The 576,716-nt window shown below is 36.7% G+C and overlaps 1 protein-coding gene across 4 annotated transcripts; it reads right to left on the reverse strand.

Moving 5' to 3' along the window:
- Positions 1-10,500: 10,500 nt before the first annotated feature.
- BRINP3 (BMP/retinoic acid inducible neural specific 3) lies at positions 10,501-337,866 on the reverse strand. 4 transcript variants are annotated; one of them, XM_066253513.1, is made up of 10 exons: positions 337,652-337,866; positions 322,001-322,067; positions 253,861-254,017; positions 204,112-204,397; positions 120,847-121,037; positions 111,386-111,576; positions 90,782-90,887; positions 81,089-81,325; positions 49,684-49,906; positions 10,501-11,879 (listed from the first exon to the last, which is right to left on the reverse strand). In XM_066253513.1, the coding sequence occupies exons 4-10, from the start codon at positions 204,345-204,347 to the stop codon at positions 10,763-10,765; spliced, it is 2,301 nt and encodes a 766-aa protein (XP_066109610.1). In that variant the 5' UTR covers positions 204,348-204,397; positions 253,861-254,017; positions 322,001-322,067; positions 337,652-337,866; the 3' UTR covers positions 10,501-10,762. The 4 variants fall into 4 exon arrangements, with proteins under 4 accessions (XP_066109610.1, XP_066109611.1, XP_066109612.1 ...); XM_066253514.1 differs by lacking the exon at positions 253,861-254,017; XM_066253515.1 differs by lacking the exons at positions 253,861-254,017; positions 322,001-322,067; positions 337,652-337,866 and adding an exon at positions 244,098-244,154.
- Positions 337,867-576,716: the final 238,850 nt, after the last annotated feature.

Genomic DNA, 576,716 nt, shown 5'->3' on the forward strand with positions numbered 1-576,716 from the left:
GCACAGAGGGGCAGAGTCAGGGGCCTTTGTGTGGGCAAAAGCGGAATCTCGGGCCGCCCCAGCGCCTTGCAAAAGCCGCGCACAGGGACGGAGCGAGAGCGAATTCCAGCGCTGCAAATTTCCATGCGGTTGGGGGTTTCACTCAGAGCGTGAGACTACTGGCCGGATATCCTGGTCTGCGCGCGCAGATAGTGAATGAGAGTTTCCTCCAAGCACCCCGGAAGTGGGTGCCCGCCTGTGTTACCGGACAGAGTGGCAGAGCCAGAGGTCTTTGAGTGGGCGGAAAGCCCGCCTGATTATGCTAGCAGCTCTGACTGACTGAGCCTTACCCAGAGCCCTGTGCTGAGTGGAAATAGAGTGGGGAGTTGCCAGCTCTTTGAACCTCTTACTATCCAGGCAGAGGCAGCAACAACCCCATAGCTGGATTATCAGGCTACTAATTGAGGAAGGAAAGACTAGGAGAAAGGCTCCAGGAACACGGACTCTCTCACTGTCGGAGCCTATGAAAGCTAATGAGCCTTGAATCCCAACGAGACTAAAGCACAATACATGACATTGCCATAGAGACTTATCAACTGCAAACCTCTACCTGAGCGTGCCAAAGGGGCAGAACCTGGGGTACAGAGTCACCGACCAGGAAGAGGGAGAGAAAAGAAAAAACAAGAAGATAACCTCTCAAAATCAAGAATAATCTGCAGACTTTATAACCTATCCCATTTTATTATATTTGTTCGTTTGTTTCTCTTATCTTCATTCTTGATACTTTTTTTCCTCCTCCAATTTGGCTGATTAACTCTCTGCCAGTCTTACTCTCTCCTCTCCTTGAACTACACTACCCATAAGTGTTACATCTCCCATTATCTTTTTTCTCCTCTTCCTTTCTCTCTATGAGGGTTGCACTCCAAAACGCTTAACTCTCTCTCTCTCCTTTCTTTTTTCTTCTTTTACTGGTTCCCTCTTTTTTTCTCTCTCTCTCTTTCTTTTCTCCCTCTATATTAGTTTCTTCCTTTCTCCTTTACATCTCCTCTCATTCAAACATCAATAACAAACAAATTATCTTATCTGGGACTCAAACTTATGTTTGTGGCATTTTGGGGGTTTTTTACTTCACCTTTTTAACTCACTAGCAGTGCTCCCATCCCTGGCTCTCCATTTTATCTAGTTCTTGTTCCACTAAATACAATAGTATTTTTTTAATTTGTCCCCCCATTTTTCTGTTCTCTTATTCCTCTCATCATAACTCTTAGACAACACCAACACCTAAAAGCAAATCATTTTATTCTTGACTCAAATTTTTTCCTTATTTGCTTTTTGTGGGTCCATACCGCCCCTCCTTTTTTTTTTTTTCCTTTTTTTTTTCTTTTTTTTTTTTTTTTTTTGCCCCTTTATTACTTTTCCCCAATTCAGGACCTCCATCACAGGCATTGTTTGTTATAATTCACAGTTCACCACAAGATTTTCTCAAGAAAAAGGGGAGAGGAGAGGAAAAAAGGAGGGGGGGAATAATTTCCTTTTTTTAAAAATTATTATTTTATTTTTCTTTATTTCATTATTAATTTTTTTTAAAAAAAAAACAACTCTTTTTGATTTTTTATTTTTTTAACTTTTTATTCTTTATTAAATCTCATTAATACTATCAACAAAACCACCCTCAGATGCCATTAAGGAAGAGAAAATCGAATATCATGGATACAAAAGAAAGAGAGGTAACACAGCTAGATGAGGAAAAATCTATGGAGAAAAAATTTAATATATTGGAAACCTTGGAGCTAAATGACAGAGAATTCAAGATAGAAATCCTAAAAATCCTCCGAGATATGCAAGAAAACACAGAAAGGCAATTTAGGGAGCTCAGAAAACAACTCAATGAACACAAAGAATATATGTCCAAAGAAATTGAAACTATAAAAACAAATCAAACAGAGATGAAAAACTCAATTCACGAGCTGAAAAACGAAGTAACAAGCTTAGCTAATAGAACAGGTCAGATAGAAGAGAGGATTAGTGAAATAGAAGACAAGCAACTTGAGGCACAACAGAGAGAAGAAGAAAGAGACCCAAAAATTAAAAAAAAATGAGATAGCCCTACAAGAATTATCTGACTCCATCAAAAAGAATAACATAAGAATAATAGGTATATCAGAGGGAGAAGACAGAGAAAATGGAATGGAGAATATACTCAAACAAATAATAGATGAGAACTTCCCAAGCCTGTGGAAAGAACTAAAGCCTCAAATTCAAGAAGCAAACAGAACACCGAGTTTTCTTAACCCCAACAAACCTACTCCAAGGCATATCATAATGAAATTGACACAAACCAACAGCAAAGAAAAAATTCTCAAGGCAGCCAGGGAAAAGAAGAATACAACATATAAAGGAAGGCCCATTAGATTATCATCAGATTTCTCAGCAGAAACTCTACAAGCTAGAAGAGAGTGGACCCCAATATTTAAAGTCTTGAAAGAGAGAAACATTCAGCCACGAATACTATACTCATCAAAGCTATCCTTCAAATATGAAGGAGAAATAAAAACATTCACAGATACAGAAAAGATGAGGGAATTTATCATCAGAAAACCCCCACTCCAGGAATTACTAAAGGGGGTTCTCCAATCAGATACAAAGAACAAAAAAAAAAAACAGAGCCACAAGTAAAAGCTCCAAGAAGAACACAATAAAACCAAATTTAAACTGTGACAACAACAAAAAGAAAGAGGGGGAGAAGATGGAGATTAAGAGTAGCAAAGGACGATGGAGTGCAAAAGTACTCACAAAATAGTTTGCTACAATGAACAGGGTAGGGACCCTTTTCATTACTCAAAGGTAACCACCATTGAAAAAACCACCACAGAAGCACATGAGATAAAAAAGATAGCAACAGAGGAAAGATGTATGGAATACAACCAAATAAAAACAAAAGATAGAAAAACGAAAGAGAAGGATCAAACAAGACACAAAACTAACAGAAAGCAAGATATAAAATGGCAATAGGGAACTCACAAGTATCAATAATTACACTAAATGTAAACGGATTAAACTCACCAATAAAAAGGCACAGAGTAGCAGAATGGATTAAAAAAGAAAATCCAACTATATGCTGCCTACAGGAAACTCATCTAAGTAGCAAGGATAAAAACAAATTCAAAGTGAAAGGCTGGAAAACAATACTCCAAGCAAATAACATCCAAAAAAAAGCAGGTGTAGCAATACTCATATGGGATAATGCTGACTACAAGACAGGAAAAGTACTCAGAGATAAAAATGGCCATTTCATAATGGCTAAGGGGACACTGAATCAAGAAGACATAACAATTCTTAATATATATGCACCAAACCAAGGAGCACCAAAATATATAAGACAGCTACTTATTGACCTTAAAACAAAAACTGACAAAAATACAATCATACTTGGAGACCTCAATACACCGCTGACGGCTCTAGATCAGTCATCCAAACAGAGAATCAACAAAGACATAGTGGCCTTAAACAAAACACTAGAGCACCTGGATATGATAGACATCTACAGGACATTTCATCCCAAAGTGACTGAGTATACATTTTTCTCCAGTGTACATGGATCATTCTCAAGAATTGACCATATGTTGGGCCACAAAAACAACATCAGCAAATTCAGAAAAACTGAAGTTGTACCAAGCATATTTTCTGATCATAAAGCCTTGAAACTAGAATTCAACTGCAAAAAAGAGGAAAAAAATCCCACAAAAATGTGGAAACTAAACAACATACTTTTAAAAAATGAATGGGTCAAAGAAGAAATAAGTGCAGAGATCAAAAGATTTATATAGACTAATGAAAATGACAATACGACATATCAGAATCTATGGGATGCAGCAAAAGCAGTGATAAGAGGGAAGTTCATATCACTTCAGGCATATATGAACAAACAACAGAGAGCCCAAGTGAACCACTTAACTTCCCACCTTAAGGAACTAGAAAAAGAAGAACAAAGACAACCCAAAACCAGCCGAAGAAAGGAGATAATAAAAATCAGAGCAGAAATAAATGAATTAGAGAACAGAAAAACTATAGAAAAAATTAATAGAACAAGGATCTGGTTCTTTGAAAAGATCAATAAAATTGACAAACCCTTGGCAAGACTTACCAAGGAAAAAAGAGAAAGAACTCATATAAACAAAATCCAAAATGAAAGTGAAGAAATCACCACGGACATCATAGATATACAAAGAATTATTGTAGAATACTATGAAAAACTTTATGCCACTAAATTCAACAACCTAGAAGAAATGGATAAATTCCTAGAACAATACAACCTTCCTAGACTGAGTCAAGAAGAAGCAGAAAGCCTAAACAGACCTATCAGTAGAGAAAAAATAGAAAAAACAATTAAAAACCTCCCCAAAAATAACAGTCCAGGCCCTGACGGCTATACCAGCGAATTTTATCAAACATTCAAAGAAGACTTGATTCCTATTCTACTCAAAGTCTTCCAAAAAATTGAAGAAGAAGCAATACTTCCAAACGCATTTTATGAGGCCAACATAACCCTCATACCAAAACCAGGCAAGGATGGCACAAAAAAAGAAAACTACAGACCAATATCTCTAATGAATACAGATGCTAAAATACTAAACAAAATACTAGCAAATCGAATACAACAACATATTAAAAAAATAATACATCATGATCAAGTGGGATTCATCCCAGAATCTCAAGGATGGTTCAACATACGTAAAACGGTTAACGTAATACACCATATCAACAAAACAAAGAACAAAAACCACATGATCTTATCAATAGATGCAGAAAAGGCTTTCGATAAAATACAACACAATTTTATGTTTAAGACTCTCAACAAAATGGGTATAGAAGGAAAATATCTCAACATGATAAAGGCCATATATGATAAACCATCAGCTAACATCATATTAAATGGCACTAAACTGAAGGCTTTCCCCCTTAAATCAGGAACAAGACAGGGTTGTCCACTCTCTCCACTCTTATTTAATGTGGTACTAGAGGTTCTCGCCACAGCAATCAGACAAGACAAAGAAATAAAAGGCATCCATATCGGAAAAGAAGAAGTAAAGGTATCACTTTTTGCAGATGATATGATCCTATACATCGAAAAGCCCAAAGAATCCACAAAAAGACTACTAGAAACAATAAGCCAATACAGTAAGGTCGCAGGATACAAAATTAACATACAGAAGTCAATAGCCTTTCTATATGCCAACAATGAAACAACTGAGAAGGAACTCAAAAGAATAATCCCCTTCACGATTGCAACAAAAAAAATAAAATACTTAGGAATAAACATAACAAAGAATGTAAAGGACTTATATAATGAAAACTATAAACCATTGTTAAGGGAAATCGAAAAAGATATAATGAGATGGAAGAATATACCTTGTTCTTGGCTAGGAAGAATAAATATAATCAAGATGGCTATATTACCCAAAGCAATATACAAATTTAATGCAATTCCCATCAAAATTCCAATGACGTTTTTTAAAGAAATAGAGCAAAAAATCATCAGATTTATATGGACTATAAAAAACCCCGAATAGCCAAAGCAATCCTAAAGAAAAAGAATGAAGCTGGGGGCATAACAATACCTGACTTCAAACTCTATTATAGGGCCACGACAATCAAAACAGCATGGTATTGGCAGAAAAATAGACACTCAGACCAATGGAACAGAATAGAAAGTCCAGAAATAAAACCACATATATATAGTCAAATAATTTTTGATAAAGGGGCCAACAACACACAATGGAGAAAAGAAAGCCTCTTCAATAAATGGTGCTGGGAAAACTGGAAAGCCACATGCAAAAGAATGAAACTGGACTACAGTCTCTCTCCCTGTACAAAAATTAACTCAAAATGGATCAAAGATCTAAACATAAGACCTGAAACAATTAAGTACATAGAAGAAGACATAGGTACTCAACTCATGGACCTGGGTTTTAAAGAGCATTTTATGAATTTGACTCCAATGGCAAGAGAAGTGAAGGCAAAAATTAATGAATGGGACTACATCAGACTAAGAAGTTTTTGCTCAGCAAGAGAAACTGATAACAAAATAAACAGAAAGCCAACTAAATGGGAAATGATATTTTCAAACAACAGCTCAGTTAAGGGCCTAATATCCAAAATATACAAAGAACTCATAAAACTCAACAACAAACAAACAAACAATCCCATAAAAAAATGGGAAGAGGATATGAACAGACACTTCTCCCAGGAAGAAATACAAATGGCCAACAGATATATGAAAAGATGCTCATCTTCTTTAGCTATTAGAGAAATGCAAATCAAAACGGCAATGAGATATCACCTCACACCTGTTCGATTAGCTATTATTAGCAAGACAGGTAATAGCAAATGTTGGAGAGGCTGTGGAGAAAAAGGAACCCTCATACACTGTTGGTGGGAATGTAAAGTAGTACAACCATTATGGAAGAAAGTATGGTGGTTCCTCAAAAAACTGAAAATAGAACTACCTTATGACCCAGCAATCCCTCTACTGGGTATATACCCCAAAAACTCAGAAACATTGATATGTAAAGACACATGCAGCCCCATGTTCATTGCAGCATTGTTCACAGTGGCCAGGACATGGAAACAACCAAAAAGCCCGTCAATAGATGACTGGATAAAGAAGATGTGGCACATATACACTATGGAATACTACTCAGCCATAAGAAATGATGACATCGGAACATTTACAGCAAAATGGTGGGATCTAGATAACATGATACGAAGCGAAATAAGTAAATCAGAAAAAACCAGGAACTGCATTATTCCATACGTAGGTGGGACATAAAAGTGAAACTAAGAGACATTGATAAGAGTGTGGTGGTTACGGGGGGGAGGGGGGAATGGGAGAGGGAAAGGGGGAGGGGGAGGGGCACAAAGAAAACAAGATAGAAGGTGACAGAGGACAATCTGACTTTGGGTGACGGGTATGCATCATAATTGAATGACAAGATACCCTGGTCTTGTTATCTTTGAATATATGTACCCTGATTTATTGATGTCACCCCATTAAAAAAAAATAAAATTATTTAAAAAAAAAAAAAAAAAAAAAAAGAAATAGTACTTGGGTCATTAAATGGTTAGTCCGATTGCCAGAGAATGAAATAATTTCAAGTGTGGGATTTTTGCTCCAGATTGAATTCCATTTATATATCCTAATTTACCATATGTCCTCAGTACCAAATCATTTGACATGGATATTCTAATTCAGAAGCCATTCATCGTTCATTAAATAGGTGGCATTGCCTTCAGGTAAAAGAAATGGAGATGTAAAAATTTCCAGCTGCCATGTGTTTACCATATATGGAACTATTAAGGGGTAATAGATTTATAATTTATATTTCTATCTCTAGGAAAGACTGAAGACAAGAAATGTAAGTCTGATCATATAGGTGAAGAAAAACAGAGGGCCAACAGACATATGAAAAGACATTCAACATCTCTAATCATTAGAGAAATTCAAATGAAAACCACAATGAGATATCACCTCACACCTGTCAGAATGGTTACCATCAGCAAATCGCTGAACAACAAATGCTGGTGAGGGTATGGAGAAAAGGGGACCCTTTTGCTTTGTTGGTGGGAATGCAGCCACTGAGGAAAACATTAGGGAGTTACCTCAAAATATGATAAATGAAACTGCCTTATGACCCAGTGATACCACTTTTGGGTATTTATTCCAAGAAACCCAAACATTAATTCAAAAAAATATACATGTTTGAATATTCATTGTACACCCATGTTCATTGCAGCGTTATTTATGATTGCCAAAATAAAAACCAACCCACGTCCCCATCAATAGACAGTGGATAAAAAAGTATTGGTACATACACAGAATAGAATACTACTTAGCAATAAAAAAAAAATCTTTCATTTGCAACAGCCTAGATGGACTGAAAGGGTATTATGTTAAGTGAAATAAGTCAGAGAAAGACAAATACCATGTGATCTCACTTATATGTGAAATCTAAAAAGCAAAATAATGAACAATAACAGTAACAACAAAGCAGAAACAGACTGATAGATACAGAGAACAGACTGATGGTTTCCAGACGGGAGGGGGTTGAGGAGCCAGGTGAAAGAGGTGAAGGGAGTGAGAAGTACTAACTGGCAGTTACACAACAGTCACAAGGATGCTAAGTACAACATAGAGAACATTATCAATAATATTACAATAACTACAAATAGTGCTACATGGCTGTTGAAAATGTCAGGGGGAATCACTGTTTAAAGTATCTGACTGTAAAACCAGTCCTGAACAGTGTTGCATGTAAACTGTGATTAACAAATACAATGTAAAAAGTAAGACTATCAGCTCTTTCAACATTTTCTCTTGAGTGGACAGTGATCATTTGAGTGCTGATTTTAACTTGCTTAAAATGAACTTGAGCTTGCTGTGATAGGAAAGAAAGTCAGAGTGTGATATTCACCCAAACAGCTCCAGCAGTAAGGGGAGGTTCTTGGAGAAGATGTATTTCCAATATAGTTTTGATTTTCACAATTACAAGTTTCATCGCATTCATTAAATTCAATTAATTCCTAAATTAGAAATATCAAAAAAAATCCAATGCTTTGTTTTTTAAAATATGATTTTACTTATCTCTCAAGCTTTGGCTCATTGGACACTCTTTAATATCTGGTAATATATAAGAATATAAAAATATATGTTGATCATTTATCCTTTAAATCTGTATAGCACTTTAGAATTTGCTTGGTATGCTTACTTATACAGTATTCATGGTATCTTAGACAAAACATGCAGGGAAAAGCATTCACATCACCTCTCTACTATCGGAAGCACTAATAATGTAACCAAGGCAGTTGGAACTGAGATCATTTAATCCTGTCCAATGGGATTTTTGAGCCCACACATGCCAGGCAGAAGACCAGGATAAAACCCAGGTGCAGTGTTCCCTTACCAGTGGCTGCAGGGTCTTCGTTCTCACAGGTCAGTCGGGGCTGGGTGTGCTGAGCATCGCTGACAATTTTCTCATTCCAGGGAATGATGGCCACTCAGGGTCCACTGGGGACCATGCATGTTGGTTGGGTGATTTCTGAGTCTCAGAGGTTCTGGACATCGGGAAAATCCTAGTGGTAATTCTGAATTTTCCAGGAAAACCTGTGTTGGAATCTTGTTTTTTTACCTTCTCAGTTTGTGATCTCTGGGAATTGGACAAAGCACTCTGAGCCTGCTTGTTTTTCACCAAAAAAGTGGGAAGAATAACCCATAACCTTTTTTGTTGTTGTTGTTGGAATTAAATGGGTAATATTTGATATAACCCAAGAAAAGATGGTGTTTGATAATTGTATATTTTTCTATTGAGCTACCCCAAAGCAATGTGAGAACAATTCTTTGCTTATGGTAGATTGAATGGGTATATATTTTCAGAAACGTCTACTTGTTGTTAAAATGCCTTGGCAATAAAAACAAATGTCTCAAGAATCCAGAATGTAGGTGTAATGTTTTTCTCATCAGTCATATTCCTTTCATTCATGTGATGAGTTCCTTTCTCTGTGACCTGAAAAATGACTGATGACCTCAGCAGAAAGTTGGGCTGAACAGTGCATTGCTTATAAGAAATGTTTATGAAATATTCAGACAAGAGTGGAGTGATAAATATAACCATACTTGACAGATACATTCATATACCTAACAAAAATGCATTTCATATTCACAGGAAAGAAAGTACTATTGATAATTATATCTCTGATAACTATACCATGAGTAAGATGGGAACTCAATTTAAATTTCAAACCAAAAATTTAGACTATAATTAATTTAATAACGAGTTCTCTCTTTGTGTTTTAGTAATAGTAGTGCCTCTGAGAGGGAAAAAAATGTGTATCGACATCAATTATGTGATACTTTTTTAAGAACGCATCACTATTTGTGAATTCTAGATATGTTATATAATTGACTTTGGTAAGATGCAAGAATAACTAGGTTTTCAGTACATGAAATGAAAATGATTGTGCAGAGTATACTCATTATTGATTGTTAGAATATAGCAAGAGAATACTAATGCAAGATACTAAAACATTATGGGCTGACTTTTTCTATGATGCGCTTGTTATCACATTTTGCTGTTATGTTTGCCAAAATGTTCTTCTATTGAGTTGGGAACCAGCTTATCTGCTTACTTTAATGATGGTGTCTCTCAGAATGGTTTGTAAGTACAGGAAATAATGTATCACTTCCATTAAAAAAATGCAACTGCCCACTAAGCAGTCTACCTAGTTGGGTTTTTCCCTAATGGCTATTGAAAGGGAGCTTCAATGGTTTCCATTTTTAAAAATCTTGGTGAATGGTCCCCAGGTTCTAACAAGCTATATCAAAATAGAATTCACCTCATGGAAAAAAAAGGAATCCCACAGTACTTCTTTTTAATAACTGTTCAGCTACAAAATTTTATTGGTATCATTTTATGTTCCCTCTAGAGGATGTGAATGCACAAAAGCAGGGCCACAGAACATATAAAATTACAAATGAAATTTATTGTAAAAAGTAGAATGTCTTCTAGACTGGTGTCAGTATTTATTTCATTCATAAACCAAGACTGCAGTATAATATATTCATTGTCAGCAAGTTCATTGTGTGGAAATTCGCCATCCAATGTTATCGACGGATATAAGACAGATATTGAAAAGACAATTGAAATGTACTCTTCCAAACATAAACGGTTCCACAAAAAAGCACTGTAAAAACTCCTTCAAGGTTTTGGGTTGTGCTTGACATGAATGGTTAACTACATAATTTGGTCGTGTCATAATCCACTGTGTTTGGCAATTTGGCATTGAACGCCTGCAGGGCTGATTGGATCCTGACCACCTCACTCGTGGACAGCTTGAGTCTATGACGGAGCAAGCAGGAGAAGAGATCTAGACGGCGCTGGCCAGGCGGGGACAGTTTATTTACACGGTCTCTTATCTCTAGAAGCTGCAGAAGGGCCGAGTCCTGGGATCCCTGAGTGTAGGGGTAGTCCAGCTGCAGGATCAGGTCCCGAATTGCTTCGGGGTCAAAGTGCATGCTGTAGCCAAACACTTGAATGTTGTTGATTTTCATGTAGCCCAGGTTCCGGGAAGGGTCGATGAACTCCAGAGGTTCGTAGTAAATGCTCTCGTTGCCGCTGGGGCCGTTGGACTTGATGCGGCTCCTCAGGTAGATGTGGACCGTCTCAAAGAAGGTCTTCCATTTGTTGCCCAGGGTCAGGGACCAGTTGTAGCACTGCAGGGGCAGGTCCAGCCTAGTCCGCTCCCAGTCCGGGAAGCTGTTCTCGCTGACGGGCATGAACCAGCTCTCGGAGTGGCTGCCCCCGAATGGGTTGATGTAGACGGCCAGCACTGGCTCCAGCGTGCTGTTCTTGGTCAGGCAGATCTGCAGAGAGAGCCCCAGGATCATGTGCACCAGGCTGGACTTGTACTTGTTGCTCTTCAGGGTGAGCAGCATGCGCTTCCGCCAGGAGGGGTCGAACCAGCTGTTGAGGCGCATGTCGTTGCTGATGAAGATGGCGTGGACCTCGATCCGCCGGTCCGTCTTCTGCAGCAGGTAGCGCATCTCGAGGTCCTGCAGGTCTGTCTCGAAGCCGATGTAGTGGTCGGTGGACTCGGCCACCTCGGGCTTGCAGAGGCCCTGGCTCAGCATGTAGCCCGTGTTGCAGGCGCCGCAGCGGGTGCGGTTGTCGGGCGCACAGCTGAGGCAGGCGGCCGCGTCGCCCACCGCGCAGGGCAGGGCGGCCGTGCACGCCACCTGGTCGTTCGGGCAGGAGCAGGAGTGGGTCTCCTCCGAGAAGCTGCCCAGCAGCCCGTTCTCGTGGCAGTAGAGGAAGGACTGGATGCGGCTGAGCCAGTAGGTGGAAGTTCTGCAACACAAAACAGAACGGATGTAGGTAAATAAGGACCCGCGGCGGGGCGCGACTACCAAGTGGGCTCCCAAAGCTCCACTACCGTGCGTTTAACAGTTGTTACTTAACTGAGATAAAAAGCCATCTAGTTCATTATTAAACAAGTAAAATATGTATTTGTATAACATACATCAATTATATATTTATATAATAAACATGTCAATGTTACACACACACACACACACACACACACACACACATTTTTCTTTTTTACTTTGAGGAGGGGAGGGAGAGACAGACTCTTGCATGTGCTCCAACCGGGATCCACCGGGTAAACCCTCTAGAGGGCGATGCTCTGCCCATCTGGGGCGTTGCTTTGTTGCTTAGCAACCAGGCGATTTTTTTTTTTTTCTTCTTTTTTTAAGTGCCTGAGGTGGAAGGCAGGGAGCTATATACTCAGCACCCTGAGGTCTACTCGCTGGAACCAATTCCACCATGGCTGCGGGAGGAGGAGGGGGAAAGAGAGATAGAGAACATGGTTGCTTCTCCTGTGTGCCCTGACCGAGAACTTCCACATACCTGGCTGATACTTTACCACTGAGTCAACAAGCCAGGGCCCAAAAATGTTTATATTTTTATGGTGTACCTATATTTTATGTAGATACATACAATATATATTTTTTTCTTCATTGCTGCACAAGATTAGCTACAGAGGATTCCTTCTGAAGAACTGCATGGCCTCTAAGTAGGATATTTGGGGGCTGATTGTGAATATGGTTGGGTCAGTTATTGTTTTGAAAAGATGGAATCCAACAACAGGAAATATAAGGGGTTTATCATGAAAAATCTAGAGGAGAATTAGCACTTATAAATGACTGTTCATTCAATCACCCTTAGCTTCACACAGAACACTCGTATTGCAGAAAACCTTAAATAGAAAAAGTAAAAGAAAAATAAACAACTCCAAATAGTCAATCAATGGACTTGAATTCAAGGTTTTTATCCACATTGAAATAACAAGTACCTACTGAGAGGAAAAATATTAAAACATGTTTGATTTTATACTTACCGGCTGCTCAAAGAAATTGTAGAGAATATCTCGTTAAAACCAACTACAAGTTCTTTTAATAAGGGTTAAGTGTGTTAGTTTAATGTGTTCGATTTTGAGTCATTAACACTTTTTTCTTATTCCTTCCTGGAAAGCAGCCTAATCATGATGCAAATTTAAGATCTTATTTTCCTGTTTCCCCACATTACTCAGATTCTCTTAGTGTGCTTAAATCTCAGTAAAATAATGAAAGAAAAGTGTGTGGCATTGGGATTCTGATTTTTTTTTTGAGTATATGTTTATCGTGATGTTTTCTCATGCTACTTGTGCGATCATGGAAAGGTGGAACAGGTTCTGTATTCCGCTTTCTCTCATGTGAAAAATGGGAATAGTGTTATCTCTGATATTGTGTTCCTGTGAGATATAGTTAGGCTCAGACTGTATGCATGTGCTCAGAATATTGCCAAGGATATGCCTTAAGGAAACACTGAGATTGTATCTACTTCTGGGATTTTTATACTTTTCCTGTGTTCATTATGTTGCACACATAAGATTTCCTGCAAAATGGACTCCATATTTTACTCAGTCCCAAAGATGTTACACTGTTACCATTTTAAAGAAATTGTATGTGCTGAACACTGCAGAATACAGGTCTTAATCTGTGTAAATAGTAAAAACAATATATTAAGGTATTCAGAACAATATTTCACCTATTTATATTTTCATCTTTATTTTCGATTCCAGCTCATCTGCCCCTTGCAACATAACACTTTTTTTCCCTAAATTAAGCTCTTCCATGTTTCCCCAAATTAAGTAAATTGAACATCTTGATTCCCACCCAACACATTTACTTGTTTTTTCCCCATAGAGTGCTTTTCCGCTTAAAATTGTGTATTATGTGCTTCCCTGTTTATACTCCATTTATGCCATTAAACACAACGTCCAGCTTGTCAGAACCCAGAGTATTTGTTCATAGTTATAGATCCAGTGCTAGAAGGGTGCCCAGAGACCACAGCACTTTAATATTTCCTGAATATTGAATCCAATGGATAGATGAATTAAAGGAACATTTAGTCAATAAGTGTATTTTCAAGTGAGATTTAAAGCCCTAAGATGCACATTTAATATAGTTGTGAAGTAGCTTCCAAATTCCTTCCTTTACTTCCTTCCTATATTCCTTTCTCCCTTCCACCCCCACCCCGTTTCTTTCTTTCTGTGTTCTGTTTATTTCCACCTATTATAAAGTGTATATCCTATCAGGATGGGAAATATTTTCTTCCCTGAAACCAAAGCCTCCATTCCCCAAGCCCTCCCTCTCCTCTGTACGCTCTAATCACCCTTCCACACCATAAGGGCAAACTAACAATGAAATATATCGACCCAAGCCTAAAGGCAAAGCTCACAAAACTAGGGCGCTACAGGGAGAAGCATTTGGACACTTTGGTGGGAAAGCAATGGCTTTTCCCAGTCCTTTCTGCGTCTACGCAGATGCATTCCTGGAGGAATGTGTCTCGGCTTCATGCATTTTAGCTTGTCACATATGAATATTGATGATGGCACTGTCCTGGTTCCTGACCACAGGGATGGAGGAGCTAGCCTATGGACTTTCTTCCTTGCTGCTTTCTGTCCTTTCAACCATTTTACTGTATTTCACAATGAGGGAAGAGTGTTTTCAGGGCAAAAGAAATACAAGAGAAAGTCTTTTTTTTTACTCCTTGTAAGAATTTGGTGAAAGCAGTAGTCAGAAATAGAAGATGGAGCCAATTTCAGGATTGTACATAGATTTTTCACTTACCCAGAAGATCACGGAGTTGTTTTTTTTCCTTTTATTCTTTTCCAACAAAATAAAATTGAGCTTTAAAAAAAATTATTTTAAACTTTAAAATATGTTCAGAGAAGTAGCTTCAAAATTAGGTTGTTTCAAGTATGTTGTTAAAAGTTTCCTCTTAGACCTAAATATTAAAACAAACTACTACACTTCTCACATATAACTTTTTGACACATACTAAAGGTATAATGTCTAGGATCCTGAGTGACACTAAGGGGCACTGATGTTTTTGGAAGCCAAGCTACCCATTTGAATCCTGCCTCTCTGACCTCATTATATAAAACAGAAATAAAATACAGGTTGTTGTAAACATTAAAGCACAACTGAAAGAAAGACATTTAAAAGAGTGGCCATGCACAGAATAAATGCAAATACTATTCTCATTATCACCACTGTTATCTTTTAAATGAATATCATTGCCTGCAGTTTCTTTATTGCAAATGCTATATTTTTCCTCCACAAAATGGAAAGTTTCCCTCTGTCTTCAACAATTCATAGATTCTATTTAAAAGTGCATGCATGGCCTCTTTATGATATCTTTGGAATTCTCAAAAATTTACAGAAACAAAATGGCTCATGTTCAGGACATTACCTTCTCACGTGGAATGGTGCGTGCTACAGTATTAGAGAGCATATGCTGATTTAGTAACCATGCTCTCTTCTAGTTAAATCCTCTCCAAGCACTAATAATCTTATTTCAAAGGTCCTCCCTTGTTCCAACCTTCTGATCTTTCATTGCTCTCCAAACCTGTACAACGTGGATCTGAACTGTCAAACCTAAGCAATATCATTTTGGTATCTTTTCAAAGTTAAATACCATCCTTTTGGGTTGGGCATTTCATGTCAGCCTTTGTAGAGTTATTCTTGAAACATAATACGTTAAACTAAATATGAATTTGGGATTAAGCACCCATAGTCATTTTTTAAAAATCAAAAGCTGATTATTAGCTCAGTCAGGAACAGACACTTTCTTGTCCCTCTCTCCTAACTCTGCCGCTCTGGCCAGCTCAGCCTTGGCTGTGTGGCCTGGGCTTGTGTTGACTGTCCTGACTCACAATAGTATCACTACTGCAAATAACATCATACCTTGAGAAAAAGAATGTCATTGTCAAAGGTCCCTTTGCTATGAGTTGCCCAAGGAAGTGTGTGTGTGTGTGTGTGTGTGTATTATATATATTCATATAGATACACATCTATAGACCTATAGACACATGCACACACATTTCAACTTGTGATCCTGAATTCAATGTCTACTAATTTAGCAGGCAGAAGGACAAAAGTCAATGCTAAAGTGAGTGAAGCATTGAAGATGTGGGTTATATTTTAAGGTAATATGAGCTGGTGGGAACACTCCTTGAGGTTTTATCCATGTGCAGTACTTTTATAAGCATTCTATCCTTAGTCTTCACAATCCAAACAACTCCCTGAATAAAGATGCCTGTTACTCCAATTTGTAGATAAGGCCATGAGTTATAAAAAGCTTAAATAACCACAACTCTTTTGAGGGCCAAACAGCTAGTGAATGAGAGAACTGAAGGTTCATCTCTGGTCTTTCTTCCTATCTATAAAATTTTTGGCTATGACACCAGAGCAGAGGGAACAAAAGCAAAAATTAATAAGTGGGACCCCTGCAAACTGAAAGCTTCCATTCAACCAATCTGTAATCCATTTGGTTGAGTGGTGGACACAGAAAAGTCTGCTTACATCTGAAACATTTTATCTACCTGTATGCTGCATTTGTATCATGGTTCCAAAAAAGAAAAGAAGCTAGTATATCTAAGTATATCTATGTATCGTTCTTCTACTTACTACATAGACTATGAATAGAATCTGGTCACCATTCAGGGTGTGAAACAGGAAGACCACAAAGATGACTGCAGTTACTTTTCTGGGCACAAAGAGAAAATGTTTCAAAAAGAATGTTGAGAAATAAACCTTGTTTGAGCCCCCCTAGTCTACGGTACTGTTCTCATAGCGGACTGGATTGAGAGACAGCATTCCTAATTTTTCTACCAATTTCAATGTTGCATTGAAGTCTGTGGACAATAAAAGAAGGTTTCCAATGATTGTGTAGAAGTCAGAAGCAGCCCAGTCTGTTTCTCCCGCCTCGCCATTTTCCTGACGGAGCTACAGGCAAGGATGAATGAACTTCAGTGCCCATTCCACATCAACTTAGCAAACAAACAAGGGAGCCGGCGCTTGAGTCCTTGGGACTGCAGGCAGACTCGCATAACATAGAGCATCTCTCTTTTTCTCAGTGTACAAGACATTCCATTAACCAAAATATAATCTGAGCGGGGGACAAATGAGTCATCCTAGATGTCATCGGTGACACAAATCCAATGAGTATTCAAAACCGGTTCTTCTAAGAGAACCTGTGGTGCAAACCGCAACACTACCAAAGACAGCCTCTTATCAGCCAGCCCTTCAGGAACCCAGACTGTGCTCTTGACAGCAGGAAACTCCCTATTACTTAGTATTGTGAGTTTAGACCAGGGGTAGTCAACCTTTTCATACCTACTGCCCACTTTTGTATCTCTGTCAGTAGTAAAATTTTCTAACCGCCCACCGGTTCAACAGTAATGGTGATTTATAAAGTAGGGAAGTAACTTTACTTTATAAAATTTATAAAGCAGAGTTACAGCAAGTTAAAGCATATAATAATAATTACTTACCAAGTACTTTATGTCGGATTTTTGCTAAATTTGGCAGAATAAATCTTTATAAAACAACTTACTATAGTTAAATCTATCTTTTTATTTATACTTTGGTTGCTCTGCTACTGTCCACCATAAAAGCTGGAATGTCCACTAGTGGGCAGTAGAGACCAGGTTGACTACCACTGGTTTAGACCAACTTTAATTGTTGAACAGTGAATTCCTTTTTCAAACCAGTTCAGAATTGTGTATTACTATCTTTTTTGCTTACAAATTTATTTTGTTATATCTGCTTTTTTATTTATGCTTTTTGATGACAGAATGACTCCTTATAGGATAAAAGGGAAAAAACCACATAGGTAAAAATATATGGATACCATGATATGAAAATATTAGATGATTAATTTCTACCAGGTGTTTACAAAATACATGGAGTAAGTACCCTAATAAAAAGAAGTTTTGACCTTATGAAATCACATATGATTTGCAAACTGAGAGTTAACATTTGCCATTTGGGAGACAATCATCGGGTCCACAGAATGTCTTTACTAGAGGTTAAAACCACAGACTCCCAGTCCTCAGAGCCAGCAGGTAATCACACACTCCTCACATGCACCATTAAGTAATGATCGCAAATATATAACGAACAGTTACAATGTGCCAGGGAATATTGAAATGTTTTAGATATATTAACAGCTACTTAGTCCTTGCAACAACTCTGTGAGGTGAGTGCCATCATTATCCAGGTTTACAGGTGCACAGGGTGCCCCTGACCTAACGGCACAGACTCTCTAGAAAAATGAGCCACAGCCTCCATTCTTTACCATGACCACTGTATTAGCTATAATGTTACTGGCCAAGAAAAACAGTATAAAGTATAACAAAATGTAGAGAAAAGGCATTTTTCCTAGTAATTATAATTCCAGGCTACCGTCTAAGGTGACCGTTATCTGAAATGTACTGGCAGCTCAGATAAGCTTCAGGGAAGAAATGTGAGCCACTCTACTGTCTCCGGATTAATAAACACAATGCGGGATCCGGATAGAACTCACACCGGCATCTGAATAGCATCACAGAGTTGAATGATCTCTACAGTGTTAGCTAGGGACCCTGTGCTAAATGCCATGTTTCATAGGTTATGTTAGGAAGCAATGAGAATTGTGGTGTCAATGGGTTTCCGAGGTGACCTGGATCAGGGTGTGCCTAGGACATTTGATCTTTTGAAGTGAAGTGTCTGGAACCATAATGAATAGATTTTTGGGTCACTTCCATAAAATTGTGAAAATTAATAAACAGAAACCTCACTTCAAATGGAGTAGGGAAGCTAGAAAAGGGAGTATTCACACATCTGTCACTCATTGCACACTATTGCCTCCATCAGGAAGAGACATACCTTACATCTCCAACAGGAAGTGGTCCCACATGACTATCTCAGTGAGAGGAAAAGAAGATTTCTGCCCAGTGACAGCTCAGCCAATGAAGCATCACTGTACCTCAAATTTTACAATGCCAGTTTAATAAAGAACCTGGAGGCATGTTAATATCATACAAAAGCCTGTTCAAAAATAAGTGTATGTGTTTTTAACCTTGGTTAACTCTGTCCTAATAATGCAATGAAACTGTCAAATTAATGCTGAGAATATATGCTATGTTCTTGGGTCATGAGGATTTCTCTGAATTTCAAATAATAATAGATTATTAACTGAAGTGATATTGAAATCATTGAGTATTAGCATACTGTGAATTCCTTGACCATGTCACCAAGTAAGCCAAATGGAACTGCCTATATACTTCACAAAGCTTTTTGTTTTTACACTGAAAAGTTTAGAGAATCCATTTGCAAAAATCCAGTGAATCAAAGTCAGTACACTAATAAATACATATTCAATTAGTTAATGTGATGTCTACTTTTCTTCTTCCAGTGAATCAAAAGTCTCTTTTTTAGTGGTGTCCTAACAGTATCTGGACTTTCATAAGACATGTCTTATTTCTCACCTCGTTCTATTCCCTCATGACCACAATCCTGTAAATGTTCTGAAGTCCAGCCTCTTCGCATTCCTCTAAATTGAAAACATGCCAATGCTTTAAGTTCGGCGAAATCATGCTGACTGAGCCCTTACATTCCTGAGGACAGAATCAAGAATAAAGGCGAGCCCACAACTTTCATTGCAGAAGTCAAAGCATAGTTTTCCAGTGAAAAGAAAAGAACCTACAAAGTTTTCTTCAAAAATACATTAAAAATAATTGTGTCTAATCCTTCCATTTCTCCCAGTATACTCATCATTTCATCCCCTAGTCTTCTTTTTCTTTAAACCATCTTTGAACATTCAGGCAAAGTGCCTGCTTTTACCTGGAGATCTGAGGTTGAGGGGCACAGACAGTGAGTATGAACATAAATTTCCCAAACAACAGACTATTTTCATTGCCATACAGGTAGTCCATTGAAAATATATGTTGGAAAGAAAGAAAATAGGCTAAATCTCTCATGAAGTTGCCCATTAATTAAATCAACCAAGTATATAATATATAAATATATATATGTATGTATACATATTTACTTTAAAAAAATACACATTTAGTAAATTCTGATACAGAAATGCATTATCAGACATCTGGAATACCAGGAAAAAATTATAGAAACTAGAATCCTAGGTTCTGTAATTCAACTATCAAAACTCCAATCAGTTTTCTTTTAGCAAGCTCTGGGATATCTGGAATAAAAATTCCACTTGGGATATGGTTTAGAATAAAGCAAAACTGAAGAGCAAAGAGAAAGGTCAGTCCTTGGATCTATTTCTCACCTATCACTTGACAAATATTTCTAGATCCCTGCTTCTTTTAACATGCTCTGGATAGCACCTGCAGCCTTTCCCCAAAAAAGTACAGGAATGTCCCTCCTAGCCAATGTTGAAAAATCTCTTGTTCTGTCATCCGTATCTAGTTCATTATTTTCCAGTTTCTTGTTGACTAGAAGAGCAGGCAGAAGCAACTTCTGTGCTTTTGCATGATGTCAGCGATAGAAATCGAGGTTAAACCTTTAATGCAATAACAACTTAGTAGCCCCTGTGTGCTATGCTCAGTGCTTTCTGGACAGTGTCGTGGAGAAGATCTGAGACTTAGAGGGAAGTCCTCAATGGTCAGTCCCCAACAGCTGTAGAAAAGCTAAGGTGAAAATGTCTTGAAGGGAAAGATCCTGCACAAATATAAATGGTAGTTAACTTCAGAGCAGGGGTTACTTGGAGACAAGAGATCTTGGAGTATATTAGCCATAACAGGAGACTGGCCTGGTTACTTGAATTCAAGTACGCAGGATTCTTGGAGGAATGCCTCCAAGAACCAGATGTCCTTTATGATTGATAAGCTCGGAGACTCTGATTCTTTTAGTGTCCTGTTCATAAAGGAAACAGTAGAGGTGCAGGATTGGGGATGATACAGATGGGAAAACAGGCTTTTGTAGCTTTCTAGCTTTATCTGCTGAGCTGTGGCTTTTGGAACTCAATAAATGTGCAGTGGCGCAGTTTGTCAGGGCTGATTCCACCTAAGAGTTTCAGCCCTCTGCTACACTACTTTCATCTGATGTGTCTTATTCCTTGCAAGTCCCATAACAATGTCTTATGATAGCTCTACTATTTTATTTAGGAATATTTTTTGGGGAAAGTGTTTCATGTCTTTGACTGCATATCCAGTAGGGTGGATGAGATTGGTTTTCTGAACATGTTCCACAGAGCTATCTCCATGGCTTCCTTACATGTTAACAGGGAGATGAGATTTGACATACAAGTGTCTGTTTCCCTGAGAACTCCTTTGAGAATGAAAATGTTGTGTTACTTCAGAGAGCTGCCAGATATGGAGGGAGTCATGGGATGCATTTCAGCTTGGCCACTGCATTCACTCTATTCCTATTCATTCATTCCACACCCCTGAGGATGATCAACATTCATCACCTCCTGTATATGGTAAACTCAGTAGAAAAATGAAGTTATTTCCTAAAGCTGTGTACATCACTGCTTATATGTGTTAATTTTTATCTACATGTGACAATAGATTCTGGCAGCCTTCAGTTTCTTTTCCAAGAAAATGTCATGTGGCTCCTGAAAAAAAAACAACTAATTGAAAGTATCTGCCATTCACCAATGTAGTTAAAAGCTACCATTAATAGCTGAACATTGATTGAAGTAGGCAACATCTGCTTTTAGGACCAAAGGCTCCAACAAATAATGCATTCTTCTCACAAGTGGGAATACACATGGTTCAGATATGCTATGGCATGTCACACATGAGAAAATTAGCTCTCTGAGTGGTATGTCAACATTAATTTTTATAGCTTTGTGATACTTCTAATCACAACCAGTGGGGTTAGACAAAAACACCTGCCGCCTTTTCTGTAATTTGTGTGACAAATTAGATTCGAGGTAGCATGACTACCCTATCACTGGCTCTCCACCCTGGGGTAAATCTTGTCAGGTATTCTTGCAACGTCAGCCATTGGTGTAGGCGTAACTTTCTAAAGGGACTGGCCACAATTTCAAATCAACACATTTCCATTACCTTCCTTAATAGATTTTCTGATTTAAAAATTGAGCGAGTGAGATAAATATGAGTTTTTATTTATGGAGTAGCTACCTGAAGAGAAATTGAAGGGATAAATCGAAGCTACTAAAATGCGTGACCATTTCCATGTGAAATGTTTGGAATAATATTGTGTTCAATGACTTTGCCTGCCTTGTGTTTCTTGAAATTTCTGTACACAAAAACAGATACCTGTTTTTCTACATGACTATAAAACACAGTGTTTTGGGTATGGGGATGTCATAACCCTCACAGTTATTCTCAAACTTAAAAAGATTATTATGTCTTTAAATCAAGTTATATTTGGTGAAAAGAGAGCTACTACCACTACTTTGAGTATTTAAACTCCTATTCTGTGCACAATGTACTTGACCATCTCAACATAATACCTCCAAAGAACTAAAAAGTGTAAACATTTTTGTAACTCCGTTGTTAGAACTAACTGTTCTATTGTTATTGAGGGTAAATTAATGTAAGAAGAAACATCTTGTTGGAGACTTTATAGTTGTAGTATCACTCTTTAAGTATTATTTTTTACAAATTACTACTAAAACCTTGTATAGTATAAACTAATATGTGCACAGAATACACATTTAATAAGTACAGTGTGTCTGTAAAGTCATGGTGCACTTTTGACCGGTCATAGGAAAGCAACAAAAGACAATAGAAATGTAAAATCTGCACCAAATAAAAGGAAAACTCTCCCAGTTTCATACCTATTCAGTGCAGTTCGATGTGGGCTCATGCACAGGTTTTTAGAGCTCCTTAGGTAGCTAGCCCATATAGCCTCTACAGACTCCTCACTGACTGGTGGCCTACCAGAATGGGTTTCTCCACCAAACTGCCGGTTTCCTTCAACTGCTTATCCCACTGAGTAATGTTATTCCTATGTGGTGGCGCTTCATTATAAACGTGCTGATATTCACATTGCACTTTGGTCACAGATTCGAATTTCGTGAGCCACAGAACACACTGAACTTTCCTCTGTACCGTCCACATCTCGACTGGCATGGCCGTGGGCTGCTCTGCTGTATACACGGCGTTATGTCATCATCTGCGCATGTGCACATGCTGCCACATCATCCTACAGAAACTGGGAGGGTTTTCCTTTTATTTGGTGATGATTTCACATTTCTATCATCTTTTGTTGCTTTCCTGTGACCGGTCAAAAGTGCACCATGACTTTACGGACACACTGTATTTATTAAGTTCCTACTCTAGAACTAATTGTTTAAATCCCCCCCAAAAAACATAATAGCTAATATTAAAGAGCTTACATTCATTTTAAAATTAATTTCTAATGCACACAAACAGTAGAGATTCCACCTAAAGTTCCAGGTATTTCTTAATCAGCCTCAACTCAAATAGTTTGTGTGCAATTCTATATGCATCCCCAAAATTAAAATGTCAGGAGGACATTAACTTAATCACAATTGCCATTAACACAGTTAACTGGAACTTATTGACAGTGACTAATACCCAGAACACTTTCTAGTTTCCCAGATAATCAAAAAATAAGTCTTTTTAATCCTTAAAAGTCAGGATCCAAATAAAGTCTACTCATTTTATCAGATTTTTATGTTCCTTGAGTCATTTTCGGGCTTTCCTCCTGTGTTCACCCCAACTGTTGACTTTGTTGAGAAAATGAGACCACTTTTATAAAATACTGTACTCTCTGGATTTGACTTATGGATTCCTTCCGGTGCCATTTTAATCTCTCTGCTATCCCTAATTAATTGCCAGAGACTAGAAGTTGACATCAAAGGTATGATTCAATCCAGGTATGTTGTGTTTTGGAAATGACAGTATGGAGAAATCTCTTAAGTAATTCCAAATAATTACTACTTTTAAATTAATATTCTGCCCTCAACTCATACACTCATACACACATGCACACACACGTACAGTAAGACAGTGACTCTGATTTCAAACCAAACTCTGTGATTGCCTTCAAAATATTCATTAAAAAATAGCAAGTTCCAGAAAAAAATATAGCCTGCAATTCAAATGAGAAATATATATATATAAAATAGGTAACCTAGGAGTACATATAAATACTTTCTCATGTCTAAATGTTTATGGTAATACATTAGATTAAGGATTTTTTTTTTTTTACTTCCCTCCATCATTTGTAAAACCATTTATTATCCACAAAGTTTGCTTACACTGAATGTAGATGTCTGTATTTTAGACAACTTTCTTATGTTTTGTTAAGACATGTTCCTGGGCAAGATTATGTGTGGGACAGGAAAGTGACAGGGATAAGATTTAACTGTAGTTTATTTTGATTGATTAATGCCTTACATCTATCTTTTCATGTTACAAAATCTAGATGGATGGATGCCCCAGAATCAGGAATTTGTAGCATTCAAGATGGGCCACACAATGGGGGACCCCTGCATGCCAGTACTGGGTATTGCAGTCATCAGGAGTAAATTTGTGACTCCATCAAATCTAGGGAGCTCATTGTTGAAAATCATTTTTTCTTCTTTCAAACTGCTAGATTGGAGTTATTGTTTTAATTTTCCTTGGAAGGAGCCCCTGCTTTCTCTGACCAGTATGAAGGGCCTATTTAAAAACAAAAACCCAAAGGCTAGCGATAAGACGCTAGTGACTCTGAATTCTGACAAACGGCAATCTGAAAAGGTGCCTTCTCTCACGTCCGTCCCCGGCCTGACCCTCTCACTGCTGCAACATGTCTCCATTGCAGTCCACGCATGATGACATATTTGGTAATAACATTTCACCCTTCCGTGAAAAGGGACTAGAAAACAATTTGTTGTAGTGTTTATGTGTATTAGAAAACACAATATGTAGAAAACACTTAGCAGGTTCTATGACTAGGACATCTAAATTTAGTTATTATAATTATCATTTCCCAAACATACCATTTCCCAAACCTTGTGCAGAGCTTGCCTTAAACGGGTTATATTTAAAATATAACAGCTTTAAAAAATATCATTTGAATCAAGGACACACAGTACTCACAATAATGCATCCCTAGGTGTGCTGACACTGCCCTCCCTCCCCAAAATGTGTTAATTTAAACTGATGTGTCACATAGAACTGAAGTTCACCTAGGGAAAATGCAAACAAGAGACCATGTAACATAGCACGCCATGTAGTTCACTGAGGTGAAAATGCCTTGAAGTGAAATTCAATATGGAATGATGAATAGATCAGATGAATTTGCAAAGCTAAAAAAGGTGTAAGAGACACCTTCCTAGTGAACCGGACACACACTGTGCTGGGTTGGAACTGGCGTTGACTTCGTTACTGTGGACGGCTACTGGTCTAACCTCCCCAAAAACATAACAAAACGGCTCTCATTATTTGGGGATCTGAAGATAATGCAAGTGTGTATTATTATTACAGATAAAACAAATGGTAAAAATTCAAAGCTGGATGAATATCAGCCACTGTTTGAAAGCAATTTGCACACACACACCAAAAGCGCTATTGAAATATGTCTTCTCATACACTGATTTCTAACAGAAAAGGGAATTCTAAAAAATAATGCTAACCATCTTATTACCTTGTCCCCCTATTTTGAACTATGTTGAAATTCAGAGAAAAATCTGAATTAGTCTACTTCTGGAAAACTGGTATCAGCAAGAATATGGAACTTTAGTAAGTACTTATTAGGTTCTAATTATGTATCTCATCTCATGTTAGATAATGTTATGTGAGGAGAGTAGAAAAGTGAGGATTAAAAAACAAAGAGAAGGTTTTATTTGTGGATTCCAAGTGCGTGATATACTAGGAATGCATAAACATAGGTCATAAACGTGTAATCTAAATAAAAAGGAGATGATAGGGTGTGCTGATGGACAGCAGTGTGGGAGCAATGTTAAGCTACCAGTGTAGGAGGAGGTATAAGAATACAGGTCCCGGGGGTGGAATTAAGAGAGAGAGAGAGAGTGACGGGGCCTGAACAGAGGCTGTCATGGGGTAGGTGGAAGGTGGGTATAAACTGGGTGGGACCACGTGGAGAAGAATCGGTTACACGGATTAGTGCACAGTGGAGTGACAACAGCCCTGCTCTCTCCCACTGCCTGTGGGCCCCCTCTACCCTCTGTCCCATGATCAAGGTAAGTCAGCATGTCGAATGTGAATCTTCCTGTGTTTTAATATTTAATAATTATTTTTTTTCTGCCTCTGAGTCTACTGTTCATCCAGTTACATGGCCTTGAATCCATTCTCTGTTCCTTTGCTTAGCTGTGGATCGATCAGACTAGAGACTGATGTGTTAGACTGGGCTCGGCAGCACCCCCTACCAGATTCCACCTGGAACTTCGGGATATGACCTTATTTGGAAAACAGGTCCTTGCGATGCTGGATGAGAGTGATCACTAAGTCCAAATTCTGGTGTCCTTATAAAAAAAGGTGACGACACAGAGACACAGATCCGATGAGAGAAGAAGACCCTGTGAAAATGGGGACAGGGACTGGTGTGATGCAGCTTCAAGCCAAGGGACACCAGAAATGTTGGCCACCAGCGAGAGCAAGAAAGGAGTCTTCCCCAGGCCCTTCAGAGGGCGTGCGCTCCTGTCTACACCTTGACTTTGGGCCTGTATCCTCCGCGGTGTTGGCAGAATAAATGTCTGGGGGTTTTGGTTCATTTTTTAAGCCGCCCCATTGTGGTAATGTGTTACTGCTCCCTAAGGGAACTCAGAGAGACAAAGACAGGTCGCGCACCGTCCAGGCCAGCCACTGAGGTTCTAAAGCTGCTAGAGTCTGAGGCCTTGCACTTCGGAGGCTGAGAGTCTAGTTATGGGAAGTCCAGAAATAAGCTTGGAATTCTCCTTCTGGGGAACGGAGCCACCATGGGCCTTGAACTTGCTGGCACACTCTTGCTGAGTGAGCCCAACGCCTGACACTCGGCAGTTCCTGTAGCTACATAGTCACGTAGGCACTAAAGTCAGTCTCCAGCCTGGCGGTGGCTGCAGTGTACCTGTTAGCCCCAGGGGGAGCGGCTTCCTTACTGATACTTACGGATGTCTGCTTTTTTAATTCCATAGGTGCTGGGCTTCTCCCCTGCCATGGAAACCTACCGCCTGTGGAGCCTCTAGCTGGCCTTGACCTCATCCCAGTGGGTGGGGGGCAGGGGCCAGGGCTGATGCTAATTTCCCCTGCCGTGCTGTCCGTGAGCAATAAAGTCCTCTGTCTCTGACTCAGGAGTCTGGTGACTTCTGTCAAATGTCTACGAAAGGGAACAGGTTTTAAATACTGTATTAAGGTCAAGTCTCGGGACTGGCACAGTTCCTGACTTTTCTGCCCTGTGCAGATACTTCCCACATCTTATTGTTTCACCATTTTAACTGCCTCTTAGCCCCAATCATCAGGTCACCAAGTCTATTGTTTGGTGTATTAATCATTATTTAAAAGCTCTTTTCTAAATGACCAGCTACACTGTTCAGCAGGAGGAGAAAGACAATGGCTGAAGTGGCAGCTCAGGCCCCCAGTCTGATACCCGGGAGTGCCTGAAATGTGTATGTTACTGTCCCTCTCTCAGCATCTCCCTCCAGAAGGTTAGCTAAATGCTCTCTCGTCCACTTCTTGTTTAAATAATTACCCTGGTTTAGATAGTGGCATCCACCTTTGCTTAAGTCTTCCCCTTGTAATTATAGACAAAGGCAGTAGAGATTGCCCAAACCACCTTCAGCTCTCCTACCCGCTCGGGATTGAAGTCATTTAAAGTCTCTCTCTGCTCTACACCATATACGCCCTTACTAACTCTACCTGAGCCTAAGCTTTCCAGGGCTGACCGCCATATCTTACGTTTTTATTCTTGGAGTTCTGCAAAATGTACAACATGTAGAACCTGCTCAGGGAATATTCATTTACCACGCAAATAACATGATGCATGGAAATTATGCATGATGCTATTTAAAGAAATGGTTTCAGGCCCTGGCCGGTTGGCTCAGTGGTAGAGCGTCGGCCTGGCGTGCGGGGGACACGGGTTCGATTCCCAGCCAGGGCACATAGGAGAGGCGCCCATTTGCTTCTCCACTCCCCCTTCCTCTCTGTCTCTCTCTTCCCCTCCCGCAGCCAGGGCTCCATTGGAGCAAAAGATGGCCCGGGCGCTGGGGATGGCTCCTTGGCCTCTGCCCCAGGTGCTAGAGTGGCTCTGGTCGCGGCGGAGCGACGCCCCGGAGGGGCGAGCATCGCCCCCTGGTGGGCGTGCCAGGTGGATCCCGGTCCCGGTCGGGCGCGTGCGGGAGTCTGTCTGACTGTCTCTCCCCATTTCCAGCTTCAGAAAAATACAAAAAACAAAACAAACAAACAAACAAAAAGAAATGGTTTCAATTTAAAGATTTTAAGAAATTATTTTAGAAAGTTCATGTGTTTATACTTAAGAAAGTTTGTTTTGTTTTGTTTTTGTGACAGAGACAGAGTCAGAGAGAGGGACAGATAGACAGTAAGGGAGAGAGATGAGAAGCATCAATTCTTCATTGAGGCACCTTAGTTGCTCATTGATTGTTTTCTCATACGTGCCTTGACTATGGGGCTACAGCAGACCGAGTGACCCCTTGCTTGAGCCAGCGACCTTGGGCTTAAGCTGGTGAGCTTTGCTCAAACCAGATGAGCCCATGCTCAAGCTAGCAACCTCGGGGTCTCAAACCTGGGTCCTCCGCTCCATCCATTGCACCACCGCCTGGTCAGGCTCTAAGAAACTGTTCTGAACACTGCATGTAACAATGTTGGTAGTCTGATTAACTTGACATCCTTTCACAGCTTATCAGGAGGCCGAGATGTTCGAAGCTGATGTAAGACACCAGTCAGAAACTCAACTCTGCACTTTTCTGAAAAGTCAAAATTATAGTGTATACCTGACTGAAGTCTTTACAGATATACGAGTCCCCTTCTTGAACACCATGAGAAAATATATTCCATTGAGTCTTGTGAAGGTGAAGGAGAAAATTAATTAGATCAGTATTCATCATGTACCCAGGATCAGAAAATCCTGGAAATTAGAGCAGGGTGGGACCTTGGAGATCACCTTGCCTAACACCTTTGTTTGGCAGATGAGGAAATTGAAACTTGATTGGTAAGAATTATTCTCCAAGGTCACACGGGTAATTAGTAGCAGAACAAGGTCTCAGACATGAGTTCTCAAACTCCTAACGAGGGGTTCTTTCAGCTGAATAAAGGTCATGCTGTTCCAAAGAATTAAAAAATGAAACAGAATAAGGAGCTTCTCTATCAAACATGTTCTAAGGAAATAAAAGTGAATATGTGCATATGTATAATATAAATATATATAAATGGAATGCAGATATGTGCATATATCATGGTATAGAAAGGTATGTAGTTATGCACACAGATCTTTGCCCCCTTTAAAAAATTCCTCTAAGTCTATCTTTGTTCATTGTAAATAATCTGTTGTACATTTCACCTGAGCAATTCCTAACATGAAGCCATTGTTGATAATGATAAAGGCATAAGCAGCAAGAATGAGATAGCTACTCAGAACATGTAATTGATTTTCTGTGCTAGCCATGTGATTATATCTTACAGAGTGTGCTGCATTTCCAAAAATGAATCTAACACTTGGAAATTAAAATCACAATGGGATGGGATAGCAGAGATACCCACCTGTTCCCTAACAGTCATTCTTGCTTTGTTTTGCCTGGTATTACACTGATCAGTAGAGTCATGGCCACTCAGTCAAAGGCTACACTTCCTAATCTTTCTTGCAGCTAGAATGACTTAAGAAGCAGCTCTGGTTGGTGGGTTGTAATGGGGATGACATCAGCTTCCGGGCTGTGGTTTCAAAGAAAGGATGTGTGCCCTTTGTTTCATTGCTCCCTCATACATATGGGAATGGAGTCACCATAGTGACCACTCAGATATAGTAACATCTTGGACCCTAAGATGGAAGCTGTGTGGAAGATGGCCAAGCGACAGCTGGAAGGGACCTGGCTCCCTAACACTGTGAAGCCATCACACTAGCCCTCCAAGTCCCACACAGACATTCACACAGAAAGATATTCCAGACGATGTGAACTATCATCTGAGTCTCTCTCTTTACGACAGCTGCTCCACTGTCCTAATTAATACAGAGGGGATGGGTCGGACAGGGGTATGGAAAAGTGTACATTAATACACAGCTGTATGTGTGGGGCAGTAGACAAAACTGGACTCAGAAAAAGGACCTTTCCCTGACTTCACGCTGACAGCAGGAAGCAACCCAATCATTTAAAAATATAATCATACATTTAATGATTCATGGTCCAGAAACATTGATTTTTAAAAAAAGGAATTATTTCCTTAAGTTGTATTTCTACCCTTTTCATGTGTTGGCCTTGAATTTAGAAGACTGGCGCCTCTATCAGAGAGACAACCCCACGTACGTGCCACCGTCCTGTTGACACAGCGCTACTGTAGGCTTATCCCCTGTGAATATCATCAGTCACTTACTTACCTTTACTTCTTCTAATTCCCGCCTTACAGATGAGGTGGTGTCCTTGCTCTTGCAATATCTTTCTCCCAGACCTACATGGCTAAACACTTACTCATCCTTCATATTTTTGCCCAAACCACACACTTTCGGAGAGACCGTGCTGTGTAAAATGGCACTCGCCTCCCCGCCATTTTCACACCCACCTGTTTGTTTCCCTCCAAGGCTTTCATTGTATCTGAAATGATCTCATGAATTTATTTGTTGATCGTTTATTACCTGCCTTCTGCACACTCCATAAGGGAAGGAACTTGGCAAGCTCAAATGTGGGCACGTTTTCTACAGTCACTGGATGTTCAGGACAAAGAAGAAGCTAATGTTTGAAAAATCATTACTGAAGTAATCATTAAGAGGGCCAGGTGGGCCTTATAAAAACAAAATACTGAATATAATCAGAATCAGCACTCATTCATCTCTGAAAAGGATAAATCACAACCTCACTGAGTCTCAGCATTGTACATAATATGGAATAAAACTGCAAATGTTCATAAATCAGTAACTCCCAATACTATAATAGTGTTTACTTTTCTAATAAACTGTCATCTATTTGATACATTTTATATTTTTTGTATAAATTGATTTTTGTTTTCCAACTAATAGATTTGAATAGCTATACCAAATGGACAAGTGAAGTTGGTTAATATCATTGTCTACTGAGTTCACAGAACTTCTCTAGCTCCTTCGTCCAGAATTAAACTGTTTGGAAGAGAAGTCTGCCTGGTACCCACTGAGACAGAGAGAATGGGATACTCTGCCACAGTCCACATGTTTATTGTTGATAAGATAGGCTCCTTGTATTGATTCCCATTTGATATTCGCCTAGCTTTACCAGTTCAACAAGTGAACACTGGAATGCCTTTACCAGTACCTGAAGGAGCAGAACAAAATGGGAAAAGCTAGACCAGTCACACCATTTTTTTCTGACAAGGTGGGGCTTGGGGTATGTTGGTTAAAACATATGCATGTAGCTAGCATTTGGCAAACCTTGCTGTATCCATTTATTTATCAAGGCTTGACTTATGGTGGATCAAAGACTGCCTTTATGTTAAGACAAATTCAGCAGTAGAAAGTACGAAATGCAAAATAATCTTAAAAATTTTTAAATGTGTCTGGTTCTGCTTAATATCACATAAAAATAAACATGTGAGAGCTCTGATTCATTGGGTAAGCCTACTATGTGTATATGGACTAGAATTTTCACTAGCCTTTCAATTATATGTAACTCTATTTCTATCAAAATATAGATGAACCAGATTCAATCTTATATGATGACCTCACTTCTGCACAACCATTGAATGCATTATCCAGCTGTAGGTAAGGACTGAGATGAGAAATGAGTGTGAGGAGGTGAATAACAAACAAACTCTACCCTTTCAATCTTACTAATAGTTTGTTTTCTCTATATCAACCAATCCTAAAATGTTCCCAGCTCAGCCAATATTTTAAAAATAGAAATACCTTTCTGAAATGAAGAGGAAGTGATTTTATTGTCTATTGTCATGAAGAGTGTCTAGAGAGGTATATTTTCGGTCATTTACGCGCAAGTAAGCATTCAACTATAATTTTCATTTGTAGTGCTATATTATTTACCAGTACTGGGGAATATTTCTAATTCATGCTGTAGATAACTATAGCACTAAGTTCTTTAAGCACCATGAAAAGGAACAGGTGCAGTTCCTGAACACCAAGGACGATGTACCAATCAGGGCAAGAGCGTATTGCCTAGCGTGAAGGAGGAGGGTAGTGCAGACAGGATGGAGACTTTGAACCTGTAGATAATGTGAACACACAAACGGTGGCTTTTACCTGCCTGCTTGAGCATCTTTCTTATTCCTCCAGCACTTTCTTCCAAAAGTCACAGAGGATTTGGAGAGAAAGTAAATCAATTCCACAAACAGTAACAGGTAACACAGAGGAAGCCACTTGTGTGTTAAACTTCCAAAAACAAGATAGACTAAGAGGTAAATAATGACGAGGAGCCTGTGACCCAAGACAGCCAGTCCAAATTGTAGGGCAACCTGAGCACAAAATCCCGTTCCTCAGGGGAAGAAAATTATTTAAGAATTCCATCTATGTTTTGGAGGCATGGTTTTATCATCTGGATCTCTGAGTACACGTCTCAGCAGGGCTGAGGAGAGGGGCTTAGGAACTGCCAGGAGAGGGGCCACGGGGCCACAGCAGAGTCTGTCTTCGGGAACGAGCTCTGAAAGCCTGTCCTGACAGCAATTCCATTTTTGCAGTAACAATTTATGTCTGGTTTTAGACATGTCACTACTTGACTTCTCTAGTGGGCTGGTTTCTCTGAGCCAGTAAGAGTTGACTCAGCACTACTGAGTTATAAAAAATAAATAAAATAAAATAAAGCAACAACCACCACAACAAAGAGTTGACTCAGATTGTTTCTGGTGAACACACAAAATAATACGCCCTTTGTCAAACAGCCCCGTCCTGGTCACCCTGTGCCCTCGGGCTCCACTTCGAGCACGCAGGGGCTAAGCTGGCCAGACTCTTTGCTCTGTTTTCAGTTTGTTGGTTTGTTTTCCTCAACTGAAGTCTTTTATCAAAACATTTTTTAACTCTCTTTTGGTAAGTATATATCTAATAAACTAGATTTAGTGGCCTCAAACTCTTTTAGCTTCTACTTACCCTAAGCATTATTTTAATCATCTAGAGAGAAGAGGAAATGGGGAAATGGACTAATTGTGAAAGTCTTGAGCAAAATAGCAGAAGGAGTGTGGCTACCCATAGTTCTTCCCTTCAACCCAATCTTTTTGGAGACCTCCCTGTATCCAAAGCCTGTTCTAAGGCACCCCAGGTGTTATCCTGCTTAGTTTTCCCTGCGGCTCTGAGTTGGCATGGCATTCTGGAGGTGTCACCGGGAAGTGTCTCCATTTCCCAGGCCACTTCCAGTCCAGATCTGGCCATGTGACAAGTTCTCGACATGAGTTAGGAATGCAACAGGACACTACTCATCTAGCCCCTTAACACACAGGTGGTGCTGGGCCACATACTCTTGTCCCTTTCACTTGGCTGGTTGTGGATATCCTGGGTACCCTTGGAAGCCACTCATTGAAAATGCAAAGCCTCCAGCACTGAGGACCTGTGAATGACTCCATGGGGCATGGTCACAAGTTCCTACACCATAAAACTCTGCTTTGCATTCTCCACCAAACTAGAACCATCGTGGTAACGAGGGTGGGGGGAGGCCCTCCTGGCAATGAACGGAGACCTCCGTCCAATGTGTACATCAGTGGCTGGCCTCAGATTACTAAAAACTACACATAAATTTCATGAGAGACTCTGATAAAAAAAGAAAATACCCAACTAAAGATTCCCCAAATCCCGACGAACAGTAATTACAATATAATAAATAAGTATTGTTTTAAATTGTGACATTTTAGAATAAATATCCTGTTATGCAGCTATTAACAATATTGTTTTACAACTTACAGTAAGACTTTAACCTTACTCTCCAAGAATTTGTGATGTTTTGTGTATGTGGGTTTTATACGTATGATAACAAAAATATAATGTAAGATAATTTAGTACATAGTGCTAAAATAATCAATTCTACAAATATTTACTGAACAACTACTATGTCTTATTGAGAAGTATGCCTATGTATTATGGCTCAGCAGATCCTGTCCTGAGTATATATCACAGAGGAATTCACACAGATCAGAGGCCCAACACAAACCTGTATGTTCACCATAGAACAGTGTGTATTAGAGGCTTGGGGGATGGGGCGGGGAATAGACAGAGGGTGCAAATTAAACTGTGCTATGCAATAATTAGAACCCACAAAATATAGGTGCAGAAAAATGCATAGATCTTACAAACAAGTGAAAAAAATACACAGTAGAAGTAATGCAAATTAAATATGTGTATTTTTTTAAAAATCATCACTATATTCCCTTGCCCAAAGAGAGATGTCTGAAAAAAATAGGTATTGTTATAATAAATGTCCGAGATTTTACGGCCTATGTTTTCTTCCAGGACTTTTATAGAATTAAAATTCTAAAATGAACACCAGAGGTGTTTTCAAACTTGGTGAGGTGAGGAGGCCTGTATTTCAGAGGGACACTGAGATGTTGCACTGGTCACGCCGTCCAGGGAAACGTCATTAGCATTCTATGAAGTCATTCATCAGAAAGGACTGGTAGCCTCTTTCCCCACATACTGTACAGCCATTCAGACAGGCAGCTTAAGACCCGCAAGGGTGCCAAGTTTAGCAGGTGCCTCCCGCAGAGAACGATGCTACAGACTACCACCCCCCCCTTAAAAAAGGGGGGAAATCTCTATTCACCAGAGAAAGAAACTTACAGAGAGGCCATTTTTCAAAATCTTTGAAGCTGGTTCAATTTGGAGCAGAATGATACACTGGGTCCCTTAGAAACATTCTTGAAAGGACCCCTTCCCTTGGGCAATTTAATGCCCTGTCTCTTTAAATGAGGCCTGCTTTTCATAGGTTTGCTCATTGAAATGCACCAACTCTTCCATGCTCCACCCAATTTATTTCACTATTGAAAAAATATAAGATGCCTATTGGTTTGGGTTTCATGCAAATTTTGACATTAATACATATTCATAGATTTTATCTTTTAATGTATAGAATATGTACCTATATTTATAGATTTGCTATTTCTTATATTAAAAACATCTCATTTCTTTCTCTATAATAATTTTAATATCTGATGATGTTTTTGGCTATCACCCTCCTCTTTTAAAATATCACTTCCGGACCTGGTCGGTTGGCTCAGCGGTAGAGCATCAGCCTGGCGTGCGGGGAACCCGGGTTCGATTCCCGGCCAGGGCACATAGGAGAAGCATCCATTTGCTTCTCCACCCCCCCTCCTTCCTCTCTGTCTCTCTCTTCCCCTCCCGCAGCCAAGGCTCCATTGGAGCGGAGATGGCCCGGGCACTGGGGGTGGCTCCTTGGCCTCTGCCCCAGGCGCTGGAGTGGCTCTGGTCATGGCAGAGCGATGCCCCAGAGGGGCAGAGCATCGCCCCCTGGTGGGCAGAGCGTCGCCCCTGGTGGGCGTGCCGGGTGGATCCCGGTCGGGCGCATGTGGGAGTCTGTCTGTCTCTCCCCGTTTCCAGCTTCAAAAAAAAGAAAAAAAAAATCACTTCCTGCTTTAGCTTGTTTGCTTTTTCTGGGATAAATTTTGTTTAATGTAGCATTAAATTAATATTAATTTAAGGGAAAATAATATATTTATAAGGTATTTTCTATTCAGAATCAAGACTAAGGTCTCTATGTATTCAAAATTTCTTTTAATTTTCTAAGTAATTTTGTTTTGGCTTATTTCCTCAGTTATATATTTTGATATTCTTATGAATTTCATCATCTTTACTATTTTATGTCCTTACTGTTTCCTACTCATTTGTTAGTAGGCTATAGATTTTTTTTATTTAGTTACATTAAAACAAGCAACTTCACTCATTTGTTTAAGTACCATATTTTTTGCTCCACAGATGCACTTTTTCCCCCAAAAGTGGAGGGGGAAATGCCCATGCATCTTATGGAGTGAAAAATACAGTATTTTATTAAATATTTTAACACACCATTTGGTTCAGAATATTTTTTTTCTTATTTTCCTCCTTAAAACCCTAGGCGTGTCTTATGGTCAGGTGCATCTTAGGGAGCAAAAAATATGGTATTTTTTTTTTCTTTTTAGGATTGGTTCTCTTTTCTACTCCAGCCGATTCTCTGGGGGCGTTTTGGATAAATAAGCATGACGTGTATAACCAATAATCTCACCTCCTTTAAATAGATTGATTTTTGCTAATTTCATCACTCAGTTTTCTTTTACTAACAGAAGTTCCTTAGCACGCGCTCCCTCCTTGTGGAAACTCTATTAAACATTCTCTCTTCCTTTCAAGTACATTTCCCACCCTCATTCTTTATTAACAATACTTGTTTACTTTTTAAGATTTTATTCTAATAAACCAGTTTTCTCTAATAGTCCCCTGCCTTTATTTTCATTTTAAATGTAGTAATCCTATTTTTATCTTTCAGACCCTTTCCTGTTTTCTGCTTGGAGCACCTCATGACCTCACGCTTTCTCAAGGGCTCCACTTCCTGTGAAACTCCTCGGCACTGAGGGCTTCACAGGAGTCTCAGCAAGTCTTGTCCATCATCTAAACTTCAGTTTCCCATTTACAATTTTATAAATGATACTAAGTGCCTTGTGACATTATATGTAAAGAAAAAGAAACAGGCTATGCATTCAGGAGAATTGGATACATAGTTTGTTCTTAATACAGGTTAGCTAGTCACTAGCCAACTCCAGACAGTTCTCATTAATTAGCAAGTGGACCCCACCCCACCCAGGACGATCACCCTCTCTTGCTCTGTCTGCAGCTTCATGGGAAAGCTTATCAGTGGGTAGAGCATCACCTCTGTTGGCCATCTAGGTGGCCATTTCATGTGGAGGTGTTGAATGGTGAGGGGGTGCGCGAGGTCCTCATTTCTGTTTGTTTCCTGTTCTATCTCCTTCCAGAAATCTCTCCATATTTCTGCATAGGGATCATTGAATGGTTCATAACATCCGATAGTGATCTGACTGATTTCAAGAGTAATTTAGATGAGGTTAGGAAGCAAAAAACACACATTTTTTTTTATCCTAACCATGTCTTGTCCTCCTTATGTTTCTAATTCATGGTTGAGGGTGTGTGTGTGTGCATGTGTGTGTGCATGCTTACGATAACACCAAGGACAATATTTTAAAAATATACTGCTCACAAAATTAGGGGACATTTTATCGCTTCATATTCATTTTGAAATATCCCCTAATTTTTGTGAGCAATATATAAATCTACCTTAAAACTGTTAGGCTTTCCTTATATCCTTACTACTTCGTTTTAGAGTGTTTATAGGGAGCTTTCCTGCCTGTGTGAATTAATTTTATTTCAGCTCAATAAAAGGTACTGCCTCAGACTTGATCTTTATTTTTTCCCTTTGAGAGACCTACATGAAGTTCTCCTGCTGGGTTTAATAGAACAAACACAACATTCTGACCTTCATTTTCTCCTGTGTTCTTTTGTCACATTGATGTTCTTTGTGCTGCTCTATTTGTTGCTGTCTGAGGTGCATCTGGATTGTGAGATAGGAGATTTTGATTTCAATTGCCATTGATTTTTGAAATGTATTCACTGACTTTATAACTTGTAGTGGCTGTATCAAATGAAAGCCTTCAACGTTTTTGTTTTGTCTTTTTTACTTTTTCAGTGTTATAGGGATTTGCACTGGCACCCTATCTTGGATAGTATTTCCCTTCTTGATTTATAAAGCCACTTGATTTTAGAAAACATTATCTTTGTTTAATGCTCATAAAATAAAGAACTGCAGATTTCAGCCACGTACCATTTTAATGACTTGCTACATGTGTGCATGCTTCTCTGTTTACAGATACGCAATTCATTCATATAAATGTAAGCAATACCTGAAATAATAATGATGAAAGGAGGTGGGGAAGGTTATATTTTTGTCCTTAGCATGAATGATACTAAACATACTATGAAGAGTAAAGATTGCACACTGCCTTTGCACAGTGTTATCCAATTAAGCATAAGATTAAATTTATCATGAAAACAGCTCAAAGGAGATTTCCCTCCGCTGAACTGAGCTTGATTGATTTTATAATTGCAGTGTTTGTGAGATTTCCCTGATATGTAGTCTTTAGTTTCAATATCAAATTATATTTTATTAGTGCCATCATTTAGAATGAAAAAGAGTTCAGGACAAATACTGTTAAATCAATAATATTTACTAATGACAGTTTTGACATAACCAATTTTATCTACATATATCAAAACCTCCAGTGTCATTTGTATGAAAACTGATAGAAGGATAGACTTCCATATAATATGAGAAAACACCTTTGTGTTCCTCTTTTATGGATGTACAGAATTATATTTCTTACAGAATAAAGTTATAGTCTAGTCTCAGTTAGCTGGGCCACCCCATACATCATGCTATTCACCTCTGCTGCAACATTGTGTTGGGATGTATTTCAGGGGAAGGGTTCATGAATAACAGAATACTTCTGTTTTATAAGATGGGCTTCCGGTTTGACATAATAAAGCCAGCACACCATCCCACTAGTGGATGGTGTATTTATTCAAGCAAGTAAGCGTGCGTCCATTGCTTCCATAATAAAGTAACACTGTTTAGAAATAATTCCCATAGAAATTAGACTGGCTCTCAGCCCTGATTTAAATCAGTTTAAAAACTGAAAGTGCATTCTATCTCAGAATGTTCTTGTCAATAACATTATAAGGCTTGAGAAACATTAGTGCCTTGGGATTTATATTGATTTTTTACTTTATGGTCGACATACAAGCCCACTGATGGTTATTTAATGTCAACAACGGATCGTTTATTCCCTTGCACCCCATAACATTTTTCTCTCTGAGATGTAATTTCATGTACCAATTAACCATCATAGGAATGGATGTAGCCTTCCATCTCAGGCAAATTATTGAGATGAAAATCTCAAGAGTTCAGGTATTAAAACAGAAATGAGACAAAATGTGTATTAGGAAATAAATGAGCATTTAATGTTTAGGACCATATCAAGCTATACCTTTATAGAAGTGAGGTGGTATAATCCCCAAGTTTTTCTAATATGGTGATTAAAAGAATTATTTGACAAGGATTGATACCTAGAACTCAGAAAACGTTTGGAATTAAGAATGCAAACATGTGAAATCATTGCAGGTCCAGGTAATCATAAAATATTGTATGGTGATTGGGGCAGGACAATTCTAGAAGCTGTAAAGTCAGATTAAAAATGGCAGTACAGGCCCTGGCCGGTTGTCTCAGCGGTAGAGCATCAGCCTGGTGTGTGGAAGTCCCGGGTTCAATTCCCAGCCAGGGCATACAAGAGAAGCACCCATCTGCTTCTCCACCCCTTCCCTATCTTTTCTATCTCTTTCTTCCCCTCCCACAGCACGGTTCCATTGGAGCAAAGTTGGCCCTGGGCACTGAGAACAGCTCCATGGCCTCAGCCTCAAGCTCTAGAATGGCTCTGGTTGCAACAGAGCAATGCCCCAGAGGGGCCAAGCATCACTGGTGGTGGGCATGCTGGGTGGATCGTGGTCAGGTGCATGAGGCAGTCTGTCTGTCTGCTGCCCGTCCTGCCCCCCCACCCCTGCTTCTCACTTTGGAAAAATTGAAAAAAAATGGCAGTACAGTGTTATTTGAGTATGTACTTTGCCAACTTAAAAGGCATTTTAGGAATGAAAAATTTTTATTCTGGACAATCTTTGTATAAACAAATCTATTTTCTAATTGTGAGCCACTATAGAGTATTTGGTATGATTATATACATTGTAGATTTCTAAGAAGTGCTTATAAAAATTAAAGCCTTCCATTTTGCTTAACTACGGCTCTTTTTTAAAAAACTGTATATATTTATGTATTTTTAAAGAAAACAGATATTAATCTCTTGTAATGTTCTAGTTATTTAGTGAAACACAATGAGGGGTTATCTACTCTGAAGTGAGGAGGAAACAAAGCCACGTGGAGAGCCTTCTGCCTATCCTCTATTGCGTAAAACCGTGGTCTGTGAAAAACAAGACACTTCTTTTGATTGTTTAAGCAAAGTGATACTTCAAGTAGTGCTAAGAAATGGGGTTCTTCATTGTGGATATTGTACACTTCATGACTTTATTTACAAGATTTTTCGAATAGGTTTCTTATTGTCCCCCCAAGCAACTAAGCCCAAGTGTTAAAAGAGTTTTCTGGAGCTATCTATATTGTTACTGTTCTCAAATCTAATTACTTTAGCCAGCAACTCCACTGAGTTACCAGGAGCTAAAAAGTGCTTGTTAATGACACTCAATATTTCTTAGAAGATTGTTTAAATGTCAAGAAGATGTAGGAGGCGGTATTTAAAAGACATTTTGCATAGCGAATGACAGAAAAACAAAATCTCTCTTATTGGAAATATGCGTTATATTCAAGACTACTAACCTTGGCCCTTACCTTCCTTTTCCTATGGTGGGAGAATCAACAGATTTAAAAGAAGAATAAGACAACCTGCTATAAGATTTTGACTTAAAACATAGCTAAATAACAAGCTGTTCATCTGTTATTTTGCATGATTCTCACACACATACAAATACACTCATACATGTAAGTCCATAGAATTTCCAAAAGGAGCAACAACCCGTGGTCTGATAATGTTATTAAAAGTAGCTGTCTCAGGAGAGTGTCCCTAGGGTTTGAATGTTGACCTGCTTGTAGGATTGTTGGTTGTGGACAGAGCTCCTCAACAAAATGACAAAGAAACAAGCTCTCTGATGGCCCCCCACAATCTTTTATCCATGAGGCGGAAACAAGAACATTTACAACAGTTTAACTGCACAAATTTATCATTGTTGTTGATTTCATTAATTTTTTTTTTTCAGTATGCCTAAAATGCCTAGAATTGGTGACTGCTTTGGCTAGTGAGTGATTTAAAAAGCATGAAACTTTTTATATCTAAGTGTGAATTAGTTTTATAATAATTGTTTTGGCTAACATCTATCAAGATCTAATAGAATGAAAGGTCATGAAACAATTTCTGAGCTGAAGGTCAACATAGGATTGTTACAAAGAAAAGATAAGAATAGCTTAGAGCCAGGAGAGCTGAGCTCTAGGCTGCACGGAGAATTAACTGAAAGAAAGTAGAATGAGGAAAAGGACAAATTTTCCTTCTTCAAAATTTGTTTAGAAGTGGCCCTGTACTGAGGAGGCTGGAGCATACCTACATTTTTTTTTCTTTTTCTGCTTGAAAATGTATCTCCCTGACTCCCTTGAATCAGAATCCAAGCTACTGTGTGCTATTCTATACAAATAATACTTTCTCCTATAGCACTGATGTTATTATCATTACGACAAATTATATTTTCACTCTGAAATACATGAAAACGCATTTTTGTTTCAGAAATTTCATTAGTAGACTAAAAACAACCTCCACATAAGAAATAGTGTTTTCTGTTTTGGAAATCTTAATAATGATTTAAGCACCTTCCATTTGCTGGATACTTTATATTCACTATATATTTTGCATCTCTCAATAACACATCGAAAACACTTAAATATTAAAATATTACTTAGCTTGTGTTTGTGAGCTACCACAAAGTGGTTAAAACAACAACCACAACAAAATTCTTTTGTAACATAGACATGTAAGAAAATTTAATATCCTGATTTTTCCCTACAGTTTCTTATGAAATTGTTCTCAGCAAAGGTTCCTTGTATTAATCATATAATTCCATTATTAATTAAATCACAGATTCTGTAATTGTAAAGGATTTGAAGGTCAGTCAGTGAAGTCCTTTTATGAGTTAGAATGCAGTTGGCTGCAGTAACACAAGCCAAGTTATATTATTTAGAAAAAAAATGCAATTTTATTCCTCTATCAAATAATGGTGTGATTATAAATAGTGAATGACTGATATGATAACTTCCTAGAGATTGGGCTTGACCATTGCTAGGAAGTTTCTTCTGAGACTTTTAGTGTCAGCCTTCACATTTGTGTTTTTGGCAATGGGAGGAAGAGAAGGTGGGCTGTATGTATTCCTCTTCCATTTTGGTCATGGTATGCACCTGTGATCTATAATTATTCTTGCTCAAAGAGCAAGTAGTCTAAAAACTGCTTCTATGCCTTTTTAAAACATGTTTAATCTAGGCTTTTTAGGATTAAATACTGTAATATCATATGTAAATTATTTTATCTTACCAAAGATAGTCTCTAGTCATTATTATTATTATTATTATTATTTTTTTTTTTACAGAGACAGAGAGAGAGTCAGAGAGAGGGATAGATAGGGACAGACAGACAGGAACGGAGAGAGATGAGAAGCATCAATCATCAGTTTTTCTTTGCGACACCTTAGTTGTTCATTGATTGCTTTCTAATATGTGCCTTGACCATGGGGCTACAGCAGACCGAGTAATCCCTTGCTCAAGCCAGTGACCTTGGGTCCAAGCTGGTTAGCTTTGCTCAAACCAGATGAGCCCACGCTCAAGCCGGTGACCTCGGGGTCTCGAACCTGGGTCCTCCACATCCCAGTCCTACACTCTATCCACTGTGCCACCACCTGGTCAGGCTCTAGTCATTACTAAAGAAATAAGATCGACCCTGGCCGGTTGGCTCAGTGGTAGAGCGTCGGCCTGGCATGCAGAAGTCCCAGGTTCGATTCCCGGCCAGGGCACACAGGAGAAGCGCCCATCTGCTTCTCCACTCCTCCCCCTCTCCTTCCTCTCTGTCTCTCTCTTCCCCTCCCGCAGCCGAGGCTCCATTGGAGTAAAGATGGCCCAGGCGCTGGGGATGGCTCCTTGGCCTCTGCCCCAGGTGCTAGAGTGGCTCTGGTCGCAACAGAGCGACGCCCCGGAGGGGCAGAGCGTCGCCCCCTGGTGGGCAGAGCGTCGCCCCCTGGTGGGCGTGCCGGGTGGATCCCAGTCAGGCGCATGCGGGAGTCTGTCTGACTGTCTCTCCCGGTTTCTAGCTTCAGAAAAATACCAAAAAAAAAGAAAGAAAGAAAGAAAGAAATAAGATCCTTGTCAAAATTACATAATTTGTTAATACAGAATAAGAATTATAATCCCTGATTGCTTTTACTGCATCCATGAAAACTGCTTATAAAAATGCTCTGATAGTAAATTAAAGTTCTTTCCATTTGTATATGTGTATCATTTATAATACAAACTATAATTTATCTTCACAGATTTCCATTCTGTTCATATGCCAAGTAAAATGTGACTTTTCCTCCCAATGTCTAATAGCTATATTTACCTATATTGTTGCATTTAATGTTATGCATTTACATTTCTTTATTGGTTCATAGAATTCACCATGAAGACCTGGCAGCAACGTATGCTTTCTCACTGTCCCCGTCCCAAAGCCAATCTCCTTCCAAACTGCCTTTCTCAATGTTGTGCTCCAATAGTGCAATGTCTGTTTACTTCTATGCTCTAAGTATACACAGACTTTGACAAAATTAACTATCACACAATTAATGATTGAAACAAACAAACAAAAAAGGAAACCTATTTACTTTAGTAGCGCATCCTCCTGTATCTCAGAAAAAGCTTTATGCCAGGTTAAGGAGTTTATCTCCACAGACTAACCACATATTTATATTGTATTTTTACTGCTTCCAGGACATATTAAAAATGGATCCAGATTTTTATTAGATTTTATATGTACTAGAAAGTGGCCTTACTGTTTGTTATAAGTAAAAAGAAACAAAAACAAAAAAAACCCAATTTGAGTTAGCTGATGCTAAAAAAAATTATTAGAAGGATAATTAGATAATTTCATGTATTTAGATGTGCAAAAAAATTACTGATAGTGATTAAAATTCTGTAATTTGTGCATTAAAAAAATCAAATTGATTCGAGGTGGGGAGGCAGTATTTTGTCGAAGACTATCGAAAGAATTGTAAAGTGGGATTCCAAAAACACCAAATCCCGCTGCATTAAAAACAATTATAGAAAGATTTTAATGAAGAAAAGAGATATTAAAGAGAATAAAGGTCAATAAAGAGAGAAGGTTAACATAGAAAATGTCTGGGCATTCAGCAAAGAAAAAAGGGGAGAAAAATCTAGGCTGAAAGGGGAAGAAAAGAAGCGAAGGAGAAAAAAACATGCATGATAAAAAGGATTTATTCATTATCCCTGTAGGTCAGATAGGGTAAACATCATATCAAAGATTGCTCCCCATGAAAACATTAAACTGTGTTCTTATGTGTGGTATCAAGTTGTAAGTACTTGGTGACATGTATGGGACAACATCTGAGTTAGAGAAGAAGTTGGGCAACAGCCTGAGAGAGACAGGTACACGAGATTGAGGATGTAAATGATATATGAGTACTCTGACTCATATTGTGTCTACATGCCAGCCTCCTTTTCACCTACTGTGGACTGAACCTCTGCACAGAAGAGAGGGATAGCTATTCATCTCCCCCTCTGGCAAAGCCTGAGCGATGTGGAGGGACCAATCCCATCTGCTGTGGTCTGAACGTCCATGTCCTGTCAGAATTTACATGTTGGAATCCTAACCCCCAACAACGATGGTATTAGAAGACGGAGCCTTTGGGAAGCGCCTAGGTCATGAGGATGGAGTCTCCAGGGGTGGGAATAGTATGCTTATAAAAGAGATCTCACAACACCCCTTTCCCCTTCCACCACGTGAGCACATAGCGAGAAGTCAGCACTCTACAACCCCAAGGAGAACTGCATCAGACCGCGCTATGCTGGCCCTTCATCTTAAACTCCCCACCTGCAAAAGTATGAAACTCTCGCTTCTATGCCTCCCAGCTTGCGGCATTTTTTTACAGCAGCCCTAACGAACTACGTCAATGACTCGGGCCCCTTTGGAGAGGGCATTTGTCTGCTTAATAGAGAAACAAAACAAAACCAAATAGCATCCTATGCATACTGTAGCAGGTGATCCAATTTATACAGAGTGGGACACATGCTACATCAAGTATTAAATTGGTGTTGTATGCAACTTTAAAGTGAACTAAAGTATTAAGAAAAAATATCAAAGAGTGTCCATCAAAGATTTATTGAGTACTTGCTGTCTGAGTTTAAGTGCTGTCGCCCGGAGCACTAGCAGATAACTAATCATTCATCCCTCTTACAAACTCTGCCTGTGTCTTGTCTTTCCTGGGGTTCACAGTGCACACAGCAACCCTACCCATGCACATGAATGGCTACAGTCGACTTCAGCACAGAATGATTTCATCCTCCCTCATGCCCAGACGCAGCTAAACCTTTCCATTTCATTTTCCTCACATGTTCTTTTTCTTTGTCTTTTCTTCCTCTTAACCCATGGTCACAATATCATTTGAATCGTACTAGGATTGGGAGAGATTAGAGAGAAAAGGAGGAGGGAGGTGGAAAGGCTGCTGAATTCCCAAAATGACTCAATTCTGTATTCAAATACCAATTTAAAACATTTGAATTAAAATCATTTTGATATGTAGAATTTTAGACTATATCTACAGCTGCTGTGTTAGGTTTGTGTGTGTGTATATATATGTGTAAGTGTATCTATATTTACATATGATATACATATATATAATATATATCTATCTGTATCTGTACATCTACCTATACAAATATATGTATAATTGTTAGTAAAATATTCAGTATTGTACCATGAGTACCAAGAATTCAAGATTTAATCTGGTTGTATAAGTTCTCCTTTTGCTGGAGACTGAAGTTATGATATCTGTCTTTAACATGACATGCATTTATAATGTAAAATATTTCTTTTGCTTTTGCTTCTATTTCAAGATTTTGGAATATCAGATATTGAAATCCAGTTCTTATGGTGATAAGTTAAAAAACAAGAAGCTAAGAGGAATATCATAAAGGAATGTCAAACAAAACAAACACAGAATTTTCAGTGGGAATGATTCACTGTTATTGCTTAGTCACATCTCTCAAAATTTCTAAAAACATACCCCACAAATATCCGAACTTTTTCCCTGTTGTATATTGCTAATAGACTATACTACATATTTTTTTTTGTTTTCCTACTGTTATTTTACATGATTCTATTAAAATGAGAAAACAAGAGCAAAACAGAAACAAAATCTCATATTCCTAGTAAAAGAAAAATAGTCATGGGAAAAAATCCAAATTCAATAAAATATTGCATTTAGCAAGAAGTCTGCATGGTGTGTGTGATGAGTAATAGCGAATGTAGGCATTATATAAATTGAATAAAGAGAGTCAAGAAAAGCCTTTGTAGAGCATCCGCCTGGCGTGCAGGAGTCCTGGGTTCGATTCCCGGCCAGGACACACAGGAGAAGCGCCCATCTGCTTTTCCACCCCTCCCCCTCTCCTTCCTCTCTGTCTCTCTCTTCCCCTCCTGCAGCCAAGGCTCCATTGGAGCAAAGTTTGCCTGGGCGCTGAGGATGGCTCTGTGGCCTCTGCCTCAGGCACTAGAATGGTTCTGATTGTGGCAGAGCTACGCACCAAGATGGGCAGAGCATCAGCCCCTGGTGGGCATGCCGGGTGGATCCCGGTTGGGTGCATGCAGGAGTCTGTCTGACTGCCTCCGTTTCCAACTTTAGGAAAAAAAAAAAAAAGCCTTTGGCGATCTTTGTTTTCTAAAACTTCTAAACTAAATAAATCAAATATCAATTCCTATACTTTAATTAAACATGTTTCAAATAAATATATCTTTATTTTCTGCCTATTTACTTATTCTATACACATCCAACTTGAATGGTTTTGTATTTTTATATATTCCATACAAATCTTCCACTTTTCATGAAATATTTGTAAGTTTAAATTTGTTTTTACCAGAAAGGAATGTGGTTCTGAGACAGGGTAGGGCAAAAGTAGGTGTACAGTTGTGAGTATGCAACAATTTGTCCTTGCATTATTATTTATCAATTATTGTGTTATTTTCCATACAAACAACTGTAAATCTACTTTTGCCCTATTCTGTATTCTATCCTGCTATCTGCTCATTTGAAGTTTCCATTTTTCCGCTGACCCTTTAAATATAGCCTCAAATCCTATTTACTCACTTTTTGCGACATACTCGATCTCACTGTTTCATGAGCACGGATGACTGCCACCTCACTCGCTCGAATCTCCCCTGAGCTTCCAGTGCACATATCGGCTTTATCTGTGGTTGGTAAGCAGAACTCTCAACGTGTTTATAACCAAACTCATCAGTATGCCTCCAGACCTAACTCATCCTCTTACATTTCCTACTGTGTTTGATGGGTAGAACCATTGGTTTTAATGGTTTACAAACTCTATTTAACCTAAACACGAAGCATAAAATTCATCACATTTAACTAACAGTGTCTTCTATCAACCATGATTCTTTATTTAGGAGTGTTTTCTGGAAGTAAGCAGAAATATATATATATATATATATATATATATATATATATATAATTTTATATTTTATATATAATTTTATATTTTATATATATAATTTTATATTTTATATATATAATTGTATGTGGAGAAGAAATAAGAAATCTTAAGGGATGCATAAAAGAACAAAACTTATAGCAGTGCTTAGAGAAACATTTATAGCTATAAATGCATATATTAAAAGTTTTTTTTAAAAAAATCACAACCTACATTTCTGTCTATGAAACTAAAAAAAAAGATCACGGAAAACACAAGCAAAGAGAAGGTGGGAAATAATGATTAAGTGGGAAAATCAGTTAAAGAAGAAAAAATAAGAATATGAATAACAAAAGTTAGTTTTTTGAAAAGATCAACAAAATTAACACACTTATAACTAAACTGACAGAGAGAGAGAAAACTGACCAAGAAAATGAAAAATCCATCTCAAAGAACGGAAGGAGATATTTATATGTTATATAACTGATAAGGGACTGGCACCCAACATACTCTTACAAGTCAATAATAAAAATAAAAACAAGTTAAAACAGGTGAAAATTGTGAATAGACATTTCTCCAACAAAAGATACCCAATGAACATTCAGAGCATGAAGAGATGCTCAGCATCAATAGGCATTTTGAAATGTAAGTTAGAACCACAAGGAGATCCACTTCACATCCACCAGGATGACTATAATCAAAGGATAGACAGTACCAACTTCGGTAAAGGTGTGAGTGTTTAGAGTTGTCACTCGTGGCTGGTGGAAACATAAAATGCTACAGCCACTTTGGATAACATTTGATAGCTCCTCAAAGTGTTGAATATAGTTACTTTAACTTATCAATTTTACTCTCAAGAATATCCCCAAGGACACTGAGAACACACACCCACATTAAAGACATCAATACATAGCTCTGGCCAGGTGGTTCAGTTGGTTAGAGCACTGTCCTGACACCCCAGGGTTGCAAGTTTGATCCCCAGGCAGGGCACATACAGCACATCAAGGAATCAATTCAGGAATGCATAAATAAATAAATAAATAAGTGGGATAATACATCAATGTCTCTATCCCCTCTCTTCCTCTCTCTTTAAAAAAAATAAATAAGAATTAAAAAAATAAAAAACATATATGCATGTTCACAGCAGTGTTATTTATACTAGCCAAAAAGTGGGAACAACCTAAATGTCTATCAAATGATTAATGGATACACAAAACGTGATAGACTCCTACTACTGATACACACCTACATCAGTGAGCCTGAATATGTACTATGGGAAGTGAAAGAAGCCTGTCACAAAAGACACATTTTATGATTTCACTGATAAAAAATGTTCAAATCAGGCGAAGCTGTAGGGACCCACAGTTGTTTTGACAAGTTTCTAGAGATAAACAGCCTAGGGCTGGCTGTGAGGTATGGGGAGGGGGTCTACTAATTGATACTGGATTTGTTTTGGGGACAATAAAAATGTTCTCAACTTAGATTGTGGGGAAGGGTTACATACATTTTGAATATCCTAAAATCCAATGAATTGAAAGAAAATGCCAATGATTTATTTTGAAATTGAATTTTTAAAAACATATAGATTCAGGATTTTTTTCAGTGGAAAAAAATCTATAATTATAGATTACTCCTCTTAATGATTTAAGCATCAAGTCTAAATTTAAGCATTTTATCACAGAGATAGTGCAAATGCATACTTTTTTTTATATCATTCTATTTTTTCCCTGAGCTCATTTTGATGTCTCTTTAATCTGACTTCAAATAAATAAATACAATTTTATTGCACCAATTGGTCAATACATCTTAAAGTAGCAAATCTAAAAATGGTGCTTCTCGAAATTAGTTCAGACACAGTATTTTAATAGTCTGTCATCAGTCACATAAATTGCTACTATCTTCCCCAGCAGTATTTAGAGGTTCATGTTAAGGCTTATGATAATTTGAACACTCGTCAAAGAAAATAATTCTTTTAATTGAAAATGACATATTGTGAAATTCCACTTCGTGGTCCTGCTTTTTTCCTATGCTTATAATATAACCATAAGGCTTTGTGTTTTTGTATTCACTATGATACAATTATTAGTTGACTACCACACATAACAAGTTAGAATGACTTCTCAATTTTAATAATAAAAGCAAAGAAAATATCAGGTAGTGCTCATTTATGTGTTCCTCATTGCCCAATGACTTTGGAAAAGAACTACAATTTATTATTACTGTGGGACCTGAGGCAACCCGTGGTTTTCAAATGATTTCTTATAACGTGAGAACCACCGTGCTTTGGGTATTTGCCACACCTGCATTCAGAAGTAAGTAGAGGTCTTCGGGAAAACAACGTCCTCGGTTGTCTCTATAGCCACAAATGTCTTACCTTCGTCTTGGCAGGCTGATGAGGGGTTGTTTATGGCACCTCTTGCTAAGGCTGAAGAGCTTGTGCACAATTTTCTGTGCCTTTAGGAAAAGTTGCTTCATGCTGTTCTCCAGTTGTTCATGGCGGCGCTGGAAGTTAGAATCCATGGTCCACAGGTGCAGTATGGTAGATGTGTTGAGAAAATAATTTGTAGGCAGCCTTTTCATAAAGAATTTGAATTCATCTGGAAAAAAATTGTTAAATCCAATACTTTAATCATGAACAATTCCCAAGCACATTTTACATGTTGATATTAAAAAATAAAAACAATCTATTATTTTTGAGCAGCAAATTAACAGAAAGAATATTTTTACACTTTAATAATATTTTCTCTTTTGTTCCCCTTCAAGTAGAACTTTCAGGGAAGACAATATTTAAAATAATTTGGGCGTAAGCAAAGAGTTTGGGCAGAAAATTTAAGCTGAGTTTATTTTTTTTCATTGTCTCCTTTTGATGGGCTTTGAATATACTTTCTCCTTAGGTAGAGGTCATTAATTTATTCTTCATTTGCGCTAATAGTATTAGTAATTCTTTCCAAGTATTTTATGTCAAAGAAATATTCTAAAAAAATATTTTTTAAATTAATTTTAATGGGGTGACATTGATTAATTAGGGTACCTAGATTCAGAGAAAACATCTCCAGGTTATTTTGACATTTAATTATGTTGTATACCCATCACCCAATTTTTGTTAACTTACTGTAGAATATATATAGTATAATGAAGCACATATGTTAATGTTTAAAGAAAGCAAAATTTTGAAGTGCAGAAAATTACAAGATTCAATGGTACTCTCATTATTCCCTTTAACTAACCATTTATAATTTGTCATGAGATAATAGATACAAACATAAATATATACTAAGAGAAAAAAAAGAATTTAAAGTTCCAATATGGATTCTTGTTTTTAATGTACTAATTATTCCTGAAATGGCCTCATTTTCAAATATCTGATTAACCAACAGCAGATGCAAAAATTAATGCTACATGAAAATAGATAATAAATTAAAAGGCCTATTCTTTATCCAAAAACAAAAGATAGTTGAGATAATAGCCAAAATACAGAAACAACACAAGAGTCCATAAAAATAAATGAAGTTCTATACATAAACCTTGAAAATACTATGCTAGCTAAAATGAGCCACCACAAAAAAAAAAAAAAAGACATGGTATGATTCCACTTATAGGAAATATTTAGCATAGTAAGTTCACTTAGAAAGTAAATCAAAAATTACCAAGGGATGATGAAAGGGGAAATAGGAAATTATAACAGAAAAGGTACAAAATCTCTGTTTTGGGAGATGACAACTGTTTGGGGGAAAAAGGCAGCAGCAGTGGTTGCAAACATTGGGAATGTAGTTCATGTCATGGAATTGTACAATCGAAATGATTACAATGGCAAGTTTTATCTTATATACACTTTACCAAAATAAAAAAAAATTTAAATAGTTGAGCCTTTCCTTCATCTCTTTTTTATCTGAAATAAATATTATAAACGGACTCAAAACATGAAGTTTTTATTGCCTTTTTTTATTGATTTTAATTTATTGTGTTTACATAGATTCTAGTGTTGCTCCGAATACAGCCCCCCTCCCCCGTATTCCCCTCAACATCTCCCTTGCCTCCCTCCTCACAGCACCCTCCCCCCTTCCCTTCAGCTTTATTCCATCCTATCATCCCCTTTCCCTCTGTTCTCTTTTCCTCTGGTCCCTTTGATACCTCCTCTGTCTCTATTCCATTCCTCAGTTCTCATTGTTCCTTGAATTCCTCAAATGACTGAGGTCATATGATATTTTTCTTTCTCTGCCTGGCTTATTTCACTTAACATAATAGTTTTCAGGTCCATCCATGTTTTCGCAAAAGGTAAGCTTTCCTTCTTTTTTATAGCCCCATAGTATTCCATAGTATATATGTACCAAAGTTTTTTAATCCACTCATCCACTGACTGACAGTTGGGCTATTTCCAGATCTTCGCTATTGTGAACAATGCTGCCATAAACATGGGGGGTGCATTTCTCCTTTGAAACAGTGCTATATGTTTTGGGAGTATATTCCTAAAAGTGGAATGGCTGGGTCAAAAGGCAGTTTGATTTTTAATTTTTTGAGGAATCCCCATACTGTTTTCCACAGTGACTGCACCAGTCTGCATTCCCACCAGCAGTACAGGAGAATTCCCTTATCTCTACATCCTCGCCAGCACTTATTCTGTGTTGTTTTGTTAATGAGCGCCATTCTGACTGGTGTGAGGTGATATCTCATTGTGGTTTTAATTTGCATTTCTCTAATGATTAGTGATGTTGAGCATTTTTTCATATGCCTATTGGCCATCTGTATGTCCTCTTTGGAGAAATGTCTATTCATTTCTTTCACCCACTTTTTGATTAAATTGTTTTTCTTCCTGGTGTTTGTTGAGTTTTACAAGTTCTTTATAAATTTTGATTATTAATCCCTTATCAGACATATTGCCGAATATGTTCTCCCATTGTGTAGTTTGTCTTTTTATTCTGTTCTTATTATCTTTAGCTGTGCAAAAGTATTTTAGTTTGATATAGTCCCATTTGTTTATTGTCTTTTATTTCACATGCCCGTGGAGATAAATCAGCAAATACATTGCTGCTAGAGATGTCAGAGAGCTTACTGCCTATGTTTTATTCTAAGATGCTTATGGTTTCACAGCTTACATTTAAGTCTTTTATCCATTTTGAGTTTATTTTTGTGAATGGTGTAAATTGGTGGTTTAGTTTCATTTTTTTGCAGGTAGCTGTCCAATTTTTCCAACACCATTTGTTGAAGAGGCTGTCTTTACTCCATTGTATGCTTACCTCCTTTGTGAAATATCAGTTGTCCATAAAGATGTTGGTTTACTTCTGGGTCCTCTGTTCTATTTAATTGATCTATATGCCTGTTCTTATGCCAGTACCAGGCTGTTTTGAGTACAATGGCCTTGTAGTATAACTTGATATCAGGAAGTGTAATACCTTCCACTTTAATCTCCCTTTTCAAGATTAATGAGGTTATTTGTGTTCTTTTTTGGTTTGATATAAATTTTTGAAATATGTGTTCTATATCTTTGAAGTATGTCATTGGTATTTTAATTGGTATTGCATTGAATTTTTAAATTGCTTTGGGTAATATAGACATTTTAATGATGTTTATTATTCCTAACCATGAGCATGGTATATGCTTCCACTTGTTTGTATCTTCCTTGATTTCTTTTATCAATGTTTTATAATTTTCTGAGTACAAGTCTTTAATCTCCTTGGTTAAGTTTACTCCTAGGTACTTTATTTTTTTGGTTGTAATTGTGAAGGGGATTGTTTCCTTCATTTCTCTTTCTGACAGTTCATTGTTAGTGTATAAATATGCCTCTGATTTCTGAGTATTAATTTTATATCCTGCCACCTTGCTGAATTCATTTATCAGGTCCAGTAGTTTTTTGACTGAGACTTTATGGTTTTCTAAGTACAGTATCATATCATCTGCAAATAATCATAGTTTTACTTCTTTTTTTCCAATTTGGATGCCTTTTATTTCTTCTTCTTGTCTGATTGCTGTGGCTAGAACTTCCAGAACTATGTTGAATAAGAGTGGTGAAAGGGGGCACCCCTGCCTTGTTCCTGATCTTAAGGGTATTGCTTTTAATTTTTGCTTATTGAGTATGATGTTGGCTGTGGGTTTGTCATCAATGGCCTTTATTATGTTGAGGTATGTTCCCTGTATTCCCACTTTGCTGAGAGTTTTGATCATAAATGGGTGCTGGATTTTATCAAATGCTTTTTCTGCATCTATTGAAATTATCATGTGATTTTTCTCCTTCCTTTTGTTTATGTGATGAGTCACATTGATTGATTTACAAATATTGTACCAGACTTGCCTCCTCAGAGGTTTTCATTGTTTTTAATTCTTGTTAAAACTATTTACTTTGTTAAGAATATTGTGTCACACCCATTTTTGTCTAGGAAATGGTTGGGTTAATGCCACAAACACACATCAACACACTGCAAGATTTGGAAAATGTTTTGAACAACTGAACAAGTATTACTTGGCAAATGAGACAAACTATATTTTAGTCAGTCTTCTACCCATCAAATTGTTATACAGTATGCATTAAACCTCAGCCTCCCTGGGTCTTGATTTCTTCCTTTGTAAATGACTCAGACAGTTGTAGAGGATCATCTCATGTAATTATAAAAGTCTATGATGTTATGAACAGTTGTTTTAAATCCCCATTTACCATATTTTTCCCTCCATTAGATGCACTCTTTTCTTCCATAAGTGGTGGGGAAAATGCCCATGCATCTTATGGAAGGAATATTCATTTTTTTTAGCTGCTGCGGGTTCCCAGACAACTAGAAGAGTATTTGGACATTAAAGTTTCTTCTCATTTGTTAGTAACAGTGCTAATGATTGTTAATACTGCTGTTGAGTTTACATTGTTGAAATATTATTGTGGTATATTTTATTAAATATTTTAACACACCATTTGGTTCAGAATTTTTTTTCTTATTTTCATCCTTAAAACCCTTGGTGTGTCTTATGGTCAGGTCTGTCTTATGGAGCAAAAAATACGCTAATTAGTTTTAAATATCCAATTCAAAAATAGTTGTTTTCATATGCCAACTGAATTAGGGCAAGGTGTATTAACACTCGTTCCTTGTATGTAGGCACCATCACTATTTCAGTTTTTTAAAATTACAATGTTAACATTAACACTTCTAAAAATATGTCATTTCTCATCTGATAAATAAGCCACATTAATTCAGACATACATTTAGAAAACTCCATTTACATTTATCTCATGTGTTAGGGCTATTTTGGTATTCAGATCCAAACTATTTCATCAATGCTAGAATATGCAACTTTTTAACAATGTAACGGGAAAAGATATTAATAAATACAAGGGCTGTTATTTCTTCCGCAACAAATAAATACAAAAACCTGCCATCATTTTGGACATAGAAGGTGTAGACTTTACCAGGAGAAGGAAAAATAAAACAAACAAAAAAATAATATTTTTCTAGCAAATAATGACAAGGAAAGATGTTTGAGGATATATTCATTTGATATGCTTTGAATCTATTTTTTTTTAAGTAAGCAGGGTATAAATAAGAAATGCATTTTAAAATTCCAATTTCACAGTACCCTACGTTTTCTTTGGTCCCATATGTCTCTTTCAGTTTCTGTCTTTTAAATAAAGGAGCTGATGTGTGGAAACTGGAAGACATCCTGGGATTTATTCACAGAGCAGATGCCACTTCTTTGAAAACTAATCATTCATTTCATTGTCATCTTTTACTTGAAGACTTTTGATAAGCCTTTATTGTTTCATGGGCATGCATATTTTAATTCTTTTCATTGTTTGTTATAATAGTATTCTGAAAGTCTGCAAATCAGTAAATTATAATTGAGGTAGAGTTTAAAATAGAATTTAATGTCATCGAAGGGGACATAATGGTGTCCGCTGAAAACCGTCACTAAGTCATTTCTAAGAAACAGAGTTTTACCATAACACTCAAATAATGACTTCATATTGAAGTCATTAGAGTATCATTGACAGTCACCCAAAACATTTATTGGACACCTGTTATACACAGAATATAGAGATGTCCCAGTCTATGAAAGTGAATATGGATAAACCTTTCATCATTTTTTTATGAGACAAATGACATGAAATACTTTTAAGTGATAAAATACCATCTTTAGTGTCTGAAATTCACTTTAATTAGAAGTCAACAGCATCCCCAGACTGACTGCCATGGAGATTTTCCCCTTGCATTGATGGCCAATGGTAAAATCCATATTTGTAGGATATAAAAATGAAATAGAAATGATACATTTGATTACATAAGTTTAGTGATTTACAAAACTAGAAAGAGAAAATACAATGATTAGGGGACACCAGATAACATCTTATCTTATAATAGTTTCCAAAGTCATGCAGAAGATAAAGTACTATTGCTGTTCTTTTTTCTTTTTTTTTAAATTAATTTTTAGAAAGAAAGGGGAGAGAGAGAGAAAAAACAACAACATTGATTTGTTGTTCCACTTATTCATGCCATCACTGGTTGATTCCTGTATGTGCCCTGACCAGAGATTGAACCTGCAGCCTTGGCATGTTGAGTTGATGCTCTAACCAACTGAGATGCCCAGCCAGATCCTTTTTTTTTTTCTTTTTGCTGAAGCTACTATTGCGTTTCAATTGGCAAATAAACAGTGACTAGCCATACTTTGAGGGGAGAATACAGCTATAAAATTATCTCATGTAATCTGAAATATCTGTGTAAGTATGTATCACTTGAATACTTTTCCCTGTAGAGCTTTGAGGACTATAGAGACAATAACTCCAACAACAACAATAATAATAATGACATCCTCTGTGCTGGCAGGAGTTTATTGTCACTCATTCTTCTTAACAAAACTATTTCACATGAAGCAAAGAATAATGAATGCTAAGAGAAATGCATGGTATTAATGAAGTCTGTGGAGACAATTTTCCAATAAATTACAGAAGATGAGCTGTGTACCATATTGACTCACCAGACTGCTACTATCGCCATTAAAAATAAAGCATTTTAAAAATAGTATAACAAGGTTTGTTGCCTTCCCCTCCTTCCCCTGATAGAAACTCTAGTTAACACTTGATATCTAATTAGCTAATTTAAAATTAATGATCTGTCTCTCTCAATTAATGTGAGTTCTTACTTTGGGCAGGAATGCTTTTAAGTGCTTTAAATATTAATTCAATTCCCCCAATAACCCTTCATGTAAATTTTATTGGAGTAGTTTTGTATGTAGAATGCAAAATATTTCTAGTTTCACAACTCTAACATCAGCAAAAATTATTAAGACTAATGCATTTACATATAGATCCCATGTAATTATATATTTTTATGCTCTTTATTCTCATGCTTCACAGTTGAATTAAATAGATAAGAGTGGGGAACTGAACATCTTCAGGCTGGAAAGGAACTAGTTGTAAGTATATAGAGCCGGACTTTTTTTCTGCCTACAGTGATGAGTATGGAAAACATTGACCAAAACAGTTGATTATGTATTTTTAAATATTCAGAATCGCTCTTCAGAAATGTTTTAGAATATAGTTCAAGGATGTTATAAAGCATTCTGAAGCTTTGAAAGCATATGATTTACTTTCTCAAAATCAGAGAACAGCAATCAGGTATTTTTTTTTGTTAGTATTATTACTTTAAAGTGATTTCTTAACTTATAAGTCCACCAAAATAATTCAGAAGAAAGGCTGCTATCTTGCTATCTTTAGAACATAGTACTATGGATAGGGAGAAGAGAACTGAGGTGGAGACTGGTGCTTTTATGGGTTTTATGAATTCATATGAATATATTTTATTAAAATTAAAAAAAATGTGAATCCCTATAAAAACATACCTTAAAATATCTTAAATTGTCAATACACAATATACATATCTCATGTTTCAAAAATACTAAATTAAGCAAATTGACATTGAAATAAGATAATATCACAGATGTGCCTTGACTAACTGTGGGGTTACGTACCAATAGACCCATCTTAAATTGAAGATATTATAATTTGAAAATGCATTTCATATACTGAACCTATTGATAATCACAATTTAGCCTAACCTGCCTCAAACAAGCTCAGAACACTTACATCCACCTGCAGTTGGGCAAATATTTTGAGCATTATCTCAAAAATAAATGCCTTCCTCTTCTCCCCAGAAGCAGCAGACACAGGTGGGAACTTTGCTGATAAATGTCTGATACCCAAAGAAGTACAACTAATAGACAGTTGTGACCCATTCCATAATCCTGACTAGAATTGGCTGATTTCTACTTTTACAAAGTTATTTTTTCCCTCCCACCAAACATTTCTAAGGGATCATTTAAATGATTTGTCTCAGTTGAGAATTTTCCCAACTTCTCCATTAAATCACTGCTACGACTTTAAGTGGCCACATATTGATGCAAGTCTGTTCAAACCATTCTACAAGCCACGGCGTAGCGTTTATACTGATATTGACAAAATACTATAATCTAGCATAAAGTAAATGACAATTCTGTTCAGTCGCATGTGAGCTGATTTCAGGGCTAGAGAGTGATGGGCACCCACGGGCATAAATCAGAGACTGAGCCTAATTTCTTAGTAGCTGTCTAGAAACAACTTGTGCTTTCCCTGACTGTTTTTCTCTTTCTCTGAAAGAGGCACCGCAGTTTTATGTTAAACTACTTAATACAGGTAAGCCAATTAATGAGCCCTTCCCTGATGCCTTGTTGATGAACCTCCCTTCAAGTGTTTGAGAAATTACCCAAACAGTGCTTTATCTTTAAATATAAAATCTGTAAGCGCCCTGGCCAGTTAGCTCAGTGGCAGAGCGTCGGCCTGGCGTGAAGGAGTCCCGGGTTCGATTCCCGGCCAGGGCACACAGGAGAAGTACCCATCTGTTTCTCCACCCCTCCCCCTCTCCTTCCTCTCTGTCTCTCCCTTCCCCTCCCACAGCCAAGGCTCCATTGGAGCAAAAGTTTGCCCGGGCGCTGGGGATGGCTCTGTGGCCTCTGCCTCAGGCGCTAGAATGGCTCTGATTGAGACAGAGCGACGCCCGGATGGGCAGAGCATCGCCCCCTGGTGGGCGTGCCAGGTGGATCCAGGTCGGGCGCATGCGGGAGTCTGTCTGCCTCCCCATTTCCAACTTCAGAAAAATGCAAAGAAAAGAAAAAAAAATCTGCAAGACTCAGGCCTTCACTTTCCTGGGGCCCTATCAGAATCGATGCATCATCATCTCAGCTATCTACCCAGAGCTAGAATCTTAAGCTGTTTTTGCTAGAAACAGCGCCATTTCTTCAGAGGGGGTGACCACATCAGCAAGTAATGGCTGGTGTGTAGTAGCAGTGATGATGTCACAAAGTAAATCTAATGCAAGATTTTTGTGTCCTGATGATGTAACTAATGCAAGAGTATGCTTCTCTAGATTTCCTGGGGATTCTGTGTGTAATCCATTACCCTAAATCAGGGGTCCCCAAACTACGGCCCGCGGGCCACATGCAGCCCCCTGAGGCCATTTATCCGCCCCCGCCGCACTTCTGGAAGGGTACCTCTTTCATTGGTGGTCAGTGAGAGGAGCATAGTTCCCATTGAAATATTGGTCAGTTTGTTGATTTAAATTTACTTGTTCTTTATTTTAAATATTGTATTTGTTCCCGTTTTGTTTTTTTACTTTAAAATAAGATATGTGCAGTGTGCATAGGAATTTGTTCATAGTTATTTTTATAGTCCGGCCCTCCAACGGTCTGAGGGACAGTGAACTGGCCCCCTGTGTAAAAAGTTTGGGGACCCCTGCCCTAAATGATGTTCTTATCAGAGGTGGCAGACAGCCTGTTTTCCAAACTTGTAGCCAAGAAGCTGGGCTGATGGAGGTACTGACAGCAAACAGAATAGGCACTTGGTTTCTGGACTAGTTGGGGGTGGGGTGTGGGGTGAAAAAGGCGTTTTAAAATCCATACAGTAAGAGGGGTGGAACGCTGACAACAGAAATACCACCTGCACTCATTGAGAATAAAGAGCTTGTCGTAGAAATGGCATGGCATTTGGGACAGTAGTAGAATGAATGAATAAAGAACATGAAAAATTCAAAGACTGAAGGTGAGTTGTTTACAAATAAAGATGGCTTAAGAGCTGAGATTCCTCTACTTTCTTCTCACAGCACAGAATGAGTGCCAGAAACTTTCACAGCCTGTTCCCAAGAAAGCACCTCTCTCTCACAGCTGTAAGGCTTCAAAACAAACCTTGATCCCAAGGTTGAATTTAAATTCCTGCCAGATGTTGCAGTTATTAAAAAACATGGATTGGGAAGCCATGGGAACCTGGGAATAGGAAGATGGATAAATGTGGCTGGCATTAACATGGAGTAATCCAGAGCATTAATGATGCGTGCTTCCCCTGCCCTCAAGAACTAGAACCTTCTGCTTTGTCTGACGGACGAACCCTGTCTTGTTTTCAGTCATTGTAATGTTTTAAATTAAAAGAATGACTTTGATTGAGAAGCCAGTATTCCTCATATATCCTACTTCTACCACCCATCATGCAAGCCCAAAGGGGACTTATTGAAAATATTCTAAGGTAAGACTGATTTGTCAATAAACTTTGAAGATTCACTACTTTTTATTGGAAAAGAACACTGAATGCTTTGGTACAAACACGAGCTACCAGCATCACTGATTAACACTGTTTCAGCTGTTTTCTGCAAACTGGGAGCACGAGTTAGTAAGAAACCAGGTGAGCTCTCTGATCTCCATGAGGACACACTTACCCCTTTATGACTGAGGCTACTAGTAGCTATTAACCATTAGAGGCACAGTGGACATAGGTATCGTAATAGACAACAGACCTAGGGCCACTTAGAATGTCTACAGTGAAGAAATCAGGGATGATCCCTAGGGACCTACATATAAGACATATACTTGAAGTTCTATTTAATTTGTATAACTGGATAAAAAGTAAAGTCTAGCAACAAATGCCTGACTGAGTCATCACAAGAGAGAGTGATGTTGCCTATCAAATTTTGCATCATTTCGAAGACTCAGAACCTCATAGCACAGCGTAAGCAGGGTAAATCTTTCTTTGCACCATAAAGTCATTCCTAGAGCTCCTGAATGCCATGATATTTCATTCATCACAGTGTGATGGTATGGAAATAAGAGCAAATTGGGGGTTTTCTCTGACTCTCCTTCAAATTAGGTCCACTGAGACCCTTACCCATGTCATATTTCTTTCCCAGTTCTTGTCTAAAGAACCGGAAGGTCACTGGCCCTCTAACCTATTATGAAGTACTGTTTATTAAGGTTAGAAGGATAAAATGAACTGTCCCCTTCCTATCCAAAGTAAGACTGCTTGCTTTTTATGCATGACACAATCGCAGGCATTAGAGATCCACTCAGCACTGAAAATTGTGGGGATAGTATTCATATTCCATCTCCAATTAACCTGCTATGCTATCTCCAGCTCAATCAGAGTCACTCCGATTACACGACTTGTCCAGATATAGCTCCCAGCACGAGGAATGGGGCTTCTCTCCTGGTCTACAAGTGGTTTTTTCTACCATGGTCAGCAGTGGATACCGGAAGTCGTTTTCCTTTCCTGTGTCAGGTAGGAGACCTGAACTCTCTAATCTTACTCTCGGGTTACATCATTTCTCGGTCCCTGTGCTATAACTTATTTCACAGGTTTGCAGGTTGTTTTACTGTGCCACAAACTTATATTGATCATGACATACTGAAAAGACACAAAACAAACAAACAAGAAAAAAATAACGAGCGGCTGGTGTCCTGGCTGCCGGTCCACACCTGAGCACATACATCTTCTAACAAACAAGTCAAGCACCTGATGCTTGAGTGAGATGTCTGGGAGTCCGGTGGTCCTGAACACATTTGAATACTCTCCCCAAAGTAAATCACAGGCAAGCGCTCGTTCAGCCCTCCATCATCACAAAGGCATGCAAACCTTGGAAGATGCATCAAGTAAAGCATCTGAGAGCATTCCTGAAAAGGATGACTTCAGTGATCTGCGTGGAGGGCCTGCTGCAGATTCATTGGCTTCTGGGTGTTTTCAGGAAAGGGGCTCTGGCTGTGTGATTTAAGGACTGTTCCTGCCTTCACCTCTGAGTAGACTTGCCAGTCCTCCTGCTGAAGCTGTGACCTACCCCATCCACCGTCTCTAGATAAATTCCCTTTCTATTGCAGTCAGATTCTGTTCTTGCAAAAATGCAGACTGATGTAGAGCTAATTGAGCCCTTGAAGGGACTTATACTCTGGAGTTCGCAAGAATACAGCAAATATTTATTGAATGTCTACTGTGGGCCAATCACTGTGCTAGTTAAGTGTTAAAACTACAATAATCATCATTATTATAGCTTTCTTCCTAGTACTGTTATTATAGTACTTACTTCCTAGGTCTTCTGTGTTGATTAGATAATCACCATGAACACATAATAAAATGTCTTATGTAATTAGTAATAAATAAATGCTAGCTCTTATTTTTCTTTCCACAATTTATTCAGTGTTTCTAAGTGGGTGTGCTATGCTCTCTACCTGGGTTATCTAACTTTGTGCTTAACAACAGTTGCAGAGAGAGGTACTATTATTCTCTGCATTTTACTAATGATAAAATGTGCCTTAAAAAGGATCAGCAAATTGTTCAAAGTGACACACTTATTAATTAGAATCCAGAACAAAACAAGTCTGAATAAGAGCTAGCTTCCTATCTTAATGAGCATAAACACTTCTGAGAGTTGACAGGAAAATAAAATTATTATCTCTTACATCTAAAGGGTGCTTTCCTTTGCTAGGATTTTCACAAACATTATCACAACCAATATCATAATAGCCATGCAGTAGAACAGGCTGGTTTTATTAAAATGTGATGTGAAACTAATTCAAATTATGGGATCATTGCACAAAGCCAACTATAAGAGAGAAAAAAAATGAGAAAAATAGTAGACTCAAAGAAATATAAAAAGAGAGATCATTTGATATTTTCTGAGGATCAAGACAAAGTTTTATTTTTCTTTGAATTTTCCCTTTACGAAGGCCTAAGGCAGCTCATTACACATACTATGAATAAAGTCTATATTTCTCAAATGGTTTAACCAACTGTCAGGATCCAGAAAGAAACAGTTGAAGGTAAATATGAATATGTACCAAATATTTAACTGGCAAAAGTAGAATTGAGTTTAATCATATAAAATATGGAGCTCACACAAGTGCCTCATGTGGGGAAAATAAAAAGTTGAGCATCCCATCTAGAGGAAAATTGCTGAACATATAAGCAATAGCTGTCCCTGAGGTATGTTAGTTTAAACTTAAGGTTGCTACAAGTTCTCACTAACCTTCCCCCTTTTTATCATAGATTCTGTTGGAATGTCATGCGACACAGAAACAAAATTGAGACAGTTATCATTTGATTTTTTCCCCCTAAAATGTGCCACCAAGTTTCAGAATTGGAGCATCATGTTTGTTTGATTTGCTACAGTGGTTTGCTGCTATGACCGTATCTCTGAAAATCACCATTACTATTCTTGGAGGAGAACTCTGAGAGCCAGTCATAAAAGATACAAATGACAACATACGGTCTGAGAGGCGGGTGCTCTCGCAGAGTCCTGGCATTGTGTACAAGAAAAGTGGCCTAATAATAAAATCATGGCGATATTACTTCTTTCTCACAACAATATTTTCAATATTAATCTAAGCAATAAAAGTAATAACAGGTCTAACACCACTGGAGATACGAAATTGAAATAGCAAATTGCAAAGCTAGTAAAATTGTTATCAGAGGGATTGATCTACAATGGAGCCAATATTTCAAGCTCCCAAATAAATGTTCAATAAAGTGATGCCTCACTATTGCACAAACATCATGATAGTTATTTACCAAAGATCTATTATTTAAACATATCTGGCTGCCTTTCATATGCTAGAGTTGAACATAAAGAACTAAAATGAAAATACACTTATTTTACATTCCAGTGGACTTCTGATGTTCACAATATAGTACTTAACTCATCCTAAAACAAACCAACAACAACAACAAAATGAACAATGAAATAAACTGGACTTAATTTTAAGGAATGTGTATTTTATTGGATACCATGGGAACATTAGACCTTAGCCAGAAATGTAGCTTGTCTGTAGAATTGTAGTCAATGTGGTTATGAAAGGTTTAGGAACAATTCTTCATATATTTCAGACAAACTACAGTTTTCTTAGATGCTATTATATAATAGGAAACAAAAAGATTTCTTTTATAAGACACTGAATACATAAACAAATCTATCTGTGCATTTATTTACTATCAATATCATCTATCTACCTATCTATCATCTCTCTCTTTTACTGCCTTATAATTGTCCAGAAAGGCTATATTTTGCTACTATAACAAACCATCCACCAAATCCTAGTTTAAAACAATAATCTGTTTTTCACCCACAGTTCTGCTCCATAGATCAGTGGTGGGTTTTGCTGGGTCCCAGGCACATGAAGGCTCTAACGTCTAACTGCATGACCAAGAATAAAAACAGGATCTTCCTTCACAGTCTTCAAAGTAGGGGGAGAAAAAGGAACTTGTGTTTTTGTTTTTATTTAGTTACTTTACTGCCTTAGCATATAAGTGACACACTTTACTTGTACTTCCTTGTCAGAACTGGTCACATCTCACTATCTAAGCACAGGAATACTAGGAAAAAGAGAGGGAATGGAATATTTAGTGAGCGCTAACCATGTCTGCAGTATGCCCTGCTGGTCCTCACATACTCCTTCCCTTCCTTCTCTTCACATAAAGAACCTCCTTTACCCCGTCCCAGGGAAGATGACCCAGATGTCATCTCTCTATCAAGTGCGGACGGCATGTTTTCTGAGAGAGGTGACTGGTTTGGAAAGCAAATTCAGATAAGGCTTTTATATTTACAGGTCAAAACTAAAGAGATGAATTTTCTGCCTTCCATACCACATAACTGGCATAGGAGGAACAAAATAAATACAACAAACACTGCCATTGCTAAAGAGTGTGAGTAGGAGACACAAGTCCCTACTTCTAGCCATCCTGAAATGCTCCATGGCTGACTCAGCTTGGGGCGGGGGGAGGAGTTCCCTGATTAGGTTCTGGTTTTACTCTCTGAGGGCGGTTCTTGCTTTTATAGTTTCCCTTCACGAGTAACTGCACCCACAGGTCTCTTCCAGAGAAAGTCCTAAGATGTGTACATTTCTGAACATTGACGTTTTTCTACCTCTCTTGGATTAAAAGGTGACTGACTACCTCAGAGCAGTCAATAATACTTTAGCACATTATGCCTCATCTTTATCATATTTAGATCTGTAATTTTCCCACATGCAGTATGTGTTTATTTGGTTTCTGAATCCTAGTGGTGGTGGTTGTTGCAATTGTTAGTGTTAAAACCATCTGGATTCTAAAGATAGTTTTTTGGTGGAATTGCCTTGCTTCTAAGCTACTCATAATATCACACTTTGCAAGTATACATTTTTGCCAATCACACATCCAGTGATTGATTATTATTTATGTTATCTAAGAAAGAGTGAAGAATGTATCTAAGGAATTAGGTTAGAATGTTGACGCCAAAAATCTGAACATGGATTCTGGTTTATTTTGCTTGCTCATGAAGATCAGTCCTGGCTCAGAACACCCATGACTATGTAGCCAGCACAGTGAGGGAGAATAGATTTCATTTTTTTTTACAGCTCTTACCCATTACTTACATAGTACCTATAAATGCATAGGGAACCACTATGAAGCTAATGAAAAACAGACTTTCTAAAAAAAGAAATATTAAATCGGATAGGTTAAATGACAAAACAGTATCTGAATAATAAAAAAAGTCAAGAGAATTTCAAGAAGTATAAGGGAGGAAATGCATTTAAATTCAGTAGATTCTACTTGGTACCAAATTATGTGAAATAGTTCCATGAATGAAATTTGGTTATCAACTCTGCAGGAATAATGATTTATCCCGACCTGAGCAGACATCAGGAGAATTAGATCACGCCTACCTTTCTCCTTCCCTTTATTCCAATGTCAGCATAATCCCAAAAATGTCTCGGCAAACTTTTCCCTTCATAACTTTAATAAGTAGATTTGCCAGGTGCGACAGTAGCGGGAGGTGCATAATGTATTTAAGTTAGAAAATGAGGCAATTATCTTTCAAAGTTCTGATTGGTTGCATTTTAGTTGCATTTTAGTTCCAGAGCAGGAGAGGAACTGATTTAGCTGGTGGCTTTCGAAGTAACCTCGTGAATTTGCACCTGCTCATTTTATTAAAACAGCGACACCTTGCCAGGGTGAGAAGAGGAGCTTGGTCACAGACACCATGACAGCTTGGTCCCTCTGCTCTTCCCTATTGATTACATTTCTTGACAGTCACATGGGAAGTTAATTACTAGTAGGCAATTAACACCCTTGCAAAATAATAAGGAAAACATAATTATACTGAGAACTCCCGGTGACTGTTTGTAATCTTAAATGTGATATTCCCAGGTTTCCGAACAGCGATGACAACCCACACCTTGACATTCCTGTCTGCCTCCACGCAGCCCAGTCCCTGTCCCTGACAAAAAGCAGCACTTATTAATAATTGATTTCCTTATTTTAAATTATTCAAAAGAATCCTGAGTCTTCATCAATCTAATTAGACATCCCCCATGGAATTGCTCAATAAAAACAAGATAATATCTGCCTTGCATATGAAGTGAATCATCTTTCTAGAAAAAAAGATCTGGGCTGAGAAAGACTCAGGATGCCTTATCTTAGTTTGTGATCTCATTACATTCTACTTCTGCTGTCACCAGACCCACTGGACCTAAGGGAGAGTGTTTACTAAATCTGGGACACAGTTTTCTATTCTGTACGGTGGAATAATGGGTTTACAATTTTCATATTTATTCATTTTAAACTGAATCAGCACACCTAACCATTAGTGACAGACAAGGCAATAAAAAGAAAAGAAAAACAAGAAACATATAGGACTCATGGCTGAGCTGTTGCTCATGTTCTATGGTCCCCCAGCCTGTCAGCCATCCTCTTTGTGTCCCGTAGAGTCCTACGTTTGTTTTATACATTATACCCAGAGTTATGAGCTGAACTCTTGAGTTTTAGCAAGTGGAACAGAGAAAAATGCTGCTAAACCCTTTCATATTTTTTTTCATTATCACCAACTCATCCTGAGAGAAAAAAGAAACCAGATCTCTGAGCTATGGCCCGAGGTGTCCATTCGGCATGGTATAAAGCTGACAGAGCGGGTGTCACAATCTTTCCCCGATTCTGTGATGTTATAATTATGGGAGATGACAAAGACACAAAATGAACAGAAATAATGTACACATAACCGTCTCCTATGTTTTTCTTAACTGTCTTAAATTTATATTATGCCATCTGTCAGATGATAATACTCAAATTTAAATATCTGGACCTAACAAAGTAGTTGTACAAAACATATGTGAATAATGGAATTGATCAGAAATGTCTGGTTGAGTATAACATAAACATCTGGTCTACAAAGGAAAGAAATACCATGTAAAACATATTTGAAAGTAAAAAATTTAAAATATATTTGTTGAATATCTCCACTTTCCCCAGACCCAAGCCAAAAAAAAGTGTGTGTGTGTGTATATATATATATATGTATATATACAAATATATACATAAAAATATATATGTATACATATACATATATACATAAAATATATGTGTGTGTGTGTATATTGTGTGTGTGTGTGTGTGTGTGTGTATATATATATATATATATATATATATATATATATAAAATACAGTGTGTCCGTAAAGTCATGGTGCACTTTTGACCAGTCACAGGAAAGCAACAAAAGAAGATAGAAATGTGAAATCAGCACCAAATAAAAGAAAAACCCTCCCAGTTTCTGTAGGATGATGTGGCAGCATGTGCGCATGTGCAGTGGAGCAGCCCACGGCCATGCCAGTCGAGATGTGGATGGTACAAAGGAAGTTCAGTGTGTTTTGTGGCTCGCTAAATTTGAATCCATTACCAAAGTGCAACGTAATATCAGTGCATTTATAATGAAGCACCACCACATAGGAATAACATTACTTGATGGGATAAGCAGTTGAAGGAAACTGGCAGTTTGGTGGAGAAACCCTGTTTTGGTAGGCCATCAGTCAGTGACGAGTCTGTAGAGGCTATACGGGATAGCTACCTAAGGAGCCCTAAAAAATCTGTGTGTGAGCCCATATCAAACTGCACTGAATAGGTATGAAACTGGGAAAGTTTTCCTTTAATTTGGTGCAGATTTTACATTTCTATCATCTTTTGTTGCTTTCCTGTGACTGGTCCAAAGTGCACCATGACTTTACAGACACATTGTAATTAATATATGTATATATACACACATATACATAAAAATATATATGTGTGTGTGTATATATATATATATATATATATGTGTGTGTGTGTGTTTATATACATGTGTGTGTGTGTATATATATGGTCTACCGGAAAGTTCTGTTCATTTTTGGAATAAGACAAAATATAAATTTTTCTTACCGTCAATAAACTTTATTAAATAATATAATTGCCATTATTATTAATGATTTCTTGCCAGTGTGAGGGCAATTTGTATATCCCATTTTTAAAAAATGTTTTATCTTTTGATGAAAAAATTGAACCAGTGCTTGTTTGATATCTTCTTCATTTTTGAATTTTTTGCCCTTTAAAAAATTTTGTAAGGACAAAAACAAGTGATAGTCAGAGGGTGCTAAGTCCGGGGAATATGGTGGATGCGATAGTCATGCTTCTGTAGCATTTCTTCCTTGTTGAAATTCATAAAAATTACAGTGGCGTAAATGAACTTTATCAGTAGTCATGGGTACACTATCGCTTCACACATAAGACTAACGTGAATCAACTTTGTTTTAGTTAATTTGCTACGTCAGTATGTATAAAAATAGAGAGGCACACATGCGCCAAATAAACGTGCTTATGTGTCGAAACTTGTTGTGATAGAAACGGACAGAACTTTCCAGTAGACCATGTATGTATATATGTGTGTGTGTGTGTGTGTGTGTATGTGTGTGTGTGTGTATATATATATATACACATGTTGCTACTTTAAAGTACTCATTTCCATATATTTCCATGAAGGTGGATAATGAACTCATGGAGACTTCAGGCCAGAAGTTCAAGGACCATGAATGGTTCTTATTGGTACTTTCAGAGAATCGTTCATTGTGTCTCCTTTACAAGCACTGTCCTAGGGGTCTTTCAGAATAACAGCCACATGCGATTCCCTGGCACCTCTACATGTTATCTTAATTGAAAACCCATCTTTGAAAATATGATTGAGTTAAAAGGCTTGACATTGACCAAGATGGCATTCATATTTCTTTTGGCTAGACGAGATTTTAGACATGGTTTTTTGTTTGTTTTGTTTTGTTTTTTGAAATATAGGTTCCTGATAGTGAAAAAATGTATTGCCCCCAAATTCATATGCCAGAATCCTAACCCCTAAGCTGACAGGACCAGGGGACAGAACTGCTTTTACTATCTAAGAGAGAGGAAGTGGTCCTTCACCAGACACCAGATCTGCTGGTGCCTGAACAGGGACTCCTCACCTTTCACAACTATGAGAAATGACCTTGAGTTGTTTCTAAGCCCCTCTACTGATGATATTTCTGCTAGATCAATCCACGTGGACTAAGAGAGCCCTGATCTCTCTTTACTTAGAGCATGTACTTTAGAAAACTTGCAATTGTAAATTCTCTTTCTGCCCTGTTGAGACATAAATCTTATCCCAGATTCTGGACAGGTTTACAGCCCAGGAATGTCTTTCTCAAGGACCCGGGAGCCATCCCCTTGAAATATCATCATCCAGAAAGATAGAGCTCCTATCTCTCATCCTCTGTGGGATGGTAAGAGCCTTACTAATCACCAATTAGCAAAAGCAGGTGAACTGACAACACTGGCTGACCTTCCCCCTCACGTCCTCTGCTACCTTTCCACCAGCCCACCCCGGTGCTTGTAAGTTCCCCCACCTTCTGTGAAAGCAGGGTTGAGGGCTACCTCTCTCTTCTGTTTTAATAGTCTCAAATACAATCTTCCTTGCCTTTTTTTTTTCAGGGACAGAGAGAGAGTTAGAGAGAGGGATAGATAGGGACAGACAGACAGGAACAGAGAGAGAGAGATGAGAAGCATCAATCATCAGTTTTTCGTTGCGACACCTTAGTTGTTCATTGATTGCTTTCTCATATGTGCCTTGACTGCAGGCCTTCAGCAGACTGAGTAACCCCTTGCTTGAGCCAGTGACCTTGGGTCCAAGCTGGTAAGCTTTCTTTCTCAAGCCAGATGAGCCCGCTCTCAAGCTGGCAACCTGGAACCTGGGTCCTCCACATCCCAGTCCGATGCTCTATCCATTGCGCCACCACCTGGTCAGGCTCTTCCTTGCCTTTTTAATGTATCTGCAACAGAATTTTCTTGGACCACATGGGGTGATTAATCTGGGTTATTGAAATAGGTTCCGAAGGTTGTCACCAGTAATCTTATAATACAGGGCAGAAGATGACCCATTGAAGGGGCAAGGAGAGGTGACCACAAGGGCAGAGATTGGAATGATGCGGACAGAAGTCGAGAAAGTCTGGCAGCAACCACAGGTTGGAAAAAGCAAGGAAGTTTCCTCTCCTAGAGGACCCAGCAGGAATGCCGTCTTGCCGACACCTTGATGTTCTAACTTTCTATTGTTCTAAGCCGCCAAGTTTAAGATAATGTGTTCCCACAGTCCTATTATAGTAATAGAGCGATCAGAAAACATTTTTATCAAGATGTGTCGTTTAAAATGATGATAATCAAACTGTTGTAAAAATGTCAACTCCACTAAAGAACATTTCACAGTGAGACCACTCTTTCATCAAGACAATGCTATAGGAATGCCCCATGTAGTCATAAAGAAAAGAAATCATAGAACTGGTTTTAGCAGAAAATGTAGTGTGTTTTTTTTAAAGTACTATTGTTAAAATGATAGAATTGGGATAAGCCACTTAAGAACCTGTTTTTTAAGGAGAATGCTGTTTAAATAGATTAATTCAGCGAGAGCCCTGGAGATAATAATAAAATTCACCCATTTAGGATAAACAGTTTCAGTATGGATTTTTGATAAGAAACCAGCTGCTCATCTAGAAGAAGAGGTAGCTGAATTTGGAAGGCCATGAGATTTGTCTGTTCTGGAAGATACGATGTGCGATGAACAGATGATTAGCATAAATAATTCAAGATAGCTCTCCAGTCGCTTCTTTGGGTAAAAACAATGTATTGAACTATGTTTACAAGGTTACTTGGAACTTTCGGCATAAAAATGATCCCTAGTTACTTTTCACACTGCCTTTCAATATGCAATTTAAAAACAAAACAAAAATTTTTATTTATATGTTATTCTCTAAAATCAATGCAGGCTACAATATCACATACATCATAGAACAACCATATATGAGCAATATCATTCTACCTAGGTCTTCTGTGTAAAATTTCTGAGGTTAAAATGATGTTCACTTATCTCACACATAGGTTCAATTATATCCAGAAATATCCATAACTATAGCAATCAAAAATAAGTAAATAAAACTAACTTTTGAAGAACACTTTACAGTTTACAACTATTTTTCTTCAGACTTTATCTCACTTGGCTTTGTTATACATGTAAAATACCTGAATTCACATTATCAGATTTAAAAAATATAATAATACTCAGTAGTTTTGCAATCCTACCAAATAGTTAAATTTTATGAAATTTTTATAGTTATTATATCCCTTGTTAATTATTTGACTTCTCTCCTTGAAAAAAGAGATTGAAAATTGACAAAATTTTTTCTTTTACTTTAAATTAGCCAATGCATCAGATATCTGAAGAATGTCTTTATCCTGTGTCACAGAAAGATACATACATATACCAACTAGGCCTATGCACATGTCTAAACACAACTATAAGACTCCAATCCATTACTTTTTCTGTAACATTTGGTGAAAAATAGCGTTTCTTTATTAGGCAAGGCTGACAGAATTCTGATGCTACTGGTAACGACCTCTGTCACAACATAGGGTGAAATAGGTCAAAATAAAAGTCAAAATCAAGACAAGAAGAAATGATCACTCGAAGGAAAGATTACTGCTGCTTCCAAACTACTCTTCTGATCAAAGCATATTTTGTCTTAAATTAAAATCTGGCTAGATCACTCCTGTTTCTTGTTTTGTTTTTATTTCTACTTTGTTAACTATAAAAATGTAAATGCAATATTTTTAACATTAAAAAAATACTTTCAACATGTGATGAAGGATTAAATAGCCAGTTTCCTTTCTTTTTCTTGTTTTTTTTTTGTTGTTTGTTTTTTTACCATTTTTCTTCCTATTCTATGATGCCACCATCCCTCCTTATCTGGACAGGAGCTGGCTGGCCTGCCTAATGCTTATTTACCCGTCTGCATGCAGCCAAAGCGTTCCCTTCCCCACAAGCTTTGTCACCAGTTCTCATCATCACCCAACCTTTACTCTTCTTCCTCGTACCAATGCTACCCAGCGCCCCTTGTGCCCCATTCATATTGGCACCAGCTGAAAACACCCGCCTTTCCAAACAGATGTTGAGTTTCTTCGGGTGTTGTCTCCATATGGTATCACCTCTGCCTACCCCGTTCCTATCTTTCAACAAATAGTGACCATTTGTGAATCTTGCCAAAGTCTCTTGGCACCTTCTGCCTGATTACAAAAACGATTCCGCTTGTCTGGAGATAATGTTGGACTGGGGATGAATTTGGAATGTAACGGAATTGAAACGAATGGTGCAGAACATGAACTCAGGCATCACAGGGTTCATATTTTAGTCTTAACCCAGAAAGAGCACGTGCACGGAAGCAGGACCTGGGTTGAATCATGTCGCTAGGCATGCAGACTTTCAGGGAACACTGACTGTTATATATGGGACTTAGCAAATTAGATACGGCTTCTGAGACACTGACATGGTCCCCAAAGCTGACATACCCACAGATTTTGATCAATTAGGCATCTGATATCAGGAATAAACAAATAATAACTATGGGGGCCAGTTGCCCAGCAAATAGTACGACTTAGATGTGCAGACAGATCCACGGTGCTTAGGTATTGTCATGATAAGGCTCAGAAGCTGTAATTTTTACAAATAATCTTCCTGTGGGTTTCATAATTCGTGAACAATGTGTGACTATATCAAGATGCATTCATTCTTCTTCGATTCTGTGTCAAGATGGTTTCTGCCTAGACTTTATTGTTGATGTGACACAAAGGTACAACTACTCTGTCATATAAGGATGCAATACATTTCAGTGCTGTGAAGTTCATTAAAAAAATATATATCGTATTTTTCACTCCATAAGACACACCTGACCATAAGACACACCTAGGGTTTTAAGGAGGAAAAATAAAAAAAAGTTCTGAACCAAATGATGTGTTAAAATATTTAATAAAATACCATATTTTTCTCTCCATAAGATGCATGAGTATTTTCCCTTCCAGTTTTGGGGGGGGGGAAAGTGCATCTTATAGAGTGAAAAAAATGGTATATATATATTCATTCAGAAATGAATGAATGGTGTAAATCTGTCTTTGTTTCTTTAAAGGAACATGGAGTGGAGTTAGGTTAAAAAGAGAATAAAGAATGTTTCTAAAAGACACGCATTACCAATGTATTGCTCTCTTTAAAAAAAAATATTGGTTTCTTACAAGTTCAACTAACGAGATTCCTCTGCAGCTCTCCACCCTTTGGGAAAGATCTTCACGTCCTAGAATGTTATCATCAAAGCTGGCTTGGAATTTTAAAATGCTGCGAGTTCAAGCATTGTTTCAAAGATTGTGTAACAGATGTGGTTTCTCCTGGGAGACCTTCTTTTTGTGTGTGTGTGTGTGTGTGTGTGTGTGTGTGTGTGTGTGTGTGTGTATTTTTCTGAAGCTAGAAACGGGAGAGACAGTCAGACAGACTCCCACATGCACCCGACCGGGATCCACCCGGCACGCCCACCAGGGGCTGACGCTCTGCCCACCAGGGGGGATGCTCTGCCCCCTCCCCCGGGCGTCGCTCTGCCCTGACCAGAGCCATTCTAGTGCCTGGGGCAGAGGCCGAGGAGCCATCCCCAGCGCCCGGGCCATCTTTGCTCCAATGGAGCATTGGCTGCGGGAGGGGAAGAGAGAGACAGAGAGGAAGGAGGGAGGGGGTGGAGAAGCAAATGGGCGCTTCTCCTATGTGCCCTGGCCAGGAATCGAACCCTGGTCCCCCCGCACGCCAGGCCGACGCTCTACCGCTGAGCTAACCGGCCAGGGACGGGAGACCTTCTTGATGGTAAATACCTTGTATTCTGTCTGAGAACTTCAAAATACAAATATGCATATGAACAGAAAGTAAGGTATCAGAAAAGTAAAAAAAAAAAAAAAAAGATGATCAAGGCTAGAAATAGAGGACATGTGGGCATTTTATCTGCGGCCACTCCTGCTGCACAATTGGGAATAGCTTCCCAACTGAAACCGCAGTGGACGCATCTCACAAAAACAAGAGTATCCGATCAGAAGCAGCAGTAACACATTGTAAATTAGCATTTATACGATATACTGCACCTAAGCATATTTAACTAGAGTTGCTAATTACATTATGTGATACTAATCTCTTTTTTTTAATAAAATGTTATAATGCTTGGGCATACAGATACCATTTTAGTTTGGTATCCATTAGAAAATACAATGTGAATTAATTTTTAAAAATTGGCATTAGTTCAAAGCTAGCTGAACTGAGTCTTGATGAAAGAGACTTTGTTGGGAATTAAACAGTCAGGAAAAACTTTCCAGGTAAGATCCGAGCTGATTTTTGTCATTCTGTGCAATGTAGTTTATACCAGGTGTCTGTGAAACATACTTTAAGAGGAAAATTGGAACTTGGCACTGAGCAGGTGAATGACGAAGTCTGAAAACATATATTGAGAAGAAAGGGACAATAGCAAGGACTATACAGCCTGTAAAGAGATGACTCTGGCAGTAATAAATTATTTCACTTCAAATGCTTTAAAATGAAATAGAAGAGTACAGGACACATTATGTATGGCTCCAGAGGTCAGAACTGATGTGAGCTGGGTAGCAAGCCAGGACATATATATTTCTGAGGTTTAAGGGGGGGAAATGCACACTCTCTAAAGACTGAAGTGTCCGCCATCAGTGAGCGTGAGTCATCTGGCCCCCCGGAGAAGTCACCCGTGATTGCTCAGTGTTAAGAGGAATGCAAATACCGAACGGGCAGGACATACTGTTGATCTCTACTAGATTTGTCTACCATTGAAGGATTGTGGCACTCTCAGGAGATTTCAGAGTCTGTCTGCCAAATATCCCAAAACACCACCCATCTCACCACCTGAGTTTTTTCCTGGCTTTAATTTAGATCATCTCAAATCTCCATATTTTGTGGTCACTGGGAATAACAAAAAACTTCTCTTAAAATGACAAAAATGCTGATAGCATTTAAAAGCTCTCAACTTATTAGATATTTGCATGCATTAGTTCAAGCTGGTTGTTGTCCTCCTTAAACTCAGGCACCCGCTGAGTTTGGTGAATCAAAATCCACAGGAATCATGACCTATTTTATGTGTGTTCACCCATAGTTCCCTTTTTCTGTCATGTTCTTCCCTATGGATAAATGATACATTCTCACCCTGTTACCTTCAAGATTGGCCTTATACTTTCCTTTGACCAAAAATGCAACAAAACATGACCCTCAATGACGTCTGCCACTACTTAGTGGAAGCTTTAGAAGCCCTAGTCCTTTCATCTGCCATGACTGTGGGGGACGCTCCCATGTTGAAGCGTGAGACTGTTTCGCCAATGCGGGTCTCTGAGGATTAAGAAACAGAGGACGGCTGACTCTCAGCACACTTGTTGCACAAAAGATAAGTAATATTATGCTGTTGTAGAGCTCTAAGCTCCTGAGGTCATTTGTTACCAAGCCTGTTCTGACTCATATAAAAACTGAAGCTGGGTCAAAGATTATTCTGGACATTAGGCATTTTCAGAAACACATTATATCCCTGAGGGGATGCAAGGCATGACGGGGTCTAAAGGGGTACTGATTACATATGAACTTTAAGTAAAGTTATTTTTAAAAAGCCGGGTCTACATGACCGAACTTCCAAATATGTTTTGGGTCAGGCCTGCAGCTAGGAAAAGGATACATCCATTCCCTCCAACTTCCATACATTTTGCTTCATGAACTTTCATTCCAAACCCAGGACACAGGTGAGCCCTAAAATGACAGCATGTGCCTCTACTATCTCTAGTGCAGAGCAAGAGGGGAGGAAAAAGCATCAAGCTAGAAAGATATTATATTTGTAGTTAGGTGGATGAGATAAGCCATTGCCCAGAGCAAGACTACCCATGGCCTAAAATGATCTTGCAATTGAGCAATTTCCAAATTAGGACTAAATCAGGGCTCCCTGCTCTACTTGATGGGTTTATATGCAGAAACACAGAAATCATGGTATGTAAATTTTACATATACCTAGAACGAGTGCGGAAATGGACAGTGCAAGTTGTTAAAATCTGTATGGAACTTTTCTCTCAAATTCTAAGGACACCTGAGAGTAGTATATGTCAGGGTTCTGCTCTTTGCCTCCTTCTGCTAAAATAAACAAATAAACAACAAACAAGCCATGATTAATAAAAAAACAAAAAAGACAATTCTAGTTCGTGATATAATCAGATTTTGAAAGAGTTCTAAGAGTGCAACCAAGGCCGAAAGAGGAAAACAAAGTGAAGATCAGCACTTACTTGAGAAAAAGAATGTGTTGTGTGTATGAGTGTGTGTGTGTGTGTGTGTGTGTGTGTGTAAAAATAAAAAGAGTGGGGACCTGATTACCAGCAGATTATGTGAAAATCTTTAAAAAGATATATATATTTTTTATCACAACTCAATATATTGTAACAACTTGCCATAGTAGCAAAAAGTTAATGGCTCCTAGTCTGCATTATATCTAGAATAAAGATAGTTATTTTATTTTTTTAACACAAGAATCCACATTTATAGCCCTGTGTCCTGTTGAGTTCTGAATTCCACTGACAAGCCAACATTAGTCCAGGAGGTTACAAGATAGGTTAACAGTTTAGAAATAAGGGTCATCTCAGAGAGGGAAAATACAAACTTGGCTGAACAGATACAGAGGCAGGTGTGAGAGTTTGGGCAGACTCCTGAAGGCCACCCCAGTGGGGGAGGAATGGGCATTCTCATCAGTATTAAGAACAAGACTGAGACTATTGGACAAAAGTTAGGGCCACAAACATTTTAGCACTCAGCAACATCATGTTATTTTTTCAGGAAAGTGAGGAATAAAAGTCAATTTCAAAATAAACAAGACTCATCTTATAATCACAGCCATCAAACTCATACTCTTGAGATTTGTGGTTCGCTGAGCTCCCCGTCACTGGAAACAGGCCCTAAATAACCCACACTTAACTGTATAAAGCAGAGAATTCTTCACCAGATGGAAGGTCTGACAAACTGGCCACTAGAGCACCAGTTAGTTTTAAAAGTCGAGGCATGTCTTCAGGCTTCAGTGGTGCTGGGGGTCATTTATCTTGTTATCTTCTGTGTGTTCTATCACAGAGCCAAGTGACAAATTTGGTTGACCTTCCGAGGATGACACCTGTTCGGAGTTCGCACAACACAGCGACCTGACAATCTGATCTAACACCACACATTTGTTTGGCTGCCAATTAACTTCAAGATCTCTCCACTAATACTTTGTCAACTCCTTAAATGAAGCACTGGCTTCTGCCAACAGACGGGTTATTTCTTCTTCTCGGCTAGCTGTTAAGTCATACTATCAATAACAAGATAACAAAAATAAAATGAGACCCTCTGTGACAGGCTAGTTAGCCTCATGGCAGATGCTATGAGCATGCTATAGGTGGCACTATACCAGAATGGATGAGGTTGAAGAGACACTGGGAAAACCAAAGAGAAGATATCTTTTGCAAACAGAGAAAATAATTGTTAGGAGACATCTGACTATGTTCCATGGATTTGCAATCAATGTACATAAAATCTCAAATTATTGTAATAGTAAGGAAAAATTAGATTTTTAAAGAAAAAAATCAGACATATAGAAATATCATGATTATAATTAGTGTTGCAGTCTAGATTCCCATCTTTAAAAGAAATTAAAGTCTTGCTTAACTGTAGGCAGATAATATTAACAGTGACTGAGGCACCCAGGATGGAGCTCAACTCACTCTAAATAAAAATAGTACCCCCTTTTTTTATAGCCCTGGAACTTTCCATTACTCCATAATAAAATAAGCAAATGATAACATATATAATTCATTGTCAGCATTTAAGACAATTTAAACATCGAGAATTAGTTAATACCATATGGATATTTAATGCAAGCACACAATGACAATGTCATTTTATGCACCTTTGTGCGATGCCTACATGTGTTCAAATTTGATCACTAGGGGCTTATTGCAACCTTTAGATTATAGCAAGCCACCCTCTACATTAATATATAGAGAGATAATATAAGCTATAACATACAGGTAAGGATTCCCTTACGTAATAATAGACTTTGCTCATGAAAGGGCTTTATTTAGGGGAAGAACCAGGCACTTTAGTCTGTACTTGAGTTTTTGCTTTATCTCCTATTACATTGTTGAACAAGTGCCTCAACATATGTTAGCCCTGGTTTCTTTATCTGTAAAATGAAAACAGAATACAATCATAATATTAGTATGTTGCAGGATTATTTAAAAGAGTAAGGACCATAAGATCTAAAATGTGTCTAAATAGCCCACATACTTTCTATTAAACCCATTAAATAATAAGTTTGAAAAACATATCACTCACAAAAATTAGGGGATATTTCAAAATAAATATGAAGCAATAAAAAAGCATTTTTTAAATTAAACAAGAACATCAGAAAAGCAAACAACAAGTCAAAGAAATTATGATTATGCAAACAAGATGCAAAACCAACTATTATTTCATTGGTGAACATGCACTGTACAAAAGGCTGAAAGTACTGGAGTATCTGCATGTGGCTTGATCCCCTAATTTTTGTGAGCAGTGTATATCAAATATTTACCATGCTTTTTTAGAGAAAGTAATCAAACTGAAAGTCTTATAATGCTATTTCTCAAATTAGACAAATCATCACACCAGTCTGTTATGTTCGCTTACAGGGAAATAGCATCGTCTTCTTATGTTTAAGTCACAGAGGCTTTTTCCAGCGTAACAAACAGCACCAAAGTTTTGCCAGGCTTCCACAACAAAGATTTACTTCTTGCTCACATCTCATATCCACCTCATTGTCCTGTTTCAACAATACAAGCTCTCAGAATCTTCACCATTGGGACCATCATTGATGGCTGACATGACAAACCTAACCGATTGTGCCCGATTTCTAAAGGCTTCCTCTAGAGAAAGCAAGCATGGCTTTCTTTATCAAAACAAGTCACATGGCCCCACCAAATGCTCACAGTGCTTTAGAGTCAATTTTCCTGCGTGTCCTTAAGGAAGAGAGTCAGTAATATTTACTGTTGAGTATAGATGACAGCATCATGTTACATATACATTTCATTTGGCCATCTGGAAATTTTTCTATGCACTGACATAGCTAATTTTAAAGGTTTGAGAGCCTAATAAAATTTTCATAGGATATACCTTGATTTTATGTTAATTTCTAGTGCTCTACTATTAGAGTATATACCTGTTCCCCAAAGTCTAGGCTCAAATTCCATATATTGCTATCTCCATTGATCAGTGAGGTGGCTGACCAAGCAGTTCATGTGAAAGACATAAAAATGAACTGTGACCCATTTGAAGAGTTCACTTGTTTGTATTTTATTAAATTTAATAATAAAGGACATTTTCTGAAAGTGAACCAATACAACTACTTGTTAGTTTGTCATACTAAGGGAATGCTGTCTAAAAATTCAATGTAGACAGCAATAAAATATTTGAACACAAGTACTGACTATGCAGCAGTAGAGGACTTTAACAGCATCTATGTGACCATTACAAGATAAATGTAGCAGGTATGAATGCACTGAGTATTTCTCATGGCTTCCTAGAGCTCATGGTTGGAACAAATAACAATTTTTATCAAAATGAATTGAACGACAAGATAACCTGGACTTGTTATCTTTGAATATATGTATCCTGATTTATTGATGTCACCCCATTAAAAAAATAAAATTAAAAAAAAAATGATCCAAGTGGTACCATGAAGTGCACACAGCCTAGAAAAGCCATCACATATATTCTTACCAAACCAACCATACAGTAGCAAGAAAAATTCTCTGAATGTACAGTACCATTTAGTAATCTTCCTTTACCATAGTCTATGTCTACATAAAAAACATCTAACATTAAAACACTTAATAAAGTCCTCATTTATGTTATTTTTATGATACCAAATCAAAATATTGAATGATTTGTTTCAGACTAACCTGGATAGGTGACCAAATGATGAGATCTAACAAACATAGACTATGATAGCTTTAGAACACACACACACACACACACACACACACACACACACACACATTTATATAGGCAGACAATTGGTCTTAACAAATTCAAACTGATGAAAAAAGGACTATGTCTGTGTTTTGGTGCATCTAGATAATCTATCATCTTATGTTTATGCCATTATTAAGAACAGAGTAATAGAAAAAAAGGAAATAAAAAGACAAAGAAAAATCCCTCATAATCCCTAGGTTAAAACAAAATCAAATAATATAACATAGAGGTAAATTGTTTCTGGTTCTTAGAATTGTTTCTTAGAGTGTGTCTATTGAAAAGATCAATTACAGTTACTGTGACATTCCAAGAGGTGATGAATGAGGCAGATTCAGTCAAAGCCTGGGCGATGCCCAACCACACATACATTTCATCTCATTCATCAAGCAATCAAGATATATTGTAGTATACAATTTGCCTGCTAAATAAAGCACAGTTTACTAGTTTTTAGGTAATGATAAAAGGAAATACCCTGTTCTCAGCCCTCCAGAAAGATCAAGCCTTTTTCAGATAGTTGGAACAACAACGACCCTGATGTAGGGACAGAAATACAGCCGGCAAACAGGAGCAGAGAGAGGGCGTTCAGCAGGGTGCCTTTGGGAGTGAAATCAGGCATCCTTACATAAAAACACATCTCCCTGACAGTCCCCAGCCATCTTCTTTCAGATGATGTTAGGAAATTAATTTAAGTACAGGATAAAATTTGGTAACAGCAAAGGTGATCTTCATAAGAGATTAAATACGACACAGCCAGGCATTGATGAATCAGAGTGGACACAGTGGCCAGCTGGAGTAGGCGGCAGTGAAAACCAGATTGGATCTGACACATCCGTCCATATGGAAGCCGGACACTGTCTCACACCGCAGATATCCATAAATTATAGTTGAGGCAATGAGCAGATTATAACAGTAAATCAAAAGATACACAGCTATTGGAAGAGTTTTGGAGAACTGATAGAATGAAAAGGATATTTTCTTCCCCCTTATGCCTATTTTCTAATGACCAGTCCCTAAAAAACAGTTACCAAATGTTATAAATATAAAGCGATGTTCTAGTGCCAACAGTAATTAACAATACCCAAAGCACCATATATGCTTATAGTGAAATACTAAATGGCCACTAATAAAAGCAATCTGCAGGTCCATTTAAAAGACTAATAATACAAAATGAAATAAAAATCCCTTCTAAGAGTGTTAACACTCCTTACACATGGACAAAATGGTCTTTTCCGTATGGTGAGGCATTTGGTGAACCGTGTGTGTCATGTTAACATATGTCTTACCTGACTCCTCGAAGTCACTGTTGTAGGTTTTCCAGGTCTCAGTTATTCGGAGCAGATTCTCTTCCATGGCTTGGATGTCCATGGAGGGGCAGTTGCATTCTGGAAATCTGGGGCCACACTGACACCAGCAGTCATTTTCTTTGCAGATAAATTCTCCCTCTGAATTGCAAGCGATGTAGCTCAAAGCTGCTTGCACGAAACGCTCCTGCAGATAGTCCGGGAGGAGAACCTGCAGCCCTGAAAGAAGAGACACAGCAGACAAGTTTACTTTGATAAAGGGGGACAAAGTATCAGACACACTTATAATAGTCCAAATGGTAAAATAAAACTCAGTATATCAAGGTATGGATTGATGCATATTGAAAGCTATCACTGGAAAATTACCTAATAGAAAATTATCTAAGTCCACAAAATTGCAAATACGGATAATTCTTATCACCATATGTCCGCTCCATGCACTGTTCAAGAATCTCAGAAACTATAGATTTGTTTAGCCCCTCAAACTATCTGATTTTTTTAAACTTATTTGATTGGTTCTGTGACTTATTTGTTCAGAATATTTTGTTATTTTTCCATTTATGCAGGTAGAGCCTGTCTCTCATTGAAAAGAGAGGCGTTTATTTTGTACTGCTGGATATTAAAGTTTTCATGTTTTCCTTATACTTTTAAACTTTCATCCCACAGCTAATAAATATTATAATACAGTGGGTTGTTGCGTTGATAACACAGTTACGGAAGGCTTATCTCACCACTCTGACAACACGTGATTTCTCGTACTGTTGCACAGAGGTGAGCACTAACGCCAACTACAGGGAAGTAGATGGGCTAATTCAGCTGCTTCCTAGTTCATTTCTTTGCCAGGTAATAAGACAGCCTAGTGATATGGTTCATTACTCTTCTAATGCAAGTTTAGTACAGTCGCTCTCTCTGAAGAAAAATATCGAAAATGAAAATAAGACTATGAGATGAATATTTGGGGATTTCTATTGGTTTTACTTTTATAATGATATTCCAAACAAAAAAAATGTAATTACAATTTCAGCCCAATCCTGCTACACAGGGAAATTTAATAAAAAGGCTAAACATTCAAACTAATTAGTAGATAAAAACAAACAATGGTAACGAACATCTGACCAATACATAATTGCTATGTACTACAAAACAGGACTTTACAACATTTACGTTTCCTAACAACAACAAAAATCAGTGTTTGACCCTTAATCATGTTCACTTAGGGGGAAAAAAAATCTACTTTGCACATAGTTTGATAATTATACCTTTCAGATTAATTCTCCCATACATTAGGTAGTAAAGTATTCTTAGGACTTACATAGTCACATTATTATTTATTTTTATTTCACCTGAAACAAATAACATTAAATGTATGTCTCCTTTTGGAAGAGAATTGCTAGGTATACTGGAAATATCAAGATAACTGAAAGCCCTGGCCTGTTGGCTCAGTGGTAGAGCATCAGCCTGGCAGGCAGGAGTCCTGGGTTCAATTCCCAGCCAGGGCACACAGGAGAAGTGCCCATCTGCTTCTCCACCCCTCCCCCTCTCCTTCCTCTCTGTCTCTCTCTTCCCCTCCCGCAGCCAAAGCTCCATTGGAGCAAAGTTGGCCCGGGCACTGAGGATGGCTCTGTGGCCTCTACCTCAGGTACTAGAGTGGCTCTGGTTGCAGCGGAGCAACGCCCCAGATGGGCGGAGCATTGCCCCCTGTTGGGCATGCTGGGTGGATCTTGGTTGGGCGCATGCGGGAGTCTGTCTGACTGCCTCCACATTTCCAACTTCAGAAAAATACAAATATATATATATAATATATATATTCAATATATATATATTCAATATATATATATATATAAAACTGAGACATTCCCTTTTTCTAAAGGTACATGCAACATATTTGGGGAAAAATAAAAGAAATATATAACACTATTACACAATAATATTTAAGTAACTACTAGAATTGGAACACATATAATTAGGTATAATTAACTGGCTAAGCATTATACTAGGTATATAAGATTAATAAAACTATCATAACAGAGAAAGACTAGAACATTATTTTACACACAGATAATTTTTCCATGAAGAGATAGGTCTTTTGTGGTACAAGAGTATACATTAATCACAGCACACACACATAAATCATTAAATATGTATTTTTGAAAAACCAAGTAGTAGTATTTTTTTACTATCGATTATAAGAATGTAGTGAATAAGTTGGTTAGAAAAATACATTTAGAGTTATGTTATTGGGGTTCCTATATCATATTAAATTGTAAGGAATTAATTAACTTGTATTTAAATGACAGTTAACCCTACAGGATACTCTGAGTGGTAAATACTTGGAAGTAGATGTTAAAAGGAAGAAAAGATTAGTTTTAGACCAAAGACTGAAATCATCAAAATTAGGGAAATGGTGATGGAAAGGCAATTTAGATGATAGAAGAGGAATGAGTATCTTACAGGGGTCCCCAAACTTTTTACACAGGAGGCCAGTTCACTGTCTCTCAGACCGTTGGAGGGCCGCCACATACGGTGCTCCTCTCACTGACCACCAGTGAAAGAGGTGCCCCTTCCAGAAGTGCAGTGGGGCCGGATAAATGGCCTCAGGGGGCTGCATGTGGCCCTCAGGCCATAGTTTGGGGACGCCTGAGATGGTACATTATTTGATGTAAGGCAGATGAAATGTGTCAGATGACTTTGAAGAGTAAAATAACAAAGCAAAAAAATATTTCTAAACGTCTAGTGCGGTGAATAACCAAATAACTGTACTTCAGAAATATCTAGTGAATTCATTGGAAAACATCCTATTCAGTCTTAAAAACAAATCAGAGTCTCCGCTAGTGAGAGACTTCGAAATCTGGATATAGTTATTAAAACATTTTAGGGAGCCTGACCAGGTGGTGGCACAGTGGACAGCGCATTGGACTGGGATGCAGAGGACCCAGGTTCAAGACCCCGAGGTCACTAGCTTAAGTGCAGGCTCATCTTGTTTGAGCAAAGCTCGCCAGCATGAACCCAAGGGCACTGGCTCCAGCAAGGGGTTACATGGTCTACTGTAGCCCCACGGTCAAGGCACATATGAGAAAGCAATCAATGAACAACTAAGGTGTCGCAACGAAAACCTAATGATTGATGCTTCTTATCTCTCTTCGTTCCTGTCTGTCTGTCCCTATCTATCCCTCTCTCTGACTCTGTAAATAAATAAATAAATAAATAAATAAATAAATAAATAAAATAATAAAACATTTTAGGGAGCTGTGTGTGTGGCACAGATATACAGAAGCCGCTGGTCTCTCAATGGGGAATGGGGTGGGAGATGGGGAAGGGGCGAGGAAGGAGAAAGAGAGGGTGGGGAGAGGGGAGGGGCACAAAGATAACCGGATAGGTGACGGAAGACAATTTGACTTTGGGTGAGGGGTATGCAACATAATCAAATGTCAAAATAATCTGGAGATGTTTTCTCTGAACATATGTACCCTGATTTATCAATGTCACTGCATTAAAATTCATAAAAATAAGATAAATAAATAAATAAATAAATAAAAAGAACAAAAACAAAAAATCCCCAGAAATTTCATGTTACATTAAAAATACCGTAAACCAAGTAATTGCATAACTTTTCATTTGTAAAGATGGCAGTGTTTTTGCAGAAATAGATGAGGCTCCGGACGTAATTTGGGAAGGAATGACCGGTGGCAAGAAATGATGTATTCAGTTTGAGACATGCAAGCACATCAGTAATAATCTTTCCCTATCGGCTTATCAACCATCTATCACTAAAGGAAGGAAACTAACATTCTGTAAAAACAAACAAAAAGAAAACCACGCTAAAAATAAATGATTTTTTGAGAAAAGAAGTCAGAGACAGACCACTCAAAACTTTGCAATGTATTAACTAGAACACAAACATAAACAATAAGTAATACCAAAAGAGAGAATGTGGACTGCCTCAGTAGACAACTCAGAGGGACTTGGGAGCTATCCTAAGGATTATTTTTTATTGTACAGAAACCAACAGATTAAAAATATGGATAAGAATGTAGTTAGAGACAGTCTACAGCAGGGGTAGTCAACCTTTTTATACTGACCACCTACTTTTGTTTCTCTGTTAGTAAAATTTTCTAACTGCCCACCGGTTCCACAGTAATGTTGATTTATAAAGTAGGGAAGTAACTTTACTTTATAAAATTTATAAAGCAGAGTTATAGCCAGTTAAAGCATATAATAATAATTTCTTACAAAGTACTTTCTGTTGGATTTTCGCTAAGTTTGGCAGAATTAATCTTTATAAGACAACTTACAATAGTTAAATCTATCTTTTTATTTATACTTTGGTTGCTCTGCTACTACCGACCATGAAAGCTGGAATGCCCACTAGTGAGCGGTAGGGACCAGGTTGACTACCACTGGTCTACATGGTGCCCAGACGATGCTGCATGAGGCTGTGTTGTGAGCCCACTAGCCTGTGAGGCAGAGCAGGAGCTGCATTATGAGAATCACAGAGTGAAATACGGGCATGTCCAGATTGGAGGACTATATCATTTTTGTTTTTTTTGAGCCAACCATCTCACTAGAAAAAAATGAGAAAACAGGGAGAAAAATATAAAAAATAATTTGTTTTCAAGGATCCGAATGCCAATCAAAATTAGGATTTCTCAGGCTAACTAGGAAAGAAAAGAATCCCTGGGCAGTGGTCCAAACACTTTGTCTTGCTCAGTTAGAAAATCAAAAGTCGCAGTTTGAACCACCCATGATATAGATAGGGATCCTTTTTAATCCAAAAGGGCTGCATACTTCAGAAGTAATTAAAAACAGCAAAAGAACTACCAGACTACAACAGGTCTAAGGCATACTTTCAAATGGCTCAGTTAAAAATGGATTAAATACTGTTGGAAACAAATCTCTGTACTTAAAACAAATCATCAAGAATTTAAAGTAATTTGTACAAATTTTTATGCACATCAGAATTCAATAAAAATATAACAATATAAAAAAAACAAGAAAAGATGTAGTCCACCAGACATGAACTATAATTAATATCAAAAAGCTGACCAAAAATTTAATGGCAAAACAGACAATTTTGACAAAGAACTGGATATTATAAATGATAATTAAATAAAATTTCAGCAAATAAAAATATATAAATTAAAATTAAGAAGTATTTAATAGATTTAACAGCAGTATAGATGCAGCTGAAGAGACAATTAGCAAACTGGAATATGTCAGAAAAAATACTGAACACAGAAATATGAGGCAAAAGCTATAAAATACTGAAGACAGTATTAAAAGATATAAGGTCTACCGGAAAGCTCTGTTCGTTTTTGGAATAAAACAAAATACAAATTTTTCTTACCATCAATAAAATTTATTAAATAAAATAATTGCCATTATTATTAATGATTTCTTACCAGCGTGAGGGCAATTTGTATATCCCATTTTTGAAAAATGTTTTATCTTTTGATGCGAAAAATTGAATCAGTGCTTGTTTGATATCTTCTTCATTTTTGAATTTTTTGCCCTTCAAAAAATTTTGTAAGGACAAAAACAAGTGATAGTCGGAGGGTGCTAAGTTCAGGGAATGTGGTGGATGTGACAGACATGCTTCTGTAGCATTTCTTTTTTGTTGAAATTCGTAAAAATTACAGTGGCGTAAATAAACTTTATCAGTAGCCATGGGTACACTATCGCTTCACACATAAGACTAACGTGAATCAACTTTGTTTTAGTTAATCTGCTACATCAGTATGTATACATTAAGTGATAAAAATAGAGAGGCACACATGTGCCAAATATTTTTTTTTTTATTTATTCATTTTAGAGAGGAGAGAGGGCGGGGAGAGAGAGAGAGAGAGAGAGAGAGAGAGAGAGAGAAGAGAGAGACAGGGGGGAGGAGCTGGAAGCATCAACTCCCATATGTGCCTTGACCAGGCAAGCCCAGGGTTTCGAACCGGCGACCTCAGCATTTCCAGGTCGACGCTTTATCCACTGCGCCACCACAGGTCAGGCACATGTGCCAAATAAACATGTGCTTGCGTGTAGAAACTTGTGATAGAAACGGACAGAACTTTCCAGTAGACCTTATATATAGGTCATGACTAAAAGTCCTAAAAATATATTTAATTAGAACCCCAGAATGACAAAAAAAGTAAAAATGAAGCAATATGTGGTGAACCAATACATAAGAAATTTACACAATTGATGAATGACATTAAAAAAATTGTAATCTGTATCACACAAGTATATGTGCTAGCAAGACAACAATGAAAATGGGCAGCTGACTAGTATTCTTCAATATTTCTTTGATCATGTTGTTAATTAGCTTATGTATATTTTTGCTAGAAATATAAATCAATAAAAATTTTAATAAATATTATTTCTTTACTTTTCATTTATATATACTATATATATAAGCTCTGAGTTAATTTTCTCCAATATATTAATATACAAAGTAGAACACAAAATTTTTATAATCAATATCATATTATTTTTATGATAAGCAAAAATATTGCATAATTACTCATCATTAAAATTTACATTAAATTTTCTATGTAATAATAACCTATTCCTGTGTCATTTTGCTGAACTAAAATATTAGGAACCAACTGACCTGGAAGAGTGTTTGTTACTCAGTCACATGGGTCATTCACTTTCTCTATTTCTGGCAATTTTACCAAAAATGTTACCATTAAGATTTAATAAATTACTTAATTACTCCTGCTATTCTTTGACTCAAAGGTATTTTGTTTGGTATATTAAATTTATAGGGTTGAAAAAATTAGAATATCATTAATTTGATATATATATTTGTTGATACTTTCTTATGAATTACTGTTTGTCATATATATATAATACATTTTATATCAGAATTTGGATAGAGATGGGTAGATTGGCTCTTATGATCTTTGAAAGTTATTTGTTCTATAGCCTAATTGTGCAAAGCCAGATCTCAAGGTCAAACCTGCAAGTAAATCCAGGTTTCTCACTGCCAGAAAATACTCGATTTCATTTGTTTTCAGTCAAAATTAATGTTGCATGCAGCTCTTCGGCATCTTGTTTCTGAATGCCAGTTCTCATATAGATAACAAAGTCATGTCATTTTATTCTGAATTTGTTGCCTAATACTGTTACCTTTAATAATTCATATTAAAGCTTTCTTTGCCCTGATAAAATACTACTTCAGGAGCAATTCATTTTCTTCTATAAGAGTAGAGGCGTGAAAGAATATGGTCGATACTGAAAAGCTATCATAATTCCAGACCCCTCACAATTCAGAAGATCTCCAAAGGACCAAACACTGATTCTAATACTTCACCTTCTGCTTAAAATCAGAATATAACACAACACAAACACACACACACACAAACAAAAATATCTATCTATCTGTATCTATCCATCAAGTCCCTCCATCTACCATCCATCCATCCAACCAAATAACTAAATTACTAACAAACTATGAAAGACACAAAGACCTACAGTGTACGTTTTTAAAAATTCTTTGGAAACACCCATTTTCCCAAATGCCAATAGAGTAACCCATAATTTTCATTTTTATATATTATACAAATAACCCATAATTTGTATAATTTTTATACATTCGAAAGAAATGTATTTATGCTAGCATTGCTCCAGAATGAATGAATTCTTAGCATTATTTTTAAAGTGAAGAAGCAAAATTCGGTGGATATGTGAATCAACATGATAACTGGACCACAAGAACATGCAGATGATATTTAAGAAAGAGTACATGGGAAACTGAGTGTTGATATTGATTCTCTAAGGTTATATTTGGAAAGGTCTTTGTTTCACCAAAGTATACAAATAAATTTGCAATAAACAATGAAACATATAATAAGCCTGGCAAATAGAAAATGTGAAAGACAGAGATGGAGACATTACAGAAATTGAAAAGAGCAGAAATATAGTTATGACAAAGGGAAGTGTGGTTTCGTGTAGTCCTTATGTTAATTCTCTTTAAGACAGACAGGTGGTTGAAGTTTAGTGTTTACAATACAATATTCTGCAAACTGAACACAGTGATTCCTAGCAAAGTTAATAAACTATGCTAATAAATTTCAATGATAAATTTATTAAAATGAACATTTATTTGATATCAACATTTTTGTCCTTTTGAATAAAAGTTCAGATTCTGATGGAAAGTTAATCCATACATGTACAAACATGTAAGCAGTAGAGAATTACAACTATGATGGGTTGACTGCATTTCTTTTTTGAAAAAAAATATTTCAATAACTTTAAATCTAAAAGTGATCGTTATAAATTGGATAGCGTTTAAAGTTTAAAATGTTTAAATATTTTCTTTAAAATTGTTATACAGATCAAAATAAATGGCATTCCTTTATTGTTTAGGGTAAATTTAAATAAACCAAAGCTGTTATATTTTTCAAGACAGAAACACTGAGAACAAAAATGGCAGACTTCCTGAAACTTTTATGCATTTTTATGTAAATCTGAATATTGTAAATAGTATAGTTCTAACTTACTCAATTAAAAAAGAACAACTTTAAATTACTCCCTTGATCAGTCAACATAATTTAGACAATGTGCCATCACAAAGACTGTTTTGAACTTATTAGAACTAGTACATGTTTATTCATAACCTTTCCTTGGCTGTATGAATGATTAATCTGCATACACATAAACATTTTGGAAATTGTATAAAAATGTCAAAAGTTATTACTTTAAAAATAACCTTTTAGCCCTGGCCGGTTGGCTCAGCGGTAGAGCGTCGGCCTAGCGTGTGGAGGACCGGGGTTCGATTCCCGGCCAGGGCACACAGGAGAAGCGCCCATTTGCTTCTCCACCCCTCCGCCGCGCTTTCCTCTCTGTCTCTCTCTTCCCCTCCAGCAGCCAAGTCTCCATTGGAGCAAAGATGGCCCGGGCGCTGGGGATGGCTCTGTGGCCTTTGCCTCAGGCGCTAGAGTGGCTCTGGTCGCAATATGACGACGCCCAGGATGGGCAGAGCATCGCCCCCTGGTGGGCAGAGCGTCGCCCCTGGTGGGCGTGCCGGGTGGATCCCGGTCGGGCGCATGCGGGAGTCTGTCTGACTGTCTCTCCCTGTTTCCAGCTTCAGAAAAATGGAAAAAAAAAAAATAAATAAAAAAATAACCTTTTAAATTATCTCAAAATATAGTAGTAGAAAAAGATGTTAAATTGGTATTATCACATAATTTATTTTTATAGTAGAAAAAATAAAAATATCAAAATTTTGTTACTATAGTCTCAAATACATTTGTTTGTCAGAGGACAAATGCAGCCTTAAAACCATTTATGTTTATGTTTATAATGTCAACAGTTCATGTTACACTATGCATAAATATGGTTACAACTTTTACCAGCATCTGAAAGGAAAAATTCAAAGCTCAGGCAGACCTACGAAAAAACTGCTACTTACTGAGACAGTGATTACTGTAGGGTAGTAAAATACTATCATGATAAATTTTCAATCATTATAGATTACTTAATTTAAGAAGCAAAGTGAAACCTGACATTTCCTTTGGTGGTCTCGAATGTTCACATAAGTTAAAAATTTTAGGAAATTGGTCTTTTATAAATTTGAACAGTCTAGTACCACACATGACTTATAAAAAAAATAGAAGGAAGAAATCACAACTACATAGCTGCCATTTGGGCCCACAGAGAATTAATGAAAATTTACTTACATACCTTGCAACTGAATCTTATTCTCCGGACTCTGAACCAGAACAGAACTGACAGAATCTAGGTTGTCATAGTTACTGCAGCCAAGAGGACCCGTCCGTGTTTCAGTTACCTGACCAAAAAAAAAAAAAAAAAAAAGGCAGCAACTTTATTTTATAAATCAGACTTTACCATGTTCTTTGGGTTCAATGTAGTTGTCATGCAGTGATATATGTTTAACAATAAATATCACCGAATGGTCTAGGATCTGAAACTCAGCAACAGTACACACACACCTATACACAGAGGAGACAAATAACTCTCTTTGTGTCTAATTCCATTTTCTGCCCTTGTGCCAGGCATAAATCTTCTGGGGAAATAATGGAAGCCCTCTTTGGTCAAAAGGATGACTCTTGTCAGGTCACTGATTTTATCCAAGATCTGACAAGGGCATGCTGTTTTAGGTAAAGGGCAAATTTGAGTCAGAGGAATTGTTTTTGTTGGTTCATTTGTCCTCAGTAAATCAGAACCATCTACCAGGCCACTGTCTAAAAATGGATTTTTATGATTTTATTTGTCTACTGGAAAGCTTGCAAATAGCCCCTTTTATAGTGACATCAAAGTCTAAACTCTTCTGTGTGGCTGCCATTTGCCCAACTTCTCCCCAATGAGCCTCTTATCTTGTTGATCAGGTGGACATTCTTTAATCTGATTCTTTGCTTATGCAACGTCTTCCACCCACACTCCACTGTTCGCCCTTTGACAGATTGATTTCACCTATCCTCAAGATTAAGCTCATATTCAAACACCCACACGGCATATTTCTCAATGATTTCCACTTGTATTATTTTCACATTTGTATGAAGTTATTTATGGTGTGCAACACACTCAATTATGGAATCCCACACTGATTTTCCCACGGGAGCCTTAGGATGGGTACCATGAAGATATGAGGAGGAGTGTAATCAAGTATGTGAGACTGGAAATGTAGCCTGAGGATATATTATAGTTTTTTTAACCAAGCATATTTTAAAGCAGAAAAATTTTGAATAATTTTGTATTGTTGGGGTTTTATTTTTTAAAACATTCTTTTCTCAGCAACCATCATTCAGATCATGGTGTTCACAAGCCCACAGTGGCTTCCCATCACACTCGGTCTTACACCATATTACTCAGCTCCCTGTTTCCTCTCTGAACTCACCTCCCCTTCTCTTTCCCTATTAATCTGCCCAACCACACTGACTTCTTTATGTTCATCGAACACACTACCTACCTTCCTGTTTCAGAATTTTAGACTTGCTGCTCCTGCATTTAGAGAGCTCTTTGCTCAGCGATTTCTAAACTCACTCCTGCCCTTCCTTCAAGGGCTAATGTATTTTAAATGAACACACCTTCTCAGGCTTTTCTCTCTCCCCAACTTCATTATTTCCTTTTCTTCTTATGTTGTTCTACTTTTCCATAATAATCATCTTCCAACATGCTGCATAATTTACTCATTTTGCATGATTACTGATGAGCTCTCTCATTAGAATGCAAACTCCACAGGTGCAGGGAATATTGCCTATTCCAGTGATTTTCAACTGATGTGATACAAGAATTTTTAGAACATGCAATAACTGACTATTTAGTCAGGGGCACTGACCTCTTTTCCCTTAGTGTCAAATAAAAAAAAATGACAACAGCTAACACAACAGTAGCTGTCCTGGTCAGATCAGCATAAAATATACAATTGTTTGTCTGTTTGTTCACTGAAGTATCATTACACAGAACACATTAGGTTCTTGTGTAGGCCCATGGGTGTGAGGAGAAAAAGAAGGGGACAGTGTGAGTGGAAAACCAAACCAAGGGAGACACCAAGGCCATGTTGAGATGACAAAGGGCTGAACCAAGCATTGGCAATAATTTTGATCTGAAGAAAATGGGTTATAAGAAACAATCAGGGCCCTGGCCGGTTGGCTCAGCGGTAGAGCGTCGGCCTAGCGTGCGGAGGACCCGGGTTCGATTCCGGCCAGGGCACACAGGAGAAGCGCCCATTTGCTTCTCCACCCCTCCGCCGCGCTTTCCTCTCTGTCTCTCTCCTCCCCTCCCGCAGCCGAGGCTCCATTGGAGCAAAGATGGCCCAGGCGCTGGGGATGGCTCTGTGGCCTCTGCCTCAGGCGCTAGAGTGGCTCTGGTCGCAACATGGCGACGCCCAGGATGGGCAGAGCATCGCCCCCTGGTGGGCAGAGCGTCGCCCCTGGTGGGCGTGCCGGGTGGATCCCGGTCGGGCGCATGCGGGAGTCTGTCTGACTGTCTCTCCCTGTTTCCAGCTTCAGAAAAAAAAAAAAAAAAAAAAAAAAAAAAAAAAAAAAAAAAAAAAGAAACAATCAGAACTGGCAAGATTACAAAACACAGGAAGTGCAGACAAGGAAGCGAGGGAAAGGAACTGAGTTTTCTAGAGTAAGGAAAAACGAGGACCCACCAAAAGTCATTCCACAGTCAGTGTGGAGCATGCGTACATAAAGCTTCACACCTTACCTCTCTATCAAGGTTGAATGACTGTCATTTTTTTTGTGTGTGATATCAATACTGAATGTTGTCACTATTTTTTTTGTAAATAGAGAAAGAACGCCTATATTTTAAATCATCCTAAAACAAACCTGCCCTTGAACCAGACTATGCATCAATTTTGTACAAGGTCATATCACTATTCATATTGAACACAATGTAGTAAAAATAATGTACAGGACTAAACAAAACATCCTGTTACAGGCAAAAATAGACAATTCAATTGCATAGAATAGAAAAGAACAACAATAGTAACGACAACAAAAACAGAAAGTTTTCTGACATCCGATATAGAAGACAATCAAGGAGTTTATCAAAAAGTGTGATTATATGAGATTATATGTTGAGTGCAAATGCAAGATAAAATGCATATATGTACTATGGAAAAGTATGCACATGAATATATTACGTATAGCTCTATAAAACTGCTATTTCTCTATAGGCAAAAATTATACTGGCTTTTCAATCTCCATATTTCCATTTTTGAAACTTTGCTTGTCTTGATCAATCTAATTCATTCCGATTCAATCTGTCTCTGTCTCTCTCTCACAATAAAGTTACAATAAAACACAATTTAATTGGTCTAGATTGATGTATAAGTCAATTAGAATGGTGTAGTATCTTGGGTCATTGTCATGAACAATAAATACTGCTATAAATGTGCTTGTTAATATACTTTGATTGAAGGCCAAATGAACTGGCTTTTATTCTAAGTATTAATTTATTAGCACTTTGAAATAGAAATCCCTGCACATTCTTATATGACTACGTTATTCTCCTAAAAATTAAAATATAAGCGTTGACCAGTTTCTATTATGTCCAAACACAGCATAATTCTTTCTATTTCTACAAATATAGGATCCTTTACACTCACATATGCTTAAAGCTGTCAAACTAATGGAAAACTTTAAAAAATGTTTATACTAAAATATAGGTATAATTCATACACAACTGTATAAATTATACATATAATATATATGTTAAAGTTAACTATATATGATCATTATATGATATACTAAAAATTTTTATATATGTAACTATATAAATTTTAGTTATTATGTTATAATTAAGTATATTTGATAACTATATCATCTTATAATTTTATATTATATATCATTGTGTATATTGCTAATTAATAGTAAATGAGATTTAACAAGTAGAAGTTATATAAATATATAATGTTTCTGTCAAATGGGAATATTGAGTTTAAAGATATTCTTACCATTTATTTCTTTTTCTTAGTAAATATTAATATTTACTAAGCTCTTAATGTCAAACTATAATTTTAATATTGTCCTAGTTCTATATACTATAATATTTTGGGGGCTTAATATTTAATTAAGAAATCAATTTGCTAACATTGTTACTATAAGAAACACATAAAAATAAAATGGTAACAAATTATAGAAATCTATTTCAGAAAAAAATACTTCCTTAATTTTTAAAATTGTTACTTATAGTAAGTTTTATGACAAAAAGTACAAAGTCATCAATAAAATGCTATTGTCCTCAAGTGAAAAATATAAGATTATGTCAATGCTAAGTTTTCTGGCATATTCACACAATAATAAGCATTTGTACTTGGTGCATTATACACAATTAATATCATGATTTAAAATATAGTTGACATTGTCAGTGTTTCTTGAACTTGCTCCAATCACTAATGCAAGTTTAAAATAGCTCATGATATATAATCAATGCCAAGATGACTTATATTTTCATATAAAAAATACAAAAACAAATCAAATACAAATTCATTGTAAAGTGGCATTGTTGAATTATCTATGCAAATGACTTTATGCTGAAAACTATCTTCCCTAGTTCCTCTTCCCATAATGTAACTAGTAGAACCATTTATTCTAAGATTGCATTTTTATTTTATTTTTAATTGAATTTATTGGGGGGGACACTGGTTAATAAAACCATGTAGGTTTCAGGTAGACAGTTCTCTAATACATCGTCTGTACATTGCACCATACCATTGCATTTGTAAAGCTATCTAGAGGTTCTCCTGCGGAGGAACAGGGACCCTTGAAACCTAGGGGATAAAAGATTATGATCATAAACAATATTAAATTCGATGTGTCCATGAAACTTGTACAAAATAAACACTATAACTATTAGTGGCAAACGCTAAGAAATGAGAAACATTGTTGAAAAAACAGAGCCTGCAAAATAAGCTAGTAAGGATTGAAAAGAGTGACAGGAAAGACAAAGCTCACATTTTATTTAGAAACAAAACAGAACAGTGTTGTTGGAGAGCACTGCTTTGGTGCAATTTGCACTTGTTCTTGCCACCATGAGTCCAGGCCTGGTTACAATGACTCACCTATTTTCCTCATACCCCATAAATTATCCTCCATCAGAAGAATACACGTGTATGCCACCCACAAACTGCCCCAGGAAGTCTCACTGAGACAGAGTACGCATGCTCTTTGAATGCACATTAAAATATAAAATTACATATGACTTTACAAAAGAGAAGTTCTCTCAGATTCTTAAACTATCTATTCAGGGGGACATGAAATAAGGTAAACCAGACACATTTTGTCACAACAAGGTTGCTACAAAAAAACATCAGGACTCCTTTGTGCATAAGAGATGGTTACCATGGAATTTAAATGCCTGGCTCTTGATTGGTCTTGGAGAGGCCAAATCTATAAGCTCACTCCTACAGATGCTATTTTGATTTCTGTTTTAAATAACACAGCGCTTCAAATCACAGCAGTTGAGGGAAAAAGAAAAAACAACCTTGTGGCCAAAGAAAAAAAATAAAAGCCTTCTTTAGGTTCATTACTACAGGTATATATACATTTTCAAAACAGACATTTTTATAAAAGCTTTGTTTGTGATGCCTGTAACTGATGATGTTATGTATATCAGTGGTCCCAAACCCCGGGCCACAGAACAGTACTGGTCTGTGGGCCATTTGGTACCGGTCCGCAGAGAATAAATAACTTACATTATTTTCATTTTATTTATATTTAAATCTGAACGATGTTTTATTTTTAAAAAATGACCAGATTCCCTCTGTTACATCCATCTTGTCCCGGTCACATGATACATTTATCTGCCCCACTCTAAAGGCCGGTTTATGAAAATATTTTCTGACATTAAACCAGTCTGTGGCCCAAAACAGGTTGAGGACCACTGATGTAAATGATAAACATGTACTTCATTAAACAAAAATCTATAGGACCTTGTTATTGTTGTAGAGTTGGCCAAGAGTTTTCTGATGCATTTAATACTAATAATGAAAATAGAGCCTGACCAGGCGGTGGCACGGTAGATAGAGCATCAGACTGGGATGCGGAGAATCCAGGTTTGAGACCCTGAGGTCGCCAGCTTGAGCATGGGCTCATCTGGTTTGAGAAAGGCTCACCAGCTTGGACCCAAGGTCGCTGGCTCAAGCAAGGGGTTACTTGGTCTGCTGTAGCCCCCCACCCCCCGTCAAGGCACATATGAGAAATCAATCAATGAACAACTAAGGTGCCGCAACAAAAAATTGATGCTTCTCATCTCTCTCTCTTCCTGTTTGTCTATCCCTATCTATCCCTCTCTCTGACTCCCTCTGTCAAAAAAAAAAAAAGAAAGAAAGAAAGAAAATAGAAAAACTTCACTGTCGCAGGGCAGTGCAGACGGCAGCTGGTCCGGGGCTGTGGCATACTCCGTGCTGGGGGAGGGGGTGATTAGCAGCTTCTGCACTTGGTACCGCCACTGTGGGCCTAAATGCCACTTCCCCGGGACCCGAGAAATGACTTTTTCGGGAACTCTAGAGCCAGAGGTTCTTTTCTGCTGCTTCACATAAAAAATGCTGCAATCCCAGGCAGCGTTTACTCTATGTATTTTAGAAATGAAAGTGAACTGAAGGATAAAATATTTAGAGTCCTTTTTTTTTCTTTGTTGTTTAATCTATGAATTGAAATCTCATTGCCTTGTAGTCATTGAATATACTTAAAATGACCACAGGCTTTCAAATGCAATGGCCAAATATATTTCTGGATGCAAGTCCAGAATGCAAGTACTGTTTTGTTTTGTTTTGTTTTGTTTTATTGGAGCTTATGTAAATCATCATTGAAAATTAATAGTGTTTTATAATCATTTTCAACAATAATGTTGTCAGCTATCCCATTTAAATGAAAATGCAAAAGTAGGAGTTATATGAGAGGCGCCATTTAATAGAACAAAGTCATGGAAGAAATGGGATCAGGAGAGCGTTCTAAGCCCATGTTGCCTCTCCCTTGGAGACAGTGATTGCTAATTGCAAAAGAACAGGCATGTACTGTTCCCTGTGGCTTTCATACTTTTTTCCTCCAAACCTTTTCTGTACCTCTATAACCAACCACTTCAAACTACACTCAGGCTTGATGTGTCCTCTCTTCTTTGATGGAATAGGCAAAGAAACAGTGGACAGAACATTCTAAAGAAAAGAGACACTTTGACCCACAGTTGAACTAATGGGACTGATTTCACAAACCAGATCTGTTGCCAGGCTGAGTGAGCAGAGGCTTCCCTTAGAGCTGCTCACGTCCTGCATGGCTGTTGCATCATTGATTTTATCTGTGTATTTCCAGATCGATCCACCCTGTCCAGTTGGTACTCACTCGGGGTCTTGGTCAAGCTGATGCTCCTACCAACTGAGTGATCTATTTCTCTTCCTTTTGACAAAGGGACTAAATATGTGCAGATGCAAATGTGAGGACCTGGGGTCAAAGCACCTACAACCAAGTCAGAGGACAAAAGCAGAAGAACCGAGACTTCTGCCAATCGAACACAGCTAGTGGAGCACAGAGGCACAGGCCAGGACGATCTGTCCCTGATATAAAGCCAGCCACGTATGCCCACCACACTAGGATACTGCAGACAGGCACCTGGTTAGCCATAGACCCTTCTGTGTTGAAATTTTAATAAAATGATTTCATTATTAATAGTTCAACACTTCTCCTTTAATTTAGGAGTCAGTAGTATACTATGATACTCCCCACAGTGCCTATTCTATTTCCCCAAAAGTTACTTTTACCAAAATTGTGTTACTCCTCTGAAAATATGAGTTGTTGGAACTGTTTATTAAAAAGGTTTCTTAGTGCTTCTGATTAAAAATGTAAAACTTTTTACAATAGCCTTTTGAAGTCTCCTGAGTGTTGAATATTTCTGAATTCCGAAGCATATCAAAAGCTTCCAATTTCAGTTATCTTTGTATAATATGACAACTAATGTTGGTGCACAGACTAGCTAAATTTTCATACTGACACTGCCAAATTCTTTCAATTGTCACCCAATAAAGCCAGTGTCTGGGAGGGCTGATAAACTCACCGCACTAAAACTCAACAGACGCAGGCATAATTAGAAAGACAGAGTGCATTTCTCGTTTCTATTGGCAAAAAAAAAAAAAAGAAAGAAAGGAAGGAAGGAAGGAAGGAAGGAAGGAAGGAAGGAAGGAAGGAAGGAAGGAAGGAAGGAAGGAAGGACGAAAGAAAGAAAGAAAGAAAAAGAAAAGAAAAAGGCTTTACTCACACACACAAGAAAATGTTACGGTAATTCCAAATTCTTTAGCAACTGATAATCATTAAAAGTCAACACTAAGATGACTTCAAAGAACATACATACATACAAAAAAGAGAAGGAATCTTATCGTCTAAATGAATTACATACATACTAATAAAATCCTAAGAGCCAAGAAAAAGGCAATAAATTGGGCAAATCACTCAGCAGCACTATAATCACATTATGCATTGCTGCCCTTCACCCTTTTATAAGCTGAAATAAAACGAGGATTATAACAAAGTCAATACCTTAAAATAAGTAATCAATGGAGGCATAACAAAATGGGAAAAACAAGAAGTTCATTAATTTTTAACGCATGCATGTATCTATTTCCTGAAATATTTCATTTAGAATTCTAAAATTTAGATGCAAAAGAATAAAAATCCAATGTGGACTCACATTGCATTTCTTGTCTTCCTTGTCAACCACCTTTCCCCCAAATCCTCCTCTCCTTTGTATAATTTCTTCGTATTTTTTCCACTGGAAACTAGGGTGCCGCAGAGATTTCTGTGTCTCCACGGTACCTCTGGGACTTCCAGGAGCTTTATTGTCAACAAGCGTTCAGTCAAAAACCCATATTTTGGAGCCCCCAAGCTTATAAATACTCAGGTTTGATCACTTTGAATCTCCAGAGCTGCCCCTTGACTATTCAACCAGGTGACCCTTGGCTACACTAAACACTAACACCCATCAAGTTATCAAAAAAAAAATCTTAGAGAAAATGTTTCCTTTGTGGGTATATTATTTTGATGGACGCTTTCCCTTTTCCTTTGAAATATTACAAAGAAAATCCAAACTCATTCATATCTCATTTATGTGACATGGTCAAGGAGAAACTTTTTAAAGAAGTGATTTATTCTAAACAACTCAATCTGGACTCTTTGGTGTAAGATTGTTGTTTTTTTTGGGGGGGGTTGAAAGATTTTTCAAAAGAAGAAAGTTAATCTGCCTTCACAAATTAAGTTATTCTTTACATCTTTTCTTGGCTCAGTTGACATACAGGTAATCTTTACTGATAACACATTGAGTATATAGCTATTGGATCATGTATTTAGGAACCTAAACAAAATGTATGGGCTGTTATTTCAGCTGTATTATATAGAGGTGTTATATCAGCTATTTTAGGTCAGCTGTCCCCTTCCTCAGCAGTGGTATAAACTTAATTTCCTTTATCGATATAACAATTGTACCTCCCATAAGCATGTAGTCTTTCTGTGGGAGTCTATACTAACTAAGAAGTTGGATAAGCATACCGTATAAACTTGTTACTGAATAATTTCACTGCAATATAACATCTGAGCTTAAATTGTTTTCCTTCTGTAGATTACAAATTTTATGCCACTGCTTTTTTTATAATGTATACTTTTTTCTTTTTATAAAATTTCTATATATCCAGGAGCTAGATCTACTGGATATAGCATCTCTATTCAAAACTAAATTCAGCCTGACCAGGCAGTGGCGCAATAGATAAAGCATCTGACCGGGACGTGGAGGACCCAGGTCGAAACCACGAGATTGCCAGCTTGAATGCGGGCTCATCTGGTTTGAGCAAGGCTCACCAGCTTGAGCCCAACGTCGCTGGCTCAAGCAAGGGGTCACTGGCTCTGCTGTAGCCCCTCCCCCTCTTCGCCAGTCAAGGCACATATGAGAAATCAATCAATGAACAACTAAGGAGCTGTAATGAAGAATCTCATCTCTCTCCCTTACTGTCTGTCTGTGTCCCTGTCTGTCCCTCTCTCTGACTCTTATCTCTGCCACAAAAAAAGAAAAATAATAATAAATAAATAAATAAATAAATAAAACTAAATTCAATTTTTACAGTTGTTCTTTCTTTCCATCCTTGTAGTTTATAAAAGAGACATTTTGTTATTAATTTTCTATTTGTAACAATTCTTCATTCACTGTTCAACTTTTTCTCAACAGCAGCATAGTCTGAACTTTCTTTTCCAAGGTGTTAAGAATTCTCTCTGTCGCCTGTATTTATTTAGAGGATTCCAATGAGTGTCCTCTGCTCTCCTTGCTCCTGTTTCGGCTCCGCTGAGATGGGATGGTAGAGTTTCATGGTTACACCCTGGGGCTCCCACTCCGCTGCTAGGACACTTCATCAGCAGCAATCCTGAAAGCAGGGAAGACCGTGCCCTACAATCACGAGCTTACAGAGAATTTATCAGGTCTCTGTTAATCTATTAAGGTTGTGCTTCTGCACCCTGAGGTGCTTTCCTGTGCAGACAGGCAGACTTGGCCCATTTATCCAGTTATGTGCTCTTCGGCTCGGGAGAGGCAGGGAAGCAAAGCTCAACTTCTGTGCGTCCAGCCAACTAGCCTGCTCCGTTCTCCCCGGGATGTCTCGCTTTCTGGTCCTCAGAATGAAGACTTTCCCAGGTTGTGGGGTCAGACGTGGCAGCCATCTGAGCTCAGATGTTTCTGAGTCTTCTTAACCAGTTTGCTCAGACAGGAATCAGTGAGTGTCCCTGCGGCAGAGTCACCAAATAGTCTTTTTCTCTAGTTCCTGGCCTCAGCAGATAAAATACTTCAAGGCTAAAAAGTGTGGCATGTTCATTGATCAAGGCCTAACACCTACCAGTGCTGGGTACATAACTGATAGGAAATAAATGCTTCCCAAGTAAGCATAATAATTGGGCAATTTGTAAACTTTGGGGATGATTTTGCACTGACATAGGACACTGAACATTTCATTATACTAGCCATTGCAAGATCACATATGATGTATACATTTTGCTTCCCCACCACCACATCATCTGCGTGTTCATCACCCCAAGTCAAGTCTCCTACCTTCCCCTCCCCCTCCCCCTGCCGTCACACCACTGTTGTCTATGTTCATGAGCTTTTTTCTCATTTTTTCTATCTTCACTCCCTCCACCCCCCCAGTATCTGTCAGCCTGCTGTCTATTTGACTCTCATCTCTATTTTGCTTGTTAGTTCATTTAGTTTATTAGATTGTCAGTTTTATTAATTCAACTAAGATTAAATGGCTTTACTCATCTTATTAAAATAAAAATCCAATGTAAATATTAGATGCTTCACATTGAAAAACTCAGTGACTGTAAAAAACTAGTAACTCATTTCTATCAAAAGCAGCATCAAGGGAAATTAAATGTTTTAAGTGAAGAAAAACATCGTATGTATGCAGTGCAGGGGTGGGGGGAAACAATTTTAAAATCTGAATCACCTTTTCAGGTCATAATTTTCTCTGGGCACAATTCCATTTTGGATGCGATTTTACTAACTTTAACTTTGACCCAAGGTGAACTTGTTGGAGAATTTGAACTAAATTGTCTTAGTCATTTTTGAGTTATGTGAGGCCAAGAGTACATTTCTCACGCATGTACCTAAAACAGGCTCCAACCTTTCCTCCTTATATAAGTCACACATGACTAATGCTATATGTTTTAAACCTGACAGGATTATTATAGTTCTCAGAGAAACCTCTAAATTTAAAAGAAACTATGTAATCACATTTAAAATGACAAAATTTTCCATTTATAAATTTGAAAATTGCCAAAGAGGACAGTAGTTTAAAAGCAAAGAGAACACAGTGAAGGGAACTCAAGATTTCTTCCTAGGTTAGATAGGAAAAAAATTTTTGAAAAAAGATCTAGGACAAATATCAAATTAGTGTAGCATTTCAGTGCAGAAATGTTAGGGAGTTAATGTACTTTAAAGTGCACTTTAAAATGTATGAGAAACTTAACCTCTCCCTTTTACAATCCAGCCAGAGAGAAAGGCAGCAATCTGAAAGAGAAACTCTATGCCCTGGAGTGAGTTCTGATCGCTTATGCTTTGAGCTCTTCTTAACAGTGTGATGGGGGACACCTCCATTGACAAGTGGCACAAAATACACTTCAGTGTTATAGATCACATCACAAATTGCTTTTTAAAACTGGCTCAGTCTTCTTTAATTCCCTGGACAAAACATGTTCAAGGTTGAAGATGTAGGGATAATATATTAAAGGTTTAGAACGTTAAAGAAGAAAAATTGCAGTGTCTTCTTTTAACTGTGCATTCACAGTAACAACATGTCGTATCTTTACACTGATTTATACCCTGGCTCACTGAGATGGTTGTGTATCTCTATTTACTTTCTTTCTAGTCTCCATCCATTTGATAAGCTTGTCCCTTATGTCATTACTAGAGTGAGTGCTGAGATGGCTGAATAGGAAGTGATTGGAGGCATTACATCATTCGATACCAGAGGCTGTTATCTGTGGAACATTAGATATAACAGAAAATAAGAAAACTTCCAAGTGTCGAGAAACTTGGCAATATGGTTCAAGAAAGTATTGCAGAGGATTTTTTTCTTTGGGACAGTATGTAGGCTGCATTTGAAAGGCAATAAAAGAAAGTCAAGGAGAACAGCTAGATGGCTCTACGATGAGAAGTATTTGAACTAGGTTTCCCTCAGGAACAGAAAGGAAGGAGGTAGGAACGAGCGAAGTCTACAGAACTCATGGACTGATTAGGAATAGAGAAGAAACATAAAAAAAGGCATACAGTTGACTTCTAACCACATAGAATTTGGTAAAAAATGTCATCAACAGTACTTAACTCTATCCTTGGGAAACTGAGAAAAACATGTAACATCTAATAATGGCTGGTTATCATCTGTTGACAGTAGATGAACCAATTTTAGGACAATATGGGGGAGTTACAATATAAATTTAATTATTTCACTGAATTTAATAGAATATTAACAGCATTCATTCAAAAATACGGAGATAGTAAAATGATCAGTGGTTGTCAATGGTTGTAGGGAGAGGAGGAGAAAGAATGGTTAAGGCAGGGCACCAAGTTTTAGGGCACTCACAATACTCTGAATGACACCACAGTAAAGAATCTATGTCGATATTCTTTAGTCCAAACCCATAGAAAGTACAACACCAAGAGTGAATCATAATGTAAACTATGGATTTTGGTCATTACGATGTGCCAATGTAGGTGCATGAATTATAACAAAGGTCCCATTCTGACAAGAGATGATGATGGGGGAGGGGGGAGGGCTAGGCATGCATAGGAGGAGAAAGTTTCCTGCCAATTTTTTTGTAAACGTAAAACTGTTCCAATAAATTAAATTCTTAATTCAAAACAAAATAACACAGAACAAAATCCCGACAGTTCACAAACCATGTACGTCTTCCAATCCCAAGAGATTCTTCCTTCCTTTCCAGAGCTGTTATAAAATGTGAGAAAACCAATCCAGTTTTCCTTTGAACTCAGACACTGATGATTAATAAAAAAGGTAATCTTGATGAAAAAAAATTTCCTATTCACTCAATAAATGGAGAACACACTTTCTCCACAGAAGGCTTGTCATATACACCGTAAAATGAATTCAACAGATAGTCCGTCTATTCATAGTTTAGGAGGAAATGTTTCCCTTCTAAGCACCTTTATGACTGGCAGCTAGCATTTCCCAAATTCACCAAAATTTATTCAACAAGTATGAGCTGAGTGTCACTGTGCAAGATCCTGCAGGCTCAGTGCTGCGGGCACTTCAAAGACAAGATTCTGACAAAGAGCTTTACACGTTAGTTACATCAATGAGATTTTCGAGTTCTACTGTGTTGGAACCTTGATGCCTCAGAGAACAGTAAGTGTAATATACAGAATAATTATAGAAGAGCAACTGTGCATTATTATTAAAAACAAGCTATTTCCAGAGGAGGGTTGTGTGTTTTCTTCTTGCTTATTAGAGGAGCTGTTATTCTGCTACTCAGAGGCAGAGGGATAAGAAGATGTCAGTGAAAGATAAACAAGCCTATTGGGGATGTCTGCAAAATTTTTCAAAGCTGTTTCAGTATCCATGCCACACTTACCTAATTTTAGGAATCGGAAACTCCGGGTTGGAATGCGGTTTCTGATTGCTACATCATCATCAATTCTGCTCACGCTGACTTAGGTTGATTTAATTTCAATTAGCATTTATTGAGTTCCTATCTTGTACTGAGCTCTGTCTGGATGGAGAGATTGGGAGACAAAGAGGCTACTTTTTGGAATATAATAAGCACTTGGTATCCATATGTCAAGTCCACATGGCTAACCCTCCATAGCACTTTTTTCATGCTAAGCATTGCTCTAAGAGCTTAGCAAGTATTAACTCAGTTGGTCCTGATAAAAAATCGATATGATACTCATTCTACAGATAATGAACCTAAGTCAAAGGAAAATTGAGTGGTTTAGTTTGCCCAGATATGGTGACTAATGACCCTGGGATTTACTTTGCTGTTCTGACTCCAGAATTCAGTGTTATTCAACTAGAGGAGTGGGTGAGAGGCTAATAAATAACAAATAAGAAAAGTGAAATTGGCTCTGTAACCGTAAGAATTCACTAAGAAACATCCTGGTGGGTCATGAAAAAAAAAAAAAGTAGGCCCTGGCCGGTTGGCTCAGCGATAGAGCGTCAGCCTGGCGTGCGGGGGACCCGGGTTCGATTCCTGGCCAGGGCACATAGGAGAAGCGCCCATTTGCTTCTCTACCCCCACCCCCTCCTTCCTCTCTGTCTCTCTCTTCCCCTCCCGCAGCCGAGGCTCCATTGGAGCAAAGATGGCCCGGGCACTGGGGGTGGCTCCTTGGCCTTTGCCCCAGGCGCTAGAGTGGCTCTGGTCGCGGCAGAGCGACGCCCTGGAGGGGCAGAGCATCTCCCCCCTGGTGGGCAGAGCGTCGCCCCTGGTGGGCGTGCCGGGTGGATCCCGCTCAGGCGCATGCGGGAGTCTGTCTGTCTCTCCCCGTTTCCAGCTTCAGAAAAATACAAAAAAAAAAAAAAAAAATCAATTAACATATAATATAAATTGCCATTAGTTGTTCCTAACTGCCTAATAATGGCATTTTTAATATTTAAAATGGGTATATTTTGTAAAAGTATCAATATACTTTTTTTTTTGCTTTCTTCATTTTTTTTCTTTCATAAAGGCTGCTTTACTGATGTTGCTTGAAAAGTTCTAGATTATGCCCACCAGGGGTCTCAAACTCGCGGCCCGCCAAACAATTTTGTGCGGCCCGCAGACTAATCCATGGGCTTACTTAATTTTATCCAAAATATTTTGAACTTCGTGGATTAGTCTGCGGGCCGCACAAAATTGTTCGGTGGGCCGCGAGTTTGAGACCCCTGCTCTAGACCTATAAATGTATCTTGTTTTTACTTAGTGTCATTTGAAATTTGTTCCTTTTAGATTCCTTTGTAAACTGAAAGTCTAATTTATATGTGGAAAGAAACAAGAGTTCAAGATTTTACTGATTTAAAGTATTACTGGTGAGAGCGTTTGTTCCAAATCACTGTTTCTAACAAAGTAACCCAAAGTTTCTCGGTAAAGACGTGACTCCTGGGGCAATACGACTGAGCTTTGCCTCCAATAGCTAAATAAAAGATACTTTATTTCCCCGTGCATAAGATGCACCCTTTTTTGAAAAATTTGGGGTCTAAAAACTGGGTGCATCTTATACAGTGGTTGTAAGTTTTTTTACTGTACTTGCATTTCCTGCATTTTCCACGCTTGTATGTGTTTTATAATGAATAAAACTTGAGTTCAATAACTATGTCATACATTTTTTTTTCCAAATTTTGGACCCCAAAATTAAGGTGCATCTTATACATGGAAGCATATTATACATGGGGGAAAATGATAAAGGTTTGCATCGATTTGGTGATCTAATAGTGATAGCTAGATTAAAATAAGACAAAACAGAACCAGAACAGCCTTGCTTCTCAGGGTGAAGGCAGTGTTACTGTGATGAACATTTTGCCATGTTTTTGAAAATGTCATCTCAATTCTTTTCATGGAGGAGATAATGCAAATTTGTTGGAAAATATTTCTACATATTATAATCTTAAAAAATTATCTGATATTTTTTCTATATTAGAAAAATGCCAATTGGTGTTTTAGAAAAAAACAGTAATTGAATCCTTTAAAATTTTTGACAGTTTGATAAAAAAAAAATTTATTCCCTGCATTTAATGTAATTTTTAAAATTTAAAGTATGAGGAAAATTTTAGAAATGGACATGCCACATAAGGTGGTTGATGAAAATTTCCCCAAATCGTATGTTTTTTTCTTATTTTTTTCAATCATATAATATTAAAATTTACTAGACTAATTCAAAATAACCTTAAGTATATGTTAGTTCAATCTTTTAGGTAATATAAAGCAATGAAACTGAATCTTTGAAAGCATTGGCCAATTTAGGTGTTATTCTTGACATATTGCACTAAAAATAATATCAAAAATTAATATTTGATATAAATATTATTTATTCAAATAATGTAGCAGGTAATTAAGCTACACAGGCATTTGAGATATTTTTCACGTATTTACAGATGGATTAGTGAACTGCAGTCTATATTTACATTCATAAGTATAAGATATAAAAACAGCAAATGGTTCTAATTCCATTTTCTAGAAACTGGTTTATAGTTAATACTACTTGTCCAATTCTTCTGAGTTTTTATAAAAGATAAAAGCATGCATGATTTTGCAGGTTTCACTATATTTTGCTGTTATCTGATAATGGTCTTATTTGGCTTTACTTTTCAACAAACCTCGCCCAGTTCTGTGACTGTGTTCAAGAAACTAAATGTTTACTTGGTGGCACTTAAAGCACAGTCTGTTCCCTAATCAAAGAATATGTGGATCTTTCTACCCTTAGTTTGAATCTTTAAAGTATAAGAATAAGTCATGGAACCTTTAGAGATTTAGAAAAGGAGTTAAGCTCTTGAATTTAAATATGTTATAAAGGCACTTTACATTGATTTATTTATTTGAATATAAATGATTTCAGTAACTGAATAATACCTTGGATTCAGAGAACAAATCTCCCACTTCACCTCTGCAGTCCCTCTTACCATATTAACTTAAGTCTAAGCAATTATACTCTTATAATTGAGGAGAGACAACTTTTATCCATGTAGGGACACATCTGATACCTAACGAAAGTAAAGGATGCTCTCCTGAGAAAATTGCACAGGCACAGAGAAGTATGCATACAACCAGGGACCGGCCATCCTCCTGTGCGTACGACACCACACACGCCAGCACAGAACACGTCTCTGGAGCCTTCACTGCAATCCAGGCTGCTGCTGACCCTGGACCAGTGCATCACTAGTCATTGAAAATTACAACTAAGAGGAGAACCCCATTCCGTCCTAAGGTACATCATCAAAGGCCTGGTTGCCTCCCCTTTGTCCCATTCCCCACCACCTCTTTCTTGCACCCCCAGGCACTTTTGTGACTATATCCTTAGCCATGTTGCTGTTAGCGGCAATACTGCTTCTTAGCGACTACACAAGATTTGTGTACACCCGTGCCCCACTTGACAATGGGGACACGGTCTGAGAAATGCACTGTCAGGTGATTTTGTCCTGAGATCAAAGAGGGTGCTCACACAAACCCAGATGACATCGCTTCTGTAATTGCACGGGCGACGCCTCTGTCTGACGGGCAGCTCAGTAGGCTTGTTTACACCAGCGTCACCGCAAACACAAGAGGGATGCGTTGAGCTAAGACTGTACAATGGCCACCACATCCCTAGGCAACAAGAAATTTGGCTCCGCCTGACCAGGTGGTGGCGCAGTGGATAGAGCGTCGGACTGGGATGCGGAGGACCCTGGTTCAAGATTCCGAGGTTGCCAGCTTGAGTGCAGGCTCATCTGATTTGAGCAAGGCTCACCAGCTTGAACCCAAGGTCGCTGGCTTGAGCAAGAGGTTACTTGGTCTGCTGTAGCCCCCCAGTCAAGGCACATGTGAGAAAGCAATCAATGACCAACTAAGGTGTCGCAACTAAAAACAAATGATTGATGCTTCTTATCTCTATCTGTCCCTATCTATCCCTCTCTCTGTCTCTGTAAAAAACATAAAATAAAATAAAAATAAAAAATTGGCTCCATTGTACTGTCGTGGGACCACTCCCATCAACACAGTTTCCGGCTGGAGCACGGTGACACATGACCAACGGTATTTGTCTTTACACCCCATCTGGGTGTCAGTCACATACTCTTCTCCGATTCCTCTCCCTGATATAAAACCCCACTTTGCTCTTCCCCCACCACGTGACACCTACTTTGAAATGTTTCCAATGCGTGCTCTGGACCACTTCCCATGGTAGACAAGGAGCACAGTCTGCAGCCCTCCCCAGGTGAGCTGCGGACTCTCCCACATTCCAGGTTACTCCTTGCTCTTCCCCAGACCTGCTTTTAGATGCTTTTAGATGCCAAAGGCACTTGCCTTTGGGTCTCATTTCTAACATACGGTGAGATTATCTACTTCACGAAGCTGGAGCATCCCTTGTAGGACCACCAGGGCCTAAGAACGATGCCCATCTACAGTAAAACATGTGCTTGTTGTGATCTAAGTTCTCTAGTGGGAGAAGAGAATATGGATGTACCGATATCCATTGAGTCTTCACATGAGCTGTGAATGCATGTTTCTTTCTCAGAATATGTACAAAAACTCCATGGTAAAATTGTGTTTGCACCGAACAAAAGAAAAAATCAATAGCCATGTAATAAACATACTTACAACAGTGATGTCTTCTATTAGGAAATACACTTTAAGTTCTTGTTTATATCATTGAAATTGATTTCTGGAAAAAAATCTATTTCTCCTCAGCAATCTCAAGCTACACATCTCTAACAATATCCTCCCTTACAATACTTTTAAATTAACTAAAACATCTTCTTTCACTTCAGCTACATTTTTATCTATACAGCATGATTATTCTTTATAGACTTGATTACTTAGTATAAGTTATAACAGTCAGAGGTAAACTAAGTGTAACTACATAATTGATATATACACAACTCTTTTTCCCAGCCTCATCTACCAGCAACTTTAAGATGGGTAGTAGTATTTGCGTAACCCTTAAGCTAAAGTTATTTCTATGTCACCTTTATTCTCTCCTATAACATCCTCACAAAACATATTTCTTAGACTAATTTTACCTAGCATTCCCAGATATTGAAGCCCTAACTTTCCAAATAACTGATAAAAAAAAAAAACCCAAACCCACATATACTAATTTTAATCTTATAAAGGAATAAAATATATTTAATGACCAAATTTTATAATAATTTTAAAAGAAGATTCTGATGAGAGCATTGCCTCCCAGGGCTCCGTTCTTTAGAGAAGGAATGTGGCGAGGGCGCCCAGAGCCCTGTTACAGCAATGGAGAAACTGAAGCATGAAGAGGTAGTGTGAGGTCACCGGGGAAGCAGGTGACGGACCAGCTGCTGGTCTCTCGCTGCACACCCTGCTCTGCTTTGTGTCCCTCATAAACTGCCCTCCAGACCTTTGTCTCCTGCCACACACAGCCTACTGGGACCCACCCAGAGTGTGCAAAGCCATTGTGTGCAGTTGGAATGCTCACCATCCTGGGGGCACAACACAGGGTCCTGGAGAGAAATAGAGGAGAAGGAACGATTGTGACTCTGGAGGGCGGAAATGCTGTGCAAGGCCAGTCTCACAGTGACATGCCAGGGACAGGAAGGAGTAAGGGGCAAGCTCATCAGCATTGATCAACCCACCACTCACAGAACAAGACCCTATGAGCTGAATGGTAGGGCTTCTAAACATGTACCTTATTTACTAACTGATCGTTGACACCCTGCTTATATTTACAGATTTTCCTGCCTTAACTCCCGAACTGTGCAGAGAAACAGACCGATGACAAAATAATTAAAAATTAAAGCAAAAGAAACATTCTTTGTATTTTACTTTACTTTTATTAATTTAGTCCTGAGTCACACTATCACACTCTGCCAACTCTTTGGTATGTTAGGTTTGCATTCACTGTCGACCAAAACAATATGTGTTGACCTAATCTGCCAGAGAAATATATCAAAAAGTCTATTGTTTGGTAAAGCACAATCTCTCTCTCTCTCTCTCTCTCTCTCAGAAAAATAAATAAATAAATAAAAACAAAGAACCTTATTTTTTCTTTCAGCTTTGGTGCAGTCAACCTTAATATAGTCACAAGCAAAGGACTTTGGTGAATATATAGAGTTTACCCACTAATTCTAGATTATGGTATATCTTGACTTCTAGAAACTTATAACCAAATACTTGCATTTAAGTTTAAAGCATTGGGGGGAAATACTGCTTAAACAGGGCTTCTTAATGACTCTATCACTGACCACTTTGAGTCTAATAAAACCCTTCTTAGAATAATATCTTAAAATGTACAAAATAAAATATGAAGATATATTTTTTTAAATTATGATATTAAATAAATTTTATCCATGTACACTTTGTGAGGGAGTCTCTATATTCCCGAATAAACTTACATAATCCAAGAATGCTTCAATTAATATTAGGCTATGAAGACCCTGGACCCAATTATTCAGTTAAAATAGTTCCATCAAGAGACACACAATTTTATCTTAAAGATATTGCACAGCTCACTACGGGAGGAGACGTTAAAATAATTTCAGAACACAATTCTTTAAGTTGATGGGATGTGCTGATCCTTCAAAGTGGATAGGAGAGATAGGAAAAATAGCGTCACGGCAGATACCCGGAGTGAGTGCACCCGTACCTTTATGGCGGTGGACGCGATCTGGATGTGGTGCAGTCTCCGCAGGGTGCTGTCCCTGTCGATGAAGTAGGAGGCGGCGAGCTGGTGCAGCATCTCCAGGGTGACCGAAGAGCTGTTGGCGCTGGGATCACTTCCTTCAGATCCTTTGCTCAGCTTCCGCTTGTCCACGAAAATGGTGAGTGACTCCTCTCCTGCATTGAATATGGTTCACATGATTCCATTTGCCACTTAAAATCCATCCCCCCCACCCCGGTTATCTGCTGGCGAGGAAATTACAGACATAATAAAATAAAAAAGAGGGACAGCCAACCAAAGTCCAAGGACATTTACTTGTCTGTTGTTTGGGAGTATTTCCCTTATGCCCAGAGAAGAACTTGGGATGTTGACGGCTGAAAATATTTATTTAGTCATGGTTGAATAGCTAGATTTTTTTGTAACAATGTCCCTAAAATTTTATTGACAGTCTGATATAGTTTAGGTTATCTAAAACTCCTATGGTCCAAAAGCAAATTAAGAAAATATGTAAAATGAACTTAGGCGGGGGTGCATAATCTAAAATTACTATTATGCAGAAAACTTTGCTGCAGATCTGCATGGCAAATGTAAACATGGCCAAGTTTATCGATACACATCCGTTTTCAATTCTACCTTTAAAATGCAGAGAAACATATATATGCCTCTACAGTTACATAAATAGATATGTTAAATTCAGAGGTTGCCCACATAGATTAAGGTACTATGTGTTAAGTTCTACGGCAATCACTACCCCTCCATGGACACCTTAGGTATTGACAATGAACTCTCTCGAGGGTGGACTTCAGGGTATATTATATCTAAATTTCAGTTTTTGGGGTTCAAAGGTTGTCCTCCCCTCACAAACCAATGTCACTATAGTTTAACATTAAGCATTAGACCTCCCTCTTCTTAGATATTTAGTCTAGCACCTAATTGATGCTTGCTTTCTTCTTTTAAAAAATCCGTTTTGATGGCATTGCCCCCATTCAGTTCAAATGATCGTAATTGTTCTTTTATGTGTCATGAACACTTTGTTTTGAACTAATAGTACTACAGGCCAGAAAACTGTACCTAGTAAACTGGCTAGCTCATGCTAAATTTCAAGTTTTGTAAATCATGCGTTGTAAAATATCTAAGACACTTAGACAAAACCACTCAATCTGTTTTCTAAGAAAGCTGGCTTTTATTTTTTTAAATTATACACAGCTATCATGCATTTGTGATGCTAATGGTCTTCACATTTTTTGAAACTTTTATGTTCAGTCTTTAAGAAGGAAGCATGCATCCTCCACTTGAATGCAAATCTCTCTTGGGTATTCTATTACAGCAGTACATTAAAATTCTATGTAAGTATTAAAATATTCAGATTTGAAAACTGAGATATTATTCTATCAACTAAGAAAGGTTTTGTTCAAATGTCAGTTTTATTCATATTTTTAAGCCAGCTGTAGTTCAGAGTCATAACATGAAGTTCCAGAGGACATCCACATGTTTTGGAAAAACTCAATGGGATTTTGAAAACTATTCAACATTCTGTGTCTGTTAGAAAGTGAAGAGGATTAATGACTGTGGATATAAAAAAGATGAGATTATTTCACCCACAAATCATGCAGCTGTGTCTTTTACAACTAAAATACTGTGGTACTTTATGGACATTAAATGCATATAATGAAGGATGCTTTCATAGAAAGTGAGAAACAGGACAAAAAAATCATGATTTTAATGTTATACTATGATCAGTTCATACATAAGGGAATAGGTATAGGTGATATACTGTGGACCTCACAATCATGTATTTTTCTGTTCTGCATTTCAAATTATCTATATTGTATCCATGAAAACACAGAAACTAAAGAACTTTTATACCATTACCTTTTCTCTTGGATTTTCTCAATTTGCATTGTCACGTATACTGTTACACTGGATAACAGAATGAGTGAAATAATTCCAGGGATAAATCGATAACAACGGTGTGGCAGGTCAGATTATTTTTTTGCAATTATTTTCTGCACCATCACAGATGCATACATGCTCACATGGGTTAAAAGGTACATTGTAGGGAAGAACTATGAATTGTTGATGAATGAGTCTCTTTAGCCAGGTCCTGGAAAGGAAGATGTTTAGGTCAGTGGAATCCACGCAAACCAGATAGGCCATGGGCTAGGACACATCTTGAGAGTCATGGCAAAGTTATAGCCAGCATTTTGCTTTCTCAACTCTGCCAGGAGGGCAGCATGTTCCAGGGACAGCCTCTTCAGCTGCATCTCAGAATGAGGACATGCTCAGAGCAGACTATGGGGGATCCACAGGAAAAATATATAACACTAGGAAGATAAGCCGTTACTGTTCCAGTTACAATCCACTGAGATGATTATTTTTTTTATTGCTGTGAGCCTAACTCTTATAGGTTGCCTGTGTTTTATTTGATTTGATTTGATCATTGCTACTGACTTCGGGTTAAGTCAGACCTAGAATTTTGCCATTTCACCCAGAAAAAAAGAAATGTGCTTTTATGGGAGATGTCTTCCTGGCCATTCAACTTCCTTCCGCTTGAAGATCTCACTGTGAATATCTGTTTTGCTTTTGTGTGTTTCACTTATAAAGAATTGCTCTTTGAACAGAAATCCTTCTTATAGAAATAACCATTGCAAACACAGCTTTATTGAATTGTTTCTAGGTTTTACCTTTGATGTGCCCTTTTAGTTCTAAAATGTTATTCTATTTTTGGCAAAGACAGATCAGATGATCCCTTGAACTAAAGTCGTACATTATTTTGGGTACTGCTGTCCTTGGGAAATTGTATTTCAGTTCTCACAGTGTTTACTTTGCTTGGACTACTGAGGACCATGCTTCCTTAGCTCCACTTGTTAAAAGGTACGTACTAATCCTAATAATATCCATCTTTCCACAAATACAGTGCAATAAAAATAAGACGGTGTTGTAGAAACAAATAGACAAAATAGGGGAAAGAATAGTCTCAGAAAACTAGGCTCTGATTAGAAGCAGAGCCAAATATATAAAAACAGTAAAAAAAGCAGACATGTTGGCTTAACACCAATTGGCATCCGCGGGATATTAGGGAGAGGAAATAGTTAGCTTTACCCAACTTTGGAAGAGAGACATAATGTGTTTTGCAAAACACTCTAAAGGAAAAACCGACCTTATGACTATTAACAGTAACCCGCCAAAAATGTATGAAAAATTTCTAAAGAAAATTGTCCAGCTACCATATCACTCTATGGAACAATAACATAAACAAAACAAACAAACAAATAAAACTCCCTCAAAACACAGAGGAATTGGAAATAAAAAGTTCTGAGGTTAGATGAAAAGAATCTACCCTGAGTGAAATATAATTAAGTGACTTCTATTTTAGAGTTTACAAACAATGCTATCGTGAACACTTTAGTTATGTCTAGTTTATAGACTCCTATTTATTTATTTATTTATTTATTTATTTACTTGTAAGATTAATTCTCAGGAGGGAGATATCTGCAACTTAAGAGAAACTCTAAACAGTGCTGTTCCAACTTAATGTGCATATAAATCTCCTGTAGATCTTGTTAGCAGTTTCTTTCTGATTCATTCATCTGAGATGTAATCTGAGATTCTGCATCTCTTACAAGCTCCAAGGTGATGCTGATACCGTCAGCCCCGGGACCACACTTGGGTAATGAGGTTCTAAATCATGGTAAAATTTATTACCAGTGTAAATGTTTGTCTTTATCAGTGACCTGTGTGTTTCTTTAAAGAATGTCTTGGGTGGATGAACTATTATAAATAACTCAGCACATGCTGTCAAACAAGCAGAAGTGATATGAAGAATAAAAAAAACATATAATCAAATTCATACAATTCTAAAACTGAACTTATTTCTTTTTGACTCATTTGCTAGGTATCTTATGACTCAGGTCAAGTGACACAGCAATTTTAATCTTCCTGTCTTCTTTGTTATATTGCTATTTATGTAAATGGCTTCAATGTATTTTAATCAATAACTGCTTTAAAACAAAGTTAATTAACAGTATTGCTTTAATTTAAATTTTTTTCATTTTTTTCACCAGAGAAACTTGAGAGATCAAGGTGCGAGACAGAGACAACCGTTGAGGAACTGATACAATCAATCTTAAGTAGTAGGAGTAAATATCATACTTAGGTCTAAACACCAGCCTGGTGGCTTTTTTCTCCCTTCAGCACCAATATTTTAAGGATGCCCTGAGATAGGAAACTTCAGAATATATATACATTTTCACCTTTCAGTTCTTTTTCTTAGAACAGAATATACATCCTGATAGAAGAACCAGTTCCATGCACTTTCAGTAAGTGTCCATATGTGCTTAAAAAATAAATTTCATATTATTTTTTGACAGATTTGCTTAATTATGTTACACTTAAACTAAAAGATACTTGGTCTTCCTAAGAAGAGACCAAGTGAAAATGAGAAAGATAGCCACTAATTGATTTTGAAAGAAGGTGGTGTGTGACGTAAAAGTTAAAACTATGTGAATCTTTTATACAGAATGTAACTTACATAGAGAAAAGTAAGAATTGAGTATTTCTGAAATTAGACTATATAGATTTTTTTATGCAAGAAAATAAAAAAAATGGAATTGATAGTCAATCCACATGGCAATCTTACTATCTAACTTCTGAACTCTTCTCACTTTGAAAGAAATACACATATAAATAATATATGGAAATACTTTCAGACTAAATAAACTATTGTGCAGGGATAGTTACACACTGTATTGTCATTGAGATTATAATCATTACTTTTAATAATTATTTTAGTAAGTCAATACTACTCTGGCCATAAATGCATTTTTTCATTAGGTCAGTGAAGAAGTTATGACTCGTATTTAAACAAAATGGATATCTGATGAAATGTTTAAGGTGAGCAATATGGTAACCACAAGATACATTCTTGTAAGAAGCACTTAAAATTTTTTTTTTCCCATCCAAGTACTAACCAGGCCCGACCCTGCTTAGCTTCCGAGATCAGACGAGATCGGGCGCATTCAGGGTGGTATGGCTGTAGACTAAAATTTTTTTTTTCAAAACACACACCGATAAAGAAAATTATGTTTTTCCTAAAAATTTAGTTATGGCTTTTAAAACTCTGTACATTCAAAACCAGTGGTCCAACAGGACTTGCCTTTAGGTTGCTCAAAATGCAAAATATTTTCTTAAAGTTGTAAGTGAACAAATCAATATATTATTTATCGACTCCTAGAAGACAGTTTGGTCCAATTTTTACAACTATTTCTATCAGGAAAAGAATACTTTTTCCTGTATTCCCCTTCCATGAAAGGTATTACACCGCAACTCCTGTCATTGTCCCTGCCATCTGACTGTGCTCAGGAAGGCAGGGAGTTAACAGTCAGGCTGGCGGATGGAAGGGCCTGGCTTGAGTAGCCTGCCTCTTCCTCCTCTTCCTCCTCCCTACCATGTGCTGTTAGGAGAGACCACACACTTGAAATTCTCACTGCCTTTGGCTTCAGAGAACCAAGCTTCACATGAGGGTGACACACGGGACCTGGTGATGGTGTGCGGCTCAGGACTATGACACTGAGCTGCTGGACAAGTCTGCATATTCTATAGAGGAGAATCAGGTCATGTTTAACATCTTCAGAAATATTTATTATAACATGTTTATTAAACTTTAGGTGATTATTTTGGGTCTCCATCTTCCTTAATTAATCCTTTGTCCTTTTCAGTTGATCCAAAATCCACAATAGTGCTTGTTAGTGGACACCCTATCTCTCCTGAGTAAGTCCCCTAATTTTAACTTCTTTTTTTCATATTAACTTTTTTCTTTTTAGTATGTTTTTGTTCAGTACATGGATACACTTTTATTTCAGTATCTGTTATATATTTATTATAATGAAATTCTTTATAAAAACGGTCATGAAATATATTTTTTCAGTAGCAATCAATACGTCCCAAGAGTGCAGCCTTTTTCAAGATTGGTTCTGAAAATTGAGTAGCTTATTTTAGGTATTTAAGCCGTGATGGGGTTCAGATGTCATTATCCAAAGAGAAGTAAGTTGAATTTTTATATTGATAAATAGTTGGGAAGCTATACGATGAAATGAATGGAAAATATAATATACACTGAAGAAGGTTTTTTATAATTTATTTGTCCCTAGGGGAAGATAATTCAATCACTGGCTTTATCTATCATAAAATATTCCATTTCAAGCTTCGAATCTGCTATCCAAAGTTTTATGTCTAAGTCAATAATATGATGCACAAAATAACTCTTGTGGGGGCAAAATACTGCACATTTTTAAATTTATTTCCTTTTTATCACTCTGATACTGGTAGTAACTATTTTACATTCAACTTGTTTTTTAAAAAAATGTTTAACTTTAGCCAAAAAAAACAAAAAACAAAACTCTAGTTATTTAGGAAGCACCTAGTCATAAAATAACTGGCTTTTGATTTAAAATGTTTTCTATATCTGTGGCACCCACAGTCTGCTGGTATTAGAATTGTTTCTTAGCCTTTGTTAATTAAGTGGAGTGAAAGTGAATTAGCTCAAGTTAAATAGCACCAATCTGAATATTTTTTAAAAAATGAAGTAATATAATTTCATGTTCATTCAGGTAAAACAGATGAGGCTAAAATATACTTACAGCAACAGAAAAGCTTTAGAGTAATTACAACAGCAATAATTTTGAAATTGCCCAAAGTCAACCTGGTACACATTTTAATTGCAAATAGTTTATATCCTTAAGCTACTTAAATAATTTCATGCATTTTAGCTAAATTATTAACATTACCCAACAGGTTCCTGAAGAGAAATATAAGTAACATGTAAAGAAGGAAAAGAATTCCAATAGAAAATACCAGCAACACTAAATCAATGGACTACTCAGAGATTAGAAGGTGAGTGAGGGAGGCAATCCTATTCACCCTCTTTTAAAAAGGCTTGAACAAGGCTTTTAAATAATTGAAGGAAAGCAATTTTGAGACAGCATATTTCAATTACTGGAAGAGTTAGCATGAAGAAGTGATTTAATCCCACACAAAACCTACCAAAGAAAAACTAATCTTAAACCTAAAATGTGGCACCCATAAAGCCAAAACAATGAAACCAATCCAAAAGTCACCATAATTTTGTGACTAAAGAATAAATAATGTCCATGAAAGCCCTCTCTACCTTTTTGATCTCTGTCTTTCCTCTGTCCCTACCTTTTTTTATTTGGAGACTATGTTTTATGCCTTGAATTTTTTTTTGAGTAACCCCTCCATTGTTGTTAGCAGCAATGAAGATTTGTGTTTTAAAACCACTGGACATTTTTAAACAAGATGTCATAAAAATAATTTTTCACAGTTCCTTCAGCTTTTATTACATTAAAAGTAATTGATATTACTAACCCAAATAGACACAGCTTTCACAGAATCTGTTTTCATAATTATTAGGATATACTGGAATTTTTTGGCTAGCTGTACTACTTATAATAACAAAAACAGAAATGCATCACATGTTTAAACAGTGCCACCCACTGTGAGGAGGAAACTGTACATCCACAATAATCCTCCTGTGGCCTTATCATCTAGCTGTTAACGTCCCCCTTTCTACTAAAAATAAATTTAAAAAATTAAAAAGCAGAGAAGTTACCTAACATTTTTTAAAGTCTCACAGTTGATTAAAAAAAAGAAAAAGAGGAGAGAGTCAGGATTCAACACCAGGCCTGCCTGAGCTCTCCATTTTATTATTTGAGTACTATTCATTTATGGAGGAAGGTAATGGAGGGATAGCATGTATTCATGGCTAACCTCTTCTATCTGAACCACCTACATCTTTCACCTCTCACTCCTCAAGGTTCCAAACAGACTTACACTTCTCCATGTGCCCAAGGAGCTGCCCTTTTCCAGCCTGTCCATACCGAGCTCACCTGCTCTGGCTTATGTGATTCTCACCAATCCTGAATCTTTATTTGATTAACTGACCTTGAGCTTGCTTCTTTCATTCTGTCTCCTTCCTACATAAAATCTCAGTTACCCTTTGCATAGTCACACTTCTGACACTGACTTCGTGCGGTGGACAACCTCTGCCTCCCAGCAATGCGGAGCTTCACTTATTTGTTCATCTCACAGATACTTAATGAGAACCTACTGTAAGCAAAGCACCATTCCAACTATGGGGGTCAAGTGGGAACAAACAGGCAAGATTCCTGTTTTCAAGAAAATCTGCAGAAATGACAGATAATAAACCAGAAAATCAAGTAAATAAAACATTGTCACGTACGCATATGAAAAATACAAAGATCATGATAATGTCAGTGATCGGCTGGGCTCTGTTGCTGGTAGGATGTTCCGCAACATGTTACTTCTTCAAGTAACTTTTTAGAGAAAAGTCACTGTGGCTGAAAAATCAAGCAGGATGAGAAAAAGAGAAAAGATGACATCTAAGATGTAGACCACCGCCCGATCATTCAGACAGAACCTCATCAACCACAGAGAGATGTCTAGGTTTTATTTGAAGTGCATAGTTCCTGGTTTTAATTAAAGCAGGAACTGATTAGACCCAATTCGAGTTTTGGAAAGATCTGTGTGGCAGGTGGACCTTAGAGAGTATTCTGGGAGAAGCATGATGGGGACTCGAGGCAGGCATGTCAGGGTAGCAGTCACAGAAGGGCTTGCTATGGGGTATTTTCTGGAGGGATGGCTTTCTATCCATTTCTGTTCCGTGTCCTTCATTCTAGGAAACAATAATGCCCACTTCTAAATGGGATGATTGGGCATTATTTAAAGTCATACACAGAATAAAATATATGGGATTTCGGGATATTCTTAAGGTTTAGGCAAATGCCATGTTTTTCCCTATTAGACATTACCTCCCAAAATATCATTTAAACATATTGAAAATGCTGAATTCTACATTTCCCTAATAAAATACATATTCAATGAGTCTGAATTTTTATAATGTGTAATTTGAGGAAAAAGTTACATTATTTTCTATTTAACTTCATAATTGATATTTATCATTCTAACCAGATCATATATCACCCATAATCAAAAATACAAAAATGGCACTTAAAATGTAATTTTAGATCTTCAACATTTACTCTAGAAAACCTTTTCTGTTTTCTGTAACCTGAGGTGATGACTCATTTTTTAAAAATTTTTTTAAACACTACTTGCCATATTAGCTTGTATTATAGCATGTAATAACTGTGCCTACATTTCATATATGCTATTAAACTATAAAGTGCTTCCAGGAAGAAACTAAGTGATCCTCATCTCCCTTACACTAGTACCATTGTGAACACCACATGAGGCATTTAGTAATAGCTCAGTCAATGTGTGGAATAAGTCAATGAGTGAATTCTAGAATTATTCAAACTGCACTATCTGGAACCATAGACACTTTTCCCTGATTGATACGATCTTAGACACAACCACACACAGGCATAAGTATTTTCAAAGAGTCATACCTCCCAGTGTAGCAGATAGCAAGAAATGTGTCCCATATTTCTTGATAAGATTTTCTGTGATTTGCTGAAGGGTAGGTCGACGTCCCAAAAGTCTTATGTTGCGGAAGAATTCAGGGGCAAGAGGCAGGGGGGAGCCAAGGAAATTTCTTCTCTCAACTGCCAGGTTATTTACTTTCCAGCGGCCAAACTCCCTGAAAAGCAAATTTATTTTTATTCATAAATACATAACCTGTCTGAACATTTCCATCTGAAAAGTTCACTTGGTAGTTAGTTGGGGTCACTCCATTACAGTACTCCTTGCTTGTAATACGACATCATGGGCTATGAGTAGGAGAAGCGATATAATTATAATTTATTTAATTGGAGTGAATATTCTAAAACCAAGTCATGTAGAGGGGAAAAAAATAAGCCACATTAAAGTAAACAGTTTTCACTGATGTTTTCCCCCAAGATAAGATGTACTCATAAAAAATGATTTCATTATGCATAGAATCTGAATGTAGAGTTATTAAAAATGGAAAAACTAAGGTAATACTTTTTTTTAATTTTCTAAGGGAAATGAATTTATTTTCATCACTCCAATGATTCCTTTGTCTATTCATTTCAGAGCGGAAACTTGTTAAACCTCAAGAATGCTTATGGAGCTGTAGAAGACTTTAAAATACGTGTTCGAAAGAGAAACAATTTTTTTTTTAATTTCTTTTTATTTATTCATTTTTAGAGAGGAGAGAGAGAAGGAGAGAGAGAGAGACAGAGAGAGAGAAGGGGGGAGGAGCTGGAAGCATCAACTCCCATATGTGCCTTGATCAGGCAAGCCCAGGGTTTCGAACCGGCGACCTCAACATTTCCAGGTCGACGCTTTATCCACTGCGCCACCACAGGTCAGGCGAGAAACAAAATTTTAAAGTTAGTCTGTCCTCATGGCTTACGTTGACCAGAAATGTCAAGCATGTTTTGTTAGCCTGGTCCATCATCTGGAATCTTGGTCCCCAACCCCCATCCCAACCCCTGTAGCTAACTGAGATGAACGCATGCATGAATTCAAGAGGTTTCATCATGTAAAGCTACCAAGATTATGGGGTTATTACTTGGTTTTATTTGCTTGCTTTCTAGCAATATCATTGAGTGCAACATGACTGATGTAGGGCATTTTGACAATGGGTTAACTTGAGAAAACAGTAAGGAACCAATGAGCATGCAGACATTGCAAATTTACGGGTGCAGCTGCTTGTTTCCTGAAGATGAGGCTTACCTCAGTTGTAACTAGATTAGGCATTTGTTTAATTTATAAAAATAAATAAAAAGGAAGCAATGGAGTGCTGAATTGAGTACATGCTGTTGGGTACAGGGATAGTAATGAAAGCATCTTACCTAAAGGCATCTAAGGTATCCATCGAACCAGACGCATCAGGCTCATATTAAATAAGAACACTGTTGTATCTGAATAATGCTGAAGCCCTCACAGAATGGAAGTGCCTTCCCATCATAACTTGGGTCATTTCAAATGAAATAGGCACAATCATTAGAATTTAATGTAACTTAGCTCTTTTAGAAGCACCACTATTTTGTAGAACACACAAATGGGCTATAACCAGCTCAGCCAGAACATTACTTTGAAAATGTTTTTCTTGGCACTAAACAGCCTCTATTAGTTGATTAGAGTTGTATGTTTGCCTGCTCAGAATTCTGACTTGCAAGCATCTATTATTCTGTGTGTCCACGTAATGTTTCCTTTTCTACAACAATATTTATTATAATTTATCTCTATCCATCTCATAAAAAAAGATTGGAAAACCAGAATGATATCAACACATTCTATTTCAATAATACTTACAACATTGCCACATTGCTGCTGACCTTTTTTTTTTATAAATATAACTATTTAAATTCTACGTGAATACATAAATATACCCAGTGTATTTAAAATATGTTAACTACCATGATTTCTTTAAAATTACATAGGACTATTTGGTCAAATATAGAAGCTACCATAGTTGTATAAGATATTTCAAACTCAATATCAAATAAAAGCATAATAAAAATAGTAACAAAATGAGATGATGCAGTTGTTGAAATGATTTATCTTCATGTGCTAAATTTCCACCAAATAAAGTTGCTTGTCTAAGCCCTAATGGCTATTATATTACCTTTCACAATACCACACTGGCTGGCTTATCATATTAATCTTATCAATATTCATTGAAATTTGCAGGCACAACAGAATATTAAAACAAAATGTAATACCAGGCACTAATCCCCAGAGAACAAATCCAGGGTGAGAATCATAAATTGAAATTGCCCATCTTTCAGTAGCAATCACCTTCTAATTACATATGGAAAAATCATACTGATCTTAAGACATGCCACTAATCATCAATACTAGTTTCCCCTAATGTTATCGCGTGTAACCGTTAGATGTAAAATGGGCCCTTTTAACGTTCTTGTTGTATAGCTCCCGCATCTCACAAACTATGCCATTGGCCATTTGGCCCCTGGAAGAGGAATGTTCCTAATGGTTTGGATGACAGTAGCTGAGAAGAAACTGTTTTCAGAGCTGCTGAATGCAAAGCAGTTGGCAAGGAAGAACATTCACTTTCTTCCCCCTCCTGACACTTGATTCACCAATACCACTTTTTTTTTTAAATTAACAGTATTGGGGGGATTTAAAGCTCAGAAGTTATTTTTGGTTTAGGGGAGGGATACAACAGAATAAATCTATGCACATAAAAGCACAATGACAAATATGAGTTATGTTAAGTGTTTACATGCAGGATTTCTGAGAAGCACCATTAAAGACAGAAGCATTTGGAATGAGCTGCCAAACCCAGAGTAGATTAGAGCACACAAATGAGCATGACGGTGCAAAATAGTGCTCCTCCCTGTAAAGCAACAAGAAATCACAGTAGCTGTGGCCTCTTGACTATGGCATTAAATCAAATAAACTGAACGTGGTTTTACAGAGAATTTTTTTGCAAAAATGGTCTGGTGTGGCTAGGGATACATACTTCTAGTTCTTGAGATATGTAAAGATTTTAGGGCTATAAAAGGACTGAAAGTAATTTTATCCACTTTTAAATCTTTCTCTAGAATAATAGAAAGGTATTATTTAAATTTCAATGAAAATAATACAGCATTCAATTGTAATAGACACTGCCATTATTCCCAAAGCTAATTAATTTAATAAAAATAAGGAACCACATGAGGGTACCATCACAGATATAAATATTAATAATATAGCAATTTATATCATCCATGTCTAAATGAAAGCACTAGTTTGAACAGATGTTAGCAATAGTTTTGATGTGAAAAATAGACATCTACGCTATCAATGAATGACTTTCTGAGTTGAAGAGAGGAAATTATGTAACAAGCAAACTCATTTCTTCCTAAATTTCATAAGTACAGTTTGACATCTGTTACCACTTATTACAATTATTCATCAATCACACCCATATAATTATACAGATCTGGTAATTATTGATCAATGTAGAAAAGCCAAGGACAGATCCATTGTGCTAAAATAAAATACCCACTCTGGCTCTCTCTACAAAAAGAAATAAACAAATATTGGGTTCTACTTTGTACAGTTCTATTTTAAAAAAATAATTCTTTATCCTGGCTAATAAGTGGAAATCATTTGCATTTCACACATGAATTTAAATATTTTGAAGAGGTAATCCTAGTTTTTTTTCAAAAGAGAACAGATTTAAGAGTCGGATCTCTGAAGTTTCATATCTCATCCTCCCGGATGCAGAGCTCTGTGAATGTTAGCAGGTTATCAATCTCCCTGATGAGCAATCATTTTATTTATGAGCAGATATTGAATAATACTGACTCTGTAGAGTTTTTGAAGAAGTAAAATATGGAACAGTTAACCAAGATTAATTCAGGGAACACTGTTTACCTCTTAGTAAATGTCAGTGTATAGACCGACACCAATTTGTATCTCAGGACGCCAATCTTTAAATGCACAGATATTGATCCAATAAACCTAACAAGACCTTGGATCCAGAGGGCTTGCATAAGTCTAGTCTCTGTATTTAGTAATCTTTTTCTATTTTGTCTGTTAGTTTATTCTATTCATTAGATTTCACATATGACTGAAATCATATGATACTTGTAGAAATGTTAATATATGGATGTACACATTAATATTAAGTGAAATGGTATAATCACTCTTCTGATGAAAACTGAACTACAATGTTTCACAAAACAGAAATATTTCAGGTGGGATTAGGGTGGCTGTGTAATTGAAGGCGACCATGCTTTTTATCAAACTGATACATGCTGCTTAGAAGGATGCAACTAGGTTCGACAGAAAACTAGTCAATAGATAATGAAATGGAAGGAATAAGAAAATGTAAGTTAAGTGGGAATGAAATCAGGCTAAATTTTTATGTAATTATTAAGTTACATAATTATTAGAAAGAAATGAGCTTTTTAATATCAAACGCCAGTCATTTGTTCTATTTATTTATTTAGACTAAAATTGCAATTAAATATTCTAAAAAAGTGGCCTCACTCATTCTGATTTGAGCGTGAATAACTATTTTATAAATTAGGTATTGGGTTTCTTTTGAAAGACCAAGATCAATTAAAAGTTAGTTAAGCCAGAAGCCCAGATGGTGCTAAATTCACCCAACTAAAATGCACTACCCTGGACTTGGCTCATTCTCATTATTGTTATTCATGTGATATATGTAAAAATCTGGCACATTGGAAATTGCCGGTAATTTGCCCCATCAATGGAAGATGACTCAGGTCTCCTAATTAAAGACCTAGAAATAGTAAGTACTTTCTCTTTCCCCCTAGATATTTTTAAAAGCAACTACCTATGATAGAAAAAATAACAATCAAAAGAAAATCATCAATAATTTAATTTTCCCCCATGATTTAGTAATTCAAATTATCGTTCACATAAAAGCTAGGAAGTACTTAGTCATTTAATAGAAAAGTAATGGTATATATAAAATAAACTGATAAAAATAAAGTTTAAAAATGCAAACCTATACAGAGGAAGAAGTCTATTTATATTCACCCCTTTTGCACTAAATAACCTTGAATAAGTCACTTTGTCACTTAGATTCTTCATTTTCTATGCTATAAAATCAAGAATATGGACTTAAAAATTCAAATGTTTTATTTATTTTTTCTTTGATTGCCTATTTTAAATTTATATAATTCAGCAGAAAAAAAATACACACACATAAACTTGTTAAGATTAAACTATCTCTTGCTGTCCAGTATGTGAATTGATAGTATTTGACAAGGACTGACATACTGAAAATTCACCTATGCTATCATACCATACATATATTCTTTAACAATAAAATGTTATTGTTTGCTCTGCAATATTCAATTGATATTCTGCAAAAACAAGGATCACAAACATCAATCGTAACTTTGTCTATTTCATCACCGAAAACATTAACACTATAAAACCTTTGTAATTATTATCACTGCATTAGGGATGAAACAATAAGGCATAGGTAAGATACTGGCCCTATCTGAAACAGTTTACAAAGCAACACTGCACCACAGAAATATTGGGCCATGAATGCTATCGGGGGTGGGAATGGACATCACCCTGAGGGAGATGAAGAGAAGGTTGTTGGGCGGCACTGAGGCTGGGAAGTAGGATCTGAATTTAAATGAGCCATTTTGGGGGCCACTGAAGCATTCCGGCTGTGAGTCAAGTGTGGCTGGCCAAGGATCATAATGACAAGAATAAAAAGTTGAGTTTGAAAGAAAAACAAAAATACATATATACATATGTTTTACTTGCAATAGGACCATGTGAAAAACATGCGTTGCATCTTCAAGATAATAAATTCCTTTGGGATGACAGCTGAAGTGGGGGTAAAGGAGGTGGTACTATTTCATGGAAAATGACCAGGACCTAGATCTGGAGGATCAGGTCTGCAAGTAGCAAACATCTCTGTGGTCCATCTGGTTTGGTCAATTGCATTTTGTTTGTTGTTGTTGTTTTTCGTTTGTTTTTTTTTATGCCAGAGCTCACTAGTCTTTGTACAGGTAATCAAGATTCACCACTTAACAAGTCACAGTGACAGAATGAAGCAAAAGAACCAGATCAAGATAAATTATGTGCATAAATGTTGTATCTCAAAGTAGATGGGGTAATTCCTATGCATAAAATTCATAAAATATTTTTAGGACATTTAAGTAAAAAGTACTATTATAACATAATATATTACCCCAATCTTTATCATTGCTCAATTTTTATAGCCTTGCTTAACAGTGAAAATTACAAAAAACAGTACTAATTTCTTGAATAATAAATCATTTCATGAAAATTGTCTGGTTCGGAGGAGGACAGGTTCAGGTAGCTTTGTGTCTCTACCGAGTGCCAAATACATGGTGCCATGTGTAGTGCATTCTGTGACTTTACAGATTTGAAAACCAAGCCCTAGTTAGACTTAAGTCACATTAAAACTCGAAGACCAATAGCTAAGAATATAAACTAAAAGTTAAAACATATAATTTATATTAAAACACTAGTGTTCTTAATGGAATACATTGTCATGAACTGAATGTCTTACTAATGACATCTTTAAATAGTCCTTAAACATGAGAGTAGTATTACTTGTCAAATCTAGGAGGAAATGTCTGGACAGCCCCAAAATATTATGCTATGTTCCCATCTCCCTCTGTCCACACAGTCTTATACACAGAGGCACTTAATTATGTACTTAGAAATAGTTTCTTTCTTTTTCTTTTCTTACATCTATGCTTTGAAATATTAACAAAAAAGATAATTAAAAAATGAACAAAATTTCCATTTACAGAAAAATGGTGGAATGTCTCTACCACGGAAACAATTTAATACACTTGGACTAAAATACATCTTTTAAAATATATTGAACTGGGAAGAAAATTAAAATTCTTCAGAAGAAAACATGTGAAAAAGCTAGAACACAGAAATGTGAAATAATACAAGAAAATGCTTAAAATAAAACAATACTGTGTATCAGCAACCCTTAGATACAACTAAAGTAATCTTAAGTATGAAATTTATAATCTCAGATTCTTATATTAGAAATAAAAAAATACTGCAAAGTAGTTAGATATACATTGTAATGGAAGAAAAGAATAACAAAACAAAAGCAAAAGAGAAAATAATCTGAAATTAATCTACAGCAGAGGTCGAGAACCTATGGCTCATGAGCCAGATGTGGCTCTTTTGATGGCTGCATCTGGCTCACAAACAAATCTTTAATAAAAAAAATAATGTTAAAAATATAAAACATTCTCATGTATTACAATCCATTCATTTCCTACCACTCATGTTAATGATTGCAGGTGGCTGGAGCCAATCACAGCTGTCCTCCGGGACAACACTAAATTTTTATTGGATAATGCGTAACATACACAGGTTGTATGGCTGTCACAGAATTACATTTTAAAATATGTGGTGTTCATGGCTCTCTCAGGCAAAAAGGTTCCCGACTCCTTATCTACACAGCATTCTATTTCCGTATCAGTAAGCACCAAGTTCTGCATTAGTGTTTTGAGAAGATAGGACATTTATTCTAATTGTCAGGGAAAGCTTCATGGAAGACAGCTTTTATACTCTGCCTTGATGACTGACAAGGATTTATATCCGTGATAAATAGGAAAAAAACATCCAAGGCTAAAGGAAGACCTGAGCACAGATATGGATAAATGAAAGTACACTGAGTGTTGATGGGATTCAATTGGGTTCCATCCGGGCTGTGGAGCAGGTGCATGAACTGAAAGAGAAGGGCACTAAGACGCTGAATTCCTGTAACATCCAGGATGTCTTCCAGTGCTACCCTGAAGCAATTAATATATGTCCACAGAACCATGTGGGCTACAGCCACCACTCAGTGGCTTACGCCAAGAAAGGAGGCTCCTAGGAAGACTCTGAGTATGGCTGCAAAACTGTTGACTTAAACCCTCACTGGCACTAGGCTATTCCCAAAAAAGGTATAATTTTGATTCATTCACACTGGATGGCTATTGTTGTATTGGCTCTTGTCATTTCTTATGTTGACAATCTAAGGGAAAAGAGGTCAGTGTCCCTGATTAAATAGTCAGGTTCTAGGGGTCTTAAAAATTCTCGCAGCACACCAGTTGAAAATCATTGTCCCAGAGCCATGGTGATTCTATTTTCATTCTATTTTCTTTCTATTTTCTTTCTATTTTCATTCTATTTTCATTCTATTTTCTTTCTATTTTCTTTCCTTCCTTCCTTCCTTCCTTCCTTCCTTCCTTCCTTCCTTCCTTCCTTCCTTCCTTCCCTTCTCCCTTTCTTTCTTTCTTGTTTTCTGAATATAAACTCAAAGCATATGGTCTTTTAATGGGACAGAATATTTAAAATCAAAACTGCCCAGAAAAATCCAAGATATATAATAACTATCTATCAGGTCACCTTATGGATGGAAACACTTAATAATAAAAGCATTTTTATATTTAAGTAACTAACCATATTTTTATTTATTTATTTATTTATTTATTTATTTATTTATTTATTTATTTTTGTATTTTTCTGAAACTGGAAACAGGGAGAGACAGTCAGGCAGACTCCTGCATGTGCCCGACCGGGATCCACCCAGCACGCCCACCAGGGGGCGATGCTCTGCCCCTCCGGGGCGTCGCTCTGTCGCGACCAGAGCCACTCTAGCGCCTGGGGCAGAGGCCGAGGAGCCATCCCCAGCGCCCCGGCCATCTTTGTTCCAATGGAGCCTCGCTGCGGGAGGGGAAGAGAGAGACAGAGAGAAAGGAGAGGGGGAGGGGTGGAGAAGCAGATAGGCGCTTCTCCTGTGTGCCCTGGCCAGGAATTGAACCCGGGACTTCTGCATGCCAGGCCAACGCTCTACCACTGAGCCAACCGGCCAGGGCACTAACCACATTTTAAATGGTGCCAAGAATTAATAGAAAATGATGCTCTTTTATAAATTGTTATTGCAAAGTTCAATATAATAATTAGTCCAAAGAATTCCTACATAGTTGAAAATGGGCTATAAAGTAAAGATTTTGTAAAAGGGAACATGTATGTATTTCAAAGAGCTAAAAGTAGATATTGGAATTACATCAAAATGAAGAAAAGTCAAAATATAGAATTTGTAGCAATGCATTTATATGTTACCAAAAGGTATTTGAAAAACAAATTAGTTTATCTTTCTCAGTGATCTCTTAAATACATCTACTCTGCCACAGAGGGCTGAAATGAATAGACCAGCATCTCCTCGGTGTTCAATGCCTTTGGTGTGGGTCCGGTTATATCACAGGTTGCCCTTACGTCTCCAAAGAGGAAATGAGATAGACCCTAAGACGTGTATTCAATATTCTCAGGTTTTCTTCTGAAAAGATTTTTCCCAAAGCTACAGAGAGCTTTCAAATGTGAGAGGCACAAAGGTGTTGAAAAGTAGAACAAGATAAAATTCCTTAAATTAAAGCTCCGAAATATTGACCCAAATCTTGAATTAAATCTCATTTTGTATCATCAGATAATAAGAGGTAGCTAAGAACATGGGTGATATTTGGGGGGAAATGTCACATCATATACGAAGTATTATTTTTTTCATAGTCTCTAACATTTAATTGGAAATCTTTGCTAACTTGTGGATACAATACCCTGTTCTGGAAATCTCTGGTTTATTGCTTGATAAAGTTTGCCATTCTATTCAATTTGAGTTTAAAACATCCATTTCAAAAAATAAAGAAAACTCTTATTTCAAATTCACCAATGTACCCTTACTACAATTGCTGTTTTTATCAGCCACTAACTGAACTTTGCATTTGGATGTTTACTTTACAAATTACCTTTAATGTATATACGGTGTTGGGGGCTACAGAGTCCAAGTAATTTACCACAATTTGAAAATAAAAAGAAGGAAAAGTTTAGTTGGTTGGATCTACCTGAGTGTAGTGTAACTAAATATGATGGATAAAGTGGGCTGTCTAGTTAATTAAGTAGGGAGAATTGGGATCTCACAGGGTTGTCCGCCTTCCTCAAGGGAAGGAGGAGAGATGCATTAATAAATCAGAACAAGATCTGGCCGTGTCTTCTTTTGATGCTAATAGGTACAATAAAAGTAAAAGAAAGCAGTACAAGGTGGCCTGAACCAGGACCAGGAAAGAATATCAGAAGGCAAGGTGCAGGTGGTGAGGAGGCTGATGTGAATGGTAACCATGGTAAAGAAACAACAGTGTGAATGCACTGGTTTTTATGAAACAGGGAAGGCTCTCTGAGTGAAAAGAGCTACAAAGGAAGACTGCACTCTAGGGGCTATATATTTGAATAGTAATCACCTATAACAGGGGTAGTCAACCTTTTTATACCTACCGCCCACTTTTGTATCTTTGTTAGTAGTAAAATTTTCTAACCGCCCCCCAGTTCCACAGTAATGGTGATTTATAAAGTAGGGAAGTAACTTTACTTTATAAAATTTATAAAGCAGAATTACAGCAAGTTAAAGCATATAATAATAATTATTTACCAAGTACTTTATGTTGGATTTTTGCTAAGTTTGGCAGAATAAATCTTTATAAAACAACTTACTATAGTTAAATCTATCTTTTTATTTATACTTTGGTTGCTCCGCTACTGCCCAGCATGAAAGCTGGAAGGCCCACTAGTGGGTGGTAGGGACCAGGTTGACTACCACTGACCTATAATGTAAAGCATACCTATTCTGTTTTACCTGTGCAACTTACTCTGATAATAACATCATCAGCAATAAAGTTAGTGAGATCTAAGTAGCCCCCAGGCGCTCTGATACCTTCTTTCAATGTGTTAGCTTACTTGACCCTCATAAGAACCCTGGAGGCAGTTTCTGGGACTCTCCCTACATCATGAATCAGGAAACTGAGATTTAAGGGAGTAAATTACAGACACACGTTAAGGAAAGGCAGGGGTCTAGTCAAGATTCACGCGACCTGAACGGCTGCTCATTGCTTGAGCTTCGTATGCTATGTGGCTACTTGGTTCACTAAATATATAAAACACTTTTCAAGTCATATTACGAAATTCGGGAAAACTACAGCTAAGTACTTTAATGTCTTGGCTGACCTTTCTCTGTCAAATGCAATTTTATAAAATAAAATATAAATGAAAGAGATGTTAAGAGTTACCTAGTCTACTGTAATGCTGGTGGCTGAGACCAGGCAGGTACACACTGGATGTGGGCAGACAGTTGAGAAACTGCGGACCCAGAAAGCATTGGGCCATTCCCGTTTAATAGAGTCTCCCACAGGGGACGAGCACACAGGCAGGGAAACCGCTTCTCAAGGCAGCAAGGGGACAAATGGCAAAACGACCCCTCACAGTGGTGAGCAGGCAGTCCGCCACCAGCAATCCACCCTGAGCACAAGCCCCCGTAGCCTTAAATAGACCATACTCACCTGCCTCTGCCACACACACTCGCAGCAATCAGGCAAAGTGCTTGCAGCCGGTAAATCAGTGAGCAAACCTAACACAGCTGTTGTCCCCACAGCCCCTTACAGACCTTTTTTACCTAAATTATCCAATTTATTTTCAAGCTCTATAACTTGTTACTTGCATGTACACAGTGTTGTGATAGACATTTTGAAATTTATAAAGGTTATTTTAAAACCTTGATCTCTATCAGGAACAACACTGCATCCAAAAAGTATACTTTATAATGGAAAATAAACTATCTAGAAATATATACTCTGAGAATGGGCTGTGGACATGCAGAGAAAGGTATAGTTAATGGTAACCAAGGAAACAAAAGCTAGGAAAGCAGGTTATATTGGAAAATGCTAAAAATGTTAAAATTTCAGTAAACAAAGATTGACCCAATAAAATTCTGTGGAGGCAGGAACAGCACAAACATGGGGAACCTCGCCACAGCACGGTTCTCATTTGTGCAATGGGAATATACACAGGAGATGATAATAAAGATCAAGAAAGACAACGGGAATAATGCTCATGGAATATTTCAAATATTGTAAGCATTTCACTGCCAGGAATATAGTTTTAACAGTTAGAGAATACAGCGGGCAGTTGCTATGAGTATCCTAGCATACTTGAAAAATATATTTTGCAGTGAAGTTTAACAGAGGAATTAAGAGATGAGGACATGATGTGTGAGGTCCAAACGGATGCCTAAAATAGCCCTCAATATCAGAGCAAGTGTTGTCTGATGAGGACTGTAGAGTCTAGTGACACATACAGTCCCCAGCAAATTTCGAGAAATGACCTACAGGTGTGAAGGTGATAGTGGGGAGGATGAGGCAGAGGATAGATGCTCTGATAGTGTAACCTTCAAACTGGCAGGTGATTCTGTTCAAGGACAGAGGAGGTGTTGAGGAGGAGTAATAATATGGTAGTGTCTAAGGAGAATGAATCTAAGGTAAGGAGGATGTGTCAAAAGAAGCTTCCTCTGTATTTGGCTGCAGGGAACAGGGCCAGTGGAGTGCTGGGCGTCCATTCTAACACTAGGAGGTACGGATAATTGACAGGAGAGGCTTGCTGTGAGGGATGTCTAGTTACTATAAAATTAAATATTCCAGGAAGCCTGGAGGAAATGCCAGGTCGGGAAGAAAAAGCACCCTAATGTCTGAGAGAAGAACAAAGAACAAATAATGAGGCTTTTCTATTTTTCCTGTTAAATTGCTCAGCTCTGGAGTTGACAGAGGTCAAACATGATGAAGAAAAGTCTTGACAGGTGTCGGAATCTGAGAAAAGAATTGGCCCTCTGTCTCTAAATAGGGTCCAGGGAGAAGGACAAGGCTCAGGAATTCCTTTGCCCCTACATCTGCCTGGGAACAAAATACTTGTTTGTTAAGCAGAGAAAGCTAAGAGTGCTCCACAAGGATGAGGCTATTTCTAACTCACGGCAGAACAATTTGGACATGGGTGAGCAAGGAGACACCTGAAGAAAGGGGAACGGCTATCTCTCATGGCTTATAAAGGGGAGTTTCGTGGAGTGGATGTCATCAACAAAGAACAGGGTGGTGGGAGAGACATTTCAGTTGGTGTTGGCATAAAGCAGTGGTTCTCAAACTTTTTGAAGTCGGGTGCATTTAAAATCCTACAAATAATTGTAGGTGCACTATATGCAATTTTCTGAGAAATATGTTTTAATAATTAAGTCAACAATTAAAGAAAAAATAAAAAGTCTAAGTGTGCTTTTATGGCAATTAAATGAATATGACAAAATTAAATTTATTCTGACATTAAAAAATATTTTTGTTTTATTTTTTGAGTTATGCTTTTCAGAATTCATAAAAAAAGAGGGGTTAAAAAATAAAAACAAAACCAACAAAACAGTTATCTTTTCATATATATAGATAAATTCTGCAGGTCCTGGCACAAATGTGTTAAGTTTTTTCATTCTTGTGTTTATGAGAAACATGAACTTGATATGTCCTAGTGATTTCTTCAATGTTTGGGCATATATTTAAAAGGCAAACTCTCATTTCCTCATCAATACATTGAAGAATCTCTCTCTGTTTACTTTTAATTGTGTTGAGTGCAGAAAACTCCCACCAACATATCATCTTAACTTGACTCCAAACAAAGGATAGAGGAAACTTGCCTCCAGTCTTTCCAGAGAACATGGGGGGTAGTGTAACCAGTGGTCCCCAACCTTTTTTGGGCCATGGACCGGTTTAATGTCAGAAAATATTTTCATGGACTGGCCTTTAGGGTGGGACAGACAAATGTATCACGTGACAGAGACAAGCGTCAAGAGTGAGTCTTAGACAGATGTAACAGAGCGAATTTGGTCATTTTTTTAAAAATAAAACATCATTCAGTCAAATATAAATAAAGTGGAAATAATGTAAGTTATTTATTCTTTCTCTGCAGATGGGTACCAAATGGCTCAGGGACCGGGACCGGTCCACAGCCCAGGGGTTGGGGACCACTGGTGTAAACAATCCAGCACCACAGCTTAACAGCCTTTTGAGGTGGGGAGTTGGGCAGACTATCAGTTTACAGCCAATTTCCCACACCTCTGTCCTCCAAAAATCTAAACTCTAAAAACCCTGTTGGTTTTTTGGTCTCCAACAGGCACATATTTCTCTGGAATACCATATGGCACACCTGGAAATCTTCTAGGGTGCACCAGTGCACCCTGGCGCACACTTTGAGAACCACTGGCATAAAGAGTGATTATCCAAATGACCAGAGGTCCTCCCCACCCATCTGCCATCAGGTGCCATGTTAATCTTGCCAATTCACTTTAAAGAGAGAGAGGAATCCCACATTGATTGAGTTTAAATTTCTGCCATCCAGCTAAGTGGAAGCTCATATTAAAATGTAAATCTTCTGATGAAAATAAAGTTGCATTCCTCTAACTTCATCACCATAGCTCATTGTCTCTTCTTTAAATTTTTTTATTGCATTCATTGAGGCGACATCAATTAATAAAATTATATAAGTTTCAGGTGTACAATTCTATAACATTCATCCATACACTGTATTGTGTGTTCAATACCGCAAGTCAAATCTCCTTCCATCACCATCTATCCCCCCATTACCCTCTTCTACCTCCCCTCACCCCCTTTTCTTCTTGTAATCACTATATGTTGTCTGTGTCTATGAGTTGTTGTTTTTTGCTTAATCCCTTCCTTTTTTTCATGCAGGCCCCCTATCTGAGGCCCTCTGATAGCTGTCAGTCTGTGTCAAGCAATAAGTAATTACTTCATATTAATCACCTGATTTAATCTGACCAACTCCTTTCAAGAGTAGATAATGTCACTCACATCTTAATATACACATGGAGATCAGATGTATTAAGTTACTTTGCCAAATCATACTTTGAGGATCCAAGATCCTAAATAGGATGGTGTCAATTCAAAGTATTAATAGTTTCTTCATTGAAATACTCTTATATTTCTAGGGTCTTAATCAGCTACCAATTGTAAAACATAGATACACAGATAGGCTGCCATATGATAATGACATCTCTTTTATGTCTGTCCTAATTAGTGAATATTTAATAATGAACAATGATAATTTAATAAAGGCAAGGAGAAAAGCCATTTTTAGTTACATTTTTAAATGATTTTTTCTAGTTAGCATAACAATTCGATAGACAAAGAAAGAATATTATGTCCATTTTATTTTGTCACAGTCTCCAAGAATGTTAAATAACAACATGATGACTTGATTTTAATATGTAGTTGACATAGTGCTCAAATGCAAGCGAAGTAGATGCTCATTAAGAACCATACTCTTTGCAAAAGAAGGAAAAACAACCTCTAACTAGTGCATATCTTCTCCTGAGGAATGAAGTGTGCTGTAGTAGTTTATTTTTTTTTATCTAATGGCATTTACTCAACTGAGGGAATAAAGTAATAATGAACGAATTAATATTTAACAGATAAAATTGTATTTATTTGAAAGCAATGCTTAAAGGACTATGGCAAGTTTACACAAGAATGTTTTTCTCATCCGCATTAAGACTGGTTATTTAACTGTTCTGTGTGGCTGAATATTATAACTCGTGTCACTGAGATTAGACAAGAAAGAAGACAAACATGACAAGCAGGACAGAATCGTGAGACAGCTGCATAATTACTGCGAATGAAAAGCCTTCAGTTACACGTAAGAAATTGTAAGGGAGAATGCCTTCGCATCTTTGCTGCCTGAATGTGTAAAAGGGCTGAATGACAAATTCTTAGCCTTTTGAAAGAAATAGCCACAGTTTTATAAACTGAATTCTAAATAAATAAACAGAAGTGTTTCTACAGGAAGGCAAACCTTTTAGAAAAAACATGGTTCTGGCATTAAAGAGAGCAACTCCAGACAAACAATAAATAAAGGCCAAAAGCCAACCAAGGCTGGGTCACTCAGTTGGTTAGAGAGCTGCTCAGCTGGTTAGAGAGCCGTCCTGATACGCCAAGGTTGGAGGTTGGATCCCTGGTCAGGGCACGGACAAGAATCAACCAATGAATGCATGAATAAGTAGAGCAACAAATCAGTGTTTCTCTCTCTCAAAAAGTCTATTGATCAATGTAAATGACTGTTTCATAACCATTCATAATTTAAAAGCAATTAAAATTGTTTTCTATCTCCAATACATACTAAAGCTATATTTCAGAAACAACGTTATCTCAAGCCACTGAACACAAACATGTTTTTTCCCTAAAAAATTCTTGAATATTATCAGTAATAAGCAAGGAGTTATTTGGGGGGGCAAAACTTAGCTTTGATAGGTCTCCATTTCCACAGTATTGCTCTTGAAACATTTGCCAAAGTTTTGAGTGCTCCTCTTGATTTAAAACTTGTTTAAATTGTCTCATCAATAATGTTTACTTTACTAATTATCAAATATTTCTAAAATAACATTTGTAATATTTTAAATAATAGATATCAACATTCATGATTAGCTATATAAAAATACTTTGTAAGCACAAAGTGGTAATTATCTAGATAATATTTTTGTTTTAAGTTTAGTGAAATAATCACCTCTAAATAATTGAGGTTAGAAAAGAATCAAGGAAGCAGAAAAAAGTACCAAAATTAATGGCTTTTAAAAAAAATTGCAGTATTTTGTAATGAGAAGGTTTCTGAGGGGGAATAAAATTCAAAAACATGTGGAACTCAGAAAGAAACACAAGTCTAATAATAAACTATTTTTAAATTAAAATAAAAGTTCAAAACATAAACAAATTTATTTTGTCCTCAATTTAATTAATAAAATGATTAAATGTTAACTAAAAGGAACCACAGTAGGACAAATACAAGAAAGTCACACACATCTAGTATTGATGTGTGAAAGACTGATACCCAGAAAGAGCATATGTAAAATGTTAAAGGAAACAAAAATAAATTTTAGAAGGGATAAAGCAAAGCAAAAAAGATAAAAATATACTCACAGACATGGACAACAGTACGGAGATTACCAGAGGGAAAGGGGTGGGTGAGGTGGAAGAGGGTAAGGGGTTACATGGTGATGGAAGGAGACTTGACTTGAGGTGGTGCACACACTATACAGTGTACAGATGATGGATTATAGAATTATATGCCTGAAACCTACATAATTTTATGAACCAATGTCACCCCAATAAATTCAATTTAAGAATTATAAGTTGTTTCCAGTAATAAAGCAAAATCCTTTGGAGTAATAAAGATGGCAAAAATCTTGATTTTCTCACAACTTCCTTAAAAAATAATGTATAAACAAATGATTTGCAAGTTTAATGCTATTTCTTCTTTTATCTCTTTGTTCTTTTACTACTGGAAAATGGAAGTATGTATTGGTCCATGAGTACAAAAGAACAAATTGTCCCAACGATAGAAAAGCCCATCATTAAGAAAATGTGTGGGCCACTGCCAACGATCTCAGACTTGGCTGAACTTGGCTGAATGTTTGTTAGCCAAATACAAACTGTTCTTATTTCACATTGACCACTGCCTCTGCCCATTCTGACCACAATGCCCAGTATGCTCTAAGTGTGGATTTAAATCTACCTACTATCCTTGGCCAGTGTGTCTTCATCAGTGGGAAGAGGGGTCAACCTTGAACTTGTGGCTCTCAGCACTGAGGAATGATTTCTGGGAGAATACCAACAAGAAGACATTCCTTCTGGGCACAACAGATCCTTTCTATTCATTTTGCCCTATTTACATTTTTCATGTTTTTTGTTTTTTTTTGACAATCACCAACAGGAAAAGTCACATATCAATACATAGCAAAGACAAGGGATGCTTTCTCTGTAATTTAGTCTATGACGGTTCCTCCAAAGGCGGGTCAGAAAAATAAAGCGGATAATCCCTTTTCAAAATACTTTCTCTGAATACAAATATAAGAGAAACACAATAGAAAAGACGCTCCTTGATTTAGCAAGACATTTAATGAAGGCTGCCACCAACCTGTGTGTTTCATTGTGAGGGCTGTCGCAGTGATTTGTTCCACGTTTTTATTCATCTATCTCTATACCCATTCACCCAATTTTTTAAAAAGAAAATTTACTTCATACCTTTTGCACAAAAATGTGTGTAAAAGTTTTGGATGCAAAGGTTAAAAAATTGTTTTTTTATATAAACAGCTTGTAAAGATTTTTATTCATAATTATAATATCAATGTTTACAAAATAATAGCTATTACCAAAATGTTATTATCAATATTTTTGGATGCTACTTATAAGCCTGATCCCATATTAACTGACTTGCACCATCTCACTTAATTCTTAGCAACAGATAAGTTAGTTCCCCCCAGTAATTTAGAGGAGAGAAAATCAAAATACACAAAAATTTAGAAATCGTTCCTCGGTACACAGCTAAGAAGTGGTGAAACAATGCTTCAAGGATACATGGTTTTCTGATATCTTTCTTCTATAGAAAATACATGGACAGTGTGAGTGTGCTGATCACATTTGGTAATGACCTTATGCCTGGTGCAGCAACTGGGCAGTGGGTGGCCATTGCTTCAGTTTTTAAGATAGTTCAAGAATGAATGAACATAAATAAAATTAAAGAGATAAATGCAGCATAGACACATTTTAAGAAAGTTGAACCACATATGCATTTCTTTTTTTTTTTTTTTTTTTTTTTTTTTTCTGAAGCTGGAAACAGGGAGAGACAGTCAGACAGACTCCCGCATGCGCCCGACCGGGATTTACCCGGCACGCCCACCAGGGGCGAGGCTCTGCCCACCAGGGGGCGATGCTCTGCCCATCCTGGGCGTCGCCATGTTGCGACCAGAGCCACTCTAGCGCCTGGGGCAGAGGCCACAGAGCCATCCCCAGCGCCCGGGCCATCTTTGCTCCAATGGAGCCTTGGCTGCGGGAGGGGAAGAGAGAGACAGAGAGGAAGGCGCGGCGGAGGGGTGGAGAAGCAAATGTGCGCTTCTCCTGTGTGCCCTGGCCGGGAATCGAACCCGGGTCCTCCGCACGCTAGGCCGACGCTCAACCGCTGAGCCAACCGGCCAGGGCTTCACATATGCATTTCTAATGATCAAATTATGACATTACATTGTAAGGGTTTTTTGTTTCTTTGTTTGTTTGTTTTCAGTATTTTTTTTTTTTTTTTTTTGTATTTTTCTGAAACTAGAAACTGGGAGAGACAGTCAGACAGACTCCGCATGCGCCCGACCAGAATCCACCCGGCACGCCCACCAGGGGGCGACCCTCTGCCCACCAGGGGGGAGATGCTCTGCCCCTCCGGGGCATCACTCTGTCACGACCAGAGCCACTCTAGCGCCTGGGGCAGAGGCCAAGGAGCCATCTCCAGTGCCCGGGCCATCTTTGCTCCAATGGAGCCTCGGCTTCGGGAGGGGAAGAGAGAGACAGAGAGGAAGGAGAGGGGGAGGGGTGGAGAAGCAGATGGGCGCTTCTCCTGTGTGCCCTGGCCGGGAATCTAACCCGGACTTCTGCACGCCAGGATGATGCTCTACCACTGAGCCAACCGGCCAGGGCCTGTTTTTAGTATTTTACTACCCAGTTTATGAAATGATTGTTGGGCTGAAAATGGAGTTGAAGTTATATGTTCAAAATTATGTTCTAATGTTGCAATTGCCTAAAGAGCATCCACAGCAATTGCTCATCAATGTCTATTTAAACATTTCCTGGGAAAAGGAAATCAATTCTTCATAACAGAGCCCAATATACCTTGTGTGATCTTTCTGAAATCTATCCCCCACTTCTTTCTAACTTCAACTCATTGATCCTGGTTCTGTCCTCTGGGGAACACGTAATTAATTTACTTACTGATTCTACCTGGAAGCCTTCAAATATTTATAGGTCTCCACAGTGACCCCAGTGACTGTTTCATTTCCAGGTTGCTCCCTGGTTTCGATGCATGCATCCTAAATAGCACGGTATTAAAAGGAGACATTATTCTCTCCCTCTGCCTCTCATGCACGCACACATGAGGATACCTCAGTTTTTAACTGAATAAATGATAAAAATAAAAATTTAAACAAAAATAAAAAATTTGCAAATACTAGAAACTTGAGGTCAGTTTCTAAGGTCATTCTGCAAATAAAATAGAGTGATTAAGAAGTTACTTGATTTTGTCTTTAGATTTCACTTTCTCTTTGATGTTTCTTGTTTTCAAAGGCCCCTGACCAAGCTGTATTCAACAGTGAACTCTTCTGCATTTAAACCTATGGTCAAAAGTATTTTAAAGAAAGAAAGAGAAAGGCAATTTCTTAAGGTCAGTAATATGTGAAAGAAAAGGAAATATTAATCTTTAGAAAGAGGGAAACTAAAAAAAAGAGAGAGAGAGAGAAAGAAAGAAAAATGACCTTGAGGAAGAGGGTATGGTCAATGAGTTTGATAAATCTTGAGATTTTACATTCAGTTTAAAAATATCTCCCTCTTTAAAGTCTAATTCCTTTCTATTACTTTTTTTTTTTCTTGGGTTCTGTAAGACTCCAAGAAAACTTAGTTACCCATAATGAACATTTAGTTCTAGGAAAAAGGGAGAAATAGGTGAAAGTGTTTGACAATATGCAGTAGAAGAATATGTATCAAGACTGAAAGGTCGTGGTAAGAACACTAGCAGAGGAACCAGAATCAGGAATTAATAGAACAAACTTGGCACCTACAAGGCTAACATATCCCAGGCATATTGGGGTATTTCATTAGTCACATGAAAGATAGATGGTAAAGTCATACTCTCTTACTATTCCCCCGAAAAGACAAGCAATTTTAGAAGAAGAGGCCTTTCAGTTACAAACAATAGATCTTGAAGTTACAAATAATAGGATATTATCTTTATTCTATGAAAAATCTATCATAGGGAATAAATCAATAAATAATATGATGGTTTTTGCAATTATATAGATGTTTAAAGGAAATGCTTATCTATAATAATAAAGACCTGAACCTCAGATTTTAAAAGAAGACATTTAGGTTAAGTGACTCTTTAGTAGGAAACGATATGAGTACCATCTGTATATTGCATCGTGTTCTAAAGCTTGGATGAAATTTTATTTCCATACAAATATCTGGACAGTTCAAATAACATGCAACTCATTTACACTTTCTTATAAATCTGAACTGCAATCACCAAATATTTTCAAAATAAACTCAAGGTATTCTCTGGGAAAAAATTTCAACAGATGAAAAATATGGGAAACCTTCATTATAAACAAGGTTTACAAATCCTTCAGGAACCAGTGTCCCTAGACTTGTCCAGTCTGACTGCATCGTGTCTGTTGACCATTAAGCATTTTCCCCATTGATATTTCAGTGGACAATCTCTAGGAACAGTGAGAGTGAAAACTTCTCTTCCTCTCAGATGCGATACCCTGTAAGCAACAGAACTATCTGCTGACCCCCAAGAGTGCAAAGACTACATGCAAAGGTAGAAAAGATGTAATAGTGGGAAGGCTGGCATTTTAGAATCCAGCTGTGTAGTACATATTAAGACAAGTGGCTTAACTTTTCTGTTTCCCAACATCACAATGAAATAATAACCACTAAGAGTCCTTCAGGCGACAGTACTCACTAATTTCATAATTACTTTCCTTTGTTCTCTGAATTGAATTTTCTGCAATTCCAAGGGTCCACAAGTGTGAAACTTCTATTGAACGCTATACTTGCAGTTGTAGCCACGAGATACTTGTAAGTCCACCTGTGTTATAGTGAGATTTTTTTGATGCTATGGACAGGCTCCAAGCAAGGATTCCACATTCACCTCTTCTGAGCAATAAAGTTAGAATAGACACCTAAATTATTTACTTCTTTTTTTTATTTACTTGTTTTTAATAAATATGTTAGGGGATGAATATTGTATGAATTCTGAAAGAAAGCCACATATAGATATACATTAACATCCGAGGAAATGTGTATCACAGGAAAAACCCAAAGATCATGCTGCTGTAGTTGAAATAACTGTTCACCACCACTCAATACAATGTAATTCTTATCAAAGTCCATGCATATTTAATGACATTGTTAGCCCAAGACAAATAAGACAAATATTAGTGTGTGTGTTGTTTACAAAGGCAGTTTGCATTTCAAGAAAATGGGTTCCTGAAAATATGAGTGTTAATTAAAGCTGGTGAGGACCAAACCACATGTACCAAGCTTGAATAAAATGGGCTTTCTCTACATGTGCACAAAGTAAATAGTAAATAATATTCCACTTAATTGAAAAATAATTCAAATAGTCCTCTTCTTTTTTTCCTTCCTTCCTTCCTTCCTTCCTTCCTTCCTTCCTTCCTTCCATTTTCCTTCCTTCCTTCCTTCCTTCCTTCCTTCCTTCCTTCCTTCCTTCCTTCCTTCCATTTTCCTCCCTCCCTCCCTCCCTCCCTCCCTCCCTCCCTCCCTCCCTCCCTCTCTCCCTTCCTTCTTTCCTTCTCCTCCTTTCATTTTCTGTTAATGTCTTTACCTAGAAAAATGAGCACAATAGCACAATGATTATTTGATGAAATAACTTTAGATTTTCATAAATGTCAGCAAAAAGTAAGAGTTCCATTTAATAGTAAATTCCATTCATAAAAGCATCAAGCATCTTGAAAGGGGAGGATTATCTAAGTGAGAAATCATCTCTCTGGACCACAGGCTTAATGCTGAAGATGGTATACCTATGTCGTAGATGTGTAGATAACCAGAGGAACTAGGATCACCCCTATCTCAACCTGAACCCCACTCCTATCCAAGAGACAGGGCTTTAACTGAATTGGGTAGTTCCCTCCAATTTCCCATGCCTGTCAACTTAGCTTTTTTTGACTTTGGATTTGGACACAGACTTGGACACTATCAAAAGTCATGCTTTTTTTATTATGTGTTTTTAATATGGTAGCATCTACTTCTGGTCACACTTCCACTGAAATATGGTCTGCCAACTGAAAAATGTGTTTGCCTTTTTCTGAAATTATTTCTGCAATTCTATATTGAAAGCTCCAAGTAGAGCCAGCCCACTGTCCGTATCATAAACCCTTTCAAAAATAAGTAACTCTGCTTGACCTGTGGTGACGCAGTAGATAAAGTGTCAACCTGGAATGCTGAGGTCACCTGTTCAAAACCCTGCACTTGTCTGGTCAAGGCACATATGGGGGTTGAGCTTACCGCTTCTCCCCACATTCTCTCTCTCTCCTCCCTAAAATGAATTAAAATTTTTTTTTAATTTAAAAATCAAACATAAGTAACTCTAAGAAGCGTGATCTGATGTTTTTGAAAACTACTATAAATTTAAGTTTGACAAGTTAGTAATTGAAGCAACCAAGCCTGCATCCAAGGAGCTGATACAAACTGCTGAACTCAGTAGGAGCCACTCCCTTTCTTTGTGGTGGTATCTGAGGTGAGGAGGCAACAAAAAAATGGTAGACGATCTCAGGCTAGCTCTGCAAGTAATGTGCCATTTTCATTAGTTTTAGAAAGCATTAAAGATGAATACAAGAAGTTAAGGCTTTTATATCTGGATATAGAGAGAAAAGTATATTTATGTACATACAGTTGATGGAATTGTTGAGGCAGTAAACTTTAAGTATATGGAAAGCCTACTTTTCCTTTCAAAGTCCAGGAGAGAGAAGAATGTATTTATGCCAGCACTATGACTCACTGTGATATTATGCACACATATCTTATTAACACGCATTTTCAGAACCAGAATAAGTGAAAGGTTCATATCAAAACATAAGACATATTTAATTGGAAGAAACTGAACAACTTTTAAATACTTGCTTATTTTTATCTGTTTACAGCCCATTTGCAGGAATTTCTTTTCTTCCTCTTGGGCTGTGTCTTGCTTATTTGTCTTATGTTATAGATATTCTCCAAGAACTCTGTGGAAATAATGACAGTTCATCAATTTTAAATGCAAGGTAATGTAATTTTAGACTTAGAAACAGTCGGTAGGGAGCTTTAACTAAGGGGCAAAAACACATCATATAGACACTTCACAAAGGGCTGACACATAGTTAGCAACATATTTTTGCCTAGAAAAGGGATAGTTCTTGCTCAGAGTTTTAGGTGTGACAGCTGATTAAAGCAAACACGTGTGTGTGTGTGTGTGTGTGTGTGTAAGCAAGTACACATTAGGAGGTGTGATGTATTTTCTCCATCTATGTTCATTTAATGTGGCAGAGTATAGCTGATCCTGAATGAAAAAAAAAATAAAGGAAATGTTTTCTTCAGCTCTCAGTGTGGAAAGGCGGCAGCAGGTCCACAATCTAGAAGGAATCCTCAGCCAGCAGCCAATCTGCCTTACCCTCTTTGGAATGGCGGCTCCTTCCAAAGCATCACAAAAATGGTTAGTCTGCTTTGCCCATGTGCCTCTTAAAGGTTCATGAGGAATTTTTGCTACACTATAGAAAGCCCTCCAGTGTCATTTAAAATTGAGATCTTTGCTGGAAAAGGACTGTCATCCTAGGAACCCTGATAGCTCTGAGGATGCTCACACATCTTTCAATAATATTCACACCCAAATCCCATGTCAACTCGCTGTGCCAGTGACCAGTGAGAAAATAAGAAGGTAGCTCAGGGATCAACTCTGAAATCTGGGAGAAAAAAAAAAAAGATCAGGCAAACATGGATGATGCTAAAAAGTAAAGGAAAACCTGTGAAAAATAGCTCCTCTTTTCCACCCAAATAGCAACGATGATGGAAATGTTCCTTGTGTAATGATGGAACATTATTATATTAAAAATTCCTGCAAATGGGCTGTAAACAGATAAAAATAAGCATGTGTTTAAAAGTTGTTCTTCCAATTAAATATGTGTTATGTTTTGATACGCACCTTTCACTGATTCTGGTTCTGAAAAGAACATCCGAGCATGTTCCCCCATGTTAGATGTTAAAACTGATTCTGTCTTATTCTTGTCTGCCAACCTTCCCATGCGTTCAAAAAGGGGTTGTGGGCTTTATTCAGTAGGGATAGGAGAGCCGTTGTATGTCTTTGATCAGAACTGTGCTCTTTTAACTGTATTTTAGAGGAAAAGGCTATCATCAATCAAAGGATGACTTGTTAGGATGAACAGACAGATGTGTTAATAACCATTGACTGATTAAAGAGAGGAAACTGGTGGGTATGAATATAAATAACAAAGATTTGATTGCCTACTATTGCTATGGTCTGAACACCTGTGTGTCCCCCCCCCCACTTTAAAATCCTTTGTTGAAACCTAATGCTCAATGTGATGGTGTTGGGAGGCGGGGCCTTTCGGAAGTGCTCAGGCCATAAAGGATGGGCCCTCGTCAATAGGATCAATGTCTTTATAAAAAAATGACTCAGGGATATCCCTCACCCCTTCTGCAATGTGGCATACAATGAAAACTTATAAAGCAGAAGAGGGCCCTTATCCAACCTTCCTGGCTCCCTGATCTCAGACTCCCAGTCCCTAGGACTGTTAGAATTGGTTTCTGTTGTTAATAATCCACTGAGTTGGTAATATTTTGTTACAACAGCAGCCCAAACAGACTAAGACCACTACTATCTTCAGTTCATGTTTTCTTTTTACTCAGTGGCTCTTTGACTCATTAATAAGAAATAAAATTCAGCTATCACACTGCTTGCCAGTTACTCAAAGGAGCTGGAAAATGTCTGTCCACACATTTACTGCATACAGATGTTTACAGCAGCTTTAATTGTAACTGTGAAAACTTGGAAGCAACCATGATATCATTCAGCAGGCAAATGGACAAATAAAGTATGACTCTCACACAATGAAATATTATTTAGTGCTAAAAAGAAAGGAGCTATCAAGCAATGAAAAGACATAGAGGACATTTAACTGCATATAACTAAATGAAAGAAACCAGTCTGAAAAGGCTGCACAATGTACAATTCCAACTATAGGACATTCTGGAAAAGGCAAAACTATGGAGACAATGAAAAACTCAGTTGTTGCCAGGAATGGGGGTGGGAAAAGATAGATAGGCAGATCACAAAGAACTCAAGGGCAGGAAAAATGCTCCATATGTCGTTATAATGATATATCTATGTCGTTATATATTTGTCCAAATCTACAGAATGAACAACACTGAAAGTGACCTTATGATAAACTATGGACTTTCAGTGATTATGATATGGCAATGCAGGTTCATCCTTACCAGTTAAACAAAAAAGGAAAAAATGTACCATGCTGGTGAGTGATGTTAACAAGGGGAAATATTCTACATATGTGAGATAGAAGGTATATGTGAAATCTCTGTACCTTCCTCTTAATTTTATTGAGAAAATGACTGTAAAAAATAAAGTCCTTAAAAATGAATGTAAATCATCATAGAATTTTTAGAGAACACTGAAAACACATTTTTAAAATCCTGATTTCCTCTCTCATTCATCTTGAAAACTTCAATGAGGATCAGACCACAAATGAAAGAATATATTCAATATAAAAATGTTCACTGATGATCAATCACATATGAACCTTTTAGCTATGAAGTGGTTGAAAAGTTTAACATAATAAATAGTCTAGCTCAATAATGATAGTAATTAGCATAGTATTAAATTATTACTAGTCATAGGAAAGAGTTCAAATATTTGAACGATTTAACATTATTTTAATCTGTATGTCATTAATGACCTTAAGGGAGTAGAAATTCAAAAGAGACTATTATGACAGGGGGCTAAAGAATTCTAATTTAGAATAGAAGCAGTAGGTACTGTAAGAGTTATATAATTTGTTTTAATATAATTGTATTAAATATACACAGCATATATGGTTGCAGAAATTATCACAAAAGATTAATGATTTTCTAAACTGTGGTACAGATTTTAGATCCTTTTACTAAGTCCATTAACCCACCCAGTATTTCAGTCATAATCTTTGGTCATTCACACGCACCTTCAATGTCAGACTCACTTTGAAAGTCATCAGCATTTGGGCTCACAGGTCTGAAAGGCCTTCAGTCAGAGTACTTGCCTTTCTACTGCTCACCCAAAGCTGTGTGCTTTCATCCTTCCAGAAAAAGACACTGCAATCTTCCCTGGAGAAGGCATTAAAGAATTCTAAATCTAGACTGTCTTAAATTTTAAAAAATTCTATAAATGCCAGTTCACCCATGAAAATGAAGCAATGGTTCACAGCTCAGAATGGGAATAAAACCAAGAATCACAGTTAAGAAGATGGATGTAGTTTGAAATATTGAGTTATTTCTTCTTCTGTCCTCCCTTCCTTGGTCTTACTCTTTTAATCCATTTTTGCTTGGAAATAAAATATTACTGTGTGCCATATATATATTAGTTATATATATATAACTAATATATATATATAACTTTTTAACTTATATAGTAACATGGGTTAAAATAGAAAGTGTTAATTTATAACCAGAAAATATTAAAAATATACAAAATTTGAAAGTCAAAGAGTTTAGAAATTATTGATGAAACAAGGTAGCCTAATTCGGAAGAATCAGTCATGAATTTACTCTCAAAAAAGCATTGACCTGCAGAAAAACAATAATCTTTATACTATGTGGAACTCCTTATCATTTGTCTCTTTAAAACAGTAAACAGTGAAAGGATACTCTCTTCAGTTAAATAAACTATTTTTTTAAACATTCTTTGGAAATCATTTGCAAGTGCCTTGCAGTTCTAAAATTGATTCTAACTATAGAAATAAGTATCTTTGGCCCTGGCCGGTTGGCTCAGCAGAGCGTCGGCCTGGCGTGCAGAAGTCCCGGGTTCGAGTCCCGGCCAGGGCACATAGGAGAAGCGCCCATTTGCTTCTCCACCCCCACCCCCTCCTTCCTCTCTGTCTCTCTCTTCCCCTCCCGCAGCCAAGGCTCCATTGGAGCAGAGATGGCCTGGGCACTGGGGATGGCTCCTTGGCCTCTGCCCCAGGCGCTGGAGTGGCTCTGGTCATGGCAAGACGACGCCCTGGAGGGGCAGAGCATCGCCCTCTGGTGGGCAGAGCGTAGCCCCTGGTGGGCGTGCCGGGTGGATCCCGGTCGGGTGCATGCGGGAGTCTGTCTGACTGTCTCTCCCCTTTCCAGCTTCAGAAAAGTACAAAAAAAACAAAAAAAACAAAACAAACAAAAAAAGAAATAAGTATCTTTGCTAGAATTGACAACACCACCAGAAATAGCCATGTGCAAGTGTGCAAGAATGCCCACACTTCAACCGTCACGACCATAACCTAAGCAAAAGATTGGGTAAAATAGAAATGTTAGGCCAAGATGACATAAAATGAAAATCATATTTCAGGGTATCAGACATTAGATGAACATGTAAAGTAGTTTCTACGACGTGGCACTGTTAGCAGCTCTATCATCTTAATATGCCTTCAAGAACAAAGATAGGTATTCACTGACTGGTGAGAACGACCACCAACTTGTACTGCAAGGATTAGATATAAAATAATTTTTGCATGGGCCACCTAAAGGAACATCCTAGAAAAATAAATTATGAAGTCGGTATTTCAATTGAGGTAGGGAGATATTGCCCAAATATATCATAAGAAAACTATGTATATTTATATGCATAAAACAACTATATAAGAAAAATGAGGAACAGGGAAAGAAACAGCCTATCACTAGACATATCTCACCCAAAGTTGACCTTTTCCTATAGTGTATGTATGATCATCATGGAAGCCATAATTTTGTCTTATGTGTGGTCAACAGAACTGTTTCATCACTGCAGATATTGTTCAGCCATGGCTTAGAGCAAGAAAAAGTAAGGTCAGTTTGTCTTTAGGGGAAAAACAAAAGAAAAACAAGGAAAAACCAGAAGCCAGAATTAGTTTTAGAATTTGACTTGGAAACCATGATGTTTCCAGATAAAATAGGAAAGAGAGAAATAAAAGGACCATATCCTTCATCAGAAGCATTGGGTTCATTAAACATTAGAACTCTCAAGGTCATTGGAATATGACACTAAAGCATAAGAGGTAGAATGATATTATTAATTTTATTCAACACTCTGCAAAACTCCTGATACATATTCTGGTGGCAACATGTCCAACAAAAACAGCAATTTCTTAGCTAGGGGTCACTGGTGGACTCCAAGAAAGGCTCATAAAAGGAGAAAGTGCCCTTTTCGTGACCTTTCTTCTTTCCTCCTAACCCCAAGACGAATGTCACAACAGCCAGAACTCTAGTAGCACAAGGGACACAAAGAGGACTTTGAATAGTGACACCAGGTCCTGGGAGGGCAGAGTCAAAAGACGACAGGAACTAAGTCACGTGTGGACCATGTCCCTCCACCAAGGATCACCTGGTATTCCTGAGAGAGAGAAAAATGAACTTCCCGTGGTTTCAAACCATAGTGAAATGGGGTGTTCTTCTCATTGTAGCTCTGCCTCATGTAAATGAGCTATGGGCCTCTCATGACAGTTTAGAAGATATGGCAGCATTTGGATCCACATTAGCAAATGACACAGTGGGACAGGCGCCACGAGGTTCCCCACGACCAGTGAAAGGACCGCTCTTGCCAACATCAATCACGTTAAAGGTCGGTTTCTCCATATTGGAGTCTGTCCTGTAGCTCTCAAGAACTCCACTTAGGGAATAAAAATGTTTTGAGAGACAGAGAGAGAGGGTTTTACATTTCCATTAAACATCAGATTTCAGCTATTCAGTACGAACAACTGGACGCACCAGGCAGAGCAATTGCCACCAGAGATGCTGCCAACATGCCAATCCACTCTGACAGTTATGCTGCTTAAAGCTCGAACAGGCTCATAATTTCCGCAGTCGTGTATCTATTGATATCTCACCAATGGAAACTGTCAATAGTTTATGAATACCCATAAATTCCTAAGAATGAAATTCTGACAAAACAGTAACTGGAAGAGAAGTAGCTTATAATACAAACATATTCTGGGCCATTTATAAAATACACATATATTGAACACTACCAAAATACACTATCTGGCTGTAAAATAAAAATGCCAACTGTGAAGGAAAATAACATTTTTACCTTATTGAAAACAGCACTGTCGTTCCAGGCTCTTCAACCTGCTAAGCATGTATTTCAAGAAAAAAAAAATCACAGAAATAAGTTCTTTATTAATTTCTGGCTTCCTGTGTCCCAGCATGCATTCATGCAGCTGGATTGGAGAATTTTAAAAAGAACCAGTCATTTCGTAGGATATAGATATGAACTTAACAAAAATACTCATTAAGGTGTACACTCTTTTTTACTGATCTAATTTTCACCTGTTCTCAGATAAATATGTCAGTATAAGCAAATTATATGGGAAAAATGAAACTAAATTATCTTTAATAGGTTGAGATGGTTAAAAGTTTTCTAGAAAGAGTAATCTGAATATACATAGAATAAGCTACATATAAAGGTTTCTGAACTTTTTAAATTTTTCATAAGAAAACTCTTCTTTTTACATGTTAAATATAATTTTTTACTTTTCTGCAAAACCAACAGACTATGCTCAAAAATAAGAATCACTGCACACTACTCCAAATTTCAGGGATAATTTTCTCAGACTGGTAATTGAAAAAATAACACCAGAAAAACTTATGTAGAACTTTGTTTTCCTCTGTGGAAAAATATGTTTGAATGATCAGAACATTTCTATAATATGGTTCATGTATTATTTTGGCTGAAGAGAATTTAATGTAGACATATAAAGTCCATCTTCAGGATTCAGTATGCTTTCATCTGTTTGGGAGAACCTATTCCACCTGGGAAAACTTACATATTTATGAGCACTGTTTTTTTTTTTTGAGCATCAAATGTGAAAGAGTGAATAATAGAGGTCTGTTAATACTAAATATTTGGAACAATAGGGTTATTATGAAACAAAGAGATGACTTCTCATAAAATAGCCACAATGTCCCTGCTGAAAGAAGTATGATCTAGGTGTGACATATAATGAGAATTGTCAAAATTGATGATTAATATATAAATGTGTACATATATATTTATTTGTATATTATAGTTTTTACTCAAAGGAAATCCACTACAAAAGCCCTCCTTCTAGTGAAAATAAAGGTGGCACACAACTGTGTCGGAATAAGTTTTCATGCAAGGTCTCGAAGCTTTTTCTCCTAAGTTGTACTCCGCATCCAATTTAGCACACCATTCCTTATTCCTGTTGTATTTTGAAATTTTTCTGCACCATTCTAACTATGTCACAATACCTGTAAACCTTTATGTTTTTATTACACTCATGCTACAATATCATGTTTTTCTCTCAAGGCTAATTATACAGTAACAGATATTCTCTCTCTCCCTGTCTCTCTCAAACTGGGAAATTTAGAATTCTGTATACAAGACATTTCTGTGACATCCAGGCCACAGAGCAGACACATAAATGGCTGTTACTCAAAAAAGATGCATTATCATTGCTGTCCATAAACAACCAAACTAAAATGACAACAACAACAGAAACCCACTTTGTTTGCTCAACGATTTAACCAAAATGGGAGATGCAGCCTCTCACTAGAGACTGTATTTTGTTTTGAATCTATCCCACACTTCACATACTGCTGGGCTTTTATAATAACGTGCACTGCTTCTCAGGCTATGTCAATATCATAACTACCTGCAATTAGTCATACAGAATTCTCAAAATGAAGAGGCAAAAGGTGGCCACCTTTTGGTATTCCTCAGCATGATGTAAAACGTGGCCATAATAATATTGAGCCACCTGATTTGACTCCTAATGCGACCTGATTTGTGGCTAAGTAAAAGTGCGATTTTTGCAACTGAGATGATATGGGAAGTCTGTCGGCAACATCACTTCACATTAACAGACACAATTTGGTTTGATTAAAACTTTACTGTTACTGGTAGAGCGAGTCATCATGATGACTTACACAAAATTAAACTCATTGATGTTAAGCAGCTATAACCAAAACATGATTACTGTAAGAATAATTCAAATGAAACTATCACCATTTCTATTCTTGTTTGATACTTAGGGTTGTGTGTGTGTGTGTGTGTGTGTGTTTCTGCACATAATTATATTTCTTTCTCTTTAAAAAGAGAGTGGATTATATACCACCAACCAATCACCTGATTCAGAAACTTCAATTTTTTCTCAGTCCCTCTTCCATATATATTTTATCACCACCCCCTAGTGACTGTCTCCCAAATGTGTCCCTGTTCTCCATCCCCACTGACACTAACTTAATTTAATGGGGTCAAATCTCTCTACTTAAACATCTTCTTACAACATCTGCCTTTGGTGTTTTTATGACTGGACCATCTTGTTCTTAGTTGTGCTTTCTTGGCACAAATCTGACCGCATCATGCCCTTTCAATGTCCCCTCACTGCCATTACAACAAAATCCAAAACTTGTAACATGCAAGTCTCTTAAAGACCCGGTCCTGACCAGTGAGTCCAGCTTCATTTCTCTGTCCCCACGTGTCCTCCTCCCGCCAGGAGTCTAGGTCCTCTAAAGGTCCTATAAAGGTGTGGCTCTTAAATGAGGGGTGATTTTGTCTCCATAGGACATGTAACAAACTCTTTTCAAAGGAAATTTACATCCTAACAATACAAAACAATCAGTGATACAGTCAACTCTTGTAAAGTGTAGTCCTTCAAACTTCTCTGTGACACTCTACTCAAACCACCAATGTTTCCCTGTACAATTATTTTCCAAACCAGAATATTTTTGATATTGAAAGGGAAAACTATTAATGAGGAAGTCCAGTAAAGCAGGTTCTATAGCAGAATTCATCCCAACAAAGAGGGACATAGAGAAACGCTATCTAGACAGCAAGAAACCAAAACAAGATCAGGGAGCATCACAGGAAGTTTCATCAAGCATATCTAACATTGAACTTTAAATTTTAAAAGTGAGCTACCTATAGTCTTTTATTGCCTTTCATTGCATTTGGCTTATGCATACTGACTTTTAAAAACGTGAGTTTATCACAGAATCTTATTTTTTGCAGACTAACAAGAACAGAGTTCCCACAGGACAATCTAAAGCAGGGACAGGAGAGAGGCAATGGCACTGATTTCTTTTCCCAGGTGCCATCGGTGCCTCGGTTGGAAGCCTGTGACCAGCATGTGACCTATCCCCAGCTGTGTTTTTCCCTGTTTTTAGAAACAGCCAGGGGGTGCATGGAGCACGGCGTTGATAGGGAAGTCTGATCTGCGGTTTACTCGGGGAACGTGCAATCTGGAGAGAGAGTCAGGGAAGTAAACAAATCATTATACTTTAATGTGGTGAACACTCTATGGTTACATGACATCCGAGCTGCGAAGGGAAAAGCAGGGCTACCTCTGGGAGCACTGTTGGGGGACGCGCTGCCGAAGACGCAAAACGCATCTGTTCCATTGGTGGGAAGAGAAGAAGAATGTTATAAGGAAGGAGGAAACCTGTGAAAATTTTTAAAAATGTGGAGGGAAAATCTTGTTCAGAGAATAGCAGCAGCTCCATGTGGCTAAAGCCTAGATCTCATGGCAAAGGGAGAGAGACAGGAAGGACAGGGAGGAAGGGAGGACTACTGAAAGAGACCGAGGTCGGGAGGTCAAGGCTTGAAGGAGCCATCACAGACTTGGCAGTCTGAAGATGACATTAACCTAGTAATTAATCAATGAAATGACTCTGACATAGTTGCAAAAGAAGTGAGATGTGGTGGGCCAGGCACACCACATGGGCAAATCAGAATGGACACATAAGAACAGATTTAAGAAACGCTCACAGATACAATCAAGAGATGTCAGCTTGTGCGTCATAGACGGAGGTCCTGCATCCAAAGGTTGCCATGCACAAGGAAGATAATGCAGAATTTTTCAGTGTCTTATGTTTTTACACATGGCAGTAAGATAGTCTGTTTTAAAGCAGTAACAAATCTGGGATAATATTCTAGAAAATGAAAAAAAAAGAATCCTGAGGAATAGGTAGCATTTTTTTTTTTTAATTCTCACATTAGGTGCCACTTGGGCCCAACCAGTAACAGGAAGAGGTTGATTCTGGCTTGGGGGCTGATAAACCCCAAGTAGAGCATCAAGAGGGAGGTGAATAAGATCAGTCAGATTTGAGTGTGTACAGTCTGATAAATCTTGAGCTGCAGATAATGATGCCGGATGGAAGGAAGTAAAAGACTGGGACTTCGAAAGAAGTATGCCAAGACTACTTTAAGTAGCATCTCAGTCAAGCGAGAGGGTAAATAAATACAAACTTACACAAACACATGTAACCACACACATATGTAACCTTGGGGAAAAAAGTAAGGGAATTCACGTGCAATCACTTACTATTTCTGTTCTTGTTGCAGGTCTTGTGGAGAAGATTTAAGTAAGAAATTACTCTTTGTGTCAAAAGTGTGTGGCGTAAATAAATCCATGGGGCCCACAGCTAGAAAATAAGCAGCCTCTTTAGCTGGGAAGAAGAAAAACAGGCAGGTGATGCAATCCACAAGTGACCAATAAACCATCTCAGTACAGCAACCGTTCATTCACACTAACTGAGCTGTCTCTCCAGCGACTTCTGACCGTTAGAGCTGCGGGTTTTTAAAGGCTTGCTCACCTGCAGGTGTGCATAGAGGTCTCTCAGACACAGTTAGGTTCTCTAAAATCTACATCAATCATGAGCAAGGAAAATGGTCAAAGGATTTTTAAAAGCAATACATTTGGCCCATTTAATAAAATTGCAATAATATTATCACTAGGAAGGAAGATAAATATTTTAAAATAAGAAAAGTATTATCTATATAAGAAGCACAGAAAGTAATTGAATTTCTTCCATTTCCAAAAGTGGATTTCTTTTTATAATTCCACTGGTGTATATGTGTGTGTACATGTGTATATACGCTTACATGCATATGCATACATATATATTTCTTGGCGAGTACAGTACTTTGTACAAATAAATCTGAAGACCTAAAAAACAGATGCTTTTCTAGAAATATCTATAACAAAACTGACTCTAGAAGGCAATATCCTTCTAAACAAGCCATAACAATAGCAGAACAATTTGGAGAGGAAGAACTATCCCGACAGAACACACAGCAGTGAATTCAGAAGGGATCACTATCATATACAGATCTGTCTACACTGGCCTTTTATTAAAGACCTCACAAAACAAAACTGTATAAAAGTAATGAGGCTTACAGGGGAAATAGGGCCAAAGAGGCTTGGGGGCCATGAGAGCTGCCCGGCAGAAGGGCAGGGCCCTGACTGGTGAGACCACTGTCACTGGCACAGAGTGGACAAGCCACTGACCTTTCCATTAGAGCAGCAGTTGAGCCGAGGTGGTGTGGGCATTGGGGCCCAGCCCCTGAAGGCTTCCAGAGGCCACTTGAGTGTTGCTACCTTGGAGCAATGTCTGTGTGCACCTGATACCCCATGTCAGGCTTCTGCAGTAATATATTATACTAAGCGTTAGTGCCATCTGCCCCCCAAGACCCACCGATCGGAGCCTGGGCTCCTTCCCCAGTCACTGCTAGGTCTTCACTACCATGACCAGCGATACTTAAGAGTCCCCTGTGACATCAGAAGCCACCTGTACAAGGCACGGAGGAGAATGGTGTATGCCCACAGTCCTGGGTGGCTACAGGAGACTCGCCTGAGAGCCCAGACCCAGAAGGTGCTCAGAAATCAGTGCAGCCTGACCAGGCAGTGGTGCAGTAGATAGAGTGTCAGACTGGGATGCAGAGACCCAGGTTCAAGACCCCAAGGACGCTGGCTCGAGCAAGGGGTCATTCGATCTGCTGTAGTCCCCCGGTCAAGGCACATATGAAAAAGCAATCAATGAACAACTAAGGTGCTACAAGGAAGAATTGATGCTTCTCATCTCTCTCCTTTCCTGTCTGTTCGTCTGTTCCTCTCTCTGTCTCTGTCACAAAAAAAGAATTTTTTTTTTTTCATTTTTCTGAAGCTGGAAACAGGGAGAGACAGTCAGACAGACTCCCGCATGCGCCCAACCGGGATCCACCCGGCACGCCCACCAGGGGCAAAGCTCTGCCCACCAGGGGGCGATGCTCTGCCCATCCTGGGCGTCGCCATGTTGCGACCAGAGCCATTCTAGCGCCTGGGGCAGAGGCCACAGAGCCATCCCCAGCGCCCGGGCCATCTTTGCTCCAATGGAGCCTTGGCTGCGGGAGGCGAAGAGAGAGACAGAGAGGGAAAGCGCGGCGGAGGGGTGGAGAAGCAAATGGGCGCTTCTCCTGTGTGCCCTGGTCGGGAATCGAACCCGGGTCCTCCGCACGCTAGGCCGACGCTCTACCGCTGAGCCAACCAGCCAGGGCCCAAGAATTTTTTTTTAATCACTGCATGTGAGGGACTGAAGGGCCAGGGATGCCACTCAAGCCGGCGTTCTGCCGTTTGCCCACAATGCTTCTGCCGTCTCTCTGCCCAAGCTCTGGCTGGCTGGAGACAGAAAGGGCAGCTGTGGGACACTGAATCCATCGCCCCACATGGCTTGGGAGGAGTCCGGCTGCCACAGGATCAGAACCCCTACCAGCTGGGGGGCTCACGAGAATGTGCCTCCGCCTCCGGAACGGGAGGAGTCTGCAGGCATTTGAGTGGACGCACGTTCCCCTGGCTGTTGTTTTGTGCTTTGTACCCGAGTGGCACAGAAAAAGACTGCAACTAGCACATTACGTACAGTCATCATCTCCTCACTAATTGCTGAAGAGGTAATTTTGGTCTCTGGATCATGAATTTACACTAGAAAACAGACTGTTGTGGAAAGCAGACAATTTGACATGTCTTTGAAACTCCTCCAGAGAATAGAAAGCCATCCAAATTTGTTTTCATGAAGCAAGTGTCAATCAATAAAAACAAAACAAATATTGCCTACATGTTTTACATACTGAACTCTGTTGTAATATCAATTAAAAATCTAAATAAAATATTAGAAAATAAACTCCCAGACTCCATTGAAAAGAATAAAACATTATGGGTAAGAGAGGTAAGCTAAGAAGCCAGGGAGGTCCTAGACTATTAGGAAGTTCATTAATATGACCCACAATATTACTACATCTGAGAAGAATATTCAGGTGATCTCTTTGGTCACTGGAGAGGATTTTGTCGAAATTCAACACCAATTACTACTGTATTGGATGAACAAAACACTGAATAAAATAGAAATAGGTGGGCGTTTCCTTAGCATGATTTATAAATCTATATGCCAATGATGCTCTTTATTTGCCCATTCTGTATGTGCGATTTCAGCTACTAGCTAAAATCTGTCATCCTATAATCAATGCTGAGAGTCTCTGCACAGTCACTCTGGGACAGGGCAGAGTTGTGAGACCTCAGTTGTATACACACACACACACACATTCTGTTCTGAGGTCCAGCAGGGCTTGGCTCTGCTGTGCTTCGGCTGTCCTCCAGAGGTGACCACAGGATGGCGACAGCCAGGGATGGCAGTCTAAGAGAATCTGGCTCTGTGTTCAGTTGTATTGGGCGTGAATGGCAATGCTGGCACTAATGTTAGGAGGACAGGGTCAGGAAAGTCAATTGCATACTTCTGGACCTTGTTCTCTCTTTTGCAAAGTGAAGCAAATATAAACTACCAGGATAAATTGTTTTCATATTTAAGGTTATAATCTATGTGAGATATATCTATACTCATACAGAATTCTCTGTTAGTAGTAACTTTATATGACAAAACTGGATGAACAATTAGAATTGAGTATGTGTCTGTATTATATACATATATATAATATAATATTATACATAATGCATATGTATATGTATATATTTGCATATGTGTATTTTTTCCATAAATATATATAGGTATATAAGAAAAGTAAGGATCGTATGTATAGGCTAATACTGAAAGCTTATTGCAAAGTCAGGAACACGGAAATAACTGACTTTACCACCTAACACAACACTAGATATACTCACCAACATAATTAGTCCAAAGGGAGAAATGAGAAGTGTAAACACTAAAAAAGGAGCACCAAAAATAATATTTGCAGTCGGTATGATTTAAACCTGGCAATTCCTCCAGACTCCATCAGAAACTTTCACAAACGATAAAATAACTCAGCCAGGGAGTGGGGTGTGAAATTAAAATACGGAAGTTGACAGCCTTCATGTATACACACAATGACCAATTAATGATACAAGGGGATAGAAGGGCTTATTGATATCACCAACAAAAATGAAATAAAAAGCACAGGGAGAAGAGAGAAAAATGGGAAAAGTCTACTTGAGAAAAACTATAAAACATTCTTAACCCTTTGAGTAGTATGAATGTTCATGTATGCCCTGGTGCCTCCTGACCATCCAGAGTATCATCCTACATGTGTAAGACAACATTAAAAAAGGGCAAATGCATGTTCTTTTGTTTCCATAAATTGGCTATCTAACAAACATGATTTTAAGTTAATAAAACTGTAACTGGAACTAATTTTATTTTTTGAAAAAAAACTCACTCCCGGGGGTCAGTAAGCATGAAAAAAAACTCACTACTCAAAGGGTTAACAATCACAAGAGTAGAAGGAAACAAATGCAATTATAAACCATGGAAGAGTCAGTCTCACAAGGCATCCCTCCCAGTCAGAATTAGTCGAAGCTCCTCCCATTTCCCCGGTGATTTCACAGACAGGTAGTACCACTTTTATAGATGCCTCTCTCCTCCATAATTTCGTCTCGTTTTAGACATTTTGTTGGTATCTTACATATTTGCGTACTCTCACTCACCTCGTCATGAAGCCCACATTTACTGAGGACCTATTACGTGCTGGCCACTGTTCTTGGCCATGGGAGGATGGCTGCACAAGAGTCAGAAAGAGGCATTTCCTTTGTAAAACATACATTCTAGTGAGAGAGCCAAGGGGAAAACACTAAGTAAAAGGAGAAATACAATAACAAAATCGGAACAGCTAGAAATTAGTGCTATGAAGGAAAAAACAAACAAACACCAAAATAATTTAAATAACAAAAAGAAACCGGGAATCCAATTTGGATACAGCCACCGAGAAATTCTTTCTTGACAAGGTGGCATCTGAGCGCTGACTTGAAGGCTAAGAAGGAGGCAGCAGGGGAAAAGCCAGGGGAGCGTACTCTGGACGAAACAGACAGACAAGAAACCTGGGGAAAGTTCACGGAGACCACGGTAGCATGATGGCAAGGGATGAGGAATGGAAGGAGACAAGCACAGACAGATGGACGAAGCCGGTTGATGAAGAAACGTGTGGGTTATGGGCAGAGATTTCCAATGTGGTCCAAGTGAAAAGTTCCTAAATATCTTTATTCAAAAAACTGATGTGATCTCATTGGCATTCCTGAGAAGTCACTCGGGCTATGCTGAACAAAATCACTAAGTCTTGTTGGCTTCTTATAACAGTTCAGGTCAAATATTGTGGAGGTAGGCTGGGGTATGGGACAGATCAAACCGAATGAAGTAGAGAGCTGAAAGTGTTAATGGGCTGAATATGGCTAATGAGGGAAAGGGGATACTGGGACTCATCCACAGGTTTTCAAGTTGAACAAGCAGCTGAGTGATGGCAAGGAATGTGGAAAGGCAGAATTTTGGAAGGCTAACAAGAGCTCCATTTTCCACATTTTAATTTGCAGATAGCTATTTAATATCTGAAACATATCATAATCATAGATGGGTATTAGAATTGGAATGGTCTTCTGGAGAGAGAACAGGCCTGGAAAAATAAAGTTTATATATCCACATCAGTCTATACTTGTATTTAACACTTTGGATGAGGCTGATTATGATTCCTTAGAAAGACACCACAGATTCAGAGAGAAAGATGAACCAGCATGGAGATGTGAGTCAAGGAAGCATTTAAATCAAGAGTATGAGAAAATTATAATCAATAAAAATACCTCCATCTCAAACTAAATTAAAAAGAAAACATTAATTAACATACAAGTAAATTTAGAGGGAGGGTTGGTTTCACAGTTTGTGGGTTCACCACTTCCATGATCTTGACAACTTCTAAAGGTAGTTGTTATGGTTTACCTACTTGACCCTTAACATGACTTGTCATCATAAACAAGAACCAACTTAGTCAAGGTTACAAAAATTTAGTAAATAGAAGAGTTAGGCTAGGCTTATTACTATCATATCATACTATCTCTCATTTAAAAAATACTGTAATGTCTCTCATTACGATATTTCAAACCTGTGAATCTATGATGGTAAGTCCAGTAATTTCCATTTTTTTAACCATCAAAAATGCGAGTCTCGCCCTGGCCGGTTGGCTCAGTGGTAGAGCGTCGGCCTGGCATGCAGGGGTCCCAGGTTCAATTCCCGGCCAGGGCACACAGGAAAAGTGCCCATCTGCTTCTCCACCCCTCCCCCTCTCCTTCCTCTCTGTCTCTCTCTTCCCCTCCCGCAGCAACGCTCCATTGGAGCAAATATGGCCCGGGCACTGGGGTTGGCTCCTTGGCCTCTGCTCTAGGCACTAGAGTGGCTCTGGTTGCCACAGAGCGATGCCCTGGAGGGGCAGAGCCTCGCCCCCTGGTGGGCAGAGCGTCGACCCCTGGTGGGCGTGCCGGGTGGATCGCGGTGGGGCGCATGCGGGAGTCTGTCTGACTGTCTCTCCCCGTTTCCAGCTTCGGAAAAATACAAAAAAAAAAAAATGCAAGTCTCAAGAATATTTGATGATTTGTGCATGGATCACATGGATATGTGGTAGAACCATGGCTGAAGCTCAAGTCTCACAGCCCACACAAACCCTCCTTTCCACCTCTCCCTAACCCATGATAATAGATTGTGTAGCCATTATAAAAGAACCTTTACATTTTATCATTTATCGGTTTTCTTCAATTAATTATTTAAAACCCTTTACATATGTTGGTCCTTATGGCACATGTCACCAATACTTTGGTTCCTTGACCATTTCCTCTGCCCAAAAAGCATTGACAAGATGCACAAAGTTCTCAGTATCTATGGTAGTGCAGGCTCTCAGTGAACACCAACCACTGGGACAGTTATATACTATTATGCTCTGAGCCAGCCTTGAGGTTCAGCAATGCTGCCCATACTGCATTTATTATAAGATAGGATTCTCATTTACTATTTTAAAAGCAAATCAAGGTGAAAAAGATATAAGCATGCAATTATGTCTTCTTTCTACTTTTAGACATTGCTATGTCTAACTTTCATGGTTCTTTAAAATTTCAATTGGTCACATGTAAATATACACATGACCTTGAGTTTTCCCTTTAGCTCTCTTATTTTTAGCCTAAAATCATATAAAAATATTCATAAATGTCTGCCAGAGATTCATTAAATATCAAATAATAATAATGCAAATGATGGCTGTGAATAGCACATTTTTCATTAAATCCATCAACTAATTCTCATTTGTGTCCCAACCCAATTTCATTCAATGCACATTGAAATCTCGCAGATGCTAGGTTTAGGTGTGTGTATCAGTACTTATTTCCAAGACTATTTCAATGTTCTTTCCCTTTTCATACAGATAATTTGTTGAAATTAACTTCTTCAGATTTTATATGGCAATTTTCATTTTGGAAAGTTTTATATTAAGTTGAAATCCTCTGGGTAAAGCTTAGGATGCATAAATTTTAAAGCACAAAGGCACAAAAAAATCCATAGTGGCAGAAGATTATATGCACACACAGAACACAGGCACACGTATCACAGAAGACCATTCCTTCTGGCAGAAAACGTATGACAATTCACTTTCTCTTTCAATGTTAACTCTTTTCTTTAAAAAAATAATTTTTTTTTCTACTTCGGGAAGTTTCAAAATTTGCATTACAATGAACCTTTCAGTTACCTCTGCCCTTTTCACTGAGGTAGAAAATCAGAAAAACAAGATGCACGGACATGCTTGTGAAGAATCTTGAGTTGTTTTTAATCCTTTCCACTTTCCTCCTCGTTACTTCATGCTTAGAAATCCTGTCACATCTTTCCTTGTCTACACAACCAGGATTTACATTCTCCCTCCTAAAACGCCATCACAAATGAAAACATTGTGTTTGGTTCAAAGTGCACATCTACTGGCTGCTGGAAAACTTGGACATGTGCACTCACTCAATATTCCAAACGCATACTTCAACTTAGTAATAAGTTAAAAAAAAAACAAAACACCACCACCAAACTCAACATTTCTGCAAAAGACACATTGAGCCAAAATTTAATATTTTTAAAGAAGAGGGGGTATGGGAAACTCAGTTCTTAAAATTCAAGAACAAAGGACATTGTACCTTTGGCAAACATTGAAGCCAAGGATATAATTCATTGAAGAGGTTTCTCTTTCTAAAATGTGGCACTCAAAGTTGTTCTTCATCTGACAATGCACATGCCCTTCTAAAAATTTTCACCTGCTTTCAAATATTAAATATTTCCAATCATTATCTATATTCCTTTCACAAAATTAGCAGCCACTGGATTGGCCAAAGCACAGCTCCAGTAGGTCTGCCCAGATGAGGACCACATGAACATGCCTGGCCATGGACAATGAGGTTAAAGCTGTGTCACATTCACCCCATACAGCGCCAGTGGACCCTGCAGTCATTTCAACTTCCTGCAGTCACGGGGACCGAGACTCATTCTCAATTTTCTCGAGTGCTTTCACCACTTTGGTTTGGCAAATTGACAACCCAGAATAGATACGGTATTGATCTGTGCCTGCTCTGTGGTGCAGGTGGAGACACATATGAAAGGGGACCCTTGAAATGAGTATGTTGGCATGTATCCACTCATGGATATATTTTGCTCTCTCTATTCATCTCATTTTGACCAGGGAAATATCTAACTGGGTGCTTTGTATGAGATCATTCACAGAGTAATCCCTTTCTTTTTTCTTTTTAAATCTTAGTGGGTCATTAGATTCAGTAGAACCAAAATCTCCTGTTCTAATATCATAACAAAAATAAAACTTGACTTCTGATTGCTTAGAAACATCACTGACCTCCTTTAGATTACACAAACAGAAGCAAGAAAACATTTGATTAAGTGCCAACATTACACTGTCCTCAGAAACGCCTAATAACCAGTGCAATCAACTTCTACAAATATTGCCCAAGTTCTAGATATTTCAATAAACTACTTGTCAATTACATAAGGTGCATATCTGTTAGTACTTTTAACATGTAATTTATAGTATTAGAGAATCAAATCATCCTTTTGTTATTGAGTGTGAATAATGAAATAAATTAAAATCATAAGCCCTGAAGAGTCCAATATCCGCCATTTTACAATCTATTTAACCTGAAAAAGTTACTCAACATTTCCAAACTCTATTTTTCTTGACTTATATAGTTAGAATAATAGCAGTGATTTCAAAGGATTATGTGACATATGAATATTTGTGAACTGTATTTACCAAAGTATTAAACAGATATTACCTATCGAGCAAGAGTTTTCATGTTTTCCCAAAGTAAAAAGATTCATAAATTAACAAATGCTATAGATTATGATGTGACCATTAGGTGCTAGTTAGTATAAGCACTTTTCATATATAGCTCACTCAACTATTACAATAACCTCATGAGGTAGTAATTATAATTATCCTAATTTTACAGCTGAGGAATTGAGGCACAGAAAAATGAAGGAATATCACATATCTAATAAATAAGAAGGCCAAGATTTAAAGCTCAGATGATCTATGCCCTGGGTGTTTGTTAATTTAATCGTTGCTTTTCCATGCCTTTTCATTATATAATAACTCTCAAAAAAAACCTTAACATTTCCTAAATTGAAAATGGTCTTTGCATTACTTCTCTTCTATATTTTGCATGGAAAACAACAAAAATACTAAACCTAAGATGGAGCCCTTTGTTACTTAGTTACTCTAAGGCTCCAGGAGGTATTGCAATTAAAATTAGATTTTCATCATACAATCCTTGTTATTATGAAGAACAAGAAATTTACTTTTTAAATGCACTTGTAATGTAGAAAGTAAAACGTGAACACTTTACAAAGCAAATAATAAATATGTCTGTGGACTGATATTAAACAGCATTCAGGAGGAAGTTTGTGATAAAAGAAGGAAACACAGCATATACCTTCCACATCATTTCTCTCCACGTGTTGTCAAACAAACTGGTGATTTTAACTAGACCTAGGTTTATAAGAACATTCACTTCCTTTAGGTTAATAATGGAGTGTTAGTTTGTGGGTGACATCACACCTGCCCTTCCTATTAAACTGATAGATTGTGCATCAGTAATGGTTTGCTGCCTTCTATCTAGTAAATTAAACTATTGGTTCTCCTATAATCAATCATAGACCTTTGGAAGGGCCCATAAGTACTGGTATGCCTAGCCAGTTTATGGGGACAGAGGGCTCAGGGACTTTTTTTAAATGTATTTTTCAATTCCAGTGACATACAATATCATAATAGTTTCAGGTGAAAAACATAGTGATTAAACATTTATGTACCTTACAAAGTGAGCACCCTGATAAACCTACAAATCTTAGATAGTTATTACAATACAGGGTAGGGCAAAAGTAGGTTTATAGTTGTATGTCAATCAGTTTATTCTTGTATTATTATTTATTAATTATTGTATTACTTTTCATAAAAACAACTAATTTTTTAAAGATTTTTATTTACTCATGTTAGAGAGGGGAGAGTTAAAGGGAGAGAGAGATTGAGAGAGAAGGGTGGGGGAGGAGCAGGAAGCATCAACTTCCATATGTGCCTTGATCAGGCAATCCCAGGGATTTGAATGAGAGACCTCAGCATTCCAGGTTGATGCTTTATCCACTGTGCCACCACAGGTAAGGCCATGAACAATTAATTTTAATTTTAAAAATGCTTTGCAAAAACCAGCACCATTAACAAGAAATATCATCTCTTAGCAATGGCATGAAAAATCAATACTATTCTGTGCATAGGCTTCTAATAAGTAGCCACAAATCTCATCTTTTCTGATCATCATCTTCATTGAATTGGAGAAGGAAATTAATGCATGCTTATCAGGTTTCAATGACACCTAGTTAAAACCACAACTATTGTATTTGCTTGCTGACTCAGAATACATCTGAAAGGCAAAATCAGCTGAAACCAAACAATGACATTTCATAAGGATAAATGCAAATTTCTAGATATAATTTCCAAAATCAATACTAAATGTTAAAGATTGGAGGAAGCTTGGCTTGAAAACAGTTCATGTGCCAAAGAGCTGGGGATTTTCAGTTAATCAAAGCAAATAATATGACAAGCTAGCACAAGCTAATTTAATCCTAGGCAGCATTAATAGAGTTAGTGTGCTTATCATAAGAATTGATAAGCCCACTATACTCTGCACTGTCAGAATGAATTTGGAACACTGTTTAATGTTGGATACTAAAATATAGAAAGGGCAATGAACATGAGAAACCATCCAGGAAGGTTAACGATGAGGACAGGTCTGTCATCTGAACTATAGGAACATTCTTGAAGGGACTGTGTAGGTTCAGATTTGCAGTACACGGTATTCTTGTTATCTGGCTGCTTTTACATCGTCTCCTGGTCACTGTTCTCATCTCACAGTTTCTAAGCTCTGGAGTGCTGCAAGGCTTAGTCTTGATCTCTGTTTCCCTCTGTGGACACTGACTTCTTTTATGACCTCATCCACCTTCAGGGTTTTAAATGCCATCTTTACCATGATGACTCACAAGTCTGCATCTTCATCTGGCATTTCTTACCTAAAAGGCTTAACTATCTTCTGGTGTCTCTACTTGGATGTCCATTAAGTCTTTCGAGATCAGGCGTGTTCAGGGTGGTATGGCCATAGATGCCACTAAGTCTTAAACTTAATCCAAAATCAAATTCACTGGCTTTCTCCACCAACCCACAGTTATTCCAAATTCCTCCTCTTCTAAATGACCTCATTGTTGCTGTTGTTTAAACAAAGTAGCTAGTGCAATTCAATCTGTCTCACTTTTTATCAATATCTTCAAGCATGGGCATGAACTGCCCACTTCTCACCATCTCCAAGCCTGTTAAGACCTTGGTCCAATTCACCACCCTCTCTCACCTGGATAGATGCAACAAAATGGACTGCTTGGTTTGACTCTTGTCCCACTGCAATTAGTTCTCGACACAATGGTCAGGGTGCAACAGTGAAGTGCTTCCTCTCTCTGTTGGCCTTCAGAATAAGAGTTCCTGCTACATATCTGATCATTAATTAGAGCAACGCTGCTTGATGCTCAAGTATTTGCAAGAGCAGTCCCTTTACCAGGAGGCGCTTTTCCTCAAAAGGTGGGAAATGTGCACACAAAATAAAGACTGTTTTGCAAAAATCTATAGGAGTCTCCAGGACCATACTCAGATCTGCTGGGGTCAAGAAACCATCCAAGAACTTGTAATAATTTTTGCTCTTTTCTTTGGATCCCTCTTCAGAGACTAGTGTGATTAGCATCTAAATTTGAATTAGAAAGAGCCTTTACATCCACAGTACTATGACAGCAACTTGTCATCATGATAGATAGCAGGTCTCAGATTAACTATTCAACACAAACAAAAATTATATTCCCCATAGAACAAGAGATTTTTAAGTAGCGCTTTTGAAGTAGAATCTTGAAAAGATCAAACTGACATTTTTAAAACCTTATTGGTTTCTCAGGGAGTGTAAGGTACAGGAATGTGCTTTTCAGTCACCTTTTCCTCCAGGAACTGAGACTTCCTGTGGAGATCTACAGTCGGGGGATGATTGAGCTGTAACTACACTGCAAGTTAAATTGAATCCACTGATGTTACAGAACACAGTCTGCCAGATTATTAGGGGCGACAATACCGACCAAGATGCCTGTCTTCATCACTACTCTAAGCGTTGAAGACAGCAGACTTTCTACACTCAATACCTGCCATAGGACAGGTGCTACTAATCAGTTTTCAAAAGCCTTCCTCTGCAGCTCTACACAGTGTTTTACTGGGAATAGTAATGTGTGCATAACCCTAATTTTCAATGCATCACCATTTCACATGGTTGGCGCAGCGGATGGCAGCACATTAAAAATGGAACAAGGGATTACCTTGATCAAATACCCTAAACTTTGTAATTAAAAAGACTCTTCAGGAGATTAACTTCAAAACTGCTTTGGTGCCAAATAATTAAGACTCTTCTTAACACGGGCTTTAAAATTATATTGTGAACTGCGTACTCCATTTCGTAATATAAACAAGAGATTAAAGTAATAAAATGGACTGCTGCAGCTCTACTAATGGCAATAATATCGGTTAATAACAATAATAATATCTAAAATGTTCAGTTCCCTGACTCTGGGCCAGGAAGTAAGGGATATATATATAGCACTTATGCCGTTTAATTCCCACAACAGATCTGTGCGGTGGATACTATTATTATTGCCAATTTGCAGATGGAAAGGAAGAGAGACTGACGCAAGGGAGGTAATGAGTAAGGTTATCCAGATCCAATGTGGTGACTGGCACACTCCAGCCACCTGCCTCTCATACAAGATATGTCATCTTGCCGTGCCAATAGCAGTGATGCGTGCTGGAAAGGATTTTATGTGAAAAGGTCACTTTTGACCTTCCCAAAAATGCCCCCCAGCTTGTAATCATTCACATTTCTTTCCCATTTTGGCATTTTCTGTATTTTGTCCATCAGGGTAAAATGAAAAAATTTAAAACCTCCATCCCCAATAGAGCCATACCTGGTTCCATTAGCACTGTAGAAATACCAGGGTACACTGTAAGGAAAGGACTCTGATTCTCAATGCCAAATAAATAAAACTTAATTAATTAATTAATTAATTAATTCAGGAATCAGTCAAAAGTAATTAAGACTTTTTTTAACCTTAATTTTTTTAATTTGTAAATTGTAAAATCTTAGAATGGCTAATAATGCAATGATAAGTTTGTGTTTGAGTTAATTTGGGTTTCTTGCAATATTCTTACTTACTAAACTTTCTTTGTAATTGTGACCAGACAAGAGTCACAAGACTAGGAAAGGGGCATGCCTGAATTAAAACCTACTCATGTGAAGGGTGTGTTTTTTGTCAAGGATCTCAATAGACTTTTTAAAACATTAAAGGAATATTATTTATAGTGCATGATTTCAATATTTTTTGTTATAACATTTACTTGAATAATAATGGAAGGACTCCAGCACACATTATATATGTGTTGTGTTAAATGTATTTATATGTATGCATATGTATGTATATATTTAAATGCATATTCACAAAGGCAGAACATGCGTTTTCACATATATAATATATGTCAATGGGCCTAAAATGATTACAAAATTCTCTTAAGATCAGGCTAGCAACAGATGTTTCTTATGCCATCTCAACTTATTGATAATGACCTTCTGACAATTCTAGAAGGGATACTAAGGTGAGACCAGGTGTGATAGGGAAGAAATCCCTCCATGCAGGGAGCAGAGAACATATTATAAGCATGACATTAGTGTCTTTTAGACTTCAGCACCAAACCTTGCTGATAGAGCATATACTTTCATAAAATACATGAAAAAATTTATGATATAAAGTATATATATATATATATATGGAATCCACTTCTGCAACTCCTATAAGGAGACTAATCGGAAATGCAGCAGGTTCTTAACATATGCATATATATTTTTAATAAAGCAATAGACATTAGAAAACTTTCGACATTAAAAAAATCACTTCTTTCTGTACTCGCTTCTAATTACCTCATAAAATCACGTACTTAGAGGAGGAATTCAAAATATACTTTAGATTAATTTTTTTATATATAGCTCACATCTCAGAACTATTAAATCTAAAAGCATGCTGAAAAACCTGAGTGCATGTATTACCCCGAAAATGGTTGCTAAAATTTGCATCTGATTATGCTAAATCGGATGGCAGGGCTAGCTTTGTGCACTCACTGCAGAATTTCAGTGTTAGGAAGTGTTTTACTGTATCTACATGGCCTAGAGGAGAGCCAAGGGAATAGGGATTCAATGGAGGAAACACAGTTTAAACATTTTATTTTAAACATTCCCTTTGAATTAAAACTACTATTTTGCTGGAGAAATTACTAAATAGCAGGTATTTCATTCTTTTAAACCCAACATTAATCCATACAAAAGATTTTATGTCAGTTCTTCTGTATTGTACATTTCTTATCAGTTAGGTAACTGACGTGATTGTAGGTAAATTGCTCATCATAATTAGTTTGGAGCTGGATTCAAAGAAACAAATTAAACCAGGGAACATGTACATGATTGGGAAAGTGTCAAGCCTTTCACTTCTGTGGCATTTTATAATATTTTAAAATATTTCCCTCTCTCTTTACTCGCCATTATTTAGTCTTATTATTATGGAGTAGTTAATGAATCCTCAGAACAAATATAATTTCCTTTTTTAATAAAAATGGAATTATTAAACAGAGTCGCACAATTAAAATGTCATTATTTCCAATAACACTGATTTCAGCTGGCAACGTGTTCCTTGTACTCTTTCTCAAATTACTACTTCTCTTTTCTACAGAAAACCTGCGTGTGTGTGTGTGTGTGTGTGTGTGCCAAAAGAAGCGAGACCTCCCAATTTAAATTATTGCAAACGATGCTGGTTGCTTTAAACAGCGTATTTTGAGTAGTAACCTCAGGGGTCCTATTCTGCTCGTAAATTGGGTAGCTAAAACATCATAGCTCTCTTACTATGAGAAATACTATAAAACAGAGCAAAAAGGATTAGGATATAATTTAATTAAAGGTAAGGAGAAATGGTGTTTTTCTTTCCATATTTCATTTTTTCAAATGCTATACTTTGTGTCCACTAATGTTTATAACATCCATATAAATTTTACTATTTCTTATGTGCTGAGATCCATAGACTTAGAAAATAGATGGTAGGCATATGCACCTAAATTATAGGATTGAAAGGCAGGGTACTACACAGCTTGGCCCTGAAAACAATCCAACCTGGAAGGAGAAAGAGTCCTAAGTGCATGCAAAATGGCACGATTTCAAGGAGATGTCTTTGTAGTATGTTTAAAATGTGTTATATTTAAAGCGGAGATTTAGTGAAATCACTAAGGAAATCTTGTACATGACACTTTTAAAGGACAAACTCTTAAGAAAATAAATCAAAACATGTTGATCAAAGCATATTATGATGTTTGTAGTAAACTAATATCAATGCAGTTGATGTCTATATTGATATTTAGTTGGTCATGTTTTTTTAAGTGCTCCCATCTGCTAAGCTAGATGTGGGTAGAGGTGTGAGAGGGTAGGAAAAAAAAACTAAATTGATATAAAGTCAGGTAAATAAATAAAATTGTTTTCAGCATATAAACATTCCCCTTGACTGTAAAGTAGTACAACCATTATGGAGGAAAGTATGGTGGTTCCTCAAAAAACTGCAAATAGAACTACCTTATGACCCAGCAATCCCTCTACTGGGTATATACCCCAAAACCTCAGAAACATTGATACGTGAAGACACATGTAGCCCCATGTTCATGGCAGCACTGTTCACAGTGGCCAAGACATGGAAACAACCAAAAAGCCCTTCAATAGAAGACTGGATAAAGAAGATGTGGCACATATACACTATGGAATACTACTCAGCCATAAGAAATGATGACATCAGATCATTTACAGCAAAATGGTGGGATCTTGATAACATTATAAGGAGTGAAATAAGCAAATCAGAATAAAACAAGAACTACATGATTCCATACATTGGTGGAACATAAAAATGAGACTAGGAGACATGGACAAGAGTGTGGTGGTTACCGGGGGTGGGGGGGGAGGGAGGATATGGGAGGGAGGGAGGGAGAGAGTTAGGGGGAGGGGGAGGGGCACAGGGAAGTAGATGGAGGGTGACGGAGGACAATCTGGCTTTGGGCGAGGGGTTTGCAACGTAGTTTGATGACAAAATGACCTAGACATGTTTTCTTTGAATATATGTACCCTGATTTATTAATGTCATCCCATTACCATTAATAAAAATTTATTAAAAAACAAAAAAAAAACAAAAAAAAACATTCCCCTTTAGGTGGATCTCCTAACTCTGTAGACATAAAGCTCCCAGGTTTCTCTATTTCGTTAACTTCTCACAACAAAAGAGATGTGTGACTTCAATAACTAGGTAGAAATGGAGGGTCCAGTCCCTCTACTGGGTATATACCCCCCAAACTTGAAAACATGGGTACATAAAGACACATGCACCCCCATGTTCATCGCAGCATTGTTCACAGTGGCCAAGACAGGGAACAGCCAAAAAGCCCTTCAGTTAAAGAAGATGTGGCACATATACACTATGGAATACTATTCAGCCGTAAGAAATGATGACGTTGGATCATTTACAACAACATGGATGGATCTTGATAACATTATACTGAGTGAAATAAGTAAATCAGAAAAAGCTAAGAACTGTATGATTACATAAATAGGTGGGACACAAAATTGAGACTCATGGATATAGATAAGAGTGCAGTGGTTACTGAGGGGAAGGGAAGGGTGGAGAGGGAGAAGAGTGGGGGGAAGGGGAGAGGCTTAAAGAGAAACAAAATATAAGGTGACAGATGATTTGATTTTGGGTGTTGGGTATACAGCATAATCGACTGTCCAAATGACATGGAGATGTTTTCTCTAAATCTATGTACTCTAATTGATCAATGTCACCCTGTTAAATTTATTGTTTAAGTTAATTAATTAATTAATTTTTTAAAAAGAATAAAAATGAAATGGAAGGCCCAATGTGCAGCAGCTGCTGTGTTTTCCACTAGGGATTGAAGTGCAACTGGTCCTCCCACTTCATGGAGAACATGGTCCTTACCTTCTACCTTCAGACTCAAGACCTAGATCCATTTGGGCTTTGTGTTTTGATTCTCAGATGCTAATCTACTTCTCACTCCTCTGCAGCCCTTTAACTGGCGAGTGAGTACTTGTGGTCTGTTACATACCTCCTGCAAACCATGGGAAATCTAGGAGATGACCAGGTCCACCTCTCTAAGTACATTCTCCTATCACCAGGTCTCCCTGTCATGTTGGAGCTCTTCATGGATGGTGTTCTCAGATAGCCTTGCAGTCTCTCTCCCTGACCTGTGAACTACATCACCACATTTGCCTTTCTCTAACTTCCATAACTATCTTGGTATTACCATCCCTCCATCCCCTCACCTCCCACACATTCTGACTCAGGCATTGGAATCACTTTACCTACTTGGCCCTTAATTATCCCTATATCCTAGGCTGGAAACAAAGTTTTGAACTTTTCACTTCTCTCATGCAGTATTCTAATTCTTTCTGCACTGAAAATACAGCAAAACTCTCTGATCTAATTAGAGTCTAAAGTTTGTATTCCCTGAGTCAGCAGGTTTTGGATACAACTAAGTATCTTTTCAAAGTATGAACACAAAGATAGAATTAAGTCTATAATTAATTAGCTATGTCAGTAATTTAATTTAGTGACTTTAATTACTAAAATTTCCATAATTTTCTAAGGAAATTGTCTCAAGAAAGTGAAGAGCAAATATTTGAATATTTGAATAATTATGATAACACATCAAAGATATTTTCTGAATCTTTGTTTGTTTGTATGAGGTGATTTCTACAATTTTTTTTCAAGAAAAGAAAGTGAAAATTATAACCTGTCAAATTTTGCTGAAATGATACTATATACTACAGCGTTATTATCCTATTCACTGCAGACTTGATTTTTGTCAAGTAAACTTACCTGTAACATATAGTAAAGAAAGTAGTTTTTAAGCCACAAATACACACACACACATCAGATTTTGACTTAATTTTGAAATATTTCTATCAATCTTTGATTTAAAAAAGATCACATAACTTAAAACAACCCAAAAGTCATGTATTTTTGCTTTGTGATATGCAGTACAGTTTTAGAGAACAGACACAGTGTCCCACAGTGAATGCTCCATTAACTTAACACTTACACTAGTTCATGTCCTTGAGCACATGGAAGCTATACAATTTCCTTCAGGGATAAAGGGTGTGAAGAATCATGGGTATGTATATAATGAGGATAAAACCTTCACTAATATGCCACATCTAATTCACAGTTTAAGCACGTGAATTAATAGGAATAATAACAAAAGTTATGAATAGCAGAAAAGATAACCTAATTTTACAGTGTTCACTTGCAACTGACGACTATGGCTTGTGTACTAAATGTGATGCTAATAAACAATGGATGTACATTCTGTAAGTCTAGATCAAGCAAATCCAGAGAATCTAGTTTTCAGTCTGTTTTCGTACAAAATGTCATCCATGAAACACTTTATCCCAGACATGCAATGTTCCACTTTCTAGATCTGCAGTACTTTGTGCTAAAATGAGACAATCCATTCAGAGTAAGTAGTTCTGTAAGTATTATCCAGTGAGCATATGCACCAGAAGAAGCCCTTGAATCTGGGCTACAATAAACCCAAGCAATTTTTGTGCGAACTGGAGTTTGAGAATTTCTTTCTCATGTGAGACAATTAGTTAGTAGTTGGCTCATCCATTCCTTGGGTTTAGGAATTAACTCTTTTCTGTTTATAACCTCATCTTTTTGGTAAATCTATATATCTATCTATTATCTATCTATCTATCTATCTATCTATCTAGAGATCCAATTTGTTTCAACAAAGAAACTAACTGAGAAGCAAGGTTTAATTTCAAAGAAGTTTCTTCCATTAATTTCCTGAACTACAGTAAGTAGAAACAGAAAATTAGTTCACATCTATCAAGCACTTGCTATATGCTAAGCACAGTGTTTTATGTTTATATTTAATTTCATAAACTTTTAAAAGGTAGGTATTATTAATTTTGTAATAGTGGTTGAGCAAATTAAGATGGTCACATAGAATGTTTCTTGTTTCCTGCTTTGTCCTCTGTTCCAAATCCTCCACCATTATTACTTAGCTAAGACATTACCTCCTTCAAAACTAAACTCTTCCAACAAGCTTCATGATCCCAAACTGTCCAGTGCCTCCGGGTCCTTGTCTTTAGCTTCCATATTCTCAGGTACCCCTGTATGCACGTGAAGAATATGTTTGCTTATTTTCTCTGGTTAATCTGTCTCACGTCAATTTGATTATTAGACCAGTCAGAAGAACTTAGAGGGGTAAAAAAAGAAAACCAAACTTTTTCCCTCTAATAAAAAGTGGTAATATCAGTTTTTCTGACCATTCATCCAAAGATTATGAATTATTAGTCTCATTTATTCTTGTTGATGCCTTTTGAGCCTAACAGAAGAAACACTTCATTGAGAAGCTAAATTCAGAAACACTCTTAAGACCTACTAGATATATGTGAATCAAGATGATCCACTTAACATTGTTAATTAAAAACACATGTGAAAGATAAATATCCATATGTCCAAATAAATGAAAACCACCCGTGGTGCCCTACAATAGGAAAGATAGAAAATGTTGCTCAAAAACCCTCATAGGATTTTTTTTTTAATGAGTTACTAAGACCCCTGACTAAAAATAAAAAAATCTTCCCAGGGAAGCAATTTGTGATCTTATGTGTCTCTCCATCAAATTACAATGGCTTCAAGCTAAGAATAAAAGTAGTGGTGCTTGGGCTTGTACTTGTAGTATGTCTTCATAAAGTACAATAAATAGTTCTCATTTAGAATTCCCCAGGGGTTTTAAAGATAGAAACATTTTAATAAGTATGAAGTACTCTTCTGTTCATTGCCAGTCTCTTTGTATTCTCAGGTACAAGTTGAACAGGAAAAGAAGTACGCATCATGTGGTATTTCCCTACGTTGAGTATCATGTACTGACATCAGCTTAAAGACTATCTTTTACCTAGGCACAAGATAGTTAGACTCACTGACTATAATCCACCCTCCTTCTCCCCTGCCTGGTCTGTCTACCTAATCTGAAAATCACTCTGTTAGATTCTCTGGGACTAAGAACAAAAGCCTCAATTAGGGCCACTCACTTTTAGAACTATAAAGCATATCGGAGGTGATATATATTTACCTGCTCCCTATATTATATGTGATTAGACTGAGTCTCCAATCTATTTAGATAGACAGCATAAATACATGCATCTTAATAATGACAGTCATCTGATCACTTTCAATCCACTTATATCCACCCTTCTCTCTCCCCTTCTTCATTATCTCCATTGACTGGGATAACAAGCACTTATTGACTTCCCAGCACTGTTGACATCTCAGTTCTCAAAGGTGGAGATATAAGATTAACTGAGTGAAAAACTCCAAATCCATGTGAGAATCTGACTAAAAACGTCTAGTGTGACAAAGAAAAAGAAAGTGGAAAAGAATATTTTGTCTCTCTGAGTTGATAATGGGCCGCCAATTTATAAAAGCATTTCAGACTCCTAAAACTTCAAATCTTAAAATGATCTTAAAAATGATCAGAGAGACTACATAATTATAATTTGTGCAGGTTAAGTTAGAAATATATGTCACCTCATTTCATTTTGAAAGAACACAGGACAATCTCAAAATAGGTTTTCACAAATGGTTGGTAGTTACGCAAAATCGATTCAACTGATTAATTAATGTTGTAAAGGGGAAAAAAATAACCTGTTCCTGGGTACTGTGTGTTAAACAACAGCTGTGAAAATGAAAGTTTAATCCAATGCAAATTTCTAGATATTTTCAAATCTACCCAATGCATTTAGTCTGAGAGGTCATTTCACCAGTTACTTCCATGTGATTGGTTGCAACTGTTTTCTTCCGTTTCCTGTGGACAGATTAGTATGTCAACACATCTTGGTAAAAATGCAGAAGTGGGAGTAGGGTGGGCTGGTGGCTGCCAACAGAGTCACAGCACCTCCTTCCACCAACATAACAGAACACTGATTTTGTCCAAGTGTCTGTCCCATTCAGTGCAGCCCATATGGCTCAGAAAGCCGATCTTACCCACCGCTCCATGAATAAACTTGGATTAGTCTAACCCAAAAAAGAAACTGAAATAACATCTTTTTATATTTAAAAAAACTTACACTGTTGATTATAGTTTTATCTGTGAAACTGTAGGCCATTTTAAAAATTATAAAAATGTATGCAATTAATATATTCATCAACAGGAAGACTTTTGAGACAGATGAACACTGAAATGTTAATGGTCTGTAACAGCTCCTGCTTATTGGAAATTAAAATTAGTTACATCATCTGTACACTTAATAGCAACTATTAATTTTAGCAATCCAATTTACTTTTAAAAAGTCTTTTCAGACTCGATGTTAAAATCTCTTTGAAGGTGTCTCCAGAGGAAGCTGTTTTGGCCTCAAAACTACCCAGTAGATTCACGGAACAGGTGAATGGGTCAGGTTCATATACTGATGCTGAACTCAGGAGAACATCAGAGCCACTTTTGCAATAAATAGATCATATATAAAGTTGAAGGCCAAGTTTGGCCACTTTATAAATCAGGCAAAATGTTAAAGTTGAAGTCTCTGCAAATTAAAAATAATAATAATGAAATAAAAGGAAAAGGCACTATATTCACTAAGTTATAACATGAACTTTCCTAACTTGACTTCTTTAAAAGTGTGCTTACAGTTAATAATTTAAAAGATTAGATTTTTTTCTCCATTATTAATAAAATATTTTATCCTGTCCTAAAAACATTATCTACTAACCCAAAAACTTATGCAGTTAAATTATTTGAAATTAGTTTAATATTGAATTGGCCTAAGAAAAGCTGCAGATAAAGAAATGAGCAGCATATAGTTTAACTTGATGGGAGTGAGATTATGATATCCTGGATACATAGGAAAGGTTTTTAGATCTATATTTAGTCAACCCATTAGGTTCTTCTGGGTGAATCACTGGAATTCTAAAGGCAAAGCCACAGGAGTTTCAGAGCCCCAGGTCCAACCGGGAGGAAACAGAAAGAGTACAGTCACAATGCCGGACAAAACCTTCCTGGAGGTAGAGGAAGCCAACATCATGTTAGGTTCATTAAAACAAATAAGAATGCAGGAACCAAGTGATCCTAGGCTAGCATTCTCTGCCTAGCACAGAACAAAGGATGCTGAGACTTCCACTGATATATGGATGACTTAATGCTCGCAAGAGGAATTAACATATAAATGGATCAGAGTAGGAATATACTTTTGTAGAAATATAGTACTATCTAAAGGAAACTGAGAAGTAAAGGATTATTCTGTAGAAAAACTGAAAAGGACTAAGCTTCTCCCACATTTTGGAGCTCACTTTCTTTAAATGTTTTGGGTATTTGTTACTGATTCCCTTTAACACAACCCTTCTCATCACTACGTACACGGATTTTGAATTGATGTTTCTGCCTAGTAGGTAGATCAGTAAATACAGAGAACAGAAATTGCTGGCCCTGAGAGCACTTGTGTATTTTAAGTAAAGCTTCTTAAGAAATCCAGGAAATATATCTGAATGCATTTGGAATCTACAATGTGCCAGATAATATACCTACCATGACTCATTTAATTCCCCCCAAAGCCCTAGGAGATAGTGACACTTACTCCATATGATTTTACAAAGGACCAAATCTGAGCAGAAGGAAAAGTAAAAAATTAAAATTGAGTCCTTGACTGTCAACCCAGTAATCCATGCTCTTTAAATCAGATCACTGGTTATTTTGCAGCCTGTGTACGGTTTTGTTATTTGCAAAGCATTATTCTAATGGAAAACATTTCAGTACCTAACAAGTGCAAATTAAAAGCAGTATTGTGCTGCAGCACAATCTGATACATTTGAAAAGTTATTACTGGAGGATGAAAAATAAATCAACTGAGTTAAATCCTATGGCCCAGGGCTGAAATTCAATAAAAAGATATATTATATTTCTAGGGTAATTTTGTTTGATGGACCAACAGAACCATGCTAAAAAGAAGTGGGTTTTTTTTCTTAGTAACATTACAGATGCTTACAACTTCATAAGACACATTACTTATTAACATATTTACTTCCTTTGCTTGGAGAAGAATGGCCTTTAGTCACAATGCCTTCACACTTGCATAGTAACAAAAACAATATAGTTAACCAAGGAGGAAGACATAATCTTTAGCAAACAATGGCTAATAACATTATCACCTTAAATTCATAGAGCACTTTATGGTTTCCAAAGCTCTTTCATACATATTATGTCATTTAGCCCTTCAAAAACCCCGTGAGATTGCCAAGGAAGATAAATTATTAACCCAATTTTATGGGTGAGCAAATTAAGACTCAGAAAGATTGAGTGTCTTACCTAATAATACATATAGTTTTTATGGTGGCATTTATATATTATTAAAGCCCACTTTCTTTCTGAATTTTCTGATGTCTTTCTCTCAACAGCAATGCTTTTTGCTAATTGGGATAGAAGTTTTACAATTTTTTCCTTAGTTTTCAAAATAGCTTTAATTTAAAAATTACAGCTGAATGGTTGTCATCAAATCACAACCATGAAGCTCCATAAAAGCTTTTAAAAAATTCCTTCAGAGAAATTACTTAGTATATTTCTAAAATAGAGAACCGAGAATGTAAACAAATGAACCAAAAAATAAATAAATAAATAAATAAGCAATGGTTCTTCAATCCATCAAAGTGGATAAAAAGACAGCCATGGCCTGCATCCCCAATTCCTGAAGTCGAGGATTAATAAAACTACATTTTCTTAGTGCGTAGGGATAAGAAAAATTTTCTGAGAACCTCAGACAGGCCACATCATTTTTTAGCATGAATAATGATGAGCCGTTTGAGCTCTAATGATGCTGCAGGATCCCAGGGAAGGCGGCGTGGAGGCTTACCATATAAATTAGTGCAGTGCACCATGAGCCTGCAAGACGCAATCCGGGAAATGAATGCGAACTCAAGCAAAGGAATTGTCAGGGGTGAGACGCCGAAAGAAAGTGAAAACGTGTGCTGATACTGTTCTATTCTGCAGCTTAAAGCTGTCTGAATGTCCAAGGTGGATTTGGGGATTTAATGTGCTATCATCCTGCAGTAACTGTGTAAGAAAAGCAAACAAGGAACAGGATAAATTCAAATGTAATCAGGTTATAAGATGCAAGACTAGTTAGCCAGACCAATGGGTCATTTCATCATGATACTTATGGGGTCAAAGGTGCCTAGTTACATTCAACTAATACCGGATGATTTCTGATGTTTGACGCAGCCTGATTTTGCCCATTTCTTTGTCTATTTTAAATCTGACTTTCAAGTTTCTATCTATCTCAAGAGGGCCAACAATTTCTCTTCAGACTAACCATATTAGATTTCACCAGGGTCTTGTCAAGTATAAGAAACTCTCAAGTGCTGTACAGTTGTTTATTGTTCATACCATGTTCAGTTTCAGAAGTAATAAATGTAGAAATGGTTATGGAGTATTTGCATTAAACTCGCTCCCACAGCTAACTCTCAGTGCTACCAGCTCTCAGACACAACTGCTCCACTGGCAACTGTCATGTTACTCAGAAACCAGAAAGAAAAATCGAGGAGGCTTCGCAATACCGGCATCTCCATCCTTTAATATGCTACGGACCATGTTTTATACGCTTAACACAAGTCACGCCGTGGTACTATTTCTGCCACGACTGTATTTTCATAGCACCGCAAGAGTCAGAACTATCCAGCGAGTCTCCTGACAGATCGGACTTCAATCTAAAAGTCATATAAAATAAAATGCATTTTAGTGTGACTTCGCCTCACTTATTTTTCAAGAACTAGATGCAGCTCCGAGATGAACCGGCATCCACGCAGCCCTGCTGTGCTATATATCCAAGTTAATTTAAAATCAGCAAGCATCCTGTATGCTAAAAACATGCCTTATGATCATGAACCAGCATCATCATCAAAAAAAATGGCTTTGATTCTCTTGTCTAATTTCTGTTACGAAGAAAAAAGTGAAAAATCAACCAAACAAAAATAGTTGACTCCAGCATGTTTTCTAAATTTTAAATGAAAATGACAGAACAGTTTCTTCTAGTAATTAATTTAGTTACCTCTTCTAGCTAATCTACTTTAAAATAAAACATATTGAAAGAGAAGAGAAACCAGTACAAAATCAAAGGTCTCATAGGAACATGACTAAGGGTCTTCTTCGGTTAAACTAGATGCCTGATTACAACTGCTCTTAAAATATTCCAGTCCGATATATTAGCCTTGTCTCTTGGTCAGAATCTTTATGATCATTACAGAACAGGATTTTTAGTGACAGCAGAGTCATCTATTGAGGAAAAATGTATACACTACTTGAAAATGTCTGCAAGTCTGAAGGCCACACCCACAGACAATGGGGATCCTTCCAAGTGAAAGTCATTGCAGCTCTGGCTTCCCATATCAAACCCAACTCAATAGTTGAAATCTAAGATCCTGGGATACTCCTATGGCCAATAAATAATATTGGCATGTCAAGCTCTCGCTGAAAAGTTTAAATTTGAAGGCACAGCTTATTACCCAGTTCTTTGGTAAATCCAGAAAAAAAAGTGATATTGAAGGGAAGAGAGTTTTTGGGCCATCAATTCATTCCTTGAAATTATTTAAACTCTAATTTATATAGAGTTTAATACCTGGCAATAGGAACATATTAATACCATTAATGTAACTTTTTAACAAAACAAGCAATTTGGAAATGGTATGCCTTAGTTTTTTATTCAGAGCAAATGTTATGCATAATGAAACAAAATATTTGATACATGATTCCTTTCTTTTTTTCTTTCTTCTTTCCTTCTTTCCTCCCTCCCCTCCTTCCTTCTTTTCTTCCTTCTTTCCTCCACCCTCTCCTCCCTCCCTTCCTCCCTCCCTCTCTCCATCCTTCTCTCTCTCCCTCTCTCCCTCCTTTCCTTCCTTCCTTCCTTCTTCCTTCCTTCCTTCCTTCCTTCCTTCCTTCCTTCCTTCCTTCCTTCTTTCCTTCCTTCCTTCCTTCTTTCCTTCCTTCCTTCTTACATTTTTCCTTTCAGATTTCTCTGGCTATTACCAAGAGAATAGGTTGAAGAAGTGAGAAATAGTGGTAACCTACAATGGTTAGTAATGTTAGAAATGGAAACTGAAACATACCTGGATGTGGAGTATAATATAAATGTTAAAATCATAATACTCACTGGTGGATCAGACATGAGGGACAGGGCAGAGTGTGCCTCCAAGATGCCCAGTTTGAACAACTGGATGAACAGCGCTGGTTTTACTAAGATATGGAGACAAAGGCAAGTTTTGTCTTAGCTATTTATTTTTGTTTTCTTGCTTGCTTGCTTTGATGGAGAAAAATTCACAACTCAGCTATTAGTTTCTTTGAAATGATACCCTTGACATACTCTTACATTCAAGCCAAAGCAATGCATGGCTCCTTATTGAAAATGGACCTCTGAAAGATCACTTTTTGCAGAGAAAATTAAATCATGTAAATTATTTTGTGACATGAATCACATTATAAAATATTCATGCATCTGATTTAAAATTTTTTATGCAAAACAGAATGATTTTAGATTTTCCAGTATACCCACTTATAAGCTCAGGACTGCTTTGCTTGTCTAAGAGAGAAAGCAAATCTTGAATTCAATATTCATCTCTTAAACTTAAAATACTAGAAAACTTTAATTACATAAGTCCTTTGTAATCGCAGGGAAAATTAAAAAAGAAAAAAAAACATTGGCAGCATTACACTTTAAAAAGTTAAAATTAATTGCAGAATTTTAAAAGCAATTTTCAAAAATCAAAGTTCAGTTATTGCATTCTCACTAACTTTCTTAATGAATTAGTAGAATTGAAAAAACTAAATAAAGTATGTTTCTTTGGATTATTTTTGTTCCACTGGGAGACAATACAAAATTTTTATCAATATTAAGTCTAAATCATTGGTTATATTTATAAAAAAAATCTGTTCTGTAATACTTATAATTGAGTTTGAAAAGGAATAATACAAGTATTCACCCCATGAGTGTTCCATCTAAACTTTGTTTTAAAAATATTGTATTATATTGTATGGATATTTGAGATAACACTATATGCAGAAGTACTCTATACCAAGTATTGGTAGTTGCGGTTAAGTAAGCAAACAAGGCAAACCCTACCCACCTCCACAGTTTTCCATCTATTTTCTCTGTACAGTTCTTAGTCTTAAAGGCTATGTGTGCACATACATTTACACACACACACACACACACACATTTTCGTTTAGGCCTTAAGAAACTAAAAAAATAACAATGGTTACACACACCAAAAAAAAACAAATTAACTGAAAATGAATGCAAAATTTTGGTGTGCAGGCCAATACTAACCACAAGTAAAAAAAATTCCTACTCAGGAAAAATATTTCCAGGTCAATATGCAAATATAATTTCAAAGAATTCTTTCTTTTAAAGTAAGTTGTTTCTCTTTAAAGGCTTTACAAATATCAGCTGTGTTGGTATAATACATTTGCAAGCAAACCAAATTTGGGGGCCAAAGTAGATTTTTATAGTGAATCTCTGTATGAATCTTAAATAAGATTCAAAAGAACACAGATGGTTTTGCAGGTGGTAATGACTTAACAACTGAAGCTATTCAAGAGGAAGCATGTGTTAGTGTCTTAAAGTAACAATGGACACGCAGCTGTTCTTAGAATGCTCCAGTCCCTTGAGTTGACATCGTCTGCCCATCATTTGACCACTATTCTGTTTCCAATAGTCTCAACAGGTCACACTCACTCAACAGTCTTTGTGTTAGCATCTCTGAATGTGTGTCCTGAACAGGTATTTTAAGACAAGTATAGAAAAGGTTGGAGGCTGTCAGAACTTGGAAGAATGCACTAACTGACTACCCAAGGGTAAAAGGCAAGTGTTGGTAGTAAATGTAATTAGATCAGACTCATCACCCTTATCACAAGGAAAGACTAAAATCCAATGTTTAACAATCATTCCATTTGTAGCCTTGCTTGTTAAGCAAATAAACCAACACTTTTATTTCTAAGAAAATTCACATTTTCTATATATGAGCACAGTCTCAACAGTAGATATTTCTAATTAACATATAAAAGTATCCATATACCTTCAGCAAAGTGTTAAGTTTTGACAAATTTTTATTTAAAAAAATAGCAAACCTTAGTCCTCCAATTATAGAATATGTCATCAAACCATCATCCTGGGCCCCCCCCCCAAAAAAAATCATAATATTCTTTAAGAGTGAAAATGACAAATCCTATCACTTACTTATTCAGGTAACATCAGATATTCCCTTCAAAGTTCCAGCAAAAATAGCTGAATTTTAATAGATTGCTGAGCCTGATTGGGACAGGAGGAAATGATGGTGCTTCCAGTGGGATTTCAGCCCTTCCACCATCTAAAGATTTCTGTTTTATAGTTACCAAAAAGGGGTCAGAACAAGCTTGTTCAATGAAACCTCTTGAGTGCAGAGGTGTGAGTTTCCTGCCCTTACAACTTTAGTAAGTATAATACTATAGTTACCTGATTCTCACTTAGTATAAAAGAATGACACAAATGTCTTCTTGGTACTAGCTGTTCTACTGATGACTGCACAAACCTTTCTCTGAACAATAATTTTAATTAGAAATAAAATTACTCAAGCTGGCATCCAATAAATTTCTAGTAACTATTTTTCATAGGTATTCTCAACAATTGCCCTGTTTTTAAGTCACAAATGTCTTATTTTGTATACTAGATGCAATTTAAATACTACAGTAATGAATAGCCTTTTCATGAAAAATGGGGGAAGATATTCACCAGGCCAGGGCACATAAAAGAATCAACCAGTGATGGCATGAGTAAGTGGAACAACAAATCAATATTTCCTCTCTCTCTCTGTCTCTCTCCCGCTCTCTCTAAAAACCAATAAATTTTAAAAATTCAATACCTGACTATTTAATCAGGAGCACTGACTTCTTTTTCCTTAGATTGTCAGATAAAATGACAATACCCAACACAACAATAGTCATTCAGTGTGAATGAATCTAAATTATACCTTTTGCTTTTGTCAGATCAGCAAGAATGTTTCTGGTGTGCCGCAAAATTTTAGTAATTAGTATATTCATGCCAATAGATTAAAAAAAGTTGAAATCACTGCTCTATGTTATAAATCTTCGCTCCATTTCTTGAAATTATATATATGATTGTTTAAGTAACCATCCATGTGTTCTGTTTAGACTTCATATAACAAAGAGGGCATGTCTGAATTATCAATATTTCATGAAACCTGGAATCAGTGTGCCCATATTCTGTAATCTCTGTAAACGGTTTTAACTCTAAAAGTTCTAATATTCTCAGCTGGTCTTCCATAAAACTTCCCAATGAGAATTATGATTCATGCAGGCTGTTCTATTCCACTGGCTCTATCTGCACTTTGTGACAATCACAATTCCAGGTAATGGTTCCATCATTTTTAAGATATGATTAATTCCTTAAATTGTATTTTCAAAATAATGGGCCACAAATGTTGGAAAGCAACCCATAATGATGTCATTGGGAATTTGGGCAGAGCCTTGCCATTCAGAAGGAGCCTGAGACATCTGAGAGTCGAGTCTGGATGGACCCAAAGGGTGAGCTACATGAGGAACACACTAGAATAAGAAACACTGGCAGAATTATATAGATATTTGGGGTAAGGCTATATATATTTTTTCTTTTGATAGACTGTTATGTGTTGCTAGATTAACACAATAAATTTTCAGAAAGTTCAGATTCCCTATGAACTTCAGGGAAAAAATAACATTAGCAAATTAGATCCTATATTATTATTTAAGTGTTCAGAAATCATAAATATAACTGTCAGTGAAAAGCAACACCTGTGGTAGGGGACATCCCAGGAAAAATGACATTCAGGACACAGCCTGCAGATTTATTATAAATATTCCCTGATGTAATAGGAAACTAGAACCTCACTGTAACAGAGCAGTTGTAAGATGTTTAGAATTTATAACTGATTTATGCCCCCCACACACAAGTATAATCTTCTAAGCCTAGCCTCCAGAAATAATAACTGAGTGCAATTGTTGGGTAGTGACATGGGGGAGAGGGGGAGTGAATTTAAAATCTTGAATGTCATTCCAAAATTAAGCAGGGTGTTGAATATTTTTAGCGTTAGGCATTTATTTTAGGTTTAGCAATTTTGGGGTGAATTAAAATAGCTTTTCTATATTTAAAATAATCTTCCTTTGACATATATTGTTTGTAAACACTAGTTAACTGTTTTGAGAGAACTTAAAATGCTAGGGTATTATTACCCTCTTCCAGCTTCTTATTCTTTCATATTAAAAACAATCTTTGAAATACTAGTTTGTTTGTTTTTAATCTGAGTTTTGAAGGTTGTCTATCATTTGTGGCCCAGGAAGACAGGTAGCTTCCATTGGTTTTTACCATTTGAAGGGAAAGAGAGAACTTTGCTAGACCCCAGATGTTCACACAGTGTTTTTTGGTCTGTTCCAGGTCCTTGTGGGCAGGGTGTGGGGCACTGGGGCTCTTTCTGGGGTGTCATCAGGGTACTCAAGCTAGTCAGGACGTGCTAACCATGGTTCCACATTCTTTTAAGAGGTAACCTCTTTATTTCTGAAAGCTGAAGATTTCCTCTTCTGTCTATGTTTCAATTCACCAACAATCACCAGGTATTATTCCATGTTTCTGGGAATAGGACAGAGCCTTTCAAAGGCAGCTCAGTTCACTATGCTGATTTGAATTCTCAGTTTATTTACTTAGCAGCAAGTCAGAGAGAGGGGATTGAGCAGACATTATCAATATTTAAAGTAGATTTATATAATATAGTATCATATATTTTTCCCTCTGTCAATACTGTGAAAGGCAGCAGATAGTTCAATTACTCTCGCCACATAAAGAATTATCAGACCTTTTAACTATTTGCTAATTTGACAAAAAAAAAGTTGATTATTTTAATTTAAGTTGTCCTTATACTTTATACTGTCTTAATTTATCCAATGTGGCACAATTAAACTCTTTTCAAGATTAAATCAGTACAAAAGAATGAAATGCTGTCTTTTGATATCTCTGATTCACAAATGAATTTGTCAAACTTTTGACTTTCACAGATTTCTCCCAAGTTTTCCGCCCCCAGAAAAACACGCATATGTGCATGCATACCTTCTGTCATTGGTGCTAGACATGAGTTTATTTTTTATTATTCTTATGGCAGCTTTTTTTTTGTCTTGAAAAATTTTATAATTTTATATCACTGGAACCCAGTTTTAAACAATGTGAAGGTAGTTTATGTTTACCTAGCTTCAAAGTCGCTCACAACCTGTTCTTGTACACATGCTGCACCCTGAACTTTAAATTATACTTAATTTCTTGGTTGATAATAGTTCCATACAAAGGATTTCTTTTTTTAAAGTATATGTGTGGTTTATTTTTGGATTTGCTCCAACATACTAGATTTAAAAATATATATCACCTGTCTCTTTCCATGAAAGATAAGTTGTATATGTATAAAATTCCTGAGTCTTAACCTTTATCCTCAATTCTGTGGTGTGACTACTCTGTCCTCTCAAATGTGTTGTTACACAGCCAAAGTATGGAGGCCAGAGTAAAGTATATTATTGGTCTAGTCTCAAAGGCTTGAGTACTTCTTCATCTCAGCCTTTTCATGTCCATACAGACATCGAGTCTCAGAAAACAACCTGATGTTGACAGAGGGCATTTTAAAATGAGAGGCAGAGTCCCTGTACAAAGAGCTGTATCATAAGGCAGAATAAAGGATGAGTATTTTTAGGAATTCATACATACTTTAAATCTTGACTGTCAAGTAACCATGCAATGGTCTAATGTAACACCTGGCTCCACAGCGCTAAGAAATGCCTGATAGAAACTTAGGGCTAGATATTCTGCCCAACACAAGACCCTGCCATTTGCTGTACTAGAAGGGAATGATCAGTAATAGCAAGCACAGGAGAATCAGCCGTATGCATAGTTCTAAGAGCTAAAAGAAGAGGTCATGTGAAACCAACCATAGAGGAGTTCTAAAAAACATCACCGATCAAGGAAAACAAAACCTAGACATCTCAGGGATGTTAGTTCTATAAAGCCGTCTTCAGGAAGGGTATCGCTTTCAAACGTCAGAAGGAAATTTTGGAACTGTGCTGACAGTATCCAAAGCAGTATGTGAGATGACAGGGCTTTCTAAGAGAACACACCCAGGAGGTGAAGAAGTCAGAGAGAGAAAACAGATGCCATCAAAGGGACGATGGATGACATAAGGGAGGACCTCAAGGAACCAGAATTGCGATAACAAAATATGAATCAAAACAGAATTGACACTTTCAATACCATAGTAAGACATGGAGGCCAAGACTGAGAAAGACCTCGTAGAAGGAAAAAGAAAAAAGTTTAAAATAATGAAAGTAAAGTGCTAGTCTGGAAGACAGAAAAAGATTAGGAACCATATGAATTATAGGTGCTAGAGAAGCATTTACATACATAAAAAATAATTTTAAAAGTCCAGATGAAAAAAGTCTTAGATGGTAGAAAAGAAATCTACGCTTGTTGGACTAAAACAATTTGACAATTTCCAGGTGGTACCAAGGACTTAAGACTTAACAGACCAATGCTGGCAAATATGTCTTAACACAAGCATTTAACATAGTCCTAAAAATAAATGAACGATGCTTTTATATCTTCAATCTCCAGCGACCAATTGACTTCAACAATGAAGAAAGCTGACAGAGTGCCAACGCTAAGAAAAGAGTGCCAAATTACTTGGTTAAAAGAAATTTACATTTTTAACTTGCCACGGCAATTCTTCCTATTACGAGCCAGCAGCTACATACTTAACAAGGGGATAGCGCACATTATGAAAGAAAGGCTAATGCTCCACTCCCCTCCTCATGGAAATGTGAACTGGAAGTCAGATAAAATAAAATGGATCCGACACAAAGAGGCTGAGGTAACATGTAACGTTGTACAACAGCTAAGTTGGCAAAACCTTGGCTTGACCTCAAAGAGCTATACTTGCTAGAATTATTTCCAAAACAATAACCATTAGACCCAAACAATGTTGATTTGTGCCTTTCTGAAAGGTAGATGGCTCGGACAAAACCATCGCAGTAAAATCTTCCCCTCTCGCCGCATCCATTTCAACAGGAAGCCGATAAATCTGACTTTCATGAAAAGCCAATAAATAATGAAAAGTCTGACATTTTTATTATTAATCAGCAAAAATTTAAATACAGCGTCAGATATGCAAAAAAAAAGTCCTGTACTTATTCATTGATATGTATATATAAGGTGCAGTTTGAGAAATGAAGAAGCATGTATTTCTTAAATATTACAATATAATCTGAGGATTCTAAAAATTTATATGTGGTCTTTGGTTTGCAGATACATAAGGAAAGTGTATATCTGAGTGTAGAGAATAACACTCACAATTATTTCTCAGAAAAAATAAATTCCCAATCTCATCTCTGCACTCCCATCCCCCACAAGTATTTTTCAAATAGAGGTGTTGCTATGGCACCATTAAATATATATAATATGTGTGTAATTTTTAAGTTATACAGTATACTTTCTATTATTCTATCTTCTTATATCTCATGGGACAGCAAGGTGACCTAATTAAATTGAATGCCTTTGTTATATATAATGGCCATGAAGATTGTAATACTAAGAAGTATTCATAGTATAAAATTTAGAAAAAAGCAAAATTTAAAAAAATATGTAATCTCAATTTTGTAAAGCATGTACATAAAAATTATTAGAAGAAAATATACCAACAGTTAAATTTGTTTGTCTCTGGGTTGTAGGCATATAGAATTATTATGATTTAAATGTTTATTCCAAGCATTGTTCCAGATAATGCAATCATTTTTTTTTCTTCATAGCTCTCATTAGTTTACAATCATTCATATACTACCCATTAATTCATTAAATTTTAAAAATGGAAGATTGTTCAATGGGAAATATTATGTGTGAATCAAAACAGAGCACTATATTGCATGCAAACCACTTAACTTTCTCTTATATGGGAGGGCTTCTTAATCCAGGTTATTTCAGAGATTAGTACAACAATTAATAGAGACACTGAATATGAAACATCCAATATATAGTCTGGTAACTGGGAGAATTCTCTATAAATGTTGCATTTCCTGTCATTTAGTTCTCTTATCTTTAAGAGTTGATTCATGCATTTGTTTACACCCCTTTCTATTTCTGGAATGTCAGAATCTTGACATCAAAGACTGCTTATTATATAAAATAAAAATTTCAGATGAGCTCTGAAAAAATGTCTATACCTCTCAGCTACTGCTTTCTAGAGAGAAAACCTAGCCTGTAACAAATTCATACATAATCTAATTGCCGTAATTCAAACTTGAGTTTCTCAATTCTAAAGCTCTAAATGAAATACATTTATTTGCACAGTATAGTTCTGGGTTTTAATTTAGGAATAGTTCACAGGAAGGTTTCAAAACTATTTTACTGGTAAGGAAGAACTGTTGCATATTTTAGTCATAGGGAGGCAAGATCAGAAATGTAAGAAACCTTTATCTCCTATCTTATATGACAGCCTCTGAAAACAGTTAACATTCATTAAAAATAAGACAGAAGAGGGATAAGGAAAGAAGTTATATGAGACATCAGAGAATCCCAACTACAGACTAAAGGAGAAGTGTGTTTGGACCTTAAGGTGTGATCAAGACCAGAACATGATATATTGATAAGATGCTCATGATAATCGTAATTACATGATTAGTGACATGGGTGATTTAGTCAAATCATCACATAAAACTTGCACGGTGAATACTACCATTATCACCATTTTACTGATGATGATACAGATGATTAGTGAGCTTAAGTGACTTGTACAGGTTATAAATTATTAAAGTGGCAAGACCGTAATTTAACCCTTGGTCATGCTTTTCGTTTATGCTATGTAACCACATGCATACTATAACAGATTTGAGGTAAGGTCATTGGATTTGCTTATTAGAGATTACTTTTAAATTAAAGACAGCAGATTGTGTCAAGAGTGACAGGATAAAATACCAAATATATTTTCCTCTCTAGACATTTTCATTAAAATTACTTCTTTTCACAATTTTTATAATGTATCTAATTTTTTGAAACATTATCTTCAGTTTCATAACATCATCTTCACTTATTGAAACATGAAAGTTACCCAAAGATAAAATAACAACAGTCATAAACAGACAGTTTTCAGGAAGATAATTATATAGCATTATATAATTATATAATAAATAATTGATGTATTATGAATATATTATAATATTCATAAGCTCACTCTTAACAAGACAAATTTAAGTAAGGTCATTAGAAACAGCATCAACACTTTAAATGCATATAACTTTTCATGTGACAATGCCACTTATAAGTTTTTATTCTATAGATATGTTTATGTATATGGAAAGACATATGCAAAGATATATTTCATTTTAATATGGACTGCAAAGAATTTGAATATCAATCAGTATAGAGGAAAAACACAGTAGGTTTATATATACTGAATGAAGCTATTGCCTCTAATAAAAAATTAAAAACCAGTACATTAAGTTTAAAAAAATAAAGACATACTTTTCTGCAAATATCCTCTTGCAATGTTTGAATTTGTACTAAATATGTTCATTTAATCTTGTATGTATTTTTTTTGTGACAGAGACGGAGAGGGGGACAGGGACAGACAGACAGGAAGGGAGAGAGATGAGAAGCATCAATTCTTCATTGTGGCACCTTAGTTGTTTATTGATTGCTTTCTCATATGTGCCTTGACCAGGGGGCTACAGCAGACTGAGTGACCCCTTGCTCAAGCCAGTGACCTTGGGCTCAAGCTGGTGAACCTTGCTCAAACCAGATAAGCCCGTGCTCAAGCCAGCGACTTTGGGGTTTCGAACCTGGGTCTTCCGTGTCCCAGTCTGACACTTTATCCACTGGGCCACCGCCTGGTCAGGCTTGTATGTATTTATTAATTGTAACAATTTGCCTAAAGATTTTTAAATTAATTTTAATAACATCTACCTCTTTTTAAAAGGGATATGTTATTAGCATATAATTTCATCATTTTAAAGAAATACTTAAGAACAATAACAACTACAACATAACTCTCAATACATAAGATTCTAGAATAGTTTTATATCTGTATATCATTCCTATAGTTTGAAAAACTTAGAAACATTTCTAGTAAAACCTGACTTCACTGTAATCTGATTCTTTTCTGTGTTTCCTTATAATGATGTCAGTGTTGACCATGAAACATAGAGGCTTACTTCAAATCTGATTTTTATCAGAAGTAAGGTGAATCACAGAAAGAAAAGATGCTCAAACATCTCAACTCAGTCACTTTGGCTCTTTGTTGGCCTCTTTCCCAGCAGTAGTATTTAAGAATGATAGAGAGACAGAAAAACATTAATGCTGTTACTCAAACCGAAGACCCTGGGAGACAGCTAAGCATCAGCCCTGCTGTGCAGGTATCCCTTACCCTTAGAAACAAGGTAGAATACCAGTTATCAGAACTCAATACACGTAGTTCAGGTTGAACTAGCACAATACGGGGGAAAGGCTCAGTAAGTCCTACAATGTAGAGCCACAGCCAACTACATTTCTTTTGAAGGAGCTAAGATTTATGCAAGGGTATAAACAATAGCCTGAGTGTGCCTATTCAAGATAATGAAGGTCAAAGGGTAGCAATTTTCGGGAAAGGAAGAATGCAGACGTAGAGAGCAGGTCAGCACTTCATATCTACATTCTATAATTGAAATATATTTTAGTGTTATATGTGAGTTTCTCTTATCAAGACTTTGCTGCTTCAGCTGTTATAAGGGATAATTTCCAATTCTCAATGACATTTATAGATAATCAGACACAAAAGCAGTGATGGTATGCCACATTTTCTTCTTGGTAGGGAATATTGAAGTATTGACAAAAAGCCATCATTAAGCTTTATGAAGCAAAGAATTTATTTGTTTGGTTCTTGCTGTTGAAACCACTCTATGAAATGAAAGAGTTCAACCCCACTGTCTAATTTATAAGAAATTAAATTAATGGTGCTGTAAACTATTTAAATATGTTTATCCTGTTCAGATAACAACCTTATAAGACTTTTTTTTTCTCATAAAATGTATTTCTGAGCAATATGTCTGATAGAACTAGAGGATAATGTGGTAATTACTAAAATGTCTCAGGAAATAGATAATATATAACATATTAAATACATATCATTTTTCAGGTTAGAGTGTTAGTTCGAACAGCCATTTCTAAAAGGACAGTACATACATATATTCTCACAAAATTATTAACTCTAAAAATATTTCTGGAATTTCAATGAAGTTCTTGTTTAAATAATATACTTAATCTGGTTATTAATTAATTTTAAATACATTTGATATGTATATGCATATTTAGAGGCAAGTTTAAGAGATCATTCACATGGAACTTTTATTACTTCCTGCTTAAAAATAATTCTTTTAATAAATTGTTAAACTGAAAAAGATGAGTATTTCATTTTCAATGGAAAATCTTACAAATTAATTCAGTTGTATGCATAAACTTTCAAGTAAACCATTTGCTTTCAACCGTTTTCTACTGCGTAACTGTATTTTTCTGTCAAATAATGCTAATTAGATGAATATTAATCTACAATATTATGCATTTTTTTCTAAAATGTCACTCAGCAGCTTATCTGCATGCTGAAAGAATTGAAAAATAATATTGCACATAAACCCACAATCCCTACTAGGCATTCATTTCTAGTATAAAATAAGAAACAAATAATGTTATTAAGAGGAAGGTAGTGAAGGTTGGAAGGGAATGTAGGAACAAAGGGTATTCATTCATATACAAATACACACCCATGGGAATAGTGATGGATTGGAAATCATCAAAACTTAATTCACAAATATGTAAATCCCAACAGATTTCTATAAAATGGGACCTTTCTACACACATCTCATTACTGCTCTCATTCATGTACAAGTCCAACAATGCTTCACTAAACATAGCTTTCATACTTAAAATCTAGAAATTACATCTTAAATGCAATATAGAAGTCATGGAATTTTACTAAAATTGGAAACAATGGAACATCCAATCACAATTCAGAGAGATATTTCTCCAATTTTCAAAGTTAAGTTACTTGAAGAACTATACCATTGAGGTGACAATATGTGGATTCAAAACAGCCTATCTCACCCTTCTGGGTCATTCAAAAACAATGGGTGATATTCAGACTCTAAATCAGCCACAAAAAGTGAACACTCTGATTATAATTTGTTAAACATTGGCCAAGTGTCCATTGCAAACACTCGCCTTTTTGTGTCTGCAATTTGACAATGAAGAAGTTGAGGTTTCATGGCTGCCTCCTTTCAAATGAAATGAGATCTGCCTTGGCTTGCAATTCTACTGCTTGTTGTTGTATGAGGTGGGACTGCAGTGGTTATCAAAGCTTCAGTCTCTGCAGGACTAATTAGAAGCTTTAACTGTTTTTGTGCTTCTCAAAGTCTAACAATTCCTGCATTTGCCATAAGAATAAGGAAAAGAATGGAATTTCCACAGTTGAGCATAAGCCTTCCAGAAGCTGAAAGTTACCAATAATTCACAGTAATGATCACATATGTGGTATATGGGGCTGGCTTGCTGTGTCAATCAATTTGTGAACATAACTGATAATGTCTGCTTTGGTATGGCTCATGCTCACTTTTCAGACCTCAGTTCAAGTGTCACATGTTACCGAATCCTCTCATTACTACTCTCTTGACAGATTTGTCAAATGGGCCAAAATATTTTCATATTACATTAAAATGAGATATGACACACACACAGTGATCTCGGCTGTAAGACAGTAAACCTTGCCACATAAAGAGTGTGGGGTAGAACCAAAGTACTATTTCTACAAAACAGAAGAGGAATGGGAGGCCTGAGAGCTATGATGTGAAAGTACAAGAGACAGGTCATTGGGGACAACTGCTAGAAGATGCACACTAACAGATGCACAAAGAAGTCATTCCTAAGAGTCATGTTTGCATTCACATGGATTCAGTTATCTTGGGATGGGCTGAGTTTTCAAGCACTTGAGGTGATTGCTGGGGTTGAGAGATTGAGGGGGCGAGGGGAGTGGGAGGTGGAGGAAAGTATGCAGGGCATAAATGGTGATAGATGAAGACTTGTCTTGCGAAGCAGGGGACAGGGGTTGAACGCACAATACCACGGCAGAGACATTGTGGAATTGGGCACTTGAAACATGTAAAATTATGTTAACTAACATCACCCCTATAAATTCAATTTTTAAAAAATGGTGTTTAGATAGCATGACTTATCTATAGTTTGGGTAGTGGACTCTTAAGAGCACTTTTAATCCTCAGAATCTTTGATTTTATGTAAAAAAAAAAAGCCCACTTCTAAAAAAAAATAATTGCAAAGAAAATTATCATCCCTTTGTTTTTTTTATAACAAACATGGAAAGTATTCTTATGTGGGATGAATTTTATGATGACTGTAAAAGGTTACTCTTCATATAATGGTTAATCTTTGAGAGATTACATTTTGTGAATAAATACCTTATAAATTTTCACTGGGAGTGTTCATTTAAATCTAATTTTCTATTAAGTTTTGGGATAATGGTTATGTGTTTCTCTAAGATAAGACAGTCAAGCTCACCAAGGCCACAGCACAACAGAGCCTGTGCTAATTTGAGGCTAACGAGAGAGAAAGTTTAATTAGTTAGCTGCTATCTGTTTAAGTTAGCAGCCTGGAAAACCTCTTCTGGAGGAAAGCCATGCTTCTGTGTGGTGAAGCCATTCTCCTTGCCTAAGTTCAAGGGGGAACACGGAGTTTGGACATGAGTGAAAAGGGAGAAAAATCATTAAAAGAAAGACAAAAAATCTTCATATGACAACAGAACATACGGGGTGTTGGTACCTTAACAATAAACGTATAAATAAGAGAATTACTTTCAATGCTGTGAAACCTTCTGTTTCTTGACTATCACTACAATATTTAGAGAATCTTCAATAATTCTCTAACAGTAACCAAAGAACTTAAAATTGCCTTTTGCCTATAATCAAGGTAACTAGCTTTTACATGTAAGCTGAAGCAGTTTATGGATATGTTCCTAAATTTGTGGATTTAATAAATAGTATACTTTTTACTGCCTTTGTTTAATATATGTAAAGAAATAGAAGAAAGAAAAATTAAGACTATATGAACAAAGACTATAAGACTATATGAAAAAGTTACTTTACGTAACTTTTTCAACCATTTGTTGAACATCTGCGTGTCATCACACATCACTTCTGTCTAAGAGGCAGATTCCATGGATAAATATTATTAATTAATTTATGTAATACTTTTCTCGAGGCCAAATGAATTTTACTGGAGAATACTTTCATCCTCAAGCAGATTATGAAGTTATGATTCCAATTAATAATAATGCAAAAAAAAAATCAGTACTTTATAGAAAGAGTAACCTAATTTTTTTTAATTTGCTACTTTTATAAAAATGGTTTAATATATATTAAATAAATATAATCTATAACAAAATATAAATACTAAGTATAAATTTCAGCTTTAATTTTGGAAAGTCTCATTTTAAGATGAGGGCCTAATCTTTTACTATATATATTCACATTACAGGCTTATTAAATAAAAGAGGCTCTGGCTGGATAGCTCAGTTGGTTCCATCAATCGGATATGCTAAGATTGTGGGTTCTATTTCCAGTCTGAGCACATGCAAGAATTAACCAAAGAATGCATAAATGAGTGGAACAACAAATTGATGTTTCTGTCTCTCTCTCTCTCTCCCTCTCTCTAAAATCAATAAATAAAATTTAAAAAAATAAAAGAGATAATATCTTAATTGCAATTTTTAAAGTCATATTTTAAAAGCAGGAATTTTAAGTATTATAATTAGATATCAATTATTCTGTATTAAGACACAAAAAACATAAATGTTCTTTTTTAGGACCTTTTCTTACAATAAGAGATATAATGCAAATAACTATTTTTTTAATAAAAGTCTATTTAAATATACACAATACACACCAAAAAAAAAAAAAAAAGCCAAAAAAAACAAACCCTACAGAGGTATTATTATTTAGGTTTTTTTATATTTTTCTTCTGCTTCTGAAGTTTGTATTTTTGGAAGTGTCCAACTAAAAAAACACATATTAGCAACTCAGAAGGTCTAAAACATTGATAACAAAAGAAAACAATACTGATAATTTTGGTAATTTGTATTTGGAAGAAGACCATAGAGATAATGGCAGAGAAGAATTAGAATGTTTGGTAAGATAGAACCACAGAATGAAAAATAATCAAATAAATTATATGCCAAAAATCATAATTGCTATTTTCTCTTCTGTAAATAATCGTGTAGCCAGGAAAGCCTGTTCATTTTCTCATTTTAATAGTAACAAACATGAGGGCCCTGGCTGGTTGGCTCAGTGGTAGAGCGTCGGCCTGGCGTGCAGGAGTCCCGGGTTCGATTCCCGGCCAGGGCACACAGGAGAAGTGCCCATCTGCTTCTCCACCCCTCCCCCTCTCCTTCCTCTCTGTCTCTCTCGTCCCCTTCTGCAGCCAAGGCTCCATTGGCGCAAAGGTGGCCCAGGTGCTGAGGATGGCTCTGTGAGCTCTGCCTCAGGCGCTAGAGTGGCTCTGGTCACAACAGAGCGACGCCCCAGATGGGCAAAGCATCACCTCTTGGTGGGCATGCTGGGTGGATCCCAGTTGGGCACATGCGAGATTCTGACTGCCTCCCCGTTTCTGGCTTTGGAAAAATACACACAAAAAAATAGTAACAAACATGAATGTACTGTTAGACTAAAAATTATTACTTACAAATTCTATTAATTGTTACAAAGTATGTCTTTTATATATTGATATTATCATAAGATTATATACAATCCTTGTTAAGAATGGCTTTTCTGCAAGTTGATTATAATTCATAAGCCTTTGACTATTACTTTTTATTTGTGACTAAAATTTTTTCAATGTCAACAAAAAGATATTTAAAATATGAATCCATATGTTTCTTTGTGAATTAAAATTAAATAAAAATTTAAATGTATTAAATGTTTTAATTCTAAAATTAGAGATATAACTAAATAGAGTTATTAAATACAATTTAGGTTATTTATATATAAAATCACTAACTAGAACACTCTTCTTAATTTATCTCTACACTGTAAAGTGTGCTAGCAAACTAATACAATGATTTATAAAGGATCAACCAAGTAGGAAAAATTGCTTCCTTCTCACTATAGACACTTCACTGTAACATGTAAGAAATAAGAAAGAATTAAAATGGCAGAAGAAGAAAAGTTATAAAATTTATGTTCAATAATTCATGAACAGAAAAATATGAGAGATTCTTAGATATTATTTTTAAAGTATTTATGTGACTTTCACAGAAGACAAAAGAATGAAGATAAATGAATTAACCACCATTGTTCTTTTTTTCCATTCCTACTTTCAGAATTTAAATGAATATAAATCTTGACTCTTTACTTAATTTTTTAAAGATTTTACTCAATCTTTCACCTGGTCCTTCTTTAAGGTATTTATTCATATCATTTTAGTTTATAAACCTGGGTGACATAAACTCAACTGCTATTCTTCATGTTAAGTATTGTCTCTTCTAAGAATTATATTAACATTTCCATGCCATTTTATAACCATATTTGTAATTTTTACATTTAATTCTGTATTTAATTATTTTTAATGTGGATTTTTTTCTTGTTGCTACATTTTAGTCGATTTGCAGAATTATTACCTTACCTTGCCCAACTCTTTTTTCTTTCCAAAATAGTCTTTCTTCATTACCCTTCCTGTGTTATAGATATCAGGGTTTCTTACAACCTATTGAGAAGACCACAGGTGTCTGTGTGTACACACTTGTGTACGTGAGTGTGTTAGGGGTGTGGGATCATAAACAGATGATCCCTTCCACTCAATCTTTATGATACTTCTCTAATTCTTCTTTGTCTACTATTTTTTATCTGTCCCTTCCTTCCTTCAGGAAGCATGGTCTCTCCATGATGCGGCCAGCACACTGTTATACACTGTGAGCCCAAAGATATCATCACTTCTATTTTATCTATGACGTGTGAAATAAAGAGAGCCTGATCAACACCTAGGTGCTGCTAGGAGGAGGAGTGTGTGAGTCACTTTTTCCCATTCACTGTCTGGTTTGCTGGAGATGCACTGATGTTCAGAGGTCTGAGTGGACCCATGAGTATGTGGCTATCAACACTGGAGGTATCATTTACCCTGACGTCAATTTCTCCAACAGTCAGAACAAGAGAGTCCCCAAGAAGCTGCATTCCCTGCACTCAGCGTTCCTAATTTTCCTCTGATCATCCTTGGTCTTGATTACCTGATCAGCAACATCAGCAATCACTTATTTCCTTCTAGCCTAAACAGATTTCTCAAATAGAATGCATGGCAACCAGTTAGATTAGAATTTAAATAAAAAACACATTATTTTGTTTAGTTTAAATAGGTCTCAAGAATTGCATAGGACATACTTATCTGACAACTTTCTACTTATTCTATTGTTGTTGCGAAGTATCATCTCCAAACATGAGGGGAAAGAGACAAATTGATTATTTATATACTCTGGTACATCACAAGGCAGGGTCCTTTAGTAGAGAGAGAGAGAGAGAGAGAGAGAGGGCTGTATACTCTCTATTAGGCCCCGCTCCAGGCTTCTGCGCTGATGGTAATGACATAGTTCTTAACTGTATTTAAGGAAATTGCCATCTTTGTCAATATTATGAGTCTTTTTCTATCTTAAGTATTAAAATATGTTTGCTGTTCACTTATTCTTACAGCTATTGAAAGCCTCTCATTTTCTGGAAGAAAGTTGGGGATCTCAACTATAGTTATTGTACTGTTAGAACTTCCTCCTGGGTTGCTATTCCCTTCATGAACCCACAGAATTTTAGCAGTCACTTTGAAGTGATTGGGTCAGAAATTGCTATTTAGTAAATACTGTAAACCAAGTCCCTATAGTTTTTTATTTTTAAAAGGTATACATTCTTAAAGAAATCCTTCACAAATGATGTCATGTTTACCATTTTATATTATGGTATTACTAAATACTTGATAGATTTATATTCCTGATGAAAAACACTTATATCAATTATATGGGGTACATATAAAATTTTCCCAAAACTTAGAGGCTTTAAATAAGATTTTGTAGTTATTGTTGTTGTTAATGATTCTATGAAAGAATGAGCAGTATCAGTCAGGCTCAGCTGGCTGGTTCTTCTGGTATACCTAGGGTCACTCATATGGTTTCAGTTTTCTACCAGTTCAGCTGGGGCTGCATATTCTAAGATGGTCTCACTGACTTGTCTGATGATTGTTACTGTCTGGTGACCATTGTTTATGTCATTTTGTAGATACAATTTTTTTTTCAGGGAAGATGGCTACAAAGCCAATAAGGCTCGACATTTATTTCAATTGCCTCCTATTCTCACTCAAACTTCACTTAGAAAAATTGCTGATGAAACAATGTAAGTTGCAGGAATATGACATATCTTTATAGTATTTTGAAAGAGTATAAGAAAAGCATTATAATTATCCTCATGATTCACTTGCTTAAAAGGTAGTTAAACAATAATGTTAGCAGTCAAAGCAAAGACAAATAATAGTATTATTGTATATTATTTGTAATACAAGGAGTCCTCAGGTTATGGCAGTCTCTATGTATAATATTTCGAGTTTACAGTGCTCACTCCCATCAAAACTTGAAGACATTAAGATGTGAGTGTTTCTGTTTATGCTGTTAGTGTCGTCTTTTTTTTTTTTTTTTTTTTTACAGAGACTGAGTCAGAGAGAGGGACAGATAGGGACAGACAGACAGACAGGAAGGGAGAGAGATAAGAAACATCAGTTCTTTGTTGCAGCTTCTTAGTTGTTCAGTGATTGTTTTCTCATATGTGCCTTGACTAAGGGACTACAGCAGACCAAGTGACCCCTTGCTCAAGCCAGTGACTTTGGGGTTTCAAACCTGGGTCCTTTGTGTCTGATGCTCTATCCACTGTGCCATCGCCTGGTCAGGCTAGTGTCGTACGTTTTTTTACACTCAATTTTTGTTATTTTTTTTTGTTACTACAATATAGTATACAGTACAGTATATTTATGTCCTTTTCCTTTTACTGTTTTGTGTTTTTCTGTTCTAGATTATGACTTTACAGCTGTGTTAAGATAGGTAAGTGACTTAGGATTGGGTGTGTATCAACTTACACCAAAATTTGGTTACATCACTGTTGTAGGAACAGAACTGTGTAGTGACCCAAGGGCCCTCTATATTTGCATATGTGAAATGTCTCTTTTATGAGAATAAAATCACTACCTTATAATTTTAGAATTCATAACCATGGTTTGAGATAAGGGTGTGTAAGTTTGAGTCACTAAAAGTGAGTCCCTTGTTCATTCACAGCTCATGTAAGTTATGAAAAAGATGAGGATTTCCATGGTCTGGAAGGAATTATACATTTGCTGGCGAGCATACTGCCTAAGGGCATCTCTGAAAATAATAACCACAATCAAAAGACTCCAACTTATTAAGGGGCCAAGATGCTCCCATTCTACGTTTAAGAGCAGACAAAATTTCTCCAGGCATTGTCTGTTTTCTAAAAGTGAGAACACTTACTTTAAATGCCTGTGCTTAGGTTTCTATTTTCAATCTTTAGCTAAGAGAGGAAGATGGCTGAAAACCCAACTCGTACTATTTAACTAAATAACCAGTTAAGTGTTAACAAGCTCATTCTAGATTCTTCAATGACTTACTCATAAAATAATCACCTCTTGAGTCATAATGTAGTTTCAGACCCAAATCTAAAAAAACATATTTCATAATATACATTAATTTAAAAATATAAGTGCTATTAGTTGACAAAAATGCACCTTGTTAAAAAAATGAGATATTTTTTCTTTAAACCCTGACTATGATCTTAGTTCTTATGCTCTTGCTGTTCTATATCTGAGGTGAAAAGCACCATATGATTCTGGAGAAGGAGACAGATAAAGAAAGACAACTGAAAAAGATATGACCTAATTATTTTAACAGGATTAATATGTTTTACACTCATAATTAATGCCTTTCAGAAACTATGTCAACACAATACCCTGCATGAAGTAGCTTATGAAAGTGATAACAGGCACTATTAGAATTCTGCTGATCACTTTGGAAACTATATGGTTTTTTGAAATTATAAATCTAGTACTTAAAATGGTACACTATCAATTTCTCATCTATGTGTCCTAATCGCAAATTCTGTAGTTGAGGTCAAACATTTGTGAAAGATAAAAGTCTCTAATAATTATTTCTGAAGACAAATAGGAAAGAATAACAAAATATAAAAACCAAAAAGTGATCCTAATCCTTGGATTTGAGATCGTCTGATATATCAAAAACAAAGTTAACTTCTCCAAGAAAAACTCAGATCTATTAAATTGGATGAAAAGGTGAAGAAACTTCTCTGAAGTTTAGGGAAATACTAGTTAGACAAGTGAAACAGCTCATTGCGGCAATAAGAAAGGAATCTTCATGAATATTTGATACTGTTAATTTCATCCATCAAAGATCATATAGCATCATTAGGCAATGTTTCAAAGGTCACATAGGAAGTTATAGTCTGATCCAAGCAGAAGACAAGGATATTCCATCATTTACCAACAGACAATTTCCACACATGTTTATTCAAGCCACAAAGATAAAGACATCGTAAAGTTGAAGTATAGAACTAATGAAGGTCATTAAGAATGGAGTCCAGGCCCTGGCCGGTTGGCTCAGCGGTAGAGCGTCGGCCTGGCGTACGGGGGACCCGAGTTCGATTCCCGGCCAGGGCACATAAGAGAGGCGCCCATTTGCTTCTCCACCCCCCCCCTTCCTCTCTGTCTCTCTCTTCCCCTCCCGCAGCCAAGGCTCCATTGGAGCAAGGATGGCCCGGACGCTGGGGATGGCTCCTTGGCCTTTGCCCCAGGCGCTAGAGTGGCTCTGGTCGCAGCAGAGCGACGCCCTGGGGGGCAGAGCATCGCCCCTGGTGGGCAGAGCCTTGCCCCTGGTAGGCGTGGCGGATGGATCCGGTCGGGGGCATGTGGGAGTCTGTCTGACTGTCTCTCCCCGTTTCCAGCTTCAGAGAAATGCAAAAAAAAAAAAAAAAAAAAAAAAAAAAAAAGAATGGAGTCCAGTGAATTCTAAAGGGAACATCTGAGCCTTGCAAACAAACCACAAGGTGGTGTTCTTCATCCCGTTCCATATGACAATTCAAATAATTTTAATGCCTCTCATTCATTCAGCCTAGAATCTTTAAAAAAAAAAAAAGCCAAGCCATTTTGTAACTCACAACCCGTCAACCGAAATGCCAAACTCCAACAATCACACACAAGGCAACACCTCAGACCTCCCAATAGAGATCCCACTAGATCATGGGCACGTGCTCTGCACAGGTCTGTCTGACAGGCTGTTATAAATCTTCCTGCAGAATGCTGAAATACAAAAGACAGTCTTACAGCCTTAGATTGCAGTAGCTTCAACAAACCAGGGAGGAAAGCAAGCAAACCAACACACACATGTAAAAAGAGATACAGCTGGAATTATACTATTTTCTGCAGCATTTCAGAAAGAAAATCTTTAATATCTGTCATTTCATTTGCTTAAAAAACTGGAGTGACTCTTTCTATAAACTTGTGACAGTGCTCTGGCTGCTGGCACTAAGGAATTTCTTATTCACACACAAGCATACACCACACACACGCATGCATAGTTCTGTGATGGTTCACAGGACTAGTTCAATACCCTCAAGTCTCTTCTGTAAATACACGCTGCTGATGGATTTATACATTTCTCACAGTGCCGTATAGAAGACTACATACAGACCGGAAGCACAGTGCCCTCTGGTGCACATACACAACACAAAATAAAGCACTTATATCACAGTATCTACATAGACACAGACACACAAATGCAAAACAAAGTTTGGTGTCTCCATGAATGCTAACCCAGTCATTGGGAAATTGGAAGCTTCTATTGCAAAAAAAACAAGCCAAATAAAATTTTTATAAAACATTGTCCATTGCATCAATCAATACAACATAGTCCATTCAGGCAACCACTTGTACAGTCCTCTATTTCATGGATCCATGGGGTTTAGGGTGCAGGCAGTCTGTTGGATTTAATATCCGACCCCTCTGTGTAACTCATTCAGAATTAAACACAAAAGAACAGTGAAAGACAAAGGCCGTGTATCTCAATCCCCTTGTAGATTGGCCTTGGCTGCCATGTCCTATTTATTTCTTTTTATCTCTTCATTTCTGACTGCGCCTGAATGTAAATTACCTATTTGGTAAAAGACATTATACATCGACTCATCTTCTCACTGACTAGTAGAAAACAGCAATCAACTTAAGCTAAAAAAAAAAAGAACTCAGCAAGGTAAAAATAAAAAAGAAACACCAAGAAAATTTTTTGCTGTTTACAGTGATGGACTCAGCTTCAAAGTTAATTAGAATTTACTTGATAGCAGAGGAGTCTTCTAGAATTTGAAAGGGAAGTACAAGTGGTCACCATTATCTCATCCTTCTAGACTGTTAACCTTTAGGAGAAATATGTTTACATAACATGAAAACATTACTAAGGTGAATAGTAAATAATAACCTTTCTGATAAGAACCCTTTCCCCTCTGAAGCATCGCCTTAGAGGAAGTTATTTATACACAACGTTCAAGGGAGATATCTCTGCATTGACTTTCCCTTTGCTTCATACCTGTAGATCTTGTATCTTGTGCTAAATCCCTGCCGGCTTCTGTCCACAAAATCTGTGTATTCCTGTGAGCGATGGAAGGGTCCCTTATCAGACAGGAGCCAGTCGAAGGGGCTTGTGGCATGCTGATCCGAGACAGCGGCAACCGCTAAAACCCAGCAATGAAGACTCAGGGCTATCCACTCCCATAGAGCCATCAGAGAGAGAAATTCAGCACCAGGTCTGCACCGCCATATCATGCTTCCTCTGGGGACTTAGAGCCTTCATTCTCTTAGCTTTCCCTCAACACCTAGACAAAATACACAGGCGATTAGTTAGCCCCGGTAAGGTTCTTTTCTAACCATTAAGGTGTTGAGATGGCTAATCCTTTTTTATTTTTTTTAATCTATTATCATCATTTTAAATCTGACAATAGCAAAAGTAACTAAGTAAACCAAAATCCTTTCTTTTTGTGAAAGCTAGACCCCTTTCCTATGGGTATCTTTCTAAACTGATTGGAAAATAAGTCATGAGTCATAATGGGTTTATTATGACAGTGTAATGGTAGATTGTGAAAACCTAGAAATCGACAATCTGAAGTTTTGACTAATAATTCCTTTCTCTGCTTCAATGTTTTAGAACATCAAACACTATCTAAATAAATAATGGATGTTTACCTGTGTTATAAATCATGTTATAAATTTTTATACTAAGTGTAGTTTATTGTTCAGATGTGTTAGAAACATGCCTTAAAATGAGTGAAAGATATTTAGGTAGTCATTTGCATAGCATATATAAAGTTGAATGGAATAAAACTATAGGTTTAAGAATACAGGAATAAAAATAAATAAATAATGGTTTATATGTGAGTATGTGTGTCTATCTCTCGATATAGATAAATGGATGTGTGGTGGGGGAAGAAGTAGAGGTGTATGTTTGTTCAAGTATTTTTTTCTATTACCCTATTAGAAACAAATTTTCCAGATTATTCAAACAGAATCCTACTTAAATTATTACTATAATCTCTAAAAGCTTGAAATGTGCCTCTTTGTAGTATTCATGAGCTAAATAGGTATACCTACAAAATTCATATTCACACAGAAGCCAAGACAATGCAGATTATACAAAAATTATAAAAGCACATATATTAATTATATGAGCAATCAAATATAAAGTGACAAGAGGTGTAACCCCAGTGTGCCATGGCAAAGGGACTTTACACAAAGCAGCTGATGCAATATCTGTATGATGCAGAAAAAAGAATCCTAAAAATACATGAATTCAACTCTACTTTCCCTCTTCCCAATTTTTCCAATATTATTATTTATAGCACATAGAATGATGCAGTATATAAATTCTACTAATGAGAAAGTTTTGGTTGTGAAAGTTTTTAGTCAGCAACATCTCTTTAGAAAGCAATCAAAATGCACAGTATTAGGTAAAATCTTTTAATTATACTGTCATATTTCTCTGGTGTTTGGATAAAGCAATCGATAGCTTTAATTTGCTTTCTAGTCATAACCCTATAATTCATAATTCAATCTTAAGCTATTTATATATGAGACATACAGCAATAATTTTGCAACTAAAAAGTGTGTCAAAACACGGATACAATATGACTGGACCAGATCATCAAAGTCAGAGTTTTAGCTACCACACAATAAAAAGGACTAATAACCATGAACTATATGAGTTGCCCAATCATATGACTTACTTCACTGGGTGATTAAAAAATACCATCTTTGCATACCACACAGGAAGTCTTTCAAGTGAATACATTTAAAAAATGATTTATCAGAAGACAAGATCACATTACCTAACAGAAACATTTTAAAACGGGGATTGGGAGATGCTGGATTTCCATCAGTTATTTGTATAAATGGAGAATCGTCAAATGATTCAACTCATTATTTCCAATTCTGATGGGGAAAACAGTTATTTTTTTGTTTACATATTATCTTTCTTACATAGAAACTATCATTTTTCTTACTATTAGTATCTTTCACTTACATTCGTAAAATAAGAATTATTATTATGCATAATGGTGTAGTATAATGCCCCTGTGACTAACAAGTATTTTATCTTTTTTATTCTGCAGATCAAACATAGTCAAATATACAACATTTAATCGCTGTTACAAAATGGTATATTTTCTTCTGTAAAGCAGCAGGAATAGTGCCTAGCATGTGGTAAGGATATTAGGAATGTTTCAAAGCATATTTGCTCCTGGCATGAAATCATGTAGTTGCACACCTAAAGTCTTATATTAAATCATAAAATTAAACCAAACTCTGTTCAAGTGCATGATCTATAAGACACAGAATATTACAGAAAAAGTAGGAAGTAACTGACCCAGGTGGCATTCAAGGCTCTAGTTCTCAAATTTTGTGATTTATCAATATATAATTACATAGACCACTATATTTATTCATTTCATTATCAAATGTGTTAAAGAGGTTTCATGGTCTTTATTCTCTAATATTAGTATATAGGAGGATAGAAAGATTTTCTTCAATTATATGTATGTATTGGAATGATCTAAACATGGGTATTTATTTATTCATTTGGTTCTATTTATTTATTTACTTTAATTGAAGTTATTGAGGTGACATTGGTTAATAAAATTATACAGGGTTAAGGTGTACAATTCTATAATCCATCATCTGTATACTGTATTGTGCGTCCACCATCCCAAGTCAAATTTCCTTTTATCACCATTTATCCCCCTTTTACCCTCTCCTACCTCCCCCACTCACCTTCTCTCTGGTAATCACCATACTGTTATCTGTGTCTATAAGGATTTTTTTTTCTTAATCCCTTCACCTTTTTCAGCCAGACTCACAACTCCCATTCCTTCTGACAGTTGTCGGTCTGTTCTCCTATCTATGAGTCTGTTTTTATTATATCTGTTAGTTTATTTTGTACATTAAATTCCACATATAAGTGAAATCATATGGCATTTGGCTATTGCAAAACTTTAAGATTTCCTTCCTTTTTTTGCCAAGTAGTATTCCATTGCGTAAACATAGCACAGCACTTTTATCCACTCATCTACAGATGGGCACATGGGCTGCTTCCAAACCTTGGCCATTGTAAACAATGCTACAGTGTACATAGGGATGCATACAATTCCTTTGAATTAGCATTCAGATTTCTTTGGATATAGTCCTATAAGTGGGATCACTGGGTCATAAGGTAGTTCTGTTTTTTAGTTTTTTGAGGTAACTCCATACTGCTTTCCACAGTGGCTGAATCAGTCTGCATTCCCACCAAAAGTGCAACAGAGTTTTACTCTACATCCTTGACAGTACTTATTGTCTATGGATTTATTGATGCTGGCCAGTCCGACAGATGTGAGGTGATAACTCATTGTGGTTTTAACTTGCATTTCTCTGATGATTAGTAATGTTAGTAAATTAATATTTTCTTATGTCTATTGGCCATTCTGTATTTTCTCTTTGGAGAATTGTCTATTCAGTTCCTTTGCCCATTTTTTGGTATTGATCTGTATAACTTCTTTAGAAGCTTTTAATATTAATTCTTATCAGCTGTATCATTGGTGAATATGTTCTCCTATTCAATGGGTTGTCTTTGCATTTGTTGATGGTTTCTGTCTGATGTCGCTTATACTAGAATCACAGGAATTATTAAATAAGTAAAATAAATATTGTCCTGTGAATTATATTGTATCAAAACCAGGGATAGAAGATAAATTTAGGAATGCACTGACAATATTTATAACCCCACCTGTTGAAAGTTTGAACATTTTCATTTCCTGAGAATGAATAAAAAGAATCTGAAAATTCTTATTTTGAAATTAAAAATAAAACTTTCCTGAATGATTAGGACCTTTTAAAAAATAGAAGACTGGATAAAGAAGATGTGGCACATATACACTAGGGTATGCTACTCAGCCATAAGAAATGCTGACATCGGATCATTTACAACAAAATGGTGGGATCTTGATAACATTATAGGGAATGAAATAATTAAATCAGAAAAAAACAAGAACTGCATGATTCCATACATTGGTGGGACATAAAAACGAGACTAAGAGACATGGACAAGAGTGTGGTTTTACAGGGTGGGGGGGAGTGGAAGGGGGAAGGGTACACAAAAAAACTAGATAGAAGGTGACGGAGGACAATCTGACTTTGGGTGATGGGTATGCAACATAATTGAATGTTAAGATAACCTGGACATGTTTTCTTTGAATATATGTACCCTGATTTATTGATGTTACCCCATTAAAATTAATAAAAATTTATTTATAAAAAAATAAGGTTTTAAATAATTTTAGCAAACTTTCTTCAAACGTTTCTTAAAAATAATATTGCTTTCTGCATGACTGCAGAAGATACACTTTTCTTTAAGTTTCTCCATATAATAACATCAGATTAAATAGTTCATTTCACCCTCGACTCCAAGGTAAGTTTTGGTCTCATTGTAGATCAATAGGTTTGTTATCTATATGATTACCAATTTCCAAGATTTCTCAACTTCATCCCACTGTTACGTCTTGTTCTTAGAATCTATCAGGAAGTCTTTATTTACAGCATTATAAATGCCTTTGCTGGAAAAGTTAGCATTGTACTTACAGTTTTTCAACTAGGATAATTATTGAAAATTTTTTTGAAAAACTAATTTCCAAAGGTTTGCAAAATGGTAACGAAAGGCGCTGTCTGAAAAGGCAGAGGTAAAAGGCTTATTATCTTTGTACCTGCACAGAGTTCCACAGAGTATGTTTTTTAATTAACTGTTTTCTCAAATTCCTTTTAAATTTGCACTGAAGTGACAAAATTGTTTTACTGGAAATAGATGTTGAATTCTCCTCATAACTAGAGTAACTTTTCACTATCAAACTATTCTGAAGAAACAGCAGAATCATATTTCCATTCATAATCACCATATTAAATCCAGATGTCTGGCCCTTGTTGGGTAGATAGCTCAGTTGGTTACAGCACCATCCCGATATGGCAAGGTTGCAGGTTCAATCCCCAGACTGGACACATACAAGAATCAACCAATGTGTGCATAAATGAGTGGAACAACAGATCAATGTTTCTTTCTCCCCCTTCTTATCTCTCTAAAATCAATTAATTTTTTTTTTAAATCCAGATGTCTATCAACATTATTTCCATTCCATTCCTGTATTATTTCCATCTTTATTTTAAATTGTCTTTGGTTTCACTGTTAAGAGTGTGCAGTTATACATTTTTTGAAGCATTCCTCAGATTTTACTTTAAAATTAGACTTTGTAATTTAAATATATTATTTAAAACATAAAACATCCTACATCTGAACTTTACTTTTTTGTCTCTGACCACTTTTCTTATGAATTGGAAATAAGTATAATTTGAACCTTAACCAAGATTTTTGTTATATGATCCCCTATGCTAAAACCCTGAGATAATTTATATTTAAAATACAAAGAGAACCCAGGTGACTCTGAACTTGGAGATTCTGAGAACAAGTTCCCTGCAGACTGAGGAATGGATTTCCCCTTCTCTTCATTTTTTCCTAATCAGTCCCACCATTAGGCAATAGCATTTAACTTTCTCTTTATTGGTAGGACAAGACTGTATTGACAGGATCAAGCAAAAGATCAGTTCGTTCTGCAATATAGTGTCCTCAGAGGAATAAGAAGCCCTCATTAAGATGGGGAACGCTTAAAGCGGTAATTCAGTGGCATGATATTGCCTGATCAGCTAAAATAAATAATGAGAAAGACCATCTGGAGTACAGGTGTAGCAGTTAAATGACTAGAAAGAGTCACTTCTAAGGCCAATCTTAACCTATGGAATGCAACTGAACACGTAGAAGCCTAGTTCTTTAAAAATATATATAAGAAGAAGGAAAGCAAGAAGGTACAATAGTGATATATTAACTAACAGATTAATGTAATGACAATCTCTTGCTAGTGTGAGAAGATGACATGAAATAGCTCATCAAAGTTTTTAAAAAGGACTTCAATTCATATATGTCCCATAACTTTACTGTGTATAGGACAGGGTGTTAACCATTAACAGGCCACAGGGGTTCCTACAACGTAATTCCCACTAACAAGTTCTTTATAATTTGGTCAAATGATCACAAGTGTTCAAGAAGGTAACAGTAGTATTAATTGTGAAACTTTAGAAGATTCATGAATGGAAATCATACAGTCTATATTTATTTTAATAACTTACATACTACCGCATTCAAAAGGATTTAAGGTAGTTATTAACCCATCAGGATATTTGTCTTTAAAATTCAAAAGGAATTGCCAATTCTAACAAGGGTGCCCTCCACACTTTCTGTGGTATCCTGTCTTTGGATAACCTCAGGTTTTTTTGAAGCCTGGAGTTAAATGATATTTTCTTTGTTTTAGGGTTTATTACTTACTAGTTTTTAGCTTCTTATAAATTTGTTTTATTTTTTGAGGGAAATGGCAAGAAAATGTATAAAAAAATAAAAACTTAATTGTTGGTATAATTTTCAGATGAACTCAGTGATAAGTTGAATAACTAAAAGTCAGAATGGCTTTCTTCTCATTTCTATGTATTACTGTGTATTTCATCAAATGTGCACAGATCAAGCAAGCATTACTCTGTACACCTGTTGAAGTACAGAAAACAGTTGCAAATCCCTATTTCTATGGAAAATAGCACAAATTATGTCATGTATACAAAATTTGATATCTCGTAGAACTTCTTGACACCTTTATAAAATAAAATGCAAAATTCTACTAAATTAGGCTATTTAAAGATTCATTCCCTTTAAGTAAACAATCTATAAATTAAAGAAGAACAATTTGGTGTCATTTGAAGTCTAAAATTGCAGATCATAATCAGTATTTAACTGAATTCATAAATAAATGCATTATACTAAAGTAATGATGTAAATCATTAAATAATGGAATTTTCATTGTTTTATTAATTTGATTATATGCTATAGATGAGTCATAAGCAGTCAAACATGAAAATTTGTATATATATGCTCACAGGAAGAGGCTGTATTGCATAATTTCTATACCCTGGGATATTTTCATCAAACTTTATACTTGAATTTTACAGCTATTCTAGAATAGCAATGCCTTTAAAACTACTATTCTTACATCCAATGATGTTTCCTGCCCAATAGTACCCTTAACATGTATATATACTTTTAGCCACTGTCCTGAGTTTTCATTCTGTGCCTCCTTAAAATAAAGCTTGTTAGAAATGATCCTTATAGTCTTCTATTATCTGGCATGTTTGAGAACATAGAAAAACTGACCTTAATTGAAAATTGATGATTGATTTTCAGCAAAATATTAGTCACCTCATTCCACTGAAATTTTATTATATCTTCCATTGTGAGATACCAACTGTTCCATGTGGGTTGGTTAGTTGGGTTTTTTTTTTTGTTTAGTAATATTATAATTTATAATAAGATGAGTAATTGAGCCTGTTAGATTAATCTTACAATTTGACTGAAGAGCAGATAAGTAAATTAAGTCAGTCTCACTATGATTATACTCTTTAACCCAATAAATCATACTTATAATCTCAAAGAATTAGTTTTGTGATTTTTTTAGTTCATAGTACATGTCTTAAAATATATTAAACTGAATCACATTTAGTTGATTAAACCATAACCTTAGTTGAAAACTTTAGAAGATTCATAAATGGGAAATTTTTTAGTCTACAGTTATTTTAATAATTTGCATACTACCATATTTGAAAAGATTTACAGTAGTTATTAACCCACAAGAACTAAAAATACCAGAGGTGCTCGACAACAAGCCAACCAATCCAACATCAAGTAGGTAAGTCTTCATCTGTCATTCTCCAATGCCTTCTACACCACCACCTAATAAAGCTGTCAGACCTTCACGTGTTTCTAATTAGAGAATGACTCTTTAAAAATGAACCCTAGAACATCTCACTCAGTAGCCAGAAATGTGGGAAAGTATGGACTTTCACATGGTGTTGGGCCTTGCACTGGCTGGCATTGGTAATATATTAGAGGTTATATAAATTTTCTTCTAACAATAAGCCCCTGACTTCCTTATTATTTACCAACATACAATATTGACAATACTTGATATTTTTAAGTATCACTGTTGTCAATATATTACTTTTAACTTCTAAAAAAAACTATGTCTTCAAACTTAAAAAATTATAAAGAATTACATTTCAGAAGCAAAGTAAACTTACATAAAAGATAATCTATATTCTTGAAGAGGGTTTTTTTTATTGATTTGGAGAGAAAAAAAGAGATAGAGAGAGAGAGAGTAATATTGATTTTTTGTTCCAATCATTCATGTAGTCATTTATTTGTTGATCCTTATATGTGGCCTGACCAAGGATCGAACCCACAAACTGAGCATATAAGGATGAAACTCTAACCAACTGAGTTAGCTGGCCAAGGCATTAAAGAGGTTTTTTTAACATAAAAGTAAAGAGCCAGATTTTGAAGAATATTATAAAAAGTATAAATAGGACATTACCATGTCTGATATATAGAGACTACTTAATATTTATTATATCCAGGATATCATCTATCTACTATAAGTAATTTTAAAAATTATGTTGTCTAAACATATTAGAAATTATCTTCTAAATAATAATAATAGGAGTCAGTATTACAGAACCTATGGGAGACCAAAACTTAATTATAGATAAATTTTCAATGAACATCATTTTTGTGTCGAAAAAATCATGTGGAGATAGATTAACCTTTTGTTTACCTTAATGACTCAATATTATTGATGAGAAAAAATATTTTTGATAATTAATCACAGCAGTTTTTATTGCAGTTGCTGATTCTTACTCTAAATCAGAGATAATTTTCTTAAATAGCAGCTGTCTAGGAAGGGTTTTAAAAGCGATAATCACATGAATTACCTTTCCTATTTATTTTGGCCCACCTCCCTATTTCCATGTGATAGTAATTGGTTGCTTTGTCCTTCAAACTGGTTAAATAAGAGATGCATTCAAACATCTGCATTGTACAATGGCCAGAAGGTACAAATGAAACCTGTGAGAGGTCACTCTAAAAGGACACTTATGTTTCCCCACAGTTTTGTCACTACTCAAATATAATTAGTGTTAGCCCAAATACAGAGATACCTTGAAAACATCAATAATCTGTCCTTATCTAATAGTTCTGAAATAGGAGTGACGTGTTGTAAAAATGTGTGTGCACTGGAGGGAAGGGTTATAAATACATAACCTATGTCTTCACTCAAAGGTGAGAGAGATGCTTATAACAAGTATTTTGGTCTAAAAAAAAAAGTTTTAAGATAAATTTTTAAAATCATGTAGAGTGCCCCTTAAGAAAGTGTGTAGGATTTTCTCTTTTGTAGTTATTAACTTTAAGTTTCAGTTCCCAGAGACAATTGAATTCTCTTCTCTTTGTTCCCATTTGAAAAACAAAAAGTGCTGTTTTGGGACAATTGTGAATGACAGGTTGAAACTTTCGTTATGTAGAAAGAGTGTATCTTACAAATCCAGAAAACTCAGGTTCCATCCTAATTGCTTTATTCAAGGTAATTTTTTGAATTAAAATTCACAAGCTTTTTTTTTAACAACTCCATCTGAAGTGAAATTAGTCATATGGAACAAAAAATACTTTTCACTTCTTGCTATGGTTCATTGACAACTAGAAAGTACTTTTTTATTCTATTTCGGAAACCTTAGTCTTCTTCCACATCATTCCATAGTACAATCTTAAAAATAATACTTATGACATTTATAAAATATACTGTAACTTTGTCATTGTACATTAGTGACAGGTCTGAATGAATAATCAGAAAGATTATTACTGTAAACATAGGTAGACCATTCAACTTAAATGTTTTGAGCAAGAAACTCTTGGTCGGTGTATTAATATGTTTGGTGTTATAAAAGAAAAGGTTGAGAAAAGAATATGTTAATTATCTTAAGGGAACATTCTTTACCACTTCACAGTATGACTTATTCAACCTTTAATGATTTTCTTCTAAAAATGTAGGTTGTGTTTATTATTACTTGAGGTGTTGTTTCACTGCTGAAAAAGACTGTTCCACCATTTCTATTTATTTATAGATCTACAGGGCTGATTTTCAAATCATCTGCAATGTTAGCACACTAAAGACACGAAAACCACTTAAATATGTTGTCTACCCCAGGAACATCCTGACTAAATTAACTTTTTTTCTATATTTACTTTAGCTATGACAGAAGGAACTTCTGCAAACACTACTAAATTGCATTCCTAAAAGCAGTAACAAAAACTTGAATGATAAAAATATATGCAGATCAAAGATATTACAAATTGTAAAGCAAAAATTTATTATAAGCAACGTACAAATGGAATTTTGTAATATAATATCTGAGTGAACCCATGCTTCAAGTTTTAAGTTTATTCCTTAATTGGATGTAATCACTTTTCCCCCAATGGCTTATATTTGTAGTCATTAATTGATGTGTTTTCTATTTTATTGAATTTATTGGGGTGACATTAGTTAACAAGATTATACGGGTTTCAGGCATACAATTCTATAACACATCATCTGTATATTGTATTGTGTTAATTTCACTCATATATAAAATCTAATGAACAAAATAAACTAAAAAAGAAAATTGAAAGAGACGCATAGACAGAAAACAGACTGACACCTGTCAATGGGGGTGGGGGCTATGGGTCTGAATGAAAAAGGTGAAGGAATTAAGCAAAATAAAGAAAGTTCACTTGACATATTTTATAGAAAATCTTTTTGGTCATGAGAGTGGATATTTAATGAATCTACAAAGTAGCAGCAATGTGTTTATATATATTGGCCCCTATTTGACATTGAAAATCTAAAATGCATGTTTGCTCAACTCTGGTCTTCCCAGGGCTAGATTGTTTTATAATAGTGTAATAGTCTGCAGATAGCTTTTAAAATTACCAAAATGCAAGACTCCAGAAAAGTTAATAAAAAACAGCTCAATCCTGATGAGGTTGGCTAATAGTAACAAAAATCAGGAAGAATAAGTCTATCTGTTAAGTATTCTTTCACAATAAATCTATAATGGAATTTAAATGAAACACACCATTATGAGACCGTAAGTCTTATACAGCAGAGAGCTACAATACATTTGAAGGTAATGTTAACATATTTATTAACTTAATCAATAACTGTGTATTTTATAGATTTAATTTTCTGGAACTATAATGTGGTAGTTTCTTTATTAGCTATTAAAGAAAATGTGTATGCTTTGGGTGCTTTTAAAGGCACAATATCTCAGTAAATTTGGGTTTAGGCATTAAAACAAATACTCTTAAAAATTCATTAGAAGTTAAAATAGGTCACATTGAGGATAAGTTGTATATCATTAAGTCTAAACATAATAAAAATTAAATTTTTAAAGAAATTACAAATTGGGATTAAAAATAGCAATGAATATAGAATGAGAATCTATAAGATTTCTTAATTTATTAGATTGCATGTCATTTTCCACATTTAATTTATATTTGGTTTGTTAAAATACACATTTTAAAAATTAACAAAACTATTTCAGGATAAAATACCTTGTAATACACTTAGTTCATTAAATATATATATATTAGTTATATCTTTCAGTCTTGGGGGAAGTTGGTTATTAGATCATAACTGGCTTTATTTCAATTATTAGAGTATCAAATAGTTATTCATGATTTACTACTCTGAATACATCATTGAGAAGTGTCTCAGAACTGTTTAAACGAACACTTTATTACAAACATTAACCGAAGAAATCGGATTCTCAGCTTATGAAATAATTATTTTTGGAGACATTGTAACTGGACAGGTCTCAAATGAATAATTGGATATAAATAGTCTTAATAACTCATCAAATATGCCTTGAATGAGGGTGATAAAAATCTTATAATGTTATTGATGAGGATATTTGATGACCAGTATAAAATGGTTAGAGTGGTTATTTGATATCACTAAGAAAAAAAAGAAGAAAAAAAGGCTAAGCCAGGACTTCAGATACATTTTCAGTGGAAAGGCCATTAGTGTTCATGATGAAATTTCATCTTCAGAAATCATTTCTAGATATTAGAACAGAATAAACAGTATTAAACTATCCCTTTCTTTTAAGAATCAAGATCATCCACCAGCAATCAATAATACTCAAACACAAATTATTTTTTTTGTTTTCTTCTCCTTTGGAACTTTTGGAATATAATCATTAAAATCATAAAAGCATATAGGAATGCATGGAGAAACTGGTCAAAATTGCACTCTTAAATTTGTCTCAGTGAAATTACCCAAGTAGTTACTAAATTAAAACACCAAAGATGGCAGATGTCAGCTAAGTAACTCTAATACACTGAATATATGTTATAAAAGATGTTAAAAATTGATGGTCTTTTTCTGAGTTTATCCATTTTGAAAGTTGTTACATAAGAATATTTTGATCTTATTTTCAATTAAACTAATAAAGATTGTCAGGTTAGTAATATAAATCTGCTAAGGAATCAGACTTTCCTTTTGCTGAATGACTCTGAGAAGTCTAGCAAGAGCAACTATTTCTGTAAGACTGTTCTCTGAGAATTGCATGAAAGCTAAGTTAATATAATGTAATCAAGAACTAATGTGCCTTGAGGAGTGTACTTTTTAATGTTTATTATCAGCTCCACAACATCAAGATAAAAATATTATTCAAACTCATTAGACACCGTGACACCACAAAGAATAGTTGATACTAATATTTAATTTTTAAAAAAAGTTGAGTCAATATTACTTCTTGCATAGACAGAGAACTTTATCCAAAAAGACAAAAATAAAACAAATGTAAATGGTATCTTTTCTAGAATCTATTTTGTTTTCATGATGTTCGCCTTTTTAAGGCATCCATATATCGTGTCATTTTATCTACAAGAATATTATAAAGTAGGTGGGAGATAAATGAAAAGTGATCAAGAACTCCTAATGGGATCCCATTAATGAGGTAGAACTAGACACAAAGCCAGGGCAAGGATCCCAGACCCATCTCACTCTGCTTTGGATAATAACCTACTAGGAAGTAAAGAGAAAAACATTAACAGTCTTAAAAGACTACTGCATTAATCATAAGTCACAATAAAATCCAAATATCTTTGTGATATTTTTAAATAAAAGATAAATTTGAGCTAAACGTGCACAGTCTGGTGTTACATTTCTGTTTGTGTGAACTGTTAGTACTAATATCCAATTTTCTAAATTTAGACACTTATTCTACTCAGTAACTGAGCATTCTGGAGGTAATATTAAAAAATCAAAACAGCCTGACCTGTGGTGGTGCAGTGGATAAAGCATCGACCTGAAACACTGAGGTCACCGCTTCAAAACCCTGCACTTGTCTGGTCAAGGCACATATGGGAGTTGATGCTTCCTGTTCTTCCTCCCCCTTTCTCTCTCTCTCTCTCTCTCTCTCTCTTCTCTAAAATGAATAAATAAATAATATATTTTAAAAAAAATCAAAACAACCAGAAATATAGGAAACTGAAGCATAGGTTCAAGGCATCAAAGTTTTGAAGTCTTATCCCTTGAGTGCTTTGCACATGTAGAGAGAAACACACAATGGCAATATTCTGAAAAGAAATTCAATTTCTATTTAAAGAACACCTAAATCTATGGGTAAAACTAATTTTACATATGCATATGTGTAGATAACACATACACGTGTGTGTGTACCCTCACTCTTACAGAGTTCCAGCGGTTTTTTCCAACCTAGGTTTGATTCATTTAACTATAATATAGCAATCATTTTATATAAAGACAATCAAGATATACTGTATTTTATAAACATGTACACTGCCATTATAATGTTGAGTTTATTTAAAAAAATTATCTCATGAGAGGCTGGAATCACGTTACTTGATTAAGTGATAAATGAAATCAATTATATGTGGTATCATGTCTATTTCATTTGGAAAACATTATTAAAGCAATATAGGTTTAAAATAAGTAACTTCTCCACACATCCAAAAATGGAGATACACCAACACAGACACACACATGCATGCACATACACACACTGACAATGAGCAAGTTCACTACAATAAAACTCCAGAGGGTAAAATGCAAAAGGATTGAGGAATTGGACTTCCTTGATAAATTACTTTCTCCAGGGAAGTAAAACTTCCTCCTGTACCAAACTTTAAAAAAAGGCACTGAAACTTTGCAATTTTATGACCCAAAGTTGCAATTATCTTTCATATTTCCTTAAGATGTTATCAGTGAGCCTTACAAGCAGACAAATTATTGATCAGGTATCTATGTCAATAAATGTAAGTATTAAAACTATTTCCAGAGAAAATATTAAAGAAAAGAATTTTTTAGAGAAGAAAGAGTGTTAGAAATAAGAAAAGAACAATTTTAGAATTGTATCTTATTAATATTTTTGGCTTCACTATGTTGGAGACACCAGAATCCTTCAACATGGAAACTCAACATAGGAAACAACATCCCTAATAATAGCAGAACATACTACAACATTCAAAATTTGTTTGTCATTTTTAATTGCCTTTTGTGTTAAATCTGATAATAGGAGGTATTTATTGGCCGCTAAAATTATACATCTATGAAACTTGAAATTTAAAAAGAGCTTTCTTTATGAGATATTTGCTATTATGTTTTAAATTTGTTCAGATTTTATTTTTCAACTTCCATATGTTTTTTTAAACCCAAAGATATCTATACTGAGGTCATATATATATATAACATTGCCTTAGGGCAAATTCTTCTCATCCTAAATAAAACCCAATCAACTCCACTCCAAAAAATTTTTAATTAAAAAAAAACCATAAAACACCCATTCCTATGAAGCAATCAAAATTAAATTTCTAGTTCAAGATGCCTTTAATAGTTCTCCAAGTGTCCTTTATATATGAGGGTCAGTGACCTTAACAACAAACACTGTTTTAAGGCATTTCTGGTAATTTTATCTTATATACTTCATTAGGGTTATGCATCCCTCTCTCTAACCCTTCCCCCCATTTTTTTCCACTCACCTTGGCCCAGTTTATGATTTTTGTAAAATTGTTAAATGTTCAAACCAATGCCAGTTGAAAATTTAAATGGAGGCATGCATGTCAAACACGTAAATGGACTTAAAAAGGTTCAAGAATGTGAATATCAAGAAGTTATGCATCATAGCAGAACTATCTGAAAATACATGTATTCCATTGCTTGAAACAGAGAAAATGATCACCAGATGGGTCAAGCACAGGTTACATGATTGTCAACAGAATGTAGGCATTCGGTCCTTACCTGCTCAACTGCATGATGATCAACACAACTAAGAGGCACACCACAGAAAAAGTCTCCCAAACATAAATCACCTGCCTTCCAAGAAGCTCTGACAGTTTTATATACCCGGGTGCTTTTTTTTTTCCGCTTCCCTCTGTGCTTACATACGTTTGAATGGCTAGAATATTTGTAAGCAATAGCAGGGTTATTCAGCCCCCATAGCCACCTCCTCTTTTCAAGCTCTGGGTTGAAGGCTCACAGAGCTGCAAACATGCGTCTAATCTCCGAGGTGGAGCCACCCCAGCGATTCCCAGTCGGGTTCCCATTAGAAGGAGGTCCCTGCTCTAAAGGGCTGACCACGTTCTCGACCTGGGGCAAAGTATAATGCTCTCTGGTTCAACTCTTGGAGACTAGAAGGACAGCCATCAGAGCCAGAAACTCTGCCACTGCTTGGCTGACAAACCAGCAGTAAGCAGCCCCTAGGAAGTACCACCCCCTCTCGGGTGGACATCGGAGCATAGGGCTCTGGTCCCAGATGCCCCTACCTCCCACCCCACCTACAGAAAAAGGAAAACATACTGGAAAAGTGGATATCATATAAGCTCAATGGGTCCCAACCCTGCCTCTTGGCTTTGAACTTCAACCCAGCTCCAAGTTGAAATCAACCGCCCCCCCCCCATTCCCACCATCCCACTGGCCTCCAGATTTCTGCCAGTTGGAGAAGGGAGGGAGGGAGGGAGGAAGGGTCACAGGACTTTAACCGAGAGCCTGAGAAGTCAGTTAGTTAGCTATCCTAAACCCAACTAAGCAAGTTCGAGGAAGACGGCGATTCGGGTTTTACAAATCAGACAGGCTGAACAGCCCTCTCATTGATTAGTCTTAGGGATAGCCCATTAAAAATTAATTCACTAATTAAAACAAACACAGAAGGGCGTTGATGGGAGATGCTCCAGCTCCCAAGTCTGTCCTATGGCTCTGGAAATAGGCTTTTGCTCAAGTGCGGCGAGAGGGAGACTGAGAATGGAGCATTCAGCAAGGATGAACCCCCCTCCCCCCGGCGCTCCCCGCGCTCCGGGGCTGCAAATACCCAGAGCAGGCAACCGTTCGCCGCAGGCTGAGTGCGGAGCCTGCGCCCGCGGTTCGGGGCGCAGAGGCGCGGGGCCCAGGGCGGAGGGTACGGGGCGCAGTCCCTGCCCATGCGGGTCACTCTCACACCCAGCACCGAGCCCAGGACAGCCCAGGCTCCGGGCACCTACTCGGCGCGCCCAGGTGGCTTAGGCGTTGCCAGGGGCTGCAGAGAACCTCCAGACACAGTCGCCTGTTGCTAGTCCCCTGGTTAAGGCGTCTCTGACTGCATTTGCCCTCCCCAAGCCTGAGAGTCAGGTTTTAACCCAGCAAAAAGCACTTACCTAAATACCGTATGCAGTGGCTTTCTGGAGAAGACTAGCTGAAGAAGAGAATATCTGTCTGCACTGAAAGTTGTCCCCCCCCCCACCCTCCACCCCTGCGCAACAGCAGCCGTCCTCCAAAGAGGAGGTTGGAATTGGTGAATTACGCTAAGCCCTGGTTTCTTCAACTGAAGTCGCGGATGCTGATGGCACTTGACAGGCAGGACAACTAGACTGGGAAGGAGACTAGGTAGAAACTAGTGACGGGTGAGGGGCGCCGGGTGGTGCGGACCAGTCGCAGCCCCCGTTTCCTCGGTAGGAGCCATGGGGGGAAGCCCTTGGATCCCGAGACCGGGGGGGGGGGGGGGGGGGATGGGCTGGGGCTGCAGCTGGAGCACTTACGTCTGGTAGCTAACAGGGCTTTTGAATTTAAAAAGCATTACTTGGGTTGTCATCAACCATCAATGCCAAAGGGACTAGTTCTTTCGGAGTATTTTTTTAAAGGAAAAGGAAGGAAGGAAGGAAGAAAGAAAGAAAGAAAGAAAGAAAGAAAGAAAGAAAGAAAGAAAGAAAAAAGCTTGAATAATAGAGTCTCATCTCCCTCCACCCCAATTAAGAGAAATATTGCAGAAACTTGTTTCTTGGGAGAGGGGGTGTTGTCACAGAGAAAATCCCTAAACCTCATTATTCATTAGAGAGTATTTATTTATGCAGATATGGCATTTAACAAAAACAGTGTCTTTATCAAAATATGAAGTAAAAGCTAAAATTTAAGTGTTTCCCAACATGCCTATACTTAAAGGGGAAGTGATAATCCTAACAGTCAGTTAAGCCCACAAAAATGACCATAACAGCAAAAAACACTTATTGCTAGCATATTAACACTCTTATTAAAAATTGAGTCTGGGGTTGAACCAGTGTGGAGTGTGACAGGCAATTCCATTTCCATTTTTCATACAAAGTCTGTCCCTGAAATTCAATTTATTGGAAGATAATCAATGCTATCTTTGGATAGCTCTCTCTACCCCTGAAATGAGCACTCCATGTCCAATTAGCTGTTCACCAGCTAAATTCACAAAATCAGACATGTACTCTCAGATATGATGCTTGAACTGAAATACAGTGCCCAAAATGATGTGTTTGAGTGTGGTGTGTGATGTTGTGTGTGTGTGGGGGGGGGGAATGATGCACTGGAAACTCACACTTCTTATCATATAGTGGCTTTTAGTGTTTAGTGTCCTGCTAAACCCATAAAAATACACTTTACACAAGTCCACCCTCAGTCATGTAATTGCTTGCAATGAGCACACACTGGCCTGAACAACCTTCTGACAGTCAGAGACTAGTGAGCTTCCCCAGACCCTGCAATTGTCTCTTCACTTTTAGATAAGCATAAAATTTAACCTTTCAAATGGTACACAAATGTGTGCCAAGAAACATTAATGGGGAGGGGGTTAATGTTTCCTATAGCCCATATCAGAACTGAGGACAGAAATAAAAACGGAATGTAAAAGATGACGGAGTAATTCAGGACATTCAGGACATGGGCTGTATCAGCACAACTGCAGCTAACATACTAATGAAACATGGTCACATAGCCCTCTGAGTTCTGAAAGTCACAAAAAATGTTTTATTTTTTAAAATGGCACTTTTTAAACAAACATAGCTTATTCAACATAACAAGTAGCAATAAGTTTCTAATAAGGTGGAAAGAAGGTTAACTTACCACAGGAAATGTCAAGAAGCAAGATGACTGTGAGAAAAAATCCATTCTGAATTCAAACAGACACCCCATGATCTCCCAGATGAAGGTAAAGTGCGGAGCTGCAGGGTGGTGGGACTTTGAAATAATCAGCAGTTCCTGGTGGCATGTAACCAAGTAAAAACCAGTTACACAGGAAGCCAAGAAACCCCCAAGGAAGGGAAGCACAATGTGGAGGAGGTGCCTTTGATTTTTTTCTTGAGGGGGGGAGGTAAAAGGGGCTTATATGTGAGGATCCTTGGGCAGACAGAATGAAAATTCACAGACTGCACATCCCCAGAAAGTGGGGAGAAACAAGCCCCTCAGCCCCAGAGAACAGGAGGTGGGATACAGATAAATCTGCAAAGGACAGTAAAGGAGGAGCGGAAGACAAGGAGATAAAGAGAGAACTAGTGAGCCGGGCTGTAGTCATCCGTGCAGACAGAGCAGCGAGAATGATTGAGGCTGCTGGGAAGGATCCAATGAGAATGCAAGAGGGCACTGCCTCAGAAATCCTGCTCTGAGCTGCCCACTCGCAGAGTCTCAAGAGTTACCTGCGCCGGGAGCATCATGATTAGGATTAATGGTATTCTATCAGTGCATTGCACTAGGATTTCCCTGAACCCTACTCCTAGCAACTGCGGGGGCGCAGGAAAGAAACTCAAAACAGCCACCCCCTCCCCCAACCATGGACCACTGTGGTCACTTAGGATGACCAAATCATCAGCACTGGGTGGCGGGAGTGGGGGTCAGGAAGCGAGGGGCTGAACTGAAACGGGTGACTGAGGCCGAGTGGCTGCCGGGGGCGCTGCGCCCGCCGCTCAGGCGAGAAGACCCGCACCGCGGTCGGAAGAGCAGCTGCGACGGGAGCTCTCCCGGGTCCTGATTTCCCAACGAATCCTGCCGCTCAAGACTCAAGGCAAACTGATTTCTATCCGAAAGCTCAGCTCCGAAGGCCTGGCTTTTAGAAGCTAGAGCGTTGGGGGTTCTCAACCATGTCTGGGGGAGCAGGTAGCAGGCTGGGAGGCTCCCGCGTCCCCTCTGATTCCTGCACAGTGACCGAGGGGGAGCGCGCTAGAAATGGCTTTGCTGCAGAAGGCACGCTTTTGCCATTTTCATATCCCGTGACAGCGCAGACGATCGCCTGATCATTCGGGTAAGATTCCGATTCCTTCTCCCCTTTCCTGTCCACCGTCCTGTCCTTTCTCCGAGCCCAAATTCCCAACCCAAAGTCTTATTCCTTCTCCAAGACCGAATCGTAAATCCCAAGTCTCTCTCCTCTCTCCTCTCTCTCTCTCTCTCTCTCTCTCTCTCTCTCTCTAATTCAGGAACTTCCCTTTCCTCTTGGAAACCCACGTCCCCTACAGAATTGCTTGTGTGAATGAGGGGCTGGTGGTTCCCCTGGTGGATAATTTCTATTTTGGCTGTGAAACGCATCCCACGGCCACCCCAGGGCCCTCCTTAGGGGAACATCCCTCCCTCCCTGGGCTCACTCCCTGCGGGAGCCGACATCTGGGTAAAGAGTGCTGTAGAAATCTTCTCCCCTCTGCTCTACCTTCTTCTGAACCCTGAAGCTTAAACAGTATCCGTCTCTCTCTCTCTCTCTCTCTGAGAGAGAGGAGGGAAAGGTTGAGTGGAAATTGATTCCTTGCACAGACTAAGGCGGCGAGTGATACAGGGAATAAACATTCGCCCTGGATAAAAGTGTTTTCAGTAAGTAATCTTATTTTCTACGGCTGGAAAGGCAACGCTTCGGTTCTAACCGCCCCATCCCCCACGTCATTCATCTATCTGCTCTCGGTATGTAAATCATGAGCTGGGTCTGAGGAAATGTTTCTCTTCCTCCTTCCCAGGAGAAGGGTCGTTTGGGAGGGTGATCTGAAGTAGGGATCTTAAAGGAGGCAAAAGGAAGGAGTGTGAGCCCTTCCTTCCCTATATTCAAAACCGAAACACAAGAGAAGCTGATCTTTGCTTCCTTGCTAGAGGGAGACTTAAGCATTTCCCTTGTTCCTTGCTAATTCTTTCCTTCTGAAAATAGTTTCCAGTAGTAGCACTATGTCCAAGCTTTTGGTACACATTGGCCATGTTCTAAAATATAACATTCTTTCAGTTCCAGAAATGAGAACGCACATACACATACCCAGCATTTTTCCAAGGAAGTTCAAGTTATAGCAACCTCCTACTGATGTATTGGAATTCTTGGTTCAATTTCTGGTACAGATTCATTCGTTGCCTCTGAAATAGTGACTTGCATGTGGTGATGAGACCTGTAGTTCATAAGGCCCTCTGCTTCCAGGAGTCTTTCGCATCCCCAGCCTGTGCGTGCCTGTCATATGAAGAGTGGGTAGGTAGATGTATCAGTGGGAAGAAGCCAAAAAGCTCTGGATGCTGCTTACAGATGTGGCACTGAGTGCAGAATAACAAGTCATGCAAATTGAGTGAATTTGGGTTTCAAGTGTGAGCTGACTGTTTGAGATGTGAACAATGAAAGGAGACAGAGATGTGTTCTAAGAGGAATCTCTGTAATTTTGAGTTATGGACTCTAGTTCACCGGTGAAATATCCATTATAATTTTTCCCTCTACTATTAGCCATCTCTTCGCTATAAACTCTTTATCCCCCAAATTTAATAATGAAGAAAAAAGCTGACTGGCCCACAGTTTAATCCTGACAAAAACAAGTTAGCCTTTAACCTCATTGCAAATACTGGATATTAAAATTCCATTCATTAGAATAGAATAGACCTTACTTCAGATAATCAATTTTTTAGAAATAAGTAGTATACAATCCCAGGAGACAGCTAAGTGTCATTGTACAACAGCAGGCAAGTGTGCATGGCACAAGTATCTATTGTTATCCATCAAAATGGTTGGGGGGTGGGTATTCAGTAAGGGCATGTTTATCTAACTTTTTTTCTTTCTCTTCTTAGGCTGTATTCCAGCACTAATGATGTTGTAGAGCAGAAGTTTTTCTTCGGTCATCTTGTTTTGCCAAAAGGATGATTTCTGTGTATGTCTCTGTGTTTTACAGAGGCTGTGTTTTGCTGGAGAGTCTATGGTCCACCCAAGAGGATGAATATCCTGAGTCATACCCACTATAAACACAACCTAACAGTGACATAGAGAAAACACACCTTGCATATAAGACCTCCATGTGCTGCCTAAACCCACTTGCCTAACTTGCTATTCAAAGAAATAACACATTTGCTGAAGACCCAGCTTGACTTAAATTACAAAACATAAGATTAGATTTTACTTTTTTAATTTGTATATCAAATGCATGGGAGGTTTTTGTTCTTTAAAATACTTAGGGGAGAAATGTACAAGATAAAGAAAATAATTTTGTGCTCCACGGTTTCTTAATTTTAAAACAGTTGATAACTCCGAATGCTTATTAGAGAATTCAAGTATGTGAGCATTATATTAAATCATATGGTTACAGTGGATGGACCTCAAAATAGAGCTACGGGCTTTATATCTCCTTGCTGGTTCTTTAACTTAAGTATAAATATGGTTTGTGCTTAGAACTTTTTCAGAAATTATATGCTTTCTTTTTATTTTTATTTTTTTTAGCAAGAGAGACAGAGAGAGGGACAGACAGGGACAAATAGACAAGAAGGAAGAGAGATGAGAAGCATCCATTCTTCCCTGTGGCACCTTAGTTGTTCATTGATTGCTTTCTCATATGTGCCTTGATGGGGGGGCTACAGCAGAGCAAGTGACCCCTTGCTCAAGCCAGTGACCTTGGGCTTCAAGCCAGAGACCTTCAGACTCAAGCCAGCAACCATGGGGTCATTGCTATGATCCCACGCTCAAGCCAGCGACCCCACGCTCAAGCTGGTGAGCCCAAGCTCAGGACCTCAAGCAGCAGATGATATTTTAACACATTTTGTATTACTGGTGATGTTCTTGTTTGCTGCCCTGGCTCCTTGTTCTTTCAAGTGTAAGCATAACATCCAATGTATTTCTTATCTATTCATCCACTAGAATTTCTAATCTAAGCAATCTTCAAAATATTATTGCACTAGAGAATTTGTAAAGCAAAATGTCAATATGCTTTAGATTATTTAAACTTAAATCAAATATATAGCAAAAATGTGGCTTACAGTATATTCAAACTATCCTTCATATATAAGAGTCATACATGACATTCATTTTTATACATATCTAGTCACCCTTATTTGAATATTAAATTTATATATTCTAGTTTCTTTCCTATGTGTTTATTTCAGTTTTAGAGCTTTCTCTTTGAAAGTGTCTAAAGTTTCTTAAACATCTAAGTGTGCAAACATCTCACACCTTACTCCATAAGATCAATAAGCTGCTAAATAAAATGAGCCAATATATCTGAATCTCAACAAAGATACACTGTAACTTACAGGGACTTTACACATCATTTAGCCTGACACCGTCATTAAGTGATGAGTGAAAACATACCCTACCTAGTAACTCAACTTCAAATGTGGGCTCCCAACTTTTTAGCTGGTATTCACTCTAAATCCATTAGATTCTATTACTAGCTGGTACAATGGATATTGTTGGAGACAGGGGCAGGGAACAATGAAAGAAAGAGCAGTTAGTTCCAAGATATATAAAATGTGCTCCTCCTACAGTTCATTCTGTTGAGAGCTGCTGCTCTTTATGGTACAGTGTTTTTATTTCCCTGCTATGTTTTATCCCCCCCCCAGCTTCCTCCACCCCCACCCCAGTGATTGCAGAACATTCCATGACATAATTGTACTTTCTCAGAAAAGCATCTATTCCTTCAGTACATGCATTGGATTATTCCCTGGACTCTTCCTATCCACTCACCCCCAACAAAACAACCTCAAACTAGATCATTCCAACCACCTCTCATATCATACTCCACCATGTCACTCCTATGTGCTACTTTTTAAGTACCCTACTAATATAAAATACAGGATTGTAGCAAAAGGAAAGCCATCATCTCAAAATAGATGAATTTGACCCTGACTTATGTCTGAAACCACACGCACAATATGAAATAAATTCAGAGATAAAGACAAAGAATAGTGATAAAAACATGCAAAAATAAATTCATGTTCCATTAAAAAGGGCTTTCTTAATTAGGAGAAAAGCTATAAGACTTCAACCATTTGGGAGTGTTCAATTTTCTGGAGTGATGGAGCTATATCAGTCTTCTTCATTCTTTCAGATACATCAATATTTGAGTATTACATGCAAGTCATTTTTTTTGAAATGGCAAGCCTAAAAGACAAATATCAACACTAAAATTCATTGGCAGTTATCATTACCACCTGGATTTTAAAAAGACAAGAACACAATCTATACATGTTTATAAATCCTATAACATGTTCTTATAAAATTAAAATTTTGCATTCATCTGATACCATCAAAATGAAATACATATAAAGAATTGGTATTGATTATTTTATGTTTTAAGGGTTGAAAACAAAATCATACTTATTCAAATTTTTAATTTTTATAGAGAAAATTCATAGACTCTTTTAAGAGTCTACTATAAGCCTGTTTCTTTTGTTATTGTTGTTGTTGTTGTTTTGTTTTGCTTTTAGAGAGAGAGAAGGACAGACAGGAATAGAGGCAGGAAGGGAGAGAGATGAGAAGCATCAATTCTTCGTTGCAGCTCTGTAGTTGTTCATTAATTGCTTTCTCATATGTACCTTGACCAGGGAGTTATAGCAGAGAGCATGACCCCTTGCTCAAGCCAGCGACCTTGGACTCAAGCCAGCAATGTTGGGCTTCAAGCCAGAGATCTTTGGGCTCAAGTCAGCAATCATGGGGTCATGTCCATAATTCCACACTCAAGCCAGCGACCCCATGCTCAAGCTGGTAAACCTGCACTTAAGCCCAATGAGGCCACACTCAAGCCAGTGACCTTGGAGTCTCAAACCTGGGTCCTCTGTGTCCCAGCCCAACTCTCTATCCATTGTGTCACTACCTGGTCAGGCTATAAGCCTGTTTCTTTAACTAGTTTACCAACTCTGCTATTTAGTTATAAACATCTCATGCATAAAATTACAGTCTCAACGAGCTAATTAATTTCCCAAAAGTCAGAGACTAAGTAAAAGATTCAGAATTGGAAATTGGTTTGTATGACTCCAAAGTCTGGGTGGGTTACCAATACACACTTTTATCTCATATATAATACTGGAGTAAGAGGAGCATTCTGGAAACTTTTATTGAGTAGTTTTTTAATCATGGTATGTGTTTTTGTAGGCTTGAAAATGTCTTCACAAGTACATAATGGAACCTAACCTATTTAAAAGCACATGCCACCAACTATCAGCTCCATGATGCAGGAAACATGTTTATGGTTTTTAGTAGTCTTTATTCTCAACTCCTTGATCTCCACCACCTGGTACAGGATTCTATGCAGAGAAGATCAATAATAATTTATTTAATAGATGAAATTAAGTAACTTATCAAACTTTCCCTCTCTAATATTCTTACAAAGATATATTGCATTTAATTTTTATTTAGAAATATTGTTACTAAAGACGTGCTTAAAAATATTTTCATGATATGTGACATGTATCTGGCTTGGTAAATCATGGTAAAGATGATGATTCTTTGCTACCGCATGGGACTTTATATTTTTATAAATACCTTATTATCTGCCATACTAATCTAATCCCCTGACCATTGTGTTTACTTGAAAATGAGAGAAATGAGGCATGAGTAAACTGGAGCACCATTATTCATTACAGAAAGAACAACTGAGTTCTGTTTATTCACTATATTGCATTTCCTAATTTGTTGGAGGAAAGAAGAAATATAGGGAAATATCAAATCATTCATTAATTTTCCTGACAAATTATTTATGTAAATGTAAATTATTTATCTGTCAACCTTTATAAGTAAAATATATCCACAAAGCAGTGTCTTCTAATATGAAAGTATAAAACTATCAATATGTATAACATTTGACTATTCAGAGTTTTCAGAGATTTTTGATATTAATGAAAATGACTAATTTGTACATTATTTGTACTACCAAAATCTATTTATTAGTATAGTGACCAAAATATGTTCCCTGGAATAATGGTTAGACAGATCAATGCATTATCAATTGGCACGCATAAACTTGCACAATGTTTCACGTAACCTACAAAAATAACAATTTTGAAAACATTCAAAGAAATGATTGGTCACACTTCCTTATAATCTTTTCTTGTATCTGGATTTTAATGACTACTCACTGTGGAAGATGCTAGAAGTATTCCCTCAAATGTCCACATTCTAGTTCTCAGGATGGATAGCTAGGTTATCTTGTATGGCAAAAGGAACTTTTCCAGATTTCATAAAGGACCTCGAGACACAAACAGTAGCCTACATCAGCCTTTATAGGGCTTTAGGTTCACACAAAAATGTCCTTGTTAATTAGATCCTGTCCAAAACTTCCACTCTTAGAAACTGTCTCTTGTTTCAAAGAGCCCATAATGCTTATTTCTACTGGTTTACAAGAATCACACCTAAAAAATCCTACCGTGTTTCACTGGTCTAATGATTGTGTTGTGGCTGTGCTACCAGTAATGATCTTTCTGCCTCAGCAGCCCAGTTGGGTCATGGTATGTAGGGTGAAGGGGATTGGTCAGTGTGAACCAAATGTCTTTGTGCATATTTCTGGAGAAGTCCAAATGTCCACTATCATATGGGCTTTCCTGTCTACCTAAATGTAATCATGAAAATCCTATAAGAGAAAAGGACAGTCTCAGACAAATAGATATGATGACAGAAGCAGAGGGAGTGATAAGGGACCATTAGCCAAGGAAAGCAGGCAGGTTACCCTCCAGAAACTGGAAAAAGGAAGGAAACTGATTCTTCCCTAAAACGTCCAGAAGAAGTAAAACCCTGCTAACCTGTTTTAGACTTCTGACCTTCAAAACTTAATTAAGCCAGTAAATTTGTTGTTTTAAGATACTATATTTGAGGTAATATAGGACAGAAGCAATAGAAAACTAATAGAACCAGTCATGCAAATAGTCCATAAATCAATAGTAAGCTCTTTCCCCTCTAGGAACTTGAGGATTTAAAGCAAACTCTTGTTTCACGTCCATTCCCTTTCTCCAGGTACTTGCATCACGATGAAACTTGATACAATAAGAACCAAGCTGATTTTTTCAATGGGGTTACATAGGGAACGAATTGGAATTGGGGTTGGGAGAACTACGCAAGAGCTAGGTTCCAGAAATAAACTAACAACTTAAGGACTTATAATATTACATTTTATTTATTTAGACTATACTACTTACCATAGAGTCTCACAAATATTAATCTCCTACACATGCTGATTTGGTTATAATAAATATTGGCTTAACTTCAAGGAAGTAAATACTGAGCATTACATTTGAAAACTATATAAAAATATGTGGGCCCTGGCTGGGTAGCTCAGTCAGCTACAGTGTCATCCCAATCCCTTACAAAAATCAGTGAATGCATAAATAAGTAGAACAACAAACAGATCTCTCTCTCTTCTCTCTCTCTCTCAAAAATCAATCAATAAAAACTTTAAAAAAATATATGGTGTGAAGAGAGGACACCAAGTGCAACAAGATTAAGCACAAAAGCCAATGGCAATTAGAAAAATATGAAAAGATTTTTAAGAGCCAGGCTGACCACAAAGGAAAGACTGACAAGGAGTGAGAGGATATTTATTTTCATGGGAAGACTGATATAAAGCAGTTTGACCATTTTCTCCAGGATTTTGTCCAGTATTGCAATAAAAAAAGAGGCTGTACATTTATTTAATTAGGATGCATCATTAATTTTGGCATCTCATGAACTCCTAAGGCCTATTGCCCCTTCAAATGAAAATAAAAAGAAACGGAATTACTTGATTGCCAATTCTCTTGGCATCTCTAAATCTCTCTAAATCTCTTGTACTTCAAATTCTGAAGAAATGACTATGTTGCGGGAGAATGAAAACCAGTCCTTCACACTGATCACAGACTTGGTCTCCAAAGACAGAATGCAAATTTACAGACAAAAGCAATTTTAAAAGATTATATAAAATGAGTCCATTTCATATTGATGGAAGGAGACCAGGCCTAAAAGTCAATTGAGCATTTATTCAACAATCATTTATTGGTATCATTACATATAAGAAGGAAGTTTCTCAGAGTTATAAGAATATAAAAGTAACAGTCTTCGTCTCCTAATAAGAGGGTAAGAGAAGTATACTGATAAGCATAAAGGTATTTCTGAACCCATCCTGCCCTCTATGGACATCATCAATCATTCTTTTATTAGAAAGGAAAACAAATATATTGATTGTCATCTGTGGGCCAACCACTTCTTAAGATAAGACATCAAATGAGATAACTAAAGTCATGAACCCCAGGTATCTTACAACAACAAAAAATAACACACCTAGAGTTAAATAACTGCTGATGGCTTAGCCTGGGCAGAAGACCCCTTCAGCAACATGGCTGGGATGCTTTAGTTAGATACCTTATATACTAGCCCCTGGCAGTGGGTCATCATGCCACTTCTCTCATGCAAAATCGTGCACTTAGCCTTTCAGAGGTAACCAAATACTGGTACTAAAAAAAGTCTTTCCAGTGAACTCACCCACCTGCTTAAATGATCCCTTGTTGTTTCTTTTTTTAAAAAAAATTAAACTTATTGGGGTGGCATTGGTTAATAAGATTATATAGGTATCAAGTTCTAGCTAGTTGCCAATAGGTTTCCCATAAACAAACGAGAGAGAAAATGGTGTAGCACATGTGTAGGATGAGTCCAGAGGCGCACACCTAGCCATGCATCAGCTGCTATCAGAGGAATGACACACAGCATTCGAAACCAACAAGTTCAAAGCTGAAATTTCCATCTTTCTCCTCAAACCCTACTCCTTATCCACTGAGTGGTACTCATTCTTAGTGAATAGCCCCACCATCCATCTAACTGCATCATTCTTGAATTACTTCTTACTCTTCCTCCATATTCAATCATCAGCCAAGACCTGCAAAATTGTAAATAACTCCATTCATATTTGCTCTTTTCCTCTGCATCCCCACAACCCTTGCCCGGGCTCTCGTTATTTCTCATCTGGATTGTGGAAAGCACCTCCTGACTGCACATAATCTGGACTCTCTATAACATCACCAGGGATATATTCTCAAAGCTCATAGAAGTGGGTCATTCCTGTCCTCTGTTATGATTCTTTGACATAACAATGGTTCACATGTGCTTGGGATCAGTTCACATTCTCCAGTTCGGCTTATTGGCCACATGACCTGGCTGCAACCAAGTTCTCCAGCTTCGAGCTGTTCAAAACTCTTCTTTACCCTGTTCAGGCAAGATGATACTTTATTTCCCCCTCTCCTGTCTGCCATGCTACCAAGGGCTTCACATCTTGCTATCTCTCTGCCTAGACTAAGTCCCCTTTTCATGTATACTGGCTCAGTTTCTACTCAACTGTCATATCAGGGACCAGGCACCATTCTCTGGCGGGCCGATGACATCTCTGACTCAGCAAAATCTGAGATATCAGCTTAACATCTAGGTAGGTAGTCATGTTGCATAAAGTAATTACTAATAATTATATGAAAAAATGAATTCAGTTTTCAACTCAATGTAAACTTATAATGATTCACCTGCCCTTAGATGCTAATTCTCTTATAGTAAAGAAATTGAACCCATGCTAAAGCATAATATCATCAGATAATCTTTTCACCCTTCCTTATTTTTGTAATAAAAATACCTTGTTATGAAAAACAATGAAATGCCCTTTGAATATCTATAAATATTGAGAAGAAAAGAAATAGCAAGACACAATATAATTGTGCTGTTTGGACAATGGCAATTTTAAGTGACCACATTCACCTCAAGGTTTTCTTCAAAAAAACCAAGGAACTCTTGTTTTCTCAAATAATATGATGTAGATTATTCTTAAACTTGACTCTGAAGCTGACTGGTCCACACACAAGAGCAAACAGCTAAATGCCAGGCCTGGCGAGAGAGTGGACAAGAGAAATCTCACAGAGATAAGAGCAGCAGCAGGAACTGCCTAGCACATAACCAGAAACCTAACAGAAACGGATGCCACACTCCAGGAGTGATCGCTGATACTTGGGACACATGATGCTCTAAGCTGCATGAGGGATAAAGCACCCATTCTTAGTAGGATCGGGGTCAAGACACAGGAGCAATGGAATAGAATAGGATCTTGGCTCCAGTCCTATCCTGCTGATCCATATTTGTGGGTGGAAAGGCACAGACTTCTCATTGGCAGTATCAAGGCCCAGGACTAAGTTTTGCCCTTGATGGACACCATGGCTTAGGCACTAGACTGTGACCACTTTCATGGGGCTCTTCCTGAGCCAACTTCTATTCTAGTGGGTCAGTTTCCAGCAGATCAGTTTTGGTCAAGTAAACACTAACCTTTCACTGAAATAATTAAAATGAAACAATGTGAAGTCATTCTAATCACTGTAGTAATCCTGAAGTATTTCCAACAGTATTGATGTTGTTAATGAATGGGGATGTAGTACTATTTTCTCCCAGCTCCCTCCCATTGTCCTAGTGTTTGACTCTGTGCCCTTTCCTATTATTCTAGATCCTTGCATGAAAGTTCTGAATACAGCTTAAATTCATCACCACTTTTTTTATCCACAAAGGGACTTTGGCCTTGTTTGTTTTCTTCAGAATCAGACATTTTGAATATATAAATTATGTACCTTTACAACAGCCCCTAGGGATATGAAGATCACATTACCATTGTCCAAAGAAATGTGTGCAATTTCCTCCAGATTTCAGGGTTTTGGAAATACATAAAGATCTTGATTTTATTAATGCTCTAAACTTTCAAAAGAAAATTCGTACTCTACTTGTAGATATTTATGTATCATATACATATTTTAAATTATGTATTATATAATTTCTCTCCCAAGTATTTTAATTAGAGTTATAATGCTTGGATGTGTAAATGTCTTTGGGTGCATAAGACAACATTTCCAATAATCACAAGTAAAAAATACCATAAAACATAAAATTTTCCACTGTACCTGATCAGGTCTGCAAGCAATTTTTTTTTTTTTTTTGTATTTTTCTGAAGCTGGAAACGGGGAGAGACAGTCAGACAGACTCCCGCATGCAACGGACTGGGATCCACTCTGCACGCCCACCAGGGGGCGACGCTCTGCCCACCAGGGGGCGATGCTCTGCCCCTCCGGGGTGTCGCTCTGTTGCAACCAGAGCCATTCTAGCACCTGGGGCAGAGGCCAAGGAGCCATCCCCAGTGCCCGGGCCATCTTTGCTCCAATGGAGCTTCGCTGCAGGAGGGGAAGAGAGAGACAGAGAGGAAGGAGAGGGGGAGGGGTGGAGAAGCAGATGGGTGCTTCTCCTGTGTGACCTGGCCGGGAATCGAACCCGGGACTTCTGCATGCCAGGCCGACGCTCTACCACTGAGCCAACCAGCCAGGGCCTGCAAGCAATTTTTAATGAATGAATGAATGAATAAATGACTTGAAGATGCTGTTCTTTGGGAAGTGGTAGAAGACAAAGTTCATGTAAGTAAAAATTTATTAAAATTTATTTAAAATTTCAATTATAAGGAACATCAAAATTTGGCAGACAAAAATGGAATTCCCATTATTATAGCTTCAGGACATTAAATGATTCTACTTAAATTATCTGTATCTCACATAAATGTAAAATAATACTTGAAGTTTATTTGCTTCATACATTTGTGAAATGCTTTTTAAAATAAAGTTTTCCATAAAGATTTCAGAGTCAACAAAATAATTTTCTGCTATTACAAATGATAGGGTTCCATATCTGGAAAGTTTTCTATTAAACCATTTAGAATCACAATATTATTAAAGCTATATTTGTGATTTATTATTGCTTATATTATACTTTCTTTTCATTTTTTAGGGCCATCATTATTAACTCTCTATTTTTAAAATCTGATGGTCATTTCATATTCTAAAACTTAATTGAAGATTCAGATTCACTGCTATACCTCAGATAAAATTATCTAAGTACGCTGACCTTTATATTTTTGCTTCCAGTCATAAAATTCTTCCTGTTATTGACATTCATATATTTTCTATTTATCTCTTAAAACTTTAGGAAACTTAATTTCCAAATACGTCAAAGTATTTTTTCTTTTCTCCCCCACAGTGCCTCTCTTTTTTTGCACTATGTTTCATAAAATAAATACTTATGCATGTGCATGTAACAATATGTGACTTTCTGATTGCCAACCCCAGAGTTGTCTGTCAGTCTTGATTCAGCTCAATTTAACAGTGGCCTTGAAACACAGTCAATCACAATGTTCTTATCTCCTGACTTCACGGGGTAGCAGTGATTTCCCATCTTGCAACTTATCTTTCCAATCAGCCCTTTCAGTCTGTGTAGCGAAGACAATTCCTAGGATTCCTAATGCCTCCCGCAGAGTATATAATTCATGAGGAGGACTGGTTGAAGCACTGTGGGGCTCAGCACTCTCCGCTATATGTACCGCCTGGACTCACAGTCTATACCGGATCTGATAGTTAACAGATGCACAGGGAGCATTCTACAGAGAAAGAATGCTTTATTTAATTGTAATGTGTTCCTTGAGAAGCACTCCGTGCTCTATTCAGAAGTTTTGCTCTTGAAGGAGACAGTAGTTTCTGTTGCAGGATACCTTTTATATTTTAAAAGAAAAAAAGACTGGACTTTCCTTCAATGGGCAAAGCTTTTAGAAGAAAATCCATGCTCAGTATTAACAAATTTAATATAATTAGTACATTTGATCCCACATATGACAGGGTGATGCATGTTACAGACTTAGGGTGAGTGTTAAAAAAAGATAAAAATTAAAAAATAAGATGGCCACAGAAAGAGGCAAAGCATGCTGAACCAGAAAAAGAATTAGTTGTTAAATAATGTATTTTTCCCTACTTAATAAAATATATACTATATATATAATTGCACGGTCATTTTTGCAAGTTGACTTGTCAACTGAAATATGCAACCGAAACATAAGTGGTTCAGTTTAATCACCCAATTCCTTAAGATTTGCCTAGACAATTTATTTCAAATGTTACAATGAATATAATTTTTTACCGATCAATTAAATAATTAAAGGTGCACAATATTTTGGATTTATGAGGGTTGCATAGTCATCAGAGAATGAAATAGGGTAATATTGAAATTTCCTCCTTTCTGTTTGCTCACTTCCCTTATCAATTCAATCAGCAACCCTAACGCATCGAGTTTATTGATTTTCCCAGGACAGTTTATTTTTAAGAATTAAGTTGGAAAAACTTAAGGGGTGATGATTGTTTTGGAACCACAGCATTTGCCAAGCATAAAGGACACAGTATAGGGACAGGAAGAATCAGGTTTGAAAAACAGTTCTCCCCTCTACCAGCTATGTGACCTCGTCCTAAATAACAGCTAGCTCTCTGCACTCGGTGTGGAGGAACAAACAATCAAGGTACTAATAATGTATGGCTAGAAGGGCTGTTTGGAAAGCTTGTGCATGGTTGGGTGTGAAGATAATTTGGAGCACCATGACAGAATAGGTTGTCTAAGGAATTCCCGCACTCCACAGCAGCCAGAGCTGGATTGGACACAGTGTTCCGGTCCTACTGTGGGGAGGAGAGGTTTCTTGGGAGTTGTCCTGGGGGATGAAATCAGGCCTTGGTGATGAAGGGAAAGGCTGGAGTGGCTGCAAATACAAGCAGAAGCAAACTGGACAGGTGCCCAAGGCACTAGGCTAAGACACTGGGAAGGAAGACCCGAGCCATGGGTGCTGAGCAGCAGAGGACCAGCGGAAGGGTGGGCACTGTGGAAGGTCGGGGATGCAAAAGCACTGATTTCCCACAGACACAGAGCATGGCTGTGCAATTTTCAAGTTTGAAACACTAACGTCAGGAGCCTGAGCCTGAGACTGTTACCTGCAGCCTGCGGGGCTCTTAATTAGGAGCCCACTCTGAACGTTAAAAAGAGTAACAACTAACTCTCCCTGACCAGTGCTATTGATCTCCAAAAGGAATTTTATGAGATCATGATGATAGGACACTGCTGAGATAATTAGATGATCTGCTTCTATGAAAATATATGCTCTATATATGTAACTAAGGGTGTTAGAGACCATGTACTGTCATTGACACAATTTTCTGAACAAATGCTAATCATTTCCACCAAGTGCTGATTTCCATGCCTACTAATACTGGGACATACTTCTGATTATATTCTAGCTCCTTATTCTCTGTTATTCTGTACATTTCTAAGCCAGCTTCAGAAAAACACTTGGGAGGTTTGCTTTGGGGCCACTTAGGTAACAATGCAATCATGACCTCACTCTCCTTGGGTCCTTTCCATCATCCCACGTTACCTGTGATGTCTGGGACCTGCTCTGCCCCTTTGCTGTGGTGAACACACAGTACAGTGTACAGATGATATGTTATAGGGGGGAAAATGGAGGGTTGTACCCAGTTATAAACTTGCCGTCTGTAATGACAAAAGAACCTTATCACAAGTCTTTGTGCTGCTGCTTTAGTTTGGATTTCTGAGTGCTGGGTTGCCTTGATGTTACTACATCACAACCTCTGTTCTTTATCAGTTTATTTTTGAGTCTGGTTTTATGTTGTTACCAGAATTAGCTATGACCTATGAAAGCTTGACTGTGCATGAGTTGAGATGGTGTCTGTGATCAAGGTTGAAACTCCGGGTGATGTTCTTTCTTTTAAATTCTAAAATAGAGCCGTTTGACCAGATCCAGTTCTGACTCTTCCCCCAAATTCCTCTACAATTTTATAAATATTTTCTCTGTACAAGAATTGTGGTGGGATCATAAAATAAAGGTTTTAAAAATAAAAACTTGAATCCTTAATATATGTAATTTTTTTCCATCATTGAATTCCCTTTACATCTTTGGTACACCTGATTCTGTCTGATGACCAACACACACACACACACACACACCAAACAAAAAACACAAAACTTGGTCTTTTCCAGTAAAGTTGAGTTATTTTTAGTTATTTCACAGTCATATCAGGTTATAACTCCAAGTATTTTCGGTAATATTTCTATTTTGGACTTTCAGCTCTGCTGAATTTCTTGCTAAGCATCTAGTGGCTTCTGGAAATACCAGCCACATTTGTGGGGAGGGAAAACAGAAGACATGTTATTGATTTTCTTTGATGTTAAATTAACAGCGTTTTAGATGTCATCAGTTCCCTCAGCTCCTTGGGGACTTTTCTGTTTTCACTGCCGTGTTCTAGGAGGTGGCCTTGCTTCCTCCAAACCTGGATGCATAGTTTCCTCTAGAGTATTGGCCACCTGGGTCCCTGTCCCAGCTGCAGACATGGCCACAGGTCCACCAGCTTCCTCTCTGCTGACTTTCTGGCTTGGTCTGTGAGAACCCTGGAGTGAACTGTTCTCCTGCATTCTTCCCTGACTCAGAGCTGTTGGGGGATCCTTACTAACAAGGGCAGCCCCTTGTCAATTAGTCAAATAAGGCAGCCATTAGAATGAGGTGCCTCTAATGCAGGGAGGGCTTATATAGGCAAATAGATGACTTGGGCCTGGCATTGTGACTTTGACAAAACGTGACAGAAGGGAGGCTGTGTTGGGTCTAGCCAAGGTTTCTGCAAGTTTCCCGTGCTAACAGGTTCTCTTTCAGATCCTGATAACTACTGCACAGACCAGCCTGGGCTAGTCTGCTGGAGGGTTAGGCATCGCCTGGCCCATCAGTCCCTGCCAAGGGCATCCTAGACGAGCCACACTGTGGGAGACCAGTCAATATGGTGGGAGCTATCCACCCACATTGCAGCTTCTTGCATAGGCAAATGGGAGCCAGCACAGGACCAGAAGAAATGCTCTGCCAACCCATAGCAGTGTGAGCGGTGATAAACCAGCTATGGCCTTAAGTCACTGAGTCTTGGTGTGGTTACTTATGTGGGCATGTCTGACTGATGAAGACCCTTACTACTCTCGGCCCTGTTGCCCTAAAGTGGCTGTGGCACAAGGACACCAGCAAGAATGCGAACTTTCAGGGGTACCATGAGAAGGGGTGAGCACCAGTGGCTTCCCGCAGGAATAGCCAGACCTAGCCATGGCTTTTAGTGTTGTCTCTATCCTTCCCAAACTATCTGCAAGTTATAGAGGTTCAAAAGTTCAGAAGTAGTTGTAAAATTCATTGCCAACACTGATAATACTGAACTAGGGAGCCTTGAAGGCCAAGCAAAAAGACAGAACCAACAGCCTTGATTCCTAATAGGTTAAAATCTGAGCTTCCGACCCTAGCCAGTTGACTCAGTGGTAAAGCATCGGCCTGGCGTGCAGGAGTCCTGGGTTCGATTCCCGGCCAGGGCACACAGAAGAAGCACCCATCTGCTTCTCCACCCTTTCCCCTCTCCTTCCTCTCTGTCTCTCTCTTCCCCTCCCGCAGTGAGGCTTCATTGGAGCAAAGTTGGCCCGGGCACTGAGGATGGCTCTGTGGCCTCTGCCTCAAGCGCTAGAATGGCTCTGATTGCAGCAGAGCGATGCCCCAGATGGGCGGAGCATCGCCCCCTGGTGGGCATGCCGGGTGGATCCCGGTCGGGCACATGCGAGAGTCTATCTGACTGCCTCCCCATTTCCAGCTTCGGAAAAATACAAAAAAAAAAAAAAAAAAAAAGAATTAAAAATCTGAGCTTCCATTTACATAATTTTTTTTTTGAAAAGACCTGATTCTTTTCGGGTAGTCTCTGCTTTTCCCCATATTTGTGCTGGAATATTTCACTTGTAAAAGTCCTCTATCATCAGCTGTTATTCTGAGTCAAGAACCTTTCTTAGTCTTACTTCAATCAATCTTTTTTTTTTTTTGTATATTTCTGAAGTGAGAAGCAGGGAGGCAGAGAGACAGACTCCTATATGTGCCCTACTGGGATCCACCTGACAAGCCCACCTGGGGTGAGGCTCTGCCCATCCTGGATATTGCTCCTTTGCAACCAGAGCCATTCTAGCGCCTGAGGCAGAGGCCATACATCCTCAGCACCCGGGCCAATGGAGCTTTGGCTATGGGAGGGGAAAAGAGAGACAGAGAGGAAGGTGAGGCAGAAGGGTGGAGAAGCAGATGGACGCTTCCCTTGTGTGACCTGGCAGGGAATCAACCACGGGACTACCACACACAGGGCCAATGCTCTACCACTGAGCCAACTGGCCAGGGCTTACTTCAATCCTATTATGGACAAAGAAAATAACTTCATTTTCCTTAATTTTTCTCATGCTTGTACAACACACACACACACACACACACACACACACACATTGGGTGGCATTGCTTTAGATCAACCATACATTTTAAATGATAATTACATGCTTATTGGCCTTTCTTCTGCACACACTGGAATCCATATTCCATGGGAATCCACACCAGAGGTCAAGTAAACAACGACCAGTGAAACAACCAACAACAACAAAACAACAATATATATTATATTATATATATATTATATATATAAAATATAAAATATATATATATTGGGTGGGCAAAATAGGTTTACAGTTGTTCAATGGAAAAAGACATGCCAGTTATGATTATCACAATAGCTTTATTAACTCAGAAGCATGTCAAAATGCAACTATAATTCTATTTTGCCCACCCATATATATATATCTATAACATATGTGTATATACATATATATGTATACACACATTTATGATTTAAGGTATTGGTTCATGTCATTACAGAGAATGAGAGTCCCATGGTCTGCCATCTGCAGGCTGGAGACCCAGGAATGCCAGATGGTGTGGATTCCAGTCTGAGTCTGACGGCCCCAAGGCCAGGAGGGCTCATGGCGGGAGGCCGATTTGCCAGCTTGTGTAGTCAGGTAGAGAGGATTCCACCCTCCCCTTCATTCGTATTCTCCTTAGGACTTCAGTTGATAAGATAATGCCAACTCACATTGGGGTGGGCCATCTGCTCTCCTCAGGTCAGCAGTGCCATGGCACACTTCTCCCAGAAAGACAATCACAGACATACCCAGAAGTAACGTTTAACAAACTATCTGGGCCACCTTGGCCACACCAAGTAGACACGTAAAATTAACCAAAATCACATTCAGTCCTTCGCATCTATGATGATCTTAATCTGTTCCTGGTCATGGACATATATTTGAGAAATGGTCTACACTTATCATCTCCAGTTCCTCACTTATAATTCATTCTTCAGTATACTTCCTTATTTTTTCCTGTTTCTATGTCATATGCACCCTGTTTTCCCCTTCTTACTTCTTTGCTTTGAACCTGAATGTGCAATGCCAAGTCATCAATCATGTTGTGTTTAAAAATCTGCTTATAGATCATTTGAATATCCTTCTCTGGACCATCAGACACTATGAGCCATGACTCACTTCCTCGAATTGCTTTCCTTTCTGGACTCTTCGTGGCCCCGAATTTTTTTTCCCACCTTAGTGGCTCTTAATTCTCATTCTCCTCCGCTGGTTTTTCTATGACTCCTTTTCCTGAAGTGTTGATGCTTCCCAGACCCTGTCTTTCCTCCTGAGCACATACTAAGCGAATGTTCAGTACATTTTTATAGCCTGTCATGGTTTTGCTAACACTCTGCCTCAATATAATCCCTCCAAAGATTATTGATGCTGTTACCTCATTTTAAAAGAAAAAAAGTAAACTATAACTGTAGAACTTACTAAAATCTATAAAAGCCTACAAAAGACCCCTAAATAACATGTCCTATTTTGTTTCCAAGTCATTGCAATGTATATCCACATATAATGTAATGTGGTGATATTCTAATAGTTTCTAATTTTATATGCTAGTCATGTTTGTTTTCCATTATAAAATTTTAACAATCAATATTCATAAAATTTTCAATGAAAATAAAAATTAATACATGGAAATTCTTGCATCCTCCTTTATATGCCAGTGTAGACCTAGATTCTGTGAACAGATCCTATGTTTGTAAATGATAGGCTGAAGAGATCATCAGTATCTATGTCTCTTCTTTAATAATATTTTTTAATTATAAACCTTGGAAATTCAAACAGAAATTATAGAATAAATTTTTCTCTGAAAATGAGTTCTGTATTAAGGAGGATAGCAGGAATATTGTGAATTTTAACAAACATGGAGTTGTATTAGATCTTTTTTTCATTTTCAGGAAAAAATCCCAATATGTCTTCAATCTGAATTAATTTTTAACATTCATACAATTTTACTTTCAGCTAAAATAAATGCATTATAAATTTGGCCCCATTTTCTTGTATAACATGGGAGACTACTGTATAGCATATATGTAAATCATTATTTTTAGAGCTTTTAAAATATTCTTTCCAAATTTTGTACAGTCTCCAGTCGTTAATGCAGACTAAAAAATAATGGCCAGAATAGAATTAAGATATTATACATATTCAAATGAGTATATGAATGAATGAGGGAGTTTTTTTGGGGGGAGGCAGGGTTATCACTGTGAATACAAACAAGGTTTTCTGTCTGAATTAAAGTTTGAAGACATTACCTGATATATCTCTATAGTAAAATAATGAATAAAGGCATTATTTTATTAAATGATAACTTTAAGATTCACAGGTTTTTTTGCAAATCCTTTTGAAACAATCTGATTATGCTTCTGTGGGCATTATGCTAGAGCAATGTTTATTAGACCACATGAATTATTCCCTTGAGAAATTATTTAAGGTACTTGAGATCCAATTGAATAATATTCTGGGGAGATGCTATTAGATGGGGTGACAGATAGAAAAAGGATTACTTGCTAGTTAGCGAGATAATTCCAAAGGAAACTATTTTAGGCTCAGTGTGCTAAGGACTGAAGCTATTCAGTGGCTTGATGATTTGAAATGTTGATTGCCAGCCAAGTAATAGATTAAGCTCTTTAGGAACACCAATGAGTCAGTAGTGAAGCAATAGGCATAATACTTAGCACTTTAATCTTCAAAACATTTTGTAAACATTATCTAATTAATCCTTATATCAACCCCATGAGACAGATGATTCTCATTCTATTTTGACTGACGTTAGAACAAAGAATATTATGTGCAAATGCGAACTCACAGAGTACATTGGTTTTGTACCAATGATCTCCGAATCTTAAGACTTTTGAACTAATTGAAAATTCAAATTTCTAAACACGATTTAAGCTGATTTAGAGATTAAGTATATAGATATATATATATCCTAAAAGGTGGTACTCTATAATTAGCATTATATACATAGTTTAAATGCAAATCTAATTGTTTCTTTTTGTTGTAAAAGTCATTTCACTACATTATTCTTTGTAATTACAGCCAAGATTCTGAAATATATTTTTTAATATTCTGCATTGTCCTGTATTTTTGTTCAATTATATTTATGTTTGCTCATATTTAAACATTCTTCATACTCATCCTTTTTTGATTTTAAAATTACAAAAATAATATAATCTCAATGACATGACATAAATTATAAATGAAGTTTTTCTTCACCAATGCCACCCACCCCATAGCCCTGTGCAGTAATACAGGCCACATGCTACACGCACCTCCACACATTACTCTCTTCACATACAGATGCAAACATTTGGATGGATTCCATTTATTTTCTCATACATTTCTATATATACAAATAGCAACATATTTGACACTTTGCCACTTGCTTTTTTTCACTTAGTAATTAATGTATAGAAAGTCACACCTTGCCACTCCTTTACTCAAAACCCGCCAAGGACTTACATTTAAGGTCCCTTCCACGTGTCACAAGGCACACCTGGGTCTGCCGCTGAGGTCTCACGCCCTCCTCAGTAGCATGATCGGCTTCCATCACCCCAGTCTCCATGGAAATCACCAAGCCTGCTGACACCACACGGCTGTCAAGTTTTGTATTTGCAGATCTCTGTGTAGGAAGGTATGAAGATAACTCCCTAACCTTTTTTTTTTTTATTTCACAACCTAAATTATGATGATGAATTTCCCCTATAGAAAAACAAATACCCATACCTCTCTCTTGGCAAAAGCAAAATTCATATGAATTTTTGTTGAAGGAGCGTTGTTTAAACTCAGCAAACATGCAGGGGGCAGGTGAGGAAACATTAAGTTAGCTGACCTCATAGTTAATAAACGGGGCGGAGCCTAAGGTTCACTTCTCTCTGCTCAGTGGGTTGTCATGCGTGGCCAGAGCCCGGCACAGAAATGAGCCAGGGTCATTACCTCATGGCCTTCCTACTTGGAAAGGCTCTTTCTGACTGACTATAGAAAAAGACTGTAAAAAGAATCAAAGAATGGATGGATACTATACTGTATTTGGCAGGTGCAGCTATAAGGCGATAACAGGGTTGGGAAAGAAAGGAGTAAGGGAGATGAGACAAAGAAAAGTGACGCCTCGTGTGTTAGCTACTGATGTAAAACAAGCCTAGAAAAGAAAAAGTAGACGGCTCCAACCATTTCCGTGGACACTAAGGACTTCTCCCAAAGAGCTTCAAAGAGAAACTTTTTTTTTTTAGCATACATTAAATATGAGAGCAATAAGATTGATTCCACAATCACTTAATCACACCATCACCTTATCCAGCTTGTTCAGCAGCCATTTGGGACACCAGACCCCTGTGTCCCACAGTGTGACGTGGTATCGAAGTGTTCGTGGCAAATGAGCCGTAAAGTCCAGGCACACAACTTGTTGGTCCAGGTATGAATGGGTAGCAATTTTTACTCCAAGTGATGGATTCTGTTATGAAGAGTGTAGAAAGAACACAGTGGGAGAGTCACTTATGTTCACTGTCTTTTACAATAGATTCTTCATTTCCAGCTATCATGTTCTCAAAGTTTCATATTCCTTCTTATCAATGAATTATCTTTATAAGGAGACCATTCATTTCTTTAACACAGTTGTTCCCTTAAATTTGTGAGCGGTATCTTATACTAGTTTTAATCTCTTCTGTAGTGATGTGAATGTGGATTTCTCAGCCCAGTCCTCTTTCCTTTGCATTTCTCTCTTTCTGTTTTTAAGAAACAGTCTGTTTTACTATTCTTTCCAAAAAGAATCAGCTTCTAGATTAATTGCTTTTGATTTTCAGTTTGTTTTCTCCATTTTTTAAAAAATTAAATTAATGGAATGACATTGATCAATAAAAGTACATAGGTTTCAGGTGAACATCTCTATAAGCATTTCCAATGTCGATTGTGTTGTGTGCCCATCATCAAAAGAGGGACAAATACACAGTGATGAAAATGTTAGTTTTATTAACAATTTTAGCTTGTTTTTATATGGAAATAATACATGATAACACTTATAGATAGTTTTATTTAAAGACTGTGACCTGGATAGAATAACATCTTAACATTCTTTTTATAATAAGCTTAAATTTTTATGAGTTGCCAGTCTAAAATAATGTTATAATACCTGGAAAATGACTACAGATGATTATATTTACTTCCAGACACTGGAGAAATTTCAGTGAACGATTTGTGTTCATTTTGAAAGTTAGGACATAACTAATTTAATAAGTATATATTAAAATGCCTAATCAATCTTAGTGTTTAAAAGAAAATTAATAGGTAGATATTTTCCAAAATTTTAATTCACTGATTTATCAGTATTTCTAATAGTTGTCAAAACTGTCTTTGCTATAATAATCTCCTAATAATATTGAATCAGATATGACAGTATAACAGATAATTTATACTATTCATGTTCTATTTATTTTTAAATATTCAATATATTTTTAAAGTGAATTTCCAAATTGCAGTTCTGTGTAGGATTTTGTTTATTCAAAGGCTCTTCTCTACAGGATGTTTATATCAGCTGAGGTTTGTGACTCAATATGAACTTCCTCTGTAATTTTAATTGAATTTTATAACTTTATTTTATATATCCTCATACATATGACATCTGTTGTGGTAAATCAAGAGGTTCCATTTTTAATAGTGTCTCTAGTCAACTGGCTCGAATCTGCACTTTCCTTTAGCCATGGACCAGAATGACATTATCTTTGACTCGTCAATCAGCCCAAATCGTAAACTCTTAGCATTCTCTAATCCTAATCTCTTTATTTCTTTCTCTCCATCACTCTCTTCTACGGGCTTTTGGATCTTCATTTTCTTCCCATGGCACTTCCACAGTCTCCAAATCTATTACTTTTTCTTAGTCATTCCTATGCCAAAATTTTCTTCCATGGCTATAATGCTGAATGTTGTGAGAGAAATAAATTAAAATTATGCCTCATATTACATAGATTATTAAATCATTATGTTATATACCTTAAATTAATACAATGTTATATGACAATTGTATATCAATAAAATTGGGGGAAAAATTCATTAAAGGCGTCTCAAACAAAAGATGCCAATAAACTTTGTAATTCTTTGGGTTTATATTTTTAAAAAATTAAAAATCTAAAATCTACCTGCTTCCCTTAATAATTTATTGAAATTATCTTAAATTTAGAGTAACCAAGATAATTGCAACAATAATAGTTTTTTAATTTTAATTGTATTATTTTCTTTTCAGTTTTGGTCATATTCAATGTATATCTCTTATTTTGAAAAAACAGTAACTTTTTTTTAGGAAATAAGGTCCCCTTAATGGTGTTATATTTACACATATTCTTTATTGATGTCTATATTTTATCTCTTATTTACACTGATATCCCTCCTACAATGCTTTAAATAAAGTGTGACCGCATTCATCTTTTTTCTCGAGATGAAGAATAATATTAATTTTCCAAACATTTGTTTCATCCTCTTTTGATATGGAGAGGGTGTCAGATTACTTTAAAGCCAAAAATTTGAATTATTTGGCTCCATCACTCGGATGCACATATATAACATTTGAAGATGAAAGTAGGAGGGGGGGTTATGTTTATTAAACTATGGTTTACATTGTTTCCTCCATTCTTTACCTTCTCTTTCTTTTTTTTTCATTACTTCTTTTTTTTTCTTATACTTGTAAGGAAGCAATGATTTAGAAACATAATGGCTATCTATGGCATCGTCCTAGGATTATGCTTGAGCTATATTGAGTGGTGAGAGGCAGTTGTGGTGGAGACAGGCTGGCAGAAGCATCTTTTAAATCTGAAACACAGGTGTGAGTTTGAATTATAAATGCAGTGTCATCCTGAGATGCAGAGCTCTGCTTTTGGACCATTCTGTTTTTCTGCCAGTCACTTCAGAAGGTCCATCCTAGAACCCATTTGTTTAGACATGACAATAGTTTGTAAACACTTACTTTCTACATTTTCTCTTTCCAACTTGAAAGTGACTTAATTTACTTGCTTAAATTTGGTCTATTCACTGTGAAATGTTGTTGTTAAAGTTCTGTATTAATTAAGTTTAATTTTTGTCTTGTTAGTAGATGATGCAAAAATTCTACATATTTCAAACCATCAGTATAATAGAATTGAAAATAGGTTAAAGGTTGGCTCCATCAGTCTCTGACATTTTAGAAAAAATACATGACTATTTGAGTTACATGCACACTTATTTTATAATTATTTTAGAGGTTCTATAATTTTTAAAATTGTGTAAGCCATTTCAAGTGGATTTTAAATTACTTGGCAGAATAAATATAAGTATATATGAAAAATCACTAAAAACATATGAACATTTATATTTTTCTTCTAGCAGAGAGAACTAAAGATATCTTTAAATATATATATGTCTAATTTTTAACTTTTCCTTATGAATTTTTAATCTGAATATTTTTTCTTTCAGAATCTTATCTCTAGAGTCCTTTTTCTCTTAAATTATATAGTTGAGGTAATTCTATACACTTGTGGGAAAGCCTCAAACACCACGATCTCAGCATGTTCCTGACCGGATTGTACAATGTGAGAATGAAGACATATTTTGATTTCTGATCATCTTAGCTTTGTTCATAGATACCAAACCATATCCCAATTTCCCTAATACTCCTCCATAATCTTTACCATGAGTTATGAGTAAATCGAAAATAAGGTCACAGTAATGAAATGACAAGAGACAGAAAAAGAAGACAGTGAAGAGAGATAAATGAGGAGGTAGACTTTAAAATGTCCTGTGGAAACATTCATTAATTCAGAACTTTTACAACATTGCATAGTCAATAGTCAAATTTGAGGAAGCAGAATTTCAAGCAATTATCTTTTTTTTTTTTATTTCAGTGAGAGGAGGGGAGGCAGAGAAATAGACTGTCGCCTGCACCTCAACCGGGAACAACCTGGCAAGCCCATTAGGCGACAATGCTTTATTTGGGGTGTTGCTCAGTTGCTCAGCAACTGAGCTCTTATTAGCATCTGAAGTGGAAGCAATGGAGCCATCCTCAGTGCCCAGGGCCAATTTGCTTCAATCGAGCTATTGCTGCAGTAGAGAAAGAGAGAGAGAGAGAGAGAGAGAGAGAGAGAGAGAGAGAGAGAGAGAGAGAGAAGCGAGAGGAGAGGGGGTGGGTGGGAAAGCAGATGGTCACTTCTGTGTGCCCTGACAGGGAATCATACCCAGGACATCCACATGCTGGCCCCACATTCTACCACAGAGCCAAACAGCCAGGGCCTGAAGCAATTATCTTAAGGCAATGAAATATATGCTTAACAGCAGGTTTGAAACAGCAGATTAAAACAACTGATGAACTTGAAAATAGGTTAAGTGAAAAATATCTAATCCAAAGAAGAGAGAAAAATAGCTTGAAGAAAAATGACAACAGGTTCACGGACTAAAGGAGGCAATCAAGCATTCCAACCTCAGTTTAGTGAGGGGCCCAGACAAAGAAGAGATATTGAAAATGGAAGAAACATTATTTGAGAAAAATAATGGTTTAAAACTTTGGAAATTTGATGTCAAACATCAATCTGCTGATCCAAGAACCTCAAAAAACACATAGAGATTCACACCAAGAGACACAACAATCAAACAGCTGAAAGCCAAAACAGAAACCAGCAAAAGACTTTAACTCCTAATGTATAGAGAATAACAGTGATTAAAAACAGCTGGATTCTCTGAGTAAAATAAGAACAGAAAGCAGTGGAATAACACATTTCAAATGTTAAAGGGAAAAAACAACAACTTCTCAGTCAAGAACTCTAACCCATTGCAGCAGAACACCCTTTCTCATCAAATATATTCTTGTATGTGCATAAAGCACAGTCTGCATCTAAGGCAAATGCTGAGTCATAAAACTATTATTATTGCATTCAAAATTATTAAAATTATGCAAAGTGTAATCTTCAACTTCAATGGATTTAGATGAGATATCAGTAGTGGAAAGAAATCTAGGACAGCTCCAAGTATTATTTAAATATCTCAGGACTGAATAATCCAGAAATGCAAGGTTGTTTTGATATTCAAAAATAAGTTAATATAATACACCACATTAAAACAATAAAAGAAAAAAAACATAAGAGAGCCTCAATAGATGTATAAAAAAGCATTTGATAAAATACAACACCATTCATGATTTTTTAAATATATCAACAGTCTAGGATATATCGACAACCAATACAGCGAACATCCTACTTATAAATAATTTCATACTTAATGTCAAGAGTCTGAATGCTTTCCCCTTAGACTGGGAAAAAAGAAAGGATGTTAACTCCTGCCACTTCTAACCAAAACTTTATTGAAGATTCTGGACAATGCGGTAAGACACAGAACCGAGATTCAAGGCATACAGATAGGAGAGAATGAAGTACAATCAGTTTTATTCCGTGATGACATGATGTTATACGGAGAGATTCCAAAGGAAAGATTCATGTACACCCTCCAATAACCAATAAGCTAATTTAGAGATCATGGAATATTGATCATTAATACAAACATCACTTATAAATTCTATAAACTATCTACAGTTTCCAAAAGTAGACCTAAGCAAACTTTTTTTTTTTTTGTACACTGAAAACTATAAAATTGTTACTGAAACAAAATAGGACACTACTTCTCTATATAAAGGAATGGACTAGTTATACATGCAACAACATGAACAAGCTGCAAATAGAGACCAGACACATATACTACACACTGCATGGTTCCATTTATATGAAACTTCATGAGAGGACAAAAGTATAAAAACACAGCTCATTTCTGACCTGAGGTTGGGGATAATGAGAATTCCTTTAAGAGTGAAGGATATTATGTAAAACTGGACAGTGGCCCTGGCCAGGTGGTTCAGTGGATAAAGGGTGACTCGGCACACCAGAGGTCATGGGTTCAACCCCCAGTCAGGGCACATGTGAGAAGCAGTCAATGACTGCACAACTAAATGAGGCAACTAAGTGAAACAACAAATCAATGCTTCTCTCTCTTTCTCAACAGTAAAATTAAAATAAATAAAATAGGGTTGTGGTGATGGCTACACAACTGTATAAATGTATTAAAGCTCACTAAAATGAATAATTAAAATGACAAAAATCTGTGAAATGTAAATTTTGCCACAATAAAGTTATTTTAAAAAGAAAAAAATTAGTTATGGCACTACAAATAAAAATGGTCTCTGAAACAAACAAATGCCTGACAGAAAAGAGAACAATAGTGAAGATTTCCCAAACGTGGCATTTATTAGAAATGGTGAAACAAGCAAAATAAAGCCCATAAGTTTTACTTAGGATCTAGTCTGAAAATAATAGGTCCATAGATTTGAGCAAATATAGTTATGGGATTATTTAAAAATTAAAATTCTCAGAGTGTGAGGACATTAGTTGTTTGACAAGCCTTTTATTGTAAATTTATTCCAGTGTCTGAAGCACACTGTGAGGTCAATAAATAAATTTTGATTGAATAAATAAATAAAAATAATGTTCTACTTCTATTTAAAATCTCTAGTGGATTTAATTTGGATTTTTATCTAAATAATTACTATACATTTGTTCAAAATATGAGGCAACTTTGAACACAACAGTAATATCAACATCAATCACAAATTAAAGTACAAATATATTTTGTTTGCTGTTATGTTTTCATTACATCTGAAGTGGATTAATAAATAGAATCCAATTAATTGCTTCACTTGCTTCCATGAAATGATGCCATTCTTAGAAAACCACTTGGGTCATGAATAAGAACTACTTAATTTAAGCATTATGCATTATATGATATTTATTGCCAATTAAATATGAAAGAGATGCTACATTACTTTAAATTTAACACTTTATAACTATGGGTATCCTGTTCAATTCCTTAATTGAAGTTTTATTAAAAAAATCTTTTGTCTGGGTTTTGATTTAAAAAAAAAGAACTCTTAAATTGGACAGCATGCACATTATTTGCATCTAGAAAATAATTTCATACTTAAGTTAATTTAAATAAACACATAACACTCAAATCATATTTGCCCTTTGTATCCAAAGAGCTTTGAAATGTTGCCCTGAACACTTTCATTGAAAATAAATATATGAAAAGATATCTGTCCTCACCATGTTGATTTGAGATGCATTTTTGCTATGTATGTCCTCGTTTAGAGTAAACACGTTTAACATTCTTTCTTTTTACATAGTTCAGCAAGACAGGCTTTGATCCAACTGCCTTTTGGCTAAGCCTGTAGTCTAGTCTCTGGAACTCAAAGAGATCAAAACTACTGACTCTAGGAGAAAGACTTTGAAACTTGGTGCCTCCCATGGAAAGACTACAGTTCACTCTCTGTTAAGTTTTGCAGGTTATTAAAATATGTAGAAGGTAACATAATGATAAGAAAAAATTCTGTCTTCCTTCATGACAATGAAATGAGCTTTCAATGAAGAAATGCTTCTTTAAAATTTAGTTTATTTCTTTGCACTCTCCTGAATTCAGGCACAAAAACAGGACTGATAAAGTGTTACGTTAACAGTTAGTTTCAATGATAAATTTCAGTTAAAATGAAATAGCACTTTTCATATCACTATTTATAGTAGTGACATCAGCATTTTCTGGGATACACGAAATCTGAGCTGCGATCTTGATCACTAACACTCATCTCTTCACCACTCCTATTCAGTGAGAATCTCTAATAAATTCATTTCACAGGCACGCCCCCAATACAATGATTATATAATTGTATAGTTAAAACTAAAAATAAAATGAATTTGACAAAGCAAACACTTTAAATATATATTGCCGACTCCTACTCCAACAATGAATTTGAACCCTTTTAAATTTAAATGCATGCTTGGTATGCAGTAGACTCAGGCTTTAATATTGGGAAACTAACTGCTTAGAGGCTCTACTTATTCAATACACAAGAAGGTGTGGTGCTATATCAGGTATTTTGGATGTTTCTTTATAATTGCACTTGTTAAACAAATATAAATATCATATACTCTTCCTAAAAATACTTTACCTCTTGAAATTGACTTTCTCTTCTCCACTTTGGCTTATTTCTATCTACCAGGAAAGGGCAGCTTAGCTTTATAGCACCTGTCAGCGGTGCGGGTGATAGGTTTCTCTCAGTATATTTGGATAGTAGCTGGTGGAACAGTTGGTAGGTGATATCCCTGCATTGTAGAGCCAGCCATCCTTCTGCCCAGAAACTTACTAAATCCTTTATACATCGCACTTCATCATTCCCATCCACAGGCCTCGTCGCTCAAGTGTTTTGCACAGAAATGGCATAGTGCAGCTTCCAGCAGGCTTTATCCCAAAGAGAGCTAATAGCATCCATTCAGTAGAAGATGGCTAAGTCACAAAATCTATAGGTGCTCCTTGTGTTTAATTGAATGGCTCATGTGTTTTCAATATGTTTGTGTTCATAATATAAACGCAAACATCTATAATGCGTGTGTGTGTGCGTGTGTGTGTGTGTGTGTGTGTGTCTGTGAAAGTTGTAGTGGGGATCTAAAAATTTTTGAGAGTCACATATTGCGAGGTCCTGGTCAAGCACAACAAATTTATTTGCATCTTTCACAAATCATATATATATATATATATATACACACACACACACACACACACATATATATATATATATATATGATTCTTAAATTTTATTTACATGTATAATATTAGTAAATAAAAACATTTCAGGCCCTGGCCAGTTGGCTCAGCGGTAGAGCATCGACCTGGCGTGCGGGGGACCCGGGTTCGATTCCCAGCCAGGGCACATAGGAGAAGCGCCCATTTGCTTCTCCACCCCCCCTCCTTCCTCTCTGTCTCTCTCTTCCCCTCCCGCAGCCAAGGCTCCATTGGAGCAAAGATGGCCCGGGCGCTGGGGATGGCTCCTTGGCCGCTGCCCCAGGCGCTAGAGTGGCTCTGGTCGCGGCAGAGCGACACCCCGGAGGGGCAGAGCATCGCCCCCTGGTGGGCAGAGCTTCGCCCCTGGTGGGCGTGCCGGGTGGATCCCAGTGGGGCGCATGCGGGAGTCTGTCTGACTGTCCCCGTTTCCAGCTTCAGAAAAATACAAAAAAAAAAAAAAAAAAAAAAAAAAAACATTTCAAAGTTACCTTCTTAGAGACAATTGCAATTACCTGATACAAACTATCAACTCAGATTTAATTTCATAAATGTCACAAAATATTCTAATGACTTAAAGTAGAATAAACAGTTTATAGAATTCATGAACAGGCCTGACCTATGGTGGCACAGTGGATAAAGCATTGACCTGGAAATGCTGAGGTCGCCGGTTTGAAACCCTGGGCTTGCCTGGTCAAGGCACATATGGGAGTTGATGCTTCCAGCTCCTCCCCCTTCTCTCTCTCTGTTTCTCTCTCTCCTTCTCTCTCTTCTCTCTAAAAATGAATAAATAAAATTTTAAAAAAATAAAATGTGTTAAAAAATTTTAAAAAAAAAGAATTCATGAACAAATAAAATGGAAAAAAAAAGAAAATGGAAGTAAAGTCCAAAATCCTTCTCTTAAAATATCTATCCCTACATAAGTTTCCTCCCTAATTCCCTGATGGCATTTTGTTTGAGTTTCTAATTATGCTGGTCTCCAATGCAATTCCTAGACTTCTAAATCTCCCTCACCTTACACCTGTCATGCTTCCTGTGTACTCTTTCTGGAAGACATCGTCTTCACATCTTAAGGAAGTCTTTGCTTCTGGTCTTAATGTCTCAGATTAAATGGCAAATCCTCAAAACATTGTGCCTTGATCACATCACTGAGAATATGGGACCCAGCCATCCTTTTCTATTAGATGTATTTGTTTTTGTTTCTTCTTAAAAATTATCACTTCCTGGATTGTTCTAACCACTTATTTGCATCCTTATTCATCTTCTTTCTATCCCAACCAGAATAACAGAGTTGTCCGAGCAGCAAGTGACCTTGTCTGTTCTGGTCATGACTATACCAGTAGCGCCAAATTAGGACTCAGTAAATATTTACTAGGGAAATGCAATTATTGAGTCCTTCCTCTTCTTTCTTTGTTGACAGTAACTCCCATGAGAATAGAGAACATAAATTATCATTGCTGGTCTCTATGTCTCAAGCAGCTAGTAAAGTGTTTGGAACAAGTTTTATTTTCATCAAATAAATAAAGTCTTATAAATAGCAAGTAATCTTATAGATCAATAAAAATAATCTACTAGAAAAATTGAATAATAATATATGAAAGAATGCTCACAATCAGCAGGAAAAAGAGATCTTCCAATTCAACAAGTTTTGAAAATATTTGATCAGCATGTCAAAACTGGTCGTGATAGGTATAGCATTAAACAATATTACCAAATATCTACAGAAAATAAACATGTTAAGAACATGCTGAGTGATTTTTTTATTCCTCTTTATTTCTATTATCCCTCCTTCATATATAAATTAAAATTCTATTATAATAAAAAAAGAACTTTACCTTCAATATCTTCTGTTTTATCAATAAAAACATTTATATACATTTATATACATCAAATGGCCTTGCAGATATCTATTTTATTTAATGCAAGTGCCCAAGACCATTATCTGATACTCGGCAAAAGAAAGAGCTGATAAAAAGCATGTCAGTTATGAATTTTTTATTTTCTCCTCTAATATCTTGACTCTCCTCCTCTATACTTCATCAAATTTAAATGTTGGGAGGATTTTGAAATTGTTATTTTATACATAAGAAAAATTACATCCAAAGATTCTTTTTCCTACCTTTAACATGAGAAAGTAATAAATGAACTTAATAGTATTAGTAGCTATTTTTCCCAAACTATCCATGTCATATGTAGTATTGAATCAATTCAGATATCTAGAGTCAAGCCCATTTTCTATAATTTTGTAATTTTGTGGGCTCAATATTTGAATTGTTTCTTTAAATGTATTTTGTCTATTACTCTAAACCCCAGGTGACATTCCTGACAGAATGGAAAACGTTCTAATTCCTATTTAAATGTACCCTGTTAGATGGTCACGGAGTGACCTTCTGAGTATTCTAGGCTAAAAACTAACTGCCTTTCCTGGGATTTAAAGGCACTTGTGAAGCTATTTCAGTGGTAAGTCCCTGTTGTTAATTAAACTTAGAATTCTTTTATTACCAGTTTTTATTTGGACTCCTCCTACAAGTTTATAGATGATTTGTCCAATCTGTTTATACTCCCTGTATCTGGAAAGAAAACTGTCGAATAAAGCAGTCCAAGATTTTATTCAGGCAGACACTGAGTTTGTGATAATGTAGTCTTCTGTGAATGAAAAGATTTTGGGCAAAAAAATGTTTACTGTAAGAATAGTTCCAATCCTCTTAACTGCTACAAAATAACAAAGGCATATTTTCATTTGACTTAGCCCATTCTAATAGAAGATTATAGACTTCCTTTACTATAACCTCAGCCCACCTCCCTGCATGTACCAGAAAGGCTCAAATATTCAACTCAAGAACTAGGATTAAATTACAAACACAAAATAAGCTTCTCAGAGAAAGAACAATATTTACTTATGGTAAAATCTATTTAACAAACATGTTAAATACTGGCTGCATCTTTTTCCCTAGAAGAAACCTTAAAAAAAAATTAGAATTTGATTATCTTAATTTTAAAAAAGCTATGTGTATTTATTCCAAGATTAGAATTTTTTTCTTTAATGCACATATAATCTAAGAACTTTGTTCTATGGCCTTGGAGAAACACCGAGAAGTAGATGTTATGGATTTAAGTGCCTTACTTGTACAGGTAGCTTGGTCCACAGATATGAGTGCTGAATTAGGGTTGAATTTGGGACTTTCTATCTAGTTCATTTCCACACCCAAGAATCTGGACTTTCACTTTAGAATAGCTCTAGTACAACAAAGCTATCTCAGTTATGTTTTTGTATCTTTAACAACATAAAAAGAAATACAAAATCCACTCTCTTAAAATTATTTACAAAATATACCACTCACAAAAAATAGGGGATATTTCAAAATGAATATGAAGCAATAAAAATCCCCTAATTTTTGTGAGCAAAATATATTTCCTTGTAAGTAATAGTTCTACAATGCCACTGTAACAAATTTCCAGAATCTGGTGACTTAAAATCATCACACACATGTATAATCTTACAGTTCTGGGGTCAGAAATCCTAACTGCCTTTCACTGGGCTAAGATCAAAGTGCTGGTAGAGCTGCACTCTTGGAGTTCATTTAAAAAATTATTTGTTGCCCTGGCCGGTTGGCTCAGTGGTAGAGCGTTGGCCCAGCGTGCGGAGGACCCAGGTTCGATTCCCAGCCAGGGCACACAGGAGAAGCGCCCATTTGCTTCTCTACCCCTCCGCCGCGCCTTCCTCTCTGTCTCTCTCTTTCCCTCCCGCAGCCGAGGCTCCATTGGAGCAAAGATGGTCCGGGCGCTGGGGATGGCTCTGTGGCCTCTGCCCCAGGCGCTAGAGTGGCTCTGGTCGCAACATGGCGACGCCCAGGATGGGCAGAGCATCGCCCCCTGGTGGGCAGAGCGTCGCCCCGTGGTGGGCTTGCCAGGTGGATCCCGGTCGGGCGCATGCGGGAGTCTGTCTGACTGTCTCTCCCTGTTTCCAACTTCAGAAAAATGCAAAAAAAAAAAAAAAAAAATTTAATTATTTATTGATTTTAGAGACAGTAAAAGGGAGAGAGGGAAGAATGGAGGGAGAGAAAGAGAGAGAGAGGAAGAGAGAGAAACATCAATCTGTGTCTGTTTGTTCCCTGACTGGGGATCAAACCTGCAACCTCTACATATCAGGATGATGCTCTAACCAACTGAGCTGTCTGGTCAGCAGGGCTAGAGTCCATTTTCTTTTCTTTTTTCTTTCTTTCTTTTTTTTTTTTTTTTTTTTTTTTTTTTTTTTTTTTTTTTGCCCTTTTCATCTGCAGACATTTTTTAGTTCCTGGCCACCTTCTGTTTTGAAATAACAGCATAGGCTGCTGAGTGGCATCTGCAAAGGCTGGTGGGATCGACCTCACATTGCAGGGCATCACTCTGACCTCACTCTTCCAATCACCTTCCACATCTAAGGACCCTGGTCCTTAAATGAGCCTACATGGGTAATCCACGGTAATCTCCCTCTTGGCAAGGGAACCAATTAGCAATTTAATCTATCTTCTACCTTAATTGCTCTTGCTGGTCATGTATCAATGTCACAGGTTCCAGAGGTCAGAGTGTGGGCACGTTTGGGACGTCATTAGTTTGCCTACCACAATGTATTGTAATCTAATGAATAAACCAAAGGTCAGATTTGTAAGAAATGCGTGCTGTCCAAAAAAATTATTTTACAAATGTTTCAATTATTTTAAAAACTGAGAATACAGTTAAATTCATATTTTTATAGTACTCCTTAAGGTGTCAGATTCATTTCTGAGAACATATGATTTACCAGCATATACACGATGTAGTGGCTACTCTGTTACCTATAAAATAGTGCAATGAGAGACCTCAAGGTGGAATTGAACTTACAAATATATTGAATTTAATCTCCATGGTGCTAAAACACAGAAGAAAACTAAAATGTTCATTTTGCAGGATATAGAACTAACTTTGGGCAGTCTGAAAAGATTGTAAGAATTGAGAAAACAGCTATAATTAATTTCACATATTTGCATGCACGTTTTCATTTTTGGTGATTATCTGGCAGAGTTGGATGTTGTATTCCTGCCCACTTCTCTCTGCACAGTATTTCCCACAAGTTAGCAATCAATCTATTCTTTCAAATTAATGTTACTTCTAACAAGAGACCAAATCAAACAATGGCCAGGTTCCAGGAATCTTATTTTCTGTTTCCATACATCCTATTAAAATTTATTTACAGCTACCATCCGCTGAGGGTTGTAAATATGCTTATAAGTAAAGAAAATAATGGATGTTGGGGGGAAAATGCAAACATTTATGGGGAAATGTTATGTGAATACATGTCTGCTGTGATCTTCAAGGTGAAATATTAATGAACAAGTTTTTCTAATAACGTCACTTATTGAAAAAGTAATTTAAATAAAACTCTTTCAAGTGTTTTTTAGTTGTTTCAGGGTTACATTAGTGATGTCTGAGTTCCGGGTGTGCTAATTTCATACTGTCGCTTGTACAGTTGGGAAGATTAAAGGCAAGTTTTGTTCTTTTGATTGTACTTCACGTCTATCAGAAGAATCATCTGATGACTTGCTTCAGAAAGACTCCGTTGCCTAAATACCCTGCCTTATGAATATGTACACAGCTTTCCTATTTAAATCAGCTCATTAGCTTTATTTTCTTAATGACAGAATACATGCACTAGAACAGCTAGTATATCTTAAGTTATGAAAAATAAACAAGCCGTGGAAGTAGGTTTAAATTTTAAAATGCATTTCCTTAAAAAACAATTTTGTTTGCAGTTTATAGCTGACTATCATAGGAAATAGAATAATTTCCCCAAAACATCATTCAACTAAATGAGCAAGTATAAATTCAAAAAGTTTAGAAATAAGAATTTTTATTGTAATTATATTATATTTATAATATTACATAAGAATAACAACAAAATGAGAAATGGCAAATGTTTTCTGTTAAAAAGCACAGGTCAATTAACTCAAGAGTCTACAAATTTGTACTGAAGAAATATCAAGTTTTCTACACAAAAATATATGTGCATTAATGTCTGCTGAACCATCATTTCACTGGTAAACACCAAACATCTCAAGTCTTTAAGTGGCTCGTATTATAGCTTTTTCTTCCTTTGCCTGCATTATTTTCCTTTATAGCATTTTTGCCATTGATATATCTATTCAGCCTTAGCTTGTCTTACTAGAATGCCAGCTGCATGCTTACATATTTATTTATTGTATCAGTAAGGCGTAAAAGACTACTTGGCACACAGTCACCTCTCTAATCTAGGAAGATGGTTGACCGTGAACCTTCCAACCAAAGTGAAGTTAGTGATGGACTCAACCATCCTTGGTGAACAGGGTTCCGTTACAGGGTGTTCATACCATGCATATTTAACAGAGCATTCTTACTGAAATAATAATTATGATCTCAAAGTTGTGAGACAACAGACTTTTAGAAATTATTAAAATTGATCTTTCAATATCATGGGAATAGAACTAGTAAACAGAAAAATGGAAACCTTGTATTATGAAGAAACAAAGTTTATACTCACACATAATACTGACTAATGTATAAATATTTGCTAATCTCCTTTTTTATCTATCTAAACAAGTTTGATTTTAGTGTAGGGCTTTGCATTCTCAACTACACTTTTTTACTCTAAAATTTCTTGCTACTGAAGCTTAAAGTCCTTCTTCCAAATTTAATTTTAATCAAAGCCATATTGAAAATAGTTGGTGGTTTATTTACATTCCACTGTTATAAGTCATATTGTATATGTTCTGATGCACAAATAAATGTTATCAAGAAAACAAACAAAAATACTGTAAGATGTTCTATCCATCTCATAATATATAATCATCACCAAAATTTTTCTTTCCCCTACAAGGAAATTAGATACTCATATGGTCAAAATTTTCTTCATTATTAAATGACTCTTTTCATAAAAAGTAAGGTTTATTTATTGTTCTTCTCAACCACTTCTTATTACAAAGTATGTTAGATTGAATCATCAGATTGATGTTGACATTAAATTAAAAGTGGTTCTCACTTCCCAATATTAGTTTCAAAAAAGAGAATTATAAAATAGGCATGAAATAGCACAATGCATGGTATATTAATTACAAAATTTTTTATTAAACTTCCCGGTGAGTCTATTTTGTATTGCTGAAATCTATGGCACAACCAAGTATATACAAAAATATAAATGCAATGAGACTATGCTTTATTTTTATTTAGCTGGACGGTGGGGTAATCTATATCTAAGTCAAATCAAATTACTTATTGAAGTTCTTATTGTATCTGTTTACTATAGGATGAACTTAATTAAATTATTTCCAGCATTCAAATGTTTTGAACTTTTCAACTTTGGAAAAATGTTGGCAACTCTTTTTCTTGGAGGAAGAATCTAACATTGTGATTTCAGTTACAAAGAATGAAAAATGCACCTCAATTTTTACATTCTCTCTACATCGCTTAAAGTGTTCATAAACAAAAGGAGGAATAAATTTGATGATGACCTTACTAGAGCATCTTAACTTCTGCACAGTGCACTCCAAAAGGAATTTAAGTGTGTGGACTCATTTTAAAACTTGTATTTATTGAAATTGTGAAGAGATTCAACTTTGAAGCATCTGAAGAAAAATATATTTCTTTGGTTTTGGGCTTCCTTTAAAGAAAGCCATCCATTTTGGAAATGAAGAGAAAAAGAAATCAGCAGTCTGCTGAGTCTGTTCCTTGTGTGACTATTTCATTTAAAGTGATAAATCTTTTTTTTTTTCTTTTTTTTTTTTTTTGCTTTTCTGAAGCTGGAAACGGGGAGAGACAGACTCCCGCATGCGCCCGACCGGGATCCACCTGGCACGCCCACCAGGGAGGATGCTCTGCCCACCAGGGGGCGATGCTCTGCCCCTCCGGGGCGTCGCTTTGCCGCGACCAGAGCCACTCTAGCACCTGGGGCAGAGGCCAAGGAGCCATCCCCAGCACCCGGGCCATCTTTGCTCCAATGGAGCCTTGGCTGCGGGAGGGGAAGAGAGAGACAGAGAGGAAGGATGGGGGTGGGGGGTGGAGAAGCAAATGGGCGCTTCTCCTATGTGCCCTGGCTGGGAATCGAACCCGGGTCCCCCGCACGCCAGGCCGACGCTCTACCGCTGAGCCAACCGGCCAGGGCCTAAAGTGATAAATCTTTTAAGGGAGGCAGTGAAGGAGGGTATTGCAGGATAAATTGAGACAAAGACTCAACCTGGGGGGAGGGGCGAACACAATATGGTGTACAGAGATGTGTTGTAGAATTGGCACCTGAAACCTCTATAATTATGTCACCTCAATACAATTCACTTAAAAATAAAATAAAAGCTATTTTGATACATACTTAATGAGCACCCTGAAACCTGTCATTTTTGCTTTCAAACTGTATTTTAACCTTGTGTCTAATTTCTTGTCTACTCTGACCCGTTTGACAGAATTATTCTTCCTTCAAGTGGAATAATTCAGGTAATTTTTCTGTATTAAACATATTTTGGGTGTCATAGTTTTTGAGCATCAGCACGATCTATCTTTTGGATAGAAGGTGAGAAATCTATTATTTTAATATTCTGCCTAGAGACGGCAAGGTTTATAATCATCTAATGAAGTGGTAAAGAAAGAAAATTTCCGGTCCAGTCTGACACATACTCTCTTGCAGAGCTCATTTCCTGTGAGCGGTCTTGGCTCTGCTTGACGGCCAGTCACCTGAGCATCCTCATTACTGAACTCTCACTGCTCTGTCCATCTGCTACCGTCTGTTCCTCATTAGAGTCCGTAAAGTAATCGCCACTACACACTGGACAGTGACCACTCTGTCAGCTCGGTTTGGAAGACCGGACAGGTCTCAGAATGACTGATGGGTGGAGCAGTCCCCCCCCCACCCCCCACCCCGTCCTGTTCTCCCTGCCTCAGTGCTTTGAGGCAAAATAGCTTTGCTATTTTGCTCTTAGCAAAATAGCATTTGTGGAAAATGCCTTTGCATTATACATCCTGTTTGGCAATGGGGCCAACATGCTCTTTAGGTCACTGATTTATTTGGGGTCAGTTTGAAGATTTATATAAGAAACCTGGCAATAAGATACAATAAGCTGAAACTATTTTTTTTTTGAGGCATTCAGTAAATATCTCCTGTCATGTACTATATTTCAGACCACTGTGATCATCGGAGAATTCATATGACTTGGTGACAGAGAAAAAAGGAACAGACAAGTATGATGATGACGTCTGAACTATACTGACATATACAATGTTGGCAGCATCAAGGAAAACAGAAAACAAGGAATTCTTATTTTAAAAAAATATTCTCAATCACTAATCACAGTAACTCCTGTGGCCTCACGATATCCTTGCCCTTGCTTTATGTTTGAATACCTGCATACTCATAATGAATTCCTTTATTTTTTTATCACCCTAGAGTTGGTTTCTGGTACTTCAAAGAAAGATGCCAAACTCTTACATCAGTCCTGTAGCTGTTAGGAATTACCAGCGATCAAGACTGAATATATCAGAAATAAAGCTTGAAATGTGCGTTTTGAACCTGTCAGAAAGCTAAGATTCCCACACTCTGTGAGAAGAGTAAGTGAAGAAAGATTGTAAAGGTTAATGTTTATGCAAAGCATTTTCAGAAATCAAAATTCTAAAATAACTACTGTCTATACTGAAATTAGGAAACACTGCGTTATTACAACTGCAGTCCTTTTCTATGAGTGGAAAATCCCCTAAAGTTGCATTCTTACTTAGCAATAGGCAAAGGATATAGCCCATTAAGGTCAGGGTCAACCTACTAGGCCTGTGATGGTGAACCTATGACACGCGTGTCAGCACTGACACGTGTAGCCATTTTCAATGACACACAACCACATACGACCACATACCAGAGAAGTATGGGGCCGCATGCCGAGAAGGACGTTTCATCATCAGCTCCTTCACGGCCAGGTGCAATAGCCGAGGATAAAACATTTGCTGTAGTGTAAACACTCTGTGCCGGAGGTCTGAGGCCAGAACAACAGAACTCCGGCACAAAGCGTCTAGTTCTGGGACTTCTGGTTAGACCGTTAGGGGATTTTTGAGCTCACTTCCAGCCTTTGGAGCAGGGAGCAGTGCAATGCCTGGAGGACGCATCTCTGGGGGCCCTGTGATCACCATTACCAGCAACCCCTAACTGAGGAGCCCTGAGAGCCACTGTGCCACCTCACCCGCAGGAGTTGTAAAGTGCCAAAAGCTACAGAATCAATTTTAATATTTTAAGAGGCTTAAAGAACATTTTATTAATTTGGATTAAGGTGTACAGAGAAATTTTGTGAGTGATCTCTGTACTGTGTGATTAGCATAAAACCAGGATGGCCCTTGGCATTTATTGTAAATGCAAAGGAAAGGAAAACATGGATTCCCTGACATTCCACCACACCTGTGGGGAAGGGGGTGAATGGCTAGCCAGGTACAGGGAGAGAAAAGCCAAAATAAACCTTTTCTTATAGTAATGAGCTATTTGTGGGCATTTGTCCCCATGGAAACTACCTCTCCCATATGAATGCATATAGTTAATGTGTGTGACTCTGGACAAAGAGCTGGCGGATAAACATTAGAAAATATAGGAATGTCTTTTAATATGGAAAAAGACATCTTTCTATCATTGTGTTGACTTGTAAATTTTGTTTTCTCCAAAATGATGTATGGCTTGCAAATTGAAAACATGGTCCTATCATGTTAAAGGGCATATGATTATAACCAATAGTGGTAAAGGGCACCTAATTGCAATTTTTGCTTCTGTACTTCCTGCTTGCAAAACTATAAAAACTAGGTAAAACAAAGGGCCAGCGCACTCTCCCTCAGATTTCTGTTGAAGTTGCTGCCACTTGGCCAAGCTAGACAATAAAGCTTTAGTGTGGAATCCATGGATTTTGTTTGTGTCTTCAATGTTTCAAGTCCCTCCGGATTAGGCTTAACAATAACCACAGCAACCGTCATCCAATCTACTGTTCTGAGTTGTCAGTGGATTTCTAATTGACCATCATTATTGAGATAAGTGAGGGGGAGGCTGGGAGAGGTGAGGGCCTGTGCTATGGGTGCCATTTCCCGCCATTAGAAATAGAGGCAGCCATCTTAATTTACATAAGATGCAACTTGCAAAATTTCAAGACAGCATCCGGGCTCAGGTGTTTGTCAACTTGAGGTCAAAGCTTGAGAATCTGGAAAGCTGCAGCTTGGAGAATCAAGAGGAGTGCCACTACGAACAGGAAATTTGGAGTGCCTGGAACTGATTACCAGACACTTTAAGCACCCTGAAAAATATAGCAATGGCTTTACTCACAATTTTTTTCCTTTTTGTGCTTTTGTGAGACCTTATTCTCAGCATTAAATAATATCAAAACCAACAAAAGAAATAGATTGACAGATGAAGTTAGTAGCACTTGCTTGGGCTTGAAGTATACAAAATACCAACCTTCAATTGAAGATTTAGCCAATGAAATTTAGCAACAGAAAAGTCACCAATAGACAGGTTAGTTAAAGAATTCCCCCTTCCCCGCACTTATCTTAGTTCAAGGCACCCCACACAAGTTAAATAATATCAAGACCAACAAAAGAAATCAACTGACAGATGAACAAAGAAGTCACTAAGCAGGTAAGTTAAATAATTAGTTTTTGGTTTATTAAATACAGTTAATATTACAATTATACATTTTTGTTATTTAAACTATAAATATCGCAAAATTATGGTTTTTTTCTCAAAGTGACATACCACCTGAGTTATGCTTGTTTCTTTTGGCTAATTTTGACACACCAAACTCAAAAGATTGCCCATCACTGTACTAGGCTGTCTGAGAAAGTTCAATGTCAAGGTATAAAGAGATGTATTTTGTATGGTATTTCTGATACACCACTGAGGTGATATATAGGATTAATAAGTCTTTGATGCTGATTAAAAAAAAGGGGGGGGAGAAATATTTATAAAAAATTGTTGCCTGACCTGTGGTGGCGCAGTGGATAAAGCATCGACCTGGAAATGCTGAGGTCGCCGGTTCGAAACCCTGGACTTGCCTGGTCAAGGCATATATGGAAGTTGAGGCTTCCAGCTCCTCCTTCCCTTCTCTCTCTCTGTCTCTCTGTCTCTCTGTCTCTCTCTCTCTCTCCCCCCCCTCTTCTCTAAAATGAATAAATAAAAACAATAATAATAAAAAGAAATATTAAAAAAAAATTGTTGTGGACCGTTAATGGCAAAAAGCCATTATAGATTCGAGGCTTGGCCAGGGGCTAAGTTCTCCCCCTCCATCTCCATATTTGGCTTTGATGCTGAGTATTTGCACCCACTCCACTTGCTTCCTTGCCCTTCCTCTGACTCTTTGTTTGTTTCAGATGTTTGTAAATTTCACTAATGTATCCTGTTTTTGCCTTGGGAGAGTTCCTGTCTTAGCCTTTGATGTGCAACTTTGTATCAGGGTCCTTGATTTGCATAGGTCTATATAATAAAGCAAACTGGGGCTGTGAGGCACTCAGATACTGCCAGGCAGTTTGAGGAGTCCTCCCGGATCCATCGGTTTTGTTCTGACAAAGTGTGTTTCCTCAATTTCGCACCGTTATTAGGAGCTACTTGGTCCGTGGCAAAAAAATATCTAAAATTTTTACCCTTACCTGATAACATCTGAGACCATTAGCATAATGTGAGGTTATCCATAGCCTCAACGTGTTGAACAGATTAATTAGTATCTGTGATTGATTCTAATATTTTTTACAGTTTTATAAGCATATAGAATATAAATGTAAAAAATGAATCTTCTCTTCTACACGCTCACTCTAAAAAATTGTGAAAATGGAACGGAAATACTCAATACATTTCATAAAACATTTAGTAAACATAATGTGTTTGTGTAATAAATTTGAACTTACGCATTATTAAAAACATAAATGAAAGTGTTTCATTTAATCTAATGCCCTGAGTACACTGAGTGCCAGATCTTATTATACAGATTGCTCATTTTTTAAAATATACATTGTCTTTGTCTCAAAATTTATTTTAGAAAATGATCTTAATGGCTTGATGAACTTAATACAGTTCATTTTCAGACAGGACTAATTTATCGTTATTTCTCTGACTGGACAGAGTTCATTAAATTCTATTGATCCTATGGTATAATTGTATATGGAATGATTAATACATGAAGTTCAATGATCAGTTATTAAACAAAGACCACTGTCCTACATGTATTTCATAATTAAGAGATTAACTCTAGAACAATGTGAGACTAAATAATGAGAATAACCAGGTAATTGAGAGCAAACTATTATTAGAAAGTATCCATAACAGAAAGTTAATAATTCAATAAATGATGATTTCCAACTATTCTCTTATTTCTATTTTGCTTATGCCTTTTGCAAGCTGATCTAAATTTGTGCTAATTAATTTGAAAGGATGCTTTATTTGGAATTACTTTCACAAGGCATGGAAGAAAGTCAGATAATGAAAACAATTAACATGGTCATGTAGAGTCACTAACACATGATGCTATCTAATGAGAAATCTTTTCTTTTTCCATAGATGTGTGCTTGCAAAGAAATAGAAGAACAAGGAATGTGAAGATAAAGCATTTCTCATTATAAAAAAGAATATATTGTTTATTATTTTGAGGGAAATTTGATCAAACAAGGCATTGCTAAAAAAATTGTCTCATAGTCTAAAATAATATCTTTGTGCTACTCTTTCTTGGTTTTTATGCTTTAACTTTAAATTATTTGATGCCTAGATGTAAAGTTCCATTTATTTTTGTATCCTTATAACCTAAGAAGAAGTGCCTTTCACAAGGTGATCAATAACCATTTGAGAATGAATAAATGAATGAATGAGGTACAAGTGACATGTTTGGGCTTCAAAGAACAAATGGTAATAGGTTTAGATACATGAAATGATTTCTTCCACAAAGCAATTTTCTTTCAAAATAGATTGACTATGAGAAATATCAAGATTTCAAACCGGAAACAAAAATCATTTATTGAATGCTTTCTAAGTCCTAGTTACTATTCTAAAGGCCATGCACAATCAGATTTAATATTGAATAAGAATCTATATGTAAAGTGTTGATTTAATTTAGACATAGGTTATTATTAAAATTAGTAGATTCTTCATATACACATCTAGTTTTGTGTATGCCTCTTTCACCTATAGGAGAGTTAATTCATCAATAATATGGCCATCTGGTACTCCACCTCTATCCCTTAAGTCTATTAGTGGATATTGTAAACATATTAAAACACAAAGAAGAACTACCATTTACCAAATGTGCTTACCAATAAAAATTCATCTTAAGCTGAAAGATTTGGACAAAGAAAAAGTTTTATTCTAGATATTGATATCAGTAAACTCTTTTCTTATATTTGCCTCCCTCCCTTCTTTCCTCTCTCCTTTCCTCATTTTTTTTGAAAAGTTGATACTTAAATAAAACCAAAATATACATGTCAGAGTTTTTATACTTAAAAATATTTCTAAATAATCTTACATCTGTTGGAATAGTTGCATGTGTGACCTGAATTCTTTCAGTGCAATTTATTTTATTTTGTGGTCATTTCTTTCCATCTGAGTAGAGCAGTATGTTCTTTGCTCAACACATTACGCTTCCAAGCCTTTCTTTGGTAAAGTGATGGAATTGATTCATTCTCTGTTTTAGAAGATGCAATGTTAAAGTTGCTATGATTATATAACCTTGGTTTAGCTTATAAAAGGTAAAGTTTATTTTAGTCTGTTTCGGGAATTTTTTTTACAGAATATTGTTTCACATCTTTCCCACCACATTAGAAAAGAAAGCAGATGTCATACCACAGTTTACTGTTCAGAAAGCAAGTAGGTAGTGGTATAAAATTACAATGAAAAAGTAATGCGTTTCTACTGAACAGGATGATCTTTCAGAGAAATACCATATTTTCTGGTATTGCCTCTTATTCTGTCCCAATGAGACATGTTATGATTTCATTAACATTTTTTCATAAAATTATTTATATAAACTGATCACTTTTGTTTATGTTTTGAAGTGCTTACTGTCTCTTTATTTTTAATTTCTCTTTTTCTTTTTCTAGTTTTCTCTATTTGAGACCTTATTTTCTTTTCCCTTTATTATATTTATTATTATCTAATTCTGCCTTTACTGTTTTTCCTGTCTCCCTTGTACCTTGGCTTCATTATTGATTTCCACATCTATCATCTGAATTTATTTTCCTGTGAACTCAAGAATTCTCAGGGTTCAAGTCAACTCTATAAAGTCGTATTTTATGCTCGGTGCACTTCTTTATTACCCTATTTGCATTTGAGAAATTTATACATTTTTTCCTCTTACCTTGAATTCCTATCACTTAATGCTGCCACAATACGTCTTCCCATAGGCATGGAAGCTGGTTGCATAATTATGCTCTGATAGTTGTCTCTGCATTTGTCTGTCTTCTTTTTACCTGATATAGAAAATGCAATTCACACTTTGACCTGTTGCTAACATTTTCCCCTTATTTTCTCTCCCAGTTAAAGAAGTCAGCCTGTTCATTGTTCTTGATGGAGGTTGAATTTGAATGCCAAAATAAAGTAGTGTTTTCAAACCGACCACATTGAGTATCTGCCTACTTAGATACCAGTTTGGTTTTTTAGCAGATCTTAAATAGTAGTGCTTTACAAATATCTGAAGACCCTCATGCTGTTTTTATGTTGCCTGACAAAATAAGTAAACTTCTATTTTGCAAAGAAAGCAAGAAAAACTGACTTATGTCTAACTCATTCCTTTGGAGTCTTTTCTGCATTTATTCAGTGGTTTGCTGTTCTCACCGCAAAAAAACTGTCAGGAAATCAAGCATTTCTCTCTTCAAACAAACTGATGTGTGTGCTTGTACCGTTAATCTTAACAATTGAATGCTTTTATCAGACCATTCACACTTGATACTGAACAAGATACTACACCAAACAAATTGGAGAAGAAAAGTTAATAACATATTTATATCTGCTCTGCAGAGAGGAAAGAAAAAAATTAAAAAAAACCTCAGATTTATAATTAATATTTCATTTTTAGTGCTATTCTAGATAGTATAGTTTTTTCAAATTTTGAATGCCATGTACTCAGTGCTAATATATAGAAATACAATTGATTTTTGTGTGTTGACTGTATCCTTTTCTCCTACTAGGCTCATTTTATTAGTTCTTGGAAAATTATGTAGCACGTTCTTTGAATGTTCTACATAAACAATAATGTCATTTATGAATAGACACACTTTTATTGTTCCTGTTCTTTTTGTCTTGCATGAATTCCCAGGAGAAATTTGCTTATTTTTGTCTTTGTTCCTCTTTATATGTTTCTTTTTTCTTGGCTGCCTTCACATTTTTCCCTTTGCCTTCTGTTTTCAGTAGTTTGGAAGTAACTTGCCAAGTTGTGTATATATATTTACATGCACGTTTGTGGGCTTCTGTTGATTCTGCGTGGTGATCTTCTGAGTTTCTCAGACCTGGACTTTTGCGTCTGTCAGTAGTTTTGAAAAATTGGAGGCCATTATTCTTTCTGCTCATTTTCTCTTCTTTCAGCAGCTGTAATAATGCCTTTGAGATCATGATGTGAAAGTACACACAGGAAATTTAGGCAATATAAAGGAAGGAACCACTTTGCCCAGTGACAGCAAGAAGAGATATCTCATCCTATCAAACGGTTTTTTGTTTCTGTCCTTGACCTGAGTCTTGGAGAGGATACACAGAGAGCAAGCCTCTACCAGGGCACTGGGGCTGGTGGGGCTAGGTCTGCCCACAGTCACCACACTCTGGGTACCTCCCTTTCCTCCACCCCAGCCTTCACCGTCTACTCAAACCCAGAACCTGTGCCCTCCACTTCTCCCTTCAGGCCTAAGATGACAGCTGCTCTTCACTGCTGCTCCCCCGGGGCTGGGCTGGCTTCTTTGTGACTTAACCTTGCCTGCACTTCTAAAAAAATAAAACCCTTTTTACAATTTCCTTTCAGCGAAACCCTTTGGGTCACGTTTTCTGATCCTTGCTGGGACCTCGGCTGCTGCAGTCATCAAAGGTCAGAGGGGGAGTCTGAACCTTGGCTGCGCCGACCCCGATCTTGCTCTTTTTTCACAAGAGACTCGGAAAGAGGAGAAAGCACCACTGCTTGAATGGGAGGTCCTCTGACTGTGTAATTTATATTTGTCTGAGGTAACTCCTCTTGCTTTAATGGATTTATCACTTGGCGTCTCAGGGCACACTCCCTGCCTTCTGTACTTGTCTGATGTGAGTGCTGTCCCGCCGAAGGTTCATCTCTCCATCTCACCCCCGAGAGTGGGGCTAGGTTATCGCTGCCGCCAGTCCGCTCTGGGGTGGGGCTGTCGTGTCAGACTTCTTTTGAGTGCAAGAGCAAATCCCCTCCTTGGTGTGTAAATGAGAATGGATTTCCCATGAGACACGGGAAACCACTATTTCATGTTCCCCAGACGCGGCTTCTCAGAACGCTTCACCAGAGGGCTACAGTACCATGAAAAGCTTTTACAGTCAGCTTTAAACAACATTGGTTCTTTATCAAGCAGGTGTATTTTTATAGCTCTCTGCTCATAATGAGAAAGAGGATTTAAATTTCTACTTTAGAATTCCCAGTAGTCAATTTGAGCACACTAAACTTCCTATGACACCTCTGATTTTTTTTACATCACCATTATCTTTATAGCCTGGTTTTTGAAGGGACTCATAACTCTAAGGGTCTTGAGCATCTTTTGCCAGAACATATGTTTAAAGAGATAAATTGTGTTTTAAGGTAAAAATATGAAATATATTAAATGTAAAGATATTTATGATATAAACATTTTAAATCCATACATATATATATTTTGAAAATTGGCAAAATAGCCAACTGATATATTAAGGCTAGAGAAATACTTTTTGTTTACATGAGCATAGAGTATAGTATATTTAAGTATATACTCAGCATCATACATGGGTAAGTTTTGAAGTTTCCAGTATTCCTAAATGCTATTATTTCCATGAGACAAGGAAGGCTGGATCATGTCTTAACCCTGACACCAACCACTGGTACAAAATATATTAGGTCGCAACAGAGAGGAGATAAGACTCAAATTCAGTAAGTGTGCTCAGATGTTCTTAGCAGATTTAGGTTGCAAGACTAAGAATAGCCTTTTTACAGGTCCTCAGAGCTGCTCAAGGTCATCTACATGGTGCTCTGCATTTTGTAGGATGCTCACCTGGCGAGACGGGAGGGGCCTGAAGAAGGCCCATCATCTTATGCTGCTTTTGAACCCAGTAATGTCTCTCAGATGTAAGTGCAATCTGATTGATGTCTAAAGCTCTGACCACTCAGACCCCAACCTCTCCACCTTGGGCGTAAATTTAGTGAGTGGGAGGTATGGGCGAACAAGGCTATAGTTCCACATCTTAAAACAGGGATAAAAGTTTTTCTTCTTCATGCATGAATACAACCTAATTCTAAACATAAGGAACTGAATGTGATATAACCCCTGAGTTGTTTTATAGAATTTCAATAAAAGTGTTTCATTTAGTATTTTTCTAGGAAAAAAAAAGTGGTGCAATTAAATAAAGGCTGGTCTAAGAAGTGTGTATATTTGCTGTAGTATATTTTTCTTCTTGTTGTATAGGATTTAATTTATTGACAACAAATTTGGGCAGGATTTTGAATTAGAGGTTAGTCTGAATAATTTTACATTGTTTTATATGTATATTTAGGTTCTGCAATTTTACACTTTCTTAAAAATCCAACTGCATTTGAGTTCCAAAGAAAAACATTTCCCCATAATTTAGACTATCTTATTTCATAAACAGATTTCCCAATATTACCGTCTGGAATTTAAAAATCTGAAGCACTTGTGATTTTTCTGTTTCCAGGCTAGAGTTAGAGTAATCAAAGAAACTACTTGTGCTTGCAAAATAACACTTAACCATTTCTTGAGATATGAGATATATTTATAAGTTCTCCCATTAAGCTATATCTAGTTGCTTTTTTTTTCCTGGCTTAGAGCATGTGTTATAACAATATGTAAAAAATTGTGACTTGGGATTATATATGTGTGTTTATGGAAAAAGGGTGGAGAGAATAGGGAAGTAGAGAATGAAAGAGACAGGCTCCTAGGGAAATGGTGAAAATAATACAAGTCAGTGGACCAAAAAGAATTGAAAATAGCCACTGTAGTATATATAGGTAGTTCTTTTTTTTTTTTTTTTTTTTTACAGTGACAGAGAGAGAGTCAGAGAGAGGGATAGATAGGGACAGACAGACAAGAACAGAGAAAGATGAATAGCATCAATTATTAGTTTTTGTTGCAACACCTTAGTTGTTCATTGATTACTTTCTTGTATGTGCCTTGACTGTGGGACTACAGCAGACCGAGTAACCCCTTGCTCGCGGCAGCGACCTTGGGTCCAAGCTGGTGAGCTTTGCTCAAACCAGATAAGCCCGCACTCAAACTGGAGACCTCAGGGTCTCGAACCTGGGTTCTCTGCATCCCAGTAGGACGCTCTATACACTGTACCACCGCCTGGTTAGGCCATAGGTAATTCTTGAGTTTGCATTATAAGGTTTTATATCATAAGGGTTAAAGTCTATATCTTTAAGAAAACTAAATATTCAGAAAAATTACTATCCTGTCATTGTCTTGGTTTTATCTTGAAAAACACGATCTAGTTTTTTAATAGTTTTGTAAAAAAATCACAAAAGTATGTTTTATGGCTATTTATGGAAATCAAAAATAGCTAAGGTTCTCTTAGCTAGAATTATTATTATTATTATTATTTTTACAGAGACAGAGAGTGAGTCAGAGAGAGGGATAGACAGTGACAGACAGACAGGAATGGAGAGAGATGAGAAGCATCAATCATTAGTTTTTCATTGCACGTTGCAACACCTTAGTTGTTCATTGATTGCTTTCTTATATGTGCCTTGACCGCGGGCCTTCAGCAGACCAAGTAACACCTTGCTGGAGCCAGCGACCTTGGGTTCAAGCTGTTGGGCTTTTGCTCAAACCAGATGAGCCCGCACTCAAGCTGTCGACCTCAGGGTCTCGAACCTGGGTCCTCTGCATCCCAGTCTGATGCTCTATCCACTGCGCCACCACCTGGTCAGGCTCTTAGCTAGAATTATTAATATATATGCTAACAAGATAAATCCTGAGTTACAACTGTAGACCATCAGAAGTAACAGGAATTCCCTGTTACTTATCTAATACATCATGGAATGGTTATAAAATTACATGTTTCACAATAAATAGTTTTAATAACAGCACAAATAATAATATAATAACAAATAATTTATACTTTACAGCCATATTTTCAAAGCACTTCAAACAATTATCAGGTGAGATTACTCATAATGCGTCACAAAGCTTCTGCCTCTTTATCATATAAATGCATTTAAATGAAGGAAGATTTCTCCAATTGGACAATTATGGTATTTTTCATCAAAACACTATAGTCATTTTATCCTGAAACCAATTGCAGGTATGAAAGAACAATATTACGTTTCTAGCCACTTTAATCAAAACAATTTGATGAACTATTCCACCTTAATGCATACCGCATAATGCATATTCGTGATATGACTCTACTTGTTAGGAAGATATTTTGTGACTCACTCATAGTATTTCAACACCTTAGGGTTTCTCAAGTCATGCCAAGGTGTTCATTGGAATCCTCACAACTAAATTCAGAAATTTCTTATCTTAAAAAGTAAAAGTGGGAAAAATGTGGAAATTGTGTATACAGGTGCTCAGTATGGAATGTATGGTGGGTGGTCTGCAACAGAGAAAGTAGGCTGTATGGTGGACCCAGGGCTGGGCACAGCTGGGGACCTGTCATGGCTATACAGCTTGTTAGCTCTGTGGTCCTGACATGGTAACTGAGGTGTCTGCATCTTTAAAGGGAAATGAAAATTTAATTACATGGACATGAGGACTAGATAAAGAAAAGTAAATTAAAGCTTAACACTGCTTAAGAAATTTTATTTGCATTCCTCAAAACAATAAACATCAATGCAAGATGAAAAATGTTTGAAAGTCTTGGAAATACAAGTAGTACAAACTCTTCAAGTTCTTAGCACTCAGTGTTCCCTGTCCTGTAGCACTTATTCCCCAGATAACCATATGACTTCCTAACTTTTAATCAGTCAAGCTTCTGTTTAAATATTACTGTTTTATAGAGTCCTTTCCTGACCTACCTCTAAGGTCAAAGCCATTTTTTAGTTCACTATCTCCTTTCACTTTCTTCCAAGAATTTATTACCATGTGAATCAATTTACTTGGTTAGTATTCACTGTCTGTCTCCTTTAAGGGGCAAAGAGTTCTTATTTATTTGTTTAAAGTCCAGGGCCCATAACACAGACAAACAGATAGCCTCTCTACAAAGATCTCAGAATACATGAACAATTAATGATCACAGATGTTATGAGATATATATATATATATTGATGTATATATGCTATATATACATATATGTGTGTGTATAGTATATATATTGAAGTAATGTTTTTCAGTTGTTGGGCAAATGAGTTTGTAAAATATGATTTTTGAGTTTGATCACTTTTATTGTTAAAAATGGCACTGGTCTGTGAAATTGCTAATTACTTTCCTGCTTGGGAAGGGCCATTGTTATGCTAATGTTTGCTGGAAGAGGGGTTTCACACCAAAAAGTTTTGAAAAGAGAGGAGGAGAAAGAGAAGGAAGCCAAGATGACAGGGTGCTGAAGGAGAAGCCAGTTTGTGCACAGAGGAGAAGGGAGAAGGTGTGCAGATGGGGAACCAGAAGTGACTGAGGCTGGTGGGGGTCTTTGATTCTTGAAAAAACCGGAGAAGATTCTTCTGGTTGTAGAACTGGAGAATGTGTCAGGGTTTTAGAGCTCTGTATTTGTTTGCTTGCCAGCTGGTGCGAGGCTACAATAAAGGAATGGCCCACCATTTTTTGGCTCCACTGTTTCTTTACCATCTACCTGAATCTAATGTAAACCTGCATGTGCATGGCCGTGACAGCTGCGGCTACTGGCTATACATTGCTAAAATAGCTTTTTAAAAATTCTTTATACATCCAACTTGATAAAGAAGAACAGAATGTGACATGAAATTGTAATTTTAACTCACGGAAAACTACTTGCACTGTTGTATAGTACCGTACCTTATTTCTGCGGGTTTATGTAGAGACACCAAGTCCAAATGAATTTTTGAGATTTATTAATAAGCCAGCTGCATATGACAAACACGGGGTATAGCTGACCCAAATCATGCAGTGTCCAATATAGCTCTGAGGCTAGTTATATACACTTGATCACATACAGAGTGGGGGGGGAAGGAGGAGGAGGGGAGCGTGGCACAATCATTAACAAGCTTGTAACATTCATCTGTAGTATTTATAAAAAAAACATTCCTACATATTAAAACTTATAAGGTAACACAATAGTGAAGGATGTCGTTTTACATATCAAAAGACATCCCCAAATCTTTTAGTGTCCATCTGCCATCCCTTTGTCTAGAGGTACATAGATCATCACACGATTTCAGCATGGGGGGGCTTACATGATGTCAGAGAATAAGTGCTTGTAAATTGCCCATTAAGGAGAAAGAAAGAGGAGGAAAAGGCCACTCAAATCTTTCCTCCCTCTCCTGCACCAGGCTGGCTGTTTACCTTCGTCCTCACAGGTGTGGGGAATAGAGAGGGGTCCAAGTCTCCTTCCTCTTTTCATTCAAAACCTAGTACAAAACCCTCTCTATTTACAATATAATAGCCCTTCCTAAGTATGAATGCGATTGGCCGTCTTGAACTGGTTAAATCACACACAAGTAAAAAATTATATTTACAAAATCTCTCTGAATGCTTGGCCTAAATTAGAAAATGCCTTTTAAGCTTCTTAGTAAAAGGGGGGTTTCTTGTCTCAGTACATAGTATGTCCTTGTGAGCCAGGAAACTCCCACTTCCTTCTCCCTCCATTCTCTAAAGAAAGGATGGGGCAAGAAGCCTGACTTTTCCTCCTAAAATATTAATATTAATTTTTTTCAATTCTTTGGTACCTTACCACAGCACAGGCTGGGTGGGTGGCTTCAACAATGCTCTTCTCTCAGAGTTCTAGAGACTAGGATGTCAGGGTGAAGGGCCTGCTGATTTTTTTCCTGTTGAGAGCTCTCTTTCTGGCTTGCGGACATGAGCGTCTCCTTCTGTTATCACATCTTCATGTGGCCTTTTCTCAAAACATGGATGCTGAGAGAGGGATAAAGCTCCTCCTCTTTTATAAAACTGCTAATCTCATCATGAAAGGCCCACTCTTAATACCTAATCTAACTTGAATGACCTCCCAAAGGCCAAATCTCCAATACCAGCCCATGCATGCTGGCTTCAACATGGAAATTTGAGTGGAGGACAGAAACATACAGTTCATAGCAAAGGTTAAAGTATTTTATTTTCACAAGTTGTTTGTATCAAACCAAAAAAAAAAATCTTCACAAGCTTTTTGTGTAAAACCTCAGTAACGAGCATATTGTAAATTATTGCTTTAAATTCTACCATTATATATTCCATTTTTTCAATGCTCATGATTTTGGCAACTATTAATTCTGAGGTTTTAATTGAAGGTACATTTAAATCATTAAAATAATTAAAATTTTATTTTTATTGTATTGGCATTTCCTGGGTGGTAATAGTTTTATGTTTTAAAATTTGGGAGGAACTATTTATTATCGAGCTGACAGTCCACAGGTGGGTAATTCACAGGAATTATAAAAGACTAGACTATCTACTTGATTTATTTTATTCTTAAACACTTAATCAGACTTTCATAACCAGAATAAACTGCTTAGGAAAATTAAACTATATCAATTCTTTCAAGGACAAAAGAATTACCTCAGGAACATAAAGAATTCAGATAAGTATAATTCAAATTTTCTATTAAGTTGATCTAGAGATCGATATCTTTCAAAATAAAAAAAATCAACAACATAATTTATATACTGAATGTATTAAATAAAATTCTACGTATTATCAATAAAAAGCCCACTTATTTGAATGAAAAATTAAGATATCAGCTTTAATAATCTGTTAGACTAAAGTACCATTTGTTTCCATAATCCCATATGTTAATAAATTTTATATAAATTAAATTGCAACTTTAAAGATTATAAAATTCTAGTGACAATAGGAAATGTGCTTAAACAGTGGAGTTCATCACACATCTTAACTATATCAAAAACAGTTCCGTTATCATTCTCAAAAAATAATCTTCAAAAACAGTAAAATTTAGCTTTTATTTAAAATGCAATTAAACAGAAATCAAATCTATTTATTTATTATCTAAAATGATCATAAGCAAATATTATTACATATACTGTGACATTCGAATAAAAGCCATAAAATACATTAATGGGCTTGGGAAAATAACTTAAAGGGAACTGGTCCAGTAAGTACAGCTCATTCCCGGAATAGATGAGACCAGATTCCCAGGATGAATAAGACAGATGAGTCCTAGAGATAGGGAAGTCGTTAGACTCCCAGGATGACTAGGAGCTGATGAGTCCTTGAGATAAGGAAGTCGTAAAAACTCCTAAGATAGTTAATGTGACCACATCCTAGGGGATAGATAGGGACATTTCCAGCTGGGGGCTTTCAACTGTATGACTGGTTACTAAGGCACATGACTAAAAATTTAATTTGGAGGAGCCAATTGCTAAACGCCAAATTTGCTTCTGTATGAACTGCTTGCTTGCTACGCTATAAAAACCCCTAGACTGTAGGCGCTCGGTGTGGCTCTTGTAACTACCACTTGAGTTCACCCCTGCGCAGGTTAATTTTTCTTTGTTTTGTTTTCTTTTTCTCTTGGCCCTAAAACTTTGTCTGAAACTCTCCAAACGTCTCCAGTGTTTGTTTTACCCGGCGAGTGCAACAATACTGAATTGTGGAATGAATGAGGAAAAAATATGAATGCTGAATGATTTTTCTCTTAAAGGTACTTGAAATATAGTCAAGTCTGACATCTTCACTTAGAGAAGAGTGCTTTAGATAGCAAAAATGTCTATCCTAATCAAGGGTTAATGTCAATCTTTTAACTTCTCAGGAAAAAATTCAAGTGAGCTAAGAAAAAGTAATTTTGCTCCTCTGGACCTAATTTTCTGTTCTGCAAAATGTAACAGTTGGTCTAGGTCTCCTCAATTTTAACATTCCTAAGTAACTACAGTTCATTTAAGAACAGGAGGAATTTATTATCATTCAAATTTGTTAGTTGATAACAAAGTATGTCGGAAGTTAGCACTTCCATTTGAAAAATCTTCTAAGTGTGAATGTCTGTTCTTGTTTAAACTTAAATTGAAATAGGCTGAAAATTCTTTAATAACTATGCTAAATTGCATATTTTGTCGATAGTTAGTTTCTCCTACAAAAAAGCCCATTGTAGACTCTTGTTATGTTACTCGTAGGGATTTCAAGAGGTGTTATTAAAAGAAGAGTCATTACATATATGAAGGAATTCAAGATATTAATATCTTTTCTTTTATAAATAAGGATCAAATGTTCATGCTTTCTAAGAGCCCTAAATGAAGAGTTTTAGCATGGAAATATCACCTTAAAATTACCTCTGATGAACTGTCCCTGGCACGCCCCCCAAAATACTAGAAAACTTTTTAGTATGAACCTCTGGGTTTTCCTATTGTTCATATTTGTTTAAAGACTGTTCCAGAAACAATTTTAGTCTTTTCTCCCTTTTAAAAAATATTTTAAAGGTATTATTATAGAGAGAGTGAAGATACAAATATATAGACTATTTATGCTGTCATAACATCATCCAATATATGGTTAATTTATTCAGGCTTTGTAAAAAATACTACATCCAACATATATATTACATTTTTTTAAATGTAGTAGCAGCAGCTTGACTGAGTTGAAAGGAAGTAAGTGCTGCAGTGGCCCCTACAAGAGCTTCCTAAAATCCCTAGGACTCCCAGGGGCAGAGTTTGGAAACCAATGCTGCAAACAATATGATTTCGCCTTTAAACCAGCCTTTATCTCATGAAAGTAGTTTGAGAGTTTAGCATCTGCTACCTAAATTATTTAGTTGCATCCACTTTTCACATAGTTTGAAGAAATAGTCTCCATTGTTGTTTTCATTTTTAGTGACTGAAATCATGTCAGACAATCTCCCCTAGCAGATGCTGGGTATGTAGTTTTAAAAATAATAAGTTATATAATATAAAGCTATGTAAATTTAGCTTAAGAACAAAGGCACGTGGACAGATTCAGTATGCTGGACGACTGAGTGAGTCGCCACTCCTCATCTGAGAAGGAGGAAAAATGAATAAATGAACACAAGATAAGTGAGGTTTCATTCCTACACTCCATAATTATTCAAAAGTTCCTCCTGGGACCCTAGATAGAAAGTCTTCTTTGAGGCTATGGGATTCCATTGACCTTAGCGCTCTGGAGGAATTTTAACTATTGAATAATATACAAGGCCCAGAGGGCAGTCGCGGACAGTGTTGAAGGAGGTGGGGTGGGGGGGGCAGAACAATTAAAGGGGCAGATGGAAAGGAAAAGAAGAGTGGAATACTAGGGAGTGATTCAGGTGCACAAATTTGGAGGTCTGTGTGGAGTAGCAGAGTTGAGTGGCTAAGCACTTGGAAAGGCAAAGGTTAGTTAGACCAGGGGTCTCAAACTCGCGGCCCGCCGAACAATTTTGTGCAGCCCGCAGACTAATCCATGAAGTTCAAAATATTTTGGATAAAATTAAGTAAGCCTAGGGGCCTACTTGTATTTTTCATTTCTCTAGCATCCTAGCTAGATATTAGCTTAGTTAACAGCAGTTGTGATGCGAACTACAGTTTCTGGTCGTTTTGTGACACTGAGTAAACTGCATGTACAATTGTGCTTGTTGTACTGATTTTTTTTTGTTTTCAACTGCAGTGAGAAAAGTGTTGCGTAACAGTTGCCTTTTGTAGACCTAGTGCGGCCCGCCCAACGGCTATGATCTTGCTCTGCAGCCCACATGCTGAGTTGAGTTTGAGACCCCTGGGTTAGACTGTGGATTATTTACATGATAGGCTGACTTTGAAGTGTTGGGACTAAATGAAAGAAAGACTAAATAATTTAGTTCAATGGCAAGTGTGATCCATGCTGAGCTTTAGTTCTGTTATTCCAGCAGCAGCATACAGTGTGGGCGGAGACAGGAAGTAGTACATTATGGGAAAGTTAACAGGACTCTTGGAAGCAAACACTGTGGTTTGACATTGAACTCTCCTGAGGGACACAATCCCTTTCCGACCCTCAGGTGTTCACTGTCTTCACTCTCCAGAGTGTTCTGTTGTTCTTAAACTTTGCCTACAAATAGCACTGCTTTCGATGTCTAGGTCTTCCTAGCTGAACTAACTCGTGGGTGATTTGCATCACTTGTATCTCACTCATTATTGGTAAAATAGGGACAATTTTAATCAGTCTGAGTTATGTGAGGTTTTGAATGAGATAGCAGTATGGCTGTGTCTAAGCCATAGCTGGCACTGAGTGTGATTTCCCTCCTCTATTTCCTATAAAACTCATGTATATCACCATGGGGAAGCAACACTCGAACAACTAGGCTCTCCTTAGGAACAGTAATACACAGAAGGAGAAGGGAAACACATATGGGCTAAATTACATTGAGATCTATATTTGTTTCGTATTATTTTGCATGTTTATGGCCACTCTCACTTATGACAGTTACGCTGACAGAAAAATGTATTTTATTTGCCCCCGAGTCTGACCTCATAATAACAGAGTAGGGGACTTGCAACCTGAAAAATAGATTCGTAGTTGACATTTGCCATTAGTCCCGTAATGTTCTGGCTCTGGACCTCACTTTCTGCATTATAGCTCACTGTTCTGTTCACCTCATAAATAATTATTTTGTTGCTAGGATTGGTCCAGCACTATATTAATAACGGTGAGCAACACACACAGTGAAACTGTGCACCTGTGTGTGACAGCCACTTAGAGGAGAGAAAATATTTAACTGAAAAATCAAAAAAAATCAACCACACATTTCTACTAATTTTCACTGAAAGGTGATTCTTCTACTGACATTTATTTCAGTTTTCTTTAGTAAAAGACAAAGTAGGCAATGAGAGGGGTACTTTCTTTTATCATTGACAGATCTTTGTAAACTCTGGTGTGTCTTAAGAATTCACCGATTTATCTACTCTGCTTGTACTTAATTTGTCATTCTTTGTGACAGCTAACACTAGTATCCAATGGTTTTTTATCTGTGATTGCTTCTGTTTATCTTTTTAAAACTTATCTGTAACAGAAAGAAAAATAAAACTTGCTGATCTTTGACATTATGTGTGAAAATACTAAACATCTTGACTTTATGACTAGCATACAGGAGAGCCAAAAAATGTCACTTCTTTTCATTTTGACTCTTTTTCCCCTGATATCAGTCCCATTAATGAAATTTAAAAGAAAGTAAAATATTGCTTATAATAGCGTGACAGTAGCTCCTCTTTAAATGAGCAACAGAAAAAAGCTTTTGGAGCCTAAGCAGAGAAATATTTATGGACAAACAATAAAACCTTTCAAACCAAATGAAATAATGGAAAGCCAAAGACCAGCATTTATTTCCATTCGTTATGTAATAAAAATGAACTACCACAAAATGTTTATCTTGTGGTATAAATTACAGTCATAAGGTAAATACCTTAGAAAGTATAAGTCATTCGTCATAGCATTTCAAGAATTTCCAAATCGTTCATTGAATTTTAGAAAACATTTGCAAGATCACTTCAAAGCTGCTATCATAGGATGAGTTATGCCGTGTCTTAGCTACAACTGGACAGAGAGAAACATATCCACTTCCTAAGACAACTCTTTGAACGCTGGATCCTGTTGCAGTTAGGAGGCCAACTCAATGCGGTGTTTACAGGTGACAGCCAGGTACACACCTGCATGCCTGAACTTCCCCCATGCCATGGCAGTTTCTACCCATGCTGCCACTAAGCCAACTTCACAGCCTATTGCAACCCTTCCTGGCTAGGACCGGGTCAGTTGAGAGCAGTGGGCAGATGGCACATGGCACCCATCACTGCTGTGACAGTGCTTTGGCCTTCTTAGTGACTGTGTCAACACTGCTCACCTCTACCCCACCGGACCTCTGAGGTTAAAACAAAATGATTAGGTGACCTGCAGCCTCAATGAATAGATATTTTTACATAAGTCAATTATGTTTTTTTTATAATGGTGAATCCATTTCACCCCTTGAGGCATTAAATCAAGTACTATATTTGCCCATATATAAGACACACCTTAACTTTGGGGCCTGAAATTGGAAAAAAAAAAGGTATTACATAAAGTTTTTGAACTCAAGTTTTATTCATAGTTAAACAATGAGCGCAAAGACAACAAGCACAAAAAAGCGGGAAATGCAAGTAAAAAAACTATAATACTGTGTATAAGACACACCCAGATCCCAAATTTTAGATCCCAAATTTTTCAAAATAAGGTGTGTCTTAAACATGGAGAAATATGGTATTTTAAAATATTTCTTTTTTTAACACTTGTGTAATTGTTTATTTACCAATTATTTATTCACTCACTTTTTCCAGATTTATTTAAGTATACTTGACAAATATAAATTGTATATATTAAATGTATACAATATGATGCTTTGCTATACTTATACACTGTGAGATAATTATAATAAGCTAATTACATATTCATACTTCACTTAATTATAAATTATTTTGCATATGGTAAAAATATTTTTTTAATTAATTAATTTATTTATTTAGACAATTAAATTTAACAGGGTGACTTTGGTCAATCAGAGTATATAGATTTAAGGAAAAAAATTTCTACATCATTTGGGCAGTTGATTTTACTGTATACTCATCACCCAAAGTCAAATCATCTTCTGTCACCTTATATTTTGTTTCTTTTTAAGCCTCTCCCCTTCTTCCCACCACCCTCCCTCTCCTCTCTTCCCCTCCTCCTGGTAACCAATGGACTTTTATCTATGTCCATGAGTCCCATTTTTGTGTCTCACCTATATATGGAATCATACAGTTCTTAGCTTTTTCTGATTTACTTATTTCACTCAGTATAATGTTATCAAGGTCCATCCATGTTTTTGTAAATGATACCATGTCATCATTTCTTCTGGCTGAGTAGTATTCCATAGTATATATGTACCACATCTTCTTTATCCAATGCTCTATTGAAGGGCATTTTGACTGTTTTCATGTCTTGGCCACTGTGAATAATGCTGCAATGAACATGGGCTGCATGTGTCTTTATGTACCCATGTTTTCAAGTTTGGGGGGTATATACCCAGTAGAGGGATTGCTGGGTCATATAGTACTTCTATTCTTAATTTTTTGAGGAACCACCATACTTTCTTCCATAATTGTTGTATTACTATACATTCCCACCAACAGTGGATGAGGGTTCCTTTTTTTCCACAGCCTCTCCAACACTTGCTATTACCTGTCTTGTTGATAATAGCTAATCTAACAGGTATGAGGTGGTATCTTATTATGGTTTTGATTTGCATTTCTCTAATAGCTAGTGAAGATGAGCATTTTTTCATATATCTGTTGGCCATTTGTATTTCTTCTTGGGAGAAGTGTCTGTTCATGTCCTCTTCCCATTTTTTTATTGCATTGTTTGCTTGTTTGTTGCTGAGTTGTGAGTTCTTTATATATTTTGAATATTAGCTCCTTATCTGAGCTGTTTGAAAATATCTCCATTTAGTTGGTTGTCTATTTGTTTTGTTGAGAGTTTCTTTTGCTGTGCAGAAGCTTCTTAGTTTGATGTAGTCCCATTCATTTATCTTTGCTTTTACTTCCCTTGCCTCTGGGGTTAAATTCATAAAATGTTCTCTACTGCCAAGGTCCATGAGTTTAGTACTTATGTTTTCTTCTATGTAATTTATTGATTCAGAGCTTATATTTAGGTTTTTTGGTCTATTTTGAATAATTTTTGTGCAAGGGGACAAACTGTACTCAAGTTTCATTCTTTTGCATGTGGCTTTCCAATTTTCCCAGCGCCATTTATTTAAGAGGATTTCTTTTCTCCATGTGTGTTTTTGGCTCCTTTATCAAAGATGATCTGACCATATATATGTGGTTTTATTTCTGGGCTCTCTATTCTGTTCCATTTATCTGTGTGTCTATTTTTCTGCCAGTACCACCCTGTTTTGATTATCATGGCTCTGTAGTATAGTTTGAAGTCAGGTATTGCAATTCATCCAGCTTTGGTTTTTTGTTTTTTTTTTTCCGTAGGGATTACTTTGGCTTTTTGAGGTCTTTTATGGTTCCATATAAACCTGATAATTTTTTGTTCCATTTCTTTAAAAAATGATTTTGGAATTTTGATGGGAATTGCATTAAATTTGTATATTGCTTTGGGTAATATGGCCATTTTAACTATATTTATTCTTCCTATCCATAGACACGGAATATTTTTCCATTTCATTGTGTCTTTTTCAATTTCCTGTAATAATGTTTTGTAATTTTCAGTATATCAGACCTTTACATTCTTTGTTATGTTTATTCCCAAGTATTTTATTTTTTTTGTTGCAACTGTAAAAGGGATTCTTTTTTTAAGTTCTTTTTCTGAGGTTTCATTGTTGGCATGTAAGAAAGCAATAGACGTCTGTATATTAATTTTTGTATCCTGTGACCTTACTGTATTGGTTTATTTTTTTTAATAGCCTTCTATGGAGTCTTCAGAGTTTTCTATATACAAGATCATATCATGTGCAAAAAGTGAAACCTTTACTTCTTCTTTCCCAATATGAATACCTTTTATTTCTTTCTCTTGTCTGATTGGTCTGGCTAGAACTTCCAGCACTGTGTTGAATAGGAATGGAGAGAGTGGGCAACCTTGTCTTGTGCCTGATTTTAGAGGAAAAGTTTTCAGTTTTTTATCATTTAGTATGATGTTAGCTGATGGTTTGTCATAAATGGCCTTTCTTATGTTGAGGTATTTTCCTTCTATACCCATTTTGTTGAGTGTTCTAAACATAACAGGATGCTGTATTTTATCAAATGCCTTTTCTGCATCTATTGATAGGATCATATGGTTTTTGTTCTTTGTTTTTTTTTTATATGGTGCATTACGTTAATTGTTTTACTCATGATGAACCATCCCTGTGTTTCTGAGATGAATCCCACTTGAGCATGATGAGTTATTTTTCTGATGTGTTGTTGTATTTGATATGCTAGTATTTTGTTTAGTATTTTAGCATCTGTATTCATTAGAGATATTGGTCTGTAGTTTTCTTTTTTTGTGTTGTCCTTACCAGATTTTGGTATGAGGATTATGTTGGCCTCTAAAAATGTGTTTGGAAATATTGCTTCTGCTTCAATTTTTTGGAAGACTTTGAGAAGGACAGGAACCAAATCTTCTTTGAATATTTGGTAGAATTCACAAGTATAGCCATCTGCCCCTGGAATTTTATTTTGGGGGAGAGGTTTTTGATAGTTGTTTCTATTTCCTCCCTGCTTATCAGTCTATTTAGGCTTTCTATTTCTTCATGATTCAGTCTAGGAAGATTGTATTGTTCTAGGAGCTTATCCATTTCTTCTGAATTGTTAAATTTGGTGGCATATAATTTGTCATAGTATTCTGCAATAATCCTTTGATATCTGTGGTAATTTCTCCTCTTTCATTTTAGATTTTGTTTATATAAGTCCTTTCTCTTTTTTCCTTAGTAAGACTTGCCAGGGGTTTGTCAATTTTATTGATCTTTTCAAAGAACCAACTCTTTGTTGTATTAATTATTTCTTTAGTTTTTCTGCTCTCTATTTCTGCTCTAATTTTTATTATTTCTATTTTCTGCTGTTTTGGGGTTGCCTTTGTTCTTCTTTTTCTAGTTCCTTAAGATGTGATGTTAGGTTGTTTACTTGGGCTCTCTCTTGTTTTTTTCATATAAGCCTGTAATGATATGAACTTCCCTCTTATTACTGCTTTTGCTGCATCCCAGAGATTCTGATATATCATGTTGTCATTTTCATTTGGGATAAAATGTCCTGTAGATGTCTATTATGTCCATGTGTTCTAGTGTTTCATTTAAGGCTGATAATTCTTTATTGATTTTCAGTTTGAATAAACGATCTAAAGACATCAATGGTGTATTGAGGTCTCCAAGTATGATTAAATTTTTTTCATTTTGTACTTTTAGATCAGTTAGTAGATGTCTTATATATTTTGGTGCTCCCTGGTTTGATGCATATGTATTAAGAAGTGTTATGTCTTCTTGATACAATGTACCCTTTATCATTATGAAATGTCCATCTTTGCCTCTGGATATCTTTGTTGTCTTGTAGTCAGCACTGTCAAATATGAGTATGGGTACACCTGCTTTTCTTTGGATATTATTTGCTTGGAGAATTGTTTTCCAACCTTTCACTTTGAATCTATTTTTATCCTTATAGCTTACATGTGTCTCTTGAAGGTAGCATATTGTTGGGTTTTGCTTCTTGATCCAATCTACTACTCTGTGCCTCTTTATTGGTGAGTTCAATCCATTTACATTTAGTGTCATTATTGACACTTGAAAATTTCCTATTGTCATTTTATATATTGCTTTTTGATAGCTTTGTGTCTTGTTTGGTTCTTCTTTTTTGTGTTTTATCTTTGTTTTTGTGTGGTGGTATTTTATACTTCTATCTTCTGTTTCTTCTTTTTTTAAGTTATGTATTTCAGTAGTGGCATTTTCAGGTGTGGTTTCCATTAGGTTATTAAAAGAAAAATTATCATATTTATTAGAGTTCATTATCTCATTAGTGCTTCTGCACTCCATTCTCCTTTGCTACTGCTAATCTTTATTCTCTCCCCTTTTATGTCATTGTTGTCACAGATTATACTTATTTTTATTGTGGTTTTCTTAAAATTTTTGCTTGTTTTGTTCTTTGTATCTGGTTGGATAACCGCCTTTAGTATTTCCTGTAGTGGAGGTTTTCTGGTGATAAATTCCCTCAGCTTCTGTATTTCTGTAAATGTTTTCATTTCTCCTTCATATTTGAAAGATAACTTTGATGGATATAGTATTCTTGGCTGGTAGTTCCTCTCTTTCAGTACTTTAAATGTTGGGGTCCACTCTCTTTTCTGGCTTGCAGAATTTCTGCTGAAAAATCTGATAATAGTCTGATGGCTTTCCTTTATATGTTATATTCTTCTACCTAGCTGCCTCTAGGATTCTTTCTTTGTCATTGATTTGTGATAATTTCATTACAGTGTGCCTTGGAGTAGGTCTGTTTGTGTTGAGGTAACTCTGTGTTCTGTTTGCATCTTGGATTTGAGGCTCTAACTCTTCCCATAGGTTTGAGAAGTTCTCATCAATAATTTTTTCAATATGTCCTCCATTCCCCTTTCCCTCTCTTCTTCTTCTAATATACCCATTATTCTTATATTGCTCTTCCTGATGGAGTCAGACAGTTCTTGTAGGGCTTTCCCATTTTTTTAATTCATGAGTCTCTCTCTTCTTTTCTCTGTAGTATCTCTAAGTGCCTGTTTTCAATATCATTGATTCTCTCCTCTATCTGGCCTGTTCTATTGGCTAAGCTTGTTACCTCATTTTTCAGTTCATGTATTGAGTTTTTCATCTCTGTTTGGTTCTTTTTTATAGTTTCAATTTCCTTGGTAAAGTACTCTTTCTGTTCATTAAATTGTTTCTTGAGCTCACTAAATTGCCTTTCAGTGTTTTCTTGTATTTCATTGAGTATTATTAGAGTTTCTGTTTTGAATTCTCTGTCATTACATTCCAAGGTTTTCATGTAATTGAGATTTTTTTCCTGGAGATTTTTCATCATCTATCTGAGCTATGTCTCTGTCTTATATATCCATATTTGATTTCTTTTTCCTTTGTGGCATTTGCAAGTGGTATTGTTAATAGCCCCAACAAGAGATAATTATTCCTTTTTTTCTGGTAGGGGGCACAGTACTATAAGATTTTCCTCTGTGAGGTTCTTGGGGGAGTTCTGCTGAGGTATCACTGTAGCTGTCTAATGATGCAGGCAAGACCATCATGTTGGTAGGAGGGGCTTGTTGTTAGGGCTTTGCAATTCTATGGTTCTAGCAATGGCCAACCAGGGGTCTTCCAGGGCCTTCCCCCACTTCCCAACAGAGCAGGGGATCAAGCACCTGGGGCCCCACCTCTCACAGTAGAGAGCAACCTGGAGACCTAGGGGAGCAGTGGGGGATGGGGAGGCTGGGGTGATACACTCCAGTCCCTCCTCTGATACCATTTTAAGTACTCAAAGCACAGCCCTGGGCAGGGCAGGGGCTGCACACCACAAGCCAGTATCCAAGCTTCAGGAGCAGTTGTGGCAGACATTGCAGATCAGGGGCATCCTACCCACACATGTGAAACTTTGTCCAACACACCGGTGCCCAAGCTTTGAAGTGGGTGGGGCACAGATACCAGATCAAGTGTGTCTGGCACCACAAGGCTAAACTCTGCCAGCAGATCAAGCATACCCCAGTGCCCCATAGGCTGACCTCCACAAGCTATTCACATATAGTTCTCGGGAGCTTGCCACGGGCTTTGTGTGTGCCCAGCGCTTGTAATCTCCCAACCCTGCAATCATGGGTGCGGCAGATACCAGGAAACGGCCCTGCTCCTCATTCTTGGTCATCGCCCCTATCTGAGTTCCTTTCCCCCAGACCCTCCTCTTTCCCACTCCAGCACCAAGACAAAGCCTGCACCAACAGTGCCTCCCTCCCTTAGGTCTGTGAGGAAAGAGAAAGACTCAGTCCTCTGGCATTTATTTTTCTTCTATGCTTTGGCCCGCCTTCTTGAGCAATCACACCTTTGTCTATTTGGTGTGTGTATATTTCAGGTTCATCTGGGGTTTTTTTCTCTGCATATAGTTGTAAAATTTATTGTTATTTCAAGGGGAGCAATTGGGGAGTATCTCTCACACTGCCATTTCTTTGATGTCTCATCAAAATATTTCTAGTCCTTAAAATTCACTGAGATTTTATTCATCATTATCTCCATTGCCACCTAGATCAGACTTATGGCAGGCACATCAGGGAGTCATTTATCACAGGTTGCCCTAACATCTTATGACTTGAACTTTGTGTTAGAACATATTATTGTGTTCACATTTCATTGCAATCATTAATAAATATTTGTAAAAAGACTTTAAAAGTAAAAAACAGTCAACTATTTTATGACTAAATTAAGGTCTAAGCAATTATTTTCAAATCTGTGCTCATGAATGAGAAGAAAACTGTGCACTGGATATGTTATTGGATTTCCTTATCCTTTGCACAAAAGGCAACCTGGAAAAATGCATCATTTGCCAGTGTAAAACATTTTCATAAAATTTAATAAGAAATGTGATTGAAAATCCTCCACATCACGATGAAATGGACTAAAAGTTTATAGTATCCCCTTAGTTCCTTTTCATTTTGTTTTTCAGAATCTACAAATGACACATCTGCATCTCTGACTAAATGAATTCTTTTCTGCTTTGATTTTTGTCTCTCAATGGAAAATTCTTTGTACTGAAGGTCCAGCTCTAAAATAAAATGCCTGCTAAAAACTACTATTTAGCAGTAACCTGGTGTGGACAAAAAAAAAAAAAAAGGTAAAAGAAAAATTTTTTTTAATAAATCAAGATGTGGCCACTAACTGAAACTGATAAGCTCAGGGAAAGCCTACAATGGCCTTGCAAACTCAGGGCACTAAGGTAAACACAGGATGGTCTAAATCAAACCTTTCTAACTAAATGTGAGTAGCCGTGTCCTAGGGAAGAATTTCTCTAAACAAAGGTATTGTTTGCTTTTACTCAAACCTGTCTGCTGTTTTTTGCATTGATGATAATGTAGCTGATAAGATGCCTTAGGACTATAAGGGGGTCAGACATCCCATTGGAGCAGAAGCCAATAGATCCCTCATTGTTATTGTTATATGAGCCATTAACTGTTAACTGTCTTGTTCCCGCCTATGTAAAAGAAGTTTCCGCACATACACTTTTATTTTTCACTCAATCCCAGAGATGTCCCAGTTTTGCTTTCTCCTGCCTCCCTAATCTATCACCAATCAACTTCATGTAACCCCCTTATGTCCTTCCCATTGATTCTAATGTATAAAATAAGTGGTGAAACCACCATTTGCCAGAGTACTTTCTCAACTCATTGAGACTTTGCTTCCCAGCAATTGTCTACCATTTGGATCAAATCACCTCATAAAAATTTTTACAGGTTCGGAAATTTTACGTTGACACTAGCTACCTTTATTTTGCATTTCATGTAATTTTTCCTACTGAACAGATAAAAGCAGTTTTAACTTAAATTAGAAGTAATAATTGAAGGCATATTTATTAGTAGAAAGTCTAGAAATGTCTGAGAAATTAATAATTGTTTTGATTAAACTATATCCATGTAGATGAATAAATGAATAATTTCAATCAACCCACACAAAACACTATTATAAAAACATTTAAAGTCTCACGTGCCACAAATGCCTTCTAGAAAACAAAAGAGGATTGAAATCATTTGTAATCCATGTATGAAGCAAGAGTCATAGAAACCAATTATGGATAAGACACACTTGGAACTATTCAATAGATGGAAGTAATTCCGTCTTTCCACGTTAGCCTAATTGGGAATGTCAATGTAAGAAATGTCCAAACCTGTAAGAATTTTTATACATTTATTTGAGCCAAACTGATGACAATAGCTGGGAAGCAAAATCTCAAAGGATTGAGAAAACACTCCAGAGAATGGCAGTTTTGCATCTTATTTTATGCATCAGAATCAAAGGGGAAGATTTAAGGTGTTGTAGGAAACTAGCTGATGCTTTCTTTACTTCTGTCTCTCTCTGTCTCCCTCCCCCACTTCATCAAATCAATAGAAAAATTAAAAGAAAATCAAAACTTATTTCTACCACATTTCATGTCTTATATTTTAGAGAAAAATAAAGAATAAGATAGATAAAAGTATTTCAATGACAATTCTTACACTAATACTCCAAAGTTTTCAGCTGTCAGTATTTCACAAATATTTACTATTTATACAGAATTGTATGCTTATCTGTTAGTCTCCTAGAGATACTGTTGTCTTTGAAAAAAGAAAATATCCCAAGGCTATGAACATTTCCATAATTATACTAATAAAGCTCGAGTTTCCTAATGCATTCAATCATAAAATCAGTTCCTGACTACTAGCTTCCTTCAGATGTGAAACTGGTTTTCATTGCTACAGGACAAGTCATACAAGAATTAAAAAAAAAATTACAGGATTTGGCCAAAATTTAAATGGAATCTGAAACTTCCTAATTTTATATATTTCCCTCTGCTCTCTAGAAAATCTGTTTACATGTAACACTGAAAAGCATAACAGAAAAAGTTGAGTATTCTGTCCACTAGAAGAAATCATAAAAAAGACTATTTTTTTCTTTCCTCACAGTGTTCGACAAATGTTAAGGTGACCAATCATCCTCTTTTAGGGAGGACAGTCCTTCTTTTGTAAGTTCCGTCTTCTCTCAAAAAGTGTTCTCCTACATATCCTCCCTTTATGATGTTGGAAGACTAACCTGTAAATATCCGTATTCAATAAATGCAGAGTCGATTCACTGTGTGTGATGTGACGTATTTGTATTTGACATGACTATTTGTTAAGGATTAGTACAGTGCAGCGAGACGCGATTATGAAATGTATGCAATCTGCACAGAAGACCTTGAGAGAGTGCACGATATACCGAGCACACAAATGGCTTTGTGTACTTCTTACTGAAAAACGACACGCCACATACAACATTGTAGACTCACAATTATTTATTTTTCAGTGAATATTCAATCATAAACAGGTAAGCATAATTCATATAAAATTCAATATGAAGGATATTTCTTGTTCAGATATTTTCAACATATTGTTACAAGATGATATATTGACAAAAAATATTCACTCAATTTTTGACAATTTTTCTTACAATTTTCTTAAAATTTTTTCACAATTTTACTAAAAATTAATAGGCATGTAAGCATAATTACAATATAAAATATTACAAATGTTTTTATTATGCATTTATCACATTATAGTATATTATTATTGCAATGAATAAAATGTTTTTTTTATTTATGATATTGTTTTCTTCAATTTATTTTGTCCTCCTTTTCATTGTAAAAAAGTTGGTCACCTTACAAATGTTACTTTTGTGTTTATACTTAGTATCGTTCTTTCCCATGGTTTTTTTTTTTTCCAATTATGCAAGTTAAATTCAGGACATACTGCTGCAGTTAGAAGTACAATATGAGGAACAGGTGTCAATGAAACAGGTAGCAAGGGTCCTGCACAGCAGCCATGCCCTCACAGACAGAATCTCCCCATGTGCAAATGAGAAAGAAACATTGTTAAAGAAGAACATTAGCATTACTGACCACCACAAATACAAGAAAACTTATATGACTAAATGAATTCACCAATATTATTAGCTGTCATCATGTTCTGTTACATGAGTCACATACATAAATTATAAGAAACAAAAGCACCATTGACCAACTACAAACACATACGTAAATAAGTAATTAAAATAGGGAAGATGAACTAAGGAGTGCTTTTTCTTCCTTAGTTTTTGCATCACCATATGTGTTTGCAGTGGATTTTCTGATGTCATCTCTCTCACAAGTATTTTTCTTCCCATGGATTGGGCTTCTGATGTACTTAGAAATCATTACCAAACCTAAGATCCCATTAATTTTCTCCTATGGTTACTTTGGGAAGTTTTATAGTCTTTCAATTTTTATTTAGATCTATTGTTTATTTTGAGGTAATTTTTGTGCAATATGTCTAGATTTTTATTTTTATTTTTTTGTATATGACATTCAGTTGAATAGTCCCAACACTATTTACTGTAATACCATTTTTCTCCATCATATTTCCTATACAACATAGTCAAAGTTCAGGTGACTTTGTGTTTCTATCAAAGCTGATTTTAACATCTGAGAAATGTCTACCTAAACTGCAGTATTAGAAAACATATCTGCCCTGGCCGGTTGGCTCAGCGGTAGAGCGTCGGCCTAGCGTGCGGAGGACCTGGGTTCGATTCCCGGCCGGGCACACAGGAGAAGTGCCCATTTGCTTCTCCACCCCTCCGCTGTGCTTTCCTCTCTGTCTCTCTCTTCCCCTCCCGCGGCCGGGGCTCCATTGGAGCAGGGATGGCCGGGGCGCTGGGGATGGCTCTGTGCCCTCTGCCTCAGGCGCTAGAGTGGCTCTGGTCGCAACATGGCGACGCCCAGGATGGGCAGATTATCGCCCCCTGGTGGGCAGAGCGCCACCCCATGGTGGGCGTGCCGGGTGGATCCCGGTCGGGCGCATGCGGGAGTCTCTCTGACTGTCTCTCCCCGTTTCCAGCTTCAGAAAAATGGGGAAAAAAAAAAAAAAGAAAGCATATCTGAGTATTACTACTGGAGTCAAATTATATTCAATATGTTGAAATAAAAACCTAATTTCTTCAGAATATTGGAGATAAAATTATATATTACTGAAAGATAAATACAAGTATATTTAAGTTTATTTAAGTATAAAACCCTTCCTTAATGTTTATTTCAAAGATGACCATTGAATTTCTGTGAGGATCCACACATCTCCACTGTCAAAGACAGGAGGAGTATGTCTACCTACACAAAACCTTTATCACTTAAAAGACTATTGAAATTATGGGGGTAATCAATCCCTCATGCTGGTTGTCATATTACTTTAATATTATGATAGCATAAAAGAGAAATTATTATTTCTACAAATTAATAAAATGTCAGTGAAAGCTCTGCCACCTAGTGTCTTCATAGAACTTTATACTAGATTTTTAAAAATTTTATACTGAATATGATTGGGGTAACCCTGGTTAATTTTACTTTCCTTAAGTAAACTTTTCTCAAATATTCCACAACTGTAACTACTTCCGAAACAGAGGTCAGTGACTCTGCCTTCATTATTTCTTGAGAACTGCAATCACTGTCAATATTAATTTGCATGTAATACATTAGTACCTTCAGGCATATGAAGACATACTGCCATGTGTCCAAACACCGTCTACCTTCAGATCGTTTTTTTGTGCTGTTGCATCTGATTTTATTTTTAACTTCACCATAATCAAGAAGTGTTTACTTGCCTATACATTAAATATTTCTAGTGATTTACATTTGGTTCTGAAAAGGCAAATGTAGATAAATGTGGTCTCTGCTTCTCTATCTATCTACCTACCTACCTGTCTATCTATCCATCTATCTGTCATCTGTGTGAGGGCCTGAGCTCTCCTTCCTGATTAAATAATGGGGAGCCTTTAGGGAATCACTGTTAGGGCAATCTCTTATCTACTGTTTTACTCCAGAGGCATTTTTCCATTGCCCCATCCTCTTAATTCCTCTCTGCCTCAGATTTATATCTATATATGCCTTTTGCCAAAGTCAGTTCACTCTACTTGTGTTTCTGTCAAAGTTAATTTTAAAATCCTAGAAATGTCTACACAAATTGCATTTTATGAAATACTACTATAGTATAGAATGTGAATGAATGTCTACAGGTCATTGATTGGCTGGCATGTTGGTAAGATATGACATTATTTTGGGCAATCCCAAACATAGTGATTATTCTATTTTTTTTTAGTAAAACAAATATTTAATTAAGTTATGATTTATTTTTATGAAAAAATATGAAATGTGAGAAATATAATCAGAGAACTATATTAAAACTCACATCTACAGATATTCTGTAATAAAATAAGCATGCATATATTAAGCAGCTCACTATGTCACTTCAATGGAAGTAAGAGATTGTATGCACCTTCTCTTATTGAAACCTATTAATACTCCTGTGACTTTGTGACCTTTAGTTACTCCATTTTATAGATAAGGAATCTAAGGCTCAATGATATAATTAACTTGCTCAAAATCATAAAGGAAACAAGAGGTTGAGCCATGATTCACACTCAAGAACTATGATTCAAGAACCCACATTTTTAACCGCTCCTTGCTACCGCTTCCCAATGTCTGTTTAAAATGTCCCCTCGGAAACATATATACAAGAGTAACGTACAGCCTGATATTTTGCTGGTCAGTTTTATGGCAAATTTTGTGCATGTTTTAGTGCTGTGACACCCTCAGGAGCTATTATGTCTTCTAGAACCATTTGTCCCTAAATTAAATGGATTCTATTATCTGTGGAATATGCAACTAATTCCCAGTCTTTTTTTTTTAGAGCTTCCTAAGACATTGTTGAAATTCATTGCTTGTTTAGGAACCCCCAAAATGTGATCTATGGATTATTTACCCCAAAGAAATGTTCTTTCATAAATAATAATTAAATAAGACACTATCATCAGATGAGTAATAGGTCGAGATCCTAACTTCCATTTTATCATAATATGTGTACATATTCTCTAAATTCCTTCCACATATATATTTTGCTAAATTGCTTTTTTTTTAATTTTTAAAGAAAATTTAGAGTGCATCCTATATGCCACAGGCATTCAAATACTCACCTTCCTATATAGTTAAAGCCTGCCGTTAACCTTCTCTTGACTTTATCTTTGTATTTGCAGAGGTAACCACTAATCTGAATTTTTTGGTAATTTCCATGCATTTTTCATATTACACATGTATTTTTAAACAACATATAGTATTGTTTTTCATGTTTTATGTATGATGTTAATGAAATAAGGCTGACTATATTCTTCTGTAACTTTTGAGATCTCTCTAGAACATTTATTAAGACCCATCCAACTGAGTGGATCTGTGACATGTTTGCTCACATATTTTCACAAAATGACAGTATTCTTGTGTGTACATACGTCAAGTATACTTATCTATTCTCAAATATACATCTTAGTTTCATTTCTTCTATGTTAAAAACAATGTTTCTCTAAACCTTCCTTTACAATTTCTTTGTGTCTAAGTGCAAATGTTGTTCCTTATTAATATTCCTAGGAGCCAGACTGCACACCACCTGCTTTATTTCAATTGGGTTTAATTGCAAAAAATGTCTCCTCAGAATGTTGGACCAATTTGCCTCTCTCCACCCTATTTCTCTTCATTTTCAGCAAGGAGTTATCTGCCAGTCCACAGAGAACAGTCACTGGTCTAATTACAACCACCAAGGAATTTAGTGGTAAAGGATTCCACGAGGGAATGATTACGTCTTTCTACTTCCGTAGTTACTGCTGATGGACACATGAGCCATGTCTGCCAACATGGTCTTTATTAGGGAAAGGGAGCTTTTTTTCTATAACACCTTCGAATTCCAGCAACTGTCCACAGCAGCATATGAGATTGCAATTTGGTCTAGATCTTTGCCAACTCTTCTTTATGTCAAATGTTTTAATGTTCATCCATTTATGGGTTATGAAAGGCAGCTATTATAGATTTAATTAAAAACTTCCATTTTATTTATAAGTTTAAAATCTCCCTACATTTTTATTACACATAATATTTTTTATCCTTTGTCTGTTTCTTATTTGTCCATATATTTTGTTCATTTTATTGGGCTATATATTTTGCATACTGATCCAGAGAGGAATCAGCAATTTCCTGAGGATTCTAGGTTCCTTTTAGAAAGTATAATATTAGAAATAAAAATTAAGTGTTAGGGATAAATATCAGTATAAGTGGGTAGTGATGCTTCCAAGGTACTATAATAAATAGAACTAAAATCTTATAAAAAGTGATGCTATTTTTTTGGTTTTCTTCAGTATTAGATTTTAATGCCTACTTAATTTCTAATCTATTCTGAAACTGAACAAAGCAGTTCTCACAGTCTATAAATCTAACAAGTGAGTTAATAAATCAACTCGATAAATAACAAGATGTAACAGCATCTGTAACTCAGTTATAGTGGAGCAAAATTATCAATTTTGTGTCAAGGGCCACTATGCTTGCAGGACTCTTAAATATAATTTTACTAAGCCCTGACAGAAAGATTTTACCAGCCTTTTATCTTTACTGAGTAACCAAATATCACATCTCTTCTATGTCCATCTTATTACCAATGGGCTATAACTAGACATGTTCCTTCATAAAAAATAATATGCTTAAATTACAAAATTTTAAAGCTTTGAAACTTACCATTTTAAACCTTATAAAATCAATTATGTAATTATAAGAACCTATAAACAATTTCATAACTTTACTAACCTCTGGATTTAAGAAGGGTCAAGATGCTAACAAACAGAAAGTGTTTCATTTGAACACTCAGACTGTGACAACGCAGCTTCAAATTTTCTTCCTTTAGCTCCATATATGTTAATTTGACCAAGAGCATATAGTTCTAGAAACTGTTTCATCCAATAACCATTATCCAAAGAAAAGTCTAATTTACTTCTTGAACCAATAAAAGCATGTCATATTTCAATGAAATAATAAAAATATATAAACATATATGTGTTTAAATAACACTATATTGCCTATTCTCTAGGAGCTCAATTTCAGGTCTACATAACTAATTAAAAATTTTAAATAATCAGTTCTTTCTAGAATTTATGGTATAAAAAGTTTTAGTTTGCCAGGCTTTTTCAGAATATTTTTATCTCAACATTTTATTAGTTAAACTTCCAAATTCATATGGAGGTGTCAGAAAATATGAAATACGTACAAATTCACATAAAGATATAACAACATAAACAATATTAATAATTAAAGAAACTGAATTTTTTAAAAACAAAACTGCAGAAAGTCTTATGTGTGTTTTTAGGAAATAATAGCATAATTTTCAGAGATATAAAAATGTATACAATTTTACTGAGTTTGGTTTATTTATTTATATTTTTGCTAAAATCTGAATTTGTCTTTTCATAATTTCAATATCATAATTCACCCCCCTTCCCAGTTTTACCTGGTGGTAACTGTTATATTTGGTAAGCATAAAATTTGAGGGCCTTCAAATTCTATAACAACTTGTCAGTTTTATTTTAATTTAGTAAATTTGGGTTAAAATCCATTTTGTTAAGTCTATTGTTCCACACAATGTTTTTTAAAGTAATCATTAACTGGTTTTGGAGAGAGAGGAAGGGAGAGAGAGAATAGGACAGAAACATGAATCTTCCTGTATGTGCCCTGACCGGGGCTCGAACCCACAACCTCTGCATATCAGGATGATGCTCTCGTCAACTGAGCTATTCTGCCAGGACAATCATGCTACTTTGCAACATATTAATACATATTTTTCTTGTTCCTCTTATTCTGCTCAACAATTTCTCCTCCTTCTACTAATAATGCATATTTTCAATATATAATATTTACAATTAGTACTCATAAATACTTAAATAAATCTTCTATTTTTAAGGATAAGAGAGGTTTCAACGTTTTATTTCTGTCAGATAGGTACACCTTAAAGAAAAAAATGGTAATCTTTTCATCCGTTTGATTTATGCCTCTATTGGTGGCATGATGTCAACTTGAGTGTCTTCCTTTCATTTCTTTGTTATTCACATAACTCAGCAGGAACATTAAGGCTGCTTCAGCCTAAATTAGCTACCTCCCACTTTTGCCCTTCAGAGAGAAGAGTGTCATGCTGGGAACATAATTTTAATTCAAAACAGAGTTAAAATATAAAAACTTAGTTTTTCAAACAAATATATATATATAATTACATGTATTTATTTTTCTGGGTAGATGCTTTAGACCTCAATAAAATACATTTTAGTTTTCAACGTAGAGGTTATCTTTTCCATGTAAAAGATTATTTTTGGCTTAATGAGCTGAACACTAATATCTTGAATTCTGTTACTAATCTGTACTAATTACAGAGTTTAAATTGACTGATTTCTCTAAAAAGTTGGACTAATTTAAAAGACCATAAAAATCATATCACTGCTGCTGTTAGATAAAATATGCATAGTTGGGTTTTTCTACTGAAAAGTCTAACAATGTACTTAAGAGTTTTGCCATGTAGATTATAACTATAAAATTAACTTTCATTTTATGGATTGCAATCTTAAATGAAACTAAAATTCTTTGACTGCTTTTAGCAAGTATTTTTTATGAAGAACCAGACAAAAACTGAGAAAACTCAATTTACATTTTCAACAAGTGGTGTGTAAACAGTCTCCTTTACCATTAACTCTCTTTTGGATGACTTTTTCCCCCAGCTTCACTGAGATATAATTAACAAATACTGTTGTGTCAATTTAATGTGATCTTTTGGTATACGTATACATCTTGGAATGACTATCCCAAATAGTCATTGACTATCCCAAATAGAATAACGTACGTTAAGACATCCATTTCCTCAAAGTTACCATTTTTCCTGTGTGCAGTAACAATTAAGGTCTACTCTTAGCAAATTTAAATATAAATTCTCTTTTCTATTGAAAAGATGTAACAGTATAAAAACAAGCATGTCTCAAAATGTGCTTCACAGCTCAATCCCATTGTAATGCTGTCTCTTATCCACCAAAAATGCACACTTCTCAGCCCAAACCCACTATCATAGATAGCCCTCTCAGTTTGCTGAAAAAATATTTGAAACATATTCAGATTTCTTGTGAAAAAATATAATTTTCTGTTATCACTTTCATCCATAACAATTTTTTTATGTAGATATGATTCAGAAACACTTGTACATGGTTTAAAGAGTATGGCTTCTAACCTTAACCAATACTACTAACAAAGCTTGCTTTAATTCCTAGTGGTAAAACCTACAGAATTCTTTCTTATTCCCTATGGCACTATCACCTAATTTTAAAAAGTATTATTAAATGTTATATAGATACTAAAAAACATGTAGACAGATGTGATCACTTTTATGATTTCGTTATTTTAAAAACGCACTTATTTTTAATACCTTTTCCTTCTCATATAAAAGCACTGTGCTGAATTTTGTATTTATGATTCTCTTATCTGTTTACAATATTTTTACCAAATGTTTGTATCGTTAAACACTGTATATTGTTCAGCCTTTTATTTTAATTTTATATATTGATTTTAATTTTATATATTGATTTTAAAGAGAGGAGAGAGGAAGAGAGAGAGAAAGGGATGGGAGGAGTGGGAAGCATCAGCTCATGTAGCTTCTTCTGCGTCTTGACCCGGCCAGTCCGGGGATTAGAACCAGCAACCTCAACATTCCAGGTCAAGGTTCTATATACACTGCATGACCACAGGTCAGTCCTGTTCAGCTTTTTAATGTTTAGTTGTTTTTAACATCTAAGAAAGTTAAACTTTCTGCATTCTTCCATAACTTCATTATTTCAACAGAACATTTCTGAGACCCTTAACGGTTATAGCCACTAAGTGTTATCCATTCATCTTTGCTTATGTATTACAAGTGAGGTAGAATAAAAATACCATACAAAACAGAGTAAGGGTATACCACAAAATATTTTTCTACCTTACTTTCTTTATTTACAGGTTACTAGTATTAGAAAAGCTACTGGGGTTCCTATATATTTCACAGTGCATAAAGTTTTTCTAGGTTTTATACACAGGTGTGGAATTTCTACTTCATATATGCCCATCTTTATCTTTAGTAGAAAATTCCAAATTTTTCTAGTAAGATAGAGATATAATTTTTCTAAATCTTGTTGGAATAAAAATATTTTTAAAAACAATTTGGAGATATTGTGAAATTGTGTCCCATTACCTCTTGATACTTCATATACAGATCTCTCTCTAGGTACTAGGCTGTTATGGATTGCATCATTTTTCTTATTATGTTATTGTTTGTTTGTTGTTGGTGTACATAAACATGATTGGTTTTAAAATCCAACTTTAAATCTAGAAGATTTAAAAAACTTACTTCTTAATCCTAAAATTTTAATATATAGATGGGGATTTTCTAGATAGAGATTTGCATAACCTATAAATAATAAAAATTTTAGTTTTTTTTTCTTTCTATTTATCTACCTTTAAATATTACTATGGAACAACTGTTTAAATAACGAATAAAGAAATAGTATACTTACATATGATTAAACTAGAATCATAAAGAGAAAAAACATTTTAAAATTTGACAGGAAAAAAAGAACTCTATGGTCAATTTCACCAGTAAACTTGGGAAAGACTGAGTAGTTTAATGGAATTCCTCCAACAGTTCATGCTTTAAACACTAGAGGTCAAAATTAGGTCAATATCAACAGAGCAAAGTACTAATTTAAAAAATTACATTCAATCGTCTACATTTCAGAAAATGGTGCTAGTCCAAGGATAGTGATAAATGAGGCTGGACTGATATAAAATTTAATCACCCTTTGATAAATTGCAAATTTCTTTTCTATGCCTTAGTTGCAAGTTGTCTTTCTGTATAATGGCTTGAAAGCTGAATAAGACCTAATTGACTGAAGACTGCCTCAACATGACTGCTTTTCAAATGTGAGCAAGCCATAATAATATTTTATTGTTCTTGATTCAAATTACAATGAATGCTAAAACCTTGTCAACATGTTTTTAAATGAAAGATTTTAATGTTAGTAATAATGTTTGTTTTTTGTTCTCCATAAATTTACATCTGTTTGCATATGTACAAACATAAAAACTGTGAAATTTATGTCCATAGGTTTATCTATTCACACGTGGAATGTTTAATTTTGCCAGAGAAAACAGGTTATAATTCAGCTTGTCATTTATACTGATTTTGTAAACTATACATAATGCAAAGCATAATGAATATTAAAATTCAAGGAAACAATTTTGCAGACTACAGTCCAGTGTCTGATTTATAGATCAAAAAGATCCACTAGTAATTTGAGATTATCATTTAGAAGTACCTGTTGAAAGTATTACCATTTCTACTTATAAACTTGGGTGATATCATCTCTGCTGCTGTTAAGTAGAATAAAAATATGACAGAAGTTGCATTGTTTGAGAGGAAAAAGAGTATATATATATATATATATATATATATATATATATATATATATAAACTATGTCAAGAATAAAAGCCCCATTTTTCTCTTCTTTTTTTTCAGTCAAGACTATGGATTTTGGGTCAATACAAACTAGATTCACTCTCCAGCTCTCTCTGAATGGGAAGAATGACTGTAGAGTCCTTGGGCCAATTACTTATGTAGATTAAAACCTCATTATTTTCATAGGTAATTATAATAATAGTTCCTAGCTAGAAAAATAAGGTAAAGATTAACAATAAATTAATAATTCATATAATGCAGCTAGCAAAATACCTGACACCATAAATGCTCTAAAAATAAGTAATTACATTTGTGATTATAATAATTGCCACTCTTGTTTAACAACGTGACAAAGTTTTGGCTGAATAACTCCCCCCATTGCGATCACCTAGTCTGAACAACAGAAGTTATAAACATAGGGCATTTCCAGAATAGTAAAAGCATCTTAAATAATGTTTGAGAACACAACAAAAATAGACAATTAAAAAGAAATGTCTGACCTGTGGTGGCGCAGTGGATAAAGCGTCAACCTGGAATGTTGAAGTCTCTGGTTTGAAACCCTGGGCTTGCCCAGTCAAGGCACATATGGGAGTTGATGCTTCCTGCTCCTTCCCCCTCTCTCTCTCTTCTCTCTCTCTCTCCCCCCCTTCTCTAAAATGAATAAATAAAATCTTAAAAAAAAAGAAATAAAATTTCTGAAAAAGCCTTTTGTTACCCTTGTCTTGACTGTTTAACAAATCATTCCAAAGTTAGTGTCATCCAACAACAACCATTTTAAAAAACAATGATTGGAGACTCTGTTTTTCCAAAATTTGTCTATTTTCCTTTAGTCTGAGGTCAGTAATGCAATGAAAGTTTCCAGTTTGGGAAATGTTCACAGTGCCAGCATTGTTGAATTTGTTTGGGGCTGCTAGGTAGAGAGACAATAAATGCAGATTTTAGAAACTGGTTATCAGACTTCAAAGCTTAGGTCTAAAGCCAGCTGGCTCTATGACATTGGGAAAGTATACTCTTGGTCCCAAGTTTCTTTATCTGTAAAACTGCAAGAATAATATTATTTAAAAGGGTTGTTGTGGGAATTAGTCGAGTTAATGCATACAAAGTGCCGCACAGAAAGGCACGAGGCTCATGGCCCTGCATATGCACGTGCTAAGTGTGAGCTATTATTATCGCTGTTAGTGCTGGCCAGCTCAGCTGGGAAAAAGCCGGGGAACTTGAGGAGGAAAAGCAAATGAGGATGTATTTAAGCCTAGTACTGAGAACACTCTCACAGTACATTTCATTTGCATCCGTTCCTGACCCAGGTCAGAGGCCAGAAATGGACATGGTGTAAAACTACTTGCCTGAACTCTTTGTTGGTGGGAAGATGCATCAAAATAGAGCCAATTTCTGGCAAATGCCTTAGTTGAAAATGGGAGTAGGGAGCCCTGCTGGCTTCTCCACATGCTGTAGAAATTCACCTTTGAATAAGGAGACTTTGCTTTTAACCCAACAGCCAGCTGCTCCAAGATCTTCTGTGAAGAGCATGTGAAGAGCCCAGTCCTCTCTGAGAAGGAGGGGCTCTCTGCAGGGAGAAGGGGGTTGTTATGCCTCTCATTTTCATGCCTAAGAGTTTTTCTTTCCCAACTCTTTATTCATGGATAGAGTAGGCATAATTATCTCATAAACACAGAAACTTTCTTTCAGATACCAGGATGGTGAAAGAGGCAAAAGCATTATTATTTACAGGTAATAAAACTGTTAACAGAGAGTATCCCACATATAAATGAAAAACAAAAGTAAAAATTGTTCCATCATAAAATAGTTTTATTAGAAAGCACATGAAAGTTAAATATATTAAAAAGCAAAGCATTAACCATGGCTGGTTGGCTCAGCAGTGGAGTGTTGGCCTGGCATGTGGATATTCCAGGTTTGATTCCCAGCCAGGACACACAGGAGAAGTGCCCATCTGCTTCTTCCCTCTTTCCCTTCTCCTTTCTCTCTATCTCTCTCTTCCCCTCCCACAGCCAAGGTTCTATTGGTGCCAAGCTGGTCAGGGCACTGAGGACGGCTCCATGGTCTCTGCCTCAGGCACTAGAATGGCTCCAGCTGTGACGGAGCCATGCCCCAGATGGGCAGAGCATCGCCCCCTGGTGGGCATGCTGGGTCAGGTGCATGTGGGAATCTGTCTCTCTGCCTTCCCACTTCTCACTTCAGGAAAATACACACACACACACACACAGCATTAACTTCTTATGCACCCACAAATTCCAAGAAGAAACAAAAGAAAACTTTAATGGAATTTAGTACATTTAACATGGAAATGAATATAGCGTATATATATCTAAAATAAAACAATGCTGCATAAGTGAAGAAAGAAACAACACAAAAAAGTTTTCAAAGCACAGAAAATCATTGAAATATTTTTAATAATTTGGAAGATGTAGTGTTTGGTTAAAGAAGAAGAGAAAGAAGAAATAGGAGGAGGAGTGTGGTGGAGGGGAGACACTGCTCTATCAGTCAGTGTCCAGGTGACCATTATGCTGATATACTTATTCTTCCCATTTGTCACATCGGTGTGTCCACCTGGTGAACACTCATCAAGATCGATAGTCATAATTTGTGTGGTTTCTGTATGTACTGCTTTTAAAACACAACAACAAAAATATGGTGGAGTCAAGATTAAAAAATCATAAAGTCCCTGATACATACTATTATACTTTTTTCTAAAAGAAAATAAAAACATATGAGTTCCAACCAACAATATGGTGCTACGTTACTGCACAGGGTATTGTTATTTATAAAGGTTACCAATTTAAAAAAGAAAATTTAACATTTTAAATTGCATTTGTGATTATTAAAGTGGCTGAAAATGATTTCATATGTTGTTCTCCATTAAGGATGATAGAAAATATTTTATTTTCTGATACATGTATGTACAAGTCTTATAAGTAAGTCCCTCCCCTCTTTGGTGTCTGTAAAATGTCAGTTATTTCTTTTATATGAACTGGCCAAACTCATTGTCTCCAATACCCACATCCACTTATTCATTTCTGATGGAAATAAATTGTTTTCAACTGCTGTATTTAAGTACATGCAGATTGTTTCTTTTGCTCTGACATAAACAATTTGTTTCCAATTATTTACAGCATTTTGCACACCACTGCAAGAAAACGATTAAGGGAATGTTTCAGGAGTTGTTTGCCAATATGTCTCTGACATCTTCAATGTGATGAGATAAGACAGTCAGGTTTTAAACATAATAACATGAATTACCCAACACATCCGGAGGCTCTGGAGGTCTTCTTAAGCAAGTGTTCTTGTCCCTTCCCTTGAGCTATGCTTTGAGGGTTTTTCCCTTAAGGATTAAACATATGGAAAACAATTTAATTTGGAAAGAAGAAAAAAAAGGGAGACTCTATATTATATTTTGTTTAGCAACTGAAATTTTTCTATTTTAAATAGACATTTCTGCTCCTTAATCTGTAAGGGATTAGAAACAACAGGAATTATTTTTATTTCATTCATTAGTTTATTTTAGCTTGATCTAAAGGCCTTATCACAAAAATAAGAGAAATGCTCAATTTTTGTCATGAGTACTAACTTTCTTATCATAGCTTATTAGAAAAACTTGTTTAAATGGAAATAGAAAACACTGAACTAAATTAGTGATGTGGGAGTAAGGTACACTGCCAGGTTAATATAAAACAGAAGCAAGTGTTCTCCTTTGAAGGCGACAGTCTCCATTAAATAAATAAGAAAAAAACAATTCTAATGTGTTTTCCCTCACAATCTCTAACAGTTTCCAGAGAGCTTACAATTGAACCACTTTGATAGATAATATGATTGCATGAGTTTTGAAGATGTTTTTATTAAAATCTTTTCCATGGCAATTCATAGTCTCAAAAATTTACCTGATAAGAGAGTGACTACATAGTAAATTGCATGCAGATAGCTTATTGTTAATTTAATAGTGACTGTTAAAATTCAGTCATTATTAGGAGCTATTATTATCTGGAGCACAGGTGTGTAAACACTTGCTTTATGGTTTACTTCAGAATGTCCTTTGCCCCACTGAAATACTGAGGTCAATTTATTTGCTAGAGATCAGAATGAGCAGATGTGGTTATAATCTTACCCGTGTACCTCAAGAGCAACACAATCTTACAAAACAAAATTATACTTTCTATGTATGCTTTCCTCAACTGTAAGAAATGACAGAACAATTTAGTAATGAGTTTGATGTCCTTGATCAGAGAGAAAACAATTTATGCATACCTTGCAATGGTGGATCAAGTTTCCTATTTAATTTAAAAAAATACGCAGAATAAACAGCTGATGAGAAAAGCAAACAGTAGAGAAATACTTGCAACACAGCTCACCTAAGGACCCCTCAGCCCCGCGGCCGCTCAGGGGGTTTCATGGATAGGTACTGACTCATCTCATGGTGGATCGTGCCAGACACAGGAAACCGGATTTTACGCAGCGGTGAAACCCTTGGGCTTTACACACATATCATGAGGAACTTAAATCAACAATCTGCTTTTAGTTTTCCCATTTGAAAAATATATATACAGAGAAATGTCACTCCTCTATTTAACCACGATCAGTGGCAATGAGGCTATAATGTCAATGTGAGCAGGAAGCAAACCTAGAGCGCAGGCATCTCTAAGCTATGCACCTGCTCTTGGCTTCCCAGGGTCCCCAACATTAGATCCCTACAGGTTTGGGTCACATGGGATTCTTAGGCACACACTTGGTGATGGCTACCTATTTTTTTTTATTATTATTAAACACATGGGAACATACTGCCTTTCTACAGGAAAATACGCCCTCTCGTTTTTCTTTCAAGACACCAAATCTCTGTCTAGGTTATAGGTTTCATTTTTGTAAAGATAAGAGGATAGTGAAATATTTGTCTAATATGAAGGAAAACAAGAGCAAGCCTCATGAGACATGGAAACTGTATCAGTCTAAGTAAGACTGCTACAGGGAGAGAAACAACACAGTGACTTGACCAGAGAAAGTTCAACGGGATTGGAGTCACAGTGCATTGGCTACTGAGAAGAGATCTCTGAAGACTATAAGAATATGTGAAACTAGTCACTGCATAGGCCAGAGCTTGGACACCGTTGGCTCACTGGATGGCAGAGAAGTTGTAGCATGTACTGGCAGAATTTGCTGGAAACTTCCCTCGAAGGCATTGGCTGGTGACTTAGTAAGGGGCAGTTAGCCACAGAGAGCCCGAGCCCAGAGTGACCTGGAGAAAGAGCTGGTCCTGGGAGCTTCTAGGCCACTGGGAGCAATAGCTCACCTGCTCACACTGCAGCAGCCCCGGGGCAGGGAAGGCGTGCACCTGCGGGAGCCAGCCTGGGGAACATGCTGGAACTTGGAAGGAACCTTTTTCCCCCTTCAGTGTTTCTCCAGTGCCCTCTGCTGGCAGGGCTTCAACGCCATCTGGCAAAGGAGAAAACATTGAAAAGAACCCAGGTCCATTTTTGCAGAGCAATCCAAAGGGGTGAATTTGGGGATGAGAGGCCACAAATTGATATACAACAGAAACTGACACTTAGAGGCAGGCAGGCTCAGAGAGCCAAGAAAAAATGATCGAGACACTGGATCACCTAGCGTATGGGCTTCATATGGCCAGAGCCTTAGATATTCCCAAAGAAACGTGAAAGTTAGACTTTCCATAGGGTATCTCCCACATTTTCAGTATTAACTAAATTACAAGTCACATCCGGAGGCAGTGTTTGCCAAAGGAACAACCATGGGGCCCAAACCTAGCTTATTTTGAAGCCTCTGCCTAGAATATGATTGTAACCCCTGCATTGTATATCTGCCCTCTAATCTGAGCACAATTTGGATCCTGAAGCGTTTTCCATTGATTCAAACAACATTCTAAATGAAGCATGTAAGTTATACATGGGAACAGAGATTAATTACATTATAGACTACACCATCTTTTTCGGCAACCCTGCCTATATAAAAACTTGTCTGACTGGGGTTCTAACTCTTCGTAAAGACCCAGCCAGTCTTTCTGAAGACAGAGGTGAAATAACTGAATTTAATAACAGTATTCTTGAGTCACAGAATTCTTTTCAGCGTAAATGTTTGACTTGCATGTAACAATTATTTTTCAGTATTTTACATAAAAATAGTATTTTAGTATTTAATATTTTCTAAAATATGTTGGATATAGAAATGCTTGTAATATAATGATGGTGATAGCCACTTGTTCAAAGACCATTTAAGTCACTTTCTTAAACATTTTTTGTTTTCAAAGACAGAGAGAGAGAGTCAGAGAGGGATAGATAGGGACAGACAGGAATGGAGAGAGACGAGAAGCATCAATCATCAGTTTTTCGTTGCAACACCTTAGTTGTTCATTGATTGCTTTCTCATATGTGCCTTGACCATGGGCCTTCAGCAGACCGAGTAACCCCTTGCTCAACCCAGTGACCTTGGGCTCAAGCTGGTGAGCTTTTTGCTCAAACCAGATGAACCCGTGCTCAAGCTGGTACCTTGGGGTCTTGAACCTGTGTCCTCTACTTCCCAGTCCGACACTGTATCCCCTGCGCCACCGCCTGGTCAGGCACTTTCTTAAACACTTTGCAAAAATTGTTCTTGATATTATTATTAGGCAAATGTTTCTATATGTTTTGCATTTTCACATTTTTTTCAATGTTTGCTTGTTAAAGGTCACAATGTTGTTTGAATTGTATTTTTGCATGTAGCATATGTAAAAAATGATGATGGAGACTGTAGAGGATATATTTAATTCATGTATGTACAATAATGCTATGTAGTTTGTCACCCAGTAAGAGCTTTCCTGACAGACACAGACGTCCCTCTCCTGTCTTTTTCCTTGAACCTAATGTGTTCCAATATCTTATTAGTTTTCACACTACACTGCAATTTGTGGCTTATTTCTCTGTTGTCTGAGCAATATGGTGTACTTCTTATAAGCATGAAAGACATTGTTTATTTTTATTTTCAAATGTTAGGATACGAGCCAAATACTGAATGATTAAAAATTAATTCATTGAGGCTCTGATGGGTTTATCAGTCAGAGCATTGTTCTGAAACACCAAGGTAGTGGGTTCAAACCTTGGTCAGGGCCAATAGGGTAAGTGACCAGAGAATGTACAGGTAAGTGGAACAAATGAATGTTTCTTTCTCTCTCTCCATTCCTCTGTCTCTCTAAAATCAATCAATAAAAATTAATTGATAAAATAAATAAATTACTTTCTATTTATAAGTGCTCTTTCATATCAACTTCTTTCTTTCTTTTTTTTTTTTTTTGTATTTTTCTGAAGTTGGAAACGAGGAGGCAGTCAGACAGACTCCCACATGCGCCCGACTGGGATCCACCCGGCACGCCCACCAAGGGCGATGCTCTGCCCATCTGGGGCATTGCTCTATTGCAACCAGAGCCATTCTAGTGCCTGAGGAAGAGGCCACAGAGCCATTATCAGCGCCCAGGCCAACTTTGCTCCAATGGAGCCTTGGCTGCGGGAGGGGAAGAGAGAGACAGAGAGGAAGGAGAGGGGGAAGGGTGGAGAAGCAGATGGGCGCTCTCCTGTGTGCCCTGGCCGGGAATCAAACCCGGGTCTCCTGCACGCCAGGCTGATGCTCTACCACTGAGCCAACCAGCCAGGGCCTCATATCAATTTCTTATAATTACATTTAACAAGGATAAATAAGAAATAGGCATAAATATACCGAACAAAATTTAAATAGCTGTAGTTTTTTTTTTTTTTTTTTTTTGCATTTTTCTGAAGCTGGAAACAGGGAGAGACAGTCAGACAGACTCCCGCATGCGCCCGACCGGGATCCACCCGGCACGCCCACCAGGGGGCGACGCTCTGCCCACCAGGGGGCGATGCTCTGCCCATCCTGGGCGTCGCCATGTTGCGACCCTCCTGGGTGTCGCCATGTTGCGACCAGAGCCACTCTAGCGCCTGGGGCAGAGGCCACAGAGCCATCCCCAGCGCCCGGGCCATCTTTGCTCCAATGGAGCCTTGGCTGCGGGAGGGGAAGAGAGAGACAGAGAGGAAGGCGCGGCGGAGGGGTGGAGAAGCAAATGGGCGCTTCTCCTATGTGCCCTGGCCGGGAATCGAACCCGGGTCCTCCGCACGCTAGGCCGACGCTCTACCGCTGAGCCAACCGGCCAGGGCAATAGCTGTAGTTTTAATTCTACTTATATTAAATATCTAAGGGTATATTATTATTATTTTTGATATATTTTGTGTTTTTATTTACATAATAACCATTAAGATTGTTTTGCTCCAAATGGTGTTTCAGTTTTGTACACTGAATAGACTGTTTCAAGATGGCATAAGCCTGAAATGCTATTTTAAAACACAATTTGAAAAATACTTCAGAATGTTAAATCTTGACCTGATCTGTCAGGAAGTTACAGAGAGCTTTTCTGTAAGATTTTTTTTTTCTAAGAGGAAGCTACATAAAAAGAGGAAAAAAGAAGAAAAGGAAAGGAAGGAAGGAAGAAGGAAGGAAGAAAGGAAGAAGGAAGGAAGGAAGGAAGGAAAGAAGGAAGGAAGGAAGGAAAGAAGGAAGGAAGGAAGGAAGGAAAGAAAGAAAGAAGGGAGGAGGGGGAAAAAGAGAAAGTACTAAAAGTTATTAAGTGGGTCAATGAAATTCAAACTTGACATTTAAGCATCAATTATTAACTAAGTTGGATTTCATGAAAGTTTTTCAGGGACTCCCAATGCCCATCCCACATTCTCAGCCACATATAGAACCCCTTTCTACAATTTTGCTGTTTTTTCTTACATTTATTTCATTTTTAAAAGTAGTCTATTTATTTATTCTAAGTTTTCATAAACACCTACATAATGAAACTAAAGACCTATCTCCCTTACTTTCTTCTATAATAGGGCAAGGTAATAATATATATTACCTATTACTAATAAATAAGATTATTTGCTGTTAACATTTACTTGTTCTGTGTCAGTATTTTCTTTCAACTTCATTTTATTCCACAGTTTCTAACCCACAGTTCTGACACCTAAGTTTAGATCTGTTTCAGGATTTCAAAGGCTTCCTGAGACTTTTGTGCGACTCAAGTATTCTTATTCATCCAACATTAAAGTGGTTTCCTTCCTTTATTTTCTTTTCAGCTACACAGCTGCTTGTCAAATCTCCTTTGAGTGTTTTCTCTGTTGCTGGTGACGTCAATCTGCCCCAGCAACAAAGAGCCTATTTGTTTTCTTAGATTATAACAGTGAGTTACAGGAATACCCTCAGTGTAACCACACATGCTAAAGACAGTGCCCTAACAGCCCTGTAGACAATCTTCCATTCTCTCCCACATATAATAAAAGAAATGAAAATTGGAAAAAAAATTTTTAAACTTTGGTATAGTTCCTAAAAAAATAAAAGCTAACTAGCATTTACACTTTAATTATACAGATGAGAAAAATATGTGAAAAATGGTTCTGTCAACTATTCTCCTTAAATATGTAGCGATAAATGACAGACATTCAAGTCTTTCTAACAAGAGCTGAAATCAGTTCTGGATCTTGCAAATGGCTACTTCAAGACAAGCATCAAAAACTGCTCTCAGAAAGAAAATCTATCTCATCCATAAAGTAGCGATAATAAGTTAAATACAGAGCTACATTATATTTTAAATAATATCCTGGTATGTAGTCCAGCATACATGGCATATATGCATACTATATGGCTTTCTAAATTGTTTAATAATTTTTGGTGATCACATTTGCTTACCCTAAACTCTATTTCTTAATCTTCAAGAAATACATAACATTTTATTTTCATAGAAGAAAATTATGTTCCATCATTCATCACTCCCACTTTCTTTTAAATAGCTGTATTTATTTACTAAAGTTAGCTTTTGATGATCTTTCCAAGAGATCAGTACTGTATAACACGTTAATAATCTAGAAGGCATTCTACCAAATTTATTTTCCCACCAACAAAACTCCTAAAATACTGATGGCAAGTACATATTTTATGGATATCCATTACAAGGGTTTTTTTAATGATATTTTAAAGTCATAAAATAAAATCATATCAAATATAGTAGCAAGGATATGGGATATTCCAGTGAAAAGTGTGAAAAAAGCATTGACTTCCTTTTTTTAAAAAAAAAGTTTAAAATTGGTTTTAGAGAGAGAAAAGAAGGGTGAGAGAAACATCAATTTTTTGTTCCACTTATTTATGCATTCATTGGTTGATTCTAGTATGTGCCCTGACAGGGGAACAAAGCCACAAGCTTGGCATATCGGGACAACATTCTAACCAACGGAGCTACCTGGACAGGGTGTAGGCATTAATTTTTCTTAACTGGTAATAATAATTCACTTTAATAACAAAATCAGAAATCTACACATTTTATAAGTCTTAGAAAAATAGTGTAAAAAACAATAAAATAGAACTGCATTATTCTATGAGTTCACCTAATAACTTATCATTTCTTCTTTGCATATATATTTTTATTCCTAAGAGATGATTTCTTTTATGAGAACATTTCCACCTTAAGGTGTAGGTCTTATAATTTCCAAACCTTGGGTTAGAATTCATTAAGGTTTTTACTACACATGAATTTGGTGAATTTCTCTGGCACTAACATAAACTGTTTCTGATGTTTATGTCATGCTAACTAAAATAACCCTCACTAATCAATTTAGGAGAGATCCTCTAAGTGCATCTAAATCATTAACTTGCCTTTAAAACAACAAGACAAATTCTTTTAGTCTAAAGGACATACTATTGAGCGCACACATCACATCACACAGATTTCATTTTGGCTAAATTTTCATGCAAGGCTATCTGCCAATACTGCTTACATAAACCCATAGATAAGATGGTTTTAGCAATTCCCAAAGCTACTAATGATGTGTCAATTCTGGGCATAGGATAATAAATGTCAGGATTGGTTGCAAAATGTGATTATGTCTCATCCAACTAGGAGGTAATTACACCATCCAGTGTGAAAACAACAACTACTTGAGAATCCCCAGAGCCTATAGAAAGCTCGATAACTCTTAGTTTAACGTCACATCAATCTAATTTCTAATGTCACCTAACAATGCTGGCTAGGTTTTCAAAATGGCAATTTTTTTTATTATTATTATTACGCTTGTTTCTAAACTGTGTTACAGATAAATCATATCCTGGTTTACAACTGAATGTATCTCCAAATGACTGTTCTGTCTCTACACACGTCCTGAGAGGTAACAGCCGACTGGAACACTGTCATAAGCAACAGCCGAAGCAGAGGCAGAACGCTTAATATTTGCTGTAGACAGAATAACAATCTGTGGATTTAGTCAAGGGGATTATTTCATATCAATAGTAAAATCTAAATTTCATAATCAACAGTTTCTTTGGGCCAATTCAAGCATTTTCCTGTGAATTCCCAAACATGATACTACAATAAAAGGCAAAAAAATTTATAAATTTATTTTTTTAAGCACAGTTTCATTAAATGCCCCCAAACTGGCAGCAGGTGTTTTTACCCTCCTGCTACTTTTTTTTTTTTATTCCCCCATCTGCTCATTCTGGGAAACTAAAATATCTCAGCCCTATCAAAGACGCCACAGGTCACATTCTGTGACTGCAGGTGAAGCCCTCCCTGTGGTGATATCGGTGCTCTTTGCTGCCCAGAGCCAACCCGCATCCTCCTGCCACTTCAGGAAATAATGTGCTCCTCCTTCTAATCCGTTTGAATCCCTGAAGGTTGCCAAAACTAGAAAGACTGAAGCACCTGGCAGGAAATTTAAGATCAGTGGAAATGTATCTATTTAAATACAGTATGTTGGTACTATACTGAGAAACACTATTCCATATCATGTCAATATATATATATATATATATGGCATTCAATTCTATGGAAAAATGTCTATAAAATAGTCAGTAAAATATTACACAGATAAAATATAAAAGTTTTATCTTGCATGTTTATAAAATGAGCCACAAAAAAGGTAATATATGTGTATATATATATATACATACACACACACATGCATATCAGTTGCTGAGAATTTTATTAAATGTGTGCAAAGTTCTCTATAATGTTTCATAAATTCTTGGAGATTTCTAAAACTACATTAAATATAATTTTAATATTCATGGGTATATCTACTTTTATTATAGGTGATTACATGTTTAATCTTTATTAAGTTCTTAATAAATACTGTTATGGATCAAAGTTAAAACAGTTGCTCTCTGACACAAGTTTCTATTTTCATAAGAGATGACCCATTTTCAGGGACATCATTCATACCTAGATCTTTCTCACCTTACAGAGAAGTGTCATAGGACCCCCCGATGACAGTTATCTTTTCTCTATAAAACACTACTGTAACATTTATTGCTATGTATGTTAAAATTTATCATGATCCAGTGATCCTGAATTCAGTAATGCAATAAGGTAAAATTCTTCTTCAAGATCTTTAGGAAAATGAGAGAAATAAAGATGCAAAAGAGAAAAGAATGTAAAATCCCACAGCACACATAATTCTCTGTTGTTTCCAAGTCCGTGCCGCCATGGGGCAGGGTGCTCTGTGCTGGTTCTGTTTCTGTTTCTGCAGCAGTGAGCTCAGAAAACATGGACGTGGTGAGCACTATGAAACAAGTCCATAACCTACCACGTAGGCCACCGTAAGGAAGTGTTACTGTGTGTGCTCTTGATAATGAACTAAGTTCAGATATTCACAAGTTCATTCTAAAGATACCTTGTCTCTGGCAATGAATTAATTAAGCACCTTGTTAGAAATATGATATCCTATAAAATTTTATTTATTATTATTCAGTCCCAAAGGTTATGTTTAATTTCACTATGCTTTCTAGCTTGGTAGTTCCAAAGAATAAATAAAATATCACTCTGTTTTCCTTTCCTTTTTTTTTTTTCTTTCATTGAAAGCCTTTGAGGGCAGGACTAATTCCAACAAATGCAGCTGAAGTGCTTATCCAGTTGTCAGTTTGATTCTGTAGCATTTTATTTGATTTTATAACTGTGTGTATAGATTGTTAGTGTTGGAAAGCACTCTACTTACTAGGAATTCGATAAGCGATTAAAACTTCAAAAATGTTTCCTCCAAGTGCCTCTAAATAGATCCCATAAACAAAGGCAGACAAGTGCAGGGTGAAGTAAACGAGGGCATGCCCTGATGGTTCACAGCGTGCAGGGATGACCGTGAGAGATGTGTTTAGGGTATTCTCTGCCCTCTCCATGAGGCTTTGGGAAATATATGAGCAGAGAGCTGACTTTCCACAAGAGGGCTTCATGTTTCAAATCAGCATTATCATACTTTTTTGGCAGGATGCCCAGAAAAGTCTAATGCTTGTTACTTTATTAAATGAAGAAGAATTTTTATGGGAATATGTTATAACTCTTCTGGAGAACTTTCTAAAATGCATACATGCATGTTTGTCCATTTAGAAAAAATATAAGCCCCCATACTCAAATATTAATTACATACATGTTTGATTGCTTATGTGGATTATTTATACACATAGTTATAATTTATTGCTCTTTGAGAGATTTTTTTTCTACAGAAAAAAAATTAGATCATAAACAAATTCTCTATCTAATCTAATCAATAAATCATCTGTCCATCCATCCATCCATCCATCCATCCCTCTATCCATCTTCATCATCTATCTCTATATATGCTATATATCTGTAGGACTGTGTATCTATCTTTTCCCATATTTTTGTAAGATAAATATGGCCACTGACTTTTATCTGTACATATGCCCATTTTCATAGAGTTTATGGATAAAATGCTATAATTTGATTTTTATATGGTTTCCTCAGCTGCTACCCATTGAGAATAGCTAATTGAAAGGAAACTCAGTTTTTCATAATAAGAAGTGTAAGTTTTGTAGGCAGTCCATGATGTGTGTGAAAGTAGAGGAGACTGTATTTCTACCTGTCAATATTAAACCTGGAAATCCTAGTTTACCAGCTGTAGCTGGAATCTTTAGATGTCATATCATGTTGAAGCCAAAGCGATCTCTCATCTTTATTATGTCAACAACTTTCTCACTGCTGTCCTTGCCTCTGTATTTACCATCCTCAACCTCTAGTTAAATACACACATGACAGAGGAAGCACGGCTTCCTGGCAGTTCTTCTGACCTCCACCTGCCCATATTCACCTGTCCCATTCAGAGGAAAAGCCAGACAGCTTCTGGTGACCCTGGGGACGCTACACAAGCCAGGCCCTGGCTGCCATGCTCATCGTCTCCTCTACCAATATTCTTATTACTCACTCTGCTCTAATTGGGAGGAGCATCTACTGACCAGGTGGAAGGCTCTACATCCACACCTACACAGGATATAAAGTTTATCACCTTTGAACATAAGCAATCACAATTATAGTAACAGGACACCACTAGAGCTGGAGAGTGTCTATGTGTATTTGAAAAATCATAAACTTTGTTTCGTCTGGTATTTCTGTTGCACTGGATTAGTTACCCATTCCTTGATTCGATAAACAGCTATTGACTGTCTACTACGTGTGAGCATGAACAAAGCTGGACAGAGTAGGGAAGGGCATGGGGACATATCCTGACCTCAGGGAGTCTACAGTCAGATAGAGGTCCAGAAACAAAGTGTATAAAGGCACTAAGAATTACAGATAACCATTAGCTGTGTAAACTGAAGAAAGAAGACGTCATAATGTGAAGACTACCACCAAAGAGCCCTTCAGATCCAATGCCTCGTGCAGGTCCCCTGGGCGGGTGACCAATCAGAGTTCTAGGCACAGAGGCTGAGCAGGCTGAGCGGGAGCAAGCAGCATCAGACTCCAGGACATGCAGAAAGCTCGCGAGACTGACAACCTCTGGGTATGTTGGGGGACTTAATAGAACGGAGGAGGGGAGCTGAATGATTTAGAGAATGCGCATGAGGAAAGCAGGTCAAAAATAGGAATTCAAATGTTATCATAAGTGTAACGGAAGTCTCTACAACACTCCAGGCTGTGCTGTTAGCTTCCATCAAGTCTGCTGAATATTTACAGTATAAAATAGGCACTTCAAGAATTATTTTCATTAATAGTCTGTATGAACTCAAATCAAACAATCAATGTATAGACGTTTCCAGGTTAGTTTTTCCCTCGTGTTTCTTGCCATTACGTGAAGGGGGGGGGGTGCAATAAAGAAAGCACATTATTTTTTGTGTAGGTTTTATTTTTTTTTCAAAGTTTTTCACCACTCTTTTGTGTTGTAACCAATATTGGAGCCATTGCATTGGAAATGTGGGGGTGACGTTCATTAGAGATTGCACTTTAAAATACAATGATTTTTTTGTTGTTTTTTTTTTAAAAAACTTACTTAAGTTATATACTCCTTACAGGCAAATTCCTGACTTCTTCTTGGGATCTAGTCATTCTCTGTAATTGGAGCATTTTATACTCTTGATTAAATCTAGAACTGCCTCGAACATTATCACGAGTATGTTTTGCTCAACTATTTCTGTGATCTTTATTTACGTCAGAGGTTATGTTGCCCGTGATCAACTTTCTTCCTTAGTATAATTCTTTCCCCATTTTAAGAAAGAGCCTTGAGAAGCTGGGCAGGGCTGCCCATTTATTATTCTCATCATAACGGAGGTGGCAGAACGCCACTGTACTATCACTAGAGGCCCAGGTGAGTCTATTGAACGTGCATGGTGGGGACAAGCTGTGCCATGTGACTCGCTTCAACTTCCAGTTAGTGAGGTTTTTGGTCACCCAATAGAAAGTGCTGAGGTGACAGAGCTAAATTGTGCAGGTGATTGTTAAAGAGGCGACCATGATACTCAATGTCGAGGTGCTACAATGATGTATGTAATTTAAAAAAATGCCTTACTGACTCTAAGTGCTATAAATTCACTCTTTGTGAGTGATAATTATAAGTCAGACTTTACAGAAGTCTGGCAGAGTTTCACCATTTTTTCCAGCAAATATTAAGCTTGAGCTTTATGTTTTTGTAATGGTGTATTTCAGTGCAATCTTCCAGACCTTTCTAGTGATATACATCACCATTTGATTATATTACCCAGATTGTTAAAGCCAAGGCACACATATAAATGTGAAAACAGTACAGATGTTAGATAATTAGGCACTTCCATTAAATAAATCCAAAAGTAGGAAGTCATCTCTGAAGTGTATAAACCAAACATGTACTTAACTAATATAATCTGTTGGTTATATTAGCAATATATTAATGATAAGCCAAAATCCACAAGATAAAACAGAAAAGGAAGGAAAAAAAAGAGGAAAGAAAAAGACAGAAAGAGATCAAATTTTATTCCAACACCTCTGGAAAAAAATAAATAAATTCATACAAACATTTTGTTCCATTAAAGGGGAGGGATTTCAGTCAAAATCCTAACATTATTTTAATTGAAGGCCTGTCTTGTAGGCCAGTTTAACACTATTTTAAACTGTCAAACATCTCTAGAATAAAACTTTAAATTTGTTTTCTGCACTGCTATTTCTTTCTGCCTTACAATGTTGGCCCTGTGACTGACATATATTCAAGCGTCACTCTCAAATAGCAGGCAGAGGTCTGAGTGACACAGGGAAGGCCTGTTCAGCCAGCTCTCGGACCTTGTTACAATGTATCCTTTGGATTGCTTTACTCCTGTTGCCAAGGCAGCATGGTGAACTTGATGACACTCATGACTAGAAGCAATAATTCCATTGTTTAAAAAAGGCTCTGGCTGGTCTGGCATGTGGAAGTACCAGGTTCGATTTCTGGTTAGGACACAAAAGATAAGCACCCATCTGCTTCTCCAGCCTTCCCCCTCTCTTTACTCTATATCTCTCTCTTCCCCTCCTGCAGCCAAGGCTCCATTGGTGCAAAGTTGGCCCGGGCGCTGAGGACGGCTCTGTGGTCTCCACCTCAGGCGCTAGAATGGCTCCAGCCAAAATGGAGCAACCTCTCAGATGGGCAGAGTATTGCCCCCTGGTGGGCATGCTGGGTGAACCCCAGTCAGGCACATGCAGGAGTCTGATTGCCTCCCTGCTTCTAACTTTGGAAAAATACACACACAAAAAATCATAATAATAAAAAATTAAAATAAAAAAAAGTGAGCTCAATGATAAACTTTTCTCCTAATTTCCCTAGCACTGAAGCTGAGTTCTCCAAGCTGAGACTGAAATTTTTGCCACATTTTCTAATCAGAAAAACATAAAATAAAGGTATGCTGGAAAGTGTAAACAAACTTTCAGAATTCCAGTTTCTCCTGTGTTTAATACACCTAGAAAGAAATATAAGTGCCTCATAACATGTTTCTCTGTGTGGCTCATTTTGTTTTTAAAATAAGATTACTAGGAATCCTATTGTCCCCATAATGCTATCCCACAATAATAAAGAGAGCTTACCAAAGTGATTGACATTAGTGTCCACAGATCAATGTTACAGAATTAACTGTCAATCACAGGACTTATACTAACAATTACAAACTGCCTAGTAATAGATATTTTTAATTACAAGTTTCCAATAACACCTTTGCACTTTTGAAAAATTGTGCAAGCAGAAGAAAATTTGACTAAGGGATCTAAAATCTTTCAAAGGCTGTTTCCGATAGGTTATCCATTTGACACCTTGCATGGTCTTCCTCCTTTCATGATGCCTTCACTAAGAGGAACTTCTTGATTTGTTCAAAGGGCTGTCAGCAAGGCCTGCTATGTTTTACAACTTTGAGATGTGTGGTAAGTGCTGAGTAAATATTATAACGCCACACAAGAGGCATTACATTTTCTTTCTGCAAATTTGATTTCTTCTTTTATACGGTCATAACTTTTTCTTTCAGACAAGAAAGCCAATAGGTAATTCCATTCCTATTATACACCAGAAAAGAGAAAGCAAACTAAGGCAGAAAGTGGAATATACCTTTGCTTACCTAGATCACCCATCTGTTTCCATTTGTTGTGCTTTCATATAAAAGATATTGAGAGAAATCAGTGAGACATCTCTGTCCATTTTTACATCTCTCATTATTTTCATCTCTAGATGTTATCAATTCTGTATCCATACCTCGCATGAAAGGCCATGCAATCTCTGTGTAAAATCATTCATTTATTTTCTTTATAATTAATTATTAATTATTTTTGTTCAACCTTCAGGGTTCAGTATCTGAAATTACATTCCAAGTCCTTATGTGAATTGACTTATTCCAAAATCTAATTAATTTTGTGGGTTTCATCTATTTATTCTTGGATGTCTCCTTAGGTTTTGAATTTCTATTAATTTATCTGATTTTAAGCACTTAAATATTTGCTTTCACTTATGAATATCCTAAAGTTATGCCCATGTGCCATTACTAGGTTACTTAGCGTTTATAATTCCGTTTTTTAGTAGCAAGGTTCCTAATTTCATTGAGCATAGGCTTCCAAGACAACTTAGGAAACTTACTCTCTCTAGCATTCATAGTTGAAAAGTAAGAACTTTCTCCTCCAGTGCAGCTTGGCTTCCTTACTTATAATTTAAGAGACTTAGAAAAAGGCTGTTGTTGGTCTCAGCTGAGCTAGGAAATGCCCATCTGTTAACACGCCAACAATGTTCAGACTCACATAGCAGCCCAACATGACCACATGGTCAAAAAGAAGAGGTGTAGTCTCCTGAAAAAGGGAGGAAGGATGTTTTCTCTTTCTTGACTATTTAAGATGTTTTAAAATTTTCAAATAAAAGACAATTCAAGAAAAACTTGCTTAAGGAAAAAAAAAATAGCCTAGGGAAAATTACACAGGGGATACCTATTTAACTTCAAAGTTTATGGGTATATAATTCAAAGCTTGGTTCAGGCTTCGGATGATGTCACCATGGCCATTCCTCTTTTCATCAACCACTTGCCATTCTTCAGTTTGGCTTCATTTTACGATCTGACATTTTGTTAGGGTGTTGCCAGAAGCCCAGACCCTTCCCAAGCTGGGTATCAGGTTCTGAGGGGACAGAAGTGACTCTATGAACTAGTATTTCCCAAGAAAAGACATAAGGAAGCTCTTTCCTCTGTTCGGGTCATATGTTCACCCCTAAGAAAACCACACTGGCTCAGGAAAATATAACAAACTGCTTGGTTTTGAAAGCTAGCACCTGTCACCCCTGAAGTCACTGAGCTAGTAGTTCCACACCCAGGCCTTTGAAGCAAGAATATGGAAATGTCACAATAACAGCCCAGACTGCTCTTAGAAGACAAGAGGCAGGAGATACCCCAGTCCACAGCTATTTCACCTTATGAAAAACATGTTAAAATACTCTATTTTCATAATTCAGTGCTACAACACACATGTCTCAACTCTTTTGTCTTTTTTGCCAAAGAACACAATAAAAGATCACATTCACCTACTGACCCCAGATTCTAATTCTGGAACCCAGAGTACTGTATGTGTCTCTCTTTTGGGTCCAGATGAAAATCCCAAGGTTAAATAATGAGTTTACTTAAAACGTATTAAATAAAAAAGATGGGTAAAAAATACTTAAGTGCATTAGAGAGAAAAGCAGACATTTCTATCTGGAGAATGGAAGATAGAGAAATAACACAGCAATATGTGATAATATTAAACTCAATCAAATTTTGCTTGAACTGCTTGACTGAAATAATACAGCAGCACTTTATTGCAACCTTGAGCTTTACAGAGCCCTTATTTGTAAGTAATTTGTTAACTATGAAATCAGCACTGGGTATATTTCTTCCGGCTGACATACTACTGATTTCCATCAAATTGCTCGTTTACATTTCTACTTGTTTAATTGGGAGGAACTATTAAGAACTGTCTTATGGAGACTTTAAGAAAAAAACCCTAGAATCGCTTTTGCTCATTTAAATAAATTACCATTTATATTTTGCATCATGTGTAACTTGAAATCATCACATACAGGACGACTTACCTTTTCTGTGGTGATTCTGCAACAACACCTCACTTACCCTTCTGGTACAGCTACACTGTGAGGAATAAACCGAACCCACACAAAGACATTCAACTTACTCTGCCCCAAGGAAGTTACGAGGCTCTGAACGTGCACTCTCCAGCTTGGTTTCCACTTCTGGGGTTTCTGAAAGACCAATCATCATACACCACATTTTAATGCCTAAGAGAATGACAGGCTGTTGCGAGAAAAAACAGACCTGAAATAAGGATGCTCTTGTTAGCTCACACAGTGAGGCTCAGAAGACAAGATGCTTAAAGGCTGACTTAAAACTACTCACCCGCCGTTTCTACAGGAGAATTTATTTGTTTTTACCATTTTTGCTCTTCTTTTTATTGTTATGTTGTAGTTTTGAAAAGAACAACAACAAAAAGAAAGGTAGATTAAAAAAACTCCGTACGTGTCCTGGCTGGATGGCTAGCCGTAGTGGATGAAGAGTCACCCTGCGCACCGAGGCCACCGGTGTGACAACCGCCACTCCAGTCAGGGCACGGAGGAGAAGCAATAAATATACAACTAGACTGAATAACTGAGTGAACAATGAGTTGATGCTTCTCCACCTCTCTCTCCTCCCCCTCTCTCTTTCTCTCTCTCTCCTTTCCTTTCTCTCTCTCAAATCAATGAAAAAATTAAAAAGAAAAAAACACTTTATACTTATTAACCTCAACAAATAGCACTGGCATTTTGGAAATGGATATATCAACAATAACATATAGAAATACACCTTATATTTTCCTCATAAGGTTGGTTATTAGTTTTTGTACAAAATTTGAAAAGAAATGTGGTAGGTTTTGATTTTTTTTGTAAACTGCATTACTTTGAGAAAAATAAGAACTTTATTTTACATACAAAAATAATAACAATAGTAATGTAATGCCTGGTCTTATAGATTGTTATATAAACAAAAATTGTGCTAAGTGACATTACATATATATTTAAATATGTAAAACATTATATTTAAGGTATATGCATTTTATATAAAAATATATTTATATAAAAATCAATTCTTTTGCCCAATTCAGCATTTTTTTTCAGAAATTAACCAAAACATCTTTTTTGTTTTCCTGGTCTGTATGTTTTCACAAACACAAAGACAGGATATTTGATGTTTATAAACAACATATTAAATCAGAAGTTTGTGCAAACCTCTTGAAACAAGTAAATATTCTTATCTGATACTTTGTATGTTTTACCACTTGCTCATCATAAGAATTACTTTAAGCCCTTTATTTTCAAAAGTGGACTGAAGATTCTAAGGTAAGTTAAATGCAGTAAATCTCCCTTTCAAAAGTTCTGTTTATATGGTTCATAACATCCATCCCTGAATTCCGTATATTTCACTGTGGATTAAAAAAGGATACTATTTATTTTTTGGAACTAGCCACATCTTTTACTCCTTTGAAACTCTATTACCCGAATATCCCCCTTCCTTATATTTCCTCCTCTGATAAATGTCTCGGCTCAGATACTAAGTTGAGAGTCTGGTAACATCTGCTTATCAGTTCCCATCCAAGCATTCTGCACTATCTCTCTTTCCAAAAGCACTGGAAGAGTCAAAAATAACATTTTTCTGTTGGAGAAGAAACTCCAGGCAAGAGGTCGACCTGGGAAAAACATTCATTCTTCATTACTCTTTCTGAGAAGGCACATCCAGCACCTAAAATATATCACTGCGGAGGGTATTTTGTTTTATTTTGCTTTGCCTTTTTGAAGGAAAGACCCACAGAGAGAAAAAAAGAAAAGAAAAACAAACTAACCATTAGAAAAGGAAAGATACTTGGTACCACAATATAAACTAAAACCATTAGAAAATGTTCCTTTTATCAAGATTACTTTTCTTTTATAATCTCTCTAATTTCCTTTAAATCAGTGAGCTATGATGCTTGTTATATGTCCTTGACTTTACAAGGGGCTTATTTAACATCAAGCTATTTCAAATATGTTAAGAATAGATGGAGCTAGTCTCCTCTTGTGACGTATAATTCGGGAAGGGCAGAAACCTCTATTTAAGCATCCACCTTCCTGCCATAAGTATATTTCACATCTACATATCTGTAATTTTAAAGATTTGACCGTAAAGATCCCTACGATTGACTCGATGCTGCATTTTAGCTCCTAGGAGCAATATTAAATTGGAAACACCATAATAGGGAAATAGATTTTCAGTCAATTTTATCTAGAATCTTAAGGGACTTGACTGACAACTCCCTAAGCTGTCACCCTAAGGGGAACGGAAGGCAGCTCTGGCTTCTGGATGAAACAAAGGGGCACTAAGAATGGGGAGAAAGGAGGGGGAAATGGGAGGACATCTCTAATCGCAACTAGCCCCCATTTTGATCAGCACACACCCTCGAGTCAAGTTCATAGGATAGGTTAGAAATAAGAAGTATTTATATTCTCTTAATTATGTCAAATTTATGTACAGTCTTTTGATTTTCTGCATGCGTAAGAGATAAAAACCATTTATGAGAAACATACATATTTTTCATAATTCAGGGTGAAAATTCAAACTCCAACAATAATTGTACTTAATATTTATTTCTTCAAAATAAAATAAAGTTTTGTAATCACCTTTCATTGTTGTTGAATATATAAAAATATATGGTTAGTTTTTCAAGATTAACTTACTAATAAAATAATGTAAAAGTAACAACTTTAAGTGAATTCATCAGGATCTAATGCTTGTTATCTACTCTGGTAAGAAGATTCAACACACATCAGAAATTAACTGTGATAGTAGCTTCAGTCTCATTACTTTCCCTTTATTCCTAATTTTGCAGTGTTGCTGGACAGGAAGCCTACAAAAAGTTATCAATGCCTAATAATCTAATGCTGCTATGAAATTACTTTATGCGCAGTGTCCCTTACTTAAACTTAGTGACTACTCAGTGTGCTCATCAGATTGAGCAATGCGGGTTTGAAAGCTGAAAGCTAGACGGGGCGGAGCCAATGCATTGTGACGTCGTGGAGCTAGGTGGGACGCCAACAGCCACGGAGCCATCTCTGAGATCTGAGACTTCAATGTCAACGTTTCCGTGGTGCTTTCTGCCCCAGTCTACCCCAGCGTCCTAAAATACGGGGAGTGATTATTTCCCACGAACATACACCGGCGATTTTTAAATGGCCTACTTTATACTGCTCACAAAAATGAGGGGATATTTTATCGCTTCATATTCATTTTGAAATATCCTCTCATTTTTTTGAGCAGTATATTTGGTTGCTGTGAGCTAAAGTAATGTAGCTGAAATACTTAGCCTAATATATGACAAAAATTAATGCCCAGGAAAAAGAGGATAAGAGATTCACTTTTAGGCAATAAGTATTTTTCCTCAATTATCTTCCAGGCACGTTGAAAAAGTAACTATAGATAATAATAATAATAGAAATGATACAGTGTAGAGAGAAATGCCAAAAAATAAATAAAACAAAAAAGCATAACCATGTATCTCAGTGCTGATTTTGGTCTCGCGTTCAGAGGGTGCATTTGATTAGTCATACTGTGCAGAATCTTGCAAAAAGCTCAAACTTGGACAGCGAATGGAGAGATATGAGAGTGGAAGACTACTAGTTAGGCACTCTAGCTGTGAGACGGGCTGCTCAGTTTAACTCTCTCTGCTTTCTGCTGCTCCAAGCTCTGAGGCCCGAGGCAGAGATTTAACTTCTCGTCTGTAAAACGGGGGACTATTAACAGTACCTGCCTCATACGTTGTTGCTACAGCATCAACTAAATCACCAGGATGAGCAAAGTGCTAGAGCAACATGCTCACACGTGCTCACCCTTGTTCTAGGTTTAGGGGACAGGATGGCACAGAAGGACATCATAAAACAGGAGTGCCCTGTTTGCTCTATAAACTCTCAGGGCATTGACTACAAAATGTATACTTTTCAGCATTTTCACCAACATGTCTTTTGAATTAGCTTAAAATACTTTATTCTTGTCATTCTATCTATCATTTATCACTGTGCTAACAGGCAATGCCTAATATTTAATTTGGGTATATACACTGAGTGATCATTCATTTAGATGTAGTTATTAAATAATTAAAATCTAGCTACTGCACTAGTGGTAGTGCTGATACATGGATTCTTAAAGTGTGTTTACTATGACTCATGGTCTGTGATTCAAAAGGTTGCTCAATACAATAAATATGAGATCTGTGACATGCCTGTGATTCACAGGAGTAAGAAAACACCCTAAGTCTGAAGAAATTGAATTTTAGCTTCATTTATCTTAAAACACTGATGTTCTGTATTTATTGACATGTTGCTTTAAGGTGACAGGATTTGTTGACAACTTTTAGTCTTTGATTTGACAAAAAAAGAACTAAACTAAATTTACTTATATAAAGTCAATGAACAAATTCGGCTTTTAACATATAAAACATTAGCTTTCAAGATCGATGGACTAATAAATGAATTCATCACACAGTAAAAGACTCAGAGAACTAAATATTCCATACATTATCACTTTCCACATTATCAGACTTAAGAGCTATGAAAAATGATATAATTGATTGTTCTATGCAAGGAAGGCCTGAGCTAACTTACTGTGATGTACTAATTCACTCAACACTCCAATCTTTAAGGAAGATGCACTATCGACCCAATGTAAAAATCTAAAATTTCATTACTTTATTGTACAAGATTTTTCATCATATACACACTGTCTACAATATAAAGTAGTTGAGATTAATATCTGAAGACTGTTCTGTCCTCTCCAGGTTGGCCTGGTGGGAACAACCAGTAATCACTCAGCAAATATGTGTTACTAGGTGGAAATAACAAGTTCAAGAAGGAGATTTAAATAAAATTATTAAACAATTAAAGGAATAATTTACACTTTGAAGTTTAGAGTAACATATTAAATGCTATAAAGTCAAAGAAATGGAAGATAAAAGCAAATATTATAATACCCCAAGCTCAAGTATCTATTAATCCAAGTATATAATAGCTACTGAAAATTTCTTTTACATGTAAGCTCATGAAACCCAAACTCATGGCTTGGGATATGGAGAAAATTAGAAGTAACACATAATTTTATAGCAGATGCATTGAGATTATTTATTTCAATATAAATTAACAGTGTTCCCTAAATAATTTTAATGATATCAGGGCTCCAAATTTCTAAAACCCACTGAGACAATCTTTTTATCAAGGTGAAACTTTTGACCAAAAAACTTCACAACAAATTTCACATTTAAAAAAGGATTTTCTAAATAATACATGTCAAGCTTTATAGAAGGTAGTTATGGAGCCAGTTCTTAATGAAATGAACTATTTAATATGAAAAACACTGGATTTGGGTGTCCAGAAAGTGTGTTGTTTTGAAATCTCTACTTGTTCACGCTAAGTAGGGACTTTAATCCATTTATTTCATAAGTGTTACAACAAATCACTTAAGGCCTGAACCCTGACATCACCAGTTCTGAACCCTAGCCTTGCCAGGTCAAGGCACATATGGGAGTTGATGCTTCCTGCTCCTCCCTCCCCCCTCTCCTTTCTAAAATGAATAAATTTTAAAAAGAAAAAAACAAATCACTTAATATATTTCAGTGATATAATATATCTTGTAATTTAAATTAAAGAATGGTCTTAGATCAGTGGTTCCCAACCTTTTTTGGGCCATAGACTGGTTTAATGTCAGAAAATATTTTCACGGAACGGCCTTTAGGTTGGGACAGATAAATGTATCATGTGACCAAGACAAGCATCAAGAGTGAGTCTTAGACAGATGTAACAGAGGGAATCTGGTCATTTTTAAAAAATAAAACGTTGTTCAGACTTAAATATAAATAAAACGGAAATAATGTAAGTTATTTATTCTTTCTCTGCGGACCGGTACCAAATGGCCCACGGACCGATACCGGTTTGCAGCCCGGGGCTTGGGGACCACAGTCTTAGATGATTCTTGAGGTTCCTTTTAGCTCTAAAATTCTACTTACTTTGTCGTTTTCAAATCTGAAGAATTGGCTAATGATTTTTGGAATAAAGATTTCTGAAAGCACTTCATCTTGAATACATTTTGATAAATCTTTTAAATAATAAAATTACTTCTATTTTGTGAAATATTGTATTAGACCCATCATTTAGAAGATATTTTGTAATTTACATATATTAAATTATCTTCCTGTATTATACTATCATAACACACACACACACACACATACACACACATATATATACACATACAGTATGTTTGTAAAGTCATGGTGCACTTTTGACCAGTCACAGGAAAGCAACAAAAGACTATAGAAATGTGAAATCTGCACCAAATAAAAGGAAAACCCTCCCAGTTTCTGTAGGATGATGTGGCACCATGTGCGCATGCGCAGATGATGACGTAACACCGTGTATACAGCGGAGCAGCACACGGCCATGCCAGTCAAGATGTGGACGGTACAGAGGAAAGTTCAGTGTGTTCTGTGGCTCGCTAAATTCGAATTCGTGACCAAAGTGCAACATAAATATTGGCGCATTTATAATGAAGCACCACCACATAGGAATAACATTACTCAGTGGGATAAGCAGTTGAAGGAAGCCAGCAGTTTGGTGGAGAAACCCCATTCTGGTAGGCCACCAGTCAGTGAGGAGTCTATAGAGGCTATACGGGATAGCTTCCTAAGGAGCCCTAAAAAATCTGTGCATGAGCCCACATTGAACTGTACTGAATAGGTGTGAAACTGGGAGAGTTTTCCTTTTATTTGGTGCAGATTTCACATTTCTATCATCTTTTGTTGCTTTCCTGTGACTGGTCAAAAGTACACCATGACTTTATGGACACACTGTATATATACTTTTTCAGCCAGAAAATAATCTAAATATGCTTTGGTCTTACTGTCATTTCTCCCTCATAGCATTTAAAGGGATCATAGAGAGAAAACAGGAATCAAGTAATTTTTCTGCTCATAAAATATCACATGGAATATTCTACCATCTTATTAAACTTATGTTATAGGAATGAGAGGAACTAGTGATTATTTGTGTTTATAAGGCTAGAAGGAAAATCTGAATTTTAAGTAGTAATTAAGAAAACCAGAACCACATTTTAAATAAAAGCATCTTGTTATTTGGGCAAGCCATTCTCCTTTTTCTTTCATGAAGAATAGCCTTGAATTTAATTGTACATTATAATTGCACATCATTCCTTTTGGAACGGCTAAATTACTCCTCTGATTCTGTCTGTGTATTTCTCTTCATTTTTTGCCAAACTATTTTTCAGGCATATATTATTACTGACTCCTTAATTAAAATATCTTTTTGTTTCTTCTTGAAAATGGCTAAAATAGCTTATGCCTCACACTGAGCTGTCGGGGAGGGGGGACTGGGGTTTTTAGTTTTATATATTTATTTCTTTTGCACTGGAACAGAAAACAAACCTTAAGTTCATTCAATAGTCTTTTTACTTTGCGAGCAAGCATGCATTTCCACAGAGTGAAAGCATTGCTGTGACAATGTACCTTATGCAGAATCGAATGCTTCAGATGAAGGTTAATGGACTGAATTGCAAGAATACCCGTGTACAGACTGTAATTAGGAGTCTCTGATGAAAGCCTGCAGTACTATATGAGAAGAAAACATCTGCTTGCTCACAGTAATGGCTGTCTTTCATTCTCTCCATGTAAGTGTTTTTTTTCTTTCTGTTTTAATAGACCATCTATCAGAATCATATATGCTCATCAATCTTAGGTTATGTGAAAAATATAAGTGCCTATTGAATTTCCATCAAGAGAAATCATTGTTTCACCTTCTTTCAAACAAAAGTTGGAACCAATGTTGCATTAGGTCCTTAATGTGGCTTCATGTTATTCAGGAATAAAAATTATATAAGGTCAAGTTTTTCCTTGATTTCCACTAAGTACCTGTTTTAGTCAATAATTTCATCACTAAGGACTACTGAAGCTTTGGTTAGAACCAGAAATACTGCAGATGAATTGAATCAAATGAAGAAACATAATGACTCACAGACAAGGTGCTGAACAGCTGTTACTGGTAGCATTGTTCTAAATTATCATTAACAAAATGAGAACTTTTAGGGGAGGTGTAGTAGGCAAATCAGCTTCCTTGTAAAGATGTGCTGTGGGATTACCTCCCCTTGAGTATGGTGTCAACCTGTGAAAATGATGGAATATCCCTTCTGTGATTAGGGTGCTAATCAACTGACTTTCAATTAATTAAAATGGAGATTATCTTGCAAAAATTGAGGCTTTTTAGAGAAGATAAAGCATCAGACATACTCCTGCTGGCCTGGAAGAAAGCAACTTTTGATTTGGGAATGGACTAGAGAGGGCATAGACTAAGTGACAGGGGCAGCCTGGAGGGAAAGATCATCGAGTTCCAAGCCCACTCGGGGTCTTGGCAGGATTCAGCTCCTCGTGGTTGTCTGTTTCCTTCCCAGCAGTCAGTTCATCCTGTTCACCCTCCTCTTCTCCACTCTGCACACCCACAAGGTCGGCACATCTCCCTCTGTTCCTTCTCCTTCTTCCTGTTCATCAAAATCCAAACACTCTATGTCCTCATGCTGGCCACTGAAAGCTTTTCCCACGATTCTGTTTGGATTTTATTAAAACTCTTTAGATTGTATATAGTTACAGAGCCAGTGACTGAGCAGGATTTAAACTCTTCCACTATTGTCTCCCGGTTCTGCTCCCAAACTAATGACAGCTATTCTGCAAGTTCTTTTCTCTCTTTTGTTCTCACCAAATGGTTTCCAGAGGATATTTCACAAAACAAATGGCAAAAATTTTAAGTTTTACAATCCTGTTACATAGGTGCAAAGTCCTAAAAGCTGTGACTTGTAAGTGGATTGTATTTCTTGGTTTTCTCTGAATTGAACAGAGTAAGAAATAACATTTTCAGAGGACTTCATCTAGCCAGTCCCTAAGATCTCGAGGTGCAGAGTTGGTGTGGGGGTGCGACCGGGAAAAGCACTGGGCCTGTTTCAATTGCATTCTCCAATACAGCCTTATCCAGGGAAGAAGAATCTCATATTTTGTTTCTTAACTGACTCCAGAGTAAATTTATTAGTTGGTTAAATCCTTGAATTTGAAAGTGATACTATTAATTAGCACTCACAAATCAGTCACCTTTATAATTATAAGAATTATATGTTTCCTCCTATGTTTAAAATACATTATAGTCTTATATATGTATTTTCCATAACCCCTAATCTATCATCTTATTGACATATAATATAAGCACAATATATTATATATAATATAATTGAGTACCTGAATATAACATAGTGCATGCACTTTTACTATAATTTATTCTCTATGTATGCATAAATATAAAACATATACAAAGATTTATACTCTGTATTCTATTAATATTGTATCTTATATATAACATAAACACACACAAATGTTCTATATACAAATTATATGATTGGATAAACAATCACATTGTGTTTTGCTTCTGTAATTATTAAAGTCTTCCAAGAGGCCTATTTAGTTGCTTAAATACTTTGATACATCACTTGAGAATCATAGTTAATTAGCAATAAATGGTTTCTAAGCTGCTTTTAGAGGAAGTTAAGTTCAACTAATGGTGAGTTTTAATTTTACTGAATAGAATGTGCTGTTTGTTTGCCCATCATATGAAGGATTTTCACTTTAAAAGGAAAAAGAAAAAAGGACATCACTAGAAGCGAGAGATCAAATAATTTCATTTAAATTTTTTGATTGTTTTAGAATATAAATCTCTAAAAATGTATACATTTTATTGTTAACAAAATGTGGAGTTTTTTAAGTTATTTCATTTTTTTTTAGATTTTACTAAGAGGTCAGATAAGTTATTGAGCATTTAACATAGTAATATGACAATGATTAATGCTCAGAAGACGTGGATACATTTATAACCATCAGTTCTTCAATTGGTCTTTAAATGCTATTATATTTCTTTGTTGAGACTGTGGAACAAATAAATATTTAGTACTATAAGTGAGATAGCAGGCCATATATATTGCTCCTGCTCGCTGAAGCCAGCATGTGCTTTAAAGTATAAATACAACTATGTCACTTCTTATCTTAAAATTCTCCATTGGCTCCCTGTCTTTCATGATGAATGGAAGTATCTAAGAGAAAGCTCTGACTTGGTTGCTTTGTCTTCCTCTCCTCATTCTTTACTCTTGTTCATAAACCATATGAACTGGGCTATCTGTCTTCTTAGCTAAAGACAGGAAAAACCATTCAAATGGCTTTAAGCAAAAAAGAAGTTATTTTTAGAAGCCCTCAAATATGCACAAATGGTGCTAGAAATAAAAGTATAAAAAAGTGAACTATAATTCTTCTTTATTACTATTTACCAAAAGAAGAAGAAAAAAACTCAAAATATATCAGAGATCCAAATAAAACTTTAAAAGTTCTTAAAGAAAATGCAAGTGACAATCCCTGCAACTTTGAGGTAGGCACAATGTCTTGGATAAGACACAAAAACATAAGCAATGAGAGAACAAGATTGATAAACTTGACACAGTCTAAAGTGAAAACAAATGAATGTCTACTCTTCAATATCAGTGAAACAAAAATAGAAAGGCAGGAGATAGGGTGGAAGAAAACATTTGTCCAGACATGTATCTGACAAAGGTCTTTATCTTAAATAGGAAATTGTTCTTAGAACTCATAAGATAAGCAACCTGACTTTCCAAAAAAATAAAAAATAAACTGCAAAGATTCAGACAGCACTTCACCAAAATATATATGTAATGTAAAGTACATATAAAGAAACTCAACACCATGCACACTATAAATCACAAAGACATTATTACACATCCATTAAAATGACTAAATTAAAAAAGTTTGTGAATACCAAGTGTTATTGACAACGTGGAATATTAGACCTTCTAATCATTGTTGATGGAAAGATAAAGTGGTACAATCATTTGGGAAATCTACTTGGCTGTATCTTATAAAGTTAAAAATATTCTTATAAACAATTTGCAGTTCAACTTTCAGATATTTACTTGATATATCAAAAGTTATGTCCACACAAAGCTTATATCCACACCAAGTTTATAGGCCACCCAAAAGAAGACTTCTGCTTGATACCTGATTGCCAGAGCAACCCTCTGTGAAAATAATTTGAATCCGAAGATGATTGGCGGGACAAAGCACCTCATGCAAACACTGGAGAAAATGTTGGGCACTAACAGAGCAACTAGAACAGACCCTATGGTGGAAATGAGCTTGGTGATGTCGAGGAAGACCGTACATCCCCCAAGACTTTATTCATACAGACTTTGGTAAAAGTAGTCACTTTCGCATAGAAAATGTGAGTACATTTTAAAGTGACAGAGTGGAAAAATATTTTTTCTAGCTTTTTTGGTAAAATACATACAAACCTAGATGAATCAAACAATGTCTTTTCCTACTCAAGCGTCTAAGCTGACAAAAACTTCAAGAGACCTATTGTGAGACCTTCCCTTCAATCAAAATTTTAAGTGAATTCAGTAGTGTCCTTAAAACATTTTTTATATTTCCATGGTGTTATGAATGGTGATAAAAAGCCATGATATTTACAGGAGGTTGAGGTAGATGAATAATGTATTTAGTACAAAAAGAGGAAAATAAATTGAATGGACAGAAAAGCATAAGTGATATCTGAAATCTAAAAATGGCATTTTTCTAAAGACCATAAATCATTCATTTGATTTTGAAGTTCTAATATAGGAAGGTGGCTAGCACACACAAGTGACTCCACACAAAATTATCTCTTTCTAGCTCAATACCTCTCTCAAAGATTTATATTCAAGCCAATTGAGAAACCCTCCTTATCACTCATTTTAAAATCATGGTAAGCTGATCCATTAAGATAACAAGTAACACATGAACTTAGAGACATTCATCATATGCATGCGGACAGCCTTACTTGTTTTCTGTATACAAATGTGAGCTACTATTCACACCAGGAGCTTAGGGTCAGACAACTCTCAGGCCACAAAATTAGCTATGCGAGATACAGTACATGTTTTCCTGTCCTAAAATGCACTTAATTTCTTTTTAGAATTTCCATTCTAATGTGTGAAACTGGAGGACTTTCTACTAAAGGAAACAATCCAACTACATAAGGAGAAATGCTGAGTCATTCACTTACAGGAGGGTTCCAGATGGGTCAACCTCCTAGAAACAGAGTAGGGTGAATGGGGGTTGCCAGGGGCCGGGAAGGGAGGGAGAGATTGGGAGCTTATTTTCAACAGGTATAAACATTCAATTCTGCGAGAAATAACTGGTCTGGAGATGCATGAGAGTGACCATTCAACAATGTGAATGAACCTAATGCCACCAACCTGTACATTTAAAAATGTTTATGATAGTAAAATTCATGTTATGTGCATTAACCACAGGTTTTTGTTTTGTATTTTTTAGGGGAGTGTATGAGAGGTTAAACTCCCTGAGCTTACAGAGTTCAGAAATAGTTCCATATGAGTGCATATACAGATTCTCTGATTCTATTTACTATGTTTCTGTTAAATCTATCTAACTGTTATATAAGAGATATGGTAAAGAATAAATATTCTGTAAAGCTGTGATAGGTGCTTTGTTACTCGGCATGCTAGCTAATGTGTTTTGTATGATGATAAATTAATTGGAAATAATCAAATGTAAAATGACTTTAAGAAAACTCAAAGCAAATTCTGGTGTGGCAACATTTACTAACAAGCAGAGTCATCTCGTTATGTATTTATGGGCACTTTTCTGTATGTGTAAATAATGCATAGATGTTAAGGATCCTCACCTGCCTATAGCCTGTAAATCCTGATGGAAGGACACAGTTGTCACTTTGATCTTAACAGAAGGCAGAAACGCCATATTGTTCAGCATCCAATCCCTCATTGGTTAAAATGTCACCTCGTCTGTGGAGGCAATTTACTTATTGCCTCTATCATCCACAGGTGATGTGGAACCTAAAATTGTCCTTAAGCTGATATAATTAAATGCTTCCTTAGAAATACATCATGTAAGTTTACGACACTAATAATTATCTCTTAATATGCATCAGGAGCACCTGAAGCACATATAGCAGGAGTAATTTTTTTTAAAGCATACAACCATCTTCTGGGTTTTTATTCTGTTTAATAAATATTGCATTTCTGACATGATACTTAATTTTTTCCTAGACAGGAAAGTATAGGTTTGTGTGTCTTACAGGAGACAGATACATTTAATTAGCATGGAATGAAACAGCCTTATCAACAACAGCCATGGATGTATTTGCAATTTAATTGGACATAACAAAAGGATTTGTTCATCATGTTTGCTATGCAAAATATGTGTCATTTTGCAAAAGGTAAGGGCTTGGAAATACTAGTCCCAGAAATCGTGGGTCTATCCTCACAAGTGGAAATGGTTTTTCATTTAACAGGTTCTCCATTAGGCATGGACTCCATCACTTATGTGAATGATATTTATCAACATAATATCAGCAGCACTTTAAACATTATTCAGGTAATATTTAAAACATTTTTGAAAGTAATTTGAACATGCAATTACAGGGAAGGGTCCCAGATACTTCAAGAAATTATTCAGCAAACTCATTAGTCAACAGAGCCAAATATCAACGGTACATTGATTGAAATTTCTTTTGAGAGCAAATTTTTTAAACTTAAACTATATAGGTAGGTACATTCCTTATCGAGGTAGCGCCCACACGTGGTATTTTGTAGAAAAGCCACACTCAAGGGGCTAAAGAGCTGCATATGGCTCACGATCTGCAGTTTGCTGACCAGGGCCTAGGTGAACAAGGCTTATATGGATAGACTTAGTACTTAGTGATGGAATTTTAAGAAAAAAAAAAAGTGTGTATAAAAATTTTTTGTTGTTTCTATGAGTCATTTCTTCTTCCTCCTTTGCTGTCAGAACTCTGACTTTGCTCAGCCCCAGGCCTGAGTCATGATTTTATAATCCGGTCGTGACATTTTCATCCCATGTGTCACACTGGTAAGCTTCCAAGCCTTCCTTGCAACCATAAACATCCAGTTAAGCCCGGTCTGGCCAGCGGGATGTGAGGTCAGGAAAAAGTGTGTGCTTCAGGGAGGACTAAATGCTTTTCATTAAACAAACAAACTTTTGTGACACCATGGATGGACCTGAAGATTATTACAGTAAGTGAAACAAGCCAGTCAGAGAAAGACAAGTACCACATGGTTTCACTTATATATGGAATCTAATGAACAAAATAAATTAAACTAATAATCAAAATAGAAACAGATTAATAGATACAGAGAACAGACTGACAGCTCTCAGAGGGGAGGGGGTTTGCAGGGCTGGGTAAAAAAAGTGAAGAGATTAATCAAAGAAAAAAAACTCAGAAGTAGCCCTGGCCAGTTGACTCAGCGGTAGAGCGTAGGCCTGGCGTGCGGGGGGCCCGGGTTCGATTCCCGGCCAGGGCACACAGGAGAAGCGCCCATTTGCTTCTCCACCCCCAACCCCTCCTTCCTCTCTGTCTCTCTCTTCCCCTCCCGCAGCCAAGGCTCCATTGGAGCAAAGATGGCCCGGGTGCTGGGGATGGCTCCTTGGCCTCTGCCCCAGGTGCTAGAGTGGCTCTGGTCACAGCAGAGCGATGCCCCGGAGGGGCAGAGCATCGCCCCCTGGTGGGTGTGCCGGGTGGATCCCGGTCGGGCGCATGAGGGAGTCTGTCTGACTGTCTCTCCCTGTGTCCAGCTTCAGAAAAGAAAAAGAAAAAAAACTAAACAAAAAAAACCTCAGAAGTAGACAACAGTGTGGGGATTACAAGAGGGAAAGGGGGTGGGAAGAGACAGAAGAGAATAAAGGAGGGATAAATGGTGATGGAAGGAGACGTGACTTGGGGTAGTGAACACACCATACAATACACAGACGATGTATTACAGAATTGCACATCTGCAACCTATATAATTTTATTAATCAATGTCAACCCAATAAATTCAATACAAAAATTTAAAATGTAAAAGAAAGGAACCACAAGAGGAGAAAGACGTTTATCTGTGTGCCCCTTTTCTTGTTTGAGATACGTGCCTGCAAGGAGCTGAGTTATCATTCAATTCTCATAGGATTCTATTTCCTTGATCCTGAAACATAAACAAGAGATGGAGGGTGGCCGGATAGAGGAAGGTTTGGAATAGGCAGGAGACCCAGTGTCCGGCACTGGCCAAGAACTGGTTTCTCCATATGTTCCATGAGGACATTAAACACAGGTACTTTGAAAGGAAGAATCTAATTCCTAAATCTGTAGTTAAATGAGCCCAAAAGAGTGAATAATCTAATACAAATCAACTGGATCTACTATTGATTTTTTTTAAGGATAACCATTTGTTTATCACGTGGTTTAACATAAAACTTTTGTGGTTATTTTGACTGTATTTATACATATACTGGGGTAAGTTTGTAAAGAAAAACACAAAGACCTTTCAGTAGACCCTTGTTCAAGCAGTATCCAAGGAAAAATATGAGTCTAAACAGGTAGGGAAGTTATAAGAACTGGATAGGATAATTCAGATTAAAGAAAGTTTTTTTTCAAACATTTTTTTTACATAAATATGGCATACGAGGTGGATATTTATAATATTAATGAATTCCAAAGCCATTCATTTTAGACCATCCTGCGAATATGGCCAGAATTCGAATTTACACCTACGGGCATCAATTCTTTTACGGAATCCCAGGAGAAGGTAAGTAATGAGAGCATCCATGGAGAGAAAGTACCATATATAACCAGAATTGCTTTCAAATACCCACCTGGGCTCCTTTCCCAAGAAGTAAAATCAAGCCACCCAGCGCGTTCCTTTTGGTTCTCCTGCTTTTACTCAAGATACAAAGACAATCTGTTTTTCTTAGCCAAACTTGAAATATTGCCCCTTTCCAATTGGCCAGGAAAAAGTCTTAACTATATATATATATTTTTAATTCTGTGATAAGAGTCTTTCCTCCTAGTATTTCTAAAAATAAAGACTCTGAAAATGTATCTTTTTATAATATATTCAAGTGTTATGTTCCCCCTAGCAGCTACTTTCGGAAAGTTTGAGGACGGTAATGGCATAGATAGGTCATGGTGTGTGGAATGAGAACTGGGTCATTTATTTTGGGCACTAAAGATAAATGAATTCCTTGTTCAGGAATTAAAGATAAACTGTTAAAGGTATTGTGGTGAGGTGGTTAAAAATAGTCTTTTTAAAGCACATACAAGACATCACCCATATTTCTATTGTACAACGCATAATAAGTAAGCACAGATTCTATCCTGCAGGAATGTCTCAATTTCTCAGTCCTTTATTTTGAACCATTCCTTCTGTACTGGATTTTTCTTTTTAATGTGTACATATGTGTACACAATTTGGAAGCAGGTGGGAAGGAATTCACAGAGAAACTATATCCAGGTCCCTAACAGGTCTTATGATACCCTGCCTTCTTCTTTGTAGTCAAGGGTAATTTACCTTCCAAGAGAATGCCACAGTTCTCAGTCTTTTGCCTCAAAATGTCCTTTCTCTAAACTTGGCACTGCAAGCTTGGTGGCCCGCATATTTGTTCATTTATGTGCTTAGATCCCCCCCCCATTTCTATAGCTTCTCTTCCTGAAACCTGCAAAATGCCTCATTTTGCTTTGGAATTGACAAGCTGACTAATAACTGTTTCTCACTGTATTCTTCCTTCAGTGATGATTCTGTTTCCTAAAACAACTTATGCCACCTTGATCAGAGATGCAAATTATTTTTTTCATTTAAGGAATCTCAGCACTTCATCTCAACCCCTTATATTTTATCTAAGAAATCTTAAAATAATAATCCTATTTTCATTAGATTTTTTACTTAATTCCTATTCAATTTATTCTATTCTCTAATTCTTTGACATAGCATATTTAAATGCTATTATTATTAATTTACATTATTGTACTTTGCTGTACCATAGATTTTTTTCTTAAATCTCAGATGTTTACAATCAATCTGGAATCTATGTGCCTTGAATCTCCACTATAAGAAATAAATTTACCTTTTTAAATAATTGAAGGATATTTAAACTTCAAACTGTATTTAGTGGTTCATTATTTTCTTTGCTCTTAATCACTATTACCATTGGCTCGCCAATGACCCATGAGTTTCTAGCTTCTCGTATAGTAACCACAACACATTTATTTTCTAATATGATTTTTTGGATCAGTCTTGAATTTTAAAGCACTCCTGACTTTTTCAAAAGATGGGACCAAAGTTCTGTTTTAAGAGTTACTGGTGACTTGAATAATTTATCTTTAAATAGTGGACAGTGGTATTTTTCCAATCCTAGAATACTCATTCATCTGCAATGAGAAAGAGTTGCAATTTATTTTACAACAATTTTTCTCAAGAGAAATATAAAATAATAATTCCTCTGAAAAGGCAAAGGAAACACTCAAGTCTTGATGTAAGTGCACAAAACCGAAGCCGTGTAACCAGTTACGATCACTAAGACCCGTGAAGCTGGGTATTGATTTTGGTCTACAAATTCAGTGTATCCCAACTAACGAGAAAGGTCAGTTTCTGTGAAACTACATGAAGAGAATTCTCTAGTAATAGCCTGCCAGCCTCCTGGGGACACACGCGGTAGGAGTGACAATAAGAGCCAGGACACCTTGGCCTCCGTAGAGCCTCCCTTCACCTTGGCATTCAGTTTCCAACGGGAGAAGTGGCGAGCCATTTCAGCATTGTTCATGGGCACAGAGTGACTTCATGGATGGAAAGTAACAAACACATTAACTGTTCTGATAGCTGTGCCAGAAGCTTTTTCTAAAACAGGTGAGACAAATGGCTTTTTAGCAATGAACTCACAAAGTGAACGAGACCTGGGGGAGTGGAGAAAACAAAGGGGGGGGCTGATGAGGCGCCTGAGAGCCTTGTCCTTGGGGAACGAGGTTGGGTGCAGGGTGGATGAGCCACCGGAGCCCAAATGCATCCCAGCGAATGTAGCCAAACCCTCTGCCTCTAGAAATAGAAGATGGAATGTGTGACAAACTTCACGACACTATAAAACTCAAATTTATTATTATTTTTTTCAGCCAGCCATAAGGATATCACCCTTATACGTTTTTCAAGAATATAAAATAACCAGGCCTTGGGGAAATTGACAGGTAAAGGACCAACATTATTTTCTGAGTTCTATAAAAAATTTGCTACAAAACACAATCTTCAAATATTATGCTAATGCTTTATTTTAGAAAATGGTTAAAAATTGGCCCTGGCAGGTTGGTTCAGTGGTAGAGCATCGGCCCAGCATGTGGAAGTCTCAGGTTCAATTCCTGGTCAGGGCACACAGGAGAAGTGCCCATCTGCTTCTCCATTCATCCCCCTTCCCTCTCTCTCTCTCTCTCTCTCTCTCTCTCTCTCTCTCTCTCTCTCTCTCTTGCTCTCCCTTACCCCAGAGCCATGGCTCATTCAAGCAAGTTGTCCCCAGGCACTGAGGATTGCTCCATGGCCTCGTCTCAGGTGCTAAGAAGAGCTCAGTTTGCCAAGCAACAGAGCAATGGCCCCAGATGGGCAGAGCATTGCATCCTGGTGAGCTTGGCAGGTGGATCCCAGTCAGGGCACATGTGGGAATCTGTCTTTCAGTCTCCTCAGCTCTCACTTAATAATAGTAAAAAAAAATGGTTAAAAATTATAATAGGCTAAAAAATAAGAAAAAAGAATAATAGATTGTGTTATTGCTGCAAAATTAAAATCATGATTTTTTCCTCCATACGTATATTCTCTGGAATGGAGATTTGTAAAAGTTAGCATAGCAGAAAAGTCAAAGCTAGGTCACTGACTTCTTCAACTGGTTCATGATAGGTTTATATGCAATATGAAAGCAGTGGCTATACTAAAATTTTGTGTGTGTGTATGTGCGCGCGCGCATGCGCATGTATGTGTGTGTGTCTGTGTGGTGTTTGACTCTTTCCTGCCCCCTCCTATGGGCAGGGACAAGGATTCTGTCAGAGTGCTGGTGTCCTTTTGTAACAAACCATAAACTTTATCAACAGCCTGTCTCTATGCATATGAATGAGCGGTCTACAGAGGTCTTAATAAGGAAGCATTGAATGCCAGAAAAAGGAAGCATTGATTCATTCATGTCTTCAAAAAATACTCATTAAGGCCTAGTGTATTCTTAATTTCTCAAAAAAAAAGTTTGTTCATAAATTAAAACATGGTTATCTTGGGTAGGATTTTTTAAAGCCTGCTTTTCAGCAGAACTCCATTATGAATGCCAGGTGGGACCAAGCCCACACAATTTTTATCCTTTTGCAAAGGGGAGTGCCAGCTACTAGTGTGTTTTACAGCGAAGGTCTGGGAGCAATGTTAGATCAATGAATCCTTCAGATAAATCGAAGGAGAAGTAGCATTATTATCTGTTTGATATAGGCATTTGATTTAGATTAACTTGCTCCAGGGTATTCACGCATTCGTCAGTAACACAACTGGGACGTGAGCCCTGGTCCTCCAACCCTACATTGGATCTGCACAACAGTGATGCACAGGCTTACTGCTTGCTGCATTCAAGCAGCTACAACAGTAGAAACCACCTGTATTCAGCTTAAAGAAGCCATAACTGGCACAGCAAGGTTGGTGTTGGTTCTAAATCCCTGAACATTCATAGCAGATTCTTGGAGGTTTCATCACTTTCAGCATTGATTAATTTCTCCCCAGCTTTTCAGAACAGATATGCCAAGCAGATCGTGCATTGATGTGAGCTGGGAGCGGAGCCTTGTGTGATTGGTATCACATATCCCTTACCTCATTATAATCTCTCGCTCGTGTCCTGTCCCTCTTGACCTAATTGATTCCACTGTAATCACATCCACAAAGATATTCACCCCTAACCACCACCACCCTCCCTTGAATAAAAGGGTAATTACAAGGACAACTCAATTGTGAAAAGGGAATAGGGGGCACATAGGGACGTTATTGCCCATTTACATAATCTACTGGATTGGGATTAGAAAGGCTCCTTTCTTGGTGTCGGATGGAGTCACTTCTTTAAAGGGGCCTGGCTCAGGTCTATGCCAGGGTCTCTATTGTCCACTGTGTCCACACTCAAAATAAACAGTGGAGATTCTGCCTTCCTTGTTGTGGTGGGGATTGAACAGCCAAACCCTTTTGGGTTAGGTTTTGAGACTTAGTTTGCCTATGGACTTGAACAATCCCAGTCTTTGAAGCCACAATTTGGGGGGGGGGGGGTAAGAAGCTGTCCTCAAAAACTCAGGAGGCTTCTGACTTATTTGCTTCTATCCACTTACACATAAAAGCTATGTGGGACAGCCTGGCCAGGGAGTGGCACAATGAATAGAGTGTCGGACAGGAATGCGGAGGACCCAGGTTCGAAAACCCGAGGTCGCCAGCTTAAGTGTGGGCTCATCCGGCTTGAGCGTGGGCTCACCAGCTTGAGTGCAGGGTCACTGGTTTGAGTGTGGGATCATAGACATGACCCCATGGGCACTGGCTTGAGCCCAAGGTCACTGGCTTGAGTAAGGAGTCACTTGCTCTGCTGTAGCCCCTGGGTCAAGTCACATATGAGAAGGCAATCACTGAACAACTAAGGAGCCTTGACGAAGAATTGATGCTTTTCATCTCTCTCCCTTCCTGTCTGTCTGTCCCTAGCTGTCCCTCTTTCTGACTCTCTGTCAAAAAAAAAAAAAAAAAAGCTATATAGGACAATCAAGTGTCTGGACTAGTTCTTGAGCCTGAATGCCTCTCTTATTATGTACTGACTAGTTCTTGAGCCTGAATGCCTCTCTTATTATGTACTGACATCCACACTTATTTTAAAGGGAGCTACCTTAAGGCCATTTGAAATAATGGGCTGAGTGAACAGGCAATATACATAATCCAATCTCTGCAGCTGAGCTGCCTCCCCTTTTACATCCCAGCTCACTGACGTGTGGGCTCCATAATCTGATCAACTGCTTTTCAGTGGACTAAAGTATTCAATAGTTGGCTTTTATAACCCTGCAAGACTCCACGTTAGTGGGCTGTCCATCAATTTCAACTGTAGCTGCTGTCAGAAAAAGCCTCTTTAGTAAGATGGTGGACCCTCCCTTCCTACTCTGGTCTGTTCATTTGGCTTGGAGTAAAGCAGGAGGAAGATCAAAAGAAATACCAACATTTAGATTTGTTTGTTTGTTTGTTTGCATGCTTTGTAGATATCTCATCTATCTGCCCTGTTACATCACCAAAAGCAGTTTGTGACACAAGCATTATGCGTGCCAACGTCTTTAGTTCACTTGCAAGTCTAATCCTGATGATTAACTAAGGGACAGTGCTGTGACAATGGGATGCAGGGGTTCGAGCAAGTGGGGCAGTGATTCTTTCTGCCAAAATGTTCCCACTCTAGATGGCTAGCCTGGGAAGGCTGCTCTGCTCCATGAGGCCATCCAGGGACCCTGGCTCTTGTTGCCTTGTGACTTCAACAACTCATAAGGGCTTCTCCCAGCCATAGTTGAAGGAAAAACAAAACAAAAAGCCAAGAAGTCTCTATTTCAAGGAGTTCAACCATAACTTGAACATATTACTTCCACTTACCTTCTTTGTGAAGGTGCCTAAGTCACATGACTTTACATAAGGTACAAGAATGGGGTCTCCCAATGAATAATCATGATTCTGCTAAGACTCAGAGTTTGGTGCTTTCATTACAAAAAGTTCACTGGGGCAGAATGGGGCCACAGCTGGCTGCTTCTGCCCCACAAAATGAGCACTATGCCCCACTCATGTTTCCACTTCTATGAGCAACTGCCCCAAATTCTATTCATTTTTTGAGGGGTTTGTGCTTTCCCCCTTAATAATTGTAGAAGTTCTTTAGAAGTAGAAAGAGAGAGATGATAATCCTAATATCCATCTGTCACATTATTGTTTCTCCATTAAAAGGAGATACACTTTATGGGACTCCCTCTGTGGATATTTTTTACTGTCTTCACCCTTCCTGTCTGTCCTGGCCATACTAGCTAGCTTCCAAATGGTCCCTTGAAGGCACTATCCCTGTCCCCAGCTCAGAACACATCTGCTGTGACTGCTACCTGGAACACTGTTGCTACAGCTGTCTGCTTTACTCATATCCTTAATTCAGGTCTCTGCTCAAAAATGGCCTCATGTGAGAACTTTTTCATCTTATCACAAATAAGATACTCTCCCCGCCCCATATCCAGAAATCACTGCCATCCTTGCTCAGCTCTCCTATCCTTCATAGGATTTATCAGTGTTTGACATGTTATATATTTACATATTTATTCACCTAAGGTCAGTCTCCTTCTAGCATATAAGCAGCGTGAGGGGAGGAATTTGACTGTTCACTGCTGTCTGCACAGAACATTAGAGGACGTGGTTGGCAATAAATAAGTGAATGACCAAAGCACGCAAAGGGCTAATGAATGTGTAGGATCTCCACAGATATCAGCAGATGTTAGCAGAAAGACTGACTTCTAGCAAAACTTCTAATACTAACTTTCTCCTTGCGCATCCTTAATTTCGATGAATCTTCCAGAGTTTAAATTTGTATTTTATATCTGTACAACACTTTATAATACTTCCATTATGACAGCTGCACCAGGCATAATACTGTTTGTAGCACAGTGTGAATCACAATCTGGAATATATAATGTTTAAACCTCTGAATGAACTGGAATATATAATTTAGCAGGGCCGTAAAAAATGTGCATGAACTGGCATTAAAAATGACAATAAAATATTATTACCAAGCAGACTTTTGAATACTTCTTGGAGACTTCTGGAGTGCAGAGTAGGAAATAAAACAATGTTTTTCTAATACTAGCTCATGAACTTTCCTACAGAAAAACTAACAGTGGGTTTACAAAGTGGTGTCACAATTTGGGATGTAATACCCAAAACATGGGGGATGGGAGTTATGACAAATATGCTTCCTGCTGAGTGTTTAAATCAGATTAATATACAAATGGAACCCATAAAACTCCATTTTAATTTTCTTCCAACTGTATAAGTTGGAGAAAAGCCGGGCTGTAGACTGAACATTGTGAAATTAGTCACAGCAGAGACTACTGTGTAAAACAAGTGATCTGGAAACATCCATTATTGAGAGGCATCTTTGAACAAGGGAAAGAAAGATGCACGTGATGTTTCAAGTATTATTGCTAACACTGATGCATTGCAGCTAAGATATGCTCTGTGTCAAGAAAAAAATACACACACCGTTGAACAGGCATTAATGTATACTTCAAACACAGCACACTGGGAGTGTGATCTTGTACACTCTCTAATGTTTTATTTATAATTGTGTATTTCCTAATTAACTATGTTTTTCCTTTTCTTCCTTTTATACTTTTTTTTCCTGGATCTCAATTATAAAGACAAGTTAGTCATACCACTTAGTTCAAAGAACATTGTTCTTTCTCCCCTCCAGCTTTAAAGAAAATGACTGACAAGTGACCAATTATTTATACTTAAAGTGTATAATGTGATGTTTTGATGTAAGTATTCCTTGTGCAAATGATTGCCAGTCAAGTGAATTAACATATTCATTATCACCCATCTCTCAAAGGTTCCCTCATACTTAGTGTGCATGACAATTGCGTATCGCCACATCCTTAGAAGCACTTGGAGCCACTGGCTTTTTAATTTCTGCTCGTCCAACAAGGGTAAAATAATATTTTTTATTTCCATATTTAGCCACAATACTCATGATTCTGAGTAGTGCATTATACAAAGGTTAGAGTTTTGAGCTTCTTCTCTAATTTTTTGTTCCATATTGGATCTTTTTTTAAATATACTATATATTCAAATTTTAGCAATGGACCTAATTATTAGATTCATCATAAAAAAAACAACACCCAAATTGTGATACCTTTACGTTGAAGGGTTTTGTGATTCAATAATGTTCTCATATATTTGGAGAATTTAAAAAACGTCTCATAAGATGGAAGTGCTTCTCTGTTTTCCTCTCGAAAAAGAGATTTTTGACCTTTAAATGGCAAAGTTACAGCTGTCAGAATACATGCTGAGACGGTGGTGCCCTGTGAACCCGGAGCGGACCCAACTGCTGCTGCTCAGGACCCGCGGCAGCAAGTGCAGTCGCCCTTCCGGCACCGACTTCCCACCGTGCAGGGCAGGAAGCCCACACGGACTGCACGTGCGGACGTGGCCGTGTTGTTGCTGTTTCCCTTCTCGAAGAAACAGGGAAGAACCTGACAAGTGCAAACATGAAAACAAGTGTTAGAAGCTTCTAAGCAATATATTTCTTTCTCGTGTTTAATTGCACCACAGAAAAGGTATTAGCATTTTGGTTGTCAGTATGTTTAAAATAATAAATCTATGGATGAGTATTTCAGAAGCTGTTGAGGCAACCTGCAGACTGAACATCCCTTTACCTTACAAAGGCTCCATAAATACATTTGAGTTTTATTCGCATAACTGATTAATTAGGATATTTTTTTTCTATTTTCTATGATTTTGTTATTAAATAATACATGCGTCAAGGCCTACAAATACTTTTAATAATTCATACACTATTTACACAATAGTAGATCAGTGAATTAACTGTCTTGGTTATGTAGAATTAACCAGGTCAGTGATTTTAAAACCACTGTTAATGTTGACTCATTTTTTTTCTGCCATTAATAATAATTTGTTTTCATAAGATGCTTAGTCATTGGAACATAAGGAATGAGTCGTTTTCATTGCAAGACTTCTCACTAATTCCTATTTATGCCTGAATAACAGAATGATTCCTGAATTTTAATGGTTATAATTTAATTTTAATAATCTTTTAAATTGAAAAAAACCTGCCTAACATAAATGCACAAAAGCTTACAGTGTATTTTTCATACAACTATATACTTATCTTCCATTTGCATGCAAATTTATTATCAGCAAGTTTTGCATTGTCAGAGGTAGCACATAGGATTCTCTACTTCTGGCACATAAGATAAATCCTAAGAACGATAGATGTTCAATAAATAGTTGTTGCTTTTAAGAAAAACATTAAAGGCACATAGGACAATGCTAAGGTTCAACTCATGTAACTGCACATTAAAATTAAGAAGAAGGATCTAGGTCTTGTCACCTATCAATTCCCACCAGAGGTAAAATGGACTCGGAGCTAATGTTTGCTCTTGGAAAGAACAAGGTTGGAGGACTGACACCACCAGGCTTGAAGACAGTCTCTAAAGCAACGCCAGTCCAGACAGTGTGGCACTGGTCAGACAACTAGCCAACGAAGCAGAACAGAGAGCCCAGAAATAAACCCACATCAATATAGTCATTGACCTTTGACAGAGAAGGAAAGGCCGTATAGTGTAGCCAAGTCATCTTTTTAGTAGATGATGTTGGAAAATGAACATTCACATGCAAAAAAAAAAAGAAAAGAAAGAAAAAAGAAAAAAAAGTCCAGCACAGACCTTATATCCTTCACAAACAATAACTCAAAGTCAATCACAAATCTAAATGTAAAATGCAGAATTATAAAACTTACAGAGATAACAGGACAAAACCTAGATGGTTTTAGTTTTGATAATAGATTTAGATACAACCAAAAGGCACACAACCCATGAAAAAGGAAAATTGCTAAGCTGGCCTCATTAAAAGGAAGAACTTCTGCTCTATGAAAAATATTGACAAGAGAATGAGAAGATAAGCCACAGCCCGAGACAAAATATTTACAGGACACACATCTAATTAAGGTCTGCTATCCAAAATATACAAAGAACTTTAAAAATTCAACAATAAATCCAATTAAAATGTGGGCACAAGTTCTGAACAGAAATCTCACTGAAGAAGATCTACAGATGGAAAATAAGCCTACAGAAAGATGCTCCAGCCTTATGTCAGCAGGGAAAGGCCAATTAAAACACAGCGAGAAACCACTACCACCTACTCACATGGCCGAGATCCAGAACAGACAACACAGTCATCCCTCCATGAGGTCACTTGTGGTACACACAAGCGCACATGTGTATGTTGCAAACTAGCAAACAAAAATAAAAATTGAAGATGCAACTGAAGATGAGAACATAGAGAACTTACATTAGACAACTCTGAGTGTTACTATATTGCTATGGTAGTTAGAATGGTGTAATATGGATAGCTAAGTAAACTTTACAGTAAAGAGTACAGGACAGAAACTGACCCACCTCCATATACATAGTTGTCTGATTTATAAAGAAAAAGCCATTGTAACACAGCAAAAAAGAATAATCTTTCCAATAAAGGTGATTGGACAATATTGCTATTTATGTATATGCAAAGAAGAACAAACTGTATCTCATTACTCCGATTCCTACCTTATGTTGTATACAAAAATCAATTCCAGATGAATTGTAGACTTGATGTGAAAGCTAAATGAGCCAGTCTTCTAGAAGACAGTGTAGGAATAAGCCTTTATGAACCTTGCGCAGACAAGCATGTCTTAAAAAGGACACACCAAACACTAACTCAAACTAAAAACTAATGAATTTTACTTCATTAAAATTAAGGATCTCTGCTTAACAAAAGGCATTATTAAGAGAAGAAAGAAAAGGGAAAACCAGAGACTGGGAGGTAATAGTGCATTAAACAACAGAGACTGGTATTCAGAAAATAAGGTGAAAGACTGGAAACCTGTCTGGGATTAAAAGAGTGGAAATGAATTTAGACTGAAAAAAGAGCGAACGCAGCTCCACCATTAATCACACAGGGAGAACAGACACAGATAACGCCAGCAGCAAAATGAACTGAAAGTGTTGTTTTTCCCAAGGTCATGCCACGACTGCGCAACACCCTAATGACCTCTTCCTTTAATGGCGATTGCTTTCTTATCAATGACATCCTCCAGCCCCTTGGCGAGGCCCATTTATTACTGGTGAGACCTAATCAGGAACTGCCCTTGCTTTGTGACAGCATTCAGTTCCATGTTACTCCTCACTTCTAAGCCCGCCCCAGAGTTGTGGACCAATGCAGCATTGACTCCAGCCTCTCTGATACTCTCCGAAGAATCACTGGTGAAAAGCCAAACCTCGAAAAAGGTGTTTTCCTAATCTCTCTTGTGCAGGGTGTTTCATGGTTCCCTTCAAGTTCTGTACCTTGTCGTATCAGGTCAGTAAATTGGACTTTGTCGGGCTATGTGCAGACTTTTTCCTCGTGGTCTTTAATTCATTAAGCTTTACACATAATAGTCACTAGGAATAATAATGAGGAGGAGTTTTAGTGCAACCAACAGCAAATAATTTCATATGGCCAGAAAGTAAGTGAAACATGTTACACATCATTATTCATAGAGAGAATGAATTAAACCCAAATGAGATACAGCTATACACTTCCTAGAATAGCTAAGCTTTAAAAGCTAAAACTACCAAGACTGGGAGAACACATAGAACGACTAGATCTACCTTTTGTCGGTGACATTGTGAACTTTGGCAACCGTTCTGAAGAACTGATTAGCAGTATCTATCTACCAAAGTGGAACACAGGTATATAAAACCTATGGCTGAACAATTCTAGTCCATAGTGTACAACTAAAAAAATCCACATGCATGTGCAAGATCCATACAGTGATTTGATCTGGGGTGTTATAATGATGTGTTTATTCATTTAGGGCAGAGGTAGTCAACCTGGTCCCTACCGCCCACTAGTGGGCATTCCAGCTTTCATGGTGGGCAGTAGTGGAGCAACCAAAGTATAAATAAAAAGATAAATTTAACTATAGTAAGTTGTTTCATAAAGATTTATTTCTGCCAAACTTAGCGAAAATCCAGCATAAAGTACTTGGTAAGTAATTATTATTATATGCTTTAACTTGCTTCAACTCTGCTTTATAAATTGTATAAAGTAAAGTTATTTCCCTACTTTATAAATCACCATTACTGTGGAACCAGTGGGCGGTTAGAAGATTTTCCTACTAACAGAGATACAAAGTGAGTGGTAGGTATAAAATGGTTGACTACCCCTGATTTAGGGACAAGTCTTTAAGATATATGCATTTTAAAATACTGCTTGTTATATATTATAACTGAATATATATTTTTGCTATATATTATAATTGAATAAAAATAAACTCGAGAAAAATTAAAAAATTCTTAGATGGTAACTAAGTATTTGTATAAATAACACTGGAGAACAAATATTTTTCATTTTCTGTTGCATGAGGTTTTAGAACCGTTTCTATATATGTCTGCATTGCTGATTGCAAATCTGAAATCTGTGTTTTGGTGCATGCTCTAGTTTTTATGCAATTTTAATTTCCTTTTGTTACAGTTAATGGCATGCATTGGTTTTTAAATTGGAGTTAAAGGGCAATGACTCTTGGATTGAACATAATCACAATGCAATTAATGTTTTAAAAACATCACTTTTACATAATTGTAGTTGTTTTTAAATGTAAAAAATTATTATCTGGCCTGACCTGTGGTGGCTCAGTGGATAAAGCGTCGACCTGGAAATGCTGAGGTCGCTGGTTCTAAACCCTAGGCTTGCCTGGTCAAGGCACATATGGGAGTTGATGCTTCCAGCTCCTGCCCCTTCTCTCTCTCTGTCTCTCCTCTCTCTGTCTCTCCCTATCTTCTCTAAAATGAATAAATAAAAAATTAAAAAATTATTATCTGATAAAAACACCCTCTTATTTTGTTTTAAGATTGAATCATGGCTTCTTCGAGTAGGCATAAATGTAAGTATAGTCCTGACACCTTCTGTTATATATGTAGTTGTTACACACTTGAACATCAAAGGCACAATATTTCATTTGTGACACGTGCATATATTGCTTATTTTCAAATTCCCCTTGGCGATTAAGACAAGAATTGGGCTCCTCATATCATGTGTGATAATTGTGAGGAAATTCTTTGAGACTGGACAAAAGGAAAATGCAAAGGAATGCCTTTTTGGTATTCCCATGGTTTGGCCTAAGGACCTAAGGACCACAGCAGTGACTATTATTTCTGTCTGATCCATACAAAGGGCATCAGCAAGAAAAAATGGCATATGATATTCCTCCAGCATTACAACCTATCCCACACTTTGAGACAGTCCTGGTTCCAGTTTTCAATGGTTTTGTTTCTTCTAAGGATGAAGAAGGTGAACATGGTGATCAAGTGTATTTTGATAAGATGCATAAAGAAATGGTTGTAGAATCTGAAGGGTCTTCATCTGATGCCAAGCAGTCATTAACCCCTCAGTAGTTTAGCCAACCCGAATTGAATGACTTAGTAAGAATGACATAAAAATTGTCCTCGACTTTCTGAAGTATGAAGAGCATAACTGGATCATTTGTGTGGATCTTAAAATGGTAAATTTCCTGCTAGGACAACAGATAGGTTTCATGAAGTATCCTTGCTTTCTGTGTTTGTGGGACAGCTGAGCTTAGGAGAAATACTGGACACAGAAGGAGTGGCTGAAACGAGAAGCTCTGGAAGTTGGAATGCAAAATATTATGAATGAACCTGTAGTTAATCGAGACAGGATCATTTCCCCCCCACTTCACATCAAACTTGGCTTAATGAAGCAGTTTGTTCAGGCTTTGAAAAGAGAAAGTGAATGCTTTCAACATATTATTTCTGCTTTTCCTGCCTTGTCTTTCGAGAAGATAAAAGCAGGTGTATTTGATGGACCTCAAATTCAAACCCTCATACGTGACGAAGAATTTGCCAGGAACATGAATAAGGAGGAGAAAGCAGTATGGCAGTCTTTTGTGGCAGTTACAAAGAACTTCCTTGGCAACAAAAAAGCAGAAAACTATGAACTTCTGGTTCAAAGGATGCTGTTGGCTTTCACGACAGTGGATGTAACATGAGCATTAAGATTCACTTCCTGAACAATCACCTTGGTAGTTTCCTGAAAATCTTGGAGCTGTTAGTGATGAATAGACTACTGCTGGAGAATCAAATGAGATAGTCCTCAACAAGTACACAAACGCAAGAGCTACAAATGCAAATTTTTGCCTGAATAGGATTTAAATAAGTTTTGCACAAATTTTATGATTAAAATAAGTGTTTTAATATGTTCTATTTCAAAATTGTAGACAAATTCTGATGCAATCATACCTTTAATGTATTAGTGTATTTACTGCATTATATAAATTTTTATATTTTCACAAAGATGATGCCCAAGAAGACATTCTACTTCATTATGTTAAACTAAATGCTGAAAAATTTTTTAAATAAGATGAAAACCTAAAATCATGAATTGCAAAAAAAAGTGTAGCTTACAGAGTAGAACTAATGTCAGATTTGAGATCAGCACACTCAAATTAGGTAAGAACAAGTGTTGTTGTGGATGCAACAAAAATTTTGTTCCCCAGTGTAATCAAAATGTTTGAAAGTTTCATACATTTGGCAAATTTCTGTGTTTTTTATTTAAAAGTTTCATTCTACTATTCAGTGTATTATAAAAAATATTTTACATTCATAAATATAATGCAAAATATAGAGGTCAACATAAAGTCTTCATTATTTGTATCCACAATGTAAATGAATAGTGGTTATTTTTTAAAATTTCTTATGATCAATCATTAGTGTAGAAGAATAAACATTGTAATTTGCTATAATTCACTGGTCCAGGAAATTACAAGGCAGAATTCTAAAATATAAAATTGCAGTCTTTATCACCATAGCCATTAAATGTATGTGGATCTAAAAGTTAATTTTCTAAATAAAAAATAAAATGTTTGGGGATCTGAAATACAAGTTAAAAATAATAAAATGTGTGTACTAAGTTTTATTTAAGAAGGGATGGGGGAATAAATAGTGGGGGGCTGAGATGACTTGGTATGGTGAACATACAATATACTGTACAGATAATGAGTTTTGAAATTGTACACCTAAAACTTGTATAATTTTGTTAACCAGTGTCACCCTAATACATTCAATAAAAAGAAAAACTAAATAAACTAAATAAAAAAAACAAAAGAGTGACATTAATAAAATGAGAAAAAGTAAGTTCGAACATATAAAATTAAGCAATTGAAAATAATCTAATATTTTACCAAGTATTTTTGGTGGTAAAACAAAAAGAATTCTTTTTTCTTAAATTTACAATATTGAAAAATAATTTAGATGTCTTTCTCTCAATTGCAAAAATCAAAGCTTTTAGATAATCCAACATTTTCCGGGAAACATATTCAATATCACACATTTTCTTTAAGAGGTTTTACGTTGATTGTTTTATTCAATGAAACCACAGATCCTAGAAATACATAGTCCTATTATTCCAGTTTTACAGCTGAAAATATTAGGCTTGTAAAATAATGACAGAGATATTTTACGAAACCCTCCTCTTTAGTAATTTTGGACCCTCATTTTCTACCTGAGCAATATAATTCCAGAATCTATAACATTTAAGTTCTGTACAAGGATGACTTTTCTCCCTGAAATTTGTTATATTCCTAATTTCCTGTAATTAAATTAGAGAAAAAAATAACTTATTTTTTTAATCCTCATGTAAGAAATTTCACCCACTACTATATTCTTTTCTACATAACAAGAAGTAAGGACTTATGAGTACCCTGCGACATTCAGCTCATTACTGGATAAAACTGAAAATAATAAGGTCTGCTCGAGGCATGTACTGTTCTTTTGCTTTACGTTCGTGACATCATTAAACATATTTTTCAGCATCATTGCTCAACTTAGCTTCTTCTTGAGTTTGTGTTTTTGTAGAATTCATTTCCAAATTTTAGTATAAATGTTTTATGGAAAAACATTTACCATAGAGATTTCATAAAATATTGTAAAAACATGTCTTACATTAAAGAAATTTAATGGACCTAATTAGGCAAAAACTTTGTATGTTCACTTTATGTTATAAGTTATTACTTTTCATACATTATAGTGCAACATATATTTTGCATGTTGGTTATAAAAAGTATTTTTTAGATTTACAAAACTGGAAATTTAGTGCTCATTTCATTATTAATTTCCTTGTGACTTTGAACACTTCACATATTTTTGAAGCCTGTTTCCTCATTGGTTTATTTAAAATAATTTATGTGTACATATCATTGTATATGCTGATAATTATAATAATACATTAAGATACACAGAGGTCATCAAGGAAGCCAGGGCTTCCCTCACAAATTTATTTCTGATGTCACTGGTGGGAAAGTGTGCCTTCTGAGCACTCAGTACGAATGACTAGGTCTGAAATGAAAAGTACACTCGACTAGTCCAGACTCCCAAAACTTTGACTCCCTCTCTCTGCATTCAACCTAGGAAGGTTGGGCATTTCGAACTTGCTCACGATGGGCCACCTTCTGTTGTTTCAGTGACCAAACAAACTGTTAGAGTCCTTTCCCAATCCTTGAGCTGTGACGCTAAGTGCAGAATGTCTGTTGAGCGAGCCATCATGATTAAATTTGTCATGTCCAACTTTACATTTCTTATATTATTGGCTCAAACCCTTTGATGAATTGCTACACATGTCATTCTCATTTTTTCTATGTAAATTTAAAAACTACAAGTTGTTTTTTTAAAATGTACAACACCTCTTCATGGGTCAAGTATTGTACCTCACTTGCAGGGCCTGAAGGGAACTGTGTCTAGTGATCCTGCCCGGAATCAAACAGAAGAGGCGGGCCTGGGTCCTGAGGAGGATCAGCATTGTCTTGTGTGGCCACTGCCTCTTGCAATGCCGGATTTATGGCCTCACAGAGAAATAAAATGGGACATAGGACTGTAGGCAGAGAGGCCAATGCCACTGGGGATAAGGATGCTGCTTCCTCAAGAGATGGGGTGGTAAACTGCACTGCAGCAGAGGATAATGCTCCCACTGGGGTTGGGGAGACCCCTTCCACCAACTAAGGCTCATCAGAAATTAGAGGGTCAACACCCCCATTTCACTAGGGTCTTCCCATACCTTCTTTTCACAACACACAGGACCTGATTCTTGGGCCTGTTTCTTCATTTCTCCTTAAATTTCTGTAGCTACTTGATATCCCTTCAATTAATTTTGTTTATATTAATCAGCACAAATCATCTTCTGTTTCTTACAAGATATATCTATATGTATAGATAGAAATTTATCAAGTTCCATGTTCCTAATATTCCAAAATATTTTGTTGCTTGAAATGTTATGAATTTCATTTTGTGAACAGAACCTAATTTCTTATGGGTGAATTTCTTTTCTTAATTAAGAAGTAGAATGTCTCTGGAATATTGGCCTAAATTTAATCAGCAACCATTTATTTTTTCACAATTCTGAATATAAATAGATCTCAAATGAAGCTCTCAAAGCAACAACTATGCATTCCCTATGGTATTAAAGTCTCTCCAAATGTTCAATAGTGTGTATACACAGCCATAAAATTCCAAATATGTGATACAAAAGAGTTTGTGTGTTAAAAACACCTGCTAAGGATAATTAAAGACCTTGGTAAAACATGTAAATATTCATGATTTTTTAAAAAATATCAGTACAAATGGTACAGATGTTACCTCATAGTAATTTACTTTGGCCATATTGTAGATTATTTAGAAAGGCAAACCTTGTGTTTAAATCAAATGTGAAAAAAGTACTGATGGTTAGAAAGCCTTACCCATATGTCAGAAACTTTCCCTGATGTCAAATTCTAAATCACTGCCCATCCCTTTGTTTAAAATGACTTAATGAGTTACTACTATGTACCAAATGCAGCTGTAGTCACTGGGACTACAACAGAGAACCAAAGAGTTGAAATCTCTCATGGAGCTCATATTTTAGTGAGGTGTGACAGAAAATGCAAGGAAATTATATAATAGATAAGAGACGATCATGAACAAGTAGAATAACCAGTCTACCCAATGATGAAGAACAGTTTTCAGAAAAGTTTTTCCCTTAAAGGTGACACTGAAACAGAGAGATAAATGAAATCTGTGAAAATAAAATTAAATAGGAAGAGAATACAGGTTCTTGAAGGTCCCAAGACTGCCTGTTTTGGGTCCCCAGCCAATAAGCTATAGGGGCTATGAAGCCTGTTCCATGACCCTGCCTGGACTGGGAAGTAAATTCAAAACCTTGTATTGGCTGAATTCAGTTTTCAGCTCCATATGAACAGAGAGACCAACCAGAGAACCCAAGAAGCTGTGTGGCTCTTCATACTTCCTCACTTCCTGTGGCACCCAAGCAAAGCACCTGCCAGTGGCTCTATCCACCTGCAGAGCCAATATGGTAGCCCTGGCTGGCCAAGGAGTTTGGTGAAAATTCTGCCTAATATTGATGCCCACACATTCAGTTGTAGTGTCCACTGAGCCTGTTCTATGGTCCCACCTGATCAGGAATACAAACTTGCAGATCTATCCAACTGCTAAGTACAGCTTTCAGTCTTATCTAACCAGAACTGACCAGAGAATCTGGGCACCTGCACATATCATCATACAGACATGTCAGGGCAGGACACCAAGCCTGTAGTCCAGTGGTTCTCAACCTGTGGGTCACGACCCTGGCGGGGGTCGAATGACCAAAACACAGGGGTCGCCTAAAGCCATCGGAAAATACATATTTATTATACAATACATTTTTAAATAAAATATGTATTTCCGATGGCTTTAGGCGACCCCTGTGTTTTGGTCGTTTGACCCCCGCCGGGGTCACAACCCACAGGTTGAGAACCGCTGCTGTAGTCTTATGTAACTGCTCTTAGTCAGCAGAACCCCTCCTTGAAATCAAAGCCTTGGATGTGACCTCACCCAAATAGAGTCCCCAGTAGCAAGCTGTACCTACCCAAAAATGGTGTTGGCTGACCCAACTAGACCCCAAGCTGAGCTGACTGGTAAAGAACTATCTCTGTTAACAAAACCTGTAAAGTGTAAAAAAAAGAGACTGCTTAGTCAAATGCATAGATAATAATGCAAGGAATCGAGAATTAAGAATCAACTAACCATGACACTGCCAAAGAACACTAAAAAATTTCCGATAACTGACCTACTAATCACATGAACCATCTGACAAAGAATTCAGAATAATTCTCTTAAAGTAGTTGTGAGTGCCTGACCTGTGGCGGCACAGTGGATGAAGTGTTGACATGAAATGCTGAGGTCGCCAGTTCAAAACCCTGCACCTGTTTGGTCAAGGCACAGATGGGAGTTGATGCTTCCTGTTCCTCAACTGCAGAGAGAGAGAGAGAGAGAGAGAGAGAGAGAGAGAGAGAGAGAGAAAGAATGACTCTCTCACTGACTCTCACTATCTCCTCTCTAAAATGAATAAATAAAAAACATTAAAAAAACAACAACAGAGTTGTGAGCTACCAGAACACACAGGCAGATCACTTAACAAAACTTAGAAAACAATGCATGAATGAAATGAAAGTTTAGAAAAGAAATAGAAATCATTAAAAAATAAAATCAGAATTCCTAGAGGTGAAGGTGAAGAATTTAATGATCAAAGTGAAAAATTAAATAAAGAGCTTCAATAACATACTTGACCCAGCAGAAGAAAGAATCAGTGAACTCAAGATTGGCAATTTGAAATTATTGTTAGAAAATAAAAAAGAATGAACAAGAGCAGAGAAAGGATGAGACTTAGAGGAAACAATTAAAGGAAACAATATGTGCATTATGAGAACCATAGAAGAAGAGAAAGAAAAAGGAACAGAAAGTATATGTAAAGCAATAAGAGCTGAAAAATTACCAAACTTGGGCAGTGAGACTGACATCCAGATCTTAAGGCTCCAAAGATCCTAAAGTGGTTGAACCCAAAGAGGGCTATCCTGAGACAAATTATAATTAAATTCTATAAAGTCAAAGACCAGAAAGGGCATTATGCTAAGTAAAATAAATCAGACAGAACAAAAGTAATACTGTATGACCTAACTTATATATGAAATCTTAAAAAAAGAGATAGAGAACTGATTGGTGATTGCTAGAGATGGATAAGAAGTAGGAGAAATGGGGGAAGGTGGAAATCCAAACTTCCAGAGACAAGATGTGTAATTCTGGGGACATACCTCATGATGACTATAGTAACAATACTGTATTGTATATTTGGAAGTTGCTAAGAGAGATCATAAAAGTCTTGTCCCAAGGAAAAATAACTGTACTGTTATGAGGTAATAAATGTTAAGTAATCCTATTGGATTTATCATTTTGCAATATATACTTATATGAAATCATTATATTGTATATATTTTTTTGAAATTCTCCTAATGTTTTTATTTCTCCACATTATCTTTTTTTTATTAAATTTAATGCAGTGACATTGATAAATCAGGGTACATATGTTGAGAGAAAATATCTCTAGATTATTTTGACATTTGATTGTGCTGTATACCCCTCCCCCAAAGTTAAATTGTCTTCTGTCATCTTCTATCTGGTTTTCTTTGTGCCCCTCCCCTCCCCTAACCCCTCTCTCCTTCTTCACCCCTTCCCTCCTCCCCTAACCTCCCGCCCCTGTTGCCATCACATTCTTGTTCATGTCTCTGAGTCTCATTTTTATGTCCCTTCTATGTATGGATTCATCTTACTTTTTTTTTTTTTTTTCTGATTTACTTATTTCACTCCGTATAATGTTGTCAAGGTCCATCCATGTTATTGTAAATGATCTGATGTCATCATTTCTTATGGCTGAGTAGTATTCCATAGTATATATGTACCAAAGCTTTTTAATCCACTCATCCTCTGACGGACACTTGGGCTGTTTCCAGATCTTCGCTATTGTGAACAATGCTGCCACAAACATGCGGGTGCATTTCTCCTTTTCGAGCCGTTCTATGGTGTCCTTGGGGTATATTCCTAAAAGTGGGATAGCTGGGTCAAAAGGCAGTTCGATTTTCAGATTTTTGAGGAATCTCCATACTGTTTTCCACAGTGGCTGCACCAACCAGTCTGCATTCCCACCAGCAGTGCAGGAGGGTTCCCTTTTCTCCACATCCTCGCCAGCACTTATTCTGTGTTGTTTTGTTGATAAGCGCCATTCTGACTGGTGTGAGGTGATATCTCATTGTGGTTTTAATTTGCATTTCTCTAATGATTAGTGATGTTGAGCATTTTTTCATATGCCCATTGGCCATCTGTATGTCCTCCTTGGAGAAGTGTCTATTCATCTCTTTTGCCCATTTTTGGATTGGGTTGTTTGTCTTCCTGGTGTTGAGTTTTACAAGTTCTTTATAAATTTTGGTTATTAACCCCTTATCAGATGTATTGTCAAATATGTTCTCCCATTGTGTAGTTTGTCCTTTTATTCTGTCCTTTTTGTCTTTAGCTGTGCAGAAGCTTTTTAGTTTGATATAGTCCCATTTGTTTATCCTGTCTTTTATTTCACTTCCCTGTGGAGATAAATCAGCAAATATATTGCTCCGAGAGATGTTGGAGAGCTTACTGCCTATGTTTTCTTCTAAGATGCTTATGGTTTCACGGCCTACATTTAAGTCTTTTATCCATTTTGAGTTTATTTTTGTGAGTGGTGTAAGCTGGTGATCTAGTTTCATTTTTTTGCAGGTAGCTGTCCAATTTTCCCAACACCATTTGTTAAAGAGGCTATCTTTACTCCATTGTATTTCCTTACCTCCTTTGTCAAATATCAGTTGTCCATAGAACTGTGGGTTTATTTCTCAGTTCTCTGTTCTGTTCCATTGATCTATATGCCTGTTCTTATGCCAGTACCAGGCTGTTTTGAGTACAATGGCCTTGTAGTATAACTTGATATCAGGAAGTGTGATACCTCCCACTTTATTCTTCTTTTTTAAGATTGCTGAGGCTATTCGTGTCCTTTTTTGGTTCCATATAAATTTTTGGAATATGTGTTCTATATCTTTGAAGTATGTCATTGGTATTTTAATTGGTATTGCGTTGAATTTATAGATTGCTTTGGGTAATATAGACATTTAATGATGTTTATTCTTCCTAACCATGAGCACGGTATATGCTTCCACTTGTTTGTATCTTCCTTGATTTCTTTTATCAATGCTTTGTAATTTTCCGAGTACAAGTCTTTAGTCTCCTTGGTTAAGTTTACTCCTAGGTACTTTATTTTTTTGGTTGTAATTGTGAAGGGGATTGTTTCCTTCATTTCTCTTTCTGTCTGTTCATTGTTGGTGTATAAAAATGCTTCTGATTTCTGAGTATTGATTTTATATCTTGCAACTTTGCTGAATTTATTTATCAGGTCCAGTAGTTTTTTGACTGAGACTTTAGGGTTTTCTATATACAATATCATATCATCTGCAAATAATGATAGTTTTACTTCTTCTTTTCCAACTTGAATGCCTTTTATTTCTTCTTCTTGTCTGATTGCTGTGGCTAGGACTTCCAGGACTATGTTAAATAAGAGTGGTGAAAGGGGGCACCCCTGCCTTGTTCCTGATCTTAAGGGTATTGCTTTTAATTTTTGCCCATTGAGTATGATGTTGACTGTGGGTTTCTCATAGATGGCTTTTATCATGTTGAGGTATGTTCCCTGTATTCCCACTTTGCTGAGAGTTTTGATCATGAATGGGTGCTGTATTTTATCAAATGCTTTTTCTGCATCTACTGAAATTATCATATGGTTTTTCTCCTTCTTTTTGTTTATGTGATGAATCACATTGATTGATTTACGAATATTGTACCAGCCTTGCCTCCCCAGAATAAATCCCACTTGATCATGGTGTATGATTTTTTCCATATATTGTTGGATCCGGTTTGCTAATATTTTGTTGAGGATTTTAGCATCTATATTCATCAGAGATATTGGCCTATAATTTTCTTTCTTTGTGTTGTCTTTGCCTGGTTTTGGAATCAGAATTATGCTTGCCTCATAAAAGGAACTTGGAAGTCTTCCTTCCTCTTGAATTTTTTGAAATAGTTTGAGAAGGATAGGAGTTAGTTCTTCTTTGAATATTTGGTAGAATTCCGTTGTGAAGCCATCGGGCCCTGGACTTTTCTTTGTTGGGAGTTTTTTGATAACTGTTTCGATCTCCTTTGTTGTAATCAGTCTGTTTAGGTTTTCTGATTCTTCCAGATTGATTTTTGGAAGATTGTATGTTTCAAGGAATTTTTCCATTTCATTTAGGTTGTCTAGTTTTTTTTGGCATACAGTTCTTCATAGTATTTTCTTACAATATTTTGTATTTCTGTTGTGTCAGTTGTTATTTCTCCTCTCTCATTTCTAATTTTATTTGAGTCTTCTCTCTCTTTTTCTTGGTGAGTCTACTTAAAGGTTCATCAATCTTGTTTACCTTTTCAAAGAACCAACTCCTAGTTTCATTGATCCTCTGTATTTTTTCTTTAGCCTCTATGTCATTTATTTCTGCTCTGATCTTTATTATTTCCTTCCTTCTACTACATTTGGGCTTTACTTGCTGTTCTTTTTCTAATTCTTTTAGATGCAGGGTTAAGTTGTTTATTTGAGCTTTTTCTAGCTTCTGAAAGTGTGCCTGTAGTGCTATGAACTTCCCTCTCAGCACTGCTTTCGCTGTGTCCCATAAATTTTGAGTTGTTGTATGCTCATTGTCATTCGTTTCTAGGAATTTTTTTATTTCTTCTTTGATCTCATTCTTAATCCATTCATTATTTAACACCCTGCTATTTAGTTTCCATGTGTTTGAGAAATTTTGAGCTTTTCTGCTGTGATTCATTTCTAGTTTCATGCCATTGTGATCGGAGAAAGTGCTTGATATGATTTCAGTCTTCTTAAATTTGTTGAGAGCACTTTTGTGCCCTAACATGTGGTCTATCCTAGAGAATGTACCATGAGCACTTGAAAAGAATGTATATTCTGCTGCTTTAGGGTGAAAGGATCTGAAGATATCTATTAAATCGAGTTGATCTAGTGTTTCCAATAAGTCTGCTGTTTCTTTGTTAATTTTCTTTCTTGAGGATCTATCTAGTGATGTTAGTGGGGTATTGAAATCCCCTACTATTATAGTATTGCTGTTGATCTCGCCCTTTAAATCCATCAAAGTCTGTTTTATATATTTGGGTGCTCTTATATTAGGTGCATAGATATTTATAATAGTTATATCTTCCTGTTGGATTACTCCCTTTATCATTATGTAGTGGCCTTCTTTATCTCTTACTATATCCTTTGTTTTAAAGTCCAATTTGTCTGATATAAGTATTGCTACCCCAGCTTTTTTTTCATTTCCGTTTGCATGAAATGTTTTTTTCCATCCTTTTACCTTCAATCTATGTGTGTCTTTTGTTCTAAGGTGTGTCTCTTGTAGACAACATATGTATGGGTCCTGTTTTCTTATCCACGCAGCTACCCTATGTCTTTTGATTGGATCATTTAATCCATTTACATTTAAGGTTATTATTGATATGTAGTTGTTTATTGCCATTTTCTTCTTTAAAGGTGTATTCCTTTTTTTGCTATATTCTTTTCCAACTTTGATCTGTTTACAACAGGCCCCTTAACATTTCTTGCAGCGTTGGTTTGGTTGTAATTAATTCCTTGAGCTGTTTTTTGTCTGGGAAGCTTTTTATTTCTCCTTCAATTTTAAACGATAGCCTTGCTGGATAAAGTAGTCTTGGTTGTAGGTTCTTGTTCTGCATTACTTTGAATATTTCTTGCCATTCCCTTCTGGCCTCAAGTGTTTCTGTTGAGAAGTCAGATGTCATCCTTATGGGGGCTCCTTTGTAGGTGATAACTTTTTTCTCTTGCAGCTTTTAATATTTTCTCTTTATCGCTTAGCTTTGGTATTTTAATTATGATGTGCCTTGGTGTAGGTTTCTTTGGGTTTCTCTTTAATGGAGTTCTCTGTGCTTCTTGGACTTGCAAGAGTTTCTCTTGCATTAATTTAGGGAAGTTTTCAGTTATGATATGATTGAACAAAGTCTCTATCCCTTGTTCTTTTTCTTCTTCTTCAGGAACCCCTATGATGCGGATGTTATTTCTCTTCATGTTGTCACAGAGCTCTCTAAGTGTTTCCTCTGACTTTTTGAGTCTCTTTTCTCTTTTCTTCTCTGCTTTCATTCCTTCATTCCAGTTGTCCTCCAACTCGCTGATTCGATCCTCAGCTGTATCCATCCTGTTTTTAATTCCTTCCATTGTGGTCTTCATTTCTGATATTGTATTTGTCATCTCTGACTGATTATTTTTTAATATTTCAATATCCTTTTTTATACTTGCTATTTCTTTATTTAGGTTTTCAAACTGCCCCTCCATTGTTGTTCTAAGATCCCTAAGCATCCTTACAATCATTATTTTGAACTCCACATCTGGAAGTTTGATTATTTCCATATCACTCAGCTCATCTCTCAAAGGTGTCTCTTGTGGTTTCATTTGGGTTGCACTCCTTTGTTTTCTCATAATGGTGTTTTATTTGTAGAGTTGGTTGAGTCTAGGCTTGGTGTTGTCTGCCTCCAGTTTTCAGTTGTGTTATTTCTAGGTCTTCTTGGGTTGGTATCAGCTATTATTTGTCTATATTGTATACTTTAAAGTGATATTGTATGTCAAATATATCACAATATAACTGGAAAAAAATAACTGCGAATCATGAGTATAGTAAACAGTTGTTTAAATTCACTATGTTTTGGGGAGGAAATGAAGGGGAAAGGTGTATTAAGAGCATACTGGAGAGGGGAATATGGAGGGGAATGCATTCAGGGCGACACTAGAATCTATGTAAACACAATAAGTTAAAATTAATTAAAAAAAGGAATACTGAGTACTTCTATTAACAAGTAATGAAAATTATTCTTTTAAGAAATTAGCATAAATTCAGTCTTTATCATTTCAAATGTTTTATATTCTGATAATATTTGTACTTTTTGAATTCAGATAAAATCTATCAGAGAAAATAAAAATCTTGGGACTGCCTAAGAGTATATATATACATATGTGTTTTGAGACTGCACAGCTTATTAAAGAAAGAAAGATACAAGATATTTTTTTAATTAAATATGGCCATGGGATAGAATTAAGAATAAAACATAAAATCTACTCAGTCTTTTGAGGATTTCAGATAATATAAGTTTTACTTAGTTTATTTCCCAAAAGCTATATTTCAAACAGGGGAGCTACTCTTGAATATTAAATATATAAAATTTAAGTAATGTTATTTTTATTAAAAGTACAGTGTCCTATATTTTAAATACATAGTGCTGGCATATATGCAAATGTGCAAAAGATGTATATTACCTTGCATTTTGAGTCTAGCTTTTATTCTTTCTTTACATAACATTATTTCTTGGTAAAATTTGCTGTTGTTTCTTTGTTTGTTTGTTTTGTTACAGAGACAGAGAAAGAGACAGAGAGAGGGACAGATAGGGACAGAAAGACCAGAAAGGAGAGAGATGAGAAGCATCTTTGTTGTGGCTCCTTAGTTGTTCATTTTTTTTATGTTTTTTTTTAAATTTTTTATTTATTCATTTTAGAGAGAAGAGGGAGAGACAGAGAGAGAGAGGAGAGACAGAGAGAGAGAAGGGGGGAGGAGCTGGAAGCATCAACTCCCATATGTGCCTTGACCAGGCAAGCCCAGGGTTTCGAACCGGCGACCTCAGCATTTCCAGGTCGATGCTTTATCCACTGCGCCACCACAGGTCAGGCCAGTAGTTCATTTTTTGCTTCCTCATATGTGCCTTGACTGGGCGGCTACAGCAGACCGAGTGACCCCTTGCTCAAACCAGCAACCTTGGGCTCAAGCTAGTGAGCCTTGTTCAAACCAGATGAGCCCACGCTCAAACCAGATGAACCCACACTCAAGCTGCGACCTCGGTTTCGAACCTGAATCCTCCACGTCCCAGTCTGACACTCTATCCACTGCGCCACTGCCTGGTCAGGTTGTTTGTTTGTTTGTTTTGTTTGTTTTAACGTTGGGCCAATTTCACTATTGAAACTAGAGCTCCTAGTTTCAAAATGTGCCAGAAAACCACCCACAGATACAAGATTGAGCCTCATTGAGGTCAGCTGTGATTCACCAGTTACCTGACTCCTGCCTCAGGACTTAGGAGCCTTGAAGAATATTTTTCAATGGTATTTTAAGCCACTAAGTGTGGGATTTTTTTTTGAAAAAGCAGTGACAGCTCACCGATGCATACCTGTTAGACTTTTCGATGATTTCTGGTAAAGATGTCAGGACAAACAAACAAACCTCCCCATTTAAAACTGCTTCACCAGTTTCCAGTCACAAATACCATTACCCAGTGAGACATTCTTCACTTGACTGTGATGGGCTCTCCCGTCCCTTGTCTGTCATCCTACAAGTCCCAGTTGTTCCTTTTTGGGTACACATGCCACACACATTTCTCTCTCAAAATCGCCAATGCTGCCAACATGCCACCTTTAATCTGTTGGAAATCCACTTCACTTTTCCTTCAAAATATATGCATAATCTACCTATTGTCCATTAATCTCAATATTATTACACTATTCACGTGACTGCCATCTCCAGGTTACATTGTTGAAGTTGTTTAGCCTCCTAACTGTATTCACAGAACAGCAGCAAAAATGATAGACTTTTATGCTGTGAGTCAGATTATGTCTGTTCCTCAAAATGCTCTATGGATTCACATATCACATACAATAAACTCCAGTTTTAGATAACAATAGAAGCGTACTCATCCCAACAAAAGGAATAATAGCTCTGCATTTAATAAGCTGTGCCTATGTGACATTTATAACCATGCATATAGATGTGAATATTAATATAGTTTTTTCCCTATAATTAAAGATGTTTCTAGGTTTATAATGAAAGCAAATTCATAACCAGTTGGGGTTACATATGTGTTTATAATAATATATATTTAATATTAAATATATACAAAACTAAATATGTAGATTCACTATTCAATTCTTTTTATGTGGAAATACTGTAAGTGAATCAGATCAGAGCTGATTCCATCTGGTTGACAGGCAGGGTTGTGTTGGAAGAGAAGAAATTCATCCATTCTCTCATTCACCATAAGCTGCTGATAGAATTCTATAGAACTTTCAGGGTCTCGAAAAACACGTAGAAATCTACTAATCTACAGTAAAATTAATATACATAATATACAGGGAATACATATGATACAGGATAAAGTTATCGACAGCTTCTGATGCTCAAATAACTCTGAGATTCATAAAAATCATAGTATTCATCTTTGCATTAACTACTCCTCACCCCCTCCTACTGCAGCAGAGTCCAAGGTGGAAGGCTTAATAATTTGCACTTTAAATTATTATCAAATTCAAAATTGCTTCCTATGTTCATGTTACCCCATCCTTACAAAAACACCTCAAGTGGGTCTGTTTAGGCTGCAGGGGGTGATGTAGAGAATAGTATCCTTGGCTTCTAGTGGTCTTAGGAATGGCTTTGGCAGTCAGCTTTTTGTCATAGGACAAGCCATTAGGAACAGTACATGAAGAGCTTCATTGTGTAGGCTCTTCCCCACCATTTTCCAGTCTTTGAGTATTAGGTTGAAAGACGTGCACTCACAGGGTGAGGACACACCTGAATTAGCCCTGCAGTGACAGTTGTCTGGTCATTTACAAACCTCGCCCCCACCCCAGGAGTGACAAGTTAACAAGTGAAGTAGGAAGTAGAGAAGATTCCTTTGAAAAGTAAAATCCCCGTCCCGCAGGATTCGTGAGACTGAAGCAAACTTATATCCCAACACCCTGTTTATCTCTCCTCCCCACAGCGATGGCCCACAGAACAAGGACACTCGTAGAGTCCTTAGCTTCAGTTTGAGTCAGTGGTCCAAGTCCCAGTGCTAAGCCACATTGCCCGCACATTTTGAAAGGGCATTCACAGAGACCAGAGTCACTGGGTTAAATAATCCTCTTCAAAGAAAAACTTTTTGAATTTTAGTAAATCGTAGTTCGGTTCCCTCAGAGAGTTCAGCTTTTATTTACGCACTTCGTGGGATCATTTGGAAATAACAGTCTTCTTTCCCCCGTACGGAGCGCCGGTAAAACCTCTGTGTGTTCATATTATCAGCGGTAGGCGCAACTACCTGGGAAGTGCTTGTATGCAGCTTCTGTGGACTTTGTAAAAGATGAAATTTTTAGCAATTTCTAAAAATTAGACTGTATTATGTACCGAACTAAGGCATCACTTAGTATTCAAAGATCATGCCATTTCCTAATGGGAAAAAAGATACTTGAACATTGAACACATTTATTCTCTGTGCAAAAATCTTATATATGTAGCAATCACCATTTCTCACCAAAACTCAGTGACATGTCAATTTTCCCTCAGGATGGTCACAATTCATTTCTATTCTTTAACTCTTTTTATATCTCCATTTACTTGTCTATAAAACATATGATTTGAATAGAGAAATTACCTGTTTTAAAACACCAAGTAAATGTACTAAATCTACTAAATGTACTATATAGCATAATAGTAAAGTTTTATAATTACTTTTCTATTTTAATATTTTTACTTTTATTACTATTTAAAAATTTTTTACTGATTTCAGAGAGAGAAGAAGGAGAGACAGACAGAAACATTGCTCTGTTTCTATCTGTTCCCTGATCAGGATTGAACCAGCAACTTCTGTGTATTGGAGCAATACCCCAGTACTATATAGTATAATCCTACTATTTTAGAATATTAGAGTTAGAAGAGTACAAAGAAGGTAACTATGTACATACACACATGCACAAGTATGAAAAGAACATAAAGTTAATATTCCTTGTATTATATAATATGTAAATAAAATATAACATATTGTATATTATACATTTTATGCTATTTATCACATTTCAATATTGCATATGTCATATACATTCTCATCCCAGATATATATTTCTTCTTTCTTGGTGTCATATATGGTGCATGATATATTTATATAAATGATAAGAATATATACAAACCACACTATACATAGTGCCTAATGGAATGGGATAGGCTTGGAGAAAAAGAAGAATATTAATACTTACTTTATGCACCTTGTATTGTTTGTATTATTGTATGGGACAGATTTTTACTTTGTAATTTACAAGTCAAGTACTGAATTAAACAGCCTTCTTCCATCACTGCTGTTTTCAAGTGCGACAGTGTTTCTGAAGAAGAGAAAATCCTTCCACATGTGCTGCACCCCCATTAAACATCTGCTTCTCCTCTCTCTGTCTGCTCACAATTCATTTAGCATGTTGAGTTATTCTCTATCTTACTCTGCCAAATCACTTGCATATTAGAGTCTGAGGTCATTCATGAAGTAGTAGCTGCACTGTAACTGAGTTATTTAATAAAACATGAAGTAGAAGAAAATTTTTCTAATGGCCCTTGTGTACTAATAACCCAATGCGACACATAATATTCAACACATGCATACTTGCTATCAAATTACCAGTATTTTTGTAGAAGAAAGCACATTGCATACAACATGGTATTTTAAATACGTGCATTTAGTTTATCTATCAACATCATCCGCTATTTCTCTTGCTTTCTCTCTGATTTCATTCTAAATTTATTTCTCCTTAAGAAATGATAGGCAGGAAAGATAGAGTGAAGGCAGAGTCAATGACCTGCCATGTCTGGAGAGAAAACAGTGAAGCACAATGCACTGATGTCAGCAACCATCTGAATCTGAGGTGAATAATTAAAGCTTCATTCATGTTCATTAAAGAAAGACAGACAAGATAATCAAAAGAGAAGTCAGTCAGCTAAATGCACCAACTGCCCACCCAAGCCCTGGCTGGCTCAGCGTGTTCTCAGCCGACGCATGGGTAGCGTCTTCCATCGGCGTTTTAGCTTGATGCAACTAAACGTTAAAATGTTGCTGGTGGCCCTGGCCGGTTGGCTCAGTGGTAGAGCGTCGGCCTGGCGTGCAGGGGTCCCGGGTTCGATTCCTGGCCAGGGCACACAGGAGAAGCGCCCATCTGCTTCTCCACCCCTCCCCCTCTCCTTCCTCTCTGTCTCTCTCTTCCCCTCCTGCAGCCGAGGCTCCATTGGAGCAAAGATGGCCCGGGCGCTGGGGATGGCTCCTTGACCTCTGCCCCAGGCGCTGGAGTGGCTCTGGTCGTAACAGAGCGATGCCCCAGAGGGGCAGAGCATCGCCCCCTGGTGGGCAGAGCATTGCCCATTGCCCCCTGGTGGGCGTGCCGGGTGGATCCCGGTCGGGCGCATGCAGGAGTCTGTCTGACTGTCTCTCCCCATTTCTAGCTTCAGAAAAATACAAAAAAAAAAAAAAAATGCTGCGGCTATATGCTTACCCAGCTTATTTGACTTCCTACAGTTTCTGGCTTTAAAAGAATATGCTAATCATGCTGCTTAGTTTTCTGGTCTGTCGAACAACTGTATTTCTCAAGACAAAGAGATACGTTGATTTGAGAATTTTATACATCAGTTTTCAGAACTTGCATAAACTGAGAACCCTTGTGAGAACCAGGTCCTCTCTTGTCCCAAATCGCATTGAGCATTAGGGATGGTATAATGATCAAACCGCTGAGGTCAGGCCCCTGCAAAATCTCTTTAGAAATGAGCGGTGAAACTTGCCACAGTATCAGCTCTCAGCATTACTAACTTTGGCTTGCACTGTATTTAGCACTTCAGTATGATGTGACTGAAATAGATAAACATTGTGAATTTCTCTTTTAATTGGCATTACACTATATCAGAATGTTTCTCTACCCCCCAGGGATTTATTCAATAATAAATATATATTAAATGTCTACTATGTGTAAGATGCAAACAGGCTAGACAAATCCCAGTCCACTGGCTAGAGCTGCATATAATACTGTGATATTATAGTGCAGAAGAAAGCAACAGAAACACAGACCACTGAGAAGCCCCTAGGTGTGCCTGGGAGGGGTCAGGGAGTGATGTCCCGCAAAGACGTTAACATAAAGATAAGCAGGAAAGGGGGTGTAAATGGGCATATAAAGTCAAGGACACTTTAAAGCCATTGTATTTTGTAAGATATTAAACATGCTTTAGCTCGCCTTTTTAAAAGTGAAACTAGGAATTGAAAATATACTCAGGGGAACAGTTAAGGAAAGCCAAAAGCGTGAAAGGCTTAGAACACCATGCTAAACTGTTCAGAGAGTAGTTTAGACAATGGCCAGTTTTGATTTCAGTAGTAAGAAAATATGAGGGCAGAACTGTGGAGAAAAAAATGAAGTCTAGATGATTATATAAAAGGTGCAAATAAGGCCCTGGTTGGTTGGCTCAGTGGTAGAACATCGGCCTGGCATGTGGAAGTCCCGGGTTCTATTCCCGGTCAGGGCACACAGGAGAAGTGACCATCTGCTTCTCTACCCCTCCCCCTCCTTTCTCTTTACCCTTCTCACAGCCATGGCTCGAATGGTTCTAACAAATTGGCCCTTGGTGCTAAGGATGGCTTCATGACCTGCCTCAAGCACTAAAATAGCTTGATTGCCAGAGTGACAGAGAAGTGGCCCCAGATGGGCAGAGAAATGTCCCCAGGGGGACTTGCCAGGTGAATCCTGGTTGGAGCGCATGTGGGAGTCTGTCTCTCTGCCTCCTTGCCTCTCACTTAAAAAAAAACAGGTATGAATAAAAAATTGGTTTAATATTAATTCTTGCTAATATTTGTGTTTGTTTTTTTCTTCACAGCTAGATTATAAACTTGAGGATAGTATCAATATCTTATATTCTTATATGTACTTACTTTTCTTCCCTCAAGTGTCCAATATATTTTTAGCAGCAGAACCTCAATATATACTTTTTCTTTGATAATAGTTAATTAAGTATCCAGCTAGATAAAAAAAGATTTCAATATTGCAATTTTATGGAAGCATGGATTGATTACAAATATAAAACTTTTCATCCTTACTAAAAATTACACAAACATATTTCAAAAATCTGTCTTTTTAATTGCAGTCAGTATACTATCTGATTAACAAAGTTCAATGCTCACTATGTTAAAGAATGCAATTCTACATAAAGTAAAATATGTCTCTTTCATCATTAAATATATATCATCACTGAGAAACAAGATTTAGGAAGACAGCATTTATAAACCAAAATAGTACTGTAGGTGTTTTCAATTAAAACAGGACTTGGCAAGTCAATTATAAATTAAACTATAAAAGAAGGAAAATAGATATTTTTTGATAAATAAATGAAAATACATAAATAAATAGAAGAATGCATATACTATATAGACAGAACAGACATTATAATACTAGTAGAGAGTGTGTGTTAATTACATTTTATAAAAATCCTGGGTTTTTTTGTTTTTTGGGGTTTTTTTACTATTTTTCTCTGGAGAGAAAGGAGACAAGGGAGAAGGAGAGAGAAAGAGAGAGATGTGATTTAGAGATCAAGAGAACCAAAAAAATGTTCCTTGTGTTATGATCAATCTTATTAATCAGAATCAAATTTGCTGCTCTGATGCTTAGATAACAATTTTGAATGATCTGTCAGGTTCAATTCGCTGTGCCAATTGATGGAGCACCTAGTTAGTGAGTACCTTAGATCATTATTGTACTTAATTAACTGGTGCAGTAGGTCTTTCCATCCATTATTTTTGAAACTTTGATGAATGCCTTAAATGCATCCCATAGTCTCCTTTGGAGATTTTAACCTCTGTGCACTTATCTTTCCAAAAGATGAATATATTTGGGTAATATATTCAACACAAAATGTCATTTTCCCCATAGAAATCAAGAAGTCCTTGAAATATTTACAGCTTCAAAGATGACAAAGAATACCTAAGAGCCACAGGATAACACCCATTCATTCAAGAGAGGTTATTTGAAAAATTTGGAACTGTAGCTTAGAAGACAGTCTACTTCCAAAATTAATGATAGAATTGAATTGCCATTTCTGAAGACATTTCCAGGCAGCAAACTCCACTTTGATGGGAATCTCTTCCTAGAAATGCCTCGCCAGTATCCAGTATGACATAGTTCATACTCAATACTAATTTAAAAATCCATTTGCTTTTAAGGTATAGTTTTCTTGTTGAATCGCTTAGTGGGAGGTTTAAAGTATAAATTTAATTCTGATCCTTCCGAACAATGCAGGGGCTCCTTTCCTAAGTGTTCTCTGTGACTCCATAAGCCACCAGGGACACTTTTCCACTGAGGCTGACTTTTTGTGAAGTAGCGTTTTCTGTTTTGCTAAAACTGAAGCGATGCTGACTTCACTGAGTGGTGGCTGGGAAGTCCTCGGAGCTGCATTTGGAACCGTCACCATCTTCTTAATGAAACGTTGTGTTGTGAAAGTCATGCCCAGAGTGTGGAATCTGTTTCCTAAGTGACACTGAGAGAACGTAACATACATTTACTTCCTTACCTGCCAAGCTGTCTACTTCACAGGGGAGCAAAAGTGATGGACGGTGCATTTGGACCCTCTCAGTGATGGGGAAAGTCAGCCGAGTCCAATCCGCACTGGCTACACCACAGCGGTCTGGCTGCGATGCTGGGCGCCCCTCGTTTCTCTCCACTTGAATAAGAAGGCTTTTCTTGGAGCACATGTTCCCCCAGCTTCCAATCTGCCAACAGCAGTGCTTATCAGTGTCTTCTCACCTTGAAATGACTTGAGAGGTATTTTCTGCTCTGGCCACCTTGGAATAGAGCCTTTTATACATGCTTAGCTGCCTGCTCACCAGTCCAAGGACAGCAGTAATGAAAATTAGAGTCCTTGGTAAGGAGTAGCTGGCAATTATTTACTTTTCGATGGTAAATTTCACTAGCTCTCTGACACTCTGTTGTGGGCTCTTTCCTGTGTATGTTTAGATCCCTGCCTTTTTACTGTCGTCACATACGGTTATGACAGGAATCAAATTCTAGAGACCAACATGTCTTCTATATGCAGCCCATTTTGAATCAGTTCTCTTTCCTTCTGTTTTGGTAGCAAATAAATAAGTCATAACAAAATAAAACACTACCAAAAACAAAAACCCAATATGAATTAAGGGGTGTGTATGCACAATGTAACCCATTACTATAACATTCAAACTACAGAAAACCAAAGGCAGAGAGAAAATCTTGAAACAAGCCAGATGAAAAGGAGGCAGCTTACTACAGAAGAAAAAGGGTAAGAATTACAGCATACTTCTTGTCAGAAACCATGCAAACATGAAGAGAAGGGAATAAAATATTTGATATTTTAGAAAAAGGATCAATTTAAAATTCTATATCCAGTCAAATTATCCTTCAAAGTGAAGTGGATATAAACACATTCTCAAACAAACAAAAACTAAGGGATGGCTCCTTCAATAGACCTACCACACACACAAAAAAATCTTGAAATTCTTTAGGCAAAAAAAAAAAAAAAGTCAGAAACCAAAATATACATATAGAAAAACATAGCATCAAAGAAGAAACAAATGAAGGTTAATAAATATTTTTTCTTTTTTTAAATTCATTTAATGATAACTGCAAAAAAACAATAATAGCAACAATATATTGGGGGATTCTAGAAAATGGAGGCATGCAGCAAATGACAGCACCATTACTGGGAACAGGAAGGACAAATTTGGGAACACTTTGTTAAAAGACACCTGTATTACATGTGTACGGGTACAGTATTATTTGAATGTGGACTTTGATAACTTAAAAATTGATATTATAAACTCTAGGTCAACCACTATACTCATTTTTTTAAGTATGATTGGTAAGCTAAGAAAAAAGAACTAAAGTAATTTAAATGCTCAATTAAAACCCATAGAAGTATAAAATAAAAAAGAATAAAAAAAAAGAAACAAAGAACAAAAACAATAGTAAAAAGTTCCAAACATGGTAATTACAAATCTGTTTATATCAATAATTACTTTTTGGCATTTTTGCTTCCTTTTTATTGCATTTATTGGGGTGATAGTGGTTAAAATTATCCAGGTGTCAGATGCACAATTCTATAACATATCATCTGTACACTGTGTAGTGTGTGTTTACCAGCCCAAATCAAGTCTCTACCTATCACCATTTACCCCCCGGAACTGTGTGCCACTCTCCTCCCCCCAACAATCACCACACTGTTATCCATATCCAGGAACTTTTTTTCTGTTTTTCCTTTTTGCTCAATCTCTTCCCATCGCTCCCCACCGACAGCAGTCAGCCTGTTCTCTATTTGAACAGGATATTAATTGAAAGATAGATGTCTTTGTGGATGAAAAAAAGAAAGAGGCACATCTATATGTTGTCTGAAGTAAATCAGCTTTAAGTGTGAATATTTATAATATATAGTTTAAAGTAAAGAGATGAAGAAAGTATGACATGCTAACCCTGATAACAAAAAAGCTGGAATAGGTATATTCATTTCAGAAAAAAAGAGACATTACATAATAATAAAAGGTGAAATTATCCAAGTCATTCCTACTGTGAAAATACATGCACCTAACAACAGAACATCAAAATACATGAGGCAGAAACTACTGTAGTCCCCCCCTTGTCACTGGGGCCTATGTTCCAAGACCCCCAGTGGAAGACTGAAACTACTGATCATATATAACCCTGAACTATCATACACTTCACAACTTTTCTCCTCAGATTTATCTATCTTTTCTGAGTATTGGTATAAAAAAATTTACTTTCAATTTAATATGCATATCTTAATGATTTTAAAATTTTAACTTATGAGCATTATCTGTTTCTTTTGTGAGACTGTTTTTGCATTTGGTATATAGAATTTAATGACCAAATCATGGTAATTTAAAAAAATAATTATTTCCCCAGAAGTCCAAGTTTAATTAATAAACTGTAGAAGCACTGAGAGTGAAAGTTGAGAAGATATTCCATTCAGGTCCCTGTATTATGACAAAGAACTTATTTCCGTTTGATACAGCCTCAGAAGTCTCCATTCACATGCTTCATGAAACCAAAAACGGTGTCATAGTGAGAGTAGAAACACAAGTGACAGGTCTACTTATTAGTAAAATCCTTCTCACTACAGGCTCCTCATTGTTGGCTGTGAAATTTCACTTTTTATTAAAATTTATATTCTTCCAAGTCAAAGGGGAGTAGCCGATTTTCTCTGAATTTTGACTGCTTTCTACAGCTGGAAAATGTCACTAGCCTTTCTCTGGAAGTGGGCATTTTTAACATTTCATGGAGGTTGGGTCACATCTCTATCATTAAATAAATTGCTTTGCAAAGGCCACAGTCCCAATGTCTGGGACAACTGCATGGATGAGTGTCTTCCACACAAGCAGTTTTCTGCCCTCCTGCCTGGAGAGCAGGAGGTCTTAAAATGTGAACCACATGGATGAGAAGATAAACTAAAAAAATAAAAATTGAATGATTCTGGAGTAGTGTTTTTCAAATGGGGTCTTGTGAAATCTCTTTAGGGCCCCTCGACCACCATCCAAAAGAGGAAATGAACAGGACAGAGAACACGTCCTAGCATATAACTGCAATGAGACTGCATCACACGCAACAGCGTCTCTTCAAACTTGTGTCTTCGTTTCTATATGCATACAGAGCTCTCATGGTAGCTGTAGAACTGGATCATACTATAAGATACCTCTCTGACCATGCATCGTAGACAGAAATATCAGAAGGCCACTGCTCAGGAGCGTCTGCTGTAGCTTCGGCCTCTGCTCATTGGACCTGAAATAAATAAAAAAGGACACTGTTCCTCAGGCCAGATATGTTGATACAATACACACAACCCCCAATTTCATCTTCACTTTTGTATTTTCTGAGAACCTCTTTTGTTTGATGCAGGAAAAGAAATATAGTTTTACAAAAGAGATTATCCATTCATACACTGTGGTCTAGTAAACACTTGTATGACTAGTATGAGGTATTACAGACGAAGCTTTCATTGACATAATGCTCCATAAAAATAAACTCTTCCGTCTAAATTTGAGTATGTATAACAGCCCAGGGAACTATTTCTCCTCTTGCTTGCTTCATAAGAAACTCATCAGAAACTTAAGAAAGCAACAATGAATTATATACTACATAAAATGTTAAAACATATATATTTCATTATGTGTGTTTATGTACATATACATATTAAATATGAGTATCATACTAAGTTATAAACATCTTAGACATAAGTTCATTAATAGTCAATTAAACTATCCCGAGATACAGCTAACTTCTTGACAAAAAAAACCCTGTATGTCTTTCTGTAAAATAAGTAAGCCGAACTCTGAACTATTGCTGAGATGAAGTTGGCTAAGGCAAGTGTTGAACTCACTGAAATGAAATTGACAGAACAGTGCACAATTTTTATTGAAAGAAATTATTCAAACAAATGTAAGTGTGAGGGAGTGCTGAGTTTAATTCAAAAGTTGAACTTTTAAACACCTGCTTTATCTAATTAAGATTAAACATAATGTGGTTTGCAAACTAGATGCCTAATTTAAAATTTTATATTTTTCTGACACACACTACAATATACAGATGATGTATTATAGAATTGTACATCTGAAATCTATATAATTTTATTAACCCATATCACCCCAATAAATTTGATAAAAATTAAAATTAAAAAATACTTTTTTTAGCCTGACCAGGTGGTGGCACAGTGGATAGAGCATTGGACTCGGATAAGAAAGGACCCAGGTTCGAGACCCCAAGGTCGCCAGCTTGAGCACGGGCTCAACTGGTTTGAGCAAAAGCTCACCAGCTTGGACCCAAGGTCCCTGGCTCGAGCAAGGGGTTAAGTTACTCCATCTGCTGAAGGCCTGCAGTCAAGGCACATATGAGAAAGCAATCAATGAACAACTAAGGTGTCACAACGAAAAACTAATGATTGATGCTTTTCATCTCTCTTCATTCCTGTCTGCCTGTCCCTATCTGACTCTTTCTCTCTCTCTCTCTCTCTCTCTCTCTCTCTGTGTCTCTGTAAAAAAAAAAAACAACATGAAACAAAACAAAACTTTTTTTTTTAAATGGTATATAGTTTGGTAATATAATATGTTTGCTGAGCTTCAAAATAGGCAGAATTTTAAAAGGAGTTCTGGCTGTTGTCTATATTAATTATCCATTTCAAATTAAATCAGAGATTGAGGAAACAAAATGTCAACTCAAAATTATTAATCTCATCCTCACAGAACCAACAATGATTTATATCATTACATGTGTTATTGGAAGTCTGGTCAAGTCAATTTCACTAGAGATTTTTCTAGTTTGAGAAAGTGGCTTTTTATTAATATGGACAATTCTTACATGAATATTTCAGAAACCAATGTTTGTCAGATAAAGTTATTAATTTTAAATATTTTAGTAATTGATGAATTTTAATTATTCCAAGTTTTCATCCTGTGAAATAGAAGAGTTGAGAGGAAGTCAGGGTATTGGATTTAATACATGACCCTACTACCATTTAAAGTATTATGACCTTGGTCAAGTTATATACAATATATCTTATTGCCTGAGAATTCTTCTGTGTAAAATAGTGGTCACACCTCAGTTATAACCCTATGGTACTGACCATATAGGATTAGATGAGATAAGGCAGGAGAAATATTTGGCACATTGTAAGAGACTAATAAGCAATGTACTCTATTACTATTACTGCCATATATTTTTATAGTTATTTATATTTTGTTTTCTTTTAAATAATCATAGCACTTTGGGTATTCATAATTTTGTTTGATTTCACTAAAGAAAAAATGGTTCAAGGCATCTCAAGATAATTCAGTACCTTTATCATACTTTAATCTTATTTTTACATTGTTTCAAAGACAACTTTTATTGCTAGATTAATACATTGGATTGTGTACTAAGTACCAACAACCAGGACAATGCCTTCTCCTATACGCATGGGGCTGTTCTGTGGTCATGGAGGAAAGTTAAGGCATGCCGTGTTTCTATACTGTAACTATCTTCATGAGTATTGGCCTATAGGAATTAATCTGACTAAAGTTAGCCCAATTGTACTAATGTTATCAGGACTTGAAATTAGGACAAAGAAATACTCCATCTATATTTATATAGTCTGTCCAGTAACACACAAGCCTTTATATATGTAAGAATATAAGAAGTATACATATATGTGAGGTGTGAGAATGTGTGTCTATATATGTAATAAAACATCTATGTCGATTGAAGAAGCAGAAGAATCCTTTCTCTATGAAGTACAGGAAAGAGAACAGATGATCCAGGAGTAAAAAGATATAAAAACTGCTTGAGTGCAGTCCTTGTACTTATGAAAATACAGCCACATTCTTGTTCCTCTGTCTTGTGAACCATTTCTGTAAATTCCTTAAACTAAATCTCACAATAGCTTGGCCAAGCTTGATTCTTTTTTTTTTTTTTTTTCAAACCAAAGGGAATGCAGAAGAGGGAAGAGTCCTTGTATTTTAATCTAGGAGTCAACAAACTTTGTATGAAAATGCCGAAGTAGGAAGCAATTTAGACTTAGCTAAACATATACCTTCACTAATACAACTACTCAATTTGACCATTCTAGCAGAAATATGGCCACAGATAATTCTTAAAGAAGTGAGTATGGCTATGGTCCAGTAAAATTTAGGTAATAAATATGTATTCATATAATTTTGACATGTCACTATATATTATTATTCTTTTGATTTTTCTAATAATCATTTAAAAATGTAAAAAAAACCCGCCCCCAAATAACAGATGGCAGGCCATGCCATGAATCTGGTAGGTACTGGAACTATCCTGAAATTTAAAGCAAATGAAGCTTCAAAGCTTCCCAGTGACTCCCTTCTGCAAAACTTCCCTAATTCCTTTCTCCCTTCAGGTACCAGACTAATAGTCACCCTTCCTTTCCACCATAAATCAATATTTCTAGTTATGAGAAGATAATTCATGTATTTTGATGTAAAGAACCTATCTTATTAATTGAATTTTAGTCTATAAATGAGACCATAAACTTTGTTTCCTGTTAACATATAGAAGTATGCCACTTGCCTATTAAGAAAGCTATTGGAAATGATAACCATAATGAAACATCAAACAAATAATTAAAGATCCCATGACGATCACATTAAAAGAATTTGAAAACAAAAGGTAATTCTGAAAACCAGCAGAGGTACTCATCCATAAATAGTTATTAAATATACAAAGATGGAAAATGTACATTTGCGGTGGATTTCTTCCATTATCAATCCAATATAAAATCATCATGGAATGGGAATGCCAGTACTACTGAAGACCCAGTGTAAGAAAGAAAAACTAGAACATACCTATCTCAATATATTTATTATTATTTCTAATTAGATGGTAATTAAAATCATTTTCGACACAGCTCTTTGATTTCACAAAAATCAAACTGTCAAATATACTGGATGGAATGGATAGCTTATCAGAAATATTATGTCAGACACTAATGATGTCAGGAGAAACCTGTTAGGATGCACACTGCCACTAGAAGTCAATGTATTTTAAATCCCTTTGAGTCCAGCAGGACATTTACGTGATCTAGGAAGCGATTAGGGCAATTATGTATGCTGAGTACAAAACTGTCAACAGCAATTTAGAACTAGAGTAGATCGTGTGAATGTTTCCAGTTCAATATTTCACTCTGAAAGCAAATAATCAGTATGAGATTTCTGTAAAGGGAGCTCACAGAAAATACACCAAGGAAAAGAACAAATAAGCATCCTTAACAGAGAGGTTTTCGAATAATGAGACTCCTTGGGTTATTTGATTTGCAGATAACTCCCACAGGGCTTTTTATCAAGTTTATGTTTTCCTTGGAGGTCGCAAACTTGATGAGACATTTTTCTTTGTCCTAAGAAATGGCATTCAGTAATGTAGGTCTGTTTTAGGTGTTGTCACTCTCATAATTACATATGGTTTTTATTTTTAAGCTCAAGGAAGATCTTTAGTGGGTGGTCCTGTACATTTGACCACTATTTCCTGTGGATAGAATATCCAATCCAAGGGCCACACACAGAAGTTAAAATGTAAGATTTCCAATGGAAGATACCATACTCATTGTTTTCGCAAAACCTACCAGAATGCTTGACTAACACATAGTCAGTACCCAATAAATAGCTGTTGAATGAATATAGCTGTACCTAACAATATCCACTTGAGTTGTGGGGTGTTTGAAAATCAAGTTCAAAGAGTTAGGATAAATTAAGGCTGAGAATTGCACCTCTGTGAAATTTCAAACCAGAATGTGTAACACAGTTAGTTACATTTCATAAATAAAATTTCTTTTCTAAATTATTTGTTAAAATAATGCAGAAAAAGCAACACAACATCCAAGTATTTTACTGACCTGACATGAAAGAATTTCTATATGATTATAGTCTATAGTGTTTATTTAATGTGGTCATGCACAATATAAAATTGTGGTATAAGAATGTAAGACAATTCCAATAGACTATAGGGTATATAGCTCAAGAACTTATATTGAAATAAAGCCCCATTTGTTTTCAGGCTTAATTCTGAACTTGACCTACTCTTATAGTTATTACAAATGAATTCATCTTCATTATATAAACTTTTTCAATATCACTCATTCAAAAAATATAAAGAATGCTTTCCCTCAGAACACATTATGTGAAAAACATATTGAACTGAGAACATATCTCATAGATGTAGATATCCTGGGTTATATGGGAATATACCCACGTGAATCTGTGAGGCTGGCCTGGAATGGCAGATGCGGGACTTATCTTTTGGCCTATTAACCAATGAGCCACCAGAATTCTTGATAAGGAGCACTAGATTCCAGCTTTAATCAGTGAGTTGACATCTTACTAAAGAAAAGACAGCAACACCATTTTTCAGTAAACATCTTCGTGTCACAAAGGATAGGGATGTTAACTGCTTCATGGTTACTCCATGTAGAAAGAGAAATCATGCAAGAATTATGCAAGGTTCCACTAAAGAGGTCTTGAATTTGAGATCATAAGATTAGGGAGAGAGCTGTCCTTTCCAAAATGAAAAAGAAAAAGATGTGGAAAGACACAAACTCAAGTTTTCTGCCTCTCTATAAGGTCTGCAGTAAACCACAAAAAAATGTCCTTCAGACTCTTAAAGTATAGAAATAAAATTCACTCTCTAAACCATACTCATTTTTTTGCTCCATTATTCTTGTCACTAACAAATGTCTTTGACAATAAAATACATTTCCAGAATAAAGTTTTCTTTAATATAGATATTAAATGTGAATGAATATAGATATAATTACTCTCTCGAACAGATGTTCTCTCTCTATTTTTGCATTTATAAGCATGGACACATTTTTTTTATTATTTTTCATAAAATATACTTTTAATACCAAACTAAGCCCTTTATTTTGTATGCAAATCAGCAAGATTTTCTAATACCATACATATTGAATCCTCTTACTAATCCTTAAAAGAACTTTGATTTCTCATCCTTGCTCATTAAAATCCATGAATGGAAAATCTTTCCCAGCCTACCTTATTAAAGCATTCGATTTGAACATCATCTGGACATAAGGTATAAAAATGAATATTCTGAAGTGTGTACTGTGTTAAAATAACCATCTGATAATATAAACATGGAGAATACATAATGTGCATTGAAAGGCAAAATAAAAGTGTCATCTTGATCACAAAACAGACACCTATTATAATATAAACTGCATTTTTACCATGTAGAAATAGGAGGAGCACAGAGTGTAAAAATTTTCATAGTTTCCAATTATCAATGTAAGAAGATTAAATGGCTCAGTTCCTCCCTTTCTTGTTCATAAGCTTGCATTTATCTTCCTTCACAGAATCACCATAGAATGGTTATGGGCAAACTGCAAAGACAAAAGTAACTGGTTTTAAATGTTCTCTACTGAGCATTATTTTATAAAATGATGGCAATGACTGTCCCTGCCAATATAGTGAAAATTTAAGAATAATTTGAATTAGAAGACTTGACTAAAACTTCTGTCACCACACCATTCATTGTCCTGTTATTAAAAGTAAATTTAGAAGAAATTACAAGGCTATTCATAATTTGGCAAAATAAATAACTTTGGTTGCTGTAAGTCACTAAATATCACTGAAAATAATAGTCCCGGTCACCTCCCAGGTAGGAAAAACCATTTCTGCTACTCTCCTGGTCTCACTAGTGTGAATTCTCCCTCTCTGATGTATCCATATATGTTCACAGTAATCAATAACTTCATTGATTATTTAATTTCTCTGGTCCAAGACTTCAGTTGGCTCCCAGGTTCTCATAAGAAAAGGCATCAAGGCCCTGGCCAGTTGGCTCAGTGGTAGAGTGTGCAGAGGTCCCGGGTTTGATTCCAGGCCAGGGCACACAGGAGAAGCGCCCATCTGCTTCTCTACCCCTCCCCCTCTCCTTCCTCTCTGTCTCTCTCTTCCCCTCCCACAGCGGAGGCTCCATTGAAGCAAAGATGGCCCGGGCGCTGGGGATGGCTCCTTGGCCTCTGCCCCAGGTGCTAGAGTGGCTCTGGTCGCAACAGAGCGACCCCCCGGAGGGGCAGAGCATCGCCCCCTGGTGGGCAGAGTGTCGCCCCCTGGGGGGCGTGCCGGGTGGATCCCGGTCGGGCACATGCAGGAGTCTGTCTGACTGTCTCTCCCCGTTTCCAGCTTCAGAAAAATACAAAAAAAAAAAAAAAAAAAGAAAAGGCATCAACTCATTGGCACTATGTTACATGCTTTCTCCAATGGAGTCTCAACCTTCTGGCCTTAGCACTAGTTCTGTGTCTACACTGGTCCTGTTCTCCACCATCCCCAGTCCTTCAATACACATACATGTCTCCTCATAAAGTTCCGTTTAATGGGACTGCAGACCTAGGCTTTTAATTTGAAAATTCTATTAATCCATCTAGAAGAGTCACTTACCTCCATTCCTACTAAAAAAATGATGCAAATGTATATTTTATAAAGATTGATAATCCTGTCTTCTTTTTGTTCAGCTGCTGCACAGTTAAGAGTCACTACCCTGGTCTTCTAATATTCCTCCAAAGTTGAATGTATTCAACACAGATAATTGCTTTCTCCAACCACTACAGTTACTTGCATTTATTTTGTTGCACCAACTAGATTAAATTACACCTACATTTTCATAATTTATTTTCTGTGTTTTATAAAAACAAGATATTTTTAAGATCAATAGTGAACCTAATTCATATATATATATATATATATATATATATATATATATATATATATATAGTATTTTTCTGAAGCTGGAAACGGGGAGAGACAGTCAGACAGACTCCCGCATGCGCCTGACCAGGATCCACTGGGCACGCCCCCCAGGGGGCGATGCTCTGCCCCTTCGGGGCATCGCTCTGTCGTGACCAGAGCCACTCTAGCGCCTGGGGCAGAGGCCAAGGAGCCATCCCCAGCACCCGGGCCATCTTTGCTCCAATGGAGCCTTGGCTGTGGGAGGGGAAGAGAGAGACAGAGAGGAAGGAGAGGGGGAGGGGTGGAGAAGCAGATGGGCGCCTCTCCTGTGTGCCCTGGCCGGGAATCGAACCCGGGACTTCCTCATGCCAGGCCGACGCTCTACCACTAAGCCAAACGGCCAGGGCCCCTAATTCATATTTAATAGCTTCTTAAGATTTCATGTTCTTGTATTTTCACAGTTAATTCAACCAGTTCCCTAATGGCATACACACAGGTCGTTTTCAATTTAGCAACACAAGCAATACTGCATTGATCATTCCTTTATATATATTTATCTGTACTACTTTTTACTGCAGTGTTTGTTCATGCCCCAACAGTGTTATTATTGCTGAATCAAATTATCTATATCTAGATTTTTTATTTTAAAGGTTATTGTCACCTGCTTTTTAAATAAAATCATATTTCTATGTTTTCATATCCTTATCAGCACCAAAAGTTATCACGGTCATTGTTTTTTCATGTCTCATGGTCAATAATCTCATCTTCATACTTTGACTATGTTTTTAGCTACTAATGGGAGTCAGCATTTATTCATAAAGTCATATTTTTCTTCAATGAGATTCATTTATATATCTTTTGCACATAACGTTTTTATATCATTTTTTCCTCAATTTCAAAAACCAGGTGAGAAAAAAAAACTCGTAGCTAAAGCAGACCCAAAACAAACAAACAAACAAACAAAAAAAGAGGTACCTCACCCAGTCTGTCTTCACATATCAACCCTGCTGGAGAGCTTGACCCAACTTGTTAGCATGCCCACTTGTACCAGTCCACCACATCTATACCCAGATAAACAGTCAGCAACCTCACTCCCCAGCTAGCACTGGTGTTGGAACCTAAAAAAACACAGATGATGTAATTCCTGTCAGTCCCTGTTCTCCACCTCAGACAGTCCCTGGGTCTAGCTCAGACATGGAACTGATGAAGCAAATGACAGGAGTCAGAGCAAATTTCACTGAGAAAATTTAGTTCCAATTTTATTGACTTATAATGTTTTTTATTAAGTGAGAGGTGGGAAGGCAGGGAGGCAGAGAGGCAGAGAGACAAACCACCACACGCACCCCCCAACCAGGATCCATCCTGCAATATTCTACCAGTGATACTCTGCCCATCTGGGGCCATTGCTCTGTTGCTCAGCAACTGAGCTATTTTTTGCACCCGAGGCAAGGCCATGGAGCCATTCTCAGTGCCCAGGGCCAACTTGCTAGAACCATTTGAGTTATGGCTGTTGGAGGGGAAGAGAGAGAGAGATAAAAAGGGGACGGGTGGAGAAGCAGATGAGCACTTCTCCTGTGTGCCCTGACTGGGAATCAAACCTGGGACTTCTACATGCTGGGCCAACACTCTACTGCCAAGCCAACCAACCAGGGATATTAACTTGATCATTTTAAAAATAAGTGATTCTGATATTTCCTCCACAATTACAAAACCTACTAACCATCTAAAAAAAGTATTTTGAAATAGATGTATTTGTGAAATACAGTTGAATAAATTTGAATAGCAAAATAGAAGAAAAAACATAAAATGCCATCTCCCAAACCTCCATCATAACATAAAAGATGATCAATATGCAAACCATAATTTTATTAGAAAACATTTAAATAATCAAGCTGAGCCATAGTAACATCCAGTATGCAATAGTTGCTGGATTGGCTTTGTTAAATAAATAAAGTGTGAGACACATTTTTTCTTTAGTATTAAAAATACTTATTTTTCAGACTGAAATTACTGAAATGAAAGTAAGTAAGGTGATCTCCTCAGAAATTGCAAATGTACACTTTTTTTCCCCTATAGAGGAAGATCTGTCGTTTTCATCAGAGTTTTGAAGGAGCCTAATTCAAAAATGAAAAAAGTCCTTCCCACTCTTCTAGAAATCTTGCCTTATATGGGTATTTCATTCCCTCAATCTCAAAAACTCTAAAAAATAAATAAATAAAAAGAAGAAAGGAGAAGAAAGAAAAGAAAAAGAAAAGCTTGTCAATGGTCTCATAACAATTCTACAACTAATTTCTACTAAAACTCCCATCAGCGTCTAAATATTCCTTTTGCACAGATTCCTTTTATATAATACTAATTCTAAAATACCCTCTACTTTGTCATCAGTGATCTTTATATTTTCAATTTACACACACTTACATAGAGCATGTTTCACTCGATCAATTTTTTCCCAATAGAGTTTGAATGGCTATTTTAATAAGAAATGTTTTTAAGACTGTTCACTTGGAATAAAAGCACAAAAAAAAAAGAAGGAAGAACTTTTTCCTGTATTTGGAATAGTATTTGACCCTTTTTGTCTCTTGAATGGACTACCTATACTTTCAAGTTAATTGCTTACGTACAACAGGTACTGTACTCCTTATATGATAAAAAACAGAATATCAAAAGATGTCAGAAAGTTTCTCAGTTCATCAGTCTAAAGAGGCTAGAATCTTTCGAATATGTCCTCTGTATTGATTTGACTAAAATCTTTGATTTAGACCTTCTGAAAGTAATAATCACATCTATGAAAGGATTAATCTATAAGCATCTTTGCTTTGTACAAACTGCATTAAAAGTCAGAAATCTCTGACATTTCTCTCCTGTGATCCATCTTTTTTAATAGAGCACATGCTATAAACTATACTTTTTGTTCAGTGTGCTGCAATATAAATCTTCCACAAGAATTAAGGCATTTTGCTGTTATTAGAAAAACAAAATTATCTATAGGTACAAAAAATCAATTTGACTGTTTTGCTATCTAGAGTTTAAATACATGTACATTATAATAATTTGGTATGTTTGAAAAAAAATTTTTTTATAAAATGAAAGAAAAATATTTGGCTGTTACACCTTCAAATAACTCATTTTTTTCAATTCCTTGTGTATTTTTATTTAAAAACAAAGATTCAAATATGATTTAAGTGTGCAAACACATATTAGATTGACTCAGTCTCAATGAATTCCTTCAATAAACAAAACCTCTTGAAAAAACCTAAGTCACGTAAGTTTGTTGGTTCAGTTAAAAAACAAACAAACGAAAAAACTAGTCTATGTGGGGAAAATATGTACTCACTGTTTTTGGAATTTTCTAATTTAAATAAATGACAGGTTAACAAATTTATTACTTTGCATGGTTTCTTATACAACACATGACAAAAGTTCTTTGCTAAGAAGAGATAAAATCAGGAGCTATGCAACCTACATGCGATTCTTTTGAACAAGACAAATTCTGTTGTACCATGCCGTATATTAATTGGTGGTGTTTATAAATGGGATAAAAGTAGGTTTGAACTTATTTGTATGGAAAATAACACAGTAGTAATAATAATGAAGAATAAACTGTTTTACATACTTACAACTGTAAACCTGCTTTTGCCCAGTCCTTTATATGTGTTTGTTCTAAAACTCTTTCCCTACTTCTCTAACGTAATTTCTCCTGAAATGTAACTGAAAACTGGCACAACACTGTTTACTTTCAGATTCTAATCTATGATTGCAGATTGCCACATACAGATTCTTTAGTTTACATTGTTTAAATTATAACCAATGTGAATTAAGTTATTTGAGTCTTTGTTGCGATGTTAACTATAAAATTATTTTAATGCACAACCAAGATCTGTCTTACTTTTTAGTAGAAAGTTCCTATCAATATTTTGGAAGAACGGTAAAGGCTTTTCAGAGACCCCTGTATCAAGGAAAAAGCTCATGTTGTTTCACTATAAGTCCTGGCTCACATACTAAATATTAGAATAGAAAGGGAAATCTGGATTAGATAGGGTTCTTATGCTTTCAAATTGCAGAAAAGCAACTGAAATAAAATGAAACAAAAGAGAATAGAGAATTCATTGGTTTATAAAACTGTAAAAAATCATGGTTTGCACTTCTTTCTGGAAAGGCTATATGCATCGTAATAAATCCCATTGGTATGGGTGAGATCAAGTAACTAACACTGAGTCTCAAATCACTGATACAAGTCACCTTACCTCAGCTATGGTTTGCTTGTTATCACTTACAGCCCAGTGTTTGCTCTCCCCTGTTCAACCTGTCTTCACCTTACTTATAACTCAACACTCGAGTTAGTAAACTCTACCAAACACTAGTGTCTATTTTCCCAAAGTAAACAGTGGTATTGTGGAAGAACAGGACCTGCTACATTTAGTGAGTATGACAGAATGCTGGAGAAAATGGCCCTTATTAAATTATAACTCAATAATTGCCACCATTCTACTATTAACCCTTTGAGTAGCATGAACGTTCATGTACATCCTAGTGCCTTCCGACCATCCAGATAACAAAATTTTTTACTTTAAAAATGTGTAAGACAACATTTAAAAAAGGCAATTGTATGTTCTCCTTGTTTCTATAAATTGGTTATCTAACAAACATGATTATAAGTTAATAAAACTGTAACTGGAACTAATTTCATTTTTTGAAAAAAACCCACTCCTAGCAGTCAGCAAGCATGAAAAAAACTCAGTAGTCAAAGGGTGAAAGAAATGGATTTCTTTAAATTTCTTATTTCTGGGTCTTAAAATGTAATATAAAAGGTTAGGAACCACTACTTTCAAACAATATGTCAGAATTTAAAGGGAGTAATAGCATTTGGTGAAAATGAACATATGCTTTTGATGTTGATTATACATTACATCACTTTATTGAAGAGCTCTCAGCACAATTTAATCCACTCTTTTAGGATCTAAAACTGATGGTACAGGAGACTAAATGTCTCGTATCTTGAGATTGGATGACTGTTATAGTGTCCATCGGCATTTTCTCTCCATATGACTTAATGAATCAGGCCCTATAACAGTACTGTGGCAATCAACCAATTATTAAGCCCATTCTAAGTTTTTCACCCATTTAGTTAAACACCAATCACCTTAGTATCATTGATTGACCACCTCAAACTGTTGTTTGAGATATGTTCAGTTTTCCATAAATTGCTCTTTTTGACTTGTCCTTAGGTATTTAAAGGAGAATTGTTGAATATCAAAATCCCTTTCAAATTTCAGATCTATTTAAATTTACCAGACAGCAAAGAGATTTATAAAAAACATGTTTTGGGTTTTTTTGTTGTTGTTGCTGTTACAAGAACAAGAAAATATATTTCATTGTGTAACAGAAGATGTAAAATCTATTTACACAGATAAACATATTATAGGAAACCATCATTAAGAAATAATTTGTATCTGTAATAATGAGAGGTAATTTTAAAAAGTAGGTTGTCTTTGGGATTGGCATGAGAGACTATGTCAGATCTGTGCAGACAGAGAAGGAAGAAAACATCTCCAACACAGAAACTACTCAGAGGAAATGTATCAAGCCCAAGGCTTAGTCAGGAGAGTGGAACTCCAAAAAAGCTTTGGAATAGCTTGAAGTTATAAATTTAGACAGGATAAGAGAGAGGATATTTGTTAATGGTTTAGTAAAAACGATGTTTTTTTTTTAATATTTGATTACAATTTTCACTAAAATCTAGGGAGATACTGAAACTACAAAAGAGTGAAAGAGAGAAATAATTGACTCACTTAGGAAAAGTGACAAGCTTACCTATCAAAAAATACATTACCGTGGAACAATTGTAAGCACAACAAACATGAATAACTTTTATTAAGCATTGGTAGGAGAAGATGTTAAACCACAAAAAGACAGAGAGACACAGGATTACATGTTTTCATAGGTGCTCTATAAGTAGATGGTACTAAGGGAGAGCAGTGGACTGGCGAAACTGGAGGGCATTCATCACATAGAAGAGAAGCCCTGGTGATGAATCCCATGAGCACACATGTAGCTTTGGTCTTCAGTATTTAAGGAATTGTCAGAACAAGTGCCCTTGGGCGCAGACTAATCCAGGAGCATCCCAGTGCAGGATGAAGTCAGGGAGGCAAGCAGGAAAATGATGCACAACTTGCAGAATTATAGATGGGGTTTTAAGTGCAATTTGAAGGCATTACAATGTTTAAGTAAGGTAATCAATTTAAAAGTTTAAAGAATGATTTCGATGTCTAGGTGCAGAGTGTATTAGAAAAGGGCAGGAGAGACAGTCTCTCACCCAGAAGAAATGACCGTAGAGACTAAAGCAGGGGCAGTGAAATTTAAAATATATAGATTAATAGACCTGAGACACCACTTGAGACAGAAACAAGAAGACATTTTCAAGTCTTTTCAATGTGTATTTGAGTCTGTGTTACTTTCAAAGTTTGAGTTTTATTTTTAGAATGTGCACTACTACTGGTCAAAATAAAGTTAACAAAAAATAGAAATATTAATATTAACATCTGTAGGACATACAATTTCCACACTAGATTCCATAGGTATATATAAAGTCAAAATTATATTTACATTAATACAATTTTTAAAACTTAAAATTATCATGAAAAAGGACACAAACTTCGCAACTGTTGCCTTAAACCAAATGGTAGATAGAATATGTTTCCAAGAAGGTTCAGTTACATCTCTCAGGTGGTAAACAGTGTGAACTTTGAAATTTTTTTAAAGATTTTATTTATTAATATTTGAGGGGAGGTGAGAGAGAGATAAGGAAAAGAGAAATGGGGAGGAGCAGGAAGCACCAATTCCCATATGTGCCTTTACCAGGCAAGCCCAGGGTTTTGTACCATTGACCTCAGGGTTCCAGGTCACTGCTTGACCCACTGCACCACCACAGGACAGGCTGAAATCCTTAACTGTTAGCTTTGAAATAGTATTCTAGTCTCCCATTAATTCTTATACAACAATAAACTCTATGGGACACAAAAGGTCTGAAACTATTGGGAATCCAGTGGGTAAAAATTCTTTGTTTAAAATAATTTTTAAGAGGAAAGAGAATAAGATAAGATGGTTCTTATAGAAAAGGGGGCAAGAGAAATAAAGAGTTGTTAAAAATGACTCCTAATATGAAGACCCAAGCACAACCCTATACTCAGAGAGAACTGCATCATAGATCATTTTAGGTTGTTCAACACAGGTTACAAAGCAGACCGCAGGAATCGCCATACTCACTGCATTTTACTCCACTGCACACTGTTGTTGCATATGACAGCGCTGACTTCAAAAAATACAACTCTCTAAACAAGCCCTCCCAAAGTAAACAGAATGTTGGAAAAAGCAATTACTCATTGTCAGTTAAAAGTTGTAAAATAAAATGGAATATCTTTTTAGTTGAATTTTAGAACACAGGCTGGGAATATTTAAGTTACTTATACACAAAATACTCAAGAAGTCAGTAAGTTTTAAAATATTATTGAAACAACATGCATGCATTTCAGTGAACATTCTTAGGAGAAGAATACAATTTGTAATATTGTGGAGAGGATTCTTTAAAAATCACTGGCTAAGAAACACATTTGGACCAGAGATGAAACAGGCAATACAATTTACTTAACATATGGGCATATTGTCAGCATTGATGATTCATTTAATACTCATCAGAAAAGGAACATGTTGTTCACTAGTTTTGTATTATCAAAATATTCAGTAAACTACATGTTATTAGTGGTTTTAATATTTCCAGGTGAGTATGAAATGTGTGGTTCTTCCCTTTTCACCCAAGAATCAGAGCTGAAAAACTCAACCAAAGCTCAAATATATGTTTTAATTCTAATATTTCTTTTTGAGTATTATTTTTTATAAAATTTTATTCCACTTTTGGCAGCATAATATTGCTTAATCACACCATAAAGAATTTAGGATTGCATGTATTGTTAAAGCAATTTCTTTTATTATAAGCTATGAGAAAACATGTGTACTCAGTTGCTACTAACACAAAATTCTTGTCAAACTGCACTGTGCAGATTCAAATTGCTGTTTGACAAATTTTAAATATTACTAAGTATTAAATATTAAAATATGGTGATGATTTTACAAAGAAAGCAAAAACATACAATGGGGTAAAGACAGTCTATTCAATAAATGGTGATGGGAAAATTAGACAGAAAGAGTCTATACTTTGTCATATAAAGGTAAGTATTGGCCCTGGCCGGTTGGCTCAGCGGTAGAGTGTCGGCCTGGCGTGCGGGGGACCCCGGTTCGATTCCCGGCCAGGGCACATAGGAGAAGCGCCCATTTGCTTCTCCACCCCCCTTCCTCTCTCTCTCTCTTCCTCTCCCGCAGCCAAGGCTCCATTGGAGCAAAGATGGCCCGGGCGCTGGGGATGGCTCCTTGGCCTCTGCCCCAGGCGCTAGAGTGGCTCTGGTCGCAACAGAGCGACGCCCCGGAGGGGCAGAGCATCGCCCCCTGGTGGGCAGAGCGTTGCCCCTGGTGGGCGTGCCGGGTGGATCCCGGTCGGGCGCATGCGGGAGTCTGTCTGTCTCTCCCCATTTCCAGCTTCAAAAAAAAAAAAAAAAAAGATAAGTATTACAAAACATAAAAAGGGATTCAAAAGGATTGTGCAATGTTTGCTTCATGTCTGGTCTTTGTGTGATGAGTGGCAGTCAAAGGGTGTATCTCTAACACAGAAATTAGAAAGAACATCGCTATAGCATTAACAGAATTACTAAATTCAGTGACATTTGCCAAGACCACGGGTGTATTTTGTTTTTTGCTTGCTTGTTTCTCAGGGCACATAAAAATAACTCGGTAATGTATGCCAATATTCAAATTGTCTTTCCACAACTCATTCTTCTTTGTGATCTTTTCTGTGACCATCTATTCACATGAGAATGAGTTAGCTTAGGTTCTGTAATACTCATTTTAAACTGCTTCATGAAACTTTTAAAGAAAACTGCAAAATTTTAAAAAATGCTTAACATAAATATTTTATTAGCCAGCCATCGTAAAATATAATGGGAATATGTTTAAAATTGTGTTCCCTGAAGATCAACAAATAGGTCTCAGTCAAGCTATCAGACCAGGGAAGTAATAGAACTGTGGATTATCTCTTATCTTAAGGGAAAAAGTGATCTTTTAATTAAATACAGCTATGTATTATTTTTTATTTTGAAAGCTCATTTGATAAAGGTCCCTAAATAACTTGATATTTTCCACATAACAGAGCTTTTAAAACACCAGTCCCTGTGGGTGATGTGAAAATATTTAGTGGGGTATCACAAAAAAACCCTGCTTTTTTCTTTCATGTTTTAAAAGAAATGCTTTTCCTTTTCCATTTTTCTGGATTTTATATTTGTTAAGCAGTTCTAGATATAAACTCTGGACAATCAAATATATTCCTCTGACAATAATTTTGAATTGTCCATTTGATCCTCCCATTTCCCATGCCATATATTTTTATCATTATAAACAATTCCGGGTTTATTGATGAAACACTGATCTGATGAGGAGCAGGCTTCTGTTTCCACAATGCGACTACATATGCAAATCTCACGTTCTTGAAATAAATAGCAGTGTTCACTTGGTTGTTCACTTGTGGTTGTTGAAAACTAAACTTCTTATGACATTTGTGACCAATAACAGGCATTAGAGAATAGAGAATTTGTATTGTTATAGGAATATTTGGTCCTAGAGTGAGTAGACATAATATGTCGAATACTTAGAGATCTTTAAAGTCTTTGATTGATGTCAAGATAAAATGATTTCATCCTCTCAAGTATAATTTCAATATCAAATATTACAAATAAACATCCCTTTAAGCAAACTGGGGAGAGTTCATTTTCTTTGAAAGTGTTAGCCACTGGTGTTATACATTTTGACATAGATTCCCCTGCACCTTCTCTTGTTGATAAGATTAGATACTTGTGTTCTCTTAACATTTTCTCTTTTCTTGGTTTTGGTAGCTAACGTTTAATAAAATGACCATATTATTTCTAGGACATTTAAAAATAGCCATTTTCATGTCTTGCTTAATTTGCTGTTGCTGTTTCTATTATTATAAAGATTAACTTCTTCATCATTAACTGTGAACAATTTTAGAACATTGTTGTTCTTATTCAACATTAACTATTAATAACTTTAGTAATATATTGTTTGGTGCATTAAAACCAAATGAGCTATTGATCATGGAAATCTACTAAACAGCCTTAAGTGTACAATTCTAAGTGAAAGAAGCCAGTCTGGAAGGCTACATGCAGAAGGAACAGACAAGTCACAGAGAAAAATTTTAGAGTAGTGGAAATAGTCTATACAATCCCAGAATGACAGACACCTATCATTATTCATTTGTTGAAACCCACAGAATAGTCAACACCGAGAGCAAACCATCATGTCAACTATGGACTTCGGGTGATTATGGTGTGTGAGTGTAGATTCATCAACTGTAGCAACTGTACTGCTCTGATGGAGGATGTACCCAGTGTATTTACCCATTCCCCTCCATCTTGATTGCTTCCATTATGTGGTAATTAGGAATAGAGTTAAAAACATCTGTGTGCAAGTTTTAGTGTGAATATAAACTTTCCATTCCTTTTGGGTAAATTACAAGAATGTGATTGCTGGATCATGTAAGATTACATTTAGTTTTGTAGGAAACTGCCAAACTGTTTTCCATTTGACAGTATCATTTGCATTCCTATGAGCATTGAATAGGAATTCCTGTTGCTCCTCATCATTGCCAGAATTTGGTGTTGTCAGGGTCCCAGATTTTGTTTCTTTGAATAAGAGTGTAGTAATTCCAATACCGTGTGTTATTTTGCATTTTTCTAATGACTTATGGTGCAGAGCATCGTTTCATGTGCTTATTTGCCAACTGTGTGTTCTCTTTGGTGAGGTGTCTGTTAAGGTCTTTGGGCCATTTTTTAATTAGGTTGTTTGGATTCTTGTTGTTGAGTTTTGAAAGTTCTTTGTATATTTTGGATAACAGTTGTTTATCAGATGTGTCTTTGGCAAATATTTCTTCCAGTCTGTGGCTTCTCATTCTGACACTGTTGTTGACAGAGAAGAAATTTAAATTGTAATTAAGTCCAGCTAATCAATTCTTTCTTTTATGGATCATGTCATCATTGTACCTAAAATGTCCTCACAACACCCAAAGTCCTCTAGCTTTTCTCCACTGTTTTCTTCTAATATCTATAAGTTTTTATTCAGTGATTCAAACTAAGCATTCCTAAAATATACCCTTCTTTTTCTATTTTATTATCTACTTACAATTAAGAGAAATAGCAAAGCAATCATATCACATGAAATCTGATTAATTGAAGATCATAGTTATTTTATTGGACATACCACTGAATAGACTGTGATAATAATAACAGTTAACATTTAAGTAGCTACTATGTGTCAGGAGTTGTGTCAAGTTCTTTTCATTGGTTAGCTCATTAACTGAGCTAATGAACCATATCAAGTAGTTCTTTTTATTATCTACATTTTATAGATATGGAATCTGGAAGAGGAGAGGTTGGATTAATTTAACCAAGGTGACACAGTTAGTAGATGGTGAAGCTAGAAGTTTAACGCTGCTGATATGAACCTAACTTTGGACCTGTAGAAAGAATACGATTCTTCCTCTAGTATGTGCTATTTTGTATATGTGCACATATGTGGGAGAGGACCATTATTATTCCAAGTAAAACCACGTTTGTACCTGAATTCATATTCATTTTTCCCCCTTTCTAGAAGTATTCTCCATGAACAGTAAAAACAATTAATTAACTCGCATTGGTTTTATGACATCTTTGATACCTCATTTGCTCATTCTCTGATGTTTTATGATCCATTGCTAAGCTATAACAGTATAACTAATGTGAAAATCATGACAGTTCTTTTTATGCTTTTCCTATCAATGGAATGATTTACTACTTATGTCTGTCTGCAGTCTAGCACAATAAAAAGTGAATAACTTCAACTTCTCCAATGCTTGCTATCCAAAGAACTGACACAATATTTGGTGGTTTTACTTCCTTCATTGTCCTTGAGGAATTTTCTCTTTAAGCAAAGTAGATATAAGATGCAATTAAATATGATCAATTTCTCAAGTTTGGAAGTTTCCCTTCTATTTGATTTCATTCAATGGAATACTAGTCACTGTACATATGCTTATGACCGTGAGTACCTTATGTTAACATATAATTATTTGTTGGGTCATTTTATTTCATTTGAAGGCTATTATCAAAGTGTCTGTTTCATTAATATTTAAGCTTAAGTCTATGAAGGGTTCATGGAATGGTAGACTATAAACATTGATGATTTGCCCTCATTTGAGTATCTACTACAGACCTCAAAAACTTGTGTGTTGAGCTAAAGGCAATGTACATCTCCTGTGCCTTTGGGAAGCACAGAATGGAGAATAAAAGACAGACTTAAATCAAATCATCACCAAAGGTACTGAATCCTAATAGAAATAATTTCTATCAAGGGAAAATGCATTATGCTACAAGAGCATAAATAGGACTGATATTTCCTAGGGAGCCATAGAAAGCTTCTCCAAAAAACCCACATTAAAGCTGTGACATGAGAGATATAGTGTAGTTAGTTAGGTAACAAAGTCAGAGGAAAGTATTTTGGTCACAAGGAAGAAGAACTTGTCACATCACACAGGTAACAAAAGTAGTTCTGAAATGAGGAAGAATGGAAAAGGATGATGGAATAAGGACAAGACTGCTGGGACAAGCCATGGGACCCCGTCCTGTCTATTTCTTCTTGAAAGTAATTGACATCATTGGGTGAAACCAAATGAGAAGCACCCAACCAAGAAAGAGGGATTAAAAATTGACTAAAATAAAAATAAACATTGATTATTAATCACTTTCTCAGAATAATTACATTAAGTGATGAAGTATATGCTATCTTGATTGGAGAGAGATCAAAGGAAACAAAGGAGAAGAATTACAGCTGTTTGTTTGTTTGCCTTTAAAAAGTAGAACCAGCCTGACCTGTGGTAGCACAGTGGATAAAGCATCAACCTGGAAATGCTGAGGTCGCTGGTTTGAAACCCTGGGCTTGCCTGGTCAAGGCACATATGGGAGTTGATGCTTCCAGCTCCTCTCTCTCTGTCTCTCTCTGTCCCTCTCTGTCTCCTCTCTAAAATGAATAAATAAAATAAAATAAAAAATTAAAAAAAAAAAAAGTAGAACCAAAAACAAAAACAAAAAAACAAGGCACCGGCTACTTGCCTATTATTTATTGGTTGGTTTTAAGAAAGGAATAATATCAGCATGCAATTGCACTGATTAAATTGACCCATCAAAGAGAAAAAGAAGTGATGGAAGTAAAAGAAAATTCTGGAAGCTTTATCTTTGCATGAGCCACATGAGATCAGAACAGTTTTAATAAGAAGCAAGGAAAGAACATCTATACTAAGAGTAGAAACTGCTGTGTATATAGGTAGGTATTAGTAGAAAAACTAAAGTGATGATGAATGTTGGACAAGATCAGTGAGACAGCCTTCTAAATGTATACTGAAATTATAAAAATTTAAGAGAGTAAATATATATGTCATGAGCCAAAATCCTTTGAAATGAGGGGGAAAGGTCAAATGTTAGTGGATTACAAAATCAATAAGGAATTATAGAAATATTAAAGAGATTGACCAATGGCAGCATCGAAGACAGTCTACAAATAGGTTGTGTGGCATATGTAACTGACACGTCTTCTGTACAAGGTGCTGGTGTAGTAATGCCTTCACATGCAAGGAACATAGTTGCGAGAGAATAAAATGTTCGCATAAGTTAACAAGTGGTGACTCAGATGGTTTAGAAGGTAAACACGTGGTATGATTTAAATTTAGTAAAAATTTTATGATAAAGGAAACAATATTGTCTAGGGCATAAGGGGATTGCTTGGACATAATGAAAGAGGGACCTGGTTGGATTGGGAAGGACAAAGCCGCGCAGGTAGAGGAATGTGGAAAAGGACACACCATGACACAGTTTTGTGCTGCAGATCGTCTAGAGCTAAGAAACAGAACTGAATTAGCTTTACAGTTTTGTGGGTATGATAGGAATGAATAAAAATACCTCATTCCAGGAGTGTTGTGAGAGCTAAGTGAAATACTAACAGAAGTCCACAATATAGACATATCTTCCTTAAAGGTAGACGTGGTGAAACAGAGAGAGAGAGAGACGGAGAGAGAGAGAGAGAGAGAGAGAGAGAGAGAGCGCCAATGAGAGAGAACCTGTTGAGTTCCACAGTGAGCCATTTGATTGTCATGGCAGTGCTGAAAGGTAGATTTCATTACTTTCTTGAAACAAAGACAGGTAGGAAGCCATGGTATCAAAAAGCAGCAAGCTCTGAAAAGGCTTTCATCTTAGATTATTTGTTTGGTGTTTAGTTGATGACAATGGAGTTGTAAAGGATATAGTTGAATGAGATAGTAAAAATGGGAGCTTTAGGCCTTGGCCAGTTGGCTCAGTGGTAGAGCGTTGGCCTGGCATGCAGGAGTCCTGGGTTCAGTTCCTGGCCAGGGCACACAGGAGAAGCGCCCATCTGCTTCTCCATCCCTCCCCCTCTCCTTCCTCTCTGTCTCTCTCTTCCCCTCCCGCCAAGGCTCCATTGGAGCAAAGTTGGCCCAGGCACCGAGGATGGCTCCATGGCCTCTGCCTCAGACACTAGAATGGTTCTGGTCGCAACAGAGCAATGCTCTAGATGGGCAGAGCATTGCCCCCTGGTGGGTATGCCGGATGGATCCCGGTTGGGCGCATGCACGAGTCTGTCTGACTGCCTCCCCATTTCCAACTTCAGAAAAATACCAAAAAAAAAATGGGAGCTTTATGCAGCAAAGACTTAGAGAGAGAACGCAGAATGAAGCATTGGTATTGGAAGAAATCTAATCAGGCCACCTTTTGTTTTGTTTCCTGGTGATATCTTAATAAGTATGGTTAAGTTAACTGAAGTCGCAACTTGGAATGGAATGCTATTTTAAACAATTGACCTTCATGCTTTGGTTTTTATATTGGCTTTATCAACAGGTTTTAGGAATACATGCATATGGGATCCCCCCCCACACACACACACACACTGTATTTCCTTCCTTAGAGAAATGTATATACTCTGGCCAAAGTCCACTTTCCAGAATCTCACTAAATATACACAGAATGAATTTAATGGCTACGTATAAGATTTAGAGACCCTGTTGAGAAACTCTCAATCTGCTATTCACAATAATTTCAACAAAACTGTCCTATAATTTTTATAGATTTCTTTGAATGGAACAGTTTGAGATAGTTAAAAAGGCATACAAAATGAGTCAATGTTTAGTTTTAGTTTGTTTTCTGTAAGAAGCTGTGTGAGCCAATGGTTTAATTACTCAAGTTCTTAATTCCTTTTTTCTTTGTAGAATAAACAGAGCAGAACTATTTTAAACCTAAGTCCTCCTCCCAAAGCTAAGATATAAAATAGATGTCCTTATGTTATTTTAGAGAGGAACCTAGGGGAAAAGTATGATTTGCTATATGTGATTACTTCTAACTAACATATTGAATGAAATTCAACAGAATGTATCAGTTTCTACCATCATTTCTATAAATATCATTTCCTATTTACCAAAACAGAGCCTTCCTTCCAAGTAATTCAAGAACGTCTTCCCTTTCCAAATTTAATAACATATTGAATTTGGAAAAGTAATTTATTCATTCAATCAATAAGAAAATAAAGATATAAAAATATTTTTTAATATTAAGGATCAAAGGAAGAGCAAAAAGCCCAAACACTCCATGTGTTGTTTTATCTGCTTGAGAGAGAATACATTAAAACCACAACAATAACAATTAAGATTTCAATCAAGTTTAAATTGTGCAGCAATTAGTAAGAAGTAAAAACAAAAAATAAGTTTAAGTCTCTAGATCTGAAACTAACTTGATGAAAGCTCTCCTCAGGGCTTACCTAATACCTTAATTTTTTTTTAAGTAACAATACCATCACTGCGTCTCTCACTTCAAGCTCAAAGAATTTCTACTAGAATCCTATTACCAAGTGAATAGCTGTTTCTGGTTAAGCATATTTTCTTGGCTCTCTTTGGATGGCCTCTATCATCAAGAAATGACTCATCTATTTTATTTAAAAAGGGTTTCAAACTTTCATCTGAAGAGTCAAATCATTACTCTTGCTCCTCTGAGCCTGTCATCTCTAAAATGGTAAACTGGTAAATACTGTGTTTGTGAGTCATCAAGCTGAAAAGCTTGTCAACAGAAACAAGATGTCCAACTCTTAAACCGTTACAGCTCCTACTTAATTCATGGACTCACAACAATTGGAGAATAGGTCAGACAACAGCTGTCATTTGTAGAGTGTGTTCCACCATTGTGCTTACTCAACAGTAGTACCTAGAAAAGACAGCCAGAGCTGCCTTGGTGTGCAATGCATGCGGAAGAAAATGATAGGGTCCCTGCAGCCGAGAGTTGATTAGGAATGTGTCACTCTATCTGCTGGCACAAATAAAATAATTTCTATGTAGTGGATGATCTACTAACTGTATCAGAAAATGTGAGTTTTCAGAAGAACAGTAGGGATGTAAATACAATGTAGCCACAGGTATCAAAAAAGGAAATTGAAAAGTAGTACTTTATAAGTACATCGTGAGGCTTTTATAAGTAACGCCACAGGAAAGCAGACATTCTGAAATCATGTAAGTGGACATATATCATAACCATTACGAAAGCGACATTTGTGTTGCTCTCTGCTTTCCTTAGACCTCCCTGACACAATCATGTCTTCTTCAAAGTAGTATAAGCACCTTGAACTGCAGACATCTCAAAAAGGTTTGTTGTCTTAAGAGCCCTTTCCTTCTCTATGACAACTGCCACAGTTTTGAAGGATTTAAATTAAAGTGCTCAAACTGGGGTTCATATCTTGCAGAGTAACTTAATTCATACACCTCAAGACTCGATTCATAAAACCTGGGTATTTTTATTACCTCCACTATTTGTAAGCCCCATGAATTTGGGCAAGCCAAGTAAACTCTTGATCTTGCTATTTTTTTTCTTTAGCTATAAAATATGGACATATACATCCATAGTGATAGTTCTGTTGTTTTTGATGGAAAATATCAAACTCAGAATAAGTCTTTTTAAAGAGTCAAATGGAAGATGTAGGAATGTGAGGCTATGACATCTGTCACCCAATTTATTTCGAGGTTGACTGAAGTCACTCAGTTGGCCACGAGGTGTGCCTCTCTATTCCCCTCCCCATCTGTCAAGAAAATCAACCTTAAAATCAAGAGTAACTACTCTCCAGATGACAATGCATACACACCCATGCTAATAATAAAGAAAACAGTTTACAATTGGAGGCACGTGTTGGTGAAGTCATCTTTTCCTGGCTGAGCGGGACCCTGAAGGACCCCTGGTTAACACTGCACGTCCATAATACTCCAGTTCATACACCTCCCTGCTGCCTACGTGAATCCTCTAATCCCTTCCAGTCAGGAATCTTACATTTCCTGTCACCAGCAACAGTCACCAACAATCTCACATGGAGTTCTATAGCTACTGGTGCTCAGAGTAATTAATGGTACAATAGTGCCATTTCCTAAGTATCTTAGTTCATTATATATGCCTTGGCTCCCCTCTCTAGTGCAAGTTCCCTAAGGCATGAAATCATGTGCAATTAATTTTTTACGCCCCTTGAGAACGGATGCAAACATTTGCCAGTAATAGTGATTTCATCAAATCATTGATAATTGAGTGAATATTCTTCCTTTTCAGAGAAAAATGGATAGGTCTCACATTTAGAATCTAAAGAGGTGATAAGCTATTTTTGCCAAGTTAGAGGAAGCCTATTTTCAAACCTGTGTTAAATCATTATTTAAATTTTTTTTCTGATTTAATTTCATATTTAAATGTTTGATATCAGCATATAGAAATACATTTAATTTTTAACAACTGACCATGCATTATACAATCTTGCTAAAATTGTTGGTTTAAATAAATATTTTGTAGATTGTTAAGATTTCTTCAAATTATTTTTGCCATCTGTGAATAGAGGATTATTTTTCCTTAACAGCACACATTATATGCTTTTTATTTCTTTCGATTGCTTAACTTTACTGTTTGGATACTCCTAAAAATGTTAAATAGAAATGCTGAGAGCAGACAGCTTTGCCTTTTCCTGCACAGAGGAGGGTGTGACACTGTCATCATTAAAAATGAGTTTGGCCATGGGACTTTCAAACATAAACTTCTTTCTGGTTAAAGTTGCATTCTATTCCTTTCTTACCAGGAGATTTTAACATGAAAACTAGTTGAATTTTAAAATGTTTTTGTCATCTTTTAATATGTTCATGATTACTTTTATCTGTTATATGTTAAATTATTTTGATTAACGTTAAAATGCAAAAACAAGCTTGTATTTACAAAGTTACTTGATCATAATCTCCAGTTTATTTACTGCTGATATCAATATGACAACATTTTACAAGTGACTTGTGTCTATGATGATGAGGCATTCTGGTAAATATTTGACTTCCTTGATAACATCTTAGTTTGGTTTTGGAATCTGAGAAATGCTGGCCTCATAAAATGGGTATAGAAGTCCTTTCTCTTCTGTAGCTGAAAGAATTATGTAGCATGAAAAATATATCTTCTTTATATATATATTTGACAGGATTCAACAATGAAGTTACTTGCATTTGTAGTTTTCTTTTGGGAATGTCTTTAAACTTCTAACTCTTTCTTTTATGTACACAGGATGAGTCAAATTTCCTAACAACTATATTCAGTCAGTGGAGTGATTGAGTTGACTGATCTATGATAATCTTGCTGTGTATTTGTGGCCAGAACTGGGATGCTTGTAATGGCTGCGTTCTCTCTACATGTGACCTGTCATCTTGGACTTCTTCACAGCATGATGACTCAGGGTTTCCACAGGACGATAGCAAAAACTTTCAGGTTTTTTATGTTTAAAATCAAAAGTCTAACAGTCTCATATTTACTCATTCAAATAAGAAAAAGCATGTCACAAGACCTCATGAAATTTAAGAAGTGGAAAATAGACTCCATGCCTTGATGGGGGTTCTGCAAAGGGTATGGCTGTGTTTATTTTTACCACTTCTTCTCTCTGGTGGCAATTTTTAATGTGTGTATAAAATAAATTCAAATTTTAGCAAGACCCAAAAAAGATTCAATTAATTAGGATATTTGGCTCCAGTCTAGGCTCTTGTGATTAGCATTTAGCTTGAATACTGGTAAGACACCTGTTATGGCTCATATTGACTCCCAGTCTTGTGAAATTAAAAAAAAAAAAATTTATGCCCCAGACTTCACCGCAGTCATTCTATTATGGAAAGAATAACAAGCTCATAACCCCAACTAAGTGATAAATATTCTGAAAGCCAGTCATCACATGTCAACAAATTTCTAATTGTGGGTGCAGTGACTCCCCCCTGGTTAGGTCCAATCTGCTGTCTGAGTGTGGTTTCACAATAACTTATTTTTCTCTGCTGTTGGTTGTACCTTTGGAAGTATCCTTCTTGTCCAATTTAAAAACAAAAACAAAAACATGGGTCAGGTTTCCATATGAAAATCTTACTAAGACTGCTTCCTGTCTAAAAAAAACATGGGCTCTATGAGTCAAATCTGATTCAAATCTCTTTTTTTTTTTCAGAGACAGAGAGAGAGTCAGAGAGAGGGAGATAGACAGGGACAGACAGACAGAAATGGAGAGATGAGAAGCATCAATCATTAGTTTTTCATTGCACGTTGCGACACCTTAATTGTTCATTGATTGTTTTCTCATATGTGCCTTGACCAGGGGCCTTCAGCAGACCGAGTAACCCCTTGCTTGAGCCAGCGACCTTGGGTCCAAGCTGGTGAGCTTTTGCTCAAACCAGATGGGCCTGCGCTCAAGCTGGCGACCTCAAAGTCTCGAACCTAGGTCCTCCACATCCCAGTCCAGCGCTCTATCCACTGTGCCACCACCTGGTCAGGCTGATTCAAATCTCTTAAGAAGTTTGTGTCTTTCTTAAAAATTTGATTTGGGTTCAGTGCATGACCCTTAAAACCATATGCATAATTCTTCTCAGTGTAGACCTCTGGCATCTTAGTGGGGAGTGTCCAATTGCCTTGAGACAATGCCCTCAAGATCCTTAGCCTTCCTTTTTAGATGGTCCCAGGCACCATCTAAAATTTTTCTGAGATATTAGCAAAAGTCTTTCAATTGCGCCCTTACTTTGATCTTCACCGTACAACCATGTTTTACTTGAATCTTTCACTGGCTTGGCACCAGGGTAGTAGCACAATTTTATTTTACAACAGATCATATTCTTGTCTCTTGAAATAGTCTCCAAATTCTGCTCATTAACCAAATGGATTCTCCTTTTGTTCATATCTTTCTTTCCTGTATGTTGCCATATTCAAGCAAATGAGCAAGCCAGGTGGCATTTTCAGCACTCTGCCCATGGGCATCAGCATCGGGCCCTGGCTTCCTTAGCAAGCCATCTCCACCTTTTAGGTGAACAGGTGTGTTCTGACACGACACGAATCCATCAGCTCTGAGCCTCTAATGCAGTTTCCTTCCTCCTTCCTTATCCTCTGCTCAGGGTCTTCTCCCCACCCTTTCTGGTGCCTGCGACTACCTGATGCCAGCACCTTGTGTTTTATGTTTTGTTATCCAGAATTACTGTGTAACAAATCACCCCATACCGGAGGGTGAAAAAGAAGCCATGCTTTATTATTGCTCACACGATGTGAGTTGATAAACAGTTCTTCCACAGTGTCTTTTCATGGTCCCCTGAAGGCATTTATCTAGCTTGCTGAGTCTCTTCAATTTGGGAATGCTCAGTCACCATTACTTCAGATATTGCTTCTGATCATTTCTCTCCTCTGCAGCACTGAAATTTCTCACAGGTTCAGCATTTTGACGAAGTCTTAAATGTCTCTTGAAGTTGATTCTTTTCCCCCTGTTCTTATTCTCTTGCACAGTCTCGTGTCTTCAGCGTCTCAAATTCCATTTTTCTGTTGTGTTCGGCACATTGTAATGGCCTTCTGATTGATTGCTGATGTGGTCCATCAGGTATAGAGAGATCATTTCATCTCTTTATTGATTCAATTTAGTATTCAAATTTTATATTTTTACCTCATTTTTATATCATTTTTTCTCAATTTTAATACATTAATCATAATTGCTTTGTATTGTTTACTAATTTTGATACTTAACCATGTTCAGGTATACTTTTATCATTTTCTCTCTAAGTTTACTCTTATCTATTTTTTACATCATACTTTCATTATATATTGGCTCTTGTAGATATTTGTTATAGGGTTTTTTTTGTTTTTTTATTATGTACATTGCTCTAAATTGTATGGTTTGTTTGTTTTTTAAGCACGTAGTTAAATTTCTTACAGATCACCTAGATGCTATCAAGGTGTGGCAGTGTTCCTCTTTATTAGTTTAGGTCTGTTTTAGTTTTGCTCTTACTCTGAGGACATACATCTTGTTTCTAAGATCTGGTTCTTGTGATGGTTAATATGTGTCAACCTCACTGGGCCAATGGGTAGCAGATACTTATTTAAGCATTATTATGTCCGGTATGTCTGAGGAAGTTTCTGGATGAGATTAACATCCACTCCATAGACTGAGTAATCTGATTATCACACCTTGTAAAGGTGAGTGGGTCCCATGCCATCCACTGAGGGCCTGAATAGAATAAAAGTCCTAACCAAGAATTCTCCCTGCCCGACGGTCTTTGAGCGGGGAAGGCAGTCTTCTCCTGCCTTTAGACTTGGACTAAGACTCACACCACTGGTTCTCCTAGTTCTCAGGCCTCTGGATTGGGGCTAGAACTACACCATCAGCTCTTCTGGGCCTCCCACTTACCACCTGTTGCTGTTGAGACCTCTTCCCCTCCATCACCACACAAAGCCAATTCCTTACAGTAAGTTTCCTTATAGTTATTACATAGCCTGTTGGTTCTGTTTCTTTGGGGAAGCCAAGCTACTAGACTACTTAGATGCCAGGTGTGGCTATTTGGGTATCTAAAATGAAGACAAGAGGTTCCATCCTTGTCAGGGTTTGTACTCTGTTATTGGCTCTCTAGACTCACAGACAACACTCATGGATGTCTCCTTGTTTCCTTATGACAAGGCCAGAAAAATACCCTCCAAATTGCTGTCTTTGCCTCAAGAATATTTAGCTATACCTTTTGTTCCTATTGATCACCCAAAACAAAATGTGTGTTTACCAAAATTTGTTAAGTTTTTGCTGTCTACCAGACTCCTGAACTTTGACTCACTCTCAGTCTGACTCCCAGATATAGGCTGACCTCAGGATAAAACTGCTCTTATCTGCCTGACTTCAGAAGCTAGCTCTTCCCATTTCCCACACCAGGTTCCTTCTAGTCTTGTTTACAACAGACCTTTCAGCTTACCCTTCGCAGCTCCCACAGTTTTTGTCTGAACCTTCTCCCTGCTGCAATAACCCCACTCTCCCCCTGTTGTATCACTCCCCTCCTCTCTCTTACAAGAACTCTTTCATTTCAAATGTCTCCTAACGTAGGGCCAGATTTATTTCTCGCCAACAAATCATATGGAGTGTGCTGTTCTACCACGATGACATTAAACTGTAAATCAGTAACAAAAAGATAGCGGGCCATTAAGCATAACAATTCTAAAGAGTACCTGTGCTGAGAAAAAAGTCTTAAGTGACATTTAAAAAAATTTTTGAACCAAGTGGAACTAAAATTACAACATACCAAAACTTGTGGTGTGCAGAGCAAGCAGTGCTTAAAGGGAAATCTATGGCATTAAATATGTACCACAGAAAAGAGGAAAGATCTTAAATCAATAACCTAAGCTGCACTTTAGAAAGCTAGAAGAAAAAAGAAACATTTTTAGCCTAAAGCAAGCAAACTGAAAGAAAAATAAAAATTAGAGCAGAAATCAATAAAAATGAAAACAGGAAAAAAATAGAGAAAAATCAATGAAACCCAAAGATCAATAATATTAATAAAGTTCTAGCCAAATTAACCAAGGGAAAAAAGAAGACACACATTACCAATATCATAAATTAAAAAGGGGTTATCACTATTGAGCCCTTGAGCATTAAAAGAAAAATAGCAGTATAGTATGAATAATGAAAACAAAATGAATCAATTATGTAAGACAAAATAATCTTGCAAAACAAACACAAAGAGAAATAGGTATCTAAATATGACTATATCTATGCCTGAAATTGTATCAACAAGAAATAACCTTTCAAATGGAGGCTCAGATGGTTTCACTGATGAATTCTACAAAGTGGTTATTTTTAAAAATTTATTCAGTGAGTTGAGAGAGAGCAAAAAACAGATAGAACGAGCAAGAGAGAGAAACATCAATTTGTTGTTCTACCTCTTTATGCATTCATTGGTTGCTTCTTGTATGTGCCCTGATTGGGGATAGAACCCACAACCTTGGCATATTGGGGCAATGCTCTAACCAACTGAGCTACCCAACTAGCGTTTACTGTGACTCTTCTCCAAACTGCACAGTATGCAAAAAGGAAAAAAAAAGAAAGAAAAAGTAAATTTACAGTGGAAAAACATGACAAATATTATCTTAGCCAGGTAATCAAGAACACTGTTGATGTTAACCCATGTTGATATTAACCACCTGCTGTTGTTATTAACTGCCTGGGGTATATTAATTACTTGTGGTATCTTCACTACCCCTGGTGTAATAAGAAACATATCTGGTCTTCCTCTTGGTTCCTGGAACATAGCTCTAGGTGGAATTTTCTAGGTGACAGGATTATCTATTGTTACACATAAAAAGACCCTTTGAACACACTTATGTTTATGATAATGAGGTGCCTTTGGTAAGGATGGAAACCCAAAACTACCAAGTGATTAGGGGTCTGGAACTTTCAGGCCTGTCCAATGACTCCTCGGAAGGGGGCGGAAGGTGTTGGAGATGATGTCTTGTACAAGCAGATTTGATGAAGGCTCAAGTTAGTTAACACATCCTATGCTAGGGAGCTATCCCATTTCAACTCTAAGGGGACAGAAGTTCCTACTCTAAAGCCCTTTCTGGACCTTACCCTACACACCACTTCATCTGCTGTTCATTTAATCCTTTATAATATCCTTCAAAATAAACTAGCAAACAAGTGAAGTGTTTCTCTGGGTTCTGTGAGACAGGCTAGCAAACTATTAAATACATCCTTCCCAGAACAAGAACAGTTTCTTCCATATAACTACTTGTGAATGAGTAAATGCATCTAGTATTCCATAATAGTTGTTATAAGACATTATTAATCTGGTATTATTACTCATTATTTTAGGATATACCCAAAACCATGTCTAGAGATTCCATTTATAGATATCACTTTTATCAGCTTCTAATTTATTTTCTTCATCACCACAATTAACTCATAACGCGTTATTCAAGTATAATAACACGCACAGAGCTCAAAGAGGAAACAAAACTAGAGCTATTAACAATTCTTATAGCAACAAACCTGGAAACGAATTCATCTATATGAAAAGACATGCTCTTCTAAATGCTACAAGAATTTCTTTGTGTAGTCCAAGGTTATTTTTCTCAGGAAGAAACAATGCTTTTATCCTTTTAGTGACTACTTGATATTTTCACAGAGGGTTATTCTAATGGTCATGGGTAATGCATCACCAGGCTCGGCTGTGCTATAAAATGTATGAGGGAGATGTATTTGTCAAACTTGGTGAAGGCATTCTGTCGGGGCTTGAGCAGGAATTGTTTTGTTGGGAGACAGTGGACAGAAACCATTTAATACATTCTTTGCTGCTAGTCAGAATGACATCCCACCGATACCATCTCGGTGACTGTTGGAATCAAATTTAGCTCTACTGGTAGGAGCCCGAGTTGAGTCAGTGAGTAGTTTCCTGTATAGGTAGTTGAAACAAAGGTGTTTAATCAGCACGCTGGGCTACTGGTTGTATTCCAATCTTGGGACTTGAAAGGATAGAGACTTTTGTAAGATTGACAGATGTTAACGATGACTTATTTAAAAAAAAAACTCTTGGAAAGTAAAGTAAGTATTTTAAACTTTTCCGTTTTACCTAATAAAGTCATCCCAACAACTAGCTTTCTGGTTCTGCATAGATTACAATCCTATATAATTTCATCAATTTAAATCCACAGGCATAAGGTCATTTGTGCAATCATTCAGACTTTGTTTCCTAGGAAACAGACTAGTCAGGAGATGAGAGAGGGCCACCTACTTCCTTTCTGACTATTATTTGATCCTGTGCTAATCCATGTAATTCGTGAGTTTCTTTTTTCTTATTGCTCAGATTCTGCTGAGGTTTTAAGGCCCTTTTAGAGCCCCATTTCCATTTGCTAGTTTATTTAATCCTAAAATGGGGTTTTTAGTGACATTTAAAATGGTAACATTCTTCACTGGTATATAACTTACATTGATATTCTAAATTCCACTGTAAGAGAAACGAACAATGTGATCACACATTTTGTAAAAATTGATCTGTGGAAAAAAATTACCTGGAGAGGGAGGTATAGCATATCACATTTTTTAAATGTGTTATAATTTTTGTTTTCATATGAAATAAAAATAAAATATGTAATTGCAATTACATTGGGTAGTAAAAACACAAAAGATCTCACCTGGGGTTAAGCTGTATTTATATGTGTACGTTGACGGCTTACAGTCATGATGGTCTGGAATATTTAGTAAAAAATAATGCTTGACCACCGTACGTCATTCTTTTACATTTTCTACAATTCTATCTTTACAGATACTCTTAATTATCTTGAAAAGCCAACGTATGCATAAAAGTAAACTGTGTGTTGGTAAATAGCTGTGTACTAATAAGCATACTTAGAAAGTCTTTTCTCAAAACTTCCATTTTTTATTTCACTCTTGTCCTTATTGATCACATCAGAGGTCACACACTTTTTGAAATTGTTCAACAACTTCAAAATATGGTAGAGAACTAAATATAATATTTGAAAGCTACAAATTGGTCATTTGGCAAGTTCTCCTGGTATCTGGCTCTTCTGGGTAAATTATGTTCTGCTCAAGAAGACAAAGTTTTATTTCTAGCTAGGCCTTAGATAACAGAGACTGAGAAAAAATTGCTGGTTATTCCGATATTATCTATTTAATTTGCCTTAAAACTCCAGGTTCCATATAACTTGCTAAATTTTCCTCAAGCCTTTAGTTAAGGAAAGCTATCATTTTAAATTGAGGATTATGTTATATGGAACTAATATCTGACATTAACAAGTCAACAAGAGAGATGGTTTTGTAATTCGTCATTTGGAATGTGTCTTCTGCTTATATTTTACCTATATCTTTATAGATACATATTTAGTCTTTTCTATCCAAGAGTGTGATAAACTATTTAGGCAAATAAACTTACTTATACTTCTCTGGATTTTCCCTCATTGCATTCAAAGCTGAGGAAAAAATCATACATACTTAATAATAATCTTTTGATGGGATTAACTATGAAGTTACATTATAAAAAAAGAATTTTACATCTCATAATATCTTTTATAAAAGTAATCACATTACTTACTTGGGAATATTTACTATAATTTCATTTAAAGGACATAATTTGAAGCATCCAATTTTAGGGGAAAACTATTTCTTTGTACTATATGCAAGTACAAAACTAAATGTCTTTTATTTAAAACATACTGTTAAAGTAAATAAGGAAAGAACACCTTTTTATTCAGGATGTTTTGAGAGGAGCACTTTGTTAATTTTTATTTGTTTATCTTTTATGAAAAGAAGACTCCCAGTGATGTGTAACTGGGCTTAAATAGGCACTTATAGAAATAATAGAATGATGTGTTCCTAACTATTTTGTGTAAACATTATTTTCAATAGAAGTCATTTCTGAATAGAGTTTTTATCATTAACTATACAGAATACTCAGTAAGGCTTTTAAAATGAATGTGAAAGAATAATTATGAATGCGTTTTTCTCTGCTAAACATAACGAAGCACAGACCCCATCTGGGCAGCTCAGTGGATAAATCATCATCCCAGTACAGTGAATATAAGGAACAACCAATCAGAGAGAATGAAATGGAACAACTAAGTGGAGCAACCAGTTGATACTTTTCTCCCTGACTCCTTCTCTCCATCTCTTTCTCTCTCTTTCTTCCGCATGGAAACATTAAGAAAAAAACACAAAAGACATATCAAAACCCAGGTGGTCTGCCCTACCCTCTGAGCACGTTACTCTCCCCAAATGCCCAGGTGTTTACCCTCCTGGTAGCTCTCCAAACCCCTTCTTTTGAGTTTTTATGGAGGCTTCATACCTAAGCATGACTGATTAGCCAATCACTGGCCATTGAGCCAATCTCCTACCTCTGTTCTCTCTTCCTCTTCCCTCCCAGGACCTCAGCGGTGGACTGAAGTGCCAATCATATAATCATGTGGTCGGCTCCTCTGGCAACCAGCCCCAGTCTTATCCTTAGGTGTTTTCCAAAAGTCACTTCAGTAACCTAACAAAAGATACCTTTCTCATTTTCAAATGCTAGTAAATTCCTAGGGTTTGGAACACTATAGCCCAGGAACCGTATCACCGGAGTATTATATCTATATACAATGGTAGTATTTGTAACCAAAGTCTATAATTTTGACATATGAAGTAGTTTGGAAATACATTTGAGAAATAAATTTTGGGCAGAATTTGAATTGTGCCTTTATTCTGAGGGGGAAAACAAAATAGATTTTTCAAATCATCCATATAGATACGACACTGAAACCAGACCAATCTAACTAGAACAGATGAAGTGCAGCCATTTCCTTGGTCTACAAGTCTTCTATGATGTTCTTAATTGCCACTACTGCTTTCCTTTAGGAAATCTCTTGTACCAGCTGATCATGAGAAACAAACCAAAAGTCCAATGCATGTGACCTAAGGGAAAAGAAAATTGTTCTTTTTTTCTACAGTACAAAAGTACATTAAGACAAGTTCCTGTTGCTTTTATGAGATGTGCATTGTTTCCACAAAGCAGGAAATGCACATAAATCACACATTACCTCTTGAGTTTTATAAAGCAGAATTTCTTAGTACTGGTCACATTTTATAGGTGATGTATTTCAAGTAACATATGTGATACTGGTAAAATTATTAAACTTTGTAAAAATGCAAAGCATTCTTGGCTAATTGAAATCTTAACTTTTCAATTAAGAAAATTTTAAAATCTGTTAAAATACTCTGACTCTCTGCATGAAAACATTTTTATATGACCTACTTAATTTTTTAATCTGTTTAATATATGGATCAATTTTTGCATATAAAATACTTTATTACTTTTACTCTTTTAATTAAAATACAGTATTTGGATGGTAAAATCTAATTTAATCTTGAGTCCCAAGGAAATGGAAAACAAATTTGCTTCATGTTAATTAATGTTTAAGTGAAAAAAATCTAAAAATTTAAAATTAAACTTTTTAATTTGGAAATGTTTAGTTTTTTAAAGCTGTGATAAATCCATTTTATTTAAACCTTTATTTGGCTCTTCAAGTACCATGAAAAAAAGTTTATTTTAATTTTTATTAGATTTATTGGGGTGACACTGGTTAATAAAATTATATAGGTTTCAATTTTTCAAGTTTTTCAACTTTTTACCTTTTACTTTGATCTTTAAATGTATAAATATTAATAATTCATATAACTTATAGTTCAAGTTTCATAAAACATATATAATGCTATCTGCATACATATACTACACATATATGTATACATATGTACACACATATATACACAGACATACATGTATAGCTAATGTTTTCTTAGACAATAATTATGAACTCTTCCTGTTGACTTACTTTGGATATTAGTGTGTTAAAATATATTTTATCTCATATTATGTGACAATGTTAAGTGCTAAATTGCCTTTATTATTAGTTATCAATTAAAACGTGCCATCAACACAGCACATTGGAAAGTATATGGAAATGTTTTGGCCAATCTGTTTAATCTATTAATACATGACAGACAAGAACTACTGTCTCGTTACTGCCTCAGTGGGAAGTATGTCCCCTTTGTCCAGATCACAGTTTTCTTCCCTCTGAGTCAGTTTCCCTTTCTTCACTCTCGGGGACCAGGTGTTGGGTAAACAACAACAGTGCTGACTCCATACGCTCTGAATTCTGAGGCAGCTTCTGAAGCTTGGACACAGATTATTTTTTCAATAGGAAGTACAATGATAAGAGAAGTACCTGAGTATACAAGAATGAAAAGCAAAGACAATGCAGCAAATTCAGGAGCGAGGCACTCTGAGGCGCAGCAGGACAGACAGTCACCAGAAGGAAAGGAGAAGGCCAGGAAGAACTATGATTACGTGCAAAAGTTCAACCAACAGGCCCTGGCCGGTTGGCTCAGCGGTAGAGCATCGGCCTGGCGTGCGGGGGACCCGGGTTCGATTCCCGGCCAGGGCACATAGGAGAAGCGCCCATTTGCTTCTCCACCTCCCCTCCTTCCTCTCTGTCTCTCTCTCTTCCCCTCCCGCAGCCAAGGCTCCATTGGAGCAAAGATGGCCCGGGCGCTGGGGATGGATCCATGGCCTGTGCCTCAGGCGCTAGAGTGGCTCTGATCCCAGCAGAGCATGGATTCCGGTCGGGCGCATGCGGGAGTCTGTCTGACTGTCTCTCCCCGTTTCCAGTTTCAGAAAAATACAAAACAAAAACAAAAACAACCCCCCCCCCAAAAAAAAACCAAAAAAAAAAAGTTCAACAGCTAGCGCAGCCCATATTAATGTGATGGAAAGAGATACAATACGGTGTTAAGATAAACAAGGGACAGAGAGTGCATGAAGGAGCGATTTCTGAGGAGGTCAGAAAGGAAAAAGTAATGAAAAGACTATAAGACGGCAGTAATACTGAGTAATATCTAAGCATGTGAGTTTTGAAGTCATAGTGTTCTGACAATGTATTCAAGTGTGTTACTTAATAACTTTGTAACCTTGAAATAGTCACTAGACTTCTTCTCAAATAAGTATTTCCTCTTGTGTAAAACTGAAGTAATAATAACCCTGCCTTCTATGAATAGCACATAAATACATTAACACAATGCCAGGGACATTTTAAAACCTTGTGTCTCATATTCATAATATTATAAATAGTATGAGCAGCACTGTATCCTTTGGGATTTGTGCTAAAAAACATTCCCTTGTACCTAAAAATCTGGATCTTTATTTCAAAATAGAGAAAGCATCGTCTTCCTCCAACCTTGCATGAGATTTCCCTGTATCTCATGATCCAGAAGAGTGTTTTATTGGTATCTACCCACGGAGGAGACTGGGAATACTGAAGTTTCATGACGCACCTGCGTAACTCAAACAAGCAAGGTAGATGAAACATCCTTGCATGACCCCATCTACAGCACATGCAACAAATTATAACCACAATGAGACATAATTAAAAAATATTTATCAGGGTCATTGCATGATAGTTCTTTTTTTATTTGAGGAAGATGTCCCCAGCATTTAGTTAGTGGAAGTTAAGTTACAGGTTCTCAAGGCATCTAATTTCTCTGTGAAATAGAAGGGGATGTCATTAACGAGGAAAAGGTAAAGACAGGAGTGAAAAGAGGTTTTTTTTCTTAAAAAAGTGATATTTTAAAAAAGTTTCTATGGAGAAAGTGCATAAGAAGGGACTAGGAAACCAGAACTGTTTCTAGAAGCTATTGATGCTTGATATCATGAAAACATTCCATCCAAATATATTACATAACAGCTTTTAGAGAAAATTTGATGTTCTGATAAATTAGCTATTCCCCCTACCATTTTGAACCCATTATGTGAAAACCCTTGATTTTTTGTTAATGATCTTTAATTAACATTTGAATGACATTAAACTATTATAAACTACTTCACATATTTTAGAAGAATATATAAGACATAAAATCTTTTCCTTTAGAGAGCATTTGTAAAGTGTAAATGTATGCAAGAATTTATAAGTGCCTTTACAGCATATTGTAGAACTATTTTTGCATTCATTAATTAGGTAATAGTCTCTACTAAATATCCCCAATGTAGCAATTGGTGAATATTATAAAAATGATGCTATGTACAGAATAAAAGGCAATTTATCTTGTATTCTTTTAGGAAAATAGAACAAATAAACAACAAAGAACAAAACAATAAATGGTCTCACAGGATTTTTTTTTCCAGTATCTCCTGATTTATGTATTTATAATGATGAACTCTATTTCCTTTTCTTTATAAACTCCAGGTCCCTTAATAAACCCCCCGAAGAAAACAGAACTCTTGGAGCTACTTTGCAAAGTACGTGGTCATGAGAAAAATTCCTGGAGCAACTCACTGATGTCTGTAGTAGACACCTATTTACTGAGTAGTTCTGGTATGGAAAGTGTGGTCTGCATTATTTACATGATACTATATTTCCCAATATGTATTTTTAATAAGAATAAAGTATTAATATGTTTCTTGAGGGCACTTTGGAACAGCTTCTGGCTTTTTGTTTTCCTCCTGATAGTATTACTATTTGTGAACAATGTATATATTTTTTCTCACTGATGTCATGGAACAAGCAGTGAAGTTCACCCCAAAGTAGTTTTCATGTCTACATGCCAATTTTTAATGCATTTCCACCAAAAAGATGAAACAAATCTACCACATAACAGAATTGAAAAAAAATGTATGACTGTAAAAATAAGAGTGTGATACTTTTGAATAGACAGCACAAGATAATTCATATATATATATATTTTTTTTTTTTTAAAGAAAAGTGAGACTATCATGTTTTTTGTAGTTTTCTAATTGACATAAGTCTTCCCTCTCTCCCACAGAGACTGGGACACAGAATACCTATCTTCCATCCAAGACTCACTTTTTTTTTTTGTTGAGTCTAAATTTAGTATCATTTTTAATTTTTCATCAAAATCCTCCTTTAAAAAATCACCCAGAGCCCTGGCCGGTTGGCTCAGTGGTAGAGCATCGGCCTGGCATGCAGGAGTCCCGGAGAAGCGCCCATCTGCTTCTCCACCCCTTCCCCTCTCCTTCCTCTGTGTCTCTCTCTTCCCCTCCCGCAACCTAGGTGCCATTGGAGCAAAGATGGCCTGGGCGCTGAGAATGGCTCCATGGCCTCTGCCTCAGGTGCTAGAATGGCTCTGGTCGCAACAGAGAGCAATGCCCCAGATGGGCAGAGCATCGCCCCCTGGTGGGCATGCCTGGTGGATCCCGGTTGGGTGCATGCGGGAGTCTGTCTGACTGCCTCCCCATTTCCAACTTCAGAAAAATACAAAAAAAAAATCACCCATATTTTGTTCCTTATTTTTATAATTGTTTGCTTTTACATTTTAACCTATCTATAATATTTTCCAAATGCCAGCCTACTGTCCCAACATAATTTCAGGAAAACAATGATATCTTTCTCACTGATTTTATGAGCTGCGTTTGTTGTATAGTAAATAACACGTTAGCTTGTTTATGGACCTTCTCTCCAAACACTAACTTCCGAATTAAAATTCCATGATAACCCCAGTACTTTCAGAACAATTCATAAAATGCCTCCTTGTTGATAGATTAGCATGAATGAAATGGTTTGCACAAAGTCTCCTCATAAAACACATTCTAGCCAGTCTGTGAAAAATTAATGTCAGCTAGTATTTCGTGGCCTTTTCATATCTCATCTACATATTGATTATAAATCAGACCCAACTACTATAGCAGCAACACCTTCAATGTTACTGAAACTTCAATTTCATTAAGGGTGTGACAATTTCACTTTCATTTCAGAACCTCAATGTCTAAAAGGCACAATGACACTATTTCCCTGTTCCACCAGGTCAACTATAGTGCACACTGGTCTGTATACTGGCACTTGTAGCAAACACCAGGTGTGACTGACGACACAGGGTGCCCAAAGCCAGGCAGAGAACATTTTATGTTGTAATTAAAGGTTCTTTAAATGCATTGCCTGCGATACCGATGCCTCCTAGCTACACCAATAACATCTACCAGATGCTAATTCTTTGAACTATAATTAACAGTGTGACACTCATGAAGTCATTTTTAGAATGATTACAAGTCACAATCCTTTTGTTCTCCAGAAGTGCTAAGTACTCTAATAATCACCTGTTCACACTGAGCTTGATAGCACCACAGGTCATTAACAACGGACGGCTCCAAGCAACCGGAGCTTGGCGCCTAATGAATGATCAGCGCCTGAGTTTTTATGTCCCAAATATGAACCGATGGGCACTGCTCCTCTTTCCATTGATGCAAAATTTATTCTCATATGTAAAATATACTTTAAACTATCAGAATTTGTAATGTGTTATTCTTCAGAACAATACTAGATTTGTACCGATGATCTTTAAATCGCAAAGAAAATCTTTGGCTAAAAATTTTATTGTGATAAATTTATTTATTTATTTATCTGTTTTTACTTTTTATTGTACATTGACATAAAATAATCAGTTATGTGGTGTGTGTGTGTGTGTGTGTGTGTAATAACAGAAATGCTGACTTTTAAATCAGAAACGAGAAGCAGAATTTTCATGACGGTTCTTTGTAAACTCTTTGGTTTTCAACATTTTTGGAAAAGAGCATATACAACAATTTGAAGAAAACCATTTCTTCTAAAGACATCTAATATCTCCAAGTATTCCAAATGCATATGTTTCTAGTTTGATGACCACTAAGAATAAGTTAAGGCCCTGGCCGGTTGGCTCAGCGGTAGAGCGTCGGCCTGGCGTGCGGGGGGGCCCGGGTTCGATTCCCGGCCAGGGCACACAGGAGAAGCGCCCATTTGCTTCTCCACCACCCCCCCCCTCCTTCCTCTCTGTCTCTCTCTTCCCCTCCCGCAGGCGAGGCTCCATTGGAGCAAAGATGGCCCGGGCGCTGGGGATGGCTCCTTGGCCTCTGCCCCAGGCGCTAGAGTGGCTCTGGTCGCGGCAGAGCGACACCCTGGAGGGGCAGAGCATCGCCCCCTGGTGGGCGTGCCGGGTGGATCCCGGTCGGGCGTATGCGGGAGTCTGACTGTCTCTCCCCGCCCGTTTCCAACTTCAGAAAAAAAAAAAAAGAATAAGTTAAATATGAATAAAATAAATTCATGGTAATGCCATTAATCACAGTGTTGATCTTAACAAGCAATACAATCTTTTTATTTTCTTTTTAAGCTGACTTATTTTTTTATTGGAAAACCCTTTAGATACTCTATATCTTATGTGCAGCAGCATAACGTATATTTGGCTACAGAAATCTCAATTTCTGTTCTCGGTCCTCCACCGCAGGTACCCCCCACTCCATAGTATTCAATGCTACCCATTGACAGCCCCATTCCCCCTAAAATGGCTCTCCCATCAAAACCCTATCCAGCATATAACATAACCTGTTTCAAGCTTAATCATTTTTTTAAACTATAAAATAGCTTGCCCACAGTTTCCTATAAGGTTGAATGAAATATTTTTATAAGACAGAGCTAAGTGTCTAACATATAGACAGATGATAGATAGGCTATCTTCTTTATGAAATTTTGAGATGAGCTGATATTGATGGGCAGTAAAGACCAGAAGGCTAGAGTGAGGAGATTGATAACTGGAAACATGTCCATGTGCAGAGGCAGGAATTTTCATTCCCTGGTAAGATTTTTTTTTCCCCTTCTGACATTGTAATTGTCATTGAAAGAAAATTTCATGATTATTTAAAGCAAACAAGTTTTGATCACCAGTAGGTACCTAGTTACTATTGGGAACTTTTGTTTTATACACTTCTTAGTTTTTCCTAGAAAAAAAAATCATTTTCCTCACTTTTTCTTGTTTCCTTTTCAAGAATATGCTCACAAAATATCAATCTTCTCTAAAACTTAAGAGTGCATTTGCCTTGCTGAATCTTTCCTTTTTTCCCTCATGATTTTTTTTCTCAATATTTCTTTATAACTTCAAACTCTAAACACTAAACTGTTATACCCATGAAGAAAGATAATTCCCTTGAAATACAGCTTTTTTGGAACGGCACGCGCAGTGTGGAAAGGGGGAGCTAAGTGCCATGGGATTATCATGGCGCCACGTGATTTATCTTGAATCTCAACCATTTTCCCACTATCCCACTATCTTCTTTATTGTTAGAGCAGATGCTTTCAATGACATCTCTTAAATCTTTGCTTTGGCCAATATTTTTACTATGTCTTAACGTGAACGAGGTATGCCTCGCCTCCACTACCTCAAAGATTTAGAGGTGTAATTTTAATTTAATGTGAAAAGTTTTAGCTGGGTAGGTTCCATTAGCCTCTTTTGTCATGAAGAGAACATACCTATTCATTTTCATGGTCAGTTTATATATGGGAGCCCCGTGAACATCTGAAAGGTATTATGTAGTGTTTGCAAAGACAGGAGTTTATGGTCTTCAACTGATTTTCCCACATGCACAGAAGTCTTCTAATAACATTGATCTATATTTCTCTTACTAAGCAAATGTCAGGTATATAAAAGTTTATGAAAGAGAGGCCTTTTCCCTTCCAAAATCGCTTGTTCTCCTGGTGATGGTAGTTCTTACACTTGCCTCAGGCATCAATATCTTCTAGCTGTTCCCTCAACAGCTCTCCACAAATCACACAGGGAAGAATCTCATAAAGCAACTTACACTAAGATCTAACCTACACAAAGCTCAGTATTATTAGGCAAGGTAAGGGCAAGAATAGCTTAGACATTAGAATGTAGAGTATCACATATATTTCAGTATTCCTATGTGTATGTATACCCTCACATAGGAATGCCAGTAGTTCCAACTCTACCACCTACATGGCACACATGGCTGTCCCTTACCAACAAAAAGAAATTAGGTAGGTAATCCAATGACTTATAGAAAGACATTACTATCACTAAATAAATTTCAACATTAACCACACTTTAAAATTAAAATAGGAGATTGACTCAATTCTTTAGGAAATATTTATTCAAACACTTTTTTTAAAAGTCTTTATAAGAAACTTGTTTAAGGAAACTCTTATCCTGGAAGAAGTCTCACAAATATAAAATGATGAGCTGATTTCCATGTGTGTTTATTTCATCGTGCTATGCAAGGTTTGATCTTCCAGATGTAAAATTTACTCTAAGATAGCCACCGAGCTCAGGAAAATGCCCAGATCTCTCTCAGACTTGCCAACTAGAGCAAAATCTGCTATTTATATCCACAAATCCATTCTCCCTGCTTCTTGTAGCAAAAAAACTCATACATTTTATGCAGTTAGCTGGCTATCTAGCTAGAGAGTACATCACTCTAGCTATCTCATTAGGACTGACAATGACCCTGGAGAAAGCATCAATCCATGGACCACATTTTGTGTAGATCTGTTCTGTCTTAATCACTAGACACACACCTTCTACAGTGTATTTGAAACTGTTGCTTGTTCTCTTAGTCACTATTCATCTTATTTTTTCCCTAAGTTGGAAGAGAAAGCTTAAATTGGTTTAATCACCATTTCTATTTAATAATTGTAAAAAATTATTTGATATAGTTATGTTGACTAGTAGGACGTGTTCACAGGTTCAGGATACTTTACAAATACAAACTTATTTAGCATGTACATCTCGAAGCTCAGTAGTCATATGATCTGTGGTATAATGCTTTCTGAGTTCAGGCTAGGAAGCAGAAATTATGCTTCAGTGATAACTCTTCAAGCATTCTGTACACACCCAGTTAACATTTGGCCCCAAACAAGGATGGATAATCCTAAGTAGAAATCTGTTAACCCCCCAAAAAAGCATCATTCTAAAACAACACAAATATTTCATGTCTTCATGTAATGGGAAAACTCCCAAATTAATGTCAAATTCATAGAATTTTGCATAGTCTTTGACAGACTGTGCAATTCAATCAATAACCAGGGGCAAAAATTGTGCTAGTTGGACAAAAATATATGTAGCTTTCTCAATCAAATCAAGTTTGGATTTTGTACAGAAGTATTCAGAAATCCAAAGGTAAAAGTAATATTGAATAGGAAACTCTGAAACCTCTAAGAGAAAAATATATCATAAAATAAATGATTGTAACAGTGACAATTAAAATGTCTTTTTCCCCTTCTCAGAGTGCGTCTATGCATAGACTAGCTATATCTAGTTAGAAGTTTGTTTTTGAAACTCATTTCGTTTCACTTAAAAATTTTTCTAATTTTTTTCTTTCAAGAGTTACATATTTAAGTTAAATTTAATTATTATATATGGTTGTTTGATGCTAACTAGGTACTTTGTTGACAATTTTAGATCATCTTTGAGAATTCTGCTTCTTTTCCTGACATATAAAATTTTAGAATATGTATAGATTGAAGCTTCAGAAGATATACAAAATGATTTTTTTCATGAATAAAATGAAATTATATTGCTTAAGCAGACATTAACAAAAAGGTCAACCTTGAAGTATAACTGCATTAACTTACTGCTAACATTTTATCTTCTACTTAACCTAAACTTTAGTAATATTAATGTCTTTCTATAAGTCATTGAGTTACCTATATAACTTCTATTTGTTGGTTCGGGACAGCATGTGTAGCATGCAAGTGGTAGAGTTGAATTACTGACAATCTTCTGAGGACTATGTGTGTCTTAAGAAATAATAATTGCAAAAAGTACTCAATTCAAGATGCACTTATTTTGTTAGTGTAAAGCCTACTTAAGTGGTCAACATTTGAGTCAGAAGTCAAATGAAGTTTATTCAACTTATTTCATCTTTTTGAAGAACATATAATTTGTTTACCTGACACTTACCCTTGGGGACTGCAGTGGGTTAAAAATGTCCTTAGATAGTTTCATTAAAATAATTTTAGGCCCTGGCTGGATAGATAGGTTGGTTAGAACATTGTCCCAAAGTGCAGAGGTTGCTGGTTTGATTCTTGGTAAGGGCACATACAGGAATAGCTTGATTTTTCTGTCTCTCTCTCTATCCCTCTCTCTGTTTCTATCCACCCCCTCCCTTCCTCTCTCACTAAAATCAATAAATAAAAATTAAGAAAAAATATTTTAGAAGATATTTCAAAATAATGGCATATACGATATTTGGTGAATATGTGTTCACAGTCCAACAGAGGCAGATAGAATAATAATGTAATTAACAGTGGTTTGCTTCATTCAAGAGCATTTCAAAGAATTCTGACTTTGGGCCTCAAGTTATATTTTCTCAGTTCCAACTATGTAGCTTAGTGCTGCATTTTGAAGAAGTATTACTGTTCAAGAGTAAAAAGTTGTTTGGTTTATTAACAAAATGCTATTATTCCAAAGAACTAAAATGAAGCCAATTGACTTTTTTAAAATTTAAATCAGTATCTTTTAAATGCAGAGAGACATTCATAACTAATTAATATAAAATGCTGGAAGCTACAGGTAATACACACAGATTCCAGACGCAGGTTCTAGGGCCTACCTGATGCAGCAGGTACACAGGACAGACCCAGAGGACAGCGGGCCTTAGATTCATCCTTTCCAAACCACCAGCCACCTTCATGAGGGGCCAGTGACAGTGGCAGCAGACTGCCCTGTTAGGAAATGAGAAAAGACCTGAAGGAAATTCAAGAAGTGTCTCTGTTCTCTAAAATTCAGGCAGATAGTCCTCAACAAGGAAGACATTTAAGCATGTGACAGGTAACAGTGGATATAAACTTTAGTCTCCAAAATGGCAGGGTGGGCACTTTAACTTATTTAAAGAATAAAAATTATACATATTAGCAAAATGCAGGACATTAGTACTAAAACAAAGAAAGAGAAGGGAAAAGTCTCCATTATTCAAACAGATATTTCTGGTGGGTTCAAATCCTCAGAAGAAAGCTGATTTGTTAAACTGAAAGCATCCAAGATACACCACTGTGGAGAAATGTACAATCATCTTAAGTAGAGTGGTTCCAGAGGAGCGGATGGGCTTCAGCATCCAAGCAGATGCCTCGGCTTGTAGACAGATGAAGAAGGCCCCTTCTCACACCATCTGAGACACAACAGAAAATAAAGCAACAACCCTTCAGTTCAAGAGCTTTCCATTTATTTGAAATAACGTCTAATTAGAAAAGCCGCTTATTCTGCATTTGTTTTTCATTGAATGGAATCAGAACAGAGAAATACAAACTGGATGATAGAATAATGGGAGGGAATACCAGAGAGAAACAGTTTAAAGCACTCAGCAGCACCAAGTGGAATAAACAGGTTAAGGGAAGAGGAAAGAATGTGAATCAGGAAGTTCAAGAAGTGTTTTGGCTGGAGTCTGTGTGAAAGAGGGTTAGAAGGAAAGAGGTGATTGGGGAACAAGTGGTGCCTTTCGGAAAATTTTATGAGCTCCCACAAACTTCCTTGAATTGGATCTGATTGCCTTCACCACCCCCTGAGCCTGCTATGCTGGATGGTGGCTTATTTGATCTAATCACTTAGTAGTCTCACTAACCATAAGTGTACCATCCGTAAGAGAAAGCATCAAATATTTACCAAGGCTAAAATCAACATTTTCATCATTGTGCTTCCTGTTTGCAAAAATGGACATAGTAGATGTTTTACAGTTTATAGAACATTGTGGCAGGAGGATTTTAAAAAACGTGTTTTGTCCACTTTTTCAAAAGTCTGGTGTGAATGTGTGTAGAGTAGAAATGGAAGTTGACGTGTCCTGACTTCCACCCTCATTGTCACAAGAACAAAAGATTTGTTTTAGAAGTCACAATCTTTTTGTGTAATTTTTTTCTCTCTTGTTTGAGAATTGATTTTTTCAGACCTCTAAAGCTGAGAACTGGCGTACCATGTGACCCAGCAATTCCGCTCCTTGGTATTAACCCAAGCAAAGCAAACTGCCAATCCACAGAAACTTCTGCAGAAATGTTCATTGAAGCATCGTTCATGGAAGAAAACCCTAGGAACAATCTACAGTCATCAGCGGAGGAGTAGATAAACAAACTGAGGATCTCGTTCTGTAAAACAAAAGGAGCAGCCATAGGATCCAGCAGGGAACAGTTTCAATCATTATGCTGAAGGAATGAAGTCACACAGAAAAGGGTATGCATTTTATTTTTAAACTTATATGAAGATCTTGAAGATGCAAAAATAATCTATAAAGAGGAAGAAATCAATGTGTGAGAGAGAACTCGATGTTTGCCTAAGGCCAGCAGTGAGCAAACTGACAATAAAGCACATAAGGCACCCTTACAGGGTGGTAGAAATATTCTGTGTATCGATTCAGCTGGCAGTTAAGTGCTGGGGTGAATTTGTCAAAATCACCCAACTGGTCATTTAGAAAATATGCATTTCACTGTATGCATATAAATAATGTTTAAAATATCTGAAGTTATCTATGACATTCTATTAAATTTAAATAAATTAGTTTTTTCCCCCCACACATCACTGTACTAGAATATTATGTTGAATTTTGGTATTTGTGGGAAATATATTTTTCTGTAGTAAATTTACCTAAAAATCATAATAGTGGAAGATAGATTCTTATTTGGCATTTGGATACTTAAGACATTTTTAGAATAACATAAAACTTCCTGATGCATTTTTACATCAAAAAGTAACTCTCATCCTATCTTACTCATGTATATAAGAACTACACTGTTCACAAAAATTAGGGGATTAGGGAACGTGCAGATATTGCAGTACTATAAGCCTGTGTAGTGCATTTTCACCAATGAAATAAAAGTTGGTTTTGCATTTTGTTTGCATAATCAAACAACTTTCTTTAACTTGTCATTTGCTTTTCTGATGTTCTTGTTTAATTAAAAAAATCAAATGCTTCTTTTTTATCACTTCATATTCATTTTTAAATATCCTCTAATTTTTATGAGCAGTATATTAATTAATATATAAATAAATTGATTCAGGAAGTATCTTAAAATAATTTTACAAATCATAAACAAGAAGTGTTAATCCAAATTCGGAGGGACCCGAAATATGGAAGACAGGAGCAAGGTCCGTCGTTTACACATCAAAGCTTTATTGTCTAGCTTGGCCAAGCGCTGGGAACTCCGGAAGAAATCTGACGGAGAGCGCGCTGGCCCTTTGTTCTACTTAGTTTTTATAGTTTTGTAAGTGGGAAGTACAGAAGCAAAAATTGCAATTAGGAGCCCCTTACCGCTATTGGTTATAGTCATATGTCCTTTAACATGATAGGACGACGTTCAATTTGCAAACCATACATCATTTTGGAGAAAACAAGATTTACAAGCCAACACAATGGTAGAAAGATGTCTCTTTACATATTAAAGGCATTCCTATATTATCTAGTGTTTATCAGCTATCTCTCTGTCCAGAGTCACACATGCATTTACATAGGAGAGGTAGTTTCGGTGGGGACAAATGCCCACAAATGGCTCATTACTATAAGAAAAGGTTTATTTTGGCTTTTCTCTTCCTGCACCTGGCTAGCCATTCACTCCTTTCCCCACAGGTGTGGTGGAATGTCAGGGAATCTATGCTTTCCTTCCCTTTTCATTTACAATACAATGGCAAGAGCCATCCTGGTTATGCCAATCACACAGTACAGAGACTATTCTCACAATTTCTCTGCACACCTTAACCCAAATTAATAAAATGTTCTCCAAGCCTCCTAAAATACTAATATTAATTCTGTAGCTTTTGGTACTTTACAACACCTGCGGGTGAAATGGCTCAGTGGCTCCTCAAGAAGCTTTACCACAAGACAATAATTCAACATTGTGATATTACTTAAAATAATACAACAGATTAATACTTAAGAACTATTTGATCATTGTAATAGAAACAAAAACACAATTGGTGAATTTTTACATCCTCTTTTGATGAATTATTCTTACCAACATTGAGTTCAAATGATAAGCATGGCTACTGTTATTACCAATAATTAATATTGTTCTAAAAGATTTTATCTATCAGTTATCAGTGAGATACCTTTGGCTACAAGTCTTAAGAAAATTGCAACTCACAGGCCTGGAACCCTATTTAATATCGTTATTCAGAAAAACAAAGAGTTCAGGACGATAGATATTAATTAACTTATCCAGACATTTCAGTATATAGTTTATTCCACAGCGAATGTACTTGACCTTTATGATAAAAATAAGCACACTTCCTACTGATTTGAGTAATTTACTGTACTGGTGGTTTGGTGGCATGAGCTTTATATATTCAATATTGAGTCTTAATTAGAAACTTCTGGTCACGTTCTCAGCATAAGCAGATGCATATTTTACATTGTATTCAATTTCAAGCCAGCAGATGTGATTTCCAAGTCAACGATTTCATACAAAGCGGTTTCTGATCATGCTCCATATGGTTTGAGTGCATCCGCAGGATGAGTATCTTCCGGAGTAACAGTGGAAATTTTCCATGACATATATATTTTACCAACTAGTAAATCCAAGTGCTGACATATGAAAATCATGACATTTCAAGGCAGTTTTAAAGTCTGACATAGAAATGTAATAAAACTGTTTCTATCCAGAAAAAAAGAAAAGTGCATTAGAGGAAAGGATATTTTAACATACTTCCAATCCCAATGGAGGTGATGTCATAAAATCCAGGTCTGCAGTAGCTGCTGACTCAGGCATCTGTATTTCATTTCCCTTCCAGACTCTCGGACAGTGAGGACATCAGCACACTTGTGAGACAAGGCTTAAGGTGCTGATTAGTCCATGAAAAAGAATTGTAATCACTGAACAATTTCAAAAGTATTATTTAAATAATTTCATGACTCATGCTTGGAGATAATGAATAGTTTAACAATGGACCAACAGGCATATTTATCAAAGTCCAAGCACAAGCAGAAAGAAAGAACAATGCTTGTTATTTGAAAGAGAGATAATTAGACTACAGATGATTCATTACACAATTATTGGATGGCTGAAGGAACAAAAAGAAACAAGCAAACAAACAAACGAAGATGTTTCTATGAGCAACCATGGAAGCAGCTGCCATGCTGGGTCCAGGGAAGGAATAATGCAGGAGGAATTCACAGAGCACACAGATCCTTGGAGTCGAGAGGTTTATACACTCGGGGCTGGGGGTCACCACCCTACCTATGCTCGGACCTGGAAGAAAAATGCAGCCGATGCTCTGACTGCTTATGAACACTTTTTCTGTGCTCAGGTCACATCCCTTTCTGTCTTCCTAACAACCCATTACATGGAAGAGGTGAGAGCACACAAAAGCTAAGCTCTTGTCCACTGTTAGATACAGTTACAACTGTCAAAAGGATGTTTTGTACACAAGCAGTAGGACCCTAGGGCCTGCAATCTTAACTACAAGGATATGGATGGAAGAAGGGATGAAACTGACCACCACCAATAAGAATGGATGGCAATAGTAAGACTTCCCAAAGAATGCAGAGAACTTAATTTTTATACATACTATGTTATTTTCCTGCACAACAAAAGATTAGGCGAAAACAAGAGCAGGCAATGGTCTTATTAGCAAAGTAATTCTTCAGAGTGTGTTCAAAGGGATATTTTATCGGAATATGTGACAAATGCTGAAAATTCAAAGGCAATAATAGGACATTTCTTATGAGTATGAATATAGCTGAAGGGAAACATGATACGAAGAATGCACAAGTGAAAAGTCTGTTAGTTAAGTCTTCAGCATTCATACTATTTTAAAAGCCAGGCAAAATTAAAACATGATGCATTTTCTTGGACAGAACTGTCCTAAATTTAGCAGGCAACAAACCAAAAATGAAGAAAACCCAAAAGGAAAACGTAAAAAGTAAGACTCCAAACGAGTAGATACTGATACAAAGCACCCAAACCACATTAAAAAATGAGTCAGTGACACAAATAGTGTTACTCATTAAGGTTCAAGACTTGGTTTAAAAACATTGTTCAAAATCACCATTATTGTTATTATTTTTTAACCTGGAACATTCCATCGTTAACACAGCAAGAAGATTGGTCGTTAAAAACACTATGTGCAAAACCAGATAGAAGGTGACGGAAGACAATTTGACTTTGGATGAGGGGTATGCAATATAATCAAATGTCAAAATAATCTGGAGATGTTTTCTCTGAACATATGTACCCTGATTTATAATGTCACTGAATTAAAATTAATAATAAAAACTGTAATAAAAAAACACAATGTGATTCTCTGCTTAGAAGCATCAATGATCTGTCCGTTAAAGAACACCGTGAATCTAACTTCTTCCAATCAACCTCTCACTTCTAATGGGGCAGACCTGCTGGTAGTAACGCAACACTCTCGCCAAAAATGACTAGAAATACCAGGTAAAAGTGCAGTTCCTTAAAGGATGTTGAGAGATCCTGAAGCAACAAATACCAGAAGGGCCAAGACTCCAAAGAAAGGCCCTTGAAAAAGAAAATGGGTTCTGACGTTCTTTCCCTGAGAATATTTATCAATTTGGAGGATGGAAAGAAGAATGATTTTGAACCCTATTAAATTACCTATGGGCCATCCATTTTTTCAATTTAATAAATGAATTCTATGTCTCCTGTTAGGATACTTTGAGTTTTATCTCTATTGCCAAAGCAAAATAATGGATAATAACTGAGCCTGAAGAGAAATAAAAAAGGTAAAAGTTGAAGATTAAGCCCACTTTTAATTAAGTGGCACAGAATCACAGTGACACATTCTCATCCTGTTCCATCTGCAGAAGAAGGAACAGCTACATTTTCTCTGGATATGAACAAAGACTAAAGATGTGGGGAATAATTAATTGGAATAAGCATTAAACATCATGTTCCCTACTCAAGAGGAGGAGCAAAGTGATGATTATTTTTCTTGGTAGATGAGCAAGTAAGGGAGATTTGAATACCAATTAACTCCTGACCACTGGGTCAGAACAGAGTTTATTAAGAGTTTCACTATCAAATAATTAACAGCACTTCAGGTTGGAATGAGGCATTTTTTCAGAATGTTTGGAACCTAATATATGATTTAAGTAAGTTATTAAATAAAAGGAGAGTAGTTCAATTCTGAATAAACCCATACCTTGCAAGAATATTAAATATGTGTAAGTTCAGTTGACTTTAAAATAAAGCTACTTGCCTCCAGTTTGCATTTGTTTTATGGCAATTCAAATAAACACTGGTGTTTAGTTAAATATAATACATAACTAAAAATACTCGTGTAGTACACAGTATACATATTCTCCAAGAAATCCACAAATGGGAGTAATGATCGGAAATTGTTCAGTGAATAAATTACTCAATCACAGTTTACGAGTGCCTTTCGTGTACACAGCAGATGGGGATCACTACAAATGAAGAAAGAGTAACTCACACATCAAGGTACTTATTATTCATTTTACATCTCAGGAAAAGAAACATTAAATCCTTTAAATTAGGGAAGGCAGTTACAAGATGGAAAAAATGGTGCTACATAGGTAAAAAGGGCTATGGACCTTTAGAGGTCAAAGGATGAAAAAAATGGCAAACCAAGGAATGCTTTCTGTAAGAGTCAACTCAAAGAATTATAACTTGAAAGATGAATGGAATCTGATGAGGGAGGTAAGGATGTGAGAAAAAAAAGAAACAAAATCAAAGGTAAGTCTGAGCACAATGGCTTGCTACGATAGAGAGGAAGCATTGATTTAACATGAGAAGAGAAAGCATGGAGCAATAATGAAGGCTGTCAGTGGGAAGGAAGGGAATAAATAAAATGTTTAATGATACATTTAAGGAAGTGTAATTTTTTTTTATCTTTTCACATTTGGAGGCTGGGTAAGAAAATGTTGACTGGAATCATAAATTTTTTTAAGGAATTTAAAAACTTTAGTGTCCAGCTATATTTGTTTACTTTTATGATAAGAAATTATTGCACATATAATAGCTTAAAACTATATTTATTTTTTCAAGAGTCTTGAAAGGTCAGAAGTGCAGGTAGAGTGAGCTCAGTGGGTTCTCTGCTCTGGTTCCATTACTAACATTGTGATTCATTCAAACTCTGTTTCTTCTTGATTTGGTTTTGATCTTTCAAAATTGTTTAATAGAAATTCACCAATCTTGTTTGATATTAAGTGTACAGTTCAATGAGTTTGCTAGAAATGTAAACAGCTATAAACACTACAACAGCAAAAGTATGAAAAATTCCATACCCTAAAAAATGTTCTCTCAACAAACCTTTGCCAGTAATTATTCTGACATTTCCTCCAGGTGATTCCCAATTTGTTCTCTTCTTATATATTAATTTTTTCTGATATATATATATATATATATATTTCCTGGTATATATATAAAATCATACAATTTCTAATAAGACACATTGAATCTTTCACTCAACATAGCATTTTTACTCATCCATGCTATTTGTGTATCTTGATAGTTTCTTTCCTTTTTATTGCTGCTATTTTATTGCATGGATGTCTACATATTTTTTTAGCCATAGACATTTGTCCACTAAAGTATAATTGACATCTAACATTATATTAGTTTCAGGCATACAACATAACGCTTTGATGTTTGTATATAATGTGCGAAGATCGTCACAATAAGTCTAGTTAACATCTGTCACCATATATAGTTATCAAAGTTCCTTTGCTAATGAGGAATTTTAAGATCCTCTCAGTAACTTTTAAATATGCAATACAGTATTATCAACTAAGTCACCATGGATATATTACATCCCATGACTTATTTTATAACTGCAAGTTTATAAAATTTGGCACTCTTTATCCATTTCATTCACCCCCCACCCCCATCCTCTGGCAACCACCAATCTTTTCTCTGTATCTATGAGCATTTTTTTAAGATTCTACACATAAATGAGATGATATGGTATTTGTATATTTGTCTTTTTCTGTCTAACTCAGCAAAATACTGTCAAGATCCATCCATATTGTTGTAAATGGCAAGATCTGTCATTTTTTATGGTTGAGTAGTATTCCATATATATATGCATATCACATTTTGTTTATTCATTCATTCACTGATGGACACTTAGGTTGTTTCCATATCCTGGCTATTGTAAATAATGCTGCAATGTACATGGGGGTGGATATTATCTTTTTAAATTAGTGGTTTTGTTTTCTTTGAATAAATTCCCAAAAGGGGAATTCTGGGTCATATGTTAGTTCCACTTTTAATTTCTTGAGACACCTCTATGCTGTTTTACATAGTGGATGCACCAATTTAAGTTACTACCAAAGGTGCAGAAGGGTTTTCTTTCCTCTACATCTTCACCAACACTATCTCTTATCTTTCTGATAATAACTATTCTAACAGGTATGAGGTAATACCTCATTTGTGGTTTTGATTTTAATTTCCTGATGATTAGTGATGCTAAACATCTTCTCATGTACCTGTTGGTCATGTGTATGTCTTCTTTAAAAAATGTCTCTTCAGATCTTCTGCCCACATTTTAATCAGATTTTTTTTTTAATGTTTGCTTTTGCTGCCTTGGCCTTTGGAGTCAACTGCAAGCTATTCTGTTGACTCCTGTGTTATATGTAGGTCTTCACCTGACAGACAGACCCCTCTTTCATAACTAACATAAATAACAGCATTGACCCTTTGCATGTCTAAGAAGTTCACCAACTCTATTTCAATGGCCCTTGTGATTCTGTTTTCTACCATTTAAAGAGGCCAGGCTCTGCAGTTAGGCTGGGCATGATGTCTTTGTGTAACATTTATTAGCCATATGACTTGGAAAATGATAGAAGATTCAGAGGCTCATTTTGCTCCCCGATAAAATGAAGGCAATCATGGTGTCTGTTCCACTGTGGTGTGAGGTTAATATGACAGCGTTATGTCAGATGATGCATTTAGCAAGTTCTAGGGTCATAATCAAGCAGTCAGAGATTTGTGACTTTTAATGAAAATAATAATAGGGATAATCCCTTACTGCCACAGAAGCAATGTGACGTATGGCCCTGAGGTGGTCTAACTTTCATAAACAACTTACAATCTTCTGTCACCCTCCTTGAATTACAGAGAGGCACTGGAGAGGTTTTATTGGTTTGGTACACAAAATACAAATCTTTCAGATAGATATTTCCTGAAATATTATCTCTTTCTTTTGTGGCTGTTTCTTGAGTCTAAAATATCTCTGTTTCTTCCTGGAATAAAAATTGTCCACTAATGAAAAAATGCTCTCTCATTTAGTACTGCCCATGATAGCAACAGAGGAAGATTCCTTTAACCACTTCATGACTGCTTCAATGTAACTTACAGTCTGTTTTTTTTTTTTTATCAGTTTTCTGTGTAACTGTTCAGTTCTTTCCTTGAAGATGATTACATAAAGAAGACAACTACATGACTAACCTTCAAAAGTAAAAATAATGTTCAAATTTTATTTATTAGAGTATCATTACAGCATCAAATATAAGTCATCGAAAAAAAACACCCACAATTAAGTATGGCATTATGGGTTATTCTTAGGAAAAAGTCTAACCTTCTGTGGCCATAATGACAATAATTTCTCCTATTAAATTTTAATAAGTTGACCATTTTATATTTAAATACCACATATAAATGAACTGTTAAGTTAGCAAAAAAATATATAGTATGCGCGATCATACAATTTCTCAAGAACAATATTTTTTTACTTCTTATGACATTCCGTTTGAAAAATTTGCGCACACTGAATTCACATCTCTTGCCAGAAGAAATGAGATTTTCATTTTCAGTGGCTTGGGTATAAATGTAAGGTCAAGCAGGGGCCGAGTCAATCTGAAGAATACTGGATCTATTACTTGAAAATGGTACTTGATATTTCTTACCCTGGGTGACAGAATGGCCTTCCCTTGCCAGCTGAGACATCTCTACCTGGTGAAAATAATACCTCTAATTCACTGATTTTATCAGGAGGATGAATTAGAAGTAAAATACACATAATTGGATTTAAATGATTGAAACCATTTTGCTCCTTCTGAGAAAATCTTAAGCGAATGACATTTATTTTTGAAACTGTGACAAAGGATTAAATAAAACATCAATGCTCTTTTCAACTATTTTGAGAATGGTGATTATAAAGTAAGAAGACTTAAAAAGTCCCACACTTGAGAATATATATCTAAATGTATATTATCTCCCCTATAGTAGTTCATGTAAGATGCTATACTTTTTTTTCCTATGATGTCACTGTGCTTAAAATAAACTGTGAACATGTTTTACTGTCCTTATTATAGGATGTGATTATATTCAGGAGCTGGAAATCTGTCTTTGATGGGAACTGTAATATTTTGATACAATCTAAAGGCATTTAGACCTCATGTTCAATAAATATTGATGAAAGAAATAAAAAAAGGCAGGCTAATAAAGTGAATGACTAAGCCAGATAGTACTGTTTTTAATAAAAATATGTGATTGTAAAGCAGAAATAATAATATTTCTGCAGGGCTCAACTGTATTTGGAAAAGAAACATATTGAAGAAAAATATTGATTTATTATAGCAGATGTAATATAACTATGTATCAACTCAAAAATATGTTTAAATTATATTTGGAATTATTCCATAAGTATAGTCAAATGTTAATCGAATTTACATTTACTCAGATGAAAGTGTGGTTTACAATACTTTTAACTTTATAGATGACAGTTAGGTACATGTTGAAACCCTCTCCTGTTTACTTCAGATATACATTTTTACAACATATTATCCATATATTGTATTGTGGGTTCACCACCCCAAGTCAAGTCTCCTCCCGTCATCATTTATCCATCCTTTACCACCTTCTACTCTACACTTCTGTTACAAGGGACAAGAATAGTATCCCTTGCCAAACCCAAGTTATTATAATAGTATGACGTTAGTGCAAGAATAGAAAAAATAAAACAAAACTAAGACACAAAATAGAAAAATCCAAAGCAATAATAAACACATATATAGCAATTTGATATATCACTGGGGAGCATTTTTAACCACCTAGGAAATAATAATCATCTATAAAAGTTATTGGGAAAATGAGTTCTCCATACTGGGTTACAAAGAAACCGGACCTGTGCTTCACAGTCTACACAGTTAACAGCAGTATCAGAGACTTAAATATATAACAGAAGTACAACATCTTTGAAAAATGGTCGATGAGAATATCTTTATACCATGATGTGAGAAAAGACTTCTTAACTAGTACAAAAAGCACAAATTATATAGGAAAAGATGAGTTAATCGATATTACAATACGAACTTTTGTTTATCAGAAGATGCCACAATATGAGTAAAAACATAGTAATAGTATATTCATATAACATAGGCACATTTTTAGTAATGCATAAATCCAAAATTCCTTTAGTATTTAAACATATGATAAACAATGAAGACCCTTCTGAAAACAACTAACAATTCAATAGAGATTAAATAAGAGACATGAACACACATGTCATGTGTATATATTTATGAGTAGTCAACCTAGGTGAAAGGATGCTCAGAATCAGCAGGATTATGGAAAGGCTAATTAATATAAAAGTGAGATAGGTCACATATATCTATCTGATTAGTAAAAATAAGATAGTAAAATGACAAGTGTTAAAATTACAGAACAATTTCATTCATAAAAGATTACAAGCACTTTGCAAAATTAGCCTTTTCTGGTAAAATGTGCACTAGAATCTCCATCTTTGAATGTTTCTTACAGAATGGCCCACCCCTCTAAAATATGAGGCAAACTGGAATGCTCAATAAACAACAGAACAGATAAATTGTTGTGGACAAGTCCTGGTGGGAGTGAGGACGACGGAGACGCAAAGACTGGACTCTGGGGACCAGGTTCAGTGATGCAGATTCACTTTATTCAGGAAGTAAGCTAGCTTACATACACAGGTTCAGCCTATAGGGTGTTACAGTGTGTCCTTCATAGCCAATAGTTGAAAAGATCAGGGAGCTGCGTGGTTGGCGCTAAGTCACTCCTTATAGTGGGTGAGCTTCCTTCCTGGGTGTGCCCAGGAGGCTTCTGGGAGCTGGAGTATTCTCAAAGCATTGCATCAACCACAGCTGCTAGGAATGCACTCTGCGTTCCACCCACATCTTGTGTTATTTTAATAAAAATGAACGTGCTGGCATTCGTCAACAGGGCTAAATCCCACATCATGATACTGAGTGGGAGAAAAGCATCACAGAATAATTTATACTATATTTCCATCTCTATAAATTTTATAACAGGCCAAAGGGGAAAGCTATTGTTTAGTGTCACATAACTATAGCCAATCTATAAAAGCTAAGAATGAAAATGAGTTACAAATATTTAACTATAATTACTACTGTAGGAATGCAGCCCTTGATGTGGTTGCATGTAATTAAATGGCATGAGTTCTGTTGAAATAAAACGGGTCTAGATTTGTTAAAGTATATAGAAGTATAAAAAGGAGCTTTTTTTCTCATGTATCTAGAAAGTTCTATGCAATATTATATCATTTCAATTCATCTCTTTCTGTTTATCTCTAAAATTTCTCCTTGATTTTCCTTGGGAATACAGATTTCTTTGGAATCAATACATATTGATTCAGTTATTGATTACCAATACTGTAGAAATTATCTAAGGAACATTCCCAAGCCATACACTTCTCCATAATTAGAATTAGATCCACCATGTTGGAGTCTGTATTTTTATGCCCTTGAAAAGGTATCTCATAACTGCTGGATTTTAAAAAGCAATAAAATAAGCAATTAAAAATCAAATAGAAATTCAGATAAGTAGAAAAATGTGGGCAAAAAAAATTTTTTGAATAGAATCTTGAAAACATTGTTTTAGGTTAATAACTTTTAGCCAACACATTCAGTATCCGAGTCAACAATTCAGCCAAGCTAAACAATCAAAGCAGTAACAGGGAAAACTGTAGGGCTCTGGTTCACTGCTTACAGACAACTTTAGGATATTATCTCCCTTGTTGGCCTGGACACTATCATTCTGTTGCCCCAGAAAACCTAACTTTATCTTCATGATGGGTGTCATACAATTATTCTGGTCTCCCTCTCGATAGAGTGTTTCTGCCAGGGTGATCAGCCAATACTGGGAACTTTATTTATTTCTCCAAGTTTGGAGTACCCAGGAAGTGGGGAGGGAGTGAACTGAGGTGAGGAAACCCATTTATCTCATCATGACCCCTCTGGGTGCCATCTCCCAGGAAGACTGTGAGAGATGCAGGCACCTAAGAAGACAGCATTACCAGCACCAGGAGATAAATCCCCTGACTAAATCTTACCAGGCTCCCCTATTTATGGGCCACACTCATGTTTGTCTTTTAAAAAGATAAACTAGCAGGTTGTAGGTTCCCTGTCCTGGGTCCTAACCCACAGTGTTTTGAGTTATGCCCTCATCAATTTATGTTTCAATGTTGAATGAGTAGAGCTTTGGAAACCTACTTGGCATATGGATGCATTGACATTTTCTCCAGAAAATTCTGCTTTATGTCTTTAACATGTGACATATGCTGGACAGGGTCCCCCACCACTGTGCCTGTGCTATGCTCATGTTTACTTCGTTGCACACCTTTTGATGGCTTCAATTTTTTTAAACCTACAACTAATTTATTTCCCAAAATTCAGGCAGCAATGAAACACATACCCACACACACATCAGTTATTTACTCTGCTCTATGCTTTTCTCCCTCCCTCCTTCCCTCTCTTCCTTCTGTCTCTCTTTCTTTTTGATTTTTTGAGTTGTATTTCCATGAAATCTAGAAAAAAATAGCTAATAGAGATGAACAAAGTGAGAAAGTATTAGCACAAAGTATATATAGTTCTATTACCACTGACCAGATAAAATGATCAGACACACATTTAATAAAAAGCATAAAACTTTCTGGAAATTTATATTAGACTGTAGAGGATATAAAACTAGAAACTAACTAGAAACACTATGTTTTTTCCTAGAAGAGTAAAATAGCATAGACATGTTGATGTTCCTTAAAAAATATGTATGTACACATATATTTAACTTTCATTTAGAACTGCAGCTAGTGACCTTCTGATGTACAATGTCAAAGAATAGGAAAAAAAATTTCTAGGGAAAAGATTCCCTTCACCATATATAAAAATATATTCTGGCACCAGGATTGTGAAATATACACCATCAAAGGATGATTAAAACATCAGTCAAACTCTGCAGTAAAACAAGCAAACAAAATGACTTCATTACCGATACTTGTAAGGGAGAGATGGTGATTGGGCACAGCCTTCCTGAGAAGGAAAGCCTGCCCACCCCCTATAAGGTACTATTTAGGAAGCATTAAATGGGGGCTCTCACAAGGGCACCCTCTGTAGAAAACCATTCAGCCCAATGAGATAGTCATTGATTAAGTGTCACTTGGAGTTGGTTTTTTTTTGTTTGTTTTTTCTTTGGAATGAGTTTGTCCGTGATTGGCTGGCTTTCAGCACTGAGGGGCTGACATTAATTGCTTGCAAAACAGAGCTCATTGAGGTGCATTTACCAATTGAACAGGTTTAAGTCTATTCTGGTGGCTACATGTTTCCATGGCTACAGACCAAGGAGTCTTTTTAATGTTTCTGAATCCTTTTTTTCCTCATTAGTCAACGCTGTAAGAGAGGAGCATCAAAGTTTATTCCATTCTTCACCACCACAGTTCATCTTCCTTGAAAATGCAGATTTGTCAGGGGAGATCTGGGTTTGCTGTGTATATTAATCAGTATGACTTTATCCTTGGAATGTTTTTTTGAACCACCTGTTGGGACTATGACAGTGTTGCCAGCTTCATGACTCTGGGTCATAGATATCAAACAATAGCAAACAAACAAAAATGATAAAATGGATCTACAATAAAATTACCAAATGAATAAAGACTCTTTGATATAATGATCCAAGTTTTTCCAGTCATGCACAATGGCCCAAGTCTTATTTCTTCCTGAGTTGACTAGCTGTAGCCAGGCTCAAGAATTGTTAATTGTAGGTTGCCCAAAATAAAATCTTAGGCTATTTTGTTTTCTATAAACTGGGGAGGGGGAGCTTAAGTTACTGTACTACTTATTGTCAGTCAACATAAAGGAACACATGTTGATAACACCTGATGTTGTTTAATTGGGATGGGATCACTTTTCTCAGGAATTTTCTACAGAAAACTTCGTAACCTTTGGGACTCTCAAGAAAGAGGCTATGGTGAACTATCCCTTTGTAATAACCCCACAGAACAATTAAATTACAACTAAAGTGAAAATCCCCACATGGGGAAAGCATATAATTAATGTACAAAGGATGAATGAACCATGTGAGGTTACAAGAAAAGTTCCACAGTGGATGCTGTGTATTGTTAATTTTATGAATTATTCTTTCAATTATGTATTATACGCTGGGTGAAAAGGTGAAGGGATTAAATAAAGAAAAAACAATCATAGACACAAACAACAATATGGTGATTATAAGAGGAAAAGAGGGAGGGGGAGGGAAAGGGGGAATGGTGAGGGGGAGGGAGGGGGGAGGGAAATATGGGATAATGGTGATGAAGGGAGACCCAATATGGGATGGTGAACACACAATCCAATATACAAATGATGTATTATAGAACTGTACACTTGAAACCTATATAATTTTATTAACCAATGTCACCCTAATAAATTCAGTTAAAAATAAAAAAATAAAAGTTTTTTTTGTAAAGTTATTACAAAATCTGATTTAAAAAAGTTGAATTTGCTATACTAATAGCTTGGAAGTACTGGTTATTATGTTTGGTTGGTGGTTACCGTAAGTTATTAAAGCCCAGACTTGAGCAAATAATAGTAAGTGTTAAGGAGAACATGATAAATTAAATCAGAGTACAAAACCTTAACTTAGTGGTGAAATAAAAGCACAAATAAACAAAAACATATAAAGGAATATTTGAAATAGAAGATGATCTTGTTCTACTGGCTGGGAAGAAAGAGTTCTCCTTTGTGTAGTCATCTGCTTGTTCTGAGGATCTCAGGCTACAGCTATAGACTGCTATGGACTCTTTGCTTCAGTAGGTTCTCTAGAAACATCTCATCTAGATTTTTTCATGAGAGCAATGTCCCATTCTATTACGATCCTTTATATTTTCCAGAGGATTGCAAGGGATAAAGTTTTCTGAGTTTTTCATTATCATGATAAATGAAGCTACTTATATGCACACACACAACATTGGGTTGAATAGTTGGAATGTCAGTGTTTGTGTTAAACTCTTCTGCTAGTTCCCCGATATCCTGAAAAATATTCTCCATCATTGTTTAATATTTTGGCCCATTGTTCCTATAAGATGGGTTATTTCTTAGAAGATTTTATACCACATGTCCATTTGAGGTTTTACCTATTACCTCTATGTAGACCAGGGGTCCCCAAACTACGGCCCGCGGGCCACATGCGGCCCCCTGAGGCCATTTATCCGCCCCCGCCGCACTTCCGGAAGGGGCACCTCTTTCATTGGTGGTCAGTGAAAGGAGTATAGTTCCCATTGAAATACTGGTCAGTTGGTTGATTTAAATTTACTTGTTCTTTATTTTAAATATTGTATTTGTCCCCTTTTTTTTTTAACCTTAAAATAAGATCTGTGTAGTGTGCAGAGGGATTTGTTCATATTTTTTTTTATAGTCTGGCCCTCCAATGGTCTGAGGGACAGTGAACTAGCCCCATTTGTAAAATGTTTGGGGACCCCTGATGTAGACATTCTGATTTTGCTGACTCATACTTCTGGATTTTCCAACTGCTCTTCTAGTGTCTTCCAATAAGTATATTCCTCAAAACTCCTCTGGAAAAATGAGTTTCTCATTCAAAGAAGACTTGGTTCATATTCTATTGAAAGTCTTCCAAAAAATTGAAGAAGAAACAATACTTCCAAACACATTTTATGAGGCCAACATAACCCTCATACCAAAACCAGGCAAGGATGGCACAAAAAAAGAAAACTCCAGACCAATATCTCTAATGAATACAGATGCTAAAATACTAAACAAAATACTAGCAAATCGAATTCCACACCATATTAAAAAAATTATACATCATGATCAAGTGGGATTCATCCCAGAGTCTCAAGAATGGTTCAACATACATAAAATGGTTAACGTAATACACCATATCAACAAAACAAAGAACAAAACCCACATGATCTTGTCAATAGACACAGAAAAGGCTTTTGATAAAATTCAACACAATTTTATGTTTAAGACTCTCAACAAAATGGGTATAGAAGGAAAATATCTCAATGTGATAAAGGCCATATATGATAAACCATCAGCTAACATCATATTAAATGGCACAAAACTGAAGGCTTTCCCCCTTAAATCAGGAACAAGACAGGGTTGTGCACTCTCTCCACTCTTATTTAATGTGGTACTAAAGGTTCTAGCCAGAGCAATCAGACAAGACAAAGAAATAAAAGGCATCCATATCGGAAAAGAAGAAGTAAAGGTATCACCTTTTGCAGATGATATGATCCTATACATCGAAAATCCCAAAGAATCCACAAAAAGACTACTAGAAACAATAAGCCAATACAGTAAGGTCACAGGATACAAAATTAACATACAGAAGTCAATAGCCTTTCTATATGCCAACAATGAAACATTTGAGAACGAACTCAAAAGAACAATCCCCTCACGATTGCAACAAAAATAAAATAAAATACTTAGGAATAAACATAACAAAGAATGTAAAGAACTTATATAATGAAAACTATAAATCATTGTTAAGGGAAATTGAAAAAGATATAATGAGATGGAAGAATATTCCTTGTTCTTGGTTAGGAAGAATAAATATAATCAAGATGGCTATATTACCCAAAGCAATATACAAATTTAATGCAATTCCCAGTAAAATTCCAGTGACATTTTTTAAAGAAATGGAGCAAAAAATCATCAGATTTATATGGAACTATAAAAAAGCCTGAATAGCCAAAGCAATCCTAAAGAAAAAGAATGAAGCTGGGGGCGTTACAATACCTGACTTCAAACTATATTATAGGTCCACAACAATCAAAACAGCATGGTATTGGCAGAAAAATAGACACTCAGACCAATGGAACAGAATAGAAAACCCAGAATAAAACCACATATATATAGTCAAATAATTTTTGATAAAGGGGCCAACAACACACAATGGAGAAAAGAAAGCCTCTTCAATAAATGGTGCTGGGAAAACTGGAAAGCCACATGCAAAAGAATGAAACTGGACTACAGTCTGTCCCCCTGTACTAAAATTAACTCAAAATGGATCAAAGATCTAAACATAAGACCTGAAACAATAAAGTACATAGAAGAAGATATAGGTACTAAACTCATGGACCTGGGTTTTAAAGAGCATTTTATGAATTTGACTCCAAAGGCAAGAGAAGTGAAGGCAAAAACTAATGAATGGGACTACATCAGACTAAGAAGTTTTTGCTCAGCAAGAGAAACTGATAACAAAATAAACAGACAGCCAACTAAATGGGAAATGATATTTTCAAACAACAGCTCAGATAAGGGCCTAATATCCAAAATATACAAAGAACTCATAAAACTCAACAACAAACAAACAAACAATCCAATAAAAAAAATGGGAAGAGGACATGAACAGACACTTCTCCCAGGAAGAGATACAAATGGCCAACAGATATATGAAAAGATGCTCATCTTCGTTAGTTATTAGAGAAATGCAAATCAAAACTGCAATGAGATACCACCTCACACCTGTTCGATTAGCTATTATTAGCAAGACAGGTAATAGCAAATGTTGGAGAGGCTGTGGAGAAAAAGGAACCCTCATACACGGTTGGTGGGAATGTAAAGTAGTACAACCATTATGGAAGAAAGTATGGTTGTTCCTAAAAAAACTAAAAATAGAACCACTTTATGACCCAGCAATTCCTCTACTGGGTATATACCCCCAAAACTCAGAAACATTGATACGTAAAGACACATGCAGCCCCATGTTTATTGCAGCATTGTTCACAGTGGCCAGGACATGGAAACAATCAAAAAGCCCATCAATAGATGACTGGATAAAGATGTGGCACATATACACTATGGAATACTACTCAGCCATAAGAAATGATGTCATCGGATCATTTACAGCAAAATGGTGGGATCTTGATAACATTATACAAAGTGAAATAAGTAAATCAGAAAAAAACAGGAACTGCATTATTCCATACATAGGTGGGACATAAAAGTGAGACTAAGAGGCATTGATAAGAGTGTGGTGGTTACGGAGGGAGGGGGGAAAGGGAGAGGGAAAGGGGGAGGGGGAGGGGCACAAAGAAAACTAGATAGAAGGTGACAGAGGACAATCTGACTTTGGGTGATGGGTATGCAACATAATTGAATGACAAGATAACCTGGACATGTTATCTTTGAATATATATATCCTGATTTATTGATGTCACCCCATTAAAAAAATAAAATTATTAAAAAAAAAGAAATGCTCAAAATTAGTAACATAAAACAGTAAAAGAAGCAACTAAACATCTAAATAAATTACATTGAAAAATTGACATATGTAAAAACAAAAGTATTTTTAAAATCTATTGTAGAGTTAGGAGCTACTTTCTGCAAACATCCACTGTTTGGAATCTAGCTTTATCACTTCAACTATATGTCTTTGAAAGATTTCTTACCTTATTTGTATCCCAGTTTTCTAATGTAAAAATGTGGTGACAATAATCTGTAGCTTATTGTTTTATGGGTTTTAAAATACATTTTGTGATGTGTTTAGTATATGGTCAGACCCTAAGCAAGAGTGCGATAAATGTTATCAACTATTACTATATCTAGATGATGGGATGGTATTATAAATAATCTCCCTTTTAAGTGTATACGAGATATTTTTTAAATAAAATTTTCACATTCTAAAAAAAAAAAAAGAAAAAAAAAGAAAAATGAGTTTCTAAATTGTACCTAGTTTGTTTTTTTTAAATGTAAGGAAATATATCCCAGGACCAAAAGGCCTTCTTAACAAAAATTATCACCAGGATTGCTTTGTAAATAATGGTTCAAAAATTATATTTAATCACATCTGCTTTGAGCTTGTTGTTGTTGTTGTTAATGTGTATTAATTAAGCCATAATTCAATTTTCTAAAAACTAATCTTTTGATGAAAATGTCATTAGCAGAGGCTAATGATAAATTCATATATGAAGTGGACCATTTCATAGCTCATTAAAAATAAATAGTATGGAGTTAAATAAACTGTTGGAGAAAATTAATGAATATAAGTTTTATTTTTCAAGTTCTTATTTTGAATGTTAAATTCTTTCTTTTCAAATAATCCCATTATTAAATTTTGAAATATTTGACAAAACAAGGCTCTAAGTGTCTCATTCATCTTTTGAATGTTGTTACTGAAAGAAGAATATTTACTCATTTGTGCTTTGTAGTTTTTTATTTTCTAGTGGTTCTTAATATTAATAGTGAATCAAAAAATGTTTATTGAGGCTTATATATGAGTTCAAATCCTGTCACATAAGGCTGCCTAAACACAGAGACTAGAGGTGCATTAAAGAATTAAAAACCAGCCTGACCAGGCAGTGGCACAGTGGATAGAGCATCAGACTGGGATGTGGAGAAACCAGGTTCAAAACCCCAAGCTCACCAGCTTGAGGCCAAGGTCACTGGCTTGAGCAAGGGGTCACTCAGTCTGCTGTAGTCCCCCACTCAAGGCACATATGAGAAAGCAATCCATGAACAACTAAGGTGCCACACCAAAGAATTGATGCTTCTCATCTCTCTCCCTTCCTGTCTGTCTGTCCCTATCTGTCCCTCTGTCTCTGTCACACACACACAAAAAATAATAAAATTAAAAACCAAAGGTTCTATTACCACATAAGAAGGTTCTATTACCACATAAGATAGGGAGGTCAAATATACAAACATGAATTCTGGTAAATTTGTACAAACTGCCATTTTGCCTCAAAATAACCACATACAACATTTAGTGACCCTGCCAAAAGTTAAGAAAATCCAAAAGACCCTTTGAGTTGCTATCACAAAATACAACTGGTTATCTTATAAACAATATATTACCATTGTTATATATATAACAGTTAAGTATGTGGATACAACTATGAAAATTATTTCAGTTTCAGTTAGAGCTTCTATCTTGCTGTGAGAAGAGCAAGATTCTAATAAAAAGTTTGACAAAATATCCCTCACCAAAAGCAAACACTTTTAATAACATCCTAGTGGGTAGAACTCAGGAAAAATTAAAAAAAATCTTTTTTCTTTTTGAGACTTAAAAAATTTACAATGAACTGTAGATGGCTCAATTAGTGTTTCTAAACTTTATGTCTAATAATTCTTCAGGTGCATATGATTTCACATTATAGTTTAGAAAATATTTATTCAAGTTAAATATTATATCACACTGTTAGTCAATCCATTTCTGAGATTTTTGTATATTATGTAACTCATACCTCAGTTTCTAGTTTAAATTTGACTTCTTTCATTACTATTACAAAAGGATTTGATATTGAAAAGTATTTATGAAGACTATAGTACTTTCACAAAATCCTACCACTCACTCTCGAAGATTTAGTGCTTAAGTATTTAAGGTTTATTTTTTGTTTCTGATATTTAGATAATGAAGCAAAGACCTTAACACCTAAGTTATAGATTTTTATTTTACTTTTACTAATTTTATGCAGACATTCACCCTGTTAAAATGCAGCAATTCTTACAGCGAGAACTACATTATCTCTGGGTAGTTTTTAATTGACTAAAGTGCAGATGTCTAATTTTAGGGCTTTTGCATATATATTATACATCTTTACTACTTTATGTTTTTGTTAAAAATTTTTTTAGCAAAATTTGAAAAGAAACCTAAATACTTTTGTACCTTTTAAAAAGACCCAAACCATGTGGCAGCCTAGTAATTTTCAGGTTTCTTTTGGGACAGAGATGAGAGGAATTCCTCTTTTTTTGGTAAACACTGAAACATTAGTTTGTTAGCTCTCCTTGAATTGCTGCTTTTAATGTCTTAAAACCCCCTGTGACTCAAGTATTGATGAAAGAGACGACTACCAGCAGTGCACATTTCATGAGGTCCACAAAGCTCGAGCTACCTTAAGATTTTCAATTTCTACTCTCTCACAATTCATAACATTTGCATTACAGAAGATATTTTTTAAAACCTAACTTTTATGGATGGATTGATTAGGCAAAGATATTTTTTTTCATCTGAACATTATCAGTAACCTAAATTGAAATAAATTCACAATATAGTCTATAATAAATGTTTCTATTTCCCTATCATTTGTTTTTCAACTGTGGTTATCAGTGAAACAGCACTTTGTTTGCAAAGTGGAAGCTGGGTTTATAAAAAAGCAATTATCACCCTACACCTGGGGACTGACAATGGTAAGGCAGGCATTGTTGCAGCTTGATGTAACGCCCTGTCATATCCAGCCATCAGAGACATAAACAAACAATAGCTCACTCTTAATGAGCAGTGTAGCCAGATGAATGAGGAGATTAATGAATTTTGCAATGTGTATCTAATATCTAGGATGGCTAGCTTTGGGTCAGTGAATGAAGAATCAGTTTATTAGAGGAAGACTCATAATCAAAGTGTCACCTTTCTTAATAAAATAGAAAATGATTCATGCAAGTGACTAAATTTTTTTTAAGAGCAAAATGGCTGTAACCATCCAATCAAACAGCAGGTGAATTTTCTGACATTACTCTGAGTCTCTAACAATAACCTCTAAATATCTTCAAGCAATGTTAATTTTGACATTGTCAAATTTTAGCATGCTCATGAATTTTAAGAAGTCTTATTATTGAGAAGAAACACCTCCATTTATATAGATTGGACAATTTTGTTGTTGTTGTTATGAAATGATCATGCAGTTTAGGATAGAGTGTTTTCTTTCTTGACATTTGTATCACATAGAAATTGCATTTTAGCAATTTACATTATTTTTAAATTTAAAAGAATATAGAATATTTAGTGTTCCAAAAGAGAAAACCTTCTAAATGATATAACCTGTTATTGTTTTTTTTATCCTTGTGGAGCCATTAAATAAAATCAAAGCTCCCAAATGTATACTAAACGTTCTCTGTGGCCTTCATGTCATTTCATCCAAGGACCTCTACAAACTCTAGATTTCATTTACAAGATACCTCTTCTCTGATGAGAGATCAGGAGATCTCTAGGTGGGGCATGGTGGAAGGGATTGCAAAAGAACAAAAAGAGGCTTTTTGGGGGTGAAGATTATATTACCTTGTTTGTGGTGATGTGTGTGTGTGTGTGTGTCTGTATATAAGCTTATCAACATGCAACCTTTGAATGCAGACTGGTGAAGCCTGTACTATAGGAAACAATATGATGAGTCTTCAATATGTTAAAAATGGAACTGTCTTATGCCTCAGCATTTCCACTTCTGAGAATATATCCAAAGAGATCCAAAACACTAATTTGAAAGAATATATGCACCCTTATGTTATATACAATAGCAAAGATATAGAAACAACCCAAATGCCCATCAACAGACAAGTGAATAGAAAAGTTGCACATATATATAATACAATGGAATATTACTCATCCATAAAAAGGAATGAAATGTTACCATACACAACAGCATGAATGGACGTAAAGAGTATTATGCTGAGTGAAATAAGTCAGACAGAGAAAGGCAGATACCATATGATTTCACTTAGATGTAAAATCTAAAGAACAAAATAAACAATTGAAAACAGTCTCATAAATACAGAGAACATTTTGACAGTTGCCAGAGGGAGGGGTATTGAGCGGCTGGGTAAAAAAGGTGAAGGGAGAAGGAAGTATAAATTAGCAGTTACAACACAGTCATGGGGATGAAGAGTGCAGCACAGAGAATAGACTCAATAATACTGTAACAACTATGTTGGGGCCAGATGGGTACTGGAAATATCAGGGGAACACTATAAAGTATATGATTGTCTAGCCACTGTGCTGTACACTTGAAACTGATATAAAATAATATTAAATATAAGCTGTAATTTAAAACTAAAATTAGTAAGTATAGCTGTACTCTTCAACTACCTGCAGATTATGGTTAATGTAGTTTACTTTATGCATTGAAGCTGTTACACTTAAAGAAAAAGAAACAAAAAATCTTCAAGAAGCAGTATAAAACTTCATTTGTCTTATTCTAAGAGTCTGCAAGTGAATAAGCTATTACATAGCATTAGGGACTGTTAAATACATTTTTATATTTACATATATATTTCTTCAAATTAGTTTTTGTCACAAGTGAGATGTCAAAATGCTGTTAATGCTGGTTTCTCAAGAACTGTGTCTTCTAAAGTCTTAGGAGTGCATACTCTAAACTCGATATAGTTCCCGCTCTTAGAGTTCAATCTATGTAAGACCCGACAATAGATCAATACACTGCATCCTTAAGGATAAATCAGTTAGTGGTGAATAAAAGAAATCCATTCAGCCAGTAAACATTCCATCACCTAGATGACAGGAATTGTCACTAAAACAGATAATATGACACCAAGGATTCAAACATGAAGTTCTGGGGGTTTTGTTGCTTTGTCTGGTTTGATTCTGTCAATGGTCCAGATGCTAACAGCACAAATTTCCATGCGTGACTTACATGCACACCTGAAAAGTAGATATAATTAGATATTTTCCCTGCAAATACCTGAATGTGTGAACCAAGTGCAAAGTTGAACTTTCTTGGGAGATGACGTCAGAGTAATGGCACGGTTGGAAGCAATACCAATAAATCTCCCCCAAAACTCAACAAGATCTTCAACCAGAAACAGAAAAACCTATCCTTGGAGCCTCCAGATGTTTTGCAATACACCCGAAGGTATGGTCGAGCGAAAAATTGCCTAAATATATAATCAAACCCCGAAGGAAATAGGGAGTAAGAAATGCTCCGCCTTCCTTACTAACCTAAACAGGGCGGCTTTCACTGGGAACTGAGAATATAGAAACTGAGGCGGGCAAAGGGGGTGAATAGATCCAGGCCGCGGCTCAAACGGCCGAACCAGGCTGTGGCACAGAGATCCAGGCCAAGGAATAACTGTTCCTGTGGCAACCCGGGCAATACAAGCTAACACTCGTGCCAAACCCAGACAAAGAAAGACAAGCGGGGCAGCCATTTTCCCTGATCTCCTGGTTGGCGCGCGCAGATAGTGGGTGAGAGATTCCTTCCAAAGCCCTGAGAGTGTGCACCCGTGTTGTCCCACAGAGAGGCAGAGTCAGAGGCCTTTGTGTGGGCCGAAAGCGGAATCTCCAGGCCGCCCCAGCACCCTGGGAAAGCCGCACACGGAGAGGGAGCGAGAACCAATTCCAATGCTGGAACTTTTCCGTGCGGGAGGGGGATTCACTCAGAGGGTGAGGCAGCTGGCCTGATATCCTGGTCGGTGTGCACAGAGAGTGAGCGAGAGATTCCTTCCAGCACCTCAGGAGTGGGTGCCCGTGATACCCCACAGAGGGGCAGAGTCAGAGGCCTCTGTGTGGGCTGAAAGCGGAATCTCCAGGCAGCCCCAGCGCCCTGGGAAAGCCGCGCACGGGATCGGAGCAAGAGCCAATTCCAATGCCGGAACTTTTCCGTGCAGGTGGGGGTTTCACTCAGAGTGTGAAACTGTTGGCCTGATATCCTGGTCTGCGCACGCAGATGGTGAGCGAGAGATTCCTCTGAGTGCCTTGGCAGTGCCCGCCCGTGTTATCCAACAGAGGGGCAGAGTCTGAGGCCTTTGTGTGGGCCAAAAAGCGAAATCTTGGGCTGCTCCAGTGCCTTGAAAAAGCCGTGCCAGGGGACAGAGCGAGAGCCAATTCCAATGCTGGAACTTTTTCGTGCAGGTGGGGGTTTCACTCAGAGTATGAGACTGCTGGCCTGATATCCTGATCTGCGCGCGCAGATAGTGGGCGAGAGATTCCTCCAAGTGCCTCGGCAGTGCGCACCCCTGTTATCCCACAGAGTGGCAGAGCCAGAGGTCTTTGAGTGGGTGGAAACCCCGCCTGATTATGCTAGCAGCTCTGACTGACTGAGCCTTACCCAGAGCCCTGTGCTGAATGGGAATAGAGTGGGGAGTTGCCAGCTCTTTGAGCCCCTTACAATCCAGGCAGAGGCAGCAGCAACCCCATAGCTGGATTATCAGGCTACTAATTGAGGAAGGAAGGACTAGGAGAAAGGCTCCAGGAACACGGACTCTCTCACTAGCCCATAAATGCTAATGAGCCTCGACTGCCAATAAGACTGAAGCACAATACACGACATCGCCATAGAGACTTATCAAGTGCAAACCTCTACCTGAGCGTGCCAAAGGGGCAGAACCCGAGGTACAGAGTCACCGACCAGGAAGAGGGAGAGAAAAAAAAAAAGCAAGAAGATAACCTCTCAAAATCAAGAATAATACGCAGACTTTATAGCCTATCCCATTTTATTATATTTGTTTGTTTGTTTCTGTTATCTTCATTCTTGATATTTTTTATTTCTCCTATAATTTGGTCATTTAACTCTCTGCTGGTATTACTCTTTCCTCTCCTTGAACTACACTACCCATAAGTGTTACATCTCCCATTATCTTTTCTTTCCTCTTCCTTTCTCTCTATGAGGGTTGCACTCCAAAACCCTTAACTCTCTCTCTCTCTCTCTCTCTCCTCTTTTTTCTTTTTTCTTCTTTTAGTGGTTCCCTCTTTTCTCTCTCTCTCTCTCTTTCTTTTCTCCCTCTATATTAGTTTCTTTCTTTCTCCTTTATGTCTCCTCTCATTCAAACCTCAATAATGAACAGTATCTTATCTGGGACTCAAACTTATGTTTGTGGCATTTTGGGGTGTTTTTACTTCACCTTTTTAACACACTAGCAGTGCTCCCGTCCCTGGCTCTCCATTTTATCTAGTTCTTGTTCCACTAAATACAATAGTAATTTTTTAATTTGTCCCCCCATTTTCCTGTTACCCTCTTATTCCTCTCATCATAACTCTTAGTCAACTAACACCTAAAAGCAAATCATTTTATTTTTGACCCAATTTTTTTTTCTTATTTGCTTTCTGTGGGTCCATAGGGCATTTATTTTTCTTTCTTTTTTTTTTGCCCCTTTATTACTTCTCCCCAATTCAGGCCCTCCATTACAGGCATTGTTTGTTTTATTTAGTACAATATAATTCACAGTTCACCACAAGATTTTCTCAAGAAAGAGGGGAGAAGAGAGGTGAGAAAAAAAGGCGGAGAATAATTTCCTTTTTTTTTTAATTTTTATTTTATTTTTCTTTATTTCATTATTAATTTTTAAAACAAAAACAAAAACAACTCCTTTCGATTTTTTATTTTTTTAGCTTTTTATTCTTTATTAAATCTCATTAATACTATCAACAAAACCACCCTCAGATGCCATTAAGGAAGAGAAAATCAAATATCGTGGATACAAAAGAAAGAGAGGTAACACAGCTAGATGAGGAAAAATCTATGGAGAAAAAATTTAATATATTGGAAACCTTGGAGCTAAATGACAGAGAATTCAAGATAGAAATCCTAAAAATCCTCCGAGATATACAAGAAAACACAGAAAGGCAATTTAGGGAGCTCAGAAAACAACTCAACTAACACAAAGAATATATTTCCAAGGAAATTGAAACTAGAAAAACAAATCAAACAGAGATGAAAAACTCAATTCACAAGCTGAAAAATGAGGTAACAAGCTTAGCTAATAGAACAGGCCAGATAGAAGGTAGGATTAGTGAAATGGAAGACAAGCAACTTGAGGCACAACAGAGAGAAGAAGAAAGAGACTCAAAAATTTAAAAAAATGAGATAGCCCTACAAGAATTATCTGACTCCATCAAAAAGAATAACATAAGAATAACAGGTATATCAGAGGGAGAAGAGAGAGAAAATGGAATGGAGAACATACTCAAACAAATAATAGATGAGAACTTCCCAAGCCTGTGGAAAGAACTAAAGCCTCAAATTCAAGAAGCAAACAGAACTCCGAGTTCTCTTAACCCCAACAAACCTACTCCAAGGCATATCATAATGAAATTGGCACAAACCAACAGTAAAGAAAAAATTCTCAAGGCAGCCAGAAAAAAGAAGAATACAACATATAAAGGAAGGCCCATTAGATTATCATCAGATTTCTCAGCAGAAACTCTACAAGCTAGAAGAGAGTGGACCCCAATATTTAAAGTCCTGAAAGAGAGGAACTTTCAGCCACGAATACTATACCCATCAAAGCTATTCTTTAATTATGAAAGAGAAATAAAAACATTCACAGATACAGAAAAGATGAGGGAATTTATCATCAAAAAAGCCCCACTCCAGGAATTACTAAAGGGGGTTCTCCAATCAGATACAAAGAACAAAAAAAAAAACAAAGCCACAAGTAACAGCTCCACCAAGAACACAATAAAACCAAATTTAAACTGTGACAACAACAAAAAGAAAGTAGGGGAAAGGATGGAGATTAACAGTAGCAAAGGACAATGGAGTGCAAAAGTACTCACAAAATAGTGCGCTACAATGAACAGGGTAGGAACCCTTTTCATTACTTAAAGGTAACCACCATTGAAAACACCACCACAGAAGCACATGAGATAAAAAAGATAGCAACAGAGGAAAGATGTATGGAATACAACCAAATAAAAACAAAAGATAGAAAAACAAAAGAGAAGGATCAAACAAGACACAAAACTAACAGAAAGCAATCTGTAAAATGGCAATAGGGAACTCACAAGTATCAATAATTACACTAAATGTAAATGGATTAAACTCACCAATAAAAAGGCACAGAGTAGCAGAATGGATTAAAAGAGAAAATCCAATTGTATGTTGCCTACAGGAAACTCATCTAAGTAACAAGGATAAAAACAAATTCAAAGTGAAAGGCTAGAAAACAATACTCCAAGCAAATAACATCCAAAAAAAAGCAGGTGTAGCAATACTCATATCGGATAATGCTGACTACAAGACAGGAAAAGTACTCAGAGACAAAAATGGCCATTTCATAATGGCTAAGGGGACACTGAATCAAGAAGACATAACAATTCTTAATATATATGCACCAAACCAAGGAGCACCAAAATATATAAGACAGCTACTTATTGACCTTAAAACAAAAACTGACAAAAATACAATCATACTTGGAGACCTCAATACACCGCTGACGGCTCTAGATCGGTCTTCCAAACAGAGAATCAACAAAGATATAGTGGCCTTAAACAAAACACCAGAGCATCTGGATATGATAGACATCTACAGGACATTTCATCCCAAAGTGACTGAGTATACATTTTTCTCCAGTGTACATGGATCATTCTCAAGAATTGACCATATGTTGGGCCACAAAAACAACATCAGCAAATTCAGAAAAATCGAAGTTGTACCAAACATATTTTCTGATCATAAAGCCTTAAAACTAGGATTCAACTGCAAAAAAAGAGGAAAAAATCCCACAAAAATGTGGAAACTAAACAACATACTTTTAAAAAATGAACGGGTCAAAGAAGAAATAAGTGCAGAGATCAAAAGATATATACAGACTAATGAAAATGACAATACGACATATCAGAATCTATGGGATGCAGCAAAAACAGTGATAAGAGGGAAGTTCATATCACTTCAGGCTTATATGAACAAACAAGAGAGAGCCCAAGTGAACCACTTAACTTCACACCTTAAGGAACTAGAAAAAGAAGAACAAAGACAACCCAAAACCAGCTAAAGAAAGGAGATAATAAAAATCAGAGCAGAAATAAATGAAATAGAGAACAGAAAAACTATAGAAAAAATTAATAGAACAAGGAGCCGGTTCTTCGAAATGATCAACAAAATTGACAAACCCTTGGCAAGACTTACCAAAGAAAAAAGAGAAAGAATTCATATAAACAAAATCCAAAATGAAAGAGGAGAAATCACCACAGACACAGTAGATATACAAAGAATTATTGTAGAATCCTATGAAAAACTTTATGCCACTAAATTCAACAACCTAGAAGAAATGGATAAATTCCTAGAACAATACAACCTTCCTAGACTGAGTCAAGAAGAAGCAGAAAGCCTAAACAGGCCTATTAGTACAGAAGAAATAGAAAAAAACCATTAAAAACCTCCCCAAAAATAAAAGTCCAGGCCCTGATGGCTATACCAGTGAATTTTATCAAACATTCAAAGAAGACTTGGTTCCTATTCTACTGAAAGCCTTCCAAAAAATTGAAGAAGAAGCAATACTTCCAAACACATTTTATGAGGCCAATATAACCCTCATACCAAAACCAGGCAAGGATTGCACAAAAAAAGAAAACTACAAACTAATATCTCTAATGAATACAGATGCTAAAATACTAAACAAAATACTAGAAAATCGAATACAATAACATATTAAAAAGATAATACATCATGATCAAGTGGGATTTATCCCACAATCTCAAGGATGGTTCAACATATGTAAAACGTAATACACCATATAAACAAAACAAAGAACAAAAACCACATGATCATATCAATAGACGCAGAAAAGGCTTTCGATAAAATACAACACAATTTTATGTTTAAGACTCTCAACAAAATGGGTATAGAAGGAAAATATTTCAACATGATAAAGGCCATATATGATAAACCATCAGCTAACATCATATTAAATGGCACTAAACTGAAGGCTTTCCCTCTTAAATCAGGAACAAGACAGGGTTGTCTACTCTCTCCACTCTTATTTAATGTGGTACTAAAGGTTCTAGTCAGAGCAATCAGATCAGACAAAGAAATAAAAGGCATCCATATCGGAAAAGAAGAAGTAAAGGTATCACCTTTTGCAGATGATATGATCCTATACATCGAAAATCCCAAAGAATCCACAAAAAGACTACTAGAAACAATAAGCCAATACAGTAAGGTCACAGGATACAAAATTAACATACAGAAGTCAATAGCCTTTCTATATGCCAACAATGAAACATTTGAGAACGAACTCAAAAGAACAATCCCCTTCACGATTGCAACAACAAAAAAATAAAATACTTAGGAATAAACATAACAAAGAATGTAAAGGACTTACATAATGAAAACTATAAACCATTGTTAAGGGAAATTGAAAAAGATATAATGAGATGGAAGAATATTCCTTGTTCTTGGTTAGGAAGAATAAATATAATCAAGATGGCCATATTACCCAAAGCAATATACAAATTTAATGCAATTCCCAGTAAAATTCCAGTGACATTTTTTAAAGAAATGGAGCAAAAAATCATCAGATTTATATGGAACTATAAAAGCCTGAATAGCCAAGCAATCCTAAAGAAAAAGAATGAAGCTGGGGGCGTTACAATATCTGACTTCAAACTATATTATAGGGCCACAACAATCAAAACAGCATGGTATTGGCAGAAAAATAAACACTCAGACCAATGGAACAGAATAGAAAACCCAGAATAAAACCACATATATATAGTCAAATAATTTTTGATAAAGGGGCCAACAACACACAATGGAGAAAAAAAAGCCTCTTCAATAAATGGTGCTGGGAAAACTGGAAAGCCACATGCAAGAGAATGAAACTGGACTTCAGTCTGTCCCCCTGTACTAAAATTAACTCAAAATGGATCAAAGATCTAAACATAAGACCTGAAACAATAAAGTACATAGAAGAAGACATAGGTACTAAACTCATGGACCTGGGTTTTAAAGAGCATTTTATGAATTTGACTTCAATGGCAAGAGAAGTGAAGGCAAAAATTAATGAATGAGACTACATCAGACTGAGAAGTTTTTGCTCAGCAAGAGAAACTGATAACAAAATAAACAGACAGCCAACTAAATGGGAAATGATATTTTCAAACAACAGCTCAGATAAGGGCCTAATACCCAAAATATACAAAGAACTCATAAAACTCAACAACAAACAAACAAACAATCCAATAAAAATAATGGGAAGAGGACATGAACAGACACTTCTCCCAGGAAGAGATACAAATGGCCAACAGATATATGAAAAGATGCTCATCTTCGTTAGTTATTAGAGAAATGCAAATCAAAACTGCAATGAGATACTACCTCACACCTGTCAGATTAGCTATTATTAACAAGACAGGTAATAACAAATGTTGGAGAGGCTGTGGAGAAAAAGGAACTCTCATACACTGTTGGTGGGAATGTAAAGCAGTACAACCATTATGGAAGAAAGTATGGTGGTTCCTCAAAAAACTGAAAATAGAATTACCTTATGACCCAGCAATCCCTCTATTGGGTATATACCTCCAAAACTCAGAAACGTTGATACGTAAAGACACATGCAGCCCCATGTTCATTACAGCATTGTTCACAGTGGCCAGGATATGGAAACAACCAAAAAGTCCGTCAATAGATGACTGGATAAAGAAGATGTGGCACATATACACTATGGAATACTACTCGGCCATAAGAAATGATGACATCGGATCATTTACAGCAAAATGGTGGGATCTTGATAACATTATATGAAGTGAAATAAGTAAATCAGAAAAAAACCAGGAACTGCATTATTCCATATGTAGGTGGGACATAAAAGTGAAACTAAGAGATATTGATAAGAGTGTGGTGGTTATGGGGGGGAGCGGGGAGAGGGAGAGGGAAAGGGGGAGGGGCACAAAGAAAACTAGATAGAAGGTGACAGAGGACAATCTGACTTTGGGTGATGGGTATGCAACATAAGTGAACGACAAGATAACCTGAAGTTGTTATCTTTGAATATATGTATCCTGATTTATTGATGTTGCCCCATTAAAAATAAAATTATTAAAAAAAAAGTTGAACTTTCTTGAATCACAAATCCACTCTATGTCAAGTCTTTTATGCCGCAAATGCTTAATTTAGAAGTGAAAAACCTCCACCCTAGACACAGAGTGGTCAAATAAAAATAACACATATGCATAACAAATACTTAGTTAAAATGGAAAAGGCATTAAATTTATAGGCAGAAACATGAACGGAAAACAAGCTCTGAGTGATGGCAACAGGCTGCTCTAGGCAGCAGGAAGTCTTTGCAAAGACTTCAGCAAAGGGTCCCTTGCAACAAGTGACCTCCAGCCATTTACTGCAAGGGAGGGAATTTTAGTACTTGTTTATGTGTGCTGTGAGATGAAAAAGGTTGAAAGTCGCTGGTATAGAAGCATCAGGTGATCATTTTAAGTTGGCTGCTTGCAGTAATTCTTCAAGATTTTACTTTACAGAGTTTGTTGAATCTTTAAAAAAAAACATAGAAACGACTATGTGTAGTATTTTTCACAATATGAAGTCAATGGACTTACTTCCTAAAAACTTTTGAATCATCAACACCCAATAAAACCTATGACATAGAAAGTATGCCGGTATTTAAATTAATATGCACAACAAAAATCCTAACCTTACACCACTAAAAATTGGTACCATTTCTTATCCTGTATCCTTCTTTAGGGGTCATTATTGGATAAAGATTGTTCTTGTTACCTCATAGAATTTTCACATCTTAGCCTACTTTTTTCTAACTTTTATATTCCATTCTTACAAATTGAATTACAAGGCAAGTTTCAAGCTCAAAGTTTCAACTATGAGCATCCTGAAGAATTTAAATAATTCTTCAAAGATTGCCACTTGATGAAGTACATTTGCTTTATTATTTCTGAAATTCATTGCAATAAATAATTTTAATTGGGTTGCTCTGTGAAAAAATGGAGAAACAAACTGTGTAGCAATTCATGTCTCTGGAAATTTGGGGATAGAATCCTAATCCTTCTCATGCATTATACATTTCTAAAAATGTATTGCTTGTTATTCAGGAAAAATTAAACACGCAGTGCTGGAATTTACAGTTGTGAGAGCTTTGTGAGCTTTTAAGGGTACTTTTGAGCCATGGTATTTACGAGGCTTTTCAGAAAACACCAGACGTCAATATGGTAGGCTCTCGCTGACACGTTATCATCCTCTTATAGGAATGTTATACATTCATGCCATGCACAGAAACAATTTGGTTAGAAAATTTATAGGATACTATTACTTCAGTCCAAACATGAGATACTATATTTAAAGCATTTATGGGATCTGACACAAGAACTTTATGAGAGATGCTATAAAACAAAGTACAAGTCAACCAGTAGGTTTTCCTGTAATCACGTAACTCTGGAGAAAATGGTCCATGTTTTATGTCAATGCAATGAGCTGCTCGTGCCAGGAGAGGAGACGTACACAAATGCACACTGATCACCAGATGCTCCATCAGTCCTTTCAGATTGCTTGTATCTAGTAAGACCAGGAAAGGGGGAAAAGTCTTGCATTTATCCAACGCCTTTTAATGTCAGCTTCTCGCTCGATGCTGTCACGCGTCTATTCAACAGAATGAACTGAGGGGCCCTGTGCAGTTTGTGAGTCCCGGTGAGAAATCAGGCAGTAAACATAAATATTATGTCAATACTCCACTGAAGCCAGAATAAACATGGGAGTGAAGATAACAGGAAGTGATACAGAACCACGAGACCAAAATTAAGGGGGAGTGGACAGCTACTCGTGAGTGTTAGTAAAAACTTTTGGCAGGCAAAAGGCAAATCCATTTGTTGTAATTGATTGAGCAGATGAGGCTAAAACCGATCCGTGTGTCTGCTGGGGGGGAAGTGTAAGATGTCAGCTAATTTGTGCCAGAGAAACTAGTGAGAAAGTAAGAGTTCAATATTCAAGAGCTGGTTGTACACACAAACACAAGAGAGTTGAGAGTGACTATCTTTAGAATAAGAACTGAATGTAAAGGGTTGGAGTGGGCAACTGCATGAGCTCTGACATATCATTTTTACTTTTATATCACCTGCATGTACTATATAAAGAAAAATATTTAAAAAGTAAAAAGAAAAAAAGAGAAAAGATAGCTTCTTTCTTTGTATCTTTCCCCTTACATAGAGTTTTCAGCGTCGAGTAAATAAACACTAATGTGTGTACTCCTGAGTGAATGTGGCCATCTAAAAGTCCTACTAATGACTTTCCAGGAAAGGAAGACACTCAGGACTGATTTGTTCTAAGTTTCAGAATGATGGACAGATTGAGCATAACAAACCCCACCTATTCTCACTCCATTCTGAGTGCTTTGTCATTTACATATGCTTGGTATTTTTTCATTGAGAAATAAAAGAGATATAAATCAGGATAGAGACAAAATATCCGCTAAAAAAAAAGGAAGGTGAACAAAATGTTGGTCAGTGAAAATTATTCAGAATTGAGAAACACAAATTAGATTCGATATAACAAAATGAAAAGCAGGATCTAGATTGTACACAGATGTATCCAACTACCATTAAAGGATTAGTCTATTTGAATAATCACATTAAAAGGATTGTTAATCACCAAACAAGGTTAGCTGAGGCTTTTACGAGAGAAAATAAGCAAGGCTGTTCACAAGAAACTGTGTTTCATACTCTCAAATTTTATATACTAAATGCATACCACCTGGGAACATGCCTTTTATTGAGATGTCCTATCAGGTCTTCTAGCCTGCCTCCCTTATCTTTTTCCCTCTCTCATATTCGATGAAGAGACACATCTTTTGCGTCATACCAGATCTCACAACTGGGCATGCCTCCAGGGTTTAAAGGGTTCCACTCACAGGAAAATCATAATTTGGGGGAGACTGGAGCTTATAAAAGATGAGGAGTCTTCTTTAAGGAAAACAGTACAGAATTATAAATACAGAATTAAGTATGAAAGTACATATTTATTTAGAATAAGAAAAGAGATCATAAATGATTACTGGAGCATTGGAGTTCAAGGTCCATTTCTTGTGAAATTGCTTTAGGCAATTTACCAGAACTGCTTACACAGAAATGCTTCTTACTTGCAATCTGTCTTCATTTCCTCTCCGATCAGAAGCTACAACTAACAGTAACTCCACGCAACCAAAGGAGTCTGTTCAAGGGAAGGGGCTCTGAACTTGGAGTTCATTATCCTCAAAGCCATCTACTTTTGCTTCTGGGCCTCCAAAAAGATATCACTTACAGGCGGAATCTAATGGATAAAATAAACTAGCAAACAAAATAGAGAGAGATTCATAGATACAGAGAAGAGACTGACAAGTGTCAAAGGGCAGGGGGTGGGGACTGGGTAATAAAGTGAAGGGATTCAGCAAAAACAAAAACAAAAACATAAAATCTCATACACACAACAGTATGGTGACTACCAGATGGAAAGGGGGTAGAAGAGGGCAGAGGGGGCACAAATGATGGTAGAGGGACACTTGACTCAGGGTGACTCAGGATGAACACACAATGCAATGTACAAATGACATATTTTGTCATTTTACATAATGACATAAATTGTCATTTTAAAATGACAATTTTACAGCTGAAACCTATATCATTTTATTAACTAATGTCACCCTAATAAAACCAGTTAAAAAATAAATAATGTAAACAAAAAGAAATGTGAATGACAGTGAAACTTCCCTTATCAAGTCATCATGAAGCCATGGGAGCGTGAGGGACGTCCCTGCCCTAGACACGTTCGAGTTGAGAATAATGGGTATAGACAAATATCAACATTCTGACCCAATGTTCTAAATTCAGGTACATTGTAGAGTAGGGCAGGAAGGGCACTAACAATTTAATTTAAAGAGCATGTCATACCTCTGAACTTGCACCTCTGAGCATAAGGAATAGAGAGAGAGGATGAGTTCTCCCACTCTAAGAGACTGTAAGCCTGAACAACACAGATGAGGCCACTGTCCTTAGGCCCTGGACAAAAGGGGGCATGAGACTGTGACTGTAAACATTATGAAAATAAAATTTTAAGACTGCCATTTCAATTGAAACTTTTTTTTTTATTTTTTTGGTGACAGAGCAGAGAGATAGATAGAGAAATAGGTAGGGACAGACAGGAAGGGAGAGAGATGAGAAGCATCAATTCTTCATTACAGCACCTTAGTCTGCTTAGAGTCTCCTTAGTTGCTCAGTGATTGCTTTCTCATATGTGACTTGACCGGGGGGCTACAGCAGACCGAGTGACCCCTTGCTCAAGCCAGTGACCTTGGGTTCATGCTGGTGAGCCTTGCTCAAACCAGTTAATCCCGTGCTCAAGCAGGTGACCTCAGGGTTTGAATCTGTGTCATCCTTGTCCCAGTCCAACACTATATTCACTGCACCTGGTCAGGCTCCATTAAAAATTTGAAAATATTGAGCATAATATCAAAAGAGTGAAATGGCAATCCACAGAATGGCAGGTAATATTAGCAAAGTATAAATTTGATAAGGGATTATTATCCATGATATATTTAAAAAGAACTCATACAACAGAGAAACAGAAAAGAAAAAGAACCCCATTTAAAAATAAGCAAAGAATATGAATAGACATTTCTCTAAGGAAGGTACACAAATGGCCAATAAGCAAATGAAAGATGCTCAACATCATCAATAATCAGGGAAATATGCAAATAAAAGCCAGAATGAGATACCATCTCACACTCATTATAATGCCTATTATCAAAAATAAATAAAATTAACAGCATTGGCAAACTTGTGGTGAAAGTGGTTCACAGGTATGAAAATGTCAGTAGGTGATGTGTGTTTTCCTTTGTTTTTGTAAAAATTGAGAAAGTAATTCCACAGTTTCATAGAAATGCAAAGCATTCAGCATAGCCCAAAAGATCCATTTAAAAATAAAAACAAAGTTCAAGAATATAGGCTACCTGATCTTATAACTTAATATAAAACCACAGTAAGTAATATAATATGATTTAAGCATGAAGCTAGACATATCAATCAGCAGAACAGAAGAGAGAGTCCAAAAATTGACCTGTAGAGTCAACTGCTTTTGAAAAGATGCACCAAAGTAATTCGAAATGGAATTGATAGTCTTTTAACAACTGATTCTAAGACAACTGGACATCTGAATTAATTACAACAGCAAAAAAGAATATTAAACTCTTTCTTACATTACAGATGTTTTTCAGCTTATAATGGGGTTACATCTGATAAACTCATTTTAAGTTAAAAATACTGTATATCAAAAATGTATTCACTACACTGAACCCACCAAAAATCATAGCTTAGACTCACCTACCTTAACGAAGCTCAGAACACTTACACTAATCTAGACAGTTGGGTGATTATCTTGTGTTCCATTTCAAGAATAATTGCTTTCCAATCTTCCTACCAAAAGGAAGACCCACGGAAGTATTCTGTAGACATGATGGGATTAGAAAACAGAAAACACACCAAAAAAACATTGGCAACATAGTATACTGTAGAATATCGGTTGACTACCCTTGTGAAGGGCTCAGTTAACGAAGACCTGTGGCACAAGACAGTACCTCACTGCACGTCGCTATCCCAGGAGAAGATGAAAATCCCAAACTGGAAGTATGCTTTCTATGAAGCGCTTCTCACTTTGCACCACTGTAAAGTTGAAAAAATCATAACTCGCACCATTTTGAATTGAACCATGGTAAATCAAGGACCATCTGTTTAATGATGTTTAGTTTAAAATATATCATAGATGTTAGTGAAAAAAGATAGAAATAAAAACTTCTAGAAGTAAATCTTTGATAGGGAAACAATTTCATGGTGAGGACTCAGAAAGCACTAAATGAAAAATAAAATAATGATACAGTTCTTCAGCAGTGATACAATAATTCAAAAGAGGCTCTCAAGAAAATAAAAAGGCAAAGTCCAGACTGTGAGAAAATATTTATGACACAGAAATGAATTGCATTCATAATTTTATAGAGAGCTCTTACAAAGAAATAATCAAAACTCCAATATTAAATAGACAAGCAATTTCAAAAGACATAATAAGAGAAGATGCATGAATGGCAAACACGTAGGAAAGTGCTCAATATGATTCGTCCATTAACACCACAGTGATATACCATTTCCCCAAGCACTGCAATAGCACGAATGCAAACCACTGCCATTACTAAGAGTTAATGCAGATGGGAAATTTCATCCAGGATACGACACAAGGCCGGCACCTCTTTGGAAAACATGATGAAAGTTTTTTATAATATTAAGCATACACAGGACCCAGCAATTCCACTCTTATGCACTTAAGGAGGTATAATGAAAACATGTTAATGTAAAGATTGGTGTACAAATGGTCAGAGAACAGCTATTTAAAAAAAATCATATCCAAAAACAAAAACAATATAAGGGCAGATCAGCAGGTGAATCAATAAATAAACTGTAGCATACTGATATGATGAAATACAAGTCAACAATAAAAATAACAACTAGTGATTCTTTCATCCACATGGATCAACCAGACAAACAAGTTGTTGGCACAAATGACCGACAAAAGAGAGCTGAGATATAATTCTTCAAGGGTTCCTTGTGTCTCTGCACTTAGGAGAGGCACACTTTTTGTCTGAACTATATTTCAAGGATGTCTGTTGTGCAGATAGTCTTGAAAGAGAGTTATACTGTCTCCCTTCTGGACAGAAGGGAGAGTTGTTTTCTGACCAAAATAATAAAGAAAGATTTCCCTCTGGGGCAAAGTTAGCGGAGATTTATGACCAACAGCTTAAGAACAAGGTCATGCTAGGGGAAGTCCAAGTTCATGCTAACCAGGGGAAAGTGCAGAGCCTCGGAGGTAAATGCTTATTTGACACTGGTTAGGCTTTTGGTTTAAGGTGGGAGATGGAGGATTGTAATGTTTTCTGCTGTTCAAATTTACCTGATTAATTAGGCACCTGGTTCCTAAATATGTGGCCAATGAGGATTTAGTGATTCTGCCCTCCTTCCTTGTGCCAAGGATGTGTTTTTGGCTAAGTGCTACAGATATAATTGTTTCTCTATATCCCCACCCTGCCTACCCAGAGGGAGTGTGTCTTTCTCTACCTATGCCCAAGGCAAATGGTTTTGCCTCCATTCACTGAATGCCTTGTCAAGCCTCTAGTTCTGGGGAAATTAGGGGAGATTGTTATGGGCATGGGCCGGTGCGCACCATGAGGGAGATTTTCTCAGGACTTGCCCTGTGACAGTCTTTCTCCTCAGGAGTCTGTCAGGTCCATGGCCTTGACTTCCCTTGTGCTTGAATGCTGCTGGGTTCAATATTCTCATATTCTCTCATACTTTGTCTTTAGCGATCATTAAAGGACTTTAGCTATATCTTTATGTTGGCTCTGTGACATCTGGCTCCTACCCTGGTAAGCAAATGCCTGCATCCCATCTCTCTTGGCAACCATCATCAGTAGATTTAGGGTAGCTTGGTTGCCCTGCTATGTTAGCTCCTGGATGGGCTAAAGAAAAGTTGCAATTTTGCAAAGTTACCGTATTTCCCCATGTATAAGACATACCTTAATTTTGGGGCCCAAAATTTGAAGAAAAAAAAAAAGGATTACATAAAGTTATTGAACTCAAGTTTTAGTCATTATAAAATTCATTCCCGTGAAAAAGCGGAAAATGTTAGTAAAAAAATCTACAACCACTGTATAAGATGCACCCAGTTTTTAGACCCCAAATTTTTCGAAAAACGGTACATCTTATATTGGGGAACATACAGTATCTGTTTTTATAAGGAGGAGAAGAGATGCTCTTTCCAACTTTCAACATCCTAAGCAGAAGCTGGAAATCTGAGTCATGCCATTAAAAGGATATAGAAAGTAACATTAGGCTGAGATACATAATGTCTTTGCCATGAAAATGGGGGTGGGTAGAGGCAGGATCTGAAATGGCACTATTTCCAATTACGTGGTGTGATTTTGTTTTAATTTTAATTTTAGGTCATTAAACAATGTGAATTAAAGTATTATAGGCATAAATAAATCACTTGATGTCTTTATAAATAGGTAGTTTCCCATTCACTGTTTTCAAAAAAGTTAAAAGGAAACATATAAATTGACAGCTGAGAGTTAACTAAATTCAATCATATAAAAATGTTTGATTCTGACATATAATGAGAAAAATCAAAATATTGAGTGACATTGTTAAAAAGAGACATTTCATTCCTACCTATTTGTTTATATAAAAAAGATTCCTCAATATAAAGAAGGTAAGACAAAATACTGAAAATTCTCTGTCTAGATATAATATTTATCTATGCATTTGTGAAGTATTTGGAAATATAAACCTCATCCCTGTTAATGAGAAATAAATTTTCAAAAAGTTGAGTTGGTCATTTGTGCACTACAAAAGCTTGTAATGACATGTCAATCCAGGGGAAATAAGTAGCATTTAGAGTCGAAAGAAAACATTTGAAATAGTAAATGTAGGAAAATGTTGGTTGCTTTGAGAAGCATAATAGGATTATCTGTAATATTTTATATTTTTTTTCCTTAAGTGAGAAGCAGGGAGACAGAGTTAGACTCCTGTGTGTGCCCTGACTGGAATCTACCCAGCAAGCCCCCTACCAGGCAATGTTCTGCCCATCTGGGGCCATTGCTCCATTGCTCAGCAACTGAGGTATTTTAGTGCCTCAGGCCAGGTCTTGGAGCCATCTTCAGTGCCTGGGGCCAACTTGCTTCAAGGAAGCCAAGGCTGTGGGAGAGAAAGAGAGAGATAGAGAGAGAGAAGAGAGAGTGAGAGGGGTGGAGAAGCAGATGGTCACTTCTGTGTGCCCTGACCCGGAATTGAACCTGAGACATCCACATGTTGGGCCAATGCTCTACCAACTGATCTAACCAGCCAGGGCAATGGTTATTTAAGATTACTATAGGATAGTACAACACTGGCAATCACAACCACCCTTAAGTGCTATTAGTATTGCTACTGGAAATGGACATAACATATCTCAGTAAACCCAAACCCAAATGTCCCCCACTGCTATTTTGATTCGACTTCAGATGAAGTTGATGGTTAGAATATATAATATATGAAAAATTCCTATGGGCAAACAGAATAGTAATTCTCAGTTAAAGAGATGTCCATATTAGGGAGGACATGAAAACTCATTTCTTGTTGGAAAACAGAATCCCAAACCCCAACTCATGGTCACCCTCTCCTTAAATGAGAGGCAAACTGGCCCTATCTGATTGTTTTGCTTTCTTACTCTGCCACCAGAGCTGAGTGGCCAGGAACTGTGACATTGCCATGTCTCTCCTCTGTGAGATATAGCCTTCCTCTGAATACAAAATGACACTTGTATAAACTGTACCTAGCAGGAAAAAAAAGCATGAAGTTCTCTCCAAGTGCACTGTGGAGTTCAAAGTCAGAAAATATTTTGTAAAATATGTTTTGTTCATCTGTATCTTTTGATGATTCATATCTGGAACCTCTGTTTAATTAATCACTCTTCTTTCCAATCACTATCGTTCTCATTCAATATTGTCTGTCCAAGTTCATCAGCGTCGATTTTCATTTTTCCTACACTTGATTTGATCTCTCTTCTAATATATTAGTCTGTCTTCTGCAGTTTCTTATAACTTTTTGGTGCATGACTTAGCAATTTTCTAATGATTAATACCCATCTTCTTCCCATTTCTATCCTTAGTCTTGATTCTGTGGTGTAGACAGTGTAAATTTGCTTCCCCTTTTATCCGAAGTACTAATACATAAACTTCAGAATACCGCTTTTCCCATTTTAAAGGAATCTGCATATTGCTCATTACTTTGTATATTATTCACTTTGTCAAAATTCTCATTATAAGTTTTCTATTTCCAGAAACAGGAATGATGTTTAATTATGGATGAAAAATTTACCAGCAAGGGTGTTCTGAACATCATGATTGCACTGGTTCACTTATCAGTATAGCAATTTTCATATTTTTGTAAAAGCTTTCCTCCTCTCAAATGCTTATTTACCACATTAAATTACAGCTTACACGTCAACAAGGAATAATTAAGAATTGCTGATTTTATGTCCTAATGTCACCCTTTTCCTTGTTTGTATTTTACTGCAAATTGCAGCTTCACATTTGTTTCTGTTATGGTTAATCTTAATAGGTTCAAGTTCCAGTCTTGACTTGTTGACTAACCTTGGACAAAATGTATTCATCATGGTGGTCCTTCATTTCACTAGTTTTTATGATGTTGGGAAACTTCTCTGCCTCAACTCATTCATTTGCTTCAACTTCTTATGCAAATTATACCTCTATGACCTGAGATCATTATCATTTGTGTGGGATGCTTCACCTACAAATGCTACCTGAGCAGAGGAGTAACCATTGTGTGTGTGAGAGGCTAGAAATGCTCTTTGCACAAAATACTGAGAAGAAAAAGAAAGCTCAAAAAACATGTTATATCTGCCTAAAATCTGCTGGTAAATTCACATTTCAATCTTCCTCTAATAAGAGAAGTCAATGAATTCTCTTTGTTTCCCAACAGGGAAAGGATCAAGGAATTAAATCTCTTCTCTGCCATTCTGCAATCATAATGCAATGGGGTCTGTGGATGTGATAAGAAAAAAGAAATGCTTCACCTCCTTAAAAAATCAGAATAATGAAGCATGCACTATACCATACGAGGGGAAAAAAATCTTCCAAGAGAGAAAACAATGCAAAGATACTATCATAGTTGGCGGTTTAAGACATGCCAGTGCCTTATTTTGTACCTAGTAGGTAATTCAAAAATTCTACTGCAAGGATGAAAGGGAAAGAACGAAAGCTCCTAGAATTACCAAATAAGTTTAAGTCAAAGAAATCCACTCAACTGGTTGGTATTTATTTGGCTAGCAATGCTAAAGAAGGCACATTTTTCTTCCCTAAAAATCAATTACAGGAAAACATTTTAATATGTATTTCCCCAAAACTGAAACCATTAAAACACTAAAATCAGTTACAGTGCAATTAGGTGGAAAGAAATATTCTTTTCTTGGAGGAGTTCACCAAAAAGAGAGCAGTTGAACAATTTATAAACAGTAACTAGGGGCCCTGGCCTGTTGGCTCAGTGGTAGAGTGTTGGCTCCATGTGTGGAAGCCTTGGGTTTGATTCCCAGTCAGGGCACACAGGAGAAGTGCCCATCTGCATGTACACCCCTCCCCCTCTCCCTTCTCTCTCTATCTCTCTCTTTACCTCCCACAGCCAAGGCCTCATTGGAGCAAAAAGTTGGCCCAGGCATTGAGGATGGCTCCAAGGTCTCTGCCTCAAGGGCTGAAATAGCCTGGTTGCTGAGCAATGGAGCAATGGCCCCAGATGGGAAGAGCATCATGCAGTAGTGGGCTTGTTGGGTGGATCACTGTCGGAGCGCATGCAGGAGTCTATCTCTCTGCCTCCTTGCTTCTCACTTAAGAAAAAAAAAATAACTAGGAAATCAAACAGCTTCCTCAGGGAAATATGGTATAAGTCTTCAAGTCTGCAATACTGAAGGCTATAGAGAGCGTTGCCTTGTAGATTGCTGAGTATATTTTGCAAGTAAAATGAAACAAAAAGGCTAAGAATGTACATTAAGATTATAAAATTATACCTAAAGTATGTGCATTCTTTCCATGGTCTATTTTTGTTTTTCTTTTTTGTTTCCTCCATCACCTTTTATTTGTTTTTTTATGCCTCATCCCTACCCCCTCCTCTCTTCCCTTCCCCTCCCCCTGGTAACCATTTCACTTTTATCTATGTCCATGAGTTTCAATTTTATGTCCCACCTATGTATGGAATCATACAGTTCTTAACTTTTTCTGACTTACTTATTTCACTCAGTATAACGTTATCAAGGTCCATCCATGTTGTTGTAAATGATACTATGTCATCATTTCTTGTGGCTGAGAAGTATTCCATTGTATATATGTCCGTGGTCTATTTTTCTTTCTCAAAATTTGTGAAAGTATAATAATTTGTTGGTCAGTATAACTTCCCTCCATTTACAAAGTATCAGCAGGCCAGAAATTCTGAATGAAAACAGTAAACCTCATGGTTACAATTTCAGGACAGATTTATATAGCAATAAATTCATATTCAGAGTCCGAAGTGAGTTAAAAAATGTTGTTTAGGTAACATGAAATGAAATGTCATTGACTCTTGTACAATCCTTTACCAGTGTAATTGGGCATATGCATAAGTTGTTACCATGTTTTTCCATTTCTGAAGTACTGCATTGATGCATTTATAAAAGCAACTGGAGCACTGAGGCATAATCACCTGCCACATGGTTCTAATTGCTCTTCAAAAGCCCTACACTGTCTGTTCAAATGTAACTAGTTGGTGAAATCACATGAAGAAACTGTAATGCCAGCTGCTGCTGCAAAAGGAAACTCTTTAGTGTCAAATTCAAACGAAAATAATCTGGGTTCTATTTTCCAAGTAAAATGGAAAGCACTATAGAAACAATCACAAGTGTTTCCCGTCCTACAGCTAAAGACATTTAGAAGCCCTCAGTTGACATCCTGTGCATCTCCCTCACATGCCCCTGCCGCCTACAGGTTAACTTGAATGCAGGGAATAGCTGACCACCATCAGTATGGGAACCCAGGTGGACCAAACTGCAGTCCCCTTCTCTAGATACAAGTATGTATTAGGTGACATGTGTAACTACTGCCCAGTGCTACACATTACATTTGTTGCCTTTCGTGAAGCAAATTTTATGCCTTGGTCTTTTTTTTTTTTTTTTTAATGGGGAAATCAGGGTATATATGTTCAGAGAAAACATCTCTAGGTTATTTTGACATTTGATTATGCTGCATTCCCATCACCCAAAGTAAAATTGTCTTCCATCACCTTCTAACTGATTTCCGTCATTCCCTTCCCCTCCCCTAACCCCCTCCCTCTCCTCTCCCACACCCTGTAACCCCCACACTGTTTTCCATGTCTCTGAGTCTCATTTTTATGTCCCACCTATGTATGGAATCATGTAGTTCTTAGTTTTTTCTGATTTACTTATTTCGCTCAGTATAATGTTATCAAGGTCCATCCATGTTGTTGTGAATGATCCCATGTCACCATTTCTTATGGCTGAGTAGTATTCCATAGTATATATGTACCAAAGCTTTTTAATCCACACATCCACTGACGGACACTAGGGCTGTTTCCAGATCTTCACTATTGTGAACAATGCTGCCATAAACATGGGGGTGCATTTGTTCTTTTCAAACAGTGCTATGGTTTTCTTGGGGTATATTCCTAATAGTGGTATAGCTGGGTCAAAAGGCAGTTCGATTTTTAATTTCTTGAGGAATCTCCATACTGTTTTCCACAGTGGCTGCACCAGTCTGCATTCCCACCAGCAGTGCAGGAGGGTTCCTTTTTCTCCACATCCTCGCCAGCACTTATTCTGTGTTGTTTTGTTGATGAGTGCCATTCTGACTGGTGTGAGGTGATATCTCATTATGCTTTTAATTTGCATTTCTCTAATGCTTAGTGATTTTGAGCATTTTTTCATGTGCCTATTGGCAATCTGTGTGTCCTCTTTGGAGAAGTGTCTATTCATCTCTTTTGCCCATTTTTTGATTGGATTGTTTGTCTTCCTGGTATTAAGTTTTACAAGTTCTTTATAAATTTTGGTTATTAACCCCTTATCAGATGCATTGTCAAATATATTCTCCCATTGTGTAGTTTGTCCTTTTATTCTGTTCTTATTGTCTTTAGCTGTGCAGAAGCTTTTTAGTTTGATAAAGTCCCATTTGTTTATCCTGTCTTTTATTTCACTTGCCTGTGGAGACAAATCGGCAAATATATTACTACGAGAGATGTCAGAGAGCTTACTGCCTATGTTTACTTCTAAGATGCTTATGGTTTTACGGCTTACATTTAAGTCTTTTATCCATTTTGAGTTTATTTTTGTGAGTGGTGTAAGTCGTGGTCTAGTTTCATTTTTTTGCAGGTAGCTGTCCAGTTTTCCCAACACCATTTGTTGAAGAGGCTGTCTTTAATTCAATGTATGCTCTTACCTCCTTTGTCAAATATCAGTTGTCCATAAAAGCATGGGTTTATTTCTGGGTTCTCAGTTCTGTTCCACTGATCTATATGCCTGTTCTTATGCCAGTACCAGGTTGCTTTGAGTACAACAGCCTTGTAGTATAACTTGATATCCGGAAGTGTGATACCTCCCACTTTATTTTTCCTTTTCAAGATTGCTGAGGCTATTTGTGTTCTCTTTTGGTTCCATGTAAATTTTTGGAATATGTGTTCTATAACTTTGAAGTAAGTCATTGGTATTTTAATAGGTATTGCATTGAATTTATAAATTGCTTTGGGTAATATAGATTTTTTTTTTTTTTTACAGAGACAGAGAGTGAGTCAGAGAGAGGGATAGACAGGGACAGACAGAGAGGAACGGAGAGAGATGAGAAGCATCAATCATTAGTTTTTTCATTGCACATTGCAACACCTTAGTTGTTCATTGATTGCTTTTTCATATGTGCCTTGACCGCGGACCTTCAGCAGACTGAGTAACCCCTTGCTGGAGCCAGTAACCTTGGGTTCAAGCTGGTGGGCTTTTGCTCAAACCAGATGAGCCCACGCTCAAGCTGGTGACCTCGGGGTCTTGAACCTGGGTCCTCTGCATCCTAGTCCGATGCTCTATCCACTGTGCCACCGCCTGGTCAGGTGGGTAACATAGACATTTTAATGATGTATATTCTTCCTAACCATGAGCACAGTATATGCTTCCACTTGTTTGTATCTTCCCTGATTTCTTTTATCAATGTTTTATAATTTTCCAAGTACAAGTCTTTAATCTCTCTGGATAAATTTATTCCTAGGTACTTTATTTTTTTGGTTACAATGGTAAAGGGGATTGCTTCCTTAATTTCTCTTTCTGACCATTCATTGTTAGTGTATAAAAATGCCTCCGATTTCTGAGTATTAATTTTATATCCTGCCACCTTGCTGAATTCATTTATCAGGTCTAGTAGTTTTTTGACTGAGACTTTAGGGTTTTCTATATACAATATCATATCATCTGCAAATAATGATAGTTTTACTTCTTCTTTTCCAGTTTAGATACCTTTTATTTATTTTCTTATCTGATTTCTGTGGCTAGGACTTCCAGAAATATGTTGAATAAGAGTGGTGAAAGGGGGCACCCCTGCCTTGTTCCTGATCTTAAGGGGATTGCTTTTAATTTTTGCCCATTGAGTATGATGTTGGCTGTGGGTTTGTCATAGATGGCCTTTATCATGTTGAGGTATGTTCCCTGTATTCCCACTTTGCTGAGAGTTTTGATCATGAATGGGTGCTGGCTTTTATCAAATGCTTTTTCTGCATCTATTAAAATTATCATGTGGTTTTTCTCCTTCCTTTTGTTTATGTGATGAATCACATTGATTGATTTGGGAATATTATACTAGCCTTGCCTCCCATGAATAAATCCCACTTGATCATGGTGTATGATTTTTTTCATATATTGCTGGATCGGGTTTGCTAGTATTTTGTTGAGGATTTTAGCATCTAAATTCATCAGGGATATTGACCTATAATTTTCTTTCTTTGTGTTGTCTTTGCCTGGTTTTGGAATCAGAATTATGCTTGCCTCGTAAAAGGAGCTTGGAAGTCTTCCTTCCTCTAGAATTTTTTGAAATAACTTGAGAAGGATAGGAGTTAGTTCTTCTTTGAATATTTGGTAGAATTCACTTGTGAAGCCATCAGGCCCAGGACTTTTCTTTTTTGGGAGTTTTTTTGATAACTGTTTCAATCTCATTTGGTGTAATTGGTCTGTTTAGGTTTTCTGATTCTTCCAGATTAACTTTTGGAATATTATATGTTTCAAGGAATTTGTCCTTTTGATCTAGGTTGTCTAGTTTTTTGGAGTACAGTTCTTCATAGTATTTTCTTACAATATTTTGTATTTCTGTTGTGTCAGTTGTTATTTCTCCACTCTTGTTTCTAATTTTATTTATTTGAGTCCTCTCTCTTTTTTCTTGGTGAGTCTGGTTAAAGGTTTATCGATCTTGTTTACTTTTTCAAAGAACCAGCTCCTGGTTTCATTGATCCTCTGTATTGTTTCTTTAGTCTCTATGTCATTTATTTCTGCTCTGATCTTTATTATTTCCTTCCTTCTACTAGCTCTGGGCTTTACTTGCTGTTCTTTTTCTAGTTCTTTTAGATGCAGGGTTAAGTTGTTTATTTGAGCTTTTTCTAGCTTCTTGAGGAATGCCTGTAATGCTATGAACTTTCTTCTCAGGACTGCTTTTGCTGTGTCCCATAAATTTTGAGTTGATGTATGCTCATTATCATTCTTTTCTAGAAATTTTTAAATTCTTATTTGATCTCATTGTTTACCCATTCATTATTTAATAACATGCTCTTTAGTTTCCAAGTGTTTGAATATTTTTCAGTTTTTCTGTTGTGGTTGATTTCTAGTTTCATGCCATTGTGATCAGAGAAAGTGCTTGATATGATTTCATTCTTTTTAAATTTGTTGAGACCGCTCTTGTGCCATAACATGTGGTCTATTCTAGAGAATGTACCATGAGCACTTGAAAAGAATGTATATTCTGCTGTTTTAGGGTGAAAGGTTCTGAAGATATCTATTAAATCGAGTTGATCTAGTATGTCCTTTAAGTCTGTTGTTCCTTTGTTAATTTCCTTTCTTGAGGATCTGTCTAGTGATGTTAGTGGGGTATTGAAATCCCCTACTATTATAGTATTGCTATTGATCTCGCCCTTTAAATCCATCAAAGTCTGCTTTATATATATATTTAGGTGCTTCTATATTAGGTGCATAGATATTTATAACGGTTATATCTTCCTGTTGGATTGCTCCCTTTATCATTATGTAGTGACCTTCTTTATCTCTAACTATAGTCTTTGTTTTAATGTCCATTTTTCTGATATAAGTATTGCTACCCCAGCTTTTTTTTCATTTCTATTTGTGTGAAATATTTTTTTCCATCTTTTTATCTTCAGTCTATGTTCACTTTTGTTTTAAGGTGTGTCCCTTGTAGACAGCTATATGTATGGGTCCTGTTTTCTTATCCATGCAGCTACCCTCTGTCTTTGATTGGATCATTTAATCCATTTACATTTAAGATTATTATTGATATGTAATTGTTTATTGCCATTTTATTTTTTAAAACTGTATTCCTCTTTTGCTATATTCTTTTTCACCTTTGATCTGTTTACAACAGGCCCCTTAGCATTTCTTCGAGCCTTGGTTAGGTTGTAGTGAATTCCTTGAGGTTTTTTTTTTTTTTTGTCTGAAAAAATTTTTATTTCTCCTTCAATTTTAAATGATAGCCTTGCTGGATAGAGTAGTCTTGGTTATAGGCTCTTGTTCTGCATTACTTTGAATATTTCTTGCCATTCCCTTCTGGTCTCAAGTGTTTCTGTTGAGAAGTTGGAAGTCATCCTTATGGGGGCTCCTTTGTAGGTGATAGTCTTTTTTTCTCTAACAGCTTTTAATATTTTCTTTATCACTTAACTTTGGTATTTTAATTATGATACCTCTTGGTGTTGATTTCTTTGGGTTTCTCTTTAATGGAGTTCTCTGTGCTTCTTGAACATGTGAGATGTTTTCCTGCCTTAGTTGAAAGAATTTTTCAGCTATGATATGCTTGAACAAAGTCTCTATCCCTTGTTCTTTCTCTTCTTCAGGAACCCCTATGATGCGGACGTTATTTCTCTTCATGTTGTCACAGAGCTCTCTTAGAGTTTCCTCAGACTTTTTGAGTCTCTTTTTTTTTTTCTGCCCTGCTTTTGTACCTTTATTTATTGTGTCCTCTAACTTGCTGATTTGATTCTCAGATTCATCCATCCTGCTTTTAATTCCTTCCATTGTGTTCTTCATTTCTCATATTGTATTTGTCATTTCTGACTGATTCTTTTTTATTATTCCATTGTCCTTTTTAATATTTGCTATCTCTTTATTTAGGTGTTCGTAATGACCATCTATTGTTGTTCTAATATCTTTGAGCATCCTAACAATCATTATTTTAAACTCTGCATCTGGTAATTTGGTTATATCTGATTCATTCAGGTCCTTTTCTGGCGATTTCTCTTGATTCATTTGTGTTGCATTTCTTTGCCTTCTCATTTTCTCTGTGTAAAGGAAGGTTTTGGCCACTGGAGTCCACTGGGTGTGGCTTCTGTTCCCTAGCTATGGTCTGTCTGCAGACCGGCACCTTCCTCTGCTGTTGTTGCCTAGGGCATTTGGGTATGGGTGTTGCCGGTACCTGCCCACTGGGGCTGTTGCTGTGGTTTCTGCCTTTCCTTCACCAGAGTGGCTGTGATCATGTGCTCAGGAGTACAAAGCCTTGGTGGCCTTGACCTTTGCCCTGCCCCCGTGGATGGCGTTATGCTCGGCCCTGAGAGCAGTGGCGAGCACCTTTGCTCAACTGCAGGTCTCTGCCTGTTTCCAGGCTTTCACCCCGCCCCTGCAGGAGGAGCCTGCTCGTGGGTCAGCTGCAAGCCTTGGCTCTACAGGCCAGGCGGGACTGCGTGCCCACACTCAGTAGCGGGACTCTGCCTGTTCTGGACTTTTGGCTCTACATCTGTGGGAGGAGCCGGCTCCTAAGTCAAGCCACAAGCCTAGGTTCTGCTGCCGGGGCAAGGCTGTGCTCCTGCACCCTTGCTCAAAGGTTGGTCTCCACCCCCTCCAGGTTCCTGCCCTTTTCCCGCAGGTTGGATTACAGGCTGCTGGCAACTGGGCTTGACTACTTTTGCACGTCCCCTCCTCCCCAGCCGGGCAAGACTGAGCTCATACCTGGGCCCAGTGGTGGCCAGCCGGCTTCCACCCTTGCCAACAGAACCGCATTCCGCGTCCCACCACCGCCCAGCCTCTGGCGAGCCCTCAGCCATGTGGGAGGGGGCGCTGCAGCTCAGATCCTAAGACTCGCTTCTGTAGTCCCGAAAGCTCCCTCCTTCTAAGCGACTCTGCTCTGAGTGCCACGGGAGAGCTTGTTTGGCTGGTGTCCTGCTTCCGTTTGCTGGTATTGCTGTTTCCAGGGGAAATATTCACTTCAGATTTGGGGAGTGACTTGTCCCAGGGGTTAGGGTGGCTGTCTCCCAAAATGTTTCTCCCTGTGCATCCTAGATTAAACTCTCTTCCTGCTACTCCAGTCCTCTCCTCTCTCCCCATCCCCCAGAGGCCTGGGTGAGTGGTTGTGAGAGAGGTGTTCTGCACGGTCCCTTTAAGAAGAATCCTGGGTCTGAGAAACCAGTCTCTTTCTCACAAACAGTATCCTGACTTGTTTCCAGCTAAATACTGTCCATACGCCTCTTCTAGGCTCTGGTGCTGCAGGCTGGGGCTTTGTTCCTGGAATTCAGGACCCTCCCCTCTCTGCTAAACTCACTTCCCACCACGTGAGTCTCTCCCAGGTGCCGTTTGCTCCAGGGAGCTAGGCAGCCTTCTCCATGTTTCTGCTTTTCCTACCAGTCTCAGTGTGGCTTCTTCAGTGTTCCTTGGTTGAAGAGTCCTCTTAGTTTAGTCCAAAGTTGGTTTTTCCAGATGATAGTTTTTAAACTTAGTTTGTAATCCACTTTGGTTCTGGGAGGTGGATGTTGGTACGTCTGCCTACTCAGCGCCATCTTGTCTTCTCTGCCTTTGTCATTTTAATGAAAATATTTCCTCAAGTTCCAAAATTAGTGGCAATGGTTATAAGGTGTATTACTTTATCACACTGCCCCTGAGAACCTGAATCAAAAAGAGGTGATTTAATAAAAGACTTGCTATTATTTTAGGTTTTTAGGCATCTGACATCTGATTCAAATCGTCCTTCTCTGGGTACAGCAGAATAGGTGGTTTTAGGAGGTATGAAGGTATAATTTGAAGAGTGAAACAAGATTGTATGACACATACAGGAGAGAAAAAGAGAAGAATTTTGCACATTTCAAGAATTTCTTTTAGTGTCTCAACTTTAAGATACATTTCCAAATAATGTACTTGTACTTTATTCACCAATTTATCAAATTACCTATGGATTTTTATAATATAAATTTCTACAACAGTGGTTTTATTTATTTATTTTTTAATTTTATTTATTCATTTTTAGAGAGGAGAGAGAGAGAGAGGAGAGAGAGAGGGGGGAGGAGCTGGAAGCATCAACTCCCATATGTGCCTTGACCAGGCAAGCCCAGGGTTTCAAACCAGCGACCTCAGCATTTCCAGGTCGACGCTTTATCCACTGCGCCACCACAGGTCAGGCTACAACAGTGGTTTTAAATGCTTAGAATATCATAGCGTGATGAACATTCCTTCTGACCTTAAACATTTCTCTCTCTGCTCCTTAAAAAAAGGATTTTAAATTCAATAAGCTGCTTCCCAAAAACTCAAGGTAAAATTTTGCTTTTGATCCAAATCCAAAGAATGGGATGATCATGGCAACATAGTCTATGTTAAAAAAAAAATTCTTTCAGTGCCTAGGAAAACCATCAACGCTCTTTGTACCAATCATCAAATAGTGATTTAGAACAGGGAAAGCAATTATGAAAGAAACTTAAGTTTGGTTGAGTTTAAATCATTCTCTAACGGAAAAGATATATGAAAGCCCAAACCTGGTCTTTCTGATATGAGCCTATATAATGCTATTCTCAGATTTCTGTCTTCTAAAGGCAAACCTAAAATACAAAATATTGGAGATAGAGGACAGAATTTGTGGAAGAAGAATCAGGATTCATTTCAGTTTTACCACTAACAAGCTAGCAGTTTAAACAGGACCAAGGCATATAGCCTGTCTCTGTCCCAGTTACCTCATTTGTAATTAACAGAAGCTGAAGTCTGTGATTTTATAACTCTGTTTATCTGAAAACAAGCGTTCTGTGAAGGCACACAGTACTACCGACAAGATGAGAGCAAGTCAGGTGCAAAGTCTGTAAGTAGCTAATCCTAATTTAAAGACAGTAGTCCTTTGACTTATTAATACCTACTAGATAGAGCTATATAGATGGATCTTTCATGTTAAAATAGCTAAAATCTCACTGTGTTATGTAAATAAGATAAAAACATTTAAGCATGTAATGATTATCTAATTCTGATATACCTCATTACACCATTACAGCACCATGTTACCTTTCCAGATAAGAAACATCAGGAAAGAAAGGATTAATTACATTGTCCAAGGTCACAAATCTAGGAACAGGTTGGTCTGTAATTTAATCATATTTTTGTATTATTACTGCCCCCTCCCTTGCTCTCCTAGTCACCAGCGCCCTTCACTGGAACCCATATAATCTATGTGGAGGTCTCGGAGACCTGCAAGTATTCCTAAAATGAGTGAGAAAGAACATTTATATAAAAATATATTTTATCTTTATTGAAAGACTGTCTCTATATAAAATATATTATACCAAATTATGTTATGATACATGATTATTTTGATGTAATGCTATTTTTAACGTATAAAGACACTATACTGAACATTTTCATGTCAGAACCCCTAGCATTCACTTTTCTGCTGAAAAGGGCTTCCCCTAGTCCTTTTAACAAAGCTTTATCTTTCTCATGTGGTCTCTTCCTAAAGATCCCTAAGCAAGGAGACCTGCATGTGATCCATGATGAGGCAATGGTTTATTCTGACAATTTGAGTAATGTGACACAAAATTTAAAGAATAGAGAAATCAAACCTTACAGCTACTTCTCAATGAAAAGAAAGCGAGGAGAGATAAAATGTGATGGTGAACGTGTTGGTGAACGTGAGAGGAGAGAGATCGGCTAAAGCATAAACTGCTCAACATAAACAAACTCAGCCATGATAAATTTAAAATAAAACTTTTTCCACTGGTAGCTACCGTCAGTGGTGAAGGAGGTAATTAAAGACACTTTCAGAAGAGTTGGCGCGCGGTAGCGAGTCCTCCCGCCGGCATACTCAGATATTGTGGGCTGGAGAAAAGGTGTTCTTGCTGTACCTTTTTTATCATTTCTGTCCCACAGAATTTGAATTATGGGTGAAATTTTAACAAAAAAATGTTTGATGAGTAAAATTCAACAATTTAATAAAAATATTAGTGCTTTTCAGAAACAAATGTTCTCTTGGGATTTTATTAAAATCCAGTAGATCTGACTTAGTAGATCTGGGCTGGGCCCAAAGACTCTGATTTCGGAATCATCCTTTGCTGATGGATATGTGGCTGGTACAACCCTGACACACGACGTGGGGCAGTTACAGAATTCACACCCAGGCATATGTAAGAGAATTACACGTTAAGGAGGAGGGTGTGGTTGGCTCTTTCCTCAGTTCCCCTGAGGAGAGTACACGGTTAGCACCAACCCAGGTGCACAGGAGACACACTTCAAGTCACAGGCATCTCAAGAAGAATCAGGTTGATGAAGTAGATTAGGTCCCAAGGGGGGGGAGATTACGTGAGAGTTGGGGCTGACCTAATAGTTTCATTTCAGACCTGTCTTTCCTTCCTAATATTAAATAACATGCCCCTACAAATTTATCCTAGCATGATCCTCTGTGTGGTGTTGGTGCTGAATTTTGGATACATTAAAAAAAGGGGGGAGAATTAGAAGAAATAAGCTTTCTTTGAAATCCTATAATTCTGCTGCAGATTCTTGGTTGCCAAAAGACATAAGACATGTTAGTTTTTCTTTGGCAATTACCAGTTAAAATATCTTTTCTAATTCCTTTCTATCTTTCTTAGAGCATTTTTTTCTCTTTCCTAAATAAAATGTTTAACCCACTCTACTTTTAATAGCCTTCAGAAGCTAACTTAGGATCTCCAACAGATATACCAGTCTTCAGAGTCATGGGATTTGCAGTTTAAAAAGAAGAGTCTGAATCAGACTTCTGGATAATAAAAGAAAGAAAAAGCCAGCTCACCCATAGCTTCCAGAGAATTAAAGATCTTTCAATTAACTCTGGAAATGTTTCAAAAACAAAAAAATAAATAAATGGGCAACCAGTAGTGCTGATTAACTTAATTTGGTTATAATGCTAGGACATTCTCTTTGAAGAGTTATCGTGATGAAACTTTCTGCATTTCTTTTTCACTGCCTGCTTTTCCTGGGAACTTAACTATAAACTGAAAGAACAGTCCATTAAATGTAAAAGGCTCCTTGCACTCACGTTTGCTGAATTTATTTGATATACGCCAATTAAATATATAATAGATGCAAAGGGATCACTGTGCTTTTTCATCTTATCTCAGTGTCACCATGAGGGGTAAGAAAAAGCTGCATCTGGGGTGACTCCAGTAATGCAGACTTTGCCATCTGGTCTACTGTAGAGATGAAAGGGAACGTACTATGTGCACTGCAGCTAATGCTCTAAGTAGCCAATGGAAAACTTGACTCATCATTGAACTTCCAATTAACAGACATTCTATAACTTCCACATTAAAATACTACTGCAATTCACATCTGCACTTTATAAACAATTGGATTTAAGGAGAACCTCTGAGAGGAAAATATAGAGTAGAATAATTATCAGCTATGTAGTATTTCCAATCAAACAGCACAGGAAACTTGTACACATAACTCTTGTCAACTTAAAAATCAAGCTATCTAATTTTGTTTTTTTCTTTCATATAGATAAGTGGATATTGCGAGTTGTTTAGAAATAATAGGAAACAGTAAAATAAATAATTCCATATGCATCAACTAATGCATAAACACATCTTCATCAAAGTGCATCGGATTTTCCTATTTACATCTTGATTTTTATTTACTAATGCACTTATTTACTATGTGTGGGAAATATTTATTGAGAAGCTGTTGTGTGTCTACCACCTTCCTGTATAAGTTCACCAAGGAATAATCCATGAATGATTTATGCCTTTATGAAATAAAATAAACAAAAATACAAATATATAATAAATCATGAGACATGCTAGAATGAAAAAGAGCTGAGATATAGCAACTATGAAAAAAATCTTCCCAGTTCAGTTAATGAGGGAAAAAAATCTTTCTGAACAGGTGACACTATTATTGAGATTAAGAGGATGAGAAGGATCCAGCTATTTGGATGGAGATATTCAAAGCAAGAATTATGCACAAGAGTATGTGTTGCTTGTACATAAGAGACAAACTGCTAAAGAAAGTGTGTCCTTGATAAACAGGAAACATTAAAACAGTAGCCAAAGATCAAATCATACAGGGTCTCTTTCTTTATCAAAATATTGGATTACCTTCTAGTAAAATATGAATTCTGTTAAACAGAGACATATATGTTTTTAAATATCACTTGGGCTTGTCTGTGTAGACTCTTTGTAGTAAGAATGTGAGCAAACCAGACAAGGGAGAGGTTAACCTAGCAGTCAACCAGGACTGTAGGGTTGCTTAAATAGGCCCCCAGATGGGCAGAGCATTGCCCCCTAGTGGGCTTGCCGGGTAGATCCTGGTTAGGGCACAAGTAGGAGTCTGTCCCTACCTCCCCTCTTCTCACTAAATTAAAAAAAAGTGGTAGAGTGTGGAAGACTTGGTTGAAATTTATCCTTTGTAGTACGAGAAAATGATTCTGTCTGAGGCACTACATTCTGTGAAATGAACTGCTATAAATAAAGCCTGTTTTAGAAAATTAACAAGTTGTTTCCCAAAGAAGAGAGACTGTCAAGTAACATTAACCTAAAAATTTAAAAATAAATCTGTAAACTAATTAAAATTGGCACTCACAGTTACCACGTGCAGGAATAATACTTAAAAGGGCATGCTTCTTTGATTTTTCTTAATAGTAATATAAGATTATCAATAATTATAAAGGGTTTTAGTGGTCTAAAAGCAATTTCACATGCATACCTGTTCGATTTTATCACAACCTTAATATATATTTGGGAAGAATGAGACGCAATCATATTCTCTCACGCTTACAGCAAGATAGGAGTCTGAACTCTATATAGTATCTCAGAAAATCAATGCAAAGTTTTAACATAATATAATGGCAGGAACTAACTGCAATTATAAAAATTCAATGAGAAAAAATGTAGAAGAAATTTGAATCATGTCCAGTACATAGGAGACAATCAATAAGTATTAGTCATTATTTGACTGTTCATTATACAGTCAGCCATGAATATATTTTCCCTTCAGAATAGACCAAATTAAGCTAAAAAACTAAAACTTTAACATGGCTTATTTAAAGTTTGTAGGAATTAGGGAGTCTCTCCAGATACCAATTGCCAGGTCCCTGTTGAATTTAGAGTGATGGCCTCATACGTTAGTGTAAGTACACTTTAGGGTCTTCTGAGTCAAGTGATCTTTTGAGTTAAAAAAATACTCAAATAATGTTAGCACAGGAGCCACATGCAACCCATCTGTAAGTCACTTTCTGCATGACACCCACTTAATATATAATCATCAAGTGATAAGTAAAAGGATCAACTACTAGATGTTAGGCAGCATGCTGGGTCCTTCATAAGTCACCTCATGACAGACAGTGGTGATATGAACTGTGCATGTGTGTGTGTAACTTTGGAAATGAGCAGTTTAGGAGTACTAGCAGAAAACTACAGACTTATAGGACTGTGACGATGATAAAAATTGGAATCCAGGGCTGGAGATGAGGAACCACAAAGCAGTGCACACAAATATCACCAAAACTCTTCTTCTTTTTTGGCCTGATCCTGATTACACGTGCACACAGTGTAAATTTCCAGAACTCTATGCCAGTAACTGACCATCTAGAAAAAATGAACCAATTACATCAAAGAATTGGTTCTGCCAAAACTTATGTGAGAAAAAAATGGTGCATGTGCATAGGTCTATATCTCTTAAAAAAATTAAATCAATAAATAATTAATACATTCCTAAACAGAAAGCACCAGGCCGACAGGGGCTGACCGATAAATTGTTTCTAATATTTGAGGAAATTATACCAATTCTCTACTATTTATTTCAGAGGACTGATTGAGAGGGAATATTTCCACCTCAATCTATGAGGCTAGAATTACCCTAATACCTACACCAGATACAAATAGTGCAAGAAAAGAAAAATACAGACCAATATCTGTTGTGAAAACAGGATGCAAATATCCTCAACAAAACATTACCAATAGAACCCAATACATATAAAAAGAATTACACACCGTGACCAAGTGGGAGTCACCCTAGGTAGAATAGACTAAATATACCTTGCATAAAATACCCAGCCATCTCACTTCTAGGTATTTACCCAAATGAAATGAAAACTCATGTTTATGCAAAAACTTACACATGAAAGTTTATGGAAACTTTTATTTGTAATTGACCCGAACTGGAAACAATTCAAATGTCCTGGGTAATGAATAAACAAACTGAGGTGCATCCATACAATAGAATGATATCTAGCAATTTAATGAAACAAATGAATTATTTATAAAGGCCAGAACATATACGAATCTTAAATAAATGATGATACTAAGTGAAGACAGACCAAAAAGGCGATGTTTCTGAGGACTCCATCTCTTTGATGTTCTAGAAAAGGTGTATCTATAGAGTCAGAAAATGGACCCACGATCAGGCTGTGCAGGATATAACTGACTAAAATAGACAAACTCAGACGTTTTCTCTTGTGACAAAACTCCCCTATTTTGATTGTTGCGACTGTGTTCACATGATTGTATAACTTTGCCAAAACCCTCAGAAATGCGAACTGAAAAAGGCAACCAGTTTGGGGCAATTATGAATAAGAGTTTCTATAAACTTTCGTGTACAAGTTTCTGCAAATTTTACTAAATGTCAATTCCCTTAATTCATAAAAACGGGAAGAAGATATCAGTGTTTTTCTTCCCCTCGCTGTTGTTAACTTGAGTGGTCGGGTATAATTCTGCATAAAAATCTTAAATCTTGGACCATATTCATTTACATAATATTTGAAATGAAAACACATGTTGCCTTGTATGAAGCCATTTAAATATGACATGAATTCCTACCACTGATTATGGAGAACAAAACATGACTCCCTCTTTCAACACGATCCTCTGGCCTAGGCTCCAGTCTATTCAAACTCCAGTAGATCCTTGTTAATCACCACTTCATCTGCTCATGAGTCAAAATTTATTGCCTCAAAACAAATGTTCGTGGGCTTTTGAGGTCATCTGTGGACATGTGCAGAGCGAACAATCTTTGAGTCAGGTGATACACACTTTAACAGCTGAGGTCGGACAAGGCCTTGCTCTTACTGTTTGAGGTTCATACTAGACAGACATGTCCTACAGTCGGTCTATTTAGGACCATGTTTTTCACACTTTTGTGTTTTTGTTGGTTTGTGTATTGATGATTCCTGTGTTTAAAGTGGCCCCCCAAGTGTAGTGCTCAATGTGGCCTGGTATGCCCAAGGGCAGGGAGGCAGAGATGTGCTTTCAGGAGCAAAGAACGAGGTTAGGGGTTAGGTAAGCATCGGTCAGGTGAGCGGGTGCGTGGGGGGCAGCTGCTGAACGAACTCATAGCTAATGAGCTGCAGGCTGCACGCAGGGAAGGGAGCCGGGATGTGCTGGTCCCTTGAGGGGGCCGCTGCAGACATGCCAACCACATCCAGAGAGGGTGAGGATGCTATGGAAACCACGACAAAGCAGCCGAGTTTGGGGGATTCAGATGACAGCCAATAAAAACACCCAACGGACAGCACTTAAGTGAGACTGGGTGTTGCAGAAATGTAGGGTCGTACTACCCAGGGTCAGGAAAATGTTATAGCCTCCTTGGCCAGACGTGGCTGTTTGGCATGTTTCAAAATGTGGTAAGGGCTATTTCTCTCTCTTTCTCTCCCTCTCTTTTTAAGTGTCACAACTAATTATGCTGTATAACACTCTTTAATATGAGCCCACACAGCTGAACACAGGATAAATAAAGAGTCCGACCAAATTTTAGAAGTTGAGAGTAAACGGAAAAATAGTATCGAAAAGAGAAAAGCAAACTGCAATGGGTTACACAGCCTGAAGGAGAATGAATGTGCCCCCAACTCAACACATTTGTCAGCGATCAACATTGGATCGTGTCAAATACAGGTGGTGAAAATAATAAAAAAAAAAAAGCTCAAATATCACTTTAACCAGTATAAAAAATAAATCCCTAAAATTGTATTCTAAGGCTTAGCAGTAAACAATAATAATAATTAAAAAAAATAAAGATGAAGAAAGGGCTCAGTAGACTGTGAATCTTTATCATTTTATTTTAATCAGTGTTATGACACTTTTGAATAATTACCTTTAGTGCACTTAGCCTATTCTTATACTTCCCTGACCTAATGAACAATAATGACTTAACAGTTTTAAATTGTACAGACATTCTTTAAAAAAAGAAACTAAACCGGTCCATAGTTCTGTTTTTAGGTTACTGGAAAGATTATAAATTATTTGTCGTCAGTACAGTTACAAGAACCTAGAATCTATCTCATTTTGATGATAAACAATAGCCCAAATTGATGGTCCCATTAGATAATTATCTTTGGATCCCAAAACCTTTTTCTATTTTACCTGCTTTTACCTCTTTCTGACTTTAATGTTATGCAATGCTTTTGTTGTTCCTACGTGTATGTAAAGCTATATGCCTTATAACTTTGATGAGGAACTGTGTTTGAAGTAACTGGAAGCTTTGAATGAGAAAATAAAAATGATTCAGCAGAAGGGAGAAGCAGAAATCTTAGGGAAACTACATTTTCGGAAACATTCGGAACCCGCATGTTTTCTTAGTATGTCTTATTTATTCACTTATTTTTTTTCTTGCATTCAGTCGAATTCTACTGTGCTGTGTGCGTAAGGAACAACCTCTGCACTGGAACTGAGCTAGAGGATGCTTGTCCTCAGGAAACAGCATAATAATGATATAAACTGAGATGAGGATGGGACCAGCATAAGATGACCGATTGTAGCGAAACATTAATTAATTAATTAATATAACTCAGCAATTAATATAACTAAGTGTCACAGTATTTACCATATAGAGTTTCCCTGGAAAGACTTTTAAAATATGGTATCAGCCAAACTCGGTCTCTGAAATTTTGATTTAATAAAATACATTTAGTTAGTATCCCTTTTGAAAAAAATGAATAAGGAAATCCCCAAACTCTCTGTAGTCAGCACGTGGGAATCACCTCAGCGAAGCACCTGCTTCCCAGGTAATCTGTAACTGTTTCAGCTTCTCTGTGTTTATGAAATATATTATAGATGCTTCAGTCCCTGATTACTATGGTAGACAATTTGTGAAGTGTCACCTTCACATTTCTTTTGCAGATTCTCTTATTCTGCTTCTGATATCAGTTAATACTCCGGCTACTTTTCTAAATACCTGCCATTAATAACATAATGGGTTTTTGTTAGACCCCAAACTAATTTCATGGATATAGAGAATCCTCAAGGTCTGTTAAGGGTCTACCACACTGAGCTTCTCTCTCAAAGCACCTGCGTGGAAATTTCATTCTCTTCAACAAAGGGCAACCACAAACTATTTTACCAATCAGCAATTTCCATCTATAGAGTTTTCTTGACTGAAGATAAATGTTTATTTTGTTTTACATGTTTAAGTCAGGCAGAAAAATGAGACATTGTCAAAAGGCTAGGTCCAGAGTGATAGGCCGTGCCCGCTCAGGAATGGGAAAAGGGATGCCTCAGGCAGCCAAAGCCCCGGTTAAGGGTGAGCCTAGCAGATGAGCTGTCTACTCTGTAGCTCTACTCTGAGAAGTGACCATCACCTGTTATCCTAATCTTGGGCATGAAGCAAAAATCAACATTTTGCAATCATATGATATGTGGGGGCTAGCCTGCTAATATCCAACTTCTTCCCTCTCGTTAGGTCCAGAAGAAGAACAGGGTAGGCTGAAGGTTATCAGGTGCTCATTCAGAAAAGCTTTAACGTGATAGATCAGGGACAGAAACTATAAGCATTCAAATCTCGTGACACCGTACTTAATGATCTTGGTCTACAAGCTAAAGTTAATTGTTAAGCAAGAGGCGTAAAAAGTACCATGCTTCATCAGGGTTCAAAAAGAGTAATTAAAAGACAGTTAATACACTATTGGGTTTTTTTTTTTAATTTCTCAAGAGATATATGAGCAATATTAAAAACAGAATTAAAGACTTTTTAGCTTTATTTAAGTTTAGACTACATATATCAAAAACTACATTCACGATTCTTAAGCTTTCTTACTACAGAGACATTTTGGATGTATTAATATATAAAGATTCTACCAGTTGGATAATTTCCAAAGAGATGGAGCTCTAAAATGCAATTGCTTAGTGTTCCTTAAAGTGTTGATAAAATGATTAAGATTAAAAAAATAACATATTAGTCCTCAGTAATTATTTAACATGTCACATATAGCTTCTGAGAATTATCAATGAGTGCATCAACATTTCTTCTCTTACGTTGAAACAAAAATAATTCAAAGTGATTATGATATGGACCATAAGCAATGCTAAGAACAAATCTTAAAATAATTTGATTTGTCATTTGTTTAAAGCACTTCTTTAAGTAACTGTTCTGCTGTCCTGTATCTATATTCTCCTTGTGAAGTCCAGTGACATTATTTTTTAGCTTATGGGATTGATAAGCTAAAATCAGATCATCTAAGATGGAAGGAAAATCAGCATCCTCGTAACAGAATGTGGAAACATTGCTCACAAAAGTCAAGTGAGTTACAAAGATTCATTCCTTTTTAATGCTTACATGGTTTACCTTAAATGTATAAACATGAGAGTTCTTTTGCTAATTTCTTATAAAATATTTTTTAAATTAACTTCATCATGTTACTGCAAGCAAACCACTGAGAGAAACTCAAGACATGCTGGAATAATGCTCTACTTCTGCTGCTGCTTCTGCTTGGTGAAAATGGTTTATAAAACATATGATGTTTCCTCATGCTTAATTCTCATCACATGAGAGGACCAGAAACCCCCCAAAACAAAACTGGAGCCTCCCCTGAAATGCAAAGTACAGGCATTCCTTGTGTCAATAGTGCAGTGAAGGCTGAATAGTGTCTGTGGGTGGAATAGTGTTTCCAAAAATCAGTTCACACAGTCTTGGCATTTAACCTTATTTGAATATAAAGCCTTTAAAGATGCAATGATAGTGTCCTTATAGGAGATAGCAAAGGACACACTACACACCCAGGGAGAAGCCACAATGTGAAGACAGAGGCAGAGACTGGACTGATCCGGCCACAAGCAGAGCCACACATGGCTCCGGCCACCGGAAGCTGGAAGAGGCAGGCAGTGACGCTGCCATAGATTTTACAGAGGGAGCATAGCCTGCTGACACCTTAGTGCAGATTTACAGCCTCCAGAGCTGTGAGAGAATAAGTCTCTGAGGCTTCGAAGCCACCCCAGGCTTGTGACCATTTGTCATGGTACCCCTAGGAAACGGACACAAGCAGTAACTTCAAACGGTGTTCACCAAGCCAACAAGAAATGTTTGTGTCTTGCCACCCAGCACAGGAGAAAAGAGAATAGATACAGTTATGAAGAAATCAGTGCATAGGCTAGCTTGGTGTAAAAAGTCAGATAATCTCTTGAATAGAAAGAATCTTAAAAGTAAATCTAATTTTTCATTTGAGTATCTCATCAGATACTTGAATCTCCTCTTCAAAAATCATGTCTGAAGTTACTTCAGCTTTTTCTTGAACAGAAATTGAACTCCATTTTTAGACAACCTTGTGCGTATCTTTGTCAGAATACGCCTAACACCATGTCCTGCGTGGCAGACCTTCTGGGACTTAACTTTTATTCAAGCAAAAATTCATGCTTCCTTTTAAAAGTCCTTATATAATGTGATTCATTTCCTAGCTTTCTTTTCATCCAATTGAAACGCCGGTGAAAATAACATGACTCAACAATGGGTTTCTTAAAATAAGAATTCCAAAATGTTGCGTGCTTTTTCTTAGAGGGTACTTTTAATCAAGGCAGATGAATTAGACTGGTTTCACTGCCTTTTACCTTTATATTTATTCAGTTGAGATTACGTTAGTGTCGCTGACAATCAAGTTTAATGCAAAACACGCCTGGTGCACATTATTTTCGTATGGCGGCTCTTAAATTGCTTTTCCCCTATATATCATCTTCTCTGCTGAAAGGAAGCATGTTTATCTCTCTTCTTTTTATCTTGTTTGAGTTTATTGACCCTCCATCACTCCCCTCACTTTGTAGCCCACCAGTTTGAGAATGCAAAGTGTTCACTGCTATCTCATCCTGTTTAATCTGCAAAAACGTAGAAGTGTTTTTTCTTTCTTGAATAATATTTATAATGTTATTAATATGTTAATTAATCTTGATCTTGTATTAACACCTTTCTCTCTTGTGACAGGGATTCCGTTTATTTTGATTATGGTGGAAGGTAAATTTCCCATTCAAATAACTGGTAGTTAACGCAGGCTGTGCAATGGGTCATCTACACCAGCGGTCCCCAACCCCCAGGCCACAGACCGGTCCGTGGGCCATTTGGTACTGGTCCGCAGAGAAAGAATAAATAACTTACATTATTTTTGTTTTATTTATATTTAAGTCTGAACGATGTTTTATTTTAAAAAAATAACCAGATTTCTTCTGTTACATCCATCTAAGACTCATTCTTGATGCTTGTCTCGGTCACATGATACATTTATCCATCCCACCCTAAAGACTGGTCAGTGAAAATATTTTCCAACATTAAACTGGTCCGTGGCCCAAAAAAGGTTGGAGACCACTGATCTACACCATCAACAGTAACTGTGATCATACGATATGTGAAAGAAAGAGATTAGATCACTGTGGATATATTTTAAGATGAAGTTACTAAGTAATAACTGTGAAATCCAATTCTTAGACAAGCATTGACGGCTGATCAGTTATATAGAGATGAGTATTTCATAGGAGGGCCAGCTCCCTGACCATGAAAAAGCCTCCAAAGGATAGATATTTCCTTGAAATGTTCACTATTGAACCATCTGGTTATAACAGCAGAAAAGAAGAAAACTTAGATATTTTGTACAGATCTCAGCTGACTGAAACTGAGGAAACTCTCCTGCATCTGACATACAAGCCATTGATACATAAGCCAGATTGCCCTAATTTATTAAATCTACATAAGAAATAAACATATAGGACTGGTGGCAAAGGATTTTAAAGTACTGTAACTCAATTATCCTCAAGACAACTTAAAGAAATAAGCTCAGAATAATCAGAAAGAGCTCCTAGATCTTTTGTTTCTAGTCTAGTGTTCTGCCTTTTTGGATTCTTTATATTAAATATTAAAATCCATGTCTTTTTCATTCATATTGAAAATTGGTATGAATATTATATATGAATGCTTATGCTGACCAAACAAAGAATAGTTGAAAGCTAACAAAACTCTTTAAGATCAGTTTATAGATACAGAAAATATGAGCAGGTAGACTGAAGTAGTTACTATAATAGAAGCAACTGAAGTAGTGATAGAGACATTAAAAATAGAATTGTACTTACTTAAACACTGTCTACATAGTAGCATTAACTCTATTATATATTCATAAAGTAATTCTGTAAATTACCATGAGAATCTGTAGTTGTCACATACTGATGGCAAAACAGAGAAATCAAAACCAAAAACTGAATTTAAAAAAATTCAGGTAACACATTGTTGTCCAGACATATTTCTGACCAGTCTAAAAATAATCTAATCCAGAGGGAAGAGGCACCATGTAAAAAGGAGATTATTTAGAAAGCTATGTTCCAGTAGGACTACGGAGGAAAATAAAATAAATGAAAAAGGAAGTCATCAAGTCTCTAATAGCTGGGGAAACTAATAACCCAGGATGCCCTGGTGACTCATTAGAGTAAACAAGAGGAAATGAAAACCTGTGTATAGATAGTCCAGTCAATGTTTGTAATCCATGGAAATTAAACCCAGAGAGAATCTTGTGGAATAAATTCACAGAAAATCCTGACATACCATTTTAGATTGTAATGTCTTCAATTTTCTTATACTTAATTCCCTTGTTATCTCTTCTATCATCAAACATGAATATACAAAGCAAAGTGAGAGAGAATCAGGAAACCAATGTCTATAGACCAAAAAATCCCCAAGTACGTACTTTGCTAGAAGTCTTACATTTTTGTCAGTACTTCTGAGCACTTTATGCATTCTCCCAAGAGTCATTAATTCTAAATTTAGACTCATTATTTCCATGTCATCATGTGCTATCATAACCTTTTAAACTGTGTGGTGAGATAACCTTAATTTTAAATAAATGGTCAATGTCTCATTTCCTTCCACTCCTATAATCAACAAATTATGTTTCTTTCCATTTTTTCTTCATCATATACCATATACCTATTATCCTTCTGTTTAATTTTTTCCTTTACCCTCGCTCTAAACATTACATGTTTAAGTTTTTTTTTATGAGTCCAAGTACAATTTGACATGTTGAGTGTGCTCAAAATTTAACCGATTTACCATTATGCAAACTTGCTCATGAGTCAAATAATAATTGACTTTATATAATTTTAAAATGTTATTCTAATATACCTCTACACTAGTTAGTATTGTCTCTTTTATAAACATTTCAGATTAGATGGGTTACTACAGAAAATGCAGTGTTTCTACTATATTACTTTACTGAAAGCTCTCTGGTGTCAACGGGCTGTATATTCACAGATGAATGTCTGCATGGGAAAAATACCTTTAAAATAACATCAACTATACAAAGCACCAGGAGTACAAATGCACTCCATAACTTGAACAATGAGTCTCAAGCATGAACAAAATCACTGCACTGAACTAATTGAATAGGAAGGGCCAGCATTTTTTATTCTCACCCCCTTCTCTCCTGTCCCTACTCTGCCTGTGCTCAGAGCCCGGATTCTCACTCACCTCTTGGTCATTTCACTAGAATTCCTTACACATGACCTGTGTTGGTTTTTTTTTCTTTTCCTGTTTTACCCTTCGTCACTGCTACTATACAACGTATTTCTCCCTCTGCTTCCATTTCCTATCTCATTTGGAATGTTTGTGTTTGATTGTTTCATTACAATTTGAACCACTGTCTCTGAGAAAAATATTGGAAACTAACAAAAAAGCCATAGTTGGGAAATGTGTATGCAAACTTATTTGTAGTGAAATAAATAACCTCAGTGGTGTTCAAGCTTTTCTCACTTGGGGGCCAGGTGAAAATAGGAGAATTATTTAGGGCACCGCTAAGGCAGAAACCACCCTGAGCATAAGCAAACCAGACTATGATGACTGGGTCTGTAATCTTCACACAATATCAGGGTTCTTAACTCTTTCGTGGACTGGCACAAAATTTCTGGTGGACCAGCAGTTGGTCTGAATTATATAATTGTGAATATAGTTCTACACCTGCACCTTAACAGATGGCAAAAGGAGACTGGGTTCCACCAACAAGGCAGCTTTCTGCAGCAAGAGCAGAGTCTGACTCCGTGGCCGGGAGCACACGTCTTAGACAATGGGATACGGAAGCACAAAGAAAATTTTCTCTCACGGGATAAAATTGATTTTAATGAGGCTTGAAAACTGTCACCTTCATAGATGAATGTATTGACAATGTTTCTTATTTATTCAACTTCCAATTTTCTTTTTCTTTTTTTTTTTTAATAATTTTATTTTTTTAATGGGGTGACATCAATAAATCAGGATACATATATTCAAAGATAACAAGACCAGGGTATCTTGTCGTTCAATTATGATGCATACCCGTCACCCAAAGTCAGATTGTCCTCTGTCACCTTCTATCTTGTTTTCTTTGTGCCCCTCCCCCTCCCCCTTTCCCTCTCCCATTCCCCCCTCCCCCCCGCAACCACCACACTCTTATCAATGTCTCTTAGTTTCACTTTTATGTCCCACCTACGTATGGAATAATGCAGTTCCTGGTTTTTTCTGATTTACTTATTTCGCTTCGTATCATGTTATCTAGATCCCACCATTTTGCTGTAAATGTTCCGATGTCATCATTTCTTATGGCTGAGTAGTATTCCATAGTGTATATGTGCCACATCTTCTTTATCCAGTCATCTATTGACGGGCTTTTTGGTTGTTTCCATGTCCTGGCCACTGTGAACAATGCTGCAATAAACATGGGGCTGCATGTGTCTTTACGTATCAATGTTTCTGAGTTTTGGGGGTATATACCCAGTAGAGGGATTGCTGGGTCATAAGGTAGTTCTATTTGCAGTTTTTTGAGGAACCACCATACTTTCTTCCATAATGGTTGTACTACTTTACATTCCCACCAACAGTGTATGAGGGTTCCTTTTTCTGCACAGCCTCTCCAACATTTGCTATTACCTGTCTTGCTAATAATAGCTAATCGAACAGGTGTGAGGTGGTATCTCATTGCTGTTTTGATTTGCATTTCTCTAATAGCTAAAGAAGATGAGCATCTTTTCATATATCTGTTGGCCATTTGTATTTCTTCCTGGGAGAAGTGTCTGTTCATATCCTCTTCCCATTTTTTTATGGGATTGTTTGTTTGTTTGTTGTTGAGTTTTATGAGTTCTTTGTATATTTTGGATATTAGGCCCTTATCTGAGCTGTTGTTTGAAAATATCAGTTCCCATATATTTGGCTTTCTGTTTATTTTGTTATCAGTTTCTCTTGCTGAGCAAAAACTTCTTAGTCTGATGTAGTCCCATTCATTAATTTTTGCCTTCACTTCTCTTGCCATTGGAGTCAAATTCATAAAATGCTCTTTAAAACCCAGGTCCATGAGTTGAGTACCTATGTCTTCTTCTATGTACTTAATTGTTTCAGGTCTGATGTTTAGATCTTTGATCCATTTTGAGTTAATTTTAGTACAGGGGGACAAACTGTAGTCCAGTTTCATTATTTTGCATGTGGCTTTCCAGTTTTCCCAGCACCATTTATTGAAGAGGCTTTCTTTTCTCCATTGTGTGTTGTTGGCCCCTTTATCAAAAATTATTTGACTATATATATGTGGTTTTATTTCTGGACTTTCTATTCTGTTCCATTGGTCTGAGTGTCTATTTTTCTGCCAATACCATGCTGTTTTGATTGTCGTGGCCCTATAATAGAGTTTGAAGTCAGGTATTGTAATGCCCCCAGCTTCATTCTTTTTCTTTAGGATTGCTTTGGCTATTCGGGGTTTTTTATAGTTCCATATAAATCTGATGATTTTTTGCTCTATTTCTTTAAAAAACGTCATTGGAAGTTTGATGGGAATTGCATTGAATTTGTATATTGCTTTGGGTAATATAGCCATCTTGATTATATTTATTCTTCCTAGCCAAGAACAAGGTATATTCTTCCATCTCATTATATCTTTTTCAATTTCCCTTAACAATGGTTTATAGTTTTCATTATATAAGTCCTTTACATTCTTTGTTATGTTTATTCCTAAGTATTTTATTTTTTTTTGTTGCAATCGTGAAGGGGATTATTCTTTTGAGTTCCTTCTCAGTTGTTTCATTGTTGGCATATAGAAAGGCTATTGACTTCTGAATGTTAATTTTGTATCCTGCGACCTTACTGTATTGGCTTATTGTTTCTAGTAGTCTTTTTGTGGATTCTTTGGGGTTTTCGATGTATAGGATCATATCATCTGCAAAAAGTGATACCTTTACTTCTTCTTTTCCAATATGGATGCCTTTTATTTCTTTGTCTTGTCTGATTGCTGTGGCGAGAACCTCTAGTACCACATTAAATAAGAGTGGAGAGAGTGGACAACCCTGTCTTGTTCCTGATTTAAGGGGGAAAGCCTTCAGTTTAGTGCCATTTAATATGATGTTAGCTGATGGTTTATCATATATGGCCTTTATCATGTTGAGATATTTTCCTTCTATACCCATTTTGTTGAGAGTCTTAAAAATAAAATTGTGTTGTATTTTATCGAAAGCCTTTTCTGCATCTATTGATAAGATCATGTGGTTTTTGTTCTTTGTTTTGTTGATATGGTGTATTACATTAACCGTTTTACGTATGTTGAACCATCCTTGAGATTCTGGGATGAATCCCACTTGATCATGATGTATTATTTTTTTAATATGTTGTTGTATTCGATTTGCTAGTATTTTGTTTAGTATTTTAGCATCTGTATTCATTAGAGATATTGGACTGTAGTTTTCTTTTTTAGTGCCATCCTTGCCTGCTTTTGGTATGAGGGTTATGTTGGCCTCATAAAATGTGTTTGGAAGTATTGCTTCTTCTTCAATTTTTTGGAAGACTTTGAGTAGAATAGGAACCAAGTCTTTGAATGTTTGATAAAATTCGCTGGTATAGCCGTCAGGGCCTGGACTTTTATTTTTGGGGAGGTTTTTAATGGTTTTTTCTATTTCTTCTCTACTGATAGGTCTGTTTAGGCTTTCTGCTTCTTCTTGACTCAGTCTAGGAATTTTGTATTGTTCTAGGAATTTATCCATTTCTTCTAGGTTGTTGAATTTAGTGGCATAAAGTTTTTCATAGTATTCTACAATAATTCTTTGTATATCTACGGTGTCCGTGGTGATTTCTCCTCTTTCATTTTGGATTTTGTTTATATGAGTTCTTTCTCTTTTTTCCTTGGTAAGTCTTGCCAAGGGTTTGTCAATTTTATTGATCTTTTCAAAGAACCAGCTCCTTGTTCTATTAATTTTTTCTATAGTTTTTCTGTTCTCTAATTCATTTATTTCTGCTCTGATTTTTATTATCTCCTTTCTTCGGCTGCTTTTGGGTTGTCTTTGTTCTTCTTTTTCTAGTTCCTTAAGGTGGGAAGTTAAGTGGTTCACTTGGGCTCTCTCTTGTTTGTTCATATATGCCTGAAGTGATATGAACTTCCCTCTTATCACTGCTTTTGCTGCATCCCATAGATTCTGATATGTCGTATTGTCATTTTCATTAGTCTGTATAAATCTTTTGATCTCTGCACTTATTTCTTCTTTGACCCATTCATTTTTTAAAAGTATGTTGTTTAGTTTCCACATTTTTGTGGGATTTTTTTCCTCTTTTTTGAGTTGAATTCTAGTTTCAAGGCTTTATGATCAGAAAATATGCTTGGTACAACTTCAATTTTTCTGAATTTGCTGATGTTGTTTTTGTGGCCCAACATATGGTCAATTCTTGAGAATGATCCATGTACACTGGAGAAAATGTATACTCAGTCACTTTGGGATGAAATGTCCTGTAGATGTCTATCATATCCAGGTGCTCTAGTGTTTTGTTTAAGGCCACTATGTCTTTGTTGATTCTCTGTTTGGATGACCGATCTAGAGCCGTCAGCGGTGTATTGAGGTCTCCAAGTATGATTGTATTTTTGTCAGTTTTTGTTTTAAGGTCAATAAGTAGCTGTCTTATATATTTTGGTGCTCCTTGGTTTGGTGCATATATATTAAGAATTGTTATGTCTTCTTGATTCAGTGTCCCCTTAGCCATTATGAAATGGCCATTTTTGTCTCTGAGTACTTTTCCTGTCTTGTAGTCAGCATTATCCGATATGAGTATTGCTACACCTGCTTTTTTTTTGGATGTTATTTGCTTGGAGTATTGTTTTCCAGCCTTTCACTTTGAATTTGTTTTTATCCTTGTTACTTAGATGAGTTTCCTGTAGGCAGCATATAGTTGGATTTTCTTTTTTAATCCATTCTGCTACTCTGTGCCTTTTTATTGGTGAGTTTAATCCGTTTACATTTAGTGTAATTATTGATACTTGTGAGTTCCCTATTGCCATTTTATATCTTGCTTTCTGTTAGTTTTGTGTCTTGTTTGATCCTTCTCTTTCGTTTTTCTATCTTTTGTTTTTATTTGGTTGTATTCCATACATCTTTCCTCTGTTGCTATCTTTTTTATCTCATGTGCTTCTGTGGTGGTTTTTTCAATGGTGGTTACCTTTAAGTAATGAAAAGGGTCCCTACCCTGTTCATTGTAGCGAACTATTTTGTGAGTACTTTTGCTCTCCATCGTCCTTTGCTACTGTTAATCTCCATCTTCTCCCCCTCTTTCTTTTTGTTGTTGTCACAGTTTAAATTTGGTTTTATTGTGTTCTTCTTGGAGCTTTTACTTGTGGCTCTGTTTTTTTTTTGTTCTTTGTATCTGATTGGAGAACCCCCTTTAGTAATTCCTGGAGTGGGGGTTTTCTGATGATAAATTCCCTCATCTTTTCTGTATCTGTGAATGTTTTTATTTCTCCTTCATATTTGAAGGATAGCTTTGATGGGTATAGTATTCATGGCTGAAAGTTTTTCTCATTCAGGACTTTAAATATTGGGGTCCACTCTCTTCTAGCTTGTAGAGTTTCTGCTGAGAAATCTGATGATAATCTAATGGGCCTTCCTTTATATGTTGTATTCTTCTTTTCCCTGGCTGCCTTGAGAATTTTTTCTTTGCTGTTGGTTTGTGTCAATTTCATTATGATATGCCTTGGAGTAGGTTTGTTGGGGTTAAGAAAACTCGGTGTTCTGTTTGCTTCTTGAATTTGAGGCTTTAGTTCTTTCCACAGGCTTGGGAAGTTCTCATCTATTATTTGTTTGAGTATGTTCTCCATTCCATTTTCTCTCTCTTCTCCCTCTGATATACCTATTATTCTTATGTTATTCTTTTTGATGGAGTCAGATAATTCTTGTAGGGCTATCTCATTTTTTTTAATTTTTGAGTCTCTTTCTTCTTCTCTCTGTTGTGCCTCAAGTTGCTTGTCTTCTATTTCACTAATCCTCTCTTCTATCTGACCTGTTCTATTAGCTAAGCTTGTTACTTCGTTTTTCAGCTCATGAATTGAGTTTTTCATCTGTGTTTGATTTGTTTTTATAGTTTCAATTTCTTTGGACATATATTCTTTGTGTTCATTGAGTTGTTTTCTGAGCTCCCTAAATTGCCTTTCTGTGTTTTCTTGTATATCTCGGAGGATTTTTAGGATTTCTATCTTGAATTCTCTGTCATTTAGCTCCAAGGTTTCCAATATATTAAATTTTTTCTCCATAGATTTTTCCTCATCTAGCTGTGTTACCTCTCTTTCTTTTGTATCCATGATATTCGATTTTCTCTTCCTTAATGGCATCTGAGGGTGGTTTTTTTGATTGTATTAATGAGATTTAATAAAGAATAAAAATTTAAAAAAATAAAAAATCAAAAAGAGTTGTTTTTTTTAAAAAAAAATTAATAATGAAATAAAGAAAAATAAAATAATAATTTTTAAAAAAAGGAAATTATTCCCCCCCCCTTTTTTCCTCTCCTCTCCCCTTTTTCTTGAGAAAATCTTGTGATGAACTGTGAATTATAACAAACAATGCCTGTGATGGAGGTCCTGAATTGGGGAAAAGTAATAAAGGGGCAAAAAAAAAAAAAAGAAAAAAAAAGGAAAAAAAAAAAAGGGGGGGCGGTATGGACCCACAAAAAGCAAATAAGGAAAAAATTTGGGTCAAGAATAAAATGATTTGCTTTTAGGTGTTGGTGTTGTCTAAGAGTTATGATGAGAGGAATAAGAGAACAGAAAAATGGGGGGACAAATTAAAAAAATACTATTGTATTTAGTGGAACAAGAACTAGATAAAATGGAGAGCCAGGGATGGGAGCACTGCTAGTGAGTTAAAAAGGTGAAGTAAAAAACCCCCAAAATGCCACAAACATAAGTTTGAGTCCCAGATAAGATAATTTGTTTGTTATTGAGGTTTGAATGCGAGGAGATGTAAAGGAGAAAGGAAGAAACTTATATAGAGGGAGAAAAGAAAGAGAGAGAGAGAAAAAAAAGAGGGAACCAGTGAAAGAAGAAAAAAGAAAGGAGAGAGAGATTTAAGGGTTTTGGAGTGCAACCCTCATAGAGAGAAAGGAAGAGGAGAAAAAAGATAATGGGAGATGTAACACTTATGGGTAGTGTAGTTCAAGGAGATGAGAGAGTAAGACTGGCAGAGAGTTAATCGGCCAAATTGGAGGAGGAAAAAAAAGTATCAAGAATGAAGATAAGAGAAACAAACGAACAAATATAATAAAATGGGATAGGTTATAAAGTCTGCAGATTATTCTTGATTTTGAGAGGTTATCTTCTTGTTTTTTCTTTTCTCTCCCTCTTCCTGGTCGGTGACTCTGTACCTCAGGTTCTGCCCCTTTGGCACGCTCAGGTAGAGGTTTGCAGTTGATAAGTCTCTATGGCAATGTCATGTATTGTGCTTTAGTCTCGTTGGGAGTCAAGGCTCATTAGCTTTCATAGTCTCCAACAGTGAGAGAGTCCGTGTTCCTGGAGCCTTTCTCCTAGTCTTTCCTTCCTCAATTAGTAGCCTGATAATCCAGCTATGGGGTTGTTGCTGCCTCTGCCTGGATAGTAAGAGGTTCAAAGAGCTGGCAACTCCCCACTCTATTTCCACTCAGCACAGGGCTCTGGGTAAGGCTCAGTCAGTCAGAGCTGCTAGCATAATCAGGCGGGCTTTCCGCCCACTCAAAGACCTCTGGCTCTGCCACTCTGTCTAGTAACACAGGCGGGCACCCACTTCCGGGGTGCTTGGAGGAAACTCTCATTCACTATCTGCACACGCAGACCAGGATATCCGGCCAGTAGTCTCACGCTCTGAGTGAAACCCCCAACCGCATGGAAATTTGTAGCGCTGGAATTCGCTCTCGCTCCGTCCCCGTGCGCGGCTTTTGCAAGGTGCTGGGGCGGCCCGAGATTCTGCTTTTGCCCACACAAAGGCCCCTGACTCTGCCCCTCTGTGCGATAACACGGGCGCGCCCTGCCGAGGCACTCGGAGGAATCGCTCACTACCTATCTGTGCGCGCACACCAGGATATGAGGCCGGCCGCATTTCCCTGAGTGAAACCCTCACCAGCACGGAAAATTTCCACCGTTGGAATTAGTTCTCGCTCCCTCCCGTGTGCGGCTTTCCCAGGGTGCTGGGGCTGCCCAGAGATTCTGCTTTCGGCCCACAGAAAGGCCTCTGACCCTGCCTCTCTGTGGGGCAACACGGACACCCACTTCTGGGGCTTAGGAAGAGATCTCTCGCCCACTAACTGCGCACCAACCAGGAGAACGGGTAAAATGGCTGCCCAGCTTGTCTTTCTTTGTTTGGGTTTGGCGCGAGTGTTAGCTTGTATTGCCCGGCTTGCCACAGGAACAGTTTTTCCTCCGCTAGGATCTCCATGCCACAGCCTGGTTCGGCCTTTTGTGCGCGGCCTGGATGTATTCACCCCCTTTGCCCACCTCAGTTTCTATATTCACAGTTACCAGAGAAAGCCGCCCTGTTTAGGTTAGTGAGGAAGGCAGAGCATTTCTTACTCCCTATTTCCTTCAGGATTTGGTTATATATTTAGCCAATTTTTCACTCGACCATACCTTCGGGTGTATTGTGAAGCATCTGGAGGCTCCAAGTATAGGTTTTTCTGTTTCTGGTTGAAGATCTTGTTGAGTTTTGGGGGAGATTTATCGGTATCGCTTCCTACTCCGCCATTACTCTGACGTCATCCTCTGAAAAACTTCCAATTTTCAATCAGCCAATTCTCTTGTCTTCCTGATACTGTTCTCAGAAGTATCTGGTATGTACACAATTCTATATAGTCATAAAAAAATTCTTTACTCTGTGTTCATGATTTGCATTTCCTAACGCACTGCAATGTATTTTTCGTGCTGTGAGACTGAATCGTGGTGATATTAAGTAACTCGATGAAATAAAATCTCGTATCTAGTAAGTTAGAAACACAATCAGATGTTCCCAGTTTTAGTTCAGTGAACTTTAAAAGACTGCGCTTTCTCATTAAAACATTTCAGATTGTTCTTCTCCTACTGACTTTTTTATCTTAAATTTCAAAATCTGTTTGATCCCTGTTTTTCCTAAGACTGAATTCCAGCAGGATTCTTTATGTAACGTGCTTTGCTCAATAATTTTACTTGACCAAAAAGAGAGGGAAATTAAAACGCATTGGCAACATAAATGTCCCCATATTGCCAAAGTGCTCCAATAGAAAACATAACGTTCTAAATGACAGGATTACGTCATGGAGTCATTTTGAGATTTTCATGCCTTGCATACAAAATACATTTTGTCACCTTGACTGAGTCACTTTCACTGGCCTCTGGAACAGTTCTCTGCTGTTTTCTTTGCAGAAGGGTTTCTGATGCATAGCCAAAACTTAATAAATATATGTTTAAGAAGGAGTCAATAGAAGTAAATAAATACACCTCCATTTCTCTTGCAATAGAACTTAAGAAAAATAAATTAGTAATTCAGATTAACAAACTGGCATCATCAAAGCCACAATGAAAAGAACAGAATACTGATAATACAGAACAGATAAGCTTAAAAAAAAAGATAACGACACTTCTCTCTTAGGGTTTCAAGACAGCGGCATGTGGCATAGCCACACAGTATCCAGAGGCAGAGAAAGAACCCTTGGTCTTATGCTTCTTTCTAGAGGATAAGAAACCCTATCTTAAATGTTCCCGCGAGGCCTCCCCAAGTTTATCTGGATATAACTGGGTGACGAGCTCATTGAGGAAGGTCCCCAAGCTCAGGGTCCCAGCTGACGCCTCAGCGTGGTTACTGCTCTGTCTCCTCCAGACCTCGGGCCACTGAACAGGTGACTGTGAGTCCGTGACTCCATGGTGGCCACTTCTAGCTAGGGTGACTTGGTGGGTAAGGAGCATGAGGTTAGCTGCGCAATTAACCCTGAAAATGCACTAAGTTAAGTGAAAAGATCTTCAGGTTTTAGGTGTATAGACATCTCCTTTTATAATATTATGGCCACAACAGAATACATCTCACCATTCCAGGCCAGATTTTGCCAAAAACTACCAGAAGAAAGTATTAAAAAATGAGTAAGTACACAAGCCATCTACCTGAAAAATCTTTAGGTGTTTGGTTTGTTTTTATGAATTTTATGGCTCCTCAGAAATGAGCAGTAAGACAATTTTAATAGCAAACCAATTGTGAATTCAGTTACAAATCGAGCTGATGGTAGTCACCTGTCTAATTTTATTTAGAAAAGTAGAAGTGTATTAGGAGCTTATTAAACTTGTTCAATCAAATTGCCCTTTTGAAGAGACATACAAAAACAAAACAATTTTCATTTTAAAATCATAATATTTAGTACAACAACACAGAAATCAAGATTTTGTTCTCTGTATTGGAGCTCAACAAGAATAAACTCTTGGAATACATTTTGTCAAGAAAATAGCAAGTGCTCTATCTTGTCAGAAAACGTACACCATTCACAATGAACAGATCATGTGAATTGGTTTTGCCACGATAGAGGAAAGAAGGTCAAGGCTGTATTAATATTAGTCACTTGAAGTATGTCTTACAGGCAACATTCTTTGCTGGTGTCCTTCACACTGTCCTAATTTATATAAACATTCGGAGAGTCTTTGTAAACGATCACACTTCAGAAAACTGTAACATTTAGAAAAGGTGATTGTTTCCTTATAAAGAGACCTCTTTGATTACAGTAAAGATAAACATTTCATAAGGAAAACAGACATAGAATTCTTTAGATCCTTTGGTAGAGAGAGAGCTTCTCCAAATCATCATATATGAGACTGATAAATTAATACATAAACAATAATAATACCTTTTTGGTTCACACAGAATTGAATCTAGGTAAATCAAAATGAACTGGTCAAGAAGAATTAAAATATTAAGTGTAGCAGTACAATTTCAATTAAGTTAAAAACAATGGCCTCCTGAGCAAAATAGCATCCCATCAGTATATGTCTTTTTTTTTAAAGACTTTATTTTCTCAGTTCTTTTTTCAGAGAGGAGAGAGAGAGAGAGGGAAAGAAGGAGAGAGAAGGGGGAGGAGCAGGAAGCCTCAACTCCCATATGTGCCTTGACCAGACAAGCCCAGGGTTTTGAACCAGCGACCTCAGTGTTCCAGGTTTGCACTTTATCCCACTGTGTCACCACAGGTCAGGCAGTATATGTCTTAAAGAGTACAGCACTTAGAAAGAGTATTTATAAGCTCTCCAAGGACAGGTTCTAGCTTCTTCACTTGTGTAGCTTGATTACCTACAAATTTACCGGCAGGTACAGTTAGAGTAAACCCTTGAAAATATTTATTATCCAGTCTTCTATTGAAGGGCTTTTTGGTTGTTTCCATGTCTTGGCCACTGTGAACAGTGTTGCAATGAACATGGGGCTACATGTGTCTTTACGTATCAATGTTTCTGAGGTTTTGGGGTATATACCCAGTAGAGGGATTGCTGGGTCATAAGGTAGTTCTATTTTCAGTTTTTTGAGGAACCACCATATTTTCACTATGGAATACTACTCGGCCATAAGAAATGATGACTTCAGATCATTTACAACAAAATGGTGGGATCTTGATAACATTATATGGAGTGAAATAAGTAAATCAGGAAAAAACAAGAACTACATGATTCCATACATTGGTGGAACATAAAAACGAGACTAAGAGACATGGACAATAGTGTGGTGGTTACCAGGGGTGGGGGGAGGGAGGACGCAGGAGGGAAGGAGGGAGAGGGTTAGGGGCACAAAGAAAACTAGATAGAGGGTGACGGAGGACAATCTGACTCTGGGTGATGGGTATGCAACATAATTGAATGACAAGATAACCTAGACATATTTTCTTTGAATATATGTACCCTGATTTATTAATGTCACCCCATTAACATTAATAAAAATTTATTTAAATTAAAGAAAAGAAAATATTTATTAAATAAAGGCATGTTCAATGAAGTTTCTAAGAGTCAATGCTTTGCAAAAATAAGTGCAAAGTAAATGAGAATTAAGTGAGTTGGATAATATGTTGAATGTAGATTTAAGTATACACCCCTCAATACTAAAGTCTAGTTTTGCCTGTTTTTAAACTTAGCATAATAGGAATTATTCAGTAAGTGCATTTTGTATTGTATTTCACTTTGCATTAGAATCGTGTTTAATCCAGGTTATTATATTTAGATAGAGTTCACTCATTTTCAAGGATATGTTGTATGTCACCATCTAAATGAATACAATATTTCTGTTGGCCTGTTGTTACATTTTGTTTTTTTCTATTGTTTTTCCCCAGTTTGTAGTTATTTTTAATAATGTAGGATTTGGTGTGCACTAAAATTTCATCTGCACCTGTAAACATAACATATTTATGAGGGGTTTATCAAAAAATGAATTCTGAAGAAAGGTGACTGATCTATCCTGCATTGTTGGCAAAAGTTGCATGCACTGTCCATGTAAAAATGAGGCTCTGTTTTCTGTTTGAAATGCTGACTGGGGGACATTACAAATGCACATTCATTTCTCTTCCATGTGTTTTTCTTACTTTAATTTCTTTGTAGTTTATAAAAGTCATGAGTTTTGTAATCATCATTACACTACCAACTCTTCTTATATAAGAGAATTATTTCTTTTTAATAAAATAAAGCATATAATTTGTCTAATTGACATTTAATCCTCATATGCCAATAGAATAATATTTAACAATGTATGTCATATCTTATTATGACACATTTTCATATACAGTAATTCTAACTAGAGGAGAAGACATATTATTTTTATTTCTCTTTGTGGTAGCTAAATACATACTAACAAATTTCAAATAAGATTGTATTGCATTGAACATATCTGTCATTTTAAATTTTTAAATTTAAAATGTACTAATTTAAAATGTACTAATTTGAAATGTACTAATATATAAACTAATCTATAAATGTTTCATCTATAGAAGGTACCTTATTATTTATACTATGCCTTTATTATTTGTTTTTTATGTAATATTATTGGTCATTAATAGGCATTTGCAAAGAATCAGAGAAGTTATAAAACCAACTTAATAATGCCAATATTAAATAAAGTAACCATTAAAGCAAAATGCATTTTAAAATACCAAAGTTCGTAAATATAAAATCAACAACTGTTAAAGGAAATATGAACATAAATAGTCAATCCTGAGCTGGAATTTGAAGGTGAGGTTATATTTGAATGGATAATGGTAAGAAAAAGTCTATGTTGTGAAAAAGGAGGGGAAATAAAAAACAAATTAGCTTTTGAATGTTTCTGTGCAATGACTAGAAAAGTCTTAATTCCTAAGCTATACACAAGTTATAAAAAAGGGTCATCAAATAATAGAATTTGGATTCAATCAAGTTGCTAATAAGTTGATGTCATAAAAAAAAGAGCATAATTATTGGTGTGAGACAGAGCATAGTTCACACTCTTGTGAATCTGGTTAATTCTACTAATTACAAGCTCTGTGGAACTGGTCAAATGAACTCACTTCTGTGACTAGCAGGTGTGAAGCCTTGGTCAATAGTTCAATGAAGCATAGGTCTCATGTTCTCATCCTCTTGACACCCATGGGTCCATGTATAATCATAATTCTACTTCTCTCACCTTACCTTCTGGGATGTGACATCTTCTACAGCAAAACTTGTTTTATCTATCTTGACAGCTCTGTGGAACTTGGCCTAGTAGCTCAAACAGTATATACACATTCAAATAAGGAGATTTCCTTCTAAGCGTCAACTCCATCTCTTATCAGTGTGTGTGACCCTTGATAATCCATGTAGAATTATTTGGAATTCACTGTTGTGATTGGCATGAGGACAATAACAGACACCTGAGTTGGTTAAGAGTCTGGAGCTTGTAAGTAACAGAACATACCTGGCTTGCACAGGGCAGGAAAGTTTTAGGAGATGTGCAGAAAAATTCTATGCATTTGGGGCTCAGGAAACCCACTGAAGAATTAAGCTTCACAGAGGTCATGCAGGGCAGTCTTAACAGGAAAGATTAATGGTCCAAGGTCATTTCCTGTAGAACACCTGCAGTAAAATGGTTAAATAATCTTCAATCTCAAAGTACAGGGATCTTCCTCAAGAAAATGAATGGTAGCTACACTGCAAAACCTACAGCTGGTAACTTGCTTTCAATCGTGAATGACAGAAGGGCGTCAGAATCTGCTTGGCACTTCCTCTTTGTCACGAATTCTCACATTCTTTACTGTACAGCATTTACACACCATTATTCTTGAAAACAAATAAACAAGCAACAAACTCTATCTTCACTTGTAGTAAGGAAGAGAAAAGAAACAAAAAGACACATGTCACTGAGAGCCCCCAAGACCACTCTCAGATTCATAATTCCCTGGAAGGACTAAGAGAATCCAGAAAAGCTGTTATACTCATGGCTATTGTCTAAAATCAGGAATGGAGAAAAGAACATAGGTGAGGTCCCAAGAGAGAGCTGGCACAGGTGTGCAGCTGTCCTCTACCAGTGGAACTAAACAGATCGTGTTTAATTGTTACAGCAGTAATGTGTAACAACAACAAGATGGAGCACTGCCAAGCAAGGGGAGCTTACTAAGCCTTGGTGTCCAGGGATATAATCGGGGTCAGCCATGTCGACATGGCTGTCTAGACATGTGACTGATTTTCAGTCTACAGCCTCTCCCAAGGTCAAACTGATACCACATGACCCAAGCTTCCATTCACAGATCACACTGCCACTGTAAACACTCTAGTATGGCCCAGGGACCCCTCCATAAAGATTAGATTCTAGGAGCTGAGCAAAGACCACACCTTTCTTTGGAATGTGCATAGTTAGGACAACCCAATCCTGCTAAAAATATAGTAAATATGTTTAAAATACATATTTTTTTCTTAGTAATATTTCCCTTCCTTCTTCTTTTCTGGGAACAACAACAAAAAGATCTTATTTATGAATTAAACTGTTTTTGTTGAACCAAACAATGGCAGTTTGACCTTGGTTGCTAAACTAATTGCCATGTAATATCCTGAGACTCATTAGCATTATCTTACCTTTCCAGACCATCTGGTATTTGATAAAGCTAGATACAAAAAGTACAAACAAAATGATCTTTCTGGATTTCTAGGTCATTCTGGCATCCTAGTCTATCCTAGTCTTATATTTTGGCACATGAATTAAATGCAAGTATTCGGAACAAAGGTTGCTTCTATAAAGAAATGAGAAGCAAATTATTTACTGATAGAGTAAAAGAAGATGTAGGAAAACTGTTTACTTTGGCACAAATAAAATATATGATATTTAGGATCTGCCAACAATAGAAATACTAAGTTGATTTTATTCAATGAAATGAGTTAAGGAAGGAATTAGGGCTGTACAGGAAAAAGACAAAGTTTACAATAGGAATATTTCTCAGCTACTGATAAAGATGAAAGGTAGGCTTAATTGGAGGAAGTATATAAAAATGTCGATGGAGGGGAGTATGTGGCTGATGAAATATTTGTAAAATGATGGGTCTGAAGTATGAGGTAATTTGAATGATTAGGAACTTAATTGATTTCTGTAAATAATGTTAATAAATTCTTGCATAAAGACATTGCCTAACTTTTAAAAAGAATCCTCCTATGATTAAATTCTATCTTTTCATTTTGGAGTTCATTCATTGCAACCAACCATTAGGATAGCAATTTTAAAGTCAGTTTATTATCACCTTAAAATATTTTTATTTCAACATGGTAAGTTCGTAACAGTGATTTTTAGATACACACACACACACACACACACAGAGACACAACTTTTATTTTATAAAACCTTATGGAATAATGAAGTGAGTAGGAACCAAATGCAAAACCAAGAATGTAGGGATAGTTTCCTAGGAAGCATAAGCAGCTCATTATCAACTTGCAGTAGACAAAAGCATTTTCCTTGCATTCATTTTCATCTTTTCACTTACATAGTACTTTAAATTGACAATAAGAATAAAATATGTGGTATAAAACTGAAAAAAAAATTACTAGTGTAAAAAAAGAGATAGTAAAATAAACAGGTGACTCTATGGTGTAATTTAAAATAGGTAGCCTTTCTGGAAATATTTCATATGGTTAATGTTATCTTGTGAAAAATGCCTGTAACTGGTTTCTTTTTCAATCCTTCCAAGCTAATCTAATAGACGGTGGATAAACCTGAAATATCAAATTTATAATTCACTTGAATAACTTTTATGTATTAAATAAATCTGAAAGAGAAAAACTGTATGTAGCAAATTGATGAGCATTTCACTGTGTTACTTTACAATCAATGGATCCCCCAGTTTTATATACAAAACTTTATTCTGTACTCCTTGGGAATGTATTGATAAAGTGAAAGAAAATTTGTCCCAAAATAAAGGGCTAATGGAATAAATTAAATGTATCATCAGAGGAGTTAGAGAATGTCTGTAAATTACAGCATGTATAGACAGCTATGTTTGCGACATCCCATTAACGGCGCTTTGATATTTGCTAACCATGTTTCTGCTATTTGTTCTTATTACAGACCCAGATGGCCCAGGTTAATCTTTAATTTGTTAAGCTCAAAATAAAATATTGTCCTCTTCAGAGTTTCACAGAGGTTGCCCAGTTTTATAGCTTAAGACATTGCGAGTAAATGTGCATCACTCTGTAATTTAGCCAAAGGCTAGATAGAAAGATAAGGATGTCTTCTGGGCATGCCAGGCTGCTCTGATTTAAATACTCATTGCTTGACCATTCTGCTGTACTTCTGGTGAAGTCTTCTAGCTTAAGCCATTAAAAAACTAAATATATATATATAAATATATAAAATAAATAAATATTTAATATATATAAAATATGTATATATATATTTTTCTTTCTATTCATTTTCTAGTAAGACATTCATATCATTGATGGAATTTTTCTTTTTTTTTTTTTTGTATTTTTCTGGAGAAGCAGGGAGGCAGACAGAGACTCCCGTATGAGCCCGCCTGACCAGGATCCAACTGGCATGCCCACCAGGGCGCGATGCTCTGCCCATCTGGGCCATTGCTCTGATGCGACCAGAGTCATTCTAGGACCTGAGGTGGGGCCATCCTCAGCACCTGGCCAACTTTGCTCCAATGAAGCCTTGGCTGTGGGAGGGGAAGAGAGAGGTAGAAAGGAAGGAGAGGGGTGAGGCTAGAGAAGCAGATGGGTGCCTCTCCTGTGTGCCCTGACTGGGAATCAAACCTGGGACTTCCACATGCTGGGCCAACGCTCTTACCACTGAGCAAACTAGCCAGGGTCCTTGATGGAATGCTTTTAGTGGGAATAGACTATATACACCTGTGGGATGAAAAATAATGCTTCCTCCTTCCCTTCTCCCCTCTGTGGTATTAATCCGTTTTGTGGACTGGTCCTACCTTAGTTAGGTTTCTACCATACTAAATAATAATTTTAGTTTTAAATATATATATATATTTTAAATATATATATATATATTGAATGGTAGAAGTTTTACTACCTATAGGAGAAAGTATCACGTTGTTATGATGTGTTTGGTGCTACACAACTAATTTTCACTCATAGTACTAGTTTAACTAACTCTTAAGTTTAAGCAATTTCTAAATATTAAAAAACACTATGCTAAGTAGGCTTCCTGATTTTAGACAACTCTGCTATTGGGGTAGTATTTTAGTAATCCTGCTGCATTGGGAATAGTTGTGTGTGTGATGGCATGACACTGATTTGTTCAATATATTTTTGTTGGGAAGCCTGTTATTTTTACAGGCAGTATGAGGTATAGACAATTAATAATGAGCAGTGTCAAAATATGCAAACAACTTAGTATCTTAAGGTATGTTACTTAAGAGACATGCTTATAGGCCCTGGCCAGTTGGCTCAGTGGTAGAACATCAGCCTGGAATGTTGGAAGTTCTGGGTTCAATTCCCGGTCAGGGCACACAGGAGAAGCGATCATCTGCTTCTCCTCATCTCCCCCTCCCACTTCTCTCTCACTCTCTCCCCCTCGTGCAGCCATGGCTCAATTGGAGCGAGTTGGCCCCGACCACTGAAGGTGGCCTCCACCTCAGGTACTAAGAAGCGCTCAGTTGCTGAGCAATGGAGAAATGCCCAGAGGGGCAGACATCGTTCCCAGGTCAGGGCACATGCAGGAGTCTGTTTCTCTGCCTCCTATTCTATCACTGAATGAATGAATGAATGAATGGGAATTAAAAAAAGAAATGGGCTTGTAAGGGAATACATGGACTGAATGTACATTTTTTGACAACATAGTATTACCTTTAATTTTACTTAACTCCTATTCAATTGTGGGAAAGTCCAGCAAAGAGAATTCTTATTTCTTTAATAAGTTTGAGTGGGAGCAGCCATATTTACATAGGTGTTCATGGGTGCTGTCAGCATATGCTATGTTTACATCTGAGGGATTCTATTAAATTACTTTAGAGCCCTTATTAGACAAAGAACTAACTGAGATAGTACTCTATGGACTCCTGCGTAGAGTGGAGAGAAGAGGAAAGAGGAAAGAAAGCTAGAAGGGACATCATGAAATCAGAGGGAAGCAGGTGCTAGAGCTGGCACAGAAACCACAGGAAGAGTCTTTTGAGATTAAAGAAAGTGACCCATTGCACTACTGACTGGCCAAATTAGGCAAAACACAGAAGTCACCATTTTGACTGGACAGCATTAAAATAATTGATGTTCTTGATACAGTATTTAATTATTTTAATGATGTTAATTGCAGTAAGTGTTTCGGCATGGTGGCGAGGGTCTTCCTTTGTGGCTGTTGACTTAATAGATGGAGATAACGGGCCGGCCTTCAAACCTGCTAAGCATTTAACGATGCAATTCTCGCTGTGGTGTCTTTTACAGTGTCTCATAAAAGTTATTAATGTTATTAAAATATCTCCAGACATACAGTCCAGACCTGGTTCTTAAAGCCTTCCTGTGGTTGTTTGCTTAATATACTCCACCTTGCTCATAGCAGGGAAGAGGCTGTGAGATAAGGGCTGTAGGTCACAGCTTGGCAGCGTCTCCAAAACATTCTAAATGCCCACTTCCGTCTCTCCCTCCCTGTGTATTTCTTCCCTTCCCTTTTCTCCTCTGCCATCTTCACCCTCCTATCCTGCTTCCTCCCATGACTCCCAGGTACATGTCAGCTCCTTTCGTTAAATACTATGAAATGTATTCTAGTGTTCTATCCTGTCTCCCAGGGCAGTGCAGGAGCCTGTCTCTCTGCCCCCTCTCCTCTCACTGAATGAATGAATGATGAATGGATGAATGGATGAATGAATGAATGAATGAATGAATGATGAATGAATGAATGAATGAATGAATAGAAATTTTTAAAAAGAAATGGGTTTGTAAGGGAATACATGGACTGAATGTACCTTCTGTACTCCTCCATGGATGGTGGGGGGCTTGCATAATCAGAAGCATGAAAGCACAGAGAAGCGATGTCACCTTAGGATGACTAGCACACAGCACAAGCCCCCCAAAAAGTCACTGTCATCTGGGAACATGAAGTCCCTTCCTGTTGTTGTTGCAGCTGAGTAGCTAGCTGCACAAATACCTTTTCCCCTCCTCCTGAATATGGGAGTTGAAGTAATGATAAAAAGAAAGGTTAATTTCTATTTTGGATGGCATAATGCTTTAGTAAACCTGAAGGACTTCGCATTATCACGTTAATAAAAATCTTTCCTAGCTGCCATCTGTTGTATGTGGTTCAAGGTTGGTCTGAACATGATATTCCAGCACTCAAATGGGGAAAGGGGACAATGGCACTGGAAATGGAAAGCAAATGAGTCATGTTTATCCTTGAGTTGATTTTACTTTTTTTTATAGGCAATCTAGCCCTGGCCTAGTTGACCCTGTTAAAATTTTGGTCTTCACTTGAAATCCAATACATTGACCTCACAAGTGCACAGCGAAACACATTCTAATGAAAGTTCTTGGTTCTCTGAATCCTGAGCTTTGCTTGCTAAATATTGTGTAAAAGGTTCTGCTTGAGGCTGGTATTGAATGCTGCCTCATCTCCCACAATGCGTGATTCTAAGACTTGACAAGAACAGACTAAAAATATTGAGCAAGTTTCTGGGTTACTCTACCTGTCAAAACTTAGAATTATGTCTTCTATGGGTAAGAAACAGGATAATCACTGTTTAAAGTCAAAGATCTGACAGATAAAACTCTATAACTTTATGCTACGGCTCTAGAAGAGATGAAATAGGTCAGCAAAAGTCTAGATCATTTTTTTTAAATGGGCACAATAAATATTATGTAGAATTTTTTTTTCAAATAATGTGGATATTACTTACTTGTGATGAGACAATCTAAAAAGTGTGACACACTAACCGTAAGAAAGATGATAGTGGTTCTCATGAGGACATACGTGTACAATTTTTATCATATTTTAGAGAGCACTCAGAGGAAAGACAATGGAGAAGATCGAGTAAGGTAGACATCATTAGATCCCCCCAGTCTTTCTGCATACAGAAACACAAGTACAATGCTGTGTATTTACTCAGCCATTCAACGGCTCTTCTTGAGGACATACCAAGTGCGAGTCACTTTTCAAGGACTGTAGGTAGGATTCAACTCCACAGAAAAACTGCTCGTTCTCATGAAGCCTACATTTTAGATGGAGGAGTCAAATCAGCCAACACATAGTATTTTCTCCCAAAATAAGAGTGATCAGGTGACAAAAATTGATGGTGGGAAAATACCCAGTGTCACTGGGGATGAGGAGTCTTCAGAGTCCTCGTTCACTGCGAGTGGGAGTGGGAACTGGTAGCGTCATGTGGAAAATGAGTCAGCACTAGTCACTGAAGTTGAGCATATATGAACCCCATGACCCAGTATTCCCTTCCTACACATAGTCCCAACAGGAATGCATACATATGTTTATTACTTGTTATATAGCAAGATGCTCACGGCAGCGCTGATTGTGATGAATCTTTAAAGAAAAATACCAAATTCCCATCTACTGTGTAATAGACAAACTTCTGTTATTTGCACCATGAACTATTTGATGAAAATGAATGATCAACAATTGAGTGACTATAGGACAATGTATCCGGAAATCCCATTAAATAAGTACTAACGCAAGTTACACTACTCTGTGTTGCTAAATGGTGAGAAAGTATAATCTCAAAGCTGGTCAATGCTGACTGAGGAAGACACAAGGGTAGTTATGCGGGGGTGCTGGCCATGTCTGTTCTTCCACTTGGATGCTGGTTTCCTGATTGGGGCATTCATTGACTTGGACTATGACCTTGTCTAAGGTCTAAATACTCTGTCTTCCTTCATGGCACACCTATCAATACTTTCATTTTCCTAAGCAGCACTGGGTTATGACACATCATTTCATTATAAAATTTACTTTTTTTTTTTTTTCATTTTTCCGAAGCTGGAAACGGGGAGGCAGTCAGACAGACTCCCGCATGCGCCCGACTGGGATCCACCCGGCATGCCCAACAGGGGGCGATGCTTTGCCCCTCTGGGGCATTGCTCTGTTGTGTCCAGAGCCATTCTAGTGCCTGAGGCAGAGGCCACAGAGCCATCCCCAGCGCCCGGGCCATCTTTTCTCCAATGGAGCCTTGGCTGTGGGAGGGGAAGAGAGACAGAGAGGAAGGAGAGGGGGAGGGGTGGAGAAGCAAATGGGCACCTCTCCTGTGTGCCCTGGCCGGGAATCCAACCCGGTATTCCTGCACACCAGGCCGAGGCTCTACCGCTGAGCCAACCGGCCAGGGCCTCATTATAAAATTTTAGGAGGTGATTTAGCCTCATTAATTCTAACATCAGGAGTGACAGAAAGTGCCACTTAAGTAATGATGCAACTGAGATTCAGTGAGATCACCTCTCCAAAGTGCGAGTTGGGCCTGACCTGTGGTGGCGCAGTGGATAAAACGTCGACCTGGAAATGCTGAGGTCGCCGGTTCGAAACCCTGGGCTTGCCTGGTCAAGGCATATGTGGGAGTTGATGCTTCCTGCTCCTCCCCCTTCTCTCTCTCTGTTTCTCTCTCTCTCTCCCTCTCTCTCTCCTTTCTAAAAAAATGAATAAATAAAATAAAATAAATAAATATTAAAAAAAAAACAACAAAAAACAAAATGCGAGTTGGTTGCATGAATAAAAAAAATATAGCCTTGCTGTTCCTGAATACTAGCCTGTGGATTTGTAAAATCTGCTATATTATGAAAGTGTGTCCACCTGTTATAGGCATTAGTGATCTGTTATAGGCACCATAAATTTAATTTCAAACTAACAGCATATTTTTGCAAAAAAAAATTACTTTCTAAATATAGAAATTCAAAGTAGAGCTATCTATCTACTGTGCTTGGGATAAGATCAAAACTATATACAAGCTATTAGAATATGCATATTTGAATCTCACCAATCAAAATGTTTTCTGCCATTTCCCTTGGTTTGATGTACCAACATTATAAACCTATTGCAATGTGGCTTTCCTCGCATTTTTCCTTTTATATTGTGTCAAAAAAGTTATTTGCCAAAATAAATTCCTGTTTTAAAAAAGTTTCCTTTTCAAGATTAAATAATTCTTACAACTAAAAAGATTTAATATTATTAATTCTTAGCATACTAAAATAAATTTGAATATTTGAAGATTAGAGAAAAATATGACTACAATCAAAAGAGATTACATTTCTAAAAAAATAATTGAATTCACAAAGATTCTTTTTTTTTTTTTTAATAAATTTTTATTAATGGTAATGGGATGACATTAATAAATCAGGGTACATATATTCAAAGAAAACATGTCTAGGTTATTTTGTCATCAAATTATTTTGCAAACCCCTCGCCCAAAGTCAGATTGTCCTCCGTCACCCTCTATCTAGTTCTCTGTGCCCCTCCCACTCCCCCTAACTCTCTCCCTCCCTCCCTCCCATGTCCTCCCTCCCCCCCCCACCCTTGGTAACCACCAAACTCTTGTCCATGTCTCTTAGTATCATTTTTATGTTCCACCAATGTATGGAATCATGTAGTTCTTGTTTTTTTCTGATTTACTTATTTCACTCCTTATAATGTTATCAAGATCCCACCATTTTGCTATAAATGATCTGATGTCATCATTTCTTATGGCTGAGTAGTATTCCATAGTGTATATGTGCCACATCTTCTTTATCCAGTCTTCTATTGAAGGGCTTTTTGGTTGTTTCCATGTCTTGGCCACTGTGAACAGTGCTGCAATGAACATGGGGCTACATGTGTCTTCACGTATCAATGTTTCTGAGGTTTTGGGGTATATACCCAGTAGAGGGATTGCTGGGTCATAAGGTAGTTCTATTTGCAGTTTTTTGAGGAACCACCATACTTTCCTCCATAATGGTTGTACTACTTTACAGTCCCACCAACAGTGAATGAGGGTTCCTTATTCTCCACAGCCTCTCCAACATTTGCTATTACCCGTCTTGTTGATAATAGCTAATCTAACAGGAGTGAGGTGGTATCTCATTGTAGTTTTGATTTGCATTTCTCTAATAGCTAATGAAGCTGAGCATCTTTTCATATATCTGTTGGCCATTTGTATCTCTTCCTGGGAGAAGTGTCTGTTCATGTCCTCTTCCCATTTTTTTATTGGATTGTTTGTTTGTTTGTAGTTGAGTTTTATGAGTTCTTTGTAAATTTTGGATATTAGGCCCTTATCTGAGCTGTCGTTTGAAAATATCAGTTCCCATATAGTTGGCTGTCTGTTTATTTTGATATCAGTTTCTCTTGCTGAGCAAAAACTTTTAATTCTGATGTAGTCCCATTTATTTATCTTTGCCTTCACTTCTCTTGCCATTGGAGTCAAGTTCATAAAATGTTCTTTAAAACCCAGGTCCATGAGTTTAGTACCTATGTCTTCTTCTATGTACTTTATTGTTTCAGGTCTTATATTTAGGTCTTTGATCCATTTTGAATTAATTTTAGTACACGGGGACAGGCTGTAGTCAAGTTTCATTCTTTTGCATGTGGCTTTCCAGTTTTCCCAACACCATTTGTTGAAGAGGCTTTCTTTTCTCCATTGTGTGTTGTTGGCCCCTTTATCAAAGATTATTTGACCATATATATGTGGTTTTATTTCTGGGCTTTCTATTCTGTTCCATTGGTCTGAGTGTCTATTTTTCTGCCAATACCATGCTGTTTTGATTATCGTGGCCCTATAATATAGTTTAAAGTCAGGTATTGTAATGCCCCCAGCTTCATTCTTTTTCCTTAGGATTGTTTTGGCTATTCGGGGTTTTTTATAGTTCCATATAAATCTGATGATTTTTTGTTCCATTTCTTTAAAAAATCTCATAGGGATTTTGATGGGAATTGCATTAAATTTGTATATTGCTTTGGGTAATATGGCCATTTTGATTATATTTATTCTTCCTATCCAAGAACAAGGAATATTTTTCCATCTCATTGTATCTTTTTCGATTTCCCTTAACAATGCTTTGTAATTTTCATTATATAGGTCCTTTACGTTCTTTGTTATGTTTATTCCTAGGTATTTTATTTTTTTTTGTTGCAATCGTGAAGGGGATTATTTTTTTGAGTTCGTTTTCTAATATTTCATTGTTGGCATATAGAAAGGCTATGGACTTTTGTATGTTAATTTTGTATCCTGCGACCTTACTGTATTGGTTTATTGTTTCTAATAATCTTTTTGTGGAGTCCTTCGGGTTTTCGATGTATAGGATCATATCATCAGCAAAAAGTGATAGCTTTACTTCTTCTTTTCCGATATGGATGCCTTTTATTTCTTTGTCTTGTCTGATTGCTCTGGCCAGAACTTCTAGCACCACGTCGAATAAGAGTGGAGAGAGTGGACAACCCTGTCTTGTTCCTGATTTAAGGGGGAAAGTCCTCAGTTTAATGCCGTTTAATAGGATGTTGGCTGATGGTTTATCATATATGGCCTTTATCATGTTGAGATATTTTCCTTCTATACCCATTTTGTTGAGAGTCTTAAACATAAAATTGTGTTGTATTTTATCAAAAGCCTTTTCTGCATCTATTGATAAGATCATGTGGTTTTTGTTCTTTGTTTTGTTGATATGGTGTATTACGTTAACCGTTTTGCGTATGTTGAACCATCCTTGAGATTCTGGGATGAATCCCACTTGATCATGATGTATTATTTTTTTAATATGTTGTTGTATTCGGTTTGCCAGTATTTTGTTTAGTATTTTAGCATCTGTATTCATTAGAGATATTGGTCTGTAGTTTTCTGTCTTTGTGCCATCCTTGCCAGGTTTTGGTATGAGGGTTATGTTGGCCTCATAAAATGTGTTTGGAAGTATTGCTTCTTCTTCAATTTTTTGGAAGACTTTGAGTAGAATAGGAACCAAGTCTTCTTTGAATGTTTGATAGAATTCACTAGTATAACCGTCTGGGCCTGGACTTTTATTTTTGGGGAGATTTTTAATAGTTTTTTCTATTTCCTCCCTGCTGATTGGTCTGTTTAGGCTTTCTGCTTCTTCATGACTCAGTCTAGGAAGGTTGTATTGTTCTAGGAATTTATCCATTTCTTCTAGATTGTTGTATTTGGTGGCATATAATTTTTCATAGTATTCTACAATAATTCTTTGTATATCTATGATGTCTGTGGTGATCTCTCCTCTTTCATTTTGGATTTTATTTATTTGAGTCCTGTGTCTTTTTTCCTTGGTGAGTCTTGCCAAGGGTTTGTCAATTTTGTTGATCTTTTCAAAGAACCAGCTCCTTGTTTTATTGATTTTTTCTATAGTTTTTCTGTTCTCTATTTCATTTATTTCTGCTCTGATTTTTATTATCTCCTTTCTTCGGCTGCTTTTGGGTTGTCTTTGTTCTTCTTTTTCTAGTTCCTTAAGGTGTGAAGTTAAGTGGTTCACTTGGGCTCTCTCTTGTTTGTTCATATAGGCCTGAAGTGATATGAACTTTCCTCTTATTACTGCTTTTGCTGCATCCCAGAGATTCTGATATGTCGTATTTTCATTTTCATTTGTCTGTATATATCTTTTGATTTCTGCGCTTATTTCTTCTTTGACCCATTCATTTTTTAGAAGTATGTTGTTTAGTTTCCACATTTTTGTGGGTTTTTCCCCCTCTTTTTTGCAGTTGAATTCTAGTTTCAAGGCTTTATGATCAGAAAATATGCTTGGTACAATTTCAATTTTTCTAAATTTGCTGATATTGTCTTTGTGGCCCAACATATGGTCAATTCTTGAGAATGTTCCATGTACACTAGAGAAAAATGTATACTCTGTCGCTTTGGGATGAAGTGTCCTGTAGATGTCTATTATATCCAGGTGTTCTAGTATTTCGTTTAAGGCCACTATATCTTTATTGATTCTCTGTTTGGATGACCGATCTAGAGCCATCAGCAGTGTATTGAGGTCTCCAAGTATGATTGTATTTTTGTTAGTTTTTGTTTTAAGGTGAATAAGTAGCTGTCTTATATATTTTGGTGCTCCTTGGTTTGGTGCATATATATTAAGGATTATTATGTCTTCTTGATTCAACTTCCCCTTAATCATTATGAAATGACCATTTTTGTCTCTGAGTACTTTTTCTGTCTTGTAGTCAGCATTATTAGATATGAGTATTGCTACGCCTGCTTTTTTTTTGGGTGTTGTTTGCTTGGAGTATTGTTTTCCAGCCTTTCACTTTGAATTTGTTTTTATCCTTGTTGCTTAGATGTGTTTCTTGTAGGCAGCATATAGTTGGATTTTCTTTTTGAATCCATTCTGCTACTCTGTGTCTTTTTATTGGTAAGTTTAATCCATTTACATTTAGTGTAATTATTGACACTTGTGGGTTCCCTACTGCCATTTTATAAATTGCTTTCTGTTAGTTTTGTATCTAGTTTGATTCTTCTCTTTTGTTTTTCTATCATTTGTTTTTGTTAGTTTGTGTTCCATACTTCTTTCCTCTGTTGCTACCTTTTTTAAGTCAAGTGTTTTTGTGGTGGTTTTTTAAGGGTGGTTACCATTAAGTAATGAAAAGGGTACCTACCATATTCATTGTAGTACCCTATCTTATAAGTATTTCTGCACTTCATCATCCTTTGCTACTGTTAATCTCCATCCTCTCCCCCCTTTTTTTCCTTTGTTGTCACAGTTTAAGTTTGGTTTTATTGTGTTCTTGGTGGAGCTGTTACTTGTGGTGTTGTTTTCTTTTGTTCTTTGAATCTGGTTGGAAAACCCCCTTTAGTATTTCCTGGAGTGGGGGCTTTCTGTTGATAAATTCTCTCATCTTTTCTGTATTTGTGAATGTTTTTATATCTCCTTCCTACTTGAAGGATAGCTTTGATGGGTATAGTATTCTTGGCTGAAAGTTCCTCTCTTTCAGGGCTTTAAATATTGGGGTCCACTCTCTTCTAGCTTGTAGAGTTTCTGCTGAGAAATCTGATGATAATCTAATAGGCCTTCCTTTATATGTTGTACTCTTCTTTTCCCTGGCTGCCTTGAGAATTTTTTCTTTGTCATTGGTTTGTGTCATCTTTATTATGATGTGCCTTGGAGTGGGTTTGTTGGGGTTAAGAAAACTTGGTGTTCTGTTTGCTTCTTGAATTTGAGGCTTTAGTTCCTTCCACAGGCTTGGGAAGTTCTCGTCTATTATTTGTTTGAGTATATTCTCCATTCCATTTTCTTTCTCTTCTCCCTCTGATATACCTATTATTCTTATGTTATTCTTTCTGATGGAGTCAGACAATTCCTGTAGGGCTTTCTCATTTTTTATTATTTTTGAGTCTCTTTCTTCTTCTCTCTGTTGTGCCTCAAGTTGTTTGTCTTCTATTTCACTAATCCTATCTTCACTCTGGGCTGTTCTGTTAGCTAAGCTTGTTACCTCGTTTTTCAGCTCGTGAATTGAGTTTTTTATTTCTGTTTGATTTGTTTTTATATTTTCAATTTCCTTGGTAATATATTCTTTGTGTTCATTGAGTTGTTTTCTGATCTCCCTATATTGCCTTTCTGTGTTTTCTTGTATATCTCTGAGTATTTTTAAGATTTCTATTTTAAATTCTCTGTCATTTAGCTCCAAGGCTTCCAATATGTTAAGTCTTTTCTCCATAGATTTTTCCACATCTATTTGTGTTACCTCTCTTTCTTTTGTATCCATAATATTTGATTTCCTCTTTCTTATCGGCATTTGAGGGTGGTCTTATTGATAGCACTAATTAGAATTAATAAAGGGTAAAAAGTAAAAAAAAATAAAAAATAAAAAAAATAAAGGTAAAACACCCCACAAAAAAAAACAGTAATAATTTATTATTTCCCCCTTTTTTTCTCTCTTCTCTTTCCCTCCTCTCCCCTCCTCAGGGAAATATCGTGCCTATAATGGAGGGCCTGATTTGGGGTGAAGAGTTCAAGGGGCAAAAAAAAAGGGAGTAGGGACCTACTAAATGCAAAAAAAAAAAAAAGGAAGAAAATCTTAGACAAGCATAAGATGATTTGCTTGTAAGTGATGGTCAACTAAGAGATATAATGAGAGGGATAAGAGGGAACCAGAAAAAAGGACCAAAAAAGAATAATAAAGAAGAAAAAATAAAAATAATAAGTAAAAATCTGTTGTATTAAGTGGAGCGAAGACTAAATACAATGGAGACCTTGGGTTGGGAGGACCCAAAATGCCACAAAAATAAACAAACAAGAAAAAAAAATAAAAACAAAAGCAAAAAAGAGAAATAAAGCCAAAAAAAAGCCTTGAGTCCCAAATTAACTAATTTGTTCGTGATTGAGGATTATATGGGAGGAAAGCAAAATGAGAAAAGAAAAAACGAATAGAAAGGAAAAAATAAGAAAAAGAGAAAAACCAAGGAAGAAATAAAATAGGAAGAGAAAAAAACAAAATAAAGCAAGACAAAAAAAAAAAAAGAGGAGAGAGTGAGAGTTAAGTGTTTTGGTGTATAACCTTAAAGGGTGAGGATGAAGAAGAAAAATAAAATGCAACACTCATGGGTAGTGTAGTTCAAGAAAGGGGAAGCATAAGATGGGCAGAGAATAGAAGGACCGAGGTGGAGGAAATAAAGGCAAAAAGATAGAAGAAACAAACAACAACAAGAACAAAAAAAAATTAGTGGATCAAGTTGTAAAGTCTGTGGGTTTTTCTTGATTTTGAGAGGTTAACTTCTTCCTTTTTCTTTTCTCTCCCTCTTCCTGGTCGGTGACTCTGTACCCCAGGCTCTGCCCCTGTGTCACTCTTAGGTAGGGATTTGCAGTTGATGGGATTCTATGGCAATGTCATATAATTGGCTTTAGTCTTGCTGGAAGTAAAGGCTTGTTGGCGTTTGCAGGGTCCAACGATGAGAGAGTTTGCTTTCCTGGATTCTCTCTCCTAGTCCCCCCTTTCTGAATTAGCAGCCTGGTGATCCAGCTATAAGGCTGCAACTGCTTCTGCCTGGGGAGTAAGAGGCTCAAAGAGCTGGGAAATCCCCACTCTATCCCCACTCAGTGCAAGGCTTTGGGAAAGGCTCTGAGAGTCAGGGCCTCCAGTGTAATCAGGCGGGGGTGGGAGTCAATTGTTGTCAAGGTGACTGTTCAGCGCCTATCATTTAGTTGGACCTCTCAACCCAGGCTTTCCATGCTTTGTAGCCTGTTTTTGCAGGGAAGAAGAGGCACTAGTCTCTGCTTATGACTAGTGTAGTATAGACCTTATTATCTGCCAAGTCCTTCTTGTTAGCGTTTATCCCTGAATATGGAGGCTCTATCAATCAGAAGTTGCCCCCACCCCTTTAGCGAGAGGCACTAAAAAATATCACGCCTCTTGTCTTGGATCGCTGAACTGAGAGAGATCTTATCAATTAGAAACGAGGGTGCGCAGATTTTATGGGTTAAGCTAATTTCAGTGATTGGGTCGCAGCTGTGCTTCCGAAGGTATTTTAGGTTGCCTGCGCGCGCCCCTCCCCCAACGCTTGATTGTTAGCTTGAATGGCTGGGTGAGGTGCCCCGCCCACGGAGAGAATCTCCCAAGCCTCTCCTGCTCGCCCCGCCGCTGGCGGCTGGACCGCACCAGGCATAGGATAATTGAGCCCCCTGGGTGTGCGGGCCAGCAGGGCGCCCTGGGCACGTGGAATGCCCAAGGCACGCGCGTGAATGGGGCGCTCCGGGCACCGGTGGCCGGCGACCCCCACTCGCAGTGTGCGGGCCGCTGGGAACGTCAGCGGTGCTCAACCGGACCGGGCGTGCGCGCGGCTGCTCGCAGCAGCTCGTGGCAGCGGCTCGTGGCGGCCGCTTGCAGTGGCGGCTCGCGTCGGCCGCTAGCGGCGGCTCGCGGTTCCCAAGTATATGGGCTGACTCACCACAGGCGCACTTCCTTGCGGTTTGAAAGAACGTCCCTGCAAGAGAGTGGTGGTTACCAGGGGTGGGGGGAGGGAGGACGCAGGAGGGAGGGAGGGAGAGAGTTAGGGGGAGGGGGAGGGGCACAGAGAAAACTAGACAGGGTGACGGAGGACAATCTGACTCTGGGTGAGGGGTATGCAACATAATTTAATGACAAGATAACCTAGACAAGTTTTCTTTGAATATATGTACCCTGAAATATTAATGTCATCCCATTAACATTAATAAAAATTTATTTAAAAAAAAAAAAGAAAAAAAAAAAGAAAGAACATCCCTGTGGTAGATTCCTCCACACCCTCGTCTCTCAGATTCAAGTGATAACAGTCCTTTCACTATCAGTTTGTGTGGAACTCCGGAATGCTCCGAGGATAAATTTTTCTGTTTCTAGTTGATAAATTTGTTGTGATTTAGGGGAGAGCTGTCGGACACGCTGCTCACGGCGCCATTTCCGTGCAAAGATTCTTATAAAGATAGATTTAAGGACAAGTGACTATAATACTGAGATCAGATTATACTTAGAGAATATTTCTACAGGTAGGAAAAAGTCTAAAATAATCTTGAAAATACCTATTGTGATATTTTGATAATCACAATTAATAGATTTTCTGAAATTTCCTAATTTATGAAAAATGTTGCTTTTATAAATATTTGAGTAATGCTTTATTATCATAAAAAGCACAACCAAATTTTTTTAAGTTTTTGTTAAATTTTTGTTAAATACATGCTATATAAGTTGTGTAATTTTAATACTCTTTAGCCTGTTTACTGTGCAGTATAAGTAAGAAACTAGTATCAAGTTGCAATGTGATTATCTGTACACAGATCTGGCCTCTGGCTAAGTTATATACACTGCAACCATTAGTGCTACATTTAATTCAGTCTATAAATTTATGATCTACAGCACAATCGGTAATACCCATGATAGGTAATTAATAAATATTTGGAAAATAAATACAAAACAAACATACTGCTTTATGAATGAATCAATACAAATACAAGTACAGTAGAATATTTCTTGATAAATACTCTGCCAATACTTTGTATCATTTTGAAAACAGTGGAATCTAATATGCTACCACAACAAAGTTTGTTCAAAGTACCCCAGAGCACAAAATTAGGCACTCCTACCATTGCATCATAAACCAAAATGATTGTCAGTTGCATTAAATATTCAAAGGTGCAAAATCAGACCATGCAGAATATAATATGGATCAATAATTACCTGATTTAGAACTGGAAAAGCAAAATATAACAAAAATAAGCAGTTCCACAGAAATAGATTGATTACCTTAATTATATTTTAGTAAGAAGGGGCCCCACATTTCTCCGCACTGTCAGATTTTATAAATGAATTTGGGAAATATGACTAGGAACATGTAATACAGAGTAAGGATTGCTAACCTTATACATTATTACGAATTTATACATAAAAACTTGCCGTTAACAGAAGGATAGATAAGAGACACACATGACCCACAGGAGAAGAAAATGTATGAATAATATAATCTGATTTTTATAAAATTATACAGTAGCATATCAGTGTGCATGTCTCTATCTATACTTCTTTACTCCCAGGTGCCTGTATTAAAAATGTGTGTTAATTGTGTCTTTCAGTTATCTTGTATATTGAGCTATTTCTTAAAACTTGATGTCTTTGGATTTTAGCGAGATAGGGTAATATGTTTGTACTGTAAATGCCTGGCTGTTGTGGGATGACTTCCAAGTATTTTTAGACCAAAGCCGTTGTAAAGAAGAAAATTAATGGAAATGTCTGAAGCATAAAATCATTTTTTCCATGTGACAATCCTGAAAGTGCCATTGGAAAGACAATTCTAGGGTAAATATTAGGATGCTTTTGCACAAAGAGTAATGTCAACCATAGGAAGTGAAAATTGGTTAGGGAATTGTGAAAATATCTCCGATATTACAGTGGGTTCTGTTTCTCCAAAGGGCTGGAATACATGAGCAACATAAATAGCATTCCTGAGCATAACTGACACGATTAGGAAAAACATTTTTAAAAGCTGCTTCTTTGGAGTGATAAGGAAAAAGAGGTTGAGAAAAACCGCATCAGAAAATGGAAGGTGTCTCTGAAAAAAAAGTTAAATAAAGATAAAATTAAAATTGATCCTTAGAATTTTTTTTTTACTTAATTCTACTTTGAGTACCACACTTGATAGCACTAAAGTTAGGAACATCTTTAAAATAATAAAATCCAACCCACAATGAAAATCAAAGTAGGTAAGTTTTTACTGTGAAGGATACATGTAAACAATAGGAACATTTATTTGCACACACATATGCATCTGTGGGCATGTAAGGTTAGAAAGCACTGCAGAGCCTGACCTGTGGTGGCGCAGTGGATAAAGCGTCGACCTGGAAATGCTGAGGTCGTCAGTTCAAAACCCTGGGCTTGCCTGGTCAGGGCACATGTGGGAGTTGATGCTTCCTGCTCCTACCCCCTTCTCTCTCTCTGTCTCTCTCTCTCTTCTCTCTCTCCTTTCTAAAATGAATAAATAAAAAAAAATTAAAAAAAAGAAAGCACTGCAAACCCAATGAACCTAAAAAAGTCCACTGCATAAAATTATACAACACAAAATGGCTACACTTTAGTGCAGTGTGAGAAGTCAAAATCGCCCTACGCCACGTTAAGATGGTATTGGATTGCATTCCCATCTGCACATTTTGGAAATCATAAGCGTTACTCAGTTTGAAGCAACAAATAAAACAATAGTCAGTGTAAATACACAAACACAAAGCCAAAGAACTGCCATGGAGCTACGGTTTCAGAGGGAAGGGCCAGTTCCCTTTGCATGTGCGTGCATGTATGTGTGTAGGCAACATTGTCAAAAAGGAAACTAATGGAGACCTGACAATTCCCTGATTTCCCTACGAGACCAGCAAATCCGTTTGAAGGAATTGTTTGATGGCCCATGATACTTCGCAAACCTTTCTGAGAAGAAGAGCATGGTTCAAATATTCCGTAAAGCTGGTGACTGGGGGCCGGGGATGACAGTGAGTCCTGCGGACTTTTCGCTTGCGCATCTTTATGGCAAAACAGGAAAAATCTGATCTCCGGTGGCATTTAGTAGAAACAAGCTATAAGAAAGTAAAATTTTAAAAAGCAAAACAAGGCAAGACACTCAAAATTGGAGAATTCATTTCTATGTGGGCATCTCCCACTAAATGCCCCACTGCGAGCCAGCCTCGGAGTTGCCTTTCTAGCCTAATTCATGCAGTAGGCAAAGCAGGATCTCCCGGTGCTGTGGACTGAATGTCAGTGTCTCCCTAAAGCGTTGATCTTAAAGCCTAACACCCAAAGTGATGGTATCAGACACACGGTCTTGGGGAGGTAATGAAGTCATGAATAGGATTCGGGCCCATAAAAAGAGAGACACCCCCAACCCAACCCGCTCAGTAGAAAATCTCTAGCAAAAGCTGTCTCAATGCCTGATTACCTCACAGATTCCCTACTTTTGTATCATTTATAGCTTCTGAAAATTCTTTCTTTTGTGACAATAAAAAACTGAATTTTAATGTACCCATGGAAGGAGTGAGTGTTCGTGGTTCATTTTCCACCATATTGCCATTAATGGGTAACTCATTCCCTCATATAGTCTGCTTTCCTATCGAATTTACGACAGCAACCGTTTAATTTATTCCCTCCATTGTTACCTTTGACTTCTCATACATTGATATGAGCATCAGGTTGTGTCTTGATTCAGATTATTAGCAAATTCAGTTCATTTAGGTTATTACCCATTTGTGGCCAATCAATTTTCAAATGCATCAGACATCCGTCTTCTGGAGGATTCAGCTATCCCAAACTCTCAGGATGTTGACTTGCAATGATGCTTGAAAGCTAATGTTATAATCAATCATTCTTTTTTTTGTCTGAGACTCTTCCTAAATATGAGAGAAGAACAATGCATAGGGAGAAACTGAACACACATAATTTGCTTAACTATTTTGCCTAGGGCTGGCCCAACATAGAACAGTGTATATTTTTCATTAAATAGAATAATAAAAAATCAAATGCAATTAACTGAACTAATATGAAGGGACAAGATAAATGCTATATCCTAATAGAATTCCAATGCTAACAACTTCAAGCCATAGCTGTCTTATTTGTGGACTCGGGCAAATAACATTAAGCTGAAGAACCAACTAATGGATGATTAATGTTCCTTATTAAATTAGATGAAGGAAAATAACAATGTTAGTTGTTAGCAAGTCACTAGAGTGGAGGGAAAAAAAATGAAACTTTGACAAGGATAATTTTTCTGAAGTTTTATTTTATAAAGATGGTGAATATAATTACCCAGAGAAAGGGAATTTTTTTCTATTATCGACTGTAAATTTTCTTTCTAATTTTATATGAAAATATAGTTTGTGACTTATGGCTGCTTTTACAAGTAGATAGCAAGCTGCAGCCCAGCTGTACACTCACGTGGACGACAGAGAGGGCGAGGGAGATATGTATGTTATTGGTTTGTGGGTTTGCTTGTGTGCCCTCAAATTTCTCAGTTTTTTATAACCAATTTATATATTGTAAAAAAGAATGAATAACTAAGAATTTTATATTGAACTTGTGCTCATTTTACTGACAGCCATGGTTCTACTGTAAGATGTTTCTACTGCTTATGACTCAACGTTCCTTCTTAAAATGGAGAGGATCAAACTAGCAAAAAGTGTGTAGGCTACATGTCAAATTATCATTAGTGTAGCCACACCAACCTTCTCTAATCTAGAGAACTCAGAAGCATGTATCCATATCATTATTTTTCCCCTAAACGTGTTTGATTTCTGGAAACTAAAGCATGCTCAATTTATGGGGCAAAGCACCAGTGAAAATTTCAAATAACATGAATGCAGTGGAGTTCATCAAAAGGTATGTCGCAATGTTTGAAAATTGTTTGGCTCCATCCTAATAACGCATTCAAATTAAATTTTCCATGAAGCCCACCAGTTTGAATATTAACAAGTTTGTTTTCCACACACCTGCTGACTCTTCCCTATGTTGTTGTTTGTTTATGAGCCCATGGCATTTCTTAGTGAAAATGTTTCTGGCATGCTGATGGAGTTTGGGTTATGGTATAGAAGAAAAACAAGAAAGAAACCTCTGGCGTGTTACTTAGTTGAAGGCAGAGGATTTAAATGTGGATACAGACAGATATAAATAATACATTTTAAACATATGTTTTTTTTGTGATAAGCATGCTTATGATGGTCTAAAATTTATGCTGAAATGGTAGAAATCAGTATAAATTTTATTGCATTATTTAAATCATGATCTTAAATCTTAGAGCAGGCTCACTAAACTCAGGGCATCAAACGAATGAAGACAACATATGTACAAGAACTTAGCACAGTACCTGCACCTTTAGGGGCTCAAAAACTTTTCTGTAGAAACTCAAAAATAAATTCCTGATTTTTAGGCCAAGAAAAGACACTCAAGACATGCGAAGGTCATTTTTATTCAGTATTGCTGAGGTTTTATATCTATATTTACTTGCTTATCCTGATAAAGCACACAATGACTCTGGATCAAAGGGCAAATTGTGGGTTATGCACAGAGCATCTCATCGCCACCTCCCTGCACCCCAGTGCCATGGGACAAGGGGATGTTACCCTGTGCACGCTCTGGGCTTGCCCCGCAGGAGAGGAATCCCGCGGTGATGACAGTCACAGCTGAGGGAAGTGGTCACATCTGCTCCTCCTCCTCTCCATAGAGAAATAGAACTGGGCTCTGAGAGACAAACAAGTCCTCCAGGGAAGGGAAGCCCCTCAATTTCCATCACCCTTGGGGTCAGTAAGGGCAGGGAGGTGATATTTTCTATATCTCAGGAGCAACTCACTATTCTCGCTTCCAGCTCATGTTTGCTCTTTAATCATCTAACCTCTTACTTTGGGCAATAAACCCTACTGCATAGAAATATGAACTATTTGCAGAGCACTGTCTCCTCCCAAAGAGCATATTTTAAAACAATATATGATAAATGTTTAATTATATTTATGAAGTTAGATCTCTTGCACATTATTGTATAAATTCAGACACTTTACAATCTAGAAAGGAAAGTAGGACTGCTCAATTTAGCCCCATTTTCATATGATAAACTGGAGTCCAGAGATACCTAACAGCATACAAGTTTAAATAGTCTAAGTTAGATATTTGCAAGGGAATCCACATAGAGTATTCTGTATTTCCGTAATTACCAATATGAAAAATATGCACTGATCTGAAGTAGAAAACTTATGTTAATCAAGGGTATTATATTCTAGAAAGATCTTCCATCTTAGTGACAAATACACATGAATGTAGTAAAATTCAGTATAATTATGGTCTAAGGGTGAGCATTTTTCATATTAAAAAAGAACATTACTATTGAGAGAACATCCACACAACAGATGACTCTTGATTGATAATCTGTTTAAAATTAGCATTTGACACCCATGTAAACAATGGGACACAACACTTACTATAGTTTTCTTTGTCTTTAAGACTAGAAAAAATTGTCGACCACATGCATTTTGTTAAGCATAAGAACGTAATACCTTTTATATGTAATTTAATAATGTTTTAACTTTGTGTCTTTTTCTTTAGCACATTATTTGAATATTATACTCCCATAGTATCAAGCCATCTATATAATTCACATTTACAACTGTAATAAAATAATATTTAATACTTATTTAATAACCCCCAAATTCCAGATTTACTAAATCATTAAACAGTCAATTAATATAGAATACATTACTAATGTTGAAGGTGTGTCCTCATTATTTTAAGTATTTATATTTAATGAGTAATGTAAATACATGATTAATCAGAATATATTAAAATAATTAAGCTAAATTATTAATGAAAATAAATAATGAAAATGAACAAGAAATAACCGATAAAAATGTCCTTATCTTTAACCTTAGCAGGGACTTTAAATTTTCATTGAGAGAGACTGAGGCTCATAACAAAAATTGATGTTTTTGTTAATTGTGCCAATGTGCTTAGAATTTCATCAACTTTGTTTTTATGATGTGAATACACTCCTTTCATCATCTCTGTATTTTCCTCTTCCCGGGTTTGTGCTTTTGGCATTATCTGTCACAATGGTGGCCGGCGTTCTAATCCCAATTAGTCTGGTTCTATCTGTTATTTTCCATGGGCCATAATAATGTATCCTCCTGAGATACAGTCTCCAAGTGTATCTTTTATCTCTTATACCTGTGGGGACTTGGTGGGAGGCACTTTAATCCTCTCATACCCATAAAATCACAGAGCTTCCATCCCTTCGGTTAAATATCAAGTAAATCATTAAGAGGATAAAGATTCCGAGCTTCTGCTTATGAGAGCCAGGGCATGAATAAACATGAAGAACTTAAATAAAAACCCCTCAGGTATTTGGTATGTGAGGAAGTATTTAACAGTAAAAATGTGTTAGCAACACAGAAAAGTTCTTTAAAACAGCAGGGTAGCCTATCTTAGTCACGCAACTGAAAACTGTTCTCCACCAGCCAAACACAATAGTCTAAAAAAATCCACCAATCCCCACTCCAGGGCTGTGCCTTAGGGGGCAGGAGAGGGGGCAGGGGCAAGGCACACATTCTTAAAGAACAGCAATTGGTACTTGACAAGTCATGGCCTCTCCTTACAAATCAATATTTATGTGGATTGGTTCGATGGTAGTAGACGCAGACTGAACTGCAGCAATAGAGAAACTTTTCAGATGCCATAGACAAGACCACCTTCTCTCTATCTCAGAGTTCTGATGAAACAGACATAAACAAGGCAGGGCACAGGTATTACTCATAAAAATAAGTAATTTACATGTGACAGCTCGTTTAATAATCAGAACATCCCGAAGGGGTAGGTATTATTTTTTATAACTGTATTTAGTTTATATGAGAAAATTGAGCCAGAAGTTCCATTTCTAGAAAAGATATCTGTTCACTTGGCGATATAAGTGCAAAACATGCAGAGTAACCTCAACTCAAAAACAAACCAATACCCAGTAAAGTATATTTTTAAGAATTAATCACATTGATATAAGTGACATATTTTATATAATATAAGAATTAAACACTTTATATTAAATTTATGTCAACTGTATAGTAAACAAAATAATATAGGTTTCAAGTGTTCAATTCTACAACACATCTGTACACTGCATTGTGTGTTCACTACCCCACGTCAAGCCTCTGCCCATCACCATTTGTCCCCCCTTTACCCTCTTACCACCTCCCCTAAGCATTACTTCACTAGAACACTCTCAAATGATGAGCTTTTTTCCTAATTATAATGAGGAAAATAACCCTCAGCTGAGAATATTCCAAAGTTATCACTTCCAAATTCACCTACTTACCTATGGACTCTGCCTTCTCTCCAAATATTATCTCATGAGCCAAACCCACCAGAGTCTATCTTCTCTCCCTTAACCTCAGTACCCAGCAATACCCCCATTCCTCAGAGAAGTGTATGATGCATATTAGTTTCACAATAAATACATTCTAAGATAAATGAATACAGTGTATTGGCAATAATCCATAGGTAATAAAATGGATCAAAGAGCTATTGACTCTGATTGCTAAGTTTACAATATCCATCTTGAAATAACTCAAAGTCTGTAGTGAAAACTGCAATATTAGAGTTTTAAAGTCAAAATATATTACTTTAATATGAATAACAATGGCTCAAATAGTCTAAATTCTAATTATTTTTAGGTTGGAAGTGGGGAGGCTAAAGACAGACTCTTGCATGTACCCCTACCAGGATTCATCCAGCAAGCTCCCTACGGGGCGATGCTCTGCTCATCTGGGGCCATTGCTCCATTGCTAGGCAACCAAGCTATTTTTAGCACCTGAAGTGAGGCCATGGAACCATCTTCAGCTTCTGGAGCCAACTTGCTCCAACTGAGACATGGCTGCAGGAAAGGAAGACAAAGATAGAGAGAAGGGAGGGGGGAAGGGTGGAGAAGCCAATGGTCACTTCTCCTGTGTGTCCTGACTGGGAATCCAACCCAGGACATCCATATGCTGGGTCGACGCTCTACCACAGAGCCAAACAGCCAGGGCTACTAATGTAAGAAAGGATAAGTTGATGTAGCAGAATTTCAACTTTATTGGAGCATTTACCCCCAGAGCTGTCTCCCTAGTTGATTTTAATACTGTCATAACACACAATCAATGTGTTGTCTCTATGTTATTGGACATAAAACTTGTCCCACCTCCAGAATGCATGTGCAAGGCTTTATGATCTGGGAGTTACTGAGAAAACTGCAGTAAAACTATTGATGTTCCCATCAGTTTGGGTCTTAGCCTATAATTAATAGCTTGTTTCCTTTCATTTCAATGAAGAAAATCAAGTTCTAAGCTAATTAAGGAGCAGTAAGTCATAAATTACTGTTCCATTTACAAGAAAATCTGGTTTTGAAATAAAAGGCCTTCAGAAATTTAGAAAAGTAAATTCACTCACAATACTTGCTCTGACATTTAGGGATGTTTCTCTTAAAAAAATTTTTTTTCATTTGGTATTCTCACTGGCATGACAATAAAAACACTATCAAATACTGATGATTGCAAAAATTCATATATCATGTGGAGATGTTTGTTTCCCAAGATAGGCGCTACCTCTAACTGAGCGCTCACTTTTATTTTGTTAAAACAAAAACTTATGACGTTTTCCCTAATATTTTTGCAAAACTTAACTTTTGTTTACTATTTTTAAAAAGGATTTCAATCAAAAATAGCACTGATTTAAAACATAATATATTGTGACTAAGCATTTCTAATCTATAACATGCTCTAAGATGTTTATGTGGAATATGAAATAACTCTGGGTGTTTTATAATCTTTTGTATATCCTTGGGTATATTCTTATTTTTTTTCTATAAAACTGTATTGCTCAACAAATGTAATCAACATGCTTATCTAAACAAAATACTGCATATCTACAATAGCAGACGGTTTTAATCACTTGAGCATTTGTATTCTGAAATACAAACTAGATATTTCTAAGGACTGGTAAAGACAAACAAAAAAACAGGGAAGGAGTCTATGTGTATAAAAAATTCAAATAACAATTGCAATCTTATTTCTCGAGAGCTTTCTTGAAAAATCTTCTTATACAATTGCAGGTTCTAAATATCACCTTAAAAGAGTTTTACAGCTACCATAATGACAAAGTGAGCCCATCCTAAATTGATATTTTATACAGCTACGCTAATTAGAAACAAAGACAAATGCAGGAAAATAAGAAAAAAAAGGCAAGATTTTCCACTGAAAAGTGAAGATACCACTTATGTATTTTAAATGAAAATATCATTCCGCTGTCTGTTAAAACGTACAAATATATATTGTAAAACTAGTTAAATATAGCCCTCTTTTTAATGGCTGACTTATTTTATGGAAATAAATGTGCTTTTCATGCAACAAAGTATAAATAAAAGCATTAATTTAGAATCTTACTATTCACAACATGGCCTATTATATACTACGTCCAGCTAACTATAAAACTGCGATTTTATGGGTACGTGCAGTTCATGCAATGAATAGAAGGTACTATTATTATCATTGAATTATCTTTCCTTAATCAAAGAAAAGCTGCTCGTGTCCAGATGCATTGCCTTTTCCACCTACGGAAACTTAAACTATATTCTTTGGGCTCTGATCTTAACAATAACATCCTACTAAGATTTTGTCAGGGTTTAAACAATATTTAGTAAGAAAATATGTAATTCTGCCAAATAATGAGTCCTAGCTAAATTACCTAAAGCCAATACACACATGAATAAGAACAGACAGAAACAGGTTTGCGTTACTCATTTTCACTTCTTTCTTCCAAGGCCACATGCCTGTAAGAGAGTCTACTGCAGAAAAATAAAGTCCCACAAGGATTAATAGGAAAACAAAAGAGCACAAATACTGTTGAACCATTGGAACGTTGCTTTATATTACTGATTTTTAATAAAGCACTCAATGTATTACATCAGCTCTCCCCCTCTCCTATACCCTGAGGGAGTCATTAATAATAAGTTGCCTCAGTCATGTAAACATATACCAGCATCTGTATGTATAGAATCTATTTTTAATTAAAAACATAGTATGTTTACTTTCCAGGTCATTTATCTCACTGTGTTTAATAACCTATAACATGACATTGATATAATTTATCAGAGGATAGGCTCTTGTGTCCAGGGTGTTTCCACCACCTACCATGCTGATTGTCACATTCTGACACATGTTCACATACTTTATTTTATTTCTTTGTTTTTTTGGGATTGTGTTAGTTAGGGTAAAACTAATTCCTATAATAGGTCCGCTACAACATATTAATGACCCAATCTGGTTAATTTCTCCCTCACCTAATGTTACTGGGTGGTTGACAGAAACAGACAGCATCCTCTGCCATGTTGTTATTTGAGGACCCAGGATGACTACAGTTATGTCACCTTCTACATATGTCTCCCAGTTTCCTTGAGAATATCCTCTATTACAAACTAACCAGACAGCTGGGGCAATCCAGTGCAGGAGCTATTTACAATGCCGCCCTGAAATATACCATCCTTCCACAGTGATATCTCAGTCACACCTCTCCCTGCAAAGGAAGGGTCATTGTATAGCAGGGGTCGGGAACCTTTTTGGCTGAGAGAGCCATGAATGCCACATATTTTAAAATGTAATTCCGAGAGTAATGGCGGAGTAGGAAGCGATACCGATAAATCTCCCCCAAAACTCAACAAGATCTTCAACCAGAAACAGAAAAACCTATACTTGGAGCTTCCAGATTCTTCGCAATACACCCAAAGGTATGATTGAGTGAAAAATTGGCTAAATATATAACCAAACCCCGAAGGAAATAGGGAGTAAGAAATGCTCCGCCTTCCTCACTAACCTAAACAGGGCGGCTTTCTCTGGTAACTGTGAATATAGAAACTGAGGCGGGCAAAGGGGGTGAATAGATCCAGGCCCCCGCAGCAAAAACGGCCGAACCAGGCTGTGGCTCAGAGATCCAAGCCGAGGAAAATCTGATCCTGTGGCAACCCGGGCAATACAAGCTAACACTCGCGCCAAACCCAAACAAAGAAAGACAAGCGGAGCGGCCATTTTACCTGGTCTCCTGGTCGGTGCGCAGTTAGTGGAAGAGAGATTTCTTCCTAAGCCGCGGAAGTGGGTGCCCGTGTTGCCCCACGGAGAGGCAGGGTCAGAGGCCTTTCTGTGGGCTGAGGGCAGAGTCTCTGGGCAGCCCCAGCGCCCTGGGAAAGCCACGCACGGGAGGGAGTGAGAACTAATCCCAACGGTGGAGATTTTCCGTGCTGGAGGCTGTTTCACTCAGAGGGAACCACGGCCGGCCTCATATCCTGGTTTGCGCGCGCAGATAAGGAGTGAGCGATTCCTCCGAGTGCCTCGGCAGTGCGCGCCCGTGTTATCGCAGAGAGGGGCAGAGTCAGGGGCCTTTGTGTGGGCAAAAGCGGAATCTCGGGCCACCCCAGCGCCTTGCAAAAGCCGCACACGGGGACGGAGCGAGACTCAATTCCAACGCTGCAACTTTTCCCTGCGGTTGGGGGTTTCACTCAGAGCGTGAGACTGCTGGCCAGATATCCTGGTTGCAGACAGTGAGTGAGAGTTTCCTCCAAGCGCCCCGGAAGTGGGCGCCCGCTTGTGTTACCGGATAGAGTGGCAGAGCCAGAGGTCTTCGAGTGGGCGGAAAGCCCGCCTGATTATGCTAGCAGCTCTGACTGACTGAGCCTTACCCAGAGCCCTGTGCTGATTGGAAATAGAGTGGGGAGTTGCCAGCAATTTGAGCCTCTTACTATCCAGGCAGAGGCAGCAGCAACCCCATACCTGGACTATCAGGCTACTAATTGAGGAAGGAAAGACTAGGAGAAAGGCTCCAGGAACACGGACTCTCTCACTGTCGGAGCCTATAAATGCTAATGAGCCTCGACTCCCAACGAGAATAAAGCACAATACATGACATTGCCATAGAGACTTATCAACTGCAAACCTCTACCTGAGCGTGCCAAAGGGGCAGAACACGGGGTACAGAGTCACCGACCAGGAAGAGGGAGAGAAAAGAAAAAGCAAGAAGATAACCTCTCAAAATCAAGAATAATCTGCAGACTTTATAACCTATCCCATTTTATTATATTTGTTCATTTGTTTCTCTTATCTTCATTCTTGAGACTTTTTTTTCCTCCTCCAATTTGGCCGATTAACTCTCTACCGGTCTTACTCTCTCCTCTCCTTGAACTACACTACCCATAAGTGTTACATCTCCCATTATCATTTCTCTTCTCTTCCTTTCTCTCTATGAGGGTTGCACTCCAAAACCCTTAACTCTCTCTCTCTCTCTCCTTTCTTTTTTCTTCTTTTAGTGGTTCCCTCTTTTTTTCTCTCTCTCTCTTTCTTTTCTCCCTCTATATTAGTTTCTTCCTTTCTCCTTTACATCTCCTCTCATTCAAACCTCAATAACAAACAAATTATCTTATCTGAGACTCAAACCTATGTTTGTGGCATTTTGGGGGGTTTTTACTTCACCTTTTTAACTCACTAGAAGTGCTCCCATCCCTGGCTCTCCATATTATCTAGTTCTTGTTCCACTAAATACAATAGTAAGTTTTTAATTTGTCCCCCCATTTTTACATTTTCCTCTTATTCCTCTCATCATATCTCTTAGAAAACCAACACCTAAAAGCAAATCATTTTATTCTTGACCCAAATTTTTTCCTTATTTGCTTTTTGTGGGTCCATACGCTCTTTTTTTTTTCTTTTTTCTTTTATTTTTTTTCCTTTTTTTTTTTTTTTTTTCTTTCTCTCTTTTTTGCCCCTTTATTACTTTTCCCCAATTCAGGCCCTCCATCACAGGCATTGTTTGTTATAACTCACAGTCCACCACAAGATTTTCTCAAGAAAGAGGGGAGAGGAGAGGAGAGGAAAAAAAGAGGGGGGGAATAATTTCCTTTTTTAAAAATTTTTATTTTATTTTATTTTTCTTTATTTCATTATTAATTTTTTTTAAAAAAAACAACTCTTTTTGATTTGTTATTTTTTTATTTTTTTTAACTTTTTATTCTTTATTAAATCTCATTAATACTATCAACAAAACCACCCTCAGATGCCATTAAGGAAGAGAAAATCGAATATCATGGATACAAAAGAAAGAGAGGTAACACAGCTAGATGAGGAAAAATCTATGGAGAAAAAATTTAATATATTGGAAACCTTGGAGCTAAATGACAGAGAATTCAAGATAGAAATCCTAAAAATCCTCCGAGATATACAAGAAAACACAGAAAGGCAATATAGGGAAATCAGAAAACAACTCCATGAACACAAAGAATATATGTCCAAGGAAATTGAAACTATAAAAACAAATCAAACAGAGATGAAAAACTCAATTCACGAGCTGAAAAACGAAGTAACAAGCTTAGCTAATAGAACAGGTCAGATAGAAGAGAGGATTAGTGAAATAGAAGACAAGCAACTTGAGGCACAACAGAGAGAAGAAGAAAGAGACTCAAAAATTAAAAAAAATGAGATAGCCCTACAAGAATTATCTGACTCCATCAAAAAGAATAACATAAGAATAATAGGTATATCAGAGGGAGAAGAGAGAGAAAATGGAATGGAGAACATACTTAAACAAATAATTGATGAGAACTTCCCAAGCCTGTGGAAAGAACTAAAGCCTCAAGTTCAAGAAGCAAACAGAACTCCAAGTTTTCTTAACCCCAACAAACCTACTCCAAGGCATATCATAATGAAATTGACACAAACCAACAGCAAAGAAAAAATTCTCAAGGCAGCCAGGGAAAAGAAGAATACAACATATAAAGGAAGGCCCATTAGATTATCATCAGATTTCTCAGCAGAAACTCTACAAGCTAGAAGAGAGTGGACCCCAATATTTAAAGTCCTGAAAGAGAGGAACTTTCAGCCACGAATACTATACCCATCAAAGCTATCCTTCAAATACGAAGGAGAAATAAAAACATTCACAGATATAGAAAAGATGAGGGAATTTATCATCAGAAAACCCCCACTCCAGGAATTACTAAAGGGGGTTCTCCAATCAGATACAAAGAACAAAAAAAAACAGAGCCACAAGTAAAAGCTCCAAGAAGAACACAATAAAACCAAATTTAAACTGTGACAACAACAAAAAGAAAGAGGGGGAGAAGACGGAGATTAACAGTAGCAAAGGACGATGGAGTGCAAAAGTACTCACAAAATAGTTTGCTACAATGAACAGGGTAGGGACCCTTTTCATTACTCAAAGGTAACCACCATTGAAAAAACCACCACAGAAGCACATGAGATAAAAAAGATAGCAACAGAGGAAAGATGTATGGAATACAACCAAATAAAAACAAAAGATAGAAAAACGAAAAAGAAGGATCAAACAAGACACAAAACTAACAGAAAGCAAGATATAAAATGGCAATAGGGAACTCACAAGTATCAATAATTACACTAAATGTAAATGGATTAAACTCACCAATAAAAAGGCACAGAGTAGCAGAATGGATTAAAAAAGAAAATCCAACTGTATGCTGCCTACAGGAAACTCATCTAAGTAACAAGGATAAAAACAAATTCAAAGTGAAAGGCTGGAAAACAATACTCCAAGCAAATAACATCCAAAAAAAAGCAGGTGTAGCAATACTCATATCGGATAATGCTGACTACAAGACAGGAAAAGTACTTAGAGACAAAAATGGCCATTTCATAATGGCTAAGGGGACATGAATCAAGAAGACATAACAATTCTTAATATATATGCACCAAACCAAGGAGCACCAAAATATATAAGACAGCTACTTATTGATCTTAAAACAAAAACTGACAAAAATACAATCATACTTGGAGACCTCAATACACCGCTGACGGCTCTAGATCGGTCATCCAAACAGAGAATCAACAAAGACATAGTGGCCTTAAACAAAACACTAGAGCACCTGGATATGATAGACATCTACAGGACATTTCATCCCAAAGTGACTGAGTATACATTTTTCTCCAGTGTACATGGATCATTCTCAAGAATTGACCATATGTTGGGCCACAAAAACAATATCAGCAAATTCAGAAAAATTGAAGTTGTACCAAGCATATTTTCTGATCATAAAGCCTTGAAACTAGAATTCAACTGCAAAAAAGAGGAAAAAAATCCCACAAAAATGTGGAAACTAAACAACATACTTTTAAAAAATGAATGGGTCAAAGAAGAAATAAGTGCAGAGATCAAAAGATATATACAGACTAATGAAAATGACAATACGACATATCAGAATCTATGGGATGCAGCAAAAGCAGTGATAAGAGGGAAGTTCATATCACTTCAGGCATATATGAACAAACAAGAGAGAGCCCAAGTGAACCACTTAACTTCCCACCTTAAGGAACTAGAAAAAGAAGAACAAAGACAACCCAAAAGCAGCCGAAGAAAGGAGATAATAAAAATCAGAGCAGAAATAAATGAATTAGAGAACAGAAAAACTATAGAAAAAATTAATAGAACAAGGAGCTGGTTCTTTGAAAAGATCAACAAAATTGACAAACCCTTGGCAAGACTTACCAAGGAAAAAAGAGAAAGAACTCATATAAACAAAATACAAAATGAAAGAGGAGAAATCACCACGGACACCGTAGATATACAAAGAATTATTGTAGAATACTATGAAAAACTTTATGCCACTAAATTCAACAACCTAGAAGAAATGGATAAATTCCTAGAACAATACAACCTTCCTAGACTGAGTCAAGAAGAAGCAGAAAGCCTAAACAGACCTATCAGTAGAGAAGAAATAGAAAAAACCATTAAAAACCTCCCAAAAAATAAAAGTCCAGGCCCTGACGGCTATACCAGCGAATTTTATCAAACATTCAAAGAAGACTTGGTTCCTATTCTACTCAAAGTCTTCCAAAAAATTGAAGAAGAAGCAATACTTCCAAACACATTTTATGAGGCCAACATAACCCTCATACCAAAACCAGGCAAGGATGGCACAAAAAAAGAAAACTACAGACCAATATCTCTAATGAATACAGATGCTAAAATACTAAGCAAAATACTAGCAAATCGAATACAACAACATATTAAAAAAATAATACATCATGATCAAGTGGGATTCATCCCAGAATCTCAAGGATGGTTCAACATACGTAAAACGGTTAATGTAATACACCATATCAACAAAACAAAGAACAAAAACCACATGATCTTATCAATAGATGCAGAAAAGGCTTTCGATAAAATACAACACAATTTTATGTTTAAGACTCTCAACAAAATGGGTATAGAAGGAAAATATCTCAACATGATAAAGGCCATATATGATAAACCATCAGCTAAGATCATATTAAATGGCACTAAACTGAAGGCTTTCCCCCTTAAATCAGGAACAAGACAGGGTTGTCCACTCTCTCCACTCTTATTTAATGTGGTACTAGAGGTTCTAGCCAGAGCAATCAGACAAGACAAAGAAATAAAAGGCATCCATATCGGAAAAGAAGAAGTAAAGGTATCACTTTTTGCAGATGATATGATCCTATACATCGAAAATCCCAAAGAATCCACAAAAAGACTACTAGAAACAATAAGCCAATACAGTAAGGTCGCAGGATACAAAATTAACATACAGAAGTCAATAGCCTTTCTATATGCCAACAATGAAACAACTGAGAAGGAACTCAAAAGAATAATCCCCTTCACGATTGCAACAAAAAAAATAAAATACTTAGGAATAAACATAACAAAGAATGTAAAGGACTTATATAATGAAAACTATAAACCATTGTTAAGGGAAATCGAAAAAGATATAATGAGATGGAAGAATATACCTTGTTCTTGGCTAGGAAGAATAAATATAATCAAGATGGCTATATTACCCAAAGCAATATACAAATTTAATGCAATTCCCATCAAAATTCCAATGACATTTTTTAAAGAAATAGAGCAAAAAATCATCAGATTTATATGGAACTATAAAAAACCCCGAATAGCCAAAGCAATCCTAAAGAAAAAGAATGAAGCTGGGGGCATAACAATACCTGACTTCAAACTCTATTATAGGGCCACGACAATCAAAACAGCATGGTATTGGCAGAAAAATAGACACTCAGACCAATGGAACAGAATAGAAAGTCCAGAAATAAAACCACATATATATAGTCAAATAATTTTTGATAAAGGGGCCAACAACACACAATGGAGAAAAGAAAGCCTCTTCAATAAATGGTGCTGGGAAAACTGGAAAGCCACATGCAAAAGAATGAAACTGGACTACAGTCTCTCCCCCTGTACAAAAATTAACTCAAAATGGATCAAAGATCTAAACATAAGACCTGAAACAATTAAGTACATAGAAGAAGACATAGGTACTCAACTCATGGACCTGGGTTTTAAAGAGCATTTTATGAATTTGACTCCAATGGCAAGAGAAGTGAAGGCAAAAATTAATGAATGGGACTACATCAGACTAAGAAGTTTTTGCTCAGCAAGGGAAACTGATAACAAAATAAACAGAAAGCCAACTAAATGGGAAATGATATTTTCAAACGACAGCTCAGATAAGGGCCTAATATCCAAAATATACAAAGAACTCATAAAACTCAACAACAAACAAACAAACAATCCAATAAAAAAATGGGAAGAGGATATGAATAGACACTTCTCCCAGGAAGAAATACAAATGGCCAACAGATATATGAAAAGATGCTCATCTTCTTTAGCTATTAGAGAAATGCAAATCAAAACGGCAATGAGATACCACCTCACACCTGTTCGATTAGCTGTTATTAGCAAGTCAGGTAATAGCAAATGTTGGAGAGGCTGTGGAGAAAAAGGAACCCTCATACACTGTTGGTGGGAATGTAAAGTAGTACAACCATTATGGAAGAAAGTATGGTGGTTCCTCAAAAAACTGAAAATAGAACTACCTTATGACCCAGCAATCCCTCTACTGGGTATATATCCCCAAAACTCAGAAACATTGATACGTAAAGACACATGCAGCCCCATGTTTATTGCAGCATTGTTCACAGTGGCCAGGACATGGAAACAACCAAAAAGCCCATCAATAGATGACTGGATAAAGAAGATGTGGCACATATACACTATGGAATACTACTCAGCCATAAGAAATGATGACATCGGAACATTTACAGCAAAATGGTGGGATCTTGATAACATGATACGAAGCGAAATAAGTAAATCAGAAAAAAACAGCAACTGTATTATTCCATACGTAGGTGGGACATAATAGTGAAACTAAGAGACATTGATAAGAGTGTGGTGGTTACGGGGGGGAGGGGGGAATGGGAGAGGGATAGGGGGTGGGAGGGGCACAAAGAAAACAAGATGGAAGGTGACAGAGGACAATCTGACTTTGGGTGGTGGGTATCTTTCAATATATGTATCCTGATTTATTGATGTCACCCCATTAAAAAAATAAAATTATATATAAAAAAATAAAAAAATAAAAAATAAAAAAAATAAAAAATAAATGTAATTCCATGAGAGCCATACAATGACCTGTGTACATTATGCATCATCCAATAAAAATTTGGTGTTGTCCCAAAGGACAGCTGTGATTGGCTCCAGCCACCTGCAACCATGAACATGAGCGGTAGAAAATGAATGGATTGTAATACATGAGAATGTTTTATATTTTGAACGTTATTATTATTTTTATTAAAGATTTATCTGCGAGCCAGATGCAGCCATCAAAAGAGCCACATCTGGCTCGTAAGCCATAGGTCCCCAACCCCTGTTGTATAGCTTTGGACAGTGACACTGTTCAACTAAACTATGGACAAAACAAAAAAACAAAAACAAACCCATATCATTGAGGACCAATTTATTCAAAGTTTCATGGATAATATTTGAAATGTTTCTACACTTTTGAAAACATTATACGATACTTGAAAGACATGCTACCATGTGTGACCTATAGAGTTATTCAGTGGCTTGGTCTGGTGTCCTGGGCTCTAGAAAATGTTTGCATCCTCTTGGCCAGGTGATATAAATGCAATTAAAAATGTAAGGACGGGTAGTAGGTGATGACACTACATTTAATAAAGCTTAGGTCAAGTCAATTTATTGCTGGACCAATAATGCTATTAAGCTTTAGCCTGTACTAGCAATAATAAATAACTCTCTTGAAGTTGTCCTCTTGACACTTGTGTCATAAGTTACATAGCAATAATATTATGCAATGTTGAAGTATCATAAAAATCTCCACTACTTGTTGTTAATAAGTTCACAATATTTGATTCAGATGATGAGTAATTTCTTGCATGGTATCCAAGTTAGGTGCTAAAAATATTTAGTAGATAATAGGCCTTCTGTCAAAACTCATCAGATATTCTTTGAACCTATGAATTTTCAATTCCTATCAGCTCCTCCTGGGCTGATTAATTGAAAACCATTGAGCTGAAATATTGTCACTCTGCCTCTCCGCACCACGGTGTTACACACATGGTTTCATCTACGTCAGAGGCAAACTCCACCATGGCTACTCTCTGAAAGGTAGAGCACAGAAATAAAATAAGTCCACACTGAAGACCTAATTAATCAACAAAACAATCCTAGCAGTAAACATATGAAAGAGGCTTTCGGTGTTTCTCTTTAAAATACCCTCAAGATTTATAGGTATGTATTGTCTGATCAAATAGCTTATAGAATACATAGAACTCCCGCCGATCAATGCAACAATTTACAGACCTGTCACAGTAGATGAGAGGGAAATCATTTCAATCCCTCAAGCCTTCTTTTAGGAAGCACTTTCAAATTTAAATAATGGATTCCTAGCAAAGAAAGATTTATCAAATGCATTTTTAAAAACTTAAGGTCTATTTCTTATGAACAAGGTAGGAAGTTTATTTGTTTGGTGAAAACAATGTTGACATAAAATTATTTCAGTTTTTAATTAATGTACATTTCATGCACCTTTATGGCTTCTAAAGGTATTTCATACAATAGCCAGCGAGGATGTATTCTAAGCCCTATTTCACAAATCATTAATGTGAGTTTCAGAGAATTTAAATCATTGGCCCAAATACACAGGATCACATATATGGCACGTTACACACTCATACCCAAGGTGTCCCATTCCATATGAACGATCCTTTTGTTATACCATGTCAAGTACTTCTGTCCCACTATATCTCTGTCCCATTAAACAGAATATATGCTGGTCATCTTGGACATGGCAAATGCACTTGAACATGGAAAAGATGCATAGCCCTTATGCTCCTTCAAGAGGAATTCAAACATATATGCAGAATTTGAAAAATGACTAGGAGAACAATGTCTGGTAAGTGTGGCTGAGTAAAATCAACAGAAAGGAAGAAATATTCCCATGTAGACTTCAGGAAATGAAGAAAGAGAAAAAGAGACTACAGGAGAGAAATCTAAGGAAATCCAGCAGTTTCTTTTTTTATTGTCGTGTGTTATATCACCCAATATTACTTTCTTTGTATAACAAAATAAAAAATACAGAAGGAATAAGTTCTATAATAAAGCTTTTCAGAATAAATCGATGTTCAAAGATGAAGAGTTGATCATCTGATTTATTTCTGTTCACTCAAGAATCTGTCAATTAGTTGCTAGTAGAGAATGAAGCAGAAGGAGGAGGAGGAAAGGCAAGGGGTGCGGAAGAATAGGAAGAGGAAAGAAAAGACAGAAAAAAAGAAAAGGAAAGGAGGTGAAGGGAGGAAGGGAGAGAGAAAAGGAGGAAGGACGGAATAGTAAAAATGATAGAGAGAGCATCAGTTCATCAGTTCACTGAATTTTGTACAGGAAACTTTTGGCACATTGGTGATTGATGAACAAGAAAGGATGGATCTCCATACTATACACAAGGGGACAACAATGGAGATGTCTTACGCTGTCTGCAGAGCTTCCTGAGACCCGGGACTCAGAGGCCAGGGAGCGAGTGGGAGAGGCAGATATAGGTTTATAGAGGGAGGTTTTGCTGAAAGTACAGAAATGGATTTTAAGTCAACGCACCTCAATCCATACACACCAGCCACCAACAGAGGCATTAACTAGAGAGAAGAGAATATTGAAGTGAAGACTAGAACTTAAACTACCACTGTATAAGGAGTCTGCATGGGAGTGTCATGGAATAACATGGCAGTGGATGTGGGAGGAAACCGGCAGAAGCACTCTGGCTCCACTTAAAATGTGTTGGACCGGACCATCCTCCCCTCATGCATGGACAGACATCTTTGTACTGACCCGTCAGCGTGGCTATTCTGATGCATATTAAAATATACTTCCTCGGCAAGGAGAATTCCATTGCAAGAACTACAAAAGGCTTATGGTTTCTTTGTGTTACTGGTACCCTGGAGCATCTGGGGTCTTTCCCCGGGAGAAAGACCTCATGCAAAGCAAAGGATAGTCTACGGGGCTGTGTAATAATATTTCTCATTCTCTTCTCAGTTGTGATTTCCATTGAACTGAAGATGGACACAACTGAATTGTTTGCTCTTCCGCTGATAGCTGCTTTGGTGCTGACACTTCCAATTTCTTGGTTACTTGTAAAAAATATTATGACTTCTAATAGAGTGTAATTACTTCTCCTTGTAATGAGATTGGAATACAGTCAGAATGTACAAGAGTACAGACAGAGGCTTGAAAAATGGGCTTGACTTAAAGGTCTTTCAAATTTGGGTCAGTAAAAAATATACCCAACCTGGGTTAAGAAGTAACTTTATGGCCAAGAAAATGTAATTTTTGGGGGAGGGGCAAGGGGTAAGAGAGAAAACCAACATGTGATCAAAAGAGAAATGAAATTCCCATCAAGGCCACTATGTGAAGGGACGGTGATAGGACTGCCGTTCTCACACCTTCCTCTCCAAATAGCGAGACGTGACACTTAGCTGATTGTCCAACTCCCAGGACAGTCACCCTGAGTCCCTTTGGCTCACCCTGGTTCTCCCTTGAAATGCGGGTCATACAGAAGGCTGAGTTCCAGATGTTCTTTCTATAATGCTCTCTGGACTCTCCCTGAAGATCAAGTGCATTTACATTGAGGAGTCTTCACTGTTTAGACTGTCGATTCTAAATTCAGGGGCATAAGATTTCTCTTGATGAGGATACATCACAGGGAGAAAGTAAACTGACACTAGAAAACGACTGGAAAGTATGACAGGAAGAAAATACTCTACGGATGGAGACCGAGCATAGCCGTGTCCCAACAGCCGGGATGGGACAGACTTAGAAGACAGGGCTGTTCATATTGCATTTATTATTTTGGGAAACGTTAAGTATTTTGGCTTCCTCCCTGACAATTTCCAAAGTGGACTCCTTAAAATTGTAAACAGAGGAAGTAACTATGAACAACTCGGACCAAAAAATGAACCTCGTTGGTCCTTCCTTGTTCTCTAAGAATCACCTTTGAAATCTGCCGCTGTGTAAACTGGAATTAAGGAAACACTTCCTCCCCCTAAACCAGCTGCCCCACACCTGCAAATAAGATCATTTTCTTAATATATTTCAGGACAGTTAAAGTTTCACTAAGCTCTACTAAAGTTTATGGATTCAGAAGAGGTAAATAGGCACAGCCAACAATAAATGATTATTTAATTTGATTTTTAGTTGGCAGCCCATAATGTAACAACTTCCCTACCCAAAGTTCTATCTGCTTCTGTGCAGTAGAAAAAAAACGTATCCCCAATAATAGAAACAATCTCAAATTTCTCCATCTCCTCAAAGCCTCAGAGGTCCTCTGCTCCTGCTTAAGGCCCGTCTTCTATGAACAGATTACCCAAGTTAGGGTGCACTTAATGATTAACAGGGGTGATTGATACCTCAAGGACATCCCAGGAATAAGCCTACTAAAAACAGCATTGTCTGAGCCTACATTCAGTACCCAGTCTCAACAGAATCTCTTAAAATCACAGAATTCTATAAAACTGTGCATTTATGAAACCAAATTAAAGATGATATGACTGACAGAAATGTCTTTTAAACTAATATAATTATATCACTATTATATATGAAATAAAAAGTACTTTATTGTAAAGTAATACATATTTCACTAATGGATTTATTAGGAAACATAATGAAGTAGCCAGTTGCTTGCACCATAAATGTGACAAGGACAAATGCTGACAGGCTAGATGGTGTTATCTGCAACTCATGCATGGTACTGTCATATTGTAGTTGCAACATTATTTCATAAAATGGTGCACAGCTTTCGGAATCTTATGGAACAAAAATCAAATATAATCTCCCTTGATGTAAATAATTACCACGTTCTTTGAAAATTTAGTGTAACTTGAAAACAAAAAATTATTTGTGCTTATATGTTAAAAAGGGTTAGGTTTCTAATTCTAAGTTCATAATTCAAAGAAAGTTTTTTTTTCACATAGATGATGGTTCTGGAGGGTGTTTAAAATTAGTCTGCAGCAACTGAACCATGTGAAGGATTATCACCAACCCTATTTTACCTGTGCATCCTTTAATCACTGCCAACAGACTCCCCTGTTATTGCAACGATGATAGCATATTCTACATTCCCAAAATGTTCTTAGGAAGTTGTATGGTACCATGAAAAACCTGTGATTTAGAGCTACAACCTATCACAAAATGCAATAAATTCATTATTACTAGAAACTGGCTTTAATTAATACCCTCTCTCTAACAGCTGGGTCAGAATACTGCCAAATGAACCCAATATTCATTCAAGAGATAAACAAATACAGAAAATGATGAAAAGGTTTCCTTAGTGAGCATTTGGGTAATATTAGCAAGAGTATATGCAACAGAATGAAGAGAGAAAAATTAAGATGTCAGCAGGTGAAGTCATTTTTAGAAAGACTGAGTAATTTAAACCAGTAAGAACGTATACAATTCATGCATATTGCTTCCAGGCTAAGGAAGGAAAGTATTTAACATTTTCAGATTCACTGTGTGAGACAATGTTAACGAAATTAAGCAAATTTAAATTAATGACGTAAATATTCCCGGAAAAATGTGCTGTCAACACATATTTAAACTTCACTTTTTAAAGCGGTGTGTGTTTCAAAACAGACCAATTGTTAACTCACAGTTTTCCTGTTTCTTCAGGACTTTGTCTTTAATTTCTTCTGCACTTGGACTGGCTAATTAGCCCGTACTCTGAGTTTGTTCTGCTTTTCCATCCTAAAAAAAAAATGTTGTTACAAATTTATTATTTATTTAAATTTAAGGAAAAAGAGATTAACTTACAATTTGACAATGAATTCATCTAAAAGTGTACTTCTCACTTTCGGAGTCATTTAACAAACGTCTAATTTTGTATTGTCTGCAAAACTGATGAGCACATTTTCAACTGCTTTGTTCAGGTTATAAATACAGTAAATATAAAACTCCAAGAATAGATTAACCCTCAGGATTTATTCTTCTCTAACTTGACCATGTAAATATAAATCATTGATCTTTATCCTGAGTTCACCCTCAGTTCAGTGGTTCACCATTATAAGGTTTTAAAAAAACTCAGAAAGTAAGGTTTCCTAGATTAACTAATATCAATGTAATTATGACTAAATTGTATACTCTTCATTCACACTGTTGGGTCTGCCTCCATTGACATCTGTCTTAAAAGTTTAAAAATTTTTTAATTAAAAAAGGCCTCACATGTATGTATTATTTATCTGGTTTTAGAGATATTAACCAATATTTAAAATGAATTATCTCATTTACTCTCTATAATAACCCTATGAGCTAGGTCTATTCTCCACTTCAGTAAGATTTGAAACCAGAACTCAAACCCAGAATGTATCTGATTTCTGAATTCAATTTACTTCAGATACCACTGAAAAAAAATTTGGGTTCTCCAAATCTCTTTTTGTTTGTATGTTTGTTTCCAAGTTTTGCTAATTTGGAAAATAAAAAAAGAAAAGAGACAAACCAAAGAAGAAAGAATCTAAAATGTGTAAGTACCTACAGTGTTCTAAGTATTTTAAACAGCCGTTTGTCCATTCCTCATTCTGTGTGCTTTTCTGGGAAACACAGATGCAGTGACTATTTCATGTCTAATGTGTGCTTAACTTTAGTTCTTTATTACTAACAGCAGCCTTCTCACGACATTCAGTGTCTAATAAAATGCTGACGAATGAGTTCTCATAACTTACTGTTAGAAATAACATGATAAGCTCAGTATAACACAGCAGCACAGAATGGCATGCCCAGCCAGATTGAGGGGTCAGCAGAAATGTTCAGGAGGGAGGGTATGTGTCCCTGACTTGATCAGTGGCTGGAGTCAATCAAGATGGGAAGTGTTGTGTTTCTTTCTTTTGCGTGTGTGTGTGTGTGTGTGTGTGTGTGTGTGTGTGTGTGAGAGACAGAGAGAGAGAGAGAGAGAGAGAAAGAGAGAGATACAGAAAGGAAGGGAGAAAGATGAGAAGCATCAATTCTTTGTTGCATCACCTGAGTTGCTCATTGATTACTTTCTCATATGTGCCTTGACTGTGGGGCTACAGCATATTGAGTGACCCCTTGCTCAAACCAGTGACCTTGGGCTCAAGCTGGTGAGCTTTGCTCAAACCAGATGTGCCCGCGCTTAAGCCAACCACCTCGGGGTTTCGAACCTGGGTCCTCCGCATCCCAGTCCGATGCTCTATCCACTGCGCCACGGCCTAGTCAGGCATGTTGTGTGTCCTAAGTGAACCGTCTGTTTGTTCTCCAGTGGAAACCTCCATGAACATGTTCCCTGTTGCTCAGATACCCTTGTAGTAAGCGGAGCCTCAGAGATCCTATTCTGACCAAAGAGCTATTAGAGGAAGTGGATATATTGAGCTGGGGAGGGTGTTGCTTTTAGAAATCTTTTGCTTCCAGTTAAAAAAAAAAAGAAATTCATTTAAATAAATAAATAAACCAATAAATAAATATTTGATAGGAGCATCATGAAGCCACGGACAGTCTAGGGAGAGGCTGCAAACCCAAGCCTCTGCACCTCTCTCCTCCTATAAAGATCAATGAGTATGTAGGTGTCCAAATGTGTTGTAAATTCTTCCGAGGAAAACTGAAATTCTAAGACATTGGATATTAGAAATTCAAATGAACTCTGTTTAGTACCAAATAAAGTAACTCCCAAGCAACTATAATAAGAGAAAAAAACAGTGAAATTAAACTCATTAGATAAATACAAAAAGCAGGAAGTATTGTATTCTTCCTTGGAGATGGGATAAAGAGTAAATAAAAAGAAATCTGTTACTTGTAAGTTCTAGTAAAATGTGTCTCTCTGTTTATTTCCTCACTTTATTTCCACATTCTTGTCTCTGAAGATGCGAATTATTCAAAGAAATTAATAATGCTACTTTCAGTAACATATAGATGTTCACATAAATAGTTGATCACTGTATAGACTTTTTAAAATAGTTCTTTGTATCTGATTTAAGATTAGAGGATAAGCTGCAATACATGATAGCCCTTTTTATTTTATTATCTATTTTGTGAGTTCTGAAAATTTGCTTACCACATAAAGAATCTGAATTGAATGTAATGCACCTCCTTTTTTAAAGCTTATACAGCCTCTGAAATCCAATAATGCAGTGCTTGAAACTGTAAACATACTTCTAGGATCTACAATATCTAAATGAATGTATTTTAAATGTGAATCATAATAAACGGTCTGGACATGAGGGTAAACAGCTATCATAAAGATCAATTTACTTTTTTGGTTTTGAAACCACTTTGTACACATACACATTAACATATTTTAGACACAAAGAACACAATTGATGTCTGGCCTGTAGAGGAGGGATCGTTTTTGATTTGTTTTATCATTTAGTGGGTGATTGCTATCCATGGCTCAATGATTCAGTCATAGGAGTTCAACACCGAACTAAATGGAACATACTGAACTATATTTCTCATAATTTACTTTAAAAGTGATCCCAGCTGAGATGGAGGTGTTAAGTAACCTTGTTGTGATCATCATTTTGCAACGTATGTGTGGTACTTACGCATCACATCATACATCTTGGACCAGTGGTTCTTCAACTTTTTGAAGTCAGGGCGCATTTAAAATTCTACAAATAATTGTAGGAACACTATATACAAATTTCTGAGAAATATGTTATAATAATTAAATCAAATATTAAAGAAAAAAATATAAAATCCAAGCATGCTTTAATGGTAATTAAATGAAATAAATATGAAAAATTAAATTTATTCTGTCATTAAAACATTTTTGTTAAATTATTTGAGTTATGCTTTTTAGAATTCATAAAAAAGAGGGGTTAAAAATAAAAAAAAATGACAAAAAATTATCTTTTTATATATATAGGTACATTCTTAGTAAGATTTAGTAAATTCGGCAGGTCCTGGTACAAATATGTTAAGTTTTTTTATTCTTGAGTTTATGAGAAACATGAGTCTGATTTATCTTGGCGATTTCTTCAATGTTTGGGCATATATTTGAAGGGCAAACTCTCATTTCCTTGTCAATACATTGAAGAATTCCTCTCTTTTTACTCTTAATTGTGTTGAGTGCAGAAAACTCCCACCATACATATCATTTTAACTTTACAGCTAACAAAGGATAGAAGAAATTTGCCTCCATTCTTTCCGGGGAACATGGGGGGTAGTGTAAACAATCCAGCAGCACAGTTTAACAGCCTTTTGCAACCTAATCAGGCAAGTGAGGTGGGGTTTGGGCAGACTGTCAGCTTACAGACAATTTCCCACACCTCTGTCCCCCTAAAATCTAAATTCCAAAAACCCCATTGGTTTTTTAATCCCTAACAGGCACATATTTCTCTGGAATACCATAGGGTGCTGCTGGAAATCTTCTAGGATTCACCAGTGTGCCCTGGCACACACTTTGAGAACCACTGCCTTAGACTTACATATGTGACATGTTAATATTTCAATAAAGCTAGGGAAATGCAAAAGAAATTGCAAAAGAATTTTTCTTTACTTAATTTTGTTATATTTCTAAAATTATTTTTGTCTATTTAACATTGTACTTGACCATCAATAATATAATTTGAACTCTGAAAACTACATATTCTTAATGTCCTCTAGAAAAAAGAAAGAGACTAGCAGTTAAATAGGTAAAAAGAGTAATTCTGATATTGGAAATCCTTTCCCTGAATTATACCTATGATTTCAAAATAAATACTCTGAAGGCCAACTTAGCAACTAATATCAAGTAAGTCAGAAGCTTAAAATTAACCATATGTTAAAAGTTTACAGATGTATTCTTTTTTAATAAGGAAGAGAGATACACATAGAACAGGCAAAAGTAGTACCAAGTTATTAATTTGCAACTTAAAAAGGGAAGAAGTGGAGAGAATTAGTAATCATGCCTGATTTCTGTCTCTGGAATTTAACATTTATCTCACCAAAAAAAAAATCAAACAAACAAAAAGCAGAAACATTTTGTGTCATTGCAAGGGTACCAGTTCTCATAACCACCAGTATTTTTAGAGGTGATATATTGAACTTATGTGCTTGGGTCTGTTAGTTCTGGCTGTAATTCAGCTAAACACAATATAGCTACTCACACTGATTACAGTTAGTGTTATTTCTGATTCAGTAGTAGCTCTGTCATAGGAGAATATTGTTAAGTATTTATAATGTCACCCCTGTCAATAACATCACTTGTAATGTGGGTAGCATTAAAAAAAAAACTATAGTAAGATCAACTTAATACTTCTTTCTTTTTCAAAAAATTTTCCACATATAGGATTACAATTTTGGAATGTAGTGAAAAAACTATGCCTTCAAACTTCCCTGCTCTTCCAGTAGAATAGAAACAAAAATGTCCAGAATGCCATTGGAGGAGGAATACAGAAATGTTTGTTTGGAGAACTCTAATCTGTAAAGTTACGCTGAAATAATGGCAGCAACCTTGGAGAACAAATAATAGTTAATGAATAGGTACAGTTGGAGAGTCCATAGCTTGAAGAAAAACTTTTTAAAAGTTTTTTTTTAAATCTGCACTTGGCATTTTAAAACTTTTAATTGAAAAATCCGTGCTAAATATTGATGATAAAAATGTTTGCAGAAGTTTATTAAAATATTCCATTATGCGGCATTTATTTGTATGCATCTATGAAATATTAAAATGTATGATTATTTTATCAGCTGATATGCATATTCCATAATACGTCTGGGGAACCTGGAGGATTAGTGCTGCAATTTCTCCCAACAAAAGCTACCTGGTGCACAGAGCACGGGCAAAGTTTACTCCTGCTTATCTCTTTGACCACATGTCTCTAAACCTCTTGTAAATACATATTCTATTCATTCATCAAAAAATTTCTAAATAGACACATATAATGTTTGTCATAAAATACATTGATTCAGAAAATACTCTTTAAGACTATGAACTTACCAATTACACATTCTCTAGGAGGTGTTACATATTTAACATGATGTGGCATTGTATACATTAACATCTGGAACTCAGAACTCTAATAAAACCATATTTCAACAGAGTGAATTTACTTGCTATTTATTTAGAATAAAAAAATATTCATTCTTCATTAAAATTCATTTTGTTTCATTGACAGTGCTGACTTGCCTATGTACTTGCTCTTACAGACATTGAATGTTCAGGCAGTAAGACTCTGAACATTGACCTTGCCTAAAAGTCACCTCAGACTCTACAGTATTATTAGCTGATGTCAGGTTATTATAACTGGCTGCTCCCTGAGTAAAGAAGGATCTTTCCCTAATTGTGACATTTTTATAAAGGATTTAGTGTTAGCCATACAGAGCTTTTTTATTAAAAAAGGGATTTTACTCTTTGTATCACCCATATCTCTGCCTTCTTGAGGTCATAGTTATTTATTGTACAAGTAGAATAAAGTTAGCTTAAAGGATACATGTGTGTTCTCATGGAAACTCTGGGTTTACTCTGTAAAACTATTTAGGGAAAACTAATGCGCTTACAGAAGAAGTACCTAGTAAAGAATTAGGACCGTGTAACTAACTGATCCCTGAAAGAAAAAAGAAAATACTTGCATGAAGGAGATTCATGACAAGATTTAGGATGACAAATGTTTATGTCTGAAGTCAACTGTGCTATAAACCATCTGGCAGATTGAAGTCCTAACTGAAATGCATATGAATTATTGCCATTTAATGGACTATTTAATGGACCTATGAAAAAATTATTTGGCAAAACAACAGGTTTTCAGTAAAAAGAAATCAATCTTCCTGAGGATCTTACCTAGAGAATATTTTCTCATCCAAATATGAATAATATGCAGGATCAACTGACATATTCTTTTAATTTCAAAGAATAAAAGCCATATGTAAAGTGTCTGAATAAAAAATAAGCATCCTGGTGTCAAAGATAACATTTAGCGGTGTGACAAAGTGGCATCCAAAGTCACATTCGTCAATCACCAGGATGAATAAAGTCTCCGTGAAGATAAGTCGAATGGTACCCGCATAAGATTTTAGAAGCAACAGTAAAATTTTGGAGCAAGGATTTTCAATGTATATACATTAACTTGTTAATTATTATTAAATCAATAACCTCACTCAATAATATTTGATTAATATTTCTATCCGATGTTAAAATTGTAATAACTTTTAATCAGGAACAAACTAAAACTGTTGTGTTCTGGGATCTTCAATTATTATATTTGCTGTGTTCCTTTCACAGGTCAAGCAGAAGATGGCAATTATGACTCTTGAGTCTGATATGACATATACTCTAATGAGGTGAAATAATGTTTTCAATTATTTCACTGTTCTGTGACATTATTAAGCTTGACATTTAAAAAAAAAACCATAAAGCTAGGTAGAGGGAGGCAAAAAAAAATTAACACATTGACTATTTTTACGAATGAAAAATTGTGTCCGCTGAGGGTATGACTTACTGCTAATGTACTGTGAATGCTCCAATTGAGCGTTTAAACACATCTTCTAAACCGTAACACCTCGAAGAAAATATAGGGAAAAAAAACTGTCTTGGTAGCTAAAATAGGACATCACACACAACAGAAAGAGAAAGAGAGACTACAGTATGTTGTCTCAATGTTATCTGTAGCTATCACTCATTTATTAGGTGTAATATTTACAAAAAACAAGTAACATATTCCTTTCTGAGATACCAAATCTAGTTTACAAAATTGGTCATTTAAATTTTACATATATATACAGTTCTGAAATCTATATAATTTTATTAACCAGTGTCAATCCAATAAATTGCATTAAAAAACATTAGATATAATGTGATTGTTTGGAATTAGACAAAAGGGAAGGGAAAAAAATTCATGGTGTGCAAATTTATCACAGCTACTGCCGCACCTGAAGATGAGTCAACACATCTGGTTTATACACAAATATCAGGGGATAATTTCTACAGTCTATAATAGGATTTGGCAAACTGTGGCCCACTGTCTGCTTTTGTAAATAAAGTTTTATTGGCACAGTTTCCTACAATGGTAGATTTGAGTCAATGTGGCCCTCAAAGCCTGAAGTACTTAATCTTTGGTCCCTCATGGGACGTTTCCCAAACCCTGCTGTACAGCACACCACAAGTGATTCCATTATAACCACTTTTTCTCTAAGCAGCTAAACTGGAAACCCATTCATTTATGCAACAAGTGTTTCTTTGTTACTGTGATTATGTCAAATGCTCATGCTTCTCAGTGCAAGATACAAAGAGGAAGACAAGCATAGCCATGATCCCATGGTTCCTATCTTCTAATACAGAAAAGCAAGCACTAAGAAACAAGCACACATCATTTAAACAAGATGAATTTCAGGTAGCGATTTGTACAATGAAGACACAATACGTCTTCAGCAGGACCAAGTGAAAGAATGTTTGCGGGTGAGACCGGAGGGGTGCCATCACATTCACTTATCAAGGGAAAGTCTGCAGGGGATGTGGCACCTAAGCTGCAATGTGAATGAAGGGTACTATCCATGCAAACACAGGAAGGGGCCTCCAGGCGGAGAGAGCAGCGACATCAAAGACATAATGGAGGAATAAGCTTGTTTTTTTTCTCACATAAAAGAGCATGGCTGAGGTATAATGCGCAAGAAAACGGTGGTCTGAAGAGACGCAGGCAAGGTGTAACAGGGATGTCTTCCCCAGGCTGTTGTAAGCTTCCCGATGACTCAGACTTACATTTATGAAGGTTCAGATACCCTAACCCTAACACAGTCTAAAGCAATAGTTTCTTTGTCCAGGGACACTCTGTCCCATTGACATTCCCTGTACTCTGTGTGCCAGTTTTATTAATGCATCCTGCTGGTAAAAACAGACCTGGCCACTTACAGAGAACAGGTAGGCTAACAATGACACCATTCATATTTACCCTATAATATTCACTTAATAAAGTCTTGTTTTCTCAATACCACCATCAATATTGTGACAGACTCTAATATTTACCAGCTTTTTAAGATAGGAAGACCTTTGAATATGGATATTTTACTAACTCATCTTACAAATTTGGACAAAGAATAAATGTCTACAAGACTCATTCTGTTTATATACACATTATAGGTATAACAAGTGCTTAGTTTGTAGGTTATTCCTAAGGATTAGAATTTATGATCTTAAAAAAAATCCAGTGAGGTACCTATTACTTTTTACATCAAGTAGATAAAAATATCAACCACTACCAATTACTAACCATCTCCACTTAATACTTTATATTACATTTATATAATTATATAAATATATTAATATATAATATTAATATATTAATATTATATATTAATATATAATTATATAATTTTTATATTATATTGCAAGCACTCCAGTTAATACTTTAATATATTACACATTATGCGATGATTATTGCAGTAGTAGTCTGAAACAGCTATCACCGGTCCCAAATTAATGACGAGGAGCCTAAGTTTTAGAGACATTTACAAGAAGCAGACACGTCCCTAGTCAATTCTGCAGCCGTGATTAATATCCAGACTGCAACCACACTGCTCTGTTATCTGGTTCTATGATTAGTGTCGCCCCTCTGCCTCAGGCCTTTGACCTGGCACTAAAATTTGTCTTCCTGTCGCGATGGTGGCTCTTGCTTGCGACGATCTGACCTGTCCTCGTCGTGAACACAACACCTACATGCCTGGCTCCCACCGGGCTTGCCCTTGTCTCCTGTGATAAATCTGTGTGTTCTCTCGCAGCCGATGGGGATCCCATGGATCCCACACTGTCTTTGGCTACCAGACGTCTAAGAGAACACAGAAGCTGGGCATTACCAACAGTTTCCAAATTGGACTGACTCCCCCTTACCAGCTCTGCAATTCTCCACATACTCTCTTTCCTAGCCAGATGGAGCTTCTTGTAATTCCTCAAACACGTTGTGTACAATCACATCACCCGGTTTTTCTCTCATCCCTGGAATATTATAATTCTATTCCTTCTATACTCACAATGAGCTCTGTCTCCCCCCCAAAAGACAAATATAATAAATAAAATTTCCATCACCCATATCCCCAGAGTTTGGAGCCCTATCTTCAGATTTCTACAGTTCATGTTTAATTCTATGACAGCACTTCCCTGGGGGTCCCCAGGTCCTTCATAGCAAAGTACTTGAAGTCAAGAATTTTATCTTTTTCTTTTTTTGCTTTTGCATAGCAAGTGTACATCAGTGTGACGGTCATGCAAAGCATGCTATGGTTTAAAGAAAAAATGTCATGTCATTTTAAAAGCATGCTTTTGAAAGTCTTACATTGAAAGCTCACAATCAGTGGTGTTCATATGTAGAGCCCTTCCTGCGCTAATTGTAGGCTTGGCCATAAGCATCCATTACCAATGACACAATCAGAAATGGTGTGAACTGAGGCTTGCTAGACCCTTGCACATCTGTGCTTGTCCTCTCAGAATATTCCTTGTCAGAAAGCAGTATATATTCTGTAACAAAACTCAAGCTAGAGTGAAGAAGGATGAGACCACGTGTGAGAGACGATGTCCTGCTGAGCCCACAGGTGATCAGAGCATGTGTGTTACCTCAGCTCCACCACCTGACAGGAGAACTGACCACTCCATTCATGGCATGACGACAAATACTAAGTTATTGTTGTTTTGAGCCACTACACTTGGGCTTCATCTGCTATGCAGCAAGAAACACTGAGTCAATCTTCTAAAATCCTGCATAATGAACATGTAACCTTAGAGTATTTTTGGCTTTGTCTGTGCTTTTGGAGTTTAGTTACAGAAAATACATGTTTCCACAACTTGGGGATTTCCCCATATAGTGACTAGAACAAGCATTTCAAGATGATCCAAGCAATACCAAAACAAAAATGTTCTATAAAGTGCCTTCCACTTAAAATATAAAAAGACTCAATTCAAGGAAATGACATCATCAGCAACAACGGTAACAATAAAACTAAGGAAGCAAGGAATTCTGGGATTCACTAGACATTTCTGCATTGTCCCCTCAAAACCTTACTTTTTTTACCATGTCTTTCTCTTCTCTGGTTCTCTCTTCCTTGTCAGTTTCTAGCTGGGCTGAGTACCTACCACATGCCCCTAGTTTATATCCAAATGTCTCCATTTCTGTATGGCTCCATGCCCTGGGTGCTGGCCAATGATCCTGGGTCAGTAACCCCAGCCCGGGGCTTTCTCAGGAGGGACAGGAAAGCCACCAACTGGAGAAAGGCACAGAGGGGGGCTGTGAACTATGCCCACACCCACCCCTGGGACAGACCTCCTCATTCCTCTCAGGAAGCCCTCTTCCCTCTACTTTGTGGTACCTGCCTGAACCCCTTGCTCCTTCAGACCAGAAGTGCTGGAGCCACACAGGCCTGTGGGTTTCACTTGAATCTGCCCGCTTTGTTTATAAATATTCCTCTTCGCAAACGCTTCTCAACTTGCCCAGATTCCAACCTTCTATCTATTTTTGTCCACAAAGGCCATTAATACAAATGGTCCGGCCTGCTGACAATGCACCCATCCTTAAATAGCTCAGACAGCTGAGACCCCAAGTCACGTGGACCCTCTTCTCCTCCCTGAGCCATCACTACATGTGCTGTTGGGATCCCAGCGATAGGAAGGTGTCTGTGCTTTTACGTGATATATAATACAGACTCAAAAATTCAGGGTCACTCAGGACTGGAAAATAATAGAAATGCTGCCAGGTGATTAATAGAGTAACAAAATAAACTATTAAAAACATCTTTTTCTTCCTTTTGTCCTCTTTCTTTCCCCATTCTCTCTCTCTGTCTATGTCTCTCTCTCCTTCTTTTTCTTATTTAGAAGAGAACTACAGGAGAGTTTGCTCACATCTCAGAAATCATTTTTATGACTTTGAGAGTTTTTTTAGAATGTCTTTGACTCTGCCAGAATGGCTTAAATGAACAGTGCCTGTGCAGTCATAGCTACTGCTTAATCGACAAATTTCTTCCCTTTGACTGTTTGTCTTTGAAAGGATTTCTTATCAGAGAAAGTTTATATTTCTCTCATTTTAAAAAAATTGTGTTGTATGAAGTGTGTATTCTACAGTGAATATATAGCCTGTGTATGTCATTCAAGGGCATTAGATGAGGTGGTCTCACAGCTTCAGAGAGTCTGAAAATGTTAAGGGAATTCATAGAGGCTCCTGGAATCATCATTATGAGGAGCCTCTGAACTCTTGTTTACCCATGAGGCCACCCATAGAAAAGAAACATTTAATAACAGATCACTGGCCCTGATCAGATAGCTCAATTGGTTGGAGCATTGTCCCAAAGAGCAGAGGTTACCCATTCAATCCCCAGTCAGGGCACATACAGGAGTAGATTGATGCTCCTGTCTCCCTCTCCCTCTCTCCCTTCCTGTCCCTCTCTCTAAAATCAATAAAATAAACATTAAAAAAATTTTTTTTAAAAAAGGAATAGATCACTGACCCTAACATGGTAACTGATATTTATTCTTGTCTCTATAAGATAATACATTCATGTCTTATCTAGAGATAAAAACTTGGGGAAAAAATACAGCAGTATCTATTAATATATAATATTATTTAGAAAACTTCTCTGTGATAGGTTCCCATAAGAGCAATGAAAACAAAAGTCAATATAGAATTTCCCGGAGATTTTCATTTATATCTGTATCATTTAAAAGAGTCAAAATGTGAGCTCAAGAGATTAAAAAATGGGATCACTTACTGTAGAGCATAGGTTTCATGTGAATGTAACTCAAAGTGACAAATTAAAAAAAATCTTTGAATTAAACCTTACATTTCCCATAGCTGCCCATACCCCCACATATACACAAACATACGTGTATGTGTATATCCATATATTGAAATAATTTTATTCCTTTAGAATTTTACTTACTAAAATTACTGGGCAGTAAACTTTTCTGTGCTTCTTCCATCATAAAGGTCAAAGTTAATACAAAGAAATGAAAACACTTTCCTTGTTAAGATATATAATCCATTAATATTGGATGAAATGGGAAAAATGACCGTAATTGCATTATCATCTACGGTAAATGCTCTGGAAGTTGATGTTTATTCAGCTGCTCAGTAATTTCTGTAAGAAAAGAACTTCTGGCCCATTACTGAGATGAGCTGGCCTTCTACACAAACAGATCAAATATATTGAAGAGTGTTAGAGCTCAAATTCCCCATGGGTGGTTTACCAATCAGGATTGAGAGGAAGCATTTTGAAAAGCTTCCCAAGAGCTATTAAAAAAATGCAGCAAGGCTGTTTTTAATCTTTTGTATAGTTTGTGAAACTTCCTTCTGTAACCAGGCTGATTATTTTGGGTCCTCTGGGAGAATAGGGTTTGCCCTTAACATCAGTCCTGTATGCTTTCTGCCTCTGTGTTGACAAGCAAACAAACAAACAAAAACAAGCAAAGCATGCCTGGGATGGATATTTCAGATGGAATTCTTTCAAAATATTTGTGTGTGTTTTGTACTTCTTGACAATTTGCCCAAACTGCATAGATTGAGCATCTAAGTTATAGAATCCCAGTGTAATATATACCCTAGGCCTAGGATAGGTAGGGAAAAGTCACATCTGAGCCACCAGGAATCATTCAGAAAAGGAAAACAAGCCTTCTTGGGGGTGGCAGGGGGAGGTCATGCAAAGGAATGTTCAAAAATACCAGTGAGAGAAGGTGATTCATGATCAGGGACATAATGCATGGTGGGAAGCCTCTCCTTGTTCCCAAGTTTTCCCTAGTGCCCCCTGGGAAGAGAACTAGACAGCAATCATGAAGCAGGTTTACCAAAATCTCGGTGAGACCCTGAAACCCAAGGCAGACCCTGTGCACAGCCTAAAATGCAGAGCAACCTGAGGATGATGGTGTGACAGTCTGAGTGCAATCAGGAGAGAGAAATCATGCAGTAATTGAAACAGGAATGCTAAATATTAAACACACAACAGAAACCAAGTGTGAACATTATGCTGCAAAATGGAGGACAAGGCCATACAGGCTGTCCTTGGGTTGTCTCAGATCCCAGCGCAGGTCTGCAGGAATCCGTAGTTAGCACATCCCATTCAGGTTGGGTTCTAGGTGTCTGAAGAGATGAACACCAGAGTGCAAGCAGTCCTCAGAGACTCACTTACTTTCTTGTCTATTTGGCACCAAGATGGTCTTTCAAAACAAAAGTCAACAGGGCTGTGACTCTGCTCAAAATCCAGCTTTTTCATCTTACTCAGCATGAAAACCACCATAACATTCAGAGCCCAAAAGGTACTAAATCAAATGTTCCAGTTCCAACCACAACCATCATTTGACCTTGTGTCGACCTTAAACCATGGATGACTCAGCTCTAATTACACTGGCTTTCTCCCCCCCCCCCCCAAATACTTCAAGAGTGCTCTCAAATTAGGGATTTTGTAGTTACTGGTTTCTCTGCCTATAGTACTATTTCCCAAGATATCTCAAGTCCTACTCAATGTTATCATAACAAAGGAGACTTTCATGACAACCTTACATAAAATAGTCACCACCTACGCTCTTAACTTGTACCACCCAACATTATTATTATTATTGTTCCCCCAATCCCATGAGGGGAAGAAAGTCAGTTTGTTTATTCCTGTATCTTCTTATATCTTAGGACAGTAAAGACCACTCAATAAGCCACTCTTCTCATTACAAGTTGGAGGGCCCTAGGTCTTGGTCCAGAAGAACCTTTATCTCTTCTTGAACATAGCATATAGCCCATTGTATGCTCTCAATAACAATTTAAATGGTACAAATTAATGAATAAGTAAATGAGAAAGTTAAAGAAACATTTATTACTCTCTTGCTTTCAATAAGGATGTTTGTTGTTGCCGATGCAAAAGATAAATAAATAAGCATGTCCTTGCCCCTGATGAACTTGGGGTCTACCACTGGTCGGCAAACTCATTAGTCAGCAGAGCCAAATATCAACAATACAACGATGGAAATTTCTTTTGAGAGCCAAATTTTTTAAACTTCAACTATATAGGTAGGTACATTCCTTATTGAGGTAGCACCCGCATATGGTATTTTGTTGAACATCCATACTCACTGGAAGGGGTAGTCAAAAATATGTACTTAACATGGATGAAAATGTAATCTCCAAGAATGTGGCATAGGACGGAGTAGTTCATGAAGGATTCCTGGCACGGACAATAATTGAACCCAGTTCTGAATAAACAGAGTTAGTAAGGAAAAGTGGAGAGTTAAAATAACCCAACCAGAGAGAAGAGCACAGATATATTTAAAAATTAAATATCCTGCTTTGGGAGAGTGGGTGAAACTAAGGTATGTTTTATACTATTGTACATAGAGCACAAGGAGAAGAATGTCAGCCTTTCTTTTCCCATTTTAACTCTTTCCCTTCGGGAAGATTTCTAGAAATCACATCTATAGGTCTAAAATAACTTTAAAAATAACTTTCAAGTTATTTTAAGCCTTAGTCAAAAACGTAGTTGACCTCATTATCCATCTTAATTAAGTCCCCACCTTCTTGCTTTGTAAATTTCTCACTGTAGTCCTAACACTAAAATTAAAAATTCTCTGTTGGGTTGCTAACCCTCTATTTCTCAGGCCCTCAGTTGGCTCCACGATGCTTCCTCTCTGAAGTCTTGAACTGGCTGGAGTGCGTGATTGCGGAAACCAGAAATCCTCTTCCTGTCTGGTTGAATCCCTACTTTTGACAATGTCATTTTTCACAGTATTGAAATTATTCATTTTCTTCTGATTCATGAGGGCATCTGTTTAGAACCATAGGTTTGATTCAGACTGGACTCCCACTCAGTTTTCAAGTCTAATGGTGTGCTTTTGAAAAATCACTGTAGTGAAATCTAATTATAATATGACTTGTGCTGAGTAAAAGAGCCACAGAAGACTAACAAAAATACAGTAAATTATTTTTTTAATATTTCATTCTCAATTTTTAAAATGTGTCACAATCATAATGTGTCTCAGAAAAAAAACTCAGTCATAAGTGATGTTTAAATCAATGCCTCTCTGGCCTTAAAGCTAATTTGCAACTCAGTTTACACACCCTCTAAAAGAGTCTCTTTATGTTAAAATGACAGCACTGATAATATAAAAAAACAAAACAAAGTTTTTAACTGTGTCGGAAGTGAAGTATAAAGAAGTGTCACATACTGATGAGTGTCACCTGTAACAACATAATGTTGCACATCGGTTACTTGCATAAGAAAAAATATATATAAATTACATCCTTAACTAACTATGGTGTTGGGTCTACGACAGACACCATGGCTGCATTTAATCGTGGGAAAGAAAATGCACACCTAGTCACTAAACTAAAGTAAAAAAATATATTCTTGAGCATAGCTCTCCAGCAATATCAAGGCCAGGACTAGGGGGCAGTAGTGAGGCATGGGGAGGACTTGGTTCAGATGCGAAATCTAACGGGCATCAAAATACTCATCAGTTAAGACAAATATTTTAATAAAATATGTTATAAGTCAAACCAATGAGGAAAATTTATGCTAAATAAATCACAATTTAGACTAAAAGCGGATCACGATGATTGATTTTCCCTTTTGTTCTGTCTACTTTGCTCCAATCACTATGAATAACACAGGGAGGTATGTTGAAGACCCTCAAGGCACCATTAGTTCCCAAATTGTAGATCTGGATACTTAATTTACACAATGAATGTTAACTTATCTGCTCTCTATGCCTTTAACATAAGGTCCTTAGATTGCAGGTGCTGAGGGCTGATTAGAACAGAATAGTAGGAGTAATTAATAATGTGTGGAAATATAACAGGGAAAACAGGAGGAAATAGCAAAATAGCAGTTCTCTAAAATATGGAGCCAATTCAAGTCCATGAAAAGACATGACCTTTGTATGATAAGAAGGTCATCACTAACAGAGGTATTAAAACCAAGGAGAATTATCAGCTGATTGACAGTATATTATGATGTATTTATCCATGGAGCAAAAGACAAGACTAAGGTATTTTTTTCTATTATTCTCCTATCTGTCTTTCTATCTGCCAAAAGCAAATAGTAACCACACTTGAGTGTATGTGAAGCAAGTGGAATGTCTCTCCATCTTATTGCTTAGCACAGAGCATCATTAAGAATTCCTCACGATGTGATTATGAATATTTAAATACGTGTGCATGTATATATTATATTTTTGTGTGTGTAGGTGAGATTTTATATGTAAAGGGTTTCCATGGCAACATAGATTGATCTAGGTCGGCACTGGCGGTGACAGTACAGATTGCGGGGGGGAAATGAACAGATTAGCATCTCAGCCTTTCTAAGTGTAGACGAGTCACTCAACTTTTCAAAACAAAGACAAGCCTTTTTAGGGATCATAAATTTCTAGACAGATAACTTTCAAAGGCTTTTAGGATTGCTGAATTTATTTTCACTTTTTTCCAATAGATAACCAGCACTTGGGCAGAAAAGGGTCGTTGACAGAATTATCAAATAAAATTGTGCAGTGTATAGTTAAACTTGAGATAAAAGAATAATATTTAGTTTGTGTGAGTGTGTGTGTGCGCGCGCGCGCGTGCGCGCGCGCGCGCCCCAAATCATTCCTCATTGACCTGAAGTTCTAATTTTAACAGACAACTGTACACTCATGTTTCATGAGCTTCTTGATTGGATGTTTTTCTCTCTAAATGCTTGTCAACTACACCATTATGTCCAAGCAATACCTGTTCTGTTTACCGACTCCTCTGGATGCATGAATGCATTCTGGCTGCGCGCTCTAGTTCTGACAGCTGCTTCAAGCCCCACGGATTGACGACCCTCACTCAGAATTGGGGATTCATTAACTCAGAGCTAATCCACCCTTAATTTTTTTTAATATCACACACTACAGAGGTATTAAAACCAAGGAGAATTATCCTTGGTTTTAATGTTTTATGTTTTACTAACCATTCTTTTTACTAGCGTGAACTTTTAACACTGCATCTGTACTGCATATCTGCTTATCTACTGTGGCCTTTTAGACCACAAACTGTGGCGATAGCTATAATATGTTTTCCCTCGCAAAGGCAGTCACGGTTCCTGTGTGGCAATCTTCCCACCACTGATAGGGCATTAACGCCTCAAGACAGCACCCCCTACCCTGTGCTAGTGACCAGATCTTCCTCAGGATCAAATATTTCAGGATTCTACTGCACAAGAAGTTAGGGAATAATTTCCTAGCTCATTTTGTCAGCAAAACAAAAAGCAGCATCATACTTTAAATTTCTGGAGCAAGTTCTACATATACCAAATACCTAAGGCCTCCGTCAGAGGTCATTCCTAAAGAAGTCATAGACTCACAAAGGGAAGAGGACCGACTGATGTTGTGATTCAGAATATGCTTCTTTGAACATCCCGATCCTTTCATTGAAACTTCTTGGGAAATCTTCAATAATTCAACTTTAAAAAAATTATCTACCCATTGTTCAATGAAGCAACTGAAAAAGACAATCGGAAAGGAAGACTTGTGTTTTTAAGGGACACAGTTTATATGAAAGACACTTCTGCATGCTTCTTTTTACTGGAGATCCCTGTACTCACCAGCCCATCGTATGCAGGCACAGCTGTGAAAGGTTTGTCCAAATCCCTACAGACTGTTCTTCCTTTGAGCAGAGAGATTTCAGTGTGGGAGCAGAGTGCCCCGGCTCTGTGCTAGGACACGGGACGGATGGGCGCGTGTGTACCAACACTTCTCAGCCAGACTGGGAGCATTTTGTGTTTATTTGTTTATTCCTGAGTTTCTTTTACATAGTTGTCATTTTTTGTTATTGTTGTTTGTTTTTATAAGGCCATGGCAGGTTTTAATGGCCTGGTAAACAAAAGCATGGCCAATATTCTTTTTATTTTATTTTGCATTTTGGGATCCAAATCAATAGCAAGATGTCTTCTAGCTCGTAGATACTTTCGAGGTTCTTCTTTACCCTTGCTGATCTCACCTACTTACAATCACTTCATTTTCTTCCAAAAGGCTTTTAATTTAGTTTTGATACACAAAATTATAGATATTTAATGTACACTATTTGATGTGTTTGGACAAATGCATATACTCATGAAACCATGACCATACCAAAGTAATAGACATAACCATCACTTCCAAAGGTTTCCTGTGTCCCTTTTTGTATGTGTGTGGTAAGAACACTTAACATGAAATCAACCCTCTTACCCAAATCTTAAATGCATAGAACAAATACTACATACTATTGTACAATGACTAGAGGCATTACGGTGTATACCAATCTCTAGAACTAATTCATCTTGCATAAACGAATCTTTGCACCCATTGAAAAACTCCCTATTGTTCTCTCCCATGGTCCCTGGTAACCACCACCATTCTATTCTCTGCTTCCACAGTTTAACTTCTTTAGCTGGGAAGCAGAACAGAGGTAGTTATTTAAACCACGACAGTGTCAGAAAGCATAATTCTTGCTAAATCGCTTTAGCATCATTTGGGATTTATAAGGCTGCTTCTTTTAGAAAGGACTTGATTCTACATAATAAACTCTTGTAAAACAAACAAACAAAAAACCAGATTTGCAGCCTCTGCACATTTTGTTGTAAACACTCTTGCCGCCATCTAGTTTAAGCTACCAATGTCGCTGGCCTAAGTCCTGAAATAATGAGAGTCGGTTCTCAGAAAACTTGAGCTCTGAGCATACATACTAGCTCATTTCTCAGTGCTAACCTCCTAATGCCTGCCTGGTCTCCTGGCTATTAAAAGAATTTGCCAAATGTTGGGTATTAACCCTTGAAAAATATTTGGATTAAAATTGCAGCTGTTGGCTATTTTTTATTCTCAGTTGCTGTCCACTTCTAAACGGAAGAAGGATGTGGACACTTTTATAATTATCTTATTTACTTTAAATCTGTTACCCATATCTCAGGGTCCACTCTGGAGTTGGAACTACAGCTTGTACCTCAATGATCAACCAACTTAAACAAGAGGAAGAAGAAATATTTTGGGGCACAGATGTGGACATATCCAAATCTATTACTTGATGTAAGAAGAAAAATCTATCTGTACATCATGAATGTGTTCTGAATAATCATTATGACTTCTCTGGGTGCTGACTAAGTCCACGTTCTTACACATCATCAGTATACAAAGGAATAATAACTGAAATATATTCATTTTACTTCAAATGTCCCTGTCATTTTGCAAGGGCATACAAATTTCTGGTATGACCTTAAAAATTCAGGTACCATTTATCAAATACAAGATGTAAGCTAATATATGCCTGTCACAGATTTTAGTTCATTACATTATGCCTTTGTTAAGGACAGATAGAAGGTAAGAGGATATGGACTTCGGGGTGGTGGGCACACAATGCCATATTCAGATCATGTATCATAGAAATATACGTAAAACCTATGTGATCTTATTAGCCAATGTCACCACAATGAGTTTAATTAAAAAAGAGAATATGGTGGGCATATAAAGGTTGACTGTAACCAACAAAAGTCAAAACTATTCGTTTTTTAAAAATGTGGGTAAAGTCTGTGAATTTTGTTGATCTCTGCTATCCATGCCCTCATTACAATGACTAATCAGGAGTTTGACTATGTTGTAATTAGAACTGAAGTGGAAGAATGCATCAGACAAGTCACAATTTATGTAATAATATAGCTCATCAACCCATTAAATATATATTAATAGGGCATTCAAAACCATGCATTTGGCATTTCAAAGCGACCCACATCTGGAGTGATTTGGGATACATTATTTAGCACCCTCTCTGTCTTTCAACTATTTTTGGTAATTTCCATTTTGCATAATATTGCAATCATTCCTTGAGTAGAAAATGGTAATGTAGTGGAGGAGGTTAATCTCCACCTCTGGATAATTCTAAAGAAAATAACATAATCAAGAAAAGAATAGAGGAACCAAATTTTGAGGTAATTAGTCTAAAGAGAAAAAGAATGTTGATAAATTGTGAGATGATTTAAAAATTACAGGTTTTAACTAACGTTTGATTTTGAAATGTTCACTTGTTAAAAGTGGAATTTCTCTGAACTTGTCTCATAAAATTATATTTAGTTATAAAATACTTGTTCCATATTATGATAATAGGCCAATGTAGTAGTATTTCAATCTAACTGTTCTTTGATACAAGTACTCTCTGATTCTTCTGAATTTAGGGGTAACATTGATCAGGATGGACTTCTGAGATGAGAGACTGGAAGAAACATGAGATTACATATATTTGTTCCAATTTTAATAAAGCAATATGTGAGACAAATCTGCAAACTATATGCTTAATGCTAAATTCCAACATCCTCTGAGAACTCATCATTGGATTATTTAGAGGCACTTAGAGAAAAAAGTCAGTCAAAGGCTATTGGTAAGAACTATTCACTAAAGACAAATGAAGAATAACATAACTCATTTTATGTTTTAATATGGTACTAATCAGATGAATTGGATAGCTGAATAAATATAGATGAATATGAGTAGTGTTTATTGTTATCTTTTAAGGTATCAAAAGTATTTCTTATAATATTATTGAATGAAATGTGAGCTCACTTATGATTATAACCACAGAGGCTAATATTTATCAAATTCATATTCCATGCCGGGGATTGTTTTAGTTTTTGCTTTGTGTGTGTGTGTGTGTGTGTGTGTGTATTTGGTTTTTTATCTCAGTCAATTCAAACAACATTCCAAAGATGTTAAGTGCTGTCATTAATTCTCATTTGAAGGATAGGAAACAGAGGTTTAAAGCTGCAAGATAACCCGCTAACAGTCAATGGGCCAGAAAATGAAGGAACTTGGCTGAAAACCCAGGAGGTCCAGGGGCTACGCTGCTAACTTCAAGGCTGTTATACTCAGAGAGACACCAAACTGAGACCAGCCACACAGACATCCTTGATAGACCAGTGAGAAGTGGAGAAAAGATCCTATCTCTGTTTTAGGTCAGAAATCACAACAAAAATGAACACAGAAAAAGGACAAGGAGAGCACCATGACTGAGGATATGAAATATGTTTCCCTTGTTCTATCTTGTCCAACAATGGAACGAGTTTGCTTACAAAGTTGTGAATGTCTTACTCCTGCAAGGATTCAGAAGGACATTGTTGACCATCAGAAATACCGTGCACAATTTCTCGTATTGGGAGAAATGCTTGTTTATTTTTCTATGGGAGAAAAATAATATCTTCAATTGAGGACCTATTTTTTTTAATTAGTGGTGCTAAAACAATAGGTTTATTTTCATTTTTTCTCCAAGAGCCAGTGACATTCATCAAACTTAAATGTAAAGGTATGTCCACATGTAAAGTATAAAGGGTCAATTTTACCACTGATTACTTGACTTACAGAATTTCAAGCAAGAAGCAACAACAATCTTTTCCCCACAACATCTTTTAGCCTGAAAAATAGCACTAGTTACTTATTCTACTGAGGATATTGGTTTTGAGTCATGTAATTTATCACAGAATCTCTGTCTATAGCACAATTTATCTTTAGGTTCATTATGAAATATTGATAGGAGAGTGAATGATGTAACCCAGGAGACAGAAAGATATAAAAAGAATATAAATCACTACAAAATATTACAAAAGTTATTCTGAATCATTTTGCTTTCACTTAGCATAATTTCTGGTTCAAAGACTGGCATGTAAATCTTCTATCATTTTTACAACACGTCTCTATGAATACGGTATCATTTGCTAAGCTGGAACTGTTTTATTGCCTAATCTCACTCGAGAATTCTACTGGTGCTATGATATTATCTATTGCTATACACTCATATGATACTTGATCTGTTTCCCAAAGGTACTGCTTCATAATGTATGTTTCTCTCAGGTTTGAATCTAAAATATATTCACTTTATAGAATTTTTTGATTTCTACCTACCAAAGGATAATTTCCAGGAGTACTGTCATTACTTATCTTTCTAAAGGATAACTTCTGATTCTTTTTTTTTAAAAGAACATATTAGCCTTCGCGTGTGTCCTATCAAGAGTGCACATTCTGTGCAGCTCTCTCTGTAGGTACTGGCCCCATAAATAGACAGGACGACCACAATAACCACAAACCAGAACAATGATCAGGAAACACTGTTGAAAGGTTTGAAATGATGGATTGTCCTGACCCATCAAGGCACATGCTGGTAACTGATCACTAAGTTTACCTAATGTTAAGCACAATTAGTTAGGCCAACCTACATATAAGATCATTTGCTAATATTTTTACTCCACCTATAAATCCAGCAAAGCCTTATTTTTTTTTCTCATAAAAATACAAAGCTTAGGTATGTGTTTCCTGGCAACAGTAAGCTACAGCTACAAGGAATATACTCATGAACATACAGAAAATTATTTTCTCCTTTTTATTTTTTTATGTCTATTTGATTTATTTGTCTTAAATCTATTCCCATCAAGCCATTACTTTTCAAATCAATAAAAGACCTGTATAATACAATATTTCTTTCTTTTTTTCATTTTTTGGGGAAACTTAGAAATCTCTTAGAATTTATTAAAGCATGGCTTAGATTAAGTGTATCACAGTAATTCTGGAAATTGGTAGAAAAATATGCAGATTTTAGGGCTCACCCTATATCTGTTTAAGCCATGCCTAGGAATGGGAGGGGTACCCCAACCTGAAACTTGAACAAGAACACCAAGTAATCTTTCTACAGTCTATAATTCTCAGATTACAGGTTAAATGTTGTTTTAAAACTCATTCTAGTGTTATACAGTCTTTGATACTGAAGTTCTATTTAATATTTTACCTCATTACCTTTTCCTTTTGCAAAATACCCATCTTCTGAAATGTCTCTCTTCTTTTACCTTGGAGATATGTGTAAATTTTAAATAGCTACGATGGCCAGTTGTTACTCCGGCTTCTCCCATAAAAATTACAGTGACAGTTTGTGTTTAAAAATAATTTCTATAAATACAGAAAACATATTGGCCTTTGAAACTGGGTCTTCTGAGAGTACATATACACCATTGGTTTTTCCTATTCATCTTCAAGTGTCCCTAGGCCTCTCTTCTAACCTTCCTTATTTGATCCATTTAGGGTTTATTTTTGTTGCATAATAAAGACTTTGACCAGCCTTTGTGCCTGGTTCTCTAAATCCTTGGAATTTCCCAAGTTACAGGAATGCTGTTGTCAGTCATTATCAGAGTAAGTTTATGCTAAGCACGTGCCTCAAGATAGAAAAGGGCTAGTCACCAGAAAGACCAAGTTTACAGAGTTTGGGGCTTTAAACAAGCCCAAAATCCAATGGTTTAATCAAAGATGCAACATAACAAAATTCCAATAAAGATTTGGCCACTAGAGCTTGCTGGAACCACCAAGCTGGGGAGCACATTGATCAACCGTGGGAGTGGTGTGCCCTAGTTCCACAACAAGAGGTATGGGAGCGCTGCACCGGAAACCCTGTCAGATCTGGCCTTGTGTGTCTGTTCACTTGGCTGGTCTTGATTTGTTTTCCCTATAATAAAACCATAATCATAACTGTCATGGTTTCCCAAAGGTAGCTATAGGAATGCTAGAACTTACAGCCAGTTGATCAGAAGTGCAGAAAAATGGCCAAAAGACCAAAGGACCCCCAGAGAGCAGCTCTGGCATCTTAAATAAAGTCAGTTTCTTCAGGGCCTATGCTTTTTAACTTGTGGAATCTGCTCTAATTCCTGTGATTTATGTAAAAAAAATTATATTACAACACACCAGTCAGCATCAGAATAACGTGCTTCTTTCTGGTCATGCTCCATCTCTCAGAGAAAACACAACATCCGAACTACACAGTCCACCAGCTCCCAAGTCTCTCTTCCCTGTAGACAGGTAACAGGTGCTCGCCAATGCTCACTTACTGAGTGGAGGCTGCAGAATGTGAGATGCAGACGGAGAACCATGGCCCAGTCCAAAAATTTGAAACTGGAAGTACAGAATCCCTATTTGATCGTATGCAAACCAAGGGCATGTTATTGCCCAATACTAGATTAGACAGGAAACAAGCACAAAAGGGATGCAAGTCAAAGTGGCTACCACTCCCCTCTATCTGTGACATCACACCATGCTAACAGAGGGTGAAGGGAGGAACAAAGGCTCTTTGGATGTGTGATTTGTTAGAGAATAATTCAACTATTACCCCATAAGTCATTTTGTTGAAGAAAAATTACAGTACAAACAAATAACAGAAAGATACTCTTCATGCTGTTATCGACTGAATCCACTGACACATAATTCCAATGAAGAGAAATACTGCAAAATCCTATAATCCTGTGAACAACTTAAGCTTATTTAAAAGAAGATGCTGCTTCTGGTAACCCTAACTTCTAGACCGGCAGCTGATGCATGGTACCAACTCCAGAATTCCTCTTCTTGAAAATATAGCTAATGCTTTTAGTATTGGGATCATTTTACCAGGTTGAAATTTTTCCTTACATACCATCAGTAATTTATTATAGTGCTGGGCTGCAGTTTGCACTGCAGAGTGTGTGTCAATGGGGCTTTACTTTCATAAGAATGTATTATTTTTAATTAAATTTATTTTAATTTTATTATTTTATTATTGCATTACCAGTATCCCTTGCTAAAAAAAAAAAGTGTCATATTCTTCCATTCCCCTTATGATAGCCCAGTGTTTCTGGCACTTCCTATTTGGCTTCAAGCCTAAAGTTATTCAGCTCAACAATGCAATCTGTCATTTCTATGTGTAACTTCCAAATGATTCCGATGTGTTTGATGCATGTAAAAAATGCAGGACGTGTCCCTGAAGATTGGGAGAACACATTTTTTGAATTACAAGGTGAATTTTTATTCCTAAAATACTGACTTTGCTACTCAAGAAATAATAGAGAATGCCCTACAGACATGATAAGTACCATGAATAGCCAAGCCAAGCTAAGGATTGCTGAATTAGAGCTGACGGCGTCATTCACCGAGAGGCAATTGCAAGAACAATCTGGACCCTTTTCGTTTCAGAACAACACTCATCACTGTGCCTGGGGCTCTTGTATAATAAAGTAAGCAGTTTAAATTGCCGCCTTAATCAGTAAGCCCGGCATCAGTGGCTGATTCAATGCAGACCTTTCTATGAAGTATATGCTGTTTACATTGAGTCATGTACTGAAGGGGACTTGAAAGAAAATTTCCTTTTATTCCCTGTTCTCAAGACACCTCATTGCAGAAACACTGCTAAAGTGTGCAAGAAGCAAGAGACAACAAAGCAATGTGGACTCAAGTTCTAAATCCCTGGGTGCATCCTCCCAAGCTACAGGATTCCAGCAAAGGGAAGAGCAGAGTGATTTAGGATATTTAAGGAAGACATTAAGGAATGAGTATAGTTGAGCTTTCAGATTTTATTCTTCACAGGCATGGAAAACCCACTGACATGAGGGATGATCAATACCTCACTGCTGCACTCCCCAGCTTGACCTCACAGGGTTTAAGTACTGGCCCACAGTCTATTTGCTGGAAAATAATTATATGACTTGGAGTGGCTTGACTAGCCACACAGAAGGGAAATGACCCAGTGAACAAAGCAGACAGAAGAGTCACCAAAGGAACAGAATTGTGATGAGCACAGCAATTCAGGGCCAACAGGGCAATGAACATGCTCAGAACAGAGGAGAGGGTCTGAGGAAAATGGAAAATGCATGGAGAAGGGTCCCACTTGCTGTCACATTCGATAACATATAGAACTACTTTTAGGAGGTGAAGATTTTCATATGGACAGTGTCTAGTATGTTATTTCCCTCAAGGCCCCTTCAGTTTTCCTTAATTGTCCTGTCAACAAATAGCTATGGAGATTCAGCAACAATTTGGGCAAAAATAGGACAGGATTGTTATACAGCACTTTGTCAATCAAGACAAAGGCATTACGGTTGCTTTAGCTGGCTTTGGGAACTGAAGCTATTTGTGTCAAAGGGACTCCAAGTTTTGTCTGGGAAAGGGATGACTCCAAAACAACAAATTAGTCCACTGTTTGCTTCGGGAAATTTCTAAAGACCAATTTCTTGAAGATAAGAATATTCTCATTTGAGCAAACATCACTTCTGAAGTAGCAGATGATTCAGTTCAACACCATGCCCTCGTTTCATGCATAGATTCCAAACTACCATGGCATGCGTTTTAATCTCAACCATTTGTCCACCTTGAAAGATCCACCTGAAATGACCTCAGATCAGACTCCAAAAGCCCCTTCTGAACTCATCCCTTTGGAATTACTCCTAAGACTCAACCACTCTGCAGTGAGTTTGCATTAGCGTATATTTGCATTTTGTAATAGATTGCCTAATGATGGTTTGGTAAATTCAATACTTTTTTTTTCATTTAATTTTATTCAGGTGACACAAATTAACATAATTTTACATAAGGTTTTTGGTGCCCAATTCTATAACACATCTCTGCACACTGTGTTATATGTTTATCCTCCAAGTCAAGTCTTCATCCATCACCATTTATCCCCCCTTGACCCTCTTCCATGCCCCCTCCCACATCCCTCCTCCCATCTCAGGCAAACACCACACTGTTATCTATGTCCATGAGTTTGTCTTGTTTTGTTTTGCTCTATCCCTTCCCCTGTTTGCCCAGCCCCCACAAACACATCTCCTCCCCAACAGCTGTCAGCCTGCTCTCTATGTATGCGTCTGTTTCTATTTTGCCTGAGAACATTATGCTAAGTGAAACAAGCCAGTCAGAGAGAGGCAAGTGCCATGTTATCTCACTCATATGTGGAATCTAATGAACAAAATGAATTATTGTCTTTTTAAAACTTGATGCCTTTCAATCCTTTCTTCTTGGTTATGTTGCTAGATTTGTTATGCCATTATTCATAACAAGAGGAGACAGATTGGCATTAGCACAAACCACCTTAAACTTAGAACTGTACAACATGAAGTGTTGGACTAACTGCTATGATTACATATATAAAGTCACTCAAGACACCTCTCAAAAAAGAAAAATTATACAGTATTAAAAAGGGCTGAGAAGTAAAGGTGGAGTTTAATGTGGGGAAGATCAAATTCTAAGTGATGTCCTACATGCATAATAAAGAAAAAACAAGCAATGAAACTATCTTTAGTTATCATGAATAATTCATCAACGAAAGCATCATCAATACTAGAAAGAACTAAACTTGTGATTTTAATTAATGTTTAACAAACCAGAACTATACTGCCTTGTAGAACATGCTAAGTGACAAGGATAAAAATCACAATGATTTTATCATTTAACACTGTTATTAAAAATTAGGTCTTTAATGCTTAAAAGGCTTTTTCAGAGCTTCTCATTCAACTCATAATTTGAAAAATTCAGAGGAGTAAACTAAATTCTAGCACTTTCTTAAACTTGACTACTCAAAAGACTATTTCTGGAACATCACATATTTCATAGCATCCATCTTTAATTGAATAAACTATGAAAAAACAGTGCAGTAGTTCTTGCAACACTAACTAAACTGCAATGCTAAATAAAAGTATGTTACATAATTATAAAAAGTGAGAGGATGAGGATTGCTAAACTAGTCTATGCCTTCTTCTCAACATTTCCTAAAGCAGGGAGGTGGAATTCTAAGTCAGCTTTGACTTTGAGAACTACAGCCATCTCCAGCCAGACTCACTCTCTAGACGACCATGACCTGGCTACTCCAGGAAATTGTTGCTTAAAAAATGGGACTGCAAATGACATAATTCTTTATTTTTTTCAGAAACTTTCTGAAAATCAATTTATTCAAAAGACTATTGAGCTTTCTAGACTCACCAAACAGTTGCCTATTTTTCAATCACCTGCTTTGCAGACATTGCTGGATGTGCTCACTGATCCTAACCAACTCTGTGTAAACCTAAGATGTTAACATGTGTGTGAATTTCTTCTATAGTCAAATAGGGTTAGAAAAGTCCATGTGTTCTAGCAAGGGTCACAATGTTCATTGCAATCTTCAATGTTTAAGAAGACTCTCAGTCAACATCCAGAGTCTTCTAAAATAATTTAACTTTATCAGAGGAACAATTATTAGCCTTCATCAAATGCAACCCAAGGTAGTGGCATTTCAGAAACTGTAACCCAGTGCAAAGGGTCGCTTTAAAATACGAGTCAAGTAATATTTTGCATCAAATATTAAACCAACTCCTGTGTGCCCGCATTCTAAACTGTGCTAACTATCCATTCTTCACCTGAAAACTTCATTGATGGATGGAACCACTCATCATTCCAATGCATCTTCCTGGTGTTTAGATGATATGATACATTCTGATTCATGACCAAAAGAGACCTCCAAGAAAATTCTTACTCTGAATTATGGCTTTTGTATTATTTGCTGTAAGTGAAGTTGTTTGACTTCCAAATTAGGACAATAGCATTTACACTTGTCCCCTCCCAAGATCACTGTGCAAAGTCATTAAATCATGGAGTGATTTATCATGTAGAAATAGGTAAATAATACAAAAATAGGTTCCTGGCTCTGACTGGTCAGAGGAAGAAGCTGAAAAAGTAAGGAAACTTCTCTCAGAAGCTGGACAAAAAGTGACTTATGTTGTTTACTAACAGAAATATTGACAAAAATGTTACTTTAAGGCAACTTTGAATTTAGGAAATGAATCTTCAAAATACTGTAGATGTAGTTATAAACTCTCTGAGTAGCATGTTGAAAATATAAATCAAAACCATAATGAGATATCACCTCACACCTGTTAAAATAGCTATTATCAAAAAGAAGTTGCAAAAAAAAGTTACAAGTATTGTTGAGAATGTGGAAAAATAAGAAAAGGGAAACTTTATGCACTGTTGGTAAGAATGTAAATTGGTGCAGCCACAATGGAAAACAGAAGGAAGACTTCTTAAAATATTAAAAATAGAACTAACATATGATCCATCAATTTCATTTCTAGGTATATGTCCCAAGGCAATGAAAGAAAACTTTCAAAGAGATAGCTGTTCTTCCATGTTCATTTAAGCACCATTCACAATAGCCAAGATATGGATGTGACCAAGTGTCCTTGTGAGAATGTGGATGAAACTTGGCAATTATGCTGAATGAAGTAAGTCAGACAGAGAACAGCAAATGCTGCAGAGCAGAACTTCCATGTGGAATCTACAAACCCCAGACTCACAGAGACAGAAAGCATGACTCTGATCACCAGGGGCTGGGCAGCGAGGAAAGTGGGGAGATGTCGTTGTTTACTCTGAGTAAGTTTATACGTTTCCAGGGAATGTATTATTCACTAAAACTAAATTCATTTTCAAATTTTATTTGCAACATTAATGACTAACAAGTGAATATGACTATCACTTGGCACTGCCTTTCACTTGACTTTGCAGAACTTCCATCTCACAAAATGTGTCTGAAGTCTAAGAAGGGATTTTGAAAAATTTATTGCAGTAATTCTTTTTATTATTATTATTATTTGTTTCTATTGAGTTGAGAGAGAAAGAGGAAAGATGAGAGGGAGGGAAGAGAGAGAGAGAAACAAAGAGAGAAGCATCAAATCGTTGATCCACCTAGGTGTTCCATTTAGTTGTGCACTCATTGATTGCAGGTGCCCTGACCGAGAATTGAACCCATGACTTCAGCATACCTGCACAATGCTCTATTCAGTGAGCCAACTGGCCAGGGCCACAGTGATTTGTAATGGGTTACTAATTTAATCAATTCATTAGACATTAGCTTCTAGAAATAACCCTCAATTGTTCTGATACTGAAACTATTCCATCTTAAGAAGAGAACTAATTGAAAAGTTTCAAAACATACAGAGTAGAATTTAGACAATGAATACAGAATAGGTAGTTTCACTTTGATTTCTTTTAATCAATTTTACTTTTTAGTCTTCATGCAAAAGTATCTGAGGTGCTAACAGAATATTTAAATACTAAAGAAACGATTGTCACTTGTTTAAGATCCTAATATGATCTATGTCAATGTTGTGCTCTACAACATCTTAAGCTATTTATTTAAGAATTACACTTTTGACAATGCTTTTTTAAACTCCTCAAAAGTATGTTCATGATTCATAAGAAGTGTTATTTTGGCAGGAATGAAAGTAAACTATTTTAACAGAATTGATTTTATTTAGGCTTGATATATGTTTTCCAGTAAGTAAAAGACATTGAATCATAAATAACTAGCACATTATTACGAGGGCTGAGCAGATTAACTCAGCCAATTGACCCCTCTGAAAATAAATCCCTTATTGAGGTCTATAAATGTTCGATTAATTTTCTTTCAATACCTTTCCTTTCATTCACATATACCCTTGAACTTGCCTGTTCAGAGTGAGTCTCAAAAAATTGCAAGAAAAAAAAACATGAAAAGTTTTATTGTAGCTTCTGAAAGTTCACAATTCTCTTTTTTCAAGATTTTCCCCTTTGATACAGATTCTATTGATCAATGCGGTTCAGTGGGATCCTGAAAATCCTTCCTATATTCATATATACAATGATTTCCCATAGAATATTTTGCTACAATAAAGCTTTGTTAAAACACTGATAATTAACAGCCAACTAAATGGGAAATGATATTTTCAAACAACAGCTCAGATAAGGGCCTAATATCCAAAATATACAAAGAACTCATAAAACTCAACAACAAACAAACAAACAATCCAATAAAAAAATGGGAAGAGGACATGAACAGACACTTCTCTCAGGAAGAAATACTAATGGCCAACAGATATATGAAAAGATACTCATCTTCATTAGTTATTAGAGAAATGCAAATCAAAACTGCAATGAGATACCACCTCACACCTGTTTGATTAGCTATTATTAACAAGACAGGTAATAGCAAGTGTTGGAGAGGCTGTGAAGAAAAAGGAACCCTCATTCACTGTTGGTGGGAATATAAAGTAGTACAACCATTATGGTAGAAAGTATGGTGGTTCCTCAAAAAACTGAAAATAGAACTACCTTATGACCCAGCAATCCCTCTACTGGGTATATACCCCCAAAACTCAGAAACATTGATACGTGAAGATACATGCAGCCCCATGTTCATTGCAGCATTGTTCACAGTGGCCAAGACATGGAAACAACCAAAAAGCCCTGCAATAGAAGACTGGATAAAGAAGATGTGGCACATATACACTATGGAATACTACTCAGCCATAAGAAATGATGACATCGGATCATTTACAGCAAAATGGTGGGATCTTGATAACATTATACGAAGTGAAATAAATAAATAAATAAAAACAAGAACTGCATTATTCCATACGTAGGTGGGACATAAATATGAGACTAAGAGACATTGATAAGAGTGTGGTGGTTATGGAGGGGGGAGGGAGAGGAAAAGGGGGAGAGGCACAAAGAAAACTAGATAGAAGGTGACGGAGGACAATCTGACTTTGGGTGATGGGTATGCAACATAATTGATTTACAAGATAACCTGGACATGTTTTCTTTGAACATAAGTACCCTGATTTATTGATGTCACCCTAGTAAAATTAATTTAAAAAAATAAAAATTAAAAGAATAAATAAAAATAAAAGCACTGATAATTATTCTTTGAGGGAAAAGAGAGAGGGATGAAGAGATAGAGAGGGAGGAAAGGAGGAAGGAAGAGAAGTTGAAGGAGGGAGGGAGGGAGGAAGAAAGGAGAGGAGGAAAGAGGGAAGAAAGGAGAAGCAAGAAAGGAAGGGGGAGGGCAAGCAAGAAAGGAAGGAAGGAAAGGAGGGATGCAGGGAGGGAGGGAAAAACAATCAAATCCACTTTCCATACTATAGATCAGCAATGAACTAATGTCACCTACACTCTATATTAGAATCTCCTTCACACTTAACATGAAGTCTTCACAGCACACTGAACAGGTCGATGTTTTGCAGGTGTTATATCAAGAGACAATCTTCTGACAGTATATAACCCCCAAACATTGACGACATAACATCCATGGTGCTGCTTTACTCTAGCCTATATTATGCCATTTGATCAACGCTGTGAATTATGGAAGGCACTTACCACAATTATAATACCAGAATGGCACTAAAGAAACCAACATCTTGTTGAGAAAACATACTTTCAACCTGACTTAAACTTTCAAGTGTTATTATGTTATCACTTACAGGCTTGCTTTACGTGTAGAAGGTACCCTAAGTCTTGATGGCACTCTTAGTGATGATTGATTATGTCATTTCCTTGGTTTCATATTTTCCCTTTTTTTCTTTGTGTATGTGTAAGTTAGCAGAGTTAGTAGCAGTAGCACTATTTGAAAAAAAAAGATGACTAGTAAAGAACTTGTTTGTACGGATATGAATCACTGTCACTGATGGTCTTTCCCACACAACACACAAACCACTGGGAAAGTAAGCAGAAAACCAGCAGTAATTGGGTGCTTACTGAGTGTCAGCACTTTTTTTTTTGTAAAATGGTTCATTTAACAAGTTTATATGCACTTTTGACAATCAGTCTTGATTCCCTGCAACTTTCCACAACTACCTTAATCTGAGCCTCAACAATCACCTTATGAGTTATTAGCATCCTTTTGAATTAAATACTTAGAGAGGACAAAGATATTTTCCAAGCTAAAGATAT

Source organism: Saccopteryx bilineata, chromosome 1, assembly GCF_036850765.1.
Source record: "Saccopteryx bilineata isolate mSacBil1 chromosome 1, mSacBil1_pri_phased_curated, whole genome shotgun sequence".
Taxonomy (NCBI): Eukaryota; Metazoa; Chordata; class Mammalia; order Chiroptera; family Emballonuridae; genus Saccopteryx; species Saccopteryx bilineata.

Bases quoted from the DNA above. Each gene is read 5' to 3' on its own strand.
- BRINP3 (XM_066253514.1), bottom strand. From the start codon at position 204,347: ATGATATGGCGGTGCAGACCTGGTGCTGAATTTCTCTCTCTGATGGCT. The intron at 90,888-111,385 runs GTACGGGTGCAC...TTTTTTGGTCAG, and splicing joins TCGCGTCCACCGCCATAAAG to GTAACTGAAACACGGACGGG. The intron at 49,907-81,088 runs GTAAGACATATG...ATTTTTTTCCAG, and splicing joins CAGTGACTTCGAGGAGTCAG to ATGAATTCAAATTCTTTATG.